Genomic DNA, 492,397 nt, shown 5'->3' on the forward strand with positions numbered 1-492,397 from the left:
AGCTACACAGTTTGATAATCAATTAATAAATAATTTTTTATGTTGTAGCAACTCTATCTACTTTCACTAACTTGTTGTACTTTTGGGCTAGAGCTTGTTTTGGAGTTTAGACTCTACATTGCTGCACAGTTACTACGATCCGGGTTACCTCTACTTCTAATGAAAATAGAAGGTGCACTATTTTACCTAGAATACAGTAATAACATGGTAGTTTCTGAATCAAAAGACCAAGATGTTATGAATTTCAAAGAATCTTCTATTCCAGTGAAGATATAACATTAGCTAAATACACAGAAGAGATATATCCAAAATAGGTACAAAGATATATGATAATGCCCAACTATCCACCTTGTGAATGGTAGAGATAAAGGAAATATCCAACCACTGCCTGAAATCCCTTCATATTGGCAAATAATACTAAAAACAATCGATGTAGACAACTGTTGCTCTAATGTTTACAAACAAACAAGTCAAATTCCCTTACAGCAGAATATGAATTACTTAAAGCAATTTTTCCTGACCTTTTGCTATCCAACAAGATAAAGGTTCATTCAATGAATTTTCTGGTTGGAAATTATAACTTTAAAAGGAATGATCATTCAGAGCTAGCCTAGCTAGGTTTACAGCTTCAAAACTTCAGTCTTTGTGACATCAGCTGGTTTAATTTGCATTTATCATTTTGATAGGGATGATTCTATTGACATGTTATTAGTAGCAATGTTATTGACTAGGCTTCAATCTTAAATGCCAGTCTCAACTAATGGAAACACTGCTCATACCACAGCCTCAATATTGAATAGTTTCTTACCTTTAAGGACCTTTTCAAAAAAATTCAATAATATGCATTGGCATTTCTTTAATTAAGCAATCAGCCACAGCAATAGTGGATATATGTATAAATTGGACCAACTCTGGTCATTCTTAAGCGTAACAGAGTTCAATACTGTGTATGTTGACCAGAATGTACAGAAGCCACATTCAGTTTGCTGGTGTTCTATCCAAACTGGATTATTCTGCTGTCTAAGGAATAATTTTCTTTCAAGATTTAGTGAACTGATCTGCACTCATTGAATGCTGCATCCTAGCTGTCAATCATAACTTCATAATATTCCAAGAGATTGTGCAATGGTAGACATGAAATTGTTGACTTGACGTTCAAAACGAGAGGCATTTTTTAGTATTGGCTGCACAGAAATAATTTTCAGACTCACAGCCATTAATTATCTAAAATGGCACTTTTTTTTTAAAACGTCAAAAACTAAATTTAACTTTCTGATCGGACATTAATTATCCTAGCAGCAGTCTACAGCATGTGCCTAGGCCAAAATTCCAACATATACATTTTTCAGTTTCTAATAATAGTAACATTATGGGAAAGCATACAATAGGCAAACAAAACTGTTCCTTTCACTTCAAATATAATCTAACATTGACAGCTTAGTTCCTGGTGTACGGTTATCAAACAAGGGAGGCACTAGAATGTGTTCATTGGAGATAATTCATGATTTGGATAGCAGGAGATAGTATAGTTAAGAAAATTGAAAACAAAGTTAGATTCCAGGAAGGCTTTCTTTATAAAAATCAAGCAGTGGACTAGATCACGCTGATCAGACACTTTGAAACATAGGAGCATTAGGTTTGTCTGTTTGCACACTCCTCCATCCCATAATCATTAATTCTCTTATTAAACAGAAGTACAATTCAAGCTTGAATAAGTTAAAAACCCTGCCATCAATACCTTCTGGGTAGAGAATTCCATTCACTAATGACTCAAAAGAAAAACAAAGTCCTCTTGATCTTGGACTTGAAAAGCAGCCTTCCTAATCTTCAGAGGTCAAAAGGTGTGGTGCTGGAAAAGCACAGCCGGTCAGGCAGTATTTGAGCAGAAGTGTCGACGTTGAGCATAAGCTCTTCATCACTTTCTCCTTCTAATCTTCAACTCCATCTCCCTAATCTAAGTCTTCCCCACAATTGGAAACATTTTGCAAGTATCCAGCCTATTCAGATCTGTCAAGATCTTACACATTTCAGTAAAATCAACTTTCATTCTTCAAAACTCCAACTGATATACACCTAACCTGCTCAACAGCTCTTCCCAAGATAATCCTTTTATCCCAGGAATGAGCTGAGTGAGCCTTCCCCGAAATGCTTTGAAAGCAATCATTTTTACATCTGAGCAGTTCCAAACTGTACACTACTCCAGTTGTAAAATTCCTGTAGCAGAAAGCTTCTGATTTCCATTCCACTCCTCTTGGAATAAATGCCAACATTTCATTTGCCTCTGAATTACGTGCTGCCTTAAACTCTGTACCTCCTCTTGAGGACTTATTTTCTCATCTATACACAGTGTCATCAACAAAGTCAGCTACCATCCCTCATCTGGATCACTGGCATGGACTGTAAACAGTTGAGGACATTGCACGGATTCCTGTAGCAATCCAACAGTGACTGTCTGTCAACCCAAGAAACTCCCATTTATCCCTCCTCTCTACTTTTCTTAACTAAGAAATCTTTCCATCTACGCTAAAATGTTACTGCTTCATCACGTGCTTTCTTATGTAACAGTCTTTGACGCAACATCTTATCAAATGCCTTCAAAACTCCAAGTGAACCATATCTAACAGTTCGCTTCTAGATGTTGTTTTATCAGAAAACCCCTTCATTAAATACAATTCTCTTTTCTCAAAGCCATGTTGGCTCAGCCTGATAAAGCAATGATTTTAAGATCCAGTAATATCCGCAATAATGGAGTCAAGCACTTTCACTGTGACAAATGTCAGCAGGACTGGCCTAGGATTTCCTGCTTATCTGCTCTTCCTCGCACCCACCTTTTCTTTAATAAAGTAACATTTGGAGAATGTGTGCATGTGTGTTATGGATTGGGTCTTGGTCAGCTGGTTTGCAATGTGAAGTGATACCAACAGTGTGGGGGTCAATCCCCACACTGGCAGAGTTCGCCATGAAAGACTCTCCTTCTCAAACCCTCCCATTGTCTGGAGATGTAGTGAGTCATGTCCAACCATCACTAATCATCTCTCCCTAATGAGAGCGCAGCCCTATGGTCTAGTAAGGCTATGACAACTTTACATTTGCCAATTTCCAATACCTTGGGATCTTACCAGAATCTAAGGAATTCTGGAAGATAAGTGACATATTGACCATCAGCGCCACCCCTAATTAAAGATCAGAGAATGCAGGACTTCACCACTAGGGATTTAAAAGACTTTACGTTCAGTAGTTTTCTTAGCACTTTTCCCCCCTGGTGATGGTGATTGCTTCCAAGATAATCCTTTGTAACCTCATTACTTTCCATGACCTTTGGAAGATTTGAGGTCTTCTACATTGACAACACTACTTCTTTGAAGCCTCTGCCACTTTGTTTTCTATCATCAATTCCCCAGAATCTCTAAAACTTGAACTCTTTCTATTCAATGTCATGACCCAAGCCAAACCAAATCAGCCTCCCTATCACTGGATTGGCAACACCATGAAATTAAAATATTCAAGGTCCTTCAAAATTGTTCAGTTGATCTTAATCCAACATCATCATTAAGAGATCTTGGACAACAAGTTTATTACTAAATTATTTTCACAGTTCTAGTGCAGCTTTAGCAGAACACAGATAAATGACAAGGCAGCCTAATTAATATCAATGATTTTAGCCCAATCTTCTTAATATGAACCTGCACTCTCGTATCAACAGACAGATCCAGTTAAGCGATAAATTAAGAAAGCAAGGAATCGTAATTTTTCAATTTGATAACCATTTCAAATGGTGAATAGCAGGCTTTCTTGAAATTCCATGATGATTGATTATAGTATAGGCATGTGAGATTGTAGATCTTGCTTGAATTCAGGAGTCACTGGTCAATACAAACTATGGGGTGGCACGATGACACAGCAGTTAGCACTGCTGCCTCATAGCACCAGGGTCCCAGGTTCGATTCTAGCCTTGGGCGACTACCTGCGTGGAGTTTGCACATTCTCCTCATGCTTGCGTGGGTTTCCTCTGGGTACTCTGGTTTCCTCCCACAGTCCAAAGATGTGCAGGTCAGGTGAATTGGCCATGCTAAATTGCCCGTAGTGTTAGTCAGAGGGAAATGGGTCTGGGTGGTTTACTCTGAAGGTCGGTGTGGACTGGTTGGGCTGAAGGGTCTGTTTCCACACTGTTGGGGATCTAATCTAATTTCTGTAGATCTCTGGAGACTTTTTAAAAACAAAACATTTCTTACACACTGGGCGTTTTTCTCAGAATTTCCAAAAATAAGTCAATAACTGGAGAATACCTAGAGCGCAAAACCAAATCCCAGACCAGTCTAGCAGTTTCCAAAGCAAAACTGCTTCTGCCCAAAAACCAGTCTGAGCTAGTTCACGGTTTTCTCTCTCCTTTTCAACATTCTCAAATGGTTGGCTGGCCAGCACAGGTCAGCCCTTGATTGATCAATTTAACATCCAATTAGCACAACATTTCAGTGCTGATTCATCTACAGTGTCCTTCAAGCTATAATTAATCTGCATTAACAGTCCAGTTCCCAACAGCAAACATTATTCATTTGTTCTCTCCTTTCCTTTTTAAAAGAAAGAACAAGCTGCTGTTCAAAGTTCAATTCTCAACTGCACCTCAGTTCAAGCCAAAAATGAGAACAACTAGTGAGTCTCAACATCAAATACTTACAAAACTCTTTCAACTTGTTATGTTATCATCTATTTTTCTCACTCTTCATTCCATCTTGTCTTTTTGATCATGTTTCTTAAATTCTGCCATCTTCTGACCTACCATTATCTTTGTATTTTTTTTTTTAAAAGTATAGCCACAGATGATGCAACCTTCTCAAAAAGCCTTATTTCACTGGGATAAATCTTTGTGAATTAGTAAACATCTCCTTAAAATGTCTGTTTCGGCAGTTCTAATATCCTATTTTTTAAAACCTAGCTCCCTAGTTCACATTCGCCAGCTCTGCCTTCATTCTCTCAGTTACCTTGATTTTCGGTTTAAAGCACTAGTTTGGACCACTGCTTCTCACTTTCAATCTGGACATGGAATTCTACTGTGTTGTAATCATTGCCACCTAAATGCTCCTTTACCACTTGCTGCAAGAATTCTTAAAAATTGAATAAATTCCTCATTTCAGGCAATATTGCAGCATTCGAATGGGATAGAAGGTTTTGAGAGATGATATGGCACAGACACTGTTCATTTGGACTGTGATCCTCTTTGAAAGATAGAGACATGAATTTTGTAGATATTTTCTCTGCCATTAGGTGGAGTACTATGCTGAGTACAGAAATTACACAGCTGCTGGTAGGTGATAACACATGGGACAATGTCCTCAATACTATTATGATAGTAACAGACAGAAGTCAATGGATTTGCTATTTTTGTCATTTCCATTCTGTTAATCTGTTAGTAGAAGGTTCCACTCCAAGCAAGTTGTCCAGTTATGTCATGACTGAGACAGATATTTGTAATAACTTGAGGCTGTCCATGATGACAAAGAACCAAAATATTCTAGTTAAACCAGTTCCACTGCACCAACATTGAAGGGAACCTTCTACCTTCTGATCACATCATAATGTGATGACAAGCTTTCAACATTAAGTTCCCCACCCATCTCCGATTATCTCAGCCAAGGAAAGCTGATGAGATAGAAACTGAAGTTTAGAAAAAAAAGTGGGTGGAAATAAATTAGGACTTCTTTGTCAGTCCACAAATTTACAATTCTGAAATTATGGTAATTATTGACAAACCAACTCAAACTCAAAAGAAATATTCATTTTGCAAGACAGAAGCATATGGATTCAATTGTTCACCATTCTTTCACAGACATGTCAACTTTTAAACTTACCTGCAAGTAGCTGGAAGATCCCAGTGAGGTAAAAGCGGCCACCTTTCTGGAGTGTGAACAACTGGCAGAAGAACAAGATCAGCGACAAGAAGCTCAAGATGATTGACAGAATCATCATAGCCTGAACAGCCTGCAGCCATTCTGAAAACACAGGACAAGAGACAGTGATAAATCAAAATTGATTTCTTATAGTTGTGTTTCCTTTCATGGGCCAGTTCTGCAAGACACTGCACTGAATGTAACTGTCAATTTAAACTAGAAGGGTGAGTAACAACACTGGAGGATGCAATAAAATAGCTAGAATAAACTAAATCACACACAAAAAGATAACAACAAATGATCCTACACACCACAACTGGATAAAGTACCTTTCTGACACTGACAGTGGTCATTAATTCGGTTTCTGAGAGAGACGAAGTGTCAAGCAATCTATGCTGAACATCTTTGTTAATTTGCAATCCTGTGTCCAAGCGATGGCCTGGCAGCCAAGTAAATAAATACAGAATGGTGATTTTTCCTGATCTTTACTCTCCCAGAAAATGCTCTGTTTTCCAGGAACAAAGAACAAGACAATTCCTGGATCCCTGCTTCTTCCCAATTGCCTCAGTGCTTTTGAAACTTTGACTGGGAGCTAAAGTTGTAGCCGTGGCTCAGTGTTAATACAGACCAGGTGCAACCACCCGCCAATGAGATTACAAGAACGGGTGCTAACCTCCCATCAAGTGTTCCTTTACAAGTTTTTACTGTGTCCTCTAAAACCAGAATACTAAGAAAATGGTAATTATAGCTTCCCCCACACCACTTAAATAGGAATTAACAATTACAGCAGAGGTATTTTCTCCAAAACAAACTTGGATTCAGGTAACTTTTCTCACAAGATCAAGATGTTCTAAAGCTTCATTTAGATAATGAAAGATATTATTTAACTGTTTCAAAAGTTAGGAAATGTTGCAGCAAATTTGCAGACGTTTAATAAACACCAATGAGATAAAGAGTCATAGAGATGTACAGCACAGAAACAGATCCTTTGGTCCAACTTGTCTATGCCGACCAGTTATCCCAACCAAATCTAATCTCATTTGTTAGCTCTTGGCACATATCCCTCTAAACCCTTTCTATTCATAACCCATCCAGATGCCTTTTAAATTGTACCAGCCTCCACCACTTCCTCTGGCAGCTCATTCCATACACGTATCACCCTGTGCATGAAAAAAACTTGCCTCTTAGGTCCCTTTTATATCTTTCCATTCTCACCCTAAACCTATGCCCTCTATTCTGGACTCCCCCCCCCCCCCCCCCCACCCAGGGAAAAGACTTTGTCTATATATCCTAGCCACGCCCCTCATGAGTTAATAAATCTCCGAGGTCACCCCTCAGCCTTCGATGTTCCAGTGAAAACAGCCCCAATAACCAGATACTTTAATTGAAGGATAAATATTGGCGAGAACATCAATGGAATTATGATTTTCTCAAAATAGATGCAAAAGACTTCATGGGACAATGTGAATGGGCAGAAAATGTCCCTGTGCAAAATTATATCCAAGAGACAGCACTAGTACAGGCTTTCCAGATATCCACGGCCTTTAACTAAAGAATTGAAAGTGGTACCAATGGGCCAAGACTGGCACTTGTCCAATTCGTGGGGTCATGCAGGGGTGGGCAGGGCTTGCTCTGTACAAGAAAGAAGGATGTTCTCCAAGATGTTTAGTAAAGTGGAGGCTCAAAACTTGCATAAAGTTGCACTGGAATCCAAGTTACCTGAATCCAAGTTTGTTTTGGAGAAAATACCTCTGCTGTAATTGCTAATTCCTATTTAAGTGGGGGGGGGGGAAGCTATAATTACCATTTTCTTTTAGTACTCTAGTTTTAGAGAACACAATTACTTGTAAACGCTTTCAGTTCTGCACAGTAGGACTGGAAGGATGAGTGTTGGAAACATAATGTTGAATCGGTCCTTTTATTACTGACTTCAGTTTCAGCATGAAGGCAATAATTAAAAATGGTAACAAAATGCTGCAGTGAAACTGCTCATTGGCTAAAGAAAGAAACTCCTGACCAACTGAGCCGTGTTTAATTTCTATGCCTGTAGTAAAGTTATTAATGCGCATACTACAGTCCTCAGATTCTAACACGTTGGAAGCACATGAAGTGCTTGATCGCCAGCAGAAAGCTTTCTGCAAATTAGAACTCGTGTTCAGAACATCAACCTTTTATCCAGATAGAGCTTTCAGGACTTGTTCACAAAATGTTAAAAGCATAATCTTCACAGAAAGCAGAAATACTAGAAAAATGAATGAAATCTATCAGGGTCCAAAAACAGATAGCAAAGTAATGTTCCAGTTTAATTCTGGTGAGTTGGTTAGCTGGTATTTCCCCACCCTTCCCGCCCTTTCTCTTTAGAGATGGATGGGGGCCATTGTTCTAAAATCAGCACCTTCTGATTAGTGTTTCCAGTGCTTGAAATTTCTCCTTCATTAGGTAGGCTATTACAACTTCAGAGATCTACAAAAGCTTCTCTTCTTTAAAAGGTCACAGCAGATTCCCACTTCCACCTCCGATTGTGCCAGTCTACTCACTACAATAGCTGGACAGTCCTAGTACCTCCCACCATCCTGCAGAATGGCATGCAAGATTTCTATTATCCATGTGAATAGTAGGCAGGCAATGGAATCCTGTTGCCTGCAGCAAGTGACACTTAGAACTTACAACTAAAACTGCAGAAAATTATCTACATGAACATTTGCTTATAGCAGAATATTTGCATAACTATGCAAATCTCCAGGTTTGCCATGCCATCTAAAAACATTCGGCGTTTAACCATCCTGATTTACCTCAATTTTTCTCTTTCCAATTTCAACACTGTTCTGCACAGTATTACAGCTCAAATCACTGTTCATTGCTACTTCCATAGTCAATGCTGCATTTTGAAACTACTAATCAGAAAATCCCATCTTTCATTTTGCAATTGAAGATGTAAATTATATATGAAAAAAATATTCTGACTGTGGCATTGTTACCTTCTGAAATTTGGCTAAGCAACTTGCAAGGGAAAATCAAACTAACCTGCTCAGTCATCTACCTTCAAAAAACATGCGCAGTACAGCATTTCATATTACTCCAAGTGAAAATGTCTTGTTTTGCACTAAAGTTTTTTTATGCTGAAACTGTAACGTCGTTGATCTTCTGACCAAGACAGCTAGTCTAAGAACACTGTTCCTTCATGGCTAGCAAACATCTAAGACAGGGCTATTTTCTTTAGCAATCACAAATATTTAACCAGGGCCCACCAAAATCCCAAGCTCCATGATGTTTATTTGCTGCACCCTGTTCATAAAACAGCACCACATCCATTTCCTCTAAACTGCAACTGTCATTAAAATTCCGATTCCCATTTGAACTAGTTCAAACCATTTTCTTTACAGATTGGGTATCCCATGTTATATTCCTCCTCGGAATCAAAAGGAAATAATTGTTGCATTCATGGTTAGAGGCTACGCAGTGATTAACTGTCTGCTTCTAAATTGGTCTCCAACCAGTAACTGTCTCTTCAAACTCTGTTTTTGAGAAACTATCATGAAATTAGTTAAATGTTTTTTATTTATTCAACTTTCTCTGCTCCATGTTGATGTTCTGAAAGCAAGTTCTAATTTGCAGAAAGCATTCATGGGCTTCCAACGTGTTACAGAATCTGAGGACTGTAGTATGCGCATTAATAACTTTACTACAGGCATAGAAATTAAACACATGGCTCAGTTGGTCAGGAGTTTCTTTCTTTAGCCAATGAGCAGTTTCACTGCAGCATTTTGTTACCATCTTTAATGTTCGTTTAGAAAATTTGCTCTGCCTGAAGAAATTAATAAAATGTGTGGAAAGGTATTGTAGCTAAATTGCACAAAATATTTTTCATGTATTGTGAATTGCTTCTCTAAACAAATAATAGTGCTTACAGTAGCTTTTGAAACAAATTACTTGCGATTTCATGGTTCATTTTCAGATCAAATGGTTGTGGCATGACTGCACTCAATTAAATGAGTGTTGTGAAAAAATATTTAATCCTAGAGTAAAATAGCTTTGCCATTTTCTCAAACAGTAAATCAAACCAAAAAGATGAAGATTGGATAAACTCCATCCTTATAGTTTATTGGACCAAGAATAATTGATCCAATATCCTATAGATGGAGTTTAAAATCAGGTTCAAATGAATTAGCTTCCCCAATATTCCCCCTGCCCACTGTGCAAACTAGTTAGTGACATTAAATTTGAATTTACAACAAATGAAGTCCTTGTAATGCAATTACTGCTGTATGGGAGGAGACTGACAGCCATAGGCACAAAGCCACTCCTGGTTTTAGTAATGGAGAAAGTGATTAATGATGATTCCCTGCTTTTACATTAGAAAGTGCATCATTTGAGGAAGTTGAAAGTGCCATAGAAATCTTTTATATCAACTTCCACCACCACATTCAGCAAACTTTCATCTGGCTGCAAGCTTTTTTTTTTAAAATATTCCCCCTTCGCCAAATTCCAATAGCCAAACCATTAAAAAAGTATACAAGTCAACTTGTACTCCATAGTTTCACCCTGTAATGTGAAACTAATAATTCACGAAAATGTGTAAACACTTGTCAAAATTATCTAATTTTGTGAAAGAATCCGAACCTGTAAAATTGACTGCGCCATTATCCGGTGGACAAATATTTAAATTAAATTGCAGATGCCTCTGGCATTTGTCACAACTCAGTATCATCATACTAAAAATAGTCTTGGTTAAGTGACAAAGGCAACATGTTAGAAAACAAAATTAGTTCAATTTGAGTGGACTTCAATGGATGTGGAATTTCTGCCTACGTTGCGCAATTGATGGCCGATCCCCAGCCCAGTCCACTGCTGCAAAATGCTGATTGTGCAGTAGGTGATGTTGCCAAGATCTTACTCTGGCCCTTTCCAATGTACTTTTGCAGCTTGTCCACTAGGTGCTCTCGGTCTACGCAACTTTCCAGGACCTCGCCCACATTCATGCATTTAAAATAAGAGAGATGTTCGGAGAGTTGTTTTAATAATAAAACTGCTGGCTCAGAGAGCATACTGATCAATGTAAATATCTGTGCACCCCTTGCTGTATCAGCAAACGCAGCGAAAATGATCAATTTACTCGAAAGTAGTAACATGCAAACTGTAAACGGGGGGACGAGGGACAAGGGGAAAATACTAACCGTTCGTGGTATATGACTCGCAATTCCAGAAATCGAACCATGTACAATTCTGCCAGATATCTAGACTATTGGAATCATTGAAGTACCACCAAGACTACGAGAGAAACACAAAGATTAAACACATCGTTTGCAAAAGGTGAAACTCCATTGTCAACGATGTTTTAAAAAGTCAGTAAATTTAAATGTAAAATTATCTGAAATCAACATCTGGAAAGCCAATTAAACTTCAAGCTTTTTTAGTTCTATTGCAAACTCTACAAGGTTTACTCAAAAGCGACTGTTAATATAAAACAGCGGCCCATTCATTCAAACCCGTGTCAATATTGTTGCAACAAGCAATCCAGATGTCTTTGTAAAATACTCCTGTCAGTGACTCTTAACACCAATTATATGCATCCATCTACTGAAACAAAAACAATTTACTTGGTTCTAACAAAAAAAATCAAATCGAGCAAAGTTCCAGCCAGTCTAAAACTGAACAGTATATTCCCAAATTAAAATAAATTGAACCTTACAGTGGATGAGAATTATTATAGTGCTAAATGATGAACATTGGTGCAAGAGTAGCGGAGCCAAGATGCATTTTTTTATTTCCAAAAATTACCCCTGTCAATCTAAACCCCAGCGATCTGCTTACTTTTTTTTGCTTAAACAGCCTGTTGTACTCACATTAACAACTGTAGAAATGAGAAACAACACCAGGACGGCCAGATGCAGCACAATGATACCCGCCAACAACACGATCATTTTGGAGATTTTTTTCAAGTTTGGAAACTTAGAGAGAGAGAGAGAGAAAGGAGGAGGTTAAGTTGCCTGCGAACTGCTTGAAAAGAGGTGCGACTATCTCTGGCGCTTTTTCTCCACTGCAGTGATCTTATTAAACCCAGGGCGTGTCTGTACCGCGGGGCAGCAGGACAGCGCCGGCAGAGGGCGCCTCCCTGACACCGTGCGAATCCCGTTAGACAGAGCGCATTGAATGACCAGCTCAACCTGAACTCCCTCATTTTTACGCTTGCATTTCTTTTTCCTGCCCCCACTGCGGCAAAACCTTCATGAACCAGGTTGTTTTTTCTTTGCCCTCCACGTGCAATAAGCCAACCGCGAAGGGAATATTGTGCTTGGAGAGGCGGGTTATCCATCTTAAAATAACTTACACATTTTCGTATTCACCCATTTCCACATTTAAAGGTTTCAGGGCATTAACGTTTTTCAGCTCGCGACTCCAAATATCAGAGTTCCAAAAGGAAAATATGCAACACACTGGAAGCATCTTAAGATATTCATTCTTCTGCAATTTGTTCATTGAAATTGCAGTGGACTCTTTGTTTATAAAGATGCAATTTTGAACGGAGATTTATTTCGTTAATTTAACATTTCAATTAATTAAGCAACCAGAAGATATATTTAAATTGACTTTGCGAATAGTCAGCCAGGAATCAACCGTCTTCGGCTGTATGGTTCACAATGCATTCAGTATTAGCAACGGGGCAGATGGAAATGGGATTCTGTAATGTTACTATCTGCAGCCCGCATTTTTCCTCTCCCTCATTAGTCTCAAAGCCAGCCCGGTGTTCACAAAGGCACCATTGACTGGGGCAGCAACGCGCTTTTTTTTGACACCCAACATTTGGTGTAGATTAAAACAGCTAGGCATCCGAACCAATTATAGAGAGTTCAAGGCTCAACAGAAACATTTAACCCCCAACCACCCACCCTCCCGCCCGCTCTCCAATCAGTGGCCACTTAAAATAAATAATCGATTTGTAGAATAAAGCAAGCCACCCAAATTCGTTAGATAAATAAGTTAGGATATGCGGTTAGACTAAACAGCAACATCTGACAGACTGTTTCAGATTACACTGGTGGGCAGCACATTGCTGTTTTATTTCAGGACGACAATGTATTCACATATTTTCAGAGTAAAAAAAATATTCGGACAAAATATTTTCAGATAAACAGAGACTTTTGAAAGGACACACTGCGGTTTCCTCTTGGTCCTCGCCCCCTGTCGAGCTGTAAAAGGCGCGAAAGTAACATCAAAATCTCCCTGAAACAAAAATCCTTTGCCTTTCCCCCAAACTGTAACTGTTTTCCTTCTTGTTCTGAGATGCGTCGTAAGTTTTAAAAAAGCTCCCTCAAATTTAGAAATAAATCAATATTTACATAGAAGTACACCATGGGCCTTTGGGCACCTCCTTTTCCATGTAAACACCGCTCAGTCCAGACTTACCCCTGACAAGTTGCGCTGCACAGTCAAAATTCAGCGAATTTAAGCTTGAAAACAAAAAGACAAATCCTTCAGTCGTCTGGAAACAAAAAGAGAAAAGCTGATCTCCAACTTACTCTTGGATAAGATATCCTTCACAAATCGACCTCAGACACAGAGAGTGAGAGAGGAAAGACTTGACGTTAACAGCAAAGTCCCGTCAAAGAAACTGCAAGTACTAAAGGAGCTCCTTTAGTAGAGACACCAACGCCCTCGTTACGCACAGCGCTGGGGTGTGGCTGCTGTCATTGGGGCGGACAAGCGGACTGGACAAGGCCGTTAGAGGTTAGCAATCAGCGCCAATCCGGTGCTCGTCTGTCGCCAAAGCCCACACGGGCGGCACGGAAGGGTTAGGGTGGGATATTGAGTCTGCCAGCACCGACCTACCGTCGCCTCTTCCAAAGCCCAGCCCCAGGCTCGCTGCTGGCGGCACGGCGAACCGTGCAAAATCCCTGCAGAGACCCGCCCCACCGCACCAGACACACACACACAGCACCTTCCGAACCGCACGCTTTCCCCCCGGGGTCGTGCTGGGCACTGGCTCACACTATCTGTACTGGCATCTGCACAAAACCATTTTAGACCTTTCCCCGTTCAGAAATCCTTTGCCATTGTTGCATAGTTTTACTGACTCTGTGATTTCCGATGGGGTTCGTCTGCACTCGAGTTGCGGATTAAAAATATGGGTATTCACTTTTTAAAAAAAAATACGTGAATGATCCAGTGATCACCTGAACTCTGGGGGTTGTGAGGGGGGAGGGGGTAAGGAAAATTGATAATTATTCTGAAGGAAGGTCACCCGACCCGAAACGTTAACTCTGGTTTCTCTCTGCAGATGCTGCCAGACCTGCTGAGCTTTTCCGCCCGCAATTTCTGTATTTAACTTTGTAACTGTATCAATGATTTATCCAACTTGCCGGTTTGCGAGAGACATTCCGCTCAGTTCGTCCGGTTAGGGAACTCCTTCATCCGCCCTGAGTCAGGGTCGGAAGGCGCTGTCCAAATCTCAGTGACTCAGTTCGACTGGAGCGCGGTTCGCTTTTTGTCTTCTCTCTGGTTATTGTTTATAGATGCAGAGGGAAACGAGATAACATTAACTGGGGATTCCAAGGGAAGTCCTGCTGGTCTAACCAGTGAATGAAGTGTGACTCTGTCATTGGAGCTCCCTATTTCTCAGTAAGTGGAACCGGTTCCCTGAAACAAATGAACATCCATTTATTGCTCTCATCCTGCACACGCCTACATAATAACAATTAGAGCTCAAAACTGATTCATTCTGAGAGGTATATCAAGACTTTTAGATCTGATAAGATTTTACGTAATGCAAGTATTGTTGACACTGACTGACCTTCAGTGACATTACTCATAGCCTGAGATCTGTAATTCTCTTGTGATGTCCTGTTTAACTTGGCCCCCACTTTTGTAACCATTTATTTACTAAGGTGACCCATATGTTGAAACGTGTATGTGCAGAAGTTAGAGAAATTTTGAAGGATTCTAACTCACTTAGAGTCATACAGGGAAACAGACCCTTCGGTCCGTCCAGTCCGTATCTAATATAATCCCAAATTAAACTAATCCCACCTGCCTGCTCCTGGTCCATATCCCTCCAGACTTTTCCTATTCATGTTCTTAACCAAATGTCTTTTGAACATTGTAATTGTATAGGGTGTAGGTTTGCTCGCTGAGCTGTGGGTTTGATATCCAGACGTTTCATTATCTGGCTCGGTAACATCATCAGTGGCGACCTCCAAGTGAAGCGAAGCTGTTGTCTCCTGCTTTCTATTTGTATCTTTCTCCTGGATGGGGTTCCTGGGGTTTGTAGTGATGTCATTTCCTGTTCGTTTTCTGAGGGGTTGATAGATGGCATCTAGATCTATGTGTTTGTTTATTGCATTGTGGTTGGAGTGCCAGGCCTCTAGGAATTCTCTGGCATGTCTTTGCTTAGCCTGTCCCAGGATAGATGTAATTGTATCCATGTTCACCACTTCCTCAGGAAGTTCATTCTACACACGAGCCACCCTCTGTGCAAAATATTTGCCCCTCATGTCTTTTTAAAACCTCTCTCTTCTTAAAAATGTGCCCCCTGGTCTTGAAATCCTTCATCCTTGGGAAAAGACGACTATCATTAACTCTCTCATTATTTAATAAAATTCTATGAGGTGACTTCTCAGCCTCTGATGCTCAAGGGAAAAAGAAGCTGTATTCCTGATGAAGGGCTTTTGCCCGAAACGTCGATTTTCCTGCTCCTTTGATGCTGCCTGAACTGCTGTGCTTTTCCAGCACCAATCTAATCCAGAAAAGAAGTTCCAGCCTAGCCAGCCTTTCTTTATAACTGAAACCTCCCATATCCAGCAACATCTTTGTAAATCTCTTCTTAACCTTCTTCAGCTTAATAATATCTTTCCTATAACTGGGTGACCAAAACTAGACACAGTACTCCAGAAGAGGCCTCACAAATATCCTGTACAATCTCAACATGACATCCCAATTCCTGTACTCAAAAGACTGAGCATCGAAGGCAAGGTATTACCCAGAAAAAAAGTTAGAGGGATAAAAAAAACCTCCTCTGACTACTGGCTCATTGGAAAACCGCACCTCCTGACTCAGCTCTGACACTTTGACTTGCCACCAGACACAATCTGTGCCCCCATCCCAACACCTCCCCCCAACACCCCAAATCCATATGCCTCCTCAACTGAACCAACATTCAGCAACCTCCAACTCAGCACCACCTGCAACTCGCCCTCATCAACCTCACCCACCCCCTGACCCAACCTCCCTACCCAGGATCCCAGACATACTGTATCCCCTCACCCATTTGCTATCCATCAAGCCCCTTCATCTATTTGCCATCTAACATCTAATTTGCCACCCACCCCAACTACCTGCCACTGTCCATCCACCCATTCACATTCACTCTACCTAACTGCCTCCCTAACAACTCCTACCTCACTTAAATGCCACTACCCCGTTACCACTGATTTACTACTTTATTTAATGACACTGGATATTAAATAAGGAAAACTAATTACATTTAGAATTATTAAATAATGAAGACACTAACTGTTTGAAACAAACAGAAATACAGCTGTTCAATAACTGAGAAATGATGGAGAAGTTTCATTCAATGTAACATTAGGTTTAACCCCTAGGCCACTGCTGCTCTTTATTGGTGTTCCCAGGTCTTGGGAAAGGTGGAGGGTATGGGAGGGGTCTTCTCCATCTCTACGCTGTGTTGAAGCCTATTGTAGTCTTTATGAGGGAGACTTGAATAAGCAGCAGCAAACAGCACGGCTAGTTTAGTGGTTACTTCTTCTTTGACTGGTGTCAGTCAGAACAATTCCGATACAAAGTTCTAGGCTATTCTTTTTGGCCCTGCCACAAACTCCATTGACTAGCCACCGATTCTACCGCTATCCTTGATGACCAACTGAGACTGGACTTGAATCCTCCCATCTACTCGATCCTGAGATGAGCTTTTGATCCCATAGCCCTTCCCATGTTCACTTCTGTATCATTACCCATTCAACCCCTGCCTCTGCCTATTTGCTGTGTTTTGAAACCCTCATCTGTGTTTTTGTTAGTTCCAGGCTTGATGATTTCAGTATCATTGGACGACTCTCATGTCTCTTTCATTTCATAAGCTTGGCCATAGCTCGACTGCCCATATTCTAACTTTCAAATCCCACTTACCAATTCACTTGTGCTTGCTGGCTTACGTTGGCTCCTCGTCAAACATAGTCTCAAATTTAAACTAAACATTCTGGTTTTCAGATACCCTTATGGCCTTGACCAACAATTTCGGTACCAATCACCTGCCCTACATCTCTCTGAGAATTCTCAGAGCAACCATTGTATGGTGGAGTTGGGCCAAATGCCTACTCCTGTTTCTAAGCACAATGTTCCTATAGAACTTTATGTTCCTCCAATTCAGACTGTTGTACATTTCTAAGTTTCCTCAATCCCCCATTGGCAAAAACATCCTTAGCTGTTTAGGCCTTTAGCTCTACGCTCCCTTCTTGAACATCTCTGCCTCGCTGTCACTCAGCCTCCTTGTGCTATTCCATAATATCTTACTCATCAATCTAGTTTTTGGTCATAGAAAGATACAGCGCAGAAGGAGGCCCTTGCACTGTGCTAGGTATTTAAACAGCTATTAAGTATCCCCAATTCCCCGCTCCTTTCCCATATTCCAAAAGGTTTTGTCCCCTTGAAGTACCTAGCCAATTTCTATATTTTGTAAATATCAATTCTGCAAGAAACAGCTCACAAAGAAAATAATAATAGCAAAACAGTGAAGTGCTTGAGTGGAAGGCTGCTCTCTGTATTGTTCTATAACTCAACTCTATGAATTAATTTTGCAACATGTCTATAAGAAGGTGCAGTCAAATTCTAGGTTCCATTACTGTAACTTTATTTGCGAACCCTGTCATCAACCTGTGCAGCAGATGCCCACCCCAGCCTTTCAGGCTGTTCGCTGGCAACTGGACAAGAGGTCAATAATGAGCCTTTCTGCCATGCACTTAATTGGCAAAAAGTGGGAGAAGAGGGCAGTGCCCCTGCCACAAAACTCACTATAGGAGAGGGCAAAAAAAACTCTGGTCACACTGTTTAATCTACAATAAAATTTTTTCAATGCAGTCAGGGAACTAAAATGGTAAATTGGAAAGATATTAGCACCAAAAGAAGTTAGGAAGAATTTATTCACAACAGGATAACAGAGTGGTGAAAATCGATACCAAAACAGGGTATTGAAACAGACAACACCTAAGAGTAGAGGTGACAGGTGTATTTCTGCAGAAAGGATGCTTATGGGGCTGTCTGGAGAACAATAGTAGGTGAGGCTGCATTGAATAAAAAGAGGAGGGCCTTGTTTGCATTTCAACATTCTTTTATGGTCAAGGTGGTGTCAACAATGCAGTGTGAGTATCATTGGTTTAGTAATTCTGAGCCCCAGCATAACTTTCTGGGGCATGGGTTTGAATCCCTCCCTGGCAAATGGTGAAATTTAAAATTAATAAAAAAAACCTTAGGAAAATCCAGCAGTCAAAGAGTGGTCATGTAACCATGATAGATTGTTGTAAAGACCTATTTGTTTCACTAATGTCCTTTAGAGAAGGAAATCTGCCATCCCTATTTGGTCTGTCCTACCCTTAATTCCAGATTCATCCCAATGTGGTTATGTTTTAACTGCCTGCTGAGCAGTAAAGGATTGGTGATAAATGTTAGCCTAACCAATGAAACCCACATCCCAAGAACAAATAAACAAAACTAAATTGAAAGTAATTTTTTTGTTTTATTTTGGCAATCTCCATTCTTTTACATTTTGTATCAGAGGTGGAAGCGATAATTAAAAGCTAGGATTCTTTTGTGAGGAAAATAGTTGCGTCACAGAATGTTTTTCAGTGTATGTCTCCATAGCAAGTGGAACATGAACCCAGACCTGTTGGCCCAAGTGCAGGGACACTGCACTACAGAACCTTCTTTTGATGATATACAGGTTACCATGATTAAGGCAAAGCCATAAGGAGATTAATTGCTGATGTCTTTTTCCTGTGTCAGAACATTTTTATGCATTTTTATGAATTAGTAATCTTCTCTGCAGCACAGTCAGCGTTAAGCATGTTTTGTCGGTACAACTGTTGAATCAGTGCACTGGATGCTATAAAAACTTCACAATAGTATAAAATTGAATAAAGGAAGCAGAATATTCAACACTTTATTTACTGAAACCAACAGAGCTGGTGAGAGCTTCTAGAAATCTTGGTGATGTAATTATCCATGGTTTTATCACTCAGCAAGTCAGATAGCAACTGTGGAGAGAGAAACAGATGTAATGCTTTGAGTAGATAACCTTTCATCCCAACTATTATTACTATAATTTATTTTTCCAGCCTGCTAGAAACACAAAATCAAGATACGAATTGTGTTTCACTGTACCCAGATAATGAGCATGATTCTGGATGCGGCTGAGAGATCACTCTTATTTCAGTAACTTTGTTTAAGATTACAAACATGAAACAAACTGAAGGCAGTGCATTCATTTTCTGAAAAGTTATTGAACCCAGTCTTTACCGGCAAGATTTAACCCTTTAGTTACTAAAAGTTCCATTTATAACCAATTCCTGGAAGGTGGTTGTTTCCAGTCTACATAATAAGGAATTATGCTTTAAGTTGGCACCTGGCCTTGTTTGCTCAACCAAAACTGGAAACATTTTGTGAAGATCACAATACCTCATAGCGTTGAGTGGGAAATTCCAATTTAGTGGCACTTTGGAAAAAAGGATAGCTATTGCAGTGCTCAAAGTTGCTGTACTTTAGGATGAATTGATGCAATGGCTGAGCTACAGACATGTCAAGCTTCAAGAGTGATAGTGGCATGGTACAGATGTCACTGCATTAGTGATTCAGAGGCTCATCTTCTGCAGTTACTGGTTCAAATCCCTCCACAACAGTTAGTAGAATATGTAGTTTATAAACCTGGAGTATCAAATTAGTATTTGTTGTGGTGACCATGACATCTATCCTCACTTGTTGTTTAAAAACCCAGCCAGTGCACTAATCTGCCATCCTTACCTTGTGTGGCTTGTATATGACTCCAGAGCCACAGCACTGTGATTGGCTCCGCAATAGCCTAGTCACACAGTTCACAGTTGCCTTGCCAGTGACACATGCACCCTGTGACAGACTCTTTAAAAAAGGTTTCTATTGAATGCTCCAAAGAAATCTTTGTTTAACATTTCCTTTCAACCACTTAAAAATAAAGTATGATTATTGAAATGGTTAAGTCAGATGTACCACACCCACCTTCCTGATATAAAATCAAATGATGTATTTGTCATCTTGAGTCAGTCACAGTTGAATGTAGAGTTGAGGGGAAGGAAGGATGTTCTGCAAGATACTCAAGAATATAATCCCACACACTTGGCCACATTACTGAAAATTGAAGATTACTTCCCTTTATGGAATTTTTATCCTTAAAAAGGCAATTTAATTGTCACTTGGCTGTTCAAGAGGCAAGTCTATATTTTGAATTTTGTTAGAGATGTTGTTCTCTACAGCACACAGGAGTGTGGTTATACTTGTATAAATTACAGAATTTAATTTAGACTCAATCCAGAGTCAACCCCAAAACTCCAACAACAGTACAAATAGAAGAAACTGATTAGTTTTGAAGTCCATAAGACATCAATTAAACTAATCAGAATTTAGCCACTTTCTAAGTTTTGTGTTTTATTTTTAACATTATGATTGTTTGTGATTCCAACTATTTAAATCAAAGGTTGCTATTATCGGACCCAATGAATGTTACACCTCTGGAGCTAAGGACCACTCTGGCCGCTGTTCATTATTTTCTTTCAATGATTCTTGGCTCATGAGCCTCCATGTCATCTTTATAAGGGCTACTTTCAGCCACCGTTTTGTTTTAACTGTATTACCTCATTAAGATTACATACAAGTTTTATTAATATAACTTCAAATTCTATACAGGTTGCTTCCTAAGCTCCAACAGTTCAGCAATAGGAGATTGTCAGTTTAATTTGGTAGCTGGCCTGATTTGCATTAACTGAAACTCAAGCGTCCCTTTTTAAAAAGACAACTAAGATGAAAGGTTTAACTCAAATATCAGCAAGGACATTAAAGAGAAGAGGAGACTGTACATCAGAGGCATTTTTGATGTGTGTTCTTTGTTTCTTTTTATTGTGTTGAGCTTTATTTTCTAAATATACATTGTTATATTTTTCCTATTCAGAAAGGGTGGTGGAAATTTAATTTTTCATAATGTTGGAAAGGATTGGAGGGATGGAGGGAGAGGAATTGGAAAATAAACATCTCATAATGTGACACTAACCTGACACTTACGCATCTGTTGCCGTTTTTCTTCAGCCAGGTGTCTGGCTGAATGACACTTTACCTTTCACTCAGTTGTGAATTTTTGGAATTAATGATCCCAGAGAATGCCGGATACCTCTTCCAGATTAAGATCAATAGATTTTTAATCTCTTTGGGAACCAAAAGCAGAAAGAAAAGTGGATTTTCAGGATGATCAGTCATGGTGCATTGAATGTCAGTGTAGGCTCAGGAAACTGTATGTTTTAATTTTGCTCCAATGTCTGACATTCTTATGAACTTAACAGGAGGAATCTCATTATCAGCTCCCAGTTCTATTTCCCACCAGGTTAATAGGGTGGCCAGTTAATGGGTGGGAAGGTCCCTTAATGGGACACTTCATTCTGACATTTAAATCTGACTCCTGCATTGTAGTTGGGAGACTGATTTGGATTTAACACTGACTGAGTTCCTCAGGCCTTGGGAAACTTGGTAGGGAAATGAAGTTGAGAACTGCCTGTCTGAGCAGGGAAGTACTTTGTTTAGCTACATGCAAATCTGCCCATGATCTTTACCTCCCTCTACATAATCTGTTGAACCCCCCACCCAACCCGCAATCCCTAAGCGTCTCTCCTGTTCTCACTCCCTCCCCAATTGTCAATCCAACTGCCCATTGCTCTTCTGCCCAGTGGTCCTTGCATTCCAACAATTTGTCAACCCCACTGCAACCTTGTCCAAGTCTCTCCCTCTCTGTTGCCATGCTCTGAACCCACCTCCAAAGCCCCCACCTCCACCTCCTACTGTGCCCTAAATGCCATGGTCTGCCTACAACAGTCTCCAACTGTGGCCTTCTGCGACAGGACTTCCCACCCACGGGAAAGAAATAAATAACATTTCAGTTCCCAATCAAAGGACTTGGCAGGGGAAATACTTAGTTGATTAAAAACAGAAAGTGCTGGGAAAACAGTGAAATCACAATGAATCAAATTGGAATAACCAGAAACTCTGGCTGTGGCTAATTTGCCAGCTATTCCTGCCAGCAGGATAGAAACTGTGATAAAGACTGACCATGATAAGCTGCAGTTCCCAGTTGGTAACTCCACATTAGCTGAACTCGTACATGCTTTTTACATGACCATATCGCTGAATCACAATAGAGTTAGGGAATGCTAAAATGTGAAATAATGGGCATGTCATGTTTCAACATTAAGAAAGCATCCTGTCTGGATGCATACAGCCTGGTTTGGCAACGTCTCTTCCCAAGACAACAAGAAGCTACAGAAATTCGTAAACACAGCCCAGTCAATCATGCAAACCAGCCTACCATCCATTGATTCCATCTGTACTTCCCTCTGCCCATCATCAAAGACTCCTCCCACCCAGGTTATACTTTCTTCTACCCTGTTCTGTCAGACAGAAGATATAAAGTTTGTGTACATGTAAGAATAGATTCAAGAACAGCTTCTACCCCTTTGTTATTAAACTTCTGAATGGAACTCTCAAATTTTAACTTTAATGTTGATCTTCCTCTCTGCAGCTGTGACATTGTATTCTTCACTCTGTTCTGTTACCCTAATGCACTTTGTATGGTATGATCTGCCTGTACTGCATGTAAAACAACACTTTTCATTGTACTTCTGTACATGTGACATAATAAATCAAATCAGATCTGATCTGTCTGTGAAAGGACCGTTAAACACTGCAAATATGGCCCCACTTGTTGGAGAGTTAAAATGCTGTTGATTTATGACAAAATGTGCCTGATATAGGAACTGTAAAATCATGGTGCAAAATAAAATGTGGACGTGGCTAAAAAGTGGGAGATTTCACCACTGAGTTTGTCGACCATTCTGAAATTCAAGATGAACATCCTGGAAAGGCTTGACAGCATGTGTTCCCTCTATAGAAAAAAGTATAGGAATGGTTACCCATCCCAATGATGTGGAGGTGCCAGTGTTGGACTGGGGTGGACAATGATGAATTTCAGCTCATGTGGTTCAAGGCAGCTTGAGCTGAGAGCATTCCCATCTCTGGTCCAATCCTGTCAGATAAGGAATTTCCCTGGCAAACAGGCTAGGGCACAAGGTGTTCACCTGCAATGATCGCTGGCTGGATCCATTCAAGACAAGGCACTGCATTGTCTTCCCTGAGGAGGCAACAGTGATGACAGCAATGACAGATTGGCTGCGATCTGGTCTTGCTCATGTCCACAAGAGACATTTTTAATGCAGATTAAATGGGACTATTTTACCATCATTTACTCTTTGATATGAAAAGCTGAAATTTGTAATGTGAGAAAATGAAACATGGAACACATCGCTGCAATGGCTAGCACCAATTTGGATGATACCGAAAAAGCTGGTGCTTCTTGAAAGTTCTTGAAGCATATTGCTATTCAAATGCCAGGACACTACCCATTCAGTATGCGGCTAATGAAGCATCCTAGATGACCACCAGTACAAATTGTGTCAATGGAATTAATGGAAGAGTACAACCAACTGCCCATCCCAACGTCACTTCCCTTGAATATCAGGCTGACATGCCTCCCTTCCCACATCACAGTCAAGCTCCAATCAATGAATCAGAGAGTGGTTAAGAATCTAACAACCAGCTAGTGACAGCAGTTGATCTCTCAGGCAATTGAGACCCTCACCAAGGAGCAGGGGTACAACCCAGCTGTTCTAGAGACCGTGCTAATGCCAGTTTACGTATCTGCCTATTTCACTAGATGAAACCACAAAGGCTGTAGAGATACCCTAGGATTTTGAACTGCAACATCAAACCATGTAAAGCATATTTGACTGCATTGATGGCAAGACAAACTGTATTGCACTCATCCAAAGGCAGCATGCTGAGCAGAAAAGGATGACTGGGTTTTTCCAGAGCTAACTCCCAACAGTTTCCAATGACTTTTGCTACAAGGTTAGACCATTGTATGTCTGAACAAAGTGAAAGGTAAAGACTTTTCACATAAAAACTGAAAATTTCACATACTTACTGCATTATCATTTTTTCACCTTTTTAAAAAACATAGTCTGTAGGTAAATTGAGTTACATTGGGACCCTCTTGACTATCTCAAAGGCCCATTTAAAACAAATTTGTTGACAGGGCTCCTGTAATTTGTCTAATGGTGATTTTACTATATTCTGCCAGTTCACTAGTATCAGTGGAGAGCAAAACTGTGTTAACCTTTCAGTTCTCTGATCTTCCATCATGATTCAGCCCTTGATGTGCCTGGAGACTGATAGTTGTGTGTACAAACAGCATGCTGCAGGAAATTACTGAATGTGAAGTGGAATTAACAGCAGAGAATGCCATAGGACTGGATAATGTGTGAGCAGAGGAAGAGATCATTCATATTAAAACAAAATGCTGCACATGTTGGAAACCTGAAATCCAAAAACAGAATATATAGGAAATGCTCAGTAGGTCTGGCAGTATCTGTGGAGTATCTTCATCAGAACCATTCTCAAACTAGTCTCAAACTAGCAGCTGCAGTCAATGCGTGCCCTTCAATATCTGAATTTTTCAGAATCCAGTGATGTGATTGTTCAACAAAGCCCAGATGAGTCATTCCGAGCCAGTTCAGTTTGTGCAACAGGCTAATGGCTTATGGCATGACATTGTGAATGGATTATTTGATTTCTGTTACACTTGGATACCTTTCAGCAAGTTGCTGTTAAAAGCAAATTCAATTATACTTGGCTATGTTTCCTGAGTTACAAATTAACACACAGATGTCCTCATGATTTTGTAACATATGAATTAATAAAGTAGACACTTTACATCTCACACTGCAGCCACACTGAATATTTGTTCCCCAATTCCATTAACACAGCTCTAAGTGATATACAAGGTTTCAAGAATTACTTCACCAATTAAAGGGATCTGTCATATGGCAGTAAAAAAGACATGGATCTTACACTGATTGGTTTGTGCAAATTAAGCTTGTGTAGTACATCCCTAATCTATGCAATTAAGGAAAATGTGCAGATTGCAGACTTACATCAGACAGCAGACACCATTGTATACACAAACATTTACAGGCACAGGAATAAATTAAAAACCTAACAAGATGATTATATTTTCTATATGCTTTGGAGATAAAATAAATAGGATAATATAGAGAGGTACTATATCTAAATAAGAAATTGTTATGCCTATACTATACGGCTCTTAAAATAATGTTTCTTCAAGCAAGACGACAAATAGATTTGGTGTTAACCAGATTATTTTTAGTACTATTATAAACTGGGTGCTTCATTTGGCACATATTTTCTTTCTATTTGCCACAGTCTTCCAACTGCTCCCTTTGGTTTCTGTGCATTGGATGAATGTTTTATTTGAACGATTGCAGACTAAGCACTCCACATTGAAATGGAATCAGGATGTATTTGTATTTTGATACTGAATATTTTATTGAATTAACAATGCTTTTTGAACCCTTGCTGCAATTGGTGTGATAGTTTTTCACAGCATTCCACTGCACCTTATCAAAAAAAACCTAAAGAACTGCAGATGCTGGAAGTCCGAAAGAAAACAGAAATCGCTGTAACTACCCAGCAGCTCTGGCAGCATCTGTGGAGAGAGAAACAGAGTTAATGTTTCAGAACACGAGATCTGAATATAGGGAAATCAGGACGACAAAAAGGGGACATGAGATAGTTTTGGCAAATAGAATTAAGGAGAATCCAAAGAAGTTTTACAAATACATTAAGGATAAAAGGTTAACCAGGGAGAGAATAGGGCCCCTCAAAGATCAGCAAGGTGGCCTTTGTGTGGAGCCGCAGAAAATGAGGGAGATACTAAATGAGTATTTTGCATCAGTATTTACTGTGGAAAAGGATATGGAAGATACAGACTGTAGGGAAATAGATGGTGACGTCTTGCAAAATGTCCATATTGCAGAGGAGGAAGTGCTGGATGTCTTAAAATGCATAAAAGTGGATAAATCCCCAGGACCTGATCAGGTGTACCCTAGAACTCTGTGGGAAGCTAGAGAAGTGATTGCTGGGCCTCTTGCTGAGATATTTGTATCATTGATAGTCACAGGTGAGGTGCCAGAAGACTGGAGGTTGTCTAACGTGGTGCCACTCTTTAAGAAGGGTGGTAAGGACAAGCCAGAGAATGTTGGAGGGAATCCTGAGGGACATGAAGTACATGTATTTGGAAAGGCAAGGGCTGATTAGGGATAGTCAACATGGTTTTGTGCGTGGGAAATCATGTCTCACAAACTTGATTGAGTTTTTTGAGGAAATAACAAAGAGGAATGATGAGGGCAGAGCGGTAGATGTGACCGATATGGACTTCAGTAAGGCGTTCGACAAGGTTTCCCATGGGAGACTGATTAGCAAGGTTAGATCTCATGGAATACAGGGAGAAGTAGCTATTTGGATACAGAACTGGCTCAAAGGTAGAAGATGGAGGGTGGTGGTGGAGGGTTGTTTTTCAGACTGGAGGCCTGTGACCAGTGGAGTGCCATAAGGATTGGTGCTGGGTCCTCCACATTTTGTCATTTACATAAATGGTTTGGATGCGAGCATAAGAGGTACAGTTAGTAAGTTTGCAAATGACACCAAAATTGGAGGTGTAGTGGACAGCGAAGAGGGTTACCTCAGATTACAACAGGATCTTGACCAGATGGGCCAATGGGGTGAGAAGTGGTGGATGGAGTTTAATTCAGATAAATGCGAGGTGTTACATTTTGGGAAAGCAAATCTTAGCAGGACTTATACACTTAATGGTAAGGTCCTATAAAGTATTGCTGAACAAAGAGACCTTGGAGTGCAGGTTCATAGCTCCTTGAAAGTGGAGTTGCAGGTAGATAGGATAGTGAAGAAGGCATTTGGTATGCTTTCCTTTATTAGTCAGAGTATTGAGTACAGGAGTTGGGAGGTCATGTTGCAGCTGTACAGGACATTGGTTAGGCCACTGTTGGGATATTGCGTATAATTCTGGTTTCCTTCCTATCAGACAGATGTTGTGAAACTTGAAAGGGTTCAGAAAAGATTTACAAGGATGTTGCCAGGGTAGGAGGATTTGAGCTATAGGGAGAGGCTGAACAGGCTGGGGCTGTTTTCCCTGGAGCATCGGAGGCTGAGGGGTGACCTTATAGAGGTTTACAAAATTATGAGGGGCATGGATAGGGAAATAGCAAAGTCTTTTCCCTGGGCTGGGGGAGTCCAGAACTAGAGGGCATAGGTTTAGGGTGAGAGGGGAAAGATATAAAAGAGACCTATGGGGCAACGTTTTCACACAGAGGGTGGTACGTGTATGAAATGAGCTGCCAGAGGAAATGGTGGAGGCTGGTACAATTGCAACATTTAAGAGGCATTTGGATGGGTATATGAATAGGAAGGGTTTGGAGGGATATGGGCTGGGTGCTGGCAGGTGGGACTAGATTGGTTTGGGATATCTGGTCAGCATGGATGGGTTGGACCGAAGGGTCTGTTTCCATGCTGTACATCTCTATGATTCTATGACGATCCAGTTCTGAAGAAGAGTGTCTAGCAATTTCTGTTTTTGTTTCATTGTATCTTGAAGGGTATTCAAATATTATGACTGGTTCAGCGTTAAACCATGATCAAGTTTTCCATTTCTGAACTTTGATACTTTAGTGTGCCTACTAAATTAGATTAAATCGGTTTTGAAGGAGTGGTTGCCTCATCAATATGTTCCTCTTACTGCATAGAGAGGCATTGCTAATGAAACTAAGCTCGTACCTTTAATAAGATTCAGCACAACTTACAAACATCTTTGTCAATATCTTTTTAACTTATTTATATAAATAATTAATTCTGATAAGTTAGTCATTGATGATGAAGTGTCATGGAATGTCAAAATGACTTGATGCTGGAAAAATGCATGAGTCACTGAGGGAGTGTTGTGAAATTATCCAATTGTTAAATATTCAAATTATACTTAAAAGATACAACAAAGGCAAGATAAATGTGGCAAAACTTTACTGACCTAGACCTTTATGGTGTGAATCCTTTGTGTGGTAATAGAATGCACACAAGGCTAAGTTTATTAAAGATATTAATGACTGCTAATATTACAATTGCAATTATCTTTATTTAGTATTTTCCTATTTGCCAGATTGTGGCTGGCAATTTAATATATTTTTTTATTCTGAGATGTTACTACAAGGGAACTAAATTTACCATAGCTGTTGATGACAAAGAATTATCCCACTATATTACATTCTTACTGCTGACAATCTAAGGAAATTATCTATTGAATTGTAGGGCTACTCTGTTTAATGTCACAACATTACATCAAAGCATGTCCAGTAAAATATTTATAGCTGTCAAACCATTGACCCTATAGCTTCAAAACATCTACCTTTGCAACCAGTCTTCAACAAATCAAAGCCGACATTTTGGATTGTCTCAATTTTAAGAAATAGAGATAAAGTGGAAACCTAAACATGTCTGAACAAGGTAAATGCAACTTAAGTCATAAGACAAAAATATTCCAGTAAAGTTATGTCCATCCAGACAGAAAAAAAAATAAAGACACAAGTAATTATATGAAGGTTAAAGGGAATAGAGAAAGTCTGGGGACTATAGACACTGTAGACATGTGGAGACTGTTTAAGGAACAGTTGTTGCGAGTGATGAATAAATATTTCCCTCTGAGACAGGCAAGAAGGGGTAAGATAAAGGAACCTTGGATGACGAGAGTGGTGGAGCGTCTCGTCAAAAGGAAGAAAGTAGCTTACATAAGGTGGAGGAAGCTAGGGTCAAGCTCAGCTCTACAGGATTAAAGGCAGGTGAGGAAGGAGCCCAAAAATGGTCTGAGGAGAGCCAGGAGGGGGAACGAGAAAGGCTTGGCAGAATGGATTAGGGAGAACACAAAGGCATTTTACACTTATGTGAGGAATAAGAGAATGGTTAAAGATTGAGTAGGGCCGATCAGGGATAGCATAGGGAACTTGTGTGTGGAGTCTGAGGAGGTAGGGGAAGCCCTAAATGAGTTTTTTGCTTCTGTCTGTATGAAAGAAACAAACTTTGTAGTGAATGAAACCTTTGAAGAGCAGGTATGCATGCTGGAATGGATAGAGATAGAGGAAGCTGATGTGCTGAAAATTTTGTCAAACATTAAGATTGACAAGTCGCCAGGCCCGGACCAGATTTGTCCTCGGCTGCTTTGGGAAACGAGAAATGCGATTGCTTCACCACTTGCGAAGATCTTTGCATCCTCGCTCTCCACTGGAGTTGTACCTGAGGACTGGAGAGAGGCAAATGTAATTCCTCTCTTCAAGAAAGGAAATAGGGAAATCTGCGGCAATTACAGACCAGTAAGTCTCACGTCTGTCGTCTGCAAGGTGTTAGAAAGGATTCTGAGGGATAGGATTTATGACCATCTGGAAGAGCATGGCTTGATTAAATGCAGTCAGCACGGTTTTGTGAGGGGCAGGTCATGCCTCACAAACCTTATCGAGTTATTTGAGGATGTGACTAGAAAAGTTGATGAGAGTTGAGCTGTGGATGTGGTGTATATGGACTTCAGCAAGGCATTTGATAAGGTTCCCCATGGTAGACTCATTCAGAAGGTCAGGAGGAATGGGATACAGGGGAACGTAGCTGTCTGGATACAGAATTGGCTGGCCAACAGAAGACAGCGAGTGGTAGTAGAAGGAAAATATTCTGCCTGGAAGTCAGTGGTGAGTGATGTTCCACAGGGCTCTGTCCTTGGGCCTCTACTGTTTGTAATTTTTATTAATGACTTGAATGAGGGGATTGAAGGATGGGTCAGCAAGTTTGCAGATGACACAAAGGTTGGAGGTGTCGTTGACAGTATAGAGGGCTGTTGTAGGCTGCAACAGGACATTGACAGGATGCAGAGGTGGGCTGAGAGGTGGCAGATGGAGTTCAAGTTGGATAAAAGCGAGGTGATGCATTTTGGAAGGTCGAATTTGAAAGCTGAGTACAGGATTAAGGATAGGATTCTTGGCAGTGTGGAGGGACAGAGGGATCTTGGTGTGGAGGTACATAGATCCCTTAAAATGGCCACCCAAGTGGACAGGGTTGTTAAGAAAGCATATGGTGTTTTGGCTTTCATTAACAGGGAGATTGAATTTAAGAGTCATGAGATCTTGTTGCAGCTCTATAAAACTTTAGTTATACCGCACTTGGAATACTGCGTCCAGTTCTGGTCGCCCTATTATAGGAAAGATGTGGATGCTTTGGGTAGGGTTCAGAGGAGATTTACCAGGATGCTGCCTGGACTGGAGGGTTTATCTTATGAAGAGAGGTTGACTGAGCTCGGACTTTTTTCATTGGAGAAAAGGAGGAGGAGAGGGGACCTAATTGAGGTATACAAGATAATGAGAGGCATAGATAGAGTTGATAGCCAGAGACTATTTCCCATGGCAGAAATGGCTAACATGAGGGGTTATAGTTTTAAGCTGGTTGGAGGAGAGTATAGAGGGGATGTCAGAGGCGGGTTCTTTACACAGAGAGTTGTGAGAGCATGGAATGCGTTGCCAGCAGTAGTTGTGGAAGCAAGGTCATTGGGGACATTTAAGAGACTGCTGGACATGCATATGGTCACAGAAATTTGAGGGTGCACACATGAGGATCAATGGTCGGCACAACATCGTGGGCTGAAGGGCCTGTTCTGTGCTGTACTGTTCTATGTTCTATGAAAGTTTAGCTGCAGTGAAAGTGTTCACAATGTTTGACTTAAAATCTTTCAGAAGGTAGGCCTGGACCTCATTGCACTGCTGACAGAGTTCTGCACTGCTGAAGATCTCACCCTTCAGATGAAATTTTGTACTGAGGCTTTATGTGAGAGAGACTATCTCTAATGTTGATACATAATTAAACCCATTGTACATATCGAGGAAGAATAGCTTACCTCTGTTTATTGCCCTGAGTGGTATTTGACTGTCAACCACTGCCTAAAACAGCTCTGGTCAGCTCTGTCTTTGGAACCTTGATTGCCCCACTTCCCATGTGACAACAGTTACTCCACTGCAAATCTACTTTATTGGCTGTAAAATGTTTTAGCCACCCTGAGGGCTTGAATAGTGCTATATAAATACAAGTTGTTACATTTTGGGTCTTTAATTGTTTTGTTGTCTGAGACTTTTCATGCCATGTTGGTCAAATGGAACCCATTTTGTCCATCATTCAGGTGCTGGCTTTTTGAGCTGCCACTTACCCCCAGTCTGATCTTTCCCTATAGCCCTACACACATCTTTCCCTTGAAGTACTTATCCAATGATATCTTAAATGTTGCTAATGACCCTGTTTCTGCCTTCGCAGGAGGCAGCACATTTTGGATTATAATAGCCCACTTTATCAAGAATTCTCCCTCCTCTCAGCATAGGCAATTTTGCCAAACATCTTACATCTTTGTTCTCTAGTTCCTAATCTTTCGATTAGTGAGGCTGGAGAGAGGGAACGATCACCAGGCCTGTGAGTCAGGGGAGAGAAGACTCCCCAACGTCCACTTGAAAGTTAGTTGAAAAAGCAGATTGTTATGAAATACCTGCACAGAGGTTGGTATCCTGTCACCAAGTTACCCTTTATTGACTTGAGTACAGTACACTGGCTGTGGCCAGCCAGCTCAGAGTCAGTCTCCTGAATTGAGGAGATGCTAAATATCCTGTTTATATCTGTCAGCCAGGGCTCCCTGATTGCGCCAGATTAATAACTCCAATCAAGGATCTCATAGTCAATGAGATTCACCTAATTCTAATCGCTACAAGTTAAAATAACACACCATTGTTTGGCACCCTCCAGAGGATTCTGAATGTAGTAGACCTCACCCAAATGGACTACCTGTGCTCCTGATTCATATGTTCGTACAAATACGTGCATATGAATCAGGAGCACAGGTAGTCCATTTGGCACCTTGAACCTGCTGTATCGTTCAATAAGATTATGGCTGACCAGTTTGTAAGGTGAATTGTAAATTCCCATCCACCTCAATAACCTTGGGTTCCCTGGCCTAACAAGAATTTGTATGATCATCTGCTATTCATATTGTAAATCTGGTCTTATAAAGTCCTTTAATTAACAGATTAAAGAGGTTTAAAATGGTAGCTCCTTCTGATACAGTACCTCGAAATGGCTGTGTAGAACTTCCCACTGCTAAATTGGGATGTTTTGTCCACATTTGAAGATCAATAGCAAGGCACAATTTCCAACTGGCTTCAGGGGAGAAAGGGAAATTCGAAAATTACTAGGGAGCCACTGGTGACAGCTTAATTTTGAATGGCTCGCTCAAGAAGTCTGGAAACCATCATGAGTTGTCAACAGCAACAAATAACAATAACTCTCAGCCCCACTGTCCAGTTAAGTCATGTATAGGAATGTTCACTTACCTTGCAATACTGGGATCAAAACACATCTTTGTTATTAACCCCTTTAAAGCCTCAGTGAACTATGAACCAGAATTCATGCGAATGGTGATGTTGGCAACAAAGGCCATCAGTTAGACTGCCCACATCTAGATTCTCGATGGGTAGCCTCACATCCCTATTTACTAGGGAAAAAAAATCATTAAAGTGTGTCAAAGTGTACCTGACTGATATAGACTCGTGTGGTTAATGGCTGATTCACATCTTATGTACTGAGAGAGGGTTAAGAAATTAATTATTAAGTGTTTCTATATCATGGAAAGAATTGAATAATGTGCTGAGGTTTCATATTTTCAAGACTGGTTAGTAAGATTGGAGTTTGTGTCTCTTTCCCCCTCTTTGGTTTGTACCCGCCAGTAATTTTCATTGCTTTTGCTAATTCTCTAGGGCACCAGTCTGCTTTAACAAGAGCTGTTTATTGCTGCTGCAAATCCCAGAGTCTGGATAATTTCATTTCTGACAGTCTGTCCAATCAGTAAGTGGCTGGTTGTTTAATTTTAAACAATGTTATGCTATTAAAGTAAAGCCAGCTCGATAAAGACTGAAGCTGTTATCACTTATACATGTAACTTATCCCTTCATATCATACCGTGGTTTATTTGTTCCCATTGTACTCAGCCAACCTGACTTTAGCTTACAGAGCGCTCAAGTGATGAGGTTTCAATTGTTTACAGTCTGCTTTCCTTGGTTTCTAAACAGTGGCTACATTTCTGAGCCACAGGTCTGAGAGGTGACGCAAATTAATTGATTTTACTTTGAGGAATATTATGGTGAATAGATGGCAGGCTGCTGTGAGGGAAACAATTTCACCAAGTTATTTATTCATTGTGGTTTCTGAGGTTTCACATGAATGGCAGCACAAGGACTGGCCTCAGAATCTTCTTGTGGATAGTCACAATATTTGCTGATTTAAAGCAAGCCAGGAATTAAGTCATTGTTCACAAAGGACCCCAGGATCGTAAGGATCTGTGACACTGAGACAGGGAATTCCCAGATTCTAACCTTTGAGCAAGCTTTTTAACCTGTTGTGCCAAATCTCAACTGATTGCATTGCTAAACCTTAATATTTTTGATACTCAGCCTTGAATGTGATCATTTTCATCAAAACAGAAGCAAACTCTTGTCACATTAATAAGTGCAGGTGATAGTAGCAATGTGTTCATGTAAAGATCTTGCTATAAATACTCTTAGCAGATGGTGAAATTTGAATTCTGGAAGTAAGAGACTAAATGATGACCATGGAGCCATTGTCAATTATTGGAAAAACTTATCTGGATCGCTAATGTCCTTTAGGGAAGGAAACTGCCATCCTCATCTGAACTGACCAACATGTGATTCCAGACCTGTAGCAATTTGGTCGACACTTAACTATCCTCTGGACAATGCGATGGGCAATACATAGAGTCATGGAGTCATAAAGGTGTACAGCATGGAAACAGACCCTTCAGTCCAACCTGTCCACGCCGACCAGATATCCCAACCCAATCTAGTCCCACCTGCCAGCACCCAGCCCATATCCCTCCAAACCCTTCCTATTCATATACCCATCCAAATGCCTCTTAAATGTTGCAATTGTACCAGCCTCCACCACTTCCTCGGCAGTTCATTCCATACATGTACCACCCTCTGCATGAAAAAGTTGCGCCTTAGGTCTCTTTTATATCTTTCCCCTCTCACCCTAAACCTATACCCTCTAGTTCTGGACTCCCCGACCCAGGGAAAAGACTTTGCCTATTTACTCTATCCATGTCCCTCATAATTTTGTAAACCTCTATAAAGTTACCCCTCAGCCTACGACGCTCCAGGGAAAACAGCCCCAGCCTGTTCAGCCTCTCCCTATAGCTCAAATCCTCCAACCCTGGCAACATCCTTGTAAATCTTTTCTGAACCCTTTCAGATTTCACAACATTTTTCCGATAGGAAGGAAACCAGAATTGCACGCAATATTCCAACAGTGGCCTAACCAATGTCCTGTACAGCCGCAACATGCCCTCCCAACTCCTGTACTCAATACCCTGACCAATAAAGGAAAGCATACCAAACACCTTCTTCACTATCCTATCTACCTACGACTCCACTTTCAAGGAGCTATGAATCTGCACTCCAAGGTCTCTTTGTTCAGCAACACTCCCGAGGACCTTATCATTAAGTGTATAAGTCCTGCTAAGGTTTGCTTTCCCAAAATGCAGCACCTCGCATTTATCTGAATTAAACCCATACATGCTGTACTAGCCAATGACGCCCTTATTCTATGAATGAATAATGAACATTTATCATAGTGCTGCACATAGTAACTTCTTCACTGATGTTTGGAAACCATAGAGCCAGACTGGCTCATAAGAAAATTGATATATACTTAAATCTGATAAGGAAAACAAATATGACTCTGTTCCACCTTGGATCCTTCCTAAGAATTAGAGTTAGAATTGATCTCAGGGGCTTCTCTGCCTTTATGCCTGGTGGTCTCCATTCAGTTAAGCAGTAACACCTTTGATTAACGCAGCACCCTTTTTAATAAACAGGGTTCTGCAGTAGTGAGTACGAGTAGGGAAAAAGAAATCGAGTATGAGAGAAATTTTGCCAGAATTATAAGGCTAGAAGGTGTAAAAGTAGACAGAGGCTATTGAGCTCATCAAACCTGCTTTGTCATCTAATGAGATCATGGATGATCTTATTATCCTCAACAGGTTTTTTTTCTTTTTCCTTACAAATCTTGCTTACTTTACTGATTAAAAGCCTGTCTATTTTTGCCTTGAATTCAGTTAAGGACTGAGCCATGATAGCCCTCTGCAGTAACGAATTCCACAGAATCACTACTCTCTGAGAAAAGAAGTTCCTCCCCATCTCTATCTTAACTGTGCAGCTCCTTATTCTGAGGTTATACTCTTTGGTTGTAGACACTCTCAGAAGGGAAAACCACATCTCCGCATCTACGCTGTAAAGTCCCTTAAGAATGTTGCTTCATTTAGTAAAGTTCCCTCTCATTCTTTTAAATTCCAATGAGTACAGGCCTATTTAACCTCTCTTCATAAGATATTCATCCATACCTGGAATTAGCCCAGGTAAGGTGAGCAAATCCAACCATTCCACACTTGCAAAAATCAAAGTACACTGTCCAATGTTTGATGAGATTCTGCAATTGGGCAACATTTGCTGAATAATCCTGATTGTACATAGGCAAACAATGTGGGATTGTCAGTCGGGCTATGCATTTATGCATACTGCAACTTACCAGTATTTTGGTATGCTTCCATGAAGGCATTAAGTGAGGTTTGGGAGTTCTCTTCTGAGACAGAGATGACATTGCCATCCACATACTGAAGTTTCACAAACAAGGTCACTGTCCTTTACTTGTTGGATTTCAACCAGTTGCATTTTAAAAGTTTTCCTTCCATCCTGTTGATACCACTGGGAAGCTTGTTCTTGACAAGCTGAAGAATGGTGTCAATGAAGATGGAGAAAAGGGTGCCGGCGATGACACATCTCTGCTTAACCCCTGACTTGACCTGAATGGATTCTGTCATATTACCATCAACGAGGACGATTAGTAGCATCCAAAATCAACTTTGCTGGATTGGCCACATTAAAGCAGCCTGAATTCTGACTGGCAAAGTAAATCATCTTCACTCAACTCAAAGACTAAAAGAAAAGCATGTCAAAGACTCTCTGAAGACTTTCCTCAAGAAATGTCACACAGATGTTAACATGGAGGAGATCCTGGTTCAGTAGAAACTTACTTGGAAAAACCTCCTGTATGAAGGGACATAAGTCTTCAAGAGGAAGTATGGAAAAGGAATCTGAGAAAGGAATGCCATTGATTTCAAGGCCAAGGAACAACTTGACATTCTAAAAACCCCTGCCAAATATGTGGTGATGCTGCTGTAGGATTGGGCTCATCAGCCACGCTATGACCAATAGAATCCATGGCCACTGACAGGGAATTTCCTAGGTGGGCAATCAGACTCGTTAATGAGTGATTGCCAATGATGATGAATATAAGTCACATATATGAAAACACAGGGCCCTGTTCTTTGCAGACAGAAAGAATATATACATACACTGTGTCTGTTTCAACTCAACAAAATATGTGGCAGACGGTCTCTGATTCATTTCTCAGGGCAATGTCTTGATCAATCAGCATCAACTGCTTTCTTTAAAAAACTTCAAAAAGCTTGACCATTAACTTCCAATCATAATCCAGTTTCTGTATTCTCCATGGCAACACCTCTGATATTCAGAGTCCATGTACCAACCACATAGCCTAAATAATGTTGGAGAAACTCAACAGGTCTGGCAGCATCTGGGGAGGGAAAAACAGAATTAGTGTTTCAAGACTGGTAAGACTCTTCTTCAGAACAGCAATACTTAGAGCTACATCATCAGCACTCAGGTCTCATTCAATCTAAACATGTTTTACCCTTTACATTGGTATTCTTGTGAATCGTCCTGATATGGAAGACAAAGAATTTTGATGAGTTTTGAAAAGCTGTCTTTTTTCTGCAAAACTCAAGTTCTGCACTACTAAACAATTATAATATTTATCATTGATGTTAGCAAGTATACATCCCAGAATAATCAGCACTAATCACTTCAGGCGAATATTACATTACATTTTGTGGTAGACTGCAATTCTCAACGCATGGGTGGCAAAGTGACAGAGCAGAAAATTCAATTATTTATAGAGAAAGTTCCATTTCTGTGAACTGGAGTCAATGAAATGAAACTAAGATGGGTTCTGTTTGGGTGATCTGTACTGCCAGATAACTGCCTGGAAAGCACAAAATAAAATCTATCCTTTTAACCTCACACATGGAATAATGAGACAAAGATCCTTTTAGTTCATTTCTAATATTGTATTTTTAAAGTTAAAGATGCTGGTAGGACAAATAATCTAGATTGCTCGATGTCTCTTTTCCCCCACATTACAGTAACCATATTCTTGAATATTAATCTTTTACTTACACAGTCATTGCATCTCCGAACTTACCTAGGTGCCCCAATGTTATCCTATGTTGACGTCATCATCCTTATGTCTCTGTTCTGTGTAAAATCTAGCTCCCAGTAAGATTCCTTTTGTAGGTCTTCTTTTCCAGAATCTTAAATCTGGGGAAGTTCTTACCACCCTGAGGTTTTCCCTTTTCTAATCTTCAAGTACTTAAATCCTAAACTGCTAGCAAAAAGTCAAAGTCCATAATTAACTTACATTCTTTTTTATGTGTCATGCAACGTTCTGTGGTGCCTCACTTTGGGTTCTTAACAGTAAAACAAAATTTTGTGAAACAAAAGGATTGTAATTATACTTATCAATGATGTTTAAGCCCATGTTTATCAGGGCTTTCTTTCAATTTCCTGCCAAATTTGTCCCACACTCAAATTTTCTCAATATACCCAAAGGCTTAATTATGAAGAAATGAAATCAAATATTACATAACTGAACACTAGCTGAGTTTTAAATTGCTTTGGGTTAAATTCCTCTAACATCACAATTAGCCATTTGAAAAATGGTCTGTTAGAAGCTTCCTCAAAACATACTGAACATAACATTTCTTAAATAATCAACTTCTGAAGAGCTTTTGATGGGCTCCATGAGTAAAGCTGATGACTACTGACTAGACATTGGCCAACCACTAAACAGCTGCTTGTCAGACAGCCTGGGAGCTCCTTTTATTGTCAGATGGTTTCATGTGATCCAAATATTTCATTGGCACAAGCAAACAAGTTCACTTAGCATGTGGTGTAAGGAAGATTTGTGCTTGGCACACTCTTTAACAGTTGCAAAAAGTATTTAATCAACAAACCAGAATCAAGTGGCATTTGAAATTGAATAGGATCCTTTACACCACTGAAAACAGATGAAATTGTGATGTCGTTGAAAATGTGTCTGTGCTGAATCAAGCAAGAATACATATGGGTAGGTGAAGTGCTTGTTTTTGGATGGGCACTCTATGTCTAATCTTTGCAAAAGAAAATATCATAATGTCCAAAGAAGAGCAGCTATTATTTTATTTTTGTGCTGCATGTCTATTCATTGCATCAAATGAAAATAACTAGCATCTTATTTGTAATTCCCTTCCCTGCCCTCTCACCACGTGTGGTGTCCTCTTCATGATGGGGTACAGTTCCAGGGGTATTAGCGACTCCAGAATAAAACCTTGCCAAAATTGTTACTGCTTAAAATTGTGTGACTCCAGACAGAGTACCTCAGGCTAACAGTTTGGGGAGTACAAATCAGCTAAGTCTTATCATGTACCTGCCTTTCTCAGTTGATTTAGCAATGACTGACAATATGATTCTGTTTATCAATACTCATTTCTTTCTGCATCATTTAACTCTGTCAAACTGATGATTCTCAGATAAGAGTGAAATAATGCAGATGCTGGAAATCTGAAATAAAAACAGAAAGTACTGAAGAAACTCAGCAGGTCTTGTAGCATCTGTGGGGATACAAGTCCAATACAACTCTGCTTCAGAACCCATGACTCAGAAATTAATACCTATTTCTGGAATGATACTTGCATTTTGAACAAAATATTCCACGCCATGCCATGTTTGTGAAATTAAGACTGAATGCTTTTCAAGTAATCTATAGAAACTGTATGTTAAATTCACTAGATACAACCATAATGTCCAGCTCGGTTTTCACTCTATTTACTCATGTGTCTAAAATACAATTCACACTTTATCTTACAATCAGATTGTCATAGTCTGTTCCCGACCTTGTTGCACACACAAATAATACTTTCAGTTTCAGGCATTGAGTTTCAAGGAAAAGATTTATTTGAAGTTCTCTGATTCGGTTCTTATTATTTCTTAGTGGAGGTCTGTAATTTGTACAGTTAACATGTAAGACTGGGGAACACATGTGCTATTCTACACAAAAAGACTACTGTAGTAGCAGCAGGCTATACTTAAAGGTTCCAGCAAATGTTTAGTTGGTTGATTGCAAAGCAGTTCATAATATATCCAGTGTATGATCGAGCTGGGTAGTTGTATCTCAACTGTCTATTACATTCAACTAAATTACTGCAGACTGCCTTGTAATTGAGTAATATGCTCTTCCAGTACAATATAGCAAACATATATATTAAACACAAATCAAACTGTAGAATGTCAATAACTTTGGTAACTTATACTTACAGCAATAAATATAAACTACTCTATGGGAAGTCATGGAGTACAATTACTTCACAAAAGAAAAGGTCTCGTAATATATCAGTGGCAAATTTATAAACATTTAATTAAATTAGCTCATGAGTAAAATCAGTTTGTATCACTGGGACTTATTCCAGGGGCTTATTTCAGGAGATTGTTTTCTCGGGTAGTTCATGTACAAAGTACAATTTTTTTTATAGCTAGGGAAATATTTTGATTTTTGGCTCATTTGAAGCTTCCGATGTTCTGGCATTCACAGAATCATATTTCATTTCAAGTTGTGCTTTCAGAACAAACAAAAAGGCAATTGGATGAGAGATGTTGAACTAAGATGTATATGGACCTTTCAGGGTGAGTATCCAAACCTACAGCCAATCATTAACCACCTCAATGGGTTATCACACATTAGTCCCATGAATTGTTGTCACTGATTGTGAGTCTTGGAGTTAGGAGCTACACGTTTGTAATGGCTTATTTTGTAAATAAGACAAAAATTGAATTAAAACTTATTTTCTAGGCTCCTCTTTATATCAGTTCAGGAGGTTTCACAGTGAGAGCAAAAATATCACTTTTATTTTGAAAGGTCTGATTATTCAGTAGATTTTGAAGTACTTACAATTGCTTTCAACGTGCATTTGACTTTTGGTCATTGTCTGTTCTATCTCTTAGCCTATTTGATTTTAACTGCCTCTAGTGGTGCCAATGCTGGTCGATGAAGAGTTACAGGTCAATGAAACAAAGGAACAAAACACTATAAACTAAACTGTGACACTAGTTGTCACTCACATAGCACACTGCATATGCAAACCTTTCATTGGTTCACTGATACACATATGTCAACTAAAGGCAGCTTTGTTCATAGATATGAGAAAACAAACTTTTTTAAACAAACATTGTTAACATACCTTCTACTTAGGAATTCTGAACTTTTATTTCTCTATTGAACCTTACATGACTGATTTATTGCTGCTAATTATTTAACAGATATTTACGTAATGTGAGTTATATTATTTAACTTATGCAGAGTGAAAATTACAGACAACATCTGACTAATTGTACTTAGTGGCAATGCTTACACCTGTATTTAAGTTAGTTCAGTCCAGTGGATGGCTCAGCAAGCAAGTTTTCCAGTTGACATTAAGACAGTGAATAGTTTCTCCACTGGTGATGAGCAATGGGGCAGCATGGTGGCTCAGTGGTTAGCACTGCTGCCTCACAGTGCCAGGGTCCCAGGTTTGATTCCAGCCTTGGGCAGCTGTCTGTGTGAAGCTTGCACATTCTCCCTGTGTCTGCGTGGGTTTTCTCCAGGTGCTCTGGTTTCCTCCCACAGTTCAAAGATGTGCAGGTTAGGTGAATTGACCATGCTAAATTGCCCATAGTGCTAGGAGCTAGGCAGAGGGAAATGGGTTTGGGTTGGTTACTCTTCGGAGGATCGGTGTGGACTGGTTGGGCCGAAGGGCCTGTTTCCGCACTGTAGGGAATCTAATCTAATCTTGTGTATTGCATGCTAACCAGACAAATCATACCTTACATAAGTATACTAGGGTATTAGAACAGAATGCAGAATATACTGTTAATAGTGAATGATTGGCATAAGAAGGGGTGAAAGCAGGCAAATGTTAGATGAGTTGAATTTTACATCCTGTAAAGATGAGAGACTGACCAGAATACTGGACCAGAATCCTGCAACTGTGGAACCTTGGGAGTACAGGGAATTGAAAAGAGGTGCAAGTTTATGATTGTCTCAAATGATATACAATAGAGTTACCTTTCTATGTGAATAAAACATCTGAAAATCAGGAAATTGAACAAATAAACCTAGCTTTTAAGCATTTGGCATATGTAATTATGTATTACTTTATTCCTGGTTTACATTTGTTGTCCATCCCTCATTGTCTCTCTAGACCATTTCAGAGAGCAATTAAGAGTGAAACTCATTACTGTTGATCTGAAATCACATGCAGACCAGATGGGTAAGGACAGATTAAATTAAACAGATTTTCTTTCCTGAAGGACATCTGTGAGCTAGATGGGTTTTCACAACAATTGAGACATGGTGCTGAATTCTTCCATATTTTAGCTAAGTGTTGTTTCCCTCCATGACCCATGGCAACTTTTCTCACACAGTCTTTCGCAGCCCATCTCGATAATAATGTAACCAGGCCACACCATACCCTTATTGTTCAGTCCAGCAGTCACAAAGGCAGAAGAGCTTGCTGCTACTGAGATTTCTGACGAAAGATTTCCGACGAAAGATTTCCAAGTGAGCTGATCATTCTTTTTGAAATTTAAATCCCAGAATGGTTTGTAAAGTTCATGTTTCTTTTTAATATTAATTAATATCAGTCAAATAAATCATCTTACACACTCCAAAACAGATTCCTTACTATTAACCCTTACTATTATCAAACTAGTTCAATGTACAAAATATTAGTTACACTAATGAAGTTAACAATCCCTTCCTTTCACTAACTATTAAAATGCTGTTTAACTTTGTTTGAGACATGTGTTATGATATGAATAAAGGTTAATAACAACTTTTCAGCTCAAGTCAACCAGTGGCATGCACTGCAGATCAAATTTAAGGAAGCTGCTTTATCACAAACATCAGCAAACAATTCATACTAGGACCTGATCAGGTGCACCCTAGAACTTTGTGGGAAGCTAGGGAAGTGATTGCTGGTCCCCATGCTTAGATATTTGTATCATCGATAGTCACAGGTGAGATGCTGGAAGATTGGAGGTTGGCTAACGTGGTGCCATTATTTAAAAAAGGTGGTAAAGACAATCCAGGGAACTATAGATCGGTGAGCCTGACGTCGGTGGTGGGCAAGTTATTGGAGGGAATCCTGAGGGACAGGATGTACATGTATTTGGAAAGGCAAGGACTGATTAGGAATAGTCAACATGGCTTTGTGCTTGGGAAATCATGTCTTACGAACTTGATTGAGTTTTTTGAAGAAGTAACAAAGACGATTGATGAGGGCAGAGCGGTGGACATGATCTGTATGGACTTCAGTAAGGCGCTTGACAAGGTTTCCCATAGCAGACTGGTTAGAAAGGTTAGATCTCATGGAATACAAGAAGAACTAGCCATTTGGATACACAACTGGCTCAAAGGTAGATGACAGAGACTGGAGGCTATGATCAGTGGAGTGCCACAAGGAAGGGTGCTGGGTCCACTACTTTTCATCATTTAATGATTTGGATGGGAGCATAAGAGGTATAGTTGGTAAGTTTGCAGATGACACCAAAATTGAAGGTGTAGTGAACAGCGAAGAAGGTTACCTCAGATTACAATGGGATCTTGATCAGATGGGCCAGTGGGCTGAGCAGTGGCAGATGGAATTTAATTCATATAACTGCGAGGTGCTGCATTTTGGGAAAGCAAATCTTAGCAGGACTTACACACTTAAAGATAAGGTCCTAGGGAGTGTTGCTGAACAAAGACACCTTGAAGTGCAGGTTCATAACTCCTTGAAAGTAGAGTCACAGATAGATAGGATAATGAAGAAGAAGTTTGGTATGCTTTCCTTTATTGGTCAAAGTACTGAGTACAGGAGTTGGAAGGTCATATTGTGGCTCTACAGGACATTGGTTAGGCTACTTTTGGAATATTGCATGCAATTCTGGTCTCCTTCCCATCTTGTTAAACTTGAAAGGGTTCAGAAAAGATTTACAAGGATGTTGCCAAGGTTTGAGGATTTGAGTTATCGGGAGAGGTTGAATAATCTGGGGATATTTTCCCTGGAGCATCGGAGGCTGAGGGGTGACTTTATAGAGGTTTATAAAATTATGAAGGGCATGGATAAAGTAAATAGACAAAGTCTTTTTGGCAAAGTCCTTTTGCCACATGGGTGGCACGGTGGCTCAGCAGTTAGCACTGCTGCCTCACAGCACCAGGGACCCTGGTTCAATTCCTGCATTGGGTGACTGTTTGTGTGTTGCACATTCTCTCCGTATCTGTGTGGATTTCCTCTGGATGCTCCAGTTTTCTCCCACAGTCCAACAGATGTGCTGGCCAGGTGAATTGGCTATGCTAAATTGCCGATAGTGTTAGGTGCATTATTTGGGGTAAATATAGGGCAGAGGAATGGTTCTGGTGGATTATTCTTCGGATGGTCAATGTGGACTTGTTGGGCCGAAGGGCCTGTTTCCATACAGTAGGGAATCTAATCTAATCTTTTCCCTGGGGTTGGGGAGTCCAGAACTAGAGGACATAGATTTAGGATGAGAGGGGAAAAATATAAAAGAGACCTAAGGGGCAACTTTTTCACACAGAGGGTGGTATGTGTAGGAATGAGTTGCCAGAAGAAGTGGTGGAGGCTGGTACAATTGCAACATTTAAAAGGCATCTGAATGGGCATATGAATAAGAAGGGTTTGGAGGGATATGGGCTGGATGCTGGTTGGGTTGGGATATCTGGTCAGCATGGATGAGTTGGACCGAAGGGTCTGTTTCTGTGCTGTGCATCTGTATGACTGTGATTCTATATCAGCTCAAAAAGAAAAACAAAATATAGTTTTCACAAGATCACCTATTGCTGCACTAAAAGAAGAGATTGCATGAAAAAAAACATACAGCAAAGGAGGCTATTTGATCCATCAGTTTTGTGCTGGCTTTTTGAAAGAATGATGCATTAGTCTTCCTCCCTTCTTCTTTTAAAATCAATCTGCAAATTTCTGCTTTTCAGTAAATATTCATTACCCTTTTGAAAATGTGTATTCTAAACTGATGTTTTGATTTTTATATTTGCTGATCTGCCACATGTGAAAATCACCAGCGATAATATGTTGTGTCATGTAATCTATAATATATCATTGCCTTGTAGTGTACCAAGACTACAAGGCTATTTTCTAGAAACAGAGCAACCATAAAGTAAATAAAATACCTCAGTGATGATGTTGAGTTTCAGATAGTCTTTAATTTGTTGAAAGATCATAACACACTGGTGCTTACAGCTTTTGTGAGTTACTTGACTTTGATATTCAATACAGATTTTCAAATAGCACCCCATCACCAGAAATAGTCTATTTTTCAGTAATTGTACCATTGACAATGTCAGGCAAATCTGTTCATTGTAATCTGAAAGGCAATATCTTTTTTCTTTATTCACGTGTATCCAACCAGTCTAGGGGTGCTTGGGAAACTTTTACGCATTCCCATACACTTTTCTTGGTCAATGAACAGCGTGTTTGCTTTAACAGAGAGGTCATACTCCAGGGATGATTTTTTATGTACCAGCATTTGTAGAGTGTCTTCAGCATCCTTTAGCCTCTGCTGCAAGGTCTGAATGGTGTTATCAAGTTCATGGACTTCATTAACAAGGCTGTAATAAAGACAGTGAAAAAAAAGGCCTCAAGAAACTTTCTAAGTTAAGCTTTAAATGAAATATAACTCCAACAAGTTTTTACATTATATCACTTGCTTCTCTTCCATTTGATGACTATGAAGATTCCTTACTTATTTAATGTGCTGCTGATTGAGGAATATTGTGCTATCTTAGTTGGCCCATGTTGCATCTTGTCCAGTTTATTAACATCATGGAGTAGGACACTTATTTAAGTCACGAATCTCCTAGTATAATGATGAAACTACACGAGGACAACATTTATCCATAATTCTCACGAGGTGAATTGAGGTAGTTACAATATAGAAACATAGATGCATAAAACTATATCTACCTCCATCGAGGAAACACATTATGTTTTGGCCTCAACCACTTTCTGAGGTAGTGAATTCTACAGGCTCACCACACTCTGTGCAAAGAAATTTCTCCTCATCTCAGTCCTAAAAAATCTAAATTCTTAGTTTAAGACCTTGGTTTTGAACTCACTACCCGAGTATATCCTTCCTGCATCTACCTCTCTGGTTCTGTTCGAATTTTAAAAGTTTCTATTAGACTCCCATCCTCATTCTTCTAAACTGTAGTGAATACACAATCCTAAACAACTCAATCTTTCCTCATACCTCAGTCCTGTCATCCCAGGAGTCAATTTGGTAAAGCTAAGCCTAACCCTAACCTCTACAGCAAGAATATCCTTCCTCAGATAAGGAGACAAAAATATTCCAAGTGTAGGTTCAGCAAGATATCTTCATTCCTTTACTCAAATCCTCTCACTATGAAGGCCAATACACAGTTTTTTCCTGCCTGCTGCAGCAGCACGCTCTAGGACAAAAGAGGAAAGTTATGTGTGGAGTGAGAGAAAATGGGTGAGATTCTTAATGGGCACTTTGCATTGGTATTCACCGAGGAGAAAGACATGATGGATGTTTAGGTTAGGAATAGATGTTTGATTACTCCAAGTCAAGTTGGCATAAGAAAGGAGGAAATGTTGTGTATTCTAAAAGGTATTAAGGTAGACAAGTCCCCAGGTCCAGATGGAATGTATCCCAAGTTACTGAGGGAAGTGACAGAGGAAATAGCTGGGGCTTTAATAGATCTCTTTGCAGCATCCTTGAACATGGTGAGGTCTCGGAGGACTGGAGAATTGCTAATGTTTTCCCGTTGTTTAAGAAGAGTAACAGGGATACTCCAGGTAAATTATAGACCAGTGAGCCTGACATCAGTGGTAGGGAAGCTGCTGAAGATGATACTGAGGTATAGGATGTATTCCCTTTTGGAAGAAAATGAGCTTATCAGTGATAGGCAACATGGTTTTGTGCAGTGAAGTCACGTCTTACTAACTTAACAGAATTCTTTGAGGAAGTGACAAAATTGATTAATGAGGGAAGGGCTGTAGGTCTCATTTACATTGACTTCAGTAAGGCATTTGAATAGGTTGCCCATAGTAGGCTGATGGAGAAAGTGAAGTTGCATGGGATCCAGGGTTTTACAGCTAGATGGATAGAGAACTGGCTGGGCAACAGGAAACAGGGAGTAGTAGTAGAAGGGAGTTTCTCAAAATGGAGAACTGTAGCCAGTGATATTCCACAGGCATCTGTGCTGGGACCAGTGTTCAAAGTTAAAAATCACACAACACCAGGTTATAGTCCAACAGGTTTAATTGGAAGCTTACTAGCTTTCGGAGCGATGCTCCTTCATCAGGTGGTAGTGGAGGGCTCAATCCTAACACACAGAATTTATAGCAAAAATTTACAGTGTGATGTAACTGAAATTATACTTTGAAAAATTGATTGTCTTTTAAGCCTTTCATCTGTTAGAATACAGTGATAGTTTCACTTCTTTCATGTGTAAATCACAAAAACTTTTTTTTAAAAAGTTGCATTCTCGCGTTAGCTATTAACAATGGTAATAGCTAGACAATATGTTGAAGGTATTGGCCCCCTGTGTTCTCTGTCTATGCCATGATGTTTAGATTGATTCTAATCTAAAAAGATAGATAATGGAGTTCTACATGAATGCATGCAGTTTTTGAACAAAGTACAATGTAACCCTTCAAATACAAATTCACCCCACAAAATATATGTGTGCATGTGGGGCTTTGTCTGTCTGTGTGTGTCTGTCTGTCTGGGTTGGGGGTTGTGAGTGCTAGAAAGTGTATATGTGTGTGTGTAGTGAGTGCTGAGTGTCTTAAGTCTGTGAGGGGGTGCATGTATGTCTGTAACGGTGTGTGTGGGTGTCTGTGTGTATGTGTGTCCGTGTGTATGTGTGTATAGGAGTGCCGGTGTGTGAGAGAGAGTGTGTGTGTGTGTGTAGAAGTATCTGTGTGTGTGTATAGTGTAATGGTGGTCACCTGTAATGTGACATGAACCCAAGGTCCCTGTTGAGGCCTTCCCTATGGGTACCGAACTTAGCTATCAGCCTCTGCTCGGCCACTTTTCAGGACCAGTGTTGTTTGCGATATACATAAATGATCTGGAGGAAGGTATAGGTGGATTGATTCGCAAGTTTGCTGATGACACTAAAATTGGAGGAGTAGCAGATAGTGAAGAGAGCTTTCAGAGAATGCAGCAGGATATAGATAGATTGGAGAGTTGGGCAGAGAAATGGCAGAGGGAGTTGAATCCAGGCAAATGCGAGGTGATGCATTTTGGAAGATGCAATTCAAGAGCAAACTGTATGGTAAATGGAAAAGCCCTGGGGGAAATTGATGTACAGGGAGACCTGGGTGTTCAGGTTCATTGTACCCTGAAGGTAGCAACGCAGGTCAATACAATGGTCAAAAAGGCACACGGCATGCTTTCCTTCATCAGACAGAGTATTGAGTATACGAGTTGGCAGATCATGTTACAGTTGTTTAAGACTTTGGTTCAGCCACATTTGGAATACTGCATGCAGTTCTGGTCGCCACATTACTAAAAGGATGTAGATCCTTTAGAGAGGGTGCAGAGGAGGTTCACCAGGATGTTGCCTGGTATAGAGGGCGCTATCTATTAAGAGAGGTTGAGTAGATTAGGATTATTTTCATTAGAAAGATGGAGGTTGAGGGGGGGACCTGATTGAGGTCTACAAAATCATGAGAGGTGTAGGCAGGGTGGATAGCAAGAAGCTTTTTCCCAGAATTTGGGACTCAATTACTAGGGGTCACAGGTTTAAGATGAGAGGGGAAAAGTTTAAGGGAGATATGTGTGGAAAGTTCTTAAGCAGAGGGTGGTGGCTGCCTGGAACACGTTGCCAGCAGAGGTGGTAGAGGCGGGCATAATAGTATCATTTAAGATGTATCTGGACAATTACATGAATGGGCAGGGAGCAGAGGGATACAGATCCTTAGAAATAGGCAGCAGGTTTAGATAGAGGATCTGGATCACTGCAGGCTTGGAGGGCCGATGGGTCTACTCCTGTGCTGTAGGGTTCTTTGTTCATTGTTCTAAATTTCAAAAGCTAGTGCACAAGGATAGCCACATCACGTTGAACATTGCTGGAAAAACATTGCTCAGCAGGTCTGGCAGCATCTATGGAGAGAAATCAGAACAGTTCTGAAGAAGAGTCACTGGACCCGAAACGTTAACTCTGATTTTTCTTTACATATACTTCCAGACCTACTGCGTTTTTCCAGCAATTTGTTTTTTTTTCTGATTTCCAGCATCTGCAGTTCTTTCATTTTTTTTCTTGCTGAACATTCCTCTCTCTCAATTTACAGCCATTCAAAGAATAATCTGCCTGTCTACTTTTGCTATCGAAGTGGATCACCTCCCATTTATCCACATTATAATGCATCAGCCATACATTTACCCACTCACTCAGCCTGTCCAAATCACACTGCAACATCTCCGCATCTTCCTCATGGAAAAGGCCAATATGGGTGAGCTCACAGCTCACCTTCCACCCAGATTTATGTCATCTCCAAATTTTGAGACATTACATTTCGTCCTCTCATCTAGATCATTAATATAAATTATGAATATCTGGGATCCTAGTACTGATCCCTGCAATACCCCACTATTCACTGCCTGCCATTTAGAAATAGACCCATTTATTCACACTCTTTGTCTCCTGTCTAACAATTAATTTTGTATTCATCTCAATACAATACTCCCAATCCTATGCACTTTAATTTTAAACATTCGTCCCTTATGTGGTACTTTATTGAAAACCCTTGTAGAAAATTCAAATAAATCACATCCTTTGGCTCCTCTTGATCAGTTCTACTAGTTAAATGCTCAAAGACTTCCAGTAGATTTGTCAAGTATCATTTCCCTTTTGTAAATCCATGCAGACTCTGTCTGATTCTACTACTGTTTTCTAAGCCCTCTGCTATAAAATACTTGATAACAAACTCGAGTGTTTTTCCCAATACTGACGTCAGAACTCACTGGTTTATAATTTCCTGTTTTCTTTGTACCTTCCTTTTTAAATAGTGGAGTTACATTAGCTACACTCCAATCTGTAGGAACTGTTCCAGAATCTTGGAAGTTGATCACCAATGCATCCACTATGTAGTTTATCATGTCCTGGGGATTTATCAGTTTTTAATTCCATTAATTTCTCCAACACCATTCCTCTACGAATAATGATTTGCTTTAATTTCTCCCTCTCACTAAACCCTGTCCCCCCCATCATTTCTGGTACATTATATGTGTCTTCCTTTGTGAAATTATTTGATAAATTCAATGTTAAAATCAATCAAATTTCAAGGTCAGTGCACTTAATTGCAAGCAAGAAACTTAATTTCATTAATCACAAATAATTATTTGTTTTTGTATAAAACATGAAATTTTAGCATTCTTTTCTTCCAGGCCATGTAGCTCATTGTCCCAGACTGAATTTCATCACATTACAGAGTAATTAAGGGAAAAGACTGGGAACAAATAACAGGCCTCAACAAATCAGCAGAAAAGACAGGAACAAATACCATAGCAAATAAGTATTAAAATGAACTTTGTAGAAGAGCAAGAAATGTAACCAAGCATTTTGTGTCTTGGTTTCCCATTTGAGTGTTAATATTACCAGAAGTTTATATTCTCAAAATTTATTCTTTGGTAAATCCAAACATTTGATTTATTTCCATCAGACCTCAATTATAAGAAAAGAAATCCAAAAATAGTGTCTTAATATAAAACTGCAGATGCTGGAAATCTGAAACAAAGACAGAAAGTGCTGGAGAATATCAGCAGCTCTGGCAGAATCTGTGTAGAGAGACAGAGTTTTGAGTCCAGTGAACCTTCATTGGAGAAGTAGTATGATCTTCAGTATAATCCAAACTTTTAAGGTACCTTCTTGCACCTACCTCAACAATTAGTTCACAAAGAACTAGATTTTTGCTAATGTGTGAAAAATAACATCTTTGGGATTCTGGCAACTCTAAATCAAATTAAATAAAACTAATTATCATTTATTTTTTGTTAGTACAGTTTTTAAGTAACAGGAGCCTTGATATTATTACAAGTACATTTAATAGTTCGTGCCAACAGTAATTTGAGAGCCTATTTCTCATGAATTGCTGACCTTTCATACTCATGACATAAGCTCTTTATTTAAGGCAATGCATCCATTTTTAAAAATATTCTGAAGAAAAACACAATGTTGTTTGTTAAAATTGAAAATACAGGCACAAAATATATTCTGAATTCTCTCATCATAACCTGGAGGTGATTAATGTTTAGTTGGTTATCATGTCGTGAAAATGATTTTCAGGAGTTAAAACTCCAACTGGCCAACATTCTACTGGGTTAATAAAGCAAAAAAACTCTGGAAATATCTTTCTTCCTCTCTTTAGTCGGAATATGGAAAATCCATAATATAACCTGTGCTCTGGGTATAATGCTGCATGGAAATAGATTTAAAAACAGGATGTTACCTTTGGTATCCTATCAATATGTGAATCTCCAATGGCTGTAACTATATTATTCACATCTCCAGTAGGAAGGTTTCTTTGAAGCTCAAACAGGTTTATGTTACTGTGAAGGCAGCATGCATGAGGCCCTTTGAAAAGCTGCACAGTTGCCACGATCATAGCAACAGTTTCTATGTTAGCCACACTGTTGTTATATCACTTTCATAATGTTTTCACCTTTTTACAACAAACAGTTCACGATGCACTCCATGACAATTTGATGACTCAAGATGACACAGTGGAGATTCTGGGCAGGTCACGTAATGAATTTAAAACAATGGGTGGAAGCTGACAGACTGAGTGGGAACTCAGAATTTTTTTGAAGTTATAAAGATGCAAACTTGTAGCTATGGAATTATGCATTCACTTTTGGATCCATAACAGATTAGCAACAATTGGAAATTCTAATCCAACTGGTCACTTCTGAACAGTATTCCGACTGTGTGCAGTATGCTCAGTGCCCCGCAATAAATATCTTGAATCCTAAAGTACCGAACACTGATTTTAAAAGAACATGAGTAAAGGATTTTATATGCTTAAAATTATTTAACACTGCTGATAAGCATGTGCTCTTTCACCAGTAAAATAAAATTCTTGAGTTCTCCCCTTGGCTTAGTGAAAATACACTGTCCAATGTGTTACTGAACATTGTAATGCAGGAAGATTCTAGGTCCACTGTTCAATCTATGCTGCGTTAAGTGTTTTATATCAGGATGCCAGTGTGCACACAATATCTGCCTGTGCTCCATGAAGAAAGAGGGCTGTTTCCAATAGGAATACAATGACTCCTCATGCAAAGATTGAGTGTATGGGCATTGAGTGGCAACCGAATGAAACTTAATTGCAATGGTCCCTGTGATTGAGAAGTTTGCTAATACCTATTATCTTGGACTCACACGAGGGACAACAACTTTATCAAGGTAATAATATAGGACTGTGACAGCACCTGTGAAAATACAGCAGAGTAGCAGACCAAAGTCTGAATATAGCATGAGCATAGTTTCTGATGTCTACTCAACTGTAGATTGATCAAACTTCTTGTGGTATAAAAATATTGCAGTGTATTTGATATACTGTTATTAGGATAGTTTCCTTCTATTAACATAGATAGGTTCTTCCCTGTCTCCAGATCCACTAAATTACACATCTACCCCCTCACCAGTGAAGGCTATAAGAAGAAATTCTGAGGTACTGCAGAAACATCGTCCTCATAATCTGGAGGACTCACTAAGATGAAAAAATATATATAATTTGATCTGCCTGTTAAAGGGATTATTAAGTTACAATTCTTGTTACAATGCACCTATTAGAAGGGTCAATTAATTGACAAAATCAATACTTTGATGGTTTGGTTGAATATCTATTCCAAATACATTATGATGCCTGAATTCTCAGTTTCCATCCTTTACATTTTTTATGACTTTCCTTTGAGGTTGAAAATATTATCTGTAATGGTGCCAGTAGACACAGAATTGTTTGCATAGCCCTGAATGTGTCCAGTTATAATGGGTTACTAAGCCAGTGTACGGTTGTGGCAAACCACAGCATATCCCTCGCCTGCTCAGATGTTTGGCATCCTTTGCTTTGCAGCAGGTCACCCCACCTAGTGGATTTGTTTAAGAACTGGCCAAAAGGTTGCAGTGTCAGACTTTGCTGCATCTTGTCTTCTGAAGCCGCAACCCTACATATTGTGCTCCAACTGTCCTTCTGTTTCTCATTCATGTTTACTTTAGTGAAATTTTATTCACGCGATTTTGCTGTATGTTGTAATAGGGAAAATTTGCCTGTACTGATTCATGAGAAGTAGGTTTAAAAATCTAATTTATAGATAAAATAGATATCAAGGAAAAATTTATGCACTGATTCACGAAAAGAAGGAACAAAAATCTATGTTATAGATAAAATAGATATCAAGGAAAAATGTATGCATTTAACATCCTTTTATTTACTTTCTCTTCATTCAGGGAGAAAATTTGTGCAAATACTGATTGGAGCCTAATAGTATGAGGGATGCAAAATAATGGATAGAAATGAAAAGTTATGCAATATGGCCTTCAAGTCCCTGATTCATTGTTAGCCAGTTTTAGTTTTAGTCATCAGAAAAAAAATTAGAGATAAAATCAATAGGTATTCTGTTTGACAGAGGAGGTCATATCAGGGAACCAAACACAACTTCAGGAAAAGAATGTCATTTCCGACTAGTCTGAATTTTTTTGAGAATATCATTAGCCTGTGCAGAGGGGTAGCCTAGCATCTCTATACTTCACATTTTGGAGGAACTTCAAATTAGGGATAGTTTAATTGAGTTTTAGACAATGATGAGGTTGTGTTTATGTCAAGCAATTATTTCAACTAAATGGGATGGGAAGAACTGGGAGTCAGGATTATAAATTATGAAAGGAGAACAGTTTTTTTGTTATTATTTGTTCATGGAATGTGAGTGCTGTTGGCAAAAGAAACATTTATTGTCCTTCTCTAATTCTTCTGGAGAAGGAACTGTGGCTCCGATGTTAGATGTTCTGAACTATTCCCAGTCAATTATGAACAATCAAAATAGGTTTTTAGCTTCTCCAATGAATGTTAAATTATTGTTTCCTTCAAAAACTATTGCTTCTTAAGCTGACTGGAATAGAGAGCATCTTGCAAAAGAGGTGGATATGCTGGAATGTAAAACTGGATTAACATGATATATTCGTTTAGTTTGATCACTTGTTGGAGTTGAAGAGGAATTTTCCATTTCCTAGTGTTCAGTTGTGTAAAACACTGATAATGCTTCTTTTGGAATTAGTCCTGGGCACCACACTTTAGGAAGGATAGCAAAGTATTCAGGTATAGAAGAGGTTTACTAGATTTGCAACAGGAGTGAGAGGGTAACTTCAGTTATGAACAGGATTTAGAAAGGATGGGAATATTCTCCTTATACTTGAGAATGTTAAGAGGTGATTTAACAGAGGTATTCAAAGTCAGGAATACTTGGAGAAATCCAGGCAGATGAATCAGTAACCACAAGACACAAGATTATAATGATTAGCAAAGAGCTGGCACAAGAAAGAAGTTCTTCCAGAAAGTTCTTGTGACCTAGAATGCACTATCTGAAAGGGAGTAGAAAAAGATTGGATCGTAATATCCAAAAGAGAATTGGATAGATACTTAGAAGGCAAAGAGAGGACAAGGAAAGATCACGGGAGTGGTATGAATTGGAAACCTCCCTCAGAGAGTTGGTACTGGCATAATCAACCAAACGGCTTTTTTCTGTGCTATATCATTCTATGATTCTAATTGGCTTTATATGAGGTTGACTCTCCCAAGAGATCACATAGTATTATATAGCACAGAATCTGACCCTTTTGTTCAACCAATCCATGCCGATCATAATCCCAAACTAAACTAGTCCCACCTGCTTGCTCTTGGCACATATCCCTCCAAACACTTCCTAGTCATTTACTTATCCAAATGTCTTTTAAACATTGTAACTGTACCCGCATCCACCACTTCCCCTGGAAATTCATTCTGCACACAGACCACTCTCTGTGTAAGTTGAAACTTTATTGCTGGAACAGCACAGCAGGTCAGGCAGCATCCAGGGAACAGGAGATTCGACGTTTCGGGCACAGGGCCTTCTTCAGGAATGAGCAGAGAGTGTTCAGCAGGAGAAGATAAAAGGTAGGGAGGAGGGACTTGGAGGAGGGGCATTGGAAATGTGATAGGTGGAAAGAGGTCAAGGTGAGGGTGATAGGTCAGAGTAGGATGGAGGCGGAGAGGTCAAGAAGAAGACTGCAGGTCAGGAAGGCGGTGCCGGGCTGGAGGGATTCGGCTGAGACAAGGTGGGGGGAGGGAGGATGAAGAAACTGGTGAAGTCCAAGTTCATCCCCTGTGGTTGGAGGGTTCCCAGTCGGAAGATAAGACGCTCCTCCTCCGACCGTCGCGTTGTTGTGGTTTGGCGGTGGATGAGTCCAATGACCTGCATATCCTCGGTGGAGTGGGAGGGGGAGTTGAAATGCTGTGCTACAGGGTGGTTGGGTTGGTTCGTCCGGGTGGCCCAGAGGTGCTCTCTGAATCGCTCCGCAAGTAGGCGGCCTGTCTCCCCAATATAGAGGAGGCCACACCGGCTGCAGCGGATGCAGTAGATGATGTGGGTGGAGGTGCAGGTGAATCTGTGGCAGATATGGAAGATTCCTTTGGGGCCTTGGAGAGAAGTGAGGGGGGAGGTGTGGGTGCAAGTGTTGCACCTCCTGCGGTTGCAAGGGAAGGTGCCAGGAGTGGAGGTTGGGTCGGGGGGGGGGGGGTGTGGATCTGACAAGGGAGTCGCGGAGGGAGTGGTCTCTACGGAAAGCTGATAGGGGAGGGGAGGGAAATATCCTTGGTGCTGGGGTCTGTTTGGAGGTGGCGGAAGTGACGGCGGATGATGCGCTGGACATGGAGATTGGTGGGGTGGTAGGTGAGGACCAGTGGGGTTCTGTCCTGGTGGCGGTTGGAGGGGCGGGGCTCAAGGGCGGAGGAGCGGGAAGTGGAGGAGATGCGGTGGAGGGCACCGTCGACCACGTCGGGGGGGAAATTGCGGTCCTTGAAGAAGGAGGCCATCTGTGTTGTACGTATTTTGAACTGGTCCTCCTGGGAGCAAATGCGGCGGAGACGAAGGAATTGGGAGAATGGGATGGCGTTTTTACAGGGGGCAGGATGGGAGGAGGTGTAGTCCAGGTAGCTGTGGGAGTCGGTTGGTTTGTAGTAGATGTCCGTGTTGATTCGGTCGCCTGAGATAGAAACAGAAAGATCTAGGAAGGGGAGGGAGGAGTCCGAGACTGTCCAGGTGAATTTGAGGTCGGGGTGGAAGGTGTTAGTGTAGTGGATGAATTGTTCAACCTCCTCGTGGGAGCACGAGGTAGCGCCGATACAGTCATCAATGTAGCGAAGGAAAAGATGGGGGGTGGGGCCAGTGTAGTTGCGGAAGATGGATTGTTCCACATACCCTACGAAGAGGCAGGCATAGCTGGGGCCCATGCGGGTGCCCATGGCTACTCCTTTTGTTTGGAGAAAGTGGGAGGATTGGAAAGAAAAGTTGTTCAGGGTGAGGACCAGTTCGGTCAGTCGAAGGAGGGTGTTGGTGGAAGGGTACTGGGTGGTACGGCGGGAAAGGAAGAAGCGGAGTGCTTTGAGTCCTTCGTGATGGGGGATGGAGGTGTACAGGGACTGGATGTCCATGGTGAAGATGAGGCGTTGGGGACTGGGGAGCGGAAATCCTGGAGGAGGTGGAGGGCGTGGGTGGTGTCACGAACGTAGGTGGGGAGTTCTTGGACTAATGGGGACAGGACCGTGTCGAGGTATCTTGGACTAATGGGGACTAACTCCCCACCTACGTTCGTGACACCACCCACGCCCTCCACCTCCTCCAGGATTTCCGCTTCCCCGGTCCCCAACGCCTCATCTTCACCATGGACATCCAGTCCCTGTACACCTCCATCCCCCATCACGAAGGACTCAAAGCACTCCGCTTCTTCCTTTCCCGCCGTACCACCCAGTACCCTTCCACCAACACCCTCTTTCGACTGACCGAACTGGTCCTCACCCTGAACAACTTTTCTTTCCAATCCTCCCACTTTCTCCAAACAAAAGGAGTAGCCATGGGCACCCGCATGGGCCCCAGCTATGCCTGCCTCTTCGTAGGGTATGTGGAACAATCCATCTTCCGCAACTACACTGGCCCCACCCCCCATCTTTTCCTTCGCTACATTGATGACTGTATCGGCGCTACCTCGTGCTCCCACAAGGAGGTTGAACAGTTCATCCACTACACTAACACCTTCCACCCCGACCTCAAATTCACCTGGACAGTCTCGGACTCCTCCCTCCCCTTCCTAGACCTTTCTGTTTCTATCTCAGGCGACCGAATCAACACGGACATCTACTACAAACCAACCGACTCCCACAGCTACCTGGACTACACCTCCTCCCATCCTGCCCCCTGTAAAAACGCCATCCCATTCTCCCAATTCCTTCGTCTCCGCCGCATTTGCTCCCAGGAGGACCAGTTCAAAATACGTACAACACAGATGGCCTCCTTCTTCAAGGACCGCAATTTACCCCCGACGTGGTCGACGGTGCCCTCCACCGCATCTCCTCCACTTCCCGCTCCTCCGCCCTTGAGCCCCGCCCCTCCAACCGCCACCAGGACAGAACCCCACTGGTCCTCACCTACCACCCCACCAATCTCCATGTACAGCGCATCATCCGCCGTCACTTCCGCCACCTCCAAACAGACCCAGCACCAAGGATATATTTCCCTCCCCTCCCCTATCAGCTTTCCGTAGAGACCACTCCCTCCGCGACTCCCTTGTCAGATCCACACCCCCCCCCCCGACCCAACCTCCACTCCCGGCACCTTCCCTTGCAACCGCAGGAGGTGCAACACTTGCGCCCACACCTCCCCCCTCACTTCTCTCCAAGGCCCCAAAGGAATCTTCCATATCCGCCACAGATTCACCTGCACCTCCACCCACATCATCTACTGCATCCGCTGCAGCCGGTGTGGCCTCCTCTATATTGGGGAGACAGGCCGCCTACTTGCGGAGCGATTCAGAGAGCACCTCTGGGCCACCCGGACGAACCAACCCAACCACCCTGTAGCACAGCATTTCAACTCCCCCTCCCACTCCACCGAGGATATGCAGGTCATTGGACTCATCCACCGCCAAACCACAACAACGCGATGGTCGGAGGAGGAGCGTCTTATCTTCCGACTGGGAACCCTCCAACCACAGGGGATGAACTTGGACTTTACCAGTTTCTTCATCCCCCCTCCCCCCACCTTGTCTCAGCCGAATCCCTCCAGCCCGGCACCGCTTTCCTGACCTGCAGTCTTCTTCTTGACCTCTCCGCCTCCATCCTACTCCGACCTATCACCCTCACCTTGACCTCTTTCCACCTATCACATTTCCAACGCCCCTCCTCCAAGTCCCTCCTCCCTACCTTTTATCTTCTCCTGCTGAACACTCTCTGCTCATTCCTGAAGAAGGGCCTGTGCCCGAAACGTCGAATCTCCTGTTCCTTGGATGCTGCCTGACCTGCTGTGCTGTTCCAGCAATAAAGTTTCAACTTTGATCTCCAGCATCTGCAGACCTCACTTTCTCACTCTCTGCGTAAAACAAATGTCCTACATGTCTTTTTAAATTTTGTTTTCCTCTCACATTAAAATATGCTCCCTAGTCTTGAAGTTCCCCACCCCAGCTGTCATTCACCTTACCTATACCCCTCATGATGTTCTAAACCTGTATAAGGTCACCCCTCAACCTCCTACACTTCAGTGAAAAGATCCCAACTCAAGCCCTCCATTCCTGTATCTGGTATTTTCAGGATTTAGCATATTGTAATAATTGTACCTGTGAGGGACAGGTTATAAGATTCAGTTTGTTTTCCCTGTTTGATATTTTTGTATGGTTGTAATTTTGTTTTGGTGTTTATGTACAAAATACAAATAAAATGTTGAGTATATGAGGAAGTCAAAGGCATTCATTAATGTCTTGCATTTGCTGCCCAGTGAGATTGTATGAGCGAATTTTTATTTATTAACTTACTGTATTTGGGCTGGATCACGGCACAGCTCGACATTTGGTCTCCGTGTACGTTCATCCAAACGGGTTTGAGCCACCTTTAAAGGTGCTTCTTTATCTTTGATGGCCTTCTTGATGCTTTCAATTGTCATTTCAGTTTGGAAGATGACTTGAAGGGTCTGCAGAAGCAGAGAAAACACAGAGGAGGAAAATGATGGATATAATTCTCTAATGTTTGCCGGAAACAAAGTCCACCTGCTTTTATTGTGTTTGGTGGAAATAATTGTTGGGAGACCATAGTATTCAGTTTGCTAGTCTTATCTACAGCTGAATGAGCAATGTGTAACAACATGTTGATCATTCATAGGTAAAACTGGTTGACAAACCTTTTGTTCTTTGGAAAAGTAATCTTTGGCTAACCTCAAGATTGCATTATTCAGCTCTATGTTTGTTTGTATTCAATTGTGCTGGAGTTCCCTCCCTCATGGCATTGAGGATCAACCGTACAGCAAATGGACTGGAGCAGTTCAAAAGGCAGCTCACCACAGCCTTCTCAAGGGCAACTAGGGACAAGGCAAAAAATGCTGGCCAGCCAGCGATACCCCTTCCCACAAGGGTATTTTAAAAAAATTTAGATATGTAATCTGTAAGTCAGTGAGGTGCTAAGACAGGTCCTCATATACTTTTCTCTTTATAACTGTGTGTGTTTGTCAGTAATGTGGCAGCCCTTATTTTGGTGATGTCTTTCCTCCTTTTTGGGCTAATACTTGCACCTGTGGTGGTTGGGGAATAAGTTTGCACTGAGCAGATATCATTAACAAACATGTAATACGGCTAGTCTTACTGCTGATATATATTATTCATTAGAAACACTATTTATGTGTTAGCTGGGAATGTCAATGGAGTCATAGAGTTATACAGCACGGAAACAGACCCTTCGATCCAACTTGTCCATGTTGACGAGATATTCTAAACTGACCTGGTCCCATTTGCCAGCACTTGGCCCATATCCCTCTGAATTCTTCCTATTCATGTATCCATCCATAATCCTTTTAAATGTTGTAATTGTACCCACCTCCACCATATTCTGGAGTCCATGCAGACAATGTCTATTGCTTTGCTTTCATCAATCTTCTTTGTCACTTCTTCAAATAACTCAATCAAGTTAGTGAGACACAACTTCTCGCACACAAAACCATGCTGACTCTCACTAATCATATTACAACTGCGGCATAGTATTATAACTTAGATAAGTGTGTCTAATCCATTAAAAAAATCTCCTTCAACGAAACCAATTTGAGAACCACTTATCTAAGTCATATTTAAGTGACTGTTACTAGCAACGTCCTAGTAATGTATTATTTTTGTAAAGCAATTATATGTACATATTTATAGATGTTTAATAAAACCATGTAAATATTAATGTACCTTTGGAATACGATGCAAAATTCTTTTGCAGATCGCACATTGAATCTAAAGCTGGACCATAAACTCAAGAATCTGTACCTAAGTACTCTCATACCTAAGATGGTGCCATAAGTGAAGTTCTGTACATGTTTCACTGTGAGTACAAGTGACAATAAAACCAATTCTAGTTCACAATTCAAATGAGTTCTGTCAGACAGGTTATTTGACTCCTACACTTACCTTAGCAAGATGTGTCTGCAACTTATTTTTGGCTTCAGCTGTCTCAGAGATACGGTTTGTAAATGACACATTTAGATTGTTAAACTGGTTCCACATCTCATTTGAAGTTGAATTCAGGAGACTTTCAATGTCATCGCGGAGTTTAACAGATGCAGCTCGTTCACTCTGTGATCGTAAAATGTTATTATCTGTAAACTTGGCCCAAGACTCCGGAACTGAAATTCTGTGTGTTTAAAAAAATTACAAAGACTTCAAATCATCTCTATCTTCGATTACCTTTTCAAATATTAGGAGAGCAACAGTGCTAGAAAAGAGAAAAGTAAAGAAATCAGACAGATATACAGAATTCCTCCTCTTTATCCAAAGTGGATCACAGCTCCAGACAGGATCCATTTCTCTGCTCTGCACTTTTTCCAAAACTTCTTTGAATAAGGTTGACAAATGTCAAACAAGTAGTGTTCTTTTGTCAAAGTTTGACAAGAAACTATTCATTGAATAAGAGCCTGGGTTATTATGATTGACTAAAGGTATGTTTACATCATTCCCTCAAATGTCAATATATACAGCACAAACAGCCTCCTAATACCAGGCTGAAATATCTCAATTTGTTTCGTAATTCCAAAGTAACTTTGGAAGTCTGAGAAATGTTTGGACAATTCAGCATTGCAATTACTTTCTGTTTATCATTCATAAAACGAATGTATTTCATTAGAAGTGGTTTGCACATTATTTTACAAGATAGCCCTTGACTTTAAGCACACTGATTATTGATATGTTAACATATCAGGATCAAACAGTTTGATCAGATTTGTCCATTTCAAACTTAAAGTTCAGATTTCAGGAAATGAAGGAGCACTTGCAAATGATTGGTGGATGCCTCATAACATACCAAAATCATAAGCTGACGATATCATTGTACCTATACCCTAAGTTTAACAGAAAGTGAAATGATGTTTGAACTATTGGATTTCTGACAACTGAACCAAATGACTGAATTCTTAGGTACACCTTGTGTACCAGGGGAAACAGGAGATATCCTCTCCTGTAGAATGCCCAATTTCTGGCTTCCTTCCCATCTCCCTAATCTCCAGCATCTCTGTTACTATCCCAATTTTGAAACTCCATGCACCAGCTGGTTGTGAAGTGAAAAAATGGCATTAAAAGATGCAAACAAAGTTCAGTCATTAAGATTATGGGACCCCACCCCCATATCTGAAACAAGCCAAGTTTCCCACGATTTTGGCTTCACCCTCCCCAGCTCCCAAGAAATACTGCAGTTATATTTTGTTGCTGAAGATGCTTTTTGAAGTAAGTCATAAGTAAGGCCTGGGGTATAATTTTCCCCTCCCTGTTGATAGTTGGACAAGTCAACACGGAGATACACTTACCTCTTCTTGTCATCTCAACTATTATACATTCAACGAGAAGCTCTAAAGTAGATTTTCTAGACTCACCAGTAGTTAAGGCCCTTAAATATTCAATTAATAGCTATTAACTTTCTCACTGATGCCCAGCTTGGGTTCTGACAGGGCCACACAACTTCTGACCTTATTACAGCCTTGGCTCAAATATGGACAAAACAGCTGAATTCCAGAGGTGAGGTGAAAATGACTGCACCTGACATCAAGGGGCCCCAACGAAACTGGAGTGAATGGGAATCAGAGGAAAAACTGTCTGCTGGTTGGCATCATAGCTGGCACAAAGGAAGATGGTTTGTGGTTGTTGGAGGTTACTCATCCGAGATGCAGGAGTTCCTCAGAGTGCTATCCTTGACCCAACCATCTTCAGCTGCTTCATCACTGACTTCCCTCCATCATAAGGTCCGAAATGGGGTGATTCACTGATTTATTGTACAACGTTCCATATGTAACTCCTCAGATACAGAAGCAGTCCATGTTCGAATGCAACAAAACCTGGAAAATATCCAGGCTTCAGCTGAAATGTGGCAAGTAACACTCAAGCCACACAAATGCCAAGCAATGATCATCTCCAAAAGGGACAATCAAATCACTTGCCCTTAACATTCAATGGTGTTACCATCATTGAGACCCTAACTATCAACATCCTAGGGTCATCACTGACCAGAAACTCAACTGGACTCACTGTATAAATCCATTGGCTACTAAAGTGTGTAAGAGGGTAGGAATTCTGCACCTTAGGTATATCTCACTTAATCTCTGGGTCCCTTTCCATATCCCCAATCTCTTGCACCTCTGAGACCTTACCAATTTTGAGACTCCCCTCCCCTGACTCTCCACAGCATGTCCACCATCGATGAGGCACAATTCATGATTATGATGGACTAGCTCTGGATGAGTGCAATTCCACCAACACTCATGAAGTTTGATATCATCCCTGACATGGCAGCCTGCTTGTTTGGCATCACATCCACTAACATTCAATCACTCCAGCACCAACACTTTGCAGAAACAGTGTGTACTATCTGCAAGTTGCTCTGAAGAAATTTACCAAGGCTCTATCAACTTCACCTTCCAAACCTGGAAATTCTATTACCCAGAAGGACAAGGACAGCAAATGCATAGGAGTACCACCTGCAAGTTACCCTCCAAGACACAGATCATCCTGAACTGGAACTATCTTACCATTCCTTCAATGTCACTGGATCAGAATTGTAAAACTAACTAACTACACATGAAAGACTCTGCACACCCAGGACTGTAGCTATTCAGGAAGGTAGCTCACCACCACCTTCTCCAGGTCAATTGGGGATGGGAAATAAATGCTGGCCTAGCCAGTACAATCAACATACAATCAACAAATAATAAAAATGTAATTTCAAGAAATGATGTGTTTCCAAGTTCCATGAGAGCCAATTTGATTGAATATAAAGGATATGGTCTCCTCAGTATAAAGTAGATGAAGAAATTGAAAGGAAGGTGGAAGTTACAATCATACATTATCTTTATTCTTTCAGATATTTTCATGAAGCTATTCCTTATAAGGCTTTTCAAACTAGAATTTAATTCTTAAGACAATAGAAAATAAATAGGATCGCAACTGAGTACCTTTTTCTCCAGTCAACATGTGAGCAACCAATTGTTCAAATCCAAAACGTGCTTTCTCATTTTATAATAACAAACATGACACTGTCATGGTAATTTACACAAAATGTAACAATATGAATATTTTCAAATTCATACACCCTTATTTTAAAAAGTAATGGCCTGGTAAATAGTTACTGTTTCATTAGCTTACGTAGCATCCACACGATCGATTCCTCTGTAGTAGCCGATACCATCAGATGTATTTCGCAGCTGGTAACACTTCCCATCAATTCGGTAAGCTGTGTTCTTATCACTGATATCCCGTTCCAGCTCATGCTGGGTTTCTCTATTTAATCTGTAAAAATAAATAACCTTGTGTTTCAGTAATGCAAACATAGAAAACTAATTGGGAACCATATTATAAAGGCAAAATACTGTGGATGCTGGAAATCTAAAAGGACAAACAGACCATGCTGGGAATGCATAACAAGTTAACCAACATCTGTGTAGAGTAAAACATTAATGGAGTTAATGTTTCAAGTCTATAAACATTCCTCAGAATGTTTTCAACCCATAATACCAGTATAGACTCAGTTAGCACATCTAAGATCAAACGTATTGAAATTATTATAATTAAGGATGCAGCATTTTATCACTTGTTATTGTATATAACAGTTATAGGTTGCATGGGTTTCAGTTCTGACATTTAGCCCGTACATACGCACAACATTCATTAGAAACTTGAACAAATTAATATAACTCAAATAGCTTATTTTCTATAATTAATTGGGATGATACTACAGACTGTGATTTCTGACAGTTCTTCTTTCATCAGCGAATCTGGCAGTAGTTCTATTTTTGATTCATAAACTTGGAGTCAGTTAATGGGCAATAAGTCACTCTTGATGGAAATGTAACAATGGTTAGCGACTTTATTGCTAAAGGTTTAAAAGATGTCTAAGTTTACTAACAATAGTTTTGTTGTCTGTAACACGTTTTAAGATATTTTCTTCCCATATTTCACTCCCCCATTAAGGGGAACATGAGGATTTATCATTCATTGAACAGAAATCTCTCCTCTCATGTTCATCCCTTATTTTTACATCTTACCAAAATGCTCTTAAAACGTAGTCCCTGGAAGATACGTAATTACAGTGCAAAACCAAAAGAACATATATGCTGGAAATCAGAAACAAAAATAGAAATTGCTGGTAAAACTCAGCAGGTCTGGCAGCATCAGTGGAGAGAAATGAGAGTTAATGTTTTGGGTCCAGTGACCCTCTTCAGAACTTATGGGAGCTAGGAAAAGTATTTTTTATACAAAAGCTAGGGTGGGGACAGGGTTAAGGAGTAAATAATAAATGGAGATAGAGGCTAAACAGAGAGAAGAACAATTGGACAGACAAAGGAGTGGATAACGGTCTGTGTAGGAGAATAAATAGCTACTGATGGGTCTATTAGAGGCTAACAATGGGTTGTGTGTAACAGCAGACCATGTGATAATAAGGCCTTGGGTGTGGGGGTTGGGGTGAGGAGATGGGAGGAGGTGCCTCAAGCCCTAAAATTGTTGAACTCAATAGTGAATCCAGAAGCTTGTCGAGTTCTGAAAAATGAGATGTTGTTCTTCCAGCTTGCACTGAGATATGCTGGAGCACTGCAGCCAGCCTGAGACAGAGATGTTGGCCAGGGAACATGGTGGTGTGTTGAAATGACAGGCAATGGAAGTCAGGGTCCTTCCTGCGAGCAGAACATAGGTGTTCTGCAAAATGGTCACCCAATCTATGCTTTATCTCCCCAATGTAGAGGAGAACACATTGTGAGCAGCGAATGCAGTAGACCAGATTCAGTCAACTGCAGGTAAAGCACTGCTCCACCTGGGAAGTGTGTTTGGGCCTTTTGGATACTGAGGAGGGACGACATACACAGAGAGGTGCTGCACCTTCTGCAGTTGCAGGGGAATGTGGCCATGGGGCTGTGTTGGAGGTGTTGGGAGTGAAGGAGGATTGGACTAGGGTGGCCCAGAGTGAATAGTCCTTCTGCAAGGTTGATAAGGGAGGGGAGGGGAGGAGGGGAGGGGAGTATGTGTCTAGTGGTGGCATCCTGCTGGAAGTGGCAGAAATGGCAGCTAATGATCCTTCAGATATAGATGCTAGTGAGATGGTAAGTGAGGACAGAAGGGACCCTATCACCCTATCAGTTAGACTCGAAACGTCAGCTCTTTTCTCTCCTTACAGCTGCTGCCAGACCTACTGAGATTTTCCAGCATTAGTCATATTAGCTTGGCTGTCTTGCACTAAAGTTATGTGAATTCAATGATTTAAATTCACACTACAAATGTTAAAGTAATATTTGTAATGAAATACCTTTTTGGTAACATCAAGTAATATTATACAGTTTACCATGAATATATTTCATATCAAGTTGTAATGCCAAATTTACAATTCTCAATCAATTTTCAACAACAAGAAATTTAGGAAGTAGAATTCTAATTATCTTTCAAATGATTCTTTGCAGATGCTGACCTTAATCAATCTAGCAAGGTTACTTTGACGTTTTCCATATCTGCATGAGACCCAGACAACAGTTCCTGGTGAAACTTGAGACATTTAATACAATATCAAAGCTGAACTGAAAACCAGCTAAGAACTGAATAAATTCAGTAAATTAGAAATTTGTATTCAAAGGTCAGTCAAAGTAAAGATTGGAATTTATGTGGGTCTCCAATACTCTACCAACGTCCAACTATGTTTTAGTATTCAATCCAATAAATTATTGAGTGTAGGCATAATCACTAAGTGAACACTAACGTTATTCTATTTAAAGGTTACCACTACATACAAAAGTCAGAAGTAACAAAATATTTCACAATTAAAGATCATTTAAATTGTTACTTCCTTTGTAGTTTTTGTGCCCATGGCCACAATAAAAAGTAATGACTCATAAAAATAGATTAACTGGAAGTGTAGGGACTTTATTGTGGTTACATGTACAAAATGGTTGATTTTCTTGGCATTTCACATAAATGAGCCAGAAATGAAAATCATGGATGGAAATTGTTTAAGAGTCTCTTACAGGTAAACCAAATTTTCCAAATGCTAGATCAGGAAGTTTTTTTTCCAAACTATTGTATAACATAATCTGAGAGCAACTATGATTTGCATCTCTTAATTGCCAGAATAAGTCTCTTTCTCTGTATAACAAGGTTTCCCAGGAAACATCTCCCTCCCTACATCCTGTAACAGGGTATTGCTGATTCTGTTTTCTCATAATACCCGTACTCATCTCTCTATAGAGATTCCCTCTTCAAATCTCTCAGACAGTCTGCTTGAATTCCATTTCTTCCCTCAAAAGGAGAATTTCTTTCCATTTCATCCCTCAAGAAAATTCTTCTCCCTTTCTTGCCATGCTCTACCAGGGTTCCTTTCCCTCTCTTTTCTCTGTTCTCATCAGACCACTGTATCAGTGAAATAATGCTGTCAGATTTCCAAAGTGTCTTAGCCCGCTGGCTGGAAGCCAACCAAATAGATCAGCCAATTGAGATTCCTTTTCTCAATCATGTGGAAAATATTAACTAAAATTGTTTTCATCAAATAACAACAATTATTTCTTGTCTTGTATCTTTCTGGTTGCCATAATCTCTTTTCAGCCTTAGTAATTAATTCCTGACTTCATCTGCAGTTTCTCTTTTTTTCCCTACGCTCGTTCTTTACTCTTACAAATTCAGTAAAACTCCTTTTTCACTTGGATTCTGAATTTATCTTTTTCTCTCTGCAGGTTGAGTAATAACTTTTGTACCCAACCCTTCTTTATTTTTTCTCTCAGTTTCTGCAACAATTTCCTTATTTTTATCCATTTATGTTTCACTGACGTTTTCATTTTTTTTTTCTTTCCCTATCTAAGTTCCTTGACATCTTCTACACAATCTGATATGCTTCCCCCGTCTCTCTGGTTTCTCTTTTGTTGTCTAATCCTTGCCAATTTTGTCTGCCTGACCTAATCTCTCTCTATTCTTTCAGCATCAACCTCACTGTTCACATGCAATAAACTAAAAGCAAAATATTTTTTTCATTTTGTTTAGAAAAATGTGAACTGATTGATTTCAAGAAACAATTATCTGGCTAAAATTACCGTTCAAAAATAACACGATGGGCATTGTATCAGAGTCTAGCAGATCCCTGGTTACATGATATTGTTTGTAATGACTGGGCCAAAGCGAGGTATACTTTAGTTGTAAAGTTTTGATTGCAAGTTAATTGGTTGAAGGTGATTGCCTGTTAAACTGTGGATGCTGGTTCTCTGCAAATGAATTTGTTACAAAAACTTTACATTACACTAAAGACTATGTGAATGCTTGAAAATCCTTCATGTTTCAGAACATTTTTCAATACCAACATGATCAATCTAAGATTATAGAATTAAAAAAGGCCATACAACATACTGTGTTCAATTCAGCGTCCAGATTTATTTTAGGATTCAATTAATTCTCTTCCTATTCTGAAGCTGCAACTTACAATTCTTTTTCTCCCCGAATTTAAAATGTGTGGTTTACTTTGTAATTCAAATTGTTACCCTTACGCAAGTTGGGTTATTGATTTGTTCAGATATCTTCTCATTCTTTCTTGACAGGACTTTATACATTCAACCTCCTGTTGGAAGAAAGTTGCAGATCTCACTTAAGCAAAATGGCCATACCAGCGCAATTATATTTTTAACACAGAAATCCTTCTGATTCAATTGCACCAACCTTTAGTAACTGCTTCTCCACATCATCATGAACAAGATCTATACCGATCCTTTTCTCTCTCTGATAGAGACATTCCTGTGCCATCTGTTGTATTAATAAATGACATGCAAGTGAAGACCTCAAACTACAACTCATACTGACAGCATTTAAGATGTTATGTTATGCTATACTGTTATTAAATTCTCAAACCCAAGTATTCCTTGCAAATAATACCAGTAATGAGTAGTTAATTGCTAGTAATGATACACTCATTGAACATTTTCTATCAAAGTTTTAAAATATATACCATACAATATAAAGGCTGTTTTAATTTAGTGCCTTATTTTGAAATGATTAATGTTGTTGTTATGGCCCAGACTAAACCTCCTCAAAATATATTAAGAAGAAAGTCTGGATCCTAACTTGTTCTTATTGTAAAGGTAAGTGTAAGTTATTGTGTTCCCAATGCATTGAATTATTCAAACTATCAGGTTTGAAAAAAAACACTTTATTCATACACTATAATTAATACACCAAGAATAAAAATAAAATAATTGGCTTAACTGTAACTCTTCCAAAATGATATAACCTACTACTAATTTACTGTTCTATTGTTGTAACATCCCATAAACACATCCTTAGCAAAGGCAAATTCAGTAAAATAGATTGTCTCACATGCAATTCTTGCAGCAGGAAGAGAAGTAACAGAGAGAGGAATAAGAGCTTCCACATCCAGCCTCAAGATCCCAGCAACTGCTACTGAATGCCAAAATTAAAAACAAATCTGGATCTGTGGGAGCTTGATCCCACCCATTCAGACTGCTTCTATTGTTCCAATTTTTACAAAACTTCAAGGCCTCATAAGCTGATTACCTTATTGGCTTTGGAACAGAATGCTTGCCACCTCTGTCTCAATCATTCTTCATAAAAACAACCAGGACAAATTACACCTTTTAAAGCCACATTATCATCACACTGTAAACTGCAAAACACTGGGGTGGGGATGGGGAATGAGTGTTGTGGAGAGTGTGGGTACAAATTAACTATTTTGACCACTATCAGTGTGATATTATAAATGTATTCTAAAAGGTGTTAGCAGCATCGTAATACTAGACTTTCAGGTTTTTGGGTTCTAATTCTCAGATATTTGTCTTTTAACAGTTTGTTAGTGCATTCCTCTGGGTTCCTATGACTTCACACTCTATGTCCCAGATGTTTGTTTACTTGTCCAATATGTCAGTTATATATCACATGTTAGCAATTAAACATAATCCACTTTGCCTTTTGAAAGCAAGAAATAAAACCTTCACCAGACCATTTCATTAGCTAGAAAAAACAAAATACATTTATTTAATCATAAATGAATAATTCTATAGGTTTAACAATTCCTTCTTACAAGGTAGAAAATTACTTGGATAGTGGCTGTGCAAAATTGTAAAGCACACTGAATGCAAGATGCTGAAAATTAATGTTTATTATCTACAGAATCTATTACTTTGTTATTTAGTTATATTTATTTCACACAGACTGCCCAATTCAAATGAGCTGTTGCTGCATGTAGCTGCTTGTAGATGCTTGTACCAGGTGACCTTCTGCCATTCTTGTCTGTCTTGTGTCACCCTCACATATTCACTGTAGCTTGTCTGCAACTATTGTGTGACACCCGTCATCCAACTCGAGGCTGACTCCTCCTTCTGTTGCCCTCCACTTCACCTTCTAGAAGAGCAGTCTGTAGCCGTTCAGCTCTGATTAAATGCCTGAAATACTAAGATTTTATTTTCTATTTGTCACTTTTTAGAAGTTTTTTTTTGCTCCTGTAATTTCATGTATACCCTCAGTGATTGTAATTTAAAAATAAGGGGCTGAATATTTAAGACTGAGATAAGGACTTTCATCTCAGATGGTTGAGAGTCTTTGGAATGCCCTTCCTCAAAAGGCGGTGGATGCATAATATTTAAATTTTTGGGGGCAAACATAGGTAGAGTCTTTATGACCAAGGGTACAAAGGTTATCAAGTGTATGTAGGAATGTAGAGCTGAAGGTACAATCAGATCAGCCATGATCTTATTAAATGACAGAGCAAAGGCTTGGTATCTTATCTTACTCCTTGTTCATTTGTTGTCAAATGGTCTGTACACAGATCGTTTGGCATTCTGTAAAGACTGCAACTTTCATTTTTTCTGTGTTCTTGATTATTGATTAAAAATGAGAAAAGGTCTGTTTTAAAAGCAAGCATTGGGGAAGGGGTTGCTGCATTTATGCATCAGTCAATGGAAGTATATGGCAGATGCAGCAAGCAATGAGGAATTCAGAGTGGCATTTATTACAAGAGGATTTCAGTTCAGAAGTAGGGATTTGTTACCACAGTTATACGGGACCTTGGAGCATTGTGTGCAGGTTTGGTCTCTCTACATAAGAAAGGGCAGTTTACCATAGAGGGAGTGCAGCAGAGGTTCACTACACTGGGCCCAGGGATGGCAGCGCTGTCTTATGAAGTGGGCCTGTAGTCACTAGATTTTAGAAGGAAGAGAGGGATTCTGATTGAAACATACAAAAATTTAAACCTGCTGGACAGGCTAATTGCAGGAAGACAAAAACAGAAATTGACAGAGAAGTTCGGCAGGTCTGGCAGAATTTGTGGACAGAAAGCAGAGTCAATATTTCAGGTCTAGTGACTCGTCATCAGAACTAATAGCAGCTAGGAAACAGTGCTATGTATGCTTAAGATAGGGATGGGGGTGGTTGAACAAGTGAGAAGATAAGTGGAGATGAAGCGCAGATGAAGAGAAAGAAATTCAGCAAACAAAGGGACAAATAATGTTATGCCAGAGAAAGAGAAAAGCTTTTCACCTTATTTGAAGCAATTATTTATCATTAGCATATTGATCTTACCTGCATTATCAAGGCAAACTGCATTATTACATCATTTGAATATGCAATCAATTAGTATTAAGATGCTGTTTACCTGAAGAGGGCCCTCTGTCTCTGCCAAGGCTCGCTCTAATCGTTTCTTGACTTCAATGAGAGAATTAGTTTCTCCAATCATTTGCTCAGTCTCATGAGCTAATTCAGATTTCCAAAATATGATGTCATTGACACGTTCTCCTAAGTTTTTGTTGGTTTCAAACTGTGTTTTCTTTGTAATGTTTTCCTTATTCTGAATCAGACGAACAGTGTCAGCCCTTAGCTTCTCTGCGTTGTGTCTGTAGGACTCTGATTCTCTGTAGCTGGTCTGGTTAGATTCATACCAATCCTGGGGACTGTATCTGGTCAACAATGTTGTTCTATTCGATGGGATCTGAACAGTTTTGGTTTCATTATGTCCAGGGACATTATTAGTAAAAGCAGCTATGGTAGGAGCAACACATGCTACTTTGTAATAAGTGCTAGGTCTCCAAGGCATCATTAAGCTTTGTCTGAACACATTTAAAGGATAGTGGCCTTTGTAACTTGATGCCATTGTTGATATGGCCGGCAGAAAATTAGCACTAGCTGTTCTAGGACGGGCGTAAGTAGCAGTCATTGTTGAGTCTGAAAGTGCAATGATGTTTTCCCCTATAAAATACACAAATCATTACACTTAAACACAATTTTGATTTTTTTTACTGATTTAAATTATGTGCAAATATTACAGTAAACTAATTAATCCTGCACTTCATGAGGAAACACAGGTTGTAGGTAATCACTCAGACTGCAGATTCCCCCATCAAATACCATGCCCTTACTGGAAGTATTGAATTAAGCCTTTTTTTAAATGAACTTATGATTCAGCAATGTAACTTTATGTGGTGCCTTTTGGAACAGAAAGACATACCAACGTATTAGGGAATAGATCAGGGAATTACAAGAATCGTGTGTGAGAGGGAAAATGATAGGTAGAATTTCATTAAGGGATCAGTCCAAAAGAAGAATAAAAAGCCTAGAGTTGATTTCTGAAAGGAGGGAAGCCAGAAGCATGATGCACTGAGGAGTGAAGCAAAGAGGTCAGGCAACAAGAAAAGCATGACTGGAGCCAAAAAATGAACAGAGAGCTGAATATCATTGTTGAACTTGAGTGGTGTAAATTCAGAAAGAAGCTTGAAGCTAAGGATAGAGGACTTGAAGCTGATCCATATGTGGTTAATTCAGTCTTAGGAGGATGAAAATAAATACAGGCTTTATGTGGCTAAGAGTGCAAGCAACAGCATGTAAAATAAAATGTAGTCTGTGAAGTATGGATGCCAAGAAACCATTGAAAAAAAAATGGGAGAAGTCCAGCTCTAAAGCCCAAGGAATGTTTGGGCCTCTTTGGAGAAATGGGATGGACACAAGTAATGTTACAAAGCTGGAAAAAGATGATCTTGGAAACACATCAGATATGGAGAGAGAAAACAACAGGGTGTTCTGATTCTGCAACACTACATTTAGCTTGAAATGATTGCAAGGAGTTTGATGGAAGTAGGCATAGTTATATCTAGCAACTGACAGGCGAGAAAACGAAAGATGATTTTGATTTTATCAACAGTAAGAAACTCTGAATGGCCTACAACTGAATTTGAAGCACACAGTTCAATAATCTAGCAACACTCTTAGAAACAAAACATATAAGCTGTGGAACCATAGATGCTCATGGGATAGAAGGATTGAGGTTATTCAGTCTATCATGTCAGTGCCAACTCTTAGTTAGAGCAATCCAGAACTAATCCTTGTTCTCTCCTCACCATAACCAATGTGTGGGAGCTAAATTTAGAAACTGTGAATCCAGCGGGAGTCTCACCTTTTGAGAGAACAAATAGTGACATCAAAAATGTGCTCTGCTTGACTTCAATCCATGAAAAATAGCATTAGTTACATGATCCTGCTCAGGCATGGTAATGAAATTTGCCCAAAGTCACCTTCCTTACAGCAGATGATTCATTAACAAATAATTTAGATGTTGCCTGTAGCAAATGAAACAGCAATAATATTTCCAGACAATTAACATATCACTTTCAAATTCTCAACTTGAAAATGTTCCTCTTCAGTAACTTATTGTCATTGTCACTTCTATAAATGTTGCTGACACTCTTACTGGCTTTAATCATTAGATGTCAGCAGGTGCAAATCCAGCCAACTATATATTAAGACCTGTGAGAGTAAAGATCTACTCTACAATCAACAAGAGGCCAAGTAGGTCCATGGTTGGAACTAACATTTCAACTCTATTGAGTTAAAGTAGTAGCCTGAACTGCACTGTGAAAGATGCTCATTGTGTTTCTTCGAATCATCCTACCCTAACATTTACATCGAACAATAAAATAAGATTGCCAAGAATCTTTAACTGATGTAATTCTGTATGAAATATGGTGGTGTATAACAATTGTACTTTTAGACAAATGTATAAAAGTGTAAATCACATTTTTATGTACTATTACTAATCAAATATCTTGCTGACTTCTTCAGTGCACAGTTTTTTCAGATGATATTCCTCATCAATAGCTCCATTTTTGTTTACTGTGCTGATTCGGTAACCTTAGTTGGTTAGATGGCTGGTTTGCAGTGCAAAATGAACTGCATGAGTTCAATTTCTGCACTGACTGAGGTTACCATAAAGGACTCTCCTTCTCAACCTTTCCTCTTGCCGGAGACATGGTGACCCTCAGGTTAAACCACCTCCCACTAATGGGACAGCAATCCTATGGCCTGGTAGGACTATGGCTACTTTACTGTACTCAGAGTTAGGGTTACTGTAACACAGAAATATCTGGATCAAAATATTGGTTAGAAAAAGACAGAGCACTGATAACCTGTGGGGGCTTCCTGTGCCTATTTTAAAGAGCAAAGTTCTTTGAGGATTTGAAAATCTATATGAAGTACTTGAGCTTTACTTTTACTTTACGTTTTTCTCTATGCTTCTTTGCACTAATTTCTTATGTTTCTGGTCAGAATGATGTACAATTCTATATTATCTCAAGGATTAGAAGTAACACATTTCTATTGGGACCTGATATCTTATTAGGAAAATGGCAATAAGAAGAAGGAAATAGTGCATTTCCTAACACTGACATTTTGACAGGTGTCTAACACAAATTCCTACACTTCTTGCTCTTTAGATATGCCTCAAGTGCCTCTGTTACTATATTCACAATTTTTCAGTAAGCACATCTAAGCAGTTTCAAAACTTGTGCGTATAAAGGAACACACTGACAAAACAGCAAACAAATCAACTTCAAATTTTGTTCAAATACAAATGCTGATAGTAAGCTGGACTCCAGGGCATATTAATATGTAATCATGCCTGCAATAAAACAATGTCTGTAGTATTTTATACATTCATACTTTTTACTAGATATCCTAAAGTAGCATAAGCAAAATGATAATAAATTGAACTATTAACTCCTATTCACTTTAACTCATCAGCACAGTATGATGGAATAACCGTGCTTGCAGTTGCTGAAATCTGATTATTTTGATGTAATTTTGAAAATTAAACTCAAAGATGAAGACACTATGCTTTAAAAACCAAAAGAATTGCGGATGCTGTAAATCAGAAACAAAAACAGAAATTGCTGGAAAAGCTCAACAGGTCTCCCAGCATCTGTGGAGCGAAATCAGAGTTAATGTTTTGGGTCTGGGAGGGGTCACTCTAACCAGAAACGTTAACTTTGAGAATTGAGAATAATTGAGAATTGTGCTTTCCTGAATGGCCAACACATGCGGAAACAGAAATTACTGGAAAAACTCGCCAGGTCTGGCAGCATCTGTGGAGAGAAATCAGAGTTAACCTTTGGGTCCAGCGACCCTTCCTCAGAATTGAGCAAGGGACTGAGGAGGGGTCACTCTACCAGAAACGTTAACGCTGCTTTCTCTGCACAGATGCTGCCAGACCTGCTGGGCTTTTCCAGCTATTTCTGCTTCTGTATGTGATGGTCATTTAGGAAAGCCCAATTCTCAATTATGCTAATGAAAGGAAGAACTGCAGATACTGGAGATCTGAAACTCAGACAAACAGTGTTGGAGAAACTCAGCAGGTCTGACTGCATCTGTGAAGTCCTCCAGAACTGACGTGACATCGGTCACCTTAATTTCTCTGCCCCCCTCACCTCGCCTAACATTTCACCTTCTGAACTGACTGCAGTCTGTGCTCACAGATCCAACCCTGACTTCGTAATCAGTTGTTTGCACTGGGAACCTTAACTTTCCACAAATGCTGACAGATCTGCGGCGTTTCTCCAGCAATTTCTCCTGTTGTGTGTCTCAAATATGTTTTTGTACTTTATCCAGTAAAATGCAAATAGGCTGAATTTAAATTGCGTTTAAAAGTACAAAATAAAATGTTTTGCTTTACCGACCAGACAACAGAATTATTGGCGCTCTGGTGCTGTGACCGTCGCTGTCTTCACACCTGTACAATGTACTGCAGCAGGTAACTGCAGCTTGCCCTACACCGCTAACCATACCTGATTGTTCAGGGCGTGTTCACTGTCCGGGAGGATTGACTGATTGACCGCAGTGAGATAGAACCGAGTGTGCCGGACGCAGCCGAGTTTGTACCGATCAGCAAATGAGAGCAGGGGTAGGGGGTTGGTCTTGAACAACAGTTTAGGCTGTGGTCTGTGTACAGAGAAAACTGGATCTCGGTTGCCATGGCCTCGGTGAGTTAGCAATAGTCAGCCTTTGGAGTGGCGGGGTTGGGAGGGGGAGGAGGTGGTGAAGGAAAGCCTGCGGATAAATTTCAACCTGAAGAATGGAGGGTGCTGCTACCAGGTAAACACAGACACCCGAGAATGGGAAGGGGAGAAATGAGATACCACCTTGCAGCACGTTTGTATTGAAGTGCCAAAGTTGTCTTGCGAATAAAGACACAACTCCCTTGTGGCTGATTATTGGTAGTAACAAAATGTGAGCGATTTAAAGCATTTTGTTAAAGTCCAGCTCTTAAAAAGTGTTACCAGGCAATAGTGAGGTTGGCAGACAATAGGTTAAGGCTAATTGTAGTTACTGTGGATAAATAATCAATAGTTTCAAATGTAAGTTAAGATAATCATCCTCTTTTAAAGATATTATTTCAAACCTTCTTTATAGTTCCTTGGAATTGCTGGGGTGCGCAAAGCAGAAGTACTGACGTACCACCACTGATCAGTGGTTCTACTCATAGTGTGACAATCTTACAAAGACACCATGTAGAAATTTATAAAGGAAGGTTTGATAAATGTGGTGATGAATAGAAAGCGATGTTTTGTCAGGTCGGGCACTGTATTGTAAGGTTCTGAATATTGTATGCATTTATGGATTTGTTGGGGGTGAATAGTGTCTAATTGCTTGCAGAAATGTACCTGTATCAAATTTTAGATAGACTGAAAAATCCTGTACCACCTGTTGCACCAGAAAGTACTTACATGATAATTTCTTTAAAGGTTTAAAACATGTGTAATTGTTTTTTTAAAGTGTAGTACTTTAAGAATTTGGATTGATTGTTGAGAGATCAGTTGTAATTCTCAGGGATAATAACAAATACTGGTCCATGTGGCTTAGTGACACTTGATCTGGCAGCTACAGAAACGAGAAGAAAATTAAGGAAGAAATCATGTGGCTGACAGATATAAAGGAGAGCTGGAGACACAATGAAGCCTTCAGGAAGAGGAGGTGGAGGAAGAAGGCACAACTGCAGAACAAAGAGAAAACATACAGGACAGTTAATGTGAGGAGAGGAAGCAAGTCACTGTCAGGAAGAGGACAGTTTTCTGTCTGGCAGAAATGGAGGGAGAATTCCTTGAGAGTACTGTGCTACCTGGCTAAAGAAGGTCCTACACTTAGAAAGTCATGTGATAATGTGGAGGTACTAAACCTCTAGGTATTTTCCCAGAAATGGCTAAACCATGAACTGGGATGCTGTTCGTTGGTCAGGTGAAAAAATCTTTGGCGAAAGCTGCACCATCAGCATCGCTGTAATCTTCGCAAGAAAGGATTGATAAAGGTGTCCCTTGTTCATAATATTCATCCTGGAGATCCCAGCAACTGGAACTTGAATGAGAGCAGCATATAAATTCTGTGGCTACAAGAGCACATCAGAGCCAATGAAATCTGAGGTACATAACCAACCTCCTGACTCCTCAAAAGCAGTCTACAATCTAAAAAGCACAAGCTAGGAGTGAGATATAAAACTCTGAATGGAATTGAATTGAATTTATTGCCATGTGTGCCAAGGCACAGTGAAAAGCTTCATCTTGTGAGCAATACAGGCAGATCACAGAGTTAAGTAGCATAGAGAAGTAAATAATAGGTAAATAACGGCAAAACGAAAACACAGGTACAGGCGAATCATAAGAGTTTGTGAGTTCATTCAGTATTCAAATAACAGTAGGGTAGAAACTGTTGCAAAACTGCTGGCGCGTGTGTTCAGGCTTCTGTACCTTCTCCCCAATGGTAGAGGTTGTAGAAAAATATTGCCAGGGTGGGATGGATCTTTGAGTACGCTGGCAGCCTTTCCTTGACAGCGGGCCTGGTAGATGGATTCTATAGATGGGAGGTTGGCCTTTTGTGATTGTCTGGGCTGAGTTCACCACTCTCTGTAACTGTCGCTGATCTTGATTGGTACAGTGACCATACCAGGTCACTGTACCAATACAGACAGAATGCTCTCAATGGTGCACCTATAAAAGTTGGCAAGGATATTTGCAGTCATGCCAAATTTTCTCAGCTGCCCTGAGGAAGAAGAGACATTGCTAGGCCTTTGTAACCAGTGCATCCACATGAAGAGGAGAAAGTGAGGACTGCAGATGCTGGAGATCAGAGCTGAAAAATGTGTTGCTGGAAAAGCGCAGCAGGTCAGGCAGCATCAAAGGAGCAGGAGAATCAACGTTTCGGACATAAGCCCTTCAGGATTCCTGAAGAAGGGCTTATGCCTGAAACGTCGATTCTCCTTCTTTGATGCTGCCTTACCTGCTGCGCTTTTCCAGCAACACATTTTTCAGCTCATCCACATGAAGAGTCCAAGAAAGCTTGTTGTTGATGATCACTCCCAGGAGCTTGACACTCTCCACTTATTCCACTTCTATGCTGTTAATGAGTAACATCCCACCTAAAGTCAATAATGAGTTCCTTGGTTTTGCTGGCATTGAGAGCTAGGTTGTTCACAAAGCACCATTTTTCCAGGTCTTCCCCCTCCCATCTATAGCGTGTTTTGTCGTCATCTGAGAGTCGACCAATTATGGTGGTGTCATCAGCGAACTTGTAAATGGCATATGCATTTGCAGTTTCATAGAATCAAGAAAACTGACACCATCTTGGACAAAGCAACAAATCCACTACCTTCAATATTCGCTCCTTCTAATACTGATGTACAATGGCAGCAATATGTCCCATCTGCAAGACACACTGCAAGAACTCGCCAAAGATCCTGCAACAGCACCTTACAAACCCATGACCTCTAATTTTTCAGGTCCTGTGACTTTTCCTCACAACTGCGGACCTGAAATATTTACTCTGACTTTTCTCCATAGACTCTGTCAGACCTGGTGAGCTTTTCCAGCAATTCTTTGTTCTTGTTTCTGATTTCCAGCATCTGCAGTTCTTTCAGTTTCAATAAAATGTGTCTTTTTCCAGCAATTGAGAAATATTAAATTTTGCCCTCATTAAGTATTGAATTTGAAGCTTTTTACTGCAAAACAGCAAGTATTGAAGAACTTTAGTATAATTTGTTAGCTTTTGATTTGGAAATTTGGTGAGATAAACAAAAAGTCTTTGTACTTGAGGTCAATTCGGAGATGCTATGTATTACTAGTTGACTTTTATTCCTTTACCTCAATGTTCCTGTATCAGTGATTGGTTTTTATGTTCTTGTGGGCAAGTGTGATACGATAGTCTTGTTTGAACTTGCATGGGATAACTGGGCTCTGTCTTAATTACTCTGCTGGAGGTTGTTCTGAAAGAACCTTCCTCAGAGTTCAGACTAATTGGTAAATGATTTCTAAATTGTACGAAGCTTCTTGTGATTCATCTATCTGTTTGCTCAGTCTTAAATTGATATGACAAGTAATTAATAAACACAAACAAAGTATAAATGTGTAAATTCCTATAACATCTTTTCTATTGTATTTTACAAATGTCTTATTCTGTTTGCAAGAACCATAGTGTATAAAAATTATTTTATATTTTGTAAACAATCTAAACTATTATTACAACATTTTACCACTTGATTAAATGCGTGACAACATTCTAGCCTCAATGTTGAGTATAAATCTTCGAGGAGAAAGTGAGGACTGCAGATGCTGGAGATCAGAGCTGAAAATGTGTTGCTGGAAAAGCGCAGCAGGTCAGGCAGCATCCAAGGAACAGGAGAATCGACATTTCGGGCATAAGCCCTTCTTCAGGAATGAGGAAAGTGTGCCCAGCAGGCTAAGATAAAAGGTAGGGAGGAGGGACTTGGGGGAGGGGCGTTGGAAATGCGATAGGTGGAAGGAGGTCAAGGTGAGGGTGATAGGCCGGAGTGGGGTGGGGGCAGAGAGGTCAGGAAGAAGATTGCAGGTTAGGAAGGCGATGCTGAGTTTGAGGGATTTGACTGAGACAAGGTAGGGGGAGGGGAAATGAGGAAACTGGAGAAATCTGAGTTCATCCCTTGTGGTTGGAGGGTTTCTAGGCGGAAGATGAGGCGCTCTTCCTCCAACCATCGTGTTGCTATGGTCTGGCGATGGAGGAGTTCAAGGACCTGCATGTCCTTGGTGGAGTGGGAGGGGGAGTTGAAGTGTTGAGCCACGGAGTGGTTGGGTTGGTTGGTCCGGGTGTCCCAGAGGTGTTCTCTGAACCGTTCCGCAAGTAGGTGGCCTGTCTCTCCAATATAGAGGAGGCCACATCCGGTGCAAGTACCCGATGTGGCCTCCAAACCAAAGGAGTAGCCATGAGCACCCGCATGGGCCCCAGCTATGCCTGCCTCTTCGTAGGATATGTGGAACAGTCCATCTTCCGCAGCTACACTGGCACCACCCCCCACCTTTTCCTCCGCTACATCGATGACTGTATCGCATTTCCAACGCCCCTCCCCCAAATCCCTCCTCCCTACCTTTTATCTTAGCCACACTTTCCTCATTCCTGAAGAAGGGCTTATGCCCAAAATGTCGATTCTCCTGTTCCTTGGATGCTGCCTGACCTGCTGCGCTTTTCCAGCAACACATTTTCAGCTCAATATTGAGTATAACTGCTTCAGAGCATCATCATCACACCCATTTTCATGGACAGTGCATGGTGTAAAGGTTTTGCTGTTGCCATTTGTAGCACTAGTTCTAATGAAAAGTCATTCCTGTGTCTACAAGGCACAAGTCTTCATTTAATTGCTGTTGATACTGTATTCCTCCAATCAAGAAGATCAAACTTTCCAGTACAAAGCAGTCCATCTGATTGGCACCCATTCACAATGGTCATCATGCACTCACTCTCTACCACTGGCCCACTGTGGCAGAAGTGTGTACCATCGACAAGATGCACTGCAGCAACTCACCAAGGCTTTTACAGAAGCACCATTTAAACCTTCTAACTAAGCCACCTAGAAGGACAAGAGCAGCATATGCATAGGACCACAATCACCGACAAGTTCTCCTCAAAACCATAGAGCATCCCAATTTGGAAATATATTGCTATTCCTTAACTGTCACCTGGGTCAAATTCCTGGAAATCCCTTCCTAACATCATTGCACGTGTACTTGTTCCACATGGACTGGAGCAGTTCAAGAAGGCAGCTCACCCCCACCTTCCAAAGAAAGATATGTAATAAATGCTGCATAGTCAAAGATGCCCATGTATGATTGAAGAAATTAAAACATCGATGCTGCATACACCTGCTAAATGTTCCCAGCATCTTCTCTTTTCGTTGATATTTCCAGGACCTACAATATTTTGCTTTTGGTTAAGAATCCTGACTGTTTGGTCCTGGCTGTCATTGTCTGAACAAGAAAGGAACTAGATAACATATCAGTGCTTGTCAGGTTCTTCCAACGTTCTACAATCAACAGATAAAGGTGCTGTTGGATAATATAGGCAAACATGGTAGTCATTTTGTGCAGAGCAAAATCCCACACATAGTAAATAAATGAATAATTTGATAACCTGTTTCTCATGGTATTATTACAAGAAGGAGTGCTCATGGGGATATTTTACAGTGTTCCTCATCATTTATATCCATCAACGCACAAAGTTCAAATTTCTATCAATTATCTTTGCAAGTATGAGTGTCATTAGAAGTTCAAAATAGTTCCTGAGGTGTCCATAAAACTTGAGAACAGAGTATAACCTTCAAATTACTGTTGATTATCTCTTTAACATCAGCAACTGTTTGTGTGGTTACCGACTGCCCCTGTGACCCATGCTCATTAAGTGCAATAGTGTTTAAAAAAGATCAATACTGCAGGCATCTTGAGAAATGCTCCTTTTTTTTTTGGAAATGCTCGGTTTGGTGAGTATTGCCTGACACGGTCTTCAAATCTGTAAGTATATGCAAATAGTACATTGTCTCTCAATGACGATGCTAGCTTTCTACCACAGGGTATGAATCATGAGAATAGACGAGTACATTTACTTATTGGGATTGCAGCCGTTTTGGTGCATATATTCCATCGATAGGTTACTGGAAAGTGAATATTTCTTATCAGTATTAAAGAAGTTTAATCCTTAAATGTAGAATAAGAATGCTTTGAAATCCATATTTAGTATTCAATGAAATATAACACATTTACATGTCTGGGAGAGACTTGACAAGTTGTTATATTTTTTCTATCCAGTGGGTCGGTTCTTCTCCATGTTGCTGTACTTTCAGAGACAGAATTAGATAAAGGGAATTTTAATGACACTCATTGCTTTACACACATATATAGTGTTATGATCCCAGTGGATGGTAATACTGGACAAGTCACCGAGAGTGAAACCTGGCTTGATCATTCATAAATTTAATTTTTTCTTCTGTTAACTGTGGTAGTTCGTCCCTGAAACATATTCACAAGGGACTGCAAATGTTCTTTAGCAATAGATCACAAGTTTACTATACAAATCTTTTTGAAAAGCATACGTACAGATCAGTTTAGAAAGATCTCTAAACAGCATAGCAAAGTTTCGACCTGTTTCCCAGAATTATGACTTCTTGTGAATTGGGGCTATTATCCTGAACTGAAAACTTGATTTTTCTCCTCATTGTTCTGAGCTGATGTCAAAACTGAAGGTCTTTTTTTTCTACATTGTTTATATAGTTGAGATTATACATTCTATCAATTCAACCACAATAATCCTGCTGGGAACTTGACTAAATCATAAGCTTTCTTACAAGTGATACATTTACATCACTGTTTCAAATTACGTTTTGATCTTTTTAGAAAAAATGGCTTCACAGACTGAAACCAAAGATTCATCAGCGTCCAATTTAAAAGTCCAAATTCCAAAAACTAATTAATTATCTCTTATACATTTAAGGACTTTAAGACCAGTCCAAAAAAACTATTTGCATTATACAGTGCTTTTGATATGGGAGCATTATTACACAAAATTTGACATTGAGTGTCATAAGGAAATCTTAGGTTCAATGACTAATGCTTGTTCTTATTAAAAAAGATGAGAGAAAAGTGAACCCAATCCTCTTCCCTTACTGTCCATAATCTGCCTGTTTTTTTAAAGAGAAAGAAGTGTTACTTTCTTCCTTTCTGAGTCGGTAGTCAGTTTGAAAAACAACAACAAGCTTTTGGTTTAAATTAATAGGATTATTTATTCACACATTCATCACAACTGTTTAATGATATGTTACCCGCCTGACATTTAGATTCAGATAAGAAAGAAAATGTTAACAGGAGTAATGCAGTTATACAGACCATGAGCCAAAGAGCAGTTTGTAATTTACATTATCTTAGGAAAGGTAATTTATCACAGGCCAGAGTCATATAACAAGGTTAGTGCTGCATTTTATAGGTCACAAATTTATTTGCTTGTAGTTTTATTACCAGCCGGTCAAGTATCTGTGCTGGTGGCAATGAAAAGTAATCGGCTGGAAGACCATATGTGGGTGCACATTCCATTTTTAAGATATAGGTGCCCTTGTTCCATTAGTTCTTGCTGTGTGATATGCAGACTGACTGGTCGCCCCCTGGTTGTTGTGGCAATACGATGACCACATGATCAATATTTCTATTGTCCACCCAAAATGGTTTGAAGTTTCAAGCCATTGTTACACACAATCTGAGATGGATAATGACCATCCATATCTATGCATAATTAATTGGTTTCTGCAGCTCCTTTTTGTTAACTACTGAGTTCCAAGACAGTGTGTCCAGCAATCCGTTATTTTGAGTTTTGGTAAGTTCACAAACACTAGATGCACATTTCACAAATGATTTCATTTTAATAAGACTAATTAAGGGAGGCACTATAAACATCATCAATTAATTAATAACTTTCCAGAGCCTTGAGATACTTGCGAGCTTATGCAGAACTTGCAAACGTTACCTGCCCCCTCACGGCAGCCATCTTAGGAGCATCCAAGTGTCCATGTTTATAAATAAAGGCATTTTTAGAAAATTTTATACTGAATACAGACCATCTGCTACAAATATGATATTCCTTTTCTGGGTATGACACTGGTCTTGAGAACATATTGGAAGAAAAAAGACAGGTAGTAAAGCAGGAAGGTACAGAGAAAGAATTTTAAAGTTTGAAGCCGAGGCATACAGGTGTCAATGATAAAGTAATTAAACCTAAATAGCTCTCATGTTCCCTAATTATTCAATGCCAATATCTTACCATCCAATGTGCGGTAATTATCGCAAAGTATAAAACAACTGATATTTCTCACAAAATATTAAATCTATTATTTAAACTCTAATTATGTAATTTTACTAGATGCAGTTTTAACTAAATAAACTGAAATGTTATTCATAAGCAACTTCATTCTTGGAAAGATTTTTTTTTCTGCAACAGCAATTGAAGTGTTATGAAAACATTGTTGAGATTTAAATGAGGCACTGAATGTGTTTTGTGTACAGCACAGAAATATCTTACCAAATGAGCTTACTTTAATTGTTGTACATGCTGTTTCGCCAGCACCCTCTCCTAAACAGAAAGAAAAATAATTAAAGTCTACTTAACATTCTGAGATGTGTATTCTCCCACAATCTGAGCAAGCCAGAATGCGCTAATTTGTGAAATACAAGACATGTCGGTACAGCTGCTAATAAACACTTTGAAAATAAGAACACATTATGCCTGGAGTTTTTCGTAGCTACTTCTACAAAGAGTTCAGAAGTAGGTAAATAGTTTCATAATCATTTGTTTTATTTTATTACTTTTCCCAATCCTTGCACATAATTTTATAAACAGACATATGTGTGTTAAATAATCTTTGCCAGCATCATGCATAAGATTTACTTAATGATGTACTGTAACAGTCATAGCAAACATAATAGGAAAGGACTATTTATTTCTATTCCCAGGAAGACAATTGTATTGAGTTCAGTGTTTTGAAGCCAAAGAGAGCAAAGAAATGTTGAATATACTTGTGCCAATAGATGCCTTTATATACTTTTGTTGGAAATGAAAGTAGGCAGATTGCCATTAGACTATTTGGTTGACCTTCCTGAAATTCTCATTTTGATGGGACACATGTTGCATTTGGTTATTCACTTTAAGGGGTCATTATGAGAAGAGATTGTCTCAAACAAGTGTGGCAGTTGTTGTGCATAGAGGCAAACGCTTTCTTTGATATGAATGCTGTCGTCTCATCAGAAGTATGACAAACTAACAGCAAAGATTCGTTAGACATTGTTTATTTGCTGAAATGTACTTCTTGAAGTGCTAAAATAGTTCCTTGAAGTCTGTTTTGTGGTTGCACCCTGATGCAATCATTGACAGAATGATTGGATCAATCATTGCATTTAATGTTGTGTTGTTTAAGCATTCAACTGAGGTGAAATTTAATGTAGAGATAAATAGGAAGTGAATATTAGTAAGTCTCAGTTGTGTTGTATTGGAACTGAGTGAAAATTAACATAAAGAAATATGAAACTGGCTCTCTTTCACCTTCAGGTTCCTGAAATTCATGTCATTGTTAGAGTTGTGAAAAAAGTTGTGTATTTCTTCTGTCACAATAAGCTGTTAAAAGAATACAATGTTTGGTTTTGCATCAGAAAATGTTGTTATATTGTACAAGATTGTTGTCTCTGTACAGCTCATTTAACCATTGTTGCTGGTAAGAGTATTATATAATTTAAAACATATGGATATGATGAACATGAACAAATAGGAAATATAATGTGTTTTATAGGATTAAGGGAATTGAATAGTAAAACTGTAATTTGAGCTCAAATATCTATAAAATTCTTGAATTTCATTCTGATACAGCGAGAATATAATGACATGCTCTGTAGTTCAGAAAATATGATTTTTTTTACTTTTACAGAATAATTTCATATCATATTGGGGATTTATTTTTTCATTCCGCTAAAAATATAATTTAAATACATCTATAAGATCTTTTGTTCTAAAGCTTTCCTTCCAGGCCGAGCAGTTCAACTTTCTGATGTTGTCCCTCTCTCATGACTTTATTCATTGCTATTGGGGATCAGCCTTGGGGACTTTCTGTGCACGGCCTCCAGCACTTCAATGTTTTTACTGTGTCTAAGCAACCTAATTAATGTTGTACTTAAGGTGTAATCTGACCGGCACATTGCACACGCTGATCTGACTTCCTCAGACTTTTATTACGTTTTTTACTGTTTGTAGCCAAGGAGACACTCCCAGGCTTTCACCTGTGTTGGATTTAAGTCAGATGTTAGGATCTGTGCAAAAACAGCCTGTTGACATGTCTACTTCTGATTTGCCTGTTTCCTTGTTTGGAAATGACAGTCTTCAGCTCGGCATCTGTACACAACTGAGATAAGCAAGTCACTGGCGTGAATGACACCAGGCATTGTACCATCTAATCACCAGTCTAATTATATCATTCAATGAAATGCTTTTGTGTCTTTAATTCACTCTTCTTAAATAGTCTATTTGTAGTTGATTTAATCCCTTTGCCTTTGTACTGCAGTCCTGCATTTAATACATCTTCTTGATAGAGTGATGACAAGACTTTGGATGTTATGTTAGCGCTGAATTCTTTTCAAATTACCAAATAGACTAAAGGGGGAAAGGACTGAAGGAAAAAGATGCTTTGAATTTTAAATTTGCACTTTCATTAAATCCTGGGGCTTACAGTTTTTCAACAAACCTCCTCCATAGCAACAAGGGAAAAAGTCTGTTGATTACAATTAAATATTAATAAAGTTAGATACATCCCATTATGCTGACTGAAAAGGAATATCTTCCTGGGAACCAAATTATTCCTTGGGGAGCTGAAAACCAGAGCCTGGTCCCCATTGTAAATAGTATCTTTATCAAATCTAAAGAAACCTATTTCCAATTCAAACTGAAAGGAAATGCATAATTTAGCTTAAATGGAAAAATAAAATGCTGGTGAGAACCAAATAGTTAATGCAGTTGGATACTGTAGTCATTTGAGATGGGAGGATTTGAAATTGCTTGTCTCATTGAGTAGACATTATTTACATTCCTAGGATCCTCACTGATTTTTCCTTAGTTTTATTTTAAACTTTTAGTAATTTTGGTTTGGAATTGGGAACTGGGAACTGTAAGCTAAAGATGACTTTAGGACTGGGGGGGGGGGGGGGCTGGGGGGGGGGGGGGGGGGTAACAGTTTCTGTTAAAGGAAAACAAACCAAACAAGATTTTGATTATTAGTGAGGTCAGTACTGGAAGTTGATTTCAAGGTAGGTTCCTGTTCAAAGTTCTGCAGATATTTCATCACCAGTGTTGAGCAATATGCTTAAACACATGACAGAAGTTGGTTATTAATGAGGTCATGACTTGGGAATTGGTTCCAGCAAGTCTGGAAATGACCTTATGCACCAGCAGATGGCAGATCTTAAATGTTAAGTGGGATCTCGTGGAGAAGTCATTCAGCCTGTCATGGAGTGGTCATTGACTCTGGGACTGTATTTTCTGTTTTCATGAATCTGAGATTTAATGCCACAGCATGAAGATTTGAAAGCTCTCTGCTTAACTTACCATGAGCAGCTCTTGGAAGCTTAGATAATAGAAAACTAAGTTATAAGAATTGCTGTCCTTATCTGAGTGAACTGTAAAGGAGACCCTGATCAATATCTTCGTAAAATTAATCATCTATTCCTGTGGAACAATGCATCATGAAAGCCACTGAAGTAAACAGGCCAGTTTTGTTATTTTATTTATCCCTTGTGTTTGTTCGTCTGTCTGTCTTTTGTGCATGTGACTGAAAACAAGGGTTTGAGTTTAAAGCGTAGACATTAATTAGATTACTTTGCTGTTTAATTTTGCTTTACTAATGTTATTATATGGTTAACAAATTGCTAAGTCTTTTATTTAAGCTACAAACCTGTGTTGAGAATTGATTATTCACAGAATCTGAGATTGATTATTCAAATGTCTGATTCAGAATCGTTGGGGTTGATATTGAGAGTCTTGAAGGTTTCAATTTTACAGTGTTGCAAACAGAGATTGAAAGATTGATTTGGTTCAGCTGTCAGTCTCCATGTTGTAACAACATTTTCTATTAATGAGTTTTCCATTAAGTAAAAAGCAACATGCTGAGAAGGAGTGCTACACAGATGTCACACAGCCCAACAGGCTGACAAGACATCAAAATATCTCATTTAGTCCACATAGATCCAAATAAACATTTACATATTATTCATCAATTAATAGGAAAGCTGCAAAGTGGACGTTGCAAAGGCCTTACTTAATGTATCATGCTGTCTGCTGACTTGGAGCCTGATTCCACCATGCTACTTGCCGTGATTGAAGATTTTCTGGCAGGTCAGTTGATGCACTCAGCATATTGGTGAGATTCTCATTTGAAATTTCTAGAATTGAATTTGTCTACGACATTGCCCTCTGGCAAAACAAAAACCTGGCCTGTCTGCAGCCCATTCATGTCTGGATGATTGACAACATGCTGATCCCAACTCTATTCTTGCCGCACAATCATTTGATAGTATTCATTCATACTAACTGTTGGTCTCTGTCTTCCTTCTTGGATTACTGAGGCTAGGCAGACAGCAGCGTCCTTGGGGATCTGGAAGCAGAAAATTAGAAGGGGTAAATTGATATGGGGAAACGGGGTAGAAATGGGAAGCCCAGACTTCCATGATTATATCAGCAATTTGCTCATCCTGGCAAGTTGCAAGATGAGAGTGAACTGGGAATTCCAAAGGAGCAAAAGACTAAACATGATCTAATCTTCAATCTTATCAGCAATGTCAGATGTTGCAGACCCCCTTGCATCTAGCACCGTGCTGCGAAGTACCATCTCTGCTGAGGAGGTACAGATCTCCTTCTCCCTTCTATGGTGGGATAATTTGTCCTTAAGCAAGGTTCAGTGATTGTGTAGAAATATATTTGGATAATGTTTATATCATAACTGAATAGGTGGAAGCATTTGTTGGCTGTGAAGCTGGATGTAAGCATGGCCACGTTGGTAGATGCGTGAGAGTGAGGTCAACTATCTGCATCCTAGGTATGAATCCTGAGTGGCAGAGACACTGACCTTCTGAGTGAAAGTTGTGTGAAACATTGAGCAGTTGGTGGGGTAAATGGATGTCATGTAAAGATATGTTCATTGACCTTATCTCACAGATGGGAAATTCAGGTTTCCTGTGGCATTGCTGCTAGGTCTCCAGATTTACAATCTAGGTGTTAACCCTTTTGGCCATCTGTTTCCACACCTTCTGAGTCTAGTTTCGGACACCCATCACAGAAACACGCTATCATTTAACCCATGTGCATCATTGATATCTCCAGCACCGCATTCATCATCCTGGCACCCCAGTGCTCCTTGTTTTCAATTCCCAGCATCATCATTTAGTGCAGCTTCCCTTTAAAGGTGATAACTGTCTTTAAGAAGGACAGGTTGATTGCTTCATATGTTATTACCGTTAACACAGAGTATAGAAGCAGCCAGCAATGCACTGAGGAAGTCAGCAGTGAGGAAGTTGTTCAGCCCAAACTACAATATTAGAAATGTGATGGGAAGAGCAAAATTTAGAATTTAGATGTATGTAGAATTTTGCTGCCAGAAAGTAAGCAATTTGCTTAAACAGGTTTATGCTTCATTAAAGCATTCCCCTCCTTCCCCCCCCCCCCCCCCCCCGCCCCCCCCCCAGGTCATCTTGCACCATTAATGTATACCTTCATTCCTGGCTAAATTCCCCAATGAGTTCCACATACCACTTTCGAAATAGCCATCTCTGTCAGGTCACCTCCTCCCCTGTTCAGTCCTTCCTGGTGGTTGAGACTTAATTACAAATCCAACACCAGTATGTTAATCATAATAATGGAGTTAAATACATATTATACATTAGTCTTTTAAATTTAATCTTTAACAAAGAGTTAGTAGCCGGCATCCTATTTCCACCACATATGGAGTCTGCCAAGAATAGGTTCTAGAGTGTGTTGGTTACTGGATGCTTCTCTCTGAATATTAAGTCATGCCTGTACACATTCAGATTCAAACCCTTTAGGCAAGTCAATACTTGTTTTGTACATTGAAGTAAAAATCTGCAATTGGGAAGCAACAAACTAAAATTCTCACATAAATTTATAATGGTGAGGACCTTCAAATATAAATTTAATCACAGCTTTAATAGGGTGTAATTTACATCAGATGATCTAAATCATATAGTTGATATAAATTTATTGATTTGTCCTATATATACAGTTTCTTTCATTGTGAAGAAATTTGAAGTTTATGTCTAATTGATTCGACAATTACAGCAAATATAGAACTGTAGCTGGAGATGCTTTGATTCTTCAACATGAAATGGGCACAGTTTCTGCCTGGACCCTGAACATTTGAATATATACCTTTATTAAACTGAGTAGATCTTGGGGCTCAATGGTAATAACATTGGACCAGTAATTCAAAGCCTTAGACTAATGTTCTGGGGACATGGGTTTGAATCGCACCATAGCAGATGGTGAAATTTGGATTCAATAAAATTGGGAATAAAGAGTTGGCCTAATGGCAGCCATGTAACAACAATTGATTGTTGTAAAAACCCATTTGGTTCACTAGAGAAAGAGATCTGCTGTCTTTTCCTGGCTTGACCTACATGTGACTTCAGACCCATTGCAATGTGGTTAGCTCTAGTGTTTTGAAATCAAGAAGTATTTATGACATATGCTTTAGAGTTTGTCATGACCTTGATTGAAAACTAATTTAGTAACATTTTCATTCTACAAAGGACAATGATCTGTAGTTAAGAAGGAAACAGTTTTATTAATATCAGTAAAACTGTTTCTTTGTTAACTCTCAAGAAACTCTCCTCAGCCATCTAGACCTAGTTCAAGCCATCCTCCTTCAACACCTCACTGATATCATCCTGCACCACTCCCTCTGATCTATCCTTAGCTCCTCCCTTGCCTCATGTCTTATCTACATGAGGCCTGTTGGTAAAATTGACTGAAGACATGACATTAGTTTTCACATGTAGGGTAGTGATACCTAATTCTACCCTCAACACTAAATTCAACTACTCCATTGTGCTAAGTTGCTCACTCAGTATTCAATTTTGGATAAGCAGAAATTTCCTTCAATTAAATATGAGGAAGATTGAAGCCATTGTCTTCAGTCCCAGTTCCAAACTACCTTCCATACATAAAAACCTAATCTCTGTCCTTGACAACAGATTGAGATTAAGCCTGTTTGTTTGCAATCTTAGTGTCACATTTGATCTTGGATGAGTTTCTGACTTCATATTCATATCATCACTAATGCCATCTCCTGCAGTTTTTGATTTCCACTTTTCCTGGTCTGCTGGTGGACTTTGAATATCAATAATGCAAGTCAACAGATTATACTTAGTGGTCTTTACCAAGGCAATCTACACTACAAAGAATACTGCAAAAATCTTATCCAAACACTGACCAACACAGCTGATGAGCCTGCTCCATCCCAATGTCCAGCTATTGATGAAACAATCCCTTCCCAAACTAGCTAACTGCGCTGACGCATATTTTCTTTATACCATGTGAACTCACCTAGTATCCGGCATGGGAAGACTTCATGATCCCTGCTGAGATGGAATAATTTAAAGTTCGAAATATCTATTGCAGAATCATTTTTGAAAATCCTCATAAAAAGATTATTTACTTCATTTAACTTCCTTCAGCTCTGTGGTGTATTATACCAATAAACATTTTAACACAGTGCATAAACCCTTATAACAATGACAATTGGATTTCATTAATCCATTTCAAAGCATATATAAGAAGCATATGTTGTGTGTTATTTCACATTTTGGTTGACAGCCAGATAATAATAGATAATAGGCGGCTGTGAAATCATTATGCGGTAATGATCCAGTATCAGTCGTGCTTAAGCTTATGTCAACAGAGTGAAATAGTAAGCAATACTTTTTAAAATTCCAGACATTTTCCAAAGATTTAAAGGGCAGAACTTTTAAATGCCTTGACAGAATGCCAGCTCCTTTTTTTTTACTGTTTTTGACAGTTTCTCTTGATACTTTTGGCTGATTCTGTTAACACCTGGGCACTACTCCAACTCCCTTAAAAATGATATATGCCATTTTTAGGTGTGGGACTTCCAATTTTTGCTATATCTGCCAGTTTCTGTCATGGCAAAAAAAATCCAGGCCAATTTCTGTTTAGGCAATTTGATGCTGTACTTCTACATAAGGAGCTTGTGAAGTGTTTTGAGGCCTTTAATAATGTTAAAGAAGCTGGATAAATATGATGCTGTTTCTTTGCAAACTCCTGCTGAAGCCTTCAAAAAATATTATCATCCTCCGGAAGTATGAGTTTCTAAATGTTTTTCAAGGGTGATTATAATTTTTTTTTGTTTATGCAGCGATATGCAATGTCATCTACAAAAATGATAGAGTGGTGTTGTATATATTTTTGAGATACTGTACGAAATACACCAAAGTCCAGCCACAGAGATCAGTAGGTAATATTTTCCTTAGTTTCAAATTGACTGCTAATTTAGTACCAAGGCGACTTACCCTCTGTTATTTCTTCTGTCTTCAAGGCAAGGCTCAGGAATCCAGTTTATTGGTTTAAGGGGGTTTGAACCAATCTAGTCTCCATTGTGACATATTTACTATGGTGCTATCCATAGAAAATTGTATCTGCCATCGCGATTACAAACACAATAACAGCTATGTATAATATATATGCATTCAGTAGAAAACTAGGTTACAAATTTTGACTATTTAGATATGTGTATTGATTGCATCATGGTAATGGGGTTCTTTGCAAACAGTGAGTTAGTGACTTTAGTCAATTTGGTACGTTTCTGCAGAATGTCGATATTTTGGATAGCTATAAATGATCCCTAAATTGGAATTTATTTGTTTAATGCTTCAAAGACAAAGTAATTAATTTGATGTTTTACAAGAAACAATATAGTTGAGGTCATGAACTGGAATAAGAGAACTGGCTGCATATAATTAATTAATGCCAATTATGTAGGATATTTAAATTATTAAATATAACATTCATAAGTAAACTATATTGTTCATCGTATTTATATTTGTACAAATCATTTGATTCTGTCACAGTGACTTTAATGCTCATTTTATATTATTAAGGTAGGTAGTTTTATAGGGGGAATGCCATGATCCCCTTCCAAAGCAGAATGCTCACAAGTCAGAGATCAGATTGCAGACTGTTGAAATTGTTTCACATAAAGCAAAAAAGGCTACGAAAGAGCTAACAGAGGTATTCAAAATTTACAGATTTTGATTGACTAAGTAGCTAGAAACTAGTTTGGCTGGCAACTGGGTTACTCAGTATAGCTCAGAAATTTAAATCAACCATACAAGATTTATTGATGAAACATGTAGAAATTTCTTCGCACGAAGGGCTGTGAAGATCCGGAAGAAACGACCTGAAGGTTTGGTGGAATCAGGTTCTATTGAAACTTTTAAAAGGTAATTGAAAAAATAATTGTTATGGATTAATTGGCATGTTTCTAGGGAAAAAGCTAGGTCCCAGGACCAAATTCAACAGCTTTTACAAAGGCGCATTGTGGTGAATGGCCTCATTTGTGCAGTAAGATTCAGTGAAGTGAATTGATTTGGTGACCAGCATTCTCAATGAACATAAATTCCCAGTGGAAATGCTTAGTTACAAAGCATTCCTTATTAAAATTCCTGATGTTGATTCCAATAAAACTGGTTGGTTTGTGCATATGCGGTATAGGTGCTATTCCATTTCAAACTCATTTTAATAGCGTTTATTTAATTTGTCACGTTAAGTTCGCGTACAGACAGTAATGCAGTTAGGAGAATTTTTCTTGCATGCAATAATTATGAAGAAGAGGGCAAAGTTAGTAACAGTCTCCTTTTCATTAAAATAGGACAAATTCAATTCTAACATATTTACTATTTAGGAAGTGTTTGAATAACTCAAATCCTTGGTATAATAAGATTGCTATGCGATTTTCTATCAAAATTGTCTAGACAAAATCTATTATATGGAGTAACTTTTAAGCTTTTTCACAGCAGTCACTCACAACATGTTTAGATTATTCCTGCAATTAACATTTATGATTTTGGAAATGGGCCATCTGTTTCCAATCATGGCCCTAATGATGAACAGATTAGGATTGTTCCATATACGACAGAGCAGGAGTAGGCCATATGTCACCTCCAGCCTGCTTCACTATTCAATGAGATCGTGGTTGATTTTCTAGGTCAAATCAATTTTTCAGTTTGATTCCCCAGATCCCTTGTTCCCTTAGTATCACTGTTTTTGTTTTGCCTTGAACACTGGGAAAGCCCAGTCCTTCAAGGAGAATTTCAGGTTTCAAAACTCGCTGAATGAAGGATCACAATCCTATGTGGGGAGCCCCCTTATCTTGAGACTATCCCTCCTTGTCCTCGAGCGTCCAGCCGCAGGGCACAGCCTGTCTCTTGTTTAACCTTTTATAAAGCCAAAACCCACCGTGGGTCATATTTCAAATTAGAAATTGTACAGCAATAAGATGGGTTCAGTTGTGAATTAAATATTAGTGTCCATTCGCCACCCATTTCCATCACTTGCGTGACTCTGAGTAAATTCATTTGCCATTTGTTTATTGTAATAAAACATGTTTATGTGAATTAAAACTGGTGTTTTCTATAACTGAAGCTTGAACATTATGGCATGTAGATGTCAGATTTTAACCAAATTCTTTATTAGAGGTGTGCCATGAATAAATAAACAGAAATGATCAGTTACAATATTTCTGAAAAACACCAGATTTATAGTTAATTACATTGATTGGACTCCACATCTAAATAAGTTGTACTTTTTACTTTTACAAATGTATTTGATGTTATTGTAGAACATGCCATTCATATAATAATGGCTTGGTTGCTACATTTCAGAAATATTGGAGACTGCCAGAAGGCCCAGGTTTGAATTGCATCATTGATTAATGATCTCACTTGGTCTACTCCTGTAATGTTAGTTTGCAAAGTTCAAAATGACCGTTGGGATAAGGAAACAAACCATAACCCTTGTGGCCACTCGAGTGATCCTCCTGGCAACTTGACAAAGGGCTTTGGTATTGATATTATCCATGGAGATGGCTACACACTGAACTGACTGCGTTTCTCTCCACTGTAGAGTGAACACAGACTGAAGGCTGCAGGGAAATAAAAGCAATGAAGAGAAGTAAAGATAAAAATCATTTGATTTTAATCAATCTATTAACTCAACCAAAATTTGAGTTGCTTAGGAATATGAATGCCACATATCAATGATTACTTAATCAGGGAACTTCCAAAAATAGCAAACAATTCTTTTTCTTTCATTAATACTATTAAGTTAAGTTCTATTTCTATCATTTCATGCACCAACTTATTTCCATTTTTCTGTATTAGTAAGGCTTCATAAAGCAAATTTATATATTATATTATGAGTATAGACACAACCTGCTCAATTTCTCCTGATAAGAAGTTACTTCCCTAAATAGGATCTTTCTAGAGAACCTTCTCTGGATTGTCTTCAATGCCAATATATCTTTTCTTAGATAAGGGGACCAAATTTGTTCACATTATTCCAGGTGTGGTCTAGTACCATGTATTACTTTAGCAAGATTTTCCTATTTTTATACTCCATTCATTTTGAAGTAGTTAGCTCAATTCGCTGGATGGCTGTTTTGTGATGCAGAGTGATGCCAACAGCATGGGTTCAATTCCAATTCCTGCAATGGTTGAGATTATTATGAAGGATGCTTTTTACAAACTCTCCCCTTACCTGAGGTGTGCTGACCACCAGTTGGCTCTCTCCAATGAGAGAGCAGCTCTGTGGTCTGGTAAGACTACTTCAGCAACTTTACCTTACCTTTAAAGACCTATTTGCCTTCCCTATTACCTGCTGAACTTGTAAGCTGGCTTTCTGTGATTTATTTAAGAGGACTCTCAAATCCGGTGTGCTATAGCTTTCTGCAGTCTTTCTCCACTTAAATAATATTCAGTTTCTCTATTCTTTCTACAAACTTTGCATTTTCCCACATTGTATTCCGTCTGCCAAGTTTCTACCCACTCTTGTGAACTGTCTATATTCTTTTGCAGATTCTTTGTCATTCTCACCATTTGCCTTCCCTCCTCTTTTTATGCTATTTACAAACTTGACTGTAATACATTCATCATAGAATCCCTACATTGTGAAAGCAGGCGAGTCAGCCCATCAAATCCACACCAACCCTCTAAAGAGCATCCCACCAGACCCAAATTCCCCAACCCTATCCCTGTAACCCTTCATTTCCCAACCTAGCCTGCACATACATGGACACTATGTGCAATTTAGCATGCATCTTTCGATCGTGGGAGGAAACTAGATGATCCAGAGGAAACCCATGCGGGCACAGGGAGAATGTGTAAACTCCACACGGACAGTTGTCCGAGAGTGGAATTGAAACTGGCTGCCTAGCACTCTGATGCAGCAGTGCTAACCACTGAGTCACATGCCAGTGGCTTTCTTCATCCAATTTATTAATATTTATTGGAAATAATTGTGGCTCCAGCACTGATCCCATGGTACTCCAATAGTTACAGATTTCTATCCTGAGAATGCTCCCTTTATCCCAGCACCCTGTCATCTGTTCATTAGGAAATCCTCTATTCATGCTAAAATACTACCTCTGATGTCATGGACTCTTAGTAAAATGCTTGATGTGTAGTACCTTATCAAATGCCTTCTGGAAATTCACTGCTCCCCCTTTATCTATCTTTCTCCTTACCTCCTCAAAGAATTCTAATAAATTTTGTCAGGCGTAACTTTCTTTTCATGAAGCCATTTCAAATCTGGTTGATCTTATGAACTTCTAAATGCAGTGCTATTATATTCTTTAAAATATACACTAAAATTTTCCCGATAACAGATGTTACGCTAATTAAACTATGGTTACCTGATTTTTAATGTCCTTCCCTTTTTGAATGAAGCTGTGACAATGGTCTGGAATTATCCAGAATATATAAGCATTCTTGAAAATTACAATCTGTCCTACGATGAATCCCATCAGCTCCAGAGGAGTGTTGGGGAACCTGGAGGTTTGGATGTTGCTGGGAAGGCCAGGGTAGGGGGTGGTTGAGGGAGAGGGGTTTGTTGTGCTTGGATGTGGCAGAAATTCTGTCGGATCTCTGTGTGGGGTTGGGAGGAATCGAGGGCCAGGTCAAGGGATGGAGTTGAGATTGGATTAAGGATAGGAGTGGTTCGGTGGCCATGGGGACTGGGGAGTTTTGGGGTCAGGTTAGAGGTCAGATGGGATATCCATGGGAGACAGGGCTTTCAGAGGGGATAGTCTTTTGGATTATTTTAATAATTACTCAGAGTTGCATCAGGTCATCAATTCCTCCAAACTTTGTGAGATAACTATTAAGCAAAGTAGCCCTCCAAAATCTCTGTAGCTCAGAATTAGGGATTTTTTCCAATGATTTCAGATGCTGGGTAATTACCCATTTAATGTTTCAACTTCCCGGGCCATTCCTGTGGAGTCGGATGTATTTGGACTTGTATTTAGTCCTGACGCTTATTTGTCATTTGTGCTTCAGCAGCGACAATCTCATATTCAGAAGATCTGGGTCCTTATTATTCTATCAATTCAGAAGGTTGGTCAAGACTCCATTGTACATGTGCATTTTGACATTAATAAACTTTTTAAAATATTATGGGATGGGGGTGACATTGACTAGGCCAACATTTGCCAATATTTCTAATTGTCCTTGAGAAGGTGGTCATGAGTCACTCTTTTGAACCACTACAGTCCTATCTGGTAAGGAAAAAAGCTCCAGAATTTTGACCCAGCAGCATTGAAGGAATGGTCATGGTTCAAATTCAGGATTGTGCAATACAGGAGAGCTTGCAGGTAGTGGTGTTTGCATGCATCTGCTGCCTTTGTCCTTTGAGGTGATGGAGTTGGCAAGTTGTTATCAAGGTGTTGTCAAGCAGACATGGTGAATTGTTGTGTGTTCATAGATGGTACACACTGCTGCTACTGTGTGCCAATGGTAATGGGAGTGAATGTTGACGATGGTGGATGTAGTGCCAATCCAGCAGACTGCTTTGTCATGTTTGGAGCCAAGCTTCTTGAGTGTTGTTGCAGCATTCATCTAGGAAAGTGGAGAGCATTCTACCACACTTCTAACTTGTGCCTTGTCAATGATGGACAAAGTTGCGGGAAGCATGAGATGAATTATTACCTGCAGAGTTCCTCTGATCAGCGTTCGAAACCACACCCAGTTCAGTTTTTGGTTAATGTTAACCCCCAGGATGTTGATGGTGGGAAATTTAATAACGATGATGATTGTTGAATACCAGGGAGATAGTTTGAGTCTCTTGTTGAAGACTACTAAATAACCTGAGGATTGCAAATGGAACTGAATGCTGTGGAATCATCAGAAAACATCCCAACGTCTGACCTTAGATGGGAGGGAAGGTCATGATGATGTTTGGCTGATAGCTGAAGATGTTTGGCTTAGGGCCTGAGAAACACTTGCATCAGTTTCATTGATGATCATAAACTAAAATCATCGTCTTTTCTGCTCTATGTGATTCCAGTCAGTGGAGAGTTTTCACTCTGATTCCCAGTGCTCCGATCATAATAAAAAATCTTCTATCAATATGCAACTTTCATATTTTGATTTTAATGCCTGAGATTTTCATGGACTAAAAATGTCCTGAGAAAGGGCAGAACTGATCTAAAAGGCTGCTGCGATCACCTGACAGGCTCAGGCAATTCACATGTAATATATGGCATCAGCTGCCTTGGACTTATCATTTTAATCAAGAGACATTGAAACTCAGTAAGGTGTGGATAGACACCTCTTGTTTCACACACTTGCATGATAGCTTAACTTATTGCAGATGAAAGCTCACATATTGAGTGTTCACTTTGAGCAGCTACCAAGTGGAACTAGCTAAACTTGAAATATAAGTAATTTGCTTTGAGCAGCAAAGCAGAGAGGAAATAACATGCACTGATAGTAACGAGGATACTGGGAGCTCTTCCCAATTTCTCTCTCAATTGTAGAAAACCGCACTGGTGAAAAGCAACTTGGAAAAGTCACCACTGAATGAGATTGCAAGATTTGCAAACATCACCACTCCTTAAGAAGTAGGATAACAGGGACTATGCAGTTGGAATCAGGTAATTTCATTCTCATAACCAAGGCACTCTTAGCATTTGTAACTGCATTTGCCTTTATCTACCTGTCTGTACTCGACAGTTGTCCTACTCTGTTTTTAAGTTCTTTACTTGCATTTGTGCGTGTTTCAATTCAGGTTTAATTTTTTTTTGGAACATAGTAAGTAATAAACCTCCAGAAACAGTAGGAATTGTCTCATTGTTTTTGATCTGGTTAACTGAGTTTAATAGAAATGTGATAGCCAGGTTCTAAAAAAAGATTATTTTGTCTGAGTGAGAGGGGCTCAGAGGAGGGGAGCCGTTTCTCAGCTGGTCATAACAGTATTAACTTCAATTTTGCTAGGGCTCCCTAATACTACGCCGTGACCAAGTGCATCCATTTGTCCACCTGAATCTATTTTCAAAAAGATATGAAGCGAACCCACACAAAACATTTGAGGCTATCTAAATGTATAAATTCAGTTGCTCCATCTGTTGTGGGAGCTTAGTTGTAAATTCTGTGCTGAACAGGGTAAGTGTATGAAGTGCTTGTTAGTACAACATTCCCCAGGAGATGAAAGGCGCAATCGATCACCAGGTACCTTTGTAAGACATTTTGTTTTGCTGTCTTTATTGATTACTGTGGAACAAGAAGGAGAAGGAACATTCCTTCAGACTCCACAAAAATCTACTGTTCCATTGTTGACCTATTCCCCTTTTCCTTTCCCTCAGTAGGCACTCTGCAACTTGCCCCTTCTTCACTACAGTCCACTCCCATCAAACCTAGTCACAGACCATGCCCTGACTGACTTTCCACTACAAGAAAGCAGCAAGATCCTGTTTAGCAGCCATACTGAACCAGAATGAAGCTCAAATTTAATTATTGTGTTGGGCTGCTTCTGCAGGCATTCCATCAACATGGAGAAAGAAATAACTTGCCTTTCTTTACATTACACCTTTCATTGCCGTAGAATGCCTCAAAACATATATCACCCAATTAAGTTAAAAATCATACAACGCCAGGTTATAGTCCAACAGGTTTAATTGGAAGCGCTAGCTTTTGAAGGTTGCTCCTTCATAGAAGCAGCACTCCTAAAGCTAGTGCTTCCAATTAAACCTGTTGGACTATAACTCAGTGTTGTGTGATTTTTAACTTTGTACAGTCAAACATCGGCATCTCCAAATCATCACCTAATTATGTACTTTCAGTATAGTCACTAATATAATGGAAGAAACTAGCAGTTAATTTGTATGCTGCAAACTCCCCAAGCAGCAATGTGATCGTGATAAGATAATCAGTTTTTAATTGATGTTAAATGAGGCATACATATTAGGCAGAACACTAGGGGAAACCTTCTTGCTTTTCTTTGACAAAAATGCCCATGGGATCTTTTATACCCACGGAGTAAGGCAAATAGTGTTGCGCTTTAGCATCTTATCTGAAACACTGGCATCTTCAACAGTGCAGTATTGCTCTGGAGTGTTACCTTAGGTTAGGTGTTAAAGTTTATGAACTCACAACCTTCAAATTCAGGATCAAGATTGTCAACAACCGAATCAGAGCCAACACCCATTACTCACGACTTCTTAACTCTCCAGTGGAAAATCTTAACCCAGTGTAGAAATAATGTCTACTTCAGTAAAACATCTTTTAGTGAAGGAAATCTGCCAACCATACCCGGTCTGGCCTACATTTGACTCCAGGCCCACAGCAATATAGTTGAGCTGTCAGCAGTGATTTAGGCAATTAGAGATGGAAATAAATGTTGGCCTAGCCAGTAACAATCGCCTCTTGTGAATGAGTAAAAACAAATATTTATTGCCTCAAACTTGAATGTTTTTCAGATTGACTGTTTATCACTGGATGGGTTTTGAGTAGAACTGAACATTGCACATCACTTCTAAATCCATTCATGGGATATGGGAAGGAAAACATTTATTACCCATCCTTAACTGGACTTCAGAAGATGCCGGTGAACCATTTCCTTGAACTGCCTCATTCACTTGTTTCATGCACACTCACACACACAAATATTCGATAAAAATGAAGGAAAAAGATGGTTTCAGCTCATAATGCCCTCAGTCTCTTTCATAACAGGCCTATAATATCTAATGTAATATTATAGGTAAATGTAATCCTTTAGAGCTGAAATGAAAGTCTTGCAAAGCAAAGGATTCTCAGGGAGTAGCGGGTTTCTTGTAGTTTAATTTTCAGGAGCTTGGTTCTCAGATGAAGTTGAAACAGATTGCGGGAGTCCTTCACTCTATTTAGGGTGGCTCATTTTCAAGGTCAATTTAATAGTGTCTTTCTGTCCAAATTTTAAAAATATTGAAAAAGGGGAATAGTTAGCAATATCCTTTTTAGCTATGATTGCGAGGCAAGGATGGCTAGGATGCATAAAGTGTTCCTGCTGCACCACTGCCCATTCACCTTTGTACTACCAACAAAATGTTTGGTTAGGAAGTGCTGCCAAGGCAACCAGAGGTTGTAATTGAGTCTAGAGGCCATGAGAAGAGGAAGATGCCATTTGAGTCTGCAAGACAAGCTTACATTGTCACAACAAATTAACAATAAGAGGTCTACCGACGGGACCCTGCCCTGCATCACATTAAAGGTCAATAGTTAAGCTCTCAACAGGTGCCTCTGGAGCAACAGCAGTTCATAAATAGTTTGTTTCCCTAAATCAAGCTTTTTTGTTAATTTGTATAAAAATATTCTGTCAATGAAATAAAGGATCCCTGTTTTCTAACCTCAACACAGTTTTTGTGCTTGATAGAGCTCAAGTGAGTGTGAGGTGGCAGCGAGAAAGCAGATGGAGGGCACATGGTCATTAATCTTCTTCCTGCACTGCTGGGCATTACACTGGACTATCCTGGAATCCCCACAGTACGGAAGCAAGCAATTGAAACCACACTAACCTTCTGAACAGCATCCCGCCCGGTCTCAGCAATCCCCCCCCCCCCCTCCCCCCCCAATCCTATCCGTGTAACTCTGCATTTATCATGGCTAATCCACCAGTCTGTGCATCCCTGGATACTATGGGCAATTTAGCATGGTCAGTCCACCTAACTTGTACATCTTTGGACTGTGTGAGGAAACCAGAACACCTGGAGGAAACCCACACAGATGTGGGGAGTGTATGCAAACTCCACCCAGACATTCATCTGGTGGTGGAATTGAACCCAGGTCCCTGACGCTGTGAGGGACTAACCATTGAAACAACGTGCCATTGGAACAACAATGACTCAACTTTGGACCATGTTGACAAGGGTTGATGCCGAGATCTGTTAGGGCTGTCCTGTGGAATGAAGATGGCCCACCACCCCATCCACAAGAATGGAGTCTCCAAAACCCTTTCAGCAAAACTTACCCCTTTTGGCCATCTCTGGGCCGATTCTTCCCACACTGCAACTATGAAACCACAACTATTTCTGGTTTCCGGTGTTTGACCGGTGCACAGCTCGGCTTTAAACTTGACTCTGGCAGCAGGAAACCTAAATGGTCTCAGCAGCAATGAGCACTTCTTCTGCTGGTGGGCACAGGATAGCATGAGATTGGTGTCATGGCACATAGATAATGAGATGAGCAGCATGAGCGTACACAAGAAAACCTGCTGAAGCACCCAGGGAGGAGCCCTCCAAAAAACTCCCCAAATTAACACTTAGCCCCATTCAGAGAAAAGAGTAGCCTACCCTTTCTGAAATCATTTGTTATGGCAATGCAGTAAATCAGCGTGTGCGCTTTTTCAATCCCTTAGTGCTTAAAATATGACATAGGAGTTTAATTCAAGAATGAATCAATAATGTTAATATCAGTGGCCAGAATAGCTCATTCATCCAGATAAAAAATTAGTTTCCTACTTCTTAAATGATTTCGGTGTTTTCACGTCCTTTAGTTCACACAGTAGACCTTTCCATTTCAGATTACTGTTTTTATCAAGATCTTTCTGATCTAAAACCAGAAGTTGTCTTTTATTGCCTTGAGTATCTGCCTTCATTTTCCTACTGTTGCCATTTAATTTGATATTATGCTCAGATCTGTTTTAAATCATTGACTACTTTTCGTGTGCCTCATCTCTAACCCAAAAAGCTGAACCACCTCCTATCTGTGCTCATCATGCGGTGTTCTAATAATACTGTGTGGTATTTCTCTGAAGACTTTCCCATATCCCTATGTCACCATTGTTTCACAGTGACCAGAACTGGAGGGAATGACCAAGTAACAGGCCATCAAACTCCTCCCACCATGAGCATGAATTTCTCTGACTTATTCCCTTAGATTTGTTTGCATGAGCAAAATTTTAACTCAATCAAAATCTATTCAATTGCACAGATTTAAAATTGCGGCAAGTGATAGGAAACAGAGGGTAATTGCTAATGGGCATTTTTGGGCCGGAGGAAGGTTTAAAGTGAAGTTTATCAGGGGTTGGTAATGGCACCCATGCTTAGTTCTGATTTTGTTGATAAATAATCTAGATCTTGCTGTACAGGGGGCAACTTCAAAATCTGGGGATGATATAAAACTTGGGAGCATTCTAAACAGGTAGATGATAGTGTAGAACCTCAAAGGGACATGAAGAGTTTGGTGGAGTGGTTGGATATGGGGCTGATGAAGTTCAGTGCAGAGAAGTACGTGTTGATAAACTTGGATACAAAGAACCTGGTGAGACCGTGTTAAACAATGGCAACTGTTTTAAAGACTGTGCAGATGAGCACGAGGTGCAGATGAGCACGATCCATTAAAAATGGCAGGACAGTTTGAGAGAGCAGTTAATAAAGCATACAATATTCAAGGCTTCATAAAGAGGGGCATTGAATACAACAGCATGGAGCTGAGGCTGAATTTATAGAGGACACTAGTCATACTTCAGCTGTAATAATCAGGACCATTCTGGGCACCACACTTCAGAAAGAATGACATTGGAGGGAGTGCAGAAGGAATTTATGACAACGGCTCCAATTGGAAAACTCCCTGAAGGGTAGAAGGCTAAGAGGAGATCTGTTAGAAATTTTCCAAATCTTGAAGAATCTGGCAGAGTAGATAGGAAGAAACTGTTCCCACTCTTAAAAGGATCACAAACCAGAGGGTACAAATATGCAAGGTTTTGCAAAAGAAACAAATGCGTAGTGAGAAAAATAAATCACACAGCGCATTGTTATGGTTTGAAATGTATTGCCTAGAAGTGTGGTACAGGTACGTTCAATTGAGGCATTCAAGAGGATATTAGATGATTATTTAAATAGAACCAAGATACAGGCTTACAACGAAAAAGGCAGGAAACTGGAACTAAGCCAAAATACTCAGGGATCCAGTGTGAACTCGATGGGCCAAGTGGCCGCCTTCTGCATGAGAACAGTTCTGTGAAGTAAATGCATTAATTAAAGAGAATAATAAAAATTGACACAAATAGTGGAAGCCTGCCGGAAAACCGCTGCCTACTAACATGCAGTGCTTATGTCTGCAAAACATGGGAGCAGTTATTCTTGACTTACTGAATAGTAAAGCACAGCGATGTGATACGATGAGGTAGTAAAAATGTGTTTTCTTATAAAATGCATGGATTTGGAGACAGATAGGAGAATCAGAACAGTGCAGCTAGGCAGCGGGGATGATGATTTTTCATCATCAGTGTAGATGATATGGCATTCTATCGCTAAATATTATCTGAATGTTTCATACTGGAAGAAGGCAGCTTTCGGAATGTGAAAGCGTGGTTCACAAGCTATTTGAAAAATCTAAAAAATGTCCATGCAAAATTATGCAAGTGTGAAAAGAAAAGGAGAATGCAGAAATGTTTTTGAGAACCAAAATTACTTGAAATAGTCAGCCACAAATTTAAAAATAGCAAACTATCAGCAGATAGCACCAACTGTATTTTCTCCCTTGTTCTCTCTTCGTGCCACATTTTTCTCTTTTATCTACAAAGACCTGCAGTTTTTGATGCAATAATTTTTAATAAACTTAAACTTATATTTTGGGTAAAAAAGGAGATAAGGAAAGTTGTGTTCTTCCAAAACAATGTTCTTTTTCAACTGAAATTGTGTTTTGTTTCTCAACATCTGTTTCTCTATCTATAAACCTTTATGTATTTTGTAGTAAGGAGTTTTAAATTTAATTATTTAAAATTCCTGCTGGGTCTTTCTTATTCTTTCATGAGATGTAATCATCACAGGCAGGGCCAGTATTTGTTCCTCATCCTTAATTGCTCTTGGGAAGATGGTGGTGAGCTGCCTCCTTGAACCACTTAAGTCCATTTGGTATAGAAATGTGAACAACGCCTTTTAGAAGAGAGCTCCAATATTTTGATACAGTGACACTGAAGGATCTATTTCCCCCAGGATATTGATATTGACGGATTCAGTGGTGGTAATACCATTGAATGTCAAGGGTGATGATTAGATTCTTTCTTGATGGAGATGGATATTGCTCACACTTGTGTGCTATGAATGGTACTGGCAACCTGTCAGCCTAAACTTGGATATTGTTCATATCATGCTGCATTAGAAAATGGACTGCTTCAGTCATACTTAAAAGTCATGTACTGTGCTGAACATTGGGCAATCATCAGTGAATGTCTCCACTTCTAATCTCATTTAGTGGTGAAGGTCATTGATCAAGTAGCTGAAGATGGTTATGCCTAGGACACTACCCTGAGGAACTTCAATGTCCTAGAGCTGAGGTGACTGACCTCCAACAATCATAACCATTTTCCTTCGTGCTAGTATGCTAATTGGAGAGTTTATCTCAATTCTCATTGACTCTAGTTTTGTCAGGGCTCCTGATACCATATTTAATCAAATATGGACTTGATATCAAGGGCAGTCATTCTCATGTCAGGTCTCAGTTTCAGTTCTTTTGTTTATTTTTATACAGTCATAGATGCATACAGCATGGAAACAGACCCTTCAGTCCAACAAGTCCAACTATATTCCCAAACTAAACTAGTCCCACCTGCCTGCATTTGGCACATATCCCTCCAAACCTTTCCTATTCGTGAACTTATCCAAACGCCTTTTAGATGTTGTAACTTTACCTGCATCCATCATTTTCTCTGACAGTTCATTCCACACATGAGCCACTCTCTGTGTAAACACGTTGGCCCACATGCCCTTTTTAAAATCTTTGTCCTCTCACCTTAAAAATATGCCCTTCCCCCCCCCCCCTCCCATTTTGAACTCTTCCATCCTACAAAAAAGACCCTTGTCATTCACCTTATCTATGTCCCTCATGATTCTATAAACCTCAAGAAGGTCATCCTGCAACCTCCCATGCTCCAGTGGAAAAAGTTCCAGCCTTTCCAGACAACATTTATAACTCAAACCTTCCATTCTTTCCTGAACCCTCTCCAGTTTAATAATATCCTTCCTATAACAGGTGACCAGAAATGGCCTTACTAACATTCTGTACAAGCTCAGCAAGACATCCTAACTCCTGCTTAAACTAAGGCTGTAGTAAGGTCAGGAGCTGAGTAGTCCCCACAGATCCCAAACTGGGCATCAGTGAAAATGTTATTGTTTAGCAGATGCTAAGACTGTGGATGATCACTTCGTCATTTTTTTGATAACCAAAAGGCGACTGTCGCCATGATAATTGGCTAGATTAGGTTTGACATGCTTTTTGTGTACAGGACATATCAAGGCAATTTTTCATGTGGCTCCATTGTTATTGAGGATAGAGATATTTGTTTAATTGTCCACTACCATTCATGACTGTGCAGGACTGCAGAGCTTAGATTTGATCTGTTGTTTGTGGAATCACTTAACTCTCTCTATCACTTGATGCTTTTGCTGTTTGGCATACAAATAGTCTTGTTTTGTAGCTTCACAAAGATGACATCCAATTTTTAATATATGTCTGATGTTGTTCTTAGCATGGTCTCCTGCACTCTTTATTAAATTGAGGTCAATTCCTGGTTTGATGGGTATTTTAGAGCATGAGCCCATGTCATTTCATGACATTGCCGATTGAGTTGGAGTACAATTCTGCAGCTATTGATGGCCCACAGTATCTCTGGATTCCTAACTTTGAGTTGCCAGATCCGTGCAATGCCTATCTCATTTAGCATGATGGTAGTGCCACACAACACAAGTATCTAAAATGTGAGGATGTGACTTTGTCTCCACAAGGACAATACAGTGGTCACTTTTACTGATACTGTCATGGACAGTTGCATCTGCAGCAGGCAGATTGATGAGGTCAAGTATCTTTTCTCTCTTGTCATTTCTTCATCACCTGCCACAGACCCAATCTAGCAGCTCTGTCCTTTAGAACCTGACCAGCTCCAGCAATAGTGTTGCTTCTGAGCCACGCTTGTTGATGGACATTGAGTTTCTCCATCCAGAGTACATTCTGTGCCTTGCCATCCTCCATTTACTGTTCAGTATGGAAATGTACTAATTCATCAGCTGAGGGGTGAGGGTCGGTGGTAGTACATGATAATCAGCAGGAGTTTAACCTGATGCCATGCGTCCTCATGCAGTCTGAAGTCAATATTGAGGGCTCCCATGGCAACTCCTTCCTGAATGTATACCACTGTGCCACTCCCGATGTTAAGTCATCAGTGAGACATAACCAGGAATGGTAAGAGTGTTGTCTGGGATATTGCCTGTAAAGTACAATTCCATGAGTACTATTATATCAGGCTCTTGCTTGGCTAGTCTATGAAACAGTTCTCCTAATTTTAGCACTAGCCTCCTGATGTTAGTAAAAAGCACTTTGATAGCGTTGGGTTTGCCCTTGTCATTTCCAGTGTGTAGGCTGATGTCAAGTTGTTTGTCTAGTTTTGTTCATTTTATTGAAGTTCCTTTGTGGTTTGATACCACTGAGTGGCTTACTGGGCCATTTTAGAGGGCATTGAAAAGTGGGTATGAAGTCACATGTAAGCCAGACTAGGTAAGGGCAGCTTCTCCCTCAAGAGCATCGGTAATCCAGACATATTTTTACAACAATTGTTTCATAGTCAGCATTAGAGTTTTTAAAATTCCAAACTTCTTTGAATTAAAATTCTGCCACCTGTTACGTTGGAATTTGAACTTTGGCCCTGAGAGCACAAACCTAGGTTTCTGGATTAAAAACCCATCGACAATATCGCTATACCATCACTTCCCCCAACTGCCATAATCTTTCCAAGTTTCCATGATATTTTGTACAACTACATTTCTTTTCTCCCTTTTCTTCTTATTCCTAGGCAGTTCCTTGGGACCAAGGATGACTTTTTTTCTGGTCCCTGAAGTAAATTCTCCAAAATTGGATCCATGCACCTTGCCACAGAGTTGAGACAGGTAGTAAATGACAAAGTGTTTGGGTGGGATGTTTGGGTTTTTGAATGCTGCTTCTACAGTTTGTACTTGGCACTCATCTGGGGCTCTCAGAACAGCCTTAAGAAGGGTCACTGGACCCAAAATCTTCATTGATACTGACAAACCTGATGAGTTTCTCCAGCAGTTTGGGTCTTTAGTTTGTTTCAGATCTCCAGCATCCACAGTTCTGTTTTATTTTATTGCTTTTGAAAGGTAAATTACCCCATGTCGCACCACATGTTCACAATGTCTATTTATGGTGATCCACACTGTAGAGGCTAACTCACACATTAGAGTTCTGATGTAAAATTATTGCAAAACACATAATTTGGAAACAAGCACCTGATTGTATCCTTTACTCCATTAAGTTCATTCATCAGCTATAAAATTAAATAGTAGACTTGCTGTATGAGCTGTGATCATGCTCAATAAAAGTTGTTAGAACAGAATTTTAAAATATATTTTAATAAATGCACAGAAAACAAAAAATATAAACATTTAGCTTAACACAATAGTTAGTGGTGTAACATATGCAGTAAATTTAATTAAAATTCAATCAACCTGGATTTGGACCAATCAATGTAACTGCAAAATGATTCAGCTGTGAATTATTTTTGGCATTTTATGCACTAATTTATGTTCATGAAGTTCTCTAACCTAACATAAACTATGACACCTTTTTGCAAGAACATTAGTATACTAGATAAAGGCCTACAATAAATACTGCCTCTACTAGGTCACTTAATGAATTGCAATTTTGACATTTCTTTTTACAAAGTAAAAGAGTTTAACTGAGAAATTGCTCCCTGAGCTGAGGAGGCTTCTTGGCATCTGCTTTCCTTTGGTTGCTGTGCGGGTTTATAGTGCTCCAAAATGGCACTTGTGTGCATGCACTCATGTGGAATCAATTGCATTGGATGCCATGTTAGTGAAGATAGAAGTATGCAAGGCATGTAGATCATAGCATCAATCAGTGTGCAATATTGATTTCAGATCACTCGTGCCCATTTGAGCTTAATGCCCTTCCTTAACTTTGCACAGCTAAGTACTTATTCAGTCGCAGAAGGAATGCCACAGAAAGGTTTTAACAACTCCTCACTGGGTTAGTTGCTGGTTTTTTTGGCTGTTGTTAATATCTTACAATTTTTCAAGCTGTAAAAATTTACAGGCTGTGGTATGGCAGATGCTTAAAGAGATTTTGGTCATTTCAGGACTTGTGCACAACAACAGTTGCTCAGTAATAGACATTTTTCTTGTAGTACAACGGAGGTCATGAGGAGCAAGACAAGCTGCTGAACAAGGGAAGAGATGGGAAAGGAGTGTTCTTAGCAGGAAACCATATCTGTCCGCAGTGGCTTAAAGATCAATTCCCCTTCCTGAACATCGATAATGAACAATGTGTGCGATGTCTGTGCTTCAGTAAGAATGTCAACACAGAAATCTACCTCCTGCTACATCTGCAACCTCAGAAGAAATGAAATTGATTGGTATAAAATTGATCACTGTTGTGTACTTCACTGAGGAAAGATTCACATTGTGAACTTATTGTGAGAATCCATCATTGAATTAACTTTATTTATACTTCCCCAATAGAGAACGCAGCACAGAAGACTCTACAGGATAGCACTTAGAAACAGCAATTTAAACATTAAAACGTGAAACACTGCTTGTACACAGTTTCCTACAGTACAATATGACTAAACCAACATCAAAATACCTGAAAGTTAACAGGTTGGGCTGCATTCTCATTGTTACTATAATCATAACTAAAACACATAAGGCCAGCACTACCAGAATAATTTAGGCACTTATCTTGAAAAGGAATAATGAAAAAAAAAACTTTTTTCTTCTTCCTTGTTGTATTTATTCAACTAACCAATCTTGCTTCTTTGTCCTTTTGTTCAGTTATCATCTTCCACTTCCACCAGCTTGGCTTCACTCCACTGAATTCCACTGAAACTTTTGACATGGTCTCCTATTAGCAATATAGATATTGAGAGACTTCATTTTCAGTGTAATTTTTGGAAAAATAGTATTGAAGAATTTCCACGCCATAGTTTCCTGAACAGACTACTCTGTTTCTCAGTGATCTTTTTCACCTCATTGACAAGACTTGTAATTCCACTCCAGAAAGATATAATTAACCATAAGAGTGCTTTGCAACTTCCTGAAGTTTTGAAAGGTGTTAAATTAAAGCAGCTTATTTCTAAACTCACCCATATGTAAATTTGTAGTGAATAAGAGACGTTTATGCCAGCTAATATCTTTGAAATGCATGCTGTTTAAAAATAAATGCACATAAAATACGCATTGCTCTTTGATAAAACAGAGCTCATTATTATAAATGATTCCAAAATGATCAATGATTTATAACAGCAATAACATTTATTTCTAACCCTTACTGACCTAATGGTGTTGGGAGTATGGTTGTGATAATCCTGACAGTCTTTTGTTCATTTCAATGCTCCAACTTGTGGAATAGAATTAACTTTGGTTGGCATATGTTATAGGTTTTTAAATTGTAATGCCTCACATTCCTATCACATCTGTTCAAGCTTAAGAAAACTGTTGTGAAATAACCGGAAGTGTGAAGTATTCACAGATACTGCAGTTTCAGTTTGGCCATTTTTAAGTAAATTCATGAATACTTACATTTGTCACAAATTCAGATACTTTGTTTATGGGTTGCCAGCCTTTGAGAGAATGTGTGAATGCATCTGCACAGACATCAAATTTCTTAGTAAGCAAATGCAATTTGAATTTCAGCCTAGTTTTACCACAGCTGTCTGCCAGGGATAATTTAGGGGTTAATGAAAGAAGGGGAAAGACATAAAGCCACAGGGAGTCGGAATAATGTAGGTGGATAATTTATAGAGTATAGAATCCCCAGGGATAGACTTGCATGCCTATATATGTTGTGCAGATCAAGGGTTTTATTGTCCTGGGACTGTGAAGACTGTAAAAATATATAATTAATTTTTGAAGGTTGAACATTTGGAGATTAATATCTGAAGCTCCATCTAATGGTAGAACTGAGCAGCTTCAGAAATGATTGCATTGGTAATGCCCAAATAAGGGGTGCAGAACATGTATATATAGCCGATTATAAAATGATAATAGATATTTAGACTCAAGAACATTAAATCATTTAAAAAAAAGTGGACACTGGTGAAAAGGTGGTAATGCTTATTCAAAATGCTGGCAAATTTTAACATGTGATAAATGTCTTGTATGCAGTAGCTGTGAAATCTGCATTATTCATTATAGTTAAATCTGATCTGTTGCAAACAGATTTTGTGTGATATAACAATCTTGACAAAATCTGTCAACAGTACTGCATAGGATGAAAACAAGACACATAATGGAAAGGGTTGTTTTTCTTGCCTGAGTACACAAAAAAAAGAAAATGTCACAGTGCGTTAGGTATTGTGTTTTTACTTTTACTCACTATCCAATTCCTAAGCAAAGAACGTCCTGGATTCAGGCAGCATCTTTTGCAACTTCAGGATTCTTTATAGCTGAACTGTAGAAAACTGGTGGTGCAGCAGCAATGGTTGGATGTGATATAAACTTTTCAACAGAGCTTCTCCCAAGATGTGACATTGAAAGAAAAACTGATGCGCAGTTTAAAGAGTAAATAATGAATAGTAATGTATCATGTACTTTCCACACAGTTAGCTAATGATTCTCTGTCTGAGTTTGTTTGATTGTAAATCGTTGTCAAAAAGACCTGCCATGCATACTGTGTCAACGGTGCAGCGAACCGAACCTGGATTTTGCCATTGAAATGACAACGAAACACTTAAAAATAGTTGCTTTAACCCTCTAAAACTGAGAGCAGATTTTGGAGTTTGTGAATGCACAGGTAAATATGGAAGTCTAGAAGCTGCTGTCAGTGTTTGTACATTTTTCCTGAAAGGGGTTGCTGCTGAATTCTTTCAGACTGCAGCCAATTAAAAATCAACGAACTGGTGAGGAATTCCATTTCTGTACAATAAAGCCTCAATATGCATCCAGGAACACACAGAATCAGGAGAAATCCTGGCTTTGCGAACCTAAACTTTAAACATGGTTGTCTGCATTTCCTGTTCCAGTGTGCAGGTTGAATGACAGGAAATGGTCCAGGTGTCTTGAAAAGGAGGCTGCAGGGGCCCCAGCACTGTGTTCAAACTTTAAAAATGAAAATCCCTTAGAAAACATTCCTCTCGCACTCACCCCCTTGCTTCCCTCTTCTCCTTGCCTCATTCCTGCCAACCTGTGTCAATTGACCAATTTCCAAAGATTACCCATGCCTCATGCCCCCAATCAACCCCATAGCACTTTATAAACCCTTTGCCAACTCCGTGCTAACTTGAACCCCAACCCCCATTACCACTTTTCCTTCTCTCTCCATGTCAAATCACTTATCTCAGGAGCTGACTATTCCAAGTTATTTATACATATTCTTCTCAACAGTCAATAGTTCACGAACACTCCTTCCCTCCCAAGAAACCCTGGTCCCATCCCCAAAGAATTCCTGACACCACCAACTAAGGATCCTTAGCTGTCGCTCTGAAAGCATCACACTCCACAGCTCTCAGAAGAGGTTCCCTGGCTGTCTAGAAGAAATGTACTGAGAACGGACTTATGGTCTCCTGGTCTAATCTCCACTAAGCAGCTTCCAGACACTAGGGACAATAAATCAGATTTCAGAGGAGATAGCTGACTAATTGACTAACTGCCTCCTGAGCAACATATGTATGAATTACAGAATGCACCTAACCCTGTCCATGTAAAAAATAGAAATACTGAGTTCAATTATGCTGGTATTGTGGTATTTTCACCACTTTGGAAGTGCTCTCAGTCAGAGTAGAAATCTAGGTTTAACCTCACTGTTAAATCCTTGGAATAAGTTCCACTGAGTTGATTTGGCTTACTACTTTTGAACAACCTCTCCTGACTACTTTGTTTCATAATTGGAATGCAAAATAATTTGATTATAGTTTAGAAAATCTTTATTTCATGTGGTTATTTAAAGTTTGTGTATGACATTCCAGTTTCTACCTTAATCTGGTAGATATGTTAGCATTTTAATTTCATTCTCCAAGAAATGGTAATAAATAGCAAAAGCTAGTCAATTATTTTGTTAGTGAGAATATTTCAATGTGATTGATTATTTATACATCACTGTTGCCTGGAGATCTTGTTGACTTGGTGGTGATTTGAAATTAACATAAGGAAGTTGGAGATCCATACCTCAAGCATTTGATTTTTGAAGTCGGCTTTCTTCAAAATCAGTGTCAATTACCAATACTTCGCCACTGACTGCAAACTCTGTGTCAATGTAGTTCCAAGAGTCATGTTATACGTTGTTCATCAGCAATATACGTATTCCGAGGAAAGCTTTCCCACCTGAAACCTTTAAAATGAGGTAGTAAAGTATAAAATTCTATTAATCCAACTGAATATTTGAAATAGAATTATCTAAGCACTCAAACCCAAAATGCAATAGAAAGCCCAATCAGATTATCAGGACAGGATATTATATAGTAATGCCTCTGTCAGTGCTGAATACATACATTATTTTGTAAGGATTGCAAGCCTCAGTAAAATTTCACTGTACTCACATAAAAGTGATATACTGTCTTGTAAATGGTAAAGTTCCCACTATGTCTTGACTTCACTTGGAACTATTAGACTCACTCACTTTGAGCAAGGTACACAGCAGGATGTGGTTGATAAGAATGCAATCCTTTAAAAGGCTCAGATACCGTACAGCTAAAAGCCTGAAGACTAGACAACAATATCTGAAGATATTGCAGTGTGGGCTCCTTTATGTAAAAGCTACAAGTAAAGTTAAATGGAAGCTTTTGCTCAGGGCTTATGAAAAAGAATTGGAAAATAGTGAAATCAGATAATACAGTCTGCATGTTCAATGGGCATCCTGAAACTGTCAGTTGACTGTCTTCAGGTTCATGTAGAAATTTCACATAAGTTTATCTTCATGGGAAGTTTACCTGAAGTTAGTCGCTTCCTTTGAAAGATTAAATAAATTTGAAAGAATCCACAGTACATTCATTTATTACTTTTTATATTTACAGCTTCAGTTCTGACTTCAAAATGGGTGGAGATGTAATGGATTAAATTTGACATGAAACCATTTGTGATATTCATCACTGTGATCTCAGTTCATATTGACTGCCTTTAAAGCACAGATAAGTTACACCAGTGCAAGACAGTAAAAATTACAACTCTGTCGACACCAGCATTTTTACTCAATCACAACAAGTTGATTGAAAGAACTTGCATTGAAATTTGTACACCATAGGTTTCTGAACCATTTAATGTTTGTCAGATTGAGTTATTTGGTCATCTATCAGTTATGTACCCAATGAATTGTCTCATTATACTTGCATTACTGCAGAATTCTGGCAAAAGACAATTTCCTTTGTTAGCAATCTGGCAGTGAATAGTTTTCAAAAGTAATAATGCCCATAAAACTCAGATACTGATTAATGGACAAGCATTTTATGTCAAATGGCTATTGTGTTTTGCAGAGTCAATAGAATATTTGCAGAAATTTATGAAATATGGATTGAAATTGGAATATTCAAGCTACAGTTAATACTAGGATTAATCCAGCAATACAATGGTGCAAAAGATATGTTCCAGCAGGTCTTACTGAACTTCTGCCAAGTGCCTTTGAGTCATTTGGAAACCGTGAATACAGGACAATAAGGTTAAGAAGAAACCAATAACCACAAGGGATTCATTCTAATTTTTCTGCGTATTTAAGTTTCTGTATGGAAAACCAGGGATTGAGGAATTCTTGTAGAGGATTGTAATCTTCACAACACATCCTGCTCTATTCATTGTGCAGAGGGAGGGAGTCCAATAGTCCAGAGTGACGAGAAAGAAAAGTCTGGCCATCTCGCTGTTTTTCCCTGATTGACTTATCATGAAAGTCAGCAAGGGAATGGGAATACTAAACAATGGAACATGTTATACAATCAATTAATAGGATCTGCACCCAGGCTCCATATGAAATACCATTAGAAACCTTCTGGTGCAATCAGATCCTGGTTTGTGTGACTCCACTTCAGAGCTCTACTTGTTCATTTTAAGCAGTCCATGCACCTAGTTTCTGTCAGTCTGTAGACTCAAAGTTGACTGTGTAGTTAATCTCAGCTGTTCCATTAGTTTCAATGGGCTGGAGTAGCAAACCAAGGGCTCTCAGCACAGACCATGATGTTACAATGAATGTGGAGAGAATCTCAGCTCTCTGCGCTGTGACGCTGTGCTGAGTTTTATCAAAAATTGGCTGTGTCAATTTCCGGGAGTTCCAAAGAGAACTCTGAGCTCTGGTGAGTATTCTCAAACAATTCTCCCCAGCTCTTCTCATTATCTTTGCACCGGACCTCCAAGGCACATTCATGTGTGCTCAGCAATGGTGGAAGTATTCAATAATGCCAGGACTTCCCAGGATTCCTAACATTAGCACCATACCTAAAGCCCAGCTATGCATCAAGTAAGGGCTGCCAGCCAGGAGCTGTACCTCACAGTGGGACGGGAATGAAAAATAAATGCTGCTGAGAACACATTGTAAATACAAGTTCACATTCATAAAACTATTGCTATTTTCTCTCATCACCTGTCTGATCAACTGTCATTGTAATTGCAGCTACAAGAATTGCAGCTACACAGGCTTCCTAACCTGAGCACTATATTATCTTAGAACCCCATCCAAGGGTGTGCTACTCTTTCCCTAACACCCTACAGAGCATGACATCTTCTCATTGTACAATGTGAGAAATTGGAAAGCTATTGTACAATGAAAAACATCCACTTTTATTCAACAACAGCAAAAGCAAAGAAAAAAGAAAGCAGAAAAAAATGTATGGCTCATCCCTTGACTGACTTGGAAAGACAGATCTGACCAATGAGTGACTGGCTACTGATTGTTGTCTGTGTATCCTCCTGACCAACTTACAATGAATCCCTGGTCTGGATTTCCAGGACTAACCATGTCCAAGCCTCTGGACTGCAGTGATATGAGCCCCCTGACACTACTGACCCAAGTGACCAACTGACTGTGTCTAAACCTCTTGGCTGAGAATGAAAGGTGCTCTTGACTAGCTATACAGGACTATTAACTGCTGACAGCCCCCCGAACTTGACCAAGGAGTATTCACCTTAGACTTGGAGACATAGCCATTGACTGTGTTTGCTGTGTAGGTTGCTGGCTCATGCTCGAACTGTGTGGTTGATATAGCACAGTTCTATACTTCAAAAGTGCAGCTCTTTGACGGATCACTCCAATCAACTACAACAAGCTGCCTGGCTTTGTGGCTGCACTAAACAGCAAAAAAAGGGACGACATGAGCCTTTAAGACCTGAAAGAGGCACCAAAATGCAAAAAGGCAAAACAGACGTGCAAATGAGGATCTGAGTAGATATAAAACGAATGAATGCCAAGAGAGCAAGCAAGGAGCCCTGGGGTACTCCCTGCTCCAATACATGACATGGGTGCTTGCCCATGTATGCAAAGTGTCCTGGAAACAGCATTACTACAACAAGGTGTCGATCTGCTCCAAAATGCAACATTGAAGTGGAGAGCTGCATTCTCAGTGAGTCGGAGGCATTTCCTGGTGATGTTGGGGAGTCTAATGTCTGATGCAAACTTCCACGGAAAGGAGGGTGTAGGCGGTCACTGCGTTTGGAGTGTACCCTAGGATATTTGGGATGTGGAAAGCCAGAGGAGCAATGGTGAGACTGACTTAGCAGATACCCATTCTGACTTTCATACTGATAATTGTCTCTGTCTGATATCTATCAGGAGCCTGGAAGAGTACGAAGCTCCACATCAATGAGTTAAGATTAGGTGTAAGTGCCATGTTAGCGCATGCAAAAAGGCCTCTCGCTGTTAATTAGCAAGACTCTCAATTTACCATTGAAAATCTAGTTTAAGATTCAGATGTTGAAAATTTCATTTTATTCACTTGCCATATTTTCCCTGATTCTCATTGTCTACATTTTTCTGGGGCTGAGAAAAGTCAATTCATTGCAATTGATTAGAGTCACAGAGTCATAGAGATGTACAGCATGGAAACAGACCCTTCGGTCCATCCCGTCCATGTCGACCAGATATCCCAACCCAATCTATTCCCACCTGCCAGCACCCGGCCCATATCCCTCCAAACCCTTCCTATTCATATACCCATCCTAATGCCTCTTAAATGTTGCAATTGTACCAGCCTCCACCACTTCCTCTGACAGCTCATTCCATAGACGTACCACCCTCTGCATGAAAAAGTTGCGCCTTAGGTCTCTTTTATATCTTTCCCCTCTCACCCTAAACCTATGCCCTTTAGTTCTGGACTCCCCGACCTCTCTGCCCTCATCAATCCTCTTTGTTACTCCTTCAAAAAAACTGAATCAAGTTTGTGAGACATGATTTCCCACACACAAAGCCATGTTGACTATCCCTAATTAGTCCTTGTCTTTCCAAATACATGTACATCCTGACCCTCAGGATTCCCTCCAACAACTTGGCACCACCGAGGTCAGGCTCACTGGTCTATAGTTCCCTGGCTTGTCCTTACCACCCTTCTTAAACAGTGGCACCACGTTTGCCAACCTCTAGTCTTCCGGCACCTCACCTGTGACTATCAATGATACATCTACCTCAGCAAGAGGCCCAGCAATCACTTCCCACAGACTTCTCGGGTACATCTGATCAGGTTCTGGGGATTTATCCACCTTTACCCGTTTCAAGACATCCAGCACTTCCTGGATATTTTGCAAGATGTCACCATCTATTTCCCTCCAGTCTATATCTTCCATATCCTTTTCCATAGTAAATACTAATGCAAAATACTCATTTGGTATCTCCTCTATTTTCTGTGGCTCCACACAAAGGCCACCTTGCTGGTCTTTGAGGGGCCCTATTCTCTCCCTAGTTACCCTTTTGTCCTTAATGTATTTTTAAAACCCTTTGGATTCTCCTTAATTCTATTTGCCAAAGCTACCTCATGTCCCCTTTTTGCCCTCCTAATTTCCATCTTAAGTATACTCCTACTTCCTTTATACTCTTCTAAGGATTCACTCAATCTAGCCTGTCTATACTTTACATATGCTTCCTTCTTTTTCTTAACCAAACCCTCAATTTCTTTAGTCATCCAGCATTCCTATATCAACCAGCCTTCCCTTTCACCCTGGCAGGAATATACTTTCTCTGCATTCTTGTTATCTCATTTCTGAAGGCTTCCCATTTTCTAGCCGTCCCTTTACCTGCGAACATCTGCCTTACTGGATGTTTACAGTGTAGACCAGCAATGATTTAATCAGGCTGTCTAAGTAACTAATCATTTTGAAGGGTTTTAAAAGACACCCATACAGGAAACAAATCACATGTGGAAAATTGAAGACTGGGCATGCACATCGGGTGAAAATAGAAGCTTTACTTAGCTGAAAGAAATCAGTTAATCATTTGATTGCACTCCATGATTATAATTAGTTTAGAGCCCGGTCTTTTGTACATCAATTTAATAAGCACATCATTATTTGAAATCCTGATACACCTGAATAAACAAGATGCAAGTTTTAAGGTGTGTGTATGTGTGTGTGTGTAAAATGGGAGATTGTCTGTTTTGGGACTGGGTCCATACCAGAGCCTGTGTGAGTGCCCTTACAGACACGTCACAACTTCTTCTGGATTTCTCAGCTAACCTGTGTGTGACTGATGTGCTGAATTCCCAGTGAGTTTCACAACAGTAATGATGGTGAACACTGACAGTTCAATGTCAATGACCCAGTCTCAAACCATCAAAATCTACCCAGTATATATTACATTTGGAATAAAACATCAAAGTACAAAATAACAGATGACTAATGAACAGAGAGAGATGTTCAAAGATCTGATTTCCATTTTCTGTAATGCAAACATAATTCCATGTAATAAACTGGGCAACTGGCGCAGAATCTAGTTTTGACTTTATTTCCTGTCCTGATGTGCCATTGTTTGGTTGTGTAATGTTAATCAGATTTAAGTGTTGCTATTGAACACTAATCCTGCCTGAGTGTCTGTAAATGTATAGATGCGCATTTGTAGCCTGGGTAAAGGTAAAATCTCCACAGTCCCAGAGGACTGTAGTGATGCTCTGTCACTAGAGAGAGACAACTCATGGTTGTTTAGCCTGAGGGTCACTTCACCTCAGGCAAGGGGTGAGGTTGAGAAGGTGGGAGCATCATGGTAACCTCAGCCAGTACAGGGATTGAATCCATGCTGTTGACATCAATCCTGCTGGCCAGCCAAATGCCCAAAGGAAAAGTCACCATAGCCTTAAAAGGATGGCTCAGTGACTTGAATGAGAAAACTGGCAACAATTTAACCTGAGGTTCACCGTACCTCAGGTGAGGGGAGTGGTGAAGAAGGAGAGCCTTACATGGTAACCTCAGCTGGTGCAGGAACTGAACCCATGCTGTTGGCATCGCTCTGTGCCACAATCCAGTTACCCAGCTAACTGCGTTAATGAAACAATGGCGTTTTCTCTGACCTTTTTGCTTGACAATGATCAAATAAAAGAGAAAAGTTTACAGAATGAGGATCAGACTAGTGCTGCAAATATAACAGTCTTTTACCTAAATATTGTTTCCAACAATCAGATGATATTATTGAACTCCAACAAACTCAATTATAAATGTTAATGAAGATCTCTGGACATTTACATGATGTCATCTTTTAGCTGTCATAAAGTCTGGACCTTTCCCCCCAAAACAAGCCGTGAAGGGTATTGAAAAGTAGCAGTCAAGAGACTTTCACGGACTAAAAGTGTTTTTTTTGATAAAATGACACATCTTGGGTGTAAGTAACTTATGTAACCACCTGACCACAGCTTGATTCACACTTGTACCTTGAGATCGAAAGGGTTGTCTTGAGGTATCAGTTTGGAAGGACAATGGAGCAGATTTGGGAGTATGCACAGAGACCGATATCAGCAGCTGCTTTGAGCAATAAAGCAGAGAAAGAACAAAATATGAACAGATAAAAACAAGGATACTGCAAGCCCATGTATCCCTGTCTCTGTCAAGCTCACAAACCAACAACCAACCACTGAAGATGCATCATTTGGAAATCCTCACTGGATTTTGGATTGAATTAGGCTTTCATAATCCTTGGCTTCTGCTAACAAGAGTGATTGTTCCAAGGCTACTTCCTGATGTAACTTTCCTGAAGACAAAATACTTCTCTTTGGTTAGTTTCCATGCTGATCGAATCTGGCACCCTTTTTATATGCACAAGTGCCAAATGAAATCCAATTCTGAGATTACAGCGAAGAGGATTCTATTGTGTTAGTATCCAGAGTTCTAGCTGTCTGGCAAAATATCAGGATGTCACAAAAGAAAAATCAAGCAGTGTATTTAAACTTAGTTGAGGGAGATTGTGTTCAATGGATCTTCATCACATTTCTATTTGGACATTGGATTCAGATATCTCTACCCAATATGATTTATTTCGGGTGTCAGTTGGATGGAATTAATTTGGAGATTAGCCAATAAAAAGGGTGGGGGAATTCAGAAAGCAGCTGTGAGAAAGTATCTGGAGGTTTAAGGGTGGTACAATGAAATAATACGTGTTTGCTTCAATCTTCTTTGCTCAATTCAGAGCTGGAGGAGAAAGTGAGGACTGCAGATGCTGGAGATCAGAGCCCAACACTTTAACTCCCCCTCCCACTCCACCAAGGACATGCAGGTCCTTGGACTCCTCCATCACCAGACCATGGCAACACGACGGTTGGAGGAAGAGCGCCTCATCTTCTGCCTGGGAACCCTCCAACCACAAGGGATGAACTCAGATTTCTCCAGTTTCCTCATTTCCCCTCCCCCCCACCTTGTCTCAGTCAAAGCCCTCGAACTCAGCACCGCCTTCCTAACCTGCAATCTTCTTCCTGACCTCTCCGCCCCCACCCCACTCCGGCCTATCACCCTCACCTTGACCTCCCTCCACCTATCTCATTTCCAACACCCCTCCCGCAAGTCCCTCCTCCCTACCTTTTATCTTAGCCTGCTGGACACACTTTCCTCATTCCTGAAGAAGGGCTTATGCCCGAAACGTCGATTCTCCTGTTCCTTGGATGCTGCCTGACCTGCTGCGCTTTTCCAGCAACACATTTTCAGCTCAATTCAGAGCTGCCACGTCAGAGCACTTCAGACACCCAGTTTCAAAAACACATTCAAACCTTGTCCCCGTAAACATCACAAGAAGGAAGAATAAATGGATGTCTTGTGGAAGAATAATCTCCAAGCATATCTGACAGATTATCTGAAAATTATGCAGTTGCATTCCCACATACTCCATACTAGTGGTAGTAAATTGTGTACTCAGTTGCCTCACATTTTACCTTCATTTGGAATAGCTGCTTTCCTTTAAGATGCTCTGATGAAATTTTATTTACAATGTAGGGTCAATAACAATTCTTCCGCCGCCAACACACCCCATCCACCTGGACACCTCGTGCTGGCCTCTTACCCGCCCTCGATCTCTTCATAGCCAACTGCCGCCGCGACATTAACCACCTCAACTTCTCCACCCCTCTCACCCACTCCAACCTCTTACCCTCGGAACGTGCAGCCCTTCACTCCCTCCGTTCCAACCCCAACCTCACCATCAAACCGGCAGACAAGGGAGGTGCGGTAGTAGTTTGGCGCACGGACCTTTACACCGCTGAGGCCAAACGCCAGCTCGCGGACACCTCCTCCCACTGCCCCCTTGACCAAGACCCTACCTCCCACCACCAAACCATGATCTTCCAGACCATCCATAACCTCATCACCTCAGGGGATCTCCCATCCACCACCTCCAACCTCATAGTCCCACAACCCCGCACTGCCCGTTTCTACCTCCTGCCCAAAATCCACAAACCTGACTGCCCTGACCGACCCATTGTCTCAGCCTGCTCCTGCCCCACCGAACTCATCTCTGCATACCTCAACACGGTCCTGTTCCCCTTAGTCGAAGAACTCCCCACCTACGTTCGGGACACCACCCACGCCCTCCACCTCCTCCATGATTTTCACTTCCCCGGTCCCCAACGCCTTATCTTCACCATGGACATCCAGTCCCTGTACACCTCCATCCCCCATCACGAAGGACTCAAAGCCCTCCGCTTCTTCCTTTCCCGCCGTACCAACCAGTACCCTTCCACTGACACCCTCTTTCGACTGACTGAACTGGTCCTCACCCTGAATAACTTCTCTTTCCAATCCTCCCACTTCCTCCAAACCAAAGGAGTAGCCATAGGCACCTGCATGGGCCCCAGCTATGCCTGGCTCTTCATAGGATATGTGGAACAGTCCATCTTCCGCAGCTACACTGGCACCACCCCCCACCTTTTCCTCCGCTACATCGATGACTGTATCGGCGCTGCCTCGTGCTCCCACGAGGAAGTTGAACAGTTCATCCACTTTACCAACACCTTCCACCCCGACCTCAAATTCACCTGGACCATCTCAGACTCCTCCCACCCTTTCCAAGACTTTTCCATTTCTATCTCAGGCGACCGAATCAACACGGACATTTACTATAAACCGACCGACTCCCACAGCTACCTAGAATACACTTCCTCCCACCCTGCCCCCTGTAAAAACGCCCTCCCATATTCCAAATTCCCTCATCTCCGCCGCATCTGCTCCCAGGAGGACCAGTTCCAATACCGTGCAACCCAGATGGCCTCCTTCTTCAAAGACCGCAATTTCCCCCCAGGCATGATCAACGATGCCCTCCACCGCATCTCCTCCACTTCCCGCTCCTCCGCCCTTGAGCCGCGCCTCTCCAACCGCCACCAGGACAGAACCCCGCTGGTCCTCACCTACCACCCCACCAACCTCCATATACAGCGTATCATCTGCCGTCATTTCCGCCACCTCCAAACGGACCCCACCACCAGGGATATATTTCCCTCCCCTCCCCTATCAGCGTTCCGAAAAGACCACTCCCTCCATGACTCCCTCGTCAGGTCCACACCCCCCACCAAACCAACCCCCCCTCCCAGCACCTTCCCCTGCAACCACAAGAAATGCAAAACTTGCGCCCACACCTCCCCCCTCACCTCCCTCCAAGGCCCCAAGGGATACTTCCATATCCACCACAAATTCACCTGCACCTCCACACAGATCATTTATTGCATCCGTTGCACCCGATGTGGCCTCCTCTATATTGGGGAGACAGGCCGCCTACTTGCAGAACGTTTCAGAGAATGCCTCTGGGACACCCAGACCAACCAACCCAACCACCCCGTGGCTCAACACTTCAACTCCCCCTCCCACTCCACCAAGGACATGCAGGTCCTTGGACTCCTTCATCGCCAGACCATAGCAACATGACGGTTGGAGGAAGAGCGCCTCATCTTCCTCCCACGTGAGGTGGGCGGCACGGTGGCACAGTGGTTAGCACTGCTGCCTCACAGCGCCAGAGACCCGAGTTCAATTCCTGCCTCAGGCGACTGACTGTGTGGAGTTTGCACGTTCTCCCCGTGTCTGCGTGGGTTTCCTCCGGGTGCTCCGGTTTCCTCCCACACTCCAAAAAGATGTGCAGGTCAGGTGAATTGGCTATGCTAAATTGCCCGTAGTGTTAGGTAAGGGGTAAATGTAGGGGTATGGGTGGGTTACGCTTCGGCGGGTCGGTGTGGACTTGTTGGGCCGAAGGGCCTGTTTCCACACTGTAAGTAATCTAATCTAATCTAATCTTCCGCCTAGGAACTCTCCAACCACAAGGGATGAACTCAGATTTCTCCAGTTTCCTCATTTCCCCTCACCCCACCTTGTCTCAGTCAAATCCCTCAAACTCAGCACCACCTTCCTAACCTGCAATCTTCTTCCTGACCTCTCCACCCCCACCCTACTCCAGCCTATCACCCTCACCTTGACCTCCTTCCGCCTATCGCATCTCCAATGCCCCTCCCCTAAGTCCCTCCTCCCTACCTTTTATCTTAACCTGCTGGACACACTTTCCTCATTCCTGAAGAAGGGCTTATGCCCGAAACGTCGATTCTCCTGTTCCTTGGATGCTGCCTGACCTGCTGTGCTTTTCCAGCAACACATTTTCAGCTCAATAAAAAGTAGCCCATTTCAAGCTTTCTATCAGATGGATGTGATAAAGATGCATAATATATAGTACATAACAAATGCTATTTGGGAACTTGTTTGAAGGAACAAGTAGATGTTAGTCTGTCTACATTGGGGAAACACCCTGTTTAACTTAGCAATCAGTGAGAAGAAGGCATCCTACAAAGCCATTAAAGACAAGAGTTTAGGGAACCCATGCTAAGTAATAGTGAGCTGAGTTAACAGTTTGTTTTATGCATTTTGGGGAAAGATATTAGCTGCTGAAAATAGTACCTAAAAGTTGGTGAAAGGAAACTGATTGCAGCCATGCCAGGTGAGCAAGAAACTTTAGCTTGAAGACAGGAGAGGTCTCTTCAGTGAGGTTTGAGTGTCTGTAAGGGTATTACTGGGTTAAAAGGGATGAGCTTTTGCTTTCTGCTGTTACTAATTATATTGTTCCAGTAGTTCTTCTCTGGTGCAATATAGGTTACATTTTTATTTGTCTAATAAACAATTTATATTCCTCTGTTAAAAGCACACCGGCAGCCTCTCTTCAATATGCTCAGTAATTGACCTCAATGGTAAACAAAAATAAAACTTAAACTTATAACTAGTAGGGTTCACTCCAGCTGCAAGTTTTACCATCAGCTGGATTTATAACATTAGGTCCTAAGTCATTGGTCAACACATATTTGGTGTTTAAATCAGAGATGTGAGAGGTTGTACTGCAATTCACAGACTGCCCACTTGTGATTAGTTGGTAATTCAGTGGCAATTAGACCAATAGAGAATAACATGCCCTTAATGAGTCAGAGAATTTCAACGTTATTACAAACGTTGTACATGTGGCTTAGATAATCCATTGGGTATGGTATTGCAAACAAAATTCAGCCATGTGAGACACTAATCCATTTTTCTGGGCTGTTGCCAATTATATGCAGCGTGGATTTCCAGTAGTAACTCCATCCTACAGAAAGAAGCCGCCATGGCAATGGAAGGCAACCCATGCTGTTTCAACGATAGACTTGCTGCACACTAAAAAGGAACTGAACTGGGCAGAATCATTTAGAAGTCTGAATGACATGGGCTATAATGTGATTTGATGTGGAATCAGAAGAAAAGTCCAATACAGCTATCAATGTCAGGAATGTCAGGAGAATCTTGCTTCATCTTTTATGCTTTTAAAAATGGCATGGCAAGTTGCCAAAGAGGCAGTGACAAGTTGCCAGGTAAGGGAGACTATGCTTTGTTAAACCTCATTACTATTCTGTTTCCTATCTTACAAAACCTTCCAAACTAGCTTCATATTGAGAAATCTCAACATAGAAAACAGGGCAGGTACCTAGTGACTTCCTTTCACCATCTGCTCTGAAAGTCCTCCATGTTGGATACCAAATAAATTCGTGGCATATAAATAGATGCGAACTACAGATAAACAGTTATGAACTATTGGCATATAATTCTGTAATTGAAAATTGTAACCCACATATAAAACTGCTCCTGTGCACCCATATACAGGCAAATATAAATAGATAGGGTGCTGTGGGCATAGGGAAAGACTGGGAAGGCAGGTCAGTGTTCCCTGTCCACAGGGTTTGCTGAGATGATTCTTGTGTCGAACAGAATGATTCTTCTCAATCTTCTTCCTCCCTGTACTTTCACATGTTACCAGGAGGAATAGTGTGATTGGTTCACACTTAAAAAATGTCTCTGATTTATTAAGTAAAAGTCAAAATTTACAGAAACTAACAAGAGGAAATAAATTGGTTCTCTTCCTGTTAGAGCTGCTTATTACTACAGAGCAAGAACAGCTCTTCCCTCCTAAACATCTGATGGCTTCTGCCTCAAACATTCACATGTCCAAACTGTTTGACTCCCAATTAGCTAATCACATAGCTGTTGGCAGGCCTGAGGCTTTGTCATTGATAATAGGTCTCCATTTCACAGACCAATCAGCCACTTGTTGCTGACCAAATCTCCATTTATACACAGTCTCTGGCTCCAACTAGGCTTCCCTCAATGCTTGAACCAAAAGCTGTGTAAACAGCACTTACTTTTAAAAAGCCAGCAACCTTTCAACAATCATTAGTGTCCCTGCCTTACATTGACTTTGCACAGATTACTCCTTTAACTGGAGATCTATGTTATCAGGCCCATAAACTTCAGTCAAGCCAAGGAGGCTGTCCTTCAGTTAGAGCCCTGGGAAGCCTCCAAACCCTTGGAGGGTTTACATAGGGGCCTTCAAAAGGGCTTTAGATAACCACTTGGGTTCTCAGAGTCAGGATGCTCTCCTTATAAGTGGTGAAGAGTTGAATACCAGGCAGCCCACCATCTGCCACAAGTCTTTCTGTTCTACTGTGGATTGTTGACCACCTGGAATGGGAGAGAGGTGAGTATTAAGTGAGATGAAAGTTGGAAGAACAGCTGTTACTCTAGGTGCAGGTGAGGAAGTAGCCCAAGGACTGAGTAGGTGGCACAGTGGGTATGCAGGGTGAGAGGTGTCAGGAGTTAAGGTGGGTGAGGGTGAGTGGCGAAGATGTTACAGGCAACAGTCAGAGTGGTAGAACATGAGCCTTTATAGGAGTGGATAAGAGAGACAGAGTGAATGTGAGGTATCAGAGAGAAGATAATGCCATTTATGCCGGTAATGAAGGTGATTGATCATCTTCCTCCAACACAGGGCATTCCTCCAGATGCTAATATTGCTTTAATGTGGATAACAGCCTCAGACCAGACTGGCATGGTCAGGTGCTGTGGCATCCACTGCTGGCCCTGGGAGGAGAGTGCTTCCTGCCTCTGTACCATCCTGTCCAATTGGACCTCAGGTCTCTGCTCTCAAACATGATACAGGTTTCCCTTGGTTTGTCATGTCTTGGGCAACTGTCAGGAACTGTATAAGGCAGCCTGGGACTGACAGGAGTTGCACAACAGACTTATCAAGCTGTGTGGCCAAAAGGGATGCCAGTGAATTCTGGAATATCTGCCAAACGGTTAAGTTGTTCTGGGAATGGCTGTTGAAAAGATGGGGATGAATTGGATGTGGGCAATGTCATATGGGGTAGATTGTTAATGAGGCAAGTTTGTAAGTTATGGTGAGAAAATGTGCTAGACCTGTCTTCAAAAGTCCCTCCAAAGAAACTCAAAACAAAATTCAAACTTAGCCCCAACAAAAGGTTCAACCCAGAGGTTTTGTTGAAAGTAGCAACAGACCTGAAATGATATGTAGTGAAATTTAGAAAGGTTTTTATTGGAGTCTTGGATCCTATATTTCACTGTCAGCATTAGAGAAACGACAATTTTGTTCCTGTCAGTTAGTCCTCCTCCCTGATCCTGGCAACAGGTTCCCGTTTTGTATGTGATACACAAAGGCAGTCAGCTGGAGTCCCAAGCTGTGCCGTTATTTAACTCAGCAGTGACTGCCAAAGGGTGGACAGCTGAAATTGCTGCCCAGGAAGGGAGGAAAACATCGTTGGGCCACTTCACAGCCAGATGTTCACCCAGCGACCTCCTCACTTCACCTTTTCACACTCTTTCCCGGATCACCCAAAACTGAAAGCTTGCCATCAGGAAAATCTGAGACAATGTCTTGTAAAATAATCCCAAAACAGCAATCTGTTTCCACCACTTTTGATTTCTTTACTCCAGCATGCATTTACAATGTTTGAAGTATGATTCAGTTTCTACAGCACAATTTCACTGTGAACAATAGCTCTGCATTTCTTATCACCCACATGTCAGCCACTACGGCAAAGAACAATAACAAATTGTATCCATATATTCAAACATCTAAAGGTGTTTTGCAGGACTGCTGGGGAGATGATTTCATTTGTCCTGATTTCATTGAGTTAAGAATGGCAGTGTGGTACTCATTGATCTTTAGAATGCCTGTTTCAGCTGCTACAGTTTTCAAACAACATTCACCACAATGCTATCCAATCACCTGCTTCTTTCACCCAGGCATCTTTTAACATCCAAAAAGGCTCTGTTGATGTACCATGGGCAGAGAGTTCCCAATTAATAGAATTGAATGCCCTCGCTGGAAGTGATTTGGAGGGGGAAGATGGCATTTAATTGAGTTCAAGGTTAAAAGATGGAGATCCTGCCGCCTTCCCACCTCTGCCCTGATTATATCTGGGGGTGGGAGTCTAATGGACAGTCTGAATGCCCCAACGCCAACTGATTAAATCCACAACAGCCTGAGGCATCATCAGATTCGAAGCCCCCAACCTGACTCCTGGGGAAGAGGCTCATCACTCTCAGGCACTCAGCGGCTAATTGAGGGACATGCATCAGGAAGGTCGGGAGCACTGAGGGCTATTCTCTGGCTTATCTTCCAGCCGCCTCCAGCCCTGATATACATTGGCTAAATATCACATTGCACAGCAGTCACACCCAGAGTCCTTGCCAGCAAAGGTCTATTTCTGTCCAATTCATTGCCCTATTGGCACTTGATATGATAGGTCATCCCAAAGACGTTTTTAACCAGCTTTAAACCAATGTGAGACTTCTGTTGCCTGGATTGAAAGGTAGATGCAACTTAAAACAGAACTACACCAGAGCCAAGTTAATTCTCACTTTAAAACAAAAATCAAATTTGGTCAATGTAAGAAATTCAAAACAGAAAATGCTGGAAATTACTCAGGAGGTTAGATGGCAGCACCGAAACTAGCACCAGACTCATGTTTCAGGCACAACTGTGGGTCAGAACCAAAATGTTTGTTTCTCCACAGTCCTCGGTGAGTGATCCTGACATTTTCTGGTTTTGGTTTGGAGTCCAATTGTGTCTCATTCTAAAGTCAAATGACACATTAACTCTAAGCCATGCAATTCAAACTGAATTTAAAATGTTGTGACAATTTCTCAAAACAGAAACCGCTGTGCACAGATCCGACATGTGTAAGTGCGATCTTATTGAGAAGCTATGATGAAATGCTTGGCTGAGATAGAAGTGCGGCTGTCAAAGAGTTGCATTTTTCATGATAATACTAATGTACCACTTGCATAGGAAACTCATTTGACTACACCTTACGTAGTACTGGAGTGCATCCAAAACCATCCAGATTGTTCATGTGGGGCAAACATTGGGGTGGCATTGGTGGATCAGTGGTTAGCCCCTCTACCTCACAGCGCCAGGGGCCCAGGTTCGATTCTGGCCTTGGGTAACTATGTGGAGTTAGCACATTTTCTCCATATCTGTGCAGGTTTCCTCCAGGTGCTCTGGTTTCCTCCCACAGACCAAAGGTGTGCAGGTTAGGTGGATTGACCATGCTAAGTTGTCGATAATGTCAATGGATGTGCAGGCTAGGTGAGCTAGTCATGGGAAACGTAGGGATAGAGAAATGAGGTGAGGGATAGAGAAATGAGGATGCTCTTCGGAGGTTTGGTGTGGACTTGATGGGCTGAATGGTCTGCTTCCATACTGTAAGGCTTCTATGATTCTACAAACACTTCCTAGCCATAATGCCACAAAACTACACTGATTTCAAATAGATTGGTTGCGGTAATACAATCATTAGCCTCAGTGAGCTTTAACAGAGGAGACTGTCACAGCTGATCACTGCGTATCAGCCTTAATTTCAAAAGTGTGCAAGTTGTGAGAGCAAATTCTGATGTAGTTGTGATTCCCTCAGAGTGGATTAGCCACCAGCAGACATGATGTAGCTTCATATGGAAATGAGTGGAAACTGGAGCAACCAGAGAAAACCAATGCACACTCAGGAGAATGTGCAAACTCCACAAACCAGTTTCCTCCCACAGTCCAAAGACGGGTACATACTTATCAAGGACACTCAATACTTGTTCAAGGAGCAACTATTGAGTGTCCTTGATAAGTATGTACCCGTCAGGCAGGGAGGAAAGGGTCATGTGAGGGAGCCGTGGTTGAATAAGGAATTGGAATCCCTTGTTAAATGGAAGAGGGCGGCCTATGTAAAGATGAGGCGTGAAGGTTCAATTGGGGTGATTGAGAGTTATAAGGTAGCCAGGAAGGACCTGAAGAGAGAGCTAAGAGCAGCAAGGCGGGGACATGAAAGGTCCTTAGTTGTTAGGATTAGGGAAAACCCTAAGGCTTTCTATAGGTATGTCAGGAATAAAAGAATGACTAGGGTAGGAATAGGTCCAGTCAAGGATAGTAGTGGGAAGTTGCGTGTGGAGGCTGAAGAGATTGGGGAGACACTGAATGAATACTTTTCGTCAGTATTCAATCAGGAACAGGACATTGTTGTCAATGTGAGTACTGAGTCACAATTAAGTAGAATGGATGACTTTGAGGTATGTAGAGAAGAGGTGTTGGAAATTCTGGAAAGGGTGAAAATAGATAAGTCCCCTGGGCCTGATGGCATTTATCCTAGGATTCTCTGGGAAGCAAGGGAGGAGATTGCAGAGCCATTGGCCTTGATTTTTATGTCCTCGTTGTCTACAGGAGTAGTGCCAGAAGATTGGAGGCTAGCAGATGTGGTTCCCTTGTTCAAGAAGGGGAGTAGGGATAACCCTAGTAATTATAGGCCGGTGAGTCTCACTTCTGTTGTGGGCAAAATCTTAGAGAAGATTGTAAGGGATAGGATTTATGAACATCTGGATAGGAATAATGTGATCAAGGATAGTCAGCATGGTTTTGTGAAGGGCAGGTCGTGCCTCACAAACCTTATTGAATTCTTTGAGAAGGTGACTAAGGAGGTGGACGAGTGGAAATCAGTAGATGTGGTGTATATGGATTTTAGTAAGGCGTTTGATAAGGTTCCCCATGGTAGACTACTGCAAAAAATACGGAGGTATGTCATTGAGGGTGAGTTGGAGGTTTGGATTAGGAGTTGACTGGCTGGAAGAAGACAGAGGGTAGTAGTTGATGGCAAAGATTCATCTTGGAGTGCCGTCACTAGCGGTGTTCCGCAAGGATCTGTTTTGGGACCATTGCTGTTTGTCATTTTTATAAATGACCTGGAGGAGGAGTTAGAAGGTTGGGTGAGCAAGTTTGCGGATGATACGAAAGTCGGAGGAGTTGTAGACAGTGAGGAAGGATGTGGCAGGTTACAGCGGGATATAGATAAGCTGCAGAACTGGGCAGAAAGGTGGCAAATGGAGTTCAATGTAGCTAAGTGTGAGGTGATTCACTTTGGTAAGAGTAATAAAAAGATGGGGTACTGGGCTAACGGTCGGATACTTGGTAGTGTGGATGAGCAGAGGGATCTTGGTGTCCATGTACACAAATCTTTGAAAGTTGCCACCCAGGTAAATAGTGCGGTGAAGAAGGCATATGGCGTACTGGCTTTTATTGGTAGAGGAATTGAGTTCTGGAGTACTGAGGTCATGTTGCAGTTGTATAAGACTCTGGTGCGGCCGCATCTGGAGTATTGTGTGCAGTTTTGGTCGCCATACTATAGGAAGGATGTGGAGGCACTGGAACGGGTGCAGAGGAGGTTTACCAGGATGTTGCCTGGTATGGTAGAAAGATCGTATGAGGAAAGGCTGAGGCACTTGGGGTTGTTTTCATTGGAGAAAAGAAGGTTTAGGGGTGACTTGATAGAGGTGTATAAGATGATTAGGGGTTTAGATAGGGTTGACAGTGAGAATCTTTTTCCACGTATGGAGTCAGCTATTACAAGGGGGCATAGCTTTAAATTAAGGGGAGGTAGGTATAGGACAGATGTCAGAGGTAGGTTCTTTACTCAGCGAGTCGTGAGTTCATGGAATGCCCTGCCAGTAGCAGTGGTGGACTCTCCCTCATTATGGGCATTTAAGCGGGCATTGGATAGGCATATGGAGGATAGTGGGCTAGTGTAGGTTAGGTGGGCTTGGATCGGCGCAACATCGAGGGCCGAAGGGCCTGTACTGCGCTGTATTCTTCTATGTTCTATGTTCTACGTGCAGGTTAGCTGAATTGGCAATGTTAAATTGCCCATAGTGTTCAGGGATGTGTAGATTAGGGGCATTAGTCAGGCATAAATGTAGAGAAGTAGGGTAGGGGAATGGGTCTGGGTAGGTTACTCTTCGGAGGGTTGGTTTGGATTTGTTGGGCTAAATGACCTGTTTCTACGTTGTAGAGATTCTATGATTTCAGCAGAACCATATCATAACATAGGCCAGGACCAAAAGGGACAAATAAGGGAAAAAAAATCTTATATTAAACTCAGAGTAAATATATGCAAAAACTGGCTTTTATTCAAAAAGGTGATAAACAGTACATCAAAATCAAACTGCTTTTACAGATAAGTGGGAGAATGCTTTTCATCGATGTTTATAAAGACAAAAGCTGGTGGAATTATCTGAGTGCAGTATCCATTACCCAGCAAAGTAACATTGACAGTGTGAGTAGAGAGGCGCAGACATTCACCAAACTTTATCAGCACGAAAACGGCTGTGCGATTTGGATTAAAGTAAAATAATATTAATGGGAAAGTTAGCTTCAACCTTTATTTGACCACTATAAAGAAATGTGGAAATTGGCAATGTACGGTCAAAACAACAATGTCTGTGATCCTGCTTCCTCTCTGGGGTGTGTCTTTGCGAATGGAATTTACTCTGCAGCCTTATGGGACAGTATGCAACTCAAATGTGTGAATGCTTTGGGATGTTAGTACAATATTTCTGGCATGCTTCCTTTGCCCTTTGCAACATATGTGGTGTTCCTCTGTTCCTCAGCTATTGAACCTGATCTTAAGCTAAATGGTAAACACCCACAATACTTGTGATAATGGAGTAGAAATTGTACAACTGCTTTGGCACAGTTTGTGTGCAATTACAGTGGTGAGGTAGAAATTGATTCTGAATCGTGATTCCATAGATTGCAGGGTGCTTCTGGGCGTTCCTGGATTTTCCTCAAATTTCTTTTAGATATAGGAGGTCCTATGGGGTCCACATCTACTGACTGCACACGAACTTTCCATTATTAGCTGATGATAGGCTGAAAATTATAAAGACAAGTGCGAATCTATTCCAGGCATTGAGCACTTTGCGCATTTCCTTTTCACATATCTCCTCTTCAAACTAAGTATCACTTTGACAGATTTCTTTGCTGTAGCACTCCAGATGATGGTGTCCACCCAATCATTTAATCGAGCCCATCATTAGGAATTGTCATGGTGAGAGATCAGCAGTGAGTGGAATTTCTGCTGTGCCTGAGTTTTGGTAGCACAATGCATACAAATCTTTGGGTTCATGCACTTGATGTCTACTGTTATTCTTTAAAGTGACTAAGATATTTCAAGTTCAAGATTTCCAAGTAATAATGGAATTACAATAATTATTAAACAAATTTTCTGAACCACAAACAATCAGATGGACATTGTTGGTGTAGTGGTAATGTTACTGGACAAGAGAGGTGAGGTGAAGTGAGACTGACTGCCCTTGACATCAAAGCTGCAACTAACCGAATGTGGCATCAAGGAGCCTTAACAAAAATAGAATCAATTGGAATCAGGGGAAAACTCTCCACTTGTCAGACTCATACCTGGCACAAAGGAAGATGGTTGCAGTTGTTGGAAGTCTGTCATCTCAGCTCCAGGACATCTCTGCAGGAGTTTCTCAGGGTAGTGACCTAGGTCCAACCATCTTCAGCTGCTTCATTAATATGCTTCCTTCCATCATAAGGTCAAAAGTGAGGATGTTCGCCAGTAATTTTGTACTGTGTTCAGCATCATTCTCGATTCCTCAGATATTGAAACAGTCCATATTCACATGTAACAAATCTGGACATATCCAGGCTTGGGCTAACAGGTGGCAAGTAACATTCATGTCACACAAAGGCCAGGCAGTGATCATCTCCAACAACAGAGAACCTAACCATTGCCTCTTTAGATTCAGTGGTAACGTCATCACTGCATTGCCAGTATAAATATCCTTGGGGGTTACCGTTGACCAGAACTAAACTGGATTAGCCACAGAGGCTAGGCATCTTACAGCAGGTAACTCTCTTCTTGACTCTCCAAATCATGTCCACTATCTACACAACACAAATCTGCATATTTAGCCCCTTGCAATACTCCTTATACACTCAGCTGTGTGAGCCACTTAAGCTCTAACTCTATTTACAAGTTTGCCGATGACACCACAGTTGTGGGCTCAGACAACAAGAAGGCATAGTATAGGGAATAGATAGAGAGCTTAGTGGCATGGTGCAAAGACAAAAATCCCTCCCTCAATGTCAGTAAAATGAAGAAGCTGACCATTCACTTCAGGAAGAGGAGTGGAGAACATGCCCCTGTCTGTATCAATGGTACTGAGGTGGAGGTGGTCGACAGCTTCATGTTTCTAGGAGTAACTATCACCAGCAATCTGTCCTGGTCTATCCATGTCGACACTATGGCTAAGAAAGCACATCAATGTCATTACTTCCTCTGAAGGCTATGGAAACTTGGCATGTCCACAATGACTCTTACAATTTTTATAGATGCACCGCAGAAAGCATCCCATCCAGATGCATCACAGATTAGTATGGCAACTGCTTTGCCCAAGACTGCAAGAAATCACAGAGAGTTGTGAACGTAGCCCAGTCCATCACGGAAACCAACCTTCCTTCCTTTGACTCCGTCGACACTTTCTGCTACCTCAGGAAAGCAGCCAACAAAATCAAAGACCCCTGTCACCCCAGTTATACTCTCTTCCATCCTCTTCGATCGGGCAGAAGATACAAAAGTTTGAAAACATGGACTAACAGATGTAAGAACAGCTTCTTCCTTGCTGTTGTCAGACTTATGAATGGACTCCTCATATATTAGAGTTGATCTTTCTCAGCACTTTCTCTGTAGCTAAAACACTGCATTCTGTTCTATTGATGCTCTTACGTAAGGTGTGATTTCTCTGGCTGGCATACAAAACAATACCTTTCAATGTGTCTCAGTACATATGACAATAACAAATCAAATCAAATCAAAGTCAGGAGCTAATGGAATACTCCCCACTTGTCTTGATGAGTCCAGCTCCAAAAACACTGTCCAGACTAAAGCAGCCCATTTGATTGGTACCACAATCATAAACATTCAGTCACTCCAACACCAACACTCAGTAGCAGCAGTGTGTACCATTCACAAGACGCACTGCAGAAAGTCACCAAGACTCCTGAGACCGCAATTTCCAAACCCACGATCACTTCCATGCAGAGGACAAGAGAAGCAGAACACCATCACCTACAACTTTCTCTCCAAGCCCTTCAGCATCCTGACTTGGAAATATATCACCGTTCCTTCAGGGTTGCTGTGTCAAAATCCCTTCCTCATGGTATTATAGGTGTACCTATAATATGTAGATTCTAATAGTCCAACAAGGTAGGTCATTATGACATACCCAAGAGCATCAAGGAATGCTTGCTCAGTCAATGATGCTTACATCCCATGAATAAATTAAAAATAGTAATCCAGATGTCCTGAGATGGCACAGTAACTCAATGATTAGCACTGCTGTCTCACAGCGCCAGGGATCGAGGTTTAATTCCATCTTCAGGCAACTGACTGTGTGGAGTTTGCACATTCTCCCCATGTCTGCCTGGGTTTCCTCTGGTTTCCTCTCACAGTCCAAAGATATACAGGTTAGGTGGTTTGGCCATGGAGTCCAGGGATATGGGGATGCAGAGTAACAAGGAGAGGGTGGGGAATGGGTCTGGATGGGATGCTCTTTAGAGAGTTAGTGTAGACCTGATGGGCCAAATAGTCTGCTTCTGCCCTGTAGGAATTCTATGTTTCATGTTTAGGTCATATACTACAGTAGATGCTATAATTTTCACTCAATTGATAATGCATCTAAGCTGAAAATGTGTTGCTGGAAAAGCGCAGCAGGTCAGGCAGCATCCAAGGAACAGGAGAATCGACGTTTCGGGCATAAGCCCTTCTTCAGGAACGAAACGTCGATTCTCCTGTTCCTTGGATGCTGCCTGACCTGCTGCGCTTTTCCAGCAACACATTTTCAGCTCTGATCTCCAGCATCTGCAGCCCTCACTTTCTCCTCGAAGATGATAATAGATCTAATTAAAGCGAATCTCAGTGATTGCAACCACTACAATAGAACATAGAACATAGAACAGTACAGCACAGAACAGGCCCTTCAGCCCACGATGTTGTGCCGACCATTGATCCTCATGGATGCACCCTCAAATTTCTGTGACCATATGCATGTCCAGCAGTCTCTTAAATGTCCCCAATGACCTTGCTTCCACAACTGCTGCTGGCAACGCATTCCATGCTCTCACAACTCTCTGTGTAAAGAACCCACCTCTGACATCCCCTCTATAATTTCCTCCAACCAGCTTAAAACTATAACCCCTCGTGTTAGCCATTTCTGCCATGGGAAATAGTCTCTGGCTATCGACTCTATCTGTGCCTCTCATTATCTTGTATACCTCAATTAGGTCCTCTCTCCTCCTCCTTTTCTCCAATGAAAAAAGGCCAAGCTCAGTCAATCTCTCTTCATAAGATAAGCCCTCCAGTCCAGGAAGCATCCTGGTAAATCTCCTCTGAATCCTATCTAAAGCATCCACATCTTTCCTATAATAGGGCGACCAGAACTGGACGCAGTATTCCAAGTGTGGTATAACCAAAGTTTTATAGAACTGCAACAAGATCTCATGACTCTTAAACTCAATCCCCCTGTTAATGAAAGCCAAAACACCATATGCTTTCTTAATAACCCTGTCCACTTGGGTGGCCATTTTAAGGGATCTATGTACCTGCACACCAAGATCCCTCTGTTCCTCCACACTGCCAAGAATCCTATCCTTAATCCTGTACTCAGCTTTCAAATTCGACCTTCCAAAATGCATCACCTCGCTTTTATCCAGGTTGAACTCCATCTGCCACCTCTCAGCCCATCTCTGCATCCTGTCAATGTCCCGCTGCAGCCTACAACAGCCCTCTATACTGTCAACGACACCTCCAACCTTTGTGTCGTCTGCAAACTTGCTGACCCATCCTTCAATCCCCTCATCCAAGTCATTAATAAAAATTACAAACAGTAGAGGCCCAAGGACAGAGCCCTGTGGAACACCACTCACCACTGACTTCCAGGCAGAATATTTTCTTCTACTACCACTCGCTGTCTTCTGTTAGCCAGCCAATTCTGTATCCAGACAGCTAAGTTCCCCTGTATCCCATTCCTCCTGACCTTCTGAATGAGCCTAACATGGGGAACCTTATCAAATGCCTTGCTGAAGTCCATATACACCACATCCACAGCTCAACCCTCATCAACCTTTCTAGTCACATCCTCAAATAACTCGATAAGGTTTGTGAGGCATGACCTGCCCCTCACAAAGCTGTGTTGACTGCATTTAATCAAGCCATGCTCTTCCAGATGGTCATAAATCCTATCCCTCAGAATCCTTTCTGACACCTTGCAGACGACAGATGTGAGACTTACTGGTCTGTAATTGCCGCGGATTTCCCTATTTCCTTTCTTGAAGAGAGGAATTACATTTGCCTCTCTCCAGTCCTCAGGTACAACTCCAGTGGAGAGCGAGGATGCAAAGATCTTCGCAAGTGGTGAAGCAATCGCATTTCTCATTTCCCAAAGCAGCCGAGGACAAATCTGGTCCGGGCCTGGCGACTTGTCAATCTTAATGTTTGACAAAATTTTCAGCACATCAGCTTCCTCTATCTCTATCCATTCCAGCATGCCCACCTGCTCTTCAAAGGTTTCATTCACTACAAAGTTTGTTTCTTTCATACAGACAGAAGCAAAAAACTCATTTAGGTCTTCCCCTAACTCCTCAGACGCCACACACAAGTTCCCTATGCTATCCCTGATTGGCCCTACTCTTTCTTTGACCATTCTCTTATTCCTCACATAAGTATAAAATGCCTTTGTGTTCTCCCTAATCCGTTCTGCCAAGCCTTTCTTGTGCCCCCTCCTGGCTCTCCTCATTTTTGAGCTCCTTCCTTGCCTGCCTGTAATCCTGTAGAGCTGAGCTTGACCCTAGCTTCCTCCACCTTATGTAAGCTACCTTCTTCCTTTTGACGAGAAGCTCCATTGCTCTCGTCATCCAAGGTTCCTTTATCTTACCACTTCTTGCCTGTCTCAGGGGGACATATTTATTCATCACTCGCAACAACTGCTCCTTAAACAGTCTCCACATGTCTATAGTGCCTTTACCATGGAACAATTGCTCCCAGTCCATGCTTCCTAACTCATGTCTAATCGCATCATAGTTTCCTCTTCCCCAATTAAATATCCTCCCATTTTGCCTAATCCTCTCCTTCTCAATAGCTATGTAGAATGTGAGGCAGTTGTGGTCACTATCACCAAAATGCTCTCCCACCACAAGATCTGATACCTGCCCTGGCTCATTTCTGAGCACCAAGTCTAGAGTGGCCTCTCCCCTCGTTGGCCTGTCAATGTACTGAGTTAGGAAACCCTCCTGAACACACCTTACAAAAACAGCTCCATTCAAATCTTCTGCTCGAAGGAGGTTCCAATCAATCTTGGGAAAGTTAAAGTCACCCATTACAACAACCCTACTATGTCCACACTTTTCCAAAATCTGCCAACCTATGCTTTCTTCAATCTTCCTGCTGCTACTGGGGGGCCTGTAGTAAACCCCTAATGAGATGACTGCTCCCTTGCTGTTCCTAATTTCCACCCATACTGACTCGGTCGGCAGATCTTCCTTGACAATTGTAGCTGTGCTTCTGTGGCTGTGATACCCTCTCTGATTAGTAGTGCTACACTCCCTCCTCTTTTTCCCCCCTCCCTATTCTTTTTAAATGCACTAAACCCTGGAACATCCAGCAACCATTCCTGCCCCTGAGAAACCCATGTCTCTGTTATGGCCACAACATCATAGCACCAGGTACTGATCCATGCTCTAAGTTCATCACTTTTATTCCTGATACTCCTTGCGTTAAAGCAAACACACTTTAACTGATCCCTTGGTTTCTTCCCAGGAAAATCCTTCCCACTAGCTGGTCTACCTCTTGCTATTGCCTCATCTGCATCAACTCTCACCTCCGGTATACAGCTCAGGTTCCCACCCCCTGCCATACTAGTTTAAACCCTCTCGAACTACTCGAGCAAACCTTCCACCCAGGACATTGATCCCCTTCCAGCTCAGATGCAACCCGTCCTTCTTGTACAGGTCCCACCTTCCCCAGAAGGCATCCCAATTATCTACATATCTGAAGCCCTCCCTCCTACACCAGCTGCGCAGCCATGTGTTAAGCTGCGCCCGCTCCCTGTTCCTCACCTTGCTACCTCGTGGCACCGGTAGTAAACTCGAGAACGCTACTCTGTTCGTCCTGCTTTGCAGCTTCCATCCTAACTCCCTGAAATCACTTTTTATATCCTCAATCCTTTTTCTGGCTATATCATTAGTGCCAATATGTAACACGATTTCTGGCTGTTCGCCCTCCCCTTTTAGAACCTTATACACCGGTTCGGAGACGTCGCGGACCCTGGCACCAGGGAGGCAACATACCTTCCGGGATTCCCGATCCTGACCACAAAATCTCCTGTTGATTCCCCTAACAATCGAGTCCCCTAACACGAGTACTTTTCTATTCTGCCCCCTTCCCTTCTTTGCCACAGTGTCAGGCTCAGTGCCAGAGAACTGACTGCTATGGCTTTCCGCTGGTAGGTCATTCCCCCCCAGCAGTATCCAAAACGGTATACCTATTGCTGAGGGCGATGTCCACAGGGGATCTCTGCACTGTCTGTCTGTCCCCTTTCCTCCCCCTAACTGTAACCCGTCTATCCTTGTCCTGAGCCTTAGGACATTGATTATTGCAAAACTTCACGTAATTCACAGATGTGCTTTAAGGAAGTTCATTGCCCTGTTTAACTGGTGCAGCCTACATGTGACCCATAGTAATATGGCTGCATTTTAATTGCCCTCTAGAATAGCTGAGCAAATCACTCACTTCTTGAGAAATTAGGGATAGGCAACAAAGGCTGGCCTTACCAATAACGCTCACAAATCATGAACCAAAAAAGAATGGCAAAAACTCAAAACACTTCCATTAATAATTAACTTGAACTGTTATGACAAGGTGCAAAACCAATTAATTATGAGCGGTTGTAAATAAATTCCTTGCAAATTGTGAAAATCACCATCCTATAAATTTAGTTCGTAAAGCAACTTATTAAGCTCTGGTTTGCCTGCTTAACATTCCTATTAATGGTTACACTACACTTCTTCAGACAATAGATGTACTTAACTGTTTGATTAATTAAAACAAAATGGTGAAAATATTTTCAAAAAGCATAAAAAATGAATAGCCACCTTTTTTTAGTTTTAAGTGTTTGTTCATGGTGGCTTGATTTTAGATGATGAGTAACCTCTGTGGGCTCCTGGAATGTGATTGATCTCACAAGCTGGTTGTACGCTAGCAGACAGATGCCCGTGTAAAGTTTGGAGCAACTTTTTGAGCAATGGCTGGAGATGAGTGTTGCATTTCATTGGCATCAAACCAACATGCAACAGCCTAGTGTGAGAATCCAGTATCGCCACCACCTGAGGAATTTGATACATGATCAAAATGAGCATGGGCGCGTTAATTATAACTGGGACATTGGCTGCAACTCCTGCAGTTCAAACTTTAAACTGGCTTTTTATTTATAGAATGTAATCTGCTTTGCAAACTGGTTGATGACACTAATTTGAAGACAGTGACTGTTAAACCTGGGTTTGTAAGTGCTGGTTCCATGGTAACCACAAACTGCCAAAGCGCCAATGGAATGTTTCCAGCTACTTCTGACATGATCTGCATGGACCACCTGACATTAATGTGGGTGTGCCAAACCTGCATCAGACATATCCAGTATGAGTGGATCCTGATATCAGGTTGTTTGTAAAGTGACTTTGGCACATGCTATGACCTGTTAACACCTTTTCATAATCATTGTCAGCATGTGTTCAGCCACACAAATGCTCACCAGAGTATTACTTCAGATCATTTTCTCTGGTGAGGGGAAAATGATCTGAAGTGTTTTTAAGTTGCTTTTGCTAGTACAGGATTAGTGGAAGTGCCAGGCCTCTTTATTGGGGGAGATTTACAAACTTTTTGGTCTTTTGACAGCCTAATATTAGAATATCACACAGAAATCAAATCAGTTGTTCAAACTGTCAGGTGCTATGATCACACCTGATATTGTTACTGGATAAGTCAGATGCCAGACTAAAATCTGGCTTGATAGATCATATTTTGATTTTTAAAAACCACAAGAGGTTATCTAAAAGCAAGCATGTAGTGATGCAGATTTAATTTCAACAACAAAACAGAAGTTGGTTAGACAAAAGAAAATAAGATTGAATAAATCAGGCTATTTACATATAACACAAGTTGAAAGATTTTGAAACACACAGTACAACACAATCCCATCTTTCCCAACACCATTATTTTACCAAATTTAAATAAGAGAAGAGTTCACTTCTCTATTATATCTATAGGTTTAATATCAATTTTTTTAATTCCAGCTCTTGAGAGTTTGGAACCTCTTTCATGGATTAGTCACACATCTCAATTTAGAATTTCTCACCTTCGAATATCCCTTGAGATTTCTAACTAAACACTTCCACTCTGGAACTTTCAAACAAAAATGCTGAAGGAACATATTTCCTAATTATTCTAAACTATCTCCATTCTTCAGGAAAAACTATTTTACACAACTAACTTCTACCAAGAATGTTACAAAATGAAAACACCACCTTTCCAAGCTATATTTCTTGCACCTAAGTAAAAAAATGCAGATACTTCTAAATGGAAAGCAAGCTATTGCTCCACAATGTTTGCTCATAAAACTCTCTCAATACAAAAAAAAATCCACAGGGCTCCCTCTCTCATATTGGCTTTTAAAGAAATCATGTTTCCAGAAATATGGGCAAGTTAATCATTCAAACCCCTCATACACATAGACCAAACATCAGATGCTGCTAGTTCAAAATCCAATCTGTGAACCAAATGTACTAAAATACATTTATAAATTCACGCCATGCATCACAGCTCCCTGCCCCCAGAAGAACAAAATAATTATCTTTAAGAGGCATTTTCATTACCTATAAAAATGATTTTAACATAATTTTGATGTCACATTAACAGTAATAACATATTGACATTAATCATGAGTTACACAGCAACCATTTTAGGTAAGTCCATGCACATCACACCCCTCAATGTCCTTCAAACCTGCTCTTGATAATGTGTCTGTGACACATTTTTTTCTCTAAGCATATGTACAATTTTCAAATTTTACGCTTACAGAATTGAGGTCCATTGAAACAGTCATACTGCCCTAAAATCTTTACAAGAAAATTAAACGACTGCAGCCCATACAAATAACAGTTGATTCCACATTGATGCTGATGTATATTTTTAAATTCTGCAGAGCCAGCCCAAGTCTCTAAAACTGAATCTTATGCTTTTTTGGCTGTTTTCATATTCTGCCAAGTTTTTTGCAGCAGTATTTGCTACAAGACTGTGAGAGTTTTTTCAATGCATCTTGCTGAATTTGCCCCATTAACTACCTAACTCACCCTGTGATAATCCCTCACATCCAATCCTGGTCCCATTGTTCCACACATTGTCCCCAGCAATTCAACACTACCAAGCTATTCTGGAATTCACCCAGCACCTTTACTTTCCCATCATCTGTAAAAGACTGCTGTGCACCCAGGCATGTACTGTCAGTCCACTGCTGCCCTGCATCATTCCTAACATTTGCCCTAGACATTGCAAACGGGAGAAATTACTGCCCTACTTTCATGGCAGGGACCTGAAGGTCCTGACAGACAGGTGGGGCAGAGATGGGACATCTCTTTCTCAGGATAACCAAAGGAAGCCACAACTCCAAACCATGCCAGTCTAGTCCAAAGTTGCCATCTGGACTAAAATGGACTGTCTGGAGAAATGCCCAGCAATGCAGGAGGAAGGTCAATAACCTTTTCCATTCCACCAGCATTAGAGCCACCATCTTCTCGCAATCTCACAATCACTCTATCCCAACCACCTATCAAGATACATGCTCTAAATCTCTCACTATTGCCTGCAATCTCTACCTTCATGTATTCTCACCCAAGTAGCTCTATATCCCAAAGAGATTCTATACATGGCTCTTGTTGTCAGGATGCGGTATGTCACACTGTATGGAGGAGTGGGTGTTGCTGTCATCTGCAGGGTCTGCCAGTATTGACCCTTCTTTGATCTAACAGCCTGTTCTGTTTCTTCTGTTCTGTTCCAAGCCAGATCCCTGCCAACAGAAGTCAGGGATCCAGCCGCTTAGGGGATGTTAGTCGCAACAGCTGCCTTGCTAAGGAGGTGAAGGCAGATGCTGGAGCAGCAGGTGTCATAGGGAGGCCAGGAGCAGCAGGCAGGTTGCCACAGAGGCTGAGAATCAAGCAGTACAGGGAGTCTCTCAAGATGCAGCGGGATTGCAAGAGGGGTAGAGGCTTTAGCCTCGATAATTGTTCTGCATAATTGATGGAGGCAAAGAGACTGTTGAGGAACTGAGAGAATAGGAATAATGTTCCAAGGAGAAGGAAGAGGATGAAGACATTGAGCTGGAGGAAGCTCTCATTGTGTATGAGAGAGCTCAGCTGTTTTAGGCACTACAAGCCAATCGGGTTCTGATTAACACCCACTTCCCAATGGATGAGAGCTGCAGAAGACATGCATGGATTGGAAAATAGTTGTTGGTCATCATGCATTATGGGTGAACTGCCACCTGTATTGGGTTTTTTTTCTGTTCACTTTTGCTGACTGTAAATAAAAACTAATTTCTACAATTCTCTGAATGCTTTCCTGCCTATGACAGATCCCCATTGGACAATAGTGAGATGCTGGTCTGCAGTGAACAAGTTAGAGGTCACTTAGAGAATGTGGTAGGGTAGGATGAGGCTAAGGACAGATAAGCTGCATGGGCCTAGTGGTTAGACAGAAACTGGGGCAAGGAAGTCTAGTTATATGTGTGAAGAGGTGTCAGCTATGCCAACTATACATCATGAGCAGCAAGGGTTTGGGTCTACTGTGCCATTACAATGCTAGCGATGAACAATTCTGAAATCCCAACACTTGGTAAAGTTGTTCGACTAGGGTATAAAGATGGCACAGGTGCTAAGGATGCCAGTCCATTCCAGGATATCTAATAAGTGGCAAGTACTTCTGGCCAAGGTGAATGGGACAATTAAAGTGACATGGGATTGGAGGAGTGCTATGGGGTGGGGGGGGTAGGTGGTTAATGACATGGTGTTTTTACAATGTAGCAAGAAATCTCGCCAGGTCTCATGAAGAAAGTAACATGTAACCAATAGGATCATAAGATCCATCCTCTGGTGGACACCATGAGATGTTAGTGTTCCCAATGTTGTTCTGTTTAGATCAAAGGACATTGAGGAGAGATGTGAAAGAGGTGTACAAGATCGTGACAGGTTCAGATCAAATACAGAAATAAAGCATAGGTTCCAGTAGTCATAGATCCAAGGCTTGAGGCAAGAGGTGCAGGGGACAATGTACAGAAGAACTTTAATAAGCAGCAAATAGCAATGTCCTGCAAGGTTGGTAAAAGCAGCAATGACCACTGATTTCAATAGGAAATTATCTGGGCATGAAGGAAATAAATGTGCATGGCTCTGAGAATTCAGTAAGAGAATAGAACTGAATGGAATGTGCGATGGAGAGACAACATAGACCTGATAAGCTGAATAGAATTCTTTGTGCAGTCATGATACCACTCAGATTTTCACCCCAGCTAGAGCTTTCATTCACATAGAAATAATTCCAGCAGGAGCTTTTATGAAAGTGACATAACACACATAAAGATGTCACAGCTTAAAGTACCAAATGTGAAATGATTATTTTTGGTAAGAAGAATGAGGAAAGACAGTACAAAACAAAATGATACAACACTAAAGGGGATCGGAAGGGGAGGGAGCTGACTGTGTGTATGCACAAGAGGGTGGCAGCAGAGTTTGACAGCATGGTGGTTAAAATATTGAGTATCCTAGGTTTTATTAATAGGGAAATAGAGTTGAAGCGGTTTATGTTGAAGTTGTACAAGGCACTAGTTCAATCTCAGCTGGAGTATTGCATATAATTCTGGGTGCCATACTGTAGGAAGGGTATGAAGGCATTGGAAAAAGGGTGGAAAAGATTCACTTGAATAGTCTCAAGGTTAAGGAACTTCAGTTATGAAAGAAAATTGGAAAGGTTAGTGCTAGTTCCCTTGGAAAAAAGTAGGCTGAGAGATTATATAATAGTTATTCAAATATTAAGGGGGCTGAACAAGATAGCGAGGAAGAAACTGTTACTACTCAATCAAGAATGAGAAAACAAAGGTTTAAACTAATTGACGAAAGAAGCAAAAGCAATATTAAAAATAAATTCATGCAACAAGTGGCGACAGATTGGAATGTACTACCTAATAGTATGATTGAGGCACATTCAATAAAAGCATTCAAATGGGAATTAGTTTGTCGTCTGCTAAAGAAGAATGTGCTCAGTAATTGGGAGAAAGTGTGAGAATGACATTAAGTAAATTATACATTTGGAATGCCAATACAAACACAATGGGTCAAATGCCCTCCGTCTGTGCTGTAATATTTCTGTGATTTTGATATTTTTGCTGTTTCTGGATATGGACTAATGATTAAATCCACTTCAAATTGTCTTAAAAATGGCAGAGCTGTTCAACAACTTTTCTATTTTTCTGCTAGTCTTTATTATTTCCTTGAGCACTACTGGTATAGAGATCACATGTTCAATGTTTACTCCATGAGGCTTCAACTTCTCTGGACTTAATGACATTTGTCAGCTAAAATTTTAAAAGGAAATCCCTCTCTTGTCAAAGAAGGACAACGGTAAATAGTTAGTCCCTCGGGAAAAGCATTCATGCAGGGAAACAAAATATAAAACTGGTTATAGTTAATTTGAACTTGCAAGTAATCAGATAAGATTTCAATTTCTCTACTTCAATGAATTTCCTAAGCACTCCAATTCCATATCCCAATTAGTTTGGTTAATTTAACACCTGTAAAACCTGGACATCTGCGGTAACTCATCTTCTGATAGGATCAAGGTCCATAGTTTAGGACATAAGGATTGGAATACTAGTGTACAAATATATAGACAACACTGGAAAACAAACATGGAGGGAATATAATGGAATCAATTTCTGCACAGCACTTGTTGCAATTCTTAAAGAAAAATTGTTTTTTACAATTTGACTGCCTTCCCTCAGAACTGCGTCATTAGTAATTAGCTTAACCTGACTTACTCCATTGAAGCAATGTCTCAGCACAAGTTTGGAGTTCTGAAGAAGTCATATTGGTCTCAAAACGTTAACTCTATTCCCCTCTCCACAGATGCTGCCAGACCTGTCGAGTTTCTCTAGCATTTGCAGCTTTATATTTTGCTTCAGCTCAAATTATGTTTCTACAACTTGTGCTCCATTCACGTGAAATATGACAAATCAAATAAGTTGAGGTTGTACAGGACATTGGTGAGGCCTAATCTGGAGTACAGTGTCCAATTCTGGTTGCCCAGTTATAGGAAGGGTATTATTAAACTAGCCAGAGGAGCTCACCAGGATGTTGCTGCGTATGGAAGGTTTGAATTATAAAGAAAGACTGGTTAGGCTGGGACTTCACACTGGAATGTTGGAGGTTGAAAGCTGACCTTATAGAGGTTTGTAAAATCATGAGGGGTATAGATAGCATTAGTAGTAGATGTCTTTTCCCCAGGATGGAGGATTTCATGACTAGGGGGCATTTTTAAAGAAAGAGGAGAGAGATTTAAAAAAGACATGAGAGGCAAACCTTTTACACAGAGAGTGGTTCACATGTGGAATGAACTTCCTGAGGAAGTGGTGGATGTGGGCACAGTTACAACATTTAACATGAACAGGAAAGGTTTGGAGTAGTCAGGCAGCAGTGCTAACACTGAGCCACTGTGTCGTCCAGTGGTTTTTTTTTAGTCCTGTATTGTTATTTTTTGTCACTACCTCCCCGAGTCGGGAGTGGGTAATTTGCGCGCCTGCTGCCTTCCTTGGATGTGGTAGCTGTTTCTCAGGCTCCCTCTCCAGAATCGAACCCTGATTCCCCGTTACCCATGGTCACCATGGTAGGCACAGAAAGTACCATCGAAACTTGATAGGACAGACATTCGAATGAGTCATCATCATCACGAGGACTGCCCGAGGTTATCTAGAGTCACTAAAGCTGCCAGGCGAACACAGATTGGTTTTCGTCTGATAAATGCACGCATCCCCGCATGGGTCAGCGCTCGTTTGCATGTATTAGCTCTAGAATTACCACAGTTATCCAAGTAACGTTTGGAGCGTTTGGGGTTATCTTCGGCATGGACTGGTTGGACCGATGGATCTGCTTCCGTGCTGTAATATTCTATTACTCTATAATCTAAATCTTGGAGATGTAGGAGTCCTTTGTCAACGTTAGACTGACTCATAAAACAAATTAATTTGTTAATTACAAAAGTAATTGAAGCATTTTTTGAAAACAAATCCAAGTTCCTACAGAAAACTTGCACATGCACTTCATCTCTATATTTGTTTATAGGCTCAGGATGAGCAGAATGCCACTGTACATACAGAACAGAATTTGTAATTCCCAGCTCACAGCAATCCCAAAAGAAATTTGATTTAGCTTCCTTTGGATGCCTGCTCCAAACATTTCATTCTGAATGCTGCCAATGATTGTTCCCTTAAATGTAAGTTGCCTAAACAATTGTCCTCAGTGGACACCTCACATTTTCCAGTTGCATCCTTTCGATCACTTTCCCATCTGTGGCTGGATAAATTGATCACAACTTGTTCCAAAAATATGGTGTCAATTATTTTTAAGCAGAATGTTTTATATCTAAATCATATTTTTTCTGAGTTTTTCCTTTTTCCAAAAGGGAAAGGGAAGGCTACAGGGAAAGGGCGGCTAATGCAGGATAGTTGGACAGCTCTTTCACACAGTTGGCATAGGCACATTGTATCAAATAGTCTCTTTCTATGCTGTAAGTTTAAGTGATTCTAAAATTGAATCTCAAGTCGCAAAATCAGCCATATCAAAAAAACTACTCCATTTGACTTTTCTTATCCTTCATCAAGGAGGATTTGAGCTATAAGGAAAGGCTGAACAGGCTGGGGCTCTTTTCCATGGAGCATCGAAGGCTGAGGGGTGACCTTATAAAGGTTTACAAAATTATGAGGGGCATGGATAGGATAAATAGACAAAGTCCAGAACTAGAGGGCATAGGTTTAGGGTGAGAGGGGAACAAGATATAAAAGAGACCTAAGGGGCAACTTTTTCATGTAGAGGGTAGTACGTGTAATGGAATGAGCTGCCAGAGGATGTGGTGGAGGCTGGTACAATTGCAACATTTAAAAGGCGTTTGGATGGGTATATGAATGGGAAGGGTTTGGAGGGATATGGACCGGGTGCTAGCAGATGGGACGAGATTGGGTTGGGATATCTGCTCGGCATGGACGGGTTGGACCAAAGGGCTTGTTTCCATGTTGTACACCTCTATGATTCTATGACTCTATAATATCATTTTGAATGCTATAAAATGCAACAGAAAAATAATCACATTCCCTTACCTCTCAAATTCCACTGAAAAACATAATCCACAAACATATTAATGCTATACTTGACTCTCACACTACAATAATGGATCTTCTGACATCTTAATACATTTAATATTGATATTTTGTTCAAAAACACACTTGCACCCCAAAATCTATATTGCAGTGTGACTTGTATTGAAAAATTCATATATAACTTAGTAGAGGTGAGGTGTCACAATACACTTTGGGAGTACAAGTTCCTGAATGTGTTCCTTCACATGCCTTTTTTACAATGGAGCTATGGAGAGTGATGGGCAGATGGGCAAGGTGACAAGCTTCTTTCCATCTCAGGGTCAACCAAAATCTCTTTAAATCGTACCAACTGCCATTGGCAAATGTTGGAAGAATTTGTAGGTTTGAGTTTAAGTAATGTTTGACTTGTGGAGAAAGTGAGGATTGCTGATGCTGCAGATCAGAATCGAAGAGTGTGGTGCTGGAAAAGCACAGCCAGTCAGACAGCATCTGAGAAGCAGGGGAATCAATGTTTCGAGCATAAGCCCATTTCCTGATGGAGTGCTTATGCTCAAAACATCGACTCTCCTACTTCTCGGATGCTGCCTGACCAGCTGTGCTTTTCCAGCACCGCACTCTTCAACTAATGTTTGATCACATGATGAAACATTTTTGATGACCATAGGTGGACTTGGAGGTCCAACACACAGGCAGGAATGCTACCCATTGCATCACAAGACCTCATAAACTAAACAATCAGTTACAAAACAAGCAAATATGTAACAATCGTATAGTGACAAAAATAGACAAACGATAGATAACAAGAAAGTAGTGGGTGGGATATAAAATGAAGGACAATGTTAAGTAAGAATATACTAAAAAGTACTAACCAATGCACATGTGCACACTGCAGGACTGAACTATATATACATTTCAGCATTTCAGTCTTCATTGAAGACCTACGCCATGTAAGAAATAGGGTTAAATACCAAAAGAGAAATGCTGGAAAATCTCAGAAGGTCTGGCAACATCTGTAAGGAGAGAAAAGAGCTGACGTTTCGAGTCTAACTGGCCCTTTGTCAAAGCTCCCTTTGTCAAACCCTTTGTCAACCCTTTGTCAAAGGGTTAAATACCATCCTGGTATAGAGTTTTAAATTTAATTTACCTTCTGAATTGAATTGATTGCTCTGGAGGTAACCAATTCTAAAATTGGTTAGTTGCATAACGGATTTTCCAAACTTTGTGCAAATGTTAACTCTTCATATCTGTAGGGGTTTTGAGCTCAATAACACTGACATTAGGCAAGATCATCTTAAATGGAGTGCACCAAATTAGTGACAAAATTATTTTGTAACACCAGAGGAAAAAATAACTGAGGGGTTTGTTGTCGTTGTGCTCAAACTAATGATACATGAATAACAGCAAGTCCAAAAAAGCTGGCAGCAATGTATAGCAAACCCAGTGTTGGATGTCTCATTGTAATTGGAGAACCAGCATTTCAAACTCACTTACCCATGTTGTGCAGAATTGTACATTCTGCTCCCCAGCTACACCCTTCACTTTTATCTGATGTGTTCCTCGTCTCATGATAGTTTTGAGAACGTCAGATAAATTGCAGCAAAAAAATAATGCAGTGGGAGGGAACTAGAGAAGAATGTCAAGATGCAATCTACGATTGGGGAAGAGTGGAAAGAAGAGTGAGAATTTACATTTGAGGGAAACAGAAGGAGAAACATTTCCATGAGAGGAAGTGGGACAATGGGGTGGACTGGAGGAAGGTTTAGTATCACGGCTGTTGAAAGGATTAACTCTTGGATGTTTCAAAAGAAAGTATGAATGTATGTCCAGGATAGCATACAATTTCTCTTTATGAAATGAGAGAAATCAGTTCAGATTTTGCCACAAGCTTCCACTGTACAGGTGATTTAATGTTGGGTATATCTACAGCATAAGGTGTCAGCATGTTGAATGAGATCTAAATATTGTCAAATGCAGATTAAACAAATCTCGGCACAATTCAGATGCAATGTAAAATAACTGCTGGTCATTCATATTTACTATTTCTATGTAGAAAATCCAATGAAAAAGCATAATTTCTGTGCAAAATACTTACGCATTTATTAAGATTCAACCATACCAAGTGTTTTAATGCTCCAAAACATCTGTTTAGAAACCTGAGCAGGGGTCTATGAATATATACATGGAAATTATGTCAGAGCAATCACTGCAGAAAAACTGGATGCCTGAGATAAGCATCCAAAGATATTCCCTGTCAATACACAAGCATTTTGATGCCCATCTACACAAGATGAAACAGGAGAAAACAATAATCACTGTTCCTCAGTTGGAATTAATTCAATAGGTTTCAAATAACAGTTGGATTTATCCACACAGCTCCAATCTTTAAAAAGAAGTAATTTGAGAGAGCAGCCAAGTAGTACAGAGGTCAAACTATTCATCTCATACTTCTGTTATTGCAGGTTTGAGCTTGACTGAAATTCTGCTTCGCCTGCCAATACATGCATTCAGCTGACTGTTTAATGGGAAGCATTAAAGAGGAGGAAAGTAAATCTTGTGCAGGATCTTTTATGGTTCTATAATGCAAATCGATATTCTGTGTGATAACAAAACATGGATAGCAAAATGTATTTGTGGAGATGGTAGGATTACTGCTCCATAATTCTTCTTGAAATTGAGCAGAATTACAAAGGAAAATGCAGAAAATCCAGACCCACATTCACTACCATCTACCAACCCAAATGGGACTTTTCTCCTCCCATCTGTGCTGCAGCTAGCCACTATGCCCCCTCCCCCAAATCCCCCATTGGATTCACCCCTTTCCACTGCAGACACTGCCGTTTCCTGAGCTTGCAATCTGGTAGGTCCTGCAACGTCATCAAGTCTTAGACCTTTCCTAAAGAAGGTGAAGGCATATAGCAGCCATCTCCACTTCTTATTAGACCTAGAGATGCACCTTCTAAAGTGGTTCATGTAATCAGTGAGAGCCATCCTTCTAATGTATTGGACATTTCAACCCCTTTAAGCTTCCTCATTGCCTGATGTAATGCTGCTGCAGTACTTACATCCAGGTTGCCTCAAGATATACGGACAGTCTCCAAACAGAAAGTGGGTCAGGTTTGCATTAGATCAAAGACCCAGCCCATCCCCCCTCTCCCCGCACCCCCCCCCCCCCACCCCCCAATACCAGAGCACTTCCTGCAGATTTCTTAACATAATTACTTAAAATCAATAGAGAGCACAAATCACAGCTCTGAAATCTGCAAAACATAAGCTTTCAATTCAGCTAATAACAGTCTTGTGATGATGAAAGGTATTCTTTCCATGAAAGCACATTAGTCAAACCAATGGATAATTATTCTAAATGCTCCACATTTTATGTTGACTGGTGTGAGTCAACATCACATTCAGTTGTTTACACCAGTGATGTGATATGCATTATAGACATTAGCCTGTGTAACAGTACAACATAGTCATTCTGAAGGTAACTCTACAAGCAATCTATAAATCTTAAAATCTATCAATATGGTATGTATTATTGATAGTTAAGAAACGACAAGTCATTATCTAAAGTTATATCAAAAAACTATAAAATAGCTCGATGTATGTATATGGCTATGTACATATGGATGGCAGATGAAATGCAATATAGTGAAAAATAGAAGGTACTGCAAAGAGGAAAGGAAATATGGGAAACATATGCCCTTCATGAACAGTGTTCAAGCAGCTAAGAATGAAGTTGGAAGAGATTTAGAAGTTTTATTAGACTTGATATATTCATCCAGTAGATAGCGTCAACTATTAAAGAAAATAATTGGCTGAAATAATTAGCCAGGAAAGTAGAAGATAAGGCAAAGGAAGTAATGATCGATATAGTCCTCTGGTCTGAATATTTCTGCGATTTGTGTCCATTTCTGCTCAGCAAGATATAAGTGATATATTCAGATAGTACAGTGAAGCGTAATGAGATAGATTCCTGCAGGCTTAGAAGAAAGGTCTTCTGCACTGGTTCAAACTCGAGTTGGGGAGGCCAAAGTGGAGGCATGATGGGTTACCATTTGCATCAGGTCAGGAATCATAGTGTGTCAGGACCTGATGCTTTCATAAAGTTATGAGTGGTTTACAATTTAGTTCCTGCTGGAAATTCAAATTTCCCTATATTTTGTATTTTTGTAGAGGCAACTGAATTCCTGAAAGCTGTGGGAACCCTGTCAGGTAACCTAATTCATGAACTTTGGGGGAAATCTGTTATAGAGTTGGGACACTTTTGATTAGGAAATACTATTGCCCATACCCCCTCATTTCCCCCATGTCCTTCCATGCTCCTCTTATCCTGACAAATCATCAATAACCCACCAAATTCCATGGCTTTTCCATAGCCCTTCCATTTCCCTTCTCTTATGCTAGTGTTATTTCCACGTCCACCGTGAATGTTCCAGGCCCACTCCAATAATATCCTCTATGTACAGAACCAATCAGCAATTGGCATCTGGAAAGTATTTGAAATGTTTTTGAAATTGACACAATAAGTAAAACAACTTTTAAAAACCGCTTTTGAAAAAAAAAGTCATTTTACAACCTTATTAAGTATCAATAACCATATCCATTCATAGTATGAATACAGAATTTTAAAATCTACTTCACACATCTCAATCTTGACCAAATTAGCAAACAGAGATTGAAAAAAAATGCAACAGGGAAAGTATAACATATTACCAGATAACAAATATGCCAAACACACAATGCAATTCCTCCCCTTCAAGGTGTGGAAACAGACTGTCACTGATGTGAATTTACTCGGCATTTTGGACCTCAGCCAAGCATTCATAATGAGGCCATTTGGTAGCGCCTCCACCGGATCTGCTCCCAGGAGGACCAGTTCCACCACAGAACACACCAGATAGCTTCCTTCTTTAGAGACCGTAATTTCCCTTCCCACGTGGTTAAAGATGCCCTCCAACGCATCTCGTCGACATCCCGCACCTTTGCCCTCAGATCCCACCCCTCCAACCGTAACAAGGACAGAACGCCCCTGGTGCTCACCTTCCACCCTACCAACCTTCGCATAAACCAAATCATCCACCGACATTTCCGCCACCTCCAAACAGACCTCACCACCAGGGATGTATTTCCCTCCCCACCCCTTTCCACCTTCCGCAAAGACCGTTCCCTCCGTGACTACCTGGTCAGGTCCATGCCGCCCTACAACCCACCCTCCCATCCTGGCACTTTCCCCTGCCACCGCAGGAACTGTAAAACCTGCGCCCACATCTCCTCCCGCACCTCTATCCAAGGCCCTAAAGGAGCCTTCCACATCCATCAAAGTTTTACTTGCACATCCACTAATATCATTTATTGTATACGTTGCTCCCAATGCGGTCTCCTCTACATTGGGGAGACTGGGCGCCTCCTAGCAGAGCGCTTTAGGGAACATAGAACATAGAACATAGAAGAATACAGCGCAGTACAGGCCCTTCGACCCTCGATGTTGCGCCGATCCAAGCCCACCTAACCTACACTAGCCCACGATCCTCCATATGCCTATCCAATGCCCGCTTAAATGCCCATAATGAGGGAGAGTCCACCACTGCTACTGGCAGGGCATTCCATGAACTCATGACTCGCTGAGTAAAGAACCTACCCCTAACATCTGTCCTATACCTACCACCCCTTAATTTAAAGCTATGCCCCCTTGTAATAGCTGACTCCATACGTGGAAAAAGATTCTCACTGTCGACCCTATCTAAACCCCTAATCATCTTATACACCTCTATCATGTCACCCCTAAACCTTCTTTTCTCCAATGAAAACAACCCCAAGTGCCTCAGCCTTTCCTCATACGATCTTTCTACCATACCAGGCAACATCCTGGTAAACCTCCTCTGCACCCGTTCCAGTGCCTCCACATCCTTCCTATAGTATGGCGACCAAAACTGCACACAATACTCCAGATGCGGCCGCACCAGAGTCTTATACAACTGCAACATGACCTCAGTACTCCGGAACTCAATTCCTCTACCAATAAAAGCCAGTACGCCATATGCCTTCTTCACCGCACTATTTACCTGGGTGGCAACTTTCAAAGATTTGTGTACATGGACACCAAGATCCCTCTGCTCATCCACACTACCAAGTATCCAACCGTTAGCCCAGTACCCCATCTCTTTATTACTCTTACCAAAGTGAATCACCTCACACTTAGCTACATTGAACTCCATTTGCCACCTTTCTGCCCAGTTCTGCAGCTTATCTATATCCCGCTGTAACCTGCCACATCCTTCCTCACTGTCTACAACTCCTCCGACTTTCGTATCATCCGCAAACTTGCTCACCCAACCTTCTAACCCCTCCTCCAGGTCATTTATAAAAATGACAAACAGCAATGGTCCCAAAACAGATCCTTGCGGAATACCGCTAATGACGGCACTCCAAGATGAACCTTTGCCATCAACTACTACCCTCTGTCTTCTTCCAGCCAGCCAACTCCTAATCCAAACCTCCAACTCACCCTCAATGCCATACCTCCGTATTTTTTGCAGTAGTCTTCCATGGGGAACCTTATCAAACGCCTTACTAAAATCCATATACACCACATCTACTGCTTTCCCCTCGTCTACCTCCTTAGTCACCTTCTCAAAGAATTCAACAAGGTTTGTGAGGCACGACCTGCTCTTCACAAAACCATGCTGACTATCCTTGATCACATTATTCCTATCCAGATGTTCATAGATCCTATCCCTTACAATTCTCTCTAAGATTTTGCCCACAACAGAAGTGAGACTCATCGGCCTATAGTTACCAGGGTTATCCCTACTCCCCTTCTTGAACAAGGGAACCACATTTGCCAGCCTCCAATCTTCTGGCACTACTCATGTAGACAACGAGGACATAAAAATCAAGACCAATGGCTCTGCAATCTCCTCCCTTGCTTCCCAGAGAATCCTAGGATAAATGCCATCAGGCCCAGGGGACTTATCTATTTTCACCCTTTCCAGAATTTCCAACACCTCTTCTCTACATACCTCAAAGCCATCCATTCTACTTAATTGTGACTCAGTACTCACATTGACAACAATGTCCTGTTCCTGATTGAATACTGACGAAAAGTATTCATTCAGTGTCTCCCCAATCTCTTCAGCCTCCACACGCAACTTCCCACTACTATCCTTGACAGGACCTATTCCTACCCTAGTCATTCTTTTATTCCTGACATACCTATAGAAAGCCTTAGGGTTTTCCCTAATCCTACCAACTAAGGACCTTTCATGTCCCCTCCTTGCTGCTCTTAGCTCTCTCTTCAGGTCCTTCCTGGCTACCTTATAACTCTCAATCGCCCCAATTGAACCTTCACGCCTCATCTTTACATAGGCCGCCCTCTTCCATTTAACAAGGGATTCCAATTCCTTATTAAACCACGGCTCCCTCACACGACCCTTTCCTCCCTGCCTGACGGGCACATACTTATCAAGGACACTCAATAGTTGCTCCTTGAACAAGCTCCACATATCAATTACACCCTTGCCTTGAAGCTTACATTTCCAGGCCACACATCCTAAGTCATGCCTCACAGCATCATAATTTCCCTGCCCCCATCTATAACTCTTGCCCTGTAGTGCACACTTATCCCTCTCCATCACTAGAGTAAAAGTCACCGAATTGTGGTCACTGTCCCCAAAGTGCTCACCTACCTCTAATTCTAACACCTGGCCTGGTTCATTACCCAGAACCAAATCCAGTATGGCCTCACCTCTTGTTGGCCTATTTACATATTGTGTCAGGAAACCCTCCTGCACACATTGGACAAACACTGACCCATCTAACGAACTTGAGCTATAACTTTCCCAATCAATATCAGGAAAGTTAACATCTCTGAGACACCCGCACCAATCAACCACACCACCCCGTGGCCCAACATTTCAACTCCCCCTCCCACTCTGCCAAGGACATGGAGGTCCTGTGCCTCCTTCACCGCCACTCCCTCACCACCAGACACCTGGAGGAAGAACGCCTCATCTTCTGCCTCGGAACACTTCAACCCCAGGGCATCAATATGGACTTCAACAGCTTCCTCATTTCTCCTTCCCCCACCTCATCCTAGTTTCAAACTTCCAGCTCAGCACTGTCCCCATGACTTGTCCGGACTTGTCCGACCTGCCTAGCTCCTTTTCCACCTATCCACTCCACCCTCTCCTCCCTGACCTATCACCTTCATCTCCTCCCCCACTCACCCATTGTATTCTATGCTACTCTCTCCCCACCCCCACCCTCCCCTAGTTTATCTCTTCACATTTCAGGCTCACTGCCTTTATTCCTGATGAAGGGCTTTTGCCCGAAACGTCGATTTCAAAGCTCCTTGGATGCTGCCTGAACTGCTGTGCTCTTCCAGCACCACTAATCCAGAAACTGCATCACAGAAGCTGTTTGAATCTTATCTCTTTCTTATCATGCCTGCTGAACACCCCATTGTCAGCTGCAAGAGACACCATGACCAAGAATATACATAATAAGCAAAACAGCTTTAATAATCAACTTTTTAAAAAAATCCCACAACCTCATAAAGTCTCAATAACCATATATACATTCATAGTTTTAATGTCAAAATCTTACATACCTCTCCATATGTACATCAATTTACATTCACCCTTACAAAATTCTTTGATACCCTACACAACAACTTAATTGTCACAGTTTTATTCGCAGTTCATACAGTGTGTGATGCCTGTGGCATATCATTGTACCTCTTGCTGCCACTGTGTGTGATGTTTGAATTCTAGAATCTCATCTAGCTGTTCCCTGGGTGGCAAGAGTGCAAGAGGCAAATGACCACACTGCATGTGGAGGACATGTATTGTCACATGACAGCTTTCAACTAGCAGGAGGCTTCAGATTTTCAGTTGAAATGAGGCATTGATATAGGATGCTGCCTCCTCCATGATATTCTGAACTTCTTTCCTGGAGTATTGTGGACTATTTCTTACACCACTACCTAATCAGCAAACATATCATTCTGAATCTCTGTGAAAATATTGTCACACTTTTCCATATAATATAGACCACACTCTTTTAAAATGTAATCAAAGGTATGCATTTTCTTCAACAGTAACAGGAAACTCATGATTACTTGTGGATTACATGCATTCTGGGTGGATAATGAGTTATGCCTGGCAAGGTATGTTAGGGTTGTCCATGCTCAACTCAGGTGGGCAACATGCCTAGCCTGCAATTTTTCTGCTGCCTTTCAAAGAAAAATTTTACAATCTTTCCAGATTAAGTGATTAGACTATGCTGAAAGCATGTTGGAGCTCTCTATCAAATTCACAGAAATAATAGGTCTGCTGTAATCCATTGAGGCATTACGGGCAATGAATGTGGATTTTAAATAGGTCAATGCCTCAATTAAAATAGTGGACAAACAAGGGAATTTCACATGAATGTCTAGTGTATGTGTTAGGAATTCATGGACTAATATCACATGAGTACGATTCATGTTTGTCATTCCACGTGTAGAAATTCTTGAATTTTGGTGGTTCTTTTTCCACAAGTGTCAAGCAAGAACCAAGAAGTTTGCAACAGGGAGGGATGGAAGAACCAAAAGGAAATAAGATTCTCTTTCATGTATCACTTCTTTACCTAACAGCAAGATAGCAGAGGCTTCACAACAAGTTTTATTTATTTCCACCATTAGACAGTGAAGTGAAATTTAAAACCGAGAGAATAGAATGGAGCAGGGGTCAATTTCATCAAATGCACTATTCGGAGTAAACTTGTCTGCTCTAAAAACATGGCAAACTTCTCATTCCTGTTTGATATTAAGTGAATGGCAATACAGTGACATCGTTGGCTCGCATCTGTTCTTACTCAACAATTAATTCCCTACCCCAAACAGATTTTGCAAAAGTTCCCTTTATCAAGTGGAGAATTAGGCATGCTAGCTTTCAACAATTATTTGGAACAAGATTCAACTTTCTAAACTAGGAATATGGGACATCTGAAATCTCCCAATATGGTAACAAGATTGTTATTAAATTTATTCATTTTGGAGTTGAATTGTATTTGCATTCCTAAAATGTGAGCACATGACAGGCACCACATGCTGTCTTCACTTCTTTTTATTTTCGATTGGCAAGGAAGTTTATGGCTATAAACTGTAGCGGTCTGGTAGCTCAAGCTCAAAAGAAAATATCAACTAATCCACCTTTCACAATACATTGAGCTGATCTATGGATATTCTTTGCTTTCCATTTTTTTTCTTAGAAACATTCTTCTGGGTTTATTATATTGAATCATCAGACTTAGAAAACCATATCCAACTTTTGAAATGCCCATGTTGTGGAAACAATATGTGACCAGTCATGTTGCACATCGGACGTTAATGTACTAATGGCCTATAGAGGAATAGGGAGCCTGGATTCAGGATTCGTGATTTGGAAAGCAACTGTGAGCCAATTCATATTGGACTATGGAAAGCAGGTGAGACATTGGAAATGACGCCGTCTGAAACTTAAGTAATTATGGTTCATTTATTCTTTCAATTTGCGAATGGCATTGGATGAATGTGGATGTTGAACTAATGGAGAAAAGAAGCATAGCATAGCTTAAACCAAAATATTTTTAATAGCATAATAATTGCATGATGTAAAGGAAATTAGAAGGCCATAATTTATCACCATATATAAACTGCAAAAACACAGTGCAAATTATTTAGATAAACCACACGCTCTAATGATACCTGTAGTTTAATTACACTCTCTCCACATGTTGAGAATAATAATTCTGACTTGTGCTTTTAGAATTGTTAATTGAAGCAATACATAAGGTTAGAATCGTGTCGCGAATGAGAGTAAGTGTTCTGCGATTATTCGTGTGTGTATACATGATACTTGATTGCACTATGCAACTGATCAGAGAATAGACAACTACAATTAAGGAACAGTCATGACAGTGACTAAGGGACAGCATTACAAACGTGAAATGGCTAGAAAGCTAATAACAGCTTAATTATTCTGTTTGGCCCTGACTAGCTTCGATGGGTGTTGAGTGAATAGATAAGTTAGAAACCTATTTGCTTCTGCAGTAATCAGGCTTTAACTAATTTAATTCATTCTTAAACAAAAACAGAAATTTCTGGAAAAAACTCAGTAGGTCTGGCAGCATCTGTGGAGAGAAAGCAGAGTTAACATTGCTGATCCAGAGGTCCTTCTACAGAAATGTGGGCAGATGGTGCCTTAACCTTTCCTTTGGGCAAAGGAGGGAGATTTTTGGTACACCTGAAGTAAATTAAAAATGGAATGGTTTGGGCTTCACCTTTTCTCAGCTGTTTCGCTGCTTAGGTCTGAAACAAAATCATACACAGACCTGGCCTACAAATATAAAAAAGGCTTCACCAGCTTTCCATGGGTGGTTTAACCACTGTCCAGAAATCTCACAAAAATTGTGATCACTATGATCCAAGCAACCCAACAGTGGATAAGTAACTTCAGCGGGTTACATATGCTTGGCCAAGTCTTTGAGTGTCTTTAAGCCAGAGATAGGCTTTTGATTGATAAGGGGACAAAGGTTACAGGGAGAATGCAGAAGAATGGGGTTGAGAAACATATCAGCCATGTTTAAATCATGGAGCAGACTCAGTGGGCTGAATGGCCTAATTCTGTTCCTATATCTTAAGGTCTTATGGTCTCCTATGCCTTCCATTGGGTGAGGATTGAAATTGTCCCATGTTCATACTAAAGTGAATCATAGCTATTGCTTTCAGGAATGGATTTCTCAAGGTGCTTTTATTAAATTGTTTATTCATTATCTCTGTTCTTCTTAGATATTTCCATCACAGCATAAACTTCTCTACATGCAGAAAGATAACAAGTAACTCCATGTCTCAGTGCTGTTAATGTGAATTCAGCTCAACAGCATTGCTTGATGCCATTCCCTGCACATAACACAGTGTGCGAGGAACATGTCAAGTCATAGGGGTGAGATCGTCACCGCCAGAAACTTTATAAGGTGCTTTCAGCCCATGAATCTGCACTTCTGGATGAACAACCAGAAATGCTTGATCACAGTGAATCAATTTATTGACAAAACACTGGACATTCAATTGGAGGAAGTCCTTCAGCAAAAGATGGCCACAGGATTGAAGAGAACCAGAAGAATAAGAATTAGGATTAGATTTTATTGTCATGTGTACTCCAGTGCAGGGATACAGGAGTACAGTGAAAAGTGTACAATGTCGCCATTCCCGACGACATCTTAGGTGCAAAGGTACCTCGGTACAAAACCTTAGATACAAAGTAAAAAAAAAAGGAAATATAGTTAAAAGTTCACCATTAAAGTCCTTGTTAAGTCCTTAGCCATACTGGCCTCACACTGCCCACAAGGGTTTGATCTCCTCTGTGCAGGGCTCAATCTCCCCACCCTTGATGCTGCTGCTGGGATTCATTGGGCTGCCTGCTCCCGCTGTGGCCATGGATACTGAGGGTCCTCTATCACCAGCGCGTTGGGCTCAATCTTCCCCTGCATTGGGCTCGATCTCTCATTTTCTCCTGCACTGGCTTGGGCTACTCCATGTTGTGCTCCTCCCCCCCCTGCTCTGTCATTGTCCCTCACGCTGGTTCGAACTCTCCATGGAAGGTAAGTAGATTAAAGTGAGAAAAAAACAAGCTGTGAAGGAAAAAATGAAGTTAAAAGCGGATGGAGCAGATGAGCTCTGGGCAGAAGCCCACACATTGCGCTGCTATCTTGGAGGACAACAAGGATGGAGCTGATGGAACTGTAAATGGAATCTCACATGTGGACAGTTCTGAGAGGAGATGAGGATGAACATTTTCAGAACAGACTGGCGATATTATCAGATCGGATATCATCTGTGAAGAGAATGGGATAGAATTTTGATCAAGGGCCATAAGACCGAAAACATTAGAGGGGAGGGATAAGCCCAGCAACTGCAAGATCATCAGCCTAATGTTAGAGGTGGCTAGTAATCCAAAAGAAATGGAACTGTCACTGACAAAAATATGGATGAATAAAGGACAGCTGGCGTGGATTTATAAAAGGCATGCTATGTTGGTTAATACTTTATAAAGTAAATCAGTTGGCATATGGACTTTCAAAATCTGTTTAATAAATTACTAGCGAAATTGAAGTCTATATGATTAAAGGATCAGTGACAGCATGGTAAGACAAATAGCTATGAGACAGAAAACATAGAGTTGTGGTGAATCATTCAGCCCTTTGAATCCACATTGATGCTCTGAAGAGCATCTCACTATATCCCATATTCACCGTAGCTAATCCACCCACACTATGGGCAATTTAGCATGGCCAACCAACCTAACATGCACATCTTTGGACTGTGGGAGGAAACCCACACAGGCACAGAGAGAAAGTGCAAATTTCACACAGACAGTTGCTCAAGACCAGAATCGAACCTGGGTCCCTGGCACTGTGAGGCAGCAATGCTAACCATTGCAGTGACCTGGACTTTGGACTTGAGGGATGTCCTGCACCATATGATCAAGGGCCTGTAGGTCAATAGTGGGCCTCTTCAGTCACAAGACAGGTGGCCAAAACTCGAGACCCTGAGCAGATGTCAACCTTGAATCAAGGGACAGCTGACAGAATGGAGGTACGAAGTTGATATTTTGCAGATTAGAAGGATGCGATTAGGGAATGTACAACATGATGTATTTTGATATAAAGATTAAGGAAAAACAATGTCAATTAGATAGTTTAATTTTAGAGGGAGAGGCCTGAGATACCTATGCCTAAATCTTTTAAGGTAGCATTGCAAATGGATAACACTTGAGGCATACAGGGTTCTTGGCTTTATATATGGAGATCAGAGCTGAAAATGTGTTGCTGGAAAAGCGCAGCAGGTCAGGCAGCATCCAAGGAACAGGAGAATCGACGTTTCGGAAGAAGGGCTTATGCCCGAAACGTCGATTCTCCTGTTCCTTGGATGCTGCCTGACTTGCTGCGCTTTTCCAGCAACACATTTTCAGCTCTGATCTCCAGCATCTGCAGTCCTCACTTTCTCCTTTATATATGGAGACAAAATGTACAAAAGCAAAAAACGTTGTGGCAAATCTGTAGAAATCACCAAACTTTAGAAAAGATGCCAGCAGCATAGCAAGATTGCAGAAGAGATTTCCTAGAATAGTGCAATTACAATAACTTGCATTTATATAACACCTTTCAGTTAGAAACATCCCAAGAAGTTTCGCGTGAGTTTTATCAAACTAAATTTGATACGTCTGAAGCAGAAAAAGAGATTTTAGGGCATATAACTCAAAAAGGAGTGAATTTTAAAGAGGATCTTTAAGGAGGAGAAAGGGGTGGGTAGGGCAAGGTATATGGGAGGGAATTCCAGAGCTTAGTGCCTCAGTACAAGGAGCTATGGCCACCAATAGTGCATTGATTAAAACTGAGATGTGCAAGACACCAGAGGAGCATAGATATTTCAGAGTGTTATAGGGACAGAGGTGTTTACGAAGACAGAGAGGGATTTTGAAAATACAAATGAGAAAGCTAAACTTGAGAAACTACTTCATTAGAAGGCAACATAACTCAGTTAATGTTTGAATAAGACTTGATATGGTTTAAGATGAGGGCAGCAAAGTTTTCTGAGCTCAAGTTTATAGGGAGTAGAACCTGGGAATCTGACGAGGCATCAGTTGGTGTAGTGAATTCCACAGATAATTAAGGAATTTCAGCACTGAGCTGAGGCAGAATTTGACAGTGTTATGGAATTATAATTGGTGCATGCAGTTTTTATGATGGATCAGAAATGTGTTCAGAAGCTGTGTCAAGTCAAACACAATTTGAACACCACAACCAGCTTGGTTTAGCCCAAGAAGGGTGAGGGGAATGGGACTAAATGGGTAGCTCTTTCAAAGAGTGGGTGCAAGCGGTGGACCGAATAGCCTTTCTCTGTGCTCTATCGTGGTATGTTCCTGTGATTAACCCTATCTATCATTCCACCCCCTAACCCTGCTCAAACTACAGAAATGTTTCAGAATTCTCAAGAGTTATTTCAGATTTCTATTTCTCCATTGCACCATACTTGAGTAAGTTTTCCAATACTGAACCATGTAAATGTGAGGCTATCTTAATTGTCTTCCATTCCATTGTCTATGTTTTCACATTTTGGTACTCTTTCTGTTGGTCTTGAAATAGGACAAGCATCATGCATTAAGTACCATGTCAGCGTGAAGATCCTGGCTGCTGTACTTTCACATACACAGTTCTAACCTATTTTCTAGCTCACATCAACTGTTGGATGAGACAGAACTTTCTCCTTTTGAACATTGAGAATACCCAATTTTTCTTATTCCAGTCCCATTAAGAAATGTATACCTTTGGCATCAGCTTCAATCCCATCCCTTGGTGCAGACACAGGCTGAACCAGGATTGTGTCCAAATTCAATCTCATTTTTCACTGAGCAGTGTTTTAAACTCCATACCTTTTCTATCATTTAGACATTATACTTGCATCCTCACAACATGGCCTTACCTCATCGACATTGTGCTAAAGCCAATATGCTGATAGTTTCTGCTCAGTTAGTCATAGTATATCAGCAGTAATCATTTACAGTTCAGGTATGAAAAGCTAAGAAAAACATAAAGCAATAATGATGGACTATCACTGGTTAGAGAAGGAATTCGTATAGCCTATGTAATTATTTAAAGGTTTTGTTGCATCCTTCAGCTCAAATCATGCAATATCTACATATCCACAAACTACATAAGTGCAAATAATATGGTGATCCCAACAGGCTATCTGGAACTTCAATGAAATTGAGAACAAAGTGTGTCTCCCTCAGCAGTAAGATTTTAAAAATGAGAAATAAAGAGAATGAACAAGGAAAGTGAATAGGAATCAAGTGAACATAGAACATAGAACATAGAAGAATACAGCGCAGTACAGGCCCTTCGGCCCTCGATGTTGCGCCGATCCAAGCCCACCTAACCTACACTAGCCCACTATCCTCCATATGCCTATCCAATGCCCGCTTAAATGCCCATAATGAGGGAGAGTCCACCACTGCTACTGGCAGGGCATTCCACGAACTCACCACTCGCTGAGTAAAGAACCTACCCCTAACATCTGTCCTATACCTACCCCCCCTTAATTTAAAGCTATGCCCCCTTGTAATAGCTGACTCCATACGTGGAAAAAGATTCTCACTGTCGACCCTATCTAAACCCCTAATCATCTTGTACACCTCTATCAAGTCACCCCTAAACCTTCTTTTCTCCAATGAAAACAACCCCAAGTGCCTCAGCCTTTCCTCATACGATCTTTCTACCATACCAGGCAACATCCTGGTAAACCGCCTCTGCACCCGTTCCAGTGCCTCCACATCCTTCCTATAGTATGGCGACCAAAACTGCACACAATACTCCAGATGCGGCCGCAACAGAGTCTTATACAACTGCAACATGACCTCAGTACTCCGGAACTCAATTCCTCTACCAATAAAAGCTAGTACGCCATATGCCTTCTTCACCGCACTATTTACCTGGGTGGCAACTTTCAAAGATTTGTGTACAAGGACACCAAGATCCCTCTGCTCATCCACACTTCCAAGTATCCGACCATTAGCCCAGTACCCCATCTTTTTGTTACTCTTACCAAAGTGAATCACCTCACACTTAGCTACATTGAACTCCATTTGCCACCTTTCTGCCCAGTTCTGCAGCTTATCTATATCCCGCTGTAACCTGCCACGTCCTTCCTCACTGTCTACAACAGTGAAGTGAAGAGAAGGGAAAGAAAACATGAAATAAGAAATATGATATAAAGAAAACAAAAGAAAGAAAAAAATATTATGATTTAAAATAACTTATGATTCAATAAAAAAGGAGGTCATTTGGCCCATTGTCATAGAGTCATAGTCATACAGACCCTTCAGTCCAACCAGTCCACATCGTCCATAATCCCAAATTAAAGTAGTCCCACCTACCTGTGCTTGACCCTTATCCCTCCAAATATCTCATATTCATTTAGAAATTAGCATTATGTTCCCTTTCCCAATTAAGCTCTCCACAAGGGAACAATGAGTGCCTTTCACTTGCCAACTGCATATAAGAGGTGTGCAGCAAGTGAGGTACTGCATTTGCTGGACTTTGGAGTGAGGAGCCATATTTTGTCCTCTTTAGGGATTGTTTGTCAACGACACCATTTTGGTCCCTATCTTCACAGCACTTCATATGTTGCAGACCAGAAGGTGCCTTCACGGTGTGATCCTGTGCCGTTATCCTCGAGGTAATAGCTCAGAAAGGGAAATTAACTCCTCTATCAACAACAGGGACATGCTGGTGGACAGGGCTGTGTAAAGGAGGCCACTGCAGCTGACTCAGGCTGGACAGAGACAGTGACCTGGATCAGTGCAGAGTCCCAGGTGAAACATAGTGCACAGCATTGTCATCATTTTCTCTCTGCTACCTTACATGCAGAGGACCATCACCCACGCTCATCTTGCCACTGAATAACCTTCTCACCAAGGCTGATTACAACTCTCACTATTACATGCATCATGTCCAATCAATTCCTCTCATCCCCCTCATCCTTCCAAATTATTAACATCCAGCCCCATGCATTTCCTACTAACTCACCCCGGTACACCTTATTACCATTTTTTCTCATGTATCACCACTAACTGCTCTTCCATTTGTACCTGAACCGCTCCACTGGACTTGCTGGACTGACCAGGCCATCATCCAGACTGGAATCAGTTAAGCCCTTAGCTGTGGCGGTATGCCTGATTGACCACATTCTCCCTTGATCTTGTTAAGTACTTGTCTCCTTTGAGACATGGCTTTATGGTTGAAGCACATGCAATGTGCCATACGGCAACACGTCATCCCATTTGAATATTCTGTGCTCCAAACCATGACAAGCTGCCACCTCTCCCTGTGCAGTAAAAAAACAAGGATGCCAGGCACAGAGGTTGGTGGACTCCAAGTAACTACAGAGTGAGTGTGTACTAGGTAATAAAGGTAAGAGCCATCAGATGTATATGGTGTAGATTGCATCATAGTCATAAAATTGTACAGCACATAAACAGACCTTTCAGTCCAACTAGTCCTACCTGCCTGTACCTGGCCATATCCCTCCAAATATTTCTTATTCTTGTACTTATCCAAGTGTCTTCTAAACATTGTAACTGTACCCACATCCACCATTTCCTCTGGAAGTTCATTCCATACACGAATCATTCTCTATGTAAAAATAGTTGCCCCTCGTGTCTTTTTAAAATCTTCCACCTCTCACCTTAAAAATATGCTCCTTAGTATTCCAATCTTGAATCCTGAGGGAAAAGACACCTGCCATTCACCTTATCCATACCCCTTGTGATTTTATAAACCCCTAAAATGTCACCATTGAACCTCCTGTGCTCCTGCAAAAAAGTCCCAGCCCGGGGTGGCATGGTGGCTTAGCAGTTAGTATTGCTGACTCACAGTGCCAGGGACCCGGGTTCAATTCCAACCTCAGGTAGCTGTCTGTGTGGAGTTTGCACATTCTCCCCGTATCTGTGTAAGTTTCCTCTGGGTGCTCTGATTTCCTCCCACAATTCAAAGATGTGCAGGTTAGGCGAATTGACCATGCTAAATTGCCCATAGTGTTCAGGGGTGTGTAGGTTAGATGCATTAGTCAGAGGTAAATTCAGGGTAGGGGATTGGATCTTTTGAGGGTTGGTGTGAACTTGTTGGGCTGAAGGGCCTGTTTCCACACTGTAGGGATTCTAATCTAATTCTATCCAGCCTCTCCTGATAACTCAAACCTTCCATTCCCAACAACATCCCGGTAAATCTTTTCTGATCTATCTCCTGCTTGATAATATCCTTCCTGGAACAGGGACTCCAGGACTGCACATAGTACTCCAGCAGAGGCCTCACCAAAATCCCGTACAACCCCAACATGACCCATCATAACTCCTATACTCAAAGTTCTGAGCAATGAAGACAAGCATGCTAAGTGCCTTCTTAACCACCCTATCTACATGTGATGCAAATTCCAAACAACTATATACCGTAACTCCGAAGTGTTTGACAACACTACCCAAGGCCCTACCATTAACTGTACATGTCCTGCCTTTGTTTGTTTCACTAGAATGCAATATCTCACTTTTATCCAAACTAAACTCCAGCTGCCACTCCTTAGCCCATTGAACCAATAGATCAAGATCTCTTTGTAATCTTAGATAACCTTATTCACTGTCCATTATACCACCAATTTTGGTGTCACCCACAAAGTTACAAAGCATGCCTTCTATATTCTCATTTAAATCATTTATAGGAATGATAAACAAAAGTGGACTCAACACCGATCCCTGTGGAACACCGATGGTAACAGGCCTCCAGTCAGATAAAACAACCCTCCACCACCACTCTCTATCTCTTGCCATTAAGCCAATTTTATATCCAATTAGCAAGATTACCCTAAAACCCATGTGATCTAACTTTACTAATTAGTCTATGATGCGGAACCTTGTCAAAAGTTGTACTAAAGTCCAAGTCGACTGCTCTAGCATCAAATGTGTATGTATCCCTGTGGTCAAAGCGACGAAGAAACAGTATGCAAGTCATACGTGTCCCTGAGCTCCAAAGTCAAGTCCTAAAGAGCTGAAGTGACATCTGAGTTGGTCCAAAAGCAGGCATGAAGACAGAGCGAAGTTGGTGGTTTGCCAAAGTCAACTTGCATGGATGAAGGCGAGAAAAGAAAGTGTCCATAGAACATGCAGGGTAAGGATGGTGGGGTTAGCTGAAGGCCTGGACCAAGCTGCTGCCACCAGGTTCACACTCCGAATTTCATGTCAGGAATTGATGCCATCTTGTTTCTTATGGAAGGAAAGAAGAACTAGGAACTACATAGAAATGAGGTGATTTGGGCGAACAATGAGATGCAAATGCAACAAAATAAGATAGTTGCTACTCATTAGCAAGATTCTGACATCACATTTAAACCTTAAGGAGAAACTTGAAAAACATGTCTTGAAACCAAGTTTCTGAATTTTTCTTTTTTTTTCAATTTTCGCACATATCTAGCCGTTGCCCACGCCCCTCGAGGGAGCAGAAAATTCTGCCCACTGTTTATGCAAATTAAGTGGCACAATGTTGTTCATTGATGAGTACCTTCTGGAGATTCGAACTCAATCAAAGGCTGAACATGCAGGTTAATATGGGCAATGATAATGGTTTGCATCTGTCACACACTGTTATTACTAGCAGACTCCCTATTCCATCAATGTCACTTTCTCCAGTTCCCACACAGGGATCCTTGTGGGCTTTTACTTTCAGTGAATTTGCCAAAGTTAGACTAAATTATAAGCAGATATACCCAATGGCTTCCTGCCCACAGTTTTAAGACCACCTCAAGTAATTACATTCAGAGCTCTCACAGCCAACTAAGAAAGAAAAATGATTCCAATCTGATCAGTCAGGGGCTGGGTGTGAACCCAGTAGCACTCAAAAGTTAATAATTTTGTTTTAAAAATTCACTTCTATAATCGCAGGAATTTACAAACCAAAGGCTTCATTTTGTGCGGAGAGTGTCATCTCTTCTCTCCTCCACAGGTCTTTTATATTATTATGATTGATTCTCTAAGGGAACATTGTAAGTATTTTAGGTCATTACAAAATATTCAAAATAAATTAGAACCAGCTAACAGTGAAATTGCTGCAAGTCTTTTTAAAAAAATAATTCTCAGAAAACAAAGCAACAGAAAATTTCTTCCAGGTGGAATACTAAACACAGTAGTGAAGCTTTCAATATAGACAATAAATAAAAACAGGTACTCAGAACATAATTAATTTTTGGAGTTCACAACTTGCAACCCTGGATTATGTACAAATACTCATAGAAGTACTGTAAAGATACAGGGTAAAATGGTTTTGATAAACTGGAAGAAAGATATTTAATTCCCCAGCTACTGACTCTGTTTCCCTAGCCAGTCTGTCAGAGTCTGTTCACAAACCCAGTGCCATATTTGACTCTGAGGTGAGCTTTCACCAAAGGCTGCCAGTTTCCACCTGTGTTACATGACTCAATTTTATCCTGCTGCAGATCATCTGCTGGTAAAACATTAATCCATGCCTTTGTTATTAATAAACTGATGATTCCAACACACTCTTGACTAGCCTGCCATCCTCTACCATTTGTATACTTCAGGTCATGTGTAACTCTGCTACACAGGATACATCTTATGGCTCTTAGCTTCATTACTTAGCACTCACTCACTTTGTCTACACCAGGTTCTGTCCAACCAACACATCTGTGCTCTCTGACCTATGTCGGCCCAAATGCAAGGTCTCAATTTTAATATTCTTACTCATGTTTTCAAATCCCTCCTTGGGCTTGCCTCTTCCTATCTCTATAAACTCCAACTCCACAAACTTTGTGTTAATCTGTGTTTGTGTTACTTCAATTCTAGCCTCTTGTGCATTCCTGACTTTAATTGCTCAACCATTGATGATCCTGCCTACAGCTGTTGTTTTGAATGGGTGCAGATGCTAGTATACTTTATGCTGCTACAACTGTCTATGGATTGTGCAGCTATCATGGACATTATCCTGGATGATTGACCCTTTATCCTGTCTACCATTGATTTCTCTTGGGTGTTGAGATTTGTACATCACTCTTACAGACTGACCTGTCCAGCTAAACAATTTGCACTCTATTTCTCCTGCATCTCTATTCTTAGCCTTATAAAATGTATTATATTAAGGACTTTCCCTCACTCTTACAAAGTCCTATATAAACTCTTTATTAAAGTTCTACCGTAAATTATACTGATTATAGCTCTCCGGTACAATGTTTCCACTTTTCTCTCCTTCAAACCTCGATCATGTGTGCCTGTTGATGCCAGAGGAATATCATCATTAACATATCATTCCCAATTACATTACTGTGGAAGATATAGACTGTAGGGAAATAGATGGTAACATCTTGCAAAATGTCCATATTACAGAGGAGGAAGTGCTGGATGTCTTGAAACGCATGAAAGTGGATAAATCCCCAGGACCTGATCAGATGCCCTAGAACTCTATGGAAAGCTAGGGAAGTGATTGCTGGGCCTCTTGCTGAGATATTTGTATCATTGATAGTCATAGGTGAGATGCCGGAAGACTGGAGGTTGGCAAACATGGTGCCACTGTTTAAGAAGGGTGGTAAGGACAAGCCAGGGAACTATAGACCAGCGAGCCTGATGTCGGTGGTGGGCAAGTTGTTGGAGGGAATCCTGAGGGACAGGATGTACATGTATTTGGAAAGGCAAGAACTGATTAGGGATAGTCAACATGGTTTTGTGCGTGGGAAATCATGTCTCACAAACTTGATTGAGTTTTTTGAGGAAGAAACAAAGAGGATTGATGAGGGCAGAGCGGTAGATGTGATCTATATGGACTTCAGTAAGGCATTCGACAAGTTTCCCCATGGGAGACTGATTAGCAAGGTTAGATCTCATGGAATATAGGAAGAACTAGCCATTTGGATATAGACCTGGCTCAAAGGTAGAAAACAGAGGGTGGTGGTGGAGGGTTGTTTTTCAGAATGGAGGCCTGTGACCAATGGACTGCCACAAGGATCGGTGCTGGGTCCTCTACTTTTTGTCATTTACATAAATGATTGGGATGCGAACATAAGAGGTACAGTTAGTAAGTTTGCAGATGACACCAAAATTGGAGGTGCAGTGTACAGCGAAATGGGTTACCTCAGAATCCAACAGGATCTTGACCAGATGGGCCAATGGGCTGAGAAGTGGCAGATGGAGTTTAATTCAGATAAATGCAAGGTGCTGCATTTTGGGAAAGCAAATCTTAGCAGGACTTATACACTTAATGGTAAGGTCCGAGGGAGTGTTGCTGAACAAAGAGACCTTGGAGTGCAGGTTCATAGGTCCTTGAAAGTGGAGTCGCAGGTAGATAGGATAGTGAAGAAGGCATTTGGTATGCTTTCCTTTATTGGTCAGAGTATTGAGCACAGGAGTTGGGAGGCCATGTTGCAGCTGTACAGGACATTGGTTAGGCCACTGTTGGAATATTGCATGCAGTTCTGATCTCCTTCCTATCGGAATCATGTTGTGAAACTTGAAAGGGTTCAGAAAAGATTTACAAGGATGTTGTCAGGGTTGGAGGATTTGAGCTATAGGGAGAGGCTGAACAGGCTGGGGCTGTTTTCCCTGGAGCATCGGAGGCTGAGGGGTGACCTTATAGAGATTTACAAAATTATGAGGGGCATGGATAGGGTAAATAGACAAAGTCTTTTCCCTGGGGTGGGGGAGTCCAGAACTAGAGGGCATAGGTTTAGGGTGAGAGGGGAAAGAGACCTACGGGACAACTTTTTCACATAGAGGATGGTACGTGTATGGAAAGACCTTCCAGCGGAAGTGGTGGAGACTGGTACAATTGCAACATTTAAGAGGCATTTGGATGGGTATATGAATAGGAAGGGTTTGGAGGGATATGGGCCAGGTGCTTGCAGGTGGGACTAGATTGAGTTGGGATATCTGGTCTGTTTCCATGCTGTACGTCTCTATGACTCTATGACTCTACAACTGCCCCTCTATTTCACTCTCTTCCTTTAAGTTTTCAAAACATGATAAAATCTAACCCTTAACTAAGCATGTGTGCATCTGTCCCAAAATCTCTTGCAAGGTTCAGTGTGAAATTTTGTTTTATTCCACTCTTGTGAAGCACCTTAGACATTTTAGTGTGTCAAGGATGTTTTATAATCACAAATTATTACAAATGTGATAGTTCAGCCCATATTTTACACTGACTCAATGGTTATGCAGTACTGCATTGAAATCTGGTTGATCTATAATCCTTGGTCCTTTTAGGCTGTCACCTTTTATAGTGTGTCACCAGTGGCAATATACACAGTCCAAAAGTAAATACTTCACAGGGCAAACAAAATGCCTCAAGCAAACAGGCCCCTCATAGCAAAACAGCTGTTTTAATGCAGGGGAGAAATGGTGCCCTAAGGAATGCAATGTTAGATGACCAGCTGTGCCAATTGTTGCATCAAGGTTCCTTATGTAGTGAAGGTCAGCATTGTCCGCAAATTCTTTATTCAGGTACTTTCTATCCACCCACAACTGAAACCAAATGATAGACAAATCTAATAAATACTTTCATGTTTAGGGAGTAAGCCAGCCGGCCATTCAATGCTGTTTAAAAAGGATTAAAAAGGATTGCTATGATATTGATTTACCATGCTCACAATAACATCGTCTTCAGCTTCCATTTTAAAAGCAGCATCATCTTGCTTCTCAAATTATTGCCTTTTGTAAATTCATTATTGAGGGTGTCACTGGCTACACCAACATTTATTAGTCATCCTAATTGCCCAGAGGGCAGTTAAGTGTCAACCCACATTGCTGTCGGTCTGGAGTCAGATGTGATGAATGTAGGTTTGCTTGCTGAGCTGAAAGGTTCATTTCCAGACATTTCGTTACCTTATTAGGTAACATCTTCAGTGGACCTCACGCGAAGCAATGCTGAAAATTCCTGTTTTCTATTTATACCTTTGGGTTGGTGATGTCATTTCCTGTGGTGATGTCATTTCCTGTGGTGAAGTCACTTCCTGTTCCTTTTCTCAGGGGGTGGTAGATGGAGTCTAATTCGATGTGTTTGTTGACAGAGTTCCAGTTGAAATGCCGTGCCTCTAGGAATTCAAAAACACTAAGATAGAAAAGGATGAAATAATGGTCTCATTTGATGTAACAGCCCTGTTTACTTCAATCAACATTAACCTGGCCAAGGAAACACTGACTACACTATTAGAAGATCCAAAGACACATACACCAAACCACCATCAACAAGGAGAATATCATCAAGCTAGTGGACCTATGCCTTACCACCCACTTCACCTTCAATAACAAAACCTACAGACAAACCAATGGAACACCCATGGGATCTCCGATAACAGGGTTCTTAGCAGAGGCAGTAATGCAGACACTTGAGCAAACAGGTCTGCCAACCATCCATCCCAAACTCTGGGTCCACTACGTGAATGATACCTTTGTCATCACTAAACAAAACAAGCTAGAGGAAACCTTCAAGACCATCAACAATACCATTATTGGCATAAAGTTCACTAAAGAGGAGGAAAACAACAACAAACTGCCATTCATAGATGTCACAGTAGAGCGAACAGCGAATGGGGAACTTCAAACCAGCATGTACAGAAAAACAACACATACAGACCAAATATTGACCTGCAGAAGCAATCATCTCAACACCCACAAATGAAACTGCATCAGAATATTATTTCAATGAGCCAACACACACTGCAGCACAGAGGAACTACGCAGAGCAGAGGAAAATCACCTATACCGTGTATTCAAAAAGAATGGGTACCCAATGAACACAGACCATCGATTTCTCAGCAACAAACCCAAACAAGCAGACAAAACATATCCAGAAACCCTAGTTACTCTCCCCTACATCAAAGACATCTCAGAAATGACTGTCAGACTACTCAGACCCCTTGGTATCATAGTAGCTCACAAACCCACCAACACACTAAAACAGCAGCTAATGATCTTGAAAGACCCTATACAGACAATGAGCAAAACTAACGTAATTTACAAAATACCATGCAAGGACTGTAACAAACACTACATTGGACAAACAGGCAGAAAAGTAGCCACCAGGATATATGAACACCAACTAGCCACAAAAAGACATGACCCTCTCTCACTAGTATCCTCACATACAGATGAGGAAGGACACCACTTCGACTGGGACAACACATCCATCCTAGGACAAGCAAAACAAAGACACCACGAGAATTCTTAGAAGCATGGCATTCCATAGGGAACTTTAATAACAAACACATCTAGTTAGACTCCATCTACCACCCCCTGAGAAAAGGAATAGCAAGTGACTTCACCACAGGGAATGACATCACCAACCCAAAGAAACCCAAACATATAAATAGAAAGCAGGAATTTTCAGCAGTGCTTCATGTGAGGTCCACTGAAGATGTTACCTAATAAGGTAATGAAACATCTGGAATGAACCTTTCAGCTCAGCGAGCAAAACCTACATCCAAAACCTCAACTACAAACCTTCTCAAAACTTGCTTAGATGTAATTACCAGGTAAGGATAGCAGCTTCCTTCCTAAAGGGCCATTAGTGAACTAGATTGCTTTGTCCCTCAGCAATTGCCAATGAGTTTCACGTCATCATTAGACTCTTAATTTCAATCTGTTTTTCATTTAATTCAAATTCTACCATCAGCTATCACAGGATTTGAACCTGAGTACCCAAAACATTATCTGGTTCTCTGGACAATACCCCTAGGCCAATGTCTTCCCATGTTGTAGATGGAGGATATCTCAGTCTTAACTGGCCTTGTCCTTAGACTATGACGTCTAGTTCTGTACACCTCAGTCATTGAGAACATTCTTCCTACATTTATGCTACCATGCCCTATTTAAAATGTATAGGTTTCTATTAGATCCTCCTCCTCATTCTTCTTTCTATATTCTAGTGAATTTCATCTTAATTGAATCCAGTCGTTCACCATATATCAGTCCTTCCATTACATATTACCCAAGGATCTGAATATAACTTCAGCAATGATCTAAGAAAAAAAATCATTCACGTCAACACCTATTTCTCAGTTTCAAAATTGGCGGTGCTTTTTTAAGATAGCCACAGAGCTCTTTGAGAGAAAAAAAGGAGGCTGGAAGAACACAGTAAGCCAGGCAGCATCAGGAAGTGGACAAGTTGAATTGTTCTTCAACTGATTACTTCAGTCTGAGAGCAGATCATGCTCGTTTAGTTAAAATTCACACAACACTAGGTTATAGTCCAACAGGTTTATTTGAAAGTACAAGCTTTCAAAGCACTGCTCCTTCATCAGGAAGCTAGTGGGGCGGAATCATAGGACACAGAATTTATAGTAAAAGATCAAAATGTCATACAACTGATGCGATGTATTGAACAAATCTATTGCTGTTAAGTCTTTAATCACTTGGAATGAGGATGCAGGTTTTGATTGATCAATATGTAAACCCCAGAACTTCTTTCAAGTCACCGTCCTGAGACAAGGTTTTATCATTATGAAAGTATGTGACATCCCAGCTCAGACAATGCATTCAAGATATGAGGTTAGAGTCTGTCTGTATCCCAATCTTGAGTCAGACTGGTTCTAACTCTAAAGTAGGAATTAACAAAATGTCACATGGACTGACTGCCTGCAGATTGTGTGCTTTTTGAACAAAATAGAATGTATCTGCAAATACAAATGTTTGCTGAGTTTGATTGGTGAAGCCTGGGTATGAATTCAAGATCAAATTAACAGACAACAGTATAGGGGCTGGAGGTGCGTTATCAGCATGAGTGCAGACATTTTGTGAATGTAGAGACATGTTAAGACTCTTATAAGTAAACCTATGGTCCACTTCAAGACTAGGGGCATCTCCGCACTGCTTTGAGATGTGTAAACAAAATATCAGGAGAAAACAAACATCTACATTGGAATAAGGGTATACACTGTGGCTAGGAATCTTACTTGTGCGAGAAAGGGCAGACAAAACTGTGACAAAGAATTGCAAATTGCACATGGACTTGAGATAATAGTGACAAAGTTATTAAAAATGCATAAAGAATTAAATAATTTTCGTGAAGGTGGTGAGGGAATCTTGCTATACCAAATTTCCAGTTGCGCAGAATTATGTGGCACAAGGCTATCCCCCAGTTGCTCTTATTGCAATGATTTCGCAGTCTTGCTGAGGAGTTAAATAGTAGGGACTAAGTAGAAAAGAGACATCACCCCAGAGAGAGAATGGAAGATTTGCAAATTATTCAATCCATGACACATTTGAAGACCGCACAGTTAAGTAGTTGCTGACTTCTGTAGACAGGAGCCTGGGAGCATGTTTGCCTTCCCACCACCTCATTCAGAAAGCATGGCATGTTTCAAGGGGCAAAACAGGGCAAATATCAATGGGATAGATATTCATCTTCTTTTAATCTACAAACTGAAACCATATGAAATCACAGAGGAATTCAATTTATGCTATGGTCCTATGTTCATTATAGTTATCAAAAGTCAGCCTTTACTTTAGAATACTAAGAATATCAATTAAGCAAGAGTGAGTCAAAATTCTGGAAACATTGTGCACTTAACAAAATAATTGAGTGTATACCCAGTTAACTATGCACTGCCTGCCAAAGGTCAAAGGCTTGGTCATTCTATTATACTAATTGGGACAAATGTTGAACAGGATATTCCCTGATCCACGACAAAATGTGTTAAAGTAAACAGTTTCCCAGTTCTGCTTCCCTTGTAAAGAAAATAGTTTTCACCAGCCTAGACTAAAGAGCCTCAGGGAACATGACCGGTTCAAACCAGATTTTACATGAACAGATGACTAACTGTATAATAAAAGCATTGAGCAAATATCATGCGATGGTCTATATGTGGTGCAGAAACAACGAGCCTTGTGTTTATGTATACTGTCCATATTATTGTTTGATGCATGCATATCTGCAAAGTGTTTATACATCTATTTTTCCCACCTACTGCCCTCCCACCTAAAACATAGAAATCATTCCAAGCTCCCACTTAAACTGCAAGGAAAAAATAGTGAATGATTCCGTTAACTCTTCATGCTAGCTTAATCTTGTAATTAAATTCACCAAATAATTCAATAAAGAATATTTTGTGGCTTTTACTGTTTTACCTGACTGACAGTAAGACTGAATAACTTTGGATCATGCAGCTAGTTTAGTCTTTACAAACTGGCTGCTGCAGCACAGACAGAGATTATCAGCAGAGGAATTTGACTCTTGAATGTCTTGATAGTCAGCTCCAAATGTAAAAACATTTACAGGTATAAATGATAAATTTAAAAGATGACATGCATAGCATCATGATGTTATATAGGCAAGCTGGCCCAGACAGTAAAATGTTTTGCTCAGTACCTCAGAAAATGTCATCTCCTCACGCATTTTGGCTTTATTACTGAAAATTACGGAATTCTATATGGAATCTGTTGTATGCTTTGGACACTTTGATCCTTGTGTATTAAAGCACTTTATCCAAGCCGTCTTTTTAGTGAGAGACACAGAATTCTGTTTTCAATCCGATTTTCTTCACAAAACATTCCTTATTCAAAATAACATGGAAACATTTCCCAAATTCCCATCATATTTACTTTCTATCCATCTATCCACCTCAGAAAGGCACCTGCAACAATCCATGTTTTTGAGCTGGGCCATTGGAATCTCCTTCCTCACTGATTGTAGGGTTAGCTCTCATCCGAAAAGTGGGTCTCACAATTCAAGGTCAATCTGTCCATCTACCTCTCTGTCCAGGTGGTCAGAGCTCTACTGCTGGGCCAGGTTGAGTCTTCCTCGCATCTCCTCTGAGTCTTCACTGAGGGGCTGGCTTCCAAGTGTGTGTGTTTTTATCCCCCTTCACACTGGACCTTCCAAATTGTTCTGTGGCCTTTGGCCAATCAGGTCATGAGCTGGTTTCAAATCATCCAAAACTGTTGCGTTAACAGCCCTCATAGTTGCCATGCCGAGAGGTGTTAAGTACACATACTCAGGCAGTCGAGATGCCCAAATATCTGATCAACACTTAACCTCCTATGTTCACGTCCAAATCATTTATGTAAATGATTTGGATATGAACATAGGTGTCTGGTTAGTAAGTTTGCAGATGACACCAAATTGAAGGTGTAGTGAACAGCAAAGGAGGTTACCTCAGAGTACGATGGGATCTTGATCAAATGGGCCAATGGACCAAGGAGTGATAGATGAAGTTTAATTTAGATAAATGTAAGGTGCTGCGTTTTAGAAAAACAAATCCAGGCAGGACTTATACTCTTAATGGCAAGTTCCTGGGGGGTGTTGCTAAAGAAAGAGACCTTCGAGTGCAGGTTCATAGCTCCTTGAAAGTGGAGTTGCAGGTAGGTAGGATACTGAAGAGGGCATTTGCTATGCTTGCCTTTACTGGTCAGTGCATTGAGTATGAGAATTGGGAGGTCATGTTGCGGCTGTATAAGACATTGGTTAGGTCACTTTTGGAATATTGTGTGCAATTCTGGTCTCCCTGCTGTCGGAAGAATGTGGTGAAACATGAAACGGTTCAGAAAATAGTTACAAGGATGTTACCAGGGTTGGAGAGTTTGATTTATAGGGAGAGGCTGAATAGCCTGGGGTTGTTTTCCCTGGAATGTCGGAGGCTGAGGGGTGACCTTATAGAAGTTCATAAAATAATGAGGGGCATGGATAGGATAAACAGACAAGGTATTTTCTTGGGGTGCAGAAGTCCAAAGCTAGAGGGCATAGGTTTAGGGTGAGAGGAGAAAGATTTAAGAGGGACCTAAGGGACAACGCTTTCACACAGAGGATGGTGCGTGTATGGAATAAGCTGCCAGAAGAAATGGTAGAAGCTGGTATAATTACAACATTTAAAAAGCATCTGGGTGAGTATATAAATACAATAGGCCATATGCTGGTAAATGGGAGAAGATTGATTTAGGATATCTGGTTGGCATGAACAAATTGGACCGAAGGGTCTGTTTCTGTGCTGAAGATCTCTATGACTCTGACTCTTTAACATTTCTCTAACACTCAACCATCAAGCTGGTTGTAACAGGGTCCCCTTGAACATTTATAACCTGTTTGATTTTGGTTTCCACTGTTCTCTGTAGCCGAGAACTGCTGGCTGCTGTTTAATTTAGTTTGGCCAATTTTCTGTCAGGCCTGATTTTTCCAGTGGTGGCCCAGTTTAGAGTACCCAATTTTGGCCATGTTGTCACTTGACCACAAAACCTATAATTTATAAATACAAGTAGGGTATTCAGCTGAATTTGCCACAAGTGTCAGCAAGCCAGCAGAGGACTGTTTCTAAATCACAGACATGTACATTGCATTAAAGAGTAATGAATGGCGTTCTCCACTTTCACTATCTAAATAAAGGTGTTGATTTGATTTGATCTATTATTGTCACGTACCGAAATATGGTGAAAAGTATTGTTTTGTGTGCTAACCAAACAACTCATACCTTACATAAGTAGATCAGAGTAATTGAACAAAATACAGAATATAGTGTTAGAGGTACAGAGAAGGTGCAGAGAAAGATCAACTCTAATATTTGAAAGGTCCATTCTTAAGTCTGATAAAAGCAAGGAAGAAGCTATTTTGTAAATCTATTAATGTGTGTTTCAAACTTTTGTATCTTCTGCCCAACGGAAGAGGGTGGAAGAGAGTTTAACTGAAGTGGGAGGGGTCTTTGATTATGTCGGCTGCTTTCCCAAAGCAGCGGGAAGTGTAGACCGAGTCAATGTAAGGAAGGTTAGTTTCTGTGATGGATTGGGCTGTGTTCACAACTCTGTACTTTCCTGTGACCTTGGGCAGAGCAATTGCCATATCAAACTGTGATGCATCCAGGTAAGATGCTTTCTTTGTGCATCTATAAAAATTAGTTGGAATCATTGGGGACATGCCAAATTTCCTTTGCTTTCTGAGGAAGTAAAGGTGTGGTGTGCTTTCTTGATTATAGAGTCAATGTTGAGGGACACATTCATGCAGAAGAGTGAATCAGAGGGGCTGAAGGGTGGGCTGACTGGCAGTGTGGCTGGGAATAGTGAATGATAATTTAAATAGAGAGCGTGACGTTGAACAAGGTCACCTAAAGGTCCAAACAGCATCATATACAGTAAGTAGTGACCAGAACCCCTCTCAGGATATACTGAACAAAGGAAACAGCTTCCAATGGCTTAAGAGCAAATAAAGAGGCCAACATGAGAAAGAATTATAATTGGTCAAAATGTTCAGAATTATCAGAAAAATGTTTTTTTTAAAAACTAGAAAAAGATTATTTTGTGCAGTTTCACTGTTGGAATTCACAGAACCATAGCTTTATCAGATGAGGGATAGCATATACAGACAAGTTGTTACTGTTGATTAGGTCAAAAGTCAGATGACACCAGATTATAGTCCAACAAGTTTATTTGAAATCACAAGCTTTTGGAGCACTGACCTTTCATCAGTTAAAGTGACTTCACCTGAGGAAGAGGCATCACTGAAAGCTTGTGATTTCAAGTAAACCTGTTGGACTATAACCTGGTGTTGTGTGATTTTTGACCTTGTCCACCCCAGTCCAACACCGGCACCTCCACATCATAACTGTTGATGAGGACAAGACTTTGTAAGTGCCTATGTATGCTTTTCAGCTCCTCATTATTAAGATGATATCAAGCAATAGTAAAGATAAACATTAATAACAATTATAAATTTGGGAAATTAAACACTTAATGCATCTAAGAAAGGTTGGGGCAGACATTATGAAAACCCTCACTAATGAAAGTGTAACAATAAGGTAACATGCTAAATCAGATTCACTTGCCACAAGATAGTTATGAACAGAAATTACTGAGAAAAGTTGAACGGGAAGATTTATAAATTGGTAAATGTTAAGAGAACTGTCAGGTTTAACTATTTCAGGACAGAGCTAGTTGATATATTGTACGAAAAGACATTTAGATAGTGGCTTCAAAAAGAGGAATACAGAAGAGTATGCAATTTGCAGTGTGGAAATATGAAAAGAAGGACCTCTCTGCCGAGAAGTGGCAGATGGAGTTTAATTCAGATAAATGCGAGGTGCTGCATTTTGGGAAAGCAAATCTTAGCAGGACTTATACACTTAATGGTAAAGTCCTTTAAAGTGTTGCTGAACAAAGAGACCTTGGAGTGCAAGTTCATAGCTCCTTGAAAGTGGAGTTGCAGGTAGATAGGATAGTGAAGAAGGCATTTGGTATGCTTTCCTTTATTGGTCAGACTATTGAGTACAGGAGTTGGGAGGTCATGTTGCAGCTGTACAGGACATTGGTTAGGCCACTGTTGGAATATTGCATGCAGTTCTGATCTCCTTCCTATCTGAATCATGTTGTGAAACTTGAAAGGGTTCAGAAAAGATTTACAAGGATGTTGTCAGGGTTGGAGGATTTGAGCTATAGGGAGAGACTGAACAGGCTGGGGCTGTTTTCCCTGGAGCGTTGGAGGCTGAGGGGTGACCTTATAGAGGTTTACAAAATTATATGGGGCATGGACAGGATAAATAAACAAAGTCTTTTCCCTGGGATGGGGGAGTCCAGAACTAGAGGGCATAGGTTTAGGGTGAGAGGAGCAAGATATAAAAGGGACCTAAGGGAAAACGTTTTCACACAGAGGGTGGTACGTGTATGGAATGAGCTGCCAAAGGAAGTGGTGGAGGCTGGTACAATTGCAACATTTAAGAGACATTTGGATGGGTATATGAATAGGAAGGGTTTGGAAGGATATGGGCCGGGTTCTGGCAGGTGGGACTAGATTGGGTTGGGATATCTGGTCAGCATGGATCGGTTGGACTGAAGGGTCTGTTTCCATGCTGTACATCTCTATGACTCTATAAGTCCACTTTGCTGTTACATGCACCCTTGATGTAGCCATTTCCTCCCTCTTCTCAGAATGGCCCCTCAGCGCAGAATCTCACTTGAACCAACCAGTTAAGACAGGCTCATAAAACCTGCCAAAACCAAAGATGATTGGTTGAGCAAATGCAAAAGTCTCAATACTGGCTTTAAAATCTGAGTGAACATTTTCCACGCAGATAGAAGTGGATTTCTACGGATGGGTGGGGATGTGGTTCTGCATGCTAACAATTACATTTCAAGCTATGTGCTGTCTTTTTATAATGAGATCATCATTTTGCCTTCCTCAGAAGGGTGGCTGCCTTGTGCTACTTCCAGAATGTAAATAAGGTGAGTCACTAATGGAATTAATCCAAGCGATTAAACATGTAGTCATGGCTTAAGTGCCCAATCATATGCCAGCTAGTCTAGGGAATTACTGCTACATCATTTTGAAGTGTAATATCTTCAAAGAAATGCTTAGATAAATATTCTTCCAGTTCATGGCTGCAATAAGTTAAAGGAGAAAGTGAGGGCTGCAGATGCTGGAGATCAGAGCTGAAAATGTGTTGCTGGAAAAGCGCAGCAGGTCAAGCAGCATCCAAGGAACAGGAGAATCGACGTTTCGGGCATAAGCCCTTCCTGAAGAAGGGCTTATGCCCGAAACGTCGATTCTCCTGTTCCTTGGATGCTGCTTGACCTGCTGCGCTTTTCCAGCAACACATTTTCAGCTGCAATAAGTTAAATAAAAGTATGATGGAAATCTGTTGTGCCTGGATGCTATGCTCATAAACGTGAGGGTGCAACAATATCTAATATTTAAACAAAACAAAGAACTGTGGATGCTGGGGATCTGAAACAAAACTGAAATTTCTGACAAAACTCAGCAGGTCTGACAGGATCTGTGGAGAGAAAGCAGCATTAATGTTTTAACTCCAGTAACTCTTCAACAGTACTGTTTTGGTTCAGATGTGGATTTGGGTGTGATCAAAGCAGCGAAGAAACCCTGAAACATAGGTAATCCATTGCAGGTCCAACCAATTCAACATAAATTGATTTTGCCAATTTACAACTGGCAACAGTAATTAGATTGAAAGACTGGGAATTGCTAGGGGAAAAAAATGAGGCAGTCTTTAGCTCCATCTGGTCGGCATGGATGGGTTGGACCAAAGGGTCTGTATCCATGCTGTATGTCTCTATTCCTCTATTCTATTCCTCTATATCCCTCCATATTTGGTTAACAATAATCTACCAGTCCCACATTTCAAATAAATAATTCACCTCGCATTAATTGTCATTGACCAAAAGGTAATTCACTCCTGAGACACTGAGCTCAATGCACCACCACCCCTTCCAAACCACTAGAAATAGTTTTGATCTAATCTATTCTTTCCTTGCAATAAGTGGAAAACTTCATTTAAATCATCCTGTCAGAGATTACAACTGTTGCTGGGAAACAAAATAGAAATTTCTGGAGAAACCCAGCAGGTCTGGCAGCATCTGGAGACAAAGTCAATGTTTTAAGTTTTAAAGAAGGATCACTGGTTCCGAACTCCCCACAGATGCTGCCTGATCTGCTGAGTTTCTCCAGCACTTCCTGTTTTAGTTTCAGATTTGCAGCACATGGGGTTCTTTGTGTTTTTTTTCTGTTTAGTTTCTGCTGTAATCTCTCCTTGCAATTTAACCATGCCATCCCTGTGTCATTGTGGTAAATCTATTCTGCACATCCTCCAGAACTGCACATAATGTTCCAGGAATTGCTGAGCCAAAGCTTTGCATAACTGTAGCAAACTCTTGTATTCCAGTCCTTTAAGTATAGAAGCCGGCTTTCTAACAGCCATTTCAACTACTTTTGTCAATTTGCCACAGCATCGTCCTCCAATTCCTCTCCTCCATTACACGGTTGGTGGGACTGGAATTGTCTGGTTCCACTCTTAGCTGTCATGCCCCCCAAGGATCCACCCTTGATCTGCTATTTCTCATCCTAAATTATCACCTCAGCTTTCGACTGTGTGTGTAATTTTCATCCAGCACTACCTAACTATCACCTGTTATTTAATGGACACCTCCACTGTAACTGTCTCAACTGAGATTATTGTTTTGATATTCAGTACTGAATCCGCACAGATTTCTCGAAGAAAGATTGAGAAGACTGAATCCACAGTCAGCAGCTCCCAACAAAAACTGTGTTCCCCAGCTAGTGATTCTGTTCTTCTCTCTCCCAACTTTGAGACGGAACCAGACCGAAATGTAGAGCTTGAGATGTGCTTCCAAGTACATAGCTGCACATGTGACAAAAACGGTCAATGTTTACCTCTTTAACTGTCTGGGCCCTGCCTCAGCTTACTTGCTGCTGAAGTTCTTCTACATCCCTTTGCTTCCTCTAGATTTGACTGTTCCAATACAATCCTAGCAGATTTCCATCATTCAGCCTCATAAATGTAAGTTTATTAAAAATCCTGACTTGCATCAAGTCCCATCGAAATAACCTATGTTCACTAGCATACATGATTTGACTCTCAGTCAAGCGATGCCTCAATTTTAAAATTCTGACCATTGTTTTCAATTCCCTCTGTGCTCTCAGCTGTTCCTATTTTTGTATTATCCTGTAGATTGACAACCCTCTGAGTTATTTGCACTCCTTCAATTCCAGTCTTTGTGAACCCCAGTGCACCATTGTTGATGACAATATTTTTTAGCTGCTAAGACCCAAAGTTCTCGAATTTGTTCCTTAAACTTGACCACCTCCTTTTACTTCCTTAAGGTGTTCCTTAAGGACTACTTGGTTCATGAAGCTATTAGTAAGTGGATGCATGATGAATGATAGGACCCAGAGATACACTCAGGGTCAGAGACCTTGGTGTGCATTTCTACTGGATCCTTAAAGTAGCAGAACAGGGAGATATGGTGTCAAAGAAGGTATATATAATTTGTCCCTTTATTAGCAGAGTTTAAAAGCAGGGAGGTTATGCAGGAACATTATCAAATATTAGTTAGACCACAATGAGGGTATTATGTACAATTCTGGAATCCACTTTGTGAAGGAATGTGGTTGCATTAGAAAGGGAGCAGAGGAGATTAACTGGGATGTTGCTGGGCTGGAGAGTTTCAGATATGAACAGAGATTGGATAGACTGGGGCTGTTTCCAAAGAGTCAAACAGCATGGAAACAGACCGTTTGGTACAACCAGTCCATGCCAAACATAATCCCAAACTAAACTAGTCCCACCCTGTTTGCTCCTGGCCCATATCCCTCCAAACCTTTCCTATCCAAATGTCTTTTAAAGTTATAATTGTACCTGCATCCACCACTTCCTCAGGAAGTTCATTCCACACCCGAACCACCCTCTATGTAAAGAATTTGCTGATGTCTTTTTTAATTCTCTCACCTGAAAAATGTGCCTCCAGACTTGAAATTCCCCATCTTAAGGAAAAGACAATCTATACCTCTCATCATTTTATAAACTTCTATCAGGTCGCCTCTCAACCTCCTACACGCCAATGAAAAACATCCCAGTCTATCCAGTCTTTCTTTATAACTCAAACCTTCCATGCCTGGCAATATCCTGATAAATTTCCTCTGAGCCCTCTCCAGCTCAATAACATCCTTCCAATAACTGGGTGACCAGAACTGAACACAGTATTCCAGAAGAGACTTCACTAATGTCCTATACCATCTCAAGATAACATCCCAACCCCTATACTCAAAGGACTGAGCAATGAAGGCCAAATGCCTTTTTATATGTGATGCAAACTTTCAAGAATTATGTACCTGCACCCCTAGGTCCCTCTGTTCTACAACACGATCCAAGGCCTTACCATTAATTGTATAAGCCCTACCCCTGTTTGTTATACCGAAACGTAATATCTCAGTTATCCAGATTTGACTGCATCTGCCATTTTTCAGTCCATTGACCCTTTTGATCAAGATTCCTTTGTAATCTTAGAAAACCTTCTTCACTGTCTACTATGCCACTGATTTTGATGTCATCTGCAAATGCACTAACCATACTTTTCATATTCTCATCCAAATCACTTATATAAATAACAAACAAAAGGGAACCGATTCCCGTGGAACACTGCTGGTCATAGGCTTCCAGTCTGAAAAGCAACCCTCCACCATTACTCTCTCTCTCCTGCCATTAAACCAATTATGTATTCAGGGTGTAGGTTTGCTCGCTGAGCTGTAGGTTTGATATCCAGACGTTTCATTACCTGGCTAGGTAACATCATCAGCGGCGACCTCCAAGAGAAGCGAAGCTGTTGTCTCCTGCTTTCTATTTATATCTTTCTCCTGGAAAGAGTTCCTGGGGTTTGTGGTGATGTCATTTCCTGTTCGTTTTCTGAGGGATTGATAGATGGTATCTAGATCTATGTGTTTGTTTATGGCGTTGTGGTTGGAGTGCCAGGCCTCTAGGAATTCTCTGGCATGTCTTTGCTTAGCCTGTCCCAAAGTCTGCTGGAAGGGGTGTGAGGAAAAAACAAATCACCCGAAGGGTGGTGGGGATCTACAACTCACTGGTTGTAAGGATGGTAGAGGCAGAAACCTTCACAACATTTACGATGTATTTAGGTCTGTGCTTGCATTGTCAAGGCATACAAGGCTATTGGCAAGTGTTGGAAAATGGGACTAAAATTGTTAGGTGCTTTATTTTGATTAGTGCAGACTTGATGGACCGAAGGGCCTTTTCTGTACTGTGACTTCAATGACTAAAATGATCACCTATTCTTATTTGTGGACCAGCATCAAATACTCATTGATATTGCTCCTAAAAAGTATTTTGGGGCGTTTCATTATTTTGAGAATATTATGTAAAAATAAATTGTTTATTTGTTTATTTTATTTTCAGTGAAACTAACATGGCAGTATTTTGGTATTTATTGGGGAGAAAAGAACAATTACAGTAAAAGCATTTTAGATTCAATCAGATTGGAAGAGATTATTCAGTTATGAAGAAGTCTCATATTGGACTCAACATGTTCATTGTTTCTGCCAGGTACTCTAGGTTACTCCAGCATTTCTGTCTTTATTTTGGGCTTCCAACATCTGTTCTATTTTGTTTTTAGTTAATTCCAGGCATTTGTATCATCCCAAACAAAACTAGTCCCACCTGCCTGCTCCTGGCCCATATCTCTCCAAACCTTTCTTTTCATGTATACATCCAAATATCTATTAAAGGTTGCAATTGTACCCACATCGACCACCTCCTAAGATAGTTTAAAGGAGTATAGGACCTCAGAATTAAGAATGGCAAACCCAGCGCGTATGCAGAAGTCCATTGAAACAAGGATGACACTTACACATGACAAGATCCTGTGCCAGGAAATTTATAAGCCTGGAGGTTATTGTGCTGCAACTACCAGAGGTTCTGGCTGATCAGGAACTCTAACACTCTTACTGCCTTCCAGACATATATCAGAAAGATTTGCCAATTTATAACTTGTTTGCTGCATTACAATGAACCTTCTCATGACCATTAAGTCCTGAGGGAGTGTTTGAACTTGCAGCTTCTAGCCCAGACATAAACATTGTGGCACCAAAGGATTGTAGATCTACCCTCTCATTAGCAGTGGTGGTTTAACCTGAGAATCAGCATGTGAGGGGTGAGGTTGAGAAGGCAGGACCTTTTTGGTAACCTGATTTCTCAGGGGGACTGAATCTGTGCTGTTGGAGTTTCTCTGCTTTACAAACTAGCCATTCAACCAACTGAGTTATCTGAACCTTTGCTCAGAGGTGAGGACACTACCATTGCACCACAAGATTTCCAAACCCGTTTGGGCCAATGTTAATTAAGGTACTCCCAACAATGGTGGTGTTAAATGAGGACGAAAGCATTATGTCAGATATTGGGAGAGTTAGGGCTGGAGAAGTTTACAGATATGCTGAGATCTAGGACCAGCAATAGATTTTAAAATAAGGATGAGGTTTATTTGTCACTAGAAGTCTCTCTAGAAAAGTTGTCATAGAGATAATGGATGAGCACAACTTGAGTGGAATAGGATAAAATTAGGAGAGCAATAAATTAATGGAGTCTGGAGATGTGAATGAGAAGGTTAATGGATCCTTGCAAGGAATCTCTGGTCATAATGGTACAGAGGCAGGAAGAGAATCCATTGTTGAAAGGTACTCTGTCTTTAATCAAGTAGATGAAATGGAGGACTGTCTGATTTTGTAGACAACAGAATGAGACCTTGAAGAAGGATGGCATGGATAACTATGAGAGATTGAGAAAGATACACAGAAATATGTCAATCTCACCATCTGCCAGTTCTTGGGGTGATGGTGATTATATTTCTTTGTATTCAACACAAGTCAGTATAATGCCTGATGAACCTCTTATGGAACTTCCTGCTCTGAGTCCCTAACAGTGATTTTTCTGACTCTCAGTTTTGTTTTCAATGGACCTTCTCAGACACATTCAAAAATCTGGGGACCCTTCCAGTTGATAACACTGCTGAGGTATTGCCGATCACACTCCTGTGTCCCTCTCTCCAAATACGCATGTATTCCTTAAAATGATCCCAGGGATGAAGGGCTTTTCATGTGACATGCAGTTATAGACTCTGGGTCTTTACTTGATGAAGCTTAGAAGGTTGAGGGGGGATCTGATTGAAACCTACAGAATACCGAGAAGTCTGGATAGAGTGGACTTCGAGAAGGTGTCTCCACCAACAGGAGAGATGAGAACCTGAGGGCATAGGCTCAGAGTCAAGGGACAACCCTTTAGAACTGAGATGATGAGGAATTTCTCCAGCTAAAGGGTGGAAATTCTGTGGAACTCATTGCCACACAGGGATGTAGAGGTCACTTCATTGAGCACATTTAAGACAAAGATAAATTGGTTCTTAAAAACTGAAAGAACAGGGGATGCTATAAGTCAGAAACAAAAGCAGAAGTGACTGGAAAAGCTCAGCAGGTCTGGCAGCATCTGTGAAAGGAAATCTGTTAACATCTGAAGAAGGGTCACTGGACCCAAAACATTAACTCTGATTTCTCTTCACAGGCGGGGTGACCTTATAGAGCTTTACAAAATCATGAGGGGCATAAATAGGATAAATAGACAAAGTCATTTCCCTGGGGTCAGGGAGTCCAAAACTAGAGAGCATAGGTTTAGGGTGAGAGGGGAAAGATATGAAAGAGACCTAAGGGCAAGTTTTTCACACAGCGGGTGGTACGTGTATGGAATGAGCTTCCAGTGGAAGTGGTGGAGGCTGGTACAATTGCAACATTTAAATGGCATTTGGATGGGTATATGAATAAGAAGGGTTTAGAGGGACATGGGCCAAGTGCTGGCAATTGGGACTAGATTGGGTTGGGATATCTGCTCGGCATGGACGTGTTGGACCAAAGCTTCTGTTTCCATGCTGTACATCTCTATGACTCTATGCTGCCAGACCTGCTGAGCTTTTCCATAAGTATGGGTGGCATGGTGACTCAGCGGTTAGCACTGCTGTCTCACTGTGGGTTTCCTCCCACAGTCCAAAGATGAGTAGCTTAGGTGGATTGGCTGTGGGCAATTGCCTCTAGTGTTCAGGGATGTGTAGGTTAGGTGCATTAGTTAGGGGCAAATGTAGAGTAATAGGATAGGGGAATGATTCTGGGTGGGTTAATCTTAGGAGGGTCAGTGTAGACTGGTTGGGTAAAATGGCCTGTTTCCATACTGTAGCGGTTCAATTAACTGGTTCTTGATTGGTAAAGGGATAAGGGCTACAGGGAGAAGGCAGGAGGATATAGATGAGAAACATTTCAGCAATGATCAACTGATGGGCCAAGTGGCCTAATTCTGCTCCTATATCTTATGGTCTAAATTTCTGTAGCATTTTTAGTGCAGCAACTCTGAATTTATCTGCCTGTCAACAACAGGAAACATTCCGCCATGCCTTCTTAATGAAGCTCTCAGGAAGAAAAGTCATACAAACAGGCAGTGGACTCCTCTAAATAGGACAGTCTATAGAATAGATTCATGATATGCTTCTAGCCATTCAAGCCCATAATCTTTGTACCTGTTCTCTGCAAGAGCCATTCACGAAGCTCTCCTCCTCAACGTTTCCTTCCTCGTTAGTCCAGTGAAATTTCTTCAGGTCATGATCCAATTCTCATTTGAAAAACATGATTGAATCTGTCTCAATTACAGCTGAAAATGTGTTGCTGGAAAAGCGTAGCAGGTCAGGCAGCATCCAAGGAGCAGGAGAATTGACATTTCGGGCAGGAGCCCTTCTTCAGGAATTGTTTCCTGAAGAAGGGCTCATGCCCGAAACGTCGATTCTCCTGCTCCTTGGATGCTGCCTGACCTGCTGCGCTTTTCGAGCAACACATTTTCAGCTCTGATCTCCAGCATCTGCAGTCCTCACTTTCCTCTGTCTCAATTACATCCTAATTCTGCATTCCAGAATCTAACTATTTGCCGTGTAAATAGATTATTTTTCATTTCACCAGAACTTTTTTTTTGTTAAGCTATTTTTGTAATCAATCTGTTCAGAGATGTTATCACACACCTCTCGAGCAGGTGGGACTTGAACCCGGGCCTCCACTCCAAAGGTAGGGACATTACCATGACACGCACTAGCACCTACAAAACTTATTTTTTAAAAAACATTTGATCTATTTTCCTAATCAACCTGTTCAGAGATGTTATCTCTGGAGCAGATGGGACTTGAACCCAAACTTCCTAGTCCAGGGGTAGGGATATTACCACTGTACCTCAAGAAGACCGCTATAACACCGCTATTTTTTGTTCTTTTTCAACCTGACTAGATGAATTGTCAAAGGCTACAGTACTTTTTTTATTTAATCAATATTTCTAATCAATCTGTTCAGAGATGTTATCATACACCTCTGGAGCAGAGAGGATTTGAACCTGGGACTCCCAGGCCAAGGGCGAGGGACATTACCACTGTTCTACAAAAGCCCCTTCAGAATTTATTTTGCTAGTCACATTAAGTAGATTTAATGTATTTCTTGCTCCTTCCACTAACGGGAACAGTTTCTTCCTATCTACTCTGTTCATACCTCTGTTGATTTATAATGATCAAATCTCCTCTCAATTTTCTCTTCACCAAATGGAAAAACAACAGCTTCCTCAATCTATGGACCTAACATTTCCCATCTCTAGGACAAATCTTGTGACTTTTACAGCACCCTCTCAAATGCAAAATTGTGCCCAAAATTGCTCAAGTATATCACTTGAGACCAAGCCAGTGATTTATACAGGTTTAACATCAATTCCTTGCCTTTCTATTCAAAGTCTCAGTTTAGGTAAAAACAATGACTGGAAACCACATTCTGGAGTAGAGTGGTGCTGGAAAAGCACAGCAGTTCAGGCAGCATCCGAGGAGCAGGAAAATCCGACGTTTCGGGCAAAAGCCGTTCATCAGGAATACAGGCAGAGGGCCTGAAGGGTGGAGGGATAAATGAGAGGAGGGTGGGGAGAAAGTAGCATAGAGTACAATAGGTGAGTGGGGGTGGGGATGGAGGTGATAGGTCAGGGAGGAGGGTGGGGAAGGTAGCAAAAAGTACAATGGGTGAATGGAGGTGGGGAAAAAGGTGATAGGTCAGAGAAGAGGGTGGAGTGGATAGGTGGAAAAGAAGATAGGCTGGTAGGACAGGTCATGGGGACCGTGCTGAGCTGGAAGTTTGGAACTGGGGTGAGGTGGGGGAAGGGGAAATGAGGAAACTGGTGAAGTCCACATTGATGCCCTGGGGTTGAAGTGTTCCAAGGTGGAAGATGAGGCGTTCTTCCTCCAGGCGTCGGGTGGTGAGGGAGCGGCGGTGAAGGAGGCCCAGGACCTCCATGTCCTCGGCTGAGTGGGAGGGGGAGTTGAAATGTTGGGCCACGGGGCGGTGTGGTTGATTGGTGCGGGTGTCCCAGAGATGTTCCCCAAAGCGCTCTGCTAGGAGGCATCCAGTCTCCCCAGTGTAGAGGAGACCGCATCGGGAGCAACGGATACAGTAAATGATACTGGTGGATGTGCACACCTCCTTCCTCACCTCCATCCAAGGCCCTAAAGAGCCTTCCACATCCATCAAAGTTTTACCTGCACATCCACCAATATCATTTATTGTATCCATTGCTCCCGATGCGGTCTCCTCTACATTGGGGAAACTGGACGCCTCCTAGTAGAGCGCTTTGGGGATCATCTCTGGGACACCCGCACCAATCAACCACACCGCCCCATGGCCCAACATTTCAACTCCTCCTCCCACTCAGCTGAGGACACAGAGGTTCTGGGCCTCCTTCACCGCCACTCCCTCACCACCCAACGCCTGGAGGAAGAACGCCTCATCTTCCACCTCGGAACACTTCAACCCCAGGGCATCAATGTGGACTTCACCAGTTTCCTCATTTCCCCTTCCCCCACCTCACCCCAGTTCCAAACTTCCAGCTCAGCACCATCCCCATGACCTGTCCTACTGACCTATCTTCTTTTCCACCTATCCACTCCACCCTCCTCTCTGACCTATTACCTTTCTCCCCATCCCCATTCCCCCATTGTACTTTTTGCTACCTTCCCCACCCTCCTCCCTGACCTATCACCTTCATCCCCACCCCCACTCACCTATTGTACTCTATGCTACTTTCTCCCCACCCCCACCCTCCTCTCATTTATCTCTCCACCCTTCAGGGACTCTGCCTGTATTCCTGGTGAATGGCTTTTGCCCAAAATGTCGGATTTTCCTGCTCCTCAGATGCTGCCTGAACTGTTGTGCTTTTCCAGCACCACTCTACTCCAGAATGTCTCAATTTATAAAGCCCAAAATTCCACATAGTATATTAAATAATTTCTCAATCTGCCCTCCCACCTTCAATAACTTAAGCACGTATACACCCAGGTCCCTCTGCTCCCCCACTGTCCTTGAACTGTACCTTTATTTTTTATTGCCTAACTCCACTTAATCTACCAAAATGAATCACTTCACATTTCTCTGCATTAAATTTATTTGCCATTTTTCTACCCATTCCATCAAGTCGCTTTGGCACTTTCAAAACCTAAAAATTATTGCAGCAATCAAACTCAGAATTAAATTATTTTTGTGAACATTACAATTAGCTATCTCCATTCACCTTGCTGCTATTTATCTAATACATCCCCTACTTGTCATCGATTAGTTTTGAATGTGACCAACAAAATTTACATCACAATGTTGTGTGGCTAACTAATGACATCATAATACTGTCAAAAACAAAAACATCTGTCATTTAGTGTCCTAAGAAATGTATTTTTTTTTAAACTCTATATATATATTATTTTATTTTGAAATTTATGCCAATAATATTATAAACTGCAATGCAATACTAATTTAAGTACTGCATCAGTCCCATAATTGATAGCAAATCATCAATGATGTGATACAGATCATGGTGAAAAAATGAGTTTATCAAAGGAACATTGGTGTGTTCTGAAAAGCGATGGATGGAAGATCGGCTATCAGAACTTGAGATCTTGGAGGAAAAGCTATTTAGTAATCACTTGGCCATTGGCAGGGATGGCATTTGCTGCAGAATATAACCTTACAACAGGCATCACTAATTCCTGAAGCATGTTTCCCTCTAGACATTGGAATTGAATGATGTTCTTTTGTTGCATTTGGCCTCCTATTGTCCATCGGTCCATTTGAAGCTTGAGGTCTTCTCTCTGTGCTTTGCTGTTTTAAGTTGTACTTGTCATCCAGAAGACCTTTGTAGGAATGTCTCAGTTGGTATTCTGGAATAGTAACGGTTCGTGTTTTCTTCTGTTTGTCTTCCTCAATCAGCTGTTTCACAGTCTCAGACATATATGAAACATATGCAGGCCAGCCTTGAGAATGGCGAATTATGCTGATTGGTACCCCAATGTTCCCTGGATATGATTGTGGTTCTAGATTGAAAAAATATAAATTTAGTTGAATATATGCACATTTAGTTGAATATATGCACATTAAAGAACAATGCCTTTCAGCTATAGCAAGACCTAGGCCACATGCAGGCCTATATGATAAGAAATAGCCACACCACTGAAGTGCAAGGCAGTGACCATTTCTAAACCACCTAGCCCTACCTGACCTTTAATGTTTCTTCCATCTTCAAACCCCTTACATCAAAACCCTGCTTCATCATTGACCAGAAATGTAACTAAGCCAGCAATATAAACACTGGTTCCAAGCAAAGGTCACTTGCTGGGTGTTTTGTGGTAAGTTCCTGACGTACCAATGTTTGTCCTATATTGTAATACTCTCCAGTTGCCTGGATGAGAGTGGCTGCAGAAGATGTGATAGTTGCAAGCTGCTGCCACTGGAATTAGATACGATATGGTAGCTGGGATTCATTTCCTTGCAAGTGGCCATAGTAATTAACCCTGATCTGTTCTGCCCTCACAGTATCCAGTAGATTCAATTACGGGCTTATTGCCTTCATCAGGGTATTCATAACTGATGAATTAATATTTTAGCCACCATAATATAAGAACGAGACATTCAATATAGTAAATTCAATATATTTTTATTACAACTTCTAGTATCTATATATAGAAAATAATAACAGGCTTTTTTTTGTGGGTCTGGGCTAAAGGTAAGCAATGCAGCTATAAAATGTTACACACTTTCCAAAGCATGTCATTCTGTGGGGGTCTGAATAAGACGGACACTGAGAGCTTTATGCCATTAAGTCACATGCCATGTTACTGTGATGACATCTTGAGCATGTGCCTTAAATGTATATTGCGTACTAGCTGTGACATATAACACAACCGCAACAACATTCAAGATAAAGTAGCCTGCTTGTTTTGACATCCACCCAGCCAAACTCCACAATCTCCACACAATCAATCACCTTCCCCAGAGATACATTGTACTTTGCTCAAAAATTGCACGAATCCATGTAAGACTCTGTTAACTCACTTTTTAGATTAGAATCAGTCTAAACATTATGGCACAGACAACAGAACACAGAGGGCTAACACCTTCAACATCTTAACATCTTATCTGGGCTGACACCAATTGTTACAGTTAACCTGTGAATGTAACTTTTTTTATATGAAAGAAGTGAAACTATCATGGGCATTCTAACAGATGAGAGACTTAACAAACAATCAAGGTATTTTTCAATGTATAATTTCAGTTACATCACACTGTAAACTTTTGCTATAAATTCTGTGTCTTACAATTGTGTCCTCCACAACCACCTGATGAAGGAGCAGTGCTCCGAATGCTAGTGCTTCCAATTAAACCTGTTGGACTATAACCTGGTGTTGTGTGATTTTTAACTTTGTACATACCCACAAAGAGTCCTTCTGAGGAGTCTTAACGCTCATAATAGCATCAACTCTTGAGAAATGCTTACAACTTTGGAAGGTGAAAAACATAAATTAGAATTGACAACACCACATTCATCATTATGTATCTCATCACATTTTATTGTCTGTTGACATTAAGTCAATAGAGTGAATGTTGTTCTGTGTCTCAAGTAATGATAACCAGTTCTGTTGTCAGGTAGCTAAGAGACCCCTATCTCTTCACCATCAATGGCCACCATGCTGAGTTTCTGGTAATCACCATTATCTGATCCTCTGCGGAACTCAGTCATGATGGTTGGAAGGCTATCCCAGTTCCTAGCCTCTGCCTGGTATTCTGGGCTGTCTCCCGCAAGGAGCGAATGAAGAGTAGTGCATGTGAGAAATGGCATGTGTTGGGAGGGAAGAAGGAACGATGTGAGGAAAGAATCACATGTGTGTCAATGATGGTTATTCAGAGGGAATGTGAAACAAGGCCTTAAAAGAGGGGAGTGTTAGCAACCATGCAATGTGTTGGCTGAAGGAGTGCTGTGCATGAGAATTCTGGGGAGGTCAGTGTGGAAGGGGTTGGCATTTAAAGTGACAGGCCATTCTTCTTTCCCATCCTGATGAGATCATTGAATCTCCTATGACAATGTATCCAGGATTGAGGCACCATAATCTAGCTGTTTATCTCCTGTGTCACTTAAAGCAACATCTGCATTTCTTCCTGTCCACTGGGAACAGGATTGCCTTACAGCCTGCTGCATGATACCCTGCAATACACCACACAGCCATGGAGCAGCATGCCTTACCGAGTCTCCATTAAACAAGTCGCTCTCTGTTGATAGTATACATGGTTCCATTCTGACCTTCACAAGACCCCTTTAAAGAGTGTTTCTTTAATAGAGTCACCAAACTATGTTTGATTAGGAAAAGCAGAAGCAAGATATTAATTAACTGACTTAAAGTGTCACCACAAACTTTAACTCTTCCATTTTGAAGGCAGCTCCTTGCTTAGTTAAGTTTGATTTTGTACCAAATAGGGGGTACAAAGTCATGATCTATTGCATTTCAAAGCATTACTTTTCTGCCTCTCAATGTTTTTAATGATAACTTTTGCAAGCTATTATTCAAGCCATGACCTCATCTCACCTGTCATTGTTTCTCGTGAGACAGGCTTTCCAAGTACTTAATGGTAGCTATATTCCCCATCAGACTGCACTATTGTTGTAGCAAGTATCTGAATGTAAATATTCATGGTAAGTTATTACACGATCCAAAAGTAATGCTGATGACATCACATGATTTAGGATCACTGGGGATTATGACACATGTACCTTGAATATAAAGCAACCAACTGAGTGGTAGCAAGAGACAGGAAAATAATTAATCTTTTGATGCTATGAGGCCCACAGCCATACCAGCCTTAATAGGAAATAGTTTTCTAATAATAGTTCATGATTATTTTCAGCTAATCATCAATTGATTTTATTCTGTTACTGCAGTAATAACTTTTTTTTCTGCCTACTCAAACCAGCCAATAAGTATATATTCATTTTAGCTGTTACAATTCTTTCTTTTTCTGGCAGTGTCAGTAAATGTATTCATATAATCAAAATGATCAATGTCTTAAATAATGTACATTTATTTTCCAGAAAGGAATCTTATGGGTGTAGGAGAGAAATAGTCAAATTGCTCATACTGTAAAATGCTGTCTCACCATTTCTACACCCCCTCTGGTTATAACTGCAATCTCTCTTCAAAGACAAATACATCATGTCAAATACAATGATAGTTATTAGACAGTAATTTCTCAAGCAATCACTTAGCATTGCTCCCATAGTTCACTGTCACCTACACACATAATGTACATATAAGACAAAAAATTATTGATGCTGCCCACTGGTTATTGGCATGTACAGGCCAGATCTGTTGAATTGTGTAATTTTCTTCTCCAGGGTTTCCCCTGATTACAATATCTCTGTCAATAATCACACTTAAACGCATTCTTATGTGTTTATAAAAATGAAAAAAAAGCTGCAGATTCTGAAAATCTGAAACATAAACAAAAATTGCTGGAAAAGCTCAGCGGTTTGGCAGCATCTGTGGAGAGAAATCAGAGTTAACGTTTCAGTTTGAGTAACCCTTGCTGAGCCCCCCTGTTCTTTGAACTGGTAAAACAAATGAAAGTTTGTATGTCAATATTATACATTATATTGCTAAGAAATGAGTTTGTAGAATGTAGTTGTTTCGAATCATCTTTCAGTAATCAAAGAAATACAAGAAGATTAAACTTTTTTTAGCTTCTTGTCATCTTGATGTTTTACAAGCTAGCTTCTGGTTATTAATCATTTATAACAAAAAAAAATCTCTGTTAGTGAGTTGCAAAAGAAGCTCAGTCTATTACACTCTGAAAATTCTGATGATCTGTTTGTGTCAGGCAGCATCTGTGGAGAGAAAAACCGAATTCTGAGATTGCATCTCACTAAATGGTTATTAAATCAAGCTCTTTTGTTTATTGGAAATGCTGTGAAGGTTAAGGCTCTACTTTCAACTTTGTTATTTTTCTTGATGTGACTTTAATCTGTGATACCTTAATGCTATGGTTAAACTCCTAATCTATACTGTCTCTTTTTACTCAATGCACTTTTTCTGCTTTTTGATACCTTTAGCATTTTTTGAATTCATTTCCTGAATCCTCCCACCTACCTCTTCCACATCCTCCATTTCTGCAACCCCATCCTTTTTACTACAGGTTCCAAATGGATATATTTGTAAAATATTCACTTTGAGCCTCTCTTGCCCCAAACAACTTCTCCATAGGGTTTGTTGTATTTTTAAAAGACTATTACAAACTTAAGACCATATCAAATAAGACAAGAGATAATGTAGTTCAAGTGTATGAATAACTAAAATGCATAGCAACAGAACTCATTCAAACTCTTGGACCCAATTTATTAGCCAAAGTTAGCAATCTATCTGATATACCATACTGCTTTATCACATTAAACTCCAAGCTGACAGTTATTTTTATTCTTTTCCCCTCCTTTCTACCAGTCTGAAAATACTTCCAAATGCTCTGCTAGGGCTCAGCCTGTAACAATAAGAAATGGTTTATTTGGTAATCTTTGCTCTGATCACAAAAGAGAATGTGCCACAGGTGTTTGTTTGGAATGGGATGAGGTCACTTGGCAGACTCTTCACACAGCTTCCACTGACGTACTGTCTGGCACAAATGTTTCAAGAACATTCTGAAGCATGGAATACAGTTTAGACAACTCAAATCTGAAATTCAGATTTTTCCAATGTTCCAAATGAGTTGATGTTATTTTCCAGTTGAATTTCTGTACCCCTTTCCAAATGGCCTTTCTGTTATCAAATATCTTCAGATTGAGAGGCTATTCCTGCAGTTTCTTAGAACAGTGGAAAGGAAAATATACAACATTGATTAATGGGATGGATTCCAATATCTATTTGATCTGAATTGCTGATTTCTGGTGTGTAAATGAGCTAACTTAATGTAAGAATCTAATATTTTTACTGGTGCTTCATTGATTAGACTTAACTATTGTAACATTCACTAAGTCTCTGGGTTACAACAACTGAAAAAAAGATTATTTCCATATTTATTACATGGGAAGCAGCTTGGGACATCTAACTACATTATAGGCATAACAAAATGCAAATTGTTGTTGGCTCTCTGGTTTATTTACTGGTCTTTTGAGAATTAAATATTCCACTCTATCAACTCATTTCTCAAAATGGTTTTGTTTTAACCTGGCCATATATTACTTCGCTCAATCACTTGCTGTAAACAGCAGTTACTTGAAGGTTCAGCTAGGGACAGCTATGGAACATACAATGCTCCTCTGCCAATATGAATCAGTTTTTCCCCTTCATTGAACATTGATTCATTCACAAACCCATCTGTTCTCTTCAAATGAGAACTGTCTCCACCCCAGATTTAGAACTTTATTTTATGCAGATGTTTAACATGTGTATATACAACACCAGCAACACATGTTCTTCAATGGAATATCATCAGTCATTGTTTGTAATCAAATGAGCTAATTGTATCTTTAAGGAAAATATATCACTGTGTAGCAAGCAAGGCATTTGAGAAAATTTCCATACGTAATGGGCCAGTTTGTATGTACAGTCAAAAGTGTACCAAATTCAGGATTTAGAAAGGCTGAGTTGGACAAAGAGGTTGAATTATTGCCTACCTTACTAGTTACTGACTTTTAGTACAATCCTGGGAGATCCTTCAGTTTTATAAAATTAAGAGTCAAGTTTGTATGCTAACCAAGGCTGACTCCTAACCAAGATGAATGATTGCTTTCTGAGACAAGAGCAAAGTGACTCCTTGAGAACAGGCTAACAAGAACAACTCCAGAAAGGATATTAAGGCATCATTACATTAAAGAGATCTCTGAGACACAGCACTGAAACAGAGACCTGTAACCATCAGAAGCCAGAATGCACTATTTTATTTATTATCTATTGCTTCAAATTAAAGTCAGATACTTACATTATCAAAAAGATGAGAATTGAAGTTTGCACTTTTAATTTGGACTGAAGACCCAAAGTACCATTTGAGACCACTTAAAAATATAGGATTCAGCAATTTAATTGTCTTTTCTCAGGTGCAGCATGCAATGGACTGTATACATGAGAGGGTCATTTCATAATGCAACTGAGTTTATCAATAGGAAAATGTTTCATTCCATCAATGTACAAGTGAACAGTGATCATCGGTTCTATGTGTTAGAAGTTTGTATTGGTACCCTGTGGGCTGTCATGATGCCTATATCTTTGAAAAATTTCATATTCCTGCTGTGTTTGAGGATCCAGATGACTTACAAGGATGTGAGTGAGGTGCAGTGATCACACATTGACTGTAAAATAGAGGGATATTTTGTGATTGTAAGTCTGTGATCGGTCATGTCCCACAGGGATTGGTGCTGGGACCCTTGTTGTTTGTTATGTACATTAAGGATTTGGATGTGAATATATAATTAATAAGTTTGCAGATGGCATGAAAATTGGTGGTGTTGTTGATTCTGAGGAAGGTGGCCTCAGGCTACAGTTTGATGTTGACCAATTGGTAAATTGGGCAGATCAATGGCAGATGGAATATAACTCTGATAAATGTGAGGTGATGCATTTTGGGAGGTCTAATAATGGAAGGAAATACTCAATGAATGAATAGGTCCCTAGGGAGTACTGAGGAACAAAGGGGCCTTGGTGTACAAATCCACAAATCACTGCAGCTTTTAGCACAAGTAGACGGGGTGGTGAAGAAGGCATAAGGGATTCTTGCCTTCATTAGCAGAGGCGCAGAATATAGAAGCAAAGAAATCTTGTTATAATTTTACAAAACATTAGTTCGGCCACAGATGAAATACTGTTTGCAGTTCTGATAGCCACACTATTGACAGGATGTGATTGCATTGAAGAGGGTGCAGAGGAGATTCACCAGGATGTTGCCTGGGATGAAAAGTCTCAGTTATTAGGAGAGGCTGCATAGGTGGATGAAGGAGTAGCGCTCCGAAAGCTAGCACTTCCAATTAAACCTGTTGGACTATAACCTGGTGTTGTGTGATTTTTAACTTTGTACACCCCAGTCCAACACCGGCATCTCCAAATCAAGATATTTAGCAGTAGAGAGCAAATGATACTTTGTGTCACCCACAGTCAGTTAATGAATAGCATTACAACTGAGATTGACAGAGTATTTTAGTTCTATTCACGCCCCAGTACTCCAATGTTCATAACAATTGTTTAATGTAGGCAGGGACACAGCAAAATGGTAATGTCACTGACCAAATAATTCAGGAGGCCCAAGCTCATACTTTAAGGTCATGGGTTTAAATGTCACCACGGCGGCTGGTAGAATTTGAATTCAATTAATAAATATAGATTTGAAAACTAATCTCAGCAATGGTGACCATTGTTGATTTCTGCCACCTTTACCTGGTCTGGCCTACATGGAACACCAGACCAAAAGCAATGTGGTTTACTCTAACAGCCATCTTAAATGAGGGCCTAGCAAGCCATTCAGATCAAGGGCAATTAGGGATAGACGCAAATACCAGCTTTGCCAGCGACACCCACGTCCCACAAAATAATTTTTAAAATCTATGTTAAAATTGCTAAGATTGGGAAAAAATCTGCAGATATCATAATGGCAACATTTGACATAAAGAAAATAAAATTAGTTTTCCAGGCCTAGCAAGGTCAGTCAGTAATTGTTATAATCTAACAGACTGTTTAAAAAAGTGGTTAAACTCATTATTAGGACTTAACTTTTTCATGTTCTCTGCTGACGCCAGAAGTTGCTTTTGGTTCTGTTGTAGGTGACAGAACCCACACCTGGTTATTGTGGTATTTACTGGATCAATTTGTAGATTCACTGTGGCTAGATTCACTGTCACCCCCAATCTTTTTATTGATATAAGTCTAAGTTACTGATAGCAAGTGGAGAAGGATGTCCACACAAAGTCTTCAGATGAATAAGCTCATCAAATGGCTAATTGCATCTGAGTTACCTAATAATTTCTTTTGAGATATCAGGCTCAGTAAGAATAAGTACACGTTATTGTTTAGCTAAATGGACTTAGCAATTAAACAACTTGTGTCAGACTGGTAGCAAACACTGGTGAGCTCCTCCTCAGGACAATCCCTCATATCCTGATGGACAGAACATATATTGTGATGTCAGATAAGTCTTTCAGGCACTAACTGTCTTTTTGTCAAGCTCCACAAGCTACTGACAAACAGTAGCCTTCATTGCAAACAAAAATCCCAGTCAATAACATTTTTTTCCATGTTAGCTTGCCTAAAACTAGATAGAGCAGTAAGATTATATCCTAACCAATGCCTTGAATTGTTTTACCATTATTTATCAACTCTGGTACACTGTGTTATTTTTCTAAAGAATTAAAGGGTAATTTTGATTTTGTCCAATTTATGTTCCATCTGCTATGCATTTGCCACTCACTCAACTTTTCTAAAGCACCCTGAAGCCTCTTTCCTCACCATTCACACTCCCAGCTAGTTTTTGTGTTGTTAGAGACTTGAAAATATCACACTTGATTCCCTCATATATATTTGTTGACATATATATTGAGTAGTCAGCACTGATCCCCACAGAAGCGATTAACTGGCAATGATGTCATGGGACAAATTACAAAATGAGTGCAAATACTGCCGATGTAATAAAGAAACAAAGCATTAATCCAGAGTTAGTGTGAATGGCAAAATAATGATCAGCTCTGTCCAAAAACATGAAAAGCAAGGTTCAGACCAACATGTGGCAGAAACAACAGATTTGAAATCAGGGGTACAGCTGATGGTCTGAAATTATCGGAATTCAATGCTGAGTCCAGAGGATGTAAAGTGCCAATCTGGAAGATGAGATGCTGTTCCTTGAAATTATAGTTCTTCATTGGAACAATGTAATAGGTCAAGGACAGAAATAATCATGAGACTAGGATGGTGTATTAAAAGCCACTGAAAGGTCAGATCCTGCTTACAGACTTAGTTGGGGGTTTCCAGAAAGTGACCATCCAGTCAATGTTTGGTCTCTATAATGTACAGCAGGTGAACAGCGGAGGCAGTGAACTAAATTTAAAGAGGTACAAGTGAATTGCTGTTTCACCTGAAAATAGTGTTTGGAGCTTTGAATGCTGAGGAGAGAGTGGTGGAAAGAGAAAGAGTATATACCTGTAATTGTATGGACCATGTTATGGGATAGGGGCTTTCTTCACACGATCATTTCCACTTCCTGATCTTTTGCTTTATCACATCATTTAATCTCTCAAAGCTGTTACGTTATCCCAGACCTTTCCTTTTGCTCTTTATCCCCTTCTACTTCTCAACAGCACAGAACACATCACATATCATATCCCTCTGTTCTGTTCTGTTGAAATTAAAAATCATGCACCACCAGATTATAGACCAACAGGTTCATTTGAAAGCACTAGTTTTCAGAGCACTATAACAGCTTCCTTACGAAGATGTAGTGCTCTGAAAACTAGTACTTCCAAATAAACCTGTTGGACTATAACCTGGTGTTGTGATTTTTAACTTTGTCCACCCCAGTCCAACACCAGCTCCACCACATCATGTTCTGTTGAAGTCATATTTGACTCAAAATGTTAACTCTGTTTTTCTCTCCAAAGTTGCTGCCAGATTGACTGAGTCTTCCCAGCATGTTTTTTAATTTAATAACTAACATTAATTTAGATGACAGTTGTGTCTACAAACATCACATTTCAGTTATCTGGTAGGAGAAATGGTTATGTCAAGCATGAATGTGGGCGGTGCATATGAAGCCAGAACTGAACAAGGGATTGTGTAATAACCCCCACATCATGTAGGTAGTGTTACTGCAAAGAGGAAACTAAATCAGCAAATTATTGACAAAAAACAGCTTGTCAACTGTTGACTGAAATTCTCTTCGTTGCCTAGCTGATTATCATCAATGTCCAATAAGTAGAAAGTTAACATCACACAACACCAGGTTATAGTCCAACAGGTTTATTTGTAAGCACTAGCTTTCAGAGCACTGCTCCTTCATCAGGTGATTGTTAGGAGCAGAGCACCGAAAGCTAGTGCTTACAAATAAATCTATTGGACTATGACCTGATATTGTGTGATTTTTAACTTTATCCACCCGAGTCCAACACCAGCACCTCCAAGTCAATAAGTAAAAGACTTTTAAAAACTGACCAAACCATATCACATTTGACTAAACTCTGCTCCATGCCCAGACAAAAAAAAGGATGTGATAGTTAGAGGAACATCATTCATTGCCTCTACAAAGTTAATATGTTCATTAATTTCAAAGTGGGCATCTCTATTGTGTTTAAATGTAGGGCAAAATCTTCCCAGGCCCTGAATGATGGGGACTGTGGCAAGGCATTTGGGAGAATTTTGTAAGGAGTTGGATGAGCCTCAGTTGATGTCAGGAGCAACTAGTTGCATCTTCCAACTTAGTTCCGGATGTCAAATTGGGATTTTTGCACATGTGCAGTGAGAGGCCTATTATCATCCTCATCATTGCATAATCTCTCTTCATTAATTTGCAGACTCCTACTCTATCACCTGCAGGACGAACATTAGACACTGAGAATTGGCAACGTGAGAATCCAAGTGGGTACCTGGTGACTGCGGCTTGCTGCTTGCTCCTCTGGAGCTCCATGTTCAGAATAGGTGGATCAGTGTCTGTTTGCTGCCAGAAACACAAGCTCTGCTTCTGAGAAATGGGAGGCTCTTCAAAGGCAAGTCCATCAATCAGGCTCTTGCATGAAACATTCGCAATCATGACATTGTCCATGTGAAATGCAGACAGTCCATAAGTCTGTTGGGTGTAAAAGCTGGTCATACACAATGTTAACCATGGAATAATGTTAACCATGTCACTGGTCCTTGAAAACTGCAGGCTACTATCGCTGAAGCAGAAATATTCACAGGTGACCTTAAAAGAGATGCCAGTGGGCCATAATAGACACAGCTGATGCAAGATCTCCTTGGATGCAATTGATTTCTTTGTCATTTGAACTTTCCAAGACTCTTGTAACAGATTGTAACAATGCCTTCTCTGAGTGATGTGTGACTGGGATGAGAAAGATTCAATATTCACCCAATACTTACAGTCTCCTACTATCTCTTTGCCATCCAATGGAATCAGGTCAAAAGGTAAAATACCGAGATGACCATGAATGCTCCATGTCTAACTGTACAGGACAATATCTAGGGCTGTCATATGTATCTGACTGCTCACATTGACATTGCCCTATTCTATTTTTCTGCTTCCTAAACAAAGGTGTTGCAAATGCATTTAATGGGCCCAACCACAGTGAGTATGATTGTTGCTGAAGCTGTGATGAAAGGTAGGCACAGAGAAATGGAAGAGATTCACATGCTCCAGCAAGACCAGAACCAGCCGTAATCCACACTGGAAACACCTTCCACATGAAGAGGTAGCAACTGCAGTGTTTCCTGGTTTTCTAAAACAATTTCACTGGAGCAGTTCTGCTCTGGCCTCATTTGCTCTGTGCACCCCAGTTTCCAGGCAATGGGATACCAAAAAAACTGAATTTAAATTGAAATAGCTTATCAATCATCTCTAGAAACTGCACTGTCAGGGAGACTCAAACTGTCATTTTTGAAAATCAAAACGATGTTTCCAGGGGCAGTGCTGATGATATTTTGCCATTTTGGAGAGAAAAATACTGCCTCCTTGTGGTCATAGTTTGGTGCTTTTTGCAGATCAGGCATTGGTCAAGCTGCCACTTACTGATAATGCTGGGTCAGCATATTAACATAAAATACTCTGAGTTCTGGTTGGGAGCTGGGATTTCCTGTACCTGCAATTCTTTAGTAGATACTTGCTGCCTAGTAGCAGTCATTTCTGTTTATTTTATTTGTTATGGTGTATGGGCATCCTAAGCTGGGCCAGCATTTATTGTGCATCCCTAGTTGCCCTTGTGAGTGAGCTGCTTTCTTGAATTACTGCAGTCCATGAGCTGTACATAGACCTACAATGCTGTTAGTTGGGGGGTTCCAGGGTTTTGACCCAGCGACACTGAAGGAAGAAAAATATATTTCCAAGTCAGAATGGTTCATAAATTGTGCTATATTTGTGATAGGGCCATGCATGATTATTTTGGAACCACATAGTACAAATGCAAAAGTCTTTCTTACTGCTTTACACAGGAAATACGATAAGGTAATTCTTCAGTGGCCTTCCTTATTCACTGTGGGCTGATGTAACACACCTAACATGCCTATCTGAAAGGGTCAAAAAAGCAACTGCGATGTTGTCAGTTACAATGAAACTCTGAATCCACAGGTGAAAGAGGTCTCTCAATCTGACTCCAGGAAAGTGTAGTGCTTAGTGAAGACTAAACACAATTTCAGCTGATTGGCAGGTTTCTTTACACTCATTAATATCAGAACCCCTGGTCCTGTTTATATTCAGATCAATATTCAAGCACAACTAACTAGAGAGATCTAATCTCAATTATCCAGCTCCTATTCTTTAATACTCATCCAGAATTTCCAAGGAATGAGATAGGCCTTTTCCTTCCTAGATGCACTGTGAACATACCCATACCATATGGACTACAATGGTTCAAAGAGGCAGTTCAGCACCACTTTCTCAAAGGCAATAAGGAAAGGCCAACTAATGTTGGCCTGCCAATGTTGCTCACATCCCATGGAGGAATAAATAAGGAAAAGCATGCTCAAATATGGATGTAAGTAAGTTGTCGAATAGCTGTACAAGCATTTTTGGAAAGATGTGTAGCTAACAGATAGGCTTGACCAATTTTAGTAACTTGCTTGATTGAATCACTTCTAAAAGGTACAACAAGTCCAGCAATATATCTTTACAAATAAAAACATCTGCAAAAAGAAGCAACATTCCCCAACTTCAAAACCCTTTGATTTTATGATTAGAAGAAAAGCATATTCAAGTGAAACCGTGAACTGCAAAGACACATTTCCATTGTGCATAAGCTTCAAGCTCTTCCTACTACAGCTCTCACTTTTGCTGCCTAGTGGTTCATTACTGTAGTTAAAGTTGCTGTTTATTGACCTTTGACAAGGCTTGGATGAGCAAAAGCTAGCTGGGGTGGAGGGTGGAGAATGTGGGAATCTCCGAATTTCAATGAGTCTATTGAGGAAGGAAACAATAACAGTCAAAGTTTTTCAAAATGGTTGAACAATTCTTTGGTTATTCCTACCTAAACATGGTATATTATATGAACATAGGATTTAGGAACTGTGACAGGCTATCGACCCTTCAAGCCTGCTTTACCATCCAATAATGGCCAATCTGTTTATGTTCTTGACTCCATTTTTCATGCTGATCCTCCATGACCCTCAACTCTCATTAATCAAGAATCATTTAACTCAGCCTGGAATATATTCCATGTCCTTTCTTCCAATGCTTGCTTGGGGGGAGGAGATTCCTCAGAATAATAACCCTAAAAGAATTTTCGGCCTAATAGTGAAACCTCCTATATTTAAACCTACCAGTTCTAAACTCTCCCATTAGCGCCATTATTGTTGTAGCAACCTTACCAGTCCCTCCAGCATAATATGGGGTAGATTTTCCATGAGCCAGATCATCACTTTTCCAGTATAGATGGGAATTGTACATGGGGACTCTGCAGAATCCCCCTCATAGCAGACCACAAAGGAAGTGCCCTGGAAAGTGATTATTTCTTTTTGCCTGGAACCCTCTAAAAGATCCCATAAACATCAAAGATCTCAAATGGTTCCAATGCAATTGAGTAAAATAGTTACTCAGGAAAAAATAGACTATTAATTATGCAGTAGAACTCCTGAGTAACTATTAAGATGACCCTATACTTACCCCACACACTCCCAACTACACATCCACCAGATCCCTTTCACCTCTGTAGACTCTGGTCTGAAATGCCAGAACCCAACCCCATCCCTCCCAGGACCCAACACCCTCCCTAGTCCTGCCCAGGGACATGACACCCCAACCCTCAGAAGCAAAACACTCAAAAGCCCGCCCCCTCCAGCACTGAGCCCAAACCGCACCTGCCCCCCCATCTAGTGTCGGACCTGACCGGATCTGATCTAACTCAATGAACTTGCTCCCTGACCTGCCCACCCATTTCCCTCCATGTTGGACCAGAAACAAACCTTCCCACTGGGCCCCCTCCTTCCCAAGACAGACAGACCTGACCCCACTGACATTGTTGGACCCGAATCCCTCTTACCTCATACCTACCCTCCCCACTGCTGTGCAGTCCAGATTTCTTCAGTCCACCCTGATCTACCATAAGCACACAGCTGCTTCCCTTGCCATCTTGGACTCCCCACCCAACCAGCACCCTACTTACCTGGCTCCTTAACTCCTAACCTTCTGATATCCAATCACCAACAACTGGCATTCTACCACCTGGTATCTTATCCTCCCTCCTCACCTAATATCATCCTTACCTGGCACCCTACCTCTCCATTCATCTGGCACCATATTCTCCCAGCACCCTTACATCACACTAACTGTACCTACCTACTCTTTGACAGCAGGACTTGTACATTTCGGAATATGGCAGCTGAATGCTGTGAGAAGGGAATGTGGTTTGCCTTTCTCTGATAGATTTGTAATTTAGAGAGAACTGTCAAATGGAAGTGTGTCTCCACATTTCTGAAGGGGTCCTGAGTAGATCCTCCTCTCAGAAATGTAGACCTCTTCCCTTCCATAGAAATGAAGAGCTGGAATGGCATTTTTGCAACTCCTCTGAAAAATCTGGCCCAATATGTTTCAATTAGATCATCTCTCATTCTTCCCAATCCGAGTCATGTTTCAGATGATTATTTATGCTCATTAGGTAACTAATGGAAATGACTTGTATGATCTTACTCAAAGTATGTTGTATAACATATCCCACTTTAACATAGTCAAATATATCTGTAATTAAAAAATGAAACCCACTGAAAGTCAATCCTAAAATTACTGTAAATATGACTCAAAATTGGATCATTAGCCCAGTCTCCTAGTGGAAAGTGCTTGTAACATAACCTCTGAGGTTCTTAATGACCATTGTAAATATTATTATTACAATATAATGTTAGTCCAGGTATTCAATTCGATGTAGGTACTCCCCTGTGACTGTCAGTATTTAATAAGCTTAGCAACCTACAATGCAACTTAAAACAACAAAACGGAAATGATTCTGAAACTAATTAAACCTGTAACTCTAGTTTCTGGGCTGGTAAAGGTGACAAATGCAGAATGAGCATCAGTGCTATTGTGAGTACAAACTACAGCTGAGTAATAAAAAAAGGGGCTCTTAAGAGTAAGCCGGAGGAGACAACATAGGAGAGATATATAAGGCAGATCTCTGAAAGTATTTGCATGGAAAATTTACAGAAAGTATTTGCATGGCAATGCAAGTGCATTGCATGGCACTTGACCAACTCTAAGAAAGCAGGATTTAGCAAAGAAATGTTCGGTTCAGAAATTGGGGTATGTAACAATTTGTAAAACTGAAGACTTTGATGCATCTGACAGCAATGGAAGGACCAGGAATTTAATTGAAGTTGTAGAATGTTTGGAAGGTCATGCTGGAGGAAAGGAAGCCAGCTGATGTCATTCCAAACTTGTAAAAAAGGGCAGGGCGGAGTATTGTCCTCGGGATCTCAGCTGGTGATTGCAGCAAATGCAAATTTTTGTATGTTTACAAAGATTTAGCTTTAAAACTAGTATTAATAACGAATTAAATATTAAATGAAACATGGAATTTAAAATGTTAGCAATTCCTTCCCATTTCACTTTAAAGTAAATATTAAGGCAGTTCAAGCAGCAGGAGTCCATGTCAAAAATATATACATCACTGTCACGTCCCTTCATTCCTGTCAACCATCTCACTCCCCTCATGGTCAGGAGCTACTGTGAAGGGTTTGTGCAAAAGTGATTCCTCTCCTTTTAGGCAAGTCACCAATCTGTAAATGTTGGCTCAAACAAGGGCGTATGTCATTTTTCCAAGTTCAGAGTTCATTGAAATGTGTTATCGTGTAAGGGTTGTGCTGGATTTGGCAGTAATGAGCTGGATGTGCAGACAGGAGCTGAAGTTGTTGCATTGACACAGTATTGGCAACAGCAGCATTACTGAGTCATTCAGACTGCGTAGGGGAGAGACCAAAGAAGACTATGAGCAGAAATTCTGACAAAACAAGTCAGAAACTGGCAGAAAAAAAAGGTGCTGGCAGAGAAGCAAGTAGAATAAATGATAATAATGGAGCAAAACTTTTGCAAAATGCAAAATTGAGTATTAAACAAACTAAAATGTGAAAAAAATGAGAGAAATGTAAATAGACCAATGAGAAAACAATATGGGAACAAATAAAGTGTGAGAGAGAGAATAACAAAGTAAAGGACAGGCATTAATTACAGAATACAAAAGAAGCCTTCTCACTAATTACAATCAGATTGTTCCTTTGATTAGGATGAAATCTTTGAAGATTTCACATTCAAATATTGCTAATTTAGTTTGTAAGATGTAAATAGGGCTTAACAAAACTTTATAGTAACTGTGCTAATTTAGTTTTTTTTTGTGACAGAATAAGTACAGAGACTACTAAATTCTGAAAACAAAGTGCAAAAAATTCAGAAGTTTCACTACATTGAGGATTGCACGGTGAATATATTTTCCTGAATAGACCATTATTTTGTTCTCAATATTCAATAGCAATCTTTTGCCTTACTCTACTGAACTCAAAATATGCCATGCAGTTTTCAAATGATTGACTATGTTTAGCTCTCAGTTGGTAGCAAGGAACTGTTTGACCTTGCAATGACGTCAGGAGGAGCTCAAATTCATTTCGCACTGTTGATATCACTGCCTGAAAGAATTATCTGTTTGCAGCTGTATCGTGTGGTTGGGGCCACAGACAGCGTGAATATAAGGAGACATGAAGATTATGAAAAGAGTCAACAATGAGAAAAGAGCATTGATTCTGTCAAAGATCAGCTTCCACTACATTAACTGTCCCATTGATACACCTAATTATATTATTAAAAACTTGAATGAGTTTTTCAGGAAAACCATTAGAGGATACTATTTTCTAGTTCTGTATCCTCATTGGGAAATCTTGCCCATCTGCAGTGTTTATCGAAAATTCAGGATTGAATTGAATGTGCTTTTTCATTCTTAGAGTCAATGGTCAGAACATTATACTTAATCTGTGTTCGTTTAAAAAAAAATGTCATGAATGTGGTTACCTCTGGCATTGTCAGCCTTTGTTTGATTGGACTGAATATCTTACAAAGATGTGTCAAAAGGCAGGTAGGAATCTATCACCATGTTATGGATCTGGAGTTCAATGTTGCCGGACAAGGTAAAGAAGGCAGTTCTAAGAAGGGTCACTGGACCCGAAATGTTAACTCTGATTTCTCTCCGCAGATGCTGCCAGACCTGCTGAGTTTTTTCCAGCTATTTCTATTGCTGTCATTGTTGTTGCTGTTAAATATGGCAGATTTTCTTCACAAAAGGACATTATTGAACCGGATGGATTTTGACAGCATTCAATGAGAGTTGGCATGGTCACCATCACTGAGATTAGCTTTCAATTCTAGATTTCTCAGTTGCATTTAAATGCCATGAGCTGCTGGGGAGTGAGGTTTAACCCATATCACCAAATCAGTAAGCTGGGGCCTTTTGATGACCCAGTAAATTAATAACCATGAGGCCATTATTTCCACCAAGTTTTAAATGTTTGCTGCTGACATGATTCTTACTCATCTGTTTCTAACTTCAAAATAGTTCCCTTGAGGGTCAAAAAGCAAACTTCACCCTTGAGGGTACAATATTCCTTGCAACCAGATATGAATCTTCTCTCCGTATGTTCTTCACCAGCTAGTTAAACTCAAAGATGCCCTTCTCTTCACTACACTAACATGACAAGTCATATTCCAAACTATGACAGAGTGTAGACTGGGATATTTTATCAATTCTGAGGAAGGATCACTGGACCCAAAACGTTAATTTGAATTTCCCTCCACAGACTTACTGAGCTTTTCCAACAATTTCTGTTTTTGTTTCTGATTTCAAGGACCTTCATTTCTTAGTTTTTATGGGGTATCTTATATTGAACACTGATATTTAAAACTTGTTGTTTTCTTGTGTTATTTGTAAATGCAGCTAAAAAGCCAAAGGTAGCAGAGTGCAGCAGACGTTTGTGTTAAAAATCTGAATATATTGAACAATCAAGGGCAGCTCAGTGGCTCAGTAGCCTCACAGTGCCAGGGACCTGGGTTCGATTCCAGCCTCGGACGATGGTCTGTGTGGAGTTTGCACACTCTCCCTGTGTCTGCGTGGATTTTCTCCGGGTGCACCGGTTTCCTTCCACAATCCAAAGATGTGCAGGTTAGATGAATTGGCCATGCTAAAATTGCCCATAGTGATCAGGAACTATGTAAGTTAGGTGCATTAGTTAGGGATAAATGTAGAGTAATAGGGGATGGGTCTGGGTGGGATACTCTTCGGAGGGTCAGTGTGGACTTGTAGGGCCAAATGGCCTGTTTCCACACTGTAGGGATTCTATGATTATAAGATTGAAACTCCAAAGAGCACATTGCAAGTGTATATTTGTAAAGATCTTGATCTTGAATTTCAAGACTTGCATTAAATAGGAATTTGCACTTAAACAACAATAATATGTACAGATGCAGAAAAGTGTTCACACATGTGAAGAAACAATTAAAGATGGGCAAAGAAGACAGCACTAGACTAGGTATTATCTAAGAGGTAAAAAAAATGACTGCAGATGCTGGAAACCAGATTCTGGATCAATGGTGCTGGAAGAGCACAGCAATTCAGGCAGCATCGAGGAGCTTCAGCAAAATCGACGTTTCGGGCAAAAGCCCTTCATCAGGAATAAAGGCAGAGAGCCTGAAGCGTGGAGAGATAAGCTAGGGGAGGGTGGGGGTGGGGAGAGAGTAGCAGAGAGTACAATAGGTCAGTGGGGGAGGAGATGAAGGTGATAGGTCAGGGAGGAGAGGGTGGAGTGGATAGGTGGAAAAGGAGCTAGGCATTAGTGTGAGATTTAATAAACTGGAAAGGCAGAAAGCTTTAGTTGGAGAATTCTGGGGATGAAGATAAGATAACTATAGGTACAGCCATTGATGGTGGGCCAAACAAAAGAGGTGCTGGTGCTCACAAAGCTAAATTCAGGTGAGAAAACATGGTGTCGTTCAACTCAGGGGTGACAAAGGCGTGGGTGAGAAAGTCACATGATCATGGTAGTGATGACAAGATGCGATTGATGGCCACTGTCTCCTGAAGAAAGTATTGTGAAAATAGTTTGAAGTTTCCAACTTAGCAACATTCCAAGCATTATTCATGAAGAAAATGCAGCACAGACTGTAACAAACGAAGAGCAGTAATATTTTATCCCACAACACACAGCACAGATTGTGACCATGAACAGCAGCAGCTACTGTTTGGTGTTGTTGTTAAATTGGCAACCAGCCTTTCTGTGTAGATTGTGAACAAGAATGGAGTCACCACAAAATCCTCAGAATGTTTTGACTATTGCTAAATGCCCATGCCTATTCAGGCAAAAAGAGTTTTCTAAAGGTCCTGACATTTTAGTTGAAACGTTATTGAGACATTCATCAACTTATGTAATTTGTGTGTATATAAGTGATTTTACCATCTTCAAATCTAATGTAACTGTCAAAAATAGGAATAAAAATATTGAAAACTAATGAAAGATTCTCTTGTGAAAGCCAGGTTTAGGATTTATATTGGCCACACTGCAGCTAACTGTGGATTGCATTTGAAAGTATCCTTAACTGATTTTGGAAAAATCATATACAGGCAATCATGGATCTTTTAACCTGATACTCTGATCAAGCAGATACATGAGCCAGCTCCTAGTATTTACACTATTAAATATGACCTACCAAATACCAAAAGCTAGGATAATAGTGTCTGACTTTTTTTTAATCTCTCATGTCAATGACTGATGATACCGATAGAGAGTGGAATATTTTCCATTTCGGGACTCCACAGTTGGGATCAAACATTTCCCTTTTGGGTGAATTACAACCAGATATAAAGCACGGTGCCTGATCTGACTAATAAGGTAGTTCAACCCCAATCTAAGAAGAACATCCTCCATTACACCAGAGCTCCAAATTACCCCACACTAGGTTTTTTTATTCATTCATTCAGGGGATGTGGGTGTCACTGGTGGGGCCAGCATTTATTGCTAATATCTAACTCACCTGAGATGGTGGTGGTGAGCTGTCTTCTTAAACTGCAACAGTTCATTTGGTGTAGGTACACCAACGATGCCAATAGGAAGGGAGTGACTGGATTTTGACTGATTGACACTGAATGATCGATGATTGATTTCATATAGAAGTAGCTAGGAGGGAAACGTGCAGATGATGTGTTCCCATGTATCTGCTGCCAAGGGGCAACCTTTTCACACAGAAGGTGGTACATGTGGGGAACGAGCTGCCTGAGAAAGTGGTGGAGGCTAGTACAATTGCAGTATTTAAAAGGCATCTGGATAGGTATATGAATAGGAAGGGTTTGGAGGGATATGAACTGGATGCTGGCAGGTGGGAGTAGATTGAGTTGGGATATCTGGTCAGCATGGACAAGTTGGACCGAAGCATGTTTCCATGCTGTATATCTCTGACTCTGATACCAGTCATTGGTTAAGAAGGTGTCTTAGGAGCCTTGGTGAATTTTTGTAGTGCATTTTCTGGATGGTACACACTGCTGTTCCCATGTGTCAGTGGTGGACAGACTTGATGAGGTGCCAGTCAAGCAGGCAGCTTTATTCCAGATTGGGTCAAACGTCTGGTGTTTTTTTGATAATGCACCTATCCAGGAAATGGGGAGTTTCCCTAACACTCCTGACTTATGCCTTGTAGATGTTGTTACAGCCATGTATTTCCGTGGAGAGTCTATTTTGGTGTCTGATTAATGTGAACCCCCAGGATGTTGATCATGGGGGATTCAGTGATGGTACTGCCTTCAAATGTCAAAGGATGATAGATTCTATTTTGTCAGAAATGGTCACTTCTGTGGCATGAATTTTATTTGCCATTTGTCAGCCCAAGCCTGGATATTGTCTATGTCTTGCTGCACTTGACTATAGACTACTTCAGTGTCTGAGGAGTCAAGAATGGTGATGAACATGGTACAGACATGAACAAACATTCCAACTTCAGAGCTTATGATGGAAGGAAGGTGATTGGTGAAGAAGCAGCTGAAAATAGTTGTACCTTGGACACTAACCTGAGGAACACCTGAAGAGATGTCTTGGAGTTGAGATGACTAACTTCAGCCACCACAGCCATCTTCCTTAATGCCAGAAAAGGGCTTTACCTCTGATACCTACTGATTCCAAATTTGCTAGAGGGCCTTGATGCTACAGTTAATCAAATCTGACCTTAGTGTCAAGGGCTGTCACTCCCACCCCACTGCTGGAATTCAGCTTTTTTGTCCATGTTTGAACCAAGACTATAATGAGGTCAGGAGCTGAGTGAATATGTCAGAAATCAAATTGGGCATCACTGATTAGGTTATAGCTGAGCAGTTGCTGATTGAAAGCACAGTTCATGACACCTTCCATCTTTTTCCTATTTATCGAGAGTAGGCCAATGGGATGGTAATTAGACAGGTTGAATTTAAGATGCTCTGTGTGTACAGGACATATTTGGACAATTTTCCACATTGTTGGGTAGATCCAGGATTGGAATTGAACTGGAAGTTTGGCTAGGGGCACAGCACATTCTGGAGCTATTGCCAGAATGTCATTAAGGTTCATAGTCTTTATAATGTCCAGTGCCTCAAATCTTTTCTTGATATCACACAAAGTAAATCAAATTAAATGAATGCTGGTACCTGTGGGATCCCTAGAGGAGGCTGAGCAAGTCACCTCTGAGTGAGAGAACCAAACAGATGAAAATTAGGAACAAACACAGAAAATACTGGAGAAAGTCTCTGTGGAAAGAGAAATAGAGTGAACATTTCAAATCTAATATGAATCTTCTGCAGAGTTCAAAAATTAGGCACAATTGTGTTGGAAGTCTACTTTCTTTAGAAACTGGATAGACACAGCCAGGGCCAATTCACACAGAGCTTTGACAGCCAAAACACACTAAGGTTTTTATTGTCATCTGTTCAGGTTAAATACAAACCCAGATCTTAAAAGCCCAATTCTTTAAACCCTTAGTCTTCGCCTAGAGTTCTGAAGTATGGAATTTTGTCTTGGAAATAACAAATATTGGTCCAACTTAAAAGTAGAATAAGTAGAAAGGCCTTTTTACAAGAGTGGTGGAATTGGAATTTGATAATTTATTCCTAAGAACTATTATTAGTACAACTTTAAAGGATGCATACTACTAACGTGTGATTTCACTCTTCTGACTTCTCAAAGATTAATATACATGTCTTGGCATTTTGATAGTTTCAGTGGTATTCACATTGATCACTGACAAATTCCATTTTATGCAATACCCATGCTTATTATGTGACAAGCCCTTAAACAGTATTGAAGTAACATTCGAATTACTTTACAGACTGTGCAGTCCTGCTAAACTAAAGGTTGTACATATAGGGTTTCTGGCAAACTTCCCATAAAGTTTCAATATTAGATTGGGAGGAGATGTGAGAAATTTTCAGCACCTTTATCTAACAAGTCACAACACAACATATACTTTAGTTCTAAACTAAAATATAAAAGAATCAAACATCCTGTGGAGCTTTGTTAGTGCAGCAAGTCAATGAATGTTTCTCATTGAGACGTAAACCCAGACATAGGGGTTAGGCGCAGTAATATGTGGAGATACTTTGATTAGTTATAATTTATACCTTTTACTTTCCTTCTCCTTCTCGGAGTTATTTGACTTAGCACTATCTTGATGGGAAATGAGTCATGCTGTCCAGAAATTCTTTGGTTTTTGATGTTCTTCTGAGAGAAGATGTATTCTTAGATTGTATCATATCTTCCAAGGTTTTTGTTGTGAAACAAATTGAATCTTTAAGGAGATACTCTTAAAGGACAGTACTGTGGTGACCCCCTGCAAGACATTTCACCTTGGAGAGCATGATGATGTGAATGTTGATAGAGTGCAACTATTAAATCATTCATTTATAGAATTGGTTTTGTTGTAACCATGGTGTGAAAGTTAATCCAGCTCTGAGGAGCAGCTTGGACATTAGAGGGACAGGCAAGTAGACAATGGCTAGTGCACCTGTTGACTTTTTGACTCCCTGCGACTCACCCATGGATAGGAAAGTTCAAGGTTTGCCTTCCCAGCCAGGGGCCAGCTGAAGTACATAAAGCCTTTTCCATTTCTGTCCAGTAGCACTTCAGGACTTCCACCAATGAGCATGGACTTGTGTCAGGTCCTCTGGAGATAGTCATAATGGGATAGCTCTGGCTCACTAGCTATCAGGCCCGGTTTTATTGCCAACAAATTCAGTACCCGGTCTTGCATGCAGTATGAATGTAAGCATCAAACATGAGCAGGATGTTCCTGGAAATCAGACTCTCTCAAAACTGCTATAAATTACTAAGCTGATATTCCACCTCCAAAATAGATCATTTCTGATCACAGTAATAAAGATGGCATTCAAAAATCTAATTGGATTTTTTCAAACCAGTTGTTGAAGGGATGATGCCAGTTAATTGGACCAGTACAATTGGACCAGTACAATTGGACCAGTACAGAACGTGCCTGCAGCTAATGTGGAGATATAGCAAGGGTACAAATGGTTTTCACTGACTTTACTATTTATAATTGTGTGAGGTAAACGAAACCAAACATATATACTGCTCTCACTGGGAGTGTAATTTCAAAGTGGATTACAGAAACAGAAGGGCTCCTGTTTTAAGCTAGTGACTATCCTGATTATAAACATAAATATAAACATAATACTCCAAATCAGAACACAGTTTCTGTATTAATCTGCTAATCATAATGTTTTCAATTTGAAAAAACCCTCTTCGTATTTAAACTAATTTCCTGTGGTGAAAAAGATATGTAAGCTTAAATTTAGATCCCTTTCAGGAGTTGCTGGGTGAAAAAGTGCTAGTTCCAACTATTTGCCAAATTCTGTTAACTCTGTTTTCAGATCTTATGCATTAAATGTCTCTAAGTGTAATTCAATGGTGAAGCGAACCTAACTATAACTAAGTGCCCTTCAGGGAATAGGCAATTATAAGCTGTAAAGTAAGAGAGAACAAGCTTTTTATAGGTAGGACTTGTTTACTCATTTGAATACTGAGACAAATACTTGACATTAAGACAAACTGTGGGATTGAACTTTTCTGCTAGCTAATGCACAAAAGACTTTTTCATATGTTCTTGCACTCACTGCCAGCGACATAGCTCCATGAACAGAAAACTATTCAGACAAAAGGCATTTTTTTTAGTAATGTATGCAGGAAAGAAAGGATTTTCTCAGCTGCATTAAGTCTGCACAGTGCTGCCTGACCCTAATGCAGTGAAGGGAGTTCAAAGCCAAAGCCAAAGCCAAAAAAAAAGTTGTACACATAAGCCCATGTTAAACCACCCATCCTGGCAGATAAATTCCATCAATCATTCTGCTGTGGTTCAGTACATCCAGCTGTCATCTGACCTCTGGATTTTGCACGAGTATGGCTGAGATTCAATTGGTTCTGCTTTGTAAGCACATTGTACTGCCAGCTTGGTCTCACTGAGTAAACTCAGCTCTAGAAAACCTTACCCCAAGTCAACACCAACAACAAGTCATAAAATCAGTTTAGTCATCATAGACTCTAGCTGAATTTATAAAAGCCCACCTTTGATTCTACAAGCATTTCAGTTGAGAGGAAAGCTGGGATGCAAACTCATTTGCATCAGGTTGAATATCTGAATCTTGATAATCTAGACTAGCTTCTTGCTCGTCTTGTTGGAAAAATCCTGATCAGTTTTCCTACTCAATTATCCAAAATAGAGGCAACAATCTGACTGCAGGTATAATATGAAATGAGATAGAGCAAGGTGTCTCTTAACGAGTATTACTTTATTAAGAAAGATTCATTGTAGACATGTAGAAACACCACATGGTAGAGTCGGTGAAAGGCAAACAGTTTACTTCTGTGATTGTGGTTTGAATCGATGCCAGAGCAATAAGATGAAGGATTGCACTCTCTCTTTCTTTCTCCCACTTCGATAAATGTAAGGATCCTGTGGGAAGTTTGGACAGTCTCAATAAAATTGGTTCAAAATTGCACAACACTAAATCAGCAGATTCACTCCAAAAAGTTCCAAGAGTGGCTAGTGTGGGAAAATAATACATTTGTACAGTGGTTGGGAATTAATTGTTATTACAGCATAGAGGAAGATTTATTTGGCATCTAACACAAGCAACCCTGAATTAGACCTGCTTTCTTTCAAACTACTTAACTGAATAAATTTTTAAAAATCCACACATAATACAAAGACTGTAAGAAAGGAACTTCAGAGGAATTAAGTTCACTATAGTCTTGAGGTTGATACAACATCTGGCAAAAAGCACCCACATCCCTTACTAACCAAACATATGTGCTGTGAACTGTTTCTGTAAAATATTGCTTCAGATTCAATTGAGCATATACAATCTCCAGGATCCAAAACGGTGTGGTTTTCCAGTAAGAAGCCTGTAACTTACTGTGAGAAATACTATTAAATAAAAACAAAATATATTGTTCATTTTAGATTACTCTTTCTGCTAATGGAAACAATAGGGCTCATTTAATCTGAATTAGTTGAAGCGTCCATTAAAACAGTGGAGAGAGCAATTTAAGACTAACTCACATGATAACATTACAGTAATGCTCAATCTTTTATCATGCAATTGCAGTATTGTCAAAGGGAGGAAATAAAGGTTTGATTTCAGATCTTTATACTTTAAGTATTTCAATATTTATGCTGACTTTTTGTCTTCAATAACTTGCCATTATTTTTCTTGTTTCTCCTCAACACATGATGGGCATGGCTAGGGAACAATTCCATGGTCAGATGCAATCCTCAGTGGTGTCTTAGTAGCTATTCATTCTACATAAACTGAATGATTGAACACCACTATGAGACCATGCTTGATTTCAGGCTCAACTCAATCTTACCCTTACCTGATATTCATAGTTGGCAAGAAATGCTGACTTGTGAGCAGAAGCTGGGACAGGTACAATCTCACTCTCTGAGATATAATGAAACCAATTATACAATGCACAACTTTAATCAAACAACTCCATCTTCTATCTGTGTTAATTTGTTGTAAACAAAACCTCACTTCTTTCAGTTGCTTTTTGGTGTCAACTTTGTCAAATCAAAAATTCTTGTATCAAATGTGCAATGGAAACTGTCCATGGATGTTTGTAACTTTATAATGAAATCTGTCTGTCAGGAGAGGCCACTAAAACCTGAGACAACGGTTGGTCAAAATTGTTCTCTGAAGACTCATTTATGTAATGCTCAGGTACTGTTGTGACCTATTGCTGTATCTTCACCTTGACCAAAGATAAGCTACTAAGTCTCACTCCCTACCCTGGGAAAGAGACTTTGGCTATTTACCTTATCTATGTCCCTCATGATTTAATAAACTTCTAGAAGATCACCACTCAGCCTTCAACACTCCAGGGAAGTAAATCTCAGCCTATCCAATCTCTCCTTATAACTCAAACCTTCTAATCTCAGTAACATTCTTGTAAATCTTTTGCAGATTAATAACATCCTTCCTATAGCCAGGCAACCAGAATTATATTCAGTACTCCAAATATGGCCTTATCAATATCTGTACAACCAATATCTGTGGTAGGCAAAGTAATGGAAAGGGTACTGAGGGATAGGATTTATGAGTAACTGGAAAGACACTGCTTGATTAGGGACAGCCAGCACGGATTTGTGAAGGGTAGGTCTTGCCTTACAAGTCTTATTGAATTCTTCGAGGAGGTGACCAAGCATGTGGATGAGGGTAGAGCAGTGGATGTAGTGTACATGGATTTTAGTAAGGCATTTGATAAGGTTCCCCATGGTAGGCTTATGCGGAAAGTCAGGAGGCATGGGATAGAGGGAAATTTGGCCAATTGGATAGAAAACTGGCTAACCGGTCGAAGGCAGAGAGTGGTGGGAGATGGTAAATATTCAGCCTGGAGCCCAGTTACAAGTGGAGTTCCGCAGGGATCAGTTCTGGGTCCTCTGCTGTTTGTAATTTTTATTAATGACTTAGATGAGGGAGTCGAAGAGTGGGTCAGTAAATTTGCAGATGATACGAAGATAGGTGGAGTTGTGGACAGTGAGGAGGGCTGTTGTTGGCGGCAGAGGGACTTAGATATAATGCAGAGTTGGGCTGAGGAGTGGCAGATGGAGTTCAACCCTGCCAAGTGTGAGGTTGTCCATTTTGGAAGAACAAATAAGAATGCGGAATACAGGGTTAATGGTAGGGTTCTTAGTCAGATGGAGGAACAGAGGGATCTTGGGGTCTATGTACATAGATCTTTGAAGGTTGCCACTCAGGTGGATAGAGTTTGTAAGAAGGCCTATGGAGTATTATCGTTCATTAGCAGAGGGATTGAATTCAAGAGTCGTGAAGTGATGTTGCAGCTGTACAAGACTTTGGTTAGGCCACAGTTGGAGTACTGTGTGCAGTTCTGGTCGCCTCACTTTAGGAAAGATGTGGAAGCTTTGGAGAGGGTGCAGAGAAGATTTACCAGGATGTTGCCTGGAATGGAGAGGAAGTCGTACGAGGATAGGTTGAGAGTTCTCGGCCTTTTCTCGTTGGAACGGCGAAGGATGAGGGGTGACTTGATAGAGGTTTATAAGATGATCAGAGGAATAGATAGAGTAGACAGTCAGAAACTTTTTCCCCGGGTACAACAGAGTGTTACAAGGGGACATAAATTTAAGGTGAAGGGTGGAAGGTATAGGGGAGATGTCAGGGGTGGGTTCTTTATCCAGAGAGTGGTGGGGGCATGGAATGCGCTGCCCGTGGGAGTGGTAGAGTCGGAATCATTGGCGACCTTTAAGCGGCATTTGGATAGGTACATGGATGGGTACTTAATCTAGGTTAGAAGTTCGGCACAACATCGTGGGCCGAAGGGCCTGTTCTGTGCTGTATTGTTCTATGTTCTATGTTCTATGTTCTATAACATGATGTCCTAACTCTTGTACTCAATGCTCTGATCGATAAAGGCAAGCATGCCAAATGCCTTCTCACCACCCTATCTACCTGTGATTCCACTTTCATAGGATTGAGGTGAATGGAATATGCTCCTGTGCTGAAACAGTGCATACTCTGTGCTCCGCAAGCAGGAATTCTCTAAAGGTAGCTTGCGCAGGAGTTAGATTTGGAGATTGTTGTGTCAGAAAGCCAGCTGAGGAAAAGGAAGGTAACTGTGCACTAGTGGTAACCAATGCCTTCGCTAGAGAAGAGAGGATATTTGTGCCTGATTAAAATTATTTTTACGATTATATTTTGATACAAAACTGCCTGCTCTTAATTGAATTGCCAATAGATGATTTGTCTGTGTGCCAATTATTCAAAATTAAAGTCTGCTGTCCTCATTTTTATTTACTTGTTTTCCTGCTCATATGAACAGACTCTAAGCAGAAACATTTGTAAGCAGAGACGTTCTTTTACCTTTTTCACTTCTTGAGTCCCAATATAAGCTTCATGGGTACATCGCCTGAAGGTACTGACTGCGATACATTGACCTCAGATATAAGCTGCAGTCAATATTACCTTTTCAAATTGAATCACAAATTTTTGCGAGCAGTGCAACCATTAAAATGGTTCTGTAAGATCTCTCTTGCATGAATATTTGATGAACTATAACTCGCTGCCAGAGAAATTGCAACTCTGTTCTTCCCTATATATTTTTTAAAATATCGTTGGGTGCTAAATCTTGGAATAAAAATTGCTTGATCTCTGAGAGATTGAGAGGGGCATTGTCTGCATTGTTGGCCATTTGCCAATTATTGTTAGACAACTGGGTATATTTTCCATTGTTGTTCAACTGATTCATGCCAATCACTGAAATTAGGTGTCCTCTAATAAAGCCACACCATAATGAAGCAATCAAATTCATTGAGGAAGCTCACGAAAGCTTTTTCTGAGTGAAATTTTTGCAATGCATAAGTCTGCAAGACAAATATCATCGATCGACATTGATATGTCGATAGAAATCATGTGGAATACTCTTAATGGCTTAACTGTAATTCTAGCCGCAAAACTTCCTGGCCATGTCCAAACCAGCAGCTCTTCTTATTTATTTGCCGTGAACAGACAAATTGGCAAATAATAGAACCACTGTACACTGCACTCCTTTTTTTACAACAGATAGAATACAGCATCAGCAAAGAATATGAATCCTTGAGTTAAATACACTGACAACAGAAATGACTCAATGGATGGTGACTCACTGATACCATTCAAGTGGGTGCAAATGAGTAAATCTGATTGCTAGGTTGTGCCTGTAATTACATGGGAACTGACAATTTAATTTGTATGTAGTATGTCACATTTTCAGGGTGGTGTAACTGAAACAGTTTAGCATTAGAAAGTAAAAGCACAGGTTACAATGCGTTGTGAGTCTGCTAATTGTCAGACTTGGAAGTAAACTGCCAGTGACATTTAAGAAATGACTTACAGCACAATGGACTAAACAATGTTTTTTTTGTTCATGCAGTGGAGAAAAGTTGGTTATAACACTGACCCTGTGTCTCCCCAAGTGTATTGTAAATCAGATAGGTATCAAAAAGACAAACTTCTATTTTTAACATATTTTATGTGAAACCAAAGTATTTCACTAAGGTAATATGGTAGGGTGATGTAGTGATTGTAACAAGGTCAGCCAGGTAGATCTCAAAGAATATGAATTTCCCTGATTGGGGCTGTTGATCTGGTCTGAGCAGGGAGACCTGGCTGACAGATAAAAACAGGAGTGCCAGACATCTTGTTCATTCTGAGAGCTGACTCTGAGCGAGCTGGATTAGTGTGAAGGACGTTTCTACGTGAAAATCAAGGATGCCTTGGTAATGGGATATTGGCCTTTGTGGAGTTATTTCAGAGTCAACAAGAGCAAATCACATTCCTGAAGACAGTCATCTTTGAGCTAGGGTAAGCATTTCTGGCATCATGCTTTTATTTGAGAAGCTTGATTCATTTGATCCTGCTGTCAAAGAATGGGCCCAGGATGTGGAAAAAAAATGTTACCTTTTCTAAGCAAATTACATTCAGGCAGATAAAATGCAACAAGTCATTTTCCTGGCAACTTGTGGATCTGCAGCTTTTTTGGTAGTTAGGAGCCCTACCTTCTCCGATGCACCAGATAATAAAACCTTTCAAGAGATGACAGATTTAGTTAAGGAATAATACAACCTCCAGCGTCTTCTAAGTCTCAGATGCTATCATTTTTAATTGGCAATTCAAGAACCAGGGGAATCTATCGGGATTTTTTGACAGATTAAGATGACTAGCAGATGCATGTGACTTTGGTTTAACCCTTAATGAGATGCTGAGAGACCATTTGGCATGTAGAATTAATTATGTAACCATGCAAAAGCACCTACTAGCTGAAGCCCAACTGGACATCAAATAAGGCACTACAAGTGTTTTTTTCATGGGAAAATGAGGCAAACGGAGCATATGCATTAGAGGATATTCCAATAGAAGTGAACAGTTTTGCCAGTCCGACAGAGCTTGGGGGACACCATGTTGCATGAAGGCAATTGCGTAGCCTCATACAGGACATATCCTGAACATAAGGACTCTAGGTAAGCCCCCAGCAAAACCTCAAAACAAAGCCAAGCGTTAGCCAAATGGTTAAAATTTTCTTCAGGATCTGGGCCAAAAAGCCATTGTAGTTGCTGCCGGTATGCAGACTCGAGGCAGCAATAGAGTCTCATGAGACCTAAACTGAGTAAGGGAATTCATAGGTTGGTACCCAGGTGAATACCCTGGAATGTCCACCTACATCTGGTTTGGAACAGTTACGTTACTTAGCAACATTCATATCAGAACCAATCAAAAAAAAAAGTCTGGTTAAATGGTCACCCGGGTTTAATGGAGGTTGATATTGGTGCAGCCGTTTCAGTGATCGCAGAACCAGCCTTTAATAAAATTCACTCCGGACTCCAACTCTCAAGCTTGCACAAGTCTGAGCTAGATTGAGAACCTATAAAAGGGAACCTTTACAGATTAATTGTACAACTTTAGTTCCAGTCTCTTATGAGAAGCCTCTGATCCAGTTATCACTGATTATAGTAAAAGGGTCAGGCCCAAACTTGATGGGATGAAACCGGTTGAGAAAGATTCACCTTCATTGGCTCAACATTTTTCAATTAAAAATGGCTGCCTGACTGAAGTCCAAATTAAATACCCATAAGTTTCTCAGGATGGTCGAGGGACTATCAAAAGAGACAAGGCCACCTTGCATGTTGACCAGGAAACAATCCCATGATTCTGCGAGGCCGTCCAGTGCCATTTACCTTCCGAGTAAAAGTCAAGGCAGAAATCAGAATGCTGGAAAGTGAAGGAATCATCAAACTAGTGCAGTTTGTGAAATAGGCAGCACCAACCTAACCAATTGTGCAGCTGACTCACCTTTGTTGGGATTTTAACCAAATGGTAAGTCATTATTCACAAGCCAATTTGTCTGTTCATGGCAAATAAATAAGAAGAGCTGCTGGTTTGGACATGGCCAGGAAGTTTTGCGGCTAGAATTACAGTTAAGCCATTAAGAGTATTCCACATGATTTCTATCGACATATCAATGTCGATCGATGATATTTGTCTTGCAGACTTATGCATTGCAAAAATTTCACTCAGAAAAAGCTTTCGTGAGCTTCCTCAATGAATTTGATTGCTTCATTATGCCCAATTCCTCACATAAAGGAGTTATAAACAATGCTGGTAGGAAAACTGTCCTTCATGAAGCTGTACATGAGCCATGCATACTTGCAATTACAGTTAGATTAGAATTCCCAGAAGTATGCTACAATTAATACCCAAAAGGGTTTGTACTACTACACGAGGCTGCCATTTGGGGTATCACCAGCAGACAATGGAGTACGTTTTACAAGGTCTATACTAAATCACCATTTATCTGGATGACTTGCTAATAACAGGAAAATCCAATAAGAACCTCTCAGGGAACTTGGTCATAGTCTTTAGATGTTTCTCCCAGGTAGGCATATGCTTCAGAAGGGAAAAATGTGCATTCCAGGCTCCCCAAGTGACCTACTTGGGCTACAGAGTCAACAAGACCAGGCTACACTGGTTGCAGTATGAAGTGAGTGCAATTAAAGTTGCCCTGCCTCTGATGCCTGTTCCAGAGCTTAGGTCTTTCCTTGCTTTGGTGAATTATAAGACAAAGTTCATACATGACCTTCCCTCCATCCTGACACCTTTGCATCAACTCCTACACAGGGTTACTCTTGGAAATAGTCACATGGCCAAGCCAAGACACAGCTTTCGGGGAAGAGAAGAAACAGCTATCATCCTCTAACTATGATCCCAAGCGAGATCAGATATTGACATGCGATGCCTCCCTGTGCAGCATTGGGTAGTATTAGCTCATGGATGGCCCAATGGAGAGGAACACCTAATAGCTTATGCATCCAGCACCTTGGCAAATGCAGAGTGCAAATATGCCCAGACAGAAGAAAGGTTTGGCAATCATATTTGGAGTCAGGAAGTTCCAGAAATACTTTTATGGATGCAAATTTGTAATAGTAAAGTGGCACAAAATCCTGTTAGATCTACTTAAAGAAGACAAGGCAGTGCTGCCCATAGCTTCAGGTCAATATTAGGTGCTTATAATCACAGGTTGGAACACTGTCCAGGAGGCCAAATATCGAATGTGAATGTGGATGCATTGAGCCACCTCCCACTGGCTGATACACCACTGGTGGCACTAACACTGGAAGAGTCCACAATGGTTCGAAATTTTCTGGACACATTTCCAGTCACAGCTGACACTATCAGGCTTTGGATGCAGAAAGATCCAGTCCTGGCAAAACTGAAACAGCTGGTAGTGATGAGGGAAACCAAAGGGCTGTCCAAACAAAACTGAAACATAAGGACAGCTACCTAACATCCATCATCCAATGGTCTGGCAGAAGGAACATTCCAAACTTTGAAGGGGCAAACTAGACAAACTTTGAAGTGGGTCTTAAAGAAACAGGCTACAACTTCACTAAATACCAAACTGTCCCGGTTTTCTATTTGATTGTCGGACCACCCTTGTGCAACTACGGGGATAGCTCCAGTAGCATTGCTAATGAAGAGAAGACTCTGCACCAGGTTAAATCTGATCTTTCTGGACCTGGGGTTGGAGTGGGGTAGGTGGGGGTGGTGGAGGGGGTGGTGTGGTGGGATGGCAGGGTGAAATGGTATCAGGAATGCCAGTGTTGGACACAAGTCTCCCGAAGTGAGAGAAACAGTTTACTTTGGGGGACGTAAGAAGCATGGGAATGGCCCTGTATGGTAAGAGGCGTGGTCAATGTGAGGTCAGGTTCTGTGACGTACAATGTTTGGGTAGGTGGAATGGTCCTGAACAAGTACATGAACCATATAAAAACTGCAAATTTGCAAACAGGTCAGGAGCAGAATGTTCCGGGTTTCTCGTGACCCTTTACTGGAAAGTCTGGCGGAACCCATGCATTCTCCCTCTCTGTCAAGGATGAAGAGATCTCGGAATCTGAGATGGATTCGGTGGACGTCACCACCTCAACCGCTTTGTCACCTGAAGAGGAGAATGAATTTCCTCCAAGATGTTCCAGGTGCAAAAAGTAAGTCACTGTGTGTTACACACTGCCTATAAACAAGGCAGAGTTGGAGGAACCTGTCCCAGTGCTAAAATGCCTCAGGAGGAGCTACAATAAAAACAGCTGGCCTATGTCCTCAGACTCAGAGGAGGAAGGATGTAGTAATTATAACGAGGTCAGCCAGGTGTACCTCATTGATTGGGGCTATTAACCTGGTTCAATCAGGGAGCCCTGGCTGACAGACATAAACAGGAGTGTCCCGGCCACTTGGGTGTTTCCTTTCTTCCTGGTGGTGGAAACTGAATAAAGATTCATGCACCTTGTGTCTTTCACTGTGTCTCACACTTGCACACACACAACATGGGTGCTGGGGAAAAACTAAGCACTACCGCAGTTAGGCAGGAGTGTGGGGGAAAAGAAAAAAAACAAAAGTAAGAAAAGAAACAAAGATAAACAGGATTGTCAGATGTCCTGTTCACTCTGAGAGCTGGCTCTGAGGGAGCTGGATTAGCATCTCTACATGTAAGTAAAGGGTGACTTGGTGATGGGATACCAGTCATTGTGGAGTTATTTAAGTGGACACTGGGGAGCTTTCTCCACATGATTTACACCTTAATATGTCAATATTAATACATTTCGGTTCCTGGACGTTATCCTGGCAGATGGAACATTTCATAGTCCCCACACAAATCCTTCCAAGGCTGCCATATTAATTACTGTGGGTGGTCAGACCTCAGAAACACTGGTTTCATATGCAGACTATTCATATACATTATGACTGCAATGAAGCCATAATTTAAAGCAATTGCCTAATGGTTTTATTTATTTTGTTGTGTTTTCATTTCAGTAAGTTTGCTTTCAGTAATCCAGCCATGATCTTTATTGAATGATGAAGTTAGCTCGATGTGCTGAATAGCCTACCTCTCTGCTCCTAGTTCAGCTGTTCAGCTGTGTATGTAATTGACAGATCACATTCAGGGTTTGGGCTTTTGCCTTTCTGTTGTTGAAACCCGTTGAATCTAGAGACACAATCTCAACCAGTTTTCTGACCATATCTGAAGCAGTTTGGTCTGATTGTCTTTGGATACAGGACTCTTTAACAAAAAAAGTTGAAGCTTTTATTTCCATAATGTATTTCCTTTATAAGCTTTAGCTGGGTGAAGTTTTACTGTTGTGCTTTTAAAAGCTAAATGTGATTTGATTCAAAGCCAAATGCGCTCTAAAGAAGCAAATTACATCAACAGTTATTCCTTTACCGTATTGAGCCAGTTAAACTGAGTTGAAAATGGGCCAAATCTTTTGGGAGCAGCAGTTACATTGGATTGCCACTGCTGCTGTTAGCTTATTCCATCCTGATGCGGCTCTGAATTTCTGACCAGGATTTTTGATATCAGTCTCATCAGAAATGTGGGGCTGCAGTTTAAATTGAAGTCCTTGCTGACAAGGCTGGACTATCAGAGAACCAAGCCATGTTACAACACTTTACAAAAAAAGCTTTAGAATGTTTAAACTGCTTTTCATTTTGTCTCAGTGAGCTATGCTAAGTGGGCAAAGGTGGAGGATTCCAGGTGGGGGGGGGGTGATGGGGGGTATTGTGATCAATGAGTCAACAGACAAATTGGTAGGTGGGCCAGGATTGGAAACAGTTGTCAGGCTAGGGGACTCATCGAGATTGTAAGGGAATTGGGGCACTGGGGAGTTGTTGGATAAGAAAGTTTAATTTTTCATTTTATACAAATCTACTTTGGTTTGTCGTTAGCATTACTGTTTAAAGTTTGTATTTGCCAGTATTAAGCAAGCTTCCAGTGAGAGTGTAGCTTAATTAAGAAACAGTTGTTACTAGACCCTTATTAAGTAGTTAAATCAGCCTTCGGTATTGAGAGCATAATAAACTAGCTACCTTAGTGCAATTTAACATTTGTGTGGGAGACTTAAATCGATGCGCTGGAGCTAAATGATTCAGGGAGTTAAGTGGAGGAGGGAAAGAGGTGTTTTGTTACTTTTGCCTAACCTCTTTTAGCCTTCAAGTATTACTTCTTACTCTGCTATAGGAGAAGAATCTGATTGATTGGTGAGTATTTGGTAATTGATTGAAGTTTATTCAAATTCCCAAATAGAGTAGCTGGTGGTAAGATTATTAAAATATACCTTAAAAAATGAAAAATAAAATTAATTACAAGAAACAATTGGTTCCTTCGAACACAAGTAGGATAGCAGGACAGGTGATATGTCACAGCTGCAGTATGTGGGAGTTCCTGGATCCCAATTTGGTCCAGCGCAAATACATTTGCGGCAAGTGTTTGATGTTCATGCCATACCAGACTTCATGAGCTGAAGATTGAACTGTGATGTATCAGGAAGAGAGAAAGTTACCCAGACTCTTTGCACCCAGAGGCAGACATAGCTGCCAGAGTTGAATCATCTGATATGAGATGACCTAAGTTCAAGAAAACAAGATGTGAAAACATTTTGGCGAGAAATGAGAACTGACAAAGGCAAGAAGTCATTTGTGGGAGAACAGGTCCCCGAACAGTAACCATTCAGCAGAGTGTGACATAAAAGTGTAAATAATGAGAGCTTGCCTAAAAGACATGGTGATAACCTTGGGTGATTTTAAGCTACAAATCGATTGGAAAGTCAGATGGTTAAAAATAATAAAGATGCCACGTTTACCATTATTGTAACAAATGAAAGAGGAAACAAAACAATTATAATTTGAAGCAAAATCAATAATTTAAGTGGTAGAGGAGTATGCAATTCGAACATTTAAAAGACATTTGAACATGTACAAAGATAGGAAAGGTTTAGAGAGATATGGGCCAAACACAGACAAATGGGACAAGTTACCATTTTAGGTGCAGTGACTCATCTTCAGACCTTTTATCTAGTATCCAGTTCTTTGGGTTTTTTTGTTTAATCACAATTGTAACATCTAACATCACCCCTACCTCTTTAACTTACCAGCTTACATTAGTGATACAGCAAGTCTGTTTAAAAAAGTCTTACAGGAAGAAGATATCAAATTCCACTAGCTCAAATGCCTGTTCATGGAGCCTATTAAAAGTTAGATCCCAGACTGTGTCTAGAAGTTTATGTTGCCATGCACCAATAATGTCAAGAGTACCATTAACCTTCCACTAATGAACAACACTCTAAAATCATTTAGATACCTCAATTCAAAGAAGATTGGGAGGGTGACTTACATTTTTGGGAGCATCTGATAGTTTAAAATTACTCCCAAAATTCGGGACAGCAATCAGTAAATTATTCTACAGCTTCACATAGAAAAAAATACAGTTAAATTAATTAAATCTATTAAATTGCCAGGAATAAAATTTTGTTTCTAGTTGAATGATTATTTTTGTTTCCAAAAGTTAAGTTTTAGGCATAAGTATGGAAAACAAAGCTTAGACTGTTGGAATCCATGAGATCGCCCACAAAATTCAGATTCCTTCCCACTGCTGGGGTATTTATTGCCACCAACACTCACTTCAATGCAGATATTTTTCTGCAATGAACCAAGAAAAGTGGGATGAAGGAAACGTTGCACTGTGAGATGTTAAACTTTTGCAAATGAGACTGGTCAAGAGCTCAGGAGAGATCACTAAACAGAAAATAATTCAAGGCAGAAATAAGATCTTAAATGTTGTCTGGGTAGTGGTTGGTCTCTCATAATTGCAGGGGAGATGATGGTCTAGTGGTATTATTGCTGGACTGTTAATCCAGAGACCGAGACAATGTTCTGGGGACCTAGATTCAATTGTTGTTGTGGCAGATGGTGGAATTTGAATTCAACAAAAAATTATTTTGGAATTAGAGCTCTACTAATGACCATGAGTCAATTGTCAGGAAAAAAAAACCCCACCTGGTTCATTAATATCTTTTAGGCAAGGAAACTGCCATCCTTACCTGGTCTGGTCTAGATGTGACTCCAGGTCTACAGCAATGTGATTGACTCTTTACTGCCTTCTGGTCAAATTAGGGATGGGCAATTAAGTGCTGTCCAGCCAGCACCACCCACTGTCCATGAATGAATAAAAAAAAACTGGGAACTGCAACTGTGCCAAATATATTGAAGAATAGCTCTATAATCCTTGCAGCCTGTTGTTTTACAGAATATATTTTGGTTAGTTTTTAATATGATTGGCTTTTGTCAAATCTATGAACAAAGAACAGCTACAGAACTGCTTAATAGCAATTCAAAAATAGAAATTAATAGACCAGCTCAGCAGGTCTGCCAACATCTGTGAAAAGAAATCAGAGTTAACATTTAGGGTCCAGTGACCCCTCCTCAGAACTGGACCCAAAACATTAACTCTGATTTTTCTTCACAGATGCTGCCAGCCTTGCTGAACTTCTCCAGAAATTTCTGTTTTTGTTTCTAATTCCAACAACAACAGTTCTTTCTGGATTTTATTTAAAAACAAGATGATGGGCAGGAAGAGTTTCCTCTTGGATGGGATGAAATGACCATTGCAAAATCCAGCATAGGCTGGCTATGAGTTCCAAGCTGTCCATTCGTTTTAATGGACAGACAGAAATAGTAGCTTGTGTTCTAGATATTTTCTAATCAACCTGTTCAGCAATAGAATCCAGATGGTATGGAAGCAGGCCATTCAGACATTAATGTTCACGCTGGCCTTCTGAAGAGCATCCACCCCCACCTTATAACCCTGTATTTCCCATGGCTAACCATGGATACATTGGACAATTTAGCATGGCCAATTCAGCCAACCTGTACAGCTTTGGACTGCAAGGGGAAACCAGATTACCTGGAGCAAACCCACACAGACATGGGGAGAATGTGCAAACTCCACACAGACAGTTGCCTGAAGCTGGAATTGAACACTGGTCCCTGGCACCGTGAGGCAGCAGTGCTAACCGCTGAGTCACCATGGTTATATACACTGATGTTATAACACACTTTCAGGTCAGGCAGGACTTGAAGTCAAGCCTTCTGGCTCAGAGGCAGACGAACTACCACTTTGCCATTAGAACCTCTTTAGCTTGAGGTCAGTTTTGCAGGTACTAATTCCATGCAGTACTGAAGCAGGGACTGCCCAAATACAGTAAAAGTAAAGCTTTATGTCGTCATGCTCGTTATTGGAAATCGAAACAGTTGCCTCAAAACCCTTAACCTAACTCTTCGCTGGAAGGTTATTCACAGCTTGGGCTGAAATAATACAGCAGACAAAAATGTAATTTCCATTTCTCAGGTGTTACCATGAGATTTTTGTACAAAGAAATTAAAAATCACACGTTGTTAACTTACTGTGTTCTGATGATCAATGTAACAACACATTATGAGCACCCACACTATCAAGGAAAATGTTTAGACTTCAAATGCTTATGACAAAACTACGAACGCTGGAAATATGAAATACATACAAAAATTATTAGAAGTACTCAGCATGCCGTGGCACCCTGAGTGGAAGGAGGAACAGAGTTAACATTACAGGTCAATGACCTTTGGTCACAACACTAATAAAAGGTAATTTACCTGAACCATTAATTAAATTGTTCTCAGATGTTGCCAGGACAGCTGTTTGTATTTCAATTTCTTTTCCTGTTTTTACAAGTACCTGCATTTATAAAGTGCCTTCTCCATATTAATATGTCCAAATAATTCACAGGTGTATTATCAATCAAAACTTGATACTGAGTCCCAAAGTTGTACGTTTTGAAGGTGAGTCACAGAGTCAAAGAGCCCTATAGCATTTAGAGAGGGCCTTCAACCCAAACTGCTCCATGCTGACCAAAATGTCCATCCACACTAACCTCATTTCTCTGCACTTGGCCCATATCCTTCCAAACATTTCCTATCCATATTTTTGTCCAAATGCCTTTTAATGTTGTTAATGTACCTGCCTCAACCACTTCTGCTGGCAGCTCATTCCACATGCGTATCACCCTCTGCATAAAAAAGTTGCCCCTCAGGTTCCCTTTTATTCTTTCCCCTCTAATCTTAAATTTAAGCTAGTCCTTAATACCCTGACCCTGGGAAAAAGACTGAGTGCATTCATGCTATTCATGCATCTCATGATCTTATACACATCTATAAGGTCCCTCCTCAGTCTCCTATGCTCTAAAGAAAAAAAAGTCCTAGCTTGTCCAACCTCTCCCTATAACTCAGACCATTGATTCCCAGGCAACATCCTTGTAAATGTCTTCTGGACTCTTTCCAGTTTAATAACATCCTTTCTATAACAAGGTGACCAAAACTGAACACAATACTCCAACTGCAGCCTCACCAATGTCCTGTACAACTGCTACACAACTTCTCAATTTCTATATTCAGTGCCTTGACTGATGAAGACCAGTATGCCAAAACCTTCTTCACTGCCTTGTCTACCTGTGACTCCACTTTCAGAGAATTTTGAACCTGAAATCTAAGATCCCTCTGTTCCATTACACTCCTAAAGGTCCTACCATTCACCATGAAACTCCTACCTTTATTTGGCTTTCCAAAATTCAATACCTCACATTATCTGTATTAAACCCCATTTGCCATTTGTTAGCCCACTTCCCCAGCTGACCAAGGTCTTGCTGCAATTTCTGATTATCTTCTTCACTGTCCATGATACCCCCATTTCAGTATCATCAGCAAACTTATAAACCTACTTACTGTAGATTTTCATCCAAATCATTGATATAAATAACAAGCAGCAATAGCCCAGCACCGATCCCTGAGGCTCTCCACTAGTCACAGGCCTCCAGTTCGACAAGAATCCTTCCACGATTACCCTCTGCTTCCTGCCATCAAGCCAACTTTGTGTCCAATTTGCCAGCTCACCCTGGATTCCATGCAATCTAACCTTTCAGAGCAGCCTACCATATAGAACCTTATCAAAGGCCTGAATTAAATCCATATACACCACGTCTACCACCCTGCCCTCGTCAATCTTCCTGGTCACTTCACCAAAGAACTCTAACAAATTTGTGAGTCATGATCTCCTACTCACGAAGCCATGCTGGCCACTCCTAATTCAACCCTGTCTTTCCAACTGCATGTATATCTTATCCCTCAGAATCTTCTTAAATAACGTATCCACCACAGATGTTAAGCTCACTGGTCTGTAATTCCCAGGCTTTTCTTTGCAGTCCTTCTTGAATAATGGCACAACATTTGCTACCCTCAAGTCTTCCATGACTTTACCCGTGGCTAACGGTGATGCAAAAATATCAGCCAGTGCCCCTGCAATTTCTTCTGTAGCATCTTGCAGTGTTCTTGGATATATCTGTTTGGTAGGCACCTTCGTACACTCTAATACATCAAACACTTCCTCTACTATGATATGGACTGTCCCTAAGATCTCACCACTAACTTCCCCAAGTTCCCAAGTCTTCATATCTTTCTCCACGGTAAATACAGAGGAGAACTATCCATTGAGAACCTTGCCCATCTCCTGTGGTTTTACACATACATGTGCACTTTGGTCCTTCAAGGGCCCTATTCTATCTCTAGTTATTACTTTTCCTTTAATATATGTAAAGTACCTCTTTGGATCCATCCTAATCTTCTCAGCCAAGGCTATCTCCTGCCCCTTTTTTGCCCTCCTGATTTCGTTCTTCAGTAAAATTCATGTTTACTCTGTATGTCTCCAGGGATTCCCTTGATCCCAGGTGCTTGTACTGAAGCCATGCTTCCTTCTTTTTTCTGACCAAAGCCTCAATATCTCTTGAGAGGGAATGATAGAAAAGGGTGTAACAAGGAATGAATTCCAAAATTCAGAGTCTGGGTGGCTGAAGGTAAAATCACCAGTGCTGGAGCAATCGAGGCTGGAATCTGCAAAAAGTGCAGTAATCTTGAAGGATTGAAGGTCACAGAGATTAGCAGAGTCTATAGAGTCTTTAGCTCTTGAGCATAGTGTGCCACTTGAAAGGAGCATATGGACAAAATTGAGTGGTGGGCTGAAATCATCCACTTTCTTTTAGGCAAAAGCTGGCAAGATGCAATTGTTACCACATCAGAAAATTGCCCATGGTATCCTCCTGCAATCAGGCAGTTGACAGGAAGCACTGGGGCCTTAATCTGAACTGAAGTTGTTGTAGATGGAAGTTCCGCTCAGTGAGAGCTGTTAACCAACAGGGGTCCAGTAGCTCTTGCACTGCCATTGAGAATCTGTGTTTGCCAGAAAGACGACCAAGATCATATGGATGAAGCTGTAAGGGAGGTGCATTGTTGGGGGTAGTGGAGTTCACAAGTTGAGGGAGATTGGGATGAAAGTCATAAGCAAAATGGGTACTAGACTTATAGTAGCTTCCCTTCCCTATGTCCATGCCATCAGTTGCGTAAAAAGTACCCACCCCCACTTTAAATGACAGGTAACCCACACAGTTTTTGTTGTTTGGCAGGTCCCCTTTTGATTTTCCTGCCGAGAGATGAGAAAATTCCAACCCAAATGGGAATAGGTCCTTCTTGATCATTAGGGCTGCGTGACTCAGTGGTCAGCACTGCAGCCTCACAGTGCCAGGGACCCGGGTTCTGTTCCAGCCTCGGGTGACTGACTGTGTGGAGTTTGCACATTCTCCCCGTGTCTGTGTGGGTTTCCTCCGGGTGTTCCGGTTTCCTCCCACAATCCAAACATGTGCAGGCCAGGTGAATTGGCCGTGCTAAATTGCCCACAGTGTTCGGTACATTAGTCAGAGGCAAATATAGGGGAATGGGTCTGGGTGTGTTACTCTTTGGAGGGTTGGTGTGGACTTGTTGGGCCGAAGGGCCTGTTTTCATACTGTAAGGAATCTAATCTAATCTAAAGTGGCTTGTTAATTATTTTAATGATCTTAAGTGTAGGTGGTGCAGAAGGATTGCACATAGGCACCACCATCCAAAACTTCCTTGGGTGTACGTGGGAAGGCATCAGTTTTCAATCCCAAGAAAACCCATCTGAATTTTTCCAGACCTCCACCTCCTACCCACCCTCATATGTGACTGGAAGATTCAACCCATAATAAAGTTGAAGTAATTTATTTTGCCCATTATAGGGAACATAAAATGAAACCAAGTGAGCTGTTTTATGGATAGAGGTCCAATTTGCTCCCATACATTCCATCTAAGCACTACGTTTGTGTAAACATCTATATTATCTCTATGTTTTTCTGAATATTTACAGGAAATGCTGGACTAAGGTTTGGTTTGATGGACCATATTTTGGGTTTTTGATTGATTTAAATGAGGTAGTCTCTCACTGAAACATAAGAACAGAATATTGCAGATTTGGTCTTAACAATACAACCAAAGTTTAGAACATAAACAAAATGAAAATAAACAAGAATAAATCAAACTATTTACATATAGCAGAAGTTTAAAGATTTTGGATATATCAATATACATCAAGTAAATACATCAATTGCAACAATTCTCCTTTGCCTATTCCACGACGGTACTCATACCAGACAGAGCCCCCTTCTCTATACCTCTTTAAGCTCAAATTAACTCTGGCTTTAACTCTCCATCTTAAGAATCTGATGGACTCTTCTGGGAGCCTTCATATGCCTGACTTTAAGCTTCCTTAGTTTCAAACAATCCCTTTGGGATTTTACCAAACACATCTTGCATGGAACACTTACTGAACTTCTTAGTCTGAGACAATGTATGTCTTTAACAAATCTAAACCATCATTCACCCTTTCTCATGGGTAATCAGTTTCATATCTCCATCTCTGCAGAACCATCCCAAACTGAAACTAAAACTGAAAGGCTCCTTTCCATACTCTGTTCTGGGGTTCAGAATCTTCCAAGAGAAAGCTTAATGTACTGTGCACTTTGTTCACTCAACCTCACCCAATGTGAACAAAAGCTCATTAGTTGTTGGAGGCATCAATTGTTTTAAAAGAAATCACTATGGCTACAGAAATACTTACATGTAATCATGTAAAAACCATTTTTTTTTAGCTTTGACTGTGGACTGAAATGAGAAAAGAACAAATGTAAACACTGAGGCAAAATATTCATTTAGTATCTCACCCATCTCTATGGTTCCACACATAGATGGCCACGTTGATCTTTAAGGAGCCCTATTCTCTCTCTAGTTACATTTGTACCTTTAATATATTTATAAAATCTCTTTGGATTCTCCTTCACCTTATTTGCCAAAGCTATCTCATGTCCCCTTTTAGCCCTCCTGGGTTCCTTCTTAAGTATACTCCTACTGTCCTTATACTCGCCTAGGGATTCACTTGGTCCCAGCTGTCTATACCTGATATACGCCTCCTTCTTTTTCTTGACCGGAGCCTCAATTTCTCTTGTCATCCAGCATTCCCTTCACCTACCAGCCTTGCCCTGGGCACTAGCAGGAACATATTATATCTGAACTCTTTTTATCTCATTCTTAAAAGCCTCTCATTTCCCAACCATCCCTTTACTTGTTAATAATCTCCCAGAACCAACTCGTGAAAATTCCTGTCTTACTTTAATTCAGAAGTTTTAATGTTGTGATCAGTTCTAACCTTTTCCGTAACCATTTTAAAGCTAATAGAATTAGGATTACTTGCCCCAAAATGTTCCCCAATTGACACCTCAGTCACTTTCCCTGCCTTATTTCCTAGTGGAAGGCCAAGTATTGCTCCTTCTCTAGTAAGTACATTCACCTTGAATAAGAAAATTTTCTTGTACACACTTAACAAATTCCTCCTCATTCAAACCCTTAACATTATGACAGTCCCAGTTCTATCTGGAAAGTTAAAACCCCCTACCATTACAACGCTATTTTTCTTACAGATATCTGAGACCTTACAAACTTGCTTCTCAAGCTCCCACTGACTTTGGGGTGTCTACAATACAATCCCTTCCACCCATCTAACCTCACTAGACGATCTCCCTATGTAATGTAATGTTCTCCCTAACCAAAAATACCACTCCCCTTCCTTTCTTGCCTCCCTTTATCCTTCCTATCACATCTAGGAACATTAAACTTCTTAAAACTAAAGTGACAGTCATTGTGGATATTGTTTTGTACAGCTGTCTGTTCAAGCAGTGATGGAAGTGTAGTTTGCAGACAAGCTTGAGCCAACTTACTTTTTACAAATGCAGCTATGGCTGTCAACAGGTAGCTGATTGGTTAATGGACTAGTAACCAGTTAGCAATAATGAAGACCTTCCCCTGCCAACAACTATGCGATTGGCTCCCAATTAGCTGAACAGCTTGGGGTGTGAATGTTTTGGCAGTAATTATTGAGTTGAATTAGCTTTCCTGTCGCATGTACTCAAATGAGTACAGTGAAAAGTTTACAAGCCACCACTTACAGCGCCATCTTGGGTATAAAGGTACCTAGATACAGCATCTTCAGTACAAGTTCTTAGAAAATACAGAAACAAAAAACTCCAGATCAACGGTCATTCCAACCGAGTCCACTTTGGTACTTAGCTGCCAGTTTGCGTAGGGCCTTGACTCCAGACCACTCCAGTCTTCACCTCAAAGTCCTCGGGTCCAGGAGACCGTTCTTAAATTGCCTTGAGACTGGAAGTCCACGCTGAAAGACCACTACGCCCAACCAAGAGACGGCCACATACCACCAAAAGACCACCCTATTGGCCACTGAGAGATCACCACACAAGGAGGGGATATCACCACACTGGGCCGGGAGGACATCACACTCGGCTGAAAGACCGCCAGACTGGGCTGCTGAGAAATCACCATACTGGGATGGGAGATTACCGTACCAAGCTGGGAGACTGCCTTGCTGGGTTAACACTGAGTCCAGCAGTCTGAGGCCAAGAGTCTGTAGAGTAGAGGGAGCTGTTTTTATTCTACAGTAGAAGGCATCTCATGTCAGAAGATCACCAGTTTAGTTCCACTTTCCAGTTGCTATAATTTGTGACTTTTACTTAATAAGTCAAAGACCTTCATAAAGGTGTGAACCAATCATGTTTGCCTCCTGCAGACATGTGAAAGTATCTGGTGAAGAGTATCAAGAAGCAGCATTCTGATCAGCGCAAGAATCAAAACAAACACACAGCAAACCCTGTGGATAGAGGGCGTTGAACTACTCTCCCAGTCTTTCCCTCTACCCATAACACTCAAATTACTTTTCCTCTCTGTGTTTGTCTGTATGTGTGTGTGTAGAGGGAGTTTTAAAGTGGGTAGAATTTTAACTAGTAGAATTATATATCAACAGTTCATAATTGCTAATCTGTAGTTAATATTTATTTATTTCTAATAAAACAGTAATTATGGAAAGTACAGAAACATGGGCACTGCTTTCTCTCAACCTTGCCCTGCAAGACAGGTAATCTGTGGAATTCTGTGTACTTTTTAATATTTGTAACTTTCATGATGATTCAAAGAATAATAAGGGTCAATTTCCAGCTGGCTACTCCAGTGAAGCATAACAATAATTCGACCTCTTCAGACGCACAAATCCTACATGCCACCGGCTAAAAATTGAAAACTCCAAGCTCAAAAATAAATGATACTAAAATGCATATAAATCACACACCTCACACCACACTGGGTGAGCAACAACCATGTTTCTAACACATCCCTACATAAGGTCGGGGCAGGGCAGTGAATTGGTTAGCCCATACTGGCTGAGGTCACCATGAAGGCACTGTATTTCTACCTTTGCCCCTTGCCCTAAAGTTAAACTTACCACCAGTTGTTTCTCTATAAAGCGAGAAAAGCGCTATGGTCCATTGGGACAATGGTGACTTTACTTTGTAAGGCTGTACATCTGACTATTAACCTCGACAGTAGTTTGTCCTGTACAATATGATTTTCAGTGGTGGTGCAAAGTGCTGACCATGCTGTGTAACTGAAAAGAGCAACCTACAATGATCTTTGCCAACCAATAGACCAATACCTTGCAAAATTAATGCAGCAGAGAGCTGATGGGTCGCAGTTCCTAGGAGGCTAAATCTACTTATGGAAACTACTGTCAAATAGTTTACAGAAGGAAAATTGTGTTAATCCACACTATAGCCAGAGTATGTAAAAGATAGAGTTACTGCCATTTTTAACTCACTAGCAACAAATAATCACATCACTAGCAGGAATTCATTTCAAAAACATAACAAGGCAACTTTGACATTTTCTTTTGGATTTTCAGTTATGCCTCAAGAATCCAAAATCCTTCCACCTTTGGAAGCTAAGATTCAGGAGATCAATTTGGGTTGATTTATTGTGTTTTTTTATAAATCATTTAAGTAACTACCTTGTCAATTTTTTAATCTCTATTTTCTGTGTCTTATTTGGACCACATATTTGCTGAAAGTTATATAATAAATTTGTTAAGGCTCAAAGCTTGGAACACAATTCTTCTTTTATCCTCGTTTTCTCTTCCACTTCCAGGGATCTGTACATTGATGTGAATGTTGAGAGTGGGTGGTGGTACATAACCCTAACAGTGGGCTGGAATATGAATTCTGTGGGTGACATCACGGGTTCAGACAGTCTGATCTTTGTTTTCTGTATCCCAATGTTTAAAATTGTCTTTAGCACAAAAATAATCCCAGGCTGTGCTGAGGTCCATATTAACTATGTGATTGGATGTCACAGTGACATTATAAACCTTTGGTATACTCAAGTGTTTTATTATAGAGGAAGCCGGATTGATTGATTTAAATGCCTTACTTAATCTTTGGTGCAGTGTATTTGAAGCAGTGTCATTCTATGGATAAGTGGTCAAAGTGGAACTGGAACAAAATTTGAAGAGTGCTGGTAAGGAAATACTACAACACATGATGATCATTCAATATATCTGGAGCCCTAAAGTAGGAAAAGGAATCAGCACATTTGGAAGAAATATGTATCCTTAACCATTCTATAACCCAAACAAGGTAGTTTGTTTCAAATGTGCGCAATAACATACCATATAAAATTGTGCTCAGCTGATTTAGTATCTCTTCTCACTGGAGCATTGATTTAACAAACTTTTAACACAACTTCCTGGAGCTTTCACTTTCAATTAAAAGCAGATTGTTGAAATGTGGCTGAACATTTTGAGCTGTTGTGTTTTTTTTTCCAAATTTCTTTACAAACTCTGGGGAGCCTGCATCAAAAATGAAAGTGAAATGATTATTGATAGCTAGCAGCCACATTAAAAAGAGAATTGTTTATCTTTCTCTCCACCAGGCTACAGTTCAGTGCAGGGTGCTTGGCATGCTGGGATCAGTGACAGCACATGGCAAACACATTTCCCACCATGCTCAGGGCAGTGTGGTTCAGCTTATGCACAAGTTGAATGTGTCCTTTGAACTTCCTATGTTATTTCAGCTCATTGTATGCCTTGAGTTCAGATCCCATATTCTGCTGTTTTATTGCCTTCACTTCTTTCATACCATTGAGCATCACTGGCAAGGCCTGCTTTGTTATCCACCCCTAATTTCCCAGGAACAGTGCGAATTGCTAGGCCATTTCATGGTGCAGGTACCGGAGAATCCCCACAATGTGGAAGCAGGCCATTTGGTTATTGATTCAACATCGAACCTCCAAACAGCATTTTACCCAGACCCACCCCTTATCCTATCCCTGTAACCCTGTATTCTACCTAGCCTGCACACCCCTAGAAACCACAAGACTATTTAGAACCGCCAATTCATTTAACCTGCACATCTTTGGACTGTGCGAGGAAACCAGAGCACCCAGAGGAAACGCACACAGACACCTTGAGAATGTGCAAGCTCCACACAGACAGTTACCCGAGGGTGGAATCAAGCCCAGGTCCTTGCCGCTGTGAGGCACTGGTGCTCACCACTGTGCCACCATGCAGCCCCAAATGAATCAATCACATTGCAGTTGGTTTGGAGTCATTGGTAGGCCAGACCAGGTAAACTTGGTAGATTGTCACCCCTAAAAGGGATTGGAGATCCAGATGAGTTTTTACACCAATTGATAATTATTGCATTGTCACCATTACTGACATTAGTCGTATACTCCTGACATAACTGAATTTAATAAATTACTGGGATTTGAACCTGTGTCCCACAGGCATTAATTGTGCACCTCTGGATTACTCTTTCAGTGACATCCCCACTGCAGTCCATGAGGCAATGGCATTAATTTAAATTAAGATGTGTTGAAAACATTTTACAACAGCCCAATATGTAACAATGTGGTGTGCTAGAACATAGAACATAGAACAGTACAGCACGGAACAGGCCCTTCAGCCCACGATGTTGTGCCGACCATTGATCCTCATGTAAGGTAAACCTAATTTCTGTGACCATATGCATGTCCAGCAGTCTCTTAAATATCCCCAATGACCTTGCTTCCACAACTGCTGCTGGCAACACATTCCGTGCTCTCACAACTCTCTGCGTAAAGAACCCACCTCTGACATTCCCTCTATACTTTCCGCCAAATAGCTTAAAACTATGACTCCTCGTGTTAACAATTTCTGGCCTGGGAAAGTCTCTGGCTATCAACTCTATCTATGCCTCTCATTATCTTGTACACCTCAATTAGGTCCCCTCTCTTCCTTCTTTTTTCCAATGTGCTATAGCAGCACACTGGCCCATCAATGGTAACTCCTGAAGGACTGAGAATCCAAGCAAGTCTCCACTGTCACTAGGGCTTCAAACAGATCCTGTGTAGTTCTTCACAAAAGAGAATTGAAGATCACTGCTAGGTGACTCTAATGTATCTCTTAGGATGCAACTTGATAGCTTCAATGGCACAGGCCTGAACGCATGTTACCTGTCCATTTCCTTGGTTTGTGTGGGTGTGGTGGTTAAAATGCTGATGGGAGAGTGTAAGTTCAAAAAAAGAGCTTAGAATTAGACCAACTGACTCCCCATTAACTTTCATAATATTTGTTCAACGTGCATTTAACTGACACATTTAACATACAAAAATGTCAGGATAGAATAATGATGCTGAATCATAGAAGAAGGTATTAGGAAAGAGGTGAATTTTATGAGTTGCTAAAGGAGATAGAGGATTAGAGACAGACCAAGTCCAAAAGAGGGAGACTTTCCTGAAGGGAATCCCGTCACCCGCCAGTAAGGAAACCCCATGCTGAAATTTCTTGCAATTAGGGAGCTGATTGGTTGCCAGCAGATTTACTGCAGGATTTATGATCCCAATGCAGGAAATCACTATTCCAACCCCCACCATCCCCAGCCACCTCCCTCTACCAACCATGAGCCTGCAGCCTATGCTCCAGAACTCAGCAGCACCACATCAGAGAGTATGGCTTCTAATGAGACATCACATCCCATAGTCCCACAGGGAGGATCACTGTCTAGAAAGGTTTTGAGAGGCTTCTGGGGTTGGAATCATGGGGAGAGTGGGTTTGGGATTTGGACAAAAAGGCAGGTGTTTGGATTTCAGAGGCTGTCCCCCCTTTACCCTGCCCAGGTCATTCTCCTGGACCCCGTGAGCTCAGCGACTCATTTGGATGAATCAATTCTTTGTTAGTCAGCAGCCTGACAGACGTAAGAATGACTTCCCTTTAAGAGGTGAATTAAACACCCTTTAACCAGGTGTCAGGAGGTGGGTCACTGAAAATCTCATCCAAAAATGGGTAGACCACCCAGCAAATTGGGCCACAGGCAGCCTACCTACACATGTTATATTGAGGTGTGTGCACTAGAACCAGCTAGGCCTAACACTGCGAATATTGTGTGGCTTTCCCCTCCCATTTATCTCTCAGCCCCCTTGAGCCACACTCCCCCCATTCCTGACAAAGAATTTATGCTCTAAACTTTGGCTCTCCTGATTCTCGGATGCTGCCTGAGCGGCTGTGCTTTTCCAGCACTCTTTGGCTTTGTCTCCCACCAATTAGTCCAGCCGAATCTTGCTAATTAAAATTCTTCCTTTGTCGTTGGAGCTAAGGATGAGGGGAGCACAAGAGAGGTTTAAAAGAAGCCAAATAGTGTAGAAGATACATTGGAAGTTATCTTTATCCTCCAGTCTGACCTTGTATGTAGATTTGGCAAAGGAGACTTCAGCCTAATGTGGTCCAGCCAGATCTGGTGATGGATGCTTACACCAGTTTTCTACCAGATACACTCAAGTCTGCTCACATACGAGTGCAGGATTGAAAGCAGGCTAGGCCTGTATTCCTGTGAGTTTAGAAGAGCCAGAGGTGATTTAATTAAAATATGTAAGATCTTGAGGGGACTTGGCAAGGTGGATGTTGAAAGGATTTTTCCTCTTAAGGTTTATCAAACTGATGTATAGTTACCCTAGAAATCTTTCCAGCATTCCTCAACTTCCACACTTGAGAGGTGGCACATTGGCTAGCACTGCTGCCTCACAGCACCAGGAACCCGGGTTTGATTCCACCCTCTGTGTGGAGTTTACACATTCTCCCCATGTCTGCGTGGGTTTTTTCTGGGTAGTCCAGTTTCCTCCCTCAGTCCAAAGATATTGAAGTTAGGTGGATTAACCACAGGGAAATGCAGAGTTACAGGGATAGGGTGGATCTGGGTGGGATGCTTTTCGGAGGGTCAGTGTGGACGTGTTGGGTCAAATGGCCTGCTTCTGTTCTATAGGGATTCTGTGATTCCCAACTATTTTGTAAAGGGGAAAGGAGTGTGCATGAAGGTAAAAAAAATACAAGTTGATTACAGCCCAAGTGGAGTCAGAAGGATAGAAACAGTTGTCTCCAGCTGACAACATGCTCCAGAAGGCTGTGTTGCCTGCCCAGTGCCAGGGTTTGGCACATCTGCTTGGGACTAAAGAGAAACCTTCTCTGGGAGTGGGCAATTTCTAATTGTGTTGGTCCCTGTGGCTCCCAATAATATAGATAGGATAAGAGAAGAGTTTCTGCTTAAGGATTATGAACATCTGGGGGCTAAGTTTAAAAGCAGATCCTCAAATCCCGAATTTATTACAGAAATCATGAGGAAGTTGGCATGAATAAATATGATTAGCAAAGTGAATGTATGGTTCAAAGGTTGGTGTAGAAGAAATGTGATTTGATTCCTAGAGCACTGTTACCGGTACTGGGGAAGGATCTGTCTGACCCGATATACAACAAAGTTAGTATGCAGATACAACAAGTGATCAGAAAGGTAAATGGCACGTTGTCATGTAATACAAAGGGTTTGGAAAATCAAAGTAGGGAAGTTTTCTCACTGGGAAGGCAAGGTAGCTTCCTACTGTATCTTCTGGAGCATGCCCTGAGATGTTAGTGTCCACTGTCCAACATGGAGGTCCTTGGAGCAAGTAGTGAATTGAAGTAGCCAGGAACCTGTTCTGATTCCCATGTCGAGAATTCTTGATATCTTGCTTGTTCTACGTGTTTGGTAAGATAGGAAGATGAATATTAATGTGGTAGGTTGCAGATCAAAATGATGGTTAACAAGCTACAATTCCCTTAATTGGCAACTCGCTGTTGTTTAGTGAGAAACTTGCCTCACTGCTCAGCAAGAGCATAAAAGATGCAGTGAGATGCTTGTAAGAACAGGATGGGGCTAGAAGCACTACCCATTTGATTCTGTCAGATACCATGCTATATCCCTCATCACTCTGTTCCCAATAAAATTCCACCCTATGATATCTATGAATCGATGCTGCCAGACCTGACTGTGTATTTCATGCATTTTTGTGTTTATTTCAAATTTCCAGCATCCACGGTATTTTGTTTTTGGGATTAGTGGCATTCTGGATGAAGTGCAGCTTATGAATGGTAAAAACAGGGAGGTCAATGAGAAGAGCATTTGTAAGTTAAGCCTTGGAGGTGCAGGGGTACATGTGGCAGAGGTGGGAGTGGAGAAGGTGGAACAGGAGCAGACAATATTGAAAAAGTGCAAGAAGCCAATTGGAACGACCTGAGGGAAGAAAGTTGATATTGTATCAAGCAATACATTCAGTTCCCAAACTATCTTTACAAACTGTCTCAGTGGGGTGACTGGCTGAATGAAAATGAATAAGACACATCTTTCTCAAATGTTTTCTTCCATACAGCACATACAGCTGCTTTGAAAACTAATCTGCAGTGCTTAATTGTGCTACTCAGTCCCCGTGGAGACATTTAGGCAAGGCCTTACTCTGTTACACTCAGAGCTCCGCCTTGAGATAGATTTATTCCAGAGTTCAATGGGTTTGAGCAAAGGGAGGTTTTGATAGTGAGCAGAAGATTGTATTGTTTGTCTGCTCCACCTGCAGTGTCCTTTTAATTTCAGCTCAAAGATGCACTAGCTCCCCCTATCTGATGGAAACTAAAGAGCTCTGCCAGATCTGCAGTGTTCACCCGTCCAATGTAAGTTCATGCTTTCTAAGTTTAAGCATTAAGTTGAATCAATAATATGATTTTAAAGAAGCCAATAGCTCAATAGTTATACCTCTGGTGAGGACAGCTAACCTTCTCTTATTCAGCACAATTTGCTGGTTTGTTTGTGTCTATAACTCCCTTTCAAATGTTTCTCTCTGAAAAACTCTCTTGTTCATTCCTGAAATTCGCAATTCTCTTTTTCCTGTCGCTCTTCTCTTTCCTTTTTTTGATATTGCTTGGAATTCTAGCTCCAGTTTCCACAGCTCCAGCTGAATCAAGGTAAAGGAAAAAATGTTTTTGATGTTAAACAGGATTTTCTACCAATACGCTATTCAATTTTTATTGCCTGACACGAATAATGTGGTGCAAAATAAACAGGATATTTGAAATTTTCTAGTGTCTTCCACAGGATCAGCAACATAAGAGCTTGTCTTCCAGCATGATTTCCACCTCTGTGTCTTTTTAGAACTATATTAGAGCACTGTGATGTGCAATTTTCTACAAGTGTCCCAAAAAAACTGCTATTTACAAATTGTTATGTTTGGGTTACAAAGGGAGTTATAGTAGATTGACAATCCAACAGGGATAATAGTAGTGCATGTACAGATTTCCAAAGTCTCCCACAAAGCATGTTTAAAGACTCATTTGGGACAGTCTAGAGCTGACAAGGTACTTAGACACAGGGAGGAAATAGCAAAAATGAAGACTGCAGATGCTGGAGATTAGGGTCAGGATTAGAGTTGTACTGGAAATACACAGCAGCTCAGGCAGTATCCGAGGAGCAGGAAAATTGACATTTCAGGCAGGAGCCCTTCATAAGGAATGAGGCTGGAAGCCTCAGGCATGGAGAGATAAATGGGAGGGGGAGTAGGGTTAGGGAGAAGGTAGCTGAGAGGGCAATAAGTGGATGGAGGTAGGGATAAGGTGATAGGTCAGAGAGGAGAGTGGAGCAGATAAGTGGGAAGGAAGATTGACAGGTGGGACAGGTCATGAGGATGGTGCTAAGCTGGAAGTTTGGAATTGGGGGAAAGTAGGGAGTGGGGAAATGAGGAAACTGGTGAAATCTACATTGATGCCATGGGGTTGAAGGGTCAGAGGCAGAAGATAAGGCATTCTTCCTCCAGGCATCAGGTGGTGAGGGAGTGGTGGTGGAGGAGGTCCAGGACCTGCATGTCCTCAGCAGAGTGGGAGGGGGAGTTGAAATGTTGGGCCACAGAGCAGTAGAGCTGATTGCTGTGGGTGTCCCAGAGATGTTCCCTGAAGCGGTCTGTGAGAAAGCGTCGGGAGCAACGGATGCAATAAATGACATTTGTGAAAGTGCAGGTGAAATATTAGTGGGTGTGGAAGGCTCCTTTGAGGAAATACACAATTGCAACCAATCTCCTCTTTAGCACAGCCTTAGTAGTTGATTCCAGTGGTATTGATGGTGATCTGGAGCAGTTCATTTCTCCCTTCTACAAAAACAAAAATGGTTTTGTAAGCTATTGAAACTGAACTCCTTCAAGTGACTTTATGGGAAATGTAATGAACAGTTTGGAACAAACTAACTCTCAGGTTTACATCTCAACAAAAGTCAATTTAAGAGTCATGCATGAGTTCATCTATTAAGGGGCTCCAATATGATTTTAACAATAACATTATCTTTCAGAATGCTTCTACTCGGGCACAGGGATATTTAATAGTCACAGCCACAATCCATACTTGAGGTGTTTAATTGCTTGATAATTAAATAATGCAAACACCCCATTCTTAGAAATGGTACAAGGTTTATCACTTAGGTTCACATTCCAAGGAAGCATTATTCAACATTTTGATATCTAAACACTTTAAAAAGTGACTTTTCCCTCCTTATTTCCAACTGGAATAGCTCTATTTGCTGGGTAGAAGGCTTTGAGTGATTAATCTACCTGAATTTGTATATTCCACCATAACTAAGATTATTTTTAGTATATTAGGTGAGCCTGTACAATAATTGTAAAAATGAATCCATATCTTTAAATCTTTAAAATGATCATTTCTAAAATACTTCAAACAGTCATAAGATGCAAAGGAAGCAAAAAAGCTCAGTACTTCACAGTTTTTATATTGTAAATCACAACAGTGTCTGATGATGCCAATGAAATCTAAACACAGGCATTGAAACAAAACATGATTCAGAATGATGTCACTTGAATTGATAGGAGTTCAGTACTGCATTTCAATCAATATAATTTACATGATAACAACGAGGCAAGTAATACTATATCCTATAGCAAAGTCACATTGGTACCGACAGTCTAGACAAAGTCACTTTAGTGTCTCCTAGGAACAAAGAGGTAAAATTATCAATAAGGGAATCTCTTTAAAGTATAAACCATTATGTTTGTTGATTGATTGAACTTTATGCAATGTATAGTTAGCATTGAAAGAATGGAAAGATATTTATTAAGAAATTCAGAAATTTAGTGTGCAGAAGAAACAAGCATTGTTCCCAAGTAGTGAGTCCATGGTCATGTATGCTGATATTGCTATCATTATGGACTCAAACCTGCATTATTCTGCTCACTTGGATTCTGCCGAACATGAGCATTGGGTGTTGAGTGTCAATACTGCAGTATTGCACTTCTGGGACTGCTTTATTTCGTGATACTCGTCCTACTCAGAGGCTGCTACATCTCTGTCTTTACCTTATCCAAAAATAGCTATTGTTTAACTCTCTGTAGAGTATATAACATACAGAATATTGATTCCAGCTCTCTACAATAGTTCTCTGTTCTTCTCCGAATGGGTTAATTGTTGATTGCATGCAATGACCACCACCTTTTGTGGTGATGTCAGGAGGACTAAGTGGGAGAATAATGTAGGATTTTGAGGGGGATTGACCTGAGGTTGTGTCACTCCTAACAGTCTTTGTCATAATGTGAGACATATTCTTCCAACCTGTAAATAGTTGCAGAGAAGCAATAAACTGTATTTTGTTTACTCTGCAAGACACCTCCCTTTAGAATAGAAGGTGACTACTTTCACACATAATAGACCAATTAAGCCTTTGTGAAAACATTCAGCACTGATGAATATTTCAAAGAACCACACAGAAAGCACGGTCAGACTTGATGAAAGATGCATTGGAACAGAAGAAATCTGCAGCTTCAATGGGGAAGGATAAGAAAAGCTGAGAGTGACATCAGACAGTGAGTGAACAGGCATGAGAGACAGCGTGAGCCAAGACTAATAATGCCTAGTTACCAGGCCCTAGTACAAAGGGGAAACTATAAATGGCAGAAATATTCGGTCTAAAAGGGTGAAGATTAAACAAATTAAGTTGCAACTGACATTAGGTATCATCGTCTTAGCCTGCAGATACCACAAGAACACAAAATTAGGAGGGCCAACAGCGAAACCTACATAATCTGGGAGTGGAGAGTCAGGGAAATCAGGAACCCAGAATTTAAAGCCGATAGGTATTGGGCAATTAAAAGTGTGAGCAATTCTGGCCTCACACAAAATTTACTTTGTCTGCCTCCATTAAAGCTGGGAAAAGCAGGCATTCTCTATTGAAGCCAACAAGAGTGGGAAAAAACTTCTAGAAAAGCAGGAACATGTGGGAACAACACAATTACTGCAAAATAAAAATCCTTAAAGGCCTAAAATATCTCACCATATTAGGAAGCCATGGCATCAGAGACAGAAATGCCGGGAAAATTTAACTTCAGGGATGAGCCAAATAAAATGCAAAATTGGATACTCTGGATTAAATAAGTTCTGAGATATAGCATAGCTTCTCGATTGGGTACCAAATCAAAAACTAAACTATTAATCACACATCTTTACAAAATATACAGAGCAGATAAGATTACAGCTTACCAAGTGATAAAAGAAGCAAATTACAATTCAACAAGGTACTGTCAGACTTTGATAAATACTGTCGTTAAAAAAGCAAAATTTAACAAAAGAATACAGTATATACAGATATGGATGACTTAATGATCGCTACTGGGTTCTCTAATTCTTTCTAATTTGTGAGATGAAACTATGTTGATTTGAAATTAAAATTAGTGAGACTGAATTATTGTAAGCATCACTGATGGACACTTGTCAAATTTATTGCAGTCCAGAAAAGACCTGACTTTGAAGAAACCATTCAGATGGTGAATGAAGCAGAAGTCTAAAAATAACATAGATCAGTCTCTAAGAGGAGAAGATCAAACTTGCCACAATTCATCATAAATTTGTTCAATTTTTATTATACAGGGCCAATGTAGCAGGTGGGGCAGACACCAGACACTAAAATTCTTTGACAACTCTATGGAGCAAAGAACCTCACAGGCACAAACACTGCTCAGTTATTCAAGCTAACTGTCTTTATTGTAGAACAATAAATGTCTTGCAAAAATTGTGCCAAAAATGACACAGGCACAGAAAAGAAAAAGACCAAAAACAACCACATATCCAAAACTACCATCTCAAAGATATAAGTGAGATAGAACAATCTCCAGAAGTTTTTTTCCAGGGAAAACTAAAATCCAGGCCAATTATTCTTGAAAACTACCATTTATAATCGTGGGCATGTCATGAATTTCAATTTAGACATAGAAGCAAGTGTCACAATATTATTAGGTAGCAAGCTTTCATTGACAAATAAGTGTATGCAGCTAATAGAAATTCAGCTGCATGGTTTGGGGGCATCACACTTAATGTTGAAGACATGCTACAAGCAACATAAGAACACTAAATATTAGAAAACTTAGATATGCTTCATAACCAGAAACTTACTCCTGAATAGAAAGGCATATATTGACCTTAATATCATTCTGAAAAAGGATGGGATTAAACAATAAAAGGTCAACAAGAAACAGCTGATAGATTTTATGCAGACCATAAGGTCAAGACAGAACCTAAACAAAAGCAAAATCCCCTAAAGTGAAATACTTATGAAAAGAAATTTGTTTCATGCTCAATGAGATGGAAAGATATGATGTAATGATTTGGCAGAAATTTTTTCCACTGCTATCAAAACTGGAGAGAGTTCAGATTCTAAGTGTCAACAATCTTTGTGAAAGAAGATAAGCAAAGTGGCAGCAACTGAACAGTACACATCGTGTAAGACAATTGAAGTACCTGCAAATGAAATGATTAATGTTGCAAGAATAAACAACTTGTATGACAAATTCAGATTACACATTAGGTGCTGAGGTAATTAGAAGGGACGCATACAAGTGGAGCTTCTGACTTCCCATCTTCCAAAAATGAATCTTTCACAACCACAATGGATACATCATGTCAAGCAAGAACGAATCTTCAAATAATACAAGTGAGAATGGGAACAAGTCTGTTTCACCAATAATCCAGTTGCTGTGGGAAAAGAGACAAGTCCAAATAAATCAACAAGCTGATTTGGCGCAAATCTACAGGCATATTCACAATAAAACTGAACTCCACCAAATTGAAGATCTGGTGCATACAACTCCATGGACAGTACCGCTAAGAAGATACAAACAACTCACAAAGATTCAAGACACCACAATGAAAAGTATGCCTGCTTTAGCAGGGATGTCATCCTCTACATAGGAAATACAAGAGATTGTAGGCCTCCTGGACAGAAGAGAATCTCATACCTTAGACAGTCAGGTAACTAATTCAAACAAACTGTCATTCTTACAAGTCCAAAGAGAGCATAATATTTGGGAGATAAGAACCAAAGTTAGAGAATCCTGAGTCTTTATAGAAAAGTATTCTTAGAACCTGTAAATATTTGCAGAGAAGAAATAAGCTGTATCTTGTTTACTCTACAAGACCTCCTTGTTAGACCAGAATGTAACTGCCCTCATACACACACTAGACTATGAGAACCCCTAAATAACCCAGGCACTTAGAAGTTACAACATACACGATAACATATGTCTGCTGATGTCAGAGTTACATCATTATTAACATATCAATTCTTATTTATTTATTTATATTGTTCTCACACACTTCACAAGGCTCTTCCATAACATTAGATCTTAGGCCTTATTTTCATAAATGCCACAGAATTGTACTGCATAACAAACATCTCCACAGCAAACTTATTTTACAATTGAGTCAGACCTAATGTCACAGCAACTCTCATGAAAATGAAATAGGCTTTGCCAGCAGAGCTGGAATGTGCACAGACATCAGCAATTATTTAGCTTTGACCAATTTGGTGGTGGCATATGTCTATCATAGTGAGCAAATTATCAGAATGTTGGAGGCCTAGCTGCTAAAAAAATGGCCACAATGCAGTCAAATTTCCAGGTGTTACTATCATAAGGGATAATTCTAGCCATCGACCATCTCCATTTCAACCCTTACGCTTTGTTTGTGATTTTATTTCTTCAATGTTTAGTTATAGTTCGACATTACTTGAATTGGATTTAATTGAAATATTTATCTTGTTTAATGGGAACATAAGTTTATTTTGAAGTTTTGGAGCCAGATTCCTTGAGATTATCTGCATGGATACCAGTTTTTAATTATGAAGGTCCAACAGAATGTAACAATCTTAAGATCAGGACTAATTATAAATAAAAGAGCAGAAACTCAGAGATGGGTGTGGAGGAGTTGGGGTGGTGAAGCAGTTAACCAGACTGTTCCATTTGCAGTGCACCAGAAGTTGTTTAAAGCCTGTTTTCATGTTCAAGTATTACGATTTGCAACCTGTAATCTATCCATATCCATTCCTGCAGCTTTCAAACACAGAGCTGCCTTCTTTTTGAATGATTGTACTTTTGAATTTTATGGGACTGTGCTGCTGATTGCCTGAATCACTCAGGTAGGGACTCAACAAAGTCATCGACTGGCCTGCATTTTCTGGGATACTACCAAGGCACCGTAGATTTTTGCACACCATCACCAGCTGCACCTTCCCAACTCACCGCCCTGAATTAATAGCTCTGAAAGGAGCCCCCCCCCCTTCTGGGATTCACTCACAGGATGTGGGCAATGATGACTGGGCCAGCATTTAATGCCCATCTCTAGGTGCCCTTGAGAAGGTGGTGGTGAGCTGCCTACTTGAATCACTGCAGTCTAATTGATGTGGATTGCCCCATAATGGTGTTAGGAAGGGAATTACAGAATTTGGACCCTATGATACTGAAGAAACAGTGATATATTTTCAAGTCTAGATAATGAGTAGCTTGGAGGTGTCCCCATGCACCGGCTGCCCTTGTCCTTTCAGATGATGGAGATTGTGGATTTGGAAGGTGTTGACTAATGAGCACTGATGAATTTCTGCAGTGCCTTTTGTAGATTGTACATGCTGCTGCTACTGAGCAGCCACGGATAAGCATGGAATTGACAGTCATTGAGTAGCTGTGGCTTATCCTTGGCTGCGTCATAATTTCACACAGGGCTCTTCACCACACAGCTTACCAGCCAATGTATAAAATTGTTGAGGTTACACTAGTATTGACAATGTGAAGCCAGGAAGTCTGTCTCATCAAGTTAGACAATGAGGAAGATGCTTCTTACAGAGGGAACAGCCCAGTCACATTCAATTTGCCATAAACATGCAAATATACAAACAAGAGTAGGCCACCCAGCCCTGCTCCATTATTCAATGCATGCATGGCTGATCTGAATTTAACATCTATGGTATATTACTACATTTCTTTGATAATCTTTCATCCCTTTGGTAATCTGTCTATCACTAGCTTAAAATATTTGACCAGGTCACCTCTGCTGTGAAAGTGTTTGCTCGCATAATCCTGTTCGGTCTTCTGCAGATAGGTTGGTGCTGAGAAACCTCCCATGTATCTTTGAAAAATGGTAATGCTTCGGCCTTTTGGCTAAGATCAAGTGTCTGTTCTTATCAGGACAGGGGTCGAGTTGCGAGTCATCAGAGCTGGTGGAGATCATCGCTGGATCGTGATTGGACGTTGGAGGATCGTTTGGTTGTGCTGACCTGCTATTGGTGGATCTTCATGCTGGCTTCGGCCTAACGCCAATTCAGGGACCAGCCAACCTCAGAGCTATGGCCTCAACAGCTGCGCGCAGCCCTGGGCAGGGGGTTCGAAACACTGTCCGGGTGTCTGTCAAGAAGGTGGAGGAGCGTACACCAGTCGATCGGACGGTGTTCGTCAAGAAGGTGTTGTTCGAGTGCTGTGGATTCGCCGTAGCAGACGTGTACTGCCTGCAGGATTTCCCTGGGGCAGGCTACTTCGATGTCACCTTCAGGAGCTTGAAGCAATGTGAGCAGCTCCTGAAGGTCTTCAAAGAAAAGGAAGGGGAGCCGCTGTTCTCCATCTTGTCGGCGGTCCCGTTGTGTGTGCTTCCTGCACAGAGGAGCCGGGTTGTTACAATCCACATGTACAACCCCTACGTGCCAGCAACTGACGTCCTGACGTTCCTGGGAAGATATGTGCAGGTCGAGGGTCAAAGCACCGACGTGGTTGACCCTTTCGGGATCTGGACCAGCAAACGACAGGTCAAGGTAACCCTGAGGGTGGACACCAGCGGGAATATCCTCCACCCACCCTCCAGCTTTGCTATCAGAGGGAGCAGAGGGTACCTGACTTATGCAGGGCAGCCGAAAGTGTGCCGAACCTGTGGGAGGTCAGGCCACATGGGGGCGGACTGCAAGGTCACGATCTGTCGCAATTGCAAGAAGGAGGGCCACCCGACCAAAGAGTGCAAGGAGGAAAAGAACTGCAATCTGTGCGGGGAGGCGGGCCACGTGTACAGGGCCTGCCCAAGACGAGGGGCCGCCACCTACGCGCAGATGGCCGGAGGCGGGCCACAAAAGGACGGCAAGGCACCGCAAACCGGCAAGGGAATGGTGTCAGGAGGCATGCAACAGGAAGGACAGGCCGGAGCAGAGCAGATGACAGCTACTGGAGAGGTACAGCTGCCGAGCGAAGCTCCGACAGGACAGGAGGAGGAGGTGGAGAAGGGAAAGAAGGAGGCAGAGGAATGGACCGTGGTGAAAAACAGGAAGAGGAAAACCCACCCGGTCACCCACCAAGACCTCCCAGAAAAAGGGGAAAAGGCAGCTGCAGGTGGAAGACACGGACAGCTCTTCGGAGAGTGAGGAGGGAAGAAAGGAGGGTCATCACCAAAAGAAGAGGCAGAGCGCTGCGAGGAGAAAGGAGAGCAGCAACTGCCAACCAAGGGACGAGCCTCCTGAGGAAATGGGAAACCACCACCCCCCACCAGGTGAAAGCCAGGAGGGTCCCACCGCCCCACAGCTCCAGGTCACTGGGAGTAGCGACCCTCTGACAGCCCCGCTGTCAGATATAGAAACAGACAGCGTGGACCCTGGTCTCGGCCCGATGACACCGAAGCGGGCAAATGGGCCGAGTGAGGAACTGGATAGCTACCTCAGCCCAGCGAGGGTCCAGCAGTTTGCGTACTGCACGGGGATGCAGACAGCTACCCCAGAGGGGCAGGATCAGCGACAATCGGACATGGGTAACCTTACAACCTGTTAACAAAATGGGGTTTAAAATTGCAACTATCAATGTGCGCAGCATAAAATCTGCTGCGCGATGTGTTTCAACTCTGGCCTTCCTGGTCAATGTGAAAGCTGATGTCCTGTTTCTGCAGGAGTGTGGGATACCACACCTCAGCAGTTACAGGAGATGGTCGAGCTTGTGGGCCCATGGGCCGTCAGTGTGGTCGGGGGGCAACGATAGCCGCTCCTCGGGCCTGGGTATTCTGTTACGGGGAGGCAACTTCACCATCTCCGAGGTTAAGGAGGTGGTGGGCGGGCGCCTCCTCGTTGCTGATGTTACATACAGAAACGCTCCCGTGAGACTAATCAAAGTGTACGCCCCAGCGGGTAAGAGGGAACGGTTGGCCGTCCTACAACAGCTTCCACTGTTGCTGGCTACGTCCAGGCCGGTCATTCTGGCCGGAGACTTCAACTGTATCATCGATGCAGATGGACGATCCGGCGGGGGGGACAGTAAACTGGACGCCACGTCCAGAGCCCTGATGGACACGGTCAAAGACGCCAAGCTGCACGACGTCTTCAGCACCCCTGCAGACGGAGCGCAGCGTAGATACACCTGGTCACGGGCAGACAGGTCTATCCGCTCAAGGATAGATTACCTGTTTGTGTCCCGAACGTTCTCGGTCAGATCCACCGACGTCAAGCCGGTGTTCTTCTCTGACCACTGCCTCCTGCTGGCCGACTGTCACCTACAGGACGAGCAGTGGGCTGGTAAGGGAACGTGGAAACTGAACACCAAGCTGTTGACCCCGGGAAACATTGAGGAGCTCAAGAGGGATTACACAGGTTGGAGAACCATAAAGTCCCTCTTTGAGTCTCCAGCAGACTGGTGGGAAACAGTAAAAGGGAACATCAAGAGGTTCTTCATCCTCAAAGGTGTTCAGGAGGCGAGAGAGAGATGGGGGAAACTGTCCCAGCTCCAGGAAAGTATGCAGAACCTGCTCCTGCTGCAGACGTTGGGGGTCGATGTCACAGAGGACCTCAAGGAGGTGAAGGGCCAGCAAGCCTCGCTCTTTGCCTCGGAGGCCTCCAAGATAATCTTCCGGTCCAGGGTCCACTCGGTGGAGCAGGACGAGACGTGCTCACGTTTCTTCTTCCAGAAGGTGCACAAAGAGAGCTCCGTGCTCAGCAGCCTGAAGGAAGAAGATGGCTCGGTAACGTCATCTCAGGCTGACATCATGAGGATCAGCAAATCCTTCTATGCCAGTCTGTATGACTCGAAGCCAACCGACAGCGCGGCCTCCAAGTCGTTCCTGTCCTCTATCACGGAGGTCCTAGACGACGGAACACGAGAGAGGCTGGACCAGCCGCTATCTCTGGATGAGCTGACCAAGGCCCTCGAGTCCTTCGAAAAGAATAAAACTCCCGGAAGCGACGGCTTACCGGTCGAGCTCTATTCCGCTCTTTGGGACTTGATTGGCCAGGACGTGCTGGAGGTGTATGTCAGTATGCTTCGGGCAGGTACCATGAGTGAATCCATGAGGAAAGGCATCATCACCCTCATCTACAAGCAGAAGGGGGAGAGGGAAGAAATTAGAAATTGGAGACCGATCTCACTGTTAAACACAGACTACAAAATCTTGTCAAAGGTCATCGCTAACCGGGTCAGGTCTGCTCTGGGATCGGTGATTCACCCTGACCAAACCTGTGCTGTACCGGGCAGGAAGATCGCTGAGAGTCTCGCACTCCTCAGAGATACGATCGCCTACGTGCAGGACAGGGGGGTGGACACCTGCCTCATCAGCCTAGACCAGGAGAAAGCCTTTGACAGGATATCGCATACATATATGAGGGATGTCCTCTCCAAAATGGGCTTCGGGGAGGGAATCGCTAATTGGATCAGACTGCTCTACACCAACATTGTCAGTGCAGTCTCAATCAATGGGTGGGAATCAGATAGCTTCCCAGTTAGATCTGGAGTCAGGCAGGGCTGCCCTCTCTCTCCTGCCTTGTTTGTGTGTTGCATACAGCCATTTGCCGAGTCCATCAGGAAGGATGCGAGCCTGAAAGGGGTGACTATTCCTGGCAGCGGAGGTCTGCAGGTTAAGGCCTCCCTGTACATGGATGACGTCGCCGTTTTCTGCTCGGATCCGCTGTCCGTGCACAGACTCATGTGCATTTGTGACCAGTTCGAACGGGCCTCGGGGGCCAAGGTAAACCGAGGCAAGAGCGAAGCCATGCTCTTCGGGAACTGGGCCGACCAATCCTCTATCCCCTTCACTGTCAGGACTGACCACCTGAAGGTGCTGGGTATTTGGTTCGGGGGGGCTGGGGCGTGCGCCAAGACCTGGGAGGAGCGGATCAGGAAGGTGAGACAGAAACTGGGCAGATGGGAGCAACGGTCGCTCTCCATCGCGGGTAAGAACCTGGTCATCAGGTGTGAGGTACTCTCAGTATTGTTATACGTGGCACAGGTCTGGCCTATCCCCAGAACCTGTGCTGCCGCAGTCACCCGGGCCATCTTCCACTTCGTGTGGAGATCAAAGATGGACCGGGTCCGAAGAGATGTAATGTACAAAGACCGGTGCAATGGGGGAAAAAACACACCCAATGCAACCCTCACCCTGATGGCCACCTTTGTGTGTGGCTGCATCAAACTGTGCGTGGATCCCCGGTACGCAAACACCAAGTGTCACTACGTACTGAGGTTCTACCTGTCACCGGTGTTGCGAAGGATGGGCCTGGCCTCGCTGCCGCGGAACACTCCGAGTAGTTGGACCGTTCCGTACCACCTGTCCTTCGTGAAGAAATTTATCAAGAAAAACACCTTTGACCACAAGTCCATCAGGAAGTGGTCAGCACGTAGTGTCCTTGAGACCCTTCGGGAAAAGGAGAGGGCGGATCCTGTCGAGCGGTTCCCTGAGCAGACTGTCAAAGCCATTTGGCAGAATGCCTCATCGCCAGAACTTTCCAACAAGCACCAAGACATGGCTTGGCTGGTGGTGAGAAGGGCTCTGCCTGTGAGATCATTTATGCACGCCCGGACTCTCTGCCGCACCGCACGCTGCCCTCGAAGCGGCTGCAGGGGGGACGAGACTGTCACACACCTCCTTCTGGAATATGCCTATGCAGAGGAAGTCTGGAGAGGAATGCAGTGGTGTCTGTCGAGGTTCGTCCCGAGCAGCGCCGTGACGCGGGACTCTGTGCTCTACGGCCTGTTCCCCGGGACGCACACCGAGACGAACATCAACTGCGCCTGGAGGATCATCAACTCGGTGAAGGACGCTCTCTGGGTGGTCCGAAACCTGTTGACCTTCCAGCTGAAGGAGTTGACCCCGACTGAGTGTTGCAGACTGGCACATTCCATGGTCCAGGACTACGTGTTGAGGGACGCGCTGAAGCTTGGGGCAGCTGCCGCCAAGGCGCGGTGGGGAAAGACCACTGTCTAACATCTGCCTGCCTAATGAAGAACAGGGTGCCCACGCAGTCATTTGGGCTCCGCTGGCGCCTCAGCTCAATGTAATCGTACCAACCTGTGAATATGAATGATTACCCTGTTTCGATATGTAAAGAAATTGAATGTTTACAGAATGATGACATGTCCAATTGTATAGATTAAATATATATGAATAAAGTATATTTTTGAAATTAAAAAAAAAAAAATGCTTCAATGAGATCCGAACGCTCTCGGTCAGATCCACCGACGTCAAGCCGGTGTTCTTCTCTGACCACTGTCTCCTGCTGGCCGACTGTCACCTACAGGACGAGCAGCGGGCTGGTAAGGGAACGTGGAAACTGAACACCAAGCTGTTGACCCCGGGAAACATCGAGGAGCTCGAGGGATTACGCAGGTTGGAGAACCGTGAAGCCCCTCTTTGAGTCTCCAGCGGACTGGTGGGAAACAGTAAAAGGGAACATCAAGAGGTTCTTCATCCTCAAAAGGTGTTCAGGAGGCAAGAGAGAGACGGGGAAAACTGTCCCAGCTCCAGGAAAGTATGCAGAACCTGCTCCTGCTGCAGACGTTGGGGGTCGATGTCACGGAGGACCTCAAGGAGGTGAAGGGCCAGCAAGCCTCGCTCTTTGCCTCGGAGGCCTCCAAGATAATCTTCCGGTCCAGGGTCCGCTCGGTGGAGCAGGACGAGACGTGCTCACGTTTCTTCTTCCAGAAGGTGCACAAAGAGAGCTCCGTGCTCAGCAGCCTGAAGGAAGAAGATGGCTTGGTAACGTCATCTCAGGCTGACATCATGAGGATCAGCAAATCCTTCTATGCCAGTCTGTATGACTCGAAGCCAACCGACAGCGCGGCCTCCAAGTCGTTCCTGTCCTCTATCACGGAGGTCTTAGACGACGGAACACGAGAGAGGCTGGACCAGCCGCTATCTCTGGATGAGCTGACCAAGGCCCTCGAGTCCTTCGAAAAGGATAAAACTCCCGGAAGCGACGGCTTACCGGTCGAGCTCTATTCCGCTCTTTGGGACTTGATTGGTCGGGACCTGCTGGAGGTGTATGTCAGTATGCTTCGGGCAGGAAACATTGGGGAATCCATGAGGAAAGGCATCATCACCCTCATCTACAAGCAGAAGGGGGAGAGGGAAGAAATTAGAAATTGGAGACTGATCTCACTGTTAAACACAGACTACAAAATCTTGTCAAAGGTCATCGCCAACCGGGTCAGGTCCGCTCTGGGATCGGTGATTCACCCTGACCAAACCTGTGCTGTACCGGGCAGGAAGATCGCTGAGAACTCGCACTCCTCAGAGATACGATCGCCTACGTGCAGGACAGGGGGGTGGACACCTGCCTCATCAGCCTGGACCAGGAGAAAGCCTTTGACAGGATATCGCATACATATATGAGGGATGTCCTCTCCAAAATGGGCTTCGGGGAGGGAATCGCTAATTGGATCAGACTGCTCTACACCAACATTGTCAGTGCAGTCTCAATCAATGGGTGGGAATCAGATAGCTTCCCAGTTAGATCTGGAGTTAGGCAGGGCTGCCCTCTCTCTCCTGCCTTGTTTGTGTGTTGCATAGAGCCATTTGCCGAGTCCATCAGAAAGGATGCGAGCCTGAGAGGGGTGACTATTCCTGGCAGCGGAGATCTGCAGGTTAAGGCCTCCCTGTACATGGATGACGTCGCCGTTTTCTGCTCGGATCCGCTGTCCGTGCACAGACTCATGTGCATCTGTGACCAGTTCGAACGGGCCTCGGGGGCCAAAACCGAGGCAAGAGCGAAGCCATGCTCTTCGGGAACTGGGCCGACCAATCCTCTATCCCCTTCACCGTCAGGACTGACCACCTGAAGGTGCTGGGTATTTGGTTCGGGGGGGCTGGGGCGTGCGCCAAGACCTGGGAGGAGCGGATCAGGAAGGTGAGACAGAAACTGGGCAGATGGGAGCAACGGTCGCTCTCCATCGCGGGTAAGAACCTGGTCATCAGGTGTGAGGTACTCTCAGTATTGTTATACGTGGCACAGGTCTGGCCTATCCCCAGAACCTGTGCCGCCGCAGTCACCCGGGCCATCTTCCACTTCGTGTGGAGATCAAAGATGGACCGGGTCCGAAGAGATGTAATGTACAAAGACTGGTGCAATGGGGGAAAAAACACACCCAATGCAACCCTCACCCTGATGGCCACCTTTGTGTGTGGCTGCATCAAGCTGTGCGTGGATCCCCGGTACGCAAACACCAAGTGTCACTACGTACTGAGGTTCTACCTGTCCCCGGTGTTGCAAAGGATGGGCCTGGCCTCGCTGCCGCGGAACGCTCCGAGTAGTTGGACCGTTCCGTACCACCTGTCCTTCGTGGAGAAATTTATGAAGAAAAACACCTTTGACCACAAGTCCATCAGGAAGTGGTCAGCACGTAGTGTCCTTGAGACCCTTCGGGAAAAGGAGAGGGCAGATCCTGTCAAGCGGTTCCCTAAACAGACTGTCAAAGCCATTTGGCAGAATGCCTCATCGCCAGAACCTTCCAACAAGCACCAAGACATGGCTTGGCTGGTGCTGAGAAGGGCTCTGCCTGTGAGATCCTTTATGTACGCCCGGACTCTCAGCCGCACCGCACGCTGCCCTCGAAGCGGCTGCAGGGGGGACGAGACTGTCACACACCTCCTTCTGGAATGTGCCTATGCAGAAGAAGTCTGGAGAGGAATGCAGTGGTGTTTGTCGAGGTTCGCCCCAAGCAGCGCCGTGACGCGGGACTCTGTGCTCTACGGCCTGTTCCCCGGGACGCACACCGAGACGAACATCAACTGTGCCTGGAGGATCATCAACTCGGTGAAGGACGCTCTCTGGGTGGTCCGAAACCTGTTGATCTTCCAGCTGAAGGAGTTGACCCCGACTGAGTGTTGCAGACTGGCACATTCCAAGGTCCAGGACTACGTGTTGAGGGACGCGGTGAAGCTTGGGGCAGCTGCCGCCAAGGCGCAGTGGGGATAGACCACCGTCTAACATCTGCCTGCCTAAGAAGAACAGGGGGCCCACGCAGTCATTTGGGCTCCGCTGGCATCTCAGCTCAATGTAATCGCACTAACCTGTGAATATGAATGATCACCCTGTTTCGATACGCAAAGAAATGGAATGTTTACAGAATGATGACATGTCCAATTGTATAGATTAAATATATATGAATAAAGTATATTTTTGAAATAAAATAAAAAAAATGCTTCAATGAGATCCTTTGCTGCAGTAAGATGCCCTGGGGGTACAGGACATCTATTGAACAGAAAAAGTAACTATTAGTATTCTCAAAGATCCTGTTATTCCCACTGTTTCATTACTTTATACATCAGCTATTTTTGTAGAGGAAGGGTTTAACCACACAGACATACAATGCTACTCAACTCAATTGGAGAGAGCTAGAATTGAGTTGCCCAACATTCAGCTCAAAAAGTTGATTTTTCAAGTTTATGTCAGAGGCCATTTCTTCTCTTTGTCTTTTGAATTAACTTAGTGAAGTGGTCCTTGTAAACATGTATTAGTGTATACCAACTTTGTGTCGTAGACTTGCTATTCTAAAACTGAGAAGATAATGGTCCAGAATTTCCACTTTCCATGCAGCCACTTATTCAGTGTAGATAAGAGATGTGCAAAGGGACCCTGCAGAATCCCCATCATAGCAAACCCTGAAGGATTTGCTGGGGAAATTAAAGATTCTACTGAGTAATTTTTGTACACCTGAAACCCTCTGAAAGTCTCCTTTTATACTGGAGATATTGAAGGGTTCCAATGAAATCCAACAAAATAATTATTCAGAAAGAATAACACCTAAGGAAGTATTTAATAGGGCCCATGCTTACCTCACACCCACCCCAACCACACCACCCTTACCCCCTCAACCCCCCTCCTGAAATATGACCCAATTCCTACCCACATTGCCAGACCAGACTAAGACCAGACTCCCAATCTTCCACTGCCAGACCTGATTCAATAGCCCCTCCTCTCCACCACTGGACTCAATTTGATGCCCCTTTCCCTACCCCAGAACCAGAAAACCACCCTCCCTACCTACCTCCAGACCTGATTTCTCCCAATCACCCCAACCTACCCTAAATACTGCATCACTTACCTGGTTCCTTTGCCACCTTGACACCTGGCACCCTACCAACTTGGCACCTAGTATTCCTACATGGCATCCTTACCACCTGACATGTGCATTTTTGTCCCCTACTTACCTGGCATCCAATATTTGGCACCCATTTTACCAGGCACCATACCTGCTACCCATCTGACACAGTATCCTCTCAGCGCCCTAACATTACACTGATCTTAACGTACTTAGCAATTGACAATATAGCAGCTGAGTGCTGTGAAAAGGGGAGATGGTTTGCTTTCCTCTGAAAGTTCTGTGTTACGAAAGAACTGTCAGACTGAAGGACCCCTGATTGGAATCTCCTTTCAGAAATGCAGAGCTCCCATCTTTTGTAAAATAGAATGGAAAGAGCAGCAATCTGCATCAGGTTGTCACTCCACAGAAAATCCAGCCATTGAGTTCTCATAAAATAATAGCATCATTCCATTCTGGGAAATGCTTTTAGTATTCTTCGTACTCTCTGAAGGCAATGCCATAAACTTTTCCAACTTGCTAGCTTCCAGATGAACATTTTAACCATACTTTTAGCAGCTTCACAACTTTTCCATTGCTGCCAGTGCTGAGTTTGCCTCAGTTGGTGTTGAAAAGGGACTTCATCTAATGAAGCTGGTGCTGCCAACAGTTCAGCAGTGGAAATGCTCTTCATATTTACAGTGGTTCCGTGCTGCATTCACCATAACATTAAAGGATGTTGGTTATGTCTAACATGATTTTTGCATGTCTTGGAGGTACCGGTGTTGGACTGAGGTGGACAAAGTTAAAAAATCACGCAACACCAGTTTATAATCCAACAGGTTTATTTGGAAGCACTAGCATTCGGAGTGCTGGTTGTGGAGTATATAACAAAAGTTTACAGTGTGATGTAACTGAAATTATGTGTTGAAAACGACTTGGATTGTTTGTTAAGTTTGTCATCTTTTAGAACGAGCATGTTGGTTTCAGTTCTTTTATATGTAAATCCCAGAACTTTCTTAAAGTTACACTCTCAAGTGAGCTTTATCATTAGGTGCATGCTGGCCCAGATAATGTATTGAAGGTGTGAGGTGCCCTGTGTTAGGTTGTCTGTGCCCCAATGTTCAGACTGATTCTAATCTAAGAAAGGAATTTACAGAATCTTACATGGATTCATGTAAACTGTAATTCTTCAAGTATAAATTCACCTCAGAACTTATGTGTGTGTGTGGGGGGGGGGGGAAGGGGGTTGAATGTCTGTGAGAGAGTGTGTGTATGTGTATGTCTGTGACTGTGAGTGCAGAGGGATATAAGTCTGCGAGAGGGTGCGTGTGTGTATGTGTGTGAGTGCATGTGTGAGTGTATGAGAGAGAGCTTGTGTATGCGAGAGGGTCTGCATGAGTGTATGCTCGGCCACTTTGCATTAGAGATTAGATTAGATTACTTACAGTGTGGAAACAGGCCCTTCGGCCCAACAAGTCCACACCAACCCGCCGAAGCGCAACCCACCCATACCCCTACATTTACCCCCTTTAACCTAACACTATGGGCAATTTAGCATGGCCAATTCACCTAACCCGCACATCTTTGTGACTGTGGGAGGAAACCGGAGCACCCGGAGGAAACCCACGCAGACACGGGGAGAATGTGCAAACTCCACACAGTCAGTCGCCTGAGTCGGGAATTGAACCCGGGTCTCTGGCGCTGTGAGGCAGCAGTGCTAACCACTGTGCCACCGTGCCGCCCCGAAGATTGCCTCAGATTTTTGCACTGCATTATGTTTTAATGAATTCAGTGTAACATCATATATTCTGAAAAATACCTGTAACAATATCTTTCAAATTTTTGAAATACATTTTAACTATCTTGTAGGTTAGCAATAATCACATATCAATGATAACCATGTCTCCTTCTAACAAGTTCATTGAATGTTAGAAGCACAGGAACATGATGACGTGAAGTGTAAAACTTATAACGCGATGCTCAAAGAGACTTGAGTGTCATGTATAAGAAATTCAGAAAGTATAACGTGCAAGTATAGGGAGCGCATAGGAAGGCAAACGGCATGGTGGCCTTTAGTGCAGGAGATTGGAGTACAGAAATAAAGAGTAATTGTACAGGACCTTCATGAGATCATACCTGGAATACTTCATGCTGTTATGATCTCTATGTTTAAGAAGTGAGATATAGTTGCATTGAGGGCAACTCAGTCATGGTTCATCAGGTTAGTCCCTGGAATTGAAGTTTTATCATATGATGAGAGTTTGAGTAAATTGGACTGTAATTGTAGGAATTTAGAAGAATGAGAAGTGGACTTACAGTTACAAGGATGGTTCTGAAGGGGTGGATGCTGAGCCATTGTTTCTGTTGGTTGGTGAATTTAAAATACGGAGGTAATGTCTCCAGAGGAAGGGTCAATCATTTAGCCCGAGATGAGCGGAAATTTCTTCATTCAAAGGATTGCAAATCGTTGAGATTCTCCACCTGTGAGGAATGGGAATGCCCCATCATGGAATACAATGAACGCTGATACCAACAGACCTTTGGGATTTCAGGTCCTCAAGGGATAGGGGAAGCGGGTAGGAAAATAGAATTGAAACCAAAGATCAACCAAGATCATATTGAATGGTGGAGGACTTGAGGTCTATTCCTGATCATATTTCATGTGTTGTTGGGTTCATGTGGGCAGTGTGCCAGGAATCCCATTTATCTTGAGTGATCACTGCACTTTCTGACAAATTTACAAATGCAAAGTGGGAGTGTCTCCAAGAAAATTCTTGGCTAATGAGTTGGATTGGACTAAAAAGCCCATCCATCACAAATCAGCCCAGTACAGGAACCAATGAGCATCTGCATTGTTCCAGCTGCACTCACTGGATCCGATTTAAAGCAGGGACCCATCTCCAGCCTGGGGCACTGAAGCCAAGCTGTAACCATCCAGACACAGTGAGAGACAATTGGAATCCTAATGATTTTGGAACTTGGCCAACATGAAAAAAGCCTTCCAAGACTCGAACTCAGAATGAATTGACTGGGAGACTTTTGTAGTCAGTTCAGAATTCTGTCTGGTCTACAATTTGTTATGATCCTGGAGCAGACTGCCAAATGCATGTTACCACCTGGCTGGGGAGCTGTAACTTTTCTGAAAAAGTAGACAAGGAGTGAGATCCAGACAACTTCTAGGAGATTCCATTGGACTGAAGAAACATTCAACTTTTGCAAACAATGTTAGAACAATAATTGTACAATTTATATTCAAACAGCCAGAATTAACACATTCATCATAGAATTCCTACAGTACAGAATAGGCCATTTGGCCCAACAAGTCCACACTGACCCTCCGAAGAGTAACCCACCCAGACCCATTCCCCTACCCTATTACTCTGCATTTACCCCTGACTAATGCACCTAACCTACACATTCCTGAACACTATATGTAATTTTAACATGACCATTTCACCTTATCTGCACACCTTTGAATTGTGGGAGGAAACCCACACAGACACCAGGAGAATGTGTTAACTCCAAACAGACAGTCACCTGAGGCTGGAATTGGACTCAAGTCCCTGGCGCTGTGAGGCAGCAGTGCTAACCCCTGAGCCACTGTGCCACCAATTCTTATAGGTAATAGGCCATAATCAAACACCCCACAACGCACATCAAATAGAAATTCAAGCAATATACGTTCACTGATTTCTCAGCAGTTCCTCCTCATTGTCAGTCAGAAGAAGAATGCATAAAGAATCAATGACACAATGAGTCATCAAATCTCATTAAATATGACAGGGATCATAATTCTGCACTTTTGCACAATTCTTCATCTCCTGGTCTTATATTTCACTCTCTAGAAACACTTTGTCATGATCTGCCTCAATGGCTACTCCTTTTCTGGTTGATCACTTAATTTTCCTGTAACTGTATTCCCCTTGACTCTGAGACTGCTCTCCATTGCACATTCACAAACTTAATGTCAGCTTTTTACTGATAGCTAACCTCACAGAGCCAACCCTGCAGCTGCATAATTTTATCGAGCAAATACTACTTGTGAACTTATAACACCCCCACCCACTCTCTCAGTTGCACTGATATATTAATGTTTCCAGATTTCTTCTGAGCTCCTTACAGTTTTCACCAACTCAGAGCAAATAACCTTTCCATCTTCTCCGCTCTCCAGTACCTTTCGGAGTCCTTACTCCAACATTTAACTTCCTACTAATTTCTAGAACTTCTTACTGAGTTCCAACAGCACTGTCATCCAACTGCTCTTGATGTCTTACTGTGTCCTCTAACAGAACCATGCATTTCTGCTTCCATTCCAGCAGTTACAGCTAACTGCATCACTCCTCATGTGAATCCAACCTCTGCCTCCTTCTCACATACTCATTCACTGCCTGTAACCTTTGATCTCAGTTTCAGTGACCCCCAAAACTTTCTGTATGGCCCATTGAAAACCTTGCAATGTTGTTGGGCAGAATTGGATGCTACTAGTTTTGAAACAGTCTATTGGAACAGATTAGAACCTGAAAGTTATATTCTCACAGAATGCTGGAACTAGTTTTAATCAAAAGTTTGAATACACAATCCAAAGATGTGCGGGTTAGGTGGGTTAGCCATGCTAGATTGCCCATAGTGTCAAGGGATGTGCAGGCTAGGTGGGTTGGCTATGGGAAATGCAGGGTAACGGGGATGGGGAGAGAATAGGTGGGATGCTCTTCGGAGGGTCAGTGTGGACTTGACAGGTCGAATACCCTGCTTCCACACAGTAGGGATTCTATGATTCTACAATCAATATCAGAGCAATTTGAAATATGGTATTGAGAAACAAATTTCACAGCCTTGTATCTGAGAGAGATTAATGAGAGACTGACCACATATTGCATGGATCTATTTGTGGGCTGAGAATTTTCCTCCTTAAACCAAATTTGTGAAGACATTCTTTTTTTAACTTTACCCTTTTCCCTACAGAAATTTAGGTTTCTTTATTTCCGTTGGGTTGAGGATGAAGATTCTCAGCATGTAAGAAGGTCCATGTACCTTCTTACATGCTGAGTGTAAAGTTTAGTCACTTATCGATCTCTCTCCAATTCAAGGCTGTGAAGTTGGAATTTGAATAATGGTGCCACAACCACAAGGGACCCATGTCACCACCCAGACAGAGCAGGTAGGGTAGACAATGGCCTACTGGTATTATCGCTAGACTATTAATCCAGAGACCCAGGTAATGTTTGGGGACTCGCGTTTGAATCTCGCCATGGTAGATGGTGGAATTTGAATTCAGTAATAATCGAGAAAGATGATCGTGTAACCTTTGAGGATTGACAGGACAAACCCCATCTGGTTCACTAATTTCCTTTAGGGATCGAAACTGCCATCCCCATCTGGTCTACCTACATGTGACCCCAGACCCACCCAATGTGGTTAACTCTTAAATGCCCTCTGGGCAGTATGGATGGGCAATAAATACTGGCCCAGCCAGTGACGCCTATGTCCTGTGGATGAATAAACAGTGGTGCCTGTGACTTCACTGCCAGAAATGCTACTTCCTGCATCAAAGATTGGAGCCATCCATAACATTAAGCAATTCAAGGACATTTTACCAGCTGCTGGAATCATTCCAAGTGCTTTTATTCAAATGTCTCTCTAGTTGCAAACATTTCTGTGGTTGTTTCTCAGGGGTGGCAGAGCAGTGAACTGAGTGTTGGAGCGAGGTATTGAGTGGCACCATAAGCATTACAATAATGTCAGCAGCACCCATTATGCCTACTGGTAGAGTGGGTGCCAATTCCCCTGCTTCAATGATGTCAGTATCACCCATCATGCCTATTGGTAGAGTGGGTGCCAATTCCCTGTTTCAATGATGCCAGCACCATCGATTCCCCGTACCAGTACAGCTGCAGGAGATGCTGTGTTTTTAAAAAAGACAAGTTTAACAGAATGTCATCTGAGGTTCACATTCTTGCCAACATTCAATTAATTGCAAATAATTTATTGTTTCTGTAAAAGACACCACAATCAAGCTGCAGATTTCAATCAAAATCTAAGCCAGGTGAAATTAATTTTCCACCAATGAGAGAGGAAACCACAACACTCCTTACAGTTAACATTACAGTGTAGTTATACATCAGTGAACACACTCGCCAACTCTAATTTAATCCCGGTAATGAGACCAAGCCTATTCATTACAAATTCCCAATTCATTTGTTAAAATTGAAGCCCATAGATTTACTTTCATTCTTTCCATCCACCCAACCCACTGTCCTGAGTTCATTGCAGGATTGCTACCATCCAGGCAGTAAGCTGTGTTGATTTTTTAACAAGATGTTGTTGCAGCACCAGAAGCTGTGGAATGGCATTCTGAAGGGGCAGAGTCCTTCATGACTGGAACATGAGGAATAAGCTAAGGTCTCAAACAAAGGAGAGGCTTATTACTGGGCCTTTCTCACTTGCAGGGCTACAATGGGCTTTCGGTTGTTACCTATCATCTGTCATTGTATGGCAGTCCCTGGAAGTGGCAGCATTAGCAGAGGAAGATAGGAAAATTAGTGCTGCAATCTAGTCCTGCTTCTCTATGTTTTTACCATTATTTGTATAAAGTATTGTCTGTTTGTCTCTTTATTGGGCTCAAAATGGAAAAATCCTTGATAATCCCTCACGGCCTGATTCCTCTTTATTATTTGCCGTAATACTCCTGAGGTACAAAGAATAAAGAACAAAGACAATTTGCAGCCAAGGAACAGGCCCTTTGGCCCTCCAAGCTTCTGCTGACCCGAACCCACTCTCTAAACCTATCACCCAATTCCTAAGGATCTGTATCCCTCTACTCCCCACCTACTCATGCATCTGTCCAGACGCACCTTAAAGGAATCTACTGTGCCTGCTTCTACTACTTCTGCTGGCAACGCGTTCCAGTCACCAACACCCTCTTGTAGACCTCAATCAGGTTCCGCCTCGATCTTTTTTCTAATGAAAACAGTCCTAACCTACTCAACCTCTCTTCGTAGCAATGAAGGTATTAATAACGAACTTGAGAATCATGTGAATACTAAATGAATTGTGAGTTGCATTTCGGTAGGCGGGAAAAATGTCAAAATTGGGTAGAGGCGCAAAAAAATTTAATGGTTCAACTTCATATGTCATTAAAGGCAACAAGATAACAAAGCCATTAAAAAGTTCAGATAAAGCACTGGAGTTCAACTCTAGGGGAATCCCTTTTGAAAGCAGGTAAATTGTGCTACAGGTATATGGAAAATTGGCCAGATCATGTTTGTCATACAAGCACAGTTCTAGTTGCCATTTTTCAAAAGAAATATAAAGGCTAGAGAAGCTGCAAAAATTACCGTATTCACCAAAAGAAAATATTAAAGAAGATTTTTTAATATTGAGCCTCCTTTCAAATAAAAATTATGAAATTATGAAGGACTTTAATTTAGCAAATGTAGGGAGGATGATTCTACTTGGAATGAATCCAAAATTAGGAGTTATAAAGATCAGATAGTCACTACTAAATCCAATTAAGAACTAAGGAGAAACTTTGGAAGATTGTGAAAACATGGAACTGACTGAAGTGAATGGCTAACATACACAGAGGAAGGTGGATAAGTAAATGAGAGAAAAGGGAATGAAAGGGTGAAGTAAGTTAAGGTGGAAGGAGGATTGGATAAAGTAAATACCAGCATAAACCTGTTATGGTAAATAATTTGTCTACGTGCTACAAGTCATTCTGCTGGGCCAAACTATAGACAAAGATGAAAACTATCATTTTTTGCAAGGTTTGTGAAGGTTTGTAGCTCAGCTTGAGCTTTAGGGTGTAGGTTTGCTCGCTGAGCTGTAGATTTGATATCCGGACGTTTCATTACCTGGCTAGGTAACATCATCAGTGGCGATCTCCAAGTGAAGCGAAGCTGTTGTCTCCTGCTTTCTATTTATATGTTTGTCCTGGATGGGGTTCCTGGGGTTGGTGGTGATGTCATTTCCTGTTCGTTTTCTGAGAGGTTGATAGATGGTACCTAGATCTATGTGTTTGTTTATGGCGTTGTGGTTGGAGTGCCAAGCCTCTAGGAATTCTCTGGCATGTCTTTGCTTAGCCTGTCCCAGGATAGATGTGTTGTCCCAGTCGAATTGGTGGGTTTTTTTTTCATCCGTGTGTAAACTATCCTTCCATAAATGGCATTGCTTAGCTAGTTAGATTGTGAGAGATTGGTCTGTACTCTTAACTCCATGCAGTGACATCCCACTTAGTTGTTAGGAAGCATAATCCTTCTCCAAGAGAATGAATAATTGTTCAATCAGTTCATACAACATCCTAATCCAACATTGTGGGGCCTATTACAGGCATCAAAGAAAACAGCATGCATCCAGCCCTGTTTATTTTCAAGTGCCACCATGGCATGGCAAGCAACAGTTAACAGTTCCAAAATCTCACAAAGTGAACATTTACAGAACAAGCAAAGATTAAGAACACAGGGCCTGCATTGGAACACAAACACTGAATATAATGCGACTGTTGCTTGTCTTTAGCATTTCAATAGGATCAGCAAGTTCACTTTACAACATTACAGATCTTCAGGTAAATACCAACACATTTCTTCTATAATTATACAATTTACTACTTGAAAGAAACACATTTAAACACATTTTGCAAAAATGGTTTGATCATTTCTTTCAAAAGCCTGCAAGAGTTGTTTTGACATGGTGTTTATGGTTTTCAGCACTGAATTGGGATAATCGCTTGCAAAAGTGAAGATGAGCCAAAATCATGGCATTTTCCATCTGTCAGAACTTCCTGTGCCTTATTTTTTCAGTTGGTTTCCTGGCTATGTGGTATCTGTTCATAAAAATCAGCCTTGACAATTTGTGCTCTCATCATGTTAGATTTTGGCTGCCTGTCATATTGCCTCATTGAGGGTTGGCTGCTTAAAACTAATTTAGTCTTTTCACATATGACTTAAAAAATACATGTATTTGTTGATTTTCAACATTTTGAATATTTAACTGCAACTCCAAATAGGTCATTGGATTTTGTAGTGAAAATAAATAAAAAATTTCTTTAGTTCATTCACTGGTTGAGGAAATCACTGGCTAGGCCAGCACTTATTGCCCATTCCTAATAGCCCAGAGGCAGTTAAGAGTCAGTGACATTGCTGTGGGTCCATAAGCCCAAACTAAGCTAGTTTGACCTGCCTGTGCTTGACCCATATGCTTCCAAACATTTTTTATTCATGTACTTATCTAAATGTCTTTTAAGTGTTGACTCTTAATTCTATTATGCCATAGTAGGATTGGAACCTGGGTCTCAGGAACAATACATGGGTCTCTAGATTAACAGTCCATCTCCTCCCTTTGTACACGAATGTCAGCAGTTTGAAGTTGAAAGTGTTATCTAATGTTTCCCATCATAGTTGTGCAATCATTATGCGTTGCAGTGTGTCTCTTTGTCACACTGCAGCTTGAATAGCACAGACAACTGGTTAACTGAACCTCCTGTCTAGACTGCTGAACTTTCGGTTATTTTCAGTATACAACAGCTTTGCTTATAAAAAGAACACTACAAAGTGATTGTAAGTTTAATAGTGATATCAAAAGCTGTTATAGGATGAATAAAACCCTCGGGTTGTTAATCTCACACATTTGGACTGAAATAAACAGGCAGTGTTTCATGATGCCTCCCATATAACCTCTGGCTGTTTGGCAGGGGAAGTTTTGGGCAGCTTTACAGGAATTCTTTTCAGGTTTAAAAGTACATTATTTGCTGAATGGGGACTTTTCATCTATGGCCTTTGTGTGTTTTTGTTTTACTTTTATATGCATAAACTGGGATGTAGTGAAAGAATAAATTTGTGGCTAGCGCCAGGCATTATCAATAACACAGCTGCCATTGTCAAGCATAGTCCTCCATTTGCTAATTTCATAAATTATTGTCTTACCAAAGACTCTGTCAGAAGTGAGAACTCTGTCCCGTGAAGACTCATAAGAGGTGGCTCATCAAGTTTCCCCAGTGATTCTTTCAGAATAGTTTTTAAACGGTCATCTGTTATATTGCTTGCTAACTGTTGAAATATAGAGCAGTTTGCCAATCACTCAAGCTGTTACTTTGATAGTCTTTTCTGACATGATGGTCAGTGGCTAGTTGTATTTCAGTCCATCCAGTTTATTAGGGCGATTGTGGCACTGTTAAAATGCTCCTCCCACTGAGCTAGGACATCTGGCAGCACTTGTGGAGAGAGAAACAGAGTTGATGTTTCAAATCCAGTCTGATCCTTCTTCAGAGCTGGCAGAAGCTGAGTGACAATGTTCAGAAGCTTTCTCCAATCTCCCCTTAGGCCATTACCCCATCACTAATCACCAACTATAGTTTCCAGGATTGTCACTGACCTAATATCTTCTGGAGATCTCCCCTCCATAGCTTCTCACCCTCATAGTCACCCCAGTTCAGCACAGTTTGCTTCCATCTAAAATCGACAAACAAGACAGCCCATGAAGACCCATGCTTTCAGCCTGCTCCTGCCCCTCTGAACTTATTTCTGCCAATCTTGACTTTATTTCTCCCCCTTGTTCAGTTTCTCCATGCATACCTTCTTGGGAAATCAAAATCAGCTCTGAAGAAGGGTCATTCTGAAACAATTGAAACGTTAACTCTGTTTCTGTCTCCACAGATGCTGCCAGACCAGTTGAGCTTCTCCAGCATTGTCTGTGTTTGTTTTAAATTTCTAGCATCCGCAGTCATTTGTTTAACTGAGACAGGGGTCCTGGGTTAACTTCAGCCTTTTCCAGAGATGTATAATGGCATCTCCACAACAGGATAATTTGAACATACCAATCCAGTTCATTAAGTAATTTAGGTTTCTGCTCCTTGTTTGAACAGACACCTTTTTATTTCAGTGACACAGTTCATTTCTTTTCTGAATGTTCATGAATCCCATTCATTATCCTTTATGACTGTGAATTCAATAATCTGCAACTGCACCTTTGTGGAAGAGTGTGGTGCTGGAAAAGCACAGCCAGTCAGGCAGCACCCGAGGAGCAGGAGAGTCAATGTTTCAAGCATAAGCCCTGCATCTTTGTGCAGGCCTCATTTTAAAAATAAAAATTAATCCTTGCAAAAGATTTGTTATTTAACACACTATCACTACAACATTAAACCTCAAGAAATTATTGGCCCAGATCTTCCATGAAACATCAATCATTGTCAAATTGTAACTGCACGCAATCATTTCCCCAGCTGCTCTGCATTTCTGGCCAGCTCTTCCAAGCCTAGTTTTCCCAGAAACGGTGATTGCATACCCTTTGGAGACATCAGAGTGGATTAGAGTCAAAGGAAAGAAATGACACTTTTTTAATGACACTAACTGTATGGGATGAGTTTAAAAGTCCAGACGTTGAATGATAGTGAGTGGATAAATGGATGAGCTAAGTGGATAAGGGTGGATAATTTATGTTGGCTGAATGGGTAGGATGGCAGGTAGAAGAAGACAGTGGGTTAGGTAATAAATGGATAGGGTGGCAGATACACCAGGTTGTAGGTGGGTGAGATAACAGATGGATGGTATGGCAGATGGGAGAGACACAAGTGAGTACAGGCAGGTGGGTGAGATGGCAGATACAAGAGGTGGTAGGTGGGTGAGGTGTCAAGTGGTTATGGTGGTGGTGGGGACGGTGGCAGGTGGGTGAGAAGTCAGGTAGATAGAAAAGCAGATGGTGAGGTGGTTGACTAATGGTGTGGCAGTTGTTTGCTGGGGGTTGATTCAGGTCTGGTTGGGAAAGTAGTTGATTGATTGGGGAGGTGTTGCATATTCGTGAGGGGTCAATGAGGATCAGATGTGTCGTCAGGAATGAGGAAGGGCAGGTGCGGTAGTCAGAACCCCGACAGGATGGTGATAGGGTTTTCAGAAGGAGTGGTCAGAGGTTAGTTGAAGTGCCAGGTACAATAGTCAGTGTGTCCAGTTGGGGTGGTAGTTGGAGAGTCAGAGGCTTAGTTCGAGTGACTGGGTGTCAGTTATCCAGGTGTTAATCAGGTGAACATTTCCTGGGTAACTATCCATGTAAGTGCATCAGAACTGTCCAAAATCTCTGATTCTAACTCAGAGTTAGAGACATTCACAGAAGACCTGAGGAGCAGAAAAATTGGCCATTGAATGTTTAAATTTCACGTGCAATTTTCATGGCAGTCAGAGCATCCAAATATTTGTGTGGTTACAATGCACATTTGAGTTGTACATATGGTCTCCATCAATCTGGAGACTGAAAAAATGTGGGCCATTATTTCAGAAAAATAATACTACACACTAAGAAATATTTTTAGGGCTTCCGTTTTTGGAATAGCTACCAAATATAGCCTAAATTAAATATTTTAATACTTCTGTCCCACTGTACTTCCCTTATATGAAACTTGAGTTTTACTAACATTGTAATATATTTTACATGAGGCCATTCAGTCCATCATATCTTCACCAAATGGCCAGATGGATGTGTAATATAATTTATTACTCTGAAATTGCCCCTCTGCTGTGAGAAACTTGGTGCAAAATCTTTTGCAAGTTTATTTACCACAACCCCAAGATAGGCTGTGGAAAACACATTTTACTCTGTGTTCAATCATGTCCTGAAAAACCCTATCACTTCACAGCGCAACATTCAATTTTTTTCATAAGTTTCACAGGGATGTTGTTGTCAGTGCCCTTTTTAAAGCTCCATTCATTGGCAGGATCATTCCTTGCGTAACACAGCTTTGGACATTAGTTCTAAATTTCCATTTTGACAAATTGAAACAAGGCTGTCAGCCTTGCTAAATTCCAAATGAAAGAAAAGGTTTGTCACTGCTCGTAGAATTAATGAATTGGAAAAAAAAATGTACTTACACGGCTATGCTTTCAGGATCTCAGTCGAGCTAGTCCTTTTGGAAGCTATGAATAGGGTGCTGTGGACAGCAGTAAAAGTTAATGAAATTATTTGCATACGAATCAAACACCACAACACAATCAAACGAGAGAAAAAGTACAGTTTCCTTTCAAATGCAGTCTCCTTTTAAAGTTTTGCTTCCAGTGTTGCTTTGTGAACTTTCAGCTGGATTTGGTTTTATTAGGATGAGTGTTAAGGGGATACCCACCTGTGTCTTTCCCTGGAGCCGGTACAAGTCATCCCTTCCCATATAGTTCAGCAAATTTAGATTTCTTCGTTAATGCAATGAATTAATGTTTGTGAGAAGATTTGTAGCTCGGGTGCTCGTTGTTGTGGTTCTGTTCGCCGAGCTGGGAATTTGTGTTGCAGACGTTTCGTCCCCTGTCTAGGTGACATCCTCAGCGCTTGGGAGCCTCCTGTGAAGCGCTTCTGTGATGTTTCCTCCGGCATTTATAGTGGTTTGTATATCGGCCACTGCAGCGGACAGCTGGAACTGACAACCAGAAGCGGCAGAGACAAACCACTATAAATGCCGGAGGAAACATCACAGAAGCGCTTCACAGGAGGCTCCCAAGCACTGAGGATGTCACCTAGACAGGGGACGAAACGTCTGCAACACAAATTCCCAGCTCGGCGAACAGAACCACAGCAATGAATTCATGCAATTGACATCAAACCTAGAATGTTTTTGGTAATTTGAGCAGATCAACATTTAAGGCTTTCATATGACCTTCATTTCTCCATTATTTTGGGGGTAGGGTTAACTATTATAGAAAAGCGAGATAGTACCAGAGTTGAAACAGCAGCGATAGAAATGTGCTTTGTGCTGTCTGTTAAAATGGACAGCTGTCAGTTCTAAGCACTGTAATACAATAACCTTTCTTAGTGCATGCTGTGATTTATGCAATATTGTTAATGGCTCAGACACAAAGAGGAAGCCCATCCAACAATGTTGATAGTAACCATGTTTATTGCCCACATATTATTATTGAGAGGATCCATACATCAAAATAGAGTAATGTCACCTGCACTAAAGCAGAAAGACCATAAACCCCATAAGAAAAAGGAACAAGAGTGGGTCATTCTGCCCCTTGAGCATGCTCTGCTGTTCAATATGATTGTTGTTGATCTGCTTTTCCTCACAGCCACTATTCTGCCCTTTCCCCATAACCCTTGATTCTCCGACATATCAAGAATCTATCTCTGCCTTAAATAGAACAAAGGACTCTGTCCTCACAGCTCTGTGGAACAAGGAGTTCCAAAGACTCACAACCACCTGAGAAAAGAAATTACTCTTACATCGGCACCCTTTTTGTTCTGAGACTGTGCCTTCTAGTCCTCGACTCCCCCATGAGCAGAACATCCTCTCAAAGTTTACCCTGTCAAGTCCCTTAAGAATACAAGACATTTCAATGAAATCACTTCTGACTCTTCTAAACTCCATTGAGTGGACCTGTTTAGCCTTTGCTCATAAAACAATCTTTCTATACCATAGATCATCCTACTGAACCTTTTCTGAATTGTCTCCAATGAAATGATATCTTTCTTTAAATAAGATTCCTTACAGTATTCCAGATGTGATCTCACATGCACCTTGTACAGTTGCTGTAAGATTTCCCTTCTTTTATACTCTAATGCCCTAGAAATAAGGGCCAACTTCCCATTAACCTTTCTGATTATCTGTTGCTCCTGTGTGCTAGCTTTCTGTGTTTTGTGCACAAGTACCCTAAAGTTCCTTATTGTTGTAATTTCTACAGTTTTTCTCAATTTAAATCATATTCTGATCTTCTGTTCTCCCTTCCAAAATAAACAACTGCCCATTTTCCCACATTATAATTACTTGCCAATTTTTTGTCTACGTACTGAACTTATCAATATCCCTCTCACAACTTGCCTTTCCAACTGTTTTTGTGTCACCTGCAAAGTTAGCTACAGTACATTTACTTCCTTCCTTCAAGTCATTAATATATATTGTAAATAGTTACGGTCCCAGCACTGATCCCTGTAGATTCCCACCAGTCATGTGCTGCCTTGCTGTTTCCTGCCCATAAGCCAATTCCCTACTCATGCCAACATACTACCTCCACCAAAACCATTGTGCCTGTATGTGGTGTACCGTCTGCCCCGGAGCAGATCTGAACTCAAGTATCACATGTAAGATGTTTGACTACACTGAAGTGCTCTCCTGTTGCCTTCCCTTGCAAATATTTTTTATCATCAGTGTCTTGTCCAAGATGGGCTAAAGCTATGACTGAAGGGTTGCAGGTATTGTTTGTAATAGGGATGTCTCCCACATTCATCAGGCCAAATGGATCGTGCCTCTTCTCTCACCAGAATTGTCTCAAAAGGGCCCTAAGCCTAACCCTTCTGGTTTAGAGGTGGGAAAATCACCACTGGGTCAGTGGTCACTTCCTCGAAATGAGAGTAACTTCATACTCGCATTTAAAGTTCATATCCTAGGATCCACTATATTACATCTCATAGTCAGTATGTCAGTATGCCTTTGAGAGACATGGTGATGATATTCACCATAACATATGATATGAGGATATAAAGATCTCCTGCTCCATCTTAAATCAGATCACTTAAACCATGACACTCTTAAAAAAATGCTCCTGTTATAAATAACAGTGTGAAACTAGCCTAGACACTTACGTGCCTGGGAAGTCTAAACTTTGCACATCATACTTAATTATAATAAATATCTGTTTGATTCTACATGATCACAATATGTAGAACAGTTTCTTCTGTTTCGGAAAATAATATGACCATTGCTGCATCAGGTAAAATATCCTGTTCTTAGCAAATTCACTCTATTCACTGGGAGTGTCTCAGCAAGATTTGAACTGCTATCTTCTGACTCAGAGGAAGCTAACCCATGCTTTAACCAAACTGCGAAGCCACTTAAAATTGTTTACAACAATAAAAAAGAAAGGAACTGTATCCCGGGAGAGCTAGAGGTATTAAAGAGGATGTGGTATTCGGCATAAAAGAAATGATGGAGTACAATGATAGGAATGTTTTAAATGGCATCTTGTGACAACATTCTGAATCAAACTGGAACTATGTCCTCAAACCACAAGCTATTAACGTAAGTGAAATCAGCCAGGCAGTTTGTACTTCATTTCCACAATTGTTTTGTTTGGCCAGTTGCAAAAATAAAACATTCAGATTTAAAAACAACATTTAGTAGAAACCAAAACAGAAACATGACAGTTTTATATTCATTAAATAATTTATATTCATTAAATTCATGAAATTGGAAATCCTCACTAATTCACAATGGCTCCAATTCTGGCAATAATTTGAATTTAAAATTCTCCGATTTGTTGTCCAATCTCCTCCACAGCTTCATCTCTCCCTACCTTTGTAACATTTTCCAGCTCTGTGATCTGGGTTCTCTTTTCTAGTTAAGCCTCTTATGTATCCTGCAGTCAACAGCCTCCTCCTAAACTCTGAAATTTGCTCCCTCATCCTCTTTGTCTCTCTTTCTCCCTCTCTTACCCTTAACATGCCTCTTCAAATGAACAAGCATCCCTATCCTATGACCTTCTTGTATGGCTCACTATAAAACTTTGTCTGATAATGCTACTGTGGAATACCTCGAGACAGTGCACTGCACTAAAGTTGTTGGTGCCTGCTTCAACTTTGACTAACACGTTGAACTTTGACCCAGAACTGTTGAAGACATGATTATCACACTTGCATCATTTTATGGCTGTTACCAGGGCATCTTAACACTATTTAACTCCCTAAGAAAAAACAATGGATAAATACAAGTAGTTTGATAGGTGCAGTTAAATATGATTTCATACCCATTGCGACTATATAAATTTGTCACACTGCTACAACTGGATTTTACTCTCTAACTACTGTAGAAATGTACAGTTTACACAGGATTTACTTTTTACTGGGTGACGCTTCAGTCGGAATAGCTGTGCTGTGCTAAATTGAAGGGCCAGGATCAGCACTTCATTCTGTCCAGCTGCAGTTAATGACATTACAGAATGATTTGTGCATTGCGGGTCACAGAGCTAAATAATTGATATCCAGTACATAATTCTCTCACAAAGGTCACAGAATGTGGAATCCAAGCACACCAGATGGCCCAGTGAATTGAATCCTGCATTCCTGCTACTGGAATCTATAAGGCAGCCTGGAGTACAATCTGGAGAGACTATGGAGGCTGCTTACATGAAACCACTGGGAGTATCAATGCATCCTTCAGATTCCTTGTTAAATACAGAACACACATCAGGGAGCAGTGGTACAATGTATGCCACAAACCGGGTCAGGAACCCAAATTTAGGATTAGTTCTCAACCCTGGCTGCCCACGTAGTATGTTTGCTCATCAGGCTTTCTAAAAGGCCAGAGCAACTTGGAGCAAGATTGCCATTCAATTAGAGACATTGGGTGGACTCCCGAGGATATTGCCCACCATTAACAATTGGCTATCTGACCAAGTGAGATTAGAGCTGGTAATTTGGGAGGGGAAAGAGAGGGCACCTCACTATGAAGGCACAAACCCACCACGTGACATCCAGTGGGACTCAGTTGTGGCCCAGCAACCAATGACAAGCAAGGATGTGACGGGGTGTCCCTTGTTGGATAATCCACCTCTGAAATTTCTTTCATATTTACATATACCAACGTCAATCACCTCTATCACATCCTGGCTTCAGTCCTTACCATTCCCTGTTGTCATCCTGTTAAATGCCTTCTTAATCTATTTGCTGAAATTCCTCAGTCTGTCTTTTCTATCTTTTACCCTGAGCCAAATATAAATCATTGTGAATTATCTCTTCCTGATATCTCTGATGACATTCACATGATCATTCACATGAGAGATTTTCAGCTACATATGATATCATAGGAACTTTACACATCAGAGCCCATTGAATGCAATCCATTGTATATTTATCTTAAACTAATTTTAAAATCTAAGGGAACAGTAGTAGTGACTCCTAAGAACAGAACTTTACCAGGCCTTTTGTCAGCTGGGCTGTGGCGTGAAATTTGGGAGAACTGCGTGAGAAATCGAGCAAGTCCCTTCTCAATGCTGGGTGCAACAAGCACACTTTCCAACTAAGTTCCCGACATCGAGCCAATATTCTTGCTAGTGAGTGGCAAGACGTTGATTGATAAGGATTATCGCTCATTATCACCTTCATTATTACTGGAGAGAAACCAGATGCTGAGGATTCCCAACATGGAAGTCAGTGCCTGGTAACTCCAGCTCCCCCCCACCGCTCACTCCTCCAGACTTCCAACTTAGACACCCAACACCAATGTCTCAAGGCATGCTCCATGGACAGTGAGTGCATGCAACCCACCTCCACAGATGCTGGCATCCAACACCATTATACCTCATCTCAGGGTTGCTCTCTCAGCACCGACCTGAGCGCTCACAGTGTCCCTGCCTTGCTTTCCTTCCCTTGTTACGATTTTTCCAGTCAGCCAGACCTTAAAGTATTGTTGTATTGCTTTGTTAATTTAGCACAGTCACCAAGGCATGTAGCTTGTTAGACTCGTCAGCAATGATCTGCTGAATATTAGATTAGATTAGAATCCCTGCAGTAAGTAAATAGGCCCTTCAGCCCAACAAGTCGACACTGGACCTCTGAAGACTAACCCACCTAGACCCATTCCCCTACCGTATATTTACTCCTGACTAATGCACCTAATGCCATCGGCAATTTAGTTTGGCCAATTCACCTGACCTGCACATCTTTGGATTGTGGGAGGAAACTGGAGCACCCAGAGGAAACTCACATGGACATGGGGAGAATGTGCAAACTCCACACAGACAATTGCCCAAGGCAGGAATCAAACCTGGGTCCCGGGCACTGTGAGGCAGCAGTGCTAACCACTGAGCCACCGTGCTGCCCAATAAATATCTTGCTGCACAGAACAGTATTACATCCTCATTACACTACATTAGTATCACAACCCCATTACTTTCCTACACCTTATGCACCAAATACAAGGCATGTGCTTCAAGAAAACTGCCATGTCTCAGAGTCTAAGGGGACTGGTTCTCATTTAAATCGGGAGACATCCTTCAGACACAGTATCCCTACTCAAAAAGTCAAGTGTGGACTCCAATATCCATCAAGGAGCTGGGACACTGTCAGGTGTCTAGTCAAAGAGGGAGCGTGTACTCTTCAGTCCAGGGAATAAGTCACAGTTCATCCTCTGGGCCCAGTGCAACCAGTCTGAGGAATTGCAGAAACACGGTGGGGAGAGATCAGTCGGGGTCTAGCCATTTATCGTCTGGCTAAGTCGCGCAAGAAGTTGTGTCATGGTCAGTCCATGATAAGTCAAGGGGAAGTTCACAATGACCAGCAGAGCAGAAGGGAGGCTGGGGAAATCAATTTAGGCATTAGAGGTAGAGTGTTGGGGTGCGGAGGGGATAGCAGCACTGAAGGTGAGAGTGTGGGATCAGGTCACTCAATATAATAAGGGGGTGGGAGGATAAATCATGGGAGGGAAAGGGGTAAAGTGCGAGTGGACTGGGCAGCAATCAGCAACCCCTTGGCGTCAATGGGAATAAGCTGGCCCAGGATGTTTATTTGATGTGCCTGGAGCTGGTGAGAGCCATTGGGAATGGAGGGAATGGAGTGGTCAAGATCTCGACCTTACAGGGGGTGAAGAGCCATGAGGTGGGCACCTTACCATCTGTCTTGGCCCCTTTGGCACCATTATGGGCTGGTTCCCCTGCAATGTGAGAATAATATGAGCTGTTAGTGCAGGCGCAGAGGAAGGAAAGGTGGCGTGTATTTTGAGTGAGTGATGGACAATCTGGAGAGATTGGCTGAGTGAGAGCCATTGAGTGAAGATGTTGAATGTAATAGTGAAAGTGGCAAAGTATGAGCCTTGGAGGGGGTGGGTGTAGGAGCAGAGATAGGGTGAATATGATGGAACTTACCCTGCAGTGAGGAGATGATCGTTGATCTTCGCCCTGCAATGTAGGGTGTTTCTCCAAACTGTGGAGGCCACATTGACCCAGGTGCTAACAGAGAACAGGCTGCTGCAGGCTGGTGTTGTGGCCTCTTCTGGTGGTCCTTTGGGAAAAGAGTGGCCCTCCTTCTGTATCAACCTGTCCAGCAGGACTTCTAGATACCTGTTGGCAAAGAGGGGTGCCAATTTACCCTTATCTGCCGTGCTAAGGGAGGATGTGTGGAAAAGTGCAGGGCAGTTCCAGAATGCCAGCACTTATCTGGCATTTTAGATATGGCACTGGCACCAGGAGTATGAGCACATGTTGGGATATCTAAACAATGATGACTACTTCCAGATATGGTAAATGGTAGAATCGGGATAGCATTGGGCAGGGGGCATTTGGGAGTGTGTTAAGTAGTTACTGTGGTGTCTTTGGGAGAATCTTGTGAGAGGATTTACTAGGCCTCATGTAGAGAAACCCTCCAGCTTGACAACACTGAGCACTATCACCTTACCATTCTCTCTGAATCTCATTTGTCTGACCACTTGTTTAACATGCAATACTAGATGAGCAAAATATACCTTCCATTAAGTATTGGGAAAGACCAAAGTCATTTCCTTTCACCCGAGTCCCAAATCTCCATTCCTGAGCCAAAGGTTTTAAGGGCTGCACAGTGGCTCAGTGGTTAGCACTGCTGCCTCACAGCACCAGGGATCCAGGTTTGATTCCAGCCTTGGGCGACTGTCTGTGTGGAGTTTGCACATTCTCCCCGTGTCTGCGTGGGTTTCCTTCGGGTGCTCTGGGTTTCCTCCCATACTCCAAAGATTGGGTGAATTGCCCATAGTGTTAGGTGCATTAGTCAAAGGGAAATGGATCTGGGTGGATTACTCTTTGGGGGGTCAGTGTGGGTTTGTTGGGCCAAAGGGCCTGTTTCCACACTGTAGGGATTCTAATTGGTGATCACTTTTTGGGCTATTCACAAATTTGCTTTCTGACCCTGAGCTGTTTACAATCCCAGATCCTGTCCATCACAGAAGATGCTGTAATACTCTCCCAGCTCTGCCCCTCCTAGCCCATTTCTTGCTAAATCTCCCTTACATGCTTCTGTCATCTTGAGATTTGACAGTGCAAATGTTATCCTGGAACTGAGTCCCAGTTTATACTTCTACAGACTTCAGCTCACGCAATATTGCCCGAATCTTGACTCACACATAATTCTGTTTGTAATTGTTTTCATTGGAATGGATGTAATTCAACAATGCCTCAAATTTAGAATTTGCATCCTTGGGTCCAAATCTTCCCTGGCCCTATGCCTCCACTCTTGGCGGTCTCCTCTGCCTATATTTGACAACCGAGATTAACTCTATTCCTAGATCTTTCATCTCATGCTTTTCCCCCTTTACCAAGCAATTAGTCAGCTAACACATTTAGATGCACTGCTTTTTGTTGTCAATCAAGAAACAAAAAACCATTACCCATTTGGATGATACTTGTCAGGTAGCCAAATAGCTTTTTTTTTAACTCCAATATTTTCATATCTGATAAACTAAAGTGTTCAAAGGAAGTGACAGAGCTATTCAATATTTTTGAATATCCTTAAAATCATTCTCTAGAGATGCACACATTATTGTCCTGGTGATTGATCTACAATTGCTGGAGGCTCTGGGTCAATTCTAGAGGGTTGGCATTTCTGCCTCCAGTTCTCTAAGCATCTAAGGACTCTGTATTCTTCCAAAGTTTGCAGATTACACCAAAATTGGAGGTCTTGTGGAGAGCGAAGAAGTTTACCTCAGAGTACAACGGGATCTTGATCAGTTACGCCAATGGACCAAGGAGTGGTGGATGAAGTTTAATTTAGATAAATGTGCGGTGCTGCATTTTGGAAAGCATATCGGAGCAGGACTTATACACTTAATGATAAAGTCCTGGGGAGTGTTGCTGAACAAAGAGTGCAGGTTCTTAGTTCCTTGAAAGTAGAGTTGCAGGTAGATAGAATAGCGAATAAGGTGCTTGGTATGCTTTCCTTTATTGGTTAGTGCATTGAGTACAGGAGTTGGGAGGTCATGTATGGCTGTATAGGACATTGGTTAGGCCACTCTTGGAATAGTGTGTGCAATTCTAGTTTTCTTGCTAATCGGAAAGATGTTGTGAAACTGGAAAGGATTCTGAAAAGATTTACAAAGATGTTGCCAGGGTTGGAGGGTTTGAGCTATAGGGAGAGAATAAGTACGCTGGGGCTATTTTCCCTGGAGCAAGGCATGGTGGCTTAGTGGTTAGCACTGCAGCCTCACAGCACCAGGGTCCCACGTTCGATTCCAGCCTTGGGCAACTGTCTGTATGGAGTTTGCACATTCTCCCCGTGTCTGTGTGGCTTTCCTCCGGGTGCTCCGGTTTCCTCCAACAGTCCAAAGATGTGCCGGTCAGGTGAATTGACCATGCTAAATTGACCATAGTGTTTGTTGCAGCTGTCAGAGGGAAATGGGTCTGGGTGGGTTGCTCTTCGGAGGGTCGCTGTGGACTGGTTGGGCCGTCGGGCCTGTTTCCACACTGTAGGGAATTTTTTAAAAAAGGCAAAAGTGAGGACTGCAGATGCTGGAAATCAGAGTCTAGATTAGAGGAGCAGGAAAATTGATGTTTTGGACAAAAGCCCTTCATCAGGAATGAGACTAGGAGCCTCCAGGGTGGAGAGCCTCATTCCTGATGAAGGGCTTTTGCCCGAAACGTCGATTTTCCTGCTCCTTGGATGCTGCCTGACTTGCTGTTCTTTTCCAGTACCACTCTAATCTAGACTCTATTTTCCCTGGAGGGTCAGAGGCTGAGGGGTGACCTTATAGAGATTTACAAAATCATGAAGGGCACAGATAGGGTAAATAAACAAAGTCTTTTTCCTGGGGTAATGGAGTCCAAAACTAGAGGGCATAGGTGTAAGGTGAGAGGAGAAAGATTTCAAAGTGACCTAAGGGGCAACTTTTTCATGCAGAGGGTGGTGTGTGTTATGGAATAAGCTGCCAGAGGGCATGGTGGAGGGCATCTGGATGGGTATATAAATTGGAAGAGTTTAAAGGGATTTGGACCAAATTCTGGCAAATGGGACTAGATTAATTTAGAATATCTGGTTGGCATGGACGAATTGGACCGAAGAATGTGTTTCTGTGCTGTATATCTCTATGACTCGAAAACTCTAATTCTAGGGGCCACATCTTCAATTGTCTAGGCCATATGAACTGTAATCCCTTACATCAGTCTCTTCACCTCTATAACTCTCTCTCCTCTTTTTAGTGGTTTTGTAAAGCCTATGACTAACCAATTTTGGGTGAACTCTCCTATATCTCTTATCGTGACACCATTGACAAGTTTTGTCTGATAACCTTTCTGTGAAGCACCTTGGAGCGTTTTACTATTCTAGAGGTTCTTAACAGATTAACATTTTTTTTATCCATGGAACAATGGAGTACTGCAGCCCAACATCACAGGTTGCAGAGGAAATCCTGATGCAGTACTTCAAAGCATTCATACCATTGTGCAACTTACTGTTATTATGCTTATTGTCAGAGTCTATTGCCTCTAATGTTGTGCCCTATCATGAACTCAGCATTCCAAGTCAATCATACAAATATATGAATATATTAAATAGGAGTGAAAGTAGATCATTCAGGCCATTGAGCCTGCTCTGGCATTCAACGAGACCTGTTTGTGTGTCAAATTCCACATTCCCACCCATACTCAATGGCCTTTGTCAGCCCTGTCTCACAAGAATCTATCCGCCTCTTGTCTTAAAAATACTCATTGACCAAGCCTCCACCATCTTCCAAGGTAAAGATTTCCAAAGTCAGAAAATACTCTATGAGAAAAATCTTCTCCTCATAAATCTCCTGAATGGACAATCCAGGATTCCCTAATTTAATACAATGTCCTCTAGTTCGAGACTGATCCACAAAGTAAATATCCTTTTGACATCCACATAGTCAAGATTATTCAGGATCTTATTCACATCAAGTCATCCCTCAATCTTCTGAACTCCAGTGGAACAAACACAGCTTGCACTACCTATCAATCTAGTAAACCTCCTGTGAACTGCCTCCAATGCATTTACATCCTTTCTTAACTAAAGAGTCCAAAACTGCACAGAGTATTTGAGAAATGGTCTCACCAATGTCCTGTAAAACTGAAGGACAACATCCTAACTTTCATGTTCAACTTCTCTGCTAATAAAGAATGACTTCCCATTAGCCTTCTAAATCACATGCTATGCATGCATATAAAGTTTTGAAACTCATGCACCAGGATATTTAGATAACTCTGCATCACCAATTTCTGAAGTCTGTCTCCATTTAATACTCTGTGTTTTTGTTCTTCTTTCCAAAGTGAACAACTTCATATTTTGCCACATTATACCACATCTGCCAGATTTTTGTCCACTAACTCAACCTTGTCTATAACAATTTATAATGTCATATCCAATTTGGTGTCATCTATGAATTTAACTACCATACCTTTACTCCTTCATGCAAACAATTAATGTAAATTGCAAAATGTTGAGGCCCCAGCACAGACTGCTATCACCCTCCACTTGTCATATTCTGCCAATCAGACAAAGGTGCATTTTTGCATACTATCTGTTTTCTGACAACCAACCAATCCTTTAACCATGCTAATATGCTACACTTTGATTTTCCACAATATGTTTTGATGTGACATCTTATCAAAAGCACTCTTGAAATCCAAATACAGTACTTTCACATGTTACCCTTTCTCTACAGCACATGTTACTCTATGAAGTGACTCCAATAAATTGGTAATGTGACAACACTATGGCTTTAAGAGGTGTATTTTGTCCTGTTTTTTTGAAGAGAGCTTTTAAGGCAGAGGCAATGTGTTGTCTATTTGAAGCCAATAAAGTAAGCAGCTTGTGAGGACTTGAGGGTTTTTTTTCACAAGTTGGAACAATAGAAGCATCTTGAACTTACAGTGTTTGGCTCCCACAGACCAGGGTTTTAGTTTAGCTTTCAGTAGTTTTTGGGCTTGTGAAGCTGGATGTGGAAGATGCTATATCCCTCTCTGTTACAGCTAAAAGCTTGGGTTTTCTCTCTCCTGCCAGACTCACATATAAGACAATCTGTTTTACTGATTTTGCCTTTGCCAAGAGTATATTTATGAGATGTTACTATATTGGAAGAGTTAATGTTTTATTGTTAAACAATCTATTATTCTGCTAAGATTTCCAACATAATTAAAGTTATACCAATACTTCTTTCTTTTGTTTGTATTTTAACTGTCGAGCAAGAATAAAATTTGTTTTGCTTAGAGTCAAGTAGTGTAATCAATTTAATTACACCTGGACACAGAACCTTACACTCGCCTTTAAATAAGATAAAAGTTAGAGTCTAGGCTATCTCCTAGATGTATTCGAAGGGGTTTTGGTCTGGTCCATAACAGTGAAAACATAATTTCCTTCCAACAAAAGAATACAGAATCTTCTCTTTTAACTTGAAGTCTCCCAAGGATACAGCCACAATTTCAGGAGCAGAATAGGCTGGGGATGTTTTCTCTGGACTGTCAGAGGCTGAGGGATGACCTTATAGAGGTTTATAAAATCATGATGGGCATGGATAGGGTAAATAAACAAGGTCTTTTCTCTGGGTTGCGGGAGTCCAGAACTAGAGGGCGTAGGTTTAGGGTGAGAGGGGAAAGATTTAAAAGGGCCCTAAGGGGCAACCTTTTCATCCAGAAGGTGGTGGGTGTGTAGAATGAGCTGCCAGAGGAAGTGGTGGAGACAAAAAAATGTAGTTGTTGGAAGCCAAAGTTGATAGGCAGGAGGCTGGAAGAACACAGCAAGCCAGGCAACATCAGGAGCTGGAGAAGTTGACGTTTCGGATGTAACCCAGGAAGTGATGGAGGCTGGCACAATTACCACATTTAAAATGGCATCTGGATGGGTTTATGAATAGGTAGGTTTTAGAGGGATATGGATGAAATGCTGGCAAATGGGACTAGATTAATTTAGTATATCTGGTGAGCATGGACAAGTTGGACTGAAGGGTTTGTTTCTGTGCTGTATATCTCTATGGCTCAATGACTATAATTCTAACACTTTCCCATGAAATATATTTGCTTACTGGCCTGTTTTCTGCCTCCCTCTCTTTTTCAATAGAGGTGTTATATTTGCTAATTTCCAATCTGATGGAACATTCCTAAATCTAGAGAATATTGTAAATTTTATACCAATGCACCTACTCGCTCATTAACCACCTTTTAAGATCTTTGAGTGAAGTCCACCCAGACCCAAAGGCTTTTCAGCTCATAGCTCCATCAACCTGCTTTGTACCACTTCCCTCATAATTTTAATTTTATTAAGTTCTTCTCTCCCTTCCACCTCCTGATTTATAGCTGTTGCTGAAATGTCATTGGTATTCTCTATAGTAAAGACAACAACAGACCTAGCTGTTCATTTCATTTGCGATTTCCTTACTGCTATTAACTCACCATTCTCACTCTCCAGAGGACCAACACTGACTTGATTTACTCTTTTCCTTTGTAAAACCTGTAGAATCTTGTGCTATCTGTTTTTACATTGCCTACTAGCTTCATCTCATATCATTCTTTTTTCCCTCCTACTTAACCTTCTCTGCTCTTTACTTTCTGACCATTCATCTGATCTGTCACATATCTTTGTGCAGTTATAAGTCTGCCACTAAGACTGATGCTTCCAGTCCAAAGTTTCTATGGAGCCATGGCTAACGAGATCTTAGTATCTGCCCCTGCAACGTTTGAAACTCCCTCCAGATAGCTTCCTCACCTGGAGTTCTAGCCTTTAGTTAATTCTTTAGTTAGTCTGAAATTGTGCATTCATCATTTGCTAAACTAGGGTTCCTGAAATACACATTATGCCAATAAGGGAAAGGATGATATTTGAATTCAAACGTAAATTAATTGGGCCTTTTTTGTTACCAGAAACCACCAAGATTATTCTAATTTGATTGTTTAAGTATGATACCTAAGAATGCTTAGAACATCCATTTAGAATTATTGAAATTCATTGATACCAGAATGTTGAATGTTTTGTTATTTCTAAATCAATTGCATTGATAATTTACTCCTCCCAGTTTGAAACATAGTAATCCATTGAAATTGTGATTGGTGGTCATAGAATTTCTCATCCTATCCATTTTCCTTCCACAAAGGATTTCACGCTGTTTACTTCTAAGACTGTCATCTCTGGTATGCCAGGAGTGTTGGCAACTTGAACTGGATGACACTTATTTGGAATAGATTAGAGAATTGTTATTATTGCTTTAACCTTTTGCTTGAAAGAATCCAAAAAATTTTGACATCCAAGTTAAACAGGTCTTAGGGAAGGCAAATGAGCTGTTGGTTTTTATTTCAAACAGGATGAAGTACAAAAAATAGTGAGGTCTTGCTAAAATTATATGAAGTACTACTCGAGCCACACCTACAATACTGTAATCAGTTGTGGTCTCCTTGGCCAAGGAAAGATATTGGAGATAATTCATCGAGGATTCACTAAGTTGATCCTGGTTATGGGGGGACTTCCTTTGTGAGGTGAGTTTGAATACATTGGGTATACTCATTGGAATTTAAAAGAGGGAAAATATTATTGAAACATATCTGACTCTTTGGGAAATTGAAAGGGTAGAAGCAATAAGTTTTTTTTCCCCTTGTGAGAGAGTCTAGGAACAGAGGGCATCATGTCAGAGAGCGGTCGTCCATTGAAAACAGAGATGAGGAAGAATTTCTTCTCTCAAACATAGTGAATCTTGGAATTGTTCACCACAGAAGCTGTGGAGCTGTGGGTCATAAATGCATTCAAAGGTTGAGATGGACAGATTTTTGCTCAGTAAGCAAATCAAGAGTTATAAGGATAAGTCAGGAAAACAGAGTTCTGGTCGCCCAGTTATAGGAAGGATGTAATTAAGCTGGAGAGGGTTCAGAAGAGATTTACCAGGATGTTGCCAGCTATGGAAAGTTCAAATTATAAAGGAAGGTTGGATAGGCTGGGACTTTTTTCACTGGAGTGTAGGAGGTTAAGAGATGACCTGATGGACGCTGTAAAACAAATGAGTGGTATAGATAGAGTTAATGCTAGTTGTCTTTTCCCTAGGATGGGGAATTTCAAGAGTAGGCACATTTTTAAGGTGAGAGGAGAGAACTTTTAAAAAATTATGATGGGTAAATCTTTTGCACAAGGGGCGGTTTGCGTAAGGAATGAATGTCCTGAGGAAGTGATGGATGTGGGTACCATTCCTATGTTTAACAGACATTTGGATAAGTACATGAATAGGAAAGGTTGGAGGATATGAGCCAGGAGCAGGCAGGTGGGACTAGTTTAGTTTGGGATTATGTTCTTCATGAACTGGTTGGATCGAAGGGTCTGTTTCCGTACTGTATGACTCAATGATAAGATCAGCCATGATCTCATTGAACAGTGGAGCAGACTCAATGGCCAAATGACCTATTTCTGTTTTTACATGCTAATCTTAAGTCTTATGATCTTAATAATTTGTTGACCTTCTGGTGTAAAAGTCGCAAAAATCTAAGTAATAACATGTTATCCTTTGTAGTTAATTATAGCTGGCACACGGTTACTATTCATGTTGGAATGTGGACTGAAGTTTCAGTTCAACTCGTGTGCTCTGTGATATGCAAATGCTAATTTTAGATCTTTCAGCTGTGGTACTCCAGCTAATTGATCTCCATGCAAAAATGGCACGAGTGAAATTTTTGCAAACGCAGATTTTAACTAAGAGATTAATGATGCACTGTACACCGCCAAAGTGCAACTGATATTTTCTAAACTACACAGATTATCTTATTTTCAGCAAAAGTTTAACCCCTTAGGTCAAATGTCACATAATTATAATATTGCACAGAGAATGCATGAGGAATCTCGTATTCAAAATTGATTACTATAAACATTTTGCTGTTTATAAAGTCAAAGACCCTTGTTGATATGACTGTACACAGTAAAACAGAAATCCTCATTCAAGTGCAAGTAGTACTAAGCAAATAATACTCAGAAAGATTTTCAGAAAATTTGCCCTGAACTTTTTTTCAAACTTGAACCAATGTTAGAAAAAGTAAATTTGTGGAGACTGCAGCCATAGAGTTAAAACCAAACTCCCATCTGGTGAAGAGAAGAAATTGCTTTTAGAAGAATAAGGAACTGATGATTTTAATTTCATACAAGACCCATATCTCATAATTCAACACAAATTGGTAGCTTCTGCATAAAGTCCAAAAGGACAAATTGGTAGCTTATGCATAAAGTCCAAAAGGATAAAATTTGAGATAATAAATTGTGACAGTTAATGCAGTTGCAGGTATTCTCTGGGGCTGGCATTATGACCTATTGTTGAAATTACATCTTCCCATGAAATTATTTTGGTAATTGGGATAATTGTAGTTATCTAATAAAATCAAATTTAATAGTAACCAACTCTGCTTAAACTTGGAATTAATATATCATTAGTCCAACAAACTTCAATTCAAATCAGATTCAAATTCTAATAAGATTTTGTTGGTCCCAATTAGTTTAAAGTAGTTATGCCAGACCAGAGTTTTAATAATTTGTTTGGTAAAACTTCTAAATATAAGTTACTTTCTAGAAATGTCCATTCATCTGTGTAAAAGATTGATATAATCTATCATGAAGATCTGTTCCTACCAAGTTTACTTCAACCATACAATATTTAAAGGATTCTAAAGTTAGTAAAAACTATTTACTTCTGTGTTGATAAGCACATAATCGGCATTACAAATGCAAATGTAAGAAAGTAGAAACTCAAACAAATGAAAAGGTTCATACTGTCCTGAAAGCAATGTGTCCATCTCTAATTACAGTATTCTATTAAGTGAAAGCATTGCAGAGTAAAAACGTGCCAGGCTGACATACCAAACACGTAAACCCTCATTAAACGTTGTGCAAAGGCATCTGCAAACTCCTTGTAATTTGACATGATACATCGAACAGCCTGCTTCCATGTATGAATATATTGACCTGAATGCATTTTATCTGCATTCACATGAGCTATGTAATAATGGTTTATTGCTCATTATTTTTGAAATCTACAGTTGACTCCCAGCATTGTAAAAAGTGCCATATTTGCATTCAAAATTACAAGGATTGCAATCTTTTCAAAATCCTGTTTTGAATTTTTTGGCTTGGCTGCAGATGCCAGGATCAGGAACTGGAAGCAAGTACCTTCTCTATAGACAGGAATAAGCTGGTCGCATATGGTCTTCCAGTCATCTGCCAATTAAAAGTGGAGAGATGGAATGGCCAACCAATGGGAACACAGAGACAGGCCATGACATGGCAGGGGGAGCATTGGGTGATGTCACGGTAGCTGGTAGTGCCATGTTTAAAGGACTGCCAGTATTGAATGTCATGGAAAGATAGGGATTTTATGGAAATCTGCAACCAGAGTGGCAGAAGATAGATCCTGGGTGCCTCTATGGTTCAGTGATGCTTCCCTATAGAAGACAAAGAGAAGGCAGGAGGTCCTTCTCCCTTCGGCATGAATGGAGGATTCCTGCTTACCTGACCAAGCGAACCTGACCAAAGTTCACAGAGGCGGTCAGCACACCACACTTAAATCTTGGAGGCAGCACCCCGAGCACAAATGTTAAGCCTTGTGTTGCTGAGCCAGCCACTGAAGGAGTAGCCTTATTGTTCAAAATTAATTTGTAATTCTTACTCACGTTTGTACTTCTGTTACATCCTGGCTCCGTCACAGAGCTGGCTCTGAGGTTTCCTGCCACATTCTGTCAATGCTTCACATTTGGCAGTATATGGAGTATATGTAGAAATTATATTTAAAAAGGATTTGTTTTATTTCCATTGGTGAAAGTGGATCTGTAAAATGGCTCTATCGATATGATTCAAAGATCATTTCTTACATCTTTGCATCTCCTGAACTTCCCTTGTATGTTTCTCATTTTGCCTAACCTAGATTCACAGGGATCCTTTATCCTGCATTACACATTGAGGACCCTCCTTCTCATCTTTGATACCAGAGGAGCCATCAAGATACATAATTCCCTCATTGTTCAGTAGCTCTCCCTTCTACAGTGCAATGTTGTGCAGTATATGGTAAACCATAATGCGACATGAGCCCATAACTGGAGCATGTTGAACAATTCCCACAAAGTAAATTGAGGCACCTCAATTGGCCCTTCAGAAGCCTCATGGCCTGCGTGACAACTTGCATAGCTCTTAGATAAATGTCATACCTCTCCATTGCATCAGTGCATGGATTCCTCTCAGGTGTTAGTTACCGCAGCGGGTAGCACTTTGTCTCCCAGTGTCCATCTGTGAAGGCAAGGAATGGCCCAGGAAAACTGTGGTACCTGAGACCAGCGAAACATGTCGGCATTGTTGCTGCTTCCCAGGCAATTTATACCCACCTGAAAGATTCTTCTGCGATGGCCATTGGCCAATTGCACTTGGAGTGAATGAAGGGCCTTCCTGTTAGTGAAAGCTCCTGTTAGTGAGGAGAGCCTAAATGGCATCCAGTCAATCACACTCTGCACTCAGGGAAATCTAGTCAGCCTCAAACCCAATGGATCTCTCAGCTTGACCTCACCAACCCTCTCGTAAGAGCCATTATCTCAATGCAGTAAAGTGGTGATCATTGCTAGATCCCACAGATACCTACCTCAAGGTCCCTACGGAGATGTAGAAATTCAGAGCCACACTGACCTGGAGTGCCACTGGCATCGTGTCCCACTTGCCTGGAGACTGATATTATTCTTCAGCATGACATACAGATCATGATCACCACCTGAAGAGGCACAGTCTTCAGATTCACTTTCGGATGAACATTTACAGGTGTTGAGCCTCATAAGGTAGGTCCCTCTGAAGGACTTCGGAAACAGGGTAATCGAGTGTTTTCTTGAACCATGCAAAATGTCAGAATCCTGGTTCAAGTGGAATCTCACTGGCAAGCCTTTCTCAAGCTGTAGTTTAGATATACAGTCGATCCCATTCACTTTGCATCTTTGCAAGCTCTGTTTTCAAGAGGACTTAATTGAGGTACTCAATTTCAAAAAGCATGTATATCATGAGGATGCAATACTTATCCAATAGATACTGTCTAAACTCTCCAGAACATTTAGATTTTGTTCATCAAGTGTTCATGATTTGTTTTTAGGAAGTGTGATCATTTTTTATTACAACCAAGTAACGACTCTGGTACCAAAAATAAACTTTTATAAATGTGTAGATATTAATGAGTGTTAGAATTGAAGCATCACAGTATGTGGGGAAAGACCCTAATTACAGCTTCTGTATAACATTGTGACTGATGCATTCCATGCTGGTCAGGTAAGTGAAAACTCAACCTCTCACCAACTCATGTGTGTGACTCATTAATAACTGATTATTCTGATTGATTAGGAGGATTTTTGTGGACTAGTGGTAGCGCACCTACCTTTGAACCAGAAAGCCCGGGTTCAAGTCTCATCTGCTCCAGAGGTGTGTCTGAATAGGTCAATTAAATATATCTAGGAGTTTTTGCAGCATAGTGGTAGTGTCCTTGCTTTTAAACCAGGAGGCCCAAGTCTGACCTGCTCTAGACATGTGTAATCACATCTCTGAAGGGATTAATCAGGAAGACAGACAGTTGTTGGTCCAGTTCATATAAGCTCTATCTCCCTATAGGCCGTGCCATATTGGATATTCAGTAACTACAACTTCTGTGCAAAACCCTACGGAACTTCTAATAGACATTCTGGCTATTGAGGGAGTGCAGCGTAGGTTCACGAGGTCAATTCCTGGAATGGCGGGATTACCTTACACTGAAAGTCTGGAGTGACTGGGCTTGTATACCCTTGAGTTTAGAAGCCTGAGAGGGGATCTGATTGAGACATATAAGATTATTAAAGGATTGGACACTCTGGAGGCAGGAAACATATTTCCGCTGGTGGGTGACTGCCGAACCAGAGGACACAGCTTAAAAATACGGGGTCGACCATTTAGGACAGAGATGAGGAGAAACTTCTTCACCCAGAGAGTGGTGGCTGTGTGGAATGCTCTGCCCCAGAGGGCAGTGGAGGCCCAGTCTCTGGATTCATTTAAGAAAGAGTTGGATAGAGCTCTCAAGGATTGTGGAATCAAGGGTTATGGAGATAAGGCAGGAATAGGATACTGATTAAGGATGATCAACCATGGTCATATTGAATGGTGGTGCAGGCTCGAAGGGCAGAATGACCTACTCCTGCACTTATTGTCTATTGTCTATTGATAGCAATGATATATTTAATGAATGAAGAGCCAAATTCATTTGCCAAGGAAATAAATGATGCTGCATTAAAACAGAGTATGGCTTTGCTGTTTATGGCATATTAATGAGAGACTAATTGCGATCATTCTGAGACTGACCAGCCTATAATAGTGGCTTGACTATTTTCTATAGAATTCATGTCTTTATTTACACCAAACCAAAAATTGCACTTTTAAATTAAAAAAAGATTAATTTTCTCTGAAAACAGATGTGATTATAATATATGCAAAACTATAAATCTACTCTCATGTATCCCAGACTCTGCCACATCCCAACATACTTAAGGAGCCAGGAATCTGGAAGAATTTAACACCGAGCAGACTCAGACACAGAGTATGTTATTCAAAATAAACACGAGAACTTCTGTCATCACCCTGGAATTTAAAAATGGCAATTAATCTGGAACTAGAATACTTGCCGATTCTGAGTAAAAGTCAAAGAGTGGCTTAGTGCTTAACCATTATAGGAGTTTGTTTTAAAATTGCCAGTCACAATAATTGACAAACTGCCTAACCACCAGACTTTAATGCTTTATAGCCAATTGCAGGTAAGCTTCCACCACAACTGGATTAATGATAAAAACAAATGTTGTTCTGCAAACTTCCACATCCATTTTTTTCAAAGTTACTGTTCTCACGCTTCCCTCAAAACTTGGCTATTTAAGGCAGAGAGCCATACAAACCAGCAACACACCAAATCTGAACTCCATACTGTGCTGTGTTAGTTGATCCCAGCCAATATGGAAGTAATATCCCAACAATTGATCCTTCCTCCCACTCTGCCACCTCCCCTACCCCAAAGATGCAACAACCACCTTCCATTTTAGGATGGGAATTGACACAACAGATGAATTAGAGTCACACAACGTCACATCTTCATCTGTAATTGAGCACGGCTATTTTACACAGAAGTCAATGAAGCAGCAGGAAAAATCACCCAATTTTAACCAGGCATTGCAAAATGACACACAAATCAACACTTTCCATTTTATTGCTTTGTTTCTATCAATGATAACAGTACAACAATAATGACGCAAAGCTGGAAATGAATCTAGGAGGTTAGATCCGAAGATGTCTTAAATCTTCATTTTTTTTTCTGCCAATTGTTGCTGCTCTTATAATTATCAATCTCCTTTGTCCTCTTTTAATACAAGAGATAAAGGAGAGATAAGGAGGACTTTTTAAATGTAGTGTGTTGCTATGATCTGTGTCATGGCCAAGTGAGGAGGGATGAGTCAACCTTGCTGTTTTCATTATTTCCAATTAGTCATAACAAAGATCTAGGTTTGTTTTAGCAGATATTTATATGCTTTCTTCAAATAGATAAAGTAAACTATTTTCACCAGAAACAATAAGTGGCTAATTACAAGAACTTCTTGAGTGAATAGAAGAGCAAACTTACTATCTGCTAGCCCCAAGAAAAAAAATAAAGACATGACATCAGCCATACACATACACAGGTCCAAAATCATAAAGGGATAATTTAGTATACAAAAGAAAGGTGAAATGAATGCACACTTAGGGTGTTCTTGCAGCATAAGGTTTTAACCTGAGACCAAGACTGTTTAATTGTTGTCTTCACTATTTAGCAGGAGTGAATCTTTTGAGTTATCCTATGAGTTCTCAATGTTTTGATGTTTCTTTCCAATCTCTGTCAAAGTTTCTTTCTAATTCTCATGGACCAGTACTGTTACTGGTCACATTACCTTCCCAGGAGGCAGACAAAGAGAGTTTTTCTCATCTGTGATCATAGCTCCTTCAACTTCAACTTATCTTGTGTATTTTTTAAATTCACTCATGGAACATGTGTCACTGGCTGATCAGCAATTTATTGGCCATCCCTAATTGCCCTTGAGAATATGGTAATGAGCTGCCTTCTTGGGCCACTGCAGTCCCTGTGTTGCAGGTAGACCCAGAATGCCCTTCGGGAGGAAATTCCCGGATTTTGACCGAGTGAAGGAACAGCAATATGTTTCTAAGTTAAAATGTAAGTGGCTTAGATGGGAACTTGCAGGTAATGATATTCCCTTATGTCTGCTGCCCTTATCCTTCTAGATGGAAATGGTTATGGGTCTGGAAGATGATATGTGGTAGATCTTTGCTGAATTTCTGTAGTATATTTTGTAGATAGTACACACTGCTATTATTCAGCATCAGTGGTGGAGGGAAATGGGCACATATGGATGTGGTGCCAATGAAGAGGGACGCTGTATCCTGGATGGTGTCAAGCCTTTTATGTATTGTTGAAGCTGCATTTATCCAGATAAATGGGAATCATTTCAACACACTCCTAACTTGTGACTTAAAGATGGTGGGCAGGCTTTAAGGACTGAGGAGGTGAGTTACTCATCGCAGTATTCCTATGCTCCAACCCACTGTTGTAGTCATTATGCTTATATTGTGAGTGTCCAGGTGAGTTTCTGGTTAATGGTAACTCCCAGAATGTTGATAGTGGAGAATTCAATGATGGTAACACCAAGAGATGGAGGTTAGATTGCCTCTTATTGGAGGTGGTCATTGCCTGGCATTTGCATGGCATGAATGTTATTTACTATTTGTCAGCCCAAGCCTGGATATTGTCCAGATCTTGTTGCATTTGAACATGTACTGCTTCAGTATCCGAAGAGTCATGAATAGTGCTGAATATTGTGCAATAATTGACAAACATCTCCACTTCTGACCTTATGATGGAGTGTAGTTCATTCTGTCTGCAGAAATTAGGTTTATATGATTTGTTAATTGTAGGTGAGATTCCAACTCCCACAAAGCTGTATTTTTCAAGAGTGGTGGCTTCAAGCCGAGTCTGAAGATCCCACAGTGCTGCTCCCCATTTGATATGAGCAGTCAAAACACTGCACTGCTGCTTACCATTTTTGGCTCACCACACTGCTCAACTACTGCTCATAATGGTATTTGCTGTCACCATCCTCTTTAAGGGCATGAGTCTAGATTAATCAAAAAAATCCACTTCCTGTTCTGACAAGAAGGTAGCTTATGGTCAATAATATGTAGTTTACTGATTGTTAGCAACTAGTTACAAGTTATATGAATAAGATAGACACTGTTACTGACAGCTTGAGGAGGATCAGATGTTAGGTCTTATTCCTTTGAGACCCTAAGCTTTTCTGCCCACAAGCTCATATGATATGATCATAGTGAGTTGTGTTTATGACAATTCTTGGTGTTAACCCTTTTATCCCTTCTCAGAACCATGTAAAACAGGTGTCTCCCATACTATGCTAGTCTGCCATTCTTTCAATGCATATTTGGCAAGTATTGTCCATATGCTTCATGTGTCAGCAGATAGATACTTTTATGTTTTGCAATAATAGAGACTGATGTTCAATTACAAAGTACAGATAGCAATGATCTGCAGTTCACAACACCTCATTGTTAAGGTTTCAAAAGGACTGAAATGAGACACAGGATTTGCAGAGCAATAAAAGACTACATTAATACTTTATTACATTTTAATGCCTACAGAGTTAGTGCTGCAATTAAGCTATCAAGTATATATGATGCACTTACATAGCTTTACGACGCCAAATTTTATGACTGACTTCTATTATTAATGAACTTGCAATACAACACAATCTATTGGAATCTATTGGAAATCTCAACAGTTCTTTAAAGCCTCTGTTGCTCTATATAACAATCCCAGGTAGCATGATATAGAGTCATTGTTGGAAAGGCATTTTCTAGTCTACTGATTACTTTGAAATGACAAAACCTGTCTGGTGAACATTCGAATCCAATTAGGCCAGTTGAAAATTGGATGCTTCTCATCAAATCAATCGCTATGTAGATCCGAGAAGACCTAGTGAAGGAGTGGAATCTTCCCAGCTATCGGTTATGACATGGAAATTTGGAAATTTGATGAAAGATCAAGTAAGACCCTTTTCAACTTTGAGATCAAAATTGGCATATCCCAAGCCAGTCCTGGATGTGGAGATAAGATTTTCACTAGTAAATGTCAACAGGCATATTAACTGGGATTATCACGCATTATCACCCTCATTATAACCTGATATCACCTCATAATATGAGAATCCCATTCTCCCACCTTCTTGATGGAGTGTAGATACTGAGAATTCCCAAAGTAAAAGTCAGAGCCATGACCTGGTGACCCCAGCTCTCTGTTCAGATCTCCGGACCTCCATCTTGGACACCTGGCATTAATGTCTCATGGCACCCTGCATGGGCAGCAGTCACACACCCCACCTCCAGGGACATTGACAGCGGACACCTGCCAGCCTCACTATATCATCTTAGCACAAGCCTGATCCATGTAGAGTTCACTCCTGCACATGAATGTTTTCCTTTGGAAAATAGGAACCCTTTATTGCAACAGTGTCAGAAGGACATTTTAAACACAGGGCCAGGCACCCATCTTACAGGTTGGACCAGGCTGCAGCTCAGGGCTGCATGCTGACTCTCTTAGCACATACTCATACCGATCTGGATGTCAACAGCATACCTGCCTTGTCTTTACTTCCCCAGCCACACCTTAAAGGCTCCATAGGATTTCCATCTTGTCTCGCCATTTAAAGCAAACACAAGGCCAGGCAGTTTGTCATCATTGATAAAGCGATCAGTCAAGATGGTGGATTTGTTACCATACAGCACTGTCCTATGTCAAGCTCACACCAACAGCAGCTATGTTTATAATGTAAATGTCCATGTCCCAGTTTCCTCTGTCAATTCAAGGAGGGCTGTCATCAGCAAGAGAGGTTTGTAGTACAGTCACCTCAGAGCTTTGTCCAATATCAGACCAGCAGCTTGGGCACAGTCACTCAACCACTAGGAGCAGTCACAGTCAGGATCCTGTTCTCACAGCGGGGTAAGGAACCAAATTACAGGCAACAACCATCCGCTCTTCCTGCCCTACTATGGGTCTTAGTGACCTGAGAATGAGACAATGGGAGAGATTGAGTGAAGTGGTAGTGGCAGCCATTGCTGTTAGTGCTGGTGCAGGTGCGGAAAAGGTGTTGAGATATCCTGAGTGAGTAACAGCTGCAGATGCCATGTGGGATTAGTACTTGGACTGATGGAGTGGGTGAGAGAGATAAGGGAAGAGGTTGCATGTGATAGTGAATGGTAGAATATGAGATGGACAGTGGGGGCAGTAGCAACGATGAGGTGAGCATGAGCTAGCAGAGCAAAAATGGTAGCACTTACCAAGGTGGAGCACAGATCATTAACCTTCATGCAGCCTTGGTGGGTGTTCCTTTTGGTGGTTGAGACCACATTGGCTCAGGTGCAACCTCAGAGCAGACTGGTATGGTCTCTATCCACCAAAATAGCACATCAATTTCCCCTTGTCTGTAAAATAAAACAAAGAATTGCATAAGTTGAAAATCTGAAACAAAACCAGAAATTGCTGGAGATTCAGCAAGTCCGTAGAAAGCAATCAGTTAACATTTGAGTCCAGTGATCTTTCTTCAGATCTCTCCAAAGATATTGCCAGATATGCTGAGTTTCTCCAGCAATTTCTGTTCTTGTTCCCCTTATCTGTCATGCCCATGGCAAGTGTCACAAACTGCAGGACAGTTCTGGCCTGTCAGTGCCAACTGAGTGCATAGCAGCCTTTTAAATATAGCACTGGTGTAGTTAGCGACGGTGAGCGGGAGGATTGTGTTGTCACCGGATGAGACAGACACCATTGGTACATGATATGTAGTTAATGAGGCGAAATTTGGGACAATAGCGCAAGGAAAACACACCTAGCCTCATGAAAAGAAACCACCCATGAAACTCAACAATTTCTGGTAAAATTCAACCCCAGGATTTCATACAATAAATAGTCACTAATTCACCTAATAATGGATTGAAGAAAAATTCAAGAATGAAGAAAGAAATAGAAGGATCGACAGATACAATTTAATGAAGTAGACCCAAAGGAGCCTTATGTTGAGTATAACATCTGGCGGAGACCGTTCAGGTCAAGCAGTCTGTTTTTCTATGATAAATTCAATGTGATTAACTGCAGTGCAACCTCAGCAAAAGGCAAACAGATGCAGATGCTCGAAATCTGCTAAAAAATGTCAGTGCTGGAGTCACTTAGCAAGTCAAACAGCATCTATGAAGTGGACAGACAGGTTAATGTTTCCGATACAAGAAAGGTCTGCACCTGAGTTACACGTTATGAGGAAGTACATATGCCTGTCGTTGGAAAGAATAAACACTTCCCTTGCAATGGAAAATCACTGTGTATAATGGGCAGCTCCTGAATGACAGCCTCCTTTACAAGTGAGCAACAAATCATTCAGTATTCTTCAGCCCAGTAGCAACATTTAAATGTTCAGGCTCCATCTATCATTGACTCTGATGATGATTGTCTGCAAAATATAAAAGGTAAGATCAAATAGTACAGAGTCAAAGTAAAGTACTTGCCTATAACCTGGATGAAACTTGGCGAGCAGTCAATTCTAATAAAAACAAGACTACAGTGAAAAGTGGCAATAAATGCTGAACACTATGAGGAATCATCGTGTTCAGGAAACAAGGTGTGGTCCTGGATAAAAGCTCTTTTTATCTGAAAGATTAATTGCTTTGTACATTTTGTTTCCATAAACTTTATCAAACACAAAAGAATTGTTGCTTTCAAAGGCCATGATAAAGTACTTTACAAATGCAGGGTTTTTTTTCTTCTTTGTGGATGTTCAAACCAATTTACTGGATAAACGTTCAATGTATAAATGCATAATTTCACGTCATGAGAACATATTCAAGACCACAACCTGAAGATTTACGGAAGAGAAATTGTTGTGTCTTTATGGACAGGCAATCGTTTATAATTCCATGATGAACTCTGACTACTCCTGTGGTCCCGTACCTAGTGACAAGTTATTCAATAAAACCCAACTGAGAACGTACCTCACCAATTCTGCAAATGGAACCTTCATATGAAAAACTGCTTTTCTCATTGAAAAAATGTGAGAATTACAACAACCTGGCTCGACTTCCAATAATGAATGTGATAGGTAAATCCAAGCTTAGTCTAGTCCCCCAGCAATTCAAACTCCATAAACTTATTACAGTTGAAAACATATGGATCAACATTACACTAGTACGGTTGAATTTTATCCAAGAACTAATTGTTTTCAGCTTAGCCGGATGCTTAAGTTCAGCTGCACAAATAGACAGTTTGTCAAAGGTTCCTCTTGGGGAACTATGTTTTTACTAAAGAAGATCCAGCCAGTGCTGCTCCTAGATCTGAGTTCTAAGAATCCCAAATGAGGTAGATATTAGAAATGGCTTGTTAAACCAGAGAGTTAGACCTCCATGCTGAGAAAAACAGACACTTAGATATTGCTACTCAATAAAAAGGCCCTATGTTCCTGAGGAGGTGGATAAACAAATAAATTCCCTCTTTTTTGAGCTGACCTCAGAGCAAAACAATCATGATAGTTACTGATTGTTGCCTTTCTTAATTGGGTGTATGAGCATGGAAGCAGCTGAGTAGAAATCAGGCCCTGATAAACTTGCTGAGCTGTTCAGACTGTCCCAGCATTCTGGTCCCAAATCCCACAGGGAAATCCTACCTATTAAACATCCTGCCTGTTAACTTTTGACATCACAAATTATGCACTCTCATGACCAAAATCATTCTTTGTTGCTACTTTCTGAAGTTAAGTCAGCCTATTCACAATCTTGGTGTCATATTTGAGCAAAGGTGATGTCCTAACCATGTATCATCACCAAGAATACCTAATCCCAAGGTTCATTATTACTGGCCCTAACAGCAACACCCACATCCCATGAATGAATCGGAGAAAAAAATCAGATACTTTATATTCAATTCGTTTTGGGGTAAACTCCTCCACATATTGATGATTAACAATATTTCTTCAATCACTTATCAATGTTTCCTCTATCCTTTGAATAATGTATTTTCAAGTGAAATGGAGAACTAAAAGCAAATTAAAATAATATTTTTTCCCATTATTTAATTTCTAAAAGTAGACTCGATACAAATCCTCTCACTTTCAACAATCTTAAAAAGCCCACATCCGTATCTGGAAAAATCGAGTCAATCTAATTCTCAATAATACACCACTTGCTCAGGGTGGGACTCTGAATGCTCCTTTTTGATGCTCTATTGGGATCCCTATCTATATTCAAGAACAGTGGTTCTCCATCAGTATGTTTGTCCAAATAAATGACATGACCTGCTTTCTGCAGCTGACCCATTCTGATGCAATTCTCAGTTCACTTATAACTCATTGTCAATGTAAAGAAATAACATATATCAAAGGAAAACTATCTGGATGCTGCACAGTAATTAACTGATAACATATTTATTCCAAATTTACACTTCACATTTTTAATAAAGGACATACTATTTATACAGCATCATTATCATATATCTCAGAAATGTGCCAAAGTGCTTGACACCAAAGGAACTGTAATGTGCAGTTATTGTTTTCATAAGGTTTCCATGCAATCATCTTCACAGAAAAGATTCCAAAGGGATAAATACCCAGTTAATTTCTGTGTTTTTATCGTCTCATTTAAACCAGGAAAACGTACCAGGGATGTCAATGCTTTGGGATGTTTAACATCCACTTGAGCAAATGTGCAAGACTCAGTCTGACATCTCATCTGAAGGGGATGGCACATCCAGCAATTACTGCTCCCTCAGCCTCGCACAGGGGCATCAGCTGAAATGACTGTAGCTGGACTTGAAGCATAAACTTCTAGTTCAGAGGTAAGTGTATGATCTCTGGGACAAACTAATATATATTAGTTTCATTGAAGAATCTGAAAAATAAAATATTCAATTAGAACAATTATTTCACATGATAGGCTCTACTAATGGATGCATTATGAGGAGGATAAAGGACCCATAAATCCTTTGTTTTTTTCATGAAACTCTATATAATGCCTTGCAAGTAGTGCAATGTTCTATTTATTAAACATATGTGCTATTTACTGCACTAGAAAAATATGTGATCCATGCCCTCTTATAAAACTGCCTGCAATTATTGATTTTTAAACATTTTTCTGTAAATAATAATCAGATTCTCTGGCAGTGAAAATACCATTTACATTAATGCAATAAAAATGCATTTTATTCATGAGCTAATAGGACCGGATGGAAGTATTAACAAAATAAATAAATCAATACTGGAAAAGTAATGCTGTATTGTAAGATCTGCGATAAAAACCATTACCATGGGAACTTCTTCTATTGAAAAACGTAATTTTGTGATTTAAAATGCTAGTTCTTTACTCATTTGACCATTAGATTGTGGAGAACATATCGGCTTCATGTAGTTCACAGTCAATGAAAGTGCATATAAATTATCAAAGCAAGTAGTTCTACAAAATGGGCAACAATAAAGTCATTAAATTTCAAAGCCTCTTTAGAGTTGTTGGAATTATGAACATTAAAAGCTCCAATAAATTCCAGCTTATCTATTTCAAAAGCATAAACATAAATTAATCTATGACCTACAAAGCACCACATGCTAAAGATTCTGCAGCAAAATGAATATTTTATTGAAGTACCTATGATAATAGGCATGGATTCCTAGAACTGCACCATCTAATGTGCAGGCTGAGAAATTACATGTACCAGTTTCTGCATGCTGCATTATAAGTAATATCCCAGGCATTAAAAAAATTATGTAAATATTGTGTTTCAGATTTACAAATTTAGGAGGCACTATAGAGTGGGAGATGAGCAGTGCACATTTGAAACTGCTCCAAACCCGCCTCACCATAATCACTTGCTGAAACTAGAATAGTCAGCAAAACAAGAAAAGGTAGAAAAGCAATGGGTAGAATAGCAACAAGACAACAACAACCACGAAACACCATCACTTGATCATTCACACACGGGCAGCAGGCACTGTATGGAATTTACAGGACAGCACAGAGAAAGGATTTTACATGTCAGGAAATGCCAAGCACGAGCGCTCTGTAGAGCAGAGGACAAGGCTGATGCAGCTCACAAAAGGGTGAGGTTGCACACAGATTCTGCTGCCAAGGACTCAGATGAGCATTTGGGTAAAATAATGTACAGAAGAACCCCATTGTTAGGGACAACAAAATGCATGGTGTTGACATGTCCACGGGAAACCCTGCCATCAATGTCAAGGAGCATGGAGGAGTTCAGCACCAACTGTGTGTAGAGCTGGGAGACTCCTTTCTGACATAGATGTGGTGCCAAATCCATTAGCATACCTAAGGGCACAACTCTGCTGAAGTGTCTATTGACTAGTTTCAGCATCAAGCTGAATCCATTCAACATCTCGTTGTGAGATTGTAAGCTCAGTTTGGTGCCACACAGATTCAGACTGCTGTCAAAAAATGATCTCCAGAATCTGCTGTCCTCGCTTTCTCTTAGATTCAGATTGCTGCTGTCCTGGCTGTACAGACACCAGTGTTCATATAGGAACATCAGTCAGCAACATGTTTTCATTATTCTGGAGAGTTGGGTGTCACGAGCATGGAGAGCATTCATTGTTCATTCTCTAATACTTTTGAGCAGAGGGTTGAGCTTCCTAAACTGAATGATTTGCCAGGGCATTGAAAAGGGCAAGCACATTACTGTGGCTCTAGAATCACAGATAGACCAGCCTGGGTAAGGATGGCTTGTTCCCTTTTTTAAAGAGCACTAGTGAACCAGATGAGTTTTTAACAATAATCTGATCATTTTATGACTATTAATGATGAGACTGGTTTAGGTTGTAGGTTTGCTCGCTGAGCTGTAGGTTTGATATCCAGACGTTTCATTACCTGGCTAGGTAACATCATCAGTGGCGACCTCCAAGTGAAGCAAAGCTGTTGTCTCCTGCTTTCTATTTAGATGTTTGTCCTGGATGGGGTTCCTGGGGTTTGTGGGATGTCATTTCCTGTTCGTTTTCTGAGGGGTTGATTGATGTGTTTGTTTATGGCATTGTGGTTGGAGTGCCAGGCCTCTACGAATTCTCTGGCATGTCTTTGCGTAACCTGTCCCAGGATAGATGTGTTGTCCCAGTCAAAAATGGTGTTTTTTTTCATCTGTGTGTAGAGCTACGAGGGAGAGAGGGTCGTGTCTTTTTGTGGCTAGCTGGTGTTCGTGTATCCTGGTGGCTAACTTTCTTCCTGTTTGCCCTACGTAGTGTTTGTAGCAGTCCTTGCATGGAATTTTGTAGACGATGTTGGTTTTGTCTATGGGTTGTACTGGGTATTTTCAGTTTGTTCTACCCAAGAGAAAGATATAAATAGAAAGCAGGAGACAATAGCTTCACTTCACTTGGAGGTCGCCACTGATGATGTTACCTAGCCAGGTAATGAAACGTCTGGATATCAAACTTACAGCTCAGCGAGCAAACCTACACCCTAAACTTCAACTATAAACCTTCACAAACCTTGCAAAGATGAGACTGGTATTTAATCTCAGATTTGTTAATTAATTGAATTTAAATTCTACCTGCTGCTGTGATGGGATTTGAAGTTATTTCTTGAGAGTATTATTAGTTTGAGTTTCTCCATTACTACTCCAGTAGCATTATCCTTATGAGAATTGCTGAGATGTATTCCTTTTGGAGTGGCTTTGGTCCTTTGCAATACAATCTTGCTGCTCTTTGTCAGGAAAACAGCACTTTTCTCCCACAGCCAATGGTCTGCCGGTGCCCTCTGCCTAGCTAGCCCAGCCCTATTGAACCACATTGTGATACCACAGATCAGGGCCGAGCATAGAACATAGAACATTACAGCGCAGTACAGGCCCTTCAGCCCTCAATGTTGCGCCGACCTGTCATACCAATCTGAAGCCCATCTAACCTACACTATTCCATGTTTGTCCAATGACAACTTAAATGTTCTTAAAGTCGGCGAATCTACTATTGTTGCAGGCAAAGTATTCCATACCCTTACTACTCTCTGAGTAAAGAAACTACCTCTGACATCTGTCCTATATCTATCACCCCTCAATTTAAAGCTATGCCTGCTCGTGCTCGCCGTCACCATACTTGGAAAAAGGTTCTCCCTGTCCACCCTATCTAACCCTCTGATTATCTTATATGTCTCTATTAAGTCACCTCTGAACCTTCTTCTCTCTAATGAAAACAGCCTCAAGTCCCTCAGCCTTTCCTCATAAAACCTTCCCTCCATACCAGGCAACATCCTAGTAAATCTCCTCTGCACCTTTTCCAAAGCTTCCACATCCTTCTTATAATGCGGTGACCAGAACTGTACACAATGCTCCAAGTGCAGCCGCACCAGAGTTTTATACAACTGCGGCATAACCTCATGGTTCCGGAACTCAATCCCTCTATAAATAAAAGCTAAAACACTATATGCCTTCTTAACAACCCTGTCAACCTGGGTGGCAACTTTCAAGGATCTGTGTACATGGACACCGAGATCTCTCTGCTCATCTACACTACCAAGAATCTTAGCCAGTACTTTGTATTCTGGTTACTCCGACCAAAGTGAATCACCTCACACTTGTCCGCATTAAATTCCATTTGCCACCTCTCAGCCCAACTCTGCGGCTTATCTATGTCTCTCTGTATAACCAACAACATCCTTCTTCACTATCCACAACTCCACCGACCTTAGTGTCATCTGCAAATTTACTAACCCACCCTTCTACACCCTCATCCAGGTCGTATATAAAAATGATGAACAGCAGTGGACCCAACACCGACCCTTGCGGTACACCACTAGTAACTGGACTCCAGGATGAACATTTCCCATCAACCACCACCCTCTGTCTTCTTTCAGCAAGCCAATGACTGATCCAAACTACTATATCTCCCACAATCTCATTCTTCCGCATTTTGTACAATAGCCTACTGTGGGGAACCTTATCGAATGCCTTGCTGAAATCCATATACACCGCATCGACCGGTTTACTCTCATCTACCTGTTTGGTCACCTTCTCAAAGAACTCAATAAGGTTTGTGAGGCACGACCTACCTTTCATGAAACCGTGCTGACTATCCCTAATCAAATTATTCTTTTCTAGGTGATTATAAATCCTATCTCTTCTAACCTTTTCCAACACTTTACCAACAACTGAAGTAAGGCTGTACTAGTGGATACTAGAGCTGCTTCAGAATATACTCAAGAATGATCGAATGTGCCCCACTGAACATCAGCAGCTTTCCATCAACAATGGTACACCTTCTAGGCAGAACTGCATGTAAGCAAGAAATGTTATGCAGAAGACAGGCTCGATGGGAATACAGAAGGATAAGTGTTTGACAGCTGAATGCAACATAGCATAGTTTGATGTATATATTGGGGTTGAAATGGTTTAATTTGTGTTGACTTTTATTTCTGTGTTGTGGCCAAGTTTGCATGATAACACAGGGCAAGTGGAAACTGTGGGACTGGCATCTTGTTAACATCATCAGATATTAGCCACTGCAAACCCTGTGTAAAGTTGAGAGCATTCATAATCAGACAAACATTTTGATGCAATCCCTGCAGAAACAAGCATAATCTGTCCAAAATATCTTCATAGACAACCACTCATTCCAAGTATCAATCTAGTAAATCTCTGAACAATCTCCAACATATGTACACCCTTCCTTGCATAAGGAGATCAAAACTACAAACAATATTGACAATGTGGGCTCACCAATACCCTATATATCTAATGCATAGCATTCTTCATCTCGTAGTAAAGGATAGTATTCCATTAGCCTTCTTAATTACTGACATTACCTGCATTTTAACCTAGAATGTATGTCATTCATATTGTAGATTCTGCTTGTAAAATTTGAATTGCTTAGACAAGTGCCTAGCAGTTCTTACTTTAAATTTGACCACAAGTTGCCTGTTAATTCATGTGCAGCTAATATTATTTCTAGATGTTAGAGTATAGAAGAAATAGTGTTTAACATTTGCTGTATTGGTTATTCTATAGTTTTAAAAAGCTTTCTGTGTTAAATCATAGAATTTTGTAGCTTTTATTTTTCAGCAAATGATTGGGATTTCAAATTTTCTCTACTATTTTAAAAAATGCTTTATTTTGGCTCTACTGAGATCCTATCAGTATCCACTGAATAAAGTGAATCAATGATTAAAAGAGTTTTATTTATCTGAGTACTTAGATAGAAATTCGATCACTAAGATATTGAAGATGCATAAATGTGCTCACTATAGTTTCCCACCATTAACTTTAAGAAGGCAGGCATGTCATGTGAAGGAACTGGAGAGCCCCCACCATTGCTGTCTATAGTTCCAATCTAGAATATACAGTAATAGCTTATGTTGCCAGAGCAGCAACACCACCTCCTTTGGAGGGGCAGTTTGGCTGTGTTAGTGTGTACCAGATTGGTAGCAACAGTACTGGGTTCTATCCCCTTGCAGCTTACCCCCGTTGACCTACTCATGGTGGAGATCATGATGCTCTGAGTCAAACTGCTTTTTGTCAGAGGACTGAATTTTTTTAGACTAAAAAAAATACAGGAGCTGCAGGCTCGATTTTTTGTTATGTCCTCTTGGCTGGAAGAACTATTTAAAAAATTACAATCTTACCCTTAAAATGTAAAAATATTACAAATGTTTACATGAAAAGAAACACAGTAAAAGTAAGTCCAATGCTGCCATTCAAGATGAAAAACCAGATTAAAGCTGGAAGAAAGGAAACTTCAGTTGAAGTGGAAACTTGGGTTAAGTATGTTCTGAAAGTCCATCCTGTCCAAACTCAACTATCTCATCCTGCAAAGGTTCCAAAATGTCCCTAACAAAACAACCAATGTTCTCATAAAACAGGATATGGGTTCAGCAGCATGATGATAAAGTTGCTGGACCAATCATTCAGAGGAAAGTGCTCAAATCCTACTGTGGCAACTGGAGAAATTTAAATTCCACTAATTAATACTAAGTAATGACAGCCCTGAAACCTCCAGGCCAACTATAAAAACACATTGGTTCACTGATGCTAAAGGGAAGGAAATATGTCAACCATACCCACGCTGACTTATGTGTGTTTCACACCTGAAGAAATGTGCTTGACTGTTAAATGTTCTCTGGTACATCTTAGTGAGCCACTCCAAACCTCTGTAGAAAAATGAAATGAGAATAAACAGAAAATGACTGAGGCACACTCTGCCCAATTGATCTTGCAGGGACCCCTCACTAATATTTATGGACTTGTGCCAAAGATGCAAGGTCAAAGATCATGCTCACCAAATTATACTCCACAGCTATTGTCCAGACTTTTCCAAAAACCGACATGGCAAGCACAGTGATATAGTATTAGGAGTCCATAACTTTGTCTCGAGACCCCATGATGTCTCATGTCAAACACAGGTAAAGAAAACTCTTGCTGATTAGCACATAATCTTCTCCCTCAGCTGAAGAATCATTGTGCTTCATGTCAAATATCATTTAAAAGAAGCATGGAAGGTTGCAAAGACAGGAACTGAATAGGAGATTATAATATCCACGACAGAGAGAGGCTTGGTAGTAGCATTACCTGCTTGACCTAATTTTCACCAGCCTGTTGTAGATACTTCTGTTCATTACAATATTGATAGGAGTGACTATCATGCAGTCCTTGTGAAGATGTAGTTCACTCTTCGCGCTGAGGACATTCTTTGTTATGTTGCATGATATTATCACCATGCTAAATAGAATATATTGAGTAGCTCAAAATGATTGTTCATGAGGCACTTATGGCTATCAGTGAAAGCAGAATTATATTCACCCTGAATTAATAACCACAAGCTCAGTGTATGTCACCTACTATTACCACCAAACAGGGAATCAATCCTGATTTATTGAGGAGTTCAGAACAACATACCTCGAGTAGCATCAGGTTGACCTAAAAATGAGACATCAGCCATTTGAGCTGTAGCACCAGACTATGGCAAGTTAAAGAGGAAAAGCACCATGTGACAGACAGAACTAAACATTTCCATATCCTACAATTCCAATAAAAACTGCACTGTCCTGTCACATCTACTTTGTGGATAATGGTGGACAATAAAACAGCTAAAGAGAAGAGGAGGCTTCACAAATATCCCCATCCCCAATGATGGGAAAGCTTAGAATATCAGTGCAAAAGACCAGTTTGAAACATTGGCTACCCCAGCCTCTGCCAGAAGGGACAAGTGGATGATCCTCAGCCACCTCATCATGTCCACAGAATCACAAATATTAATTTTCATACAATTTATTCACTCCATGTGATGTCAAAAGATTGTTGCGTGCACTGGACTTACCAAGGCTATGGATCTGACAACAAACTGGCAATAGGATTATAGATTTGTGCTTTAGAGCTAGCTGCACACTTTGCCAGCACTGCTACCATATTGATATTTACCCAGTAAAGTGTGTCCTGCTCCCAAAAGGTAGGAAAAATGAAACCCCTCTGTACTGCCCCTCAAAATTTTGGAAGATGTTGCCAATCTCCTATCAGGCATCACCTATTCACCTTCCTTTCAGTGCTCAGTTTGGATTCAACCAGGGCCACTTCATTTCTGACCTCATTGTAACCTCGGTCCAAAGATTTTTGGAATCAACCACAGCACAATGGACAATGGTTTTGGTTGTTAGCGGCCAATCATCTCAGTGCAGAGATATCTCTGCAGGAGTTCCTCAGGGTACAGTCCTAGGCCCAACCACCATCAACTAATTCATTCCCCCTAATATAAGTTCTGATGTAAGGATATTTGCTGATGGTCACACAATATTCAATCTCATTCACAACTCCTCTGATGTTAAACTACTTGTTATCTGTATGCAGCAAGACTTGGACAATATCCAGGCTTGGACTGACAAGTGACAAATGAGATTCATGCCACACTAGTGCCAGACAGTGAGCATGTCCAACAAGGGAGAATCTAACTGTATCCCCTTCACATTTAAGGACATAACCATAACTTAATCTCCTGTTATTAGTAAATTGGTGTTTACCAATTACTAGCAAATATATGCAATTCCTACCCATAATATTATAATATCAAGCCCAATGTTAAAGGCAGTGGATGGGGTGTCCACCTAGATGGTGTTGAGATTTGTGAGGGGATTCCCCCACTGTCAACATCCTTGGGGATACCATTGACCAAGAACAGGTCAGAAGCTAGGAGTACTGCGGCGAGTAACTCACCTCCTGACTCTCCAAAGCCTGTGACCATCTACAAGATACAATTAGGAGGTTGATGGAACATCCCACACTTGCCTGGGTGTGTGTTGCTCCAACAACACTCAAGAAACTTGACACCATCCAGCACAAAGTAGCCTGCTTCATTAGCACCACATCCATAAACATCCACTCCCTCCACCACCAGCACACAATGGCAGTAGAGTGTACTGTCTACATGATGCACTGTAGAAATTCACAAAGATCCTTAGACAGCACCTTCCAAATGTACAACCGCAACCATCTAGAGGGACAAGGGCAGCAGATACATGGGAACATCACTATCTGCAAGTTCTCCTCCATCACACTCACCATCCTGACTTGGAAATATATCGCCGTTCCTTCACTGTCGCTGGGTCAAAATCCTGAAAATCCCTCCCTAAGGGTACTGTGGGTCAACCCACAGCATGTGGATGCAACAATTCAAGAAGGCAGCTCAGCACCACTTTCTCAAGGGCAGCTAGGGATAAACAATAATTGCTGGCCAGCCAACAGCACCCACATCCCACAAGTGAATAAGTAAAGAAAGCTTGATCAAATTCCCACAACGCCTTCGCTAACAATACTGCAGCTTTAGCTGGAGCACAAGAAATGCAGTAGGTTGGTGGCTCACAACCTTCTCTGTTCTGACACACTGAGGTAAACGATCAGGCATGATCTAATTGAAAAGCAGAGCAGGCTAGACAGATTGAATGGCCTATTCCTGCATCTATGCACCAAATTAGTTTTGAAAAACAAATGCTGTCCTTGTCTTTGATGCTCACATTCTACGAATGAATAAAAATGCATTCTGTGCACAGCATTTGAACTGAGCAGTTTAAGAAAGTGGTTTAACAGCACTATCTTAAGGATACTTAGAGATGGTCTTGACTGTGATGCCCACTTTCTGTGAACAAATGAAAAAATGATCATTCTCTAATCAAAGGTTGAACAGATATTTTACTCCCAGGTGCATGTCAAGTTACGGGAATATAACAGCCTGTAAAAGTGGGTGCAATGCTGGCCCAGGTTGACTCAGGGATTAACTTACCACATTTCTGTTGAGATATATCCAGACTTGGCTCTGCCTGGATCCCTAGTGGCATAATTAAGATTAGAATCATGGTCTTGGTTCAAGTTCTAATACTGAGGTGGAAATTTGAAACAACACTGCACTGCATCTGTAATACAGATGTTTATGAGTTTTCTGAAAAACATGTGGTAAAGCCATTAGTCGTGGGCACGTAACGTTTTTTACTGTACATTGTAGCGTACACTATCTATTGACATTATGCTTTGAATACTTGGTGAATTTGGCAGATATTGTTTTACATCGCATCAATCAGCAGGTTCAAGCTGAATATCATCAATACTCTTATCACAATGTTAAAAACAAAATATATTGGTCTGGATTTTCTGATTACTGGTAAATAAATGACACTTGTGATTCATTCTACTGATTGTTGCTTTTGGCAAGCTTTTGAGCAGCAGCTTGTATTGTTTCCAAGTCATTTCCATTTATGTTTCTTCTGCAGGTAATCTAGAACACTGTTCAAGCAGGACAAGAAACAATGAAACTTTTTAACTAATCAGATTGAAGAATATCCACTGAAACATTCGAGCCTTGGCCATGAAGAAAGAATTTAACAGACATTGATATAAAATCACGTTCAAAAAATCTGAATAGAAAGTGGGAAAGCAAAATGGAATTGAGAAGAATGAGAAAATAATAAAAAAAAGTATAAACTTTTTTTTGTTAAGAATCAACAAAGTCAAGTTCTGAAGGAATGAGACTTTGCACGACTGCAAATAAATTTTCAGCATTACAGATGATTTTTGGCAGTGGAGATTACATGCCGTTTAAAATTTCATTTATTTAGAATGCACCTAGATTTTTCTGGCATGTTTAGTAGATAACTAATTGGCAAAAACAGCAACTTCATACAGTGTTTATAAGCAGGGATAATAAAAATTAAAAGCTGTGGAAGAGCAGAGTATTCTAAGAGCAATGTCAGGGCATCAACATTTAACGGTATATGTCTAGATGCTGAAATACACTACCAGATATACTCCTTAATAACAGTGAACTGATAGCCTTATCATTACCCCTATTTCAAAATCCCAACCATTACAACTTTACTCTTGTCTCAGTAACCCTGTATCTGGAGTGCTCCAATTCTGACTTCTTGTGCACCCCTGAGATAGGTTTTTCCATTGGGGTAGCCATTGCTTCAGTTGCTACAGTCCAAGTTCTGCAATTAGTTCTCTCAACCTCTCCATCACTCATTTTATCTTGACTCCTCGAAGAAACGTTATCAGTTTGATAACAGAATATAGAACATAAAACAGTACAACATAGGAACAAGCTCTTCAGCCCATCATGTCTGCACCAACCATAATGCCACTCGAAACTAATTCTATCTGTATCGATGCAATAATATGTGCCTTAGACTGATTTGCTATGTTGAAAGGGTTATATAAATTCTAAGTCTTTGTTGAAGTGGACTTGTTAGTTTCCTCCTGTGCATCAATTTCCATATCTTTGTATTTGTCCATGTCTAAAGCTAAAGATAAAGCTAAAGTTGTCATAGTCTCAGAGAACCATAGGGCTGCTCTCTCATTAGAGAGAGAGGTGACTGGAGGTCAGTATGCCTCAGGTGAGGGGTAAGATTGCGAAAGTGGAATCTTCGTAGCAACCTCAGCCAAAATGGGGACTGAACTACTTTTGGTATCTCACAGCATCGCAAACCAGCTGTCTCACCAACAGGTCGATAGTACTAACAAAAACTGAAATTGCTGGAGAAATTCAGCAGGTTTGGCAGCATCTGTGAAGAGAAAGAAGAGTTAACGCTTCAAGTCCAGTGACCCTTCTTCAGAACTGATTCCACTACTGCTGCTACTGGCTGTTTCATGAATAATTCAGGTTTTGCTTGGAACTTTCATTGTTACCTTTCTGTTGTCCTTCTTTCCAATATCATTGATTCTCGCAGTATGTGTAATATTTCCATACATGATATATTTTGCTATCTACTAACAATGTAGGCCAGTCCAGTTGCAATTTAGTGAATGGAGAATTATTTTATGGAATAAACAGAGTTTGGGAGGATTTTTAAAAATAAAATTAAAACACAAAAAGTGGTTTTGTAAATTGATACTGATATGTCTCTAAAAACATTCTGTTCGGAAATTTGCACAATCCATTTTGCAACCAGCCTTTTATAGAGTTACATCTTCTAAATAATGACAATAAAGCAAATAGCCTAACATCTTAAACAAAAACAAGAAATGCTGGAAAATCTCAGCTGGTCAGCAGCATTTGTGCAGAGAATAAAACAGTGTTATGAGTCAGGTCTGAGGCCTTTCATCAGAATATTTGAACAGTTAGTGAGGTAACAGTTTTTGAACAAGGAGTGAATGGGATGCGGACAAACAAGATTTATCATACAACGTAAACCTGCATAACCTAATTCTTTCCCAGCAGGATCTGATTTTGATTCAGATTTTCTGGGAATCTTATCTATGTTTATTTGAATATTTTAACATTTGCACTTATTCAAAAATGATTCTCCCAGTGGCCTCATGTAAAATTTGCAACTCATGCTTTAGGCCTTTATAAGTACTCTCCTCAACTGGGAGACTCTCAGGTAAGAGCTGAAAATGTGTTGCTGGAAAAGCGCAGCAGGTCAGGCAGCATCCAAGGAACAGGAGGATCGACGTTTCGGCACAAGCCCTGTTCCTTGGATGCTGCCTGACCTGCTGCGCTTTTCCAGCAACACATTTTCAGCTCTGATCTCCAGCATCTGCAGTCCTCACTTTCTCCTCGAAGACTCTCAGGTAAGTGTAACACTTTACAGAGAACCAATAATGGTTCCAATTCAAACATTTATTAATTCCAACAGCCTATTGCTGGAAACTAATTGAGTTAATAAAAAGTATAATCAGCTAACTAGCTTCATATTAGCTCAAAAGTACACCATAGACATGATGAAATTAGCCTAACTTTATTCTCTTCCCTCTTGTCTCAAATGAGCTGTCATCAATAAATGTTAGATGAAAGCTTTAGATTGTGTTGAAAGGTCTACTGTTACATCTCTAATCATCACAGTGAAAGGATGAAAATTATCAAAAGTATTTTCAAGCCGACAGAAAACATAAACAAATTTTCAGTAGGCATGATGTTGATTCTAGGGCTGAAGCTGTAAATTTCTTGGATATTGCAATGATTCGATTTGCTGAGCAGAAGCAAAGGATGAGATATATTCAAGAAATGTACATTCATGCACAGGCGTGTGAATCTGAGCTAGCCAACTCATTGCTGGAACAACATTAAAAATTGATTCCTGTTCAGAAAATCACTGGCTGTACTCTATGTTTGTCATTTCGGACATCCTGCGCAGTTTTATAAGTGAAATGTTTGTCATGAATCCAATCTTTTGGCTACTTACTTCAATTAATCCTAGCTCCTAATTCCTCCTCTGTCTGGAGGAATTCCTGATGGAAAGAGAAATAACTGGTTTATTAAAATGTTATTCTATAAGGCTTTCATACAGGATAACACTGCAATAATATCAAAAGCTCTTCAGTTTTTTTTAATATTTATCCTTTCCCAGGATGTGGGCACCGCTCACAAGGCCATTTCTCACCCATCCTTAATTGACCTTAGGAACATTGACTCTTCAAAACGTTTAGTTTCTTTGCTGTGGGAAATGTCCAGAAGTAATAAGAACAGTTGTCCTTTAGTCTATTTAAATGTATAACTGATTTTGGAATAAAGTTGACAGAGCAGTACTTTGTAACTTTTCCAATGGATCCCCAAGTTTATTCAGTAAGTGTCAAAGAACAGGAAGAAACGAAAGAAAGACATGCATTTATATGGTGTCTATCATGACTCAGAATGTGCTAGAGGGCTTGACACCAAATAAATACATTGGCACAATGGCCTTTGGTTTAATCCATGTGTCAGGGTGAGCTGACTGATTTTAGCCCGTGGCACAGCAGGAGGTTTATAAATAGCATCAGTCACAGGGTCAGGGAGGAGAAGGTGGTTCAGTATTTCTGTAACCAGTGAACTCTCCTGGAATGTGTTTGCTTATCGGGTGGGAACAGGATTTGAGCTCTCTGTGATAATCATTTGAATGATCTGACTTGCCAAAACTTTCTGGTAAAACCCAGATGTGAGTCACGGTTATTTGGGTGATGCACTGCTCTGCGATGGATGTCTGTAAAATCCTTGGGAGGCATCTAACCTGAAAAAGAAAAGGCAGACAATTTGGTGGGGAATATACCCCCCAAAGCCCTTTCCCATTCATTTTGGAAAAATAAAGCAAGGTAGTTTGATCTGCTTCTATTCAATGTAATCAGTTTATTTTCACTGCCTAATTATCTCCTGCTTTCATCTGCCAAATATATTGCAAATATAGATACAGAATTCCATTATCAAGGCAATTTCCCTTCACAGTAGATGCCCTTCTCTCATCAGCTATCATCTAATTAAACACTCAAGGGATCAAGTGACCTTCTCCTATTCCTATTTCTGTTCCCGCCCTTTTGGGATTGAACTAGCTTTCTTGGAATATTTTCGATAAAATTCTACAGGAAACTGAAGCATCACTGCATTGTCCTGCAGCTGGGCCAGGGGTGTGGTGAGTAATATCCAGTGCCCCCATCTTTGCTCCTTATTATTTCTGCGTCTATTTGAAGAGGCAATGGTGCTTCCAACTGCCGAGCTTTTACCATTTAAATGCTTCAAAATCTAGTGAAGAGCAAACTTTCATAACACATTTTGTTATTCCAGCTTGAAATCTGTATGGCACATGCAGCATGTTTAGTTGCAGGGGAAGGCAATCAGTGTATTATCCTCTTTGACTAAACTTTAAGCAATTCGCTTTACAGGGCAGTGTTCTTTCTGAGTCAAATGTTGCAGAGGAAATGCTAAGAAACTGACCTATATTTGATGAATAATGTATTGAGATGTGATTTTTGGCAGCATTTAATTAAAGTCTCAGCAGGTTGAGGTAAAAAAAACACATTGCTGCACCTCGCACACTTGAAGACCAGAATGAATGCACAGCTGCAGCAACTGAAACACAAACTGGTCATGAACCAACTGCCTGTCCTCAGAATGGGAGGTTTATCTGCAAGGTTAAGCTGTTAGAATTCCAAATGAAATGAGGTTTGGCAGTCTCAGTGTAATTCCTTGTCGGCGTGAACCTTCTATAAAGCTAAGCCTATAGTTAAGTTCTATTTGACACCACATTCAGGAAACCAAAAGATGACTTATGTGAAAAAGCAGAAATTTTGCATTGGCGATCAAGAGGTTCCATTAGGAACCTGAGCTAGAGGCACATCAAAACACAAGGAATAATTTCAGAATGTTTGGCTGAACACTACAATCTTTGCCACTTTGCTGGATAAGTATTGTGAAATTCACCCCTATCAAGCTTGAAATATGTTGAAGCACCTCAGTTGTCCTGTCCACCAATGCTGCATGCAACTATTTGTACATTCCTTGTGCTGTGTGGTTGGTTATTGACATGGGAGCTATCGACCACAGCTTTAGCAAGTGTACATCGCCCCCTTGAATCCAGCCAACAACTCTTCTTCCTGGCTGAACGAGTTATGGATGTTGAAGTGACAAAGTGTTAAGGCAATTCTGCAATATTCTATATTACTTCACAGGATGTGCAGTTTGTTGTCACAAGATATGAAAATTTGGTAGAAATTACATAACCAATTCTGAATCTGAAAGCTTCATCAGATAGCTTCCTCAATGGCTTATGTGATCTGGTAATGGACCCTTGAACTCTGAAGAAACCATAAATGAAATTGCCATCTGACATTGCGCTGCTGCGGGGAACAAAATCACATTGATGAAGTCTAAAGCCCTGTGTACATGTTAAATGCATGTTCACTTCCTTATCTCAGTAATATTTCAAAGGTCACCAGTACCTATCTGAAAAGTCCTCATTTGGCATCACATCAAGGTGATCAATTGTCTCCTTGGTGGAATGCATTCAGTACAACAGAGCTCTGCTGACAATGTTGTTGCATGTAAACTCTTAGGGAAGGTTGGATAAGTGGTGGCAGAGTACAGTCATGACAGTGGTTCATAGAAGGGGAGGCAATATCCTCATGGTATTATCATTAAACTGTTAATTCAGAGACCTAGACAACATTTTAAGGACCTGGGTTCAAATCACACCACGGCAGATGTTGGAATTTACACTCAATAAATATCTGAAACTGATGATCATGAATCTAGTGTCGATTGTCAGAAAAACTCCCACATCTTCCAAGATATCACCATCTATTTGCCTACATTCTATATCTTTCTTCCATGTGCTTTTCCACAGTAAATACTGATGCAAAATATTTGTTTCAGGTCTGTCCCATCTCCTGTGGCTCCACACAAAGGCCGCCTTGCTGATCTTTGAGGGGTGCTATTCTCTCCCTAGTTTCCCTTTTGTCCTTAATGTATTTGTAAAAACCCTTTGGATTCTCCTTAATTCTATTTGCCTAAGCTATCTCATGTCCACTTTTTGCCCTCCTGATTTCCCTCTTAAGTACACTCCTACTGCCTTTATTCTCTTCTAAGGATTCAATCGATCTATTCTGTCTATACCTGACATATGCTTCCTTCTTTGTCTTAACCATAATCTCAATTTCTTTTGTCATCCAGTATTTCCTATACCTACCAGCCTTTCCTTTCACCCTGACAGGAATATACTTTCTCTGGACTCTCATTATCTCATTTCTGAAGGCTTCCCATTTTCTAGCCACCCCTTTACCTGCGAACATCTGTCCCCAGTCAGCTTTTGAAGGTTCTTGCCTAATACCGTCAAAATTAGCTTTTCTCCAATTTAGAACTTCAACTTTTAGATATGGTCTATCCTTTTCCATCAGTATTTTAGAACGAATAAAATTATGGTTCCTGGCCCCAAAGTGCTCCCCCACTGACACCTCAGTCACCTGCTCTGCCTTATTTCCCAAGAGTAGTCAAGTTTTGCACCTTCTCTCGAAGGTACATCCACATACTGAATCACAAAATATTCTTGTACACACTTAAACAAATTCCTCTGCATCTAAACCATTAACACTATGGCAGTCCCAGTCTATGTTTGGAAAGTTAAAATCCCCTAACACAACCACCCTATTATTCTTATAGATAACTAAGATCTCCTTACAAATTTGTTTCTCATTTTCCCTCTGACTGTTAGGGGATCTATAATACAATTCCAATAAGGTGATCATCTCTTTCTTATTTCTCAGTTCCACCCATTTAACTTCCCTGGATGTATTTCCAGGAATATCCTCCCTCAGTACAGCTGTAGTGCTATCCCTTATCAAAAACGCCACTACCCCTTCTTTCTTGCCTCCCTTTCGGTCCTACCTGTAGCATTTGTATCCTGAAGCATTAAGCTGCCAGTCCTGCCCATCCCTGAGCCATGTTTCTGTAATTACTGCTATATTCGAGTCCCATGTTCCTAACCATGCCCTGAGTTCATCTGCCTTCCCTGTTAGGCCTCTTGCATTGATATAAATGCAGTTTGATTTATCAGTTCTACCTTGTCCCTGCATGCCCTGACTGTTTGACTCACTTCTGTTCTAAGCTGTACACGTCTCAGATTGATCTCTCTGGGTCCCACCCCACCTTACTAGTTTAAATCCTCACAAGCAGCTCAAGCAAATCTCCCTGCCAGTATATTAGACCCTTCCAATTTAGGTGCAATCCATCCAGAGCTTCCAATGATCTAAACTGTGACTCACTCTCCCATACGCCAGCTCCTCAGCCATGCATTCATTTGCTCTGTCCTCCTATTCCTGCCCTCACTAGCTCGTAGCACCAGGAGTAATCCAGATATTACTATCCTCAAGGACCTCCTTTTTAAATTCCTGCCTAACTCTCTGTATTCTCCCTTCAGAGTCTCAATCTTTTCCCTTATTTTTGTCGTTGGTTCCAATGTGGACAATGACCTCTTCCTGGCCCCTCTCCCCCATTCTGTACCCTCTCTGAGACATCCTTGATCCTGGCAGCAGGGAAGCAACACATCATTCTGATTTTTCGCTGATCTGTCTAAACCTCGGACAAGCGAATCCCCTAACACAATCGATGTCTTGGAACCCAATTTACCCTTCATTGCATTAGAGCCAGTCTCAATACCAGAAACTTGGCTGTTGGTGCTACATTCCCCTGAGAATCCATCACTCCCTACATTTTCCAAAACAGCATACCTGTTTGAAATGCGGATAGCCACAGAAGGCTCCTACACTACCTGCCTACCTCTCTTACCTTTCCTGGAGTTAACCCATCTATGTGATTGTATCTGCGACTTTTCCCTCTTCCTATAACTGCCATCCATCATATCCCCTTGCTCTTGTAAATTCCTCATTGCCTCTAACTGTCTCTCCAACCGATCCATTCAGTGTGATAGAATTCGTAACCAATGGCATTTCTTGCAGATATAATCCTCAGTAATCTGTAAACTCTCCCCAAACTCCCACATCTGCCAAGAAGAGCATATCATTCTACTAAAGGCCATTTTTGCTTCTTTCAATCTGCAGACCCAGAAAATAGGGCTGTCTTATTCCTCTAGAAAACACTGCTCCAGGTTAAATTAATACTTATAACATTTATTTTAAGTTTATTCAAGAAACATATCTCAATAAAACATATAATCAAGAAAGAACCCTCTTTACTCACTACTGCAGACTTTGTAAGGGCACGCTTAAAATATTCAATTGTCTGTATTGTGACATCTCCCAGACAGGTTCCTCCAAAATTAGTTGTGAATTTCACCGTTCGTTAATTTTCCCAGAAGCACTCCGATGTCTAGCGATGCATGAATTCAAACAGCAAAGGCAGTAACTGTACAGGTTCACTGCTGTGTGTCAGTTAGCAATGCGGGTTTCTTTCTCTCTCCCTCTCTCCTGCACTGACTTCACCATGTACTTCCTTTGTCTGTTCCTCTCCCTTATAAAAGTGTTGTTGTTTTTGACTTTTTTTTCCAAAGTTCCAAAGCAATGCAACAGCATATAAAACAGTAATTGCTGCTCCTGGAATTCGAGGAAATCACCTCCAGCACCTAAAATACCTCAAAAAAGGAGCAGCTGTTACAGCCAGACATTTTTCCCATCCTCCATCTGGGATTCTCATATATTTAATATAGTTTATTTAAAGTTTGTATTTTGGATTTTGAATTAGTGATATGTGAGTTTTCTCATTATATCTGAAGGTCACAATTAACTTATAAGCCAGACCAGGTAGGTATGGCAGATTTCCTTCCTTAAAGGACATTGGTGAATGAGATGGGTTCTTACAACAATCAATGATCGCTTCATGGTCACCTTTACCATTGAGACAAGGAGATGGCGTAGTGATATCATCACTACACTATTAACCGAGAGACCTAGTTAATGTTCTGGGGACCTGGGTTCAAATCCCACCATGGTAGATGATGGAATTTAAATTCAATAAAGTCTGAAATTAACAGTATAATGATGATTATGAAACCATTGCCAATTGTCAGGAAAAGCCCATCTCATTCACTAATGCCCTTTAGGGAAGAAAACTGCCATCCTGACCTGGTCTGGCTTACATGTAACTCCAGACCTGCAGCAATGTGGTTGACTCTCAACTGCCTTCTGGGTAATTAGGGATGGGCTGTTGGCCCATATAGTGTGAATGAATAGAAATACATGACTGAGCTTGAAAATCCAGTTTTGTGATTTGAATTCAACATACTGCCAAGGTGGGAACTGAAGCTGTGTGCCAACAGCATTAGCTTGGGCCGCTCGTCTACAAGTCCAGTGATACTATCACTACACCACTTATCCCACTGCCTTCATCCTTAGAACTTAGAAGGATCCCTACAGTGTGGAAACAGGCCCTTCAACCTAGCAAGTCCACACCAACCCTCCGAAGAATAACCCAGCCTGACCCATTCACTTATTTCTCTACATTTCCCCTGAAACTTGCACCTAACATTACGGGCAATTTACCATGGCCAATTCACCCGACCTGCGCATCTTTCGATTGTGGGAGAAAATCAGAGCACCCGGAGGAAACCCACACAGACACAGGGAGAACGTGCAAACTCCACACAGGCAGTTGCCCGTGGCTGGAATCGAACCTGGGTCCTAGTGCTGTGAGGCTGCAGTGCTAACCACTGAGCCACCGTGCCACCCCTAGCTGTAATCTTTGTTACAGCTTACCTTGTTGGTAAGATGGCAAAATTGACATGGGAAGAATGCACATAGATCGCCAATTCAAAAAATTTCAGGAGCAATTTACTAAGTGCCAGCCAGGCTCCATAGAGTCTCCTTGATTATAGGTCATGGGAGGACTATAAATCACCTTGAATTCTGCCTGCTTCAACTTTTATTTTCAGCCTTAAAAAATGATGTTTAGTTTGTCATAATGTTGTAAACCCAACCTTTTCATGATTTCCATTAAATTCAATGGGGAGCCTCATGTGGACTGTTGCCACTCAGTTAATGAGTGAATGGTACAAATTGTCCAACAATTAACAGAGAATCAGAGCTCATGGATCAGTTACTCTGTAAATTGCTGAATTCTAATGGCATGACTTCCCACCAATTTCTGGCTCATGTTATGCTTGTATAAATTCAGGACTTCACATTTTCCTTGTGAATATTAAGGCTTTCTAACTGTTCATTTTAGTTTGAAGTTTCCAAAAAAGATGCAAATGTTGCTGAAATAAAGAGACGCAGCAGGAACGCAACATTTTTAAAAACTTTCTTTTATTCTCTTGAATGAGCTCAAACAATATTTAAAAATCTCTTCTGAACAGAGCTCTGGGCAAAGCATTACTTTCTTTTCCTGTTTTCGACACAAGCTTTCTTTGTTTCAAATGCAGCGAGAGAGGGGGAGGTGGTATCTTTTATACTTCTCTTCTGAACTGCTATTTCCTGTCAGAGATTTCCTGTCACAGGTCAGTGGTATGATCGCAAGAAACCAATCAAAACAGACTTTAAATTAACAGCAGACAAGAGGAAACCCTCTACTGGGCTCTCTGAGGAGTCAAACTTCAACATTTGAGGTTTACATAGGAACCCCTTTTTGGAAGATTCCATAGTTTCATCTCAAAGTGAAAGTCACAAAAATGTTTATAATGTCCTTCATCCGTGCAGGGTTCAACAGTTCAGTTAATTTTTTTTTCTTGATTTTCCACTTGTAGTATTTTTAGTTCACCTTATTTCATTCTAAGTGGCAGATCTGGCTCGTAATTTTGTGCTGTGCTGTCTTAAAATACACAATAAAGTTTGATTCAATATTGAATGTTTGAAAAACCTTCTGATTTCTAATGTGAAAACATCTGTCTGAAATGCTGAGAGTTTGACCATGCTGTATGTTTATTGTGACTTTTCCTGAAGATGTCTGATTCCTGTTTCCTTAACAATGATTTTATGACTCAATACTTCTGGCTGAACACTTGGTGATTAATCTCAGAGCAACACAGTAATGGGAGAAAAATTATGTAAAGTAACAATGCCAATTAGAAAGGGCTTATTTTATTACAATTGCAGTCCATGTAGAATAACGTTTGCATCAACTTTTATATGTCAAATAGGAAAGGAACAAGTTATAAGCTTTCCTACTTTCCTGTGGGCAAACACATGCTGTTACAGTAAAAGACTAGTAGAGTTATCTTGTTGAGGTACATGGAGAATGAGGGACCCAACCACTCACTGATTGCCTTTGATCGAGGGACCCAACTATTCCATCTCAAGGTGATGAGTTGCCTGCAGGGTAGCAGCTATTGGGAATTCTTTGTGTGGGAACAGGCTTGCTCGTACCTAGGGTTATCCCAGCAATAGCAGGCTGAGGTCCTTATGTCATTCAAAGATGACTGCTTAAGGGTTTCAATTAATGTGAGACTGCAAGGTCAATCATGGGCCTTCCTACTAGATCTTTACTCTAGTAGGAACAGAAGACAGCAGTTTTTGGGCATACCAACACTTATGTATGTATTTATTTATTTATCTAGATTAGAGTGGTGCTGGAAAAACACAGCAGTTCAGGCAGCATCCGAGGTACAGGAAAATCAATGTTTCAAGCAAAAGCCTTTCATCAGGAATAGAGGCAGGGAGCCTAGAGGGTGGAAAGATAAATGAGAGGGGGTGGGGAGAAAGTACCATAGAGTACAATAGGTGAGTGGGGGTGGGGATGAAGGTAATAGGTCAGAGAGGAGGGTGGAGTGGATAGGTGGAAAGGAAGATAGGCAGGTAGGACAGGTCATGGAGGCGGTACTAAGCTGGAAGGTTGGAACTGGGGTGAGGTGGGGGAAGGGAATATGAGGAAACTGGTGAAATCCACATTGATGCCTGGAGTTGAAGTGTTCTGAGGTAGAAGATGAGGCATTCTTCCTCCAGGCGTCAGGTGGTGAGGGAGCGGCGGTGGAGGAGGCCCAAGACCTGCACGTCATTGGCAGAGTGGGAGGGGGAGTTGAAATGTTAGGCACAGGGCAGTGGGGCTGATTGGTGCGGGTGTCCCGGAGATGTTCCCTAAAGTGCTCTGCTAAGAGGCGTCCAGTCTCCCCAATGTAGAGGAGACCGCATCAGAAGCAACGGATACAATAAATGATATTGGTGGATGTGCAGGTAAAACTTTGATGGATGTGGAAGGCTCCCTTGGGGCCTTGGATGGAGGTGAGGGAGGAGGTGTGGGTGCAGGTTTTACAATTCCTGCGGTGGCAGGGGAGGGTGCCAGGACAGGAGGGTGGGTTGTTAGGGGGCGTGGACCTGACCAGGTAGTCAGAGGGAACGGTCTTTGCGGAAAGCAGGGTAGGGGTGGGGAGGGAAATATATCCCTGGCGGTGGGGTCCGTTTGGAGGTGGCAGAAATGTCATTGGATGATGTGGTTTATGCAATGGTTGGTAGGGTGGAAGGTGAGCACTGGGGGGGTTCTGTCCTTGTTACGGTTGGAGGGGTGGGGTTTGAGGGCAGAGGTGCGGGATGTGGGCGAGATGTCACATGTGTGAAGGGAAATTGCGGTCTCTAAAGAAGGAGGCCAGCTGTTGTGTTCTGTGGTGGAACTGGTCCTCCTGGGAGCAGATACGGCAGAGGCGGAGGAATTGGGAATACAGGATGGCATTTTTGCAGGAGGTAGGTGGGAAGAGGTGTAATCCAAGTAGCTGTGGGAGTGGTGGGTTTGTAAAAAATGTTAATGTCAAGTCAATCGCCATTAATGGAGATGGAGAGGTCCAGGAAGGGGAGGGAGGTGTCAGAGATGCTCCAGGTGAATTTAAGGTCGGGTGGAATGTGTTGGTGAAGTTGATGAATTGCTCAACCACCTCGCGGGAGCACGAGGTGGCGCCAATGCAGTCATCAATGTAGTGGAGGAAGAGGTGGGGAGTGGTGCCGGTGTAATGACGGAAGATGGACTGTTCTACATAGCCAACAAAGAGACAGGCATAGCTGGGGCCCATACGGTGGAAGTGGGAGGATTTGAAGGAGAAATTGTTAAGGATGAGGACCAGTTCAGCCAAACAAATGACAGTGTCAGTGGTAGGGTACTGTTGGGGACGTCGGGAGAGGAAGAAACGGAGGACTTGGAGGTTCTGGTCATGGCGGATGGAGGTGCAGAGGGATTGGATATCCATGGTGAAGATGAGGCGTTGGGGGCCAGGGAAATGGAAGTCTTGGAGGAGGTTGAGGGCATTGGTGGGGTCTCGAACGTATGTGGGGAATTCCTGGAAGGGGGGAATAGGACAGTGTCAAGGTAGGTAGAGATGAGTTTGGTGGTGCAGCAGCAGGCTGAGACAACGGGTTGGCCAGGGTGATCAGGCTTGTGGATCTCGGGAAGGGAGTAGAATCGGGCGGTGCGGGGTACCCGGACTATGAGGCTGGAAGCTATGGGTGGGAGATCTCCTGAGGTGATGAGGCTGTGTATGGTCTGGGAGATGATGGTTTGGTGATGGGGGGTGGGGTCATGGTCGAGGGGGCGGGAAGAAGAGATGTCTTCGAGTTGGCATCTGGCTTCAGTGGTGTAGAGGTCAGTGCGCCAAACTTATTTATCTGTTTATTTATTTACTGTCATGTGTATGTTATTACAAAATACAGTGAAAAATATTGTTGTGTCACCACTTTTCGGTGTCATCTTAAAACACAAAAAAAACCCCAAAACATGGAACACAAAAGCAGAAAAATAAAGAATTAAAGAAATAGTGTTCAACTTTACAGTCCTTCTTGTCAAGTGCTCCACGATGGGCTGTGGATCTGGTGGCCGTCACTGCTGGATCAAGAGTCTCCATTCTTCAGTGCCTTCTCTCCACCATTGAGTTCTCACTGGACATTGCCAATGCAGTTGCCACTGATGCCACGAGGTACCGCACTAGCCTAAACTCTGCCGCCATTATGAGGTAAAAACAATAACTGCAGATGCTGGAAACCAGATTCTGGATCAGTGGTGCTGGAAGAGCACAGCAATTCAGGCAGCATCCAACAAGCAGCGAAATCAACGTTTCGGGCAAAAGCCCTTCATCAGGAATAAAGGCAGAGAGCCTGAAGCGTGGAGAGATAAGCTAGGGGAGGGTGGGGGTGAGGAGAGAGTAGCATAGAGTACAATGGGTGAGTGGGGGAGGAGATGAAGGTGATAGGTCAGGGAGGAGAGGGTGGAGTGGATAGGTGGAAAAGGAGCTAGGCAGGTGGGACAAGTCCGGACAAGTCAAGGGGACAGTGCGGAGCTGGAAGTTTGAAACTAGGATGAGGTGGGGGAAGGGGAAATGAGGAAGCTGTTGAAGTCCACATTGATGCCCTGGGGTTGAAGTGTTCCAAGGCGGAAGATGAGGCGTTCTTCCTCCAGGCGTCTAGTGGTGAGGGAGCGGCAGTGAAGGAGGCCCAGGACCTCCATGTCCTCGGCAGAGTGGGAGGGGGAGTTGAAATGTTGGGCCACGGGGCGGTTTGGTTGATTGGTGCTGGTGTCTCGGAGATGTTCCCTAAAGCGCTCTGCTAGGAGGCGCCCAGTCTCCCCAATGTAGAGGAGACCGCATCGGGAGCAACGGATACAATAAATGATATTGGTGGATGTGCAGGTAAAACTTTGATGGAGGTGGAAGGCTCCTTTAGGGCCTTGGATAGAGGTGAGGGAGGAGGTGTGGGCACAGGTTTTACAGTTCCTGCGGTGGCAGGGGAAAGTGCCAGGATGGGAGGGTGGGTCGTATGGGGGGCGTGGACCTGACCAGGTAGTCACGGAGGGAACGGTCTTTGCGGAAGGCGGAAAGGGGTGGGGAGGGAAATATATCCCTGGTGTTGGGGTCTTTTTGGAGGTGGCGGAAATGTCGACGGATGATTTGGTTTATGCGGAGGTTTGTAGGGTGGAAGGTGAGCACCAGGGGCGTTCTGTCCTTGTTACGGTTGGAGGGGTGGGGTCTGAGGGCGGAGGTGCGGGATGTGGACGAGATGCGTTGGAGGGCATCTTTAACCACGTGGGAAGGGAAATTGCGGTCTCTAAAGAAGGAGGCCATCTGGTGTGTTCTGTGGTGGAACTGGTCCTCCTGGGAGCAGATACGGGGGAGGCAGAGGAATTGGGAATACGGGATGGCATTTTTGCAAGAGATAGGATGGGAAGAGGTGTAATCCAGGTAGCTGTGGGAGTCGGTGGGTTTGTAAAAAATGTCAGTGTCAAGTCGGTCGTCACTAATGGAGATGGAGAGGTCCAGGAAGGGGAGGGAGGTGTCAGAAATGGTCCAGGTAAATTTAAGGTCAGGGTGGAATGTGTTGGTGAAGTTGATGAATTGCTCAACCTCCTCGCGGGAGCACGAGGTGGCGCCAATGCAGTCATCAATGTAGCGGAGGAAGAGGTGGGGAGTGGTGCTGGTGTAATTACGGAAGATCAACTGTTCTACGTAGCCAACAAAGAGACAGGCATAGCTGGGGCCCATGGCTAACCCTTTGGTCTGGAGGAAGTGGGAGGATTCAAAGGAGAAATTGTTAAGGGTGAGGACCAGTTCGGCCAAACGAATGAAAGTGTTGGTGGAAGGGTACTGTTGGGGACGTCTGGAGAGGAAAAAATGGAGGGCTTGGAGGCCCTGGTCATGGCGGATGGAGGTGTAGAAGGATTGGATATCCATGGTGAAGATGAGGCATTGGGGGCCGGGGAAACGGAAGTCTTGGAGGAGGTGGAGGGTGTGGGTGGTGTCTCGAACGTATGTGGGGAGTTCCTGGACTCGGGGGATAGGACAGTGTCGAGGTAGGTAGAGATGGGTTCAGTGGGGCAGGAGCATGCTGAGACAATGGGTCGGCCAGGGTGGTCAGGCTTGTGGATCTTGGGAAGGAGGTAGAACCGGGCAGTGCGGGGTTCCCAGACTATGAGGTTGGAAGCTGTGGGCGGGAGATCTCCTGAGGTGATGAGGTTCTGAATGGTCTGGGAAATGATGGTTTGATGATAGGGGGGTGAGGTCATGGTCGAGGGGGCAGTAGGAAGAGGTGTCCTCGAGTTGGTGTTTGGCTTCAGCGGTGTAGAGGTCAGTGCGCCAGACAACCACTGCGCCCCCTTTATCCGCTGGCTTAATGGTGAGGTTGGGATTAGAGCAGAGGGATTGGAGGGCTGTGCGTTGTGAGGGTGAAAGGATGGAGTGGGGGAGGGGGGTCGACAGGTTGAGGCGGTTAATGACCCGGCGGCAGTTGGAAATGAAGAGGTCGAGGGCAGGTAATAGGCCAGCGTGGGGTGTCCAGGTGGATGCAGTGTGTTGGAGGTGGGCAAAGGGGTCCTCGGAAGGTGGGCGGGAGTCCTGATTGTGAAATTAAGCTCGGAGGCGGAGGCGACGGAAGAAGTGTTCGATGTCACAGCATGTATTAAATTCATTGATGCGTGGGCGGAGGGGGATGAAGGTGAGTCCTTTGCTGAGGACTGATCATTCGTCCACAGTGAGTGGGAGGTCTGGAGGGATGGTGAAAACTCGGCAGGGCTGGGAGCTGGGAGCTGGTGTGGGTGTAGAGCTGGGAGTGGGGTCGGAGCCAGTACCTGGAGTGGGTGTGATGGTGGGGGGAATGGGGGTGGAGACATGAGCAGGGGTAGTGTTCCCCTCGGGGTTCTGGGGGGTGGGGAGAGTGACAGTGGGGTCTGTGGGGGGCGTGTCAGCAGAATGCAGGTGAGTGGCGCTGGTAGGGGCGGAAGTAGTGGCAGACACGGCAGTAGGGGTGGCGGAAGTCACTGAGCGTGTGGCATCAGCGATGATGTGAGGGCCGGAAGTCCGCCATTATGAGTCCGCTTCAGGCCCTCCTCACCGATACAGCCCTTGCCAATACTGCCAAGTCTTGAACTGGGCCCAAAGCTGCCTCCGCCACCTCTTCCATTAAACTGCGGTGGACGCAGACATCACGAGGAACTCAAACCTGCCTCTGCCACAGCAGGCATGAGTGGGTGCGAGGACTGCCTCATCAATGCGGGAACGCTGGGTCCAGTCCAACTCCATGTTGGATTCATTCGCTTTCACCAGTGCCGTCACCACAACCAAGCTCTTCAACATGAGGCAAGTAAAAGGAAAGAAACAAGAGTGGGTGGAGCAGATGTAGCCCCAGGTTCTCGAGCCCTACTCTACTGACATCTTATCAGATTTTACCCTGGCCCATTAAGTACTTTTCCCCATTCCAATCCCATCTCCTCCCGAAGCAGGAGAGCTGTGGAAAAATGCTATGCTTCTTTTTCATAAAATTGCTTGAAGGAACAATGTTACAGAATTGGGAAGAATACATGGTACATCTGCAGAATTAAAACTCAGCTGTTGATTTGTCACTTCTGAACCCAAGATTAAGTTTTGGTTTTGAATTAGTTTGGGGTATCAGGTTATTATATTTTACAATTAAAAAGCAGAAACTGCAGGTTTGAAATTAAATTTCTGATCGTGACATTGGCCACTGGAGCTCTGCAATTGTGTATTCGGGGAAGCCATCCCAGGTCTAAAGCCATTGTAGGTTAATGTATACAGTGTTTCTGATCACCTTGGTGAATAGTAGCAAACTGCTTGAGAACTGTAAATTTAAACCAATAAAAATGATTTTCCAACAAAGCCAAATTAGATTCATATTTGATCAGAAAGGAAGGGCTTATGCCCGAAACGTCGATTCTCCTGTTCCCTGGATGCTGCCTGACCTGCTGCGCTTTTCCAGCAACACATTTTCAGTTCATATTTGATCAGCCAATTGAAGATGTTCAGTTTCTCGTGGTGTGGTTGTGGTCTGTGCTTGGTTTCCTGGTGGGCTAATCTATGCACAACCTAGAGTTATGGTTTGTGTGTGATTTTCTTTTTAATGTTGTGTCTGAGAGGAGTGAATGCTCATTTCACTGTCAGTGATGCTCTGCAAACTTGCGGTTCATGAGATTCCCAGGTAAAATACGTCTGCAGCTCCCAGCCTGATGATAAGTTTGTGTGCTGACTTGAATGTTAGGGTTGCGGGTGGGAATGGGTCAGAGTAATACTACCTCCTGTGATTCTAGTTATAGGAGTTTGTGTTCCTAGTAATTTAACAGGAGGTACTACTTTGATACTTTGTGGTAGTCTTAAATTGGTATTAGCAGGCAAATCTGATGTTGGCTTATAATTTTATCTTCACAAAAACTACAAGTAAAGGGTATTTCAATCCAAATCTAAAACTTGTGTTCTTGTTTTCATGGGCTGAGAATTCCCATAATGGAATACCTTACCTCCCAAGTTGATAAAAATCGTGCACATTTCAGGGTCTTGTGACTATGTTGCAGCCCATCCTTGTGCTAACTCTTCCTTCCTTTTGGGTAAACACACTGTTCTCTTTTGGTAGGTGAGAGGCAGTGATTACTTTGCTTGTCAGTCAACTGGTATTGAGTAATATGGAAGGATGTTCAAGTTGCTCATTTTTCTTATTGTGAGGATTGTCTTTCATCTTGGAGCGGAAAGGAGAAACACATGCAACTGATAATTATTGTGTACTGTACAAGCTTTCTCCATAACCTGTGTATGTGTGAGTGAGAGAGAGGGAGAGTACTCAATACTTGTTATAGAGAAATAGGTGTCAAAAACTAGAATTCTGTGCTTTACTCCCCATTAACATATTTTTATGGGCTTTTAAAAATGCAAACAAGGTATAGGACGAATTTTTTTCCCTTCCTGAAGGTGGCAAGAGATGTAACAATAAGGAGAAATAAGTGGGCATGATGGCCCCGGAGAGAAACTGATGTTGTCTCACCACCTACCTCAGCAATTAAGTGCTGGTGAGGAGGTTAATGGATACCTTTGTTGATTTCCTGGCAGGGAAAACTCTAAGTGATCAATTAATGGGCACAAGGGCCTCAACTCAACAATCCCAGCACCAAGAAAATTGGTGAGCTCCCGATAGGGAAAGCCATGGTAACCTGCCACCAGGTTGAGGATTTCCTCAATTGTCCCAACCTGAGGGTGTTCAGGGGATACAGATCTAGAGTCAAGAGGCTAGATTCTGAAAGCCACCCATTGCACTTGCCATTGAATCCCAACAATCCCTTCACACACACACACATTCTGCACACTCACAAACCAACTTCTCCTCATAGTTCCTACCTTATGGCAGGATAAAAACAACTTACCTTCTCACTTCCAGATCCCCAAGTATAGATCTTGACAAGCAGACCTTAGGACCAGAAAGAATCAACCTCTGATTGGCCGGCAGCATGGTGCCTGTGTTAAGGCCTGTGATAGGGCATAATGGTCACTTTGGCTGATCTGGCAGCCCTTAATGAGCTGATTGGCAGGCAGTTAGGTGAGCTACCTTTCTGATAGGGATGGGGTGCATGTCAAAACTGAGCACTCTAAATGTCTACACTTGGAAAGGATCTTCAAAAACCATGACCAACATTTCCATTGTTTATAGTATTCTCTCACCTTGTCATGATCAAAGAGGAACCCCATAGTATTTACCAATATCTTCAACTTATAATAACAACAGGTTTTTAGTTTGAAAAATTGGATCTACAGTCAAAGGATGACTGCTGATGTAAATTTAATGGCTGTCTGGAAAGAGACAGAGTCCAAGGAAATATGAAAAGGATAGACGTAAAAGGCAGAAATGCATTAAACTGTAAGCTCCTACTTCACACTGTGAACATTGGGACCAAAGACAGCAGCCTGGGCAAGGGACATGTTTGTAAGACCCCCTTTCAAGAATACCTCTCAAGAACTGTTCTTAAAAGCCAAATCAACTCTGACCTGTGAGTAATAGTGAAAGAAAGTGTGTAAATGAGCTGTTCTTATGTGCCAGCCTGGGTTTGAATGCTAGTGTGCTGTGAAATGTACAGTCAATAACTACTAACTAACATCCTCAGAATCAGTATAGGCTTACTCATCTCACCCTGAGTAAATATGGTCACTTTACCATTAGATGCAAAATCCCAGTAACTCTGAGATTTGTTTTACCTCATCTGCATTCTCAAGAATGCCTTTACCACAATTTGCTGTTGCAGTTAGGGCCATAACCTATGCTCTCTGACTGATTCCCATTCTCTGCACGGGGTGTATATACCCTGATAAATCCCTCTGTTACTTCATGTAACCTCCAGCATTTGGCCCATACATGCCCTACCTTTCAGCGGTTAAAACATTTTTCTTTACTTCGCCTTTAGTCTCAGCTGTACCCCGAGGTGGGCACCCAGAACGTTTTTCTTTTCTAGTGCCTCAAACAATAACTTCATGTAAGACCATTTTTATACTGTCTCATAATCAGTGGCACTTTATCTTTATTTCTCAGGCAAAAGAGAGTAAATTTCATGGGCTTTTCCTGAAAGCTTACTCTGCATCATTTTAATATTTCTACATTTTTTCTATCCGTTTAAATTTTTACCTTTTGGACACCCCTTTTAAAATTTTGGGCTTTCAGGTTTTTGACAGAAACTCCAACACCAAAAGTATTACTAGATTTTCGAACTGCTCAAATGCCAGAGCTTTTAAATCCTCAAAAGTAACTTCCCCTAATTCTGTTAAGAATATACTGGCATTGAATGAGACATTTCTATGTAGTAACATCGCAAAGTCAAAAAAAATCTAGGCTGATCATTCTTGCCAGTCACCTCGGGTGAATTAAATAAATTATCGTAGACCGAGTCAGAAATCAGCAGCCATGGTGCTGCTCCTAGTTTGTGTGTTTGGCTCCAGCTCAAGCAAAGTTGTCCTGCCCTCACCCTGAACTCTATTGATGCCTTGAGCCCCAGGCCCCAGTTATTTGGCCCTGATGTATTCCCCTGTCCTGGATGCTGGACCAATGCAGCGCATTGACCATACTCAGTTGCACACTGCATAATGCTATAAATTGCTGAGCCATAGAGGCATATATCTTGACAGTCATATATATTATATTGCAGTGGTGATATATTTACCTGGAAGTTCATTAAATTGCAGGAATATTCCAGAAAATCATCCATACATTGAAGCAAAAGAGTATCATTCTTCAAACAATATATCTAGTAATAATGTGTGCTCTTTTTTACATATAATTCATTATAACCCTTGAAATATTCAACTTAAAACAATTTCACTCCCGCACTATAGGAAGATCCAGTTATGCTAGAAACTCATCCAGCAATCCACACCATCCAAAGTTAGCTGAATTAAGAAACAGAACTGAATTAAGAAGCAGAAATGTGTTGCTGGAAAAGCGCAGCAGGTCAGGCAGCATCCAAGGAGCAGGAGAATCGACGTTTTGGGCATGAACCCTTCTTCAGGAATTAAGAAACAGCCAAGATGTAATAATGTGTGAGGCATAGCATGTTAAACAAATTGACCATTAAAATCAATGAAGCCCAGTGAATAGCAATTAGGTTGATCTGTCCAGTGTACAGCCCTAGCTGGGAATAGAATGGCTCATTCCAGAAAGGATGAGTGAAAAGGACAATTGGAATGCTGTCACCACCCAAAATGACCGGACTCTGGGAGTTCAATCATAGAAAGAAGCAGCAAAGAAAACAGGGTGGATCAATGAAAAGACCAACTCTGGAGTGTGCCTGGATTGCCATCAGGATGTCATTCAGGCACAACTTTTTATTTTTCTTTTAGTTGTCTTCTTAAGTAAACACATGCAGACTGAAAACATGTGCCTTCCAGACAGAAATGTTCAGACAGGAGGTCGCTAATAAGAGGCAGGACTTTCATTTGCAATTCAAGCAGTGACTGCCATTCCTCTCTATAAATCATCCAGTGGCTGAGGTTATCGCTAATGTACTGCAGCTGTGTCTGGAGAAACACACAGCATTGTTGGCTGGAATACACCATTTAAAATCCAAACAGTCGGTAGCTTCTTTCCCTCAGTTCATGAATAATATAAACTCACTGAGTGTACTGGAATAAATGAAATTGTTACTTTTTAAAAATGACTTACTCAGGACATGGGTAACACTGGCAATGCCAGCATTTGTGGCCAATCCCCAATGATGTTTGGGAGGTTGGTGGTGAGCTGCCAATAATCTATCATGATGGTGGCCTGAACAATGTGGGCTATGGTTAGAAATGTAGCAGAATTACAAGAGATGTCAAGTGAGACCTATATTGATGTTGGAAGGAACCCACTGCATCTTAAAACAAACCTTGAGGCATCGAGGTGAGATTTTTGCTAGGCAATGGTGAGTTGCCTATTAAGGGGCATTATTGCTTGTTAACATCCTGAGTAACTATACACTTCACCTTATTAATAAACAGCTTATCCAACCCTCCACCTTGAGCAAATTATACACAAAGAACTTTGGAGACATGGACATCTTGGCATCCCTGCAGAAATATTTCCAGTCTCCTACTGCATGGGACAGGATTCACATCACATGATAGCAGTGTCAGACACTCCTGTAGGGTTTGGTGACATGGCCTCTTCTGCCAGTCCTCCGGGAACAGGACACTGCTCCCCTTGCCCACAACATCCACCGGGATATCCAGGCCCCTGGCAGAGAGTCATAACATAATTCTCCCTTCACATACACTTTTGCAAAGATACTCCTTCAATGAACAGGTAGCTTCTGGATGCCAATGTTTGCCGGGGTGTGCAGGAGCCATTAAAAGTTGCTATGAGTGCCAGGAATGCCAGTCTTTCAGCAAATGTCCAATAAATGGCCAGCATCATCCAGGAACAATGGGTGGTTAATGTGGAGCTCAAATTGGCTAGGAGGGGTACTGTGGGATCAGGGTAGATAGTTAATGAGAAAAGTTTAGTAAAGTATGGTAAAAGATCATACCAGGCCCCAGTGTGAAACTCGACAGAACTGGCACTGCCAGAAAAACATAAAATTCAATCCAACATTTTTTGGTACAACTCAGTCATTTGGTGGGCCATTATAGAGGGCAGTTCAGAGTCAACCATGTATCTGTGGACCTGGAGTGATGTAAAGGCCTGGCCACAAATGGATTGCAAGCTTCCTTTCTGAAATATCAGGTTACAACAATATTTAACAATAGTTTCATGATTGCTGATATTAGTTTTTATTCTAAGACATATTTGATTAACTGCCTTTGTGGATTTAATTCATATTTCCCAATTATTAGTCTACAATGCTACTGCACCCAACACACAAATTGTGAAACATCTTGGATTTCAAGTTTTGTTTTCATTCTGTTTTTCAAGATAGTTTTACCTTCCTCTTCCTTGCAATGAAGTGAATCCTCGGCATAGCTTATCATGCAGTTTGAGCTCTTTGGTAGAACTGCTGCTACCATACCATTTCCTGAATGGGGATCTACAGAGGCTGTTTGGTTTGGTGGTCTCATGAGAATCATGCAATAAAATGCATTTTATCTAACACCAGAGGTTCTTGGCTTAACCAAGATACAGTTTATTGTGAGATAGCAACTCGACACATATGGCATTAATGCGATAAATATTTACAGAGCCGAGGAGGAAGATATAGATGATTGGAATTACTCTGTCAAGACCCTAAACAGCTCTCCCATCAAATCTATATAACATCATCTCAGTAGATGGTGCATAAGGCATTCCTCAGTTTTAACTCTTTGTGCTCTTATACCCCTATACACAAGTTTTTTATGGATTACTTACAGTGTGGAAACAGGCCTTTCGGCCCAACAAGTCCACATCGACCCGCCGAAGCGCAACCCACCCAGACCCATTCCCCTACATTTACCCCTTCGCCTAACACTATGGGCAATTTAGCACGGCCAATTCACCTAAGCTGCACATATTTGTGCAGTGGGAGGAAACCAGAGCACCCAGAGGAAACCCACGCAGACATGAGGAGAATGTGCAAACTCCACACAGTCAGTCACCTGAGGCGGGAATTGAACCCGGGTCTCTGGCGCTGTGAGGTAGCAGTGCTAACCACTGTGCCACTGTGCCGCCCACCAAGTTCTGCCCCTAAAACATTAGGCATCTATTAAAGGAGTTGCTGGTTAACAGAGATCTGTTTTTTTGAAGATGCTTTCTGTTTCCAATTGTTAGTTGAAAAAAGACTGAGAATATCCAGTTATTTGGTTAGATTTTGGTCAGTAGGTTTGCCAAATTCATGGTGTTTTAAAATCCATTATTGCAAGCTGGTACAATTAACTATTAAAATTTGATTGATTCAAACCATTGCTACACCTGCCAATGTACTCAGATAGTACACTGACAGCATTGGAGGAAAGGACTCTCCTCTGCTGAACTAAATCTGCAACATCAAGCGAATGAGGAAGCCTGAAAGTCCTGGTACTACAATAATTTGGAAGCTAAGGGATGCCACTAAATTATACATGACATCTGTGCCAGTAGAAATAATCTGCTCCAATCCAATATTGTTTTTAAATATCACTAAACAATACTGTTGGTTGGCTCTCCCTCAAGATCAGAGACTTGGACCAGTTTAGGAGTTGGCACATATATCCAATACTGCATCCATTACAAATTGCTCATTTAGCTCCATAGTGAAGTATGGAGCTCAAAACTTTCTGTTTATTCAATTGATGTGTTAACTGCAACACAGTGATGATTGGTGATGAGTTACTCAGTCCTAAAGTTTCTTTTTGATTGTAGTCTATAACTACAAGCAATCCATCTTTCAACCCCGACCATCCAGTTTCAGGGTCAAACAATTCCATCTTTTTTTGAAGACAAATTCTTGCACATTAGGCTTGGTTCTCTGTCAAAAATAATTGTAGTCTGAGTCATACAATTTTTGTAGTTTAGTCGTTTGGATCCTTCATATAGTGAACCTTTATTAAGGATTTCAAAATGAACAAGAAGCATGTTGCCTGGTTAGTTATAGGCTTCTAAGCTAAATAGGGTAAAACAAAAAGGCATAGAGTATCATATTGTATGTGAAGATGCATTTATTTAGAGAGTATCATTAACTTCTGGAATAGATTCTAATCCATGCTGTGCTTAAACATTCACTTCATTCATTCAAAAGGAAACTGGACAAGTTCCGAAGAGTCAACAACAGCTTGAGTTATGAAGGTTGATGAAGGGTAGTTGAAATTATTGATATGAGCATCTGTGGTGTTCTCAGGAACTGTCCTCCTCCCTACCACAACAGCAGTGAACATCAGGCAGGATCTATAATGGGTTGGGGACAGAGAGTGATGGGGTAGGTAGCAAACAGTGGGATGGGGCAGGTGAAAGTGGGGGGCGAGTGATCTACCATTCTCAGGTTACTACGCACCCAACCCCAACTGCCCCCAAAGAGAAGATCCCACCATTTGGAAGAGTTTGTCCTGAGGTAGATGTGGCAATCCTGGGATTTTCAACAAGTTACAAAACATCAAAGCATGAGACATTAATAAAAGAAACTGCAGAAAATAAAAACAACTTATTAGAACCACTAAAGAATATCAAACAAGTGACTGGGGATGGCCTAGTGGCATTATTTCTAGATAATTAATCCAGAAATCTGGGGACCTAGATTGAAATCCCATTAAAGCAGATGGCAGAATTTGAATGCTATAAAAATATCTGGAATTAAGAACATATGAAAGGACCTTGAAACCGTTATCGATTGTCCGAAAAATTGATCTGGCTTATTACTATTCTTCAGGGAAGGAAAATCTGCTATCCTCACTTGCTCTAACCTACATGCAACTCCAGACCAACAGTAGTGTGGTTGACTTTCAACTGCATCCTGACATGGCCTGGCAAGCCACTCAATTATATCAATTGCTGTGAAATCCTAATAAAGAAAAGAAACTAGTCAGATGACCTAGAGAAAAGACAATGGCAGAAACAGCCCTGTTCTCCCTGCATATTCCTCCTTACCAACATCTGGGGTCGAGTGTCAATATTGGGAGAGCTGTCTCACAGACTAGTCAAGCAACAACATGATATAGTCATACTCACAGAATCATACTTTAAAGACAATGTCCCAGATACCACCATCACCATCCCTGGATATGTCCTGTCCCATTGGCACAACAAACCCAGCAGAGGTGGCAGCACAGTGGTATACTTTGGGAAGGAGTTACCCTGGGAGTCCTTAACATTGACTCTGGACCCGATGAAGTCTCATGGATTCAGGTTAAACATGGGCAAGAAAACTTCCTGCTGATTATCACATGTTGTCCTCCCTTAGCTGATGTATCAGTACTCTTCATGTTTAGCAACACTTGGAGGAAGCATTGAAGGTGAGTGGTGGATCTCAGCATCTATCACCAAGAGTAGCTCAGCAGCATTACTGATTGAGTTCGCTGAGTCCTAAAGGACATAACTGCTAGACTGGGTCTGCAGCAGGTGGCGAGGGAATCAACAAGAGGGAAAACTACACTTGACTTTGTGTTTATCAATCTGCCAACTGCAGATGCATCTATCCATATAGTATTAGTAAGAGTTACCATCGTACAGTCCTTGTTGGAGTCAAAGACCCACCTTCATATTAAGAATACTTCCACCATGTTATGTGACGCTATCACCGTGCTAAATGGAACAGACTTTGAATAGAGCTGAAAACTCAAGACTAGGCATCTTTGAGGCACTATGGGCCATCAACAGCAGCAGAATTGCACAATCTATAACCTCATGGCCTAGCATATGCCCCACTCAATCATTACCATCAAGCCAGGGCATCAACCCTATATAATGGAGAGTGCAGGAGGGAATGCCAGGACCAACACCAGGCAAACCTAAAAATGAAGTGTCAACCTGATGAAGCTATCAAACAGGACTACTGCATGCTAAACAGCATAAGCAGCCAGTGTTAGACAGAACTAAGTGATCCCATAACCAATAGATCAGATCTAAGCTCTGCAGTTCTGCCACATCCAGTCATGAATGATGGTGGACAATTAAATAACTCACTGGAGGGGGCAGCTCACAACTAACCCCATCCTCAGTGACATAAGAGCCCAAAGTATCTGAGCAAAAGATTAGGTTGAAGCATTTGCAGTAATCTTCAGCCAGAAGTAGGCCTCGGATGCTGCCTGACCTGCTGTGCTTTTCCAGCTCCACTCTAATCTAGACCCTAATTCAGCCAGAAGTGCTGAGTAGATAATGTATCTCGGCTAAATCCAATGGTCTAAAGCATCACAGATACCAACCATCAGCCAATTCAATTCATTCCGTGTGATATCAAGAGACAGTTGGCGGTATTACATACTGCAAAGGCTATGGACTGTGACAATATTCCAGCAATAGTCCTGAAGGTTTGTGCTCCAGAACTTGCTGCTGTCCTAGCCAAGCTCTTCAAATACAAACACTGGCATCTACCCGACAATGTGGATATTGCCCAGGCATGTCCTGTACAAAAAGCAGGACAAATCCAACCCAGCCAATTACCGCCCCATCAGTCTACTCTCGATCATCAGTAAAGCGATGAAAGGTATTATCAACAGACAGCACCTGCTCAGCAATAATCTGCTCAGTGACGGTTGGGTTTCACAAAGGCAGCTCCTGACCTTATTACAGCCATGGTTCAAACATGGGCAAAAGAGGTGAGGTGATAGTGATAGCCCTTAGCATCAAGGCTAAATTCAATCCAGTGTGGCATCAAGGAGCCTTAACAAAACTGGAATCAAGGGGAATCAGGGGCAAACTCTTTGCTGATTGGAGTCATACCTGGAACATAGAAAGATGATAATGATTGTTGGAGGTCAGTCATCTCATTTCTAGGATGTCTCTGCAGGAGTTTGTCAAGGTAGTGTCTGAACTCAAGCCATCTTTAGCTGTTTCAATCACCTTCCTTCCATCTTAAGGTCAGAAGTGAGGATGTTCATTGATGACTGAACTATGTTCAGCACCATTCATGACTTCTCAGATACTGAAGCAGTCCATGTTCAAATGCAACAAGATGTGGACAATATCCAGGCTTGGGCTGACAAGTGGCAAGTAACATTCAAACCATGCAGGGTAATAACCATCTCCAATAACAGACCGCACTATGACAGCATTATTATCACTGAATTCCCCACTATCAACATCCTTGGGGTTACCACTAACCAGAAATTCACTGGACATGCCACATCAATACAGTGGTTACAAGGGCAAGCCAGAAGCCAAGATCACTGCAGTGAATAACTGAACTCCTGGCTCCCTAAAGCCTGTCCACATTACAATGTACAAAGCAGGAGGGTAATGGAATACTCCCCACTTGCCTGGATGGGTTCAGCTCCAACAACACTCAAGAAACTTGACATCATCCAGGACAAAGCAGCCTGCTTGATTGGCACCATATCCACAAACTATCTACAAGAGGTACTGCCCAAATTCACTAAAGAATACATGGAAATGCCACCACCTGCAAGTTCCCCACCAAGCCATGCACCATCCTGAATTAGAAATATATTGTCATTCCTTCACTGTCGCTGGGTCAATATCCTTGAATTCTCTCCATAACGGCATTGTGGGTCTACCTACAGCACATCGATTGCAGCAGTTCAAGAAGGCAGATCACCACCACTTTCTTAAAGGAAACCTGTCAGTGAGATCATGGCTGTTTTGTTACTTACTGCCTGAAAAGTCGCAGAATTCCTGCATCCCTGGTTCTTGGTCATCTCCAGATAGCTCCATGGATAAATCCTATTTGAAGGATGTAGCTTCCATGTCCTTTGAACCACTTATTCCTCTCTCAACCCAAAATCTGATAGTTATATTCTGATTGTCAATTGTTTCCTCCCTTGTGTCATCAGGTTGTCCAATGTCCTTGGGAGACTCTCCTCTTCTGTTCCTATCATGTTGGGACCACAATGATCCTTTAAACTCTCTCAGCCCTGACTGCTCTTACAAAAGGCATATAATGCATGTGTGTGTTTTTTAAGAGTTTGGATTTTAGTCTAGCAGCATATGAGTGTTGATTTATTTTTGTGAATGGGATTGAAATTAATGAGATCAGTCTTTCTGGAACCAGGCTTTAAAACCTGGGGCGGCACGGTGGCACAGTGGTGAGTACTGCTGCCTCACAGCGCCAGAGACCCGGGTTCAATTCCTGCCTCAGGCGACTGTCTGTGTGGACAGTCTGTGTGCACATTCTCTGCGTGGGTGTCCTCCGGGTGCTCCAGTTTCCTCCCATAATCCAAAGATGTGCAGGTCAGGTGAATTGGCCATGCTAAATTGCCCGTAGTGTTAGGTGAAGGGGTAAACATAGGGGAATGGATCTGGGTGGGTGCGCTTTGGTGGGTCGGTGTGGACTTGTTGGGCCGAAGGGCCTGTTTCCACACTGTTAGTAATCTAAGTAAAAGCCAGTGTGTTTCAACAGGCAAGTGAGTTCTCCAGATTCCTGAGAAAATCCAAGCTGTCCATTGTGTGAGAATTTCAGGGAAAAGATAATTACAGGGATTAAGAAGCAGTAATTAAGTCTAACTCACAGATTGGACAGGGAAGTAATTTTTTCTGGATTTTAATTAGCTGTAAAGTGATGGCATTGAGGAGTAAATAGCTGTGTATTTTGAAATCTTTCAAATTGTGTTTAATTTAGATAGTTTCATTTTGTTTTTATTAATTTTAATTTTTTTAGTATATAATACAGTTGTTTTATTGTTTAAAACAGATCTGCAGTCTTGAGTGCCTGTGTTTCAGTGAAAGACTACTGCGTTAAACTAGAAAGACACAAAATTATCGCTTATTTTATTTTGAGATCAGATTTGTCCAGTGGTAAAAGCAGCTGAGATCATAACACTGCCCACTCTGCACCACACCTAAAAGCATCAATGTATCAAACTGCTCCTGTACAGCAGATCAACTGTTATGGGATTGGGCTACACTTCTGTTGCAGCCATAGCCAGCTTTACACCCCCTTGTTTCAATGGGTTTGCTTTGGAGAGTAGCCTGTATTTTTCTAATCAACATGTTCACAGAAGTTATGAGACATGAATGGGGCAGGTGTCCTGGCTCAGAAGTAGAGACACTATCAGTGCACCACAAAAAACCATCACAAAGTAGGCTGCATGGAGTGAAACTCTCAATGTATTCCTGCAATTCCACTTGATGAACCTTTAATGAGTTTTGCAAAGTAATTTATTTGGACTTAATGGGGGATGTGAAAGTACTGCTATGCTCCCCCTGAGCGAAAATGAGTATTGCAGATGCTGGAGATCAGGCAGCATCAGAAAAGCAGGAAAATCAACTGGAGATGTTCCCGAAAGCGTTCTGTGAGAAAACGTCCTGTCTCCCCAGTGTAGGGGAGACTGCATCAGGAACAATGGATACAGTAGATGACATGTGGCTTCCACATCTATCAAAGTTTCACCTGCACTTCCAGACGTCATTTACTGTATCTGTTGCTCCCAATGCGATCTCCTCTACAGTGGGGAGAAAGGATACCTACTCGCAGAGCAGTTCAGAGAACATCTCTTGGGATACCCACACCAATCAACCCCACCAACGGTGGCTGAATACTTCAACACCACCTCCACTCCGCCAAAGACATGCAGGTCCTGGGCCTCTTCCATCGCCACACCCTTACTTCCCGACACCTGGAGGAAGAATGCCTCATCTTCCACCTTGGGACCCTCCAACCCCATGGCATCAATGTGGATTTCACTAATTTCCTCATTTCCCATCTCCCCACCTTACCTCAGTTGCAAACTTCCAGCTCAGCACCGCCCTCATGACCTATCCCATCTGTCAATCTTCCTTACCACCTCTCCACTCCACCCTCCCCTCTGACCTATCACCATTACCCCATCTCCATCCACGTATCACACTGTCAGTTCCTTCCCCCAGCCCCACCGCCCTCCCATTTATCTCTCCTACCCCAAGGCTCCCAGCCTCATTCCTGATGAAGGGCTTTTGCCCGAAACATCGATTTTCCTGCTCCTCGGATGCTGCCTGACTCTGCTCTGCTTTTCAGCACCACACTGTATGCTCCCCGACCCACTCTGCAGAGCCAGTCCTGAGAACATCAGGGGAAATCTGGCACACTGGCTATCCCTAGTAGTTTTGGGTCCTGTCTGCCTCTTTGAAACCTGCATCTTGACAATAAATGCATTTAGAAGGAGAAATGTGAGGACTGCAGATGCTGGAGATCAGAGGTGAAAATGTGTTGCTGGAAAACGCAGCAGGTCAGGCAGCATCGAAGGAACAGGAGAATCGATGCTTCGGGCATAAGCCCTTCTTCAGGAATGAAGAAAGTGTGTCCAGCAGGCTAAGATAAAAGGTAGGGAGGAAGGACTTGGGGGAGGGGCGTTGGAGATGCAATAGGTGGAAGGAGATCAAGGTGAGGGTGATAGTGGGGTGGGGGCGGAGAGGTCAGGAAGAAGATTGCAGGTTAGGAAGGCAGTGCTGAGTTTGAGGGATTTGACTGAGACAAGGTGGGGGGAGGGGAAATGAGGAAACTGGAGATGTCTGAGTTCATCCCCTATGGTTGGAGGGTTCCTAGGCGGAAGATGAGGTGCTCTTCCTCCAACCGTCGTGTTGCTATGGTCTGGCGATGGAGGAGCCCAAGGACCTGCATGTCCTTGGTGGAGTGGGAGGGGGAGTTGAAGTGTTGAGCCACGGGGTGGTTGGGTTGGTTGGTCCAGGTGTCCCAGAGGTGTTCTCTGAAACGTTCCGCAAGTAGGCGGCCTGTCTCCCCAATATAGAGGAGGCCACATTGGGTGCAGCGGATGCAATAAATGATGTGTGTGGAGGTGCAGGTGAATTTGTGGCGGATATGGAAGTATCCCTTGGGGCCTTGGAGGGAAGTAAGGGGGGAGGTGTGGGCGCAGGTTTTGCATTTCTTGCGGTTGCAGGGGAAGGTGCCGGGAGTAGAGGTTGGGTTGGTGGGGGGTGTGGACCTGACGAGGGAGTCACGGAGGGAGTGGTCTTTTCGGAATGCTGATAGGGGAGGGGAGGGAAATATATCCCTGGTGGTGGGGTCCATTTGGAGGTGGCGGAAATGACGGCGGATGATACGCTGCATATGGAGGTTGGTGGGGTGGTAGGTGAGGACCAGTGGGGTTCTGTCCTGGTGGTAATTGGAGGGGCGGGGCTCAAGAGCGGAGGAGCGGGAAGTGGAGGAGATGCGGTGGAGGGCATCGTCGATCACGTCTGGGGGGAAATTGCGGTCTTTGAAGAAGAAGGCCATCTGGGTTGTACGGTATTGGAACTGGACCTCCTGGGAGCAGATGCGGCGGAGACGAAGGAATTGGGAATATGGGATGGCATTTATGCAATGTGTTTCCTGCAAGTACTGTGAAGTTCCCAGATACATAAATAAATACTCTGTCATCTCATCTGCAATAATTAGGACTGCTCTGTTTCCACAATTCTGTTCCATTGTGATATAAACACACAGGCTTGGTGTTCCACACCTAATTCCTGTCTGACAGGCCACCATCGTAACAGAAATCCCTGCGAGAAGGTTACGCTGATTCAGACATGTTAATGCTGTACACCCATTACAATAACAGAGGGGGAAGAAGGAAGTCATTTATCTCAAAAGGTCAGTCAAGAACTGTCACTGCGTACATTCTTGTTTTGTGACCTGGAGGGCATGGATTTGTTTCATTCTCTAATATTCAGAAATATCACCAATAAATTTCATTCACTGGTGGCATATTTAAATGTACAAGAGAAATAAAATAGAAGACTGAGAGAAGTGCTGGGTGGGATGTAAAATATGCTGCCAACCAGCATCAGTCTCCTTAATAAAGGGGGAGCTTTGTGAATAAGGTTCCATGTCACAATGTGCACTGGCTCTAACGTTCTGCTACTCATCACGGTCGGCGAATTTAATGGTGGGATTTTCGGGACCTCCAGAGCATGAGGATAAAGGCCAAAGGTCATGGAAAGGAGCTGAGTTGTTGTCATGACCTTTACTCAATGCCTTAATTCCTGCCTCTGTGCAAGCAGGTTTCAGAAAGGAAGGCCCATTGTGATCTTTTTTACCCCTTGCCCTCCATTTTAGAGCGCACAGAGGCCGGTATCCCGTCACCAAGTCACCCTTTATTTACATGTACATAGGTGCATGGGCTCGGACCAGCCAGCTCAGAGCCAGTCCCTAGGCTGGGGAGACCTTCTGAATCTCCTGTTTATTTTTCTTTTCTTTTATTAAACAATTACAAAACAGTTTACGAAAAAACAGTTAACATTAACAGCTGTATACAATAAAATAGCAATTTTACAAGGGAAAGGAGCAGCAAAGCCAGGCCCTCAAACTCTAATGTTCAACCAGTTTACAGGGGAAATGAGGACAAATCTCAAATCCCAGTTTCAAATATTACAAGACAGCAACAATGACATTTGAATCTCCTGTTTATATCTGTCAGCCAGGAGTCCCTTATGGCTCAGGTTAACAAACCCAATCAAGGATAGTCAATGAGATCAGCCCTGGTTCCAATCACTAACCAGGCTGTGAAGTAGTAACTAACAATCACTTGTGGACATTTTCCAGCCTGGACTGCAAATTCCACTGCTGTCGGCAAGACCAGTGGCTGGTTAACCGTTAATCAAAGGGTCAGAGTAGTGTAGCCTTGATCTGTGACCATTTCTTCAGGATCAAGCACATCAACATGGGATTGGAGGTGGCTGCTCACAGTTACATGCCCTGACCTGGTTTCTGATACAATGGCCTCTTCTCCTACGACCTTCCCTCTCAGCTACACTTACCTTTTCCACAGGATGCTCTTTGATCCTTCAACGCTTTGGTAGAGTGCTTCCAAGTGCTAGAGCTGCCAGCATCTGATTGGCTGGCAAAAGTACTTCAAATTCCATTTAGGAGGTCTTCTAATTACAATATTTTTCAAAACATTGCCTTCAGGTCTCTTTTATCTTTTCATCTATGCCTGTTTAACAACAATGTCTGTGCTTCTAAATAGTTCTTCATGTGTAAACCTTTTTGAGATGTCAAGGAATATGTTATATTTTTAATGCGATATGAAAATGTTATGGAAAACCATTCTTTCCACATGTTGGGAAATTGGTGAAATATGTTCAATGCTTTCCTTCCAAATGGAAGGATTCAACTGCCAAATTGAGGAAGGACTAACATACGACCCAAAGCTTAAGGGGCCTAATTCCAGTTTCAGGGACATATGGATATACTGGCAAGAAAATCAATTCTCAAGATCTCTCACCACAGGAAATGATATCACCAACCCAAACAAATTAATTGTTCTAATAACTTACCAAAGTAAACCTTATTTTTCTCCCTTTATTCTTTTATGGGATGTAGGTGTCATCAGGAAGGCCAACATTTGTTGGCCTTGAGCTTATTGGCTAACTGGGCCATTTTAAAGGTAGGTAAGAGTTAACGACATTGCTATGGGTCTGGAGTTACATCTAGAAGAAAGTGAGGACTACAGCTGCTGGAGATCAGAGTTGAGACTGTGATGCTGGTAAGGCACAGCAGGTCAGGCAGCATCCGAGGAGCAGAAGAATCGATGTTTCAGGCATAAGCCCCTCATCAGGAAAGTCACATATAGACCAGACCATGTAAAGATGCCAAATTTCTTTCCCCAAAGAAAACTAATGAATCAGATTTTTTTTTGACAGTGAATTAATTCAACTAGTTTTTAATTCCTCACTTTTTTAAAAAGTTTAGTTCGATTTCAATACCAGGGTGGGATCTGAACCTTTGTCCCAGGACATTGACCTGGGTTTAATTACCTTGTCACCACATCATCACTTTCCCCTGAATGAACTTGTTTTTGTTTTACTGTTAAAATATCAAAGGAAGTTATACTTGGGATCAACTTAACATTTTTCTATCTGGGACCAGTTCAGTAGTGATTAAAGGATTTGATAAGGTTGATAGAAAGGGAAAATATTTCCCTTAATGGGATTGCATAAATAAGGGGTTCCAAACTAGAAACTAGGACTAGGCCTTTGAAGAATGAAGTCAGGAAGAAGTTCTTCACATAGAATCCCTACTGTGTGGAGACAAGCCATTCAGTTCATCACATCCACACCAACCCTCCAGACAGCATCCCTGTAACCCTACATTTCGTACAGCTAATCCACCCAGCCTGCACATCTTTGGACTGTGGGAGAAAACATACATAGACATGGGGAGAATGTGTAAATACCACACAGACAGTCACCCAAGGTTGGAATTGAACCTGGCTCCCTGCTGTTGTGAGGTAGCAATACTAACCACTGAGCCACCATGCCACCCTAAAGTAAGGTAGTGAAAAGCTAGAAATCTCTCAATCCCAAAAATCGGACAATTAAGGGTGAATAAGCCATTTGGATTTAAAATTGGTCTGAAGGTAGGAGACAGAAGGTAGTGGTGGAGGGTTCCTCTTCAGACTGGAGGTCTGTAACCAGCGATGTGCCACAAGGATTGGTGCTGGGCCCACTGCTTTTGTCATTTGGATCTGATTTTAAATGGAATGGTTAGTAAGTTTGTAGATGACATCAAAATTGGCAATGTAGTGGACAGAGAAGGTTATCTGAAAGTACAACAGGACCATGGTCAGATAGGCTGCGAAGTGGCAGATGGAGTTTAATTTAGATAATTGTGATGTGTTGTATTTTGGAAAGGCAAATCAGGTTAGGACTTATACAATTAATGGTAAGGTCCTTGAGAGTGTTGCCAAACAAAGAGACCTTGGGGTGCAGATTCATAGTTTCTTGAAGGTGGAGTCAGAATAATGAAGACAGAATAGTGAAGCATTTGACACACTTGCCTTTATTGGTCAGTCCATTGAGAATTAGAATTGGGATGTCATGTTGCAGCTGTACAGGACATTGATTAATCTACTTTTGCAATATTGCATTCACTTCTGCTCTCTCCTGCTCTAAAAAAGATGTTAAGCTTGAAAGATTGCAGAAAAGATTTATAAGGATGTTGCTGGGGTTGGAGGTTTTGAGCTTTACGGAGAGGCTAAATAGGTTGGAGCTACTTTCCCTGGAGCATCAGAGGCCAAAGGGTGACAGTATCAATGTTTATAAGATGATGATGGACATGGATAGGGTTATTAGCCAATGTCTTTTTCCCAGGATTGAGGAGTCCAAAACTAGACTACATAGGTGTAAGGTGAAAAGGGAAAGATTTAAAAGGGAACAAAGGGCAACTTTTTCTTGCAGATGGTGGGGGTGTGTGGAATGAGCTGCCAGAGGAAGGAGTGGAGATGAGTACCATTACAACTTTTAAAAGGCATCTGGACAAGTACATGGGGTTTAGAGGGGTATGGACCAAATGGTGGCAAATGGAATTACATTAATGTAGAATACCTGTTTAGCATGGACGAGTTCAAAGGGTCTGTTTCTGTGCTGTACATCTCTATGACTCTATGACTTTAAATAGAATTGAACCTTTGATCAACCTAAATCACTTGATGAGAGTCTAGGCTGAAAAGACTGAATAGTCTATTCCTTCTCATACGTGAATAAATTGCTATAGTACATCATCCTCCCTCTACATTCATAATTATGACTCACAGTCAAAAACAAAGAAATTTAAAAGAATTAGTGATATTAATGCTACTTTTTGTACGGAGTCATTCTGTGGGAGGTATCTTAAACACCACAACACATATGTAAGCAAAGCGAATCAGGAAATTGAGGAAGGAAGGCAATATTCTTTTTAATGCCAAGGAAACAAAGGAGTACTGATAGTGCAGATGCTACTGATAGGAGACAGGTCAATTTAAGTAGGTGCTGGTAACCTGGAAGTGAACTTATAATGTTAGAATTTAGTCGTAAGATTTCACAACATGGACACTCCATTCATAACCACAATTACTACAGAAAGGAAGTATCACACATCAGCAATAGCAGTAACTTGCCTTTAAATGCTGACATTCTATTCATATATTTCTTTAAGTGTAGTTCTGTAAGTTTGTTCAAGAGGGACAAAATATTTAAAAAGACGTTCTTATACACTTCGTACAACAGAGAACTTGTACAAGGGGAAATTGGCTTCATATTAAGTAAGGACTACTTGACAAGGGGAACTGAGAGCACAGTTAGAATTGGATCTGGTCTATTGGGAAAAAGATATCAACATTACATTTATTCAATGCTGTTATAGTTGCCAATATTTCCATTTTTGACATCCTCCAGATCAAACAGCACACACTCAGATACAGTATGAATCGCTCTCTAATTTCTCTATTTTGTCTCATTAAAACTGCTTTTACACCAACTGCAGAAAAGTGTCCCTGCTGGAGTGCTGTGTCATTTCCAAACCAGCCAGCCTTGTGGAGTCTATAGGGGAGTTTAAACAAAGGTGAGTTGGTGAGATTCGGCCTGGGTAGGGGATTAAATCAACAGAAAGTAAAATGGAAGAGTGTTGGAAAGCCTGCTCAAATCTGGACTTAAGAGGATGGGACAAAAAGGAGACAACCAATCCATACTCAGGATGGCAATTTAGCTCTGCTAATGAGACTACAAGTCTCAGATTGAAGAAAAGCAAGATATGCAAATACTGGAAATCTGAAATAAAATCAGAAAGTGCAGAGAAGCTCAACAGGTTTGATAACATCTGTGGAAAGAGGAGCAGAATTAATGCTTTGAGTTCAATATGACCCTTGAAGATGCTGTGCAGATGTGCTGCATTTTTCCACCCCTACAACTCACAGAATCTGAAAGAACTGTAAACTGCAACTGCTTTTATTCTCCTGTTGGGATTACACACCCCTCCTGCTCCCCCCTTCTTTCTAATCTCATTACCTGGGTTTTGTGTATGTTTTTGGTGTCACTGTTTCATTTTCAAGTAATAAACCTCAAAAAGAAATAGAACCAGGAGTAGGCCATTCTGCCCTTCTAACCTACTTCACATTCAATGTGACCATGGCTGATCCTCTACCTCCATGCTACATTTCTGTTTTTTCCCCAGATCCCTTAATGCCTTTAAAAACTAATATGTATCGATTTTTTTCCTGAACGTATTCAGTGACTTGACCTCCACAGCCTTTTATGGTAGAGAATTCCACAGGTTCACTACATTTTAAAAGAAGAAACCTTTCCTCATCTCAGGCCTGAATGGCCTATCGCATAATCTGAGGCTGTGATCTCTAGTTCTAGACTGCCCAGTAAGGGGGAACATTCTCCCTGCATCTAGTCTGTAGAACCTTGTTAGAATATTATACATTTTAATCAGATCCCCTAAAGTCTTTCTAATCTCTAATGAAGACAAGTCCAGTTGAGGAGAAAGTGAGGTCTTCAGATGCTGGAGATCAGAGCTGGAAATGTGTTGCTGGAAAAGCGCAGCAGGTCAGGCAGCATCCAGGGAACAGGAGAATCGACGTTTCGGGCATAAGCCCTTCTTCAGGAAGTCCAGTTGAACCAATCTCCCTTTATAGGACAGTCCTGCTATCCTGGTATCAATCTAATGTACTTGCACTGCACTCCCTCAGTTGCAAGTATATCTTTTCTTAGGTAGGGAGACCAAAATTGCACACAGAACACCAGGAGTGGTCTCACCAAGACCCAGTATAACCACAGTCAGGCATCCTAATGTCTGAACTTAAATCTTCTTGAAATGAAGGCCAACATAGGATTTGCCTTCCTAATTGCCTACTACACTCATTATCTACTTTCACTGACTGGGTCTACAAGAACACCCAGATCCTTTTGCACATCCACAATTCCAAATATATAACCATTTAAATCACATAGCTTCTCCTCAGTGATTTCAGTGACAGAGGAGAAAGGATACAAATCCACAAAAAAGCATGATTTACAAGGAAAGTTCTGGTAAGGCAAACACCATCAGTCTGCTGGCAAAATGCCTAAGAAATGGCCTGGTCATAAATGACCCTATTTTGTCAGAGAGAAATATAAGACCTCATGCAAGATCATTGACATCTGCTTGACTAAAGGATACTAACTAAAGGAGCTGATAACTGCTGAATCACCCACCATATAATCCAATGCACTACTCTCACCAAATACAGCATTTGCTCAAGCAGTGCCACAGGAAATTTGGTGCTGATGGATGTAAGGACTCTACAAACAAAGACTTATTCAGTCAGCAGCTCAGTCAACCTGGAGATGCTCAACAGGCAGGAACCAAAGAATGTCCCCAGCACCTTCTCTGCTCTTAAATCCAAGAAAATCAGTACTTTCAAGGATACTTTAGGTTTTTCAACCAGGAAAACTCAAGGCTGGTTTGCTGAGAATGGCCAGGTAATCCAGGAGCTATTAGTTCACAAAATGCAAGGCATTCTTGAACCAGAAGCACAATGAATGCTCAAGGGAAATTAATGCCGAGTCCACTAAAAGAAGCATGTGACCTAAATAACAGGTGTTGTGCAGAAAGAGCACAGCAAATTGAACAATTTGCCCACTGTCATAATGCGCATGGCTACTTCAGATCAGTCAAGACTATCTCCAGCTGAAACATCCAATTACTTAGACCATGGTGAGCTAAGAAGGAAGTGGCTATCTTCAAGGACAGAGAGGCAGTCAGTGCTAAGTGGAAGTGTTTTTTAAAGATCTCCTCAATGGAGACATATTCTTTGATGTGGGTGCCCTCAAACACATTCCATTGAATACTACCCCTCACCACTTCGGAACAATCCTAGCCCAACATGAAATTGTAAAAGCTATTCAAAGCTATTCGATTGCAACCTTGGGTGACTGTCTGTGTGGAGTTTGCTCCTCATGTCTGCTTGGGTTTCCTCTGAGTGCTCTGATTACCTTCCACTGTCCAAAGATTTGCACGTTAGGTAGATTGACTGTGCTAACTTGCCCTTTCGTGTCCAGGGATGTGCAGGCTAGGTAGATTAGCCATTGGAAATGCAGCAATGGGGTCTAAGTGGAATGCTGTTTGAAGGGACAGTTCAGACACAACTTTCAGAATGCTCTCTATTTGTACTGTAGGGGTTCTATAATTCTATTTGACAATTGAGAACTAATAAGGTCAGGGACATAAATGGTATTTTCACCAAAGTACTAAAATGCGTCAAGGAAGCATTCTTGGCCATGGAAAAAGGAGAGCATGCTAGCTTGTCTCCAAGATGTTCTTGTGACCATCTTCAGGAAAACAGCTAAAACAAATTTCAGTAACTACAGCAGAGGGGTCTCCTTGCCATTAATTAACTCCTCCAAGTGGTTGAAGATTACCTCACAGAGTGGTAATGTAGATTACGCCCATCAAGAGGCACAATGGATACAACCTTCATAGCAAGACCAGTTGAAGGAAAATGCAAAGGGAAATAGTAACATTTATACGAGATCTTTTTGACCAAACACTTTGACTCTGTCAACCTGGAGGTGTTATGGATTGCCCTCCTAAAGTGTGGCTACCTGCAGATATTCATCATCATTCTCTGCCATTTGCATATTAAGTTATGATCCTCACCTCAGATTCATCACCGCACAATATATTGCACACTGGAAGCAAGTAAGACTGTGTCACTGCACCAGTGCTATTCTACATCTTCCTCGCCACAATACTCCATCCCATCTCCATAAAGCGTCCGGCTGGAATTGAGCTTCTCTCCAGGATGAATGGCGCATTTGTCAACCAGCAGATCTTCCACTCCAGAGCTAAGAGAATCCCAACTTCTGTCACTGAGCTGCAATATGGAGACAACACTTGCAGATGCACATGCTCAGAAGCAACGCTCCAAACCATCAATGAAGCATTCATGGAAGTATATGAGAGAATGGGCCTTGGGCTAATTATCCAGAAGACAAAAATTCTCTACCAGCTTCCTCCCCATGTGCAATATTATCTCCTGACTATCAAAGTACCTGGCAAGCCATTGGACAACATGGATAAAGTCTCATACCTGGAGAACTTCCGTTCAGCTAAGACAAACTTTGGCAAGGAATTCCACCATCATTCTCAATGTGCAACTCTTGGCATCTGAAGAACAGATGGTCTACAGAGCAGCAGTATTTCCTGCCCTCACTGTGTATGTTAGAGGCATGAACAGTGTAGAGCAGAGAAATATCACCAATGATGTTTCTGCAAAATCTTATAAACCATTAGCAGGATAAATGCCCAATATCAGTATCCTGTCTCAGGCCAACATCCTCAGCATCAAGTCACTGGTTATAGTCAATTCACTGTTTTGGATGGGCCAAATCATCCACATGGCTGATAGAAGACTTTCAAAACAGGTTGACTACTCTGAGTCAGACACAGCAAACAGTTACCAGGTCAGCAGAGAAACCACATCAAGGATGCCCTCAAAGCTTCCCTGAAAAATATGCAATATCTACACCGAATCATCAGAATCTCTTGCTCATGACCACCCAAACTGGAGAAGCAAAGGTGACAATTATCTCCAGCTAATCTGGGAGGCCCAGGTACAGACCAAGCGCAAACAGCAAAAGTAGTGTAAGGGAATCTAAAGATCCTACACATATCCACCACCTCAAACTTAACAAACAATCCAGATCTTTTTCAATATATATTTTCAGTTACATCACACTGTCAACTTTTGCTATTAATTCTGTGTCCTACGATCTTATACTCCACAACCACCTGATGAAGGAGCAGCGCTATGAAAGTTAGTGCTTCCAAACAAACCTGTTCAATTATAACCTGGTGTTGTGTGTGATTTTTAACTTTGTACACCCTAGTCCAACACTGGCATCTCCAAATTATGACCTCGCTAACTGCCGGCTCATAGTGGAGAGGATTCCCAAGAGGATCACATATCTCAACACAGACATCAAGTTTCTACAGAAATGCAGGAAAGCAGGAAAGATCCCAAAAGGAACCCACTCAAGTCAACCCCCAACACAGACTATACGGAGAAACGTTATCACCACACTTCTCGCAAACTCTTCAATCATCTCATGCACCAACTGTATAGCAGGTGCCACAACCTTGAAATTAAGATGGAGTCCTCACTCTCAGCCTGCACTCAGGATACAGCAGTACAGTTACAGGACATTGCCAAACAGACAAGGCGACAAAATTACACCATGTACATGCACACCAGGAATAAGAAACTGGAGAAACTTGGCATCACCACCAGCAGTAGCCAAGCCCACCCTGGCACCAGAGTGGATAATGTTATCACTGCAGAGAAGTCAATCGTCAACTTATTGGCCACAACCCTTCAACCGGAAGAGATTGACGTTCTTAGCAGGGGTCTCAATTTCTGCCCCACCACCAAAATGGACCCCATGGTCTTGCAGCAGACACGGAGGAATTCATCAGATGAATGAGACTCCGGGAATTCTTTCAAGGTGCCAGCAGTGATCCCAGTGAGCCCACTGATGAACTGGAACAGTCATCACAGGGATCTGTAGAGGAGCGACCAAAGAAGGAGCCAACTTGGACCCCACCAGAGGGCCGCTGCCCTAGGCTTGACATATATACACAAACCGTTAGGAAATATATAAATGCCAGATTCATCAGCCGAATCCACAAGGTAGAGCAAAACATCACCCGAGCACCACGCAACGATATCCATGCTCTCAAAATCAATCACAACATTGTCATCAAACCAGCAGATAAAGGAGGAGCCATCGTCATTCAGAATAGAACTACTGTAAGGAAGTGTACCGACAACTGAACAACCAGGTACACTACAGGCAACTATTGGCCGATCTGACCAAAGAGCACACCCGTGAAGCAAACAGAATGATCAAGACCTTGGATCCAATCCTTCAGACTTCCCTACGTGCCCTCATCCCACGTACATCTCGCACAGGCAACTTCTACTGCCTTCCAAAGATACACAAAGCCATCCCATTGTATCAGGCAATGGGACCCTATGTGGAAACTCTCTGGCTACGTTGAAGGCATCTTGAAACCTATTGTACAGGAGACCCCCAGCTTCTGTCACAACACTACAGATTTCTTACAGAAACTCAATACCGACGGACCAGTTGAACTGGGAACATTCCTCATCACAATGGAAGTGTCAGCACTCTACACCAGCATCCCCCACAATGACAGCATCACAGCAACAGCCTCAGTACTCAACACCAACAACTGTGAATCTCCAAACATCATCCCACAACTCATCTGCTTTATCCTCGACCACAACATTTTAACCTTTGACAATCAGTTCTTCATCCAGACACACAGCACAGCCATGGAGACCAAAGTTGCACCCCAATATGCCAACATTTTCATGCACAGGTTCAAACAAGACTTCTTCTCTATGCAGGACCTCTAACCAATACTATATACCAAATACATTAACGAGATGTTCATCCTCTGGACCTACGGCGAGGAGTCACTGAAACAGTGACAGAGTGATATCAATGAGTTTCATCCCACCATCAAACTCACCATGGACTACTCTCTTATATCTGTCTCATTCTAGGACACACGCATCTCCATCAAGGATGGGCACCTCAGCACCTCACTCTACTGCAAACCCACGGATAACCTCATGATGCTACACTTCTCCAGCTTCCACCTGAAACATATTCCCCACGGACAAGCCCTACGCGTATGTCGGATCTGTTCAGATCAGGAGGAATGTGACAGGCACTTGGAAGTACTCAAGGATCGCCTCATAAGAATGGGGTACAATGCTCAACTCATCGACCACCAGTTCTGACGTGCCACAGTGAGAAAATGTAATGACCTCCTCAGGAGACAGACACGAGCTGCAACCGACAGGGTTGTCCAGTACTTCCCAGGAGCCGAAAAACTACGCCATGTCCTTCGCAGCTTGCAATGCATTATCAATGAGGATGAGCACCTCACTAAGACCTTCCCCACACTTCCACTTCTTGCCTTTAAACAACCACCAAACCTCAAACAAATCATTGTTTGTAGCAAACTGCCCGGCTTTCAGGACAACACATACAACCTTGTCACTGCGGCTGCAAGACGTGTCAGAGTTTCGACATGGATACCACCAACCCCATGGGAGACTGATTAGCAAGGTTAGATCTCATGGATTACAGGGAGAACTAGCCCTTTGGATGCAGAACTGACTCAAAGGTAGAAGATAGAGGGTTGTTTTTCAGACTGGAGGCCTGTGACCAGTGGAGTGCCACAAGGATCGGTGCTGGGTCCTCTACTTTTTGTCATTTACATAAATGATTTGGATGTGAGCATAAGAGGTACAATTAGTAAGTTTGCAGATGACACCAAAATTGGAGGTGTAGTGGACAGCGAAGAGGGTTACCTCAGATTACAACAGGATCTTGACCAGATGGGCCAATGGGCCGTGAAGTGGCAAATAGAGTTTAATTCAGATAAATGCGAGGTGCTGCATTTTGGGAAAGCAAATCTTAGCAGGACTTATACACTTAATGGTAAGGTCCAAGAGTGTGTTGCTGAACAGGAGTTGAGTACAGGAGTTGGGAGGTCATGTTGTGGCTGTACAGGACATTGGTTAGGCCACTGTTGGAATATTGCATGCAATTCTGGTCTCCTTTCTATCAGAAAGATGTTGTAAAACTTGAAAGGGTTCAGAAAAGATTGACAAGGATGTTGCCAGGGTTAGAGGATTTGAGCTATAGGGAGAGGCTGAACAGGCTGGGGCTGTTTTCTCTGGAGCGTCAAAGGCTGAGGGGTGACCTTATAGAGGTTTACAAAATGATGATGGGCATGGATAGGATAAATAGGCAAAGTCTTTTCCCTTGGGTTCGGGGAGTCCAGAATTAAATGGCATAGGTTTAGGGTGAGAGGGGAAAGATATAAAAGAGACCTGAGGGGCAACTTTTTCACACAGAGGGTGGTACATGTATGGAATGAGCTGCCAGAGGATGTGGTGGAGGCTAGTACAAATGCAACATTTAAAAGGCATCTGGATGGGTATATGAATAGGAAGGGTTTGGAGGGATATGGGCCGGGTGCTAGCAGGTGGGACTAGATTGGGTTGGGATATCTGGTCGGCGTGCATGGGTTGGACCGAAGGGTCTGTTTCCATGCTGTACATCTCTATGACTCTATTACACCATGTATGGGGCAGGTACTCATGTAACTCAGCCAACGTTGTCTATCTCATTTGTTGCAGGCAAGGATGCCCTGAGGCATGGTACATTGGCAAGACCGAGCAGAGGCTACGGCAACAGATGAATGGACATCGCACAACAATCAACAGATAGGAGTGCTCCCCCCAGTCGGAGAACACTTCAGCGGTCCGGGACATTCGACCTTGGACCTTTGGGTGACCATCCTCCAAGGCGGACTTCGGGATAGGCAACAATGAAAAATGGTGAAAATGTGTTGCTGGAAAAGCGCAGCAGGTCAGGCAGTATCCAAGGAACAGGAGAATCGACGTTTCGGGCATAAGCCCTTCTTCAGCATCTCCAGCATCTGCAGTCCTCACTTTCTCCAACAATGAAAGGTGGCCGAGCAGAGGTTGATAGCCAAATTCGGTACCCATGGGGATGGCCTCAACCGGGATCTTGGGTTCATGTCACACTACAGGTGACCCCATTGCACTACACACACACACACACACACACACACACACACACACACACACACACACACACACACACACACACACACACACACACACACACACACCTACAGACTCACGCAGACCCTCTCTCATACACAAGCTCTCTATCATATGCTCACACATACACTTCCACACTTACACATGCACCTTCTCACAGACTTATACCCCTTTACACATACATACACATACACACACTCTGTCACAGACGCTCATATGACACCCCCCAACCACACACACACTCACAAACACACGTTTGTGGGGTGAATTTGTAATTGCAGAATTACATTTTATTTTGCTCAAAACCTGCATGAATTCATGTAAAATTTTGTAAATCCCTTTTTTAGATTAGAATCAGTCTGAAAATGGGGCACAGACAGCCTCACACAGGGCACCTCACACTTTCAATGCATTATCTGGGCCAACATGGCACCAACTGTTAACGTTTACTTGACAATGTAACTTTAAGAAAGTTCTGCGATTTACATATGAAAGAACTGAAACCAACATGCCCGTTCTAAAAGATGAGAGACTTAACAAACAATCTAGGTCTTTTTCAATATATAATTTCAGTTACATCACACTGTAAACTTTTGCTATAAATTCTGTGTCCTATGATCTTATACTCCACAAACACCTGATGAAGGAGCAACGCTCCAAAAGCTAGTGCTTCCAAAATACCTGTTGGACTATAACCTGGTGTTGTGTGATTTTTAACTCTATCATCAAACATCAATTGCCTCAGCTGTGGCTGGATGTGTGATCGAGCCTTGACCTGTTTCATCACCTTATGACCCGCACATCCTGAATGGAAGAAAGTTATCCTTGGTCTTGAGGGACTGCCGAATAAGAAGTTGGAGTCTATTGCTTCTCTGCTACTAGTGACATGTTCTAAGATTAGGCTCTGTGTCACTGCAAAGACTGTTGACAGCACCCAGCATTAGATGTATCTCCCACAAGATCCTACTGTACTCATCCCCTCTCTCCTGCAAATCAGCTGACATCATCACAGTGGTCATTCCTTATTGTGCTTGATCAACACTTGATTGGCAGCAGCATAGACAGCAAAGGACAGCAGTGGAAAGAAAGGGGAAAAGGCAAGGAAGTAGTTAGTGGAAGTAAAAGATGTAAGAAGATTAATTTTTTTCAAATCAAATTCAAAATGGCACCTGGAAATAAAAATTACAGGTTAAAAGCTGCAAGAAATCAGTTTTTCTCCTGTTCTGCAAAAAGATTGCACCAAAATTTTCTGCTGCCACGTTTCCAGCTACACCCGAAGTAGGCACAACATCAGGAATTTTATGAACATGACTATGACTCTATGACTCGATATGTGTCAAATTCAGATCAGTGGCATACTACGATACAAAGTACTTGTGCACTTGCTCCCAAAGCTGCCATTTAAGCACAATCTATCTATAAGAACAGGTCGGTAATGTCAATAAAGACCATTAATTTGTTTTTTTTTAAACAGGAAATGATTCTTGAAGCTTTTCTACTTGAGCAAAAATGTTGCGAGTGCCTTACATTTATAGATGGAGGCAGTTTCAGTAAAATAGAGACTAATTCTAAGCTGCAGGAACATTACTGAACTGTATGGCCATCCTTTCTGGCTCCAGCAATGTCTAATCTTCCTATGCACAGGGGACATCCTGTTAATTGTCACCTTCACACATATCTAGCACCTACCCACAACATCCTTACACAGGCATACAGGAAAAAATGCACACAATTGCTATGCAATGTCCACAACTAACCTCCAGTTAACCCTACCCAGGAAGATACACCACTGGAGATCAACAGGCTACCAACAACAAAATAAATTCTTTAGATACTGATAAAATGCATTTCCACAAGCCTGGCCTTACAGTATGTTGGTTATAACAAAGCAAACAATTTGGGTAAACTTAACTTTACACTTCATTTCCACAAGCATCGTTGAGACCCAAGGGACGGCGGTAACATCATTATCCTCATATTGTTTATAACCTGATGTTACTGTTTTGACAGTTTTAAGTTGCAGTGGCAAGATGTCAACTTAACTATCTGGACAGACGGTCAAGGCCTGTTGTGAGAACGGAAACCTTAGCCATTCCACAGCTTGTCTAACTGGCATTTTTAGATTAAACAATTTAATTTAGTTTAGTTAATGTGTTTATCAAACAGGAAGTTATACAAGTGGCATGGCAACGCAGTGAAGTATAGGTATATATAATAACAACAAGGTAACATTTCTGATTGCTGTCTGCCTGGCTGTCTGTAGAATACAGTGTATTTAATAATCTCTCATTTACAAAAGCATTCTAATTGTCCAAATATTTTTCTTCCATCCTTTTAATTTTGTACCTCTTTATTTTGGGCTTTAAATACTCCTTCATATTCAATTTATTTTTGAGTTAAAGTATAATACAGAACTTTTGAATTTCACAAGCTTCTGGAGTGCAGTTGGTTACATGTGGTTGAAGCATTCAGATTTCGGTATTGTAGCTCAATAAGAGGCTATTTAGATATTTGATCCATGCCTGTGCTAGCTTTCTTAAATGTCCTTCATAATCAACATCAATCTCCTGCCCTTTTCCCAACATTTTCCAGTCTTCCATTTTTGTCAAATAATTCTCCTCTTTGCATTTAAATCTACTGTGAGCTTTGTTTTACTCAATTTTCTTTTAGGATTTACATCCTCTCATTGTTCTTCCTGAAACTTCACTTTGCTCCCACCCCTGATTTCTCTGCATGAACCTTTCTTTCTGACATCAATCTATTAACTTCACTCTGTCTTCTGGAAGTGACTTGCAGTCCTTCCCAAACTTAATCGAGCTCTCTATCTTTGTGCCGGTTACAAAAGTCCTTATTCACAAAACCAGATTGTTCTTTTATATCCATAAGAGCATTGCTCCAAACAGTGACTCCTGTAGAACGCCATCATTTACATTGCTGGAATTCACAGATTCATTGCCTATTATATGTTCTTTAGCTGACTATATCAATTTCACCCTATTGCCTATGGAAACATGTGCTTCACTTGCATTAACAAGCTTCCAATGCTACAGCCTTGTAAAGATCCACTCTAAACAATAAACTTGGAAAGATTCCATTAAGTTTGTTCATCCCCTTTTTAAAAAGTCATACTGGCTTTTCTTAATTAATTCATCCATTGCTTTGGGGCAATGTATAATGACTTCAACAAGCATCCTCACTCCAGCAAAAACAACTTACATTTATGTAGCACCATTAGCATAATGAAAAATGCCAAGGAGCATTGCAAAATAAAATGTGACACTGAGGAGATCTTAGGTCAGGTGATCTAAATCTTTGTTGAAGAAGTAAGTTTTAAGATGTATCCTCCTGTGCATTCCCGATCACATTGGTAGCTGTGCCTTCAGTTGCTTGGACCCCAAGCTCTGGAATTCGCTCACTGCACCTTTCTCTTTCACTCTAGCGAATTCCAGAGCTTGGGGTCCAAGCAACTGAAGGCACAGCTACCAAGGTGTTCGGGAATGCACAGGAGGCTAGAATTAGAGAAGCTCAAATCTCAGAAGCCAATTTCCTCCATTTCCTCAGGAGGCTAAGGACATTTCTCACGTCTGTAAAGACTCTTGCCAGTTTTTAATGAATGCACATAGAAAGAATTTTATCTGAATCCATTGCGACTTGGTATAGCAACCGCTCCACCCAGCATTGTAACAAATGACAGAGAGTTGTGAACACAGCCCAGTCCAGCATGCAAGCCAACCTTCCAACCATTGACTGCATTTATACTTCTCGCTGTCACGGGAAAGCAGCCAATGTCTTCAAAGACCCTTCCCACCCTGCTTATACTCTCTTCCACCATCTTCCGGCTGGCAGAAGATGCAAACATTTAAACACGTGTACTAACAGATTTAAGAACAGCTTCTTCCCCACTGTTACTAGACTTCTAATGAATCAAATCAAATCAAAGCTTGTGAAGTTGAAAGACATCATAGATTGGCAAAGCCACAGAGAGGTTTGAAAATAAGGATGAGAATTTTAAAGTCAAGATGTTGCTGAATGGCAGCCAACGAGGGACAACAAGCACAGGGTCACAGCAGAACAGGAACTGACAGGGGTTAAGACACAGACAGCAGAATTCTGGAGGACCTCAAATTTATGAAGAGCAGAATGTAGAAAGAGGAGTGCACTGGAGTTGTCAATTCTAGAGTTAATCTAATATGGAGCAAAGTTCCAGCAGCTAATAAGCTCAGACAAGGGCAGAGCTGAGCAATGTTAAAGAGGTGGGAAAAGGCTGTGTGAGAGATGGCACAAAGATAAAGCTGGAATCTCATCTCAGGATTAAATATGACACCAAGTTTGCAAACTGACAGGTTTAATCTCACCCTGTTGTCAGGACCAGAAAAGGAGGTAGGAAATGCAGTTAAGAACAGAAACCAATAACTGCAAGTCCAATATTAGATGGCTGGACAACAATTTATTTTGTTAATTGCTTTCTTCTACTGAATAGAGATACTATATTGGCAATTCTCCAGTATTTGGCACAATTTCTAGATCCAAATATCTTTCAATGATTGCATCTAGAGCCTCTGTTAGTTTCTCTGTGACTGTATCCAACCCATCCACTACATGGATGATTCCTTTGTCATCACAAAACATACAACACCATCAACAATATCCTGACAAGCATAAAATTCACAAAAGAGGAGGACAACAACAACAGACTCCCATTCCTAGACTTCACAGTTGAGCGTATAGTTAACAGAGAGCTTCAAGCTAGTGTCTACAGACAAACAACAAACGCAGACCAAATACTTAACTTCAGAAGCAATCATCCCAACACCCACAAACAGAGCTGCATCAAGACATTATTTCAATGCGCTACAACACATTGCAGCATCCAAGAACTAAAAACAGCAGAAGAAAACTATCTATTCAACGTTTTCAAGAAAAACATGTTCCCAATAAACACAATCCACTGATTCCTCAGAAACAAACCCAAACAAGCAGACACAATGCAACCAAAACCTATAGCCACATTACCTTACATCAAAGACATCTCAGAAATGACTTCCAGACTACTCAGACCCTTGGCCTCATGGTAGCCCATAAACCTACCAACATACTTAAACAGCAACTAATGAACCTAATAATTAGATACCAACAACAAAACTAAGGTCATTTACAGGATACCATGCAAGAACTGTAGAAAACACTACAGTGGACAAACTAGTAGAAAACTTGCCATCAAGATACATAAACACAAACTGGCCACCAAAAGACATGACCCACTATCACTAGTTTCCATCATACAGACAAAGAGGGACACCACTTTGACTGGGACAACACTAGGATAGGCGAAACAAAGACACGCACGAGAATTCTTAGAGGCATAGCATTCTAACTGGAACTCCATCAATAAACACATTGAAATAGATCCCATCTACCTTCCCTTGAGAAAAAGAACCAGAAATGACATCATCCACCTTAAGAAACCAAGACTTATAAATAGAGAGGTGGGCCATACCTCCAGCGCTTCACCAGAGACTCTCATTGATGATGTTACCTAGTCATAGTGACAAAACTTCTGAAAATAAACCTTCCAGCTCAGCGAGCTAACTTACATACTTACTATTTCCTCATCAGTAGTTACCTTACCAATTATTCCACCTTCTCCTGTTGTCTTAGAACTGGTATGAATATTGGGCTAATGACATGGTAGCAAGGCACTATAGCAGATGAACTGCAACTATCATGTTGTGATACATATGTCAGTTCTTGTAACTTAATTGAGATGAGCCTCATCTAGTATAAAGGAATTCTATGAATTGTTAAACTTGTAGGCATTGATAAGGAAGGAAATGAATGATATCCATTTAGAGACAGAAAATTATGCTTCGTCTTATCAAAGCTTCCCTTTTTTCTGCCTCGCTGATACTCGGCCTAAATATATAAGGACTCTTCAAACTCAAGAGAAGAATAGTAGTGTATGATGGTGACTATTGTCTGCCTCGCTGTACTGTTATAAGCATTTCCATGAACACTGCATCACCCAAAGGTATGTAATACAGAAAGCTAAGTATTCTTAAGTGAATCTGGTACTGGCAATAGGGCTTCCCTGTCAGTGACTGTACAATAGTGGGCACACTCTGTCTCACTCACTCACTCACTCACTCTCTCTCTCTCTCTCTCCCTCATCTGCTCGCACATACACATCTAAGTCTCTGATATGAATTTGCACTTACAAAATTGTATTTGGACCTGCCATTATTCTCTACATAATAAAGTGGCACAGTGGCTCAGTGGTTAGCACTGCTGCTTCACAGCGCCAAAAACCAGGGTTTGATTCCAATCTCGGGAAACTATCTGTGTGGAGTTTGTACATTCTCCCTGTGTCTGTATGAGTTTACTTCCACAGTCCAAAGATGTGCACGTTAGGTGGATTGGCCATGCTAAATTTCCCCATCATGTGTAGATTAAGTGGATTAGCCATGGGGTTTGCAGGGTTACAAGGATAGGGTAGGAGACTGATTGTGGGTGGGATGCTCTTCAGGGGGACTCAATGGGCCGAAAAGCCTGCTTCCATACAGCAGGGATTCTATTTATCATGGCCTCTATCTAGATTTTCCTTCCAAATGAATATAACTGAGCAATTGTAGGCTAAGTCATAATGCTGTGAAGATGACCTAAAAATATATTGACCACTGTAAATAGGTTAATTGAGTTTTGAAGAAGTCTGGCAGCTGGAGTGCAATGTGGGAAAACATGAAGCTGTTCACTTTGGCAAGAAGAATAAAAACTCAGTTTCATTTAAATGGTAGGTGAAAGTGAGAACTGCAGATGCTGGAGATCAGAGTGGAGAGTGTGGTGCTAGAAAAGCGCAGCCGATCAGGCAGCATCCAAGGGGGTGGAGAATTGATGTTTCGGGTATAAGCCCTTCATCATGAATGAGGTTTGTGGGCCGGGGTGCTGAGAGATACATGGGAGGGGTTAAGACTGGGGGGAAGATAGCAGAGAGTGTGATAGGTAGATCAAGGTGGGGAAGTTGATAGGTCGGAGAGGAGGGTGGAGTGGATAGAAGGGAAAGGTGATGGACAGGTCAGGAGGGTGGTGCCAAGTTGGACGCTTGGGATTGGGATTATGTGGGGGGAGGGGAAATGAGGAAACTAGTGTAATCCACATTGATCCCGTGTGATTGCAGGGTCCCAAGGCAGAATATGAGGTGTTCTTCCACCAGGTGTCAGGTGGTAAGGGTTTGGCGATGAAGGAGGCCTAAGACTTGCATGTCCTTGGCAGAGTGGGAGGGGGAGTTCAAGCATTCAGCCGTAGGGCAGTGGGGTTAGTTGGTGCAGGTGTCCGGAAGATGTTCTCTGAAATGATCCGCAAGTTGGTATTCTGTCTCCCCAATGTAGAGGAGACTACATCGGGTGCAATGGACACAGTAGATGACTTTAGTGGAGGTACAGATAAATTTCTGTCAGATGTGGAAGGATCCTTGGCAGCCTTGGACAGAGGTGAGGGGGAAAGTGTGGACACAGGCTCTGTAATTCCTGCGGTGGCAGGGAAAGGTGTAGGGAGTGGGGTGTGGGCTGGTGGGGGCCGTGGATCTGACAAGAGAGTCACAGAGGGAATGGTCTCTCTAGAACACAGATAGGGGTAGGGAGGAAATATATCTCTGGTGGTGGAATCCATTTGTCAGTGGTGAAAGTGGCAGAGGATGATGCAATGCATACTGAGGTTGGTGGGTGGAAGGTGAGGACCAGGGGATTCTGTCCTTGTGATTGGGAGAGGTGGGTTCGAGGACAGAGGTGCGACAAGTGGAGGAGATGTACTGGAGGGCATCGTGATCCAAATGCAAGGGGAAATTGCGATCTTTGAAGAAGAAAACTATCTGGGATTTTCTCAGGTGGAATTGGTCATCCTGGGAACAGAGGCGGTGGAGGCAGAGGAATTGACAATAAGGGATGGCGTTTTTACAGGGGGGTCCCAACCAGTACCTTTCCACTGACACCCTCATCTGTCTGGCTGAACTGGTCCTCACCTTAGCAACTTCTCTTTCCAATCCTCCCACTTCCTCCAAACTAAAAGGGGTCGTCATGGGCACTCGCATGGGACCCAGCTATGCCTACCTCTTTGTCAGGTATGTGGACCAATCCATTTTCCGTAGCTAACCCGGCACCACACCTTACCTGTTCCTCCACCACATTGTTGACTGTATCAATGCTACCTCACGCTCCCACGAGGAGGTTGAACAATTCATCAACTTTGTTAACACCTTTATTAACACCGAACCCAAATTCAGCTGGACCATCTTGGACACCTCCCTCCCTTTCCTGGACCTCGCCATCTCCATCTCCGGCAACCGGCTAACCACAGACATCTACTACAAGCCCACTGACTCCCACAACTACCTAGACTACACCTCCTCCCAACCTACTTCCTGTAAAAACGCCTCATTCCTGATGAAGGGCTTATGCCTGAAACATCCATTCTCCTACTCCACGGATGCTGCCTGACCTGCTGTGCTTTTCCAGCATCACACTCTTGACTTTATTTAAATGGTGAATGATTGCAGAATTCTGACATGCAAAGGGTACTAAGTGTTCCTGCACATGAGTCACAAACATAAGGAGGTAGGCACAGCAAGTAGGTAAGAAGGCTAATGAGATGCCATCCTTTATTTTAAGAGGAGCTGAACACAAAAGTAAGGAGGTTACACTCAAGTCATGCAGGGGATTGGTGAGACCACATCTCAAATATTATCTCAGAAGGGAAAACCAGTAAAAAAAAAGTTAGTAATACTTGTAAATGAACATATATTTATTCCAGAGGTCTGTTTTGAATTATATAACATGAGACAGATTAGCATGTGTCATCCACCAGTTTTACTCTTTTCTCTATTTGGCATGTGCAGTTTTGGTCACCTTATTTAACAAAGGTGTTGAAGGCAGTTATCAGGAAGCGTACTACATAGATACCTGGAGTGAACAGATGGTCTCATGAAGAGAGATTGGACAGTCTGGGTTTGTTTCGCTTGAGTTTAGAAGAGCAAAAGCTGACTTGATGGCATGCTCTTGTCAAGGTGAATGTGAAAAGGATCTACAACGGGATCTTGATCAGATGGGCCAATGGGCCGAGGAGCGGCAGCTGGAGTTTAATTTAGATGAATGCGAGGTGCTGCATTTTGGAAAAGCAAATCAGGGCAGGACGTATACACTTAATGATAAGGTCCTAGGGAGTGTTGCTGAACGAAGAGACCTCAGAGTGCAGGTTCATGATTCCTTAAAATTAGAGTTGCAGGTAGATAGGATAGTGAAGAAGGTATTTGTATGTTTTCCTTTATTGGTCAGTGCAATGAGTAAAGTAGTTGGGAGGTCATTCAGTTCTTGTCTCCCTGCTATAGGAAGGATGTTGTGAAACTTGAAAGGGTTCAGAAAAGATTTCCAAAGATATTGCCAGGGCTAGAGTGGTTGGGCTATTGGGAGAGGATGAATAAGCTGGAACTATTTCCTCTAGAGCGTCAGAGGCTGAGGAGTGACCTTATATAGATTTATAAAATCACAAGGAGCATGGACAGGGTAAATAGACAAGGTATTTTCCCTGGGGTGGGTGAGTCCAGAACTAGAGGGCATTGGTTCAGGGAATGAGAGGGAAAAATTAGAAAAGGGACATAAGGGGCAACATTTTCATGCAGAGGGTGGTGCATGTATGAAATGAGCTGCCAGAGGAAGTGGTGGAGGCTGGTACAATTACAGAATTTAAAAAACATCTGGATGGGTATATGAACAGGAAGGGTTTAGAGGTCAAGTGTTGGCAAATGGGACTAGATTAATTTAGGATATCGGGTCAGTATGAATGAGTTGGACCGAAGGGTCTGTTTCCATGTTGTATATCTCTATGACTCTATGAGTCAAATAAAAATTTGAATTAGAATCAGGCTTTTTGTCATGTGTACTAAAATACAGGGATACAGGAATATAGTGAAAAGTGTACAATGCTGTCATTGATGGCTCAATCTTAGGTACAAGGCAGCAAGCCACAAATGTTAGGAAAAAAGTAGAAAAATAAAGAAATAATTTAAAGATTCAATATACAGTTCTTCTCAGTCTAAAGTAATAAATAAGACATAAAGTTAAAGTTCCAAATTACAGTCCTTCTTTCTTGATTTGATTTGTTTTATTGTAGTCACATGTACCTAAGTACAGTGAAACATTTTTGTTTTTCAAGCAGAAAAGGCAGATCATAGCAAACAAAGGCATACAGATCACAGGGTTCTTAGACAGAGTGAGGCATATAAGGTTACGGCTGCATAGGAGGTGCATAAAGCAAGATCAACATTAGTAGATCAATGTTATTTGAGGTTAGACAGTCTATTCATCAGACTAATAATGACAGAGAAGAAGCTGTTCTCGAGCCTGTTGGTGCCTGTGTTCAAGCTTCTGTATCTTCTGCGTGATGGAGGGGGTGAGAAGAGAGCATTACCAAGGTGGGTGGGGACTTTGATGATGTTGGTAGCCTTTCCACAGCAATGAAATGCAAATGGAGTCCATGGGTGGGAGGTTGGCTGCTGCGATGGTCTGGGCTGTGCACACAATTTTCTGTAATTTCTTACGGTCTTGGACAGGGTAGTTGCCTTGCTAGGCTATGGTGCACCTGAATAGAATGCATTCTAAGAAACATCTGTAAAGGTTGTTAAGGGTCGTTGTGGACATGCTGAATTTCCTAAGCTGCCTGAGGAAGAAGAGGCATTGTTGTGTCTTCTTGACCATCACATCTAGGTGGGAGGCCCAGGACAGATTGTTGGTTATCGCCACTCCGAGGAACTTGATGCTCTTAACACTCTCCACCTCCACTCCATTGATTTAGATGGGGGGGGGGAGTGTCCTCCTCCTTTTTTACTGAAGTCAATGATCAATTCTTTTGTTCTGTTGACATTGAAAGAGAGGTTGTTATCATGGCACCAGGACACCAAGCACTCTATCCCATTTCTGTATTCTGATTCATTGTTGTTTGATATTTGCCCTACCACAGTGGTGTCATCAGCAAATGTGCCGCTGACATTCATTCAGAATTTGGCCACACAGTTGTAGGTATACAGGGAGTACAATAGAGGGCTGACAACACATCTTTGAAGGGCGTCAGTGTTGAGGATTATTGTGGAGGAGCAGTCATCCCACACAGGGCTTTCCCTGCAAGACCTTAATCTGTCCCCTGCACTGGGCTTGAGATCTTGATCCCCACACCTCCATGCTGCTGTCACGCTGCCAACCAGCATCCTCTCTCTCCAGTGCTGGAGTTACTCTCTTGATCCTCGCCACCTCCACACTGCTGGATCGCTGCTGACTGTCATTCGGGCTCAACAACCACCCCACCGTAGCCCGTCAGATCCCACACTGGTGCCGCTCCAGGGCCCCAGCCATTTCCAATGTTGCCAACTGTCAGAGTTCTGCCCAGGCACACCAACCACCTCGAGGCCGACCACCAAGTCCCTGTTCTGGGCCTCCAGCCACCACCATCACTGCCACTGCCTCCAAGACTGAGCTCCCTCCAGAAGGTAAGTATTGAATTAAACTGAAAGAAACTAAAAACAAGAAAAAAAATGAGAAAAGAAGAAAGAAAAGCAGATGGTGTGGACAAGTGGGCAAGTGAGCAAGTCCAGAGCTCGTGGACTCTGTGTTAAAATTAGTGGTAATCCTTTTAGGATGGAGATAAGGGGATTTCCTTTTCTCTCAGAGCATTTTATGTTTCAAAAGTCTTTGCATCAGAAGGCAGTGGAATAGGGGTCATTGAATATTTTTAAGGCAGCTGTTGATGGATTCTTGTTAGGCAAGGAGATCAAAGATTATCAAAGGGTAGATGGGAATGTGGAATTCAAAACACAAAGGGATCAGCCTTGATCTTGCTAAATAGTGGAACAGGCTTGGAGGGACAAATAGCCTATTTCTTCCATGCTTATACATGTTCCTATTCAAATCTTGAAATTTCAAAAGAGATGTCAGGTATTGATCCCTACAGTGTGGAAACAGGCCCTTCAGCCCAACAAGTCCTCACCAATCCTCCAAAGAGTAACCCACCCAGTCTCACTTCCCTCTGACTATTGCACCTAACACTATGGGAAATTTAGTGTGGCCAATTCACCTGACTGGCACATCTTTGGACTGTGGGAGGAAACCGGAGCACCCGGAGGAAACCCATGCAGACATGGGGAGAATGTGCAAATTCCACACAGGCAGTCACCTGTGGCTGGAATCGAACCTGGGACCTTGGTGCTGTGAGGAGCCACTGTGCCACCCTGGTATTCTGTTTGACATGTGCCATGGGGCACCTAATCGCTTTGGGGCACATTCACATATTCAGAGGCTGGCATCATCATTAGAATCTGTACAGGCTTATGATGCTGAATCAGGACCCCAAAGTATTTATAGACATGTTTCACTTCATTTTCCAATATACATTGTTTTTAAAAGGACAATTGTCACAGAAAAGATAAACTGTAGATTTAAATTCAGTGGCTGTCTGGCAAAATCCTGTGTGAAGCAAATAGAATGCCACTCATCTAAATTATCAGGGAAACTTCAAGCAAGGAGAGAATTAATTACAAAGATAATGAAAGCCCTTTGTTCAACAGCAAACCAGTGCCTATGGATCATGTCCCAATTTACAGACAGACTTTGTTTTCCCTTTTGAGGGATGCAAAAGGAAAGGAGTTAAAAAGTCAGGTTCAACTCTACTGAAGTGGACTCATGAGACTAAACACTAATGTGTGTATCAGTCTGGATTTGAGTGTTCGCATGCAGTGACCGGCACAGTTGAAGAATTATCCCTTAGTTACCCCTGTGTTGCAGGTAAAGATCCTTTCTAATTCTGAGTGGTTCAAAGCAGTTCTAAAGGAAACAGTACAACAAAGGATGCTTTCTCGAAAATACTGGAATTTAATAATGGCTGAAAGGCCTTGGACCCTCAGAATCTTAACTAACTTACAAAAGGATCATGAAGCTGACTGTTCACCTAACAATATCAATATTAGGGTAACCTTCATTGCAATGGCTACAACAATAAACAATCTGTTCTTCATGAGCAACTCAGAGCCTGATCCATATTTTTTAACTTGTAATTTTCTGGACTCACCTCTAATTTCTAATCAATATAAATGTGCGCTGCGTTAGTATTTCTTCTTGGATATAAAGTTAACAATCACACAATACCAGGTTATAGTCCAACAGGTTTATTTGGAAGTACTAGCTTTCAGAGTGCTGCTCCTTCATTAGGTGGTTGTGGAGTATAAGATTGTAAGACAAGGAATTTATAGCAAAAGTTTACAGTGTGATGTAACTGAAATTATATATTGAAAAAGACCTGGATTATGATCTTATACTCCACATCTACCTGATGAAGGAGCAGCGCTCTGAAGGATAGTGCTTCCACATAAACTGTTGGACTGTAACCTGGTGTTGTCTGATTTTTAACTTTGTACACACCTCAGTCCAACACCGATATCTCCAAATCATTCTAGTGTACAGTAAATATTAAGCACTTTCTGTTAATTTATGAAAGGCTTGTTAAATTAATTCCTTTTAAGACATAATTTCATTTCAGTTTGCAAGGAAGATATCCACAAGAGAAGTGATCCTTTTTACATTAACCAACTGGGGGGATAGGTGAATAAAGAAGAGGAGTTAACTCATTAGATTAGATTAGATTACTTACAGTGTAGAAACAGGCCCTTCGGCCCAACAAGTCCACACCGCCCCACCGAAGCGCAACCCACCCATGCCCCTACATTTACCCCTTACCTAACACTACGGGCAATTTAGCATGGCCAATTCACCTGACCTGCACACCTTTGGACTGTGGGAGGAAACCGGAGCACCCGGAGGAAACCCACGCAGACACGGGGAGAACGTGCAAACTCCACACAGTCAGTCGCCTGAGGCGGGAATTGAACCCGAGTCTCTGGCACTGTGAGGCAGCAGTGCTAACCACTGTGCCACCGTGCTGCCCACTATCTTCCTCATCTGGCGTCTTAACAATTTGAGGCATAACTTCTGGAACCAGTACAAATTGGGGAAAGCTCATCTCGAGTCTGGTTGTAATAACTAAGGAGTCCTAAGTGTTGGCATTTTTTAAATCATTGAGCAGAACCCAAAGGAATTGTGAGAAAAGAAAAAAAATGAACCATCAGTAGGAAATTACCGATCTACTTTCTCAACTTCTGCAACTTCAAATTGTACCTGTTCTTCCCATGAGTCACTTATTAACTGGAAACTCTTCTTACATTATCTGTGGCCATCTCCAATGAAATGCTTCCTCTCTCTTTGTGGGAAACCTCATATATTCAAAATATCTACATCATTCAAGTACCTCTCTCCCCAGCCTCCCCCTGCCAACCCCTGCACTTCACATCTCCCAGCAATTGCACAGTTCTTTTTCCATTATGTTTAAAATGATGTAAAATGTTTAAATTAAATAATGGCTGTAAGGGTAGTGCGAAGTTAGCACTCTTCCACACATCACATTTTTGTATTACCTAATGTAACATTACTGTGGCTTGTGAGCTATCAGGAACTCGAAGCTTGTTTCAAACATACAAAATGTCATTTGAATGGGCAAAGAACAGTGAGTGACAGGAAACAGTGCAGTGTAGCCACAGACTGAACAAAGAACCTCTCAGTTGCTTGAAGGTTCATAACTTACTTTTCTCTCCTATTGATTATAATTTGTTTTCTGGCCATATTTCCACATCCTTGGCACAGACTTTTGCTTATGATGGTCTCAGCCAATGCTTGCCTCAATTTTCATATTCCTGCCATCATGGTTCTGAAAGAGTTAATGTTGAAGCTGCAATAGACTCCCCCCAGTTTTAAGATGTCACAGAGTTTGTGGGTGGAGGAGAAGCATTCTCGCACAAGATCCCAGTGGAGTTTGACATTGCTATGTCTATTCCTGATCGTCTTTGTGATCATGCCGAACCAATCAATATAACTTACCACTATGTTATCATGCAATAAATTACATCTTGTTAATAAGACGCCTATTCTCATTAAATTTATTCTCTATTACTGCTATTTATTTGTCCCTTAGACTCAGCATAGAAAGAGAATTGAGGGCTGCCTGTGGTTGTATCCATACCTCTGAGTCAGGAGACCCAGGTTCAAGTCCCACCTGCTCCAGAGGTGTGTAAAAACATCACTGAACAAATTGATTAGGAAAATATCAAAAGAAGAGAATTGGTGGCAGTATTCTATTCCACACACAACTGATACTGTGATGTGATCAATAAAACGCATTAGTATTCTATACGATTTTATGTTTCTTTTTCCACTTCCTGCCCATTGGAGCATATAATTGTAAGGTACCTGTGAGGCAAGTTCACAGAATTACTCCAAGTTATTTCCTTACAGCGAAACTTTCATCTGGGTATAGGATCTATTCTGAGCATCGCTTTCAACCTTTTACGACTTGCAGAGCCATTTCCTTCTTTTTCCATGGCCAACATTACTGGTACCTGTCAGGAGACCCTTGTATCCTCCCATATCACACCCAAGAGATGCAAATTGGACGCAAAATAAAATCTAGATACACAATGCTGATGTCAGTCATCATGTTATTTTCTTTCTGCTTCAAAGGGCTTAGGAAAATCAATGAATTTGTCTCATGGTTTTTATACCCAGTCCCCTCAGCCCTAAAAGATCAAGATCCAAAAGGTAAATGAATGAGCTTAATTTAAATTCCTCAGTTCCCTTTTATCATACATGGTATAAAGGTGGAAAATAAAAGTTGGTGGCTTGTGAAAATGTGAACCACAAACACAAATAACACATGCATTCTTCAGATTCACTTGGTATAAATGTCAATAGTACCAGATAACTCTTTCATACATTCGGTGGTCAATATAGTCTCCATATAGTTTGAGGGAATGCTGAGCAATTCTGACAACATCAGTGGGAAGAAAAACAGAGTTTGTACGTTGGATCTATGATGTTTGATCAAAAAGATGATTATAAAGTCACAGGCCTGAAATATTGGACCCAATTTTTGAGCTCCACTGAAATTGAGAATAAAGTTCGGTGGGACCCTAATAATACTAGCAGCAGCTAGAGAACCAGCCCATCACAGGTGAAGCAGATATGGGCCTCACACAATTGTAACCCCCCAACCCCCACCACAAGACAGCATTCAAATAGGTTATTTCAAAACCTTGTTTACATTATGACCAGTCCCCAAGTGAGGATCCCCGCTTTGTTTTGATCACAGGTGAGGAGGCACGAACTGGCTCCCCTTATTTTATCAAATCCTCCCTCTGTTCACTGTAACAAGGTTAAATTAAAATGAAGGATCCTTTCCTTCATAGATGCTTTTCCCAATTCCAATGTATTTATGTTTTAAGAGGACCCAAGTTAACCTGGCTTTCTTATGTGTGGATTTAAGAGATATTTTTGTCCTGGATGTTTTTGAAGAGAGGTTTTAAGGCAGAGATACCAAGCAGTCTACCAGACCCACTAGAGTAAACAGGTTGAGAGGCCTTGGTTTTTTTTTTAAGTTGAAACATTTGAAGCAACCTGAATGGGTGTGGTCAAGTTCCCACAGAACCAGGATTTTAGATTTAGCTTTCAGCGGTTACTGTTTTTTTCTATCTCTTAGTTACAGCCAGAAACTGAGGGTTCTTTTCATGCTACTGAAGTTGCATGTGTATGAAAATCTGTTTTCTGAATTTACCTTTTGCCAAGGGTGTGTTTATTGGATGTTACTAAAGAACAAAGAACAAAGAACAAAGAAAATTTACAGCACAGGGACAGGCCCTTTGGCCTTCCAAGCCTGAGCCGATCCAAATGTACTGTTGAAACCTGTCGGTCAATTCCTAAGCACTTGTATCCCTCTGCTCCCCACCTACTCATGCATCTGTCCAGATGCATGTTAAATGAATGTACCGTGTCTGCCTCTACCACCTCTGCTGGCAATGTGTTCTAAACGCCCACCACGCTCTGTGTGAAGTACTTACAGCGTGTATCCCCCTTAAACTTTCCACCTCTCACCTTGAAAGCATGACCTCTCGTTATTGAATCCTTCACCCTAGGAAAGAGCTTGTCTCTATCCACCCTGCCTAAAGCCTTCATGATTTTGTAAACCTCAATCAGGTCCCCCCTCAATCTTCTTTTTTCTAGTGAAAATAAACCTAACCTACTCAACCTCTCTTCATAGCTAGCGCCTTCCATACCAGGCACCATCCTCGTAAACCTTCTCTGCACCCTCTCCAAAGCGTCCATAACCTTTTGGTAATGTGGCGACCAGAACTATATAGAGTATGCTAAATGCGGCTGAACCAATGTCTTGTACAATTTTAACATGACTTGCCAGCTCTTATACTCAATACCCCGTTCGATGAAGGCAAGCATACTATATGCCTTCTTGACCACTCTATCCACCTGTGCAGCAACCTTCAGGGTACAATGGACCTGCACTCCCAGATCTCTCTGCCCATCAACTTTTCCCAAGGTTCTTCCATTCACTGTATAATTTGCTTTAGAATTAGACTTGCCTAATTGCATCACCTCACATTTGTCTGGATTGAAATCCATCTGCCACTTTTCCGCCCAACTCTCCAGTCTATCTATATCCTCCTGTATTCTCTGACAGTTCCTTATGCTTTCTGCTACTCCACCAATCTTTGTGTCATCTGCAAACTTGCTGATCATACCAACAGTGCCCTCTTCTAGATCATTTATGTATATTGCAAACAACAGAGGCCCCAATACTGACCCCTGTGGAACACCACTGGTCACCTTTCTCCATTTCGAGAAACTCCCTTCAACTACTATTCTCTGTCTCCTGTTGCTCAACCAGTTCTTTATCCACCTAGCTGGAACACCCTGCACACCATGTGACTTCACTTTCTCCATTAGTCTACCATGGGGAACCTAATCAAACGCCTTACTAAAGTCAATGCATATGATATCAACAGTCCTTCCTTCATCTAACAAATTGGGCATTTTCTCGAAGAACTCTATTAAGTTTGTAAGGCACGATCTCCCCCGCACAAAACCATGTTACCTATCACTGATAAGCACACGCACAAAACCATGTTGCCTTTCACTGATAAGCTCAATATTTTCTAAATATAAATAGATCCGATCTCTCAGTACCCTCTCCAGCAACTTCCCCACCACCAACATCAGGCTCACTGGTCTGCAGTTACCCGGAATATCCCTACTACCCTTCTCGTACAGGGGGACAACGTGAGCAACCTTCCAGTCCTCCAGCACCTCACCTGTATTTAAGGATGCCACAAAGATATCTGTCAGGGCCCCACCTATTTCCTCTCTCGCCTCCCTCAGCAACCTGGGATAGATCCCATCCGGTCCTGGGGATTTGTCCACCTTAATAACCTCTTGCATATCCAACACATCTTCCCTACTTATGCCAACGTGATCCAGACTAATTAAACTGCTATCTCGAGTCTCAAGATTCATCATGTTCCTCTCCTCAGTGAACACTGATGCAAAGTAATCATTCAGAATCTCACCCATTCTCTCAGGTTCGGCACACAGCCTTCCTTCATTATCTCTAGTTACCGGATTGCTTCTTACATAAGAATAAAATGCTTTGGGATTTTCCTTAATTCTGCTTGCTAAAGCTATTTCATGACCCCTTTTAGCCCTGATTCCTTGTTTAAGACTTGTCCTACTCTTCCGATGTTCTTCCAGGGCCCCTTCTGTTCTTAGCTGCCTAGACCTTATGTACGCTTCCCTTTTCCTCTTGGCTAGTCGTACAATTTCTCCTGTCATCCACCGTTCACGAATCTTGTCCTTCCTATCATTTTGCCTTCAATGGGACATGCTTATCCTGCACTACCGTTAACCTATCTTTGAAAGCCTCCCACATCTCAAATGTGGACTTCCCTTCAAATAGCTGTGTCTAATCCACATTTCCCAGCTTCTGCCTAATTTTGATATAATTGGCCTTGGCCCAGTTTAGCACTCTTCCCTCAGGACCACTCTCTTCTTTATCTACGAGTATTGTAAAACTTACAGAATTGTGGTCACTGTTCCCAAAGAGATCTCCCATCGCAACTTTTACCACTTGTCCTGGCTCATTCCCCAGTACCAGGTCCAATATGGCCCCTTCCCTCGTCGGACTATTGACATACTGCTCTAGAAAACTCTCCTGGACGCTTCGTACAAATTCTACTCCATCCAGACCTCTGACGCTAAGTGTATCCCAGTCAATGATTGGGAAAATTAAAATCTCCCATCACCACTACCCCATTGCCTCTACATCTATTCATAATCTATTTACTTATTTGTTCTTCTACCTCACGCTTACTGTTGGGAGGTCTGTAATACAGCCCCAACAATGTAACTGCACCCTTCTTATTTCTCAGCTCCACCCATAATGCCTCACTACCCAAGACTGCCATAGTGTAGTCCTTTAGCACAGCCGTGATATCGTCCCTGACCAGCAATGCAACTCCACACCCTCTTTTACTTCCCTCCCTGTCCTGTCTGAAGTGTCTATATCCTGGAACATTTAGTTGCCAATCATCATGCCCTTCCTCAACCAAGTCTCTGTGATGGCAATGATGTCATACTCCCAGGCACCAATCCAAGCCCTAAGTCCATCTGCCTTACACACTATACTCCTTGCATTAAAGTAGATGCATTTCAGGCCACCAGTTCTTTTGTGCTCACCTGCTCTCTGCCTATTCTTCCTTTTATTAATGCTATCTTCATGATTCTTACAGTCTCCAGTCTCCACCTCGCTGCCTACTTGTTTTCTCTTCTGGTTCCCAGCCTCCTGCCACATTAGTTTAAAACCTCCCCAACAGCAGTAGCAAAACCTCCCCCAAGGCCATTGGTTCCAGTCTGGTTCAGATGTAGACTGTCCCTTTTGTAATAGTCCCACCTTCCGCAGAACCGGTCCCAATGTCCAACAAATCTGAATCCCTCCTTCCTACACCATCTCCCAAGCCACATGTTCATCCTGCCTATTTTTTTCATTTCTACACTGGCTAGCACGTGGCACTGATAGTAATCCCAAGATCACTACCTTTGAGGTTCTCCACTTTACCTTCTCTCCTAGCTCCCTGAATTCTTCTTTCAGGACCTCATCTCGCTTTCTACTTATATCATTGATGCCTATATGCACCAAGACAACTGGCTATTCACCCTCCCCTTTTAGAATGCTCTGCAACCAATCAGTGACATCCCTGACCCGAGCACCTGGGAGGCAACGTACCATCTGGGAGTCCCGTTTTCGGCCACAGAACCATCTATCTACTCCCCTCACAATAGAATCCCCTATTACTATGGCCCTATGAGTTTTTTCCCGCCCATCTGAACAGCAGTGCCCGCCACAGTGCCATGATCCTGGCAACTGCTGCCCTCCCCTGGTGAGCCATCTCCCCCAGCAGTATCCAAAACGGTGTACCTGTTTTGGAGGGAGATGACCGCAGGGGACACCTGCACTGCCTTCCTACTCTTTTTCTGTCTTTTGGTCACCCATTCACTGTCTCCCTCAGCAATCCTAACCTGTGGTGTGACCAGTTCACTAAACGTGCTATCCACGACCTCCTCAGCATCGCAGATGCTCCACAGTGAGTCCACCCGCTGCTCCAGAGCTGTCATGTGGTCAAACAACAGCTGCAGCTGGACACACTTCTGGCAAGTGTAAGAGTCAGGAATGTCAGACACGTTCCTAAGCTCCCAAATCAAGCAAGAGTCACATGCCACGGGTCTGAGCTCCCCTGCCATTGTTAGCTTAGCTTTATATGAACTAACTAAAACTAAACAATGCATTTAAATAAATGAAAAAGAAAGATAAGAAATAAAAACCTTACCTTACAGGATCTTTTTCTTCCGGTTAGAGGAGGGGGACGGGAGGGAGGTATTACCTGTGTAGTATCTCGGGTTTCGCCACTGCCCAAATATAAATTAAGCCCTTACATTCCCGGCAGCCCTCGCTTCACTCCTCCTTCTCTCCTCGCCGCTCTGGCAAAATGGAGGCCCGACTCCCGAGGTAAGTCCCTTTTTATGTAGGAAAATTTAGTCTTCCCTGCAGTCCTCCCTTCACTCCTCCTTCTCTCCTCGCCGCTCTGAACAGTTAATTAATAATTGTTGCAGTATCCATTATTCTGTTAGTTTCCAATAGAGTTAAGTTATTCTAATTTCTTCTTTCTTTTGTTGTATTTTAACTATGGTGCATGAGTAAAGTTTGTTTTGCTTTAAATCCAGTAGTTTGATCAATCAAATTGCATCTGGAATGCAACACCTTATATTTGCCTTGAAAATAAGAAAACGTTAGGGTCCAGACTATCTTCTGAATAGGGGGTTTAGTCTGGTCCATAACATGTATTAAAGAAAGAGTGAGTTTATTGGTTACTAAAATGAGAGGAAAATAAAATACAACATATATGTATACAGATTGTGATAAAGAATAGCAGCTTAAAAGGTACACAAATCACTCCTTGATTTATCTGTGCAGAGGAGGTCTTGGATATGATACAAGCAACAAATTGACCTGCAAGTGAAGCATGTTGCTCTCAGTGACCCAAATAGTCGATAGCTGAGTGAAGGACATTGCAAGACTGTTAGAAATCAAGCAGTTCTTGCCAGTGGGTGTGCCCTGTAGATATGTGGCTTACATCTTTCTAACGTCTTCAAGGGCAACATGTGAACAAGGAAGAGGAAGAGAAACAATTGCTGGACATTTGCTGTCTATGACTAGATAGTCAAGAGTTAGGCCTTATAAAGGCAGTCCTTATTGAACTGAGGGGGGAAAACATGAGAAAAATATGATACGGTATGCCCAGAATCTGGGAGAGGTTCCACAAGTTATTACAGGTCCTTATGGATTCAATTCTGAAGTTGAGGAGGGATGAACTGGCATCCTTCATTATCCACATACCCCCTCAGTCAGTCGCAGCAAGACTAATTTAAAAAGGATCCCTCCCTTGTGAATGCTGGACACTCCTTCAGGAGATTAAAGCTGCTTTATTCTGGTAACAACTTCTGACCAGGCTGCACTGGTCCAGTGTTGTGGCTTCCACTGCTGGTCTTAGGGGAAGAGGAAGTCCCACATGTGTACCTCCCTGTCCAGCAAGTTCACCAGGATCTAACCCACAAAGTGAGGCCCTGTATTTCCTCTGTCTGCCAGCTCTGAGGAAAATGTCAGAAACCATGCAGAGCAGCTCTCGACTGAGAGTGCTTGTCTGGGTGCACAAAGGCCTTTTAAAATGGCACCTGCATGAGGGAAGTTAGTTAATTCTGGATTTTCTGGTAAGTGGTTCTTCATCCTAGGAAAATCACATAATGGGGCAAAAATCAGACATAATCCTTGCCATCAGATGGAAAAAACAATTAATGTGACAAGTTTGGTGAAATTCAGTGAGAAAATCTACTCAGCCTTGTGGATGAAAATCCCAAAAAAACTCCATGTGCCCTACATGTAACAAAACTCCATAATATTCACCCCTTTGGTTGACATTTTCCTGACTCTTCACAGGTATGGACATTCCATGAGTCCCAGGCAGGCTTTTGCCAACAGCACTGAATTTAAACGCAGTCTTCATTTTTTTCTGTCTGCAGTGATAAAATGTTTTATGGAATTAAAAGTTAAAAATATTCATTGCATTTTGGGATTCTGATCCATCGTCATGACAGTGGTCAAACCAATCGAAGGTAGATATGACAAAGAAAAAATCACACGACACCAGATTATAGTCCAACAGGTTTAATTGGAAGCACTAACTTTCGGAGTGCTGCTCCTTCATCAGGTGATTGTGGAGGACACAATTGTAAGAGACAGAATTTATAGCTTTAAATTCTGTGTCTTACAATTGTGTACTCCACAACCTGATGAAGGAGCAGTGCTCCGAAAGTTAGCGCTTCCAATTAAACCTGTTGAGCTATAACCTGGTGTCATGCGATTTTTAACTTTGTACACCCCAGTCCAAAACCGACATCGCCAAATTATGACAAAGAAGATTTGGAAACCATTCATCTCTACAAATAATTTGTTTAGGATCAGTTACTTGATGACCTTGAGGTTTCTTTTCACAAAAGATAACATCTCAAGCTAAATATTTTGATACTGCATTCATTTGCTCTCTATTTTAAGAGAGATGGTAACCTCTTTACAAATTTATTCTGCAGTAAGCACAATAACTCTAGGAGTGTAAAGTTGTTGTGACAGAATAGCAACAGCTTTGCAGCTCCTGACTGTTCCCAGCATGACCAGTAACTACGTTTTTCAATCTGGGTGCCTCCCTTAAAATACCTTTCTCCTTCCTCTGAAGTGTTTATGCAAAATTCAGATTGGTTGACGGAAAGGTCAAAAGATCAAAGATAATTCTGAATTTCAAAATTTATGGCGTAGCCACAGAATATTGTTTTTTTTTGTAAATAGAACAAAAATTCACGACAAAATCTTAGCCTTGCCGACTCACAGAAGTTTTAAAACATTTAAAGGTTTAATTGCTACTTTGGGAGCAAGTGTAGTAAAGAGATAAATCAATGCGGTTTGTTACTGCACGCCTCACCAACCCTAAGCTGATAGCAGTAGGTGGTAATTTAATACTCTGCCCTTTGTGAAATGTTGTCCATTATTTTGTGGTATTTCCTTCTTCAACATCTGGAAATACTTACAGTCATTGGAAGCAGAGTGTTTGGAGTCTGTATGTATTATTTAATGGAGCTTCTGCATTTTCTATTTAAAATGAAGGCAATTCCTTGAATTCTCCATTTACAATTTGGGAGCCATTCTGTTCTCGTCATAAGGAATAATTTCAGCTACAATGGCTTAATTTTCAGAAAGAGCAGTAAGCATGTACATTACTCTTAGACTTTGCCAATTCTCTGCCTCATTAATTTACTTCTAAATACTTTAAATATAATCAAAGAGACTCATGAGAGAAAAACAATAGGATTGAAAGCATTTGCAAAGATAAGTTGGCATTTTGGATATGGATCTTTAATCAGAAAGGTCTATATTCAAATATCCCTTTTTTTTAGAGATGGTACGGGGGCTCTCTGAATTTCCAGCATGACTCATTTGTTTTATTTCTGATCTCAAGCATTTTTAAACTTCTAATCATAATAGTATTAAAAATTTAATTTTGGAAACATTTTAGTCTAAATGTATATCTTTCTCAAAACCAGTAAATGGTGTTGCTTTAAAAGGTCCTAGCAATCTCCCTGCTCAATACAAAAAAATCGGAACATTTGGTTTAGTCATATCCTCAAAGACGCTCGTAGAAATCAAATGTCAGAAGTAATTTCCCTGACTCTAACTGAATGTTATCAACAGCCTGAATGGATGACAACTGTCCTTGTAATTGCTGCGCAGGGTTGTCACTTGGATAAAGTGTATCACAGAAGTATCACAGAAAAACAACATATTTTGCCAAAGCTTTTCTCTCGGACTCATCAGGACATTTTGCAAGATTACAAATTCAAGAGGTAAACCTACATGAGAGGAGAGTGTTGATTGGTTGGAAAGTGGACTCTGCTTGTTAGAGACATTGCCATGAAGAATGCATCAATTTTTAATGCTGATTGACCATTAACAGCCAGGCTTATTTTAACATGTTGAACCAGGTAGTTTAATTCTGATTGGGCAAGGCATTGTCCTAAAAAAAACTAATCAATGATTTACTATTCCCTTTTTTTCATTGAATGCTTACATTTATTTGCTATTTAGGTTTCAGAGGTGTAATTTTTATTTAAATATAATATTTAAATGTCATCAGTCAGACTGCACTGTAAGAGTATGCCAGATTACTGAATGATGCATAATTCATTGTTGGAAGTGACTGTTTTTCATTTTACCTGGACCGTTTATTGAACAGCCACGACAACTGTTTATCTGCAGAATCACACCCCTCTCATCTTCAGCTGGTGTTCTTTGCAAAGCTTTGATGGCTTTATTATGGAAAAGAATAGCATGGTGCTTATCAAAAACAGCTCTCTAGTTATTAATAAATGCTTACCCAAAGCTATTTTTACAGAATGTTTTCAAACAGCCCAAGTGGTGACTTTCTTCCCTGTAAGGTATTTGTGGCATGTCAACACTTGGAACACCACTTATGAGTCTAGAGTTGCCAGCACCTGGCTGCTTTAATTTGATTTGTGTCTTAAGAAAGAAAAAAACTCTGCTCATCTCTGCTATAAATCTGCAGGAGAAATGAAAAACAGAGTTCATGCAAATTATGAATTAACCTACTGTGTAAGTGGAATCCTACATGATAAAGATTTTGCTATAATTATTTTGCAAGAACTTTGGTAGGCAGTCCAATGTTTTGAATGAAGATATATGTAAATTGATTGTGAAATGAGTGCCTAATTTGCCAATGATTGTTATATGACTGCTGTGCTTCAAGATTACTCTTAATGACTTAATGTGGCATTTTAATTATTTTGCCTATAATAGCTACCAACATGTCAGCCTTTCAAACAATACCAAGATTCAAATTAGAAAAAAATGTGATTCATTTTTGGTGAAGATCTTTTAATTCTTGTTCTTTTCAAGTATGTTTCACACATTTCTCTTGCACCTGCTTTATCCTCAATGTAGTTTTCTTGACAACCACTTCTGCCAATTCTGTTTTCTGTGATATCAGGATGTATTAAAGACATCTGGGTCAATGGGGTAATTTCTAATCCAATGTTTAGCCACACTGTATTATTCCTATTCTGTGGATTAAATGTAGACTGTGATAAATTAATACCAGCTTAAAGATAAAAAGTATTGCTGAATAGCTGCTCAAAAGACCATAAATTGTAACGATAGATTAATTAGTCAACAAGGACTGATTCGCTATAAAGGTGCATTTTATTTGTTGCTACAATCTCTGGCAGAAAAAATGCACAATAGCTATGCCACAAGTGCACAGTAAATCAACAGCAGGAAACCAAGTCAGTTTACCAACTCATGGACAAAAACAATACAAAGTGTAACTTCTGTGAGTTCAAGTACAGTCTTACAGAACAGAATACACACTGGCAATTAATCATAACTTCCACAATACTTAACATTTTGTCTGGTACAGCTTCACCTTTGATTCACAAAACACATTTCTGAATAATTGAGCAAGAACATTCCTATCAATCAGACAGGAGATAACATTTCTACTGTTTATCCATTAAAATATAAACAACAATTTACACTTTGATCTTCAAACTTTTGCGACAGTCCTGTTATCCTTTTTGAGGGTCATGCTGAGTCAATGTTCAAACATGATAAATGATACAAAACTAAACAACATTCTCTCACTAAAAATAATAAATTCACAAATCGTGATACAGAAAGATCGGTAGCTTCAAGAAAACCCCTGTTCCCATCCATCCAGCAAAAAAAAAATCAATACACTATAAACAATGAACTCCTTTAAATATGTGAGTCCTGTCAATAGAATGAGAGGAAAATAATATATGGTCTTGTTTATTTTGCAAGTCTGACTTTCAGAGTTCTAAAATAGAAAAGGGATGTGATATAAATACTTTTACACTTTATTCCCAGTTAAGGGATTGGGAACAATAGGTTTCAACACTCCCTTTTATCTCTTAGTTGAATCACACCCAAATGAAAGGAGTAGAGTCCACTCTATTTGCAGTTAAGTGGATCCTATGTTAAACATACTATTTTAAAGGTATTCTTAATGGAATTCTAAATGTATACAAACAAAAAAACATGCAATTCATCAAACACTAACAGACAATTTTATTGAGAGGTCAGAAGAATAGGGTGCAGTTCTGAGGCAACAAAAGAGCTTCTCCGGAGCTGCTTAGAATCGGTGGACTGCTCCATATTCAAAAACTCAGCAGCCAGATTAAATGAGTATGCCACTGCTGTCACAGACTTCATTAGCAAGTATCTAGAAGACTACATGCCAAAGAAGTCAATCCAAATGCTTCCCAACCGGAAACCATGGATACACCAGGAAATCCATTTCTTGCTGAAGTCCAGGTGTGTGGTGTTCAAGTCAGATGACCCTGATCTTTACAAGGAATCTAGGTACGACCTCCGTAAGGCCATTAGAGATGGCAAGAGACATTGCCAGACAATGCTCGAGACCCAAACTAACCTCACGGAAACCCACCATTTGTGACAAAGTCTAAGTAACGTAACGGGCTGCAAAATAAAGCAGAACAAAAATATATCCTTCCCTGATGCACTCAATGCATTTTATGCTCACTTCAGACAGAAGCGTCGGATGCAACTTTTCCCTCGGTCACTGCTGCAGACATCAGCTTGGCCTTCTTGAGAGTGAACCGATGCTGAGAGACTGGCCCAGATGGAGACCCTAGCTGTGCACTCAGATCCTGTGTGGATCAGCTGGCAGAAGTATTCACTGACATCTTTAACCACTCCTTGCTGCAATCTGAAGTCCCCATCTAGTTCAAGAAGACCACCATCATTCCAGAGTCAAAGAAAACTCATGCAGCATGCCTCAATGACTACCACCCAGTGGCTCTGACCTCCATAATTATGAAGTGCTTTGAGAGGTTAGTCATGGCTCATATTACCTTACAAACAACCTTGATCCCTTGCAATTCACCGACAGTCACAACAGGTCAATAGCAGAAGTCATCTCCCTGGCTCTGGAACATCTGGATAACAAGGATACCTACATCAGATTCCTACTCATTGACTACAGATCCACCTTCAACACCATAAACTCAACTAAATTAATCTGCAAACTCTGAGACATAGGTCTTTACTCCAGCCTCTGTAACAGGATCTTTGACTTCCTGACTCACAGACAATAAACAGTGAGAATTGGCAACAGCACTTCTTCCACGACATTCCTCAACACTAGTGCCCCGCAAGACTGCATACTCACCCCCTTACTCCCTGTACTCTCATGTCTACATGGCCAAATTTTGGCCTAACCCCATCTACAGGTTCACATGTCACCACCATAGTAGGCCTGATCTCAAGTAATGACGAGATGGAATACAGGAAGTTGATGGTCTGCTTGATGGCTAGAAAGATAACAATCTCTCCCTTGATGTCAGCAAAATGAAAGAGCCAGCTGGTCATTGACTTTAGGAGGCAAAAAGGAGACTATGCCTCTATTTACTTCAGTGGACCTGAGGTGAAGATGATCGAGAGTGTCAAGTTCCTAGGAGTGATGATCACCAACAATGTGTCCTGGTCCCACATTGATGCAATGGTCAAGAAAGCACAGCAACACCTCTACTTCCACAGGAGGCTAAAGAAATGTCCATAAAGGCTCTGACCAATTTTTAGAGATGCATGCTATCCAGGTGAATCATGGCAACTGCTCTGCCCAGAGAGTTGTGAGCACAGCCCAGTCCATCACACAAACCAACCTCCCATTCATTGACCCCATACACACTTCTCACTTCCTCAGAAAGGCAGCCAATGTCATCAAAGGCCCCTCCCACCCTGGTTATAATCTCTTTCAACCTCTTCCATCAGGTAAAAGATGCAAAGATTTAAACACATGGACCAACAGATTCAAGCACAGCTTCTTCCCCACGGTTATTAGACTTTTGAATGAACTTCTCAAATTTTAAATTTAGTGTTGGCCTCCTTCTTTGTGCACCTTCTTTGCAGCCATGACATTGTATTCCTTGCTCTGCTCTAATACCCTTACTCATTTTGTATAGTGTGATCTGCCTAGTCTGGATGCAAAACAAAGCTTTTCACTGTACCAATGTACATATGACAATAATAATTCAAATCAAATCAAGACAAAAGTGCTGCATTTATGCAAATGAGGTTCATTGTTGGATTTTATAGACAGATAGTCTATCAATGTGTATCAATGGAAGTCCAATATTGGCATTAAGTGCAAAAAATTAAAGCATCCATTTCTAAAAATGCTAATTTGTTTGTAAAAATTTGTTTTATCTCCCCAAAAACCTATTGTTTGTAGATGCTAAAATAAATCAGAATCCAGTCACCAGAAGAGCTTGTTTGTATAAAAGTAATATTTTTTTAAAAATCTGCTTTCTTCAACAGGGTCCAGTGCCAATGGCTAGATTGATAATTGCTTCTGAATGTAGCCATTAACAGGAACTTAAATATCACAGTTATAGAGATATTTTCTTATCAATGTTGTCAGAGATTTTATTACACACCTCTGAAGCAGGTGAGTCTTGAACACAGGCATCCTGGCTCAGAGTGAGGGACACTATCAATGCACCACTCAAGTCATTCGTGACACTTGTAAATATTTTCTAATCACACATGGTTCTATACACCCCTGGAGCAGATGAAACTTGAACCTTGGCCTTCTGGCTGAAGGCTGGAGACAATACCTTTATACTGTTATAGTTCTTTCTCTTTCAGAGGAAGCACCTGATTTTCAATTGGCACTAACCCTAAAGCAACACAACTGTGACAAGGATCTGAGTGGTGTAAACACTCAGACTTATCAAAGCAAGACACACAATTGCACTGACAATGATTGTGCGGCTGTGGGACTGTCAACCAATGGCTTTAAAATTTCTTCCTAAGGAGAAAGGAACTGGAGCAAGTTCCTGCTTTACAATGTCCAGGGGCAGGATATTTCAAATAGTAGGATTCTCTGCACATTATTCTAAAGAGTCAGAGGGGCGTGCACCTCTGCTCCTCAAAGCAGTCCTGCAGCCATTTAACATTGTGAGCAGCACTCATTGGCTGGAGATGAGACTCCAAACTCTCATGAGAAGCATGGTCGCTCAAGGGATAATAAAGAATGCCAACAGTGTGAATGCCAGAGCCCACAGGACCAGGTCGGTGTGGATATTCTGCTATGGGCAATAAGGGTATGGGGGCTGGGAGGATTGGTGAGATTAAGATGGGGATCATAATGCCAAGAGCAGACAGTGAGGGGGAACTAGTGAGAAGGCTGAAGTAGCGGGAGAGGGCAGTTCAACAACTAGCAGAGGATGCCCAAAATCAACATAAGAGGAGTGATGGAGGCATACCTTACTTTTTAAAGATCTGCTGGACTTTACCTTCACACACTTATCCCCTTGTTTCTGAACCTCAAATCCCTCCGCACACCACTGACCTCAACATTATGGCTTGGTTGGGAGGCAGCGCTTTCATGAACAATATTTGCCCACTTAAGAACTTGTCAGTTTGACAGACTACTCCTGCCCGTACTACCCAACTCCATAAAACTGTGGACCAGTTAGGGGCAGACAGGATGGTAATAGACACCCAAGCAATCTTACAATCATACCTCACCTGCAAAATCTCTGATTGGGTGGAAGGAGCAGGGATATTATAAAAACATATTGGCATCGCTTTCTCTTACAGACACCATAATGGTTATTTTAAACTTGTGCTGTGGATTGTTTGCCTTCTATAGTATCATGATAATTGATCATTACTTTCATTTGAACGTACCATACATTTTGTTAATAGATATACAGGCCAAAGGGAGGATTGAAATTTTAAATTCAGTGGCTGAAATTTAAAATCCCTATGGGAATTACAATGTTCAAGAGGAATCATGGAATGTCACATCCGAAGAGTGTCAAGGGAGATTTAGACAACAACACTTCAAAGGGAGAGATGCCATTCAAAGAACTGACCTGTAATTTCCTGTGGGTTGTGTCTCAGACTGCAGAATGATATCAGTCGAGAGAAAGATAGTTCTGAGTAAACATTGGCCTGTCAATGTCCTCTTAAGTGCCTGATGAGCATTGATCCAGTACCCTTCTTTACAAATGTCCACTTCTCAGGCTGCCCATGGGATACCTGGCTAAATCTAAAGATTCTGCCCACTCCTGAATGTGAGCCAAGCTCACATCATTACAAATCATTCTGCTATGGCACGACAATTGTGTTGCGCTGCAGCCACGAGCTACAGAAAATTGCCCTGTAAAAGATTGCTAATAGAAAATTACTACACCTGTTCAGTAGAAAATTTGCAATATCCAAACAACATCTACAATTCATCAATCGCATGATAGCTAATTTACATTGACGAATTGCGCATTATAACAAAACGACCTGTACGTACTCCTTGCCCTTTACACAAAGTAAATCCTAAATGTGGTCCAGTGTATTGACACTTGATGACCACGGCAGATTTTCTGCAGATTTAACAGCTTCACCATCACTTGAAGCTTGGCAAATTGATTCCAGCTGTGAAGCATATAAAATTGACAGTTAATTAAACCAGTCCTGGTGTATTTTGAATACACAAAGTAAACCTTATATTCAATGCCAATTTTATTGTTTATTGAAGCCATAATTTAGTAAGCTTTTAGTCACCATAGAAGAGCAGAATAAGCCATCTGTGTGTGAAACTGTCTGCTTGGTTTGATCTATTAGTGAATTCCAGCATCTAATGTCTTTATTAGGAAATATAGACAACTTCTAAACGTTATACAGCCAATGTAAGACCAATAAACTTTTCTTTCAGATTTGCACTGACCATGAACATTCATGTTCAGGTTGTTCTGCCATAACATGATAGTTGCATTCCTCTGCAACCTCACGTGATAGAAAATCACGCTATAGAAGATCGCTATAGAAAAACACAATATACTTTCAGTAGAAAGTTCACGTTATCCAAACAACATCCACAATTCATCAATCATATTGTAGCCAATTCATGTTGACGAAACACACTTTATAGTAGAATGACCTATTCTTCTAATTTTGGTAACAACACGAGACAAGAACATCTGTTTGTGATATTGTACAATTTTTAAATTGGGTTAGAATAAATGGGTTAATGGCTATTAAAACAAAAGAAAAGAGTATTCCAAAGCTGAATTGTATGTTTTTGATGCAAGATATTCTAGTAGGATATAAAAGAACAATTTCAGTATAAAAATAGTCACTTTGAAAAAAGGCATTTGCAGTGAAAGACTATGATTGAGTGTAGCCATAGTAGTGATAGGCTCCTACCTGAAATGAAAAAAGATTCTCTTATTGCCAGAATGCAATTTGTGGCAAAAAGGGTATAGCTTTCTTTATTGATAAGGAGCTAATCCTGGCACAAATGATAAAACCTGTGCCCACACCTCCTCCCTCACCTCTATCCAAGGACCTAAAGGAGCCTTCCATATCCATCAAAGTTTTACCTGCACATCCACTAATATCATTTATTGTATCCGTTGCTCCCGATGCGGTCTCCTCTACATTGGGGAGACTGGGCGCCTCCTAGCAGAGCACTTTAGGGAACATCTCTGAGACACCCGCACCAATCAACCAAACCGCCCCCGGCCCAACATTTCAACTCCCCCTCCCACTCTGCCAAGGACATGGAGGTCCTGGGCCTCCTTCACCGCCGCTCCCCCACCACCAGACGCCTGGAGGAAGAACGCCTCATCTTCCGCCTCGGAACACTTCAACCCCAGGGCATCAATGTGGACTTCAACAGCTTCCTCATTTCCCCTTCCCCCACCTCATCCTAGTTTCAAAGTTCCAGCCCGCACTGTTCCCTTGACCTGTCTGGACTTGTCCGACCTGCCTAGCTCCTTTTCCACCTATCCACTCCACCCTCTCCTCCCTGACCTATCACCTTCATCTCCTCCCCCACTCACCTATTGTACTCTATGCTATTTCTCCCCACACCCACCCTCCTCTAGCTTATCTCTCCACGCTTCAGGCTCACTGCCTTTATTCCTGATGAAGGGCCTTTGCCCGAAACGTCGATTTTACTGCTCGTCGGATGCTGCCTGAATTGCTGTGCTCTTCCAGCACCACTGATCCAGTAACCAGAAAATATTGTTAATCACTACCTTCTGTCTGAAATTTCAGCAGTACTTACAAGAGTCAGTCAGAGGGAGTTTTGCCTCGATGTGATTATCAGGAACTGAATGATCTTTTATCTAAAAGTGAAGATTGGGTATAAACACATTGACATCTGCAACTTAAATTATAATGTTGTTTGGTTTAACAGGTGGCCCTAAATTATTCACAATTGGACATCGTTTCATTCTCAGAATGAATAGGCAAATGTCAAAAAAAATGCAAAGAATAAAAATGATCAGTTTTTTTCTTTATTTCAGAACAATCTGAAGATATTCGTCCTGATAATCCAATAGGTTGTATGTCAGAGCAGTCCTATTTCTGAATGCTATATAACTTGGCATTCCACCAGGAGTTTTGCTGGCAAGAGTTAATGTCACTGCAGTTATTTGAAGCTCTGTTTGGAATAGTTATTTTCACACATATTAAATAATTTTACATTTGTAAGTAGAAGCATACTTTGGACTTATACCATTAATGTGTAGCTATTTTGTAAAGAAAGCTGATCTTTCTTTAAAAGAATTTCAGGAGTTTTACAAAATGGCTCCCAAAAGCCAAATGGATTTATTTGTGGATTGTACTGCAGTCAAAGTGGAATGTCAGATTGTGTTACTTTAAGATTCAATTGCAACAGTCTTTATATAATTCAAGGATGCCAGGACTGTACCCTCCAAGGGTGTAAAGACTCAAAGCTTCTGTCGTGTTGGCTAGACCTGACAGACCTGACTGTGGCCCATCCTTTTGACTGACATGGCCAGGCAGCCCAAAGCAAGATGTGCTCAGACACCAACTGGCACTATGCACCTTCTCAACCACATTACCCCTTGCACTGAACACTGCAGTGTCAATGTACTGACTGTGACTATAGTCACAGATCCTCCAACCAAACCCAAACTGCACCCAGCCCACACATCCTCTCAATCCCTGGCCATGGTCAATCCCATGGACTAGTATGGGACGCTGCCCTTGACTTTTTGTGCTGGAAACCCCTGATTGCCGGGTGTCTGTATGGCCTCCCATGAAATTTTGAGATCTGGCTGCCTACCTGATGTCTGTGCGGTGTGTGTTCGCCCTGGAAGCTGCTGGCACATGGAGCAGGAGTGAGATTGATGGAGCACATTGTGATACAGTCATATATACCCTGTGAACCGAAGACTGTTTCGCTGTGAGCGAAGTTGCCTGGTGGTGTGACTACACTAATTGGCATGTCATGGTAAAGCAAGGCAGGGATGATGTGAACAAGCAGGAAGGTGCCAAGTCATTGAACACTAAGAGAATAAGTGAACAGGCCTAAAGTGCAGCCTGGTCCAATCTGCGAGCTGGATACCTGTCGAAGTGTCTTTGCTGTAGCCTTTCAGTACTAATTGCTGTTGCATCCTGCAATGCATATCTGTGCTCTCGGAGTGTACTATCATGATATTTTAGAATGGTCGAGATTGATTGACATATGTCGATGCCATCGTCCATGGAGGAGTGACTGAGTGAGCGAGCAAGTCATTGAATGAATGAGTGAGTGAGCGAGTGAACGAGCAAGTGAGTGAGTGAGTGAGTGAATGAGTGAGTGAGTGAGTGAGCGAGTGATTGAATGAGTGAGTGAGTGAGGGAGTGAGGGAGTGAGTGAGTGAGTGATTGAGTGAGTGAGTATGGGGGTGAGTGAGTGAGTGATTGAGTGAGTGATTGAGTGAGTGAGTGAGTGAGTGATTGAGTGAGTGAGTGAGCAAGCGAGTGAGCGAGTGATTGAATGAGTGAGTGAGTGAGTGAGTGAGGGAGTGAGTGAGTGATTGAGTGAGTGAGTATGGGAGTGAGTGAGTGAGCGAGTGAGTGAGTGATTGAATGAGTGAGTGATTGAGTGAGTGAGTATGGGAGTGATTGAGTGAGTGATTGAGTGAGTGAGTGAGCGAGCGAGTGAGTGAGCGAGTGATTGAATGAGTGAGTGAGTGAGTGAGGGAGTGAGTGATTGAGTGAGTGAGTATGGGAGTGAGTGAGTGAGCGAGTGAGTGAGTGATTGAATGAGTGAGTGATTGAGTAAGTGAGTGAGTGATTGAGTGAGTGAGGGAGTGAGTGAGTGATTGATTGAGTGAGTGAGTGAGTCAGTATGGGAGTGAGTGAGTGAGCGAGTGAGTGAGTGATTGAATGAGTGAGTGAGTGAGCGAGTGAGTGATTGAGGGAGTGAGTGAGTGAGTGAGCGAGTGAGTGAGTGAGTATGGCTGTTGCTCCTGTATCTAGCTGCAGTCTGGTCAAAAAGTGCAGGTGGTTCAGAGCAAGCAGCCATCTGTATCCATCAGGTGCACACTCAGCTTTTTTTTAGATTTTAGATTACTTACAGTGTGGAAACAGGCCCTTCAGCCCAACAAGTCCACACCGCCCCGCTGAAGCACAACCCACCCATTTCCCTACATTTACCCCTTACCTAACACTAGGGGCAATTTAGCATGGTCAATTCACCTGACCTGCACATCTTTGGACTGTGGGAGGAAACCGGAGCACCCGGAGGAAACCCACGCAGACACGGGGAGAACGTGCAAACTCAACACAGTCAGTCGCCTGAGGCGGGAATTGAACTCAGGTCTCTGGCGCTGTGAGGCAGCAGCTTTCTTTGCTGAGTTTTCCAGTGAGGAGCTTGTTTAGCAAGTTTAGTAAAATGAGAGTGTGAACATTAAGATGGTGAAGGGTGTAGTTCACGAGCCATTTAACAAGCATTAATCCCCAGCTATTGCCATCTCACTGCTGCCTAGGCATGCTACTTGTGAAAAGTGAAAAAGAGGGAGTGAGATGATCTCGACACTGAGATGGGCCTCACTGTAGTTGTCACGTGAATCTGCCACACATTTCACCATGGTCCATAATGCCATTATAGTTTGACTTGCCCGCACCATTATCCTGCAATTGCAACTGCTTTCGGCATTTCCGAAGGAGCCAGGATTAGAATTCCAGCAAGAAATGTGGAGTGCGATCATTGAAAAATATGAGCAATTCTGTTTGACTTGATTGCCACTGCCTGTGAAATTTCAGCTATCGTCTTGAACTCAAAGCAATGCTGGGTCAAACAACGGTTAGCACTGCTGCCTCACAGCGCGAGGGTCCTGGATTCAAATCCAGCCTCAGGCAACTGTCTGTGTGGGGTTTACACATTCTCCTTGTGTCTGCGTGGGATTCCTCCAGATGCTCTGGTTTCCTCCCACAGTCCAAAGATGTGCGGGTCAGGTGAATTGGCCATGCTAAATTGCCCATGGTGTTAGGTGCATTAGTCAGAGGGGAATGGGTCTGAGTGGGTTACTCTTCAGAGGGTCTGTGTGGACTTGTTGGGCCAAAGGGACTGTTTCCACACTGTAGGGAATCTAATCTAATAATCTAAACAGCTAGCGATGCATAGTGCATGCAACAAAGCGCTACAAATCACACACAAGGCAATCCTTTCAGAAATAAATACTGCCATGGTGCCATCAAACAAAACAGAGAGGAAACAAAGGACCACAGAAATAATATGCAGAAAAGGTCAAGACTTCAAAGGAAACAAAATGAAAACAAAGAGGCCGAACAGTTATCATAGCAGATTATGAAGGAGAAATTATCCTGCAGAAGGCTAAAACTTCTGCCGAGACTGGAATTGAACCCGGGTCCCTAGTGCTGTGAGGCAGCAGTGCTAATAACTGAGCCAACCATGCTGCCAAGGAGTATTGATGAAGACACACATGCAAGAATTGCCAAAGCAAGTGTAGATCTCGATGGAATTCGATGACGAAGAGGAGTGATTCTACTTACCAAGCTAAAAGTCCCCCGAGCAATAATCCTCTTCATTCTGCTGTGCACACACAGAATTTGGAGTCTATACCAGCATTGTGCCAAGAAGCTCAAACACTTGAGCTGCCTTTATGAAGTTTCTGAAGATCAGAAAGCAGCAGACAATACCAGGCACTGAGCTGGTATGCAAAGTGACTACACCATACTGAGACAATCAAAACTGAGTTGACTGGTCATGCAGCCAGAATGCCTGATATTCAATGGCAAAGGTAGGTTTTCTAGAAAGAACTCAAATCTGCGGTGTGGTCTCATAACAGTGACAAGGAAATACTACAAACTCACTCTGATGGCTTTGCTTTGGAGCTTTTACATCAATTTCAAATCCTGGAAGAGGCTTGCCCATGGTCATTGTATCTGACACAATCAAATAAAAGTAAGGTGTGACCTCCTGCAAAAGCCAGATCATGTCAGAGGCAGAACAAAATTGCAAGAAGAGGAAATCCTGAAATAGCAATTAATCCAGAACTCAGTTGTTTGCTGTAGCCTGTGCTATGTTGCAGAACACTCCACTGCAAAATGGCCACAACAATCATCTCCACACCCACCTAACACAGTGGATGATGAACATGGATATTTTCAACTAAAGATAAGCAAGAAAAGTTCAGTGCTCAGAACTGGACTCAAACTGGCTAAGTTTATGATCATGTTCTGATGAAGAGTCATCAGGTTCAAAACATTAACTGTGCTTTATTCACACGGATGCTGACAGACCTGTTGAATTTCTCCAGCAATTTCTGATTCCGTTATGGTTGAACCTTTAACCTCCATGGAATGATGTTTTTAGTTTTGTAATTTATTACATACAGATCAATATAATCAAAGTGAAGTAATTAACATTTATAATAATGTATCTTGTAGTTATCTTCACTGACCATTTTAAAGCTTTTCTTCAAAGTCACACCTCTTCAGTTTATCTTTCTGAATATAATGAGTTGCTGACACCACAATAACCTCATGGACAATTGGCTTCTGTTCCTGCTGAACTCTCTATTTACTGGCTCAATTCTTTCTGACCTTTAATGGATATTTTTCTAGTCACTGACAGCAGACACCATCAATTACTGTGCCTGAGCTTTGAAAAGATACTCTCTGAGCCTTACTCCCTAAACTAGTGCTGAAAATGTTTTGCTGGAAAAGCGCAGCAGGTCAGGCAGCATCCAAGGAGCAGGAGAATCGACGTTTCGGGCATAAGCCCTTCTTCAGGAATGAAGAAAGTGTGTCCAGCAGGCTAAGATAAAAGGTAGGGAGGACGGACTTGGAGGAGGGGCGTTGGAAATGCGATAGGTGGAGGGAGGTCAAGGTGAGGGTGATAGGCCGGAGTGGGGTGGGGGCGGAGAGGTCAGGAAGAAGATTGCAGGTTAGGAAGGCGGTGCTGAGTTTGAGGGATTTGACTGAGACAAGGTGGGGGGAGGGGAAATGAGGAAACTGGAGAAATCTGAGTTCATCCCTTGTGGTTGGAGGGTTCCCAGGCAGAAGATGAGGTGCTCTTCCTCCATCTGCAGCCCTCACTTTCTCCCTAAACTAGTGCTCAAATTGAAACAGTCCACAGCTGAATTGATTCATGAAACATTATTTATTACATTTATATGACACAGGATTATTGAGTGAGCTAGCTCTGTTATTTAGTGGATTGCTTTTTCCCGAATGAACACTTGGCTGTGTTTGAGTTATGATGCACCCCAAGTTCAAGGGTATAGAATGATGTTGGGTGTTCTGAGAAAGAAAAGGCTTTCACTGTAGACAAAACCAGTACATGGCAGTTAGAAGTTCTCCACTTTCCACTTTTTGTTCCCCTATAAGGTCTTTCAGTTGGGCTATTCTCACATGATATTAAAAATAATATGAAAAAGTTTTATTGGACATTTTAACTATGATAGCTGTCAGCAGGAATTGAAAGAATTCTGCCTCTTTAATATGTATTTGAATTGAAATCTAATTCCCACAAGTTCCCAGAGAGTCAATAGTAAGTGCCACAGAAAAATCAAAGTATAGTGTCACTTGTGTAATTCATTGCCTTTATTTCTCCTTCAGAGTTAATTAAACTTGCTCGTGGACACCTCCTCCTATTGCCCCCTTGACCATGACCCCACCCCCCACCACCAAACCATCATCTCGCAGACCATCCATAACCTCATCACCACAGGGGATCTCCCATCCACCGCCTCCAATCTCATAGTCCCACAACCCCACACCGCCCATTTCTACCTCCTGCCCAAAATCCACAAACCTGACTGCCCCAGCCGACCCATTGTCTCAGCCTGCTCCTGCCCCACCGAACTCATCTCTGCATACCTCGACACGGTCCTGTCCCCCTTAGTCCAAGAACTCCGCACCTACGTTCGGGACACCACCCACGCCCTCCACCTCCTCCATGATTTTCGCTTCCCCGGTCCCCAACGCCTTATCTTCAGCATGGACATCCAGTCCCTGTACACCTCCATCCCCCATCACGAAGTACTCAAAGCCCTCCGCTTCTTCCTTTCCCGCCGTACCAACCAGTACCCTTCCACTGACACCCTCCTTCGACTGACTGAACTGGTCCTCACCCTAAATAACTTCTCTTTTCAATCCTCCCACTTCCTCCAAACCAAAGGAGTAGCCATGGGCACCCGCATGGGCCCCATCTATGCCTGCCTCTTCGTAGGATATGTGGAACAGTCCATCTTCCGCAGTTACACTGGCACCACCCCCCACCTTTTCCTCCGCTACATCGATGACTGTATCGGCGCTGCCTCGTGCTCCCACGAGGAGGTTGAACAGTTCATCCACTTTACCAACACCTTCCACCCTGACCTCAAATTCACCTGGACCGTCTCAGACTCCTCCTCCCCTTCCTAGACCTTTCCATTTCTATCTTGGGTGACCGAATCAACACGGACATTTACTATAAACCGACCGACTCCCACAGCTACCTAGACTACACCTCCTCCCACCCTGCCCCCTGTAAAAATGCCATCCCATATTCCCAATTCCTTCGTCTCCACCGCATCTGCTCCCAGGAGGACCAGTTCCAAAATCGTACAACCCAGATGGCCTCCTTCTTCGAGGACCGCAATTTCCCCCCAGACGTGGTCGACGATGCCCTCCACCGCATCTCTTCCACTTCCCGGTCCTCCGCCCTTGAGCCCCGCCCCTCCAACCGCCACCAGGACAGAACCCCACTGGTCCTCACCTACCACCCCACCAACCTCCATGTACAGCGTATCATCCGCCGTCATTTCCGCCACCTCCAAATGGACCCCACCACAGGGATATATTTCCCTCCCCTCCCCTATCAACGTTCCGAAAAGACCACTCCCTCCGTGACTCCCTCGTCAGGTCCACACCTCCCATCAACCCAACCTCCACTTCCGGCACCTTCCCCTGCAACCGCACGAAATGCAAAACTTGCGCCCACACCTCCCCCTTTCTTCCCTCCAAGGCCCCAAGGGACACTTCCATATCCACCACAAATTCACCTGCACCTCCACACACATCATTTATTGCATCCGCTGCACCCGATGTGGCCTCCTCTATATTGGGGAGACAGGCCACCTACTTGCGGAACGTTTCAGAGAACACCTCTGGGACACCCGGACCAACCAACCCAACCACCCCGTGGCTCAACACTTCAACTCCCCCTCCCACTCCACCAAGGACATGCAGGTCCTTGGACTCCTCCATCGCCAGACCATGGCAACACAACGGTTGGAGGAAGAGTGCCTCATCTTCCGCCTGGGAACCCTCCAACCACAAGGGATGAACTCAGATTTCTCCAGTTTCCTCATTTCCCCTCCCCCCACCTTGTCTCAGTCAAATCCCTCAAACTCAGCACGGCCTTCCTAACCTGCAATCTTCTTCCTGACCTCTCCACCTCCACCCCACTCTGGCCTATCACCCTCACCTTGATCTCCCTCCACCTATCCCATTTCCAACACCCCTCCCCCAAGTCCCTCCTCCCTACCTTTTATCTTAGCCTGCTGGACACACTTTCTTCATTCCTGAAGAAGGGCTTATTGCCCGAAACGTCGATTCTCCTGTTCCTTGGATGCTGCCTGACCTGCTGCGCTTTTCCAGCAACACATTTTCAGCTCTAAACTTAATTACAATCAAATTTGATTCTCAGTTGTTCCAATCTGTTGCACAGCAACATAATTTGATTTGCAAACAATAGTTAACCTAAAGTACAGAAGAATGTTAGGAAATAAGTATCAAATATAAAGGAAGACAGGTCTGTTTGTTTATTTAGTACTTACCAAACCAATAGATATTTCACAGCACTTAACAACCAATTAAATACTTTGAAACTCCAGGCACTATTGTAATGTTGGAAAGGTATTAAATTCCTAAGTAATGTTTTATGGTGGTGATATTCAGTTTACTTGGCAATGCCTTCTCGATAAATATTTTACAATCTAAAGACGTTCCTTCTACTGTCAGTAAAGGCAGAGTACACACTGCACTCAGCCATCTTATACTTGCAAAACAGAAAAACAGAAGGTCAGTTGTTAAATGTTATTCCATGACAACACTTGCTAAATAATCCCGAGTACACAAACAGCTATGCTAAAAAATAATTTAAGATAATCAGTCAATCTCATAATGTGGTTCATTTATGTTTGGTAGAATAAATTCATACACAAGAACATATTCACTGCAAATAAATGAAATAGATTCAAGCCTTGCATCTTTTTGAATTAACTGGAGGTTGGCAGACCCTATAGTCCCTGCAACTCTCAGTCAATCAGAGTTGACTCACTTCTGCCTCAATGACCACTCCTTTTGTCATGTAGGATAAATGATTGTGAGGTTTGAAATTTAATATTCTTGTGTCTATCCTGATCAGTGTGGAAAGCTTCAGCAATATGTCTGTCTCAACAGCAACACTTGACTGACCGTTATGTAGAGATGCCAGAGTTGGGCTGGGGTGGATAAGGTCAAAAATCAAATGACACCAGGTAATAGTCCAAAAGGTTTATTTGAAATTGCAAGCTTTCAGAGCTCAGCCCCTTCCTCAAGTGTGGTACGACAGAGAGATATAAGATCTGGCATTTATAAGCAAAAAGTGAACAGCTTTAAAATTTTCTGCCCTTATTGAATCATTTAATCAGTTAGGAGGCAAACTGCTGATTAAAATGCAAAATCCAGATTCCTTCAACTCTTTGTCCCTTGATAATTAAAGGTTTTATCAATGTACAGGAGTGTGACATGCAATGCACATCATATGTGATGTCTCGCTTTGAATTTGGCTATGCTCGAAGCTGAGGTCAGGTTTCTTCTGACAGAAAAGAATCTTGACTGAAATAATTCCGTGTGTGTGTTTATCTGTATGTGGGGGGAGGGAGTTGAGAGAGAGAGAGAGAGAGTCTATTAGGATATATATCAATACTTCTACTCTCCTTCCTTAGATCTACTTGACAGAAAATTAGGGGATTAAAATACAGGGTTAAAATTTCTTCTGTTAGATCGCTAAATTTTGACTATTTCCGATCAATGACTTTTAATTGAAACTTTATCCTCTTGATTGTGACAAATGAAATGCTATCTATCATTCATGGTGGATGTTCAAAAGAAAAAAAACTTGAACTTTGTTATGAATTTATTTTATCTTAGCAAAATGCAATCTTATTAGCCTAGATAAACAATGCAGTTCTGCATATTCAGCCAAAGCTCAGCTTCCCCCAGTTTGGATGCCTCACATCCAGGAATGGAATAGATGCCAATTCAAATTACTCTCCAAAGAACGCCTCATTGATGGCTAACATCACTGACATCTGTTTCGTGGTTTCCTCCTGAGCTCCAAGACATGGCAGGTCAGTATGAGGGAAGGAAAACAAAGTAAAATTCCAATATTTCCTGTGTAGCAATAGGGCCTTTTTTTTTCAATGTTTACCTTACAAAGGTGGAACTTTTACATTTTTAAAAGAAGAGCATGTTTATAGAACATAGAACATAGAACACAGAACAATACAGCACAGAACAGGCTCTTCGGCCCACGATGTTGTGCCGAACATTTGTCCTAGCTTAAGCACCCATCCATGTACCTATCCAATTGCCGCTTAAAGGTCACCAAAGATTCTGACTCTACCACTCCCACAGGCAGCGCATTCCATGCCCCCACCACTCTCTGGGTAAAGAACCCACCCCTGACATCTCCCCGATACCTTCCACCCTTCACCTTTAATTTATGTCCCCTTGTAACACTCTGTTGTACCCGGGGAAAAAGTCTCCGAATGTCTACTCTATCTATTCTCCTGATCATCTAATAAACCTCAATCAAGTCACCCCTCATCCTTCTCCATTCCAATGAGAAAAGGCCTAGCACTCTCAACCTATCCTCGTACGATCTATTCTCCATTCCAGGCAACATCCTGGTAAATCTCTTCTGCACCCTCTCCAAAGCTTCCACGTCTTTCCTAAAATGAGGCGACCAGAACTGCACACAGTACTCCAAATGTGGCCTTACCAAGGTCTGATACAGCTGCAACATCACCTCACAATGCTTGAATTCAATCCCTCTGCTAATGAACGCTAATACACCATAGGCCTTCTTACAAGCTCTATCCACCTGAGTGGCAACTTTCAAAGATCTATGAACATAGACCCCAAGATCACTCTGCTCCTCCACCTTACTAAGAACCCTACCGTTAACCCTTATTCCGCATTTAAAATAAGAAAGCATTGGAAACACAAGCTCCAGTTTTGATGAGTGACAGAATGTAAAGTTTGGGGTTGAGGTAGGTGACAAATTGTCCCAGCTAGATCTTTAGCCTGTTTTGGATAACTTTAGTTAATCTCCTGTCTGAATCAGTGTTTGAGGGGAGCAACAGAGGCCTAAGCAAACATGTGGGCCCAGAGAAACATTGCTGCTCATGTCTTCGCAAGGAACACCAGAAATCCTTATCATTTGACATAGATGGGATAGAGTATATACTGTATGGAGTTGGATTCATGGTTACCAATACAGAAGACTACATGAGAAAATACGATTTCTAAACTATGTAGATGTTTATTAAACAACTAAATAAGCAATGTACATTGTGATTAAATCTACTAATTGCAATTTTAAAGTTTTGGGAACAAAGAGGAAATACAAATTATTTCCAGTAGTAAATCCATTTTTAAATTTAATTATGGTTATGGTAAAATATTTTACATAGGATATCCATCACCTGGTAAAGTAAAATTTACCTTAATCCCCAAGTGAACTACAGAGTTAGCAAAATTACTTTGTCCCAGATAAACAGAAACTTTTCATGTCCTAGTCACAGTTGTGAAATAAAACCATAAAACTGAAAATGCTGGAAATCAGAAATACAAACAGACATTTCTGGAAAAACTCAGCAGGTCTGGCAGCATCTGTGGAGAGAAAGCAAGGTTAACATTATATGTCCAGTCCTGAAGAAGTTCACTGGACCTGTAACATTGGCTCTGCTTTCTTTCTACAGATGTTTCCAAATCTGCTGAACTTCTCCAGCAATTTCTGGTTGTGTTATCAGTTGTCAAATGGTATCTTTATCATGAGGAATGTTGGAACAAATTCAGCATAATTAAATTTCATAAGTGTGTTCTCAAAATATATCGTGTTTCAGTTTTTGGAACTGAAATAAATGTCTTATGTATGGAGGTGGTATTGTAACTACAATTAAATTCAGCCTCTTTATGTTCCAAATAAGATTTATATTACTTAAAATAAAAGTTATCTACTGCAGATGCTGGAAATTTGAAATACAAACAGAAAGTGCAGGAGAAACTCAGCGAGTCTGCCAGTTTCTGTGGAGAGAGAAAACAGACTTAATGTTTCAAGTCGAGTATGATTCTTGTGCAGAACTTTATATTTGTATTGCCATCAATTTTCGAAGTAGTTCCAGCCCTGTTTAATCTCTGATAAGAAAGCTTAGAGAACTGTTCATTTCCAGGTCAGATCTGTCCCTTTATTGAATCTAAATTGGGTGGCACGGTGGCACAGTGGTTAGCACTGCTGCCTCACAGCGCCTGAGACCCGGGTTCAATTCCTGACTCAGGCAACTGTCTGTGTGGAGTTTGCACGTTCTCCCCGTGTCTGCGTGGGTTTCCGCCAGGTGCTCTGGTTTCCTCCCACAGCCCAAAGATGTGCAGGTCAGGTGAATTGGCCGTGCTAAATTGCCTGTAGTGTTAGGTAAGGGGTAAATGTAGGGGCATGGGTGGGTTGCGCTTCAGCGGGTCGGTGTGGACTTGTTGGGCCGAAGGGCCTGTTTCCACGCTGTAATGTAATGTAATCTAATCTAATCTAAAGGAAGGAAGGCTTCAATATTGGTCAATTACCATCCACTATTAGGCTGTGCTTTCAGATTATTCAGATATTGGGTTTGGCTAGCTTTGCAAACAAAGATCAGTTGTCTGGAGTTTAGGACCATCAGCATAAAGCCATCTCAGCAAACTGTAATCACCTCCTTGATAATTAGCAAAAAGATTATTTGGAGTGTTGATCTATCTTATTGAAGTTAAAAATCACACAACACCAGAACTCTGAGCTCAAAAACTGCATGAATTTATGTAAAACTCTATTATCTCACTTTTTAGATTAGAATCAATCTAACATCAGGTCATAGACAGAGAACACAGGGGGCTAACACCTTCAACATATTGTCTAGCTATCACCATTGTTAACAGCTAACCCGAGAATGCAACTTTTTAAAAAAATGTTTTGTGATTTACACATGAAAGAAGTGAAACTATCACTGTATTCTAACAGATGAAAGGCTTAACAGACAATCAATTTTTCAATGTATAATTTCAGTTACATCACACTGTAGATTTTTGCTATAAATTCTGTGTTACGATCGAGCCCTCCACAATCACCTGATGAAGGAGCGTCGCTCCGAAAGCTAGTGTGCTTCCAATTAAACCTGTTGGACTATAACCTGGTGTTGTGTGATTTTTAACTTTGTACACCCCAGTCCAACACAGGCATCTCCAAATCATATCTTATTGGAGTTCTTTTATTGCTATCAAAAGAGGCAAGTCAGTTCATCAGAACCCTGTAGCTTTAAAAATTGTGTTATACTTCTTTTAAAACAAAATCCTTTTATAACTTTTTTAACTGTATAATGCCTCATTATAGTTGGATTACTTTACATAAATTATTTCACAATTTATTCATGGTAATACAAAAGTAATATATTGTGTGACATTTAAGCAGTGCAATCAAAAATAATTTAAGAAGGATGGTTATATTATGGCAAGACATCTGTTGATCAAGTGTATTTTTAAATCTGTACATTTGATTGTAGATGTGATTGCAATGTATCAAAGTCAAATAAAATGTTAGCATGTAAAACCTGGATTGAGGAGTCACTATTATACCAATCAAGTGCCAAACACTCCAATTAAATGCCAGAAGTTTCAAATTATCTTTACATTAACTTGATGGGCCTATAAAAAATGTGAATTCGTACATAGGGCAGATTCAGATGACTCAGGTAAAGGAATGGAGCATACTGTTGGTTTAATTATAGAGTCTGCTACTAGTTTCCTGTACACTGACATATCAAACGTTCAACAACAAAGTCATAATTTGGAGGGGCCGGTGTTAGACTGGGGTGGACAAAGTTAAAAATCACACAACACCAGTTTATAGTCCAACAGGTTTATTTGAAAGCATTAGCTTTTGGGGTGCTGCTCCTTCATCTGGTAGTCATCAGGCACAACCACCTGATGAAAGTGCAGCGTTTGAAAGCTAGTGTTTCCAAATAAACCTGTCGCACTATAACCTGGTGTTGTGTGATTTTTTTTTAACTTTGAACAACAAAGTCAAAATTATAGTCTGCAACTGTGAAAACAACAAAGGACAAATTTGAAGCATACCCCAGGCACATTACATTTCAGTCACGCTTTTCCACTCAGGCACTTAGTTTTGTCAGGGCAGCGTTTCACTTAAATTAAATGTGAACTGGTTGAATGAATGAATACTTAACTGCATCACTGAAGGAAATATTTTATGACTGTTCTCAGAACTTGTGATAAGCAGCCACATATTGCTGTGAAGTGTCATGCACTCAAGTCCTTCTTGGCTTGGTTCAAGGCTCACTTTCATCAGTTCCATCCTGAAATATGTTTTATTTGTTTAAAACAGAATAACAGAGGAATTGTTTCTCAATAGTGAAGTGCTCTGTCCAAGAACAAGAAGAGAGCCAGTGCTAATCTCAATTAAATATTCTTCACAAACCTGAATAACACAGGTTTATTTTTTTCTGCAGTATTGCAGTTATATTCACTGCATTGTCAGGTATCTTTCTTGAAACATTTCTGTCAATCAGCTTGCAAAGGACTTTCAGGAGTTTTCCCTTTTTTTCACACTTGACTATGATGTTTTAAATTCTGTTTTCCCATCTGGTACCTGGCAGGATCACAGGAATCATGATAAAAGTCACTGTTCTGAGATTAACAAATCTAAACTAATATATTCATTTTTAATTTTGGCAGTTTTCTCATTTAAATAGCTTGTCAACTGTCTTACAGCACAGAATAAGGAAAGCTAAGGCAGCCGATAACTTCATAGCCAAATATTCAATCTCAGGCACACTGAATGATTGAGAGATTAATAGATAACCTAATGAATTAAACCCAGCTGCAGCTTTAGAGTGACATTGACCTTTTAAACATTTTTATTTACAGAAAAAGCTCAGGTTGATGCTTGAGAATAACAGGGATTTGAGCTATTACTCAGTTTTACAAATATTTTAGCATTTATCATAATCCAAATAATGTATTAAAAACAATCATATCCTACCAGTTATGATGATCATTGTTAATATCAGAAAAATACCCGCAATCTCTATTGGCATTGACTGATAGCATCGATAACTTCAAGCTTCGCATCCTACAAATTCTATTTCATTCAAATAAAATCTCTTGCTTCAAAAGTAGTCTTTCTGGAGAGTCCTCCTTCATCATTAAGGCAACTAACCTGGTTAGCAAATGATTTGATGATGTCCAGCTCTGACATTTTCCCTGCTTCTGGAAATTTGCACAAATTTGTGTCATTCAGTCAACAAACTACGCTGCACAAGGTAACCATAGAAACCTGCAGGGTTTCTGGTGGGTGTTATTTTATGCCCAGTCTCTTGGCATATTATAACCTTTCTAAAAATTACAAAGGCCATTCCAAAGCCATATAACCTTTGTAAATTCTCCAGAGTTGTTTTGTTGATTCACTTAATTCTTTACATTATAAACTGGGATAACTTTAAAAAATCCTACATCCAATATTATGATTTCTTGCGATTGGATTAAGGGCTACATCTATGTTTTTAACATTTCTCAGTTTCAGTTTTACCTTTATGATAATAGTCTGGATGAGTTCATCATTATGTCTTCTTTTTTGATATTATGAAAGTCACAGCCCCTGAACCTGTACAAGACTCTGAACAGCAGAAGCATGCAAACAAATTAAGAGAATAAATGATACCAAATAATCAGCAGAAGTTGTGTGATATCTCTCCATTCACAAACATTCTGGTAATATGAAGGATATTTAGCATCTATGAACATAGCTGAAAATGTGTTGCTGGAAAAGCACAGCAGGTCAGGCAGCATCCAAGGAACAGGAGAATCGACGTTTCGGGCATGAGCCTCATCTATGAATATAGGCAGGTTCAATTTGCTGTTAACTGTAAATGTTTTGTTAAATTATTTCCTACAGGTAAAATTACTGCAAAGATTCTTAAGCATGAAAAGTCCCTCAAATGAAATTAAAATGAACTAAAGGTGGAAAGAATGATACTTTGTAACATTAACTCTCTTGAATATTTCTGTTATTCTAGTACTTCTGAGGGTTTATCAAAAACATATTACATTGTTAACATATTTTGTTAAGTTTCAGTATTCATTGCCCTCAATGTCTAATGCCCACGACATTCCTTCCACATGGAAACAAGAAATAAAATTAAGGCGGATTGTACAAGTTATTGGCCGCCATTGAGCCTTCTACTGCCAATTTTATGTGCCAAAGAAACCAAGCAGAATCTCTCAACTCCTCTAATAAGAACAAAAGAGTCTGGAAAAATCAACAGGCTAGGCTCTGTTTGTGGAGAGAAACAAAGTTAAAGTTTCAGGTTGACAGCCTTTGAATGGAACTGAAGGAAAATAGACATGGTAGATTGCTGGGGAAGCAGAAGGGACCAAAGAGAAGGTTAAAGGCCAGGGTGGGGATTAAATAACAAATTATTTCATGATTCTATACCCAAAAAGAAAGGCAATGGATGTTGTGAAGAAACAGAAGTTGTTTCCAACTGACACGTGAATTGCTACATAAAAACCGACTGAATTGACTTTGAAGAGATGAAGGAAAAAACCAAATGAGGACACAACCAGCAAGGCAAAATAAATAAGCAGATAGAAAGAAGAGACAAAGAAGAAGATGGAGGCAGGCAACATGATCTAAGTTGTTGAACTCAGCGTCAAGTTCAGAAGGCTGTGGTGTATCATGTCAAAAGTTAATGGGTGGAAACTTATAGATGTCCAAGTGACATGGGCCACTGTGAGATTTGCAGCAGAGTCAGATAAGAAGCCCAGCCAGGTTACTCATGACATTGGCAGCATCTCCTCCATCTTTAAGATTTTTTACAATCAACTTATTCAGACATGTTGTACCGTCTCCAGAGCTGCTGTGACTTGAACCTGAGCTTCCTGGACCTCAGGCAGGGACACACCCACTACACTTCAAGAACTCTTGCTCCAGCTTCTCAGAGGTGGTGAGTCAAGATTTTTGCTAGGCAGTAGCGAGTTGCCAATTAAGGAAGATTTTGACTTGTTTAAGGCCTTATTAACTTCCTACCTCATTAATATTGTGCTTCCTATCATGTCAGACATGCCAAACAAGCTACACATCGGGAAAATAAGACATAAAAATCAGAGCCAGCACTTAATGACTTCCAATCAGTGCTCAATCTGGAAGACATCCATGTCGGTCATTGGGCACCAACATCACAGGGTACTCTCAAGGGCACCAGTCACAAAGACCCCATGTCCACGGACATTGGCATCCATTATGTGCCAGCCTCTAAGAACCTTCATGGCACAAGTCCTATCCACTTAAAGGACATTCTACATTTCAATGTTGCACCCACAGATTGCACTGTCACTGTAACACCGCGACAAGGACACGGTGTGCTCAGGGGCACATACCCAGCACATGGGCTGGATTAGGCTGCATCTCTGGGTTCTTCACTCTCTGTCATAGCGCTCACTCATTCTGAGCTAAGCCGGATGGTTGCAGCAGCTTCATCATGCATTGCTTTGCTTTTCCATTGTGCCCATTGCCCTTGCAGCCAGAGAAGCCAGGCTCAAAATACTGCTGCCTGGGCCTCACTGTTTAGCCACAAGGTTAGGAAGCTTGTCATGCTGGTCAGCAGGCCTCAGTCAAGTCTTCACTCAGGAGGTCCTGATACAGTAAGCCAAGTGCAACCTCTGCTTCCACTCCAGAATACTTGGTCACGGTCAGATAGCCACTTGGGGTGATCAGAGTCAGAATGCTCGCCACATAAGGACTGAACTGCTGAATGTTGGACAACCCACCATCCATCTTGTGTCTTTCTGCTCCACAGTAACAGAGTTAGAAAGAGTGTGAGGTATTGGAGAGAAGATGGTGGCACAGATGCTGTGGAATGGAAAAGAGCATTAACTTTCTTCTTACATTACTGGGCATTCTTTCAGATGGCTGATGCTGCCTTAACTCTTGTGACAAACCAGTTGGTGGTGGCTTCCACAGCATTCCTTTCAGAAGTGGTTTGACAGAGAGCTGCTGACAACCCTGACAGAGAGCTTCCTTCCTTTGTGACTACATTAAACGGCAAGGCAAGACAGAGGTAATATGAGCCAATAAAATCTGGTTGAAGGGGCAAAGCACAAAAGGTCAAAGCAAGGCAATACCAGGCAGGGATGCTGTGAGCATCTGGACAGATGGAGGTATGTTCTTGATCAGTGGGGAAATCAAGGCTTATGGAGAAAGGGCAAGGTAATGGACATGGACATGTTGGATCAGCCATGACAGAGCAGGCTCAAGGGCCAAATGGCCTATCTTCTCTTTTGGTCTTATGGTCTTAACTGTCCTGTCACTGGTTTGGAGATATGCCAAGAGGGTTCCTAGATGCTTGCATATGTCAGACATCAATGTCCATGGACATGGGGTGTTCAGTGTTCACGAAGCATGGCCTGGGATGTTGATGCTGGTAGAAAGTGAGGAGTGCAGATGCTGGAGGTCAGAGTCAAAAATTGTGGTGCTGGAAAAGCACAGCAGGTCAGGCAGCATCCGAAGAGCAGGAGAGTCAACATTTCAGGAATGTTTGTGGGTCCCAAGTATGCTGAGAGATAAATGGGAGGTTGGGGGTGGATGGGGTGAAGGTAGTTTGGAAGGTGATAGGTAGATGGAGGTTGGTGTGATGGTATTAGGTCGGAGTGGAGGGTGGAGCAGAGAGATGGGAAGGAAGATCGACAGGTAGGACAGTTCAAGAGGGCAGTGCTGAGTTGGAGGATTGGATCAGGATAAGGTGAGGAGAGGAGAGATGAGGAAACTGGTGAAGTCAACATTGATGCCATGGGGTTGGAGGGTCCCACGACGGAAAATGAGGCGTGCTTCCTTCAGGCGTTGGGTGGCTTGGATTTGGCAGTGGAGGAGGCCACTTCAATTTCCTCTCCCACTTTGCCATGGATATGCAAGTCCTGGGCTTCCTCCACTGCCAATCCAACCCACCCGACACCTGGAGAAAGAATGCCTCATCTACTGCCTTGGGACCCTCCAACCACACGGCATCAATGTTGATTTCACCAGTTTCCTCATCTCGCCTCCCCCCATCTTATCTCAGATCCAACACTCCAACTCAGCACTGCCCTCTTGACCTGTTCTACCTGTCCATCTTCCTTCCCACCTATCTGCTCCACCCTCCACCCTGACCTATCACCTTCCATCAACCTTCCCCTCTACTCCACCCCCTCCTATTTACTTCACAGCACTGTTGAACACCCCCCACTTCCACATTCCTGATGAAGGGCTTATGCCAGAAACGTTGACTCTCCTGTTCCTAAGATGTTGCCTGACCTGCTGTGCTTTTCCAGGGCCACACTTTTTTGACTATGATGTTTTTTGCTGGTGTCTAACGTGGAAGTCCATTGGAGCTGAAGACACTGGGTGCACACTCTGACTTCCAATGCCAACAGTCCTCAATGTCTACTTTGTATGGTACATTTGGTCAACAGGAAGCAGAATATTAATGAGCTGGGTAGTAGTGATAATAAGGTGTTTAACAAGCTACGATCCCCTTAATTTCAACTCACCACTGCCTCCAGAAAAACTCATCATATCCAGTAGCAAATGCATAAAAGCTGCAGGAAGTCACTCCAGATATCGAGTTACGTCTCACCAAACCCATCATCATGCCACTCCCACAAAGTTCACCATAAGCCATGGTGTTCAGGCCCCTCCAAGATTCCAGTGTAAACATCAGTTTATTTCAATATATAATGTACACAGAGTAAATCTGGCACTGATAAACACAACATGTACCTGATGTTTATCAGAGTTATTACCGATACTAGTTCCAATGCCCACTATAGCCTTTGATTTAAAGGCACGTGCTATTCATTTGCTACTGGTATGAATGAATTATCCAAACTAATTCAGAATTAATTGTAAGCTTTTACAGATGAAATATGAAACACAGTACTCAGGCTCAATAGTTTTCTACCCAAGATAACTGAATCAATTGCAAGCAATCTCACAATTGCAGATATGTTCAAACAACGAAGTGCTGAATCTCTTCCAACTGCTTTTGAAGAGATTACGTTTCTTCAAGGGCATGAGCGGAAAATGGGGTTTACTGTCTCCCTACTGCTGAGAGGTATGAATAGAAATCCATCATGTGTGTGAGTTTGGCTTATCCCAGCAGCAAAACAGATTTCCACATTAAATATTTTCAACTAAGTAAGGTTATTTACAGCTTGTGTTGTCTCCATGATTTTGGCAGTGAACAATGTGGAGAGGCAGGTACTGAATGTCTGGAGATGAAACAATACAATTCAATAGAAGAGGATACATTCAGTTCTCAAACCTGAAGTTGCTGCATGTTTTCTCCTTTTACACTATCAGTTTTAATTAATTTTGTCATGAATGGCATTTTTATACCTAGGTATTCATTTGTACTATGTTAGCCAGCAATTTGTGAATATTGTAACATTCAGGAAATATGGAGTTCCAAACAGCTGCTACATTTAACAGTTCCAAATGTCAGTTATATTTATTCGTGCCTTGGAACAAGATGGGAAGATGGGCTGTCGTGAGTCTTCAATAAGCCACTGAGAACAGTTCAGGAGTTATTGAACAATACGTTTAGTCAGTTACATAGAACATTACAGCACAGTACAGGCCCTTCGGCCCTCGATGTTGCGACGACCTGTCATACCAGTCTGAAGCCCATCTAACCTACACTATTCCATGTACGTCCATATGCTTGTTCAATGACGACTTAAATGTACTTAAAGTTGGCGAATCTACTACCGTTGCAGGCAAAGCATTCCATACCCTTACTACTCTCTGAGTAAAGAAACTACCTCTGACATCTGTCGTATATTTTTCACCCCTCAATTTAAAGCTATGCCCCCTTGTGTTCACTGTCACCATTCTTGGAAAAAGGCTCTCCCTGTCCACCCTATCTAACCCTCTGATTATCTTAGTTGGGGGGAGGCAGTCGGAAAAGGAGGTTGTTACTTTCAAGATGATGTTCAGTCAGGTACTGAAGAGAATCCAATCCAAAAAGGTGCTGCTGTGGCTGGCCCTGTGCCATTTGGCCTCTGGGTGAAGTTCAGGGAACTAGAAGGTGAAGCCAAATATTGGGGTTAGGCCTCAGGAAAATCCCTAGGAAATGTAAGGACTCAGAAGAATCCTTGCCCCCGTAATAGTATGAGGCAGCTGAGAGCAAGGAGAAGGAAGCCCAGTAGCAGTGAGTGTTTTGTGCAGCTCAACAAAATTAGGGCTCAGAAACGGTGGCTCAGTGGGGCGGCATGGTGGCTTAGTGGTTAGCACTGCTGCCTCACAGCGCCAGGGACCTGGGTTCAATTCTAACCTCGGGCGACTGTCTGTGTAGAGTTTGAACATTCTCCCCATGATGACGTGAGTTTCCTCGGGTACTCCAGTTTCCTCCCACAATCCAAAGATGTGCAGGTTAGGCGAATTGGCCATGCTAAATTGCTCATTGGTCAGGGGGAAATATCAGATAACAGGAGAGGGGAATGCGCCTGAGTCCGTTTCTCTTCGGAGAGTTAATGTGGACTTGTTGGGCCGAAGGACCTGTTTCCACACTGTAGGGATTCTATATAAAATGGAGGGGCTGTGGCAGTTTGGCGAAGACAACCATCTGTGACTAAGTTGGAGTTGTACCTGTCATTAGGTCCAGTAGTGTAGCTTCAAGAATCCACGGGAGCTTAATATCAGGAAAAGGAGGGTGAGCTACCATAATGCGAGGAGTCATTCATCCAGTCCATGACTGAGTTGCTTAAGGGAGTTTTGAAGTTGTTCTTTGAGCTTATTCTGAGGATCTCTGAAACACCATACCAGGTCTGCAACAGAAATGTTGGCATGTGACCCTGGTGGTGTATTGAAGTGGTAGGCAACTGGAAGCTCAATGTTAATTTTACAAACAGAACTTAGATATTTCACAAAGCAATCTCCCAGTCTGCATTTTGCTCCCCAGTGTGGAGGAGAACACACCGTGAGCAGCAAATACAGCACCTAGATTGAGTGAGGTGCAGACAAACGGCTGCTTCGCTTGGAAGGTCTGTCTGTGGTCTTGGATAGTGAGGAGGGAGGAGGTAAACAGATGATTACATGGGAAGATGCCTTGGGAATTTGTGGATGTGTTGGGAGTAGAGGAGTGTGTCCTAGAGGGAATGGTCCGTGCAAACGGCTGACAGGAAAAGGAAGGGGAATATGTGCCTGATGGTGGTATCTCACTGGAGGTGGCGGAAATGGAGGCTAATGATCCTTCGGGTGTGGATACTGGTGCCATGGCAGGAAAGCTCCAAGGTACCCTTCCAATGCTGTGGAAGGAAAGAGAAGGGGTGAGGGCAGAAGTGCAGGAAACAGCTCAGGAATGGGGAATCTACAGTTGAGGAACATAGAACATAGAACAGTACAGCACAGAACAGGCCCTTCAGCCCACTATGTTGTTCCAACCATTGATCCTCATGTATGCACCCTCAAATTTCTGTGACCATATGCATGTCCAGCAGTCTCTTAAATGTCCCCAATGACCTTGCTTCCACAATTGCTGCTGGCAACGCATTCCATGCTCTAACAACTCTCTGTGTAAAGAACCCGTCTCTGACATCCCCTCTATACTTTCCTCCAACCAGCCTTAAAGCTATGACCCCTCGTGTTAGCCATTTCTGCCCTGGGAAATAGTCTCTGGCTATCGACTCTATCAATGCCTCTCATTATCTTGAATACCTCAATTAGGTCTCCTCCCCTCCTCCTTTTCTCCAATGAAAAAAGTCCGAGCTCAGTCAACCTCTCTTCATAAGATAAGCCCTCCAGTCCAGGCAGCATCCTGGTAAATCTCCTCTGAACCCTACCCAAAGCATCCACATCTTTCCTACATAAGGCGACCAGAACTGGATGCAGTATTCCAAGTGCGGTCTAACCAAAGTTTTATAGAGCTGCAACAAGATCTCACGACTCTTAAACTCAATCCCCCTGTTAACGAAAGCCAAAACACCATATGCTTTCTTAACAATCCTGTCCACTTGGGTGGCCATTTTAAGGGATCTATGTACCTGCACACCAAGATCGTTCTGTTCCTCCACACTGCCAAGAATCCTATCCTTAATCCTGTACTCAGCTTTCAAATTCGACCTTCCAAAATGCATCACCTCACATTTATCCAGCTTGAACTCCATCTGTCACCTCTCAGCCCATCTCTGCATCCGGTCAATGTCCCGCTGCAGCCTACAACAGCCCTTTATACTGTCAACGACACCTCCAACCTTTGTGTCGTCTGCAAACTTGCTGACCCATCCTTCAATCCCCTCAGCCAAGTCATTAATAAAAATTACAAACAATAGAGGCCCAAGGACAGAGCCCTGTGGAACACCACTCACCACTGATTTCCAGGCAGAATATTTTCCTTCTACTACCACTCACTGTCTTCTGTTGGCCAGCCAATTCTGTATCCAGACAGCTACGTTCCCCTGTATCCCATTCCTCCTGACCTTCTGAATGAGCCTACCATGGGGAACCTTACCAAATGCCTTGCTGAAGTCCATATACACCACATCCACAGCTCAACCCTCATCAACTTTTCTAGTCACATCCTCAAAGAACTCGATAAGGTTTGTGAGGCATGACCTGCCCCTCATAAAACTGTGCTGACTGCATTTAATCAAGCCATGCTCTTCCAGATGGTCATAAATCCTATCCCTCAGAATCCTTTCTAACACCTTGCAGACGACAGACGTGAGACTTACTGGTCTGTAATTGCCGGGGATTTCCCTATTTCCTTTCTTGAAGAGAGGAATTACATTTGCCTCTCTCCAGCCCTCAGGTACAACTCCAGTGGAGAGCAAGGATGAAAAGATCTTCGCAAGTGGTGAAGCAATCGCATTTCTCGTTTCCCAAAGCAGCTAAGGACAAATCTGGCCCGGGCCTGGCGACTTGTCAATCTTAATGTTTGACAAAATTTTCAGCACATCACCTTCCTCTATCTCTATCCATTCCAACATGCACACCTACTCTTCAAAGGTTTCATTCACTACAAAGTTCATTTCTTTCATAAAGACAGAAGCAAAAAACTCATTTAGAGCTTCCCCTACCTCCTCAGACTCCACACACAAGTTCCCTATGCTATCCCTGATCAGCCCTACTCTTTCTTTGACCATTCTCTTATTCCTCACATAAGTGTAAAATGCCTTTGTGTTCTCCCTAATCCGTTCTGCCAAGCCTTTCTCGTTCCCCCTCCTCGCTCTCCTCAGACCATTTTTGTGTTCCTTCCTTGCCTGCCTGTAATCCTGTAGTGCTGAGCTTGACCCTAGCTTCCTCCACCTTATGTAAGCTACTTTCTTCCTTTTGACGAGAAGCTCCACCACTCTCGTCATCCAAGGTTCCTTTATCTTACCCCTTCTTGGGTGTCTCAGAGGGACATATTTATTCATCACTCGCAACAACTGTTCCTTAAACAGTCTCCACATGTCTATAGTGCCTTTACCATGGAACAATTGCTCCCAATCCATGCTTCCTAGCTCATGTCTAATCGCATCATAGTTTCCTTTTCCCCAATTAAATATCCTCCCATTTTGCCTAATCCTCTCCTTCTCCATAGCTATGTAGAATGTGAGGCAGTTGTGATCACTATCACCAAAATGCTCTCCCACCACAAGATCTGATACCTGCCCCGGCTCGTTTCTGAGCACCAAGTCTAGAATGGCCTCCCCCCTTTTCAGCCTGTCAACGTACTGAGTTAGGAAACCGTCCTGAATGCACCTTACAAAAACAGCTCCATTCAAATCTTCTGCTCGAAGGAAGTTCCAATCAATATTGGGAAAGTTAAAGTCACCCATTAATACAACCCTACTACGTCCACACTTTTCCAAAATCTGCCGAGCTATGCTTTCTTCAAACTCCCTGCTGCTACTGGGGAGCCTGTAGTAAACCCCTAACGAGGTGACTACTCCCTTGCTGTTCCTAATTTCCACCCATACTGACTCGGTCGGCAGATCTTCCTCGACAATGGAAGCTTCTGTAGCTGTGATACTTTGTCTGATTAGTAGTGTTGCACCCCCTCCTCTTTTTCCCCCCTCCCGATGCTTTTTAAATGCTCTAAAACCCTGGAACATCCAGCAACCATTCCTGACCCTGAGAAACCCATGTCTCTGTTATGGCCACAACATCATAGCACCAGGTACTGATCCATGCTCTAAGTTCATCACTTTTATTCCTGATACTCCTTGCGTTAAAGCAAACACACTTTAACTGATACCTTGGTTCCTTGCCAAAAAAATCCTTCCCACTAGCTGGTCTACCTCTTGCTATTGCCTCATCTGCATCAACTCTCACCTCCGGTATACAGCTCAGGTTCCCACCCCCCTGCCATACTAGCTTAAACCCTCTTGAACTACTCGAGCAAACCTTCCACCCAGGACATTGATCCCCTTCCAGCTCAGATGCAACCCGTCCTTCTTGTACAGGTCCCACCTTCCCCAGAAGGCATCCCAATTATCTACATATCTGAAGCCTCCCTCCTACACCAGCTGCGCAGCCACGTGTTAAGCTGCTCCCGCTCCCTGTTCCTCACCTCGCTATCTCGTGGCACCGGTAGTAAACTAGAGAACACTACTCTGTTCGTCCTGCTTTGCAGCTTCCATCCTAACTCCCTGAAATCACCTTTTATATCCTCAATCCTTTTTCTGGCTATATCATTAGTGCCAATATGTAACACGATTTCTGGCTGTTCGCCCTCCCCTTTTATAACCTCATACACCCGATCAGAGACGTCCCGGACCCTGGCACCAGGGAGGCAACATACCTTCCGGGAATCCTGATCCTGACCACAAAATCTCCTGTTGATTCCCCTAACTATCGAGTCCCCTACCACGAGTACTTTTCTATTCTGCCCCCTTCCCTTCTTTGTCACAGTGTCAGGCTCAGTGTCAGAGAACTGACTACTATGGCTTTCCTCTGGTAGGTCATTCCCCCCCAGCAGTATCCAAAATGGTATACTTATTGCTGAGGGGAATGTCCACAGGGGATCTCTGCACTGTCTGTCTGTCCCCTTTCCTCCCCATAACTGTACTAACTGTAAACCATCTATTCTTGTCCTGAGCCTTAGGAGTGACCAACTCCCAGTAACTCCTCTCAATTACCCCCTCAGCCTCCCGAATGATCCGCAGTTCATTCATTTCTGAGAGCCCCCTCAGTGGAAGTTGGCATCATTAGAACAGATGTGACAGCAATGGAGAAACTGGGAGAATGGAATAGAAGAAAGTCGGAGATGTTAAAGAAGTTGTTGGGAGGGAGCACGAGCTGTCAATGGGAGTTGTCAAAATCATAGAGTCATCCAGCATGGAAACAGACCCTTCAGTCCAACCAGTCCATGCTGAATATAATCCCAAACTAAACTAGTCCCACCTGCCTGTTCCTGGCCCACATCCCTCCAAACCTTTTCTATTCATGTATCCATCCAAATAACTTTTTTAAAAAAGTCCATTTGAAAAGTAAATCATGATTTTTTTTTGTTTTCTTTGAATTTTAATAAAACAAAATGGAAAACAGAATTTTACATTAGTAAACTATAATGACTATAAAAACTATATATTAAAAAACTTTAACTAAGCCTGTAATCCCAGGAACAGCTGTATGATCCACACTGCTCCTCTGTTGACTAGAGAATTGCCAAAGTGTCAAGGTATTTAAAAGTGCCACTCTTTAAAACAATAAAAACCTTACTTCAAGAGTAAAATTGATTGATTAGCCTGTCTGTTGAATTAAGCCGGGATTTGGAGATGCCGGTGTTGGACTGGGGTGTACAAAGTTAAAAATCACACAATGCCAGGCTATAGTCCAACAGGTTTAATTGGAAGCACTAGCTTTTGGAGCGCTGCTCCTTCATCAGGTGGTTGTCATAACCACCTGTTGAAGGAGCGTCGCTCCGAAAGCTAGTGCTTCTCATTAAACCTGTTGGACTATAACCTGGTGTTGTGTGATTTTTAACTTCAAATTAATCCAGAGGATTTTTATAACTGGAATTCTGCTACATGTCAAATTCACAACTTTCTATTACCTCACCATGGTGCTTTATGTCACCGTTTGATTGATCTTGAAATCTTTGATGTGGGACTATGAATTTAAGTGCTTGTTGCACTTGATTGAAATGTTTGTTGTTATAAGACTTTATCTTGCTCAAGGAATGCAAACATAATAAGTAGGTTTTACATCCTACAGCCTCCAAAGGCTTTCCATTGTCATTTGTCCTGATTTCTAGTCCAGTCTCTCACCAACAACCACCCCCCCCCCCCACTCCCCCTTCCCCACCCCCAACTCCCCCAAAAAAAAGTGTAAGCAGCCATTTTTAATGGTTAAGGCTGTGGAGCAAGGAATGCTTCCAAATCTGTCGCCCTGACCCATTAGCGTAAATCCAGACCAAAACCAACAAGTGACTTCTGGGCAAGGAATAAAATACAACTTGATGCATTATAAGAATATTGCCAGTTAGAAAGATACACCTCTGAAAGATTTGTTTTATAAATTGGACAGATTACACAAAGTAATTTGACAATTTGATTTCTTTCTTGTAAGAAAAATTCCCCTTCTTGTATATTAATGTTCAGGAGTAATATTTGCGCAGGGTTGCTGAAATATGTTTGGTTTTGATTAAGACACTCTCAGTGACAGTAATTAGGGTTTCCATATACGGGATGTGGTGCTTACAGCTCGAGTCTGGTTTCACTTGTGTGGACACGAGGCTGGACATTTTGAAATATGTCCATATTACAGAGGAGGAAGTGCTGGATGTCTTGAAACGCATAAAAGGGGATTAATCCCCAGGACCTGATCAGGTATACCCGAGAACTCTGTGGGAAGCTAGGGAAGTGATTGCTGGGCCTCTTGCTGAGATATTTGTATCACCGATAGTCACAGGTTAGGTGCCGGAAGACTGGAGGTTCGCTAATATGGTGCCACTGTTTAAGGAGGATGGTAAGGCCAAGCCAGGGAACTATACGCAGTGAGTCTGACACCTGTGGTGGGCAAGTTGTTGGAGGGAATCCTGAGAGACAGGATGTACATGTATTTGGAAAGGCAAGGACTGATGAGGCATAGGCAACATGGCTTTGTGCGTGGGAAATCATGTCTCACAAACTTGATTGAATTTTTTGAAGAAGTAACAAAGAGGATTGATAAGGGCAGAGCGGTGAACGTGGTCTGCATGGACTTCAGTAAGGTGTTCGACAAGGTTCCCCATGGGAGACTGGTTAGCAAGGTGAGATCTCATGGAATGGAGGGAGAACTGGCCATTGGATACAGAACTGGCTCAAAGGTAGAAGACAGAGGGTGCTGGTGAAGGGTTTTTTTTCAGACTGGAGGCCTGTGACCAGTGGAGTGCAACAAGGATTAGTGCAGGATCCATTACTTTTCATCATTTATATAAATGATTTAGATGTGAGCAAAAGAGGTATAGTTAGTAAGTTTGCAGATGACACCAAATTTGAGATGTAGTGGACAGCGAAGAGGGTTACCTCAGATTACAACAGGATCTTTACCAGATGGGCCAATGGGCTGAGAAGTGGCAGAGGAGTTGAATTTAGATAAATGTGAGGTGCTGCATTTTGGGAAAGCGAAGTTTAGCTGGTCTTATACACTTAATGGTTAGGTCCTCAGGCATGTTGCTAATCAAAGGGACCTTGGAATAGCTCCTTGAAAGTGGAGTCGCAGGTAGATAGGATAGTGAAGAAGGCGTTTGGTATGCTTTCCTTTATTGGTCAGAATATTGAGTACAGGGGTTGGGAGGTCATGTTGCGGCTGTACAGGACATTGGTTAGGCCACTGTTGAAATATTGCGTGCAATTCTGGTCTCCTTCCTATCAGAAAGACGTTGTGAAACTTGAAAGGGTTCAGGAAAGATTTATAAGGATGTTGCCAGGGTTAGAGAATTTGAGTTATCGGGAGAGGTTGAATAGGCTAGGGCTGTTTTCTCTGGAGTGTCAGAGGCTGAAGAATGACCTTATAGAGGTTTATAAAATCATGAGGGGCATGGATAACTTAAGTAGACAAAGTTTTTTTTTTCCCTGGGGTAGGGGAGTCCAGAACTAGACGGCATAGGTTTAGGGTAAAAGGGGAAAGTTATAAAAGAGACCTAAGGGGCAACTTTTTCACACAGAGGGTGGTACGTGTATGGAATGAGCTGCCAGAGGATGTGGTGGAGGCTGGTTCAATTGCAACATTTAAGAGGCATTTGGATGGGTATATGAATAGGAAGGGTTTGGAGGGATATGGGCCGGGTGCTGGCAGGTGGGATTAGATTGGGCTGGGATATCTGGTCGACATGGACGGGATGGACCGAAGGGTCTGTTTCCATGCTGTACATCTCTTTGACTCTATGACTTACACTGGATGGCCCTGCCTTGTGGCACTGGTACTATAGATTTGAACTGCCCTTTATCTCACACCCCAGAGGCAGTAATAATAAGCAGCAATGCTGCATCCTCCTAGGGCGTTAGGTTGCATCTGAGCAAATACAAAAGTCCATATTTCATACAGTGACTCTTTAGACCCTAAATGAAAGACTTAAGGCTCCTTTTATTTCCCTCAACTGCTCCAGCATGAGCTGAACCCCCAAATTCTCTGACATTCCTTGTTGTTTTAGCTCTGTGTTCTGCGGTAGCTGAGGTACCAGATAACTAACACAATCTTAAGGATATTTTAAATAATGGCGATCACCTTGACCTAAGTCCCATTTGGACATTAAGGAGTCCCATTAAATACTAGCATGCCATTCAACCTCAGAGGGATTCATATTTCAGTATAACCTATCCTCCCCTCCCATGCACATAGTCAGCAAAATTATTCTTCTGTTAATGAGCATATCACCAGCTGGAGAGACAATCTCAGCTCCACTGTGCCCATTCCCAGGAGCCCTTTCTGCATTACAACCCAATCATGCATCCCACTGTTTATTGTCAGGATTCCTTGCTCCAGCAGTGACAATCTCCCATCACAGGTTCTGATCAGTGATGGATATCCTGTGCCTAGGAGCTGATAGAGAAATATACCAGGTGTGCCACTGCCAGCAGTGGTCTCTGCCAATATTGCAGGATACCAGTAGCTGAAGATCACTGCTGGATTCAGCGAGTTCAGGTTAGTGAGATGGCCTTGTGGAGGATCATCAAGGAAGGCCTAGTGAGGAAAAGAATGTGGATCATGAATGAGATAGGGAGGTGATTGTTTAACCTCTGGCCCTCTAATTTGCTCACTATAGGTCCATATATTGGGTGTGGGGTGACTGAGAACGCAAACTATCTCACCCTGCCCAACCCAACTACAGCCATATCTGTCAGGGTTGGCCTGGCCCAACCTCCCGCTATTTAAATACCAGCAATGACAGGATGAGTCCCTCAAAGTGAACACTTTTTCCCAAGATGGGGAGTCCAAACCTAGAGGGCATAGGTTTAAGGTGAGATGTGTAAGATTTAAATGGAACCTAAGAGGCAAATTCTTCTTGTAGAGGATGGTGTGTGTATGAAACAAACTGCCAGAGGAGTTGGTGGAGACAGGTACAATTACAATGTTTAAAAGGTGCCTGGATGGGTATATGAATAAGAGGGTTTAGAAGGATATGGGCCAAACACTGGCAAATGGGATGAGATTAATTTAGGATATCTGGTCAGCATGGATGAATTGGACCAAAGGGTCTGTTTCCATGCTATACTGTTCTATGACTCTATGACTCTCAACTTCCGCTCCATGACAACATTTCCTCTCACCCTTCATTGTCCATAATCTTCTCAGACATCCTCCAGAGGAGTGGTACATTTTACATAATGTTTTGGAGTTACTACTTGAGAATTGGATTATCCCTGTGTACCAGTCCCCACACTCAATAGTCTCATGAACACATTTAACTCATGTCAGCTGTCAAACCTAGGATTCTCAGAATTTTGAGTGCTCTATTGCACAACATGTGGTGGATTTATCCATTAAAGTATCGGTGGGAGCTAGTGAAAATTTTAAATTCACCTTTATTGACTTATTGATCGGGGCCTTTTGAACAGGAAGCTGCTGCAGCATCATCAAGGCTCCATTGCCAGCACTTTCCAAGTCTGCAACTTTTACCATCTAGATGGACATAGGTGTGAGAACACCACCACTTGCAAAGTCCCTCCAAGCCATACACTTGCACTGCATCACTGCTCCTCCACTGTTGCTGGGTCCAAATCCTAGAACTTCCTTCCTGGCTGTACTCTCTGCACCCCAAAGGACGATCATGGTTCAAGAAAGAATCTTACCACTGCAATTAAGAATAGGCAATAAATACCAGCCTAACTTTGCCTATCCATGAATGGATATAGAGAAAAGGCAGATAGTATCCCTGCATCTGGAACAAAAACTTCAGGTTCAATTCCCATTCCCAACTAATTCATGAAAGAAGGAGTGTTCAAGATGTGGGTTAGTAGGTCAATCATTGTCCTTCTAATATATTCCCATTATTTCCCAAAGGATCAAAAAGAACTCTGTGAGAAGGTTTCTTTTTCACCAACCTTAGGTATAAAAAAGATGTTTTGAGATAAATAGAATAAACATTTTCATAAAATACAAGTGTAAATTTTGCCTCAGTGGTAGCCTATCCCAGATCATTTTGAAATTTTCTAACCAGACAGAACTAGTTAACCAACATTCAGTTCTGTTCTCTGCGGTGGTACCAATCATGACAACACTGTGCATTCTTGCAGCTTGTGCTTGTCAACACTCAATGGTCATATAGAATAATCAACTAGGATGGAAAATTTTGAGTTGTCCAGGAGTAGTACATTAGTCCTTTAATCCAATTAACTGTGGGAGGCAAGAAAACTTTTGCAGCAAAATGACATAGGATTTAGTCGCACTAAGCCACCATAAACCCAATTTCAAGTGAGATTAAATCTGTAGTTCAGAAACTGAAGAGATTTGCTGCTGAAATGAATCAAGGCTTTTAACGCTGTTTGTTAGCCATGCTGAATGCCAAGTTTATGGAGCTCCAAAGATAATAAAAGGTGCAACATAAAACCATTTATAATATAGACTTCCCGAGCTAGGTGGATGAGGGCGAATTATGATCTAAGGTAAACCTCAGATATGGTAGGAAATGATATTGTTTTGTTTGGATCTGGAAGCAGAGTGTAATAAACTTTGATTATAGACTTTGTTGTTTTCATGAGCTGAGTCCAACCTGTCTTTTTTTAGCGTGTCTTGGCACTAACTGTCTCTTTTTCACCACGAACATCTAGTCTGTCTATAACTCCATCCCCCATCTGGATGACCTTGAATGGAGGGCCAACCAATCCCCATGCACCACTACCCTCCTCTGCCTGAATGAACTTGTGCTTACCTTAAACAAGCTTCTCTTTTTACTCCACTCACTTCCTGAAAATAAAAAGTGTTGCGCTGGAAATGCCCGAGTCCTAGCTATGGCTGCTTTTGTGCTGGATACTTTCTTGTGGAACATTCCTTGTTCCAGTTCTACTTATGTCCCCTTGTTCCCCTCGTCTTCCTGGACACTGATGACTGTATCATGCTGTTTCCTGGTCTCACCCTGAAAGGAAACATTTCAGCAGCTTTGCTTCCAATTCTAGCCTGACTCGCCTTTGCAAAATCCACCTCTGACATTTCCCTTCACTTTTCTTTCCTCAATTCTCAGAATAAGCTGTCATCCAATGATTATTGTAAGACCACTGACTCCCACAGCTTTCTTGATTACACTTCTTTTCAACCTACTTCCGGTTCATTCCCTGCTCAAGTTCACTATTCTGATCAAATTGTTACACTTTCCAGGTAAGTGCACACAATATGTCTTCCTTTCTGTTAGCCAAGATTTCTCACCACTCTGGTTAACAGGGCCCTCAAATATGTCCATTTCATTTTCTGGACTCCTGCCATCCTACTACTGTTTTCATTCCAGTATGACAATAGAGTTCCATTTGTCTTCAACTTTCACCCAGAACCCTTTACATTCAATGGACCGATTTGTGCTATTTCTGACATTTCCAACTTGATGCCACCAGCCAATACATCTTCCTCTCCCCTGCTATCTTATTATTCCATTTTGACTGTTTCTTTCACAACACTCTGGTATACTGTACCATACAGGCCACCATCCCATCACCAGGTCACCCTTTATTTACACACAGTGAGTCATTGACACTGATCTATCTTCCTCAGAGTCAGCTCTCAGAATGAACAGAACCTCTGACACTTCTATTTATATCTGTCAGACAAAGTTCCCTGATGGACCAGATTCACAGCCCCAATCAGGGAAGTCATTCTATGGCTGACCTCATTACACTCACTACACCAATGAATTTCACTAAAGGGAAATGAGAAACAGCATGTCCTCGTTTAATTAGGCATGTTATGGAATCCTGGACTGAACATTCAGTTCAACAATTTCAGTTTTGAATTACTACCCAATAGTTTCCAATAATTCTGTTGTGCATTCAGTCTCTCCTGTCTTCTACGTTGTACAGATCCCATCAGCTCCCCACTATTTCCGACATGAGGCACCCTTGTGACACAGATGGGTCTTGAACCAAGACTTTCTAGCTCAGAGTCAGGAACATTGTCATTGTTCTACAAAAAAACCCTTAAATTATGTGATATCTGAGACATTTGTCAGATCTGAGAGAAGGTGACAGTCTTCAAAATATGAACTCTGTTTGCTGTGGTTCTGTTCGCCGAGCTGGAAGTTTTTGTTGCAAACGTTTCGTCCCCTGGCTAGGCGACATCATCAGTGCTTGGGAGCCTCCTGCGAAGCGCTTCTTTGATGTTTCCTCCAGTGTTTATAGTGGTCTGTCCCTGCCGCTTCCGGTTGTCAGTTTCAGCTGTCCGCTGTAGTGGTTGGTATATTGGGTCCAGGTCGATGTGTTTGTTGATGGAGTTTGTGGATGAATGCCATGCCTCTAGGAATTCCCTGGCTGTTCTCTGTCTGGCTTGCCCTATGATAGTAGTGTTGTCCCAGTCGAATTCATGTTGCTTGTTGTCTGCGTGTGTGGCTACCAAGGATAGCTGGTCATGTCGTTTCGTGGCTAGTTGATGTTCATGTATGCGGATTGTTAGCTGTCTTCCTGTTTGTCCTATATAGTGTTTAGTGCAGTCCTTGCATGGTATTTTGTACACTACATTCGTCTTGCTCATGTTGGGTATCGGGTCCTTCGTTCTGGTGAGTTGTTGTCTGAGCGTGGCTGTTTGTTTGTGTGCCGTTATGAGTCCTAGGGGTCGCAGTAGTCTGGCTGTCAGTTCCGAGATGCTCCTGATGTATGGTAGTGTATTCGCCAAAAGGTATTCGCCAAAAATGGATACCCGCGCAACGTCATCAACAGATGCCTCAGAGAAAGACCACGGAACGAGGACATACCACAACCAAAAGGACTAGCCACACTACCATACATCAGGAGCATCTCGGAACTGACAGCCAGACTACTGCGACCCCTAGGACTCATAACGGCACACAAACCAACAGCCACGCTCAGACAACAACTCACCAGAACGAAGGACCCGATACCCAACATGAGCAAGACGAATGTTGTGTACAAAATACCATGCAAGGACTGCACTAAACACTATATAGGACAAACAGGAAGACAGCTAACAATCCGCATACATGAACACCAACTAGCCACGAAACGACACGACCAGCTATCCTTGGTAGCCACACACACAGACAACAAGCAACATGAATTCGACTGGGACAACACTACTATCATAGGGCAAGCCAGACAGAGAACAGCCAGGGAATTCCTAGAGGCATGGTATTCATCCACAAACTCCATCAACAAACACATCGACCTGGACCCAATATACCAACCACTACAGCGGACAGCTGAAACTGACAACCAGAAGTGGCAGGGACAGACCACTATAAACACCGGAGGAAACATCAAAGAAGCGCTTCGCAGGAGGCTCCCAAGCACTGATGATGTCGCCTAGCCAGGGGACGAAACGTTTGCAACAAAAACTTCCATCTCGGCGAACAGAACCACAGCAACGAGCACCAGAATTACAAATCTTCGCACAAACTTTGAACTCTGTTTCTCTATCCACAGGTAAGACCTTACTGAATGAGTATTTCCAATATGTTAGTTTGTATTTCAGGTTTCCAGCATCTGTTGTACACACTTTTAAGTTTTATTTAGAAATCTGATTGCGTTATTTGGAAGAAAATATTGCCCTGGTTGAATGAATGTTCTTGGGGAAATACAACATATATTTTCTGGAATAATTCATTCTTAATCAAGACCTTTACTAAAATATTTATAGATTCAGACATTGATTAACCTAAATTTGCTTTTGCTAAGGATTTCCTTTGCATGCTCAACCTCACAGGCACACAGTGTAGTTTTACAATTGGCTGGGTAGTTATCTGTAATACGATCATGATGCAATCACTTTATCAGAGCATTTGATCTCATGTATGACAGTCTCAAGAGTCCATCTTAACTGGGCCACTTGAAGTATGACATACAAATGAAAGTGTGCTATTGTCTATAGCTGAAAACTCTGTAGTGTCTGTGACTGTAATATATGGATATACAAGGACCAGTAATAAACAAGTATTGAATCTTTCAGTACTACTTTACCCAGTTCTCATGCTACAGGAGCTGACATAAATATTGCTTCATCAAATACAAATACTCAGCTGCAAGCAGAAGTCCACTTGACAGTGACAGTTTTGTCTATGCATGTCTGTCAACAAGGTCCTATTATATTTAAGCTAACAAGCACCATAATTAATTTTTAACTTTCTTAACATTTCTAACTTTTCCCAGTTTTCATGAAAGATTATTGACCTGAAACATGAACTCTGTTTCTACAGATCTTGCTGGACCTGTTTGTATATTTCCAGGATTTTGTATGTGTGCTTCAGATTTCCACCATCCACTGTGTTTTCTTTAACTCAAAACATATGCTAGGAAATAAAATATGGCAATCTTAAGCCTCCAATTCGCTGGATTCCTTGTACTTGTAACGGTTCCATGTTGAACTATGCCTGAGATTTCAGAAATCTCAGCTCACTGTCCCAAACATTGATTGAATAATCCCCAAGATCATACCGTTGTCATTCAACATCATTTGCAAAAGCAGGAACAGCCCCATTCAGAAGAGCAAGATCACAGGTTTAATCCTCAATTTGTTTTGACAGTGGTTGGACCTTGACCTAGCTATTGCTGACCTGGAAAAAGAAAAGGAAAAACAAGCGCTGGATGCCTGAAAGCCACTTTACAGGCAATGAAGTTCTTTTGGAATGTAATTACTATTGGGATGCAGGAAATGCAGCAGCCAATTTTGCACAGAGCAAATTCTCACAAACAGCAAAGTGATAATTATCAGATAATTTGGTTTTGTGATGTTGAGTGAAGGAAAAATATTGGCCAGGACATTGGAGCGAGTTGCCTTGCTCTTTTTCAAAACAGTGACATGGGATCTGTTACATTCACCAAAATAATCAGACATAAAGCCTTTGTTTAATATCTTGTCTGAACCATGTGCAATATTAAGGCACGTTTACTTTCTGGAAAGTTGATGAACTTATACAGACACAACGTCTAAGAATTTTTATTGGGTGTTATTTCACCTTCACTGAAATAGGTTGGTGCCAGCAGTGTTATAACATTGCTTGCAGGATCTAGACCTGTCTCTTTATGGGCACAATACCTGAAAAGTGACTCAGTTTGTCACACTGGTGATGTATAACTAGAAATGCACTAGAAAGCATTGAAGAGATTTTTTTTTACCAGGGGATATGACTAATGGAAAGTCTTACCATGTTGACACATAAGAACCATGAGCAAAAACAGTGTCTGATCACAAAGCAGAATGTGGCCCGAGATTTCTAAAATGCACCATTGGTGGCTGAGACTGAGGCCAGTTCAACAGATACTGAAATGTCCATCGAAAGGTGTAAAATTATAAAAATCATTTCCCAGCTTTATTCTTGGTTTTTCTTTAAAATGAATGCATTCTTGTTTATTTTGTATTTTTCAAGGAAGATCATTCCCTGCTCTTCTTATTCAAGGTCAGTCAGTGAATCAACGTCATTGGCATAAAGCTCAGTGTAAAATAACCAGTTTGTTAAATGTTGTTTGATGCAGTTGCCCATAATTGTTTCCACAGTTTCCCTTATTTACTTGCTCCCAATTAACTCCCATTGCAAAACTTCCTTGTTTTTCTATCATCTCTACTCTACTCCATGGAAAGAGGAAGCACACTTCTGCACTGCAGTTCCTTGTCTTGTCAGCTATTTCCTTCTCTTCAATTCTTTAAAGTTAAAATATTCCACACTCATACAATAATCCATTCTCCAACGTGGTTAAGAACTAGAGAGATACATCATTTAAAGCCAGAAAAATTCAAATTTAAATCCAGGCTTTAAGCCAACCTTGTTGCTTTTATAGATTTATAAATAAACCAGGGCTCAATCCTTAAAGGAGTTGGCAATGTATTTTAATTAGCCTTTGTTGCTAATTTAAGGCATCTATTGATGTTGTTTCAGTTCTCACAGAGATGATGATCAACCGGTTTGTTCTGGTGCCCAGCTCAGTTGAACATAGCATTTTCTCTCCTGAAAGGGATGGTGCAGTGACTCAGTGGTTAGCACTGCTGCTTCACTGTGTTCAATTCCAATCTTGGGTGACTGTCTGTGTGGAGTTTGCACATTCTTCCCAGGGTTTACATATGAGCTGAATGCAGATGTTAAAGCTTCTGACAGTCTTTAAAATGCAGCTTAAAAATCCACTAATTGATCATTTAACAGCATTCCAGAACAAGATATCTTTTTGAGTCAGTTCACTAATTTTGATTAATCAGGCAGTCTTGGTGGTATATCATTAGTCTAGTAAATGAGAGCTCTGAAATAATGGTCTGAGGGGGAATGGGTTCAAATCTGACCATGGCAAATGGTGAAATTTGAATATAATTAATAATGGAAAACTGTTGTATCAGTGGTGATCATGAAATGATCATTGATTGTTATGGGGTGAAATAACATCTGGTTCACTAGTATCTTGTAGGAAAGAAATCTGTCACCCTTACCTAGCCTTCACATCACTCTAGGACCAGAGTAATATGGCTGAGTCTCACCTTCCCACAGAAAATGTGTGGCCAGCCATACACCTCAAAGGCAATTAGGAATAGACATCCAGCACCACTAATCCAAATAGACATCAAGTACTGGCCTTGACAGTGAATGTGCAGGCCTCATGACAGAATTTTTAAAAAGTCCCATTTCTATTCAAATAAAAGTCAGGAGCAACGGATTGAAGGATGTGTTAATTTTTAAAGGGTTCCCAAGTGGCAGTTGCAATTCTAGCAAAATTGAAAGTCTCGCTGATTTTAGTGACTGCCAGTTGGGATAGGGGTGTCCACAGTGCTGGCTGTGTAAACCCACCGTCAAACAACCACCACAACAGTGCCAACAGTTCTCCCACACATTGCCATTGCCACTCCCACTCCCACACAAACCCCTCACTTTCCCTGGGCAAAATCCAGGCCACTTGATCTGGGATTTCAAGTGACTATGATCCGTGGATCATATATTGGGTATGAAAGGGCCTCACTTCCCAGTTACTCATGATGACAGAGTTAAATTTGGGAGCATTCCAGCACCAATGTGACCACCTTAGAGAATAATGGACCTGCTCAGAAATCAAGAACAGTTGTATAAAACTGTTGTATTAAACTCAATAGTTATATGGATTAACACTTTGCATACTTTATCTGATTATTGCGTAGCAAGTCCAGGTTGCTTATTTAGATACAGTTGGACAGGAGTACAGTACAGGAATACAATTGTGTTTACAACTGTAGTTTCTCCAGAGGAAAAAGAATGCCTGAAAAGAAATAGAAATCTCACATAACAAATTGAGGAAATCCTCTGTAATGTATTTAAGTAATAAAGAGATCTTTCTGTATCAAGATAAGTATATTTGAAAGACACTTGCAAATTAAATGCTTTGGAAGGGGTACATTGAAAATTTGAACAGGATATACTCATTAAACTAATGTTAGGACCTTTAGTTTTGCATAAGCTTTTAGCACACATTTCATTCCGCTTCTAAATTAAATTCTGATCTTTTTAAATATGTAGAGAGTGAAATGGTATTGGTTGTTTAACATAACAGAGACTTATTTTACTTAGATTATTTCAAAGATTATTACTACAATTTATTTCTATCATCAATACATTAAACATATATTTCCATGATTATAAAGTGCTACAATATTATAATCAGACCAGAAACTGGCTCAAACCCAACTTTCAATAAAATAGCAGAACCAGCTTTACACAAATATACACCATTCTTTTCTTTGTTATTTTGACAGAGGTGTTAAATTACTCAAAATGAATCAATTAAGGTTATGTAGAATAATCTTACTGACATTTTTTATCTGAATAATTTCAGCATCAAATAATCCTGTTGTGAAAAAAAGTCCTGAAAAGAGTCTTGGTTTGTATCAGTTTCTATTTTGTTTGTCATCAGTGTTTGCTGCCATTTAAGATTCGATTACCTCAATGTGTTGTGTTTTAAACAAATATTAAAATTCACATTGAATCCCTAACTGCCCTCTTTAATATGGTAGTTAACCTGTTTCAAATAAATTTTGTAATGACTGTGTCACAATAAAGTCAACATGAATTTGATGTTCATGAGTGAGCTCAAAACAGCAGAATTCAGAGGAAGCTAATCCAGTCTCAAGAAAATTATACAGTTTCTTATCCAAACCGTTATAGTTCTGCTTTAGAGTTTGCCTTTTGCTGAGATATTTGACTCAAGTTGAAATGTACTTGAGCATCTGACTGCATTTGTCATTGTTTAAACTTGTCTGCACATTTAGGTTTTCACATTTTTCTGCCAGAGATAAGTGTGAGCTGATAATGGGACACTGAGGGAAACAGAACATCCGAAAGACGCATGAATAGGATAAGCAACTCCTTAAACAATCAGAGTGAGATTACCAACAGCAGGATTGAGTAAGAAGTGTAAACTCGAGTGGATGCATTGAATTGTCAGATTGGATACAGAAAAAGAATTAGAGAAGAAGTGTGGGAAAACTAACTGGGAGCTAAAGAGTGATAAATCCCTCTCCCTGTTGGGTTGCATTCTAGGATTTTAAAGGATGTAGCTGAAATGGATGCACTGGCCATAATCTTTCAAGAATCCTTAGATTTGGAAAAAGTCCTAGGGGATTGGAAAAGTGTCAACGTAACACCTTTACCCAAAAAGTGAGGGAGACGAAAAACAGGCTACAGGCCAGTTAGTTTAACCAATGTTATTGGGAAAATATTACTAAGCATTATAAGGAATGTCATAGCAGAATCCTTAGAAATACATATTATAATCAAGCAGAGTTAGTATGGCGTCATGATGAGGAAATCATGTCTGATAAATTTATTACAGTTCTTTGATGAAGTAACAAGCAGGATAGATAAAGGAGGAACCAAATAGGTTTAGTATATTTGAATTTCCAAACTACATTCAAAACAGTATGGCACATTAAGCTACTTAATAAGAAAAAAGTTTATGGTGTTAGGGATAGTATATTAGCATAAATAGAAGATTGGCTAACTAATAAAAGAGAGTTGGGAATTTTCAGGGAATGCAATGGGAATAGAGTATAAGAATAGAAAGGCCACGCTAAAATTATACAAGGCGTTAGTCAGACCACTTCTGGAATACTTTTTTGTATTCACTTGTGGGATCTGGGCTTTGCTGACTGGACCAGTATTTATTGCCCATCCCTAGAAGATGATGGTGAGCTGCCTTCTTAAACTGCAGAACCTCTCTCATACACACGCTTTCTCTCATACACACATACATACAAAACCCACATTCACACACCCTCTCAGAGGCTTATACTCCATCATGCACACACTCTACCAAATACACACACACAAAACACACTCTCTCATGTGCACTCACACTCACACACTCACACTCTCTTTCTCATGCACACAAACAAACATAAAAGTCTCTGAGGTAAAGTTGCATTTGCAGAATTGTAGTTGGAGATACATTTTTTTGCACAAAAAGCTCACAATCAGCAGGCAGTCAATCCATGTAACATTTTATAAATTTCTACTTTGGAAATAGAACCAATCTAACTCAAGTTTGGGATACAGACAAAGTCTAACCTCACACCTTTAATGCATTGTCTGAGCTGAGATGTCACCTTTTTTATAAAACCTTAAGTTATCTCGAGAATGTGACTTAAAACAAGTTCTGGGACTTACATATCAATGGACCGAAACCTACAACCCATTCTAAAAGATGAAAGATTTAACAGCAATCTACGTTTGTTCAATATTTTGTTTCAGTTGCATGATACTGTAATCTTTGCTATAAATTCTGTGTCTTATGATCCTGCTCTACAGCTACCCGATGAAGGTACAGCACTCCGAAAGCTAGTACTTCTGTTGGACTATAACCTTGTGTTGTGTGGTTTTTAACTTCTTATACTGCCACAGCCCATGTTCTATAGATACAGCCGTAATACCATTTGGGATGGAATTCCAGGATTTTGACTGAGCAAATGATACTGCTAACAGATGTAATCCCTTTATCCCTGAAGGAAACATATACTAAAGTTGGAGGTAGATTACTTATTTGATCCTAGATAAGGAAGGGTTTTCTTATGAAAAGAAGTTGAGTAGGTTGGGCCCATGCTCATTGGAGTTCATAAAATGAGAGGCAACCTTAATAAAACATATAACAATGTTAAACATCTTGGCAGGGTAAGCTTAGAGAGGTTGTTTCTCCTTGTAGGGAAGTCTAAGACCAGAGGGCATGATCTCAGAGTAATGGGTGGCCTACATGTGGCAGAGAACAAGAGGAATTTCTTATCTCAGAGGGTAGTCAATCTGTAGATTTCTTTACTGCAGAGGGTGGCTGAAGTTGGTATATTCAAGACAGAGATGGATAGGTCTTTAAACAGTGGAGAAAAGGCAGGAATGTGGAGTTGAGGATTATTCGATCACCTGTGATCTCAATGAAAGGTGAAGCAGATCTCACGGGCTAAATGGCCTACTTCTGCTCTTACATCTTATAGCCTTGTTGTCTTGGAAAGAAAATATGAATTGAGAGAGAAAATCTTCATAGGAACATAGAAAATATGAGATGTAGGCCATTTGGCTCATCAAGCCTGCTGCATTATTCAGCTAGATCTTCACTGATCTTCTGCCTCGACAATGTTTGCCTGCGCTATTCTCATATCCTTTGATATCGTTATATCCAGAAATCTATTGATCTGTCTTGAACATATTCAGTGAATAAAAAAAAATTGAATATCAATTGAACAACAATTCAAACTGAAGGAAAGGCGAAACACATTTGCAACCATTAATTTTCCTGCCGGAGTAGTTTGTCAGCATAATTAGCACTTGTCATGTCAACAGAAAGGTAACAAATGCAAGATCGATAGAAAGGTGACAAATTGCAAGATGCAGCTTTCTGAAGTGAATTTAACACCAATGCATTGCATGAGTATAGCTCATCCAGAGTACTCACTGTATTTCAATTTTGAATTACAATTTTCTGTCACTCGTAACAAATCAGTGCACATCAGGCAGCACCTTCTCAGTATTTTTGCTTAATACAGTGTGATGAGCACAAACAATATCAGTGGCTGCCCCATAATGTAACATAGGAAATTGACTGTTTCTGTAAAGTCAAGCTTTACCAGAATCCCTCAGCTTGGCTGCTGTGCTATTTGTGCAATAAACAATGGACAGCACTATTATTTTGACAGCAAGGTTTCACCCATTACAGATCCTGGGAAGCCCGACTCATTGCATCCAGGCAGCTTTGAAATGCTGGCCCTAGCTAGGTCTCCTTACAACCAATAATGTCAGTAAATGATTTAACACAACCCATTGGAGGTTAAGAGCTAGAAACCTCTCCAATTATTTAATTCAGTCCTACCACCTCCCACAAATGCAACCCCTAGCACCCACCACCTCCAGTTTATATATATATTTGCAAAAACAGTCACTACATAATCTGAAAATGTGATTAACAGAATCAATAACACTAACTGTAACATATTGAAGGACAGATAGCTATCAATTTCTGGAAAGTCAAGCATTACCAGAATACTTCGAATCTGGAAACAGCATTACAAATCCATTTCCTGAGTGGAAAATCATTGTGCAGTTTGGCTTGGACGTGCCAAGCATCAATTGATTTGTTTTTCCATTGTAAAATTCATCATTCTAATTTGTTAGTGGTACATGGTGTGGATTCATGTACATGAATCTTTAACAAATCTCCTCATACATTATAAGTAATGTCAGAAAGGGAAATACAAAAGTGATATTATTTCTCTGGATCTACTTCAGAAAAAATCAAAAAGAATCCACTATACATGTGAATTGAACCCCAAAAGGCACAGTGCTCAGATAAGACCTCAAGATTGAACACCCATGAGGTTTATTTTTATTCACTCATGGCACATAAGTGTTGCTGGCTGGCCAGCATTTATTGCCCATCCCTATTTGCCCTTGAGAAGGTGGTGCTAACCTGCTTTCGTGAACCATTGCAGTCCATGTGCTGTAGATAGACCCACGATACCATTCCGGAGATGTTGACCCAGCAACAGTGAAGGAATGGGGATATATTTCTAACTCAAAAAGGTGAATGACTTGGTGGGTGACCTTGCAGGTGGTGGTGTCTCCATGTATCTGTTGCCTTTGTTCTTCTTGATGGAAATGGTCATGAGTTTGAAAAGTGCTGTTGAATGATCTTATATGAATTTCTGCAGTGCATCTTGTAGATGGTGCACATTGCTGCTACTGAGTATTGGCAGTGGAGGGAATGGATGCTTGTGGATGTGGTGCCAATAAAGCGGACTGCTTTGTCCTGGATGGTGTCAAGCTTCTTGAGTGTTGTTGGAGCTGCACACATCCAGGAAAGTGGGGAGTGTAGTGATTGTCACACATTAGGCCAGGTGAACCTCATATTCCAAGATTTGGGCTGTTAATCTGGCCCATTAAGGGAGCTGACAAATAAAAAGGGTAAGTGTCAGAGATACTGACACTCTGGTGCCTGCCTCTGTATGAGGCAGTACTATAGTCGAGGACTGTTCATGTGTAAATCCACGATGGCTTGGTGATAGAAGTAGCCACGTTGATGCCTTTGCTGCTGGAAGAAGACAGCGAAAGTTTACTGTGGTGCTACTGGTGCAAGAGGCAACAACTTCCATCACATCCATCTCTGATTCAGAGGACGCTATAACGTTTAATGGAGAGGGTGAATCCATAGGTTTGAGCAGCATTTCCAAAGGTTCCAAGGGGCAGGGCACGCTTTGCTCCCACACAGTTTGTGTATCCGCGGGTTTTATATGTTCCAAACTCTAATTTCAGGCCATTGCATCTACCCATTCCTTTGATAGAGGATTTATATGCAAAGCCCTGAGGGGGTCTGTTTTCACAAAGCTGGAAATGAGCCATGCCTACGTGCAATTGTGTTTAGACAGGCATCCCAGAAGTATACTGCAATCAATACCCATAAGGCTTGTACCAGTGTACCTGACTGCCATTTGAGGTTTTGTCAGCCTGTTCAGTTTTTCAGTGGAAGACAGAGAACATTTTTCAAGGTCTACCCCAGGTCACCATTCACCTGGATGGTTGTCCTAACAATGGGGAAAACTGATAAAAAAACACTAAGGTATTTTTTACAAGGCTGGTACATACCGAAGAAGGGAAAATGTGTCTTCCAGACCTCAAAAGTGACCTACTTTGACTGCAAAGTGGGTAAGATCAGGTTACACATTGGAAGTTAAAGTGAGGGTGATTAAAGGTGCCCTAGCTTCCTCATCTGTCCAGGAGGTTGGGTCATCTCTTGAGCTGGTAAACTATTATGGAAAGTTCGTACATAACCTGGCATGCATCTGAAATCTTTGTGTCACTCCTAAAAAAGGATATTCCTTGGAAATTATCACATACATAAGCCCTATCTTTCAAGGAAGGAAAGAAACAACTATCATCATCTAAGGTGTTGGCAAAGTATGATCCCAAGAAAGATCTGGTATTAATATGCGATGCTTCCCCGTATGGCATCGGGGTGGTAGTAGCTCATGGGTGGCCTGATGGAGAGGAACACCCAGTAGCCTATGCATTCAGGAGTTTGGCTAATGCAGAGTGTAAACACAGCCAGATAGAAAAAGAAGGATTTGGATCATATTTAGAGTCAGCAAGTTCCACCAATACACTTATGGGCAAAAATCTGAGATAATAATGGACCACAAACCCCTACTTTGTCTATTCAAAAAGCACAAGGCAGTGCCACCCATAGCTTTGGGCCACATTCAGCAGAGGGTTCTAATACGAAGTGCTTATAGTTACAAATTCAAACACCATCTGGGAGGCCAAGTAGTGGATGTAATACATTGAGCTGCCTCCCGTTAGCAGATACACCACCAGTGGTAACCCCATGGAAGAGTCTATAATGATATTGAATTTTTTCGACATGGTCCCAGTCATAGCTAGCAATAGCAGATTTTTGACACAGAGAGATCCAGTCCTGTCCAAACTGTAACAGCTGGTTTTAATGGGGGAAACCAAAGGGCCATCACAAACTAGAATTAAGACCTTTTTAGGCTCACAGTAATGGATGGCATATTGTTATGGGGAGCAAGTGCGATTGTCCCAAGCAAAGGTCAATATCAAGTACTGGCTGAACTCCACCACGGCCATCGAGGGGTCTCCACAATGAAGAGGTTGGTGAGAAGTCATGCCTGGTGACCAGGCTTGGTGGAGCAGTAACCAGAGTAAGAACAAAGACAGCCTTCATGGAGCAGTACCCAGACTATCATCTAGGACAAAAATTACTGCCAACAGCTCCCCAACATCTATGGGAATGGCTGGATAAACCTCAGACTCAGTTGCATGTCGATTATGCAGGTCCTTTTACTGGTCTAATCTTTTTGATCATTGTTGAGGCCTACTCAAAGTGGTTGGGTATGCATAGTGTCCATTCATCAAACACAGGGATGATGATGGAAAAATTGCACACATCTTTTGCAATAAACGGAATCCCAGAAATTTTGGTCACAGATAATAGCCTATCGTTTACCAGCAGAATTTGGTAATTCTAGGATTTGACATGTAAGGATAGTTCATTTCTACCCAGACTGCTGATCTGACAGAAACAGCAGTCCAGTCTTTGAAAGTACACTTGAGGAGACAGCCTGCAGCCTGTCGCAATTCCTGTTTGATTATAGGACCACCCCACATGCAACTACAGGGATAGCCCTGGCAGAGTTGCTAATGGGTAGAAGACTCTACACCAAGTTAAGTCTAATCTTCCCGGACTGGCGTGGGGGGAAGCGGTACGGGGGTGGGGTCTAGTGAAACAGCATCAGGAACACTAATACCGGACACAAGCCTCTGCCAAGCAAGAGAGACAAGGTTTGCTGTAAGAATTAGGGAAATGGATTGGCATGAGCAAGAGATGAGATCCCATGCATTCCGTGCTGCCCTTGTTGAATACCAAATCAGAGGAACCTGATCCAGTGCTAAAATGTCCCAGGAGGCTCTTCAAAAAAAAAGGATTGGCCTATGTCCTCAGACTCAGAGGGTCTGTGATGTTGTGACTGTAAGGAGGTCAGCCAGCTGTACCTCATAGAATATAATTTGCCTGATTGGGGCTGTTAATCTGATCCAATCAGGGAACCCTGGCTGAAATAAAAAGCCTGAGTATCGGGGATACTGCCACTCTGGTACCTGACTCTGTATGAGACAGTGCTAAAGTCTTGGTTGTATCTAAATAAATGGTGACTTGGCAATGGGATACTAGCCTTTCTGTGAGTATTCCACCATACTCCTGGCTTGTTCCTTGTAGATGGTGGACAGGCTTTGGGGATTGAGAAGATGAGCTACTTGCCACACTATTCCGAGCCTCTGATCTGCTCTTATAGCCACTATGTTTATGTGGTGAGTCTAGTTGAATTTCTGGTCAATGGTAACACCAAGATATTAATGATGGGGAATTCATTGATGATAACATCATTGAATGGCAAGGGACAATGGTTATGTTGACTTTTATTGGAGATGGCCATTGCCTGGCATTTGTGTGGCAAAGGAGAAAGTGAGAACTGCAAATGCTAAAGATCAGAGTTGAAAAGTGTGGTGCTGGAAAAGCACAGCAGGTCAGACAGCATCCATGGACCAGCAGAATGAACATTTCAGGCAAACGTGGGGGGGTGGGGGCTGAGAGATAAATTAGGAGGGTGGGGATGGGGCTGGTGGAAGGTAGCCCCACCCCCACCTCCTATTTATCTCTCAGGTCCCTTTCTCCCTCCCCTTACACCACCACCCCAACAACCCCTGTCCTCCTACATTCCTGATGAAGAAGGGCTTATGCCTGAAATGTCGATTCTCCTGCTCCTTGGATGCTGCCAAACCTGCTGTGCTTTTCCAGCATGGCACATTTCGAATTTGTGCCTCATCAATGTTACTTGCTACTTGTCACCCCAAATCCAGATATTGTCCAGATCTTGTTGCATTTGAACATGGAGTGCTTCGGTGTTTGAGGAGCTGTGAATAGTGTTAAACATTGTGCAATAATCAATGATCATTCCACTTCTGACCTTATGATGGAGTCCATCAGCAGCAGAATTGTTTTCAACAACAATCTGTAACCTTGTGGCCTGGCATATGTTTATTGACATCAAGGCAGCATTTGACCAATTTGTGGTGTCACAGAGCATTAGCAAAACTGGAGTCAATGGAAATTTCTATTCGAGGGAAATTTCTCTCTTGCTTGGAGTCATTCCAAGCAGAAAGGAAAATAGTTACGGTTCTTCATTAATTTTAGCCGATGGACATCACTGCAGGAGTTCCTCAGGATAACATCTTAGTTCCAATTACCTTCAGCTGCTTCATCATTGCCTTCCCTTCATCATAAAGTCTTGAATGGGAGTGTTCACTGATAGCTGCACAGCGTTCAGCATTTGTGACTCCTCTACCAGTCCATGGTCAAATGCATCGAATCCTTTAGGAAAGCTAACTGCTGCTTTTACCTGTGAGTCAGTTAGTTCAGTTGGTTGGATCGCTGTTTTGCAATTTTGTTTGGCACCAGCAGCGCACGTTCAATTCCCCTCATCTGCTGAATTCAGCATGAAAGACTCTCCTTCTCAGCCTCAGCCCTCATCTAAACTGTGGTGACCCTCAGATTAAATTTACCACCTGTTGGCTCTCTCCCTGTATTGAGAAAGTGGGACTATGTTGGCTTCATCTTTAACTTGGTCTGGCCTACATGAGACTCCAGACCCACAGCAATGTGGTTGACTCTTAGCTGCCCTCTGGACAATTGGCAATGGTCAATAAATGCTGGCCTAGTCAGTGATGCCCACATCCTATGAATGAATAAAAAAACCTGAACAATATCCAGGTTTGGGGTGTTTAGAAGCAAGAAGCATTCATGCCTCACAAATGCCATTTCCAACATGAATGAATCGTACCATGTCCCTTTAACACTTTCCAGAACAAAGCAGCATGCTTGATTTTACACCCCATCTAACAGCTTCAACACTCATTCCTTCTAGAACTGATGCACAGTGACAGCAATGTGTACCATCACAGGATGCAATGCAACAACTCATCAAGATTCCTACAACAGCACCTTTGAACTCATGATCCACCTGAAAGGACAATGGCAGTGAATGTCTGCAAACACCACCACCTGCCACTTCCTGTCCAAACCATGCTGACTTGGGACTATGTCACTGTTTGTTCACAGACACTAGGTCAAAATCCTGGAACTCCCTTTCTAACAGCACTGTGGGATGTATTTCTACTGCATAATCTGCAATTACTCAATTGTGCAGTTAACCATCACCTTCAGGGGCAGTTAGAAATGAGTAGTATATACTGGTTGAGCCAGAGAAGCACACATGCCTGGAAAAAAATGTCAGAAAAATGCAGCTTGTTCCTGTGTTCACTGTTCAAAGCACGTTTATTAGTTCATCTCAGCCTTGTTTTGCACTGTTTCTCTATTCTGCTGAGCAGCTGATTTTTATGTGGTGTATCTCAGTTGGGGCTATATCTGACCCCATGTCATTTCTATCGCTTAGACAAATTTTTCCACCTCTGCAATGTCACCTGGCACCATCCCTGCTTCAGCTCATCTACTGTTGAAAACTTTGCCCAACCTTTTGTTACCTCTGGACTCAACTTCACAATGCTCTCCTAGTCAACCTTCGATCTTCCATAAATTTAAGTTCGTCCAAACTCTACTAATCATACCCTAGCTTGTGTCACATCAACTCTATGTTTGCTGATGTACATTGGTTCCTGGACTGAAAGTGCTTCAATTTTGAAATTCTCATCCTCAACCTCAAATCCCTCAATAGCCTTGCCCTTCCCAGGTCTATATCTCCTCCAGACATGCAATACTGCAAAATCTGCATTCATCCAACCCTCACCTCAGCTACAGCCCCACATTCTTCAACCCATCATTGGAAGCTGTGACTTTAGCTGTCTTCTTTATGCTCTGTAAATCCCTCCATAAAACTTTTAATTCTCCAATTATCTGTCCTCTGTTAAGAATATCCTGAAAACTCAACTCTACAATGTGGTGATTGGTCACCTCTCCTAGTGTTTTCTTCCTTGGCTTAAGGGAGATTATTGTCAGATTACTGTCTTGCGGAGCATCTTGGAACTATTTAACAACAATAAAAGTAATTTATGAATGCAGTGTATTGTTCTATAATGAGATTTGAATACAGCTGCACACCTCTGGTGCCCTCTGCCCCTCATGTTTTGTTATTATCTGTGCACTGCACCAGATTTTCAGGCAGTGAACACCTGCATAACATAATCGCTTTGAATGCTGAAGTAAAGTTTCAAACTCTTCCCACTTGTTAGAAAATTCTTGATTCAAGAGATGACTCAGGGTAACACGCAAAGTTTCCAGCTTGATCATGTGCTATGGAATGTTGTTCAGGCCCACTGTTCATATTCTACAATATTTTTCACGATGATTTGGGAATTAAATTCCATCAGCATTACATCACCTTTTACTCACAAATACATTTCTATTAACATCAGCGAAGGCAAAATGACAGACAGACCGCCTCTAGCCAGTCAGTTTGGCAGAATGAGCCGTAATTCAACACAAATTCCATCCATGCCAATTTTCCTTTCTCCTGATAGAACAGATTGTACCAGATAAGCACTGAGTTTGTGGATTATTTTTAAAATTAGGCTTCACATTCAAGAAATTATTGACGAAGCTAAAACCACCCTCTGTCCAGCTGATTGAGAAAATAACATATTAATGATGAAGGCATCATTTGGAAACACAGAGGCATATTCAGAACTAAACTGACATGGAATGAATAAACAGGTCACTCCGACAACACATCAGCTCTCCAAAGGCAGTTCTGACCTATAGCACCACAATCTCGGTCCAAAAGCAAGGTTCTGAATCCAGCCCAGTCGGAACAGGGAAACCGAGCCCCGTGATGTTGGCACCAATTTGATCCAAACAAGCCACCGACTGACTGAGCCACAGGCCCCTCAGCCCTGATTCCTGTGGTAACATATAGTATTGCTTGCATGACGTATCCAACGTTAATGAATAATGATATTAGAATCTCCAATTTCATGTCATCACATGATTAATCAGGAATCTCTCCTGTACTTACCATCTGCCAATGGTGTATGTTGGAAGGATAGACAAGCTGATGAGTATATTATGAAGACACTTCCTTAGCCATCAATTCTTTGAGTGAGAACTTTTTGTTCAGAGAACCGAATACTACCTACTGCATTACAAGATCTCCTATCCAATACTTCCAGTAGCGATAAAGTAGATCCATTCTTTCCATTTGAATTTCCAGTGATATATAGAATATAGAAACATAGAACATTATAGTGCAGTACAGGCCCTTCGGCCCTCAATGTTGCACCAACCTGTGGAACCAATCTGAAGCCCCCCTAGCCTACACTATTGCATTCTCGTCCATATGTCTATCCAATGACCATTTAAATGCCCTTAAAGTTGGCGAGTCTACTACTGTTGCAGGCAGTGTGTTCCACGCCCCTACTACTCTCTGAGTAGTAGAACCTTGCTCTGCCACTCAGGTATTTGACCCCTTAAGTTGTACATGCACAGTTGTGGTAAATCACCAGGAAAAACAGATTTGAATCCCAAAGTTATTCACTGAAATCAGTGTTAAAAAGCATTAATCTACACAGGACAAATATATCAGGGCTCCATCCTTTCCAACTAATAACATTTCTGCTAGATTTAGGACAGATGAAAGTGAAACCCAGATTGTTTATACATCTACACCTGGCATGTTCAATCTTTTATTTCCATTTTGATCTTGCTGTGTACTACTGTCTTCAGATCGCACAAAATGAAGAACCAGCTCAGAGATTTTCAATACATCTTCTGGCTTTAGCTGCTGATGTATTGACTGGGATAAACAAGTCAGCTAACAACAAACATGTCAATGGCCCATTCCCTCATTCTAACTGAGGGAATGGGCCATGTGTCAAGCAAATATCTTCAGACCTGGTTAACAGAATGGTTATTGGAAAATTCCCAAGTCTTGATTCTTCTGAGAAGAAATGCTTATACTATTTGATATATTGCATTAATAATGTTATAGTTCAAAGACAGAAATGTCTTGCTGACTTTAATTATATTATGAAGAGATTTTGAGTAACATTTTTACATATTGATACAATAGAGCCCCCAAAAAATGTCTTCCATTCGAGACAGCAGTTTAGGTTGACTTCATTTGTTCCACTGCGAGGCATTCACTGCTCCCGGTGGTGCTTCTGTTCTGCCGAAACCAAACATAGATGAGGACCCTGCTGTTTACCCCTTGAGCTACCTGCAGCACATCATCTGAACTCAGTGCCCAGGCTCACTCTAACCTCTTACACATTGTATCAAACAAGATCAACACAAGCCTCACGTACAGTTACTCCCAGTGCATACTGCAATGCTTTGCTATAGAAATGTATCCCAGATACCGCAGATTTTAGCTGTAAAGGTATCGTCATTTAGTTTTAACACTATTTGGGCATTCAATACATTTTCCATCCCCCATCTTTCTCCTCATTTACACATTCTTTATTTCTTTATGATTAAATGATTGTGTGCATTATTTAGATTAGATTACTTTACAGTGTGGAAACAGGCCCTTCGGCCCAACAAGTCCACACCGACCCGCCGAAGCGTAACCCACCCATACCCCTACATTTACCCCTTACCTAACACTACAGGCAATTTAGCATGGCCAATTCACCTGACCTGCACATCTTTGGACTGTGGGAGGAAACCGGAGCACCCGGAGGAAACCCACGCAGACACGGGGAGAACGTGCAAACTCCACACAGGTGATCTGTCCATTCTACTATTGATTCCTTTCTGTGCTGGTCTGAAATATATCTTCTCTTTTTCTGAATTTATCAATTTGCCTGACAGTCTCTAATTTTTCAATTGTTAAAAGGTCTGCGGGCAAACATTGATTTATTCCTTCCTTCAATGGTGCTCTTGGTGTGGAGACTCCAGGATTTGCCAATTCCAATACTATTGTTTTTACTGTTGTCTGTGCAGGAGATTAATGAAATATTCAAGCAGACTCCTCGATATTTCATTCTTATTCGTGAAGACTTGGAGCAAAAATCCTGGAACAAAACATTGTCTCCAAGGGGAGGCAATATCCTTGTGGTATTATTGTTAAACTGTTAATCCAGAAAGGCAAGAAATGTTCTGGGGACCTGGGTTTGAATCCTGTCTATGGCAGATAGTGTAATTTGAATTTAGTAAAATCTGGAACTATGAGTTTAATGATGACTGTAAGTCCATTGTCGATTGTTGGAAAAACCGATCTGGCTCACTAATGTTCTTTAGGGAAAGAATCAGCTATCCTTACCTGGTCTGGTCTGGTCTGACTCCTGACCCACAGTGATGGGGTTGACTCTTAACTGGCCTCTGGACAATTAGGGATGGGCAATAAATGCTGGCCTGGGGTTGATTTCAATTGTATTATTTGTCTTATATAACTCCTCACTCACTGCATATTTCTGGAGAAATAATCCTCCTTTTATCAGATATCTTACTGGAATTTATCACTAATTCTGTTCACTGCAGTTCACCAAGATTGAATGTAAGTAAACTGTGCTTGCTGAGTAAATGGACTGTTTACTGTAATCTACCACACCTCCAATTCATTAACTGACACACTGGTAGCCCAATTAGATTAAAATTACCCTAATTTCTGAAATCTAATGTCAATATTCCCACAAAGCAGCAGCCATCTGACACTCAATGGATACTGAAGATGTGTAAACATCCTCCCAAAAAAAGTGTCATATTCTTCAAACAATTTGAAGTGTTCCTGTTATTTCCAGACACTAGAATGACACTGCCCTTCATTCCACAATAGAAAGGAACATTGTCAGCTACCGGTGAACTGAAGTGAATTTATAAGATGATGAGAAAACTGAAGTGTTGACATGTATCAGAAGCAGCAATGCTAATGTAATATTCTCAGAGAAACAGAGAGAAAAGATTGTTCAAATAAATTAATGGGTTTAAATAAGGAATAAGGAGGCTGATTTCAGAATACTTGCCTTTGAGTCAGATGACCATGGAGTCAAGCCACATTTTAGGTAACAAGGTTAAGGCTTTAGTGTGAAAAATCAGGAGCCCACTCCTAGAGATCCTGTCTTTAGGATGAAATGTTAACCTAAGGGTCTTTTCATGGAGATTTGGTGCCATTTGAACAAGATCAGAAAAGACTTCCTGTGCAAAATACTTAGCAAATCCGACAGTTTCAGAGTAACAGAGTGTACAAGCTGGATTTCCTTGAAGTTGGTGAGAACTGGTGAAGGTGTAAAAATGTTTACCAGGACCTGATACCAGGATTCCTGATCCCATTCCCAGTGCAGGTTAGAGGAATGGGCAGCTCAGGGAGAAAGCACAATAAAGACGTCAATCATCCAGAATTTTTAAACAGAAATTTTGAGCACTTGAAACCTTCTTATTTTTCATAAATAAGCATTGTGCAATTGATAGAACAGATCAAAAGGCAAGAATTGTCAGTCAAGTAATATTTTCTCTGGGGATGCCTGAGGTCTTAGCCAAGAATATATAATGAGGCTTGACTTGTAGTCTCTGCCATTTGTACTTTAAAGTGGAAAGTTGTGAATGAATTACTTTTTTCTTATATCATGGGGAATTTACCAGATCCTGCCATGGTGAGAAGAATGAAGGCTGGGTGAACTTGGTCAGTGAGAAGTCAAAAAATAGACTTTTGTCATTGAGGTTAAACTCTGCATTTAAGATCGCACCCCCTCCCCTGCCCACACCCAATCCCCTGTCCCCACCCCCCACCCCACCCCCTCCCCCCAGCGCCTCAGGTGGTAGGTCAAATATTTATTCAACAGGTACCTGCTTGAATTTGCATTTCATTACCACCACAATTCACTGGAGTGATACTTGCTTTCCTTTTTAACTTTCACCTAACTGAGAATCTCAGCACTTCAGAAACTTGACAACAAAATATCAATGTGAGTACCCGACGTGTCACATGTCTCCATCCAGCTTGGGGTAAGTACATGTTGCTTTATCCTGATTTGGTTTTAAATGATGCTGACAGTCACTGGTACTATCAGTTCTCTGAGGATAATCGACACGGTGGGCGGCACGGTGGCACAGTGGTTAGCACTGCTGCCTCACAGCGCCAGAGACCCGGGTTCAATTCCCGCCTCAAGCGACTGACTGTGTGGAGTTTGCATGTTCTCCCTCTGTCTGCGTGGGTTTCCTCCGGGTGCTCCGGTTTCGTCACACAGTCCAAAGATGTGCAGGTCAGGTGAATTGGCCATGCTAAATTGCCCGTAGTGTTAGGTAAGAGGTAAATGTAGGGGTATGGGTAGGTTGCGCTTCGGCGGGTCGGTGTGGACTGGTTGGGCCAAAGTGCCTGTTTCCACACTGTAACGTAATCCGTAATCTGACAAGTCTGACTGAAGCAAGGCAGTCTATTCCGCTATAGTCATTTCCAGACCTAGCTGGCACAGAATAAATAGGGAGAGGCTTAATCCTGAACGGCAGACCTAAGTGCACATCACCAAGGGCTGTTTAGAGATAAGTCACATGGAACCTGAACTATGAAAAAACATAGAGTGTCATGTCTGAGCAGCATGGAGCAGCAGAAACAATGAAGGGGAATATGGACAAGTTAGGCAAGGACATGCACCAATCAGTCAAGGAGAAATGTTGTGCCTCACTCAGTGTGAGGCTGGTGTGCCTGAGTTTTGTCAGCCTGCATTCTGTCTAGGGTGAGGGGAAGATGGATAATATTGTGCTACAGTCATTCTTGAAAGGGGGCTGCACTAGTCAGTTTGCTGAGCAAAGAGACCTTGGAGTGCAGGTTCATAGCTCCTTGAAAGTGGAGTCGCAGGTAGATAGGATCGTGAATAAGGCATTTGGTATGCTTTCCTTTATTGGTCAGAGTATTGAGTACGGGAGTTAGGAGGTCATGTTGTGGCTGTACAGGACACTGGTTAGGCCACTTTTGGAATATTGCATGCAATTCTGGTCTCCTTCCTATCGGAAAAATGTTGTGAAACTTGAAAGAGTTCAGAAAAGACTTACAAGGATGTTGCCAGGGTTGGAGGATTTGAGCTATAGGGAGAGGCTGAACAGGCTGGGGCTGTTTTCCCTGGAGCGTCGGAGGCTGAGGGGTGACTTTATAGTGGTTTGTAAAATCATGAGAGGCATAGATAGGATAAATAGACAGAGTCTTTTTCATGGGGTGGAGGAGTCCATAACTAGAGGGCATAAGATTAGGGTGAGAGGGGAAAGATATAAAAGAGACCTAAAGGGAAACGTTTTCACACAGAGTGTGGTATGTGTGTGGAAAGAGCTGCCAGAGGAAGTGGTGGAGGCTGGTACAATTGCAACATTTAAAAGGCATTTGGATGGGTATATGAATTGGAAGCGTTTGGAGGGAAATGGGCTGGGTGCTGGCAGGTGGGACTAGATTGGGTTGGGATGTCTGGTCGGCATGGACAGGTTGGACCGAAGGGTCTGTTTCAGTGCTGTACATCTCTATGACTCTATGACTTTAATAATATAAAATAAAAAACTGTGGATGCTGAAGATCTAAAAAACAGAAATTGTTGAAGAAACTCAGCAGATCTGGTGCATTTGTAGAGGGAAAGCAGAGTCACCAGCTCAATTCAGTGTCCCTTTATCAGAACTCAGTTGAAGTTCAGCACAGGGTACAGCTTCCTATGGAAGTTAGTTGGGGAGGAACCCACGTGGGAAACATTGCAAGGTTTCGGACTCTCAGAAGCATGATGGGGTAGGCTGGCATCATGAATGTGTAAGAGAGATATGTCCAATTGCATGACATTACTGCTTCCACAGATCTCCTGAAAGCAGGAGATGGTACCAATAATTCTGACATTCTTCTGGTCATCTTGCTGCCGAGAAGAAGCCACTTGCATTGACTATTCCAACAACAACGGCGAAAGTAACAGCAGAAACTGCCATTGGCTGCAGAGCAGCCTGTAGAGGCACAGCAGCCTCTACAAGGGGCTCACTGGAGACAGTGATTACTGGCTCAAAACCATGTCTCCAGAGTTCGATGTGACAATCTGCATCTCAGACCAGGGCAGTTTTGATGATGGCTCATGATGTCCTGAGTAATGGTCTCCTACATTTACCAACTGCTGCACAAACACCTGTCTCCTCAGTGAGCAGGACAGAATCATATTCCCATGTTCTTGAAGGTGATAGTTGAGGGCAATCAATTTCCATGTCAGTGGATCATTTCCGGGAAACACCAGGGACCTCTCTGGTATCTGACAGACATCCACTCATAAGTGAGTCTTAGAGGTCACTGATGCTCTGTTTACTAGAGCTCACCTCTTTAGGAATTTTTCTTTGGGATGCTGTGAGTCAGGCCTCAGGTACAGGGTGAACCGATGGTACCCATTGATTGTATCCATGTAACACACAGAGCATCATATCAGCATCCAATATCTTCACACATAGACAAGTCTTCCCCTCTTTGTGAAAGTGCTGATCGTCTGTGACTGTACAATGCAGATAAACATCTCTGAACATATCATCTGGGCAGCAGTCCCAGAGTGGAACACTCATCACTCTTCCTTGGCACTGGCAGGGATAATTGGGCACCGACAAGGCCTACCAGCTCAAACCCTCTGCTCCAGACACCAGTCAGGAATCCTCAGACTGAGACCGAGAAGAGGTACAATCCCACGCATGCTTCCACAGGGCCATTGCAGAGCAGCCCATGGGGCTTCCGAAGGTGAGATTCAGATACCTCAGCTAGTCAAGTGGTGCAAGGCAGTACACACCAGAGAGAATGCCTCACATTACCATCATTTGCTGTGTCCTCTGAAATCTGACATGACAATAGAGGGGATGTTTTGGGATAGAATGAGATGGAGCAGAGAGAGGTCTCCTCTGATGCTGAGGCGGCCCAGTTAAGGTCCTGACAAACACAAAGACACCAGGACAATTATCCCATGTGCCAGCGAGAGATACATGATAAACTCACAGGCACCTGATTCCGGGGAGATTGAGAACATGTGCATGTTTCCATTACTGTTCTGTTGGTTATGGACTAGCTGACCTGGAGGTCACTGGGCCCTTTATTCAGCATACTCACTGTCAGAAAACCATTTCATTTGCACTTTGTTAGCAATGAAAATAAAGATCTTCTATGTGCATGTAATGTGATAACTTTGAGGCAGGAAGCTGAGAGGCATCTAGGCTCTGTATTAAGTGTGAATACCTGTAGCTGTAATAGAGTGAGTACATCCATAAACAGGGGCTTACAGAGGATCCTAGACTAGCCCTCCATTGAAGAGAAGTTTGATCAACCCGGTGAAGTCTACCCAGCTCTGCGATGTCCTCCCAGATATCATTAGTGCCATTCTGCGCTCTCTAGTGCTACAACCCTATAGAATTTTACAAACCTACACTGCACTCTCCCAATGGCTGCACATCTTCGGTGAGTGAACTTCCAGTATCAGGAGGTGTATCAATACCAGTCCTTATATATGACCAACTCTCTCCCACAAAGAAATGGTGAGAGTGACCTCTCAGTTGTGTTTTACCGATCTCATGTACTGAGAATGTCTGACCTGGCCATGGGCACACCAGCCACAGGAAAGCCTTAAGCCCCTGCACTTCCTAGATGTCAAGTCAGTTCTCAGCATGAATTGCCTGTGCAGGGCCCAATACATGGCTGTTGTTGAACTAAGTGGACAGATTGTGTATCACTGAACACCACCTCTGGAGCTTTGTCTGCACTGCCTAAATGTTAGCTGCATGGTTCACTGGGATATGAGAGGGAGTACAGGAATACACATTGCTGATTCAGTGAGACTTTCAAAGGGGTCCCCAGAGAAGGGTAGCATGTGTTTGGAATGGGAGAAGGTGCTGCATTACTTTCAGTGTGTCAGCACCTAGCGAGAAATGGAGTCTACATCAAACGTTTAAATGTTGAAAGCGCATATATATTTAGAATGTGCATCAGACAAACACTCTTTCCCAAGAGGGGCCCTTAAAAGAAATCCTTCTTCCTTCCTTCTACCCTTATATTTGGGGGCAGGTCTGTCAGTTTGAAGATAAATGTGTGCGTTTGGGTTATCAAAGTAAAACTGCTGTCTCAACTGAGTAGACGATCTTTCATTCATCTGCTCTTTAGCATTTCCTTTTTCATATTTACAGAGTCATAGAGTCATAGAGATGTACAGCACTGAAACAGATCCTTCAGTCCAATTCATCCACCAGATATCCCAACCCAATCTAGTCCCATCTGCCAGCACCCAGCCCATATCCCTCCAAACCCTTCTTATTCATGTATCCATCCAGATGTCTTTTAAATGTTGCAATTATACTAGCCCCCACCACTTCCTCTGGCAGCCCATTCCACACACGCACCACCCTCTGCGTGAAATATTGACCTTTATCTGTTTTATAATGTGGCTCATTCTATCTTCTCCCTCCTTTACTTCTGAAACAACACTCAGTAATTAATGTTTGGGGTGGAGGAAGCCTGCTGACCAGGAGGTCTTTCACATGCATCCACTGTGGCCTTGGGGTCTACAGGGCTCCAGGCTGGTGCAAATGCAAATCCAGCAACCACTGAGCACTCTGATGGACCACAGTCTCCATGACAATCGTCACGTTGTCCATGAATGTGACCAGGCTCTCACATGTTGGAGCTACCACAGTAGCCAAAAGATGGACAGACCGCTCTGATTCCCATTCAAGTTTAATGAGGATTCCTGGCATCCCTGCCTGATTGTGAACAGAGTTAACTCTTCAAAAACATTTCTTTGGCTATGAAGTACTATGGGACATCGCCGTGTTGGGATATGTTTATGTGCATTTTCTTTCTTTCTTAATACAAAGGTAAGCTTCGACCGAAACTAAAAAGCAGTACTGAGCTAAAGCTGGCTGGCTCAAATAGACTGTGCTTAATTTATAATGCTTAAGTTGAGCTCAAACGCTTGTAAAGTGAGATCAACCTTTTCTAGTTTACTACAAAAATAACAATGGATGCATCTCTACATTCCAAGTAAATTAAACTTTAGTTTATGAGAAATTAGCTAATGCTGTTTCATGTTTCCATGGCCATTTCTATCCAAAAGGATCATTTCTTCAATGCTAAGATGATTTGAATACAAGAGTTCAAGAGATCCACTTATTTCTGCATATAATTCAAAGCTGACAACTTATGTTTTCTTATGTCATTGGGAAGGGTTCTTAATTCTACAAAACATGGGCCCGAACATGAAGACCAATGATAATAGCAGCAGTGAGCACAAGGTTTACATCACATTTAAGTGCATAGGGAAAACATCAGAGCTTTAAAAGTGAATTTAATAAATTAATAACGTATTGCACATACTGTCAGATTGAAGAAAAGTGTATGTTGCTGTCTCAACTGAGTAAAAGATCTTTCATCCATGTGCTCTTTAGCATTTCTTTTTTCACATTTGCCTTTTATCTGTTTTATACTGTAGCTCATTCTATCTCCTCCCTCTATTTCTGAAACAGTACTCAGTAAGTGACCAGCAGCTGTGTACAACTTGAACAATTGTGAAATTCTGCAAGATCCCCTTTAGGGGCCACTAGTTAATGAAAACAGCCTGCTTGCTTTGTAGTTCTGGGTCTATTATTTTAGTTTGCTGAATGTAGTTCGTTTATATTTCATTCTTTTATTGATTTTGGAATTATAGGAGTCTGTATAGCGAATAAAAAAATTGCAAAGCAACAAATATTTGAAATGGACAGAATATGCTCAGTAAGCTGGCTCAGCCTTCTCTCTGAGGCTGGGAGAATACTCAGAGGGCTGTGAAGACTCAGGTATTGGAATTCAGTGCAGCTGTGGTCTGTTATGTTTTCCAGAAGGCCACTTGACAGGCATTAAGCAAGTCTTTATAAGATTGCATGAAATCAGCACAGCCATTCCAGCCTACAACTGCTATTACAGGCACAGATGAAAATAACATCAGTTCTTTGTGTTTAAAATGTACCCTGGTTAAAATAAGAAATGTTTAGAGGTTTTGGGGACATTTTGTTGATCAAGACAGCTTGCAGAACATCACAGTGATTTGAAAATCCTTACGGACTATTTTTCTGACGCCTCTTAAGTGTGTGTGAACGAAGCAAAGAAGAGCCTGTGTCTGAGGCGTGATTGTTCTCACAAAATTGAGAGGGGTTCCTGCACCGGCAACGTATTTTCTATATGATTTTTTTTCTTCAAGCAGTTAAAATCTCACAAACTAATAGTCATGCTAAAGGTTGGCTATCATTCTGCTCTAAATTATAGCTGGAGGCCACTTGTAATTAGCTTTAATCAACCTGTTCATTTACATCTCAGGACCGATTTGAAGCCAGATCCTCTAGCCTCTGAGGTATGGACACTATCATCATGCCACATGGCACTCCTGGAAGTGGGGTGTCCTCTTACCAAGACCAGCCACAGCCTGTTTAATTGTTATTATATAACATATTATAGAGTCATAGAGATGTACAGCATGGAAACAGCCCCGTCGGTCCAACCCATCCATGCCAACCAGATATCCCAACCCAATCTAGTCCTACCTCCCAGCACCCGGCCCATATCCCTCCAAACCCTTCCTATTCATATATCCATCCAAATGCCTCTTAAATGTTGCAATTGTACCAGCCTCAACCACTTCCTCTGGCAGTTCATTCCATACACGTACCACCCTCTGTGTGAAAACGTTGCCCCTTAGGTCTCTTTTATATCTTTCCCCTCTCACCCTAAACCTATGCCCTCTAGCTCTGGACTCCCCCACCCCAGGGAAAAGACCTTGTCTATTTATCCTATCCATGCCCCTCATGATTTTATGAACCTCTATATTGTTCTTCAGTGTCTATATAATTCCAATATTATACTATTTATACAAGCGAAGATTTCAGGGCAGGTTACCAATTTTGTACCTACCAGTATTCAAATATCTACAAAACATTTTTAAAATACTCACAGACAGCAAAAGAATTTTTGCAATATGTATATGTCTGCCATCCATTTGGATTTAGGATCTAATTGCATGGCGGCTTCTGAGCTGGCATTTAAAATCATAAGATACACGTCACTTCTACAAACTAAATGATAGTCAAAATTGTGCTGGATATTAATCAATTATCATGCACCGTTCTCCCTTTAAGAGTCTGCAGTAATTGCACAAGATGATGTAGACATTTCCATGTCTTTTTTTTTGTTTTTCTTGGCCTGGTTTTCTGGACAGAGGTTCTTTTTTACAAAGTAGAGTCATTTTTTACTATAAAGACAGCAATTAACGGTACGGCACAGCTGCCATCCCACCCCCACCCAGTCCAGAATAAGGTAGGCGTCCTCTTTTCTCATTCCTTTTCATCATAAGATTTTAGTGGAGTCATTTGTCAAAATATATCCTAGACTTTCTCATTTTTTGGATGAAAATCAAACTTCTCCTGAAGTTGGCTTGGCTACATTACGTACACTCCCAACTTAAGATTGAAGGCTGGTGAGCTCCCTCTACAGGTACACCATAACATGGCCATCAGAATTCCAAATGGATTGTGCCTTGTTTTAACCAGTATACAAGAAGTGATAGCAGGAGATCCAGCAAAAAATAATAGCTAGAAAGAGTTTGATGTTTACTCAGTATGAGTCTAAACAAGATGTAATAAAAGCTTAAAGAATCCTAAAACAAATTTCACATCTTTCTCTGAAAACATACTGAGCAAACTAAATTTACAAAATATCACACAGAACATGCATTCCTTTCATTTTGGTGTGTCAGAGTATAGTTGTCCTGAAAGCAGTGCTTAATGATGATACTTTAAAATAAAGTTGTCTTTCATATAATTCTGAATAGATGACTACAATACTGTTAGGTCTCAAACCAAGGCATGTGCATTATTATCCTGACACCATGTGAAAGCCTGAATTTTGCGTATTATGTACCAAAGGGCTTAATCCATATTGTTGATAGTCATCTGTTAGAATCAAAGCTCAATTGTGTAATTGTGAAGGTCATATTGCTGTGAATATCAAGCTTTTCTTTAATAACCTGTGGTTGACTTGGTCGGTACGATATACAGAACAACCTCGATTATCCAAATGAGATGGGTGGGGACTATTTTGTTCAGATAACTGATTGTTCGGAAAACTGATCTGATAATAAATGTTTACAGAGATTTTATTTCATTCAATCAATAAAATGTGTATAAAACACAATATTACTTAAGAATTCATGATACTTTACAAATAAAATCACTTTTTGGCTAGGGTTTGACTGAAGTCTGTGAAATTTTTCGCTGCCATTTTCTTCGGTTTTATTCAGGTTCTCGACAGGAGCCGGCATCTTTCTGTTCGTTCCGCCGTCCAGACAAACTAAGTGTTGTCCCTCCCTCCTCAGTGACCGCCGAGCCATTAGGGAGAGAGAGAGACACACACACACAAAATCAGGGGGAATACAAGAGCGGGGAAAGATTTTTTCACTGACTTCAGTTTCTGTCCTCTCATCAATTTTTTTTAGGAGGATAATGTTTTCCTTAGATTTTCCTTCCGTTTATTTTCACGTGTGCTAACTCACTACAATTTGCTCTCCCCATCAAAAAAAAGTTATATTAAATTGTCTTGTCAGCTGAAAGATATCAAACTACTTTTTGTTTTTGAAAAAAAAAGTCATCATGGGATGACGGGAAGAAAAAGCAACGGAAACAAAATTGTGAGCGAATTTTTTGACTTAACTCTCAGGAGAATGAGCTGGCTTGCAAAATAGAACGAGTTAATGTTGAGAAGGAATCTTGCTGTTAGAGAGTACAGCCCAGGCTTACACATATGTTGTACTTGTGTGTTCACAGTCACAATCCTTTGTCCTTGGGGAGAATAAATATCGGACAGCCTTTTTATAAAAAGTGTAAGACTTAACTCTAACATCATGCCTTGAGTATATATTTGAAGTTAATTATTTGTTAAAGCATACTTGCATCTATATTCCTGCTCAAATTTACAAAATGATGCATTAAATTGGATGAGGAATAGGATTTTCCTACTTCAATTGAAATGCATGTACATGAACCTTGAAATCTTGTTCAGATAATCCAAAATTCGGATAATTGATGTTTGGATAACCGAGGTTGTTCTGTAATAAGTACAGTATATTTTCATCCAGTGTAGATATGTTTTGATACAGGCATTCAGAAACATCTGTGAAGATGCTTACCATTTAGAATCACTACATAAGATATTTTAGTCGGTGATGAAGGAAGCCAAATTAGTGACTAGAGTGTTATTTGGTAGTAATTATTGTTTATCATTCCCTTAATAATTCATTTACCATGAATGAATGAGCTCTAACTTTTTTCGGTGTGTCTAGTTGAAAATTAGTGGGCACGTACACCAGTTCATGCCATTGCATCTTTACCAAGGAAGTAAATGCTGCCCCAGGCTATGATAACCGAGGAGGAAACTCTTTTGGATAAGTTGTTGGTACTTAGAACTGTCAAAAAACTTGGATCAGATGATTTGCATCCAAGGATATTGAAGGAAGGATGAATGGAAATGGCAGAGGCGCCGGTTGCAAATTTTCAGTCTTCCCTGACCTTTGGTTTGGTGCCAGAATACTGGAGAATTGTAAACATTACTACTTTGGTCAAAACAGTTTGTAAGAATAAGCCCAGCAATTAAGATCAGTCATTTTTACTTCAGCACTGAGGCAACTTCTAGCAACAATAATTTGGGGTGAAAATAATTTGTCACATGGACAAATTTGTGTAATTAGGGAGAATCAGCACAAATTTCTTGAGGAAAAAGACTTTTTTATTTAGCTAACTTGCTGGAATTCTTTGATAGACTACTACCCATTGCCCATGGAATAAAAGGGACAGCAGAATCTTGCTTAGAAAATGTTTGAATGATATGAAACAGAGTGGAATGGTTAATGGATATTTTTCAGACTGAATGAAGATTTATAGTGTGTTCCCAGAGTTGGTATGGGACTGGTACCTTTCTTAATGTATACCAAGGATGTATATCTGGATGTGCAGGGGACAAATTCAAGTTTTGCAGATGATACAAAATTTGGGAGAATTGTAAACTGTGAAGAGAAAATATAGAATGGGCGGCACAGTGGCACAATGGTTAGCACTGCTACCTCACCGAGCCAGAGACCCGGGTTCAATTCCCGCCTCAGGCGACTGACTGTATGGAGTTTGCACATTCTCCCCGTGTCTGCATGGGTTTCCTCCGGGTGCTCCGGTTTCCTCCCACAGTCCAAAAATGTGCAGGATAGGTGAATTGGCCATGCTAAATTGCTCATAGTGTTAGGTGTAGGGGAATGGGTCTGGGTGGGTTGCGCTTCGGCGGGTCGGTGTGGACTTGTTGGGCGGATGGGCCTGTTTCCACACTGTAAGTAATCTAATAATAAAAAAGGACATGGAAAAGTTGGTGAAGTGAGCAGATAGGTAACAGATGAAGTGTGAGGTGATACATTTTCTGAGTAAGAAGATGGAGAGATGGTGTATAGTAATGGGTGTTGAAGAGCAGAGACACATAAGTGTGAATAACCATAAGTCACTAAAGGTGGCAGGACCGGTGAAGAATGCTGATAAATGCTGATGGGGGGGCACATCACTGCCACTAAGTACTGAATACCGCACCAGATTCAATAAGCTCCATTCTTAATGCCAGGAAAACTGTCAAGTACTATTCTTCACTGCTGAGTGCAAAATCCAGTTCAGAATTTTTGGAGACACATGTCATTAATAGCTAATGAAAGTACAACAGAATGGAAATATATTTAAAAAATATACGTTCATATCTTGTTTAATAAATTGTTAAAGCATTTAGAAATGCATTGACTTTTGCTCAGCTATATTCAGGCTTCAAATACATATTAAGATTTTAACTTTTCAGTTCCTTTTCTCAAAATTATGACACAGCTATCTATCAGATGTGGTCTTGCAGGAGATCAAGAGAACAAATATGGGTCACATGTGAAGCACAAAAAGATGTTTTGCATATGTGACCCAAGGATATGACTCACCCATGGAAATTGCCTCCATTTTCCATATAATTCCCCAGTGCATTGAAGGCTTACAAGATTCCCGAGTAGTCTCTAAAGTATAACACAGCCAAAGGTAATATTGAAGATTGACAATGAAAACTGAATTGGCCTGACAAAATCCCATCACTGCATTTCAATGCCAACACCAGAAAGTTTGTTTTCTGAGCACTAAAGAAGGCATGAGTTCAAGTTCCAACTTCACCAGAAGTATGCCATATTACATCCAAACAGATCCTACAAGCTATTGGGTCTTGGCAGAGCCATCAGCATAAGATCTTCTGAAGACATTTTCCAAGGATCCACAAGTTCCAAACTCCTGTGTGACTTAGCTCCCTGGATGTTGTGGTAATGTTTGCCTTTCTTGATAGTGTTGGATGATGAATGATGTCAGCTATCATTTGTACAGAATTGGATAACTTACAGTAATTTGATAAACTGAAAGGTTGAATGAGTTGTTGCACAAGAATTTCTCACAGTTCAGCTTAAGAAGACAGTGAATATAAAATTGATGCCCCACTGTGCCATTGCCGATGTTTTTTTATTCACTCATGGGATGTGGGAATCACTGGCTGATAGTATTTACTGCCCATCCCTAGTTGCCCCTTGAGAAGGAGGGAGTGAGCTGCCTTCTTGAACCTCTGCAGTTCATATGCCATGGGGAGACTCACAATGCCCTTAGGGAGGGAATTCCAGGATTTTGACCCTGCAACAGTAAAGGAAAGACGATATATTTCCAAGTCAGGATGGTGAGTGGCTTGGAGGGGAACTTGCAGGAGGTGGTTTACCCATGTATCTGCTGTCCCTGTCTTTCTAGGTGGAAGTGGTCCTGGGTTTAAAAGGAGTTGTCTAAGGATCTTTAGTGAATGTCTGCAGTGCGCTTTGTAGATAGTACACACTCTGCTACTGAATGTTGGTAGTGAAGGGAATGGATGCTTGTGGATGTGCATATTAAGCGGGTTGGTGCAGGATGGTGTCAAACTTGTTAAGTGATGTTGGAGCTGCACCCATCCAGGCAAGTGGGGAGTAGCCCATCACACTCCTGGATTGTGTCCTGTAGTTAGGCTTTGGGGAGTCAGAAGGTGAGTTATTTTCTGCAGTATTCCTAATTTCTGACCTGATCTTGTATTTAAATGGCAAGTCCACTTGAGTTTCTGGTCAATGGTAACCCCAAGGATATTGATAGTGGGGGATTCAGTGATGGTAACGTCATTGAATGTCAAATGGTGGTGGTTAGATTGTCTCTTATTGGAGATGATCTTTGCCTGGCACTTGTGTGAGGCGAATGTTAGTTGCTACTTGTGAGCCCAAGCCTGGGTATTGTCCAGCTCTTGTTGCTTTTGAACATGGACTACTTGAGTGACTGAGGAGTCGCAAATGGTACTGTACATTGTGCAATCATCCCTACTTCTGACCTTATAATGGAGGGAAGGTCATTGAAGTAGCAGCTGACGATGTTTGGGCTTAGGACAGTACGCTGAGGAACTCCTGCAGAGATGTCCTGCAGCTGAGACGATTGACCTCTAACGACCACAACCACAACCACCTTCCTCAAACCAGCAGAGAGTTGGCCCCCCTGATTCCTATTGATTCCAGTTTTGCCAGGACTCCTTGATACCACACTCAGTCGAATGCAGCCTTGATGTCAAGGGCTGTCACTGTCACTTCACCTCTAGAATTCAGCTCTTTTGTTCCATGTTGAACCAACACTGTAATGAGGTTAGGGGCAGAGTGGCCCTGGTGCAACCCAAACTGAGCATTACTGAGCAGGTTATTGCTGAACAGGTGTTGCTGTGATAATGTAAAGTTCACAACTTTAATGATTTCATGGATTGAAAGAATCAGCAATAACCCTGTCTGATATAAATTGTTTCTCGAGATAACGGTGACAAAGACAAGCTGTTGCACAGAGATTGAAAGCAATTAGCCATGTCTTGGCAAGATTACATAAACAAAGCTGCATTGACATCTGCCTGAGAAACTGGATTCATTGTAGGCACAAAAGACAAGGATTGCCTTGCAGAAGAATTTCAGGAGTTAATTACAGGAAAACAAAGCTGTGTTTTAAACAGACATCTAACTCCAAACGTAACAAGGAACAGAGGAGCTACTTCTGATCAGAAGATAAGCTCCAGACTTGATAATTCCAGAAGTGTTGGGGATGAAAGAATCTATTGAATCATCAATGATGTCACACCACCATGGGGCTGGAGTCACATATAAGCCAGAACAGATAAGGATGGAAGATTTCCTTCCCTGAAGGCTATTAGTGAGCCAGATGGGTTTTTCTGATAATCAACAATGACTCCACAGTCATCAGCAATTTCTTAATTCTGGATTTTTTGAGAGACAGAGATGTGAGGGAGTAATTATAGAATGATAAGTTGACATGAGCAGTCAACATTACAAATGTGTTTTAAATTATCAAACATAATACAAAATATGAAATAGGAAAAAAGTTTGTGCAGAAGGGGAAATGTCTCTGCACGTGAAGAATTTAATCTATTCTGGACAGACAGCCCTGAGCCTTAAACTGATATCTTTCTGCACAGAATTCAAATATTACTCCTATTTTAAAATATCAAAATCTCCCAAGAAGAAGAAAACAATTTTATTCTTCAATGTAAACAGAGTTAAAGGGTTACTTTAAATCGGACAAGATGATAGGAGTAGAAGAAAACCATTGTAACTAATTGCCTATTACCTGTTAATAGAGTTATGACTGACCCTTCCATCAACCCATCCACACTGACCATGTTCCCAAACTAAACCAGTCCCACCTGCCTACACTTGCCCCATGAAAATCAGGGTTGGTACCTGGCAAATGCAGCTTGCTGCCTGCTGTGAAGCACCTTCATGTTGGACTCAGGGCACAAATATCTCAGGTCACACTCCATGGGCACCAGCCACATGCACCCCATGGCAATGGACATTGATGTGCCACCTTCTAGGAACTCTCATGGAACACTTCCAATCCACTTGTTGGACATTACTGCACTTCAATGCTGCATCTGAGGCTGCATCAGTAATTATAACTGTAATGCTGCCATAAGGACTTCGGTTGACGCTCTGTCTCTGGGCTCTTTGCTCATTGTTACAGCACTGACTCCCTCTGAGCCAACCTGAATGCTCACTGCAACCCAGCCTGGCCTTGCCTTGACTGGAAGCTTCCCTATGAAGAGAAACATAGTTAACAGGATAACATAGATTCAGCAACCAGATTGCAGTTTAAACCAGAGATTTTGCAGCATTTCATATATTCCCCACTCACCAACTGAGCCACCGAGGAAGCTGATTGTCTCTTTAATACATGTGGCATTGCTACGAGTAAACATTTAGAAAACTGGTAAGGTTATGACTTGGTAAATATATTGCTAAAGAACTGATCCAGCTGTTTAATCATTAATTTGAAGATGGAAAAGTGATAGAAGTGAAAACGTAAAATCTGTACTTTTGAGAAACATAGGCACCTAACACAGTACAACAGGAGAAACATAGGCACCTAACACAGTACAACAGGAGAAACATAGGCACCTAACACAGTACAACAGGAGAAACATAGGCACCTAACACAGTACAACAGGAGAAACATAGGCACCTAACACAGTACAACAGGAGAAACATAGGCACCTAACATAGTACAACAGGAGAAACATAGGCACCTAACATAGTACAACAGGAGAAACATAGGCACCTAACATAGTACAACAGGAGAAACATAGGCACCTAACACAGTACAACAGGAGAAACATAGGCACCTAACACAGTACAACAGGAGAAACATAGGCACCTAACATAGTACAACAGGAGAAACATAGGCACCTAACACAGTACAACAGGAGAAACATAAACACCTAACATAGTACAACAGGAGAAACATAGGCACCTAACACAGTACAACAGGAGAAACATAGGCACCTAACACAGTACAACAGGAGAAACATAGGCACCTAACACAGTACAACAGGAGAAACATAGGCACCTAACACAGTGCAACAGGAGAAACATAGGCACCTAACATAGTACAACAGGAGAAACATAGGCACCTAACATAGTACAACAGGAGAAACATAGGCACCTAACACAGTACAACAGGAGAAACATAGGCACCTAACACAGTACAACAGGAGAAACATAGGCACCTAACACAGTACAACAGGAGAAACATAGGCACCTAACACAGTACAACAGGAGAAACATAGGCACCTAACACAGTACAACAGGAGAAACATAGGCACCTAACACAGTACAACAGGAGAAACATAGGCACCTAACACAGTACAACAGGAGAAACATAGGCACCTAACACAGTACAACAGGAGAAACATAGGCACCTAACACAGTACAACAGGAGAAACATAGGCACCTAACACAGTACAACAGGAGAAACATAGGCACCTAACACAGTACAACAGGAGAAACATAGGCACCTAACACAGTACAACAGGAGAAACATAGGCACCTAACACAGTACAACAGGAGAAACATAGGCACCTAACACAGTACAACAGGAGAAACATAGGCACCTAACACAGTACAACAGGAGAAACATAGGCACCTAACACAGTACAACAGGAGAAACATAGGCACCTAACACAGTACAACAGGAGAAACATAGGCACCTAACACAGTACAACAGGAGAAACATAGGCACCTAACACAGTACAACAGGAGAAACATAGGCACCTAACACAGTACAACAGGAGAAACATAAACACCTAACACAGTGCAACAGGAGAAACATAGGCACCTAACACAGTACAACAGGAGAAACATAAACACCTAACACAGTACAACAGGAGAAACATAGGCACCTAACACAGTACAACAGGAGAAACATAAACACCTAACATAGTACAACAGGAGAAACATAGGCACCTAACACAGTACAACAGGAGAAACATAGGCACCTAACACAGTGCAACAGGAGAAACATAGGCACCTAACACAGTACAACAGGAGAAACATAGGCACCTAACACAGTACAACAGGAGAAACATAGGCACCTAACACAGTACAACAGGAGAAACATAGGCACCTAACACAGTGCAACAGGAGAAACATAGGCACCTAACACAGTACAACAGGAGAAACATAGGCACCTAACACAGTACAACAGGAGAAACATAGGCACCTAACATAGTACAACAGGAGAAACATAGGCACCTAACATAGTACAACAGGAGAAACATAGGCACCTAACACAGTACAACAGGAGAAACATAGGCACCTAACATAGTACAACAGGAGAAACATAGGCACCTAACACAGTACAACAGGAGAAACATAGGCACCTAACACAGTACAACAGGAGAAACATAGGCACCTAACACAGTACAACAGGAGAAACATAGGCACCTAACATAGTACAACAGGAGAAACATAGGCACCTAACACAGTACAACAGGAGAAACATAGGCACCTAACATACTACAACAGGAGCGAAGAAGTATCATTCATATCTGAAACTCATACCGGATGAGTTAAAAGTTTTTTTTTCCTAAAACTACTTCCTTGGTATATTTGTAAATCAGATTTAATATTCCATCTTGTACTGCTTCAGGTGTTGGAGTTCTAATTTGAGCCTAAAATATTCACTTGTTTTTTTCTAATATTGAATTACTATCAGATAATCAAGAAAACATCCTCTCAACATCCAACCTGTCAAAGCCTGTCAGGTTCTTTTTTTTTAGTCAAGTTACCTTTCTCTCATATAAACTCCAGTGGATAAGTGCCTAGTCTGTCTAATGTTTCTTCGTATTCCATGTACCAGTCTGGTAAATATTCTCTGAACTGTTGCAAACACATTTTGAAACAATACTATGCACAGTACTCCAGATGTGGTCTCACTTACACCCTGTGTAACTGAAGCATAACTTCCCAACTTATGTATTCAATTTCCTTTGTAGTAAATGATAGCATTCTATTAACTTTCCTAACTGCTTGCTATACAAGCATACTGATCTTTTATGAATGCACCGGAACAATCCTTTTACGTCTAAGAGCACTGTAATTTCCCAACATTCAGTTAATATGCTCCTTTTCCACTCTTCCTGCCAAAATAAACATTTTTCCACTTTATACTCCATTTGCCAATCACTTAGCCTACCTATATCATTTTTAACTTCCTTGCATCCTCTTCACATTTCATTTCCCAATTGCATTTATGCCATTAGCAAATTTGACAACAATGTCCTTTATCCAAATCATTTATATACAATTGTAAACATTTGAGATCCCAGCACTGAATGTTGTTGCGCCCTATTCATTACATCCTGCTAACTTGGAAAAAAACCCTTTTAAACCTACTCTTTGATGTGTTGGCAAGCTGAATGTTTATCTAAGTCAATATGCTACCTCATATATCAAGAAGTTTGAGTTTCTGGAATAACTTTTCATATGACATACTACTAAATGTCTTCTTGAAATCTAATACAGGACATCCATCAGTTTCCCTTTATCCATTGCACATTACATCCTCAAAAATCTCCAATAAATTGGTCAAACTCAATTTTCTGTTCACAAAGCCAGGTTGACTCTGTCTTACTACGTTGAACTTCTCTAAGAGACCTGTTGTAACTTCTTTAACAACAGATTCTAACATTTCCTCAATGTCATATGTTAAACTAACCAGCCTGTGGTTTCATGCTTTCTGTTCCCCTTCCTTTTCGAATAAAGGAGTTACATTCACTACCTTTCAATCTAAGGAAACCTTTCTCAGATCTATAGAGTTTTGGAAAAAGAACCCCAATGCATCAAATATCTCAATAGCCACTTCTTTTAAGACCATAAGATGAAATCCATCATGACCCTGGTCAGTTGCTAGCCTAAAACTACAATAATTTAGTCAGTGCCACTTCTCTGGTGAGGAAGGTTCCCTTAGATTGAGAGAGAGAAAAACCAAAAGTAGTGGTCACAGGGAACAATATAGTTTGAAGGATTAATACTGATCACTGCAGCAGAGAGCATGAGTGCAGATGGCTATGTTGTCTGTGTTGCCCTACTTGAATGACTTCCTGTACCATGGTACCATAGTCAGTTGGCTTATCCACCTGGAGCCCCCAATCTGATCCAACCAGGCTGAAGGGACTTAAAATTTGATGGATAATTGAGATTCCCTTGGTTCCTTGCTTCTACACAGTCACACACATTTTTTTGATGATTTATTTACTTGTGGGATGTGACTGGCTGGCCAGCATTTATTTCCCAGCCCTAGTCACCCTTGAGAAGGTGGTGGTGTGTTGCTTTCTTGAACCACTGCAGTCCACCTGATGTGGACTGACCCACAATACCATTTAGGAGAGAATTCCAGGATTTTGGCCCAGTGACAGTGAAGGAACAGCAATATATTTCCAATGTCACACTTTCCTGTCCCTGAACACAAACCAAATGAGAAGACCCTATTTTAAGAGATTTTGCTGCCTCCTGGTAAAAGGAAAGTAGGCAATGCTCCCCTCCCCCCCCGCCCCCGATGATTCAGTTTCCAGCTCATAAACTCTGATCCAAAGCTTTTGTTACTCACTAAACAACTCACTTGTTCTCCTGTAACAGAGGAAGAACCAATTCATGGAGAATGAAAATATTCAGGAAAGAAAGAATAAAAACAAGAACAATGGGGTGCCTTTTTCCTTTCTCCCCTGGTCTCTCTTAACCTTCTACTCCCAGCACTCTGCTGTACGTCACACTAAAGGTAATTGGCTAGTTTTATACGTTCCTAAGAAAAAGGACCAGTAAAAGTTGGAGGTGTAGTGGACAGCGAAGAAAGTTACCTCAGAGTACAACGGGATCTTGATCAGATGGGCCAATGGAATTTAATTTAGATAATTGCGAGGTGCTACGTTTTTGAAAGGCAAATCAGGGCAGGGTTTATACACCTAATGGTAAGGTGCTGGGGTGTGCTGCTAAACAAAGAGACCTTGGAGTGCAGGTTCACAGTTCCTTAAAAGTGGAGTTGCAGATAGATATGATAGTGAAGAAGGCATTTGGTATGCTTGCCTTTATTGGTCAGTGCATTGAGTATAAGAGTTGGGAGGTCATGTTGCAGCTGTACAGGACATTTGTGAGGCCACTTTTGTAATAAAGCATGCAATTCTGATCTCCTTCCTATCAGAAGGATGTTGTGAAACTTGAAAGGGTTCAGAAAAGATTTACAATCATGTTGCCAGGAGTGGAGGATTTGAGCTTTAGGGAGCAGCTGAACAGGCTGGGGCTGTTTTCCCTGGAGCGTTGGAGACTGAGGGTGACTTTATAGAGATTTATAAAATCATGAGGGACATAAAATCATGAGGGTGATAGACAAGGTCTTTTCCCTGGGATGGGTGAGTCCAAAACGAGAGGGCATAAGTTTAGGGTGAGAGAGGAAAAATTTAAAGGGACCCAAGGAATAACTTTTTCATGCAGAGGGTGGTGTGGGTATGGAATGAGCTTCCAGAGGAAGTGATGGAGGCTGGTACAATTACAACATTTAAAAGGCATCTAGCTGGGTATATGAATAGGAAGGGTTTGGAGGGATATGGGCCAAGTGCTGGCCAATGGGAGTAGATTAATTTAGAATATCTGGTTGGCATGGGTGAGTTGGACCAAAGAGCCTGTTCCCTTTCTGTACATCTCTATGACTCTATGATCAAATTTTCAAGAAACTGGTTTCAGCTCCTTCCACAGGGTATCTTGTTATAACCCTGCTTAAAGTTTGCAATGTTAGAATTAATACTACAGAAGTCAATTAAATGACAAAAACAAAAATACATTTTGATTTTTAAAAAAATCTTAGAATTATGGAAAATATTTGCTTGGATACTGCAATTAATTCCAATTACAGTGGAATCTTTCCATTGGATGAGTTAAGACGGCTACATGTATTGAACATTTAGCCACAGAACCTGAAATGGATCAATTTGGAAATATGCATTTTTGTCTGCAAGTAATGTTATTTGAGTTTTCTTGTAGAGCCTACAGGATATTGTGAGAAAGAGACAACTGAAACTGGCAGGACGTATATTTTATCTCCTAGATTTAGGCACTGCCAGAATGGAAATTGTACGGAAACTACCAGATGGAGAAAAGAGAGAGAACCAGCCAAAGAAGATTTGCTGAGAGACATTGAAAATAGATCTTCATGAGTGGGGGTGGGTGCGGGGGGATAACCACCTGGGAGTGAAACAATAGGGATTCCAATGGACTGGGGCTGGTTCTGGAGCTTTGTTGCCCAATATCCCACATGGGAGTGGACGAATTAAATCTAATTAAGTCTCCCTATGAAGCTTTGCAAAGCCATGTGTGAATAGTCATACTGTAAAAAATGCTAGCAATTTTCAATACATACTGCATCATTAATAAGAGTTGAATGTTCAACACATATTTATAAAAGTGGACTTCAACTTTCTCATGTTTTCCTTGGATCCTGAGCATTGGATCCTGAGCAAAATAAACATCAACTAGACTCTTATAATTGTGCATGTTCTAGAAAGTTCAGCTCAGATGTCCAGAGCCACACATGGTGCTTTTGTGAAAGTGAGCATATTTTATTTCAAATCTAGTTTCTAGCTGTATAAATTAACCAAAAATTAAAATTATCTTACCTCTCAAAAATTTGGCAACTGGATGTTAATGGCAGTGACACAGAGTGAATTTGAACCAAGCACTTTATTGCCATACCTGTGTCTTAAGATCACATTTCTAATTAGTAATTCTGAATTTCCTCAGGAAATACCACAAAGGACATCCTGTCCAACCTTATTGGGAGAAGCAGAATGGAACATATCAGCCATTTCACTTGGAAAAAGATGCATATTCCTGCCAATTTCTTGGGGAACAGGAATGCCTGCACTAGCCGCAGCATTATACTTGTCATTGTTGTAAAGTAAAACCTTACAAATCACTTCCCTACTTTAACTTGGATTGTGAACATTGGAATTGCTGGATGAAAAATAATGAAAATTCATCTACACTGCCTTCTCCCTCCTAAGATGGCAGCAGACGACACTTCAGCCAGAGATCCGTCGGTTTCTTTCCTTTTTTTCCCTTTTCTTTTCTCTTTTGGGTTTTTCTCCTTTCTACCTTCTCAGCAATGATCTGAACATGCGCCCTCAGCGCAGCATTGAACTCTCAGCTTCAGCATGGACTCGAACACCCGGCCTCAGCATGGACTTGAACCTGACCTCAGGGTGAATCCAGTGTGGAAGCCTACCTGCCTGGCATGGCTGTCTCCCAGCCTGACGTGGCAGACTCTCGGCCTGGCATGGCAATGTCCCGGCCTAGTGTGGCAGTGTCCAGGCGTGATGTGATGACCTCCCAGACTGGCGTGGCTGTCTCCCGGCCTGTCATGGTAATCTCCTGGCCTGGCATGACGATCACCCGGCCTGGCTTGGCTGTCACCTGACCTGTCTGGGTGATCTGCCGGCCTATCATGGCGATCTCCCAGCCTGGCATGGCAGTCTCCCAACCCGGCATGGTGATCTCCCAGCCCAGTGTGGTGGTGTCTCGGCCTGCCATGGTGGTCTCTTGGCTTGGCATGGCTGTCTCCTGGCCCGGCACAGTGGTCTCCCAGTTCAGCATGGTGGTGTCTCAGCCTGGTGTGGTGGTATCTTGGCTGGCATAGCAGTCTCCTGGCCCAGTGTAGTGGTCGCCTGGCCCAGTATGGTGGTCACTGGCCCAGTGTGGTGGTCGCCTGACCCATTATGGTGGTGTCTCGGCGTCTCAGCATGGCCTCAGAGTGGAATTCTGGTCTTGAGGTGATTCCAGAGCGGTCTCCCAGCCTCAAGAGCCTCAAGGTGAAGCCCAGCATGGTCTGGAGTCAAGGCCCAGAGTGGACTTGAGGCTAACTGCCAGTATCGACTGGGCTGGAAGGACTGCTATTCTGAACATATTATTTCTTTATTTTTCTAATTTATTCCTATGAAGGGTAATGCTGGACATTTTATTTCTTTATTTATTTCCTCAAGACTTTGTAGTTAAGAATCTATTTCAAGGTACCTTTGTATCTAAGATACCAAGGTAAGAAGCAGCTCATTTGAGTACATGTGACAATAAAGCTAATTCTAATTCTATCAGCTTGGTAATTGTGTGGCAATATGCAAAATCGTAGAATGGGTGTATCAAATGCAAAATAATATTGACAAATATAAATTGTTGTATCTTGGTAGGCATAGGAATCTTGAAAAATAAAAGTCTGAATTGATATAATGATAAAAGGATCTAAAAGCATAATTTCAAAATCAATTAGAAGTAGCCATGAAGGTTAAAAAGATCCATAGAAAGTGCAAACAAAGCACTGAGGTTCAATTCTAAAGGAACTCAAAAGCAGAGAATTTATACTCAAGTTACATTGAACCTTGGTCAGACCATGCATATGGTAGAGGTGCAGCTCTAGTCTCAATATCATTAAAAGGATGTAAAAGAACTGGAGAGTACTAAGGAAAATGAACAGATAAGAGTGGAACAGAGAGAGTCCAACTCTCAGGAAATACTGATCTACTTTGGAGTTAAATCCTCTAGAAAAGAGGAGACTGAGAAATGACCTAATAGTGATCTATAAAATTATGAATATTTTGATCATATAGAGTTTTTCCACTTGGGCAAAGTCCAAAAGCAGGTCCTACATAGAAACTAAGAAATTCAAGAAGAATGCCTTTATTCACCAAGAATTGAGTTTCACATGCTCACTGCTGCATCAGACAGTTGAGGTAAATCGTAAACTTTGGTAAATTGAAGGATAACCAAGTAAGTACATGAAGGTGAGAGTAGTATGATATGTTGACAGGGTCAGATGAAGTATGTGGAGGAAGATTTTGTGAAGAATAAATATTGGCAAAGACCTAATAGCCTGAATGGCCTTTTTCTGTCCTGTAAAATTCTGTATAACAATAATGGGGTTGTTGACTGAGCAGTTTGTGGCAGCAGTTGGTAAAACATCAATCCCTTGGCCAAAAATCACTGAGGGACACAGACCACAGAAGAAGGAGGGCAGTATAGCATGGGGATCACAAGTGACAGTAGCAAGATCAAGGGAGTACTTTCAGTAACACACCCATGAGTCAATGTCAGGTCCCTTAGGGACTCCCTGCCCCTCAAAGCCCACAAGAAAATCCATTAGGTTTGCCATTGGGTGAATCCATCAATTGTCCATTTCAGGGTTGCAGTTAGCAGTGGACAGTGGAGTCCATCCCTGAGTCTCCATATGCCCTTCTAGATCAAATGCCTACCAAACCCCAACACCAAATTCAACTTGGGTAAGGAAATTACACTCCAGCCAATGTTTCAGCAAATGGGTTTTGTGTTCACAACTCTGGCCTGATCAAGGTAATACAATTTGTCACAGCCTATATTATGTAGTGCCTTTATATTCTTAAAAATAGCAATGATATCACCAAGCAGGAATCACAACATTGAAGACTGAGAATGCCAAAGTCTGACTGTGTAGAAGGTGACATAATTGACCTATCCTGTATCAGCAAGATTATAAGAAGAAGGCCCTAAATTAATGCTTTCAGATTATGTCCAGATCTGTATGTCATTAGCACACAGTTTGCACACCTACACTTCCAGCTTAATGTTTGGATCCTTGCTTCAAGGCCAAACCATCCTACCAATTTTTACCAATTTTTCAGGTCATATTCTTCTAACCAAACAAGTAAAACTAATATGTTTCCATTTTCACCAGTTTGGTTGTAATAGATTCCAAATTATTCTTTCTCAACTGAAAACAAGAAATGCTGGAGATCGCAACAGGTCAGGCATCATCCATGGAAAGAGAGCAAGCTAATGTTTCGAGTCTAAATGACTCTTCGTCAGAGCTCTGATGAAGAATCTTCTAGACTCGAAAAGTTAACTAGCTTTCTCTCTATGGATGCTCCCTGACTCACTGTGATCTCGGCATTTCTTGTTTTCAGTACAGATTCCAGCATCTGCAGTAATTTGCTCCAATTCATCCCAAGTTGTTTTCAATATTAATCTTTTTTGGAGCTTTTACAGATTATTCAACTACTGGACAAAGAATGGAACTTGAAGAATCTAGTTATACTCATTGGAATCTTAAACAATTTAAAAAATTTTCTGAAGATGCTAAATTGAAATGTCAAGCTGTTGAAGGGAATTGGAAAAAGGTAGGCAGGAATATTGACTAACTGGTAACATTAAAATATAGTGGAAAAAAATATTTACAAGGATTTTAACGAAGTTTAATCTTATTCTAAATTGCTGTACAACATGATTATATCCTTTGCACAGGCAGAACACTATATATGCATACCAAATGGTAGCTGGAAATATATGCAATAAGGCAAAAATAATCTATTTGAGGCATCATCGAAACTTAAGAGCAATGAAACCAAAACGACCTATTCACTTTCTTGGTCATCCTATTGTCCAAACCCACGCACATTTTCAATTCAAACTGTGGAATGGAACAACAATCAAGTGGTAACCTATCCTCACGATTACACAGTTCTCTCAGAATTACTTAGCTCTGTTTTTATATGGACTTCTTATTTGATTAGGTGCAAAGATAGTTTCATGCCAATTCGTCTTTTAGTTGTTCACGGGATGTGCATGTCACTGGCTGGAAGACATTTATAACCATCTTTGGTTGCCCAGGGAAAGCAGAATTAAGTTTCCTTGAACAGCAATATTGTGGTGTTGGCCCCTATGGTGGGGATGAATAACGATTACATCATTTTGACTCAGCAATAACAAAGAAACAGGCAGAGGTAGGCTCATGCCAAGATTGTGAGTGGATTGAAGGGGAACAAGAAATGATGGAGCTCCCTGAACTGCTTTGCTCCTGGTTTTTTTGGTGGTAAAGGTTAAAGGGCAGGAATAAACAAGATGAATTGCCTCAAGTGGATGGAAAATATTGCAATGGCAACATTTCTATTGGAGACATTGAGTTCAGCAGAATAGAATAGAAGGATGACCCAATTTTTAAAACCACATCAAAATCCTATCAATTCTGGAAATTTGAAATGAGAAAGTAAATTGCTGGAAGAACTCAGCAGCTCTAGAAGCATGTGTGGAGAGGGAAACAGTTAACATTTCAGGTAATGACCTTTGATCAAAATCAGATCAGATTATCGAAAATCATTTTGTGTTTTAGCATCACTGCAATTTTTAAATGAGCAACAATTTCCCATTAACCTGGCAGGAAATCTCATCTGTAGTGTGCAATCCCAGCCTATTAAGGGCAATAGAATAAATACTTTTGTTTTAAATGTTGAATTGATGACACTTAGCCTGCAGTTTACATATGTGTATGTTATGAGTCACTTTCCTAGATTGCATTTGCTACAGCACATTCCTCTAGGATTAGTCAGGTCAGACATATTGGGAGGGGTTATTGAGCTTATTCCCCAGGCAGCACTGTTCCAGTATGTTCTGTATAATGGGAAACTATGCTGGCTAGTTTACACAATTTCCTAAAGGCACCCAATTCCCTCTTAACACCATGTGTATTGTTACTGCTGCCAATTCTGTAGTCATCTTTCTAAAATTTAATCCACTACTTACAAACCATGACTGCAGCAGCACTAGAGAAAGAATTACAAGCAGAAATCAAAATGGTTTTATATATTCCACAGATCTGTTTGCTTCAAATCGCAATGCTCAATACATGCTAACACCAGGGACTTGTGAAGAAAAGCAAAAACATTTCTGATGGTGAAATGCATCACTTTCTCCTGTCAAAGATTTATTTAGTTGTCCTGCAGCCTCTCAACCTTCTGGGTCTCTACTCCCATCTAGCTCTGGCCTCTTGAACATCATGATTTTAAGTGCTTCCCCATTGATAGCTGTGCCTCCAGGTGTCTGGTGCCTGATATAAGTTCTGGAAATCTCCCATTAACCACTTCCCTTCCCTACACCGCACCCCCCCCCCCCCCCCCCCCCCGCACCTACCATTTCTCTCATCTTCATCTCACATTTATGATGCTTCTTAAAGCATACCTCTCTGAGAAACATTTCAGCATCTCACTCTTACGTGGTTCGCATCAAGTTTATTCTGTTCCTTCTAAGGAACTAATATTTAAAGATGCTGCATAAATCTTGGCATTTACACTTGGGCTATTAGTTAAGTAAATCCTTATGCATATTTTTATTGAAAGAAAAAAGAGATTTTTTAACATTTTTTACAAAATTACAAAGTAATACAAACAAATATAAACACTTATATGCAATTAAATATATATATAAAAAATAAATAATAACCAAAACACAACAAAAGAAAAAAAAGAGAAACAAAAACTCAGCTAACTACTAATCTATCCTACAAACAAACAATGCATAAAATAACGTATCTTACATTACTAGTAAGAAATAACGTAATAATTAAATAATTAACTATGTACACAAAATGGATTAACATCGAGTCATAATAAAACCTGTATTTATACGGGATTCCTCCCCCGGGGGGCCCCCTGGACCAGCCAGAACCACTCCCACAGCTAGACAAAAGCACTTGACAATATGGTCGAAATATCTGTGTCTATATAGTTCAAAAAGGGCTGCCATCTTTTATAGAATAATTCAGTTTTTTGGTACACCATATTTGTGAGGAAGTCAAGGGAGATACATTCCATGAATATGCCAATTCGAAAGTGCTGGAGGGTCCTCAGCTACCCAATTTTCTAAGATATTTTTCCTTGCACAGAAAGAGAGAATGGAGAATAATTTCCTCCCATGCACATCCAGGGAGGGCAGATTTGAAAAGCCCAGGAGAAGAGACACTGGATCCAATCCAATCTCCGTTTCCAAGATTTCTGTCAGAGCATTCGCCACTCCCAGTATTTGCGGATCTTATGACATGTCCATAAACAGTGCGTGAGAGTGACCACTTCTTTTTTACATTTAGGGCACATTGAGGATATTACTACCCTAAATTTTGCCAGTCGTTCCAGTGCTATATAAACCCTGTGGAGTACCTTTAATTGAATAATTTGAGTTCTATTACAAATAGAGATTTTTCTGGCATTTTCCCAGATGTCCTCCCACGTTTCTGATGGGATTTCTAACCCCAATTCCTGGTTTCAGATTTTAAACAGTTATTCCATGTCTTTCGATACCTCGTTATGTAATGAGTGATAAAGCGTACTGACCGAGAATGGACCCATTGGCCATAGCACTCTTCTCTCCCTATCCGATTTGTAGGGACTGTCTAATAATGTGGTCTTCTTCTGTATATAATCTCGTATTTGGAAATACCGATAAAGGTCTCCATTAGGCAGTCCAAACGTCTGGTGCAACTGCTCAAAAGACATCATAACCTCCCCATCAAATAGGTCCCCTAAGCAAGAGCCACCTCTGGACTCCAGATTTTAAATGTAGCATCTGTCAGCCCTGGCTGAAAACCCCTTGCTATAGGAGTATAAGGAGAGGTTTTTTGTAAGTTGCCCTCATCTTGCCACATTATCCTCCAGGCTTTAATTGTATTTAATACAATATGGTTTTTACAATAGTCCATAATAGCTCTCATCTTATCTAAAAGTAAAAGATTGATGAGGGGACACTTTGCTTGGGAGGTCTCGATGTCTAACCAAATTGATTGTGGGTCACAAGAGACCCAATCAGTTACATAGCCTAATAGAGAGCTCAACTGATACCTCCTAAAGTCTGGAAAATCCAGTCCCCCCCTTGCTAATGGAAGCTGCAGCTTCTCTAATTTGATAAGGGACCGTCTATGATTCCAAATAAAGGAACTAAGCCAGCCATGTAGTTTATGTAACGTCAGTCTCGGCAACATCAAAGGGAGCATTCTCATAGGATATAAGAGAGGAGGCAGCATATTCATTTTAACCAGAGCTCCTCTGCCTAACCAGGATATTGGGAGATCTCCCCAGCATTGACATTCCTGCCTTATTTTCTCTAGTAGGTGTATAAAATTGGCTTTATACAGCTGACCAAATACTGGGTGTGATAAAAATACCTAAGTATAGAAAACCCTCCAGTGACCACCGAAAGGGAAAACAAGATCCGTCCGATAGATTGGATATACTAGCAAGACCACCCAATGGCATGGCCTCCGATTTCGTAAAATTGATTTTGTAGCCTGAGAACATACTAAATAGATTAAATACTTGAATTAAGCAGGGTATGGATACCAGAGGATGACTTAAGAACAGGAGGACATCATCTGCATAGAGAGTGATTTTATGTTTACCCAAACCAACCCTCGGAGCCACTATGTTAGGGTCAGTACGTATAGCTTCCGCTAGTGGTTCAATTATTAGCGTGAATAATAACAGTGAGAGAGGACATCCCTGATGACAGCCTCTACCCACGCTGAAGCTATCCGAACCTAAACCATTGGTAATTATAGCTGCTTTGGGGTCATTGTATCCTATTGAGACCCATTTAGAAAATACCTCTCCAACACCAAACCTTTCCAGTGTGTAAAAAAGATATGATCATTCAACCCAGTCAAATGCCTTCTCGCATCCAAGGAGACAACTATCCCTGGTATTCTTACCTGTTGACAGTCTTGTATCATATTTAAGACCCTTCTAATGTTATTAGATGATCTACAGCCCTTGATAAATCCCGTCTGGTCCTCTTTTATGATATATGGTAAGACCCTCTCCAAACTTAATGCTAGCGTTTTAGAAAGAATGTTAAAATCTACATTTAGCAAGGATACTGGTCTACATGATGAGCAATCTTCTGAGGCCTTTCCTTTTTTAAGAATGAGAGAAATATTTGCTTCTCTCAACAAAGGCAGGAGGCAGCCTTGACTGTCTGAGTAATTATACATGTCTGTAAGTGGACCAGATAAAGACAATGACTGCAGATGCTGGAAACCAAAGTTTAGATTAGGGTGGTGCTGGAAAAGCACAGCAGTGCAGGCAGCATCCGAGGAGCAGTGGACCAACCAGTTCCCCTATGAATTCTTTATAAAATTCAGCCTGGAATCCGTCTGGTCCAGGCGCTTTGCCACTCTGAAGCTGTTTAATTGCGTCGAGTACTTCCTGGGGTTACCAGGGGGGCATTCAGGATCGACACCTGCACCGAGGTTAAATCCAGAAAGGCCAAGTTTTTAAAGAAGGACTCCATCTTCTTAGTTCTATCCTCACAGTCCTGTGATTTATACAGTTCAAAATAGAACTTTCTAAAGGCTGTATTGATCCTTTTACGATTACAAGTCAGAGTGCCAGCACTTTCCCGAATGGATGCAATAGCTTGAGGAGCCTTTTTGTTCATAGCAAGATACACTAGGTATCTGCCAGGCTTGTCCCTATATTCATATAGTCTTGGCTTTGCAAATAATATTTCCCTCTTTGCTGTTTGGGTAAGTGTGGTATTCAAGGCTGTCCTAAGGGCTGCGATCCTTTGAAGCTTAGTAATAGAGGGTCTATCAGCATATGTTATCTCAGCTGCTTTCAAGCGAGCCTCGAGTAGGCGCTGTTGTTCTCCCTTTTTTCTTTTCTGGGGCGCGGAATATGAAATGATCAAACCTCGCTCATAAGCCTTAATGGTCTCCCACATCATCGATGGGTTACTGGCCATACCTGAATTAATTTCCCAAAAGGTTTTGAGTTCTTGAGAGAAATATTTTATATATTTGCTATCCTTCATTAAAAAGGAATCCATACGCCAATGTCGGGGGCCTGTCCCATCGTCCCTAGTCTTAACTTCCATATATACTGCGGCACGATCAGAAATTGCTATGTTACCTATTTTGCAGGACAATATGGAATTCAAAAGGGTCGAGGGAGCAAAAAAAAAAATCAGTTCTAGTATGACACTTTTGTGGGTTAGAGTAGAAAGTAAATCTCTGACCTTGGGGTGAAGGCACCTCCACACATCTACTAGCCCTAGCTCCTTATTCAGATCCACTAATTGCCTGGATCTAAGAGATATACCCATAGCACTCTTGGGTATCCTATCTGTCTCAGAGTCCATAATACAATTAAAACCTCCTCCTATAATTATATGGCCGGCCCCAAAATCCATCAACTTGGATTACGCTTCTGTTACAAGTTTGAAGGAATGTGCCGGGGGGCAATAAAGTTTCAAAATCCCATACTCCTCTCCATTTATTAAGGCTTTGATCAGTATATATTGTCCAGATTCATCTTTTATCTGGCTTAAGATTTTAAAAGGAAGATTCTTCCGAATGAGGATGACTACTCTCCTACTTTTTGAGCTAATAGATGAAAAAAAGGCCTGGTCATATCCACCCTGTTGTAATTTTACATGCTCTTTGTCAAGTAGATGTGTCTCCTGTAAAAGAGCTATATCAACCTTTCTTTTTTAAGGTTTGATAGTATCTTCTTCCTTTTGATTGGTGAATTACTCCCCTTGACATTCCAGGTGCACCACCTAAGCGAATGGCTAGCCATGATTGTCCAGGCAAGGCCGAGACCACCCCCCTCCCCCCCACCCAGGAGGAAGAACCACCATCCAAAACAGCCTGAGTAAAGACCATGAAAAATTCACAAAAGCAAAAATTCTTTAAGACATTTACACCAATACAATTAAAAACTATTCCTAAGTAAAAAAACCAAAACACATTTGAAAGGAGATTTTCCCCCTTGCTCCCAGGGGCATAACTACCTATCAATGACCCCACCATAACCTCTCCTAACTAGTGCCCTGCCCTCGACCCAGGCATTATAAAATGGAGTAGACAAATTCAAGTGATCTATGAAACTAAAGTTAAAAGTGAGTGACTCACCTCCCCCCCCCCCACACTGACACCAACACCTAGGCACGTTTAGCAAATATAATACAAAATATGAATATATAAAACTACAAAGTTACAATCCTGTCAATTATTAGAAAACTAAGTAAGATGACAGAAAAAGAAACCCCACTCTAAAAAAAAGGACCAAACAAACCCCCTTCCCCCACAAATCAAATAGGCCGCAAGGCCTGTAAAAAGAGAAAGCACATGGTGAATAACAAATAAGTTCCCCCCCCCCCCCCCCTCCCTGCCCCCTGGAAAAGGTAATGAACAAAAAAGGGACAGAGAAGGAAAGAAGGGGTAAACTGGGGTGGGGGGTGCGCAAAACAAAATCGTTATCCATACGATTTCAATCTTACAGTCTATTTAAGAGAGTCCAAAAATTCTTTAGCCTTCTCCTGTGATCCAAAGTTGTATATGGATCCTTCGTAGCTGAAGCGCAATGTGGCTGGGTAACGCAAGGAGTATTGGATATTTAGGTCTCTTAGGCGCTTCTTCGCCTCATCGAATGCCCTCCTCTTGCGGACCACGGCTGGAGAAAAATCCTGGAATAACCTAATCCTGGAACCCTTGTGCATCATGGCCTCGGGATCCTTTCCCAGGACTCTGGAGGCTTCCAAGAGCAATGCTTCTCTTTATAGCATTGGAGCCAGAACAAAATTGGGCGGGGCGCTGGTCCGGCAACCCAGTGGGCCCACTCCACCCGTACCTGGCCTGATCCGGACTCCAACTTTAATATTTGAGGGAGCCATTGCTTCAAAAATACTGCAAGCTGGCCTTCCTCTTCCCGTTCGGGAAGGCCCAGCAACTGAATATTTTTTTGACGACCCTGATTATCTAGGTCATCGATGTGCTCTTCCAAGATCCGGACTCGCTGCTCGAGAGCCCGGACCCGGCCCATGACCGACTCGGCAGCAGCTTCCGAGGTCGTGGCCTTTTGCTCAGCCCCTCCAATGCGTTGTTTGAGTTTTTCAATTTCTCGGTCGTGCTTCTGCAGCACGTCCGAGAACAACTCCCACCTGGTCCTGGATTCTTTGATAAAAGCATCGATCTTCTCCTACAGCTTGTTGATCACGGAGATCAGGCTCACCGCTGCAGGTAAGTCCCCTGAGGCGGCTGTGGGCATCTCTGCTGCTGCTGGAAGGGGTGGGGGAGGAGTCCCTGCTTGTTCCAAACTTCAGGAATTTTTGCCCTTAGTCATTTTAAGAACAACACCAAACTGTTCAATTTGATGCAAAATGACTAAGCATGCTGGGCAAAATTTAAATTAATTAAAAGGTATGGTGAAGGCAAGTGCCCCACTTTGCCTGAGTCTTAGGCAGAGCACTACAGACTCAGACTTGCTGGGTCGCCACCATCTTGAATCCCCCTAATTAGTTGCTTTAATAACTTCAAAATACATTAAATCAATTCATCACAAATTGTGCTTTGTTTTCCATCAGGCATTTGGTTACACATCAAGAGTAGCTATAGTTCAAATTATATATATTTCCTGAAAGATGGACCTCACTGCATTCAATGTACCAAATGTGTGCAAATCAATACTTGAAATTTCTTGTTTTATCCTTCAATGATCACATGTATAAAAGGCAGGATCCCAGTTCTCTTTTTGAAGAATTTTCCAACTACACCTTTTAAAGAACCGTACACATTTATACAAGCCCTTTGTCTGTACAATGTTAAAAATTCCGTCATAGTGAATAACTAGTGAAATCACAATGAGTTAAATTCAGAGAACAAAAATTCCAGTTATTCAAAGTTATTAACCAATTCCATTGGAAGAATATCACATCCAACTGAATGAGGCCTATAATAACCTGATTTCATGGACTGTGACTCTGAACTAGCAAATCCGTGAACACTTGTCATATGAATGCTCCATGCAATCACAGCAGAGTTAAGCCAGAAGAGAAATTGTGGAGGCCTGGGCAAGCCATCTTGCACCTCAAGATGTCCCAGTGTAAGGATGTACAAAGCTTGTGAATATGGCTATAACGGTGAGCAAGTTAAATGCACTGTTGATCGGAGAGGAGATGGGGTGGTACACATGGACAACTGCTGTGCAAAGTGAAAAGCAGACAGTGCTAGGGAGCAGGAAATTCCACCATGAAGTTTAGCAATCATTCTGAAACAAACAGAATATCTTGCAACAGATCAACAAGCGGGCATTTTCTTCCAATGTTTACAAAGCCTTTTACAAGATCAGGCCATTACAAGGTGTGAACCAATTGGAAAGCAAAAAAAAATTCTAAACTTTGACTTTATTTGGGATTTTTTTGACATAAAGCATATTGTAGACATGTTTCGTTAGACAGGGATCTCCTTGCTTAACTTGCCAATGTCTATATCAGTAAAATTATTTTCTTTTAATACATTCACAGGATGTGAGAGTCACTGGCTAGGCCAATATTTATTAATCATCCCACATTGAAGATTTTAAGCATCAACCACATTGATGTGGGTTTGGAGTCATGCATAAGCCAGAGCAGGTAAAGATGGCAGTTTCCTTCCCTAAAGGACATTAGTGAACTAGACAAGTCTTTCTGACAATCAACAAATGATTCATCATTAGACTGTTAATTCCAGATTTTTTTTTTGGTTAATTCAAATTCCATGATCTGTCATGGTAGAAGTCAAACCCCGATCCCCAGAATACTTCTGAACCTCTGGATTAACGGTCAAGCAATAATACTACTAGGCCATCACATTTCAGAGGTTTACAAAGATGTTATTATACATTTATAGTTTAGTACATTCACCAGTTTCCATCTTTCCCTTTTGGACCCATCCTCTATCCTCCAAAGTGTCCATCTATTGCAAAAAGCTTCGGAAGTGTGTCAATGGACAGCACATGCTTCCTTCCAAGAACCCAGCTATTAAATACAAAATCCAATGAGTATTGCCTGCTCTCAATCAACTCTTGAGATTTTCTGGTTGACCCTTAAAGGGATCTATGTTTGAATACTAATACCCTTGGCTATCTTGAACCTCTGCTTAACACAAATTTGTGGGCAGATATCCTGTGATACAACTCATTGCAATTTTACTGTAGCTCCTTTCACTATGTCTATCAACAATTAGATGAGAATATAGGCGGCATGGTTAGTTAGTTTGTGGATAATACCAAAATTGGTGGTATAGTGGACAGTGAAGAAGATTATCTAAGATTACAAAGAGATTTTGATCAATTGGGTCGATGGGCTGAGGAATGGCAGATGGAGTTTAATTTGGATAAATGCAAGTTTTGAGTTTTGACAAAACAAACAGGGGCAGGAATTAAACATTTAATGGTAGCGCCCTAGGTAGGGTTGTAGAACAGAGAGATCAAGGGGTTCTGGTACATAATTCTTTAAAATGTGTGTCACAGGTAGATATAGTGGTTAAGAAGGTGTTTAGCACACTTGCCTTCATTGCTGAGATCTTGAGTTTAGGAGTTGGAATGTTATAGTGAGGTCTCTTCTGGAGTACTGCAAGCTGTTATGGTCGCCCTGCTATAGGAAGGATATTATTAAATTGGAGCACGTTCAGAAAAGATTTACCAGGATGTTGCTAGGAATGGAGGGTTTGAGTTATAAAACTAGGCTGGTACCTTTTTCACTGGAGCATAGAAGGTTGAGGTGTGATCTTATAGACTTGTATAAAATCATGAAAGTGTAGATAAGGTGAATAGCAAGGGTTGTTTCCCTTGGGTGGGGGAGATAAAAACTAGGGGTCATATTTTTAAGGTGAGAGAAGAAAAATTCAAAAAGGACTTGAGGTTCACCTTTCTACACAGAGAGTCGTTCATGTGTGGAATGCACTGACAGAGGAAGGTACAGTTACAACATTAAAAGACATTTGGATAAGTACATGAATAGGAACGGTTTGGAGGGATAGATGCCAAACACAGGGGGTGGAACTCGTTTAGTTTGAGAAATTGCTCAGCGTTAACTAGTTGAACCAAAGGGTCTGTTTCCATATTGTACAACTCTATGATTCTATTCTTTCCTCAAAATGTCTTACTTTTGACATTGAGTCATGTCTGCCAACTATTTGCCAACTTTGATCTGTACCGACCCTTCTGCAATCTTATGTATTCTTGGTGTTTGTTCTGTATCTAATTTGCAACTAATAAGAAACTTCAGGGTCCTATTGGCAATGACCATACTACTCATCTAAGCGAAAGCACAGGTTACTAAAAAGTTACAGCTGGGGAATGGATACTAAAAAAGCAGAATAAGCATGATAGCCATCTCACAAAAAGTTTTCTTTAAAAAAGTTTCTGTTTAGCTTTTAAACAACTCCCTCTGAACCAAAATTTGGCATGTACAGAAATTGACTTCCATGTCGCCAATCACACTAGTAGATTATTATTAGACAATTAGGTCAGGTTTGTATTTATTCACATTATATGCATTCAGGCTCCCTATAGAGCATTGTGTACTGTATTTACATGATGCTAAAGGTCAGGATTTATAGCCTCAAGGACCAACTGTCAAGGTGGGAGCTGCCAACTTGGTGCCGGGGGTAGCCTGTGACCAGTGGAGTGCCACAAGGATCGGTGCTGGGTCCACTACTTTTCGTCATTTATATAAATGTGAGCATAAGAGGTATAGTTAGTAAGTTTGCAGATGACACCAAAATTGGAGGTGTAGTGGACTGCAAAGAAGGTTACCTCAGATTACAACAGGATCTTGACCAAATGGGCCAATGCGCTGAGAAGTGGCAGCTGGAGTTTAATTTAGATAAATGCGAGGTGCTGCATTTTGGGAAAGCAAGTCTTTGCAGGACTTATTCACTTAATGGTAAGGTCTTAGGGAATGTTGCTGAACAAAGAGAATTTGGAGTGCAGGTTCATAGCTCCTTGAAAGTGGAGTCGCAGGGAGAATGGAGAGTGAAGAAGACATTTGGTATGCTTTCCTTTATTGGTCAGAGTATTGAGTACAGGAGTTGGGAGGTCATATTGCAGCTGTACAGAATTCTGTACAGTTCAGAAGTGGTTAGGCCACTTTTGGAATACTGTCTGCAATTCTGGTCTTCTTCCTATTAGAAGCATGTTGTGAAACTTGAAAGGGTTCAGAAAAGATTTACAAGGATGTTACCAGAGTTGGAGGGTTTGAGCTATAGGTCGATGTTTAATAGGCTGAGGCTGTTTTCCCTGGAGCGTCAGAGGCTGAGGGGTGACCATATAGAGATTTACAAAATCATGAGGGTCATGGATAGGATAAATAGATAAAGTCTCCTTCCTGGGGTGGAGGAATCAGAACTGGAGGGCATAGGTTTAGGATGAGAGGGGAAAGATATAAAGGAGACCTAAGGGGCAAAGTTTTCACGCAGAGGGCGGTACGTGTATGGGTATATGAATAGGAAGGATTTGGATGGATATGGACTGGGTGTTGGCTTGTGGGTTGGAATATTTGGTTGGCATGGATGAGTTGGACCGAAGGCTCTGTTTCCATGCTATACATCTCTATGACTCTATGATGCTCAACCGACTTACATCTATTTGCACAATCCTTGTGTCTTCTTCACAATGTATTGTCCTACCTATCTCACCTAAGTTATTCATGTCAGCTGTAAACATTGAGACCCTGATACCATTCCCTGTGGGACTCCTCTTGCTACATTTTGCCAATCAGACTGAAACCCGTTTATGCATACTCTGGATTTTCTGCAAGCTAGCCAATCGTCTAACTATGCTAATATGTTACCACCATATTATGAAGATTTATGTGCACCAAAATAAACTGAAAATTGAATTCTTTATGGAACAGACTAGTTGCCAAGCTCTTTATTGAACTTATGGAGGTGCTCATTGGTGACAAGTTTGTTTCTTGTTTCCCATTTCCCACCTCCACACTCTTCTCTCCCAGTCCTTTGAAAATTCAAAATGTCACCAAAGAGGCAGATTCAGAGCCACTCTCTAGGATCCCAACTCTTAAATCCCACCCACTTTGAGTCCCAGACCAATGGCTGCACCTATACGTAAGGATACTTCAGGAAATCCAGAATACCCTTACCTCCTGCCCCAAGGTGGGTAATTAGTGGTCAGATTAAACAACTAGAAAATGAGGGTTTGTCCCTCATGAGACTCTGATTCCTCACAGGTAATGTGATGAATAGAAAAATTCAGCATGCATTAGTGAACATCTGCCATTATATTGGCCAGAGCTTGAATTCACACTGTCTATTCATCAAACCATTGTTTCATCAGTTGTGCATAAGGGGGTCTCAGCTGATTGTTTTTCAGTCTTGATAGGCACCAGGTATTGTCAATCCAAGTTACAGTTTCCTCACTAAGTGACTGTCACCGTTAGCATGTTGGATGGTTTTATGCATAACAACATGTGACATGCCTTCATCTTTGATGCTGTGAACATTTTTTTATTATTGCTGGGGAACAGTTATACTTCAATGTCAAAATTAACTTTCCATTCGAAGGACTCCAGCTGATAAATGGACATCCCATGGCAGGAGTTTAGAATAAGGGCAGTGGACAATGATAATTTGAGGTGTTTTCCCTGTTCCATGTCCTCTCTGGCCCACGCTATGAGATTTCAGTTGAATGCACAGGTTTTTTATTGTGTCTAAGGGGATGCTTCAGTAGCTGTCAGTTGGCACTGTATTTGAGGAGGATATTTTGCCTGTGGACATCAAGATATTGAATGTGAGTACAGGAAGCCTTTTGAGCTGCATTGTTCCAATATTCCAGAAACAATCCTCATGTCTTCCCAGAGATGGATGTCTAGCTTGTTTTGTTTTATATGATGGTTTCTGGACCAGGCTAAACAGTAGCTGTTGGAAAGACCAGGATGAGTGCAGCCTTGCATAATGTGTTGGCTTTGCTGCCCCAGGGGGTATCAGCCTGTTTCTATATAAAGTATACTCTCAGCCTGACACCTTGTGTTCTGTTCCAATAGGCCACAGTAGCAGCAAAAATGATGTCAAGATATTTTATAGTTTGGACATAGCTGAGTGATCTGATGTGGTGTGAACTGGATGTGAAGATCTTCCCAAGATTTCTAGTTGCTCAGATGAAAAGCTGGCAAATATGGTCAATGTTTACATTTCCTGCAGCAGGCATCCGGGAATATGAAGCTTCAGTGAGTGTTTTCAGTCTTCAGCCTGGAAAGCCAGGGTAAAACCATCAGCACAAACCAAGAGTCAGGACTTTATGGGAGGGAGGACACTGTAGCACTTTTGAAGTCACTGTTGTAAAGTCACTAATGCAATACCAAATAAGACCATAAGACGTGAGAGCAGAAATTAGGCTATTCAGTCCATTGAGTCTGTTCCATCATTCAATTATGGCTGATGGGTTTCTCAACCCCATTCTCCCGCTTTCTCCCCATAACCCTTGATCCCCTTGATATACAAGAATCTATCTATCTCAGCCTTAAATATGCTCAATGACCTGGTCTCCACAGCCTTCTGTGGCAATGAATTCCATAGATTCAGCACTCTCTGGTTGAAGAAGTTTCCACTTATCTCCATTCTGAAAGGTCTTCCCTTTACTCTAAGGCTGTGCCCTCGAGTCCAAGTCTCTCCTACCAATGGAAGCATCTTCCCAACATCTACTCTGTCCAGGCCATTCAGTATTCTGTACGTTTCAGTTAGATTCCCCCCTCATCCTTCTAAACTCCATCAAGTATAAACCCAGAGTCCTCAAACATTCCCCATATGTTAGACTTGTGACCATTCTTGTGAACCTCCTTTGAACCTGCTCCAGGGCTAGTACATCATACCTGAGGTATGGGGCCCAAAACTGCACACAGTATTCCAAATGTGGTCTGACTAGAGCCTTATAAAGCTTCAGAAGTATATTCCTGCTTTTATTTTCAAGTCCTCTCAAAACATATGTCACCGTTGCATTTTCCTTCCAAACTACTGACTCAACCTGCAAGTTTTTACCGTGAGAGAATCCTGGACTAGAATTCGCAAGTCCCTTTGCACTTCAGACTTCTGAATTTTCTCCACATTGAGAAAATAGTCCATCCTGTATTGTTTGTACCAAAGTGCATGATCTCACACTTTCTCACATTGTACTCCACCTGCCACTTCTTTGTCCACTCTCCTAACCTGTCCAAAGCCCTTCTGCAACCTCTCCATCTCCTCAATGCTACCTGTCCCTTTACCTATCTTTATATCATTTGCAAACTTAGCCAGAATACCCTCAGTTCCTTCAGATCATTAATGTATAAAGTGAAAAGTTGTGGTCCCAACACTTGTGGAACACCACTTGTCACCAGCTGCCATCCTGAGATAGTCCCTTTCATCTCCGCTCTCGGATTTCTGCCAGACAGCTAAGCTTCTATTCATGCTAGTAGCTTGCCTCTGACAACATGGGCCCTTATCTTTCTCAGTAGCTTCCTGTGTGGCACCTTATCAAAGGCTTTCTTGATAACATTTATTGGCTCTTCTTGGTCTAAGCATTGTAGCAGATTTGTCAGACATGACCTCTCTTTGATGAAACCATGCTGACTTTGCCCTATTTTACCATACACTTCCAAGTGTTCAGAAATCTCATCCTTCACAATGGATTCCAGGATCTTAACTATGACTAAAGTTAGGTGAATCAGTCTGTAATCGTTCACCTTTGGCCTTACTCCCTTTTTAAACAGGGGTGTCACATTAGTGATTTCCCATTCCTCTGGGACACTCCCTGATTCTAGCGATTCCTGAAAGATTACCACTAACACCTTCACTACTTCTTCAGCTATCTCCCTGAGAACTCTGGGGTGTAGTCCAACTGATCCAGGTTATTTATCCAACTACAGGCCATTCAGTTTTTCTAGCACTTTCTCCTTGGTGATGGCCACCATACTCAGCTCTGCCCCCTCATTCTCTTGAATTTTTGAGATATTACTCGTGAAGACTAGTGTTAAGTAATCATTCAGTTCCACAGCCATTTCCTTGTTTCCATCTACTATCTCTCCAGCATTATTTTCCAGCAACCCAATGTCCACTTTTGCCTCTCTTCTGCCTTTATATATCTAAAGAAATCGTTAAAGTCTTCCTTTATATTACTAGCTAGCTTGCCTCCGTATTTAATCTTCTCCCTCCTTTTTTTTTTTGTTGCCCTCTGTTAGTCTTTGAAGCTTCCCAATCCTCTGGTTTTCCACTCCCTTCACCACATTATATGCTTTCTCTTTTCCTTTTATGCTGTCCCTGACTTCCCTCGTCAGCCAGGGTTGCCTCATTCTCCCTGTACCATGCTTCTTTTTCCCCGGGGTGAATCTCTGCTGTGTCTCCTGAACTATACCCAGAAACTCCTGCCATTGCTGTTCCACTGGCTTTCCTCTCCCAGTCAATTCTACCCAGCTCCTCCCTCATGCCTCTGTAGTTGCCTTTACTCAGCTGTAATATCGTTACCTCTAATTCTATCTTCTCCTTCTCAAATTGCAGAGTAAATTCAATCATATTATGTTCACTGCTTCTTAAGGGTTCCTTCATTTTACACTCCTTTATCAAGTCTGCCTCATTGCGTAACACGAAATCCAGTATTGCCTGTTCCCTAGTGGCTTCCCAAGAAGCCATCTCGTCGGCATTTCTCAAATTCCTTTACTTACAATCTACTACCAACCTGATTTTCCCAGTCCACCTGCGTATTGAAATTCTCCCATGATCACTGTAACATTGTCTTTCCTACACATCATTTCTGTCTCCTGGTGTATCACGCACCCCAGCTCCTGACTACTATTTGGATACCTGTACATAACTCCAACTATGTTTTTGTTTTAACTTTTGGGGTTCCTCAATTCTACCCACACAGATTCTACACCATCTGACCCTACTTTGTTTCTTGCTATTGATTTCATTTCATTTCTTACTAATAAGGCAACCCACCCCCTCTGCCCATCTGCCTATCTTTTTGATAGGACATATATCCTTGAATATTCAGCTCCCAATCCTGACCCCCTTGCAGCCATGTCTCCGTGATGCCCACCATGTCATACCTGCCAATTTCGGTCTGTGCCACAAGCTCATTTACCTTATTCCTTATACTGCGTGCATTCAGATATAACACCTTCAGTCCTGTATTAACCACTCCTCTTCTCATTGTCATTAGTTTGTCCAGCATGCTTGAAGTTTGATTCCTAGCCCTTTCAATACACTCCATTCTATTTGTGACTGTGCTAGAGATTTTAATAACCTCTCCTGAGTTCTGCAATTTTACCGCCTCCTTTAATTCAGGTTTTGTAATTTCCCCATCAACACTCCCCTCCATTTAATTTAAAGCCCCACCTACAGCCCCAGTTATACAATTTGCTCGGACTCTAGTCCCAGCACGATTCAGATGAAGCCCATTCCATGGAGCAGCTCCCTCCTTCCCCAGTACTGGTGCTAATGTCCCATGAATTCAAATCCATTTCTCCCACACCAATCTTTGAGCCACGCATTTACCTGCTTAATCTTATTGACCCTGTGCCAATTAGCTGTTGTTCAGGTAGCAATCCAGAGATTATTACCTCTTTGGTTCTGCTTTTTAATTTAGCTCCTGGCTGTTCATACTCCCTTAGCAGAACCTCTGCTACCTAGCAAACTCCTGCAGTTACCATTATGGTAATGGCCAGTATTTGTGTTATTGATTAAGGCCAGGACACCAAGGATAACTCACATACTCGATTTGCTTCTAAGCAATGTCCTGAGGTCTTTAAACCCAAGTAAGAACTGCACAGAATCATAGAACCATAGAATCCCTGCAATGTGGACACAGGCCATTCAGCCCATCAAGTTCACACTGATCATCTGAAGGGCATCCCACCCAAACTCAGCCCCTTACCCTTTCTCCTGTAACCCTGCATTTTCCGAGTCTAATCCACCCAACCTGCACATCTTCGGACTGTGGGAGGAAACTGGACCACCCAGAAAAAACCCACACAGACTTGAGGAGAATGTGCAAGTTGCATGCAGACAGTCACCTGAGGGTGGAATCATCTGTAGGGCCTCAGTTAATATCTCATCTAAAAGATACAAACTGTGACAGTGTAGCCCTACCTTAGTATTGTACCAGATTTTCAACCTTCATTTTTGTGCTCCTGCCTTGCAGTGTGACTTAAATTCAGAAATTTCTGACTTTAAAGTAGGAATGCTACTAACTGAGGCATGAATGATACATTCTGTTTCACTATACACTTCAGTGTACCTCATAGTCAGGCTGACATTTCCCTTTCTCAATTATACACATCTAAATCACTATATGCTCGCTCCAGAGATGGTACCAATGTTCCTTCTTAGCCGATCAACAAGAAGACCTCGAGTAAGGCAAGAAGGAAGAGGCTGCACCTCAAGTATTATCTCCACAAATAACCAAAACTTATTGAAGCCAATGAAATATGAATCCAAGTTTATATTATTGAGACTGAGATCTCAGCTTTGATTCTGTCATTGGTAGTCAGTTCCAATTTAATCTGTTGCTACACAGAGACCCATTCAAACTCAGGCATTTAAAGCAGCTGGGAAGATTCAATAGCATCATGCCAGTTTTATTTGTAATTTTATTTGTTGCCACTCTAGTTTTACAAGCAAAGATGAAACTTCAAAATCTGTTGACATTGGAAATGTAGCAATAGGCACCAAAGCAGATGAGCCAAGTGACAGTGGGCAGCAATAAAATATAGAGGAGGCCAAGCTATTGAAAGAGCACTTGTAAAAACGATTGACGTAATTAATGTGCATCAATGTAGAGCCAGCCTTTGAAGTTTGTACTGGCAGAAATCCAACAGTTGCAAACTGAACTGCACACATTGTTTTCAGAGATTACATTTGAGGCAATTTTCAGTTTCAGATCATTTCCAAAATAGTGTGTAACGCTGACGTTAGCCAGATTTAGGAAGGGTTAAAGAACATATTTTTTAGGGAATGCAATCCCAGCCTGCCACAATTCCGATAGAGTCACAGCAATGTTGGCCACAGGACTCCTCATACAGTTTTAAATAAGCTTCAGGAGAGCAGGAACATGTGACTGAAAAGTGCTCCACATAAACACATTCAAAGCACTTAGGATGGTAGGGCAATATCATTTTAACTACTTTTCATTTCAAATGATTAGTCAGGAGGCAGGGAAGTCAGGTAGTTTGAAAGGAGATGCACTTCCCTTACAGGAATGGGACAGAAATGGCTGTGCTGGTTAGTTAGAGCCTTCTGCATCATCAAGGGCACCAAATTTACTTCAATAACTCAAGGAAATAATTCTCACAGATTTTTTTTTGTCAAGATTGCTTTGTGTGCCACACAACCCACACACAAAGCAGAATGCTAGGAAGCAGCATTTAGCATATCTAAGTCTAATCCCATGCACTGAAAGCTGCACAAATACAATCCAGTCAATTGTACAACCCACTGATCAGTCCACTCTCAATTATCAGTAAAATGATGTTAGATGTTATCAAGCAGTAATTATTCATCAATAACCCACTCACGAATACAATAGCAAAATTCTGCCATTGCTTGAACTAAAACAACAACAAAAATATGCTGAAGAAACTCAGCAGGTCAGGCAGCATCTGTGGAGAGAAACATTAGCAGTACTGTTATCAACTTGAGAAGTTAACCCTGGTGCTCTTCAGGCTGCCTGATTGCTGAATTTCTGTAGCCTTTGTCTGTTCTTAAATCTTCTCACAGATGTTCAATGTCTGTTCTGATAGAGCTACTCTGCTCCTGATCTCATTACAAATTGATCCAAACGTGGATAAAAGAGCTGAACTCAAGCAGCGAGGAGAGGGTGACCACCTTTGAATCTAAGGCTCCTTTGACAGCGCTTTTGAAACCCATGACCTCCACCATCTAGAAGGTCAAGGGCAGCAGATACATGGGAACACGACCACCTGCAAATTTCCCTCCTAAGTGTTCACCATCTTGACATCGGACAATATCACCATTCCTTCAGTGACACAGGGTCAAAATCCTGGAACTCCATCACTAACAACACAGTGTGTGTCCCTATACAACAAGGACTGAAGTGGTTCAAGAAGGCAGCTCACCACCACCTTCTACAGGACAATTAGAGATGGGCAACAAATGCTGCCTGAGCCCATGATGCCTCTATCTCATGGATAAATGAAAAAGAAATTATCGAGTGTGATGTCAAGGAGTCCTAGCAAAACCGGAGTCAATAGGAATGAGAAGGGAAAACAAACAAAAAGAAGATGTTTGGAGTTATTCGAGGCCAATCAATTCACTTCCATGAGAGCAGTGCAGTAGCACCTCAGTGTATTGTCTGAAGCCCAAAAGTCTTCAGTTGGTTTATTCATAGGCTTTGCTCATAAGGTCAGAAGAGATGTTCATTGATGATTGCACAATGTTCAGCACTATTCATGAATCTTCAAGTTCTGAAGCAGTCCATGACCATGTGCAGAAAGACCTAAACAACACCCAGCTTGGATGGTCAGTGATAAGTAACCTTCACAACAATGACTACATCAAACAAAACAGATATTAGCAATCTAACTTTGACATTTAATGTCATCACAATCACTGAGTCCCCCACAATCAACATTTTTGGTGTTACTATTGATCAGAAGCTGCACTGGTCTAGCCACACAAATATAGTGGCTACAAGAACAGGTCAGCGGTCGGGACCAAGTTGCAAGTAACTCAACTCATGACTATCCAGTGCCTGTCCACTACCTTCAAGGCACTAGTCAGGAGTGTTATGGAATACTCTCCAATTGTCTGGATAAATGCAGCTCCAACAACACTTGAGAAGCTCAACACCACATAGAGTCATAGAGTTATTCAGCACGGAAACATACCCTTCGGTCCAGCTCGCCCATGCCAACCAGATATCCCAACCCTATCTAGTCCCACTTGTTAAGCACACAGCTTATATTCCTCCAAAATCTTGCTATTCATATATCCATCCAGATACCTTTTAAATGTTGCAATTGTACTAGCCTCCACCACTTCCTCTAGCGGCTCATTCCATATACGTACCACCCTTTGCGTAAAAAAACATTGCCACTTAGGTTGCTTTTATATCTTGTCCCCTCATCCTAAATCTTTGACCTCTAGTTCTGGACTATCCCACCCCAAGGCCCAGCCACCAACGCTCCAGGTAAAACAGCCCCAGCCTATTCAACCTCTACCTATAGCTTAAATCCTCCAACCCTGGCAACATCCTTGTAAGTCTTTTCTGAACCCTTTCAAGGTTCACAACATCCTTCCGATAGGAAGAAGACCAGAATTGCACTCAATATTCCAAAAGTGGCCTAACCAATGTCCTGTACAGCTGCAACATAACCTCCCAACTCCTGTACTCAATACTCTGACAAAAAAGGAAAACATACCAAATACCTTCTTCACGATCCAATCTACCTGTGACTCTAATTTCAAGGAGCTATGAACCTGCACTCCAAGATCTTTTTGTTCAGCAACACTCCCTAGGACCTTACCATTAAGTGTATAAGTCCTGCTAAGATTTGCTTTCCCAAAATGCAGCACCTCACATTTATCTAAATTAAACTCCAGCTGCTACTTCTCAACCCATTGGCTCATCTGATTACGATCCCATTGTAATGTGAGGTAATCTGTCCACTACACCTCCAATTTTGGTGTCATCTGCAAACTTACTAACTATACCTCTTATGCTCCCATCCAAATCATTTATATAAATGACAAAGAGTAGAGGACCCAGCACCAATCCTTGTCGCACTCCACTGGTCACAG

General features: G+C 41.4%; 2 protein-coding genes and 3 long non-coding RNA genes across 7 annotated transcripts in view; 2 read left to right on the top strand and 3 right to left on the bottom strand.

Annotated features, from left to right (window-relative positions):
* Positions 1–13,553, bottom strand: part of pmp22b (peripheral myelin protein 22b) — a 23,561-nt gene extending 10,008 nt beyond the window's left edge. The window contains exons 1-4 of one of the 2 annotated variants that reach the window (XM_043714496.2): positions 13,403–13,553; positions 11,729–11,833; positions 11,060–11,153; positions 5,847–5,987 (exon numbers count right to left, since the gene is read on the bottom strand). In XM_043714496.2, coding sequence (XP_043570431.1) covers positions 5,847–5,987; positions 11,060–11,153; positions 11,729–11,806 — 313 coding nt within the window. In that variant the 5' untranslated portion in view covers positions 11,807–11,833; positions 13,403–13,553. Of the gene's footprint in view, positions 1–5,846; positions 5,988–11,059; positions 11,154–11,728; positions 11,834–13,289 lie in introns of both variants that reach the window. The other variant, XM_043714498.2, reaches the window with a different exon arrangement.
* A 31,036-nt stretch (positions 13,554–44,589) lies between these two features.
* Positions 44,590–75,392, bottom strand: tekt3 (tektin 3). Of its 2 annotated transcripts, none has more exons than XM_043714499.2 (8): positions 75,260–75,392; positions 70,807–71,396; positions 67,863–67,946; positions 67,694–67,764; positions 63,330–63,473; positions 60,114–60,336; positions 58,491–58,645; positions 44,590–45,014 (listed from the first exon to the last, which is right to left on the bottom strand). In XM_043714499.2, exons 2-8 carry the CDS (start codon positions 71,362–71,364, stop codon positions 44,798–44,800), a joined length of 1,452 nt encoding a protein of 483 aa, XP_043570434.1. In that variant the 5' UTR covers positions 71,365–71,396; positions 75,260–75,392; the 3' UTR covers positions 44,590–44,797. The 2 variants fall into 2 exon arrangements, with proteins under 2 accessions (XP_043570434.1, XP_087856944.1); XM_088000818.1 differs by lacking the exon at positions 75,260–75,392 and adding an exon at positions 75,152–75,236.
* A 7,928-nt stretch (positions 75,393–83,320) lies between these two features.
* On the bottom strand, positions 83,321–109,681 carry LOC148145298 (uncharacterized). Its single transcript, XR_015761453.1, has 4 exons — positions 109,667–109,681; positions 87,871–87,933; positions 83,826–83,876; positions 83,321–83,409 (listed from the first exon to the last, which is right to left on the bottom strand). It is a non-coding gene; the product is annotated as an uncharacterized LOC148145298 (long non-coding RNA).
* Positions 107,677–316,736, top strand: LOC148145299 (uncharacterized). Its single transcript, XR_015761454.1, has 3 exons — positions 107,677–107,772; positions 305,089–305,276; positions 315,176–316,736. It is a non-coding gene; the product is annotated as an uncharacterized LOC148145299 (long non-coding RNA).
* LOC122562051 (uncharacterized) lies at positions 152,571–161,504 on the top strand. The gene is made up of 3 exons (XR_006315200.2): positions 152,571–152,595; positions 158,635–158,850; positions 160,193–161,504. It is a non-coding gene; the product is annotated as an uncharacterized LOC122562051 (long non-coding RNA).
* Positions 316,737–492,397: the final 175,661 nt, after the last annotated feature.

The sequence above is a fragment of the Chiloscyllium plagiosum genome, unplaced genomic scaffold, assembly GCF_037043375.1.
Source record: "Chiloscyllium plagiosum isolate Xiang-an unplaced genomic scaffold, Cpla_swu_hap1 HiC_scaffold_25, whole genome shotgun sequence".
Lineage (NCBI taxonomy): Eukaryota > Metazoa > Chordata > Chondrichthyes > Orectolobiformes > Hemiscylliidae > Chiloscyllium > Chiloscyllium plagiosum.

Excerpts from the sequence above, each read along its gene's own strand:
- tekt3 (XM_043714499.2), bottom strand. The coding sequence starts at position 71,364 with ATGACTGCTACTTACGCCCGTCCTAGAACAGCTAGTGCTAATTTTCTG. Across the intron at positions 67,765-67,862 it reads TGGAGAAGCAGTTACTAAAG|GAGGTTGAATGTATAAAGTC; the intron begins GTTGGTGCAATT and ends TTCTTCCAACAG. Across the intron at positions 60,337-63,329 it reads ATCGATCGTGTGGATGCTAC|AATTTCAGTTCCGGAGTCTT; the intron begins GTAAGCTAATGA and ends TTAAACACACAG.